Here is a 576,716-nt window from a genome sequence, read left to right as displayed (position 1 = left end):
CTCATTGCTTCTTCAGCTCATATTGGGAGCTCAGTGCATGGTTATTGAATGATTATTGAATAAATGATTGGATGAGTAAATTAATGATGTCTATAAATAAGGGGCAGCCACACAGTAGAAGTTCAATAAAATATTAACTTCATCCTACTGGAAGAACATTTTGTAAATCAAGGAATTTCCACTAAGTAAAGATTCTGTGTACCACTTATAAATTTATGAAATTTCTCTATCTTGGCTTAAACCTAAAACCTCTTTGGGAAGCTAACTGAACTGTGTTTCTATAGTACTGCAAAATTGTATCTTTATTGACTGAAAGGTAAAGTATAACAGAAAAATGTGAGAGGATACAAAAAATGCATGCTTTTTGTTCTTCCATTCTCCCTAATATTCCAATATGCTGCTTCGGCACCCTGGCTAGATTTGAGACACCTTGAGACTTTATAGAATGATCAAACCTTCATTCTACCCCTTGATAGAAATTACTGTTAAGTTGTCATGATATTGAAATTTCAGTGCTAATCACAAATATCAATGGGCAGATTATTCTTCAACTTGCTGCATTTGATGCAGACTTATCATCTTGAAACATTCTACTGCCTTTTATACTGCGTTCTGCCTTATTATCTTGCTTGCTTGATTATATGTTTCTGATATACACAACCCCTGCACAATTCTTAAATATTGGTATTTCTGTTTGAACACATTTTCTTCTAACTCTACACACTCTTCCAGGGAGACACCATTCATACTCTGACCACTTCTATTCCATTACTCACAGATCTGTTTAGATAGATCAGAATCATCCCAGAAGCTGCAGATTCATTTACTTAATATATTGCTATAGATCTCTATGGGTATGTCTTATGCATACCCCCAGGAAGTATATGAATCTACTCTCTCCTCCACCTGTACAACTCAACTCCCCAACTCTCCATTTTCTGCTTTCTTTTACACCTATTTAAATTAGATTTGTCATTACTCACCAAATTTACACATGGTATAATTGACATTTTGTGGTACAGTTGTATGAATTATAAAATATTTATAAATTTGTGTAAACACAACTCCAATGAGGATACAGAACAGTTCAATCACCCCAAGAAATTACATCATGCTGCATCTATTACTGCACATCCTCACACCATACCCCTTTGAACCCCAACCCCCAAAAAACACTGTCATTTAAATGTAATAACAGTATGTAACATACGTATGTAGTCACTGAGTCTGATTTATTTCCCTTTGCAATATGTCTTTGAGATTCATCTATATATCAATAGCTTGTTCCTTTTTATCATTATTTAGTATTCAATTGCATAAGCCTACCATAATTTATTTACTCATTCACTCATTAAAAGATGTTTGGGTTGTTTACAGTTTTGGCAGTTAAGAATATAGCTGCTGTAACATTTTGTAGAAGGTTTTGTGTAAACATAAGCTTTTATTTATTTTAGGTAAATACCTAGAAGTGAAATTGCTGGTAATACAAAAACTCTTTGCTGACATTTATAAGAAACTGTCAAACTACTTTCCAAAGTGACTCTACCGTTTTACATTCCTACCAGTGACATACCTGCACACACAAGAATATACAAAGTGGGTTTCTTTCAGACAGCATATCCTCTGATCTTGTACTTTTTCTTTGCACTTTAGTTTTTTTCCCGTAAATGTCAGAATTTTAATTGAAGTGTTTGAATAAGAGCTCTAGCTGCTTCACATCTTTGCCAGCAATTGATACTGTGATTTTAAAACTTTAGTTGTTGTTTGTGATTCTTATAGGTATGCAGTGGTATTTTATTTATTTTTTCATTGTGTTTCCCTAATGTCTACTGAAGATAAGCATATTTTCCTGTGCATATTTGTCATTTCTGTATCTTCCTAGGTGATATGTTTATTTACATATTTCGCTAATTTTTATTTTCATTGAGTGGTTTGTTTATTGTTGAGTTTTGCGCGTTTTTTTAAACAAATTCTGGACATGAATCAATTGTTGAGTATTTGGTTTGCAAATATTCTCTCTCAGTCTGTATCTTGTGTTTTCATTCTTTTAACTGTGTTTTTCACAAGGCAAATATTTTTTATTTTAATGAAGTTAATTTATTAATATTTTATTTTTTAATTGTAAATTACTTAGAATGCATTATTTAATTCCCATGTTTCTAGAGTGTATTAGTCCATCCTCACACCACCATAAAGAACTATATGAGATGGGGTAATTTATAGACAAAAGAGGTCTAATTGATTCACAGTTCCACAGGCTGTACAGGAGGCATGGCTGAGGAGGCCTCGGGAAACTTACAATATTGGCAGAAGGGCAAAAAGGAAGCAAGCATATCTTCACATGGCAGCAGGAGAGAGAGAGAAGGAGCTAAGGGGAAAGTGCTACACACTTTCAAACAACCAAATCTTGTGAGAATTCACTCACTATCATGAGAACAGCAAGGGGAGAAATCTATCCCCATGATCCAGTCACCTCTACCAAGTCCGTCTCTCAACACTGGGGATTACAATTGGGGATTCCAACATGACATTTGGGTGGGGGCACTGAGCCAAACCATATTTTAGAGGTTTTATAATTAACTTTCTGTTATTGATTTGTATTAAAGTTTGCTATGATGAGAATAAATACATTTATTGTTTTAATTAGTTTTGTTTTATGACTTTGAATACGGTCTTTGTAAATATTTCATGTGCATTTTATAAGAATATGTATTTTGCTATCGTTTAGTGGGATGACTTATAAATGTTCCCTAAATCCAATTTGTTGATGGTTTTGTTCCATTTTCTATATGCTTGCTGATTTTACATCTATGTGAATTTTTTTATTAATTATTGAGATAAATATGCTGAAACCTCTAACTAGAAATTCTATTTTTTTCTTTCAGTAAAATCAGTTGATTTTTATATATTTTTATTTTTAGGTGCCTTTACATTTAGAATTGTTGTATGTTCTCAGTGAATTTACTGTTTAAACATTATATAACATTTATCTTTATGTCTAGTAATTTTTTCTTTCTCTGAAGTCTACATTGTCTGATGTAGACTTGATGTAGACTTAATATAGACTTAATTTAAACTTTCCAGGTTTCTTTTGATTAGTGTTTGCATAGTATATTGTTTTTGAACTTTTACTTTTAACTAGCACATACAATAATATATGAAGTGGGTTTCTTTTAGACAGCATATCCTCTAGTCTTATGTCTTTTGTTTGTTTGTTTTTGTTTTAAGTTTTTTCCGGAAAATGTTTAAATTTTAATAGAAGTTTTTGCTTACATTTAATGTAAATTACATGTTTGCATTCATGCCTGTCATTTCACTATTTGGCTTCTGTTGATTCCCTCTGATTTTAATTCCTCAGTTTCTCCTTTTCTGCCTTCTTTTAAATGCTTTCAATAATTATTAGTATTATATTTTAATCCATCTATTAATTTTCTACTATATCTTTGAATAAAATTTTCATTGAGTTTTCTAGTGTTTACATTATATATTTAATTTTTCACAGTTTACTTATAATCAATCCTTCACTATTCCAGATAGAATACTTATCACCATATAGGTGACTTTACCCTCTCTTCTTATGTTATGGTTGTCACATGTATTTCACCTGCATGCATTGAAAACCCCATCAGACAATATTATCTTCTTCTGGACAAAGTTTAGACTTTTGGTATTATCATGCATGACTCAGGTTCTGCTTGTTTTTTTTTCTCAAACTATTGTTCTCTCTCTTTCTTCCAATCAGGTAGTTTAAATTGTTCTACCTTCAGTGGGTAATTAGCGATATTATGAAATCATTTTCTGAGACAAATTGTACTTGCAGAGGAGTTACATATAAATCATGTGCATAATTTTAGCATTATTGTATTAGTCTGTTTTCATGCTGCTGATAAAGACACACCTGAGACTGGGAAGAAAAAGAGGTTTAATTGGACTTACAGTTTCACATGGCTGGGGAGGCCTCAGAATCATGGCCGAAGGCAAAAGGCACTTCTTACATGGTGACAGCAAGAGAAAATGAGGAAGAAGCAAAAGCGGAAACCCCTGATAAACCCATTAAATCTCATGAGACTTATTCACTACCATGAGAATAACAAGGGAAACACTGGTCCCCATGATTGAATTACCTCCAGCTGAGTCCCTCCCAAAACACGTGGGAATTCTGGGAGATACAATTCAAGTTGATATTTTGGTGGGGACACAGCCAAACCATATCAGGTATGTAGCTGGAAATAACAATGAGACATCTAAATATAGATATTGTTTTGAGTATAGAAAAGAGCTTAGGACTACAGATAAAGCTATTGGAGCATGAATGACATTCTACGTGACGATTTCGATGAAATTCTAAGGGGAGAGCACAGCATATAAGAACGGTGGTCCTGCCTAAGTGTTAGGCGTTTATATTGAAACATTTAAAGTTATATGAAGTTCCAATCAGAATTTTAAGAGGAAAAACAGTAAGCAGCAGAAAATGGTGGCATAGAAGCTACCAAATAAATAAATAAACAAGCAAACAAAAGCTAACAGAAAAAGAGAGAATGTTCCTTAAATGAGGGAGAGATTCACATTTGACACATGACCTGGCCATTCCGACCAGATACTCTCTCCTACCTTACTCTGTCTTCTTGGCTTAACATAAATTCCTTGAAATAACCACAATATTCATTATGATTTTGGAACTATTGCCTGAGGCCCCCTAAATTAGCTTCACTTTTCAATTCAGGACAGTTTCCAGAACTCCTAACCTTCACAGGGACCCCCTTGAGTGATGCCTTTCTAAGCTCATACAGAACTTGTAAATGGGATTCAGGTAAAAAGGTATGCTTTTATAACAGTGGAATATCAGTCAGAGGGCAAAATGATTGAATAGCAGTGGTGCTGGAATGAGCTTTTACTGGCTCAGAAAAGCCAAGTGTGCACATCTCTTGCCAATGCTGTGTTTAGATATGTCACATTGGTGACTTGAAATTGTCTTTAAGTAATATTTGCCACCATAGAAATCAATGAGCGCCATGAATCTTCGCTTTCTTTTTCTTTTCTTTCTTTTCTGTTTTTTTAGGGGTGATACAGGCTGACTTATGTCTCCATAAAGTTCATATATTGAAGTCTTAACCCCCAGTACCTCAGAATATTACTGTATTTGAAAGCAGTCTCTTTCAAAAGGTAATTAATTTAAAATGAAGTCACTAGGGTGGGCCCTAATTCAATGTAACTGATGTTTGTTTAAGAAGGGGAGGGACACAGACATACAGATGAGAGACCATGTGAAGATGAAGTGAGAAGACAGACCTCTACCGTCTAAGGAGAAAGCCCTCAAAGAAACCAACGTTGATGGCACCTTTGTCCTTAGACTTCTCATCTTCAGAATTGTGAGAAAATAACCATCTGTTGTTTAACACATCACGTCTGCACTAGTTTGTTGTGGCATCCATAGGAAACTTATACAGAGAGTAAGTTATCAAAGACTGGTCAGCATATCACACTACCAAAGAAACTAAAAATTAAAAACCTTCAAAAGGAATGAAAATGGCTCGCATGTTAATAAATAATATGTATAGCTTTGAAAACATTATTTCACATTTATTGAGAGCTTGTTATGGGCCACCTGCTCTGCTCAATGTGAACTGTCACATTAATGGCAGTACAGGTCTCCTCGACAATGGCAGAGGTGTGTGGGATTTGAGGTGGGGTAAAGGTAGGAGTTCAGGGAGTGCTAGCAGAAATATCTAAAGACAGTAAAATTAGTTCTTATCGTTTCTTTTTGCTCACCTGCTGTGCAACCTGAGACTATTCACTATACTTTGTAGTCCTCATTTTTCTTCTCTACAAAATGGAATAGTGTGATTTGATGAGGCTGGCACCACAGGTCCCTTAAGAGTGCATTTGGCTTTGTCATATTTAAGTTTCTATTTCCATGAACTTAAACAAGGAAACAGCTATGAGTAATGCCAAGTTCAGGAAAAAGGTATGGGGCTCCCATGGGGTTTACAGATAATAACCAAATCTATAAATATATGTATGAGCACATATTGGGAAGTAATATGAAACAAACAAAAACCAAACCCATTCTTCATCATAGGGAAAAGCAGCTGTTGAATTCTCTCCCTTTACTCAGCACCCTCTCACTTAACTAGCACTCCTGCATCATTAACCAAATGTTGAGCCACTCACAGAGGGAAAAGGATAATTTTGTTCGTTCCCTTGAGGAAGATTACTGTCACCTACTGCCTGGTTCTCCAGATTGCATTTCTGCAGCAACCATCTCCCAGAGCAGTAGTTCTTGGTTGTTCCACTGGACTGCAGGAAAATAATCTATCTTTACTTTGTAGCAACCATGACCTCAGTCACTGGGATTACTAGAGTTCTATGAGAAGACAATCTATTTTTTTCAACTATACACCATTTCTTTGAATGATGCCTGTCTCACAGTGTTATTCTGTCAATTATATCAGAGATTTGTTGGTTAGAAAACATTCCACAGATGTGTGTGTGTGTGTGTGTGTGTGTGTGTGTGTATCCTTTTTATTTTGGTTGAGCCTGCTTCTGAAACTATATTCCTTCTAGTTTGCCTCTAGAATTTCATCCACAGGTTATTTTAGCCTCCTAAGACTATGAAATTGGATTCCAATCTTGTGAACATTGCCATCTAAGAATTTTTAGTATTTTTTTTTTAAATTTTAGTTCAGATGCAATGACTTCTGAGGACAGCTTGTCTACTTGCAACAATTCTAGTTGAATCCAAAGGAAGAGTCACTAACATTCATTTTCTAATGGAATAAATATTATAAATATAAATGGAAAGACTATTATAAATCATTTAATCACTTTATCTATCTCTCTACCTACCTACCTACCTACTTATCTATCTACCTACTTACCTATATAGTTATCCTTTATTTTCTACCATATTCAAGTCACCATTTTATGTCTTCATCATATAAAAATAAATATGCAGCCATCACTGTTTGCAAACAAATTGAACTCTATTAAAAGTATTAATTGTATAAATAATGACATGCCCAAGCTATTTATGCAAAAAGAGGAGCATATGTCCTTTTATGCCACAAAGAAGTGATTTCTTGTCTGTATTATTTGGATGGGTCAAGTAAGACTTCCCAAAGATATGCCAGGCTTTTCATTAGATTCAGAGTAAAATATAATCACAGGAATTAGTATATGTAGCAAAATATTCCACTTTACAGATGAATACCAAAAATATCATGATGCAAACATATAAAAATACCAATGGTATCAAGAAAATCTGGGTTCAAATTCCAGCCCTGTCATTTAATACCTCTTAATTTATGTTACATTATTAGTAAGATAGTTTTCCCTCCCACAATACAGTAAGTATCACATTCTCAGGAAGTGGGAAAATAATATCCAACAAGATGGCAATGTGGTATAAATCTCTGGAATACTATTTATAGACCACCTTAGCTCTTTTTGGTACTGTAGATGTTGCAAGATGAGTAACTACCCTTAAGCATTTGGGGAAATCAGGATGTCTTTTATTTTTTTGTCCTTGGTTCAATTTATTCCTGCAAGCTACCTCTCCACAGCAACCACCTCTCTACAGCGACCCACATCCCCATTTTTCTAGCAAATTTCCTTGATAGATAAAGCTTCTTTCTTACATCCATTGAGAACATAGGGATGTAGTCAAGCCCATTCATGCAATGTTGGAAGCAAAGAACTTGTGAGAGCTAAATCATGGCTCCTCCCTCCTGTGACACCATACTCTGTGTGGTGCACGGCATTACTGTCCCTAATTCTTCCTTTATATAGCTTTTAATACTGATTTTTCATCTTCTCCCACAAAAGGAGCGTAGCATGTTTTTCTATCCATTGATGATGAGTTTGAGCATGCGACTTACTTTGCCAGGGGTATATAAATAGACATGTACCTGAGTAAGGCCACTGTAAGAACACATCCATGCTTCCTGGTACAAGGAAGCAAATGAGAAAGGCTGACCAGACCAAGTTTTTTCCATTTAGCTCATCAGAGCACAACCTGAATCAGTGAACTCCAGCCAACATGCAGATCCATAGAAAATGTTTTTTGAACGTCTGAGATTCCCTGGATGCTTGTTACTTAGCATTATTGTGGCAATAGATAACTGATACACTCCCCTATGACTGTGAGTATGATGAAGTTCCCTAAAAATATGTGGACCAGTCTCAGAATATATTTTCTCTCATCTGTCCAACCTTTAGAGTTTAACCTACTTTAATCATTTTCCAACCTCTGGCTCAGAAACCACATATGTATTTCTATTTGTTCCAAAATGCTTATGTTTCTAACTTGCCATTCATGTATGTATGTCATCTGAGTCTACCCAATTAATATATTCCAAGTATCCTAGGATGTGTCAATCGGAAATTGCTAAAGGGACTACAGGCATAAAAAGGATAGTAAAACATAAATTACCAAACAGACTCAAGAAGAAATAGAAAAATATGTACAATTCTATGATTACTAACATTAATTTGTAACTAAAAACATTTTCATAAATTCAAATTTTGGATATGGAATGCTTCACTGGATAATTCTATGAAACACTTAGGAAACAGGTAATACATCCTTATGCATCATTTTCAGAAAATAGAGATGCAGCAGATGGAGAAAGACATATCCCAAATCATCTAATGAGCCCATTATTATGCTCTTAACAAAATCAAAAAACAAACTACAAGATACCTCTGTGTAGTATGAAAAAAATTTTTTTAACTACAAGAAAAAAATCAACAAATATGTGTCATAACCATATATCTAAAAATTCTTACCCAAACGTTATCACATTGAGCAATGTGATAACAAATGTATAACAGATTTATAAAACAAAGCAATGTACAATAAATTTAACTTCTTCTGCATGGTCAATAGGGTGTCTTAGTCTATTTTATGTTACTGTAAAGAAATACCTGAGGCTGTGTAATTTATTTTTTAATGGTTTATTTGGCTCAGAGTTCCACTACCTGAAAGATTGAGTATCTAGTTAAGGCTTCAGGCTGCGTCCACCCATGGTGCAAGGCAAAGGGGACCCAGGGTGTGCAGACCTCATGCAGCAGAAGAGGAAGCAGGGGGAGCAGGGGAGGTGCCGGGTGATTTTTAACAACAAGCTATCTTGAGAACTAATGGAGTGACAACTCACTCACATACCACCATCAAGGGGAGAAAGTAATCTATTTATGAAAAATCTGCCCCCATGAACAAAACATTTCCCATTAGGCTTCACCTTCAACACTAGGGATAAAATTTCAACGTGGGATTTGGAGGGGATGAACATTCAAACTATAGCAAGAGTTTTTCATAGGAATGTAAGGTTTATTTGACTTGAAAATCAATCAATGTGACTTGCTCTTTTAACAGAACAAACGAGCAAAAGAAGATAGTATTTTCAAAAGATGCAGAAAAAGTATTGGCAAAATTTAACACCCATCCATTAGAAAAGCCCTCAGTAAACTAGAAATAAAATGAAACTTCCTAAACCTGATAAGGGATATTTATAAAAAACCTTCAGATAACATAATCTATGATGAAAGATATTAAACTTCTCCCTAATAACATTATAAGCTAGATATAAATGTCATCTTTTACTATTTTTATTTAAAATTATACTGATAGTCCTGGCAAATGCAATGAAGCAAGAAAAAACACAAAATGCAAACTCAGAAGAGTCAAATAGTCATTCAATGGGTGTAAAGATTAAATTATACAAGACAATTTAGTTCTAGAGTTCTCCTGTATAATATTATGCATATGGTGGACAACAATGTATTATATATTATAAATTTTAAGATAGTAGATATATGTTACGTTTTCTTATCACAATATAGACAGATGGATAGATAGATAGATAGATAGATAGACAGATAGATAGACAGATAGATAGCAAAACAGTTTTGTTTTCTTGGTGGGAAAAATGATGATGTACGTAGTAACCCCTGAAGCATATACACAAAATGTTGTGAGCACTAATAAGTAAATGTGGCAAAATTGCAGAATACAAAGTGAAACTAAAAATATCGCATTCCTGTGCACTAGCAATAATAAATGCAAAACTGAATTAAAAGGAAAATACAACCCTTTACAATAGAATTTCTATTCTTGAAAACTTGGGATAAATTTAACAAAATACACATAAGACATGAAACTCAAAACTATAAAACATTGCTGAAGGTACATAAAACCCAAGCACATGGAAAATAGATCATATTTTGAACTAGAAGACTCAAAGTTATTAAAATGTCAATTCTCCTCACTTTTTTATATAGCTTCAATCCAAAACTAGTCGAGTTTTCCAAAGTGTTCTATGAAATTGGACAAGCTGATTTTAAAATGTATGTAGAAATGCAAAGAACATAGACTAATATAAAATTTTGAAAAAGAAGAATAAAGTTAGAAGACTCTCTCTGGTTTCAAGACTTACTATATACAGCTAAATTATAATAATAATGCTGTGCTGGTGTTAAGATAGGCACATTGATCAAGAGAACAGAATAGAAATTTCAGAAATAGACACATTCATGGTCAATTGATTTTGACAAAATTGCTATGGTAATAGCAGAAATAAGAGGTTTTTAAAATAAATGTTTAGAAACTAAATATTTGCACAGAGAGAGAAAATTTTAAGCTTTTAACTTCACAACATACAGAATAACAATTAAAAAAAAATTAAGATAGTGTCTAGCTCTGTCACCCAGGCTGGAGTGCAGTGGATCACAGCTCACTGCACCCTCGACCTCCTGGGTTCAAGCAATCTTCCTACCTCAGCCTCAGAAGCAGTGTGGGACCATAGACACATGCCATCACAGCTGGCTAATTTTTTGATTTTTTTTTTTTTTTTTAGAGACAGGGTCTCACTGTGTTGTGCAGGCTTATCTCAAAGTCCTAGGCTCAAGTGAGCCTCCCGCTTTGGCCTCCCAAAGTGCTGGAATTGCAGGCAAAAAGAAAACACCTTGAAATGGATTATAGACCTAAGATAAAAGATACAGTTAGAAAACTTCCAGATGCAAACATAGGAGAAAATGTTTGCAATATTGTGGAGAGAAATAATTCTGTAAATGAAAAAGTAAAAGCATAACACATATAAAAATTTGTGAATTGTATTTCCTTAAAATTTAAAAATTTAGACCTTCTAAAGTCATGGTTAGAAGACAATCTGCAGAATACAGAAAATCATATACAATCCATGTATCTAACAAAAAATTCATAACCATCAATAAAGAACTCTTTCAAATCAATTATTAGAAGACAAATAATCCAATTAAGAAGTAGACAGAAACATACACTGCAGCAAAACCTATACTAATGTTCAATAATCATATTTAAAAATAGCATCATTGGTGATCAGGGAAATGCCATTTGAAACTACCATGAAAAACCACAGTATGTCTACCAGAATGGCTAAAATGTTAAGGCCAACAATACAAGTGCTGATGAAGATGCAGAAGAATTGCAATGTTCACACATTGCTTTTTGTTAACGTAAATAATACAGCCACCCTGAGAAACTATTAGGCTGGTGTAAAAAGTAATTGCAGTTTTCACCATTAAAAGCAATGTTGAAAACCGCAGTTACTTTTGCACCAAACTAATGGCAATTTATTATAAAGTTAAGCGTACACTGAGCGTATGACCCTGTGATTCCATTCCTCTGTATTATTGAATTCTTCTATAGAACCGTGCTGAAGATCGCTCACATCTCCTTGACTCCCTGGAACTTCAGGCAATATAATGGTAGTGTCAAAAAGATTATTTTCACTCGCTTTCTTTGCTCCTTTTTGCTGCATGTCCTAAAAAGAAAACGCAGTTGCTAATGGACAAATTAACATTAGCAAATGGAAAAAAAAAGTCAGTGAACAAGGCAAATTTTCTAGCAAGCTTGAGAAAATGAATTCAAACTGGCCTCATGCCACCGAAAGTGCTATATACGTCTTAGTCTCCTGATTTTATTAATGAACAAGATGTTAAAAATTTGTCCTGTTCTGAGTTTTTCTTTTCTAGGAGAAACTTGTATTTTCTGCTGAGATAATTCCTTTCTCTTTCTTCTTGTTTGTCTTCACCTTCACCTTCTCATTCTTTTTCACCTTCTCTTTCTTCATCCTCACTTTGTCTTCTTCTTCAAATTCTATTGTTTAATATTCTTTTTCATAATCTTGTCTATATCTAGATATCCTATGTGTGCCAAAAGTGTTTTGTATTTTCCCTTCTTTCTGTTTTCATTACTTATATTTTACTATATTTTTATTTTTTATTAGATTATCCCACAATCTAAATTTCAACATTTAATTGCTATCTACATTCTGTTAATATTATCTTCTAAATATTTAATAATATGTTGCCTCCACTCAAGAACCTCTTAATGATAGCCTATATTTTGGAGGTAAGACCTACATCTATATGTCAGCACAAGCCCTCTAGTTCTACCTTCTCAGCTGCTTATAATTTGCAACTCAACATCTTTATTTTTTTTATTTTTTGAGATGGAGTCTTGCTCTGTCACCTAGGCTGGAGTGCAGTGGCACAATGTTGGCTGACCGCAACCTGCACTTCCTGGGTTCAAGTGATTCTCCTGCCTCAGCCTCTCCAGTAGCTGGGCTCACAGGTGTGCACAACCACACCCAGCTAATTTTTTAGGGTTTCACCTGTTGGCCAGGCTGGTATTGAATCCCTAACCTCAGGTGATCTGCTCTCCTCGAACTCCCAAAGTGCTGGGATTACAGGCCTAAGCCACCATGCCCGGCCTCAACATCTTTAAAATACAATGTTTTATTTACATCCCAACAACACTTTTATTTCTTCATTCTTTGATACTCAAATGAGAATTAGGCATCCAGGATTTTGTTAGGAGGTAGAAAATTGTTCTTCATTAGGTTTAAACAGGACTTCTTTTGTTGTTTGAGTCGTTAGCACAATCAGATTTTTTATTCAACTTTCCACCAAGCAGTTAGAAGCTGTGAGTAGTCGAGGTAGCTTTGCCACTAATTTGCTGAGTAAGATGTCTGCCTACCTACCACTTCCATCTCTCATCATCTTCCTAAGAGTATCATGATTTTTAAAATATCTGTGTTTACCTCTGTGTCCCACATGTCTCAGGGAAGGCAGACCTTTTCCCCAATTTCAGATCATTCTAAATAGCACAAATCCATTGTTATGGCCTACAATGTGACCAGGGACACTGGCTTAATCTCATCAACAATGCCCACAAGAAGGTAATTACATTTGCATTTAGGAAGTAAGATCTACACAAATACATCTATTCTTATCCTTTAGTGCTGAGTATGGACTCAGGAGTAAACGTAAGTATGATCAAGGATGGAACAATAAAAGTAAAGGTATATCGATCAGATAACCAGATATTTTGTGTGTATGTGTGTTGTTTTTTTTTTGACATAAGCAGGAAGAATTTTGCTTTAAATGCTGCTGGTAGCCACATTGGGATTATAAAAGACGACATCCTTAGTAAATGAACATGCTAAGGAGGACACAGGTCTAAGGTAATCACAAAGAAGAGAGGCAGAGATCTGAATATATTGTTTCTTTAGCCTTTAATAACTTTGGACTCCCTAGTATAATAAACAATATGTATCTCTCTTTCATTAAAGCCATTCATAGTTAAACTTTCAGTTACTCGCAGCCAAAAGCATTCTGATTATATGCACAGTCATCCTTTAATATTTGAGAAACATTAGTTTCAGGACTCCCTACAGATACAAAAACCCACAATGCTCAGGTCCCAAATATAAAATCACTTAGCATTTGCAAATAACTATGCGCATCCTCCCACATAGTTTAAATCATCTCTAGATCACTTATAATACCTAGTAAAATGTTAATTCTATGTACATAATTGTTATACCATATGATTTTTAAAATTTTGTATTATTTTATTGTTGTATTGTTTTTTATTTTTTCATATTTTAAAAATTTAATTTTATTACTTTTTTGTTTTTTCCATTTAATATTTTATTTTAATTTCTTTGGGTACATAGTATGTGTATATATTTATTGGGTACATGAGATATTTTAATATGAGCACACACTGTGTAATAATCACACCAAGGTAAATATGGTATCCATCACCTCAGGCATTTATCATTTCTTTATGTTATAAACATTCCAATTGTACCCCCTCAGTTATTCTAAAATGTACAACAAATTGTTGATGACTGTAGCAACCCTATTGTGCTATCAAATACTAGATATTTTTCATTCTATCTGATCATATTTTGATTCCTATTAATCATCTTCATTTCTCCCCCCACCAACCCTAGTATTCTTCCCAGTCGCTGGTAACCATCATCAATCTACTCTCCACCTCCGTGAGTACAATTGTTCCAATTTTCAGCTCCCACAACTGAGTAAGACCAAATGAAGTTTATCTTTCTGTGCCTGGCTTATCTCACTTAACATGTCCTCCATTTTCATCCATGTTGTTGCAAATGACAGGATCTCGTTCTTTTTTTAATGGCTGAGTAGTTCTCCATTGTGTATATGTACCACATTTTCTTTATCCATTTGTCTGTTGATGGACACTTAAGTTGCTTCCAAATTGTGGCTATTATGAATGGTACTGCAATAAACTGATAAACATGGAAGTGCAGATATCTTTTCAGTATACTGATTTCCTTTCTTTTGGGTATATACCTATCAGTGGAATTACAGGATCATATGGTAGCTCTATTTTTAGCATTTTGAGGAACCTCCAAACTGTTCTCCATAGTGGCTGTACTAATTTACATTCTCGCTAGCAGTAAGTGAGGTTTTGCCTTTCTCCACATCCTCATCATCACTCATGATTGCCGATATTTTGGATAAAAGCCATTTTAACTGAGGTGAGATGGTATTTCATTGTAGATTTTAATTGCATTTCTCTGATGATCAATGATGTCGAGCACCTTTTCATATATCTGTTTGCTCCAGATAGTTTTGATCTGTGATTGGTTAAATCTGTGGATGCAGAACCTGAAGATAAAGAGAGCCCACTGCAGTCTCCTCCAATAACTCTTCATGGTGCTTAACATTTTTTTTTTTTTTTTTTGAGATGGTGTTTCACTCCTGTTGCCCAGGCTGGAGTGCAATGGCACGATCTCGGCTCACTGCAACCTCTGACTCCCGGGTTCAAGTGATTCTCCTGCCTCAGCCTCCTGAGTAGCTAGAATTACAGGCATGCGCCACCATGCCTGACTAACTTTGTATTTTTAGTAGAGACGGGGTTTCTCCATGTTGGTCAGGCTGGTCTTGAACTCCCGACCTCAGGTGATCTGCCTGCCTCGGCCTCCCAAAGTGCCGGGATTACAGGCGTGAGCCACCGCCCCCAGCCACAACATATTAATAGCATATTATCTCTCAGGATATGGCCCTTCTTCACCTCCACGACTATATCTTCAACCTCTCTTTCTGCTATTCTTCACCAAATATATTATACGTTGGGTAAGCCAAAATTATTTTTATTATAAACTAGATTTCAAGCCATATTTTCTCTAAAGTTATATCTAACACAGACAGACACAATCCTTTTTCTTCAAGTCCAGATTTGCTTACATATCTTAACTTCACCTAAGCCCCTATGATAACCCTAACTTCTTTATATATTTGCTACCTGATATGGTTTGGCTGTGTCCACAGGAAAATCTCACCTTGAATTATGATAATCCCCACATATCAAGGGTGGAGACAGGTAGAGATAAATAAATCATGGGGCAGTTTACCCTATACTGTTCTTGTGGTAGTGAATAAGTCTCATGAGATTTAATGATTTTATAAATGGGAGTTCCCTTGCACAAGCTCTTTCTTGCCTGCTGCAGTGTAAGCGGTATCTTGCTTCCCCTTTCCGCCGTGATTGTGAGGCCTCCCCAGTCATGTGGAACTGTGAGTCAATTAAATCTCTTTCGTTTACAAATTACCCAGTCCTGGGTATGTTTTCATTAGCAGTGTGAGAACAAACTAATACACTATCCTCACCAGACTGTGAAAATCTTGAAGGGAGACTTGTTTCTGTAAGAATCCTTGTGACCCTAGAATCTAATATTGTTTCTAACATAGTGACTATTCTCAAACTGTTACTTGGATGAACTAAAAGACCAACTTCTAGCTACCAGACAGCCTATAGATTAGAAAATTTAGGGATAGAAAATATGCATTTTATTTTGTATGAATTCTTGGATAAATATTCTTTTTAATGCAAATGATTCAAAAATGAATCATAACAAATTTTACATTTTAGGGACTTTCCCAGTTTATAATATGTTGTTTTATGAACTGTCCTATTTCACTCTTAACTAATCACTTAATAAATACTTATTGAGTCAATACTATGTGCCTGGAATTGGGCTAGGTTCTGAGGATATGATGTTGAACACACATGCAGTAATTTTTTAAAAGAAAACGTAAATCAAATGTTCACATAAACTGGAAAAGTTCTGTAAAATAGAATTACACCTGCTAAAATTCCTATATAAAAGGGCCTGTTAACCCAGTGAAGGAAGTTAGGAAAGGCTTTTCATGAACTGAGATTTTTAATGGTGAATAAGACTGATAACTAGGCCAACAGGTGATAATGTTCTTGAAATATTCTGGACAGAATGTTCTGGAAATGGTGTTCCTGAAATAAGGATTCATTATGTACAAATCTCCTAGGTCAGAAGGAAATTTGCCCAGCTTAAGAGCATTACTGTTCTCCACTAGGGCAGAAGGTGTTAGTGAAGGGACATGGTTTAGCAAGACTAACAGAAATACCTTCATTTTCTAAAAAGGGAAACAAGGCCCTAATAAAGTATGAGTATCTAGAATCATGATGAGTGACTGAATCAAAACTCAAAATCGAGTTTGCTGGTTTTAGTTTGGCTGCATTTTTCACTCTAAGCTACTGTCTATAAGGCTTGGTTCGCCTCTCAAACAACTTAAAGTTTAGTGCAAATTAGATATACAAACGTAAACATGTAAAATAGACAGGCAAACATTTACTACAAGCTAGGATGAGAAAGACCCTGTAAGTTAGAAATAACTGAGTTGTTATTTCTTACACAGGAGGAGATGATAAAGTCCTCCTTTGTAAGAAATTTCTTACACAGGAGGAGACAAAGTCAAATTGAATATTAGCGGAAGACTTCAAGGAAAAGTATGCATGCCAGATATGTATCTAAAGCTTCATGATTCAAGGACAATTTACATAGGAATTTAAGTTCTGCAACCCAAATCAAAACATATAAGGAAATAACCACCTCAGTAGATCAAATGAAGACCACAGCAGTTGGAAGATTATGAAACAAGCTTCCTAAAAAATAAATTTGCAAGGTGGCCTTGAAGGGTGTGACCATAAAGGAAAAGAAAGAAGAGGAATAAGAATTTCCAGGGGGACATTGCTTTGGAGAACAAATACCTGGCAGCAACTTCAAAATTATTTTCTTTTTTGCTTAATGGAAACTTTAAGAGCAATAGATGTTGGGAAGAAAAAGCAAAGAGAAAAAAATATTGTTAATTAGGGACTGATGAGAATCTTGCAAAATTAGCTGTGTCAAAACTTGGGCTAAGCAATGTATCATTGGAAAATGTATAGTGTAGCTAGACAATGCCATGAAAAGAAAAAAGAGCAAGAATGAATACGCTAAACACATGCACATTTGTGTGTGCAAACAGGCACATGCAGATATACAACTTCTTTAGTTCTCTACAAGATAGTGGGAGCCATCCATTTATTTCTATTCTTAGTATAGTCCCTGGGTTACTGTCATTCCTTGAAGATCAAGTTCAGGAATAGCAACAGCCATTTCTCTTTATTGTACACATATTCTTATATATATATATATATTATTTAATCAAAATTGGAAATCAATGAATTCTTCATTATTGTGTGGCAGAATTTGAGTCCTATATAAACAAATTTTGTAAATATTAAATGAGTTTTAAAGGCATATTTTCATTTGTAAAGCAGAATTTATTGACCTCAATATTACATTTTCTTTCTTTGCATTTGCCAGCTGAATATTTTTCTGAGCTTGAATCTTGGCATCTGTTTTATAAGTCACTTGCTGGAATGTGACATGATTATTAGAGGTTTTGTTTTCCTTGTATAATCTCAATACATCATATACAATGACTTTTTGTTAACCTGGGGAAAGCTGGCAAGTCTGATAAAGGGAGGGAATTAGAAACAGAGGAGAAAGGAGAAAGTGAATGAGGGTGAGATAATGGAAGAGGAGACAGGATCTGTTATGTGTTGACCACATGAATCAAGCCACTTGTTCTCAATTATTTACCTTTATTATGTGTAGCATAGCTCAATAAGGTACTGATGATACAAATAACATCATTCTCATTTCACAGATGAGTAAAATGATTCCAAAGGAGTAAATTCATTATCATACAGAATGAGAGATAGTCAAAATTTGAAATCAGATATTCTACTCAGAAGTCACCTGATCAGCATGGTTTTAACAAAATTAAATAAGCTCTTGTTTTAGTATGAATATTATTTTTCTGACAGTACAGACATAGAATTCATTAGAATAACAAAAGATGTAATGTGTAAAATATTTCACTTTCTCTTGTTTCTTCTACGGTATCTCATGTTCTGATTTGGGAAATAAAATGGTTGTGCTAGATTATTTTCGAAGTCCCTTTAAGTACTAGAATTTTATGATAGATGACTCTGGGAATTTGTAGAAAAACAATGGAGGGTAATTTTGTGTATTTAGGAGATCTACAGAAATTAATCCTGCTTTTTTGGAACCCAACACATTCAAGAAAACTTAAACACTGAATATGTTCCAGGCTATCTGTTAGTTGCTGGAATGTTAACATAAAAGGACTTGTCACTACTTTTCAAGAGCTCATATATCTCAGGTTGGTGAAAACCATAATGGGGAGAGGACGAAGAAAGAGCAAGTAAAGAAGCAAATGCAATTTCATGTTGTCTTGGGAGCTCAAGGAAATGTCAATATCTGCCTCCAACTGCCTTCAGGTTGCCATTAAAATTAAGTAGCATAATGATATCAGGAGATGCATAGTCCATTATATTATGACATTGGGTTCTCAAAATATGGTTGTTAAAGCATAAAAGTAATTGCATTTTTGAGTCAATATAATGAATAAAACAAGAAGTGATGAAATGGAGAATATACAAGATATTCCATTTACTTCATGTTGGATGAGAGGAAAGTAAGGACATAAAAGGAGTGAAGGATAGATTAAAGGTGATTGTGTAAATAATTTTGAGACCTGGTGAGATCAAACACTTTTACAACTTGTTATTACCATAAGGGAGTTGGAAGGATAGAGGCTATGGTCAGAAAGTGGGATGCTTGATATTGAGATTATGAAAATTGTTAAGTTAAATAATGATAGGGCTTGGGTATGACCATGACATTCCCTTGTTGCAAATGAAGAGATGAAGTTCACGAAAAGTCAGGTCTACACTACCTATGTGGATACTGGAATCGCCAAAAATTAAGGTAAGAGCAATGTGGAAAAGAGGGGCAGAGAACCTTGTGCTGAAATCTTCAGAGAATGAGAGGAGTGAACTGATTGATAGAGTGGTGACCACATCAAAGAAGAAGAGTGAGCAGTACAATGTGATGACAGGAGCTACAAACCTGGGTGGCTTTTGAAAGAAGTGGTACTTGTAGGGGGAGCTAGCCTTGGAGTGTAACATGCAGAATAAGTAATTAACTTCCTTCAAGTCCTCATTCAGTGGTGCTAGGGGCGTGGAAGAGAAAACAGACATTGTTGAGAAAGCTGCAGGGAAAACAGTGCCCTCCAAAAAGCAGCAGATTTCCTTAGAGCAAAGAGCTTTGCTAACGATAGGTTAAGCTTTTCAGATAGTAAAGTGCAAATATTTGGAAAGACAGTGAAAGGAAGTGATGATAAAATAGGGATTTTCAGAGCAGTAGGGAGGCAGGTATCTGTGGAGAAATGATGACCATAAGAGCTCAGATTCTTGTGGATTTTGACGTAGTTATTACTAAGGATCATCACCCAGGCGTGAGTCCTGATGTTCTCCAAGGTGGATTGTTTTGTGGTGCCAGTTTTCCTAAGGAAGGACAGGTGAGGACCTCGTTAAACATGGGCAGGGCTCCTAGTTTTCCTTCATCCTGGTCGTCAGGGGAAGAGTGTCATCACCACGGACTCATCCTATTGGTATCTTACTGAAAAACAGTGCTTTAGTATTCTGGCAAACTGGCAATGTCTAAGTATACAGACATGATGTTTAAAATCTTTTCAGAATAAAATATTTCCACTTTAGAACAGTGCTATTTAAGAGAATATATAAATATTTCTGTGAGCCATGTTGGGGCTAAGAGACACTACCTCAAAATGTGGCACAGTAGATGTCATTCTCTGACCTTCTCCCACCCTTCTTTTTGAGAACTCGCCATGAAGGAATTACCTGACCTTCCTCCCCTGAAAGCTGGTCATAAGACCATAAGACTTTCACGTGAAACATTCCCCCCCATACCCAGAGGGAAGGAATAAAGACACAGGCCAATAAAAACCTGAAAACAACAAGCCTTGCTGACTTCCCTCGGTTTATTATTGTTAGACCGCACCCTTTTATTCAATCATGCTTATAAACAGCTGTCTATTCTTCATCAAACCTAAGAATAAAAATAAGTTTTTCATGCATCATTAGGTCTTCATTTCTGAAGGCTTCTGTGTCACCTAAAACTTTGCTTAAATAAATGTGTTATGTTTTTCTCCTGTTAATTCATCTTCGGTTATAGGAGTGTCAGCCATGAACCTTGAGATGAGTGAAAAAAAGGTATTATTTTTCTCTCCTATAGCCATATAAATAATTTTAAATTTTCTAACAGCCGTATTTTTAAAAGGTAAAAAAAAAAAGTAAATTTTCACTAGCATATTGTATTTAACTCAAAATATCCATATATTAAATGTTACGGAAACAGGTCAGGGTCACCAGTCTCATTGTCTAAGATGTTATCCAAACTCGTCAACTCATGACCAAGAGAATTAAGGAGGGTTGACACAAAGGGTGAGGTTTGAGAGAAAGTTTAATAAGCAAAAGGAAAAAGCTCTTCACAGTGGAGAGGGGAGCCCAACTGGGTGCCATTTTTACCCTGGAATTCAAAAGCTTTTATAAGAAACTCCTTTCATCTCTGTAGCTGTTAGAGTAATTTCTCTTACCTGAAAAGCTGCCTGCACAACTCCCCCTTATCTATGTGGTTGTGAGTATGTCTCTAGGCAAGCACGGAGTGCCACTTCTCTTGTTTGTATAACTGTGCATTTGTTTTAGGTAAGCCCCCCTCCTCGCATGCAAGTTCCCACGGAGCCCATTGCGTACATGTTTGAAAAGGGAAGGAAACTTTTTCCTGGAATCCCGCTAATCAAACAAAGAACAAGAGGCTTCTGTGCTGGACTCTGCCTGTTTATCTGTGCAAGTGCAGCCTGAGTTTTTCCTCAGTGTGTATTTTATACTTAACACATCTCCCTTGGACTAGCCACAGTTGAAATTGTCAATGTCCATATGTGTCAACCAGATTAAAGAGCACAACTCTAGAACTTTATAATCTGGTCACTACAGAAGAATAGAGCAGTTCTAATGTAAAACACTAATTTAGCATTATTTTTCCAAAGCAGTAAGCACAACCGTGGCATATTCCCACTTTGATCTCATGTTAAGAATTAAATCTTTTTCACACTTTAATAATGATAATGAGGTGAGCATTATGGAAAGCGTATTTCCAAACTCATGTATGAATACTGAGAGAGTATAACCTGGTCAAATGTTAATGAAAATCTGGGTTTAGAAGTCACCAATCTATCTAGTGTGACTGTCTTGATCCTATTCTGACAGCCACAAGTATAAAGGAAACTGATGACCAGTTGATGGAAAAACTAAGAAAATAAAGATCATGCATAATTATTAGCTCCTCCTTCCTTTAGCCTCCCTTTGGTGTCTCCACCCTCTAGTGTTGGAATTACTCATAGGTTCCACTGACACTTTAAAGCCAGCTATAGTTTCCTCTAAGTCTGTAATACTGCGATAATGCATAATATCTAGCAATATTCTGGTAATCTTCCCAATACCATCTGTTGGTCTCTGCCTCTGACTAGGTTTTGTACACTAGCATTAAACTGTTGAATAAAATATGATATTATTAATATTTTCATTGTTATGATTATAACAGTCATTATTATTATTAGGTATAGTAACTCAATGATGCTGACATAATTTGGAAGAAGTGTCTTTTGCACAAACTCTACATTGTTGTAGGAATCATTTTCCTGTTCTCTTGCTGATTTTCCAAATACAGCCTGGAATCTTTCACTCCATGCTTGGCCCATCAGGTGGTCTCTCCTCTTGCTAACTGATGAGATTTGGGTGTGTAGACATATAATATCTTTCCTTTGTATCCCAAGTTTTGAAAACAAGTAAGAGATATGGATATCTATTATCAGCTTTATTATTCTCTAACATCAGTTTTTTTCTTCAATATTTGACCAGTTCCTCAACCCTCTCCACCCAGTCTCAGGCGGAGCTGACACTGGTGTCAGCCAATGAAGGCAGACTGCTTGCCACGTGACAGACAGAGCAAGCCTGCCCTGCCCCCTTCATGGAAGAAAGAGAGAGAACCCACCAGGGACTGAGCTGCAATTGTATGGTTCTTTGTCCCAGTGTCACTTGGCAGATGAATCCTGTTTTTCTTCCCAAGAAGTAGAAGTTTTTTGCTCTTGAGGGAAATGTGAGAAGTGTAGTATACATTTTTCCTGCAAAATCAATAACTGCCTGAGTTCCCCACCTCCCACTTCACGTTCTGGCAATTTTAGGCAGCTTCCAGCCACCCCAACACCCTCCCTTCTGTGGATGCTCAAGCTGTTCTCTCTGCCTCTTTCTGATTCATCTAGCTCAGTGGTTCTCTCAGTGGTTTTGCACCAGCCCACATCTCAGAGGGCTTACATGACTCATGTGTATTTCTCACCAAGCTCCACATTTAGAATGAGATGATGGGGGTGAGCGTGAGTACAAGGCTGGGCCTGAAGGCCTTTACTATCCCTGCATCAGGAGAAATAATTCGATTCAATCACACACTCACTTTTAAGATTTCTGCATGCAAGAGACAAGCTCCACTTCTGTTCAAATCTCATTAATCAAAGGAAGTCACATGGCTATACCCAACATTTAAAGGAGGAGAAGTTCATTACATCATGTGCCCAGAAGGAGCAGAAACCTGGACACATCTGGTGCACAGACTTAATGACAATCATAGGTGGCAAAGGGGAAAATCATGTTCCAACACCTGCTATCCATCTGCTTAATGGTTAAGGGAAACAGCATGAGGCAACAGAGTAAAGAGTGAGATTGGGTCCACATCAGGTCCTCTTTCTGTCAGACATCTCAAGGAGTGAGTTATTTAACTGATAGCTTCCCAATCTCAAGTTTCATTTGAGATAACAGGGTAATGGCTAATGGAACAAGTTTTGGTCTTTCAGGATAAATTTACCTACCTATCTTTGATTCCTGTTCACTGGTGGTGAAGCCTTATATTACAGACTGAATTATACCTCCCACAATAATTCATAATTGAAGCCCTAATCCACAAGATGATGGTATTTAGAGATGGGATTGCTGGGAGATTGCTATGTTCAGGTGAAGTCATGAGGACAGGTCCCTCATGATTGGGTTAGTGTCCTGATAAGAAGAGGAAGAGACAGCAGGTGCTCCATTCACATAGTGTCCTGAGAAGAAGAGGAAGAGACAGCAGGTGCTCCGTTCACATGGGGACAGAGAAGATGACCGTCTACAGGCAAGGAAGAGAGCTCTTACTAGGAAACTGAATCTATGGGCACCTTGATCTTAGATTTTCAACACTCAGAAACTGTGAGGAAAATTTCTTGCTGTTTGAGTCACTTAGTTTATGGTATTTTGTTATGGCAGCCTGAGATAAGTGTTAAAGCAAACTCAGAGGCCTGAGAAGGACTCTGTACTCTATATTTGAGTCATTGCAGATGAACTGTAACCTAGCTTAATAGGCAGACAAGATTGAAAATCTAACTTAAGAGTATATGCCTGTAACTGAGTGTTGGCCAATCCCAGAAGCCATATTTCAACCACTCACAGACTGCTAATTGTTCAAACTGCGTTGAAATAAGGCAAAAGCTGAGCTGTAACCAATCCAGCTGTTTCTGTACCTCACTTCCTATTTCTGTACGTCACTTACCTTTATTTTGTCTATAAATTTGTTCTGAGCATGATGCATCCCTGGAGTCTGAATCTGCTGTGATCCTGGGGGCTGCCCAGATTTGTGAATCATTCATTGCTCAATTAAACTCCTTTAAATTTAATTCAGCTGAAGTTTTTCTTTTAACATGACTAATACACCTTATATACATCTCTGCCCTTCTCTGATTCTCAGCTCCATCATTTGCGACATGGACATCGTCCTTTCCACCCACCTTCCTCAAAGCATTTTAGGGAGGAACTGAGTAAAAAAGGAAATCATGTCATTAAAATTGCTTTGTGACCTATACAAAAGTTAACGTGAGTAGACAGCCTGCCTGTCATTGTGTTTCAGAGCCTCTTGTTTTTCTTTCTTTTTCTTTTTCTCTCTTTTTTTGCTTTTTGACATGGAATTTCACTCTTGTTGCTCAGGCTGGAGTGCAGTGGCGCAACCTCAGTTCACTGCAATCTCCGCCTCCCATGTTCAAGCGATTCTCCCACCTCAGCCTTCTGAGTAGCTGGGATTACAGGTGCCCGCCACCACTCCTGGCTAATTTTTTGTATTTAGTAAAAATGGAGTTTCACCATGCTGGTCAGGCTGGCCTCGAACTCCCAACCTCAGGTGATCCACCTGCCTCGACCTTCTAAAATGGTAGGATTACAGACATGAGACCATCACGCCTGGCCTCTTGTTTTTCATTTGATATAGTTTGGTTCTGTGTTCCCACCCAAATCTCATGTTGAATTATAATCTTTAGTGTTGGAGGTGGGGTTTGGTGGGAGATGATTGAATCAGAGGGGCAGTTTCTAATGATTTAGCACCATCCCCTTAGTGGTGTCTCAGGATAGAGCGCTCACAAGATCCGGTTGTCTAAAAGTGTGTAGCACTGCCTCCTTCCATCGCTTCCTTCTTCCCCAGGCATGTGGATGTGCCTGCTTTCCCTTTGCCTTCACTATGTTTGAAAGTTTCCTGAGGCATCCCCAGCCATGCTTCCTACACAGCCTGCAGAACTGTGAGCCAATTAAAACTCTTTTCTTTATAAATTACCCAGGCTCAGGTAGTTCATTATAGTAATATGAGAATGGAATAATACATCATCTATGGAATTTCCTTCTTCCCAGCCTTGACCAGCTTCTTGGTCCACAGTCACATTTTATTAAGGAGTGCTGGTTACAGTAGGGTAACATGATCAGTGATCATGTCATAGATTAAGGAGCTGCAGTAACACAAGTGAAAAGCATTCTTGCCAAGTTTTGTTGTTTAAACTGAATTAGCATCCTCTGGGAAGCAGAAACACAGCAGAGATTCCACAAAGGCCATCCATCAGTGGAGACTATCAGTAGACCTGGGTGAGAAGCAGCCCTGCACTGATAACCTTGTGTGATCTTGGCCAAATCACTCAGCATCTCTGAACTTTGATGGTAAAAGCTGCTAAATTGAATTAATAGGAGCTCTTATCTTACAAGTCCATTGTAAGGAAAAAAGAAACAAAAGTTCAAAGGATTCATTTGTTTGTATGGGGAAGCCCAGGAACAATGCTGTATTGGGAAGAAGGGGAGAAGTAAGCAGGAGTCCAGGCCCTGAAGAAAGCTCCCAAGCCCATGTCAGTAGATGCATGACTGAGGCTGGGGTTTCACCCCTTATCAATGCATCATGCAATCACTTCCTTTAACATTATGAATTTTTCGGGTGCTGGAAATACAATATTCAAAATAGAAATGGCCCTTGTCCTCCTGAGAAAAATGGAAACTAATCAAATAAATATATAGAATACCATAGAGGAAAATGAAGCCCGAGAAGGCAATGAGGAAAATGGCATAAATGATGTGTGAGACAGAACCATGCCAGATCTGAGGTGCAAGCATTTTAAGCAAGGAAAGCAGTTACTGCAAGAGCCCTGAAAAGAAAGAATGTTTCTGAAAAAAGGCAAAAAATCTGGTGTGGCTGGAGCAGAATGACTGAGGGAATGGGGCTGGGAAAGAACGTGAAGGCAATCAGTTTCAAGTTTGTTGGCCTGGGACAGATTACAATTGACCTTGAAACAACCTGAATTTGAAGGGCATGGGTCAAGTTATACATGTATTTTTTGCAATGAAATTTACACCAAGTGTGCTTGGCTCTCCTGCCTTCCCTTCCACCTCCTCCACCTCTTCCAACTCTGCAACACCTGGGACAGCAAGACCAACCCCTATTCTCCCTCCTCCTCAGCCTATTCAGTGGAAAGACAATGAGGATGAAGACCTTTATGATGATTCATTTCCACTTAACAAATAGTAAATCTATTTTCTCTTCCTTATGATTTTTTTTTTTGAGGAGTCTTGCTCTGTTGCCCAGGCTGGAGTGCAGTGGCGTGACCTTACTTCACTGCAACCTTCGCCTCCTGGGTTGAAGTGATTCTCCTGCCTCAGCCTCTGGAGTAGCTGGGATTACAGGTGCCCGCCACCACGCTCGGCTAATTTTTTGTATTTTTAGTAGAAACGGGGTTTCACCATGTTGGCCAAGCTGGTCTTGAACTCCTGACCTCAGGAGATCCGCCCTCCTTGGCCTTCCAAAGCCTGATGATATTCTTAATAACATTTTCTTTTCTCTAGCTTAATTATTGTAAGAATACAGTATGTAATACATATAACATAAAAAAAAACTTAACTATTTATGCTATCAGTAAGGCCTCCAGTCAATGGTAGGCTATTAGTAGCTGAGTTTTTGGGAAGTCAAGCTATATGTGGATTCTTGACTACACAGGGGTTTGGTCCCCCTAATTCACATGTTTTATAAGGGCCAATGTATTACATGGTTTAAATGTATTTCTGCTGAACCTCATATGTCGTATGTGGTGGGTAGAGTTCTGTCACTATTACATAAAATACCATATTTGAAAGCAAACCAAGTCCTGAAATCATAAGACATCTTTTAAATGGTAAGAAATCAGCCAGGCATGGCATGGCTCCTGTACCAGTTCCATTCTTTCCCAGTTGAATAACCCACCAGCTTCCCTGCTTCCATCACCACTTGAAGTCCCTGAAACCTACTGCAAGGATCATGCACAGTCCCTGATTCAACCCAGACTTCTGCCTTAATTCTTGAATGAAATAATAGCTACAAAGCTTTTAGAAGAGTACCAAGTACACTGATGTTAGCCACTGTTGTGTGTGTGTGTGTGCGTGTGTATGTGTGTGTGTGTGTGTTTGTTTCTCCCCCATTGCCTTCGTGAGCTGGTCAGCATAACACTGAACAAAATCTTTAAGGTCCCCTCTTTGGATACCTGTCCCTAGAACAATGAGCAAGGACTGAGCTAAATGTCTTTTTGGGTTCTTCTCCTCGGTGTGGCCAACAAACAGAAAGGAAGAAGGCATTCATAAAGTAGTTCCGATTACGAAAGATGAGAACTTCAAGGAAGTAGTTTCCATGGAGCCCTCAAATATCTCAGTGTTGAGAAAAATCTGTTTTCTAAGTTAAGAATGAAAAGTAGATAAGGTTGTTGGGTAAAGGTTGGTGTGTTAGTCTCTGAGGGCTGCCTTAACTAAATCCCACAGACTCAGTGGCTTAAACAATGGAAACTTATTTTCTCACAGCCCTAGAGGCTGGACGTCTAAGACCAAGATGTTTGCTGAGATCTTTCTTTCTGACTTGCATTTGGCAGCTTTCTGACAAGTTCTCACATGGCCTTTCCTTTGTGCATTCACAGAGAGAGGGAATGGGGAAGAGAGAGGGGGATCTCTGATGTCTCTTCCTCTTCCTATGATGACACAAGGCCTATCAGCTTACGGCCCCACTAATATGACCTTATTTAATCTTAATTACCCCCTTAAAGGCCCTATCCCCAAATACAGTTAACATTGGGGTTCAGAACTGTAACATGTGAATGTTGGGGTAACACAATTCAGTCTATAACAGCTGGTCAGCATAGATAGATAGATAGATGATGATAGGTGATAGATAGATGATAGACAGATAGATAAACATGCATACATATAGCTAGCCATCAAACTGTTAGTCTTCTGCATAATTGGTTTTTGACATAAAAGCAAACTGAATTTTCTCTTCCAGCAACAACATTCACCAAAAAAAGAAATGTTATTATACCAACACATGAATGTTCACCATCAGTATATATTTTTTATATATTTGAAAGTACATTTTATGACAGTAAGAAAAAGGATAATTTACTTCTGTTTTAACAATTAATATTTAATGCATTTAATGTTACAAAGTCAAAATTTTGTTCTTCTTGTGCTTTTACATTTAATTTATACATCATCTTATTTTTTATTAGTACATCCAGAAAAATATTTAAAAGCTCATAAGTAACTCTTCCAACGTAAGGTCCATTAACTGCTTTAAAATGTATTTATAAATTTAATGTGTTTATTTTTACTTTTAAGCACTTCAATTTTCTAATAAACTAAGTTTCCCAGATACTTAACCACTTTTTATAAATTTAATAGATCAAAATTCCAAGTATCTTGTTATACTTTTCACAGATATAGTAAAATTGTCTTAGACTATTCAAATTAGAATGACAAGCAAAATCAAATTTTCTAATCCACATTTTAAATTGGAATCAAATTAATCTGTTATATACTCTAGGATGTCAAATTATACTTTAACATGCCAAAGTCTTATAAGTTATGAGTGATTAAAATGTCAAATAAGCTCAGGTTATTTCCAAACTTAACACAAAAATATTAACACTATGAGTTATAATTTGCTTCATCATGTTCAGAATTAAGTCTAGAATTTCCTGTGGTTAAACTACTCACTCATGCACCAATTTATTCATACAACCTTCAGAGCCTGCCATATGCCAGGCACCATCTGAGACGCTCGATCTAAAACAGCAGGGAAAAAAAGACCAGTATCCCCAACCTCATGAAACTTAAATGCAAGGGGAATGCAAAGCAGAAAGACCAACAAAGAAATACAAATTAAATCATGTGGCATGTCAGATGGAGATTACCATGAATAAAAGAACACTGGATAGGGAGTTCCTGAGTTATTACGGTGGCACTTTTACTTAGCACAGTCAGGAAAGAGCTCCTGTAAATGGTGACAATTGAGGAAACACCTGGAGGAGGTAAAGAAGTCAGCCCATGGATATCTGGGTCAGAAGCGCTCCAGGCAGAGGGATGAGCAAACACAGACGCCCTGAGAAAGGAATGCAGCTGGCATGGTGGAGGAGTAGCCCAAAGGCCAATGTGAGTGTGGCCCAATCAGGGAGAATGAAGAGACAACAGGTAGGGGATGAGGTCAGAGAGAGAATGAGGTCTAGGCTGGCTGGGGTTTTCCTGAGCATTTATTCTCAATGAGAAGGAAACTCAGTGAAATGCATTGAGCATGGGAACGACATGAAGTGTCATGACGTGATATGAGGTTGGCAGAAAGACTCTAGCAGCTGTTAGGTGAGACTGTATGTAGAGAGATGGGGAACGTGAGGGCAGAAGCCAGAAGGCCCGTCAGAGGATCCTGCACATCCCAGATGAAAGGCGATGGGCATTTTGACCAGGCTAGAAAGAGTAGAGGTGATGAGCAGTAGGATGTATTAGAAAGGAGACCCAAGGAATTGACTTCAAATTCCAGTTCATTAGTGAAAGATGTTTGGTCTGAGCCACTGGCAGAATGAAATAAAGAAGACTATAACAGAAGCCAGTTTAAGGGAAAGCAGGGAATTCAGTTTGGGCCATAAGTTTAGGAACTAAATTAAATATCATGTGGAGATATAACTTTGGGGTTAGATTTGTGAGCCCGGACAAAAACAAAACAAAACAAAAATGTTTGGTATTCAGCAAACTTGAGATTACCTATTTACCAAGCAAATTGGGGTTTCATATTAACCAGCAATTTTCACAGGGATGTAAGAATTAGAGCTATAAGTAGTAGGAGTGATTTTTTTTTCTTACCCTCTTTATATGGAGAAATGTGGAAAAGATCTCTAAGGCCGTGATCTCCAAATGATGTCTAATAGCTCACATCCCTGGGATTCAAGTTTTAGCTAATCTAGTTATTAAGCCAGTGATTTTTGTTGTTATTGTTGTTACAGTTTTTAACAATTTAATAGGATACAACTTGTGCATTTATTGTCTGATCTATCCTGAATCCGTTTTACATTCTTCCTGTCTGACAGGGCTATGATTCTCACTGATATTTATTTGATTGGGTTCTACATCCACTTCTTGCTCTTTTTGAATTTAAGTTCCTACCTCTCAATGTCCAGTAAAACTTTTCATCAGCATTTCTTTTTCTTTTGTTTTGTTTTGATTTTGGAGGTAAGCTCTGCCATCTCCAGGCTCCTGTTTGAATATACAAATATTGTGGGAAGGAGAAATACATTAAGATCAATCATACTTTACTTTTTCTCAATCTGAGAGTTAAGGTGGCAAGAAATCCTTTTGGCTTTTCAAAAAGTGAACAGAAGTGTTCCATGTGAAGAATTAGGGTATCCAAAGAACAACTTTGCCTGATTAGTTGTGGTGCTGTCAGCCGGATCAGAAAAGCAAACTTTTCCAGGCTATGACATAGTAGGGACATATATCTTCTCTTAGAGCTCAGTTACCCAAAAGCCTCCACTGTGATCAACATTCTTGAAAAGGAAAAAAAAAAATGCTTTCTGGAGAGTCCAGTTAGCTTTGTGTAAATCCATATGGCAAAGGTGTGTGCTCTACTTGAAATAATTCCCCACCTTCCCAAACCACTATAAGATGGTCTTTACACAAGTTTAACCAATGCTTGGTTATGAGAAGAAAGAGATCAGCTGTTACCGGAAGAGCTATTAGAAGCTGGCGGTCAAATGTGAGCAATGTGAGCAGAGGCAGAAAGTGCGAAATTTACACACAGACTTAGCCATCTAGAATCACAATAAAATAACATGAATTTCTCAAGTAAGCACAAATTTATTAAGAAGAGCCAAAGGCATTTAGTATCATTTAGGTAAGAAAGCAGAAACAGGTTTATAATATGTATATGCTAAACACAAATCTAGTAAAAATGGCTGAATGACAAATTTTAGCACTGAAATAAGTACATTTTCAATGATATGGAAAATATTTTCTGAGAATTCCAAATAACTGAAGATTTGCTATAGAAGAATACATTATTGTCTCTAAAAGCATGCATCAAATGCATTTTATTACAGTGCAAACAGGTCTAAGAAGGTTAGATGGTGTTTTCGAGATTACATAGCATGTTAATGTAAAAACCTGAATTAAAATTGAATATGACAAAAATACCCAGGATTGAGATTTATTCACTCACACTTTGGGTTAAGATTTAACTTCCTATTTTTTTTAACCACAATCTGATTGTAATATGATTCTTTATAAGTAACTTAAAATGACATTTACCATTTTCTGTACTTCATAAAATGCTTTATTTTTCTTTGTTTGTGATCATCTGGATGTTTTTTCTTTCAAGGACCATATGCCCTTAAGCCAGTTTTAGACTTGGCTATTTTTACTACATCTTTAGTGTTCTCTAATTAACCAGATTGCTTTCTTTTCATTTTTCCTGTTAAGTCCTAATTTTGAAAAGCATTCCGTATGCAACTCAGTGCATTTCTCCATTAAGTAAATCTGCCTTCTTTATTGGTTGGCTGCACTATGTTCGCTCCAATTTCTCTTGTATCAAGTAAAGAGCTTAAAATCTATTTCTTTTAATGATGCACTATGTGTCTTTATGGCCATGTATTTTGTTTCATTTACATTCCCTTTCCTTTATTCTTATTATAAACTTTTCAGACCTACAGATCAATGTAGGTATTCAAAAGATTGAAAAAATAAAATAATATAGCACTATATAGCGTCCTTGTGGTCTAATTTCTACATTAAAATTTTTTCATGAAGATCTCATATTGGTGAGTGGAATATTTACAATCTACAAATACAACATTTTTTCAAAGATACTGTTTCATTTCATTTTAGGTGATATCTTTCCAGAACATTTACATGTTTTGTCTTACGATAATCTAATGAAAGAGACATCATTAATATAACCAGGAAGTTCAAGCACATGGCAGTACTGGGGGCAAGCTACACGTCTCATTTCCTCTTCCCCGAAAGTATTCCATTTTTCCACGGTTCTGTACGTGGACCGGTGGTCAAATCTGTCTCAAGCGTGTTTGGAAGACTGTCACTACGCTAACAACAACATCAGAAATCAAGGATCAACAGAGAAAGCAATATTTTCAGTGGATATTATCTAACTACTGAGAAGTTCATCACTTAATAAAATAGATATTTTTTCTCATTTTAAACATTTGTAATGTATGTATTCCAGAAATACATCAATCATTTCTGTGTATTCTTTTAATAAATTGCACATGCTGTAACCTTTCCATGATGCCTCGAGATAACAATCACGCATTGTAATTACCAAGTTATTCTGTCTAACCCATATATCATCTGTGGCTTCTTTTCACTGAAGCTGGAGATGAGGTCTGCTTGAACCTATATTCTATACCTTATGTGAGGTTTAATGTTTGTCTTAATTTTTGTCTTGGCTGCTATAATAAAAATACCATAGACTGGGTAGCTTAAAAACAAACATTTATTTCTCACAGGTCTGGAATCTGGGGATTCCAAGATCAAGGCACCAGCCTTGGTGTCCGGTGAAGATCTGCTTTCTGGTTTACAGATGGTGCCTTCTTTCAATGTCCTCACGTGGTGGAAGTTATGAGGGAGCTCTCTGAGATCTCTTTTTTAAAAGCACTAATCCCATCCATGAGGAATCTACCCTCCTATCCAAATTACCTCTTAAAGGCCTCCCTCCAAATACCATCCCCTTAAGGGTTAGGATTTCAACATATGAATTTGGGGGAACATAAACAATGTATAGCAATGTTCCAACCAAAATGTATGCAGACCCAGAGCATCAGTGTTCACCCTCAGCTAGGTTGTCTTCCCATGTGATTGTCTTCTATCCGCTGTAATCCTGCTCATTCTTCTTCCCAGGCATTTCAAACAAAGAGGGGAGGGGACTGCATTGAGTTTCAGTGCAGGAGTTTAGGAGAGCTGGGTTCTCAGCATAATCAAGAGAGTAGAGTGATTCTGCATTTGCTTCTGAGTAGCAGAAGGATGAAGGTATCTAAATCATTTCTACCACATTAGCACTTATTAAAGCAGGGGAAAATTGTTTATCTTCTATCTATAAGCCCCATGAAGGTAGTGGCCTGATCCATTTTTTTTGATTCCTGACTTCAGAACTGCCTGATACCCACAAGGGACTAATGACTGAGTGAATGAAGGGAAGAATGAATAAGTAATCAACAGATAGGATCTACCTCAACTGCTTTACTTGTACTCACTCAATCATCACAGCAATACCATAAGGTAAATGCTACTTCTCCCAGTTTTCAGATAAGAAACAGAAGTCCAAGCATTTTAAGTAACTTGCTCAAGAAAATTTACGTATCCAGGACTCAAACCCAGGCAATTTAATCCTGAAGTCCTGCTTACCCTTATTACATGTGATTGTCCCTTCTGTCAATTTATCTCTGTGTTGGCATTAACTCAGACACCTTGGACATGGCTCAGTCTCGATCCTTATGCACTGAACTCCCAACACTAAACACACACACAGACACACACACACACACAGACACAAGCATGCACTCACACATGCAGAGTAGCTTTACTCAGTTTGTCCTGTTTTAAATGTATGTGTATATACATATACAAATTATACTTCTGTGTTCTTAGTTCATATATATATATATTTCTTTTCTCTATTATAGTTAGTTACTCTAATTTTTAGGGTCTCCATATTTTATAATTCTAATGACATTCTTATCTAATGAGAGAAACAGCTTTGTACTAAATATACATAGATTCTTCTGTCATTAAATAATATATTTCATTTTGTGAGTTTGATAGTTTCTGCGTTTTTCTCATCACTGTCAGATTGTCAATGCCAGTTTATCATTTCAAACATAAGTGTAGTCTTAAATTAGTGATGAAATTTAAAATATTCATGTGCTAGTATTTGTGGATTGTACCATTTTCCAGTTTAGCAAAGATAACCTTTCTATTATCAGCTTGTTTTTCTCCAGTTTTTTTTTACCTTACGCGTCTGTTTCTATGCTCTCTGATTTCCAGAATTTTTTATGATGCAGAATTTGGTTTATGGCAGAGAAGGGGCAAGATCAGATATCTAGTTTTAATTATGCTATTATTTGCATATTCATGTGTTTTGTCTTTTTGTTTTGTCTTTTACTCCTATGAGCATAGAGATACTTCTGTTTTTGTTGGTTGTTCTACTCCCTATGCCTAGAATAGTGCTCAGCACATAGAAATCATTTAATAATAAAAAAGCATATTCTTCAACTCAATTTATATAAAACAATTACATGCATTCTGTTTCCTAACTATGAGCATGGTGAAATTTAATTTGCCCAGAGAAGGAAACCAAGGTAGCAGAATGACCTATTATTTATTCTGTGCCACTTAAACTTCGAACACTGTGTTAGGCATATTATAGCTGTATATAATGTATAATTTAATTCTAATAACTGTCCGATAATGTTATAACACTTAGAACTAAGGAAACATTAGCTTAGAAGTATTAGGTATTCTCATAGATTGTAAATGGCAGAATAGAGTCAGAATACCAAATCATTTTTCCTGATTTGTAAAGGTTTTTCATTCTGATGTTTCCAGTGTGATTACCGTAACAATTCCACAACAACATGTATCAGTTTTCTGACAGAGACTTTGACCAGGGGAGAAGAAATAACCTGTCCAGCATGACATAGCTGGTAAATACCTGAACTTGGCCCCAGTGAAGACCTGTAATGGTAGCCTTGAGTCTTGTCCCTCAAAGTGTAGCATATTATCTGTATTAGCATCATACGGTAGCTTCCTGGAAATACCATGTCTGAAGCCCCACCCTTCGAGACTGGGAGACTTCCTAGTAATTTGTCTCTCAAGAACCAAATGAGGTGTCTCCATGGTAAGGATACAAATCAGGATGGCAGGTAAGTGGGACCATATACCACAAGAATCCCAAGGTGACACATCTGCCCCAGACCCATTCACTGCAGTAAGTTGTGCTGATTCCTTAGAACATTACACATCTAATCTTCTGAGACCCAACACATTCGAATTTAAGGCAGGGAGAATCCTGGCATACAGTTTCAAGACAAGGCACAATTTATTACAGGAATCATAATTTCTTCTGCATCTAAAGTGAGATAAAAAGCTGATGGAAGATGCTCTTGGCACTCTGTTAATGGGTGCTAATTAAAGTCCTGCTTTGGGCAAAAGAAAACAGCTGAAGGAGGATTAACACAATAGAACCTCACAGATGGCTCCTGGAACAAGCAAGGTAGGCCAGAGAGGCTATGTGATTAAGACACAATATTATGGAACTTTTAGCAGCTGAAGCTGTTCTGTTCTCCTCATGTATACACAGTATGAAAGTAATTATTCATATGTAAATTGTGTGATTTTTTTTCTCTCTGTTCTTTAAAAAATGCTTATTCACTGTAAATGCAAACTCCAACAAGTAAATCCAACTGAACATTAGTCTGTGGCTCCTTTTTTTTTTAATTTTCTTCTCTTTTTTTCTGTTTCTAATGCCACCTCTTTTTAGATGTGGCTTTACAAATAAAAAGCACATAACATCTGGAACTGCTTAAAATCAATTTCTTTTCTCCTTTATTTTTCTGTTCTATAACTAAAAATGGACTTTCCAATTTGCATCATGCTTTTTTCCTCCCTTTCCTTTATAAAATAAATAAATAAATGCCATCTGGTCTAACAGCGCAGTTGCCAATTATCAGCCCGAGGCAATCCAAAACTGCCAGATAGTCAATGCAGAAAATATGGTTTCAAGAAGAAATGCTAACAGAGCCTTTGCTGTAGTATGGCTTGGCACTACTCCAAATTACCGCCCCATGAAATACTGTCTTATCTCCTAGGGACTTGCAAGAAATCCTTACAATCTGCGTTCTGGTGTATTAGCACCTTGACTTACCTTAATGAAGGTGTCTTGAAAACTCAACTGTTTGATAGTTAATGAAACATATTGACAACTCAGAAAATCAGATCAGCATTCTTCTGATGGAGCTGTGGAGTTCTCAAGTGAATGAATTTTCAATTTGTTCATTTTACTGAGATCACAGTAGCTTTTTGGTCATGGCCAGCAAGGAATAGAAGCCTTTCCCTGTTGTACTCAGCTGAGCTACGGCTACGGAATGCAATAGATATTATTAGTCACTGATCGTCTCATCAAGAAAAATCACTTGACCTATGTGACTTGAGTGCTAATTGGGTTGTTTTTTAAATTACAGCAATGGAAGGTTTGGAATCATCATAGAGACCTTACTCCTCTGCATTCTGTATATTTGAAATCCACTGTGTTCTAGAAATTCTACTGCTAATACTGTTATGCCATTTCAGTCTTCACTGCTACTATTCAGGTCCAACCTGGTAATATCCTATGCCTGCTTTCCATTCAAAACCTTCTATATGGTCTTTTATTGTCCATTCTTCCTTCATAGCCAGGAGGGTCTTCTGAAAATATGAGTCATACCATGTTATTCCTCTGCTTGAAATGAGGCACTGTTTTGTTCATTGCATTTAAGAATAAAATCCAAAATCTTTAAAAATGGGCTCAAGGACCTCTGCGATCTCATCTCTTGGACCATTTTGATCTTTTCACTATTTCTCTCCTCAAACTGGTCTGTTGGATCTAAAAGACCAAACATGTCTGCTTTGTTCCTGTCCATGATTCCTTTTTGTAAATTTTACCTAAAAATAATTTTATTTGTGGAAAGTATAATACCTTTAAAACAACAGATATATGTATTCAACTGCAATTCAACGGATATGGATTGGGGTCTTACTTTGTTCAAGACAAGGTTCCTGGTTTTGATTCTGATTTTTTTTAAATTTTTTAAAATGGGCACTTAAAAATCATGCATATTTGCCATTTGCGTAGTGATGTTGCCATACATATAATGTGTAGTGATGAAATCAGGGTAATTAGCATACACATTATCGCAAACATTTATTATTTATTTGTATTGGAAACATTTAATATCTTTCTTGTAGCTATTTGAAACTCTGTAATACATTATTGTTAATTATAGTCATTCTACAGTGCTATAGAAGACTAGAACTTATTTTTCCTATCTAGCTGCAATTTTGAATCCTTAAACAAATCTCTCCCTATCCCTTTCTTCCCCCTACCCTTTCCAGCCTCAGTATCCTCTGTTCTACTGTTTTCTTCTATGAGATCAACATTTTTTAGCTTCCACATGTGAGTGAGAACATGCAATAGGCAACTGTCTGTAGTACACTCAAATGCTCTCTGAATTAATTCAGACTGAATGTTGATTCTATCACTTCCTACGTTTGCAGTTTAGAAAAATATTCTGAAAAGTCTAAGCCTCAGTTTCCTTATCTACAAGATGAAATAATTACCCCTCAAAATTTTGCTGGGAGTACTAAAGAATATGCTTATAAAGCTCAGTCAGTTGGTTTCACAAGAATGTTATTGAATAAATTAATGTTAGACAAATATTTTAATGCTGGATCTTTCACTTACCATCTCCATGACTTTAGCCAAATCTTCTAGACTTTTTAAGTCTCCTTATCCTTGGACTGGGATAACAGTATTTTCAGAAGAGACTTCTTGTGAGCAATTAAATCATAAAATATGGGTAGCAGAAACTGGCAAATAGTAAGTGTTCAATAAATGGTGTAACCACCGTTTTACTATTATGGATTTGTACCATAAAAACAAAAATGGTGATTTCACTTTACATCACTAGTTTCAGAGAATTTTACTCTTATATTTCCCCCCGGCACCCTTTGTTGTACCCCTCACCTCAGTCTATTAAAGATACAAGGCTACATGTGAAAAGCCTGCACCACCATGTTATCGAAAACTTATTCAGGACCCTAGATTTATATCTCTCCAAATAATCCCTTTGCTACTCTCTCCCTGCTTTCGATTCTTATCCCGCCACTCATTCCCCAGTTTCCTTGGTTCCAAACACATCGTATTCATACCTTGACCCTCCCCTGCTTCAAGCTCCTTAATCAGTGACCTGTGAAGTTTGCCACATCAATTTTGCCTTTCCTCTAAGACGTCTCTTTCCGATTACCTTTGACCTTTTGTTGAGTAACCCACATTTCCAGCCCTGTAAGCGTCCCCTTCAGACACTCTTAGGTGTGCTATATGTGCTTTCCTAGCAGCTTCCCTCCATGCCAGCAGGCATCAGACCACACATATATTGTCCACTATGCTGTCTTCCTTTTGAGAATAAAGAACTGACCTAACTTGTTCACTCAGCACGGTGCCTGCTATGTGGTTTCTAAGTCAATAATGTGTTAAAAGAATAAAACCACAAGCTTGATATATCCCAATTTTATGTCCCCAAATACCTGTGCGAGACGTTCAGTTCTATCTGAGCCAGTCCTTCTTGCAGCTGATCAAATATATATTTGAACATTGAGAAAGGACTTCTACATGGGAAGGTTAGTATATACCCTACTTGCAACTTTTTAAAAAAGGGAGAGTGGGACTTATGTCACTTCTCAGAGCATCATTTCTTCATCTGAGTAACAGAGATGACAGTGGTAAGTACATAAAGTTGTGGGGATTAAAGCATTCATAAAGTATTTAACAGAGAAATGTGCATTAATTTTGTTCATCCCTCTGGTATTAAAGTGAAAAGAGAACATCTTACAAAAAGTTATAAAATATGCCAAAAACATTTTAAATTGACCACTGATATCCATATGCCTGTTTTATAATAGAATGAGGTTTGAGTTCCCGTCTTCCTTGAAGTGCTGCGAACAATCTGTATTGCATCCATATATCCAGGTGGAGATAAAGGATGGGAGAATATCCTTCCTGCCACTCACAGAGAATTGCTTTGAGCCTCAGGCATAAGACTTAATTATTCTTATTATCTCATTTTGCATAGATAAAAATGTTGTGATTGCTCATGAAATTAAGCAGCATCTTTTTCAATCTGTTGACATTGATTGACTTGATGTCTTAAAATAATATAAAGGATAAAATGAAAATATGAGAGAACTGCAATGGATTCCAGGCAGTAGTTTTTATAATGAGGAATTTTCAAATTTCAGGAGTTTAGACTACCACTTTGTATACAGTAAAATCAGTAAGAGAGTGATAATGAGAGTTGGAAAACTTGTCGTATGTTTGTTAAATTATTGGCTATCATAAATATTATGGCATTTAAAAAATTTCAAAACTAACCAAAACCTAAATTCTTTCTTTCTACAGGCAATAATGTTGGTATCCATTATTCATTGTGACATAATTGACTTTATCAATACAATGGCTTCCCATGAGGCAACTATACAAAGCACAGAATTATCTCATCCATTAACATATAACTGGAGAGAACATCTGTTAGGATTGTAGAAATTTTGAATGAAATAATTGGTGATACATTATTTGTCCCAAAAGTATTCATGTGCATATTGCAACTTGAACTAACAAATTATATGTCTTCAGTACATTTTGTGGAACTTCTTTATTGATAAAAGAGCACAAATTTAGTAACTATTCAAAAATTTGTATGTACCTAGTGTCTCCCAAAACATAGTTCTAGTGGCTGAGAATACACAGATGAATAAGTCATTTTTTAAAAAAAAACACTAACAATTATGAAGTTTATTCTTGGGCTAGCAAGCAAATTGATAATAATAGGAATATATGGTAATTTTTGTCATAGATATAAAATGTAGAAACACTACAATGTCATCAAAACGCAAAAGGGGCGCAGAGATCTGGGAGTAGGAGATTAAAGTAGGGGGAGTTTTAGAAAAAAATATATTATTTGCGCTGAATCTCAATAAACAAAAGCAATACCAGGGCTGGTCATGAGAATGTAAGGGGGGAAGCATATTTTAAACTTCCCCGCTTAAGAAGAATATTCTTTTTTTTTTTTTTTGAGATGGAGTCTCACCTTGTCACCCAGGCTGGAGTGCAATGGCATGATCTCGGCTGACTGCAACCTCCACCTCCTGGGTTCAAGTGATTCTCCTGCTTCAGCCTCCTGAGTAGCTGGGATTACAGGCACATGCCACCATGCCCGGCTAATTTTTTGTATCTTTAGTAGAGACGGGGTTTCACCGTATTGGCCAGACTGGTCTCAAACCCCTGACCTCGTGATCCACCCACCTCAGCCTCCCAAAGTGCTAGGATTACAGGCATGAGCCACTGCTCCCGGCCTAAGAAGAATATTCTTAAGAAGAAGAATAATTGAGAAGGCATAGTTTTATCAATTTGCTATATTGAGGGAATTTTAAATCACTTCTTCTGGCTGCAATGGTACATGTGAAGTAGAGACTGGCAGAAGGTATTACTTGACGTGATACAGACTAAATCATATAAATTATAAAGGGCTTTCCTAATTAAGACAGGGAGTTGAAACTTTCCCTTGAAAGTTATGAGGAGTCATAAGGATTTTCAACAGAAATGAGATAACGTTGGATATTTGTTTTAAATTATTAGTTTGACAAACGTCTGCAAGGAGAATTAAGGAAATCCAGGTGTTAGGCAGAAGCCCAGTGGAAGATGATATTATCGTAACTCAAGTGGGAAAATGATCAGCCATTCAATAGAGAGATCAATGCATTAAAGAAATAGACTACGTAGTTTAAACATTGAACAGGTGTGGTGGTATTTGGTAAGACTTGGAACTGCACAACTTGATGGGTAGTGCTACAATTACAAAATATGACAGGAGGAGTAGATTTGGATCACTGAGATGAGGAGATTAAATAGTATATCTGAAGACATGTTTTATGCTATTAATTATAGTTGCATATGGTTTTTCAAAATTAAATTGTAGTATACTTTTCTTATCTTCTTATGAAATCATTGGGTTTCAAATTAGTGATGCTTTGCTTTTGTTATATAAAAGAATTAGTAATTTAAAGTGAAATGAGCTATCACGTATTTCTTCAGCCTTATTTTACAGATAACCAAATAAGGTTCAAAGAGAGAAAAATATGTTCAGTTTCCATAAATCCTGAGAATAAGAATAAAGGCTGCCACCAAATTAAATACTGACCAAATTATCTACTAATTCAGTGTCAATTAAAGATCAGGGAACTCTATCGTCTTGTTCTGATTCTTGTCCCTTTTCCAGCACTCTGAATGTAAAACTACTCGTGCAGTCTCATCTAGGTGTTATTTCAGTTTCTGAGCCAATCCTGAAGAAAGCTGGGAAAACAGACAAACAAAACATAGTTCCAAACAAAACATTATGGGACTTAGTTCAAAATTTGTCAGTGGACAGAAGGCAAAATTTCTATGTGAGCCTGAAAACACCTAGTAGAGTTTGTCTTCTGCCATGACCTGCAGTGTTGCCTCTTTAGGAATGATTCTTTTTTTTTTCGCTAGATTTCAGCCCCAACAGAGTTGCTTGCAGAGGGTGAAAGATACAGGCTGCAAGGTTCCACAGGTGGGAGTTCAACTCCCCAGGGGTGATTTTGGGTGAAATACTTATCTACACTTCAGTTTCCTTTTCCATAGAACAGGAATAATCAAGGTGCATGCCTCTCAAGAAATGCAATTGAGACCATATATATGACATGACATAAGCTTTAGAAAAGGGAAACTGCCCATTCCCTCACTTTAACACCTGCCCATTAACTAATATTACAACTTGGCATAATGTTTTTGTTGCTGTTAAACCCTCAAGTTTAATCTATCTTTCTGTGTGCTTCCACATTACCCTCCACATATTCCTTCCTATAAGACATCATTGCAGATATTTGGTGGTGGTTTCAGACCTGGAATTTAGGAGCTGAACTTCAACACTGAGCTTCCTGATCACCCACTGAACCCATTAGTCTGTGTCACAAAAATTATTCCAAGTCCCTCTTTTTCCCTGATTATAGTTTATGATATCATCTTCCTCTTTAATATTCCACTTTCTAGTTTCATCCTGGTCTGAAGGCTGGATCTTTACCTGCTTGTCCAGGCCATGAAACACCCCCTGTATCTGCCATCATTGAGGTCATTGCAGTTCCCAGTGAGTCCAGGCGCAGGAAGCCACCATATCAAGCATGGTCAGATTATCGTCATGACAACCAAAGCCAACCTATGATGGCTGCGCACATAAACAGTGCTTCCTTCATGAGGGATTTCTTGAGCTGTACATGGTTTTTTAAAACATTCTTTGGACACTACTTTGCACCCCTGGTTTCCATTGCTGGTGCTATCACGAGCCATAGCAGCCTCAGCATCCTCTGAGCCCTGGAAGATTCTTGTCTTCTCCCAGAAATGTTAGAAAGTCAAAGGCATGGGCTTTGGAACCAGACAGATCTGGGTTAAAGTCCCTACTCAGCTTGTGTAACAGGACATTGGGTGGCAATTTATTTTGGTTAAAATGCTAAATCACTTTGAGCTCCAGTTTGCTCATCTTTAAAATGGGCAAAATGAAGCTGCCTCACAAAGTTATGATGAGCACAAGATGTGAAGCTGTAAGTATTGTCCATATACTTATATTCAGCAACACTGCTACAAGTCGTTCAAATCATTGTCTTCCTAATGCTGGGCTTCACAGTGGAGTCCCAACTGGCTTTTTGGGTTCTAGTCTTCACCCAGAAATCCATTCTCCACACAACAGTGTTTTAAAAATATTAATGATGTTACTTTATATTTGTCTTTAAGCCCTGCCTTGTCTTTCCATTGCATTGGCAATGAAAGACCAACACGCGCCAGGCCAAGGCTCCAGGCTCCTTCCTCTTGCCTCTGCCCCAGGCTGTTTCTACGACTCCCCACCCTGCTCAATGTGTCTGAGGCACACAGGTTTTCCTCCTGGTCCTTAAGCGTCTCATACTAATGCCCAGACATATGGCTACCTGCAGTTCCTCCAGCAGGAAGGCAGTCCACCTGGTTGACTCTCTCAGGTCTCACTTCCTCTATGGCTCATATACCCAACCTTTGCTGCTCATCACCCTCTCTTCTATCTCCTTGAATTATTCTTTGCAAATAACTTCCCGTTCTGAATTATTGATTTTTCTGGAAAGTATGCTGTATTACGTACTTATTTGTTCATGATCTATTTCTTTTTCCTTTACGTGAATGTCAGCTTTATGTGAAAAGGGGCTTTGTCTGACCTGTCCCAGGATAACAGAGCTTTTAAGAATGTAGACACTGGAGTCAGACTTTCCAGGATTAATTCCTAATTTCACCTCTTAATCATTGTGTGGCTCTGGGTAATTTATTTACACTATTTCTCTTCTCTATAAAGAAAATCAACTTATTATAAACTGCTTAACTGACAACAGTGCCTATCACATAGTAAATTATTTATAAATTGTATTATTATAATTGTTACTATCATCATCCCACCTATAAGAGATATAGGTAAGCAGAGGTACTCAACAAATATCTATTAGCATAGTGTTTGGACCACAATTGGTGATCCAAAAATGGAGTTTGCTCATGTTGATGTCAATGAAAACAAGAACAATAATAACATAATAGGACCTTTCTATCGCCATCAGCAGAAGCAGCATTAACTGTGCTGAGTATGAGACTGTTGAAAAGGTGCACAGAAACTATGAAACTGTACAATCTTTTGTTTTGTTTTTCCTATTTTCTTCTTCGTAATGCCCAGACATTCAAAACCTGCAAGATGTTTTCAAGAATCAGAAAATAGAGAGGTTAAGAAAATAGACTTGTCCATAAGGATCACACTCCAGTGCAGATAAGAGCATTTAAGGTAATCACCCTGTTCTTAGAGATAGGAAGGGTTTTGAAATCTTAAAGAAAGTGATTCCCACTTCTTCCTAAGGGGGGTGGAATGTTTTCATAGAGTAGGCACCCAATGAATTGTAGTTGAAAGAAAAATTAGAAATTCTTCAAGTAAAGATAATAGAAATGTGGTTCTAGGAAGAAAGCAAAAAGGGATTGTGATGGCATAAAAAAAAATTCAGGGAAACATGAGATCTAGGAGGATCGGTAACACTGCCTAAGGAGTAGGAAACAGGATGTGGGGATTCAATTGTATATCAAGGCCAGACTGGCAACTCTCATGGTTTTGGGATGAAGTGTTATAATAAATATCAATGGGGCAATATTAAAATTTTTAAAATATAGAACTGTAAAAAAATCTGGAATAATTTAATTATTTTAAATTAAATTAATTTTAATTAATTATTTTAAATTAATTAAATAATATGCATTTGTTTTGGACAAGGGCAAAGAGAAAAATTTCGTTTTGGAAACTTTTATAACATTCATAGTTAGAATTGCTGGAAGGCAACATCTATGAGGAAGATAGAAAGGAAGCAGATTTTAAGGGATTTAGGACAGAAGGTCAAACAAATTTGGCAGCACTGAGGATGTGAATATTGAGGGAGGAAGACATCCAAAGAGATACTGGTATGTCTATTTTGGAAGACAGATTTTTTTATGCCAGACATGTATATAGGGACTACAAGTTTAGAAATAACCCAGTGGTATAATATTCTGAATCTGAAAATGTTACTTTTGATTTGTGATGAGTTGACCTACAAATTTTTCATTTGTTAATAATTTATTAATGGTTTCCTATGTGAATATGTTTGTGCAAGGGCTTATACGTAGGATAATGATGTCAGTTTGGTTAGGACAGTCTTTGTTTTTGACTTATCGTACTGGAATAATTATTACTATCACCCCCTTTTCCTTACAAATGTTTCCTGCTTTGGATCATAAATTATGTGGTGACTTAAGTTATAAGGAAATTCAAAGCTAAAAAGTTGAGAGGCCTCTACCTCTTAGGAATTTATAATACAGCGTAAGAGGTAGACATCTTTGAATAAAATATTTTCTAAAAATTGCTATTAGAATAAAATAAAATGTGTGAAGATTCTAAAGTCTGGAGTAACTGTTAATTTTTATCCCGGCTGCACGGACACTGCTACCTTGATGCTGAACCAGCAGACAACATGTTTTCACAAGGGCTTCTCATTAAATGTCATTCCAGGAGCCTGGTCTCAAGTAAGGGCTAGCATGATGTCCTAGACATTCTGAAAATCCTCCCAAAAACAGTGTGAGGTAGGTATAATTGTCTCCACTTAGGGAGCTGGAACCCAAGAAGCTGAGTGATAAACTGACTTGTCACGTGGAGGCAGATTTGAATGCCTGAAGGCTGATGTCAAAGATTCTTACCTTCCACTTTTCTTCTACTTCAGAGGACTACAGCCTTGTCTGGAGAAGCTGCGTGGAGACATGCATGAATGCAGGTCTCTCAAACGAGGGTCCACATAGTATGTCAGCGCAGGAGAAGGAAAGAAGGAAATCACCTTCTCATCAGGAAGGGTGATTGCTCTTGAGCAAACACGAGTGAAACCCACTTAAAGTTGATTCAACTAAGCTGACATAATATTCAAAGTGATCCAGGAGGATGTTATAATCAACAGTGTCAAAAGTAGCATTAAGATCAAGCAAAATTAAAATACTCAAACTGTCAGATGCCAACTCCATTAATAAATCATTAAAAAGAAAATCTCAGGCAAATGCTACTCTGCTGTGAAGTGATAAAAAGCTGGATTCAAATTGCTCAGGGAGATTATGTCTCTTCCTTAAACAGATCTTGTTATGGCTGGCTGTGAATGTTCTGGTCCAAAGAGGCACATTCAGTACCTGATCCAATGGCTACACATAGCACAGTAGTTTATTTCTCGAGATTTAATTGTACTCTTGAAAGAGAAAGAAGGGAAATTCATTCACTGAACAACCGTTTATTAGTTTTTGACTCAGATGAGCACGATGACAGGTGCTGTGTGTACAGAAATTGCTAAGATACAACCCCCGGCTTCAAGATACTTATGGACAAGGAGACTCAATGTTTTCCTTAAACTTATTAAATAATATAATACTTAATGTCAAAAGAGTAGAGATATTTGAGAAAAGCCGGAAGGATTAGGCATTGCCTCTGTCCTTAAGAGTCTTGCACTCCCTTTGAGAAACAAAATGAAGTGACAGCTGCCAATTTCTTAAAATATGCTTCGTGGGATTTTACTCAATGAAATAACCACAGCATTTATCATCCAAACTGGACTTTTACAAAAGATAAGGACTATTATTAATGATTATATTAGGACAACAGATGTAAACTAGCACACAATAAATCAACATGCATGGTGACCCGTGAATCTCAGAACTCAATATGAGAGACTATCACTTCCTAAGAATCTGGGATGGGTTTATTTGGACTTGACAAGTAGTGCAAGTCCTACATCCCATACTCAAATTATCCAGGTCATCTTTGTAAGTGCAAGACCAATCATGGTTATCACTTATCATTTGGAAAACCATGGAGTAGATATGGTGTACCAACAGAGGAAACAAATTTACCCATAGGGATAATAATTCACACAATGTCCAAATTATTTCAATCTCACATGAAGTTTCTCATCTTAAAACACCGTGTTTCTTACTTGATGTGCTCACTGTTGTGTTGTTTTTTTTTTTTTTTTTTTGTGAGACAGAGTCTTGCTCTCGTTCAAGCTGGAGTGCAGTGGCAATCTCAACTCACTGCAACCTCTGCCTCCTGAGTTTAAGCAATTCTCCTGCCTCAGCCTACTGAGTAGCTGGGATTACAGGCATCCGCCACCATGCCTGGCTAATTTTTGTAGTTTTAGTAGAGATGGGGTTTCACCATGTTGGCGAGGCTGGTCTCGAACTCCTGACCTCAAGTGATCCTCTGGCCTGGGCCTCCCAAAGTGCTGAGGTTACAGACTTGAGCCACTGCGCCCGGCCTGTTGTGACCTTAAATGTTGCTCTAAAATCCTTTGACAATAAGTACTTGAGGAGCTTCATATTTTCCTGGACTAGATTTATAGAATGAGATTTCACCTTAAGACTAAACCTGATGAGACTAATGAAATGGGAGTTTTCAGGTTCCTGGTAGAAAGGAAGTTTATTTTGCATTTGGGAGGAATCATCTGATCCCAGAGGGATGACTAGCTATTTTAAAATGTGGCCTCAAAATTCCTTGACAATCTTCCCTAACCACATGGGTTATGGTTCTCCTCCCCTTGAATCTGGGCTCTGTGACTGATTTCCCAACGGAATATGGTAGAACCAATATTGTTCTATTTTTTAAGCCCAGGCTTCTAGGAATACTCAGTCTAAGAATCCAGCCTCCAAATTGTGAGGAATCCCAAACTAGCCTATATGATAGATAACATGGAGAGGCCAAAAATAGGGGTTCCAGCTAACAGCCCAGTGGACCGCTGTGCTGACAACCAGGATCAACTACCAAACATGTGAGCGAGAATAGCTTCAGATAACTCAAGCTCACAGCTTTTGAGCTTTCTCATATTAAATTCCAGATATCATGGGGCAGATATAAGCCATACTTGCTGTACCTTCTCTGAACTTGTGGCCCATAGAAAGTATGAGGCATAATACAATTGTTGTTTATATCAATACATTTTGAGGTAGTGGCTTGTACATAAATAGATAACCAAAATACTAATGTTAACCTATTTTAAAAGTCACTTATCTACCAGACAAAAAGGAATTTCTCATTTGGTTCTCAACCTGTAAAAAGGCTTTTGATCACTTTTTTTAGCTTTGAATCGGATTCCAACTCTCTGTGTGATGGAACAGCTCTGACCCTAAAGATACAAACTGTTGAACCCATATCACTTTATTTACCCCATTAGCCAATCATGAAAATTGCTTATATAGTAAATAATCAATAAATCTGTATTAAATAAATTAATAAATGATCATGAGATCTGGGCAACAAATTTGTGAAAACTATTATAAAAATAAATGTTAATATTTTGTTATAAATTTTTGTGACTGTCTATATGAAGACTACTGGTCTATTTTTTGAATTACATATTTTAGAGTTTTGTATTAGATTCATTTGGTCTTTGTATAAGGTAACAACAGCTTCACAGAAAGAATTGAAAATTATTCTATTCTATTTTATTTAAATCAGAGACTGTGTAAAATTGGTGTAATTTTTCATAAATGTTTGGTAGACTACTCCAGTGAAAGCATAGAGGTAGGAAAGCTTCTTTAGGGAAGTTTTGTAATTACAAATTTGATTTCCTTCAATGCTATACTTTGAATATTTTTGTCCCTTCTAAAATTAATGTTGAGACTTAATCCCCAATGTTAGAGTATTAAGAGGTGAGCTTTTAAGGAGGCAATTAGGCCACAAGGGCTCCTCACTCATATATAGGATTCGTGACTTGATAAAATACCTGGAGAGACATAGGTAGACCTTTTTGCCTTTCCGTCTTCTGCCAGAGGTTTTCCTCTTGTGAGGGTTCAGCAGCAAGAGGCCTTCCTGGAAGCAGAGACCAGAATCTCAGCAGACACCAAACCAGCTGGCAGCTTGATCTTAAAGTTCCCAGCTTCCAGAACTAGAAGAAATAAATTTCTGTCTTTTATAAATTACCATTCTTGGATATTTTATTATAGCGGCAGGCACAGACTACAACACTTCATAAATATAAAATTCTTCAAGTTGGCCGGGCACGGTGGCTCAAGGCTGTAATCCCAGCACTTTGGGAGGCCAAGGTGGGTGGATCACTTGAGGTCAGGAGTTCATGACCAGCCTGGCTAACATGGCGAGACTCCGTCTCTATTAAAAATACAAAAATTAGCTGGACATGGTGGCAGGCACCTGTAATCCCAGCCACTCAGGAGGCTGAGGCAGGAGAATTGCTTGAACCCAGGAGGCAGAGGTTGCAGTGAGCCGAGATCGTGCCACTGCACTCCAGCCTGGGTGACAAGAGCAAGACTCCATCTCAAAAAACAAACAAGTCTTCAAGGTATCTTTTTCATATTAAGTGAGTTACAGTAGTTTTTGTTTTTCAATAAGTTAGTCCATTTCATCTAAGTTGTCATGTTTTTATATTTTCATTTTTATTCAGGTCATTTTTAAATTTCCCTTGAGGCTTCCTTTTGAACTCATTAAATATTTGGGAGTATGTTGTTGAGTCTCCAGCTGTTGAGGGTTTTCCTTTTATTTTTCTGTGGTTGATTTCTAGCTTGATTCCAGTATGATCAGAGATTATTTCAGTTATTTTAGATTTTTCAAGCTTTGCTTAATGTACAGGATACAGTCTATCCATGCATATGTCCTTTTTATACCGAAAAGAATGTATTTCTGTTGCTATGTGAAGTTCCTATGGATGTCATGTAGATCTTGCTTTATGAGAGTGTTTATGAGTTTTTCTAAATTCTTGTCAACTTTTTTGTCTAGTGCTTCTATCAGTTGTTCAGAAAGAGATGTTAAAATTTCCAATTATTAATATTGATTTATCTATGTCTTCTTTCAGTTTTATCTACATTGCTTCATATATTTTTGCAGGTGTGAGGTTTGGTGCACCAATAGGATTGCTATGCCTGTGTTTTTTACCCTTTTCTTATTGTATAATACCTCTCTTGGTCTGTGATATTTCCTTTGCTCTGATATCAAGTTTACTTTAAATTGATATAGCAATTTCTGCTTTCCTACATGTAATATCTTCATAAATAGCTTTCCCTATCTTATTATTTTCAGCCTGCCTATATTGCTATATTTGAATTGAATTTCTTGTAGACAACATATTGTTAGATCACGTTTTAATATTCTCCGACATTCTCTGTATTTGATACATTTCGACCATTTACATTTAATGTTATTTATATGTTAGGGCTTGCATCTGCCTTTTTTTCTGCTTGTTCTTTCTGTTTTTCCATTCTCTCTTTTTTGTTCCTTCCTTTGGGCTACTTTAACATTTTGTTAGAGTTCTATTTTTATTTATTTATAGTGTTTCTTGGCGTATCTTGTTTACAGCATCTTAAACGGTGAATCTAGGTATTGTACAGTGTACTGTGCTGTCATTTTACCAGTTCAAGTGAAATATACAGGACTTACCTACTTTACACCCGTTTGTCCTCCCCCATTTATAATAATGTTCTTAAGTGTTTTCTCTGCACTTAAAGCCTCTAAGATGCTGTTATAATTTTTGCTTCAATAGTAAGTAATACTTAGAAAACCTAAGGAGAAGGCCAGACACGATGGCTCATCCCTGCAGTCCCAGCACTTTTGGAGGCCAAGGTGGGTGGATGACTTGAGGCCAGGAGTTGTAGACCAGTCTGGCCAACATGGTGAAACCCCATGTCTACTGAAAATACAAAATTTAGGCATGCATGGTGGTGCATACCTGTAATCCCAGCTACTCAAGAGGCTGAGGTAGGAGAATCATTTGAACCTGGGAGGCAGAGGTTGCAGTGAGCTGAGATCAAGCCACTGCACTCCAGACTGGATGATGGGGTGAAACCCTGTCTCAAAAAAGAAAAAAACAAAAACTTAAGGAGATGAAGAGAAGTCTACTGTAATTACACCTGATTTTGCTTATCATTTTCTTTTCTTCCATCCTACTCTTCCAAGGTTCTTACTTGTACTATTTTCTTTCTCTTTAGAAAAGTTTCTTTAGTCATTCTTTTTAGGGTGAATGTACTGGTGATAGATTTTCTTAGTTCTTCTTCATCTTAGGATTGATTTCCTCCACCCCACCCCACGCTTCACTGCTAAAGATAATTTTACTCAACACATAATTCCTAGTTGACTTCTTTGTTTCCTCTAAAAACTTGAAAAATATTATACCCCCTTCCTTTCGGCTTCCATGGCTCCTGATGAAAAATCAGCTCTCATTTGAATTGCTGATTTCCTCTAAGTAAAGTAGTTTCTTGTTGACTGGTTTCAAGATTTTTCTTTATCTTTAGTTTTTAGAAACTTGCTTATGTGCCTTGGTTTTCACTGAGGAGGTGGAAGTACATTGTGCTGGTTAGGGTTCACTCAGTTTCTTCTACATCTGAAGATGTATGTCTTTTACCAAGTTTGCACAAGGTTTCATCCATTGTTTTGAGTGCTTTTTTAAACCTGTCCTTTCTCCTTCCCTTCTGAAACTCTTGTGACACAAATTTTAGATTTTTTTTTAAATAGTCTGAGAGGTCCTGGAGGCTTTGCTGATTTTATTTTGGATTTTCTGCCTATTGATTAGATTCGGTAATTGCCATTGTTTTCTTGCCCAGTCACTGACTCTTTTTTCTATTCTGTTCATTCTGATGCTGTGCCCATCCACCAAGTTTTTTATTTGTCATTGTATTTTCCAGTTATATAAATTTTGTTTGGTTCTTCTTTATATTTATTTATTTCCTGGAAGTTTCTAATCCCTTTCTAAAAATTTCTACTTTTTTTCATTTTTTCAATTATATTTGCCATTTCTCATTATATTGTTTTTAGGATGGCTACTTTAACATCTTTGCAGATAATTCTAACATCACTGTCATCTTGATGTTGACATGAGTATTAGTTTCCTAGGATTCTCATGATAAACTGACACACACTTGGTGTCTTAAACCAAATAAATGTATTCTTTTATAATTCTAGAGATTAGAAGTCTAAAATTAAAGGGTCAGCAGGGGCATGCTTCCTCTGAAGGATCTAGGGAAGAATCTTTTATGTGTCTTCCACCTTCTCATGACCTTGTGGTTGTATAACTTCAATGTCTGCCTCTATCCTTGCATGACCTCTTCTCTTAGTGTTTCTGTGTCTGGTGAGGACATTATCATTGGATTTAGGGCCCACCCTAATCCAAGACGACCTTACTTTGAGGTCTTTATGTTAATCTGCAACGACTCATTACTTCCAAATAAGTTCACATTCTAAAGTTCTATGTGAACATAAATTTTGGGGGGCTACCATTAAACCCACTATAATATTTATGGATTGTTTTTATTATTTAGTTTGAGATTCTTCTGGTTTTTGTTACGACTAGTGATTTCCAATTATAACATGGACATTGTAGATATTATATTAGTTATGAAACTATGGGCATTTTGTAATAATTTTGCATTATGTGGCTGATGTTGAAATTCTCAGTAAGGGAGTGAAATTTAGCCTTGTTACTGCCCAGTAAGGGTAGAAGAAGTTCAGGCTCCCCACATAGTCTCCACAGATAGCACAAAAGGGGACTAATTACCTCCACTGGAGTTAAAGATTTTAGCTATTGACATTGATTTGGCTTTCTCTGGAACTACTCTAGTGGGAATTTGGAGGCATCTCACTATAGTCTGGTGACAGTAGAAATTTAGGCTCCTGCTTGGCCTTTGCTGATATGAGTGCGTGGGGTCACCAATGATTCTGTGTGTTTGGCAGAATTATAGCAGTTATTGTCTAAAGTCTTCTGTCTGCAGTGCTGCATGTTTCCTAGTCCTTTGGCTAGAGAGATCAGGCTTCTTTTGTGGCTTTGCCTGCACCCATGGGAATTTCTAGGTCGCCATCTTCTTCAGTGTTGTGTCAGGGATATGTAAGGCAAAAAGGAAATTCAGAGACCTTGTCACTGTTGTTTCTTAGCTCCTGAGTTTTCCATCTCATCTGCATTTATCTCTCCACCTTCCAGAATGTTCTTACATCATATGTACACACACACACATACGTGTATATATATGTGTGTGTGTGTGTGTGTGTTGCCCAGGTTTTTAATTGTAATTGATGGAAGAAATAAGAGAAAAGTACACGTATTTCATCTTTCTGGAAGTGAAGGTCTTTCTGTGTAGGTACTTTAGAAATACAGATTCCCAGTCTCTATGCATAAACTTGACTCAGTAGCTCTAAATCAGAGTTCATGAATCTGCAGTTTAAACAGTCTCCATCAGGATATCTAGTGACATCTAAATTTGATCACTAATCTTTGATTTCAAATATTTTAAAGAATTATTTGATTCTTGCAACTTATGGATAAAGGCTCACCTTATGTGCAAATAAGCTCAGCAGAAGGAAAAATAAATCAGTAAAATGAGTTCCCATCATGACCAGGTCAGTTTCATAACCTTCAACAATTTTTCACATACATTTGTTTGATTTCTCTAATGACTTTATAACTTTTCTAAAGAAAAGCCTGGATATCATGTTAATTCTATATTTATCTTTGCCTGTTCTCTCCTTTTAAATTTACTATGTACATAGTAAATGCTTAGGAAATATTTGTTTAATTAATAACCTCCAAATAACTCTCTTCTTCACACTATCATGTGTTTTTCAAAAGTTCAATCCATAATAATACAGCACCTGCCAAAAAACCTTCCCAGAAGGCTTCCCAACTAGAAATAGCCAGGGAGAAATTAAAATGTTGCTAAAATGGCAATAGACATTAAAATTAATTCCAACTGTTAGAATCTTGGATACATGGAGATTGATTCTGAAAGTTAGGGAGTCTCATCAGACATCAGATCATGTCATACTACACATTTACCTTCTGTAATCCTCAGAGTCTACACTGGTCAGGAAAAGAAAGAACTGTGCCTTTTCTCCCGCTTTGCTCCAGAATGCCACCATCATTCTTATGCAGGAGTTCAAATACTAGAAGAGTCTAAGCAGTCAGACAAGGCATCGTCACGATGACGCAGCACAGTTATGAAGTATGTTGCATTCTTATAACACTATATTTACAGTGCACAGAAATTTTTAGAGACAGATGGCCAGGGTTTAAATCTCTATTTCACTATCTCCTATCTTTGAGACTAAGTCAAGCTATTTTTCCCTGAGACTCCATTTCTTTATTTGTAGTAAATTAATAATAATGGTCTCTACCTCATATGATTGTTCTGAGCATTGGATTCATGTAAGGATATTGATAAATGACCAATAATCAATAAATGTAAGATTTTTTTTTCCATGACCGTCTTGCATTAATATAGAAACCTAAAAATAGTTTTAGGTTTTTAGAAACCTAAAACTAAAAACCATCCCTGGCATGTGTAGTTAAAAGGAGAAAGTTATTGGTTCAGCTAATAGTCAAGTCAAGTGACAAGGGTGGCTTGCAGCAGGCATGCGTTCAGATACTTAGACAATTTGTCTTTCACAGCACCTCTTCATTGTTTCTCCATATGGAGTCAAAGATGACTCATACAATCTCAAAAATTTTTTATCATGTGCTCTCATAAGAGGGAAAAAGCAGTCTCATTAAACATGCTAATCCCTGCAAAAAGAGTGTAACATATTTGAATTCATCCCTGGGCCTTGGGAACAGGGTAGAAGCATTAGGGTTCTCTCTCTGCAAAGTTTGAATTACGATTTTATCCACTCCAATGGAGGGAAGGTTGGGGGTACTGTGGTTGATAAAACTTTGCTTGGTGAAGTCAGACAATTCCAAAAATGTGGCAGGCAATAAAGGAGGTGGATTAGCATATTAAGAAATTGAAGAAAGGGATATTAGTTAGGAATCAATTAGAAACATCCGCTATAGTCCACCTATAAGTCCTCTAGCATAAATACATACCATTCTTTCCAATTATATAATTTTTAAACTACCTACCTAATATAATGCAACCATTGCATGCTAAAACTAAAACATAGTTGACCTATCCTCATAGCATACAAGCTAAAACGAGCATTGAGATCAAGGCTCAGGCTTTCTAGCACATGTATGTTAAATGACTTTACAACATCCCACGGAAAGTGGCAGAAGAAAACCAGAGAAAAACTTCCTGTTTGACAAGGGGAGAAAAGTGTCCTACGTACCATTGCCCAGCCCATGGTCCAGGTGGTGCTGATGGAATAATGGCTTGGATCAGGCCATCAACAATGTCTCCCAGTTCTACTCTCCAGGACAATCTCTTTAGTCCATTTTCCTGAGCAACATTATTTGAAAGGCCTATTGGGGAGGATTTTTGTAATTGAAAAAAACACCAAGAAATCTATGTCTTCCCTTTTGGAGGTTGTGCTGTTTTAAAACCCATTTTCACTGTATGTTTGGAATTTGGGGGCTATCTACTATGTAACAAGATTTTTTATATATATATACACACAAACACACACACACACACACACATACATATACAAATATATTGATCTTTGTCCCTGGTTTCTGACACAGAGTTCCTAAATCCAATTTTCATAAGTGATTATTGTAATAGGAACATCTTTATTATGATATTTGTGTTTTTACAAAGCCTCTAAAACCCTTGAAGATTTCTAAGCTGTTATTCATAACGAGCCCTTTTGGTCACACCTGCATTTATGTTAATGGAGTGACTTAGAGTGAGATCCCAAACAGCCTTCAGATGGGGCTGGTTACCAGAAAGACCAAGTGATTAGAGTCTAAGAGAACTGAGTCTCCCTTTGGCAATCTTCAGGAAAGGTAGAGGTTGGGGGCTGGAAATCAAGCTCTATAAAGCCTCTTGGACAATGAGATGAGCTTCTGAGTTGCTCAATGCATTTTTGTGCACAGTCATCTTCTCGGGGACAGAGTTCCTTCTAGACCTCACCTTATGTACCTCTTTATCTGACTATTCATTTGTATCTTTTATAATTTTTTTAAAAAGTAAGAAACTGGAAAGCATAAGTGTTTGATTTCTGTGAGCTGTCCTAGCAACTTAATCAAACCCAGGAGGGGGCAGTAGGAATCCTTGTTTGAGCACCTGCTATATACCAGAAATAAAGCTAAGTGCTAGGAAGAAAAAAATAAGGAAATAGAAAAGAGTCTTATTTTCATAAATTTCTAAAAAGACTTGAAAGAAAACAGGCAATCAAGCAAATTGATATTATATTATAAAACTAATAAATTCCATTATATGATTGGTGTAATGCAGGAAGTGGGAGATGGTAAAATCACAAAATTTCTGTAACAATCTGAGAAGTGTTCTGTTAGCTCACAATATTTCAGTCTGAAAGTGAAAGGTGAGAAGGGGTTAATCATGGAAAGAAGTAGGAAGAGAGAATCCTAAGCAGAGGGAATGCTAACTGAAAAGGCCACGAGCAGAGGGAAAACTTAGCAAGAGAAGGTCAGTGTGACTCAGCCACATGAGGTGACCACAGTTCTGGAATGAGAGGCAGGTGGATGAATTAAAAGTGAAGATGCACATTGACCTTCTAGGATGCATGGGCCGTGTTACCAGTTCCGGTTGAAGATTTCTGTGATATGTGTGGAGTCACCCCAATCCATTCCTGGCTCTCATTTTTCTTCTCTGTCAGTTGTGCATCTCTTGATCCAATTCTGGTGGTGTGAAAGTTAAATACAAGATCATCTCTCTGAAAAAAGCTCTCATCCAGGGGATCTCTGCAACAAACACACCATCACATCAGGGTGTAGTTGGGTGGTGACAGTTTCCACAGTTTATAAAGGAAGGATAAAGCTGTCGCAGGACTTTTTCCTTAGTTCAGCTAAGAGCCGGGTCCTTATCACATGGCCATGAAAAATTAGGCTCGCAGATGACTTGAAGGGTGAGAATAATAGGATTTATTGGGCAAAAAGGAAAAAAGGGGGAACAGGAACTCTCTGCAAGGTCAGGGTTCCCGCTAGTGTAGGCTTCCCAAATCATAGACTGAATTCCAGGTTCCACCCAGGAAGAGGAAGGGCCAGGTTCCTACTCGCTGCAAAGAGCATGAACTTCCGTGGCTCCACCCCAGTGCGCGTTCCTCCCAGTGCACAGGCTGGTTGGAGTTTTGAAAGGGAGCCTCTTCCCACCTGGCTGCCTCAAAACCATTGAGGCCCCTTGCAGGGGCCCACGCCTATAATCTCCCAGCAGTTTGGGAGGCCGAGGCGGGTGGACCACCTGAGGTGAGGATTTCGAGGTCAGCCTGACCAATATGGTGAAACCTCGTGTCTACTAAAAATACAAAAATTAGCTGGGCGTGGTAGCGGGCACCTATAAGAATCACTTGAACCCGGGGAGGCGGAGGTTGCACTGAGCCGAGATTGTGCCACTGCACTCCAGCCTGGGCGACAGAGCTAGACTTTGTCCCAAAAAAAAAAAAAAAAAAAAAAAAAAAGAAAAGAAAGAAAAAACAAACAAACAAACAAAAACCTCATTGAGGAATTCTTTCCTAGGAGGAAGACAAGGAGAGGTCTGTAGAATCTGGAAGGTAACGGAAGGTTAGAGGTTTAGGAACTATAGAGATCTGTGCCCCATTTGCCTGTTGCACTCCATGTACTGGGGAGGTTCCAGTATATCTCTGAAGAATTAATAAAAAGACCAGAGGCCTCTGAGAACTTTGCTAAGAAACTCTGCCAGCACTGAGACCCGAGGACTTCATCCCAGTGCACCGTGGTGGAAGGAGCAAAGGCAAGGATGGTGCCCAGCAGTGAGTAAAGACTACGCCCTTTTTTAATTTTGGAGGAATGGCCTTAGCTCCCAAGAATGACAGGTAGTCCCCATATGACAGGCTGAATTAGCCACTGACTTGGTCCGTGGGGTCTCAGGTTTAATTTGATTTAAAACAAACAGAGAAACTATGTTTCCATGGATCTAAATATTATAAGACAAATTATTATGATCTCTTCAAGGAAAACAAAGACATTTTTCTGGATCACGAATATTCTTAAGGTAGGAGCAAAGCATGTGTACAGTCAATGATCACTTTAGGAAATGAAATAAGACTTGTCAATGGGTAGGAGGATGGGGAGAGTTGAGCGAGAAGCTATTTAGTTGTGAATTACCAGCTAGGAAGATGGACAAAGTGACCCTGAAATAAGTTCCCGATGATAATCCCTGGGACAGATAACGCCTCTGATTTCAGGCAAGGAGGCAAGAAAGGAGAGATGAAGAAAATACTCAAAAAAACATTTTTGTCTGTTTGAAAATAAAGAGAAATACAGTAAATAGAAAAAAAAATCATCTCTTGCTAATTTTTCTATTTCCTACAGAAGGAGAGAAGGTAGCAGCTCCCTTACAGACCACTTTAACATATAAGTAACACTTCGGAACCTTCTGATTTGAGGAATAAAAACCAACTATAGACTCCATCAAATGTCAGAGAAAATTGCTTTGTTCCAAATGGGCTATCTTTAGCCACATTTGTTACAATCTATTACTAATTCTGTGGACAGTGCATAAATTAGCCTCCCCTTAATTGGCAGTTCCTACGATGTCTCCCCAGGAAACTTCCTTCTAAGGGAAGATTTAAAATTCCATTAGCAGCAATGACGATATTGTAGCCAAGAGGAGGTGGAGCTGGTCTTATCTTTTGTCTAAAATATTCAGAGTAATTATGAGAAAGCTAGAGAGCCAGCGCCTGAGCAAGAATGAGACAGAGAGAGCAAGAGGGAGAGAGAGGCCTTTGGCTGAATGATTGATAATGGAACCTTTCTAATTACATCAGCCCCTTCCAGAGGAGACAGGTCATGGAACTTATAGATCCACAGCTGCAAGTTTAAGAGTTTTTTGACAAATAACTATAATTTAAAATACAATTATTAAAAGATAAGACGGATGTGAACAGCTTGTTTCTTTTTTCTTGTAGGAGTCCAAGAGGGACAGGGGAAACTTTGCTGCTGTAATGGAAATAAGTGTTATAACCTCAGTGACAGGGCTTGGGGTGGGTAACATTAGATTACAAAGCACTAAACCAGTGAAACTGAGATTACCTTTAACTCCATGAGACAAATGTATACCCTCTTATTTTCTACCCTCTCAATATGACTTACTTTAAAATGGTATTTTATCATCTAATTGTAAACAGCATTCTTGCTCCTTATAGAAGTTTAAAATAAAATAATAAAATAAAATCTCTTCCACAATCAGCTGTCATGGTGAACTTCTGCCAAAGTATTTTCCCCTTTATAAATAGTTTTAAATAGTTAAGATTTATATAACCCATGCAATAATCTGATTTTGTTCCTACTTGGTATTAAAATACATTTTGTAATGCCATTAGAAACACTTTATACACTTAATTTTAATATGTCCTGAGTGTACTATTTTGACATTTGAGTTTTGTAAGTCTGTTTTTAAGTTGAATAAAAGAAAAAAAATCGGCTAACCAAATATATTTTTTAAGATTTGCTATGAGGAGTTTCATTTGTTTACTACTGTAAATAACTATCTCATAAATTAACTTTATTGGATAACATCAGTTTTCCCAAATTGCTTTTCAAAACCTTTGTATCTGTTCTGTACCTTCACCATACCTCAATAAGCAAGAACTAATTTCATATTTGAAGTCTTTCTGGCTCAGGATTTGAACTTTACAAAATCACATGATGTTTCCTCAACCCAAGTCTTACATAAATTAATCTCAAAGGTGAATCACTAACTAGCAAAGGCATACTCAGGTTTGGAAAATGTCTCCCTTTCAAACCAGTTGAGCCATCAGGTTTTCTATTTCAATCCTATTTCTCTTCAAATCCCATTGATACGAGAGGGGGGCAGGGAAGTGATGGGTAGACAAGGGCGGGGTCCCTGGTGAGGGCTCCACCTGCAGGCCTGTGCCCACCTAAGTGAGAACAGGCACGCCTATTTTTGTGCCCAAATGTTGCATTTTCCAAGACCACTCTGGACTGCCACACCCCCTATCCTGTGCCCATATAAACCTGAGACCTTAAGCAGACACAGACACACGTGGCTGGGCATTGAGAGGAGCAGAGGAACACACCAGCAGATACCAGCAGACACCGGCAGACCAGATGACATGGATGCCAAGGGGAGTTCAACCAGGGGCGGTCAGAGAAGACTCCAGCCACTGCATGGCCTGACTCCATGGGAAGATCACCTTCCCACTCCATCCCCCTTCCAACTCCCCATCCACCTCCCTGAGAGCCACCTCCAACACTCAATAAACCTTGCACTCAACCTTCCAGCCCACGTGTGATCTAATTCTTCCAGTACACTGGGGAAGAACTCAGGCTGTCACACTGGCCTCTTGTGCTTGTAGTAAGTCAGAGGGTCTATTGAGCTGACTAACACAAGTCATCTGCAGATGGCACAACTGAAAGAGCACAGTGTAACACATGGCCTCTTGGGCTTTGGGAGTCCTAGACACTGCCGTGAGGCCAGAGTCCAAAAGTACTCCCCACAGCCTCTGCACCTGCCCATCTGCAAGCTCCCCCTAGGGGTTTGAGCAGTGGGGCACCCTAAGAAGTGAGCCACATCCCGTCACATGCTGTGCCTGTGAGGGGGATAAGGGAACTCCCCAGTTCACCATGTGTTTCCTTCAAAGTCTTCCCACCTTAACTGTAAAAGAAGCAATAGCAGCTCTTGGCCCTACCTTAAACCATCAGAGTTTGCATGATCAGTCTTCTAATTTTGGAAGGTTTTGTTTCTTTTTTCTCCTTTGTGAGACAGTGTGTGTGTGTGTGTTTGTGTGTGTATGCACATGTGTGTGTGAGCGCGTGTGTGTGTGTGCCTTTGTATATTGCTTGCTGTGTTTACTGTTGGACAAATGGCAATTGATGATTTGTGGAACTATTTGCATTGCTAAATATTATTTTTCCTGCTAATATTAATACAAATAATAGCCAATTTGCACTGAGTGCTTATTATATGTAGGTTGTGAAGCTGGTTTTACCAACCTAGCTGTGGCTTAATACCTTTGAACAAGTTTCTATACTTCTCTGTATCTCAATTTTGTACTCTGGAAAATGGGGGGCAATACTAGATTTCTTTCTCATGAGTTATGAAGACTTTACAAGATAATGACAATGAGAATTTTTTTTTTTTGGGACAGAGTCTTGTTCTGTCACCCAGGCTGGAGTGCAGTGGCGCGACAATGAGGATGTTTTACAAAGAATAACAGCACGATAAACACTTGTTAAAAGGAAAGATTGTTGGATTCTCTCATTTTGCTGATAAACGAGAGTAAATCTTGACATTTGTTCTGACAAATGCACACTGCACATGCTATGTCATTTGAGCTTCACAGCACTGTCTGACATATATCCTTATATAGACTGGAAAATTATGGCTCTTGGAGATTAAGTCATATGCCCCTGTCCTCACTTGTAACCAAGTCAGTATTCAAAGCCCGTCCCTCTCCCTAGAAGACCCATGGGTGACCCTAATGCCTCACTGTTGCCTTTCTTTATCCCCAAAGCACATTCTCTTGTATTGGCATGGCAATGTGGCCACCTAATAGAAGATTTGTTTTCCCAGCAATGTGTATCCCTTCCTCTGGAATTGGGTTCCCATGATATTTCAGTTGTAGAAAACATTCTATTTGTGTAAGTCTTGTCTCCTGCCTGCACAGAAGTGCTCAGAATAATGCAAACTCTCCCATGAGACATAGGATTTGCCTCTACCACAAATCACCTGGGGTATGAAAGCATAAGGAAATACCATATGGGTATTTCATGGGCAGTCATGGGTGAATCGGGATTTTTCCTGCAAGATTTACCTCCTACATTAATTATCTAATCAGACAACTATACTTCACATTCCCATAAGCCCAGTTCAATATATTGAATTGAATTGATTATTTTTAATATGTAGTTCATATTTGGAATTGCAATAGTTGCTGTGGATAGAGGGGCTCAAGACAAGTGAACAGGGAGAAAATCCTTACTTTCCAAAGTAATATTAAATTGCTTCTTTGGAACCTCTAGTTCGGGTCCCTAGATAATACCCAGTCTCCCCCAAATATTTTCTGATCTAGAGTCCAATGCAATCATCCTTCTACAAAAGCTACTTTAACAACAACTTGCCATCCATTTATTCAGGTGGTCACCTGAGTAAATAAATCCCGAATAACTGTTGTGCCAGGCACTGTTCTACTTGCTCAGGAAATATCAGTGAGCCAAACAGACACAGATCTTTTTCTTTCAGAACTTATATTCTAGTAGGAGAGAGGGACAAATAATTATTAATAAGCATGATACATGTGTAGATTAAAAACCATGTTAGAATAAATAAGTGCTTTGGTAACTATGTGGATGGAGTAAGAGGCATCAAAAGACAGATTGTAGAGAAGCTAACAGCGGTAACTAGGATGGGTCACATGAGTCTAATGGAAAGCTTGGGTTTGAACAAAGACTTGATGGGGACAGAGAGGAACTACAGCCAGTAGAGAGATGGGAAAGAGCATGCCTGGCAGAGGGAAGACCAAGGGCAAAGGCATAGAATGTTCCAGAATTTGTGGCCATGCTGGGTAAGGCATGTTGAGCAACATAGTATTTACTCTGAGTAAAATGGGGGCTCTTAAAAGATTTTTGAGTAGAAAACTGATGTGAGCTGACCAATACTTTATCATTGGAACTCATTGGTGCCAGGCTGCTTTGGACTGAATGTTTGTGTCCCTTCCAAATTCATATGTTCAAGCTCTAACCCCCAATGTGATGGTGTTTGAAGGTGGGGCCTTCAGGAGGTAATAAGGCTAGATGGGTTAATGAGGGTGGGGCCCTTGTGATGAGATCAGTGTCCCTTTAAGAAGATTAAGAGAACAGAACTTGAGCTTAGCTCTTTCTCCACATGAGGACACAGCAAGAAGGCAGCTGTCTGCAAACAAGGAAGAGGGTGCTCACCAGGAAATGGACTGGCTGGCACCTTGATCTTGCATTGCTGGCTTCTAGAACTGCAAGAAATATATTTCTGTTGTTTATGTTACCCCATCTATGATTTCAGTTTTTGTTATAGCAGCCTGAACTGACTAAGACACGGGTCTTAATTAAAGTTACTGATTTTTAATCATCAACAATCCTGTCAGACAGCAGTAGCATCTCCACTTACAGATAAGCAAACAAAGGTTTTAAGAGATTAGATGCCCAAGGAGTGATGCTCAAGAAATAACATAAGAAAATCCAAACTACAACAGAAACCTACTAAAGCTGCACCACACAACACTGCTTCTTACCCTTGTCACTTTTCCACGTGTTTCCCCAGATGTCTGCAACCCCACCTCCCAACTCCTTCTGGAGTCTCCTTATCTTTTAGAGCTGAGCTTGAACTGAGCCTCCTCAGTAGGGTCAATCCTGAACACCCTGGTTAGTGCCGCAAGTTCTCCCCTATGCTGGACATATAAAACAGCCCCTTTTTTTCATAGTTCTTATCACAATCTGTATCTATTTATTTGTTTACTTACTGATATTCTATCCGCTACTCCAAATACAAGCTAAATTACTATAATTGATTTGTGAATGTTGCAAACCTAGCACAATGCCTGGTATTTTGTGGGTGTTAAATAAATATTTATGAAAATAGAGAATAATGAATACTTAAAACAATATCACAAGAATAAACAAAGTTAGTTTCATTATTTTTACAATTAAAACAAAAATGCCTCTTGTATTAGTCCTTTTCATGCTGCTGATAAAGACATACTCGAGACTGGGTAATTTATACAGGAAAAAGGGTTTAATGGATTCAGTTCCACATGGGTGGAGAGGCCTCACAATCATGGCGGAAGGCAAGGAGGAGCAAGTCACGTCTTACATGGATGGCAGCAGGCAAAGAGAGAGAGAACTTGTGCAGGGGAACTCCTCTTTATGAAACGATCAGATCTCATGAGACTTATTCACTGTCACAAGAACAGCATGGGAAAGACTTCCCCCCATGATTCCCTTATCTCACACTTGGTCCCTCCCACAGCACATGGGAATTCAGGATGAGATTTGGGTGGGGACACAGCCAAACCATATCAGTTCTTTACTGTCTACAGACCAAAAGTTCAAGCCCTTCCTATATATATATATGACCCTCACAGTCTACCACCAAACCTTTGATCTCCCTACTGGAAAATATCTCTGATATGTCCAAACCATTATTTATCTTTGATGAAGCATGTAATTTCTGATGCATTAGTTTCTTCACTAGAATTAAGTTTCTAAGGTGCAGAATCTGTGGTTTTGTTCAACTTTAAATTTTACTAACTCAAGGCACATAGAAAAGTACACAGAAAAATACATTAAATATAATGTATATAATATATTATATATAGTATACTATTATATATAGTATAACACATATGTACATACGCACATATATACATATAGTCATACTACATATGATATAGTATATAGTATATAATATATACTATATATAATTATAACATATTTATATATAGTACATATATTATAATTATAATTATAAATTAAAATATATATTATATAATATCAAATTAAAATGTTTAAAATTAGAAAGAGTCTATTACATTAATGTTGGGCATTCATGTTGCTCTTCCATGAACTCAGGACTTTGGTCACCCTCCATTAAGTATTACTTAAACCACCATTGATTCACCCAAGGGTTCTCTGCAGTAGGCACTATGACTGTAACCTTGTTTTAGAAATGAGGAACCTGAAGTGAACAAGGTAGACACTTGCCTAAGAACGCCTACATGGGAAGCAGTGGGGAGGGCATTTGAACTGAGGTTGTCTGTCATAGGAGCCTATGCAGTTAAACACAATGGAACAGCTGCCTCCTCATTACACATATAGTAGAAGGTAATGCTGTCCCTGTTTTCCAGATGTGGACTCTATCAGGAATGATAGAGTACAAAAGCCCATGTTATTTCTGTCAAATAAACTTCCCTGCCCTGGCTTAACTTTGTTATTTTTGTCTGAGAATTGTAGATTCTAGAATTTTCAACAGTAGTTACACTGAAATTTTATCAATATGTCTAGGAGAAGCAAATACACTGAGCTCTAGGCAAGTTTGTGTAAGAGCAAAAAGCCAGTGAGATTTACCCCCCAGGAACTCCCAATAGAAATGAGACTTGCTGAGCTAAATGAGACTATGTGTTAAAAATGAAAGCGTGGAGGCCTAGAGAAAGCCAGAAACTCGTTGTGTGTTATAGCCAATGAGCTTTCCCCTGCCTGGGAAGCCAGTTCTTAGGACTTTACTGCCTTAACCTCTACCCCTCCCTGAAAGAGCCAGGTAGATCTGAAACCATTAGTTTGGTATTAGAACAAGCTGAGTCATCCTCTCTAAAGTGACGTTAAAGAGACAGACATGTGCAAAAGGTCAAGTTGCTTAGTTGAAACCGAGACTTTCTTTTATTTGATTATTATGATAATACTGACAGTTATAATAATCTCTGCCACAGAACTGATGCTGGCTATTCAATAAAAATTGAATAATGTACCACAGCTTTTTGACATTGCTGCCCTGCTTAATGGAAACAGTGTGTAGAAACACACATATACACAATTATGAAAGTCTGGCAAAGGAATTACTGCAAATGCGGAAAATCAAATAGTGCATTAAGGTCAATGTTAAGCCTTAAAACTACCAAGAGATTTGAGGAAGCAGGGGGTCTAGGACGCCCCCTACCACTCCTAGTGTGAGAAATCTTATGTAAGAAGACAAGGCTGGGCGAGGTGGCTCACACCTGTAATCCCAGCACTTTGAGAGGCCGAGGTGGGCAGATCACGAGATCAAGAGATCAATAACATCCTGGCCAACATGCTGAAACCCTCTCTCTACTAAAAATACAAAAATTAGCTGGGCATGGTGGTGCACGCCTGTAGTCTCAACTACTGGGGAGGCTGACGCAGGAGAATCACTTGAACCTGGGATGTGGAGGTTGCAGTGAGCCAGGATCGCACCACTGCATTCCAGCCTGGCGACAGAGCGAGACTCAGTCTCGAAAAAAAAAAAGACAAATAATCAGTATTAAGAATACTTAACCTGCTCCTTCAGTCCACAGCTCTTGGCTACTCCCAAGGAACCCTGCTATATCTTAACAGATATTTGTCAGAGCCCAGTGTGGGCTAAGCAGGTGGAGAGGCCACACCTCCAGGAAAGGATGAGTCTAAGTGGACACGATAAAAAATGTGTGGACATGTGTGATGGTCTGTAATGAATGACCAAAAAGGAATGCTAAGAATGAGGTTGCTGAAGAAACACTATGTGAAGACGCTATAGCTTGAGAGGAAAACGGGTACAGGTTCAAAACCAGAAAACATGTTTTCCAATCAGTTTTACAAAGCCCTACATCAACTTTATATCAAGCTCTTTCATAGAGTACAGATCAAAATACAAAAAATGCTAAGGCCCCATCTTTAAGAATATTTCAATACAATAATGGATAGGGAGAAACATAAACATTTGCAATATAATACGGTCTTTGCAATACAAAAATGGTGCTCTCTGAGGTCAGAGAAGGAGCCCTTTAGTCTGTCTAAGCAAAGCAAAAACTTTTTTTTACACTGGAGAAAAGATACTAGCTTAACACTAAGTTGAATCTAAGACCAAATCAAATAAAAAGGGATGATTTTGAGCATGCAATAACATAGTTGATCAAAGTGGGAGGTCACAGACAGTTGCATGGAGTAGCAGCATACATTTGGGGTGGGGAGTGGTTGGTAATTGGGCAGGAGAAAATTCTGGAAGAGTCGGGGCCACAGGTAGAGGACTTACATGCTCACAGAAACAAACTTGCTCTGCTCTAGAGAGAGTGTCGGGGCATGAAGGGGCCAAGGAGACCAGACTAACTCCAAAGGGGAAGTTGAGGACACAGATACTTCTAATAAATGGAATTTCATTTTATAGCCTGTATATTTTAAAGAGTTACAATATGAAGATACAAAACTTTTTAGAGATTATGCAGTTTTCATTATTTTCAGCAACAAAATCACACCATGATGGAAACATTTCAAAGGATTATGCAATATGCTATGTATTTAATGAGTTCTTATAAAAAAAGAGATATTCATCCCTAAAATGCCATCTTTTCCCTAAAGATGTGGCTATGGATACAGAGATAGATAGAGATACAGAGATACAGACAGACACATGTATATAGATATGGGATCTAATATAGATTAAAACATAAAGATTTAGATAGATGTGTAAAAAAATAATTATTTATATTTAACTTCATATAAACATATGTATGTAAAGACAGATAAATATAAACAGAAAAAATGGATATACATTTATCATTATACAGATATAGGTATATACTGTATCAGTCAAGCTTTCCATAAATATAGAGAGAACAGAAAAAAAAGATAGAAAAAGAATGAGATTTCTCTTAAGGAATTTATTATTGCAATTGTTAAGACTGGCAAGTACAAAATCTACATAGTGGGCCAGCACATTAGAAATTCATACAATTTTTCTTGAGGCAGAATTAAAATCTTGAAGCAGAATTCCTTCTTTTCCAGGAAAACTACCTTTTTTGCTCTGAAGACCTCTAAATGAACGGATGATACCCACCTGTATGATGGAGAACAATCTCCTTTACTTAAACCTAATTGATTATAAATGTAAATCACATCTACAATATACCTTTACAGCAATATCTGGACTTGTGTTTGATCAAACTGTGCACCATAACCTAACCAAGATGACACAACTTTGACCATCTCACATACATTGCTAAATATAAGACAGAGATAGAGATAGACAAATATTTACCTGTTTATATCAATTTTTAGAGTAATGTAAATATCTATATATTTATATTTCTCTATACACCTCTGAGATGGATACGTAGATCTATCCATCTTTATCTGTATTTAGAGACATAGACTGCGGGCATGCGTAGATAACTTTATCTATCAAGATATACTTATCTACATCTATCTAACTATCTGTTCATATCAGTATAGAAATAGATGGATACAGAGATACAAAGATAGATAATCTGATTTTTTTTTGAGATGACGTCTGCCCAGGCTGGTGTGCAGTGGTGCAATCTCAGCTACTGCAACCTCCACCTCCTGGGTTCAAGCGATTCTCCTGCCTCAGCCTCTCAAGTAGCTGGGATTACAGGCATGCGCCACCATGCCCAGATAATTTTTGTACTGTTAGCAGAGACAAGGTTTCACCATGTTGGCCAGGCTGGTCTCAAACTCCTGACCACAGGTGATCTTGCCTCAGCCTCCCAAGGTGCTGGGATTACAGGGGTGAACCACCGCTCTCAGCCAGATAATCTAATCTTAAGTAGCATACTAGTAATAACTACATCTCATCACAGAAAATGCCAGCCAGTGTGGGACATTTGTATAGAGACAGGGCTTCCAGTTGGTGATCAAAGCTGCTCTGGTATGTCAAATACATATAATTTATCAACGCAGCCTTGACTAGATTGCAGTATTTTGGGGAGGGTTTGAGTTTGTACCTCGGCTTCTGTGAATGATGTCCAGTAAACACAGAGTTCATCTGATGATGGTCCCACTGCTGCCTCTTGTATGTACTAGACATCACAGTTTGCACAGCTGCTACTTCTGAGCCTGGGCCTCAGCTTTGCGGTCATGCACACTCCAAAGACTTCCAAATAATCTGTCATGAGATAACCAAACAAATGTCACACAGTTTAAAGTTTGACATCATTGCCTACCATCTCATTAAAAGTCCTATAAAGGGTCTACTGTTTATTGTCTTTGTTTAATGAATGTCACCATATCAATGACATACTGTGACGCTTATATGACTATATGTCATAATAGCTCAAAAATGGATACATGAGCGGCCCCCAGTAGTTAGACAAGATTGTGGAATTTCCATCCTTCTTTCAGTAGGGTTTATTGCTCCTTGTCAATTCTTGTAGAATTCTTAATATATTCTTTTCTTAATTTTAGATTTACAATATAAATCAAAGCCTTCTTATTTGCTCCCTGCACAATTTAGAGAGCCTTGACTTGTGGTGCTGTGCCACAAGGGGCCTGCAGAAACTGAAGGGTTGGAAGAATATTGCTGTGCAGGCAAGAAGATAGAGTGGTTATGGAGAAGCCCGTGGAGAGAGAAAGAGGCCAGATCATAAAGATATTTGGACTCCAGGTTAGGAATTTTAATTTTGAATGTGTGTGAGGGGTGGGTAGGGGTTCCAGGTTAGACTCTTTTTGTATTTTCTGAGGTCATACTTGCCACAAAATGCATCTTGTGGCTAGAGAATATTTATCAGGCTATTACCATGAGCCAGGTAAAAGAGGAGTTGGAATCTGGGGCAAGCCTGAGGCAGAGAGATCAATGGGCCACTGGAAATCTTATGTAATGAGGAAGCATATTGTGACTGGTGGTTACCTGTTGTTTTATAAACTTTGCAGCTGCTTTAACTAAGATGGTAACAGACCTTCTACTTATATATTATGCAGATGGTGGCACAGTGCAATTTCCAAAGTCTCTGGGTACTTGGAAACTTTTTCAGAAGAGTCCCTTGTCTCTGGCACACAAGAACCATAACCTTCAAAAGATGGCAGGTGCATGCTAAAGAAGGTGTTGGTGGCTTCTGCCATGACTTATCCACCTGGAGTAGCACATAGCACCTAGTATAACATTGGACTCTAGACTCTAATGGAACAGTCCCATCTCTTGCTCTGGCATTTATTAGCATTATGGTGTTGAGTGAATTTTCTTCACTTTTCTGATCCTATTTTTTATCCTCTGACATTCCCTATGCAGTGCAATAAGAATTAAACGGACTGATGTATGTCATAGCTATCACAACATCTGACACAAAGGATGTGCTTCCTACACCATGCTCCATTTGCACTCCCCTCTTTAAATTTTACTGATATTATATTAATAATCTCACTCTATGTGATTAGAGAACAAAAATATCAGAGCGTTGCACAGGCCACACACTGAACAGAACATTTTTTAGAGAGTCAGTAAGATTGAAAATCTCCATCTCAGTTAAACAACAGTGTGCCCATTTATGCAAACCTAGCCATAGACTTAACCTGAACTCCATTGTCACAATCCAATAAGTCAAACTAAACAATTACCTTTTTATAGGCATCCTTGTGATTGCAACAAAGCTTTAAGGACAGATTCTCAGGGAGATCTATGCTGTGAATATTAAAAACATAGATTAACCATATAAAATTGCTCTTTGCCTTGATTAAAACAAGCAAATATTGGCAATATCGTGTGGCTTAACTTACTACCATCTCTGAGGTGGAGTCTGACAATTATGTCAAAACTCAGAAAAAAATAATGACCTTCTCTCACCTACATACAGTTTCTTTTTTTATTTTTTAATTTTTATGGGTACATAGTAGGTGTATATATTTATGAGGTCCATGAAATATTTTGATACAGGCATGCAATGTGAAATAATCACATCATAGAAAATGGAGTATCCATCCCCTCAAGCATTTACCCTTTGTGTTCAAACAATCCCATTATACTCTTTTAGCTATTTTAAAATGTACAATTAAATTATTAGTGACTATAGTCACCCTGTTGTGCTATCAAACACTAGGACTTATTCATTTTTTCTGCCAATTTTTTTGTATTCATTAACCATCCCAAAATTCCCCCCCACCCCCCACCTAAATACCCTTCCCAGCCTCTAGTAACCATCCTTCTACTCTCTATGTTCATGAGTTCAATCATTTTGGTTTTTAGATCCCAATAGGAGTGAAAAAAGATGATGCTTGTCTTTCTCTGTCTGGTTTATTTCACTTAGCATAATGATCTCCAGTCTCATTCTTTTTATGACTGAACAGTACGCCGTTGTGTATATGTCCCACATTTTCTATATCCATTTATCTGTTGACAGACACTTAAGTTGCTTCCAAATCTTGGCTATTGTGAACAGCACTGAAACAAACATAGGAGTGTAGACATCTGTCCCATATACTAATTTTCTTTCTTTTGGGTATATACCCAGGAGTGGGATTGCTGGATCATGTGGTAGCTCTATTTTAGTTTTTTGAGGAACCTCTCAACTCGTCTCCATAGTGTTTGTATTAATTTACATTCCCACCGACACTGTAAAAGGGTTCCCTTTTCTCCATATCCTCGCCAGCATTTGTCTTATGCCTGTCTTAGGGATATAAGCCATTTTAACTGGGGTGAGATGATATCTCATTGCAGTTTTGATTTGCATTTCTCAGTATATTAGCTGTGGTCCTATCATCTATGGCTTTTATTATGTTGAGCTATATTCCTTCTGTAGCCATTGTCTTGAGGATTTTTATCATGAATGGATGTTAAATTTTATCAAGTGCTGTTTCAGCACCAATTAAAATGATCATATGATTTTTGTCCTTTATTCTGTTGATATGATGTATTACAGTAATTGATTTGCATATATTGGACCACCTTGCATCCGTGGGATAAATGCCACTTGGTCATGATGATTGATCTTTTTAAATGTATTGCCGAATACCAGTTTGCTAGTATTTTCTTGTGGATTGTTGTATCAATATTTATCAGAGACACTGGCCTGAGTTTCCTTTTTTGATATGTCTTGCCTGATTTTAGTATCAGGGTAATACTTTACAGAATGAGTTTGGAAGTATTCCCTCTTCCTCTATTTCTCAGAATAGTTTGAGTATGATTGGTATTAGTTCTTTTTCAAAAGTTTGATAGGATTTGGGGTGAAGCCATCAGGTGCCAGGCTTTTCTTTGCTGGGATAATTTTTATTATGGCTTTGATATCATTACTTGTTATTGGTCTCCTCAGGTTTTGCATTTCTTCAGAGTTCAATCTTGGTAGATTGTATGTGTCTAGAAATTTAACCATGTTCTCTAGATTTTCTAATTTATTGCCATATAATTGCTTCTAGTAACCACTAATGATCCTTTGAATTTCTGCTGTATCAGTTGTAATGTCTCCTTTTTCATCTCTGATTCATTTATTTGAGACTTTTCCCTTTTTTGTTATTCTTTAGTCTGACTAAGGTTTGTCAATATCTCTTCTTTTCAAAAAGCCAACTTTTCTTTTTGATTTTTTTGTATTGTTTTATTTATTTCAAATTCATGATTTCTCCTCTAGTCTTTATTATTTCTTTTTCATTACTAATTTGGGGTTTAGTTTGCTCTTGCCTTGCTAATTCTTTAAGATGAATTGTTAGGTAACTTGTTTGAAGTTTTTCTTCTTTTTTTGATGCAGGCACTTATAGCTATAAACTTCCCTCTTGGTACTGCTTTTGCACATCCCATAGAATTTGGTATACTCTGTTTCCATTATCATTTTTGCAATAAATTTTTCAAATACTTTCTTAATTTCTTCATTCACCCACAGGTTATTCAGGAACATATTGTTTATTTTCATGTATTTGTATAGTTTTCCAAATTCCTCTTGTTATTGATTTCAAATTTTATTCCATTGTGGTCAGAGAATATGCTCGATACTATTTCAATTTTTTGGATATTTTAAGACTTGCTTTGTGACCTAACATATGGTCTATCCTTGAGAATGATCCATGTGCAGAGGAGAAGAATGTATGTTCTATAGCTGTTCAATAAAAGATTCTGTAAATATCTATGAGGTCCATTTGTTCTATGTTTCTTTGTTGATTTTCTGTCTGGGAAATCTGTCTCATGCTGAAAGTGGAGTGTTGAAGTCTCCAGCTCTCATTGTATTGAGGTTTATTTTTCTCTTTAGCCTTAATAACATTTGTTTTTTATATCTAGATGCTTCAGTGTTGGGTGCATATATATTTACAATTGCTATACTCTCTTGCTGAATCACTCCTTTATTATTATATGATGATCTTTTGATGTCTTCTTACAATTTTTGTCTTGAAATCTATAAATCTATTTTGTCTGATATAAGCATAGCTACTCCTGCTTTTTTTTTTTTTTTTGATTTTCATTGGCAGGGAATATCTTTTTCCATCCCTTGATTTTCAGTCTATGTGACTCTGAACAAGTCTAGGCAACAAATCATAGGGTCTTGTATTTTCACCCATTGAGCCACTTTATGTCCTTTGATTGGAGAGTTAAGACTATTTACATTCAATGTTATTATTAATAAGTATGGAATTACTCCTGTCATTTTGAAATTTGTTTTCCTGTAGTTCTATTGTATTCTTTTCATTTTGTCCTTTGTTCCTGTTATCTTTTTAGTGAAGATGATTTTTCTTCAGTGGTATAATTTAATTTCCTGCTTCTTATTGTTTGTTTATCTGTTGTATGTTTCTTGATTCGAGGTTACCATAAGGCTTGCAAATACTGTTACAACCTATTATTTTAAATTTATGACAGCTTAACACTGATTGCATAAATTAACAAACAAACCAAAAGAAAAACTAATAAAGGCTACACTAACTTCACACCTACCACACACACTTTTTAACTCTTTGTTGTTTCTCTTTATGTCCTTTATACTATTTCTTGAAAAGTTGTTCTAGTTATTATTTTTTATTGGTTTCTCATTTAGTATTTCTACTTATATGAGTACTTTATACACCACAATTACAGTATTATAATATTCTGCTTTTTCTCTGTGCTATAACCAGTGAGTTTTGTACCTTCAGATGATTTCTAATTGCACATTAATGCCCTTTTCTTTTCAGATTGAAGAACTTCCTTTCTTGTAGGACAGGTCTGGTGTTGATGAAATCCCTCAGCTTTTGCTTCCCTGGGAAGGTTCTTATTTCTCCTTCATGCTGGAAGGATATTGTCACCGGATATTCTACTCCAGGGTACGAGTTTTTGTTTTTCTTTTTTTCTTCAGCAGTTAAATATGTCTTCACACTCTCTCTTGGCCTGAGGTTTCCACTGAAAAGTGTACTACCAGATATATTTGAGCTCTATTATATGTTATTCATTCCTGTTATCTTGTTTCTTTTTGGATCCTTTCTTTATCCTTGACCTTTGGAAATTTGGTTATTAAATGTCTTGAGGTTGTCTTCTTTGGGTTAAAATCTGCTTGATGTTCTATAACTTTCTTGTACTTGAATGTTGATATCTGTCTCTAGGTTTGGGAAGTTCTTTGATGTTATCCCTTTGGATAAACTTGCTAATCCTATCTCTTTATCTACTTCCTCTTCAAGGCCAATAACTCTTAGATTTGCCCTCTAGGGGCTATTTTCTAGATTTTGCAGATGTGCTTCATTGTTTTTTGTTCTTTATTTCTTTTGTCTCCTCTGACTGTGTATTTTTAAATAGCTTGTCTTCAAGCTCAGTAATTCTTTCTTCTGCTTGATCAAGTCTCTATTAAGAGACTCTGAGACATTCTTCAATATGTCAATTGCATTCTTCAGATCTAGAATTTCTGCTTGATTCTTCTTAATTATTTCAATATCTTTTTAAATTATTTCATAGTTTTGAGGAACAGGTGGTTTTTTGTTAAGTGGACAAATTCTTTAGTAGTAATTTCTGAAATTTTGGTGCACCCATCACCAAAGCAGTGTGCACTGTAGCCATTGTGTACTCTCTCACCCCCTTCCTGCTTCCCCTCAAGTCCCCGAAGTCCATTATACCATTCCTATGCCTTTGTGTCCTCAAAGCTTATAAGGTCCCACTTATAAGTGAGAACATACAATATTTACTTTTCCATTCTTGAGTTACTTCACTTAGAATAATTATATGCAACTGCATTCAGGTTTCTGCTAATGCCATTATTTCATTCCTTTTTATGGCTGAGTAGTATTCCATGATATATATATGACATTTTTTAATCCACTTATTGATCGGGCATCTGGCTGGTTCCATACTTTTGCAATTACAAATTCTGCTGTTATAAACATGCACGTACAAGTGTCTTTTTTCATATAATGACTTCTTTTTTCTCAGTAGTTAACCAGTCATGGGATTGCTGGATCAAATGGTAGTTCTACTTTTAGTTCTTTAAGGAATATTAATGCTGTTTTCATAGTGGTTATGCTAGTTTACATTACCACCAGGAGTGTAAAAGTTTTCCCTTTCCACCACATCCAAACCAACATCTATTATTTTTTCATTTTTAAATTACAGTCATTCTTTCAGGAGTAAAGTAGTATCACATTCTGATTTTAATTTTCATTTCCCTGATAATTAGTGATGTTGAGCATTTTTTTTTTCATTTGTTCATGGGCCATTTGTATATCTTCTCTTGAGAACTGTCTTTAAATTTACGTGGCAGAATGCTGAATTCCTTCTCTATGTTATCTTGAATTTATCTGAGTTTTCTAAAAACAGCTATTTTGAATTTTTTTTCTGAAAGGTTACATATCTCTGTTTCTCCAGGATTGGTCCCATTGTGCCTTACTAAGTTTGTTTGGTGAGGTCATGTTTTCCAGGATAGTCTCAATGCTTGTAGATGTTCATTGGTGTCTGGGCATTGAACAGTTAGGTATTTATTGTTGTCTTCATAGTCTGGGCTTGTTTGTTCCCATCCTTCTTGGGAAAGCTTCCTAGCTATTTGAAAGGACATGGGCCCTAAGCCTAATAATGCTGTGATTTTTTTTTCAGACTCATACAAGTACTGCCTTTGTGGTCTTAAATTAGATCTAGAAGAATTCACTGGATTACCAGGCACAGACTTTTGTTCTTTTCCTTTACTTTCTCCCAAACAAATGGAGTTTCTCTCTATGTGCTGAGCCACCTGGAACTGGGAGTTTGATGATGCAAGCACCCCTGTGTCCACCATCACTGTGACTGTGCTGGGTCAGACCTGAAGCTAGCAAAGCACTAGGTCTTGCCCAAGACCCACTATAACCACTATCTGGCTACCACCTGTGTTTATGCAAGGCTCTAGGGCTCTATAATCAACAGATAGCAAAGCCAGCTCAGTTTATGGCCTTCCCTTCAGGGCAGCAAGCTCCCCCTGGCCCCAGACTGTCCAAAGAGGCTATCTTGGAGCAAAAGATTGGAATCAAAAACCATAGAAATTTACCTGATGTTCTATTCTACCGTGGCTAAGGTGGCACTCAAATCACCAGACAAAGTCTTTCTCAGTCTTCCCTTCCCTTTTCACAGACAGAGGAGCCTCTCCTTGTGGTCACCACCACCACCAGTCAATGGGGTATTCTGTTAGATCACTGCCAATGTTCTGTTAAGGTGCATGGGCTCTTTCATCAGCTTGTGATGAATGTTGCCAAGCCTCGGGCTTACTCTTCATTGGGTTCTCCTCTGCCCCAGGGCAGGTCCAGAAATAATGTCCTAGAGCCTAGGCTAGGACTTGAGGACCCCAAGAGCCTCTTTATTGCTCTACCCTACTGTGGCTAAGCTGGTATATATGGTACAACACCAAGTCCCCTTAACTTTTCCCTGTGTTTTTTTTTTTTCCAAACAGGAGGAATCTTTCCACTGTAGCCAGTAGAGCTGGGAATGTGTTGGGTCACACCTGAAGCCAGCATGTCTCAGAGCCCAAGCCCACAGCATACAACCTAGGTATCAGTGCTGGTTATTCAAGGCCCAAAGGTTCTTTTGTCAGCAGATAATTAATCCTACCAGGACTTAGTTTTTCCCTTCAAGGCAGCAGGTTCCCTTTTGGCCCTGGGTGTGTTTAGAAATACCATCCATGAACTAGGATCTGAAACAGGGGCCTCATGACTCATCCTGGTGTTCTGTATCACTGTGGCTGAGAGACAAGACAAAGTCCTCTTTACTCTTTGTTCCCTCTTCAGGCAAAAGGAAGGAGTCACTTTCATGGCTGTGAGCTGTGCTGCCTAGGGTTGGGGGAAGAGTGACACAAGTACTTCTTTAGCTATCATGGCTTGTGTCTCCCTAGGTCATGTGCCTCCTTAGTCCATCGGCTCTAAGCCCTGCCCAACACTAGCACTTTCCTAGAAATTGCAGTCCTTGTGGTCTAAACTGTCTTTCAAGTTTACCTAGGACCCCAGAGCACTTTGGCTCATGGTGGCCAGGCTTTCCAAGAAACCAAAGTTCTGACTGCTGAGATGGGCAATTCCTTCTGGCTAGTCCAAATGCTCCTCCTTATGTGGATGTTGGCTGAGCCCAGCATGGCGTTTCTCTTCTCTGTGACCCAGCAGCATTGAATTCAATGTAAAGTCCAGCAGTCACTTCACCCTCACTCCCCCAAGTGCATAAACTCTCTGTGCTGAACGGTCACTGCCAGTGGATTGGGGAGGGGTAGCATTGATTAGTCAAGACTGTATCTCCTATTCTTTTAAATACCTCTCTCAGTGATGTGAAGTTAAAACTAGGTACTGTGATTGTTTACTTGATTTTTGGTTCTTACGATAGTGCTTTTCTCTTTTCTGTGTGCAAATAGTTGTTAAAATTTGGTGTTCCTATGGAACCAGGAACAAATGGTGTAGGCTCCTATTCTGCCATCTTGCTCTGCCACCCAAGCTTTTTAATATGATCCTATTTTTGTAAAAATTCAATGCTAAATAGAATGTAGGGCACTGAGTATTTACTACAAACTGAACAAAAAATAGACGTGATTTCTATTTCCAAGGAATTTTACAGTTCAATGGCAGAAACTATGAGTTATAAGTGACATTAGCAAGATGTGCTACTAAAGTTTCCTGGTGCTAGTCAGTCAACAGAAATAAACCAAGACAATGAACAAACAACTATATTTCTGTTGGAATGGTTAAGGAAATATGCTAGAGAGAACCAGAGGAGTGGCTAAATTCCTGTAGAAGACACACACCTAGGATAGCAACATAGAGCGGTGAGTGAAGCACTCTACCTGTAACATAGCATCTCCCAAGCTGGGATTGTTGTTAGGCTGGAGCCTTCCAGAAGTCCCCATTGCAACTGCAGTTGCCTGTAGTCCTTGCTACAGAAGAGTCCCACAGTCCTCACAGACTCCAAATCCAGTTTGGAGAGTTACCTGGAGGTAATTCAACTGCATTTCCCCAGAATAGGAGCTTAGGTTGAGGACACCCCACCCTTGCAACCCAACAAGGCCTCATCTTGAAACTGAACCCACAGCTAGAGTGTGTCCCTGCCCTTGGGGCCAATGGCCACTGCTTCTCTGTGTCCCTGAGTCTCCATCATCATTTTACCATGCTCAGACAGGACACTGCAGCAACTAGCCATGGTGGCATGAAAACTAGGCTTAGTGACATGGCTTAGACCCCAGTATGTGAACCTACATAGAACCCCAAACCCCAAGGAAAAGAGACACTGTAGAGTGAGAAAGCTGACACACAGCTGGCTGGCTCACCATGCCTATACAAACCTGTGTACATCCACGTACAATTTTTCTCGCCTGACCACCAGTACAGTGGTAGCTCAGGTCCCTGGAGAATTAACTACACAGTAGGCCAGTCCACGGCTCACCATGCTTAACAGCCAGAGCAAAGGTGACCTCATCCCCTGGACAGCCCATGGCATATCCAGCTCTTCCATGAAGCATGCACATTTTTGGCCTGACAGCCAGCCTGGCATCCCTTCCATCAGCAAAAACTAACTACTGCTCTCACTCCTGTCACCTAAGCCACTGACACCATCACAAACGTCACTGATGTGGATTATAGCTGAGGAAACATCACAGAGACCACACCACTGAGTCTAGCCAGAATCAAACCAATGCACTACACCCGTCCAACACCATAGGACCCATCTACATCAAAAATATCTTCATAAAATCAAAAAAAGGTGGCTGTTCCACTATATGTGCAGATGTCAATGTAGGGACACAAGAAACATGAAAAAACAAGGAATCATGACACTCTCAAAGAAACATAATAATTCTCCAGTAACAGACCCCAAGTAAAAGGAAATTTCTAAAACATCTGAAAAGGAATTAAAAATGGTGATCTCAAGGAACCTCAGTGAGATATAAGACAACACAGGCAATTTAATGAAACCAGGAAAACAATTCATAATCTGAATAAGAAATTCAAGAAAGATAGATGTCATATAAAAGAACCAAACAAACCTTCGAGATGAAGAGTTCAATGAATAAAATACAAAATACAACAGAGAACTTTAGCAGCAGACTAGATCAAGCAGAAGAAAAAAAATTCTGAAGTTGAAGACAGGTCTTTAAAAATAATCTAGTCAGAGAACCAAATTAAATTTAAAAAGAATTTTAAAAGCCTATGGGACTTATGGAACACTATTAATTAAACAAACAAGTATTTACATTACAGGAGTGTGCAGGGAGAAGAGCTGGAGAAACAAATACATTTTAAAAAAGAAAATTTTCTAATAAACAACCTAATGATGCACCACACAAAATCTACAAACATAAGAAAAAAAAAGCCCAAACTTTGTACGATGAAGAAAATATTAAAGCTCAGAGCAGAAATAAATAATATAGAAACTAGAACATCAATTTAAAACATCGACAAAATGAAGAATTGTTGTTTTGAAAAGGTAAGATAAATCATATCCAGATTTATTTAGAAAAAAAGAGGGAAGACACAAATAAATAAAATCAGAGGTGAAAAAAGAGACATTACAGCTGATACCACAAAAATACACAGATTTAGAAGAGATAATTGTGAACAATTGTACATCAACAAATTTTATAATCTAGAAGAAATGTCTACATTGTTGAATACATACAACCTTCCAAAATTAAATGATGAAGAAATAGAAAATTTGAGCAGACCATTAACAGTGAGAAAATTGAACTGATAATAAAGTTTTCTATCAAAAAAAAGTCCAGTGCCTGATGTCTTTACTGAGGAATTTGATGAAATATTTAAGGAAGGACTAATACCAATTTTTCTCAAATTATACCAGAAAAATTTTAAAAAGGCAATAGTTCAAAATTCATTTTCTGAGGCCACCATTACCATTATCTAAAAACCAGGCAAGGATAAAACAAACAAAAAAGAAAAAGAAAAAGAAAAAGAAAGGACAAATAAACTTGATGAGTATAGATGCAAAAATTCTCAACAAAATACAAAGAAACCAAATTCAGCAGCACATTTAAAAAATTATTCATTGTGATCAAGCGGGATTCATCTTAGGGATGCAAAGATGGTTCAACATAAGCAAACCAATAAATGTGATTCATCACCTCAGTTGAATAAATTGCAAATATTAAATGATCATTTCAGTAAGTGCATAAAAAGCATATGACAAAATTAAATTAAACATTCTTTCATAAAAAACCTCTTAACAAATTAGGTGTAAAAGAAAAGTACCTCAACAATAAAGTCCATATATGACAAACCCACAGCTAATACACTGAATGAGGGTACGCTGAAAGCTTTTCCTCTTAGATCCATAACAAGACAAGGATGTCCACTTTCACTATTTCTACTCAACATTGTACTGGAAGTCCTAGCCAGATCAATTAGACAAGAGAGACAAAAATAAAGAGAATACAAATTGGAAAGGAGGAAGTAAAATTGTCCCTGTTTGCAGACAACAGGATCTTATATTTAGAAAAACCTAAATACCAAAATCTCTCAGAACTAATAAACTAACTTAGTAAAGTTACAGTACAAAAAATTATTATACAGAAAGCATTATTGTTTCTACATGTTAATGGTGAACTATCTGAAACAAAATTATAAAAATAATTTTAACAGCTACAAAAATAATAAGATACTGTATGCTGATTTTGTATCCTGCAACTTTCCTGAATTAGTTTTTCAGTTCTAAGAGGTTTTTGATAGAGTCTTTAGGTTTTTCCATATATAAGATCATACTGTTTTCAAACAAGTACAATTTTACTTCCTTCTATTCAATTTGTATCTCCTTTATTTAGACTAATTGCTCTGGCTAGAACCTCCAGAGCTATGCTGAACAGAAGTAGTGAAAGTGAGCATATTTGTTTTGTTTCAGTTTTTAGATAAAGAGCTTTCAGTTTTTCCCCATGCAGTATGATTTTAGTTTTGGGTTTGTCATATATGGCCTTTATTGTGTCGTGGTACTTTCCTTGCAAAATTATGTATAGCTTGCAAATATTGTACTTTCCAAAATTATGTATAGTTTGCAAATATTGTGGTACTTTCCAAAATTATATATAGCTTGTAAATATTGTGGTACTTTCCAAAAATCATATGATCATTTCCATAGATACAGAAAAGCATTTGACAAAATTCAACATCCCTTCATGATATTGAGAGTTTTTAAAAGTATTTTCTCAAACACTTTTTCTGTATCTACTGAAATAGTCACATGATTTTTGTCCTTTATTCTGTTGAGGTGATATATCACGTTTATTGGTGTATGTTGAACTATTCTTGTGTTCCTGGAATCAATTCCACTTGACCATGGTGGTGTTCTTTATTTTTTGATGTGTTGTTAGACAGTTCACTAATATTTTATTGAGGAATTTTGCATCCATTTTCATCAAGGATATTGGCCTGTAGTTTCCTTTTCTCTTTTTTCCTTCCCTGGTTTTGGTATTATCAGGGTTATGTTGGCCTTGTAAAATGAGTTAGAAAGTATTCCTTCCATGTTAATTTTTTGGTATGGTTTGAAATGAATTGGTATTATTTCTTATTTAAAACTTGAGTAGAAATCAGTAGTGAAGTTATGCCGTTCTAGGCTTCTCTTTTTTGGGAGACCTTATTACTGATTCAGTCTTGTTACTTACACTTTGAAGAAACACTGTCTAACAGTGGCTATATGTCGGAGAAAAGGTAATGATGGTATGTACGTGAGCTTCCTAAATAAACAGGTGTGGGGGCATGTATTCTCTGGCTGTTACGTATAACAAAAAATTTCTTCTAGGTCTTGCTTTTTTGAGTAGCCTGGTTTTCAGCCTTCTTATAATTATTTCAGCTACCAAAAATCCTTTTAGTAAATTCCTTTTTTTTAACTTTAGTTAGCAAGAGTTGCTTTGTATTGCTTGCAACCAAGAAACCTAATGATAAAAGTTATTATTTAAATGGAATTAGAGTGTGGCAATCAGTGTGCTAGGGCTTTTACAAAAGTTTGTGCATTTAATCCTCACAAATGAAGCTTGAATAGCGGGAATTACTCCCACTGCACAGGAAGAAAACTGAAGTGGAGAGGGGGTGTTACTTAGAAGTTAAAGTCACAGTCCTTGGAGCTGAGCTACTTCAGAGCACAGTGAGTTAGCATCATTTTTCTCTGGATTGTTTTCATTGTCTAAGAAATGGAAACAAAAATAGCATTAATCTGAAAGGGGCCTTATGAAAGTTAATTACTTATACAAGTAAACCAGTTCGATCAGTGTTTGGCAATTATAGCTTCTTAGGAAGTATCAGCTACCATTCTTACTGGATAGTTTCGCAAAGTTCTTAGAGCTGAAAAATGTCAGAACTGACGTCAAATATGAATCTTCCTAACCCCAAAGGCTGGTCTTTTTCATGATACTTTTCTAAGAATTCACAAGTCTTACATTCAAGAAACACTTTCCTGAGTAGAACCCTTGCCTACCTGGAGTTAAGTTTATGGGAATGACTCATGCTTCTGTTTTCCCTGATGTATCCATAGAGATGAGAATAACAGAAAGAATTTGATAAAATATCAAAACTGAGAGTAAAACATCAAGAGAAACAGCTTCCATTTATTTATTGTTTCTATGTGTCAGGATATATTAAAGGGATATACAATTAAGATTTATAATAACACTATGAGGAAGGCAATTTTTTCTTGAAAGATACAAGCGTATTACTAACTAGAACTCTTCTCTATGTTTTATAAAATCAAAATAGACTGGCCAATAGACTTATATCAAAAAAGGCACACCTGTAATCCCAGCAATTTGGGAGGCCAAGGTGGGAGCATTTATTGAAGTCAGGAGTTCAAGACTATCCTGGGCAACTAAGTGAGACCCTATCTCTACAAAAAATAGTATAAAATAAATAAATAAGTTAGCTGGGCATGATGGAATGTACCTGTAGTCCCAGATACTCAGAAGGCTGAGCTATGATTGTGCCACTGTACTCCAGCCTTGATGACAGAATGAGACCCTGTTATCAAAAAAAAAAAAAAAAGTAAGATTGTGAAGGCTCAAATATACCTCTATTGCTAGTAAATCTGATGATGAAAAATGCCCTTATTTATGCAGGAAGGTGGACTTCCTGCCACTGAACTCCAGGTTTAGACAAATGGAAACACCAAGTAGTTGCAGACCATGAAGGAGGGCTTGAACTCAGGCCATGTAGCTCCAGACTCTTCTGAATACTATGGCATATGCTGCCTGACAACTGTAGTGGATGGGGCTTCACTCAGAATACAGTTGCAGACAGAAGACCATGCTCAGAGAATAGCCAAGAACACATTTCTCTATCTCATTACTGGCTGAGGTTCACTTCACTTTCCTTCCACAGTCTTCCCTTGAACGTCTCTCCTGCTGATACCTGAATTCCACCTGTCCCCTCCAAACAGAGCCCTGAACGTAAACTCTTTCAACTCTCAAGGTGCTTTTCTTGCAGCCTCACTTTCTGCCCCAGGCTTTGCCTCTTTCAAAGGTGGTTAAGTATCCACTGTCAAGTGCCAACCGAGACACACAGGTAGAAGCTTTTGCAGGAGTGGAGCAGGCCCGGTGAGTGGACACACAGATGGCCTAGAGTCATGCTGGGTAACTGAATGCCAGTACTAAGACCATTAGACTTAAACTAGAGCCTGCACTTGACTTAGACTGTTTTCCTTACTTAGGATTGTTTCAAAAAGCCAGCAGCCTGAAACCAGAGGTAGAGGACATTCATGTCTGTGTCTGAGAATAACTCAGAAAGTCACAATTGATATCCATTTGCATTGTTTTTAGCTGTTGTTTGCTTTTAGACCCAGATGAGAAACTTAAGAAATATTTAGCTCATGTAGATAATGCGCATCTCGCTGCAGGCAGAAAATCCCAAGATTTGCAGATTTATAAGTACAATATATGATATTTATGTGGATAAATAAACACATCGAAAACATCAGAAGAAAGCCGACTCTCAACAGAAAGCTCTCCTTTATCCAAGCCACCTCCACTCAATCATCTTCAATAACACCACATGAAGCACGAACACCATTCTCCCTCGGTGTTTACAGTTAGTATTGATCATCTTTAAAGAGTTAGAAGCGTGGACATTTGTGGAACACTTATTTAAAAAATAGAATTTTTATTTTGAATCAAGTAAAGCATGATAGGCAAGATTTCTTTATGTATTTTTCAGACTCCTTGTAGATCATAGCATAGTTTTGTCCCATGACCAGTTCTGATAGATTTCTGGCAACGCCTTGGAGGTTATAAGGGATGCGGATTTCATATCACTGTATAATTTTACCACCTTGTGTGCTGTAGTTTAAAAGGAGCCCCTCTAGCTCCTCAAGGGTGGCCAATGTGAAGTTATGAAGAGGTGGGGCCTTCAGGAGATGATTAGGACATGAGGCCTCCTCCCTTGTGAATGGGGTTAAGACCTAGTCTTGGGACATTTGACCAAAATCTCATGCAAGCACAGCATAAATGAGATGGACTTTAGTAAGAGTAACTGCAAAGTCACATGGCAAGAAGCCAGGATACTAGGAGGGATAAAGAACTGAGAATAAAGCAACCAATCATAGGTGAGATCAGGCATTACTAGCTGCCAATAATTAGTCTGTTAAATAGCACCTAAACCTTAGCCTATAGCCAATATTAGGCACCATATAAATCATTGTCATTTTTAAACTGATAGAAAAGTGGATAGGTTAATAAATCATGGTAAAACTTTCATTACTTATTAATAATAATTTCTTTGAGGATAAAAACTGAGCCTTACTACTGTAGCCCCAATATTTTAAATATATATTTTTATATTCATATATAAATACATATGTAATACATAAAACATCTTTTATTATTATACATAATTGTATATGTGATATAATGATTAAAATATATAATATCTTAATGTATAATTAAATACATATAAGAAATATTTAATTTTATATATAATGTATTGTATTATATATAAGATGATAAATGATTATATCTAACTTATATATAATACCTTTTATTATATACTATATATTACATATTACATTATATAACATAAATGATTATACAAGACTATTACATATATTAGTTATATATTATATAATACATCATATTATATATAAGTAATATATTGTATAATGTATATTATATAACTATCATATATAATATATTGTATAATTGTTTATAATATACTTATTATATATTTTTGCTGAGAAAATGAACTAAAAACTAATTTACTAAAGAGTTTCTCTCTTTTTCCCTGAGCAGCTTCTCTTTTAAAGTAAATAATGAACAATATTCTTGTGTAACATGGAACAGTATAATTTTTTTCTGGCTGATACACGTTCTTATTTGTAATAAAATAAAGAGAAAATTCCAGTGAATTTGACTAGTCTCAGAAGGGATCTAAATAATACATCAGTTGGATAATTAGAAACATCAAATATAGATAGTACAATGATAAATGAAAATTTCATAGAGACAAATTAAACCTCTCTTGATTTGTTGGCAAGGAACCTGGATACTATTAAGACAATTAATGTCTTCAGAAATCCAAGGGTCCACCTCATTCACAGCACACTTTCCCTTTATTGATCACTGTTTGAACATCCACGGAAGATGAAGACTCTTTCTTAAGAAAAAGACTGGGTGGGTAAGTAGGTTTTATCCAGGAGTAATAATTAGAGAATAGAAAGTGTGATATTGTGTCATTAATAATAGCAATGTGGAAGAAATAATGGTAAGAGCACGGTGGAAGGAACAGGACCTTACCTAGATTTTATCACCTATATTTAGGTTGTGAATTTTAGTGTAACAATGTATTTATCTGGGCAGAGAGATGAAGTAAAAATTTACCATATAAACTTCAAATCCATTTTATTAAAATTTCAACCTCCCTCTAAATTTTCCACTTAAAACTTGCTTCACTTACTCCCTGCGTTCTTAATCATGGTAGAATGCCATCTTCTAATTAGTCTCCCAAATAAAAGGATCTCTCTCTCTCTCTCTCTCTCTCTCTCTCTGTGTGTGTGTGTGTGTGTATCCTTTTATTCTCACTGATTTATCCTTCTGATTCCCGCTTTCAGGTATAGCCTGGGCTCCACTACTAGAATACAACACGGAGGATATTTCCTTGTTGTATTCTAGTAGTGGAGCCCAGGCTATACCTGAAAGCGGGAATCAGAAGCCTTTATTGAGCGAAGCAGGGAGAGGCTGGGCTAGGAACTAAGAGATATCTAAGTGAATAGAAAAGATGACAAAACTTTGTATGTCTTCAGGAGTGATAATATTCCACTAAGGGAAAAATAGAGTAATTTTAGACATTGGTTTTGGCATGTGTACCTGAATTTTCATTTCTATTTATTAGTGCTCCAGACCCCTGTTCTGAGTCAGTGAGAGGGGAAGATGCAGGACTCCCACATATAACCTGTGTGCAGTCCTCAGTTGGTGAGGGAGTAATTAAGATGGACTTGAAGTTCAACACAACTTGACTATATTTTAGACAGCCTTTCATTTTTTTTACCTGGCCCTAGCCTCCTAATCTCCTCTTTCTTAAAGCATTTAGTTCAGAAAATTTTCAATTATAAATTTGTTATCTGCTCTCTTTGAGATGTAAATCTTCCAACCTACTTCCAGTTGTACTATCCAGTAACATCTTTCTTAAGGAGTGGAAGTCATCTCTTTGAAATGTAATCATGCAAGGAGAGAGCACACCCTATCTTCTGGTATCTGCAGGAGGGCAGGAGCCTAACTTTGATGAGTGCCAATTAGCAAACACAGATAGCCTAATCACACAGACAAGCCTCCTTCCTCACTTCCTCTGGTACTGCTCCACTAGTTCACACCAAATGGCAATGGACCAATTCTGGAGTGAAATAAAGGAAGTAAACTCAAGTGAGACGGATGATCTTCCCATTCCAACTTGGAGGACAAATAGATGATCAACTGAATAAATAAGGGAATGTAAATGAGGGACACACAGGCTGGGCACGGTGGTTCACGCCTATAATCCCAGCACTTTGGGAGGCCAAGGCAGTTGGATCACGAGGTCAGGAGATCGAAGCCATCCTGGCCAACATGGTGAAATCCGTCTCTACTAAAAATGCAAAAATTAGCTGGGCGTGGTGGTGCATGACTGTAGTCCCAGCTACTCAGGAGGCTGAGGCAGGAGAATCGCTTAAACCCAGGAGGCGGAGCTTGCAGTGAGCCAAGATCATGGCACTGCACTCCAGCCTGCCAACAGAGGGGGACTCCGTCTCAAAAAAAAAAAAATAATAATAATAATAGAGGGACACACGGACTGATATTGAAGCATGGGCCAACCACATGCCAGCTGAGAAACTGCTTTTATTAACAAGGTACCTCTGCTCTTTTGCTGCAGTAAGGATTCACTTTGACAGTGAAGAAAATATAACAGATAAAGCTGACGCACCAACAACGTAAATTAAGCAGTGTGGGTGTTCAAGCAGATTAATCTGAGGCTCATGATCTTTCCAGCAAACTCTCCTCCTCCCCTTGGGTCTGCAGTCATTTAAAGGCATCTTACCATCTGTGCAGCTTCTCAAGTGGAACCTCCAGTCATCCTGAGCTTTTCCTCTTCCTTCTCCCTTACCTAGGGCTTCCTCTCATTCCCCAGCATAGCCTCAGGGTGATGCCAAAGGGAAGATAATCAGAACCCTTCTCCTGGGTTGTGCTTTTTGGACTAAAAGACACATGGATGAAAAGGGAATCGTTTGAGTGTGTAATTCCAGTGGTGTTCAGTTTGCTTACACATTAATGGTTCACTTCTTGTCCAACAGCAAAGAATCTCCCTCTTCCACTTTCTCCTTGCTTTCTTTATGGCTCTGGAAGGCAGAATGGGAATTTGAGTTTATGAAGAACTGTGGTGCCAAGGCTGTGGATATAGTAGTTTGCATACATCATATTTATTTCTCCATTCATCCTGGGGAGAAAAATCATCTCCTGTTTCAAAAGGAAGAAATTAAAATTCATAGGAATTAAGCAATATGTTAGAGGTCATAGAGATTGTAAGAAGCTGAGTCAGGATTTAAAACCAGGTACTCTAGGCTCCAGTGCCAGTACATTTTCCAAGAACCCATATGTAAAACTTTTTCCAGGGTAATTGCCTTTTCTAATACATGCATTTTTTTTCCTCTCCCTCTTTTTCTCGTCTCCCCAGTGATACCTGTGTTCATTAGGATGCTGCACCTTTAGCTGCAGGTGACTCGTTAGGCATTTGAGTGCCTTGCATTTGTCAGCAATTCAGGTTAACTTGCTCTTTCTGGTAAAATCCTTTCTAGCAAAATTCTTTCCTCTTGCAAAAATTCAATAAAAGCTGAAAGGCGAGGAGCAAGATTAGAAGGTTGAAAAAGGAAACTAGATAACTAAGGAAGAAAAGTCCCAACAAGCCCATATGTCTCTCTCACTGGAGTTTGTGAAAGGGCCAGATTGGCAGGAATGAAAAGGAAAGTCCTTTTTTATTAAGCTCACCTGTATAGTATTATCTCTTCAGAGGTGTTTATGAAAACATTCACACACAGTAAAACATGCCTCTGTAGACCCAGTTTTTATTGAATTTCCTCAGCTCTCCATCAAATTTTAAAATCCTTGTCTATTACTCCATCTCTACATAAATCATACCCCATGTCCATTAGATTCTGGCTTAGCTGCAATTCTCTCCAGCTCCTGGTAATTTGATATAGAATTATGTATCACGCTGAAAAGGCACCTCTATCCTGGCCTTTCAAATCACTTGGGGATGCACGTCAATTGTCTTGTTTCATTTCATGGGGGAAAAACAAAAACAGAATCTAGAGGAAAAGAAAAAAAATCGCTTGCAATTTTATTACCACAGAGTCTCAACTACTTTGGTGCTAATGACTCATCCTCCTACTTAAACACCATCTTGATCCTGCTGCTGACAGTACTCAGAGGCTGCCTTGGCCTTCTGTGTGGCTGATCTTCACACTCTCAGGAAAGAGGAGCCGGGCAATCACAGAGGTGGGGTGATGGAGCATTATCATAGTGAGTGAGGGAGTCAAACACAGTGACTCAAAGGAGGTATCACTATGGAATTCAGAAGCTGAGAGTTGAAGGCAGCCCTGGATATCACTCCCTAGTATCATGCCCTAAACCAGATTTTATCATGAAGGGCTTTGATGGTACACAATGGGCTGCTAGTCTTCAAAGTTTTACAAATTAAAAAAAAAAAAAAAATGCCAGTGTATTTCTCTTCCAGGCCTATCGTCTTCTTATGTTACTTTGCTCATTCATTCAATATTCATTCATTTATTTAATCAGTTAATAACCACAACAAAACAATGGAGCATCAACCATGTGTCAGTGGAATGTAGGTGCTGTAACGTGATGGTGAATAAAATGGACAGGGTTCACGCCCTTGTGTATTTATATTTCAGTGAAAAACGCATGTAGGAAAAAGGACTGACATACATAAATTCAGCATGTGAACGTTATATGGAAGTCACAGGTAAGGCAAATACAGTAAAACTTTCAAAGGTCTTAAGTTCAAAAATACAATAAATTATTATATTGGGGTTATAGTAGAAATCTAACCTGAGTGAGGTCACATATTGACATATGGATTTGTTATTTCCACCAAAATATCCATCAAAACAAGGTCAGTGTATCGGTACAGATGTTTATCAGTGTCTGAATACTGAACTGGCACAAATCACGGATACCACCATTGATCCACCAGAAAGAAGAGCTGCTGTTGTGGGTAAGGTCAGGTAAATCATAATAGAAATCAAGTAAGCATTGACCTCACTAACTGGAATGGCCCCTGGAAGTTATGTTCTCCCTTCTTTTCTGAGTACTGTTCTATTGGCATCACTGCCTTGGGTAGTATAGGAGCGTGTTTTTCCCTGGTAAATTCTTTCAAGACAACAGTCACTCACAGTTCATGATCATTTTGATCTCTAGAAGTTATTTTCCATGAGAATGAGTCTCTCATTTGGTCCTCGTAGCTCTACTTCCACTTTCTGCAGGTTTCTCCCTTCACTGTGATGTTCCCTGATGCCTACCTATACCTGTGCTGTCTCTTCTGGAGCAATCAGCCCGCATCCCAGGCACTGGGATTGACCAAGAACTTGCCCACTGCTCTCCTCCCCTTCCTCCACTGCCCTAGACTGTGGCCTTTCCTGCTCCTCTTCATCTTTCTACCTATCAGGGAAGCACTTTTTAGAAAGCTGAAGTTTCAAAGGACCCTGAAGCAGAGGTGCACTCTGTCTCTCATGTTTCTCCCCACAAAGAGGACAAGATGATAAACAACTCCTAGGAGTCTCTCACCCAACACCCAGAAGTGATTTAGTGTAATGTCTCACAATAAAAAAAGAGATGAGCCAAAATACTGAAGCACCTCAGGAATGGATTTTCTCAAATAAGTGGTTGTGGAACTTAGAAAACAAAATTTAGGGAAATACACTTTGCCAAGTAGGATCAGGCTTTACCCAGGCAAGAAAAATTTGAGCATGCAGGCCATAAGCAACTGGGTGAACACAAAGGGATTTTCCATTGTAAGGCAAGAACACTCATAAAGATTTTCAGAGGGCTGGGCGTGGTGGCTAACGCCTGTAATCCCAGCACTTTGAGAAGCTGAGGCAGGTGGATCACCTGAGGTCAGGCATTTGAGACCAGCCTGGCCAGCATGGTGAAACCCCGTCTCTACTAAAAATACAAAAATTAGCGTGGCATAGTGGTGGGCGCCAGCAATTCCAGCTACTTGGGAGGCTGAGGCAGGAGAATCGCTTGAACCCAGGAGGCTGAGGTTGCATTGAGCGGAGATTGCATCACTGCACTCCAGCCTGGTCGACAAGAGCAAAATTCCTTCAAGAAAGAGAGAGAGAGAGAGAAACAGGAAGGAAGGAAAGAAGGAAGGAAGGAAAGAAGGAAGGAAGGAAGGAAGCAAAAGAAAAGAAAAAAAGACTTGCAGAGGACTTGGGAGAATATTCTCTCAAAATCATTGTGTCTTAGTCTTGTGCTGCTGTAACAGAACACTGCAGACTGGGCAATTTACAAGGAAAAATTTATTTATTATAGTTCTGAAGAATGAGAAGTCCAAGATCGAGGTGCTATCTTCTGACAAGTGCCTTCTTACTGTGCCCTCACATACTGGAAGGTGTGTGAGGGAAGGTGGAAGGGCAAGACAGAGACAAAAAGCCGTGTTCCCACTTGGCAGAAGAGAGAGAACCCAACCCCCATAAGCCCTTTTAATAGCAGCATTAATGCATTCAGGAGGGTGACACTGTCACGACTTAAACATTTCATCAGGGTCCCCACCTCCTGACACTGTTCAATTGTGGATTAAGTTTCCAATGCATGAACTCTTGGACACATTCACATTATGAGTCTGTGATTGGCAAGGGAATTACAAGGCAGCACCATTTGCTGAGTATCATTATTCCCTAGAAAATTTCACTTATGGTACCTTATGCATTACCCACAACATCCCTTCAGACAGAAATTACTATCCCCATTTTACAACAGACTTCACTAACTCAGGAAAGCCACAGGAGTTAAGCCATTTACCCAAGCAGCCAAATACAAGGGCTGAGATTTGAATTTAAGCTGTATCTTACCCCAAAGCCTGTGCTGTTTACTTGCTCACATGATCCCTGCCTATCTTTACTTAGCATCTAGTGTGTTTAATGTCGTTTAGGTATAACATCCCATTTTCATTTTCATTTTATTCTCCAAGTAAAGTATGTAGAAAGTGTGAATATTTCCATTGAATAACTAGGGGAATTAAAGTTCAAAGACTTTAATAAATATGTCCAGATCATAGCACTAGTATGCAGCAGAACTAAAATTTGAATTTATCTCATGGGGTTACAGAGATAATTAACTCTGTTACAAAGAGGTAATTACTATGTGTCTAAGCTAACAAATGTGTTTTGCATGTACTATTTCTTGGGGAAGCTACAAAATACATTTTGTTAGCTTAGACAGTACAAAGGCAATAATTGTTCATTATTATTGCAGATATGCACACTTAAGCTACTTTAGATTAACCTATTCTTTGGAAAATAATTTTAAATTCATTCTGCCTGATTATTCCCTTTTTCCCTTTCTCTCTAGGTTCAATTTCATGGCACTCCAGCCTCAAGGACTGTGATTTATTCAATGTAGGGTGAACATCTCCATATGCAGTATGCAGCATTGAATAGTGAAACAAATGTGGGCTTCGGGGTCAGACAATTCTGGATGAGGATCCTGATTTCATGCACTAGCTCTTTCATCTTAGGAAAAGCCTTGCACTTCTCTGGGCCATAGAAAATGTAAAATAGGAAATTTTACCTATCCCAAAACATTGTTGAGGGTTTTATATCTCAAAGTGCCTACCCAAACTTGATGCTTAGTAATACATGTTACTTCTGCTCTCAGCCTCATCCTTACTTGGAAATCATGTGCGGAGGCTAAAAGACAGTGCAATAGCCATTGGTGATTTTTATTTGATGTATTTTTCCAGTTCTCTTTCTAGGAATACAGTATTAGATTGCTCTTCCCTACCTCTGAAAGTTTGTCTTATCCATGTGACTGGTAGAGGCCTATAAATTATCAATGGAAGCTTTCTACCATATTCACCACATCTGCCTCCCTTCATGGCCATGACCTCCAAGTGTGTATCAAATTGGAGTCTGTGTCAGTGGGTACTTGAATAACTGCAGGAGGCAGGATCCCTCAATGAGTTGGATTGACATGATGCATGAATAAGAATAACGGTGGTGCTGGCATAATTCACTGACATTTTATTTAACCACAGTATAACTTAAATATCCTGACTGATACAGGCAACATCTACCATGACTTTCCCTTCCATTTCATTTTTCACCGAAGAGGCTGGTATTAATGACTCATTTCTGTTTTCTGAGCGGCCCAGAGGAGCATGGAAGCAATCTGATCATGTAAGTAAATGGTTTATCACTCCCTTTTGGCCCTAAGCAAGGATTAGTCCTGTACCGTTCATCTCAAAAGATATAATTGGACTTAAAATTAAAACTGCATTACCTTTTAATTCATTGAGAGGAAACTGGTGGTTTTGACTTAAATAGCATTTTCAAGTAAGGTATCTATTAGGAAGCTGTGAAAAAATTATTCCAGCCTGTTATACTGAGAGCCAGCATGGGAAAAGAATTGTTTTTCAAATGGTACGCACTGAGCCTAAGGCCCTGAGGACAAACTTCATGATTGGAGGTGGACAGCAGGCTCGGCTCTGTGCCCATCCCCAACTTTAGCCCAAACTGCTTTATATAAATCTATTGTGATTATTTATTTTGTGGTGAGATTTTATTTGTAAAAAACTGTCATTGCTTATATGAATCCCCTGCAAAGGGCAGAAAAGAGGAGGTTAGCTTTCAGGAATCAGGGAACAAACCTAGGTCAGCGCTGGGTCCAAATAAACCATGACAGTTAAGAAGAGTGATGAATCAGGCCTCCTCCTTTTCTCTGTTTTAAGCTCATCTTAGTCTGTTCCCTGATTTCAGAGATAAGATCAGTCCACTAGGGATGGAACAACTGCCTTTGGCTGCTTCAAAGTTTGGAAACCAAGATGTAGGCTCCTTGTTACTCAAAGTTTGGGTGATAGGTGTGCCTTCTAGGTTCTCCAGAAGGCAAGTGGAAACATAAATTTCAGAGTGAAAAAAGAGTAACACCCATGCAAGGAAAAGAGAGGGGCTGAGAAGGTCGGCGAGACCTTCACAGCACATACAGCAAAATCTCTGCCAACCCAATGGGAGTCCATGGAAAAAGGACTCTGCACCCTGGAATCTTACTGTTATTAGAAATAGCCAGACCCTTGTCCCAACACCATGCTCCCTCATTGAATGGGAGTGCTACAACTTCATTTGGAGTTGAGGTGGACTTTGATGAAGCTAATGTTGGTGCCTACCAGGTGGCCACATTCTTCAGCAATGGGTAGTGAGTCTTTTCTTGAAGGGGGATCTGAGCAGCACCTGGGTCTGCCAGAGTGAACCACTTCCTGGGAGCTCGTGTCCCACTGGAGACCTCCTGCATCAGAATCTGTAGTTTAACAGATATCCAGACACATTATCTTGCACTTTAGGATTTGAGAGGCACATAATTTGATCTAAGGAATAAAAGGAGGAAAATTACATGTTATGGCCAATAAGGGAGAGTCAGAGTTCGTGGATGTCATTTCAGCGACTTGATCAAAGAAATCCATACCAATTTTAGGACGCATGAGAACCATTGAAAGAGCTTGCTAAAAATGTAATTCCCAGACCTCAAAGCCAAAGATACTGAAACCCAAAGTTAGCACATCTGGAGTGGACTCACCACTGGTGCATTTCAACAAATGCCCAGGTGGTTCTGAGGTCATTAATATATGTTTTATCCCTGGTAAAATGCTGACCTTTTGAGTGGAATTCTATACTTTCCATTGCCACATACCAGTAGCTGTGAGGCTTTGAACAAATTAATTATACATTTTGTGCTTCAGTATCCTCAAGTATAAAAATAGTCCCAAATGGTTGCGGTTAGTATTAAAAGAGAAAACATTCATGTTTACATTGTTAAAGAGGAAAATAAAGAGCTAAAAACAAAGCTGAACTGATTTATTTGTCAATCCAGGGCTTGAGGGTCACTTGAAAATGAGTTTTATCAAGTCTCTGCAGCCAAAAGCAGAGGACTAAATATAGAAGCAAAAAAGGGAGTGAATTCCAAATTGAGAATGATTCTATGAGTGAAGTTCATAAAGTTTCCCTGGGACTTTCTATTACTCTGAGCCACAAAAGTGTAGGCATTCTTTACCAAGGGGTGCCAGAAGGACTCTTTCATCATATTGTGGGGCTCAGCAACTTGTGGAGTCACTTTCAGATGTGCATTTTTGGTGTGGTGATTTTTTATCATGGCAATCTTTATGCAAACTCCTATTGAATACTTACTTTGTGTTAGGCCTGGAGTTGGGTACCAGGAGTTCCATACAAACAGCTGAGCCCCTGCACTCATGAACTCACAGTGTGTGTTGTGGTTTGAATATGGTTTGTTTGGCCCTATCAAATTCGATTATGTTGAAATCAGCCCCTTGCCACCCAGTGTTGGAGGTAGGATCTGGTAGGAGATGTTTGGATCATGGGAGTGGATCTCTCATGAGTGGCTTGGTGCTATTCTCACAGGAGTGAGTTTGCACTCTTAGTTCTTGCAATAACTGGTTGTTCAAAAGGTACCTCCTTCTTCTCCTCTCTCACTTCCTCTCCCTTGCCATATAATCTCTTCACACAGCTGCTCCTGTTTGCTCTCTGGCATTGAGTAGAAGAAACCTGAGGCCCTCACCAGAAGCAGATGGCAGTGCCATGCTTCTTGTACAACCTGCGGGACCGTGAGCAAGATAAACCTCTCCTCTTTATAATTAGTCAGTCCCAGGCACATCTTTCTAGCAACACTAAATCAGGCTAAGACACCATGGAAATTATGGATACAGGTGGGTGCAGGCCACTTGTTCCAGGGGAATAAAAGGAGGTCACTTAAGGCTGAGAGCTGAGGTAAAGAGATCAGATGCTCAGCCGCATTCCTAGCCCTGAAATATGGCTCGGACACTGTTTAGCCAAGTGACACGGGCAAGTGACTTAACTTCTGTGTCAAAGCCTCCTCATCTGTAAAAGGAGAATGATAGCAAGCCTAGCTCATATGCATTTTTATGAATATTAAAGAAGCAAATTTACATGAATTACTTAGAATGGTACCTGGCATGTGATAAGCACTTAATAAATTGTTGTCCTACTAGCAACATCCATTCATTCAATGGAATAAAATTCAGCCACTGCAGATCATACCTCAGAAATATTCTGGGTTAAGACAATACACTGATGTAATGCTAATGCAACACAGGAAAAGTCTCAATACAAAATTGCAAATACTAAGTGCTCAGAAAGTGTTAATTATTCTTATTACTTAAATCAGACCGGGGAAGTTGTTTCTGGCAGGTATACAATAGGTTTTCCATAAACAGTAGTTTCTCTTCCTTGCTTTTTTTTTTATTTTATTTTTATTTAAGTTCGGGGGTACATGAGCAGGTTTGTTATATAGGTAAACTTTTGTCATGGCGGTTTGTTGTACAGACTGTTTCATCACCAAGGTATGCTGCCTAGTACCCGTTAGTTATTTTTCTTGATCCTCTCCTTCTTCTCACCCTCCACCCTCCAATAGGCCCCAGTGTGTGTTGTTCCCCTCTATGTGTCCATGTGTTGTCATCACTTAGCTCCAAAATAGCCAGTATAAAATAGAACCAAAGCTTCCTTGGTTTCAAGCATTAATTTTCCTGGGTGTCTGTGGTTTTGCATTTAATGGTCCAGGAACACCAAGTAGCTTTCTGTTCCCATTGCCGACCCTCTGCTACCTTCTCCTTCCATGCCTTTGGTCATGATCCTTGAGCATCAGTGCTTCTCAAGTTTCTGGGAGGGCTAATTCTTCCTCGCCAATAAGACTCCTTGAGAGCATCCTGCGGAAAGCCTGGAGCTAGCCCTCCTCTGAGATTCTTGTAGCCCTTGAGAACTTGTACTTTCATAACACTCACTGAAGCATTGTAATGGGTTCTCTCTGAGAGTCTGTGTCCACCCATAGACCATAGTCTTCCTAAGAGCAGAACTATAGTTTGTCACCTCCACAACTCCAGGGACTGGCACTAGATTGGCATATTTTTCAGTAAATGTTGAATAAAGGAATGAATCTTACTTCAAAGAGGGGTGACCTTCACTCTTCCAAACTTACCTTCTTCATCTATATCTTCTTAAGTCAATACTTACAGCCTAGTTTGCTATTATATTTCCCATTTTCCCACCTTATTTCAAAACCCAACCTTTGCTTAGAAATCTTGTCCACAGTCTGTCTCCCTATAGGCATAGGTTTTAGAGTCAATCAGACCTTGCTTAAAATCTGGCATTAGCCTGTTCTTGCTAAGTAGTCTTGTGCAAGGATTCTCAATCTCTTTCTATTCCTTCAGTTTTCCTAAATAGGGAAAAAGTGAGAAACACAGGAAAACATTAATGAAAGGAATTAAAAATACACCTATATCATGTAATAAACATTGATATTTTATTAAATATGTATTTAATATAAATATGTAAAAGTATAAAGATACCAGTAGTACAATGTCCAGCATGTATTAAGCACATTTGCATTACAACTGCAACACTGGTAAAATGATTAATCTGCTACTGCATTTTCATAGCAATGGTTCAGCATTGTTCTTTCTCCTAATTTTCATGTGAGTATTTCTCTGCATAGGTCACAATTACCTTAAACGTGATTGTCTAAAACTACTCATAATCATTCTTCCAAACCAGTTTCACCCAACTAGCTAATGTCATAATCTCTTTTCCTGCTGCTTAGACTTGACAACTAAGACTTGTTAACACCTCTTCCTCTCTATTGGCCAAAGTTCTAAGCTACAGGTAACAGAATGTATTCTAGCAATTTTATATGGAAGGAATTTATTAAGGGACACTGACATAACAGGGTCGGGGGATGTCTGTAGGGAATACTTTTTCCAGGGAGGAGGAATATTTTAACACTGAGATTGTTTGGAATTGATGACATGTGATGATAATAAAAAGCAGACTAACTTTTGGTTAATTTCATTATTGATTTTAAATTCTCTTTAAATATTGTATCTGCTTATTTCCCGAATCTGGGGCAGACTGTTCCTTCCTGTCCCTGCACCTATGATACATGCTGCTAAGGGATATTTGGTAGTTCACAGAATATCTAGGATGGACTTATGAATATATATATATTTTATATATATAATATATTTTATATATATATATATATATATATGAAAAACCAGGGCTTTGAGAAACAATGCCCCTCCACAGTCTGGTATTATAAGGGTACTATTTTTGCTAAACCCCCAATAGAGAATTTCTCTGCTCTAGTAGAAAATTGAGCAATGCTATGCACTACCTCTAATTCTGGAGACCCTCTGCAGTATATTAGATATGCTACTGTGTCAAAAGAATCAATGCCCTATGCTTAATCTATATTTTCAAAAAGCTTATTTCCAAATCAAAGACTCCTAGAGAAGATCAAGCTGGAACAACCAACATCTCATACCTGCACACTAGTAGCATGAAATTTAGGAATGCAGTATGCACAGGTACACAGGCAGTTCTTACTTTCCATAACATTATATTAACTGAAACTTGTACATATTAGAACTCGGTCTTTGTGTTTCATAGTTCCCTGATCGCTGCAAGAAAACCTGAAAATCAAGAACATAGCTCAGATATGCATGAGTTTCCATTAACATAGTGTCCTACCAAAACATGGAAAGGGGTTCACATGATTTAGAACATTCATAAATGATGGATTTCTACTAAATTCTCCCAAACATCTTCCAAATATTTGTCATATTTCATCAGCTCTACCTACAACATGTCCCTGCCTTTCTGGCCTCCTCTCATGGTTGCAGGTCAGACCCTCGCCCCACATCTCACTGACCCCTGCAGTAGCTTTTTGTCTTGCCTTTCTGCCTCCCTGCTTCCAGAGTAAATTTTCTAAATCATGATTGTGATTATGCCATATGCTCAGTGATGTAACTCCATCTCCTCTTCATTATCTGTGTAACACCGTCTGTATTAGCACCACATTGGGTATCACACTTTATTTCTTTAAATAAATCTCCCTTAGTCAAAAAAATTAAGGGTATTTATTGTAAGGACTATTGAGTAGCTCACTAAACAAAAATAATTATTGAATAATTAGACATCAAATAATGGAAAATAGTGTGGTCCAGGAACCTTAGGGGTGAGAAAAGGAGGCTAGATAACTTTTGACTCTACTTCTATCTATCGAGTAGTTCGAATACTTTCTTTGTTCATCCTGTGGTCTGTCTTAGTAAAGACTTGCTTCCTTCTCATGAAAAGTAGACCAGATTTCCAGCAACACCTGGACTGTATCTCTAGGAACAGAGAGAAGGATTTGTTTACCTTTTCCCTTTTTTACAGTAACAAACATTCCAGGAAATAATAGCAAACTTATATAGCATTATGTAAGTGCTTGGCACTGTTTTACATTTTTTAACCTATGTTTACTTATTTTCTTCTTTTTCTTTTTAGTTGACACATAATACTTGTACATATTTATGGGATTCAGAGTGAAGTTCTGATACATGTGTGCAATGTGTAATGATCAAATCAGGGTAAATAGCATATCCATCACCTCAAATGTTTACCTTTTATTTGTATTGGGAACATTCAAAATCTTCTATTCTAATATTTTTAAAATGTACAATAAATCATTGTTAACGATATCCATGCTACAGTGCTATTGAACATCAGAAATTAGTTCTTCTATCTGTAATTGCTCATTAACCAATGTCTCCCTCTCCTCCCCTCTAATGACCACAATTTTGCTGTATACTTCTATGACCTCAACTATTTTTGGCTCCCACGTATAAGTGAAAACATGTGCTGTTTATCTTTCTGTGCCTGACTTATTTAACTTAACACAGCGTCCTCTAGGTTTATCTATGTTGCCATGAATAACAGTGTTTTGTTTTTTAAATGGCTGAATAGTATTCACTGTGTGTACATATAACATTTCTTTATCCATTCACCTGCTGATGGACATTGAGGTTGATTTCATATCTTTACTCTTGTGAATAATGGTGCAATAAACATGGGGGTACATACATCTATTGAATATACTATTTTGTTTCCTTTGGATAAAGGCTCAGTAGTGGGATTGTGGGATTGCTGGATTATATGGTAGTTCTATTTTTAATTTTTGCAAAAGCTTTAAAGTGTTTTCCATAAATGCTGTACTAATGTATAATCCCACTATCAGTGTATCAATGTATGAAATTTTTTATCTCTGCATCCTCTGCAGAATTTGTTCTTTTCTGTTTTATGATAGTAGCCATTCTAACTGGGGTGAGATATCTTTTAATTTTCTTCCTGTCTTTTTATTTTTATTTTTTTGCGACAAGGTCTTGCTCTGTCTCCCAAGATGGAGTGCAATGGCATGATCATAGTTTACCGTAACTTCAAAATCTTGGGCTCAAGCTATCCTTTCAGTCCAGCCTCCTGAGTAGCTGGGACTACAAGTGAGCACCACTACAACTGGCTAATTATTTAACATTTTATTTTGCAGAGATAAGTGTCTCACTATGTTGTCAAAGTTGATCTCAAATCCTGGCCTTAAGCAATCCTCCTGCCTCCGCCTCCCAAATTCCTGGGATTATAGGTGTGAACCACCTCACTCAGCTGTGAGATAACATCTCACTGTGGTTTTGATTTTCGTTTTCCTGATGATTAGCCATAATGAGTATTTGTTCATATGCCTGTTGGACATTTGTATCTTTTCTTTTAAGAAATATCTATTTAAATCATTTTTTTAATTTGTTTTTTTAGATGGAGTCTTGCTCTGTCTCCCAGGCTGGAGTGCAGTGGTGCAATCTCAGCGCACTGCAAACTCTACCCACCAAGTTCAAGGGATTCTCCTGTCTCAGCCTCCGAGAAGCTGGGATTACAAGTGCCTGCCACCACACCCAGCTAGTTTTTGCATCTTTGGTATAGACAGGGTTTCACCATGCTGGACAAGCTGGTCTCAAATTCCTGACCTCAAGTGATCTACCCGCCTCGGCATTCCAAAGTGCTAGGATTATAGACATGAGCCACTGCACCCAGACTGTTTTTTAATTGAATTATTTGTTTTGTTACTGTTGAGTTGAGTTTATTGTATATTGTGGATATTAGTTCCTTGTTGAATGAATAGTTTCAGATATTCTCTTCCATTCTACAGGTTGTCTCTTTACTCTATTTATTGTTTCTTTTGCTGTACAGAATCATTTTAGTTTGATACAGTTCCACTTGTCTATTTCTATTTCTGTTGCCTGTGCTTTTAAATCTTACCCAATAATATCTTTGTCTAGACCAACGTTTTGAAGGATTTTTTGGATTTTTCTTCCAATAGTTTTTGTAGTTTTAAGTCTTTCATTTAAGTCTTTAATTTGTCATAAGTTGGTTTTTGTATATGACAAGAAAAGGGATGTAGTTTCATTTTTCTGCATAGGGATATCCACTAATCCCAGGACCATTGAAGAGGTTATCCTTTCCCCAGTATATATTTACTGGCCTGTTTATGAAAAATCAGTAGACTATATATACACAGATTTGTTTCTGTGTTCTCTGTTTTGCTCCATTGCTCTATGTTTCTGTTTTTACCCCAATATCATGCTGCTTTGGTTACTATATCTTTGTAGTATATTTTGAAATCAGATGGTATGATGCCTTCAGCTTTTATCTTTCTGCTCTGGATTACTTTAACTATTCAGGTCTTTTGTAGTTATGTATGCATTTTGAGATTTCTTTTTCTATTTCTGTGAAGAATGTCATTGGTAATTTGTTAAAGATAGAAATAAATCTGTACATTGCTTTGGGTAATATGGCAACTTTCACGATAGAAATTCTTCCAATTCATGGGATGGCTTTCTATTTTTTTGTGTATTCTTTACAATTTATTTCACCAGCATTTTGTAGTTTTGTTATAGAGATATCTCATCTCCTTGGTTAAATTTTTTCCCAGGTATATTTTTGTAGCTGTCATAAATGGGCTTATATTTAAAATTTCTTTTTCAGCTAGTTTATTATTTGCATACAGAAATGCTACTGATTTTTGTATGTTGATTTCATATCCTGCAACTTAACTAAATTTGCTTACCAGTTCTAAGACATTTTTTGGAGGTCTTTAGGTTTTTATTTTCATAAGATCATGTCATCTACGAAGAAAAACAATTTGACTTTTTTTTTTTCAATTCAATGCCCTTTGTTTCTTTCTCTTCCCTCCTTGCTCTGGCTAGGACTTCCAGTACTATGTGGAATAAAAGCGGTGAAATGGACATTCCTGTCTTGTTAGATCTTAGAGAAAAATCTTTCTGCTTTTCCCCATTCAATATAATGTGAGCTGTGGATTTGTCATATATTGCATTTATTGTTTACATATATTCTTACTAGTATTAATTTGTTGAGAGACTTTATCATGAAGGGGGGTTGAATTTTACTAAATGCTTTTTCTGTGTCTATTGAGATGATCATATATATATATATATATATATATAAAATTTGTCTTTCACTCTGTTCATGTGGTATATTGCATTTATTGACTTGCATATGTTGAGCCATTCTTACATCCCTGGAATAAATCTCACTTGATCCTGGTTCATTATATTTTTATGTTCTGGTGGAACATATTTGCTTTGCTGGTATTTTAAGGACTTTTGCATCTAAGCTTATTTGAGACATTGGCCTGTAGTTTTACTTCTTGTTGCATCCTTGTCTTGTTTTGGTTTCAGAGTAATGCTGGCCTCACAGAATGTGTTCATTGAATGGTCTCAAAGAAATAATTTCTTTCCCTTCAATTCTTTATTATCACTTGAGAAAAAAAATGGTGTTAGTTCCCCTATAAAAGTTTGATAGAATCCACCAGTACAGGCATCAGATTCTGAGGTTTTCTTTGTTGGGGGACTTTATTATTGATTCAATCTTGTTATACATCATTGGTCTATTTAGCTTTTCTATTTCTTGCTGGCTCAATCTTGGTAGGTTATATGTGCCCAGGAATTTATCTATTTCTTCTGGGTTTTCCAATTTGTTGCTGTATAATTAACACACCAACATTCACAATATTCTGTAATGATTCTTTGTATTTCTGTATTATCAGTTCTAATGTGTACTTTTTTATTTATTTAGGACTTTATTTTTTTTCATAGTCTAGCTAAAGGTTTGTTGATTTTGTTTATCTTTTCAAAAATTAACTTTTTGTTTTGTTGATATTTATATATTGCTAATTTTGTCTCTTTCTGGTTTAGTTTTCTTCTGATCTTTATTATTCTTTCCTTCTATTATCTTAATTTTGGCTTGTTCCTGCTTTCCTAATTCATTTAGCTACAATGTTAGGTTTTTTATTTGAAATCTTTCTCCTTTTTGGATATAGGCATTTATTGTTAAAACTTTCATTACTGCTTTTGCTGTATCTCATAAGTTTTGGTATGTTGTGTTTCCATTTTTATTTGTTTCTAGAATTTTTTTAAAGATTTTCTTCTGAATTTATTTATAGACCCATTGGTGATTCTGGAACACAGTGTTTAATTTTTATGTACTAGTACAGGTTTCAAAATTCCTCTTGTTATTGATTTTTAATTTTATTCTCTTCTGGTCTGAGAAGACGCTTGATATGATTTTGAGATTTTTAAATTTATTGAGACTTGTTTTGTGGCCTAACATATAGTCTATCCTAGATAATGTTCCATGTGCTGATGAGAGGAATGTGTATTTTGCAGAATGTGTATATGCATTATGGATGAAATATTCTGTAAATATCTGTTAGGTCCATTTTGTCTATAGTACAGTTTAAGCCCAATGTTTCTTTGTTGATTTTTCTTTCTAGATGTTTTGTCCAATGCTGTGAGTGGGGTACTTAAGCCTCAAACTGTTATTTTATTGGGGTCTATTTTTTCACTTTAGTTCTACTAATATTTGCTTTATAAATCTGGGTGTTCCAGTGTTAGACCAATCTATCTATCCAACTACCTACTTATCTATCTACCTATCTATAATTACAATTGTTATATACCCCTGCTGAATTTATTCCTTTGTCATTATATAATGACCTTTTTGGTCTCTTTTTTCATTTTTTCACTTAAAGTTTGTCTTATGTAGCTCCTCCTGCATGCTTTTCATTTACATTTGTGTGGAATATCTTTTTGTATCTATTCATTTTCAGTCTATGTTATCTTTACAGGTGACGTGAGTTTCTTATAGGCAGCATATAGCTAGGTCTTGTTTTCTTTCTTTAAAATCCATTCAGCCAGTCTACATCTTTTAATTGGAGAATTTAAACTATTTAAATTCAAGGTTGTTATTGATAGGTAAAGAGTTACTGTTGCTCTTTTGCTAATCTTTCTCTGATTGTTTTGTATATCCTTTGTTCCTTTCTTCTCTTTATTGTTTATCTTTGCAGTTTGGTGTTTTCCTATGGAGATAACCTTTTGTTTCTTTTTCATTCTCACTTGTATATCTGCTCTACCAATGAGTTTTATGCTTTTGTATGTTTTTATGATTGTTAATGTCATCCTTTGCTTCCAGATATAAGACTTCCTTAAGCATTTCTTGTGGGGCTAATCTAGTGGTAATGAATCCTCTTAGTGTTTGCTTCTCTGGAAAAATATTATTCCTCCTTCATTTATGAAGGATAGCTTTGTGAATACTGTATTCATGGATTGTAGCTTTTTATTTTTTCTTTTAGCCTTTCGAATATATTATTCCAGTCCCTCCTAGCCTGTAAGGTTTGTGATGAGAAATTTGCTGTTATTATGATGGGAAATCCCTTATATGTTATTTGACACTTTTTTCTTGCTGTTTTTAGAATTCTCTTTTTGTATTTGCCTTTGGACAGATTAATTATATTGTCCCTTGGAGAGAGATCTTTTTAGATTGAATCTATTTGAGGCTTTTTTAGCTTCCTGTATCAGAATGTTTATATCTCTCCCAGGACTTGGAAGTTTTCAGCTATCATTTTATAAAATATGTTTTGTGTAACCTTTTCCATCTCTTTTTCTTCTGGAAGGCTCAAAATGTAAATATTATTTGCTTAAGGGTATCCTATAGATCACAAACACTGTTTCCCTTTTTTTTTTTTTTTCTGGTCTGACTGGGTTATTTTTAAAGGCCTAGTCTGAAGTTCAGAAATTCTTTCTTCTGCTTCATGTAGTCTGTTGTTGAAGTTCTTGATGATCATTGCATTAGTCAGGCTTCTCTAGAAGGACAGACCTAATAGAACATATGTATATATGAAAGGGAGTTTAAAAGAGAGATTTGGTTCATACAATCAGAAGACAAAGTCCCACAATAAGCCGTCTACAAGCTGAAGAGGAAAGAAGGCAGTAGTGGCTCAATCCAAGTCCAAAAGCCTCAAAGGCAGGGATGCCGACAGTATAGCCTTTGGTTTGTGGCTGGAGGCCTGAGAACCTCCCAGCAAACCACTAGTTTAAGTCTAAGAGTCCAAAGGCCAAAGAACCTGGAGTCTGATGTAGGAAGAGTGGACAGGATGAATGGAAGGAAGCATCCAGCATGGGAGAAAGATGAAAGCCAAAAGACTCAGCAAGCCAGCTTATCCCACCTTCTTCCTGCTTTCTTCTGGCCATGCTGGCAGCCAATTGGATGGTGCCCACCCACATTGAGGGTGGGTCTTTTTCTCCCAATTCACTGACTCAAGTGTCAATCCCTCTGGCAATACCCTCACAGACACACCCAGAACCAATTTACCAGCTACTTAGGCATCTTCCAATCCAATCAAGTTGACATCTAATATTAACGATCACAAGTATATTGTGTATTTCTTTTATTGAATTCTTCAGTTGTAACATCTCTCCTTTGTTCTTTTTTTATAGTATCTATCTCTTAATTTTTTCATTCAAATTATGATTTATTTTTCTGAACTTTTAAATACTGTAAATCTATGTTCTCTAGTATCTCATTGAGTTTCCTTAAAATCACTATTTTGAATTTGTTTTCTGGCATTTTATAGATTTTTGTCTTCTCCAAGGTCTATTGCTAGAGAATTATTGTGTTCTTTTGGCAGTATCATGTTTTCTTGCTTTTTCATGTTTCTTGTGTCCCTATGTTGATATCTGTGATCTTGTGTAACAGTCACTTCTTCCAATTTTGTGGGATAGCTTTCGTAGGGAAAGACTTGTTTCTATAGACATGTGCTTTTTTCTTATGAGTATGTCTATCTATTTTTATTTAACTTTTATTTCAGTTTAGGGATACATGCGTAGGTTTATACAGATAAATTTGTGTCACAGGGGTTTATTTTACAGATTATTTCATCTCCCAGTTATTAAGCCTAGTATGTATTAGCTAGTTTTCCTAGTCCTCTCCCTCCTTCCATGCTCCACCCTACAGTATGTCCTAGTGTCTGTTGTTTCCCTCTATGTGTCCATGTGTTCCCACATAGATGCATTTATAAAGTCAGTTGAGTTGGGTGCTTTGTCTTTGGCTTTGGGGTGATGCAGTAGTCTTGTCTTTGTATTATTTCTTCAGCTTTAATCATTTTCAGAGTTCTTCAGTGGCTTATGTTGGTGGGAATGCTAGGGGGCTTTACTAGGAATGGAGACAACAGATGGTCTGGTTCTCAGGCTTCCGGAGGTTGAGTGATGGTGGTGGCAGTGATAGGCACTGTTAGGGTCAGTCCTTGTCTATGTTTATTCATTTAATGTCTCTTTCCTGCAAATTTAGAAGATAGATACTATTTTCCCCATTTCACCAATAAGGAAATCAAGACATAAAGGTTAAACAATTTGCTTGCATTTCTGACAACTGGGCGCTTGTATTACTAACCACATTGCTTGTTCCTAACCATCTCACTATACTATTTCTTAAGGGTATTAATTTGCCAAATTTAGGAAACATGCAATCTTGCAACCTAAACCAATCACAAGTATAGTAACTGTAATATTATTAAGAAAATATCAGCTCTCATTTAGACCACATATGGAAACTCTATGAGAAAATATTTTCTAAAGAAATGGGTAATTGTTCCTGAAAGAAAATAAGGGTCCTGGGCCAAAACCAGAAAGCATTAGTTATAAGAGTCTCACACTATAATATACATTATACATTTAATGTATATTAAACTTTTCTAAACTGTCTCTTTCATCTTGTTTCTTCTCAATTCTCTCTCATTTACACTTTCTTTTGGTCTCCTTACACATTCATGCCACTTGTCCTGGCTGGGTACAAGGTTCTCTTCTTTCGCAAACTTCCATTCTCTCACTTCTCTTCTCTCCTCTTTTTCCAAAAACTACATTTAACTGGCCCTTGACTGTTGAGTTATTTGGCTTCTTGAGGGACCTAAGCAGTCTCATATCATGCTCTACTAGCACATTACACATCTTTTCCCAAAACATTGTAATTGTCTGGTTCTTCCATTGGACTGTGTTCTCCTTTTGGCATTTACTCATCTTTGGACTCTGTAACCAATTGATTACATCAGATGATTGAATAAAGAGATGAACAAAGAAATCAAATAGAAATAATAGCTGCTCAATAAAATCTCTTAGTCATTGACTCATTCCTTACTTCTCAGGGTGTCGGAAAAATAGTTATTGCGTGTATACTAGGTTCTATACCACTGTGCAAACTTAACCTAAAATGGATAGCTTTATGAAACTTCCTCATAATCAACAAGCTACAGATGGAAAAAATAAACTCATAGAAACTAAAGAAGTTATCTAAAGATATACCCCCTCTGGGTCATTAATCTACAATTGAATCAGATTCTATTTGACTTTAAAATATAGTTTTCTTCCATAATACTGCACTTTATATAAGAATAACCACAGGCTTCTCTAAAGAAAAATGATTCTGATCAACGATTTTTCAACTTGTCACAAACTCTCTAAGCACGTACAACAGAGATATAACAAGATCATCTAGTTAGCAAGTAATGTATTGATTAGCCAATTGATAACCAAGAAACCACAAAGCAAACCCATTAACTTGGGGATCAAATCACAAAGGAAAACCTGTTGTTTCCAAAAATGTTTCTATTTGTTAATTTGTGTAGCCTGAACTTAGAAATTTATGCACTGTATGCGTGAATACAAAGTCACCATGTTTCAAATGATAATGATATCAAAGCACTCAAAACCCTGAGGTGCAACTGTGGCACAATAACCCTTAGCTGCAGTTTTCAAAGCCAGTGGCATGTTTTATAATTGAAGAATCATTTGGAACCCAGGGATCATTCTTCCTTTGTCTTTACTTTTTAAAAAATCTCAAGTTTTCCTGTTTTCAAACAGGCTTTATTCTTTCCTTTTTTTTTCCTTCCATTGTGTGTCTTCAGCAGAGGAATACACCCCTAAGGAATGAGCTGCTAAATGAACCTACTTTAAAAAATCCTAAGTATGAACAGGCATTGTTTTAGATAATTATTTATTTATTTGTTGCTATGATACCGCAAATCCTTGCTGTGCTGCAAGGAGTGGCAGTCCAGGTGTAAAAATAAGAAATCCTGCTTTTAAAATTGCTGTGCTATAAATTTTTCAAAGTTTAATACGCATCCAAGCATAACTGGTACAATTCAAGAAAAAAATCTATAAATCAACTCATGCAAAAAACATCTGCTTGCAACAACTTCCACCCTTTAATAGAAAATCCTTCAAAGACTCAATCAACAAGACAAGACTCACACAATGGAAGGATAGTCCCTGCTCATGAGAGATGAAGCTGGAAAGGCAAGCTGCATCTGCACATCTCCACCAGGGCAATGCTGTGAGATGCGGCAGCGAGTCAGTAAGTGAGGGGTGGTTATCTCTTGGATTTAGGGCCCACCTGGACAATTGTGGGTGCTATAGAGACTGTTCTGACAGAAGCATACAGAAAGAACTTTATCTGAAGGTCGGGGGCAAAGTAGGAAGTGACACTGGTCCACATTCTTAATTGCAAACAACGAACTATTTGGTAAATGTAAGCAGAAAATATACTTATTAAAGGATCCTAAAGTATCTAATACATTTCTGGAAGGTTCAGAGACTTAGGTTGAGTGTCAGCAGTCAGGAACAAAGTACCCATATACCTCCAGAATCTATCCTAGTTTGCCATGACTGTCTCTAGATTTAAAACTGAGAATCTCATATCCTTGGAGCCCCATCAATCCCAGGAAAACACAGAGATTTCATCACTATCATGGCAGAACTGGGTTCTGTACCATCTTAGATACTGAGCATAGAATCTTCCACTAGAACCACAGATAACCATTCCTCTAGGAAATGGTTGAGACCACTGCTACTACTTTCACCACCGGAATCAGTCTGTCAGGGTTCTTGCTTCTTGGTGTTCCTAGCTTCTGATCAAGTTGGGAGCACCTAATTAGTAGATCCTGGGACCCATCAGTAAGGCAAGATGGGAAAGAGCTTACCTGGAGCTTATTGGTTAAGAATAGGAGGATTTTCTAAACACAAAAGAGGGACTTATGTGTTGGATTGTCTCACACAATGACAACTCTCAACTTCAGTGGCTCTTGCAATGGACTCAGTGAGAGATGGTCAATAGCTGAACAAAGACTTGAAAAGAATGTGAATTATTTGAGAAACATTTAGAAGGAAATTGCAAATGTTCAACTGGATAAGTATGGCTGAGGTAGAAGAACCAATTGTCACCTCAAAATTTCTCGATTAAATATCTGGATGTATTTTGTTGCAACCTACTAAAATCAAGACTTTAGGAGAAAGGTAATGAGGTTAGTTTCCATTGAGCTTGAGATGCCTCTCAGGCATTCAGGTGGAAAGGCTCTTTTGGCTGAAGCTAGCAGAAGTGCCAAATTATCCCTAATTCGTGGGTGGGGGATGAGGGTTATTGCAGCTAATAGACGGTATTTAATGCAGCCAAAGTAATAAAGCTAGAAACAGTATTTGAACCTAAATCTGATTCTAAGTACTTGTTTTTCCCAGTGCTTCACACCGTTAAGATATTAACAAAAAAGTCTTTACATCATCTGTGTTCAATGGCATACACATGTAATTTCTGATTTCAGAAGAGGAGAAGGAAAGCAAAAAAGTAATAATAATAGTTGTCTTAAAAATGACATTTCTCTATGGTAATCATCGAAAACAATTTCAAACTGAAATATTATTTTTATTTTGCAAAATAATAAAAGTAAGCTTCTGCAAAATTAATTTGCTCAACATTACCTAGCTGGTAAACTGAATTAGATGAACTTTTATTACTCTTTTTTGTATTGAAAGCTTATGGCTTACAGTGGCAGTTTTGAAACTTGGGACTCTGGACCAAAAGCATCAGCATCACCTGGGAACTTACTAGAAATGCAAATTCCCTGACTCCACCCACATCCCACTGAAACAGAAACTCTGGGAGTGGTGCCCAGCAATCTGTTTTAACAATTCTCCCAGTGATTCTGATGCATGCTCAAGTTTGAGACCACTGGTTCACATCATCCCAGATATGAGGACAATTAAAAAGTGACTTTTTTTTTCCATTTTTGGAAGAGATAAATATTGTAAATGAGATGCCGTTTATAAAGCCAATAGCAGAGTGCCAGGTATATATTAGATTCTAAATTACTCTAATTGAAATATGATGAACCTAATAATTCAAATAGCAAACCAAACTCTACCGAAGGCATTTTAATATGCTTAAACTAAAATAAAAAAATCTTTAGTTTAAATTTAATATACATTTATGTGTTTGGATTTTCAATTTTTTAATAAAACTTTTCATGGCTTTCACTAATGTAAAAGTGTTGCTTTACTAAAACTATTTGCCTTTAGGCTTCCTTATCAAATCTTTATATAACAACGGTTAGGAGTCTCAACATCTGAAGTGGATTCTGGAATTCTGAGGAGCCCAGATTTATTTGTTTCTGTTTCTGATAAAGTTCTGTTACCAATACACGTTCATTTTCTGTTAATACTGGAAGTCTAGCTCCCAGAGGTAGTACATTTTGGCTCACTGAAGATAGTCAAGAAAAGGCTTAATGGCCACTTTTGTTGGTAATCCAGAGAAGATTCATGAACTGAAAAGAAGAAAGCACGAGATATGTTTTTAGATCCCCTCCAAACTTGAGAGTCCAGTTTTCACTGAAGTGTATGATATAATGAGAGGGATGTTAATCAGCCATACTTCCCACATTCTGGGCCCAATTTTGCTCCATTCTACCTGGGAAACCTCGGGTCGGTAACATAGTGCTCTACTCCTAAGAGTCTTCCTTTATGAAACGAAGTACTTAGACAGAAGGACAGCAAAGGCTCCTACTACTGCCGGCATGACTCTAAAAAAGAAAGATTTACCAAATAATAAAGAAATATTACATAAGGGATGGAAGAGAATCTAATCACTACCGTGTTGTGTTTCGCAGAACACTGTAAATTGTTTCCCTGCAGATGCAGATGTAATTCATTACACTGTAGATAAATTCAGAAATGTAGTTTACCCTGATTTACCATTATGCCTAATTGTTTTGAAGGCTAGTGCAATGAAGTCAGCCCTATGTGCTCCTTTGTTGTAATATTTAAAAGTGAATGCTGCACTGATTCCAGTGAAGTTTCTCTGTAGGAAAATCTTCTAGGTTTTTAGCCTCAAGACTCAGAAATGAAGGTATTGCTACACTAGAGGATCTAATTATAACAGGTACCTTTTTTTTTTTTAATTTCATCACATCCTTTGGGCCATCCAAGTTCTAAAACTCAGTATGTATATGTATGGTTTCTAATTCTCAGAATAACTGTAGAGAATTTAACAACCCATCTTGCAAATGAAGACATTATATCAAAACAGAGAAATGAGTTGCTGAGTTTGCCATAGGAAGTAGAAGATGTAATTTGGATCTAAACTCACTTTCACTTGACTCTCTCTCCCAAAAATGGGCAATCGAGCAGACTCAGTTGAGCATCTACGGTCTGCTGCTGCCAAGCCTTTTATGTTTATTTACCTCTTTGGCTGCAACACCTTTCAGTAGGCCTTATTACTAGCACTATACCACTAGATAGGAAACAGTTTGCCCAACATCACAGCCTTGGGTAAGGGGAGACTTGGCTCTAAATATAAATGTGAAGTCCATCTCCAAATGCAGTGCAAAGCGTATAGAAAGTCAAGCAGGAAAGCCACTGATTAAATAATGAAAAATAATCGATGGGCATCTAGCTAAGAATGAATACAAGGGATTTTGTAATTTCTTCTCATACACAATGACATTTTGCAATATTAAGTAATGATAAAGCCTGAGAAAATATTTCACTATACCAGAACAAAGATTTCTGAAAATCACCTTTAAGATTAGTTGCTTGCCTTTTAGTAGATATCAGGTATTCCCCACCCTTCAGGGACACATGGATCACATTCCAGATAAAAAATGTGTTTGTAGAGAGTTGTCGTGCCTCAGTACTAGCTTTTTTCTTTCTGATTACATCTGTTCTGGAAATGCTGAACAACTATTCCACTTTGTTTCAAACAATGGTGGGTGATGAAATATCATAGGAAAAAGTAAAGAGGATTAAATTTTATAGTTTTTTAAAATGAAAATAAATTATATGAAATTTGAATTTGCATCCCTGGGGACTGTGAATATATCTCTTTTAAAGTTATTGTTGACAGTATTGGATAAAGCAGTTTTGAGCCTAAAATAAATTGGGCCAGTTCCTTCTTCACTTAACAGATGAGAAAAATGGTTATATCCTATGTAACAAACCTGCACATTCAGCACATGTATCCCAGAACTTAAAGTAAAATAAAAAATAAAAATAAAAAATAAATGACTACATCAGCTTGTTCCAAGGCTATAAAACTAGTTAGAAGTGTGAGTTACTTGTTCTGTTAGTCTTAATCATACCAAATTTGGATTTTATACTGCCATGCAATGTGAAGGGCTATGCTTCAAATCCCAGCTTTATTTATGTACAAGCTGAGTATTTTGTATGATATTTATGATGATTAATTGTAGTTGTCAATTTGACTAGACTAAGAGATACCCAGACGGCTTGGCAAACATTATTTCAGGGTATGTCTGGAAAGGAGTTGCTGGAAAAGATTGGGACTTCAATCAGTGGACTGAGGGAGATTCACCTTTATCTAATATGGGCAGGCATCAACCAATCCATTGGAGGCCTGGATAGATCAAAAGGGCAGAAAGGCAAATTTGCTCTCTTTTCTGGAGCTGGGAAATCTATCTTCTCCTGCCCTTAGACAGCAGATGTACTTCAAGTTCTCCAGTCTTTGGACTCTGGGATGTGCACCAATGGCCGTCTGGGTTCGCAGGCCTCTGGCTTCTAACTGAAAGTTACAATACCTGGTTTTCAGGCCTTCAGACTTAGACTAAGCCATGCTACTAGCTTTCCTGGTTCTCCACCTTATAGGAGGCACACTGTGGGACTTCTCAGCCTACATAATTGTGTGAGCCATTATAAATTATCTCTATCTATCTATCTATCATCTATCTATCTATCATCTATCTCCTGTTGGTTATGTTTGTCTGGAGAACGCTAATACAATATTTAACTTCTATTAAACTAATTTTGTTTTAACTTTGGGATGTACATACTTCATATTTCATAAGGTTTTGTGACAATAAAATAGTGCATGTACATATTTTTGGTTCAATAGAAGAGCTCAAAAACTGTTAAATCCTTTCCCTTCCTCCCAATTTTCCCTCTAAATTATAAATAGTTACAAAAAAATAGTATATGGCATAAATAGCTCTCTGAGTCAACCAAGAGTTTCCTGAGCATACCCACGTAGCATATCTGTTGTTTTTAAATCAGGATGTCTCTTTGTATTTCAGAAACTTGGAGCAAACCTCTCTTGACAGATAAACTCTCTTGGCAGCATATTTATTTCAGGGATGCTCATCTCTGGCCTGCATAGTGGAATTGCACAAGTAATGCGGAACCACTTGATATGGTAAGCACAGATGACAAGTGCTGATGAGGTTAAGAAGAGACTTTGAAAGGAAATTAGATAATCTCCATTGAAAAAGAAAATAAACCTCAGAGTTCTATACTTCACAGAAAGATTATGTCCTTAAAAATTCATGAATAAAAGGCTCAGCAGGGAAGAACCAAGGTAATAGTAAGTTGGAAAAGCTCATGGGCTCTGGTACCATAGAACTAGGGTATGAGTCTGAGATATATAACTTATGCAAGTTGTGGAAATGTGTTTGAGTGTATCAGTTAGCTATTGCTGCATAACAAAATACCCCAGAACCTACTGGCTTAAAATAATAGTTACTTATTTTTGCTTAAAAATGTATGGGTTAGCATGGTGGTTTGATAGATCTAAGTTGGGCTTGGCAGAACTTACTCATCCATCTTTGGTTAGCTGCAGGTTAAGTAGGCAGCTTTTCTTATCTTGGTTGGTCTCTCTCAAATGTCTAAAGTCTCAACTGAGATAACCAGGCTGACTCAGCTCTGTTCCAGATGTCTAATCTCTCCCAAAGGCTATCATGTACCTGTTCTTACACTGAAGGCAGAAGAACAACAGAGAGAAAAGAAATACACAAGGCCTGTTGAAGCTTAGGCATGAGACTGAGAGAAAGTGTGTTGCACATTGGAACTGCAGAGTCAGTCTGCATGAATAAGATCCAGATGTGTGTATTTTATTATAATAATTATCATTACTATTTTCTTTTCCAGCTAACTCTGATACACAGGTAGAATTAAAGATAATGGTTTTATTGTTTGAATTATATATTGATTATAGTATTTTTATTGAAATGTTACAAATACACCAAACAGAAATTGGAATAAACAAAAAAGTGTCATTGTTAGCTCACACAACTGAGGATTTCCAAGTTAAATATAACTTCAGTCATGGCTAGATCTAAGGGCTGCAAAGACATGGTCTCTGTTTCTCTTTCTCCAACTAGGTCCTTGTCTTGCCAATGTAGAAGCCACATTGTATAGATAGGATCTTTCCATATGGTGAAAAAACTGGTTATCAGCAGTTTCAGTAGTCCTTAGAACTTTCTTCACTACAAGAAGTAAAACAAAAACAAAAAGAAAAAGAAAAAAGGAGAGAGGAGAAAAAGAGAGTGTTTCTCTTTTCTGAAGCTCAGACAAATCTTATTATGAACTCTCATTGGCTCAACTTGGATCACATAACCACCCAGGAGCTTGGATAAGGGCAATGAACACATGTGGATTGAGAATGAAGGGAGTATGAGTTTTCAAAAGGAAATCGGAGCGATATCACCAGAAGAGAAAACGGAGACTGGGTAGGCAAAAAAAATAGCAATTGTCTACAACAGATAATATATTCTGCATCTGCATTTCCACAAAATGCTATTATACCCCTTTTTATGCTTTTGTAATAATGTATTTTATTCTGATGTATACAGTGTTTATCACTTTCTTGAGCACAAAGAAAATGAACTATATCTCATCATGTTGGTGTCCCTAGCACTGTGCATGACACATAAGTATGTCTTTGTTATATCTATTTTTTAAAGCTATTTTGTTAGGAGTTTTAATCTCCAATTCCTTGTTGTTAAAGTCAGAAGAGACATACACATGATTCTCTTTTTTTCATAATTATTATTACCTCTGGACTCACCCCTATACTTTTATTTGGTGTCTGTAGCTCTGGAGAGTTGGATGAAACAGAAGCCTCCTTTGCCCTGATGAGAATCAAGTCAGGCTGCATGAATGTTGGGGTTATTTTACAAGACTCACATCTCAATCTTGAACAGACAGGCTCGGAATTTTATTTTCTTAGGGTGGTAGTAAATAAAAGCAGACAAAATGTTAAATCCTAGAACAAATCTGGTCCATGCATCCTACTTTTAAGTTTGTATATATTGGCTTCCCATCGTAATTTTAGATAGTCTTTCAAGCAGATCGAGATTACCTCACTAGGAAAAAAATGTGATATCACAGTACTAGCTACAATGGAAGGAAGAAAGAGAGAAAGCATACAGACAGGGATAGCTGATCAAATGTTGCAAGAGAGAGTGAACCATGGGAAGAAAAATCTATTAATATTTTCACTTTTTCCTGAAAGCTTCAGATACACTATGTCACATATCTTTATTCCCTTCATCCAAATCAGAGTTTATCTCCTTGGCTTCTCCTGCCCAAGGTCCTCTTTGGATTCTTGTTAAGCCCCCACCACTATCATGGTGACCAATTCTGCAGGGACTAGATTAGTCAACATTGAGGCAACCCAATGTAAATGTGACTTATCCCAGCTGACACAAAGGCACAGCTCTGAGATAACAACTAGGATTCTAATTATTCCCATCAATACTAGGTCTGAGTAATATCGCTTACCCAAAGGCTTCTGTAGGAAATAGGAGATACTTCAAAGACATGTGGAGATATAACTTCCCATGAACTAATCCTCAAGTGTTAAGAACTTTGACCAATGAAAAACATAAAAGAGAACACACAGGCCAGGCACAGTGGCTCATGCCTGTTATCCCAGCACTTTGGGAGGCTGAGGCAGTTGGATCACTTGAGGTCAGGAGTTCAAGACCAGCCTGGCCAACGTGGTGAAACCCCATCTAAAAATACAAAAGTTAGCTGGGTGTGGTGGCGTACACTTGTAATCCTAGCTACTTGGGAGGCTGAGGTGGGAGGATCACTTGAACCTGGGAGATGGAGGTTGCAATGAGCTGAGATTGTGCCTCTGCACTTCAGCCTGAATGACAGAGAGGAAGACTCAGACTCCCCCTACCAGCCCACCCAAAAAAAAGAGAACACACAGATAAATTGACTCTCCATCCTTCCCACGACTACCTTTGCCTGTATCTGCCAATATCCACTCAGAAGATAGAAACTGCATGTGCAATTTTAACAGACAAAAAATTTAACAAAAATACTTTTAGTTAGATCAAAGGTATTTGTATTAGTTTTCTCTAGCTGCATAACAAAATACCATAGGCTAGGTGGCTTTAACAACAGAAATATACATATATTTTTACAGCCTGGAGGCTAGAGGTTCAAGGTCAAGATTCTGGCAGATCCAGTTTCTGGTGAGGTCTCTCTTCCTGGCTTACAGACAGCTACCTCTGTCCCTGCCCATGGTTTTCTCATGGTGTGTATGTGCATGGTGGAGTGTGGAGGGGCTGGAGGGGAGCTCTCTGGTGTCTCTTCTTATGATGAAATGAATCATATTCCATTAGAAGGATCAGAGTACCACCCTATGATCTCATTTAACCTTAATTATTCCTTACCCCAAATACAGTCACACAGGGGATTCAAAGTTCAACATACAAATATTGGGAATATTGTGGGAAAGGCACATACATTGAGCTCCTAATCACACTTAACTATAAAAAAAGGAAAAATAAAATTCTAAGGTGCGAGGAATTCATAACTGTTGAGAACAGAAACATTTTCTTCCTCTTCTAGTCCTGTAGTTTCCCTCTAGCGTCTGCAACGGCAAGGGAGAAATGCTGTCTTTGGAATCTGGTTCCTGGATCACAAGCAAGGCAAAGCACAGTTGGTTTGGAGCTGAGAGACAATAAAGGGGTTACTAAATATAATACTGAGAGTTTCTAACGTTCTTCCTTGGTTCTTTTTCCTTCAGCCCTAGGGAAATGCAAGACTGAGATTCAGCCCTACGACAAGAGGCACAGCTGCCACAGAAACACATTGCCCACAGGTGTGGGGACAAGAAATGAGATAGTGTGTTGGTCCAAGAATTCCTGCCAATGTGGTAATGAAGAAATGACCTGGACACCCCTCAGCTAATCTCAAGAGCAGCCTACCACCATGACAAAGGCTGTCGGGATCCCTGCATTAGATCCCCTTGCCACTACACAGAAGACTCGAACACATGCTCTCCCTTTCCTTGCCCTGAAGTGTCCTCCTAGAACCTGCTATGGCATGCAAGAAAAAATACAGTCTGCAGAGTCTACTTCCAATATCACAAACAAGGAGAAGGAGAGGGAGTATGGAACTGAGAATCAGTAAATTAATAAACTTCAGAGTCCATCCTTTGGTTGACTCAGCATCCATGAGTACTCTTCTACACATGCTTTCTATTTAAAAAAAAAAAATCAATGTTTTTACTTTACAAGAGGCAGCTAACCTCTATAGAAGTGTCCAGGCTCACACATTCTCCCCCAAATGAGAAAACACACATTCCAGACAGTCATTGTATTAATTGCTGGCTATATTATTTACTTCTCAAAATTAATCACAGTGCCAATAAATATTCTGGTACTAAATAATAATGTGAAATTTAACCTGTAGAAAACTTGTGATATGGTTGCTGCTGTGTCCCCACCCAAATCTCATCTCGAATTGTCATCCCCATGTGTCAAGGGAGGGACCTGGTGAGGGGTGGTTAAATCATGAGGGTTGTTTTCCTCCATGATGGTCTCATGATATGAAGGAGTTCTCATGGGATCTGATGGTTTAAAAGTGGCAATTTCCCCTGGGCTCGCTCTCTCTCTCTCTCTCCTGCTGCCTTGTGAAGAAGGTACCTGCTTCCCCTTCGCCTTCCACCATGATTGTAAGTTTCATGAGGCCTTCAGAGCCATGAGGAACTGTGAGTCGATTAAACCTCTTTCCTTCATAAATTACCCAGTCTCACGCTGTTCTTTATAGGGGTGGGAAATGGACTAATACAATTTGTATAAAATTACAGGGGGAAAAAGAGAAAATATTTAACATGTAGAAATATAAACAATAGTTAATATGTAGAAATATATATAATATTTATATATTTTTATATATAATATATAAAATATACATAAATATATATAATAAATATATAATAAAATATATATAATATATTATATATATTTCTACATATTATATATGTAAAATATGCATATGTATGTGTGTTTGTGTATATATATATACATACAGTCAAGGAGAAAATGTGCAAATTGCTTATAGTTAATTGTTTTTGCAGTTGCCTCTGAGGTCATAGTTGATAGCTTTCTTTTTTCCAGTACTCATTCCATATTCCCACCACCCTTAGCCAGGAATTCAGATGGTCAAAGTTCTTCATTAGTAGAATGATTCAAAACTTTATTTCTGAAGGGCCTGAATGATTTTTGGTCTTGCCTTATTTTGGTTCTTGCAATTTTCCATTACCTTCTACTATTGGCAATGGAAATATTAAGAGAATCCAAGAATATTCTGTAGATTCCAGATATAGCCTTCTTGTCTCCATTGTGTAGCAGCTACCCAGTTTCCTCTTTATTATTGGGATCAACTACTCCAGTCAGCATCCTAACACCCATTTTTCCCTATTAGTCCAGTAACACAAAGATCCCCAAATAATCAGAGATAGGTCTAAACTTTCAATTCATTGAGATTGTTTTTGTATCTCCTGTTAGAAACATTTTTCCCTTTGTGAGCTAAGGCCTCCAAACCATCATATCTGAAAGTTTCCAGGATGGGAACCAAAAATTCTGTGAAGGGGTTATCAAGTATAATAAACAGAGAAGCCACCCAAAATATACCATTTTTCTAGCTCCATTGATTTTAGCTATACGAAAGAAATCACCATACACTGCTGATTGAATTTATTTTAAAGAGTATACTATGCCCTGTAATATAGAACTTGATCTTTTTAGTATGGTATCTTCAAACTGGCAGGAAAATTGAATCTTCAGTAAGCAAGTCCATCTTCTTTTTCTACCAGTGCTTCTGGATAATGGGGTGTATAGTATGACCACTTAATTCCATGGCCATAAACCCAGTAACATACTTTGCTGTGAATTGACTCTCTGGATCAGAAGTAATGCTCTGTGGATTGTCATAATCATGAATGAGACAGCCTTAGAGTTCCACATATGGTGATTCTAGAAGAAGCACTATGACTAGTAAAGGCAAATCCATATCCAGAATATATGTATATTCCAGAAAAGACAAATCTCTGCTCCTCCATAATGAATAGGATCCAATGTGTTCAAGCAATTTCAAGTTATCAACTGCTTAAGAATCCATGCAAATTTATATTTATGGTTATATCTCTGTCTAGACAAAATAGATAATCTAATGTATCACTTGAAATTCTGTCTCCTGGGGAGGTTGTCAAAACTGGGAAACTCTGAAGTAGGGTTGTTGGGCTGCAGTTATGCATGTTTGTGCTAGAATATTGGGCTGAACCATCAGTAAAACAAGTCTGAGTTTTTCCACACCAGGTCATATAAGCAGAAATTAAATGAGAACAGGTAATGTTGTGGTTATCTGTTTCGAAGGAGCTGACTTTATCTGTGCAAATAACTTTCTTGTGCCCTTTAGACCAGCTCAAGCCTAATTTCCTGTGCACTTTTTCCCCTTGATAATTTTTTTTTCATACACTCAACTTTATGGTTTGGTGAGTCAAATAACAACAAGAACATAATAAGAAACTCAGCTTACACGGCCATGTCTGATGTCCCATATTAAGTATTCAGCCTCTTCTATGACCCAGTAGCAAGCCGAGGGCTGTTTACAAAATATAAATAGTTATCCATAGAAGATGGCATGGATTTATTAGAAACCATAGAGGCTTGCTGTGTGATTTTCCTATCGGTTCTTTTGAGAGGTTAAATATACCACCTCTACCAAACCACAGACACTTTGGGTACCATTCGCTTTGCTGGATCTTAAGTTCCAGTTAGGAGAAAATCTTGCACTGAAGCTTAGACTTGGTACAGAGCCTTCTCTTAATTCTGTTTATAACTGATGTCTGGTAAGTTTATGGGTGACTCTAAAGATTGGCCACAGAAACACACTTAAATATGATATGTGCTGCCTCTAAAATCCAGAAAAAAGGTGCAGTAATGCTTGTGCATCCTTTTTCTTTTCATTTTTAGGGTAGATGGTTCAAAAGGTAGCAACTTGCCTATTATCTTTGAAGAGCTATCTTTACATGCTCTTGACTATTCGACTTCTAGGAATTTCACTGAAGTAGTGGACCCTTGAAATTTTGTTCAAATTCTCTCTGTTTCTCTGGTTCTTGTAAGTACTACCAAGGCATTTAATATAATTCTGCTCATCAGATCCATAGTAGCACAGATGTGGAGGATTGGTATGATGATGCTTGGAATGTCAGAATGGTCAATAACTCCGCAGACTATATTAGGCAGAGAAAAGAAGAGTTGGTCCAGTCCTGTAACAAGATTCTGAAAGGTATACTATTAGATCTGGTATATACTATCAGACTGCTTCTGATGCTCCTTGAAAATTATAAAGGGAGAAAAACCATTAGGCCAACAGCTGCATTTTGAAAGGGACTATTTTGATTTGCTTCCCAATTATACTATATATGTAATATCAGCTGCGATTGGATTCATAACTTGGGTATATTGGTGCTAAAGTCTTTTTCAAGACACATTCAACTTTGCACAGGCCAAAGAGGCAAATTAAGTGAGAATATCATATGGTTTTATAATCTTGCATATTTCAGGTATTTGATCCTTTGCAATTTCCATGAAAATAAAATATTGCTCCTAGATTAACATGCATTACCATAATTAACATTACTACAAAGAGAAAGCTACATAATCTTTTTCTTACCCCTTCCTTACTGTAATGGCCACTATCCACAGGTGAAAAAGCCAAAATGGGGTTTCTACAGATTTCCAAGTATGTCTGTGCCAATTATTAATTTAGAAATTAGGAGTATAACCATATATTGATATAATAAAGTCACCAAGATTCTGTAATTTTAACTTCAGCTAATATTTAATTTATCATATGATTGCAATAAGTATCCACTTTGGTCAGGCAAATTAGCATTTTGGGTTCCCAGGAATTAGGGTCAATTTTCAACCCATGTTTAGTTGTTTCCCCATTGTAGCCACTGTAGAAAATGGCTTCAGGTCCCTACAGGAAAGACTTGGAATATTATTTAACATTACACACTGTGAAACTGCTAGGGGATATTTTCTTAATATGATCAAGTCTTTGAACCAGTTTAGATTAAAAACTTGCAAAGGGCTATGACTCTACACTGTTGCAACTTTGAGTCCGGTTTTTGGCTTCCAGACCTAGAAAGCCTTGCGCTATAAGTGTAAAGTGATACTCCAGTAGGCTACCTGTTTCATTTATGGGGAAACAGTAACCAAAGACACAGTGATTCACCACTGTTTTCCTGCTGGTTTTACACTAACTGTGCCTACCTTGGTTTTAGGGGTTTAGTGCTGCCACCTCATCTTTCCCAGCCTGGTATCCCATCATCCCCACTGAAATTAGGTGAATCTATCTTAATGGAACCATCTCCTCTGGTCAATGTGACCCAATGAAGAGAAGCACCTTAGTCCATTTGTGAAGCAATAATGGAATGCCTAAGACTGGGTAATTTATAGCAAACAGAAATTTATTCCTCACAGTTTTGGAGGTTGTAAGTCCAAGATCAAGGCACAAGCAGATTTGGTGTTGGGTGAGAGCTGGGTCTGTGTCCAAGATGGCATGTCGTTGCTACATCCTTCAGAGGGGAAGAGTGCTGTGTTCTTACACCTCAGAAGAGACTGAATGGGCAGAGAAAAAAAAAAGGTGAATTTCCTCTGTCAAGCTCACCTGTAAGGGCACCTAATGCCATTCATGAGGGTGGAGCTCTCATGGCTCAATCACCTTCCAAAGGCCACACCTCCCAATACTGGAGGACTGTTACATTGAGGATTAAGTTTCAACATGAATTTTGGAGGAGGCAAAAACATTCAAATCATAGCAGAGCATTTCAAAAATGAAATTGCTCTACACTCTAATATGTTTTTCTATGTCTCAGTGAAAAGAATGTCTCCTGGGTTGTCTCAGAGAATATAGTTAAGAGGTAAGGGTTCAGATTGCATATGGTAAATCAACTAAACATTTTTATTTCTTGCAGGTAATAGATTCCTTCTTTCACATCATGTCAAGGAAGTTTTGCCTCTGAACAAGTGAGTTTTCAAGCCACTTACTGCCACACAAATTAACATATGAAATCCAGAATCTCTACTAAGTGACTCCATATCAATAATTTGTCCTGGACTAATATTGTGCCCCATTCTCATTGGGGTAACACACTTGTAATCCATACTCATACCTAATTCCTACATTTACATTGGGGTAAATACACACACAAGCACACATACACAAATATATAATACAAATATTATATACATACATATATAATACTCTCTGAAGATGTTCTGTGAGGCTTTTCCATCAGTTGTGCTTGTGGGGAATCTGTGAGCATCTCAGAAACGTACATCGCTTTATTGATTCTCCCTTCCTCCCTGACTCACTCACTTTTTGTTATCACTTTCCTAGGGTTGTATTCACAAATACAGAGTGAACATGCAAGTTTTTGCCATGGGCTCCATTTCTAGGAAACATGGGTTAATACAATGAGCAATGGGTATTCAAAATATTCCATTAGTAAACAAGTAAATAAATAAATCAATGGATCTATGGATTACTCAACAATTTTTTAGAGTTCCTATTATGTGTCATATATTGTGAATGTATTATGAAGAATATAAAAATAATTCAAACAAAAGTCCTTAGAATTTGGCCATTCCACCAGAAAGATAGGCATATGTAGAGATCAGCATCCTAAGCATCATCGCATGGTGAGACAACAGTAAGTCAAAGGCAATTGAGAATCAAAGGAGAAAAAAAATTCATTCAATGATTGATTCACATGTTCAATACGCCTGTTCTGAGCAATTAATATAAGCAGATAATGTGCTCAGCTGGAGACATAGGAATAAAAATGTGATCCCTTTTCTCAAGTTTTTTTTTTTACATCATTTGACAACCACATTCCCTAAATGTGCATAAGCCCTAAAAATAGAGGTATGATTGAATGTCACTGGAGCTGGGAGAAATGACACCTAATGTAGCTGGTGAAAACGTCATAGAAGAAGGTCCTGAAAGACCAGTACCCAAGCTAGCGGCATTCTTTATAAGGACATAGAACTGATGGACTGGAGAACTGCAAGACACATGATTACACAAATGATGTATTATGAAGGTCAATTGGCAGAAAATGTAAGTTTGTTGAATCACACGACAGGACTGAAGATTTGCTAGGGTGATGGGATTCTGCTCTTTGTGTAATGGGTAACTCCTAAAAGATTTTAGGAAAAAGTGACATAATCTGGTATCTATTTTAGTAGAAATCCCCCTAACTGGGAAATGATAAAAATGTATGTGAGGGCACAAATATTGAGGCAGAGAAAACAGGCTGTTGCAATAATATGAGTGAGTATAAGTATAGTGGTACCTGTAAGGTGGGGGGTGGCGGTGGGGTCCTGATAAACATGAGACAAGTGGATTCCAGAGATTTTAGAAGATTGAATCAATAGAACGTGGCAACTGATGGTGCATATAGGGGGTGATGAAGGAATGTCATAGCCAAGGACAAATACCGGATAAAGGCAGGTCTCTAAATTTACTGCTTGGAAGAAGCAAGGTAATGGAGATCATCAGAGAAGCTCCTGCATTGGTGATGAGTTTGTTTTTTATTTATTTTTTATTTTTATTTCAATAGTTTTTGGGGAACAGGTGGTGTTTGGTTACATGGATAAGTTCTTTAGTAGTGATTTCTGAGATTTTGGTGCACCCATAACCTGAGCAGTGTACACTGCACCCAACGTGTAGTCCTTTACCCCTTAGCCCCCTCCTGCCCTCCCTCCTGAGCCCCAAAGTCCATTGTATCATTCTTATGCCTTTGTGTTTTCATAGCTTAGCTCCCACTGATAAGTGAGAACATACAATGTTTGCTGTTTAATACCTGAGTTACTTCATTTAGAATAGCGGTCCCCAACTCCATCCTTATTTTATTTCTTTTTATGGATGAGTAGTACTCCATGGTATATATGTACCACATGATTTTTTATTTTTTTCTTTTTGAGGTGGAGTCTCACTCTGTCACCCAGGCTCCCAGGTTGGAGTGCAGTGGCACTATCTCAGCACACTGCAACCTCTGCCTCCCGGGTTCAAACAATTCTCCTGCCTCAGCCTCCTGAGTAGCAGGGACAACAGGCATGCACCACCATGCCTTGCTAATTTTTGTGCTTTTAGTAGAGAAAATGTTTCACCATGTTGTCCAGGCTGGTCTCAAACTCCTGACCTCAGGTGATTCACCTGCCTCGGCCTCCCAAAGCACTGGGATTACAGGCGTGAGCCACCAGTCCTAGACCTACCACATTTTTTTGTCTACTTGTTGGTTGATGAGCATTTAGGCTGGTTCCATATTTTTGTAATTGCAAATTGTGCTGTTATAAACATGCATGTGCAAATGTCTATTTCGTATAATGACCTCTTTTCCTCTGAGTAGATACTCAGTAGTGGGATTTCTGGATCAAATGATAGTTCTACTTTTAGTTTTGTAAGGAATCTCCACACTGTTTTCCATAGTAGTTGTACTAGTTACATTCCCACCAACAGTGTAAAAGTGTTCCCTTTTCACCACATCCATGCCAATATATTTTTTTGTATTTTTAAAATATGGCCATTCTTGAAGGAGTAAGGTAGTATTGCATTGTCATTTCTGTTTGCATTTCTCTGATAATTAGTGATATTGAGTATTTTTTAAATGTTTGTTGGCCATTTGCATATCTTGAGAATTATCTATTCATGTCCTTAGCCTAGTTTTTGATGGGATTATTTGTTTTTGTCTTGCTGATTTGTTTGCATTTCTTGTAGATTCTGGATATTAGTCCTTTGTTGGATGCATAGGATAATTGACACTCCACATGTAGAAGAATGAAACTGGATCCTCATCTCTCATCTTATATAAAAATCAACTCAAGGTTTATCAAAGCCTTTAATTTAAGACCCGAAACCATGAAAGTTCTAGCAGATAACATCAAAAAAAACACTCTTCTAGGCATTGGCTTAGGTAAAGAGTTCATGACCAAAAACCCAAAGCAAATGCAACAAAACAAAGATAAATGGATAGAACTTAATGGAGATGACTTTGAAATGATGTCTTACAGACCAAGTGTCAGTGATTGGTGATTTTCTATTGTTCTTCCTGAGGCTGAATGGTGTCTCCTCAACATCATTTTAAGTCAATGAGGGCAAAAATAGCTTAGTAAGCCCTAGAGGAAACAAAGTCACTCCTAACCAATGGCAATTATTTGTCAGTTGGTTATTTTTGACTACCTGAAAATTAGCCCTATTTAGGGAAATGGAGTTAGAAGAAGGCTTAGTGGAATATATAGAGCTTGGGTACGAGTGATAAGCCTCAAAGAAGTATTATAAAAATTATTGGCTAAGAGTAAGGGTAAATCATAGAGTCAGGAGTTGGATCAAGACTGTTCAGATTCCATGCTTATTATCTTTCATCTACACTTACTTTCTCTTAAGTGAAAACAGATTCATAGACTAAGTCCCTATTTTTAGCACTAACATTATTATCATGCTCAACACAAGACTGCCCAAATATATTTCTAGGAGTTAGGCATGTTGCAAAAAAGTGAAAATGACAGATATGGTGTGCTGCTTCCAGACTAGCTATTTTCTTCCATCTCCTTCACGGGACATAATTTCTATATATGGGCAAAGCCTATCTTTGTATACAGTCCATCAGAAGCAGCCCAGCTAGTCATCAAAGCTCATAAGCTAAAGAGACAACACTTACACAAGAACAATTCATGGTTCAGAGCTGATTAATCACATCTAATTAGCTGACCTACTAATTGATCCCAGAGGCTATCACCATTTAACCTCTGGTAAACGGGCTCAATACTTTCAAACTTTTCTGGAGACGAATGACTAGAAACTCCATTGGTTGAAACCACAAAATTCAATTAACTCATTTAGTGAATTCAAAGGTTAGTCAAACCATTTAAATACATATTGAGCTTCAAGAAGAAATTGACTTGGAATTTATCTTTTTCTTGTCTTTTGATAAATACTGTCTACATTTATGTCCAAACTTCAAGAAATGATAGCATAAAATAAGGTTGGTCCTGATCTACACTGGGATTTATTTCTTCTTATATTTTGTTATTTTTTTCTTCATTTTTTTCCTCTTGTTTAATTTTCAATAAGCTGCAAACCCACTTTTTTTCCTAATAAGGAGGGTCTAGATTAACCCATCAATCTATGAAAGGACTTGAATGTATTATCATCCAACATTACAAAATAAAAAGGTAAAGAACAAATTGTCAAAATGCATGACAGATAATGGATCAGTATTTTTAATATGTAAAAAAACTCAGTGAGGAATTTTAAATACATAAAAGAAAAAATGAGAAAATGTATATGAATATTTCACTTGATTAATAATAAATGGAAATAGCCACAAAATACATAAAATATATTTTTTTAAATTCTCATCAAAGAAGTCCAAATTAAAGCATCAGTAAAACCATACTGTGTCAAAGGGCCAAGTCACTTTAAGCTTTTCCTGCATTAACAAATGACCTTGTAGAAAGATTCTACCAATTTGCAGAGGAACCAAAAATATAAATAAATTCCGATTTCTCACATAAGGTTGAGTATGCACGGACATGTGGAGAAGTTTAATTTTTTTTTCAATTTTCAAGTACCAAACAGTAGGCTACAAATGACTCTACACAATATGATAACATTTCAGGCATTAAACCAATAATTTATATATTTAGGCTAAAAAGACTGCAACAAGCTGGTAGTGTTACTTTGTCTATGATGAAATTATAGGTATTTTAAAATTTATTCTATTTAATTGAATCTATTATTTTAAATGGGTAAATATTACCTTGGGAATATGGAAAGTTATGCTTTTTATTAGAGGATGTGAAGAAAAAGCCAATGGTAATGTTGACAAACTGATATGGTTTTGCTCTATGTCCCCACCCAAATCTCATCTTGAACTGTAGATCCCATAATTCCTATATGTTGTGGGAGAAACCCAGTAGGAGATCATTGAATCATGCAGGTGGCTTCCCCCATACTGTTCTCATGCTAGTGAATAAGTCTCAGGAGATATGATGGTTACATAAGGGAAAACCCCTTTTGTTTGGCTCTCATTTTCCTTTTTGCCTGCCCCCATGTAAGATGTGGCTTTTGCCTTCCACCAGGATTGTGAAGCCTCCCAGCCAGGTGGAACTGTGGGTCCATTAAACCTCTTTTTCTTTATAAATTACCCAGTCTTGGATATGTCTTTATCAGCAGCGTGAAAACAGACTAATATACAAACATCTCTAGAATTGTGCCTGGTTTTCTCTCACTGTGGTTTCCCTGGCCATCTCTCACCTTCTTCTGTCTGACCATCCACTTTTCGTCTGGTTCTGTACAAAGCCTTTGATTTTCTACTCAGATCCTTCTAGATTTTTAAAAACATAGACTCAGCATCGACCCTATGAAGAATCTAGGCTGTTTCTGCTCTCCCATATTTCTCAGTGTTGATCTCCTAAATTGCTTTGGTCCCTCTAAAATCAGTGGAGCATCACACTAAACAACTGGAAGAAAAACATGAAAACAAAGCACCAAGGAGAAAATAGTTACTTAATTTACTTTCTGACTCTACAGAGAAATATTGTGCGTTGGCTCTTTGAGCAGAACTTACATTCAAGAGTAAAAGGTACCTGTGCAAGGTTTGGACTCAATATAGATATTTTTTCCACAACTCAGTTTCATTAAACTGGAATAAGCTGCCCCAGGATATTCAGAATCAACATATTCAAGAATATAAATATGTTAAGTGCTTACTCTATCGGACACTTGGGCTTGTAGTCTTGTATTTATTCCTGACAACCATCTAGTAAGCTGAGCAGTATCTCTATGTGCCAGTACAGCCAGGGAAACTCAAAATTGTTAAGAGATTCAATTAGTGTCACTGAGTAAGTGGCAAAACCAGAATTCTGGGGGGTCTTGAGACACTGTTTCTTTTCCCTGCTCCACAAATAATTTCATAATATAATTCAGTGTCAACATGGTAAACGTGAGGCTTATATGGCAGGAAAAAACTGTGTCAGTGCTAACTGAAGAAAAATAAGGGAAAAACAGCAGCAGCTCAGGAGCGTTATAGCAAAAGCAATGAAGATGGGCATGGCAGGACAAGGCTTCACAGAGGAGAGGATGAGACCCCATTCTGTTTTTCCCTGTGTTTTGCTAGAGTCACTGTAACAAATTATCACAGACTGGGTAGCTTTCACAATATAAATATATTGTCTCACAATTCTGAAGTTTAGGCATCCAAGATCAAGCTGTCATGAGGGTTGTTTTTGTGAAAGGAAACTATCTTGGGCTCTGAAAATCACTGAGCTAACCGGAAAATTCAAGTTGGGAACTGTTTAGGGCAAACCTGCTTCCCATTCTATTCAAAGATATCCCTCTGCTCACTGAGATGAATGCATATCTGATTGCCTTCTTTGGAAAGGCTAATCAGAAACTCAAAAGAATACAACCATGTGTCTCTCACCTACCTGTGATCTGGAAGCCACATCCTGCTTCAGTTGTCCCGCTTTTGCTTCGGGTTGTCCCACCTTTTGGACCAAATCAATGTTCATTTTCATGTGTTGATTGATGTCTCATGTCTCCCTAAAATGTATAAAACAAAGCTGTGCTCTGACCACCTTGAGCACATGTCATCAGGCCCTCCTAAGGCTGTGTCATGAGCACATGTCCTCAACCTTGGCAAAATAAAAGTTCTAAATTAACTGAGACCTGTCTCAAATTTTCAGGATTCAGTTTCTTCTGAGGCCTCTCTCCTTGGCTTGCAGCTGGCTGTCTGCTGCCTGTGGCTTCATGTGGGATTGCTTTTGTGTGTGTCTGTTTAAATTTTCTCTTCTTCTGAGGCATATTGGATTAGGGCTCATCCTAGTTGTAGCCAGTGGGCTGGTTCAGGTTCTTGACTTCGCCACACAAAAGAATTTGAGAGCGAGTCCAAAATAAAAGTAAGCAAGAGAATTTACTGCAAAGGGAAAGTGCACTCTGACAGCTGTCAGAGAAGGCTGCTGAAAGGTGAGATGGCATTGATTGACACCGGGGAGTCTCCCTTTATGGGAAGCTTACAAAATTATTTATGAAGTGGGTGGGAAGGGTTGTTGCTGTTAAGCATGTTCTGGGTGGTCCTCTGGATGCACATGTGCTATTGATGTACATGCCAGTACATACATTGCATGTCACATCAGCATCTTAAGTCTCCACTCAAGGGTGTGTTTTTTACTGTTATAGTGAGCAACAGGTCAACCCAAGGACATTAATCATGGGTTTCTGTACTTTTGTGAATTTGGAGATTTCCCCTTCTGCTCTTCTACCTCCTTGCTGCAGCATGCTCTAACGACGATCCCACGATGTGGTTTGTGCACTGTTGGGCAGCTTTTCCTCTCCATCTATTTGGCAAGTTTGTTCCCCTTTAAGGGAGGTTATGCCCATCCTATCTAATCCACCTCACAGTGACCTCATGTTAACATAAGTACCTCTTTAAGGAACGTATTTCCAAATACAGTTGCATTCTGAAGTGCTGGGGTTAAAAATTTAATACATGGCTTTGCATCCTCATAGCTGGAGGGAGGTGAGGGATAAAAGACTACAAATTGGGTACAGTGTGTATTGCTCTGGTGATGGGCACACCAAAATCTCACAAATCACCACTAAAGAACTTACTCATGTAACCAAACACCACCCATTCCCCAAAAACCTACGGAAATAAAAAATTAAATAAATAAATATGCAAAAAGCCCCTTTTCAAGACGAGAAGAAATAATTACTTTTAATAAAAATTAAACAAAAATTGAAAAAAAAGATTAATATTTGAATTTTGAAAGAACCCAACGCAGCAATGACCCTCTTTTTCTATGTGGGAGAAGATGTAGTATTTCTAATATTCCTCTTTTCTAAAGAGATTTTCTGTGACTTCACCCTCAGTACATGACAGTCGATGAATCACCCTATCCATAAAATAAACATTTAATTACATCTAGATAATTGTATTTTGTATAGATCATTTTAGACTGTATTATGTATCAGTATTATTTATTTTCAGTCTCCCTCATTGTATTCGTATTTCTTTCAGGATATGCTATCTTCAGTACCTAAAATTGTGTGAGTACACAGAAGAGTTTGTCATGAACAGTTCTGGACTAAACCAGTAAAAAATAAAATAATAAAATAATTTGCAGTGAAACAAATGAAAAAAATGTTCATAGTCCCAAGGGAACTATGAATCCTTCTTTGAATTCATCTGGCCTCTTGTGGACATAGGCCTTAGAAAGCTAGAGTGGACATCAGAATAAAGGGTAGTCATTAGTAGAGACTCAAAATCAAAGAGTTAGGCCCTATGTGTTATGTACAACTTGAAGACAATGACCATGTTCATTTTGTTTATTAGTAAATATTCAGAATCTAATATAAGTCTTAGAAAATGATGTTTTTGCATAAATAAATGAATGAATTAACAAATGAAGCCAAAGAAAAAAAACAAAGAATCAGACAGGTAGGAAAATTTTTAGAAAGGTAGCTCTAGATAGCCTTTGTCTCTAATGAACTGTATTCATCCTTATTGTTTCCAAGTTCACCCAACTTGTTCTGAAACATTCCAAAGTCTGAGAGGATGTGACTAACCTAGATCATCTTTGCAACATTTTAGCAGGTGGCTGGGTTAATTATTTGAAATCTTGCCTTCCTCGTCAACTTTATTTTAATCATATGGACCTGATCTAGGCTTCAGTTTTCTGAAATAAGCACCCTGGAATTTTAGGTACTGAAGAGTTCCATGGCAATCTCCCTGAGATGGAGTGAGAATTGTTAATACACCTTTGGAAAGAATGGCTCCCAGACACTGTAACTCACATTAATGTGCAATATTCCTGACCACTCACTCTGCTGATGGGAATGCAATGTACTCACCCTGGTTTATTATAACAGCATTAAAATGTGCACTGTTGGTTAATCACAATGACACTTTCATCTGTTTTGGAGGTTTTGAATTGTTTTTGTAGAATTTAATCATATACTTTTTGAACTTTACCTTTTAGAAGAGTCTAGGACATTTGGGGCTGGCTTCAAACAACACTTGTCTTTGGCATACATATTCTGGCAGAAAGAAGTTTCTATTTCAAAACTCCTTTCAGAACCATAAAACTTTATTTAATCAGCAGGCACTTACTGTGTGCTGTATAATGGGAAAAATATGTAGAACATGACTGCTTGCAATCTCTCTCCAAAGTTACAAAACAATTTGATGAGGGAGAGGAAAAATTTATCAGTTTAGCAGATGAGAAAACTGAGGTTCAATTTATTGGTGAGCTCAAATGCATTGCACATGAGTTTTCCATCTTTCTTCTTCACTGTCTTGATGCTTAGGCAGTCCATTAGATGACTAGGGATCACTTTTCCATAAAAACCTGGGCTTTGTTCTTTGCTTTTATTTATATTATTATATCAATACAATTACATGATACTTGTAAAGTTGGAGGTCGGAGAGGAGTTGACTTGTGGGGATTCATTCCTTGCCATTTTCAATGAGTTATAAAGGTATCTGCAACTATGTAACACTTCAGATGTTGTCTAGTATCTCAATTTACCCCTTTTCCTGCCACCCTCAGTTAACATGTAAATTTACAAGTTTGTCAGATTTCAAAGAACTTTATTTACATCTCACTTGAGTCTCATGGCTTTTTTATTTTGACAGGATGGATAGAACTCTTCCTCTAGGTTTTAGCTGAAGATGCTGACATTCAGTGTTACTGACATTCAGTGAGTATTAAGTGATTATTCATGGATAAAGGGTGAAATCCTCAATTTAGTAGTGATAAGTCCTTTTTGGATGTAATGTTAAAAATATTATTTTAATGCCTATATAACAGGAAACCCTCTAATTTGGGAGTTGGCAATGCTTTCTGTAAAGGGATAAACAGTAAATACAAGCTCTCTGTCGCTATTATTCTGCCATTATAGCACAAAAGCAGCCACAGAATTCCATAAAAACGGAATGTAAAACAAACAAACATGCTATACTCATGGAGGTTGACATTTTTACCTTTACAACATTATTCTTTTGAAATAATTTTTTAGCCATATAAAATATAAAAACTCCTCTTAGCTCAAAGCTCATGCAAAAACAGGTAACAGGCCAAATACTACCTGTAGGCTGCACTTTGCTGACTTCTGATCTAAATCTTAGAGCTTTAACATAGAACGCATCAGACTGAAAACTCCTGGAACATTTGGAGCTTACATTCTACTGAGGGTAAGTGAGGTTGAAAAGAAAAAAGCCCAACATAAAAGAGAACGCTCAGCAAAATAGAAACAAATTAGAACTTAAGAAGAAAATGATGAGTGTGCAGATGCCTCAGGCAGTGTATTGGCATATGTCTGCGTGGGTCTACTCAATTCTAGGGGAGGTACTGGTAGGACAGTAAAGTTATTGAAAGCTTTAAGAATAGGACTAGCCGTGGGTGTGGTGGTGTGCACCTGTGGTCCCACCTACTCAGGAGGCTGAGATGGGAGGATGGCTTGAGCCTGGGAAGTTGAGGTGCAGTGAGCTGTGATTATGTCTCTGCACTCCAGCCTGTGGAGTCTGGAGGACAAAGCAGGGCCTTGTCTCCAAACAAAACAAACAAAAACTATTCGGTGTAGCTAAAATTTAATTGTAAAATTTTTCCCTTCTTGTGCTTTGTTGGGCTTTGTGCACTATAATCACCGGTCATTACCCTGAATTTTTGTAAAAATCTACTATACATAATGGGTTGTAATGAGTAGCGCTTTGTAGAATTGAAGGTAAAGGGGCTATGTTCCACATTTACGTCAACACACAGTGACCAAGAAAGAGCAGTCGCCTGAAGTGAGCTGTGTGAAAGAATTCAGTAGAAGCTGAAAATCAGTGCTGAATAAATCCAGGAATAAGGATTCCTTCATTTGATGATAAATCAAAAAAATTAGATATTGGAATGGTAGTGGAGATTCCCATGAGATGCGAAAGGGCATGATTCAATTTTATATAAGACTACTGCTAATAGCTGAGCTGCATAGGAAATATTATTTTATATAGATATTTTCATTTGGATTCTCCTGTTTCAGCCTTTCAAAAGTCAATGAGGTGCTTGGGACAAATGTCTCATTTGTATGTTACAGATAACTCTGTCATTATTACTCTGGGACTCAAGTATTTCCACTGGAATGTAAGCTCCATGAAGTAAGGTATTTTCATTTTGTTTTGTTTGTTGTCTGTTTTATTCACTTCTGTATTCCCACTGCCTTAACCAGTGTCTAACACAGAGAAAATACTTAATAAACAGTCTTAAATGAACAAAAGATAATGTACAGATAGAAGAACAAATAAACAGATTAAGTGAGGGCTCTGATAGAAAATGCCTGAACTGTTGAATTTTGAGTTAAAATGAGGGAAATTTTCAGGCCTTTAAATGGCTTAATAAATGAGAAGTATTGAATATGTATTTTCTATGAGATTGCTTCTGTGCCACAGAATATCAGCTCTTCAGATTTTGTAAAAGGATGATGTTCTCTAAGGAAGTTCTGTCTCTTCTTGTGTAGAACGCATCATGAGGATACATCCAATTGTTGAGTTATAGCCTTAATGTCTGCATCTATTGCTTCTCTGAGAAGTGCCTTTGTGAAAGTACAAAAGTCTCACAGAATTGATGGAAATCTCAGGATCTGATAAGGCCAACATCTCAATCTCTGTTATTATTTCTGTATCTTCCTCTTAGCAAACCAGCTGATTCCTCCAATCTGATCCATGTTGATCTTTTAGGTTATGGGGAATACAAGTGATAGAGGCAGGAGGCAGATGGTGCAGGTCCCCAGTGAAACATCACCTTCAAGTAGAAAAACCTGAAACCCACAGCCCAAAGTGAGAGCTTCTATTCCTGTCTACCACTTCTCTCCAAGTTGGTTCTTTCTGAATAATGCCTTTTTGCCAGTCAAATGTTGTCTTTTCCAAAACTACCTATGGCCTGCCCCATCGCCCATCCTGTGCCTATAAAGACCCCAGGCTCAGTCGGTAGAGGGGAGCAAGGCAGCTTGTTTTCAGCAAGGCAGCTTGACTTTGGAGGGATGGCTTGAGTTCAGGGAAGAGCTGGCCAGACTTCAGAGAAGACTACCTGCCCATCCCATCCCCTTTTCAGCTCCCCTCTCTGCTGAGAGCCATTTCCATTGCTTAATAAAATTCTCCACCTTCACCATCCTTTAAGTGTCCATGTGACCTCTATGGGTACACAAAAAAGGCTGTCACACTGGCCCTTTACCCTCACCAGCAGAGGGCATTCACTCCACGTGATGAAGAAAGGGCCCATCTGAGCTGATAACATACTGCTGTCCACGGACAATAGAGCTAAAAGCACTGTAACATGCCCTCTTGAGCTTTGGGGTCTCAGGAACCTACCCCCCACAACCTGGATGTCACCCCATGGAGCTTGCTCCCACTGGTGCCTGGAGCTACCGGCTGGGTCCCATATTTTCTCACTTGTGCCTGGTCTGGCCATGGGTTCCACATGGAGATTGCTCCCGTGTCGATGCCCAGGGTGGCCTACCGGGTCCTGCACTTGCTTGCTCATGTGCTCCCTCCTGCATGTGGAGGATTGAGGGCTGTGGGCCAAGTAAATGCTCTCCCTTGTCAGGAATCTGACTAAGGGGCCAATAAAAATCCTGCTTCACGAGGCAATAGATAAGGTGCTGTTTAATTTCACCTCTTTGCTCACCTGGACATAGATGGAGAGTGACTTGGATCCTTTATCAAAGTTTTTACTTTTCCTTTATCCCACTATGAATTAACTGGAGGCAGGGGCCCCATATTATTCGTTTTTGCATCTGAGGATTTAGTACAGAGCATGACCCAGGTCTGTCATCAATAAACACATGTTGATTAAAATTTAATTACTATCTTTTTATTATACTCTAAAACTATATCATTGGCTTGATCATGAAATTCTAAGTAGATGTCCATATTGAAGAACCTTCTGATTTAAAACTCTTAATTCATACAACCATCAATATCTCGTATCAACAACCTGTCCCCAAAATTTTGCAGAAATAAACATTTAAATTAATATCAAATGCTTCTAATAGAGTTGGAATATATGTGTGGAATATATATAAAAATATATGTAGATATGTAAATTATATTTATGTAAATATATGTGTATATTCTAATACATATTAATGTATTATAATGTGTACATTCTAACAGAGTTGGTATGTAAACATATATATGTATATTCTATACATATCTTCAACAAATATTTAAGAATAGCACATATGGGACAGATGCTGAGCCAGGCCCTGGAGTCCAGTCCACTGGTGAACATCTGGTCTCTGTTCTTAAAGACTTTTCTGGCACAGGGATATAGAGGGAAAACATGGAATAAATCATGGAAGTAAGTACCTAAGCACAGATTTTGATAAGTGTTGTTAAGAAAAACAAGAGGCATGTATAAAAAGGTATGATATAAAAAGAATGGAGAATGACTAGAGAAGAATCTCTCTCAGGAAGTCTCGGATAAACTACACTTGGGAGAAAGATCAGTAAGAATTAGCTACTTACTTAATGAACTGCATTGTGAGATCACTCACATAAAGGTCTTATCTTGGAGCTCGTAAAATATATAAATTCAATTCTATTACTCTTTTTTTAAAAATTTTAACTTAAGTAAAGCCTTAGTTTTATGTTCTTGATTACTAAAATAAAACACACTCTGATTCTATACCTTGATTTCCTACCCCATGAAGTGGGATTAGTAATAGTAACTAATTCTTACATTTTTAATGAGGATTATGAGTTAATACACATCAAGTGCTTAAGACTGTATCAACATTATTTAAGTGTTGAATACGTTCTAGAAGTTCTTGATATTGCTATTTTATTAGTAAATACAAATTCCTACCATTTTGTACATTAATCAAATAGATATTCTAAATGAGGACATAATATCTCTCCCAGATGAGTAACAAGACATCAGTGAGTTAACTTTTGCTTGTGATGCCTAATTGGGCCATTTCTTTTCTGATGGTGTTGCTTGACTTCTCTATCCCAAAGGCTCAAACCATGAGTTAGGGAAGGTTTGAAGAGAAGGCTGGTCAGTCATTTTCACTGAACCAGAATGCACTGATAGAATTGATAACAATTGATAACCACGGAGTAACAACAGACTGTGTTCAGGAAATAAGAGTAGAATAAGCCAGAACAGTCTGCCCTCAGTGGGTTTGAAAAATCACACATACATTGCTGGAGGATCACTAATCAAGGCATGGTGCTACATGAAAATAGAAGTGTTAACAGAACACAAATTAAAACTTCAAATAGCTCTAAATGGAACCCCAAGATGTCCATCAGTAACCAATATTTACCATGTGCCACTTCAATGTGAAAAGCCCTAAGGGAAGTTGGGTGCACATCATTGGGAATAAATAGAAATTAAATGGATAAAAAAATTAGGCATTTGAGAAATCATTTTAGACATCTATAACCGCACAAACCAAAGCCCAGAAGGTGAGCAAAACATGGTAGTTTCAGAGAACCAAAAGTAGTGTGGAATGCCCTGAGGTTATGGTACAAAGAAAGAGAATAGACAAAGATGAGGCTAGTGAGGCCAACTGGAGTCAAATAATGAGGATTCTTCTTCGTTATGCTGAGAATCCTGTTAGGCCAAACACTACAAAAACATCCTCTTGAGAATTCTATTGTTAGTTTTTTCTTAGAGTGACTACAAGCTTCTCATTCAAATGGAATGGACAGGAAGAGTGGAAGACATATAATTGTATTTTTGCCTGTCTCCTAGGAGATACTCGTAAGAGCAGCTAACAGAAATAGTGCCATAGCCAAAACATCACAACGTGAATACACACACACACACACACACACACGCACACACACACTTCCTACAGGCTGATTAACCATAAAATGGTACCTGTAACAATGGCCAAGAAACACAGAGAATTAGTACATTAGAATACATCTCACAGATTGTTCAGGGTTTCAGGTTGCACATTTGCATCTTTCAAAGATGTAATTATGTCAGATAATATACCCTGTGCTAGAGTTTTTACATAAACACTTGTGGTTTAGGTCAGAGTTATCTCTACTGCATGGAGCAGCTGTTGGGAGAAAAATATAAGCTATTAAAAGCAGTTTGAATTAGATGTGGTCTACTTGCTTAAAATATACAATGTGTAGTCACTTATCAAGCAGGACAGTGAGTTACTGTTTATTTATTATGCAAAACGTGTGCTTGGATAAGGTATACAAATTAAGTAGCTTGTAGAGGAGCATGTTACCAATTCTGCAAGAAGCTTAAAAGCAAGTCACTTTAAATACACATTGCAATTTCAGATAAAGTCTACATTCATAGACCCACAAATGAGAAACAAATATTGAAGGCCTATGACCAGAGAATGAAGCAATAGAAATGTCCTCCTTTTTTTTCCTAATAGTCTTTTAATTTCACTTTACAATCACAAACACGATAGCCCTGCTTTCACTAAATAATCTTTAGAATAGAATAGAGAGGATATTTTAAAATTTGTGATTCAGTTAAGGTTCGATTAGGGAAGCAGAGGCCGTGTAAGTATTATGAGATAGAGACTTTATATCAGGAATTAGACTTCATACAATTGATGGTGAAGCTGGGGAGGTAAAATTATAGAAAGGATCAGAAAAGAGTCCCAGCTAGCCCTGGCATGGATGAGCCAGTCATGCTTTTCAGAATGCAGCTGCCGGATTGTAACCATGATGAGCAGGTATAGAAGTGGATGTGCGGATCCTGATCTTCATGGTTCTGAACTCAGTGAATTCACGGTAAAGCATGCAGTGGCGGGCCTGGAGATGCTTTGACCAGCAGAGCTAAAGTAAAGAAGGAGACCACTCTGTCTTTCACCTTTTCTAAATAACTACAACCTTCAGATTTGTTTTTAATTAATAGATTATTTTTACAACAGTTTTAGGTTTAGAGAAAAATTGAGCAGAAAGTACACTTTCCATATATTCATTTCCTGGCCACAGTTTTTATTAGCATCTTGCTTAGTGTGGCAGAAGTGCTGTAATTAATGAACCAGTATTGATTATTTTATTAACTAAATTCCATAGTTTACATTGGGAATCACTCCTTATGCCGTAGAGTTGTGTGGATTTGATGAAGGCATAATGCAGTGTATCCAATATCACAATGTCACGCAGAACAGCTTCACTGCCTTCAAAAGCTCCCATGTTCCACCTACTCATCCCTCTCTCTCCCAACTTCCTGGCAACCACTAGATTTTTTTTTCTTTTTTCTTTTGCCATCTCTATAGATTTACCTTTTCCAGAATATCTTGTAGTTGGAATTACAAAGCCTTCCAAACTGGTTTATTTCACTTGACAGTACGAATTTAAGTTTCCTTCATATCTTTTTATGATATAATATCTCATTTTCTTTTATTGCTGGATAATATTACATTGTATGTATGTACCATAGTTTGTTTATTCATTCAACTATGAAAGGGCATCTTCATTGCTTCCAGGTTTCAACAATTATAAAGACAACCTTCAGATTTCAAAGGCTGGGTGTTTCATTTCTGCAACCCAAATACCACAGATTTTTTTTCTTGTGGCCAGAGAAATCCTAGGAAAGTTAATTATAGCTTAGCCAAGTTAACACAGCACAAAACCACCGCAACCCAGTCTTGTCCTCTTTCCGTCCTTATATATCTCTGTTAACTGACGTAACTTTTAAATGAAAATAGTAACAAAATTTTGCTTTTACCCAACAAGATGCAAACATCCTTCCTGTAAACAAAACTATGCTAACCATTTCCCCAAAGACAATATCAAGTCTCATGTGTCATCTTATTCACCTTTCGATGATTGCTTTTTGGACTTGATCACATACCATTTTATGTCCAGTAACATCAGTACTGAGATACAATATTAATTTCTATTAATATATACAATTAGCAGATGGGAAAATAAAAAATTGTTAAAATATTAACAAATGTATTCATATTAAAATTAAAAATACTAAATATAGTGTTTCTTTCTGCATCTGGTCGTATGTTTTCAGTATTAATAGTCATAACTTCTCTCTACCTCCACTATTACATATTTCCTTTTTTCTTAGCAAACATCTTAGCTGTTTTTGGTTTCTCAACTAGTGGAGTTATCTAAACCTTTGTTTCTGAAGAGTCTAGGCTATTAGCAGTCCCATGTGTACTGCGATGTGAGTTTTCATTAACTTTTATCTCTGGATTTGAAAATATTCAGATACATCCAAGGAGATTTCCTGCATTTAAGACATAATCTTCCTTATTCTTCTTGAGCATAGCAACAAAACTCAAGATCAATTACCCCAGACAAGGTAATAATGTCATTCTTTCCTGTTTGATTCATGGACCTGAGAAGCAGAAAGTGGTCAAATGACACCTTCACTTTCCAGTTTAACAGGCTATTGCTGTTTCCTGCTAAGAACTTTCCTTTCAAGAAACAAAGGTCTTCAAACCCGAAGCCAAAGTTGTGGGGATAAGAGGCAAAAATTTTACTAATGGATCATTAAAGTTAATAGTGAAAGAGGCCACTCCCATTTCTCTCCTTGATTTTAGACTCATAGGTTCTAGCTAGAGGAGCTATAATTCCATATTCTTCTAGCTAGTTTGGAGCACATAGGCATCCTATAGAATATTGCATTGCCCCATAAATCATGGTCACTCAGCTGGCACTGTAATTGAACCTCCAGAAAGAACATTCAATTTTTCTCTCAGCTTTCGTGTGATGGGTGACATTAAAAAACATGTGAATTTTATGAGCAAAAGTCCGTCATTGCACTTCATATTTGGTAAAATGAATTTCTTGACCATAAAGAATTCTAAGTGGAACACCATGATAATAAATAGGACATTCTCTGTGATCATGGTTTGGGCAAAGCATTTTGAGCAGAATAAGTGACCATTCCAGTGAGAATAATCTACCGCTTTATCCAGGATGGACAAGATAGAATATAAACAACCTACCCTCACACTGAGTGATCCCTCTGCTGAATAATACTGGTCTATGTCATTAGCAGGTTGCCCACTCACCAGTGGCTATAGCCAGATCAGCCTTGATGAGTGGAAAACTATGCTGCTGACCTCATGCATAACCTCCACTCTTGTTGCCATTTTCATTTTGTCCATAAGCCCATTGTAGACAAGTGTAAGGACAGGTGTAGCTGAAAAAAAGTTGACATATCTACAGATGGATCAACTTGTCCACTGATGACTAAAATTCTTCTGAGATCATTCATTGGCACACAAATATTTTTACATTTTGTTCATATTCAGAAAAGTTTACATAAATATTTCTTTCTCATAACTTCATATTATCATTTTTCCAATTATATTCTTTCTAAGTCCATGAGATTCAGCCCAACTATTAGCTACTGATTACAAATCAGTGTAGATCCACACCTCTAGCCATTTCTCCTGAGACAAAAATGAGCAACCTGTTCACTGGGCCTAGAGCTGTTCCACTTACCCAAATTAAAGAAAACTTTAATTGGCTGTCTACTAAATTTTACCTAGGGATGCAATGATCAACTAGTCAATATTAAAGACCTCTACTAGTCAAGCCGTTCTAATTACCTTATCATATCATTTCTTCTGCCTATCGCAATAACCATGTCCATGCTTCTGTGGCTACTAAGAGCACCGTTTGGCCCCTGTTTAATCTTACCATTTCCATTGAATCTAGAATGCCTGGGTTGAAGAAAACATTCCTTGCTGTTATAACTAGCCTGCTGAGAATAACTACAAAACTGTTAAAAAATGTGTGCTTCCCTCATCAATGTGTCAAATACAATAGGAATATTTTTATATTTTTGCATGTCATGTCCTTCTAAGCAACAAAAGTTGGCATGTTATGAAGATAGAGAATGCTTCCTTATTTCCCCAGAACCATTTGTCCTTCTCATTGTAAGGGTAATAGATATGAAGACATTTGTCTCCTTTTTGGTATAGCCATGTGCTCTCATCCCAAAGTAATAAAGAATTTCTTATAATCTCCAGAGCTAAATACTTATATTCTGAGCTATGGACTGTCTTCTACTCTCCAGAAAGGACTAGAGTACATTAAAGAACAAAGGTCTTTCTTCCTCTCTCTGGAGGTAGGGTGGGGTAGATGTGCAGCAGTTCCTATGTAAACTCCAAGTTTCATAATTTCAAGGTTTCTTTCCTATAGAACCAATCTATACATGCAATGTCATATCCCCCTTCCTAGCATTACCTCAAGAAAGAACTTGAGCATGGAGAACCAACACAAGATAAACATTCCATAATTTAAAAATGGACTGAATCTGGTTTAGAAACTTCCTGTTTACTTCCAAGAAAAAAATAAATTAATAGAGATACATTTTTAAAATCTTATCATAATGTCTCTCTACAATCCTTGTGAAGAGCTTTGAAAGGCATATTAATGAAGTAGGCTGGCTGTGTCCTCCTTGGCTTTATAGCCACAGTAGGGGTAAACAGCCTTTATATAATAAATCTATACTTGCTTCTAATTTCCCAAACCTTTAGATACCTTTTTATACAGCAATCAAGAAAGTTCTGGCATTTGAATTTTATTTTGTGTGGACCAAATTAGGGTTTAGGTTTCAGTCCAGAAAGGAAATAAGCCAACTCTAAGAGTCACTCCCAGTACTCAAATGAACACATGGAATCCAGTAATCCTGCTCAGTGCACCTGTATCAATAAATTAGCCCGATCAATATTCTACTCTTTTCTCTTGACACAACACATTTAGAATTCATTCTCCTATATGATCTTTCTTGTCTTTCAATATATACTGACAAGATCATGTACTGCTTTTGGTGTGAGTGTCTCTCAGCTTTTGTACCTCACCCTCTGGGGTAGATCTAGAATTGAGAAATGAGAAGTGAGGGGTGACAGGAGCAGGTGCTGTGGAGAATTAGCAATTCCCTGCCAGACTTCCATCTTGGAAGAAGCTATTAGAGGTTTTTTAGGCAAGAAGAGATCAAACTCATAAAACAAGAAAAAGTACTTATTTCTATTGGTAAAGAGGCTTAGGAAAATTTAACGTTAAAGTATCTTCAGAATCTGTCCATGTTGACTTACGGGGTTTCATACTATTTTTGCAAACAATTCCCTCACTTTGATATATGAGATTGTGAATTCAATCTGTGTTGTAATTCAGCTGCCACTCATCCAAAAAATAAGACTTTGGGTTTTGAGTTCAGAAAAACTGATTCCTGTGGTTATAAGAGATAAAGTTTCCTTCAGGGAAGTCCAAGAAACTCTCTGGTCTCTAAATCAGGTGGTGAAGTTGGAATTTAAATAGCTGAGCTAAACACTTACTTACTCCAAGGTATTCTGCAACCAAGAAGCCATTAATAACTCCATTATTGTTACCTTATTCTGCCTAAAATATTCTATGGCAAATCCTTGGCCTACCAAAATCTTGCCTTCTACAAGCACTTGGTCATTTCAGAGGAGATAATTTATGTAACCATTCTCTCATACTTCACATATCTAAACAATGAAGCATAATGTTCTGACTGTAATTCCAAAGTCTATACTGAATTCTGAATTCTATATGCTATGAACTATCAATGTCCCTTTATCACTGTCAATATGGACATCAGGGCCTCTAAATATAATAAAATTGGAGAGTTAATTCCAGATTCTCATATTTAAATTATGTTGCACTGGAAAGAGTTCTGAGCTATTAAAAAATAACAATCATTTAGGGCCCACTCACAGCAGCTGAATAATAAACTGTTTTGTTACATAAAACAAATTGTTAATATAAAAATTAAATATACAACTGTTGGAAACACTTGGGAAATTAAAGGTCATTAAATAGTTTCAAATATTACTAAACAGCCCAGGAATGGATGAACAAATTGAAGATTGCAGGAAGCTACACATATCCAGTTTCTGGAGTGGAACTCCCATGGGTTAAGGTAGAAATTTACATTGCTATTGCTTCTCTGAGCTTAGAAAACCACATTTGGCTGTTTCCTCTCAGTCAGTAGGCCTGGGATTTGAGAAGGAACCCTGGACTTAGAGTAGAAACATCTGAAGACAAACTGGAACTTGCCAGACCTTTGTCTCTGTCTCTAGCCACCTACAAACAAGTGGGGCTATGAAAGTACAATGACTTGTGCTGGAGATCAAGGTGAATGGCATTTACAGAGTAGTGTACTGGAGGGAAGGATAGTTGAGAAATATGAAGAACATCCTCCTCAGTGTATTCAGTTCAACACTGATCAGAACATCCATGTGAAAAAAACTGCCTAAGGCTGTAAGAAACACCACAGAAAGAATTCATGGGAGTAGTGCTGTGGGAATTCCAGGCTGGGAATAGTACTTGATCCCATAGGACAGAAGGGAAAATCTCATAATTTATGGATATTGGGCAGAATACTCAACAGAGTCTTACCAAAGCAATGGGATATTAACCTTAGACTAAACACAGCTGTAGTATTGTATAAGAAATATCATGATTAAGATCAAACAGAATCAAACTACTTTCTGGTAACTGACTATATCCAAGATCCAAGATAAAGAATATTTGTAGGAATACAAAAATATGTATCACCCATCGAGATAATGCCCAGAATATCTGGAACCTAATAAAATATTACCAGGCTTCCCTCAAAATCAATCTAGAAAGTTCAACCTATAAGAAGATAAACTCAGTTAAAACATACTTAATCATGACACAAATGTTAGAATTATCAGATAAAGACATTAAAATAATTAGCTCTATATTCCTTATGTTCAAACAGTTAAGTAGAATTAAGGAGTGTTTTTTGTGTGTGTGTGTGTGTGTGTCTGTGTGTGTGTACATATATATGATCCAAATCAAACTTCTTTTTTAAATTTTATTATCAAACTTCTATAGAAGGTGACTACAATATCTGAGATGAAATATACACTGGATAGGATTAACAGCAGACTAGATGTCGCAGGAGAAAATATTAGTGAAATTAAAGTCACAGAAATTCAGACTACCTAAAAGGCAGGCTAGAAGGAATAATCAGTTTTAAAAATGACAATATGAGCAGTGAGCTATAGTAAAACTTCAGGAAAACTTAATGTACATGCAACTGGATTTGCCGAAGAAAGTGAGGGGCAGAAAATATAAAAAGAGACCCAATTTTTTCATTTGATTAACAAGGATATATGGGAGAAAATGGAAAACAAATAGCAAGAATACTGACTTAAACTTGTCCATACCAATCATCATAGAAAATGTGAATTATCTAAACACCTAGTGAAAAGGCAGAGATTGTCAGATTGAATTTTTAAAAACAAGGCCAAACCATTCACTGCCTATAAGAAACACATTTTCAGTATAAATATATAAATCTGTTAAAACTGCAAAAATAAAAAAGATAAGATGATCAAAAGAAAATTGTTGAGGTGATGTTAATATCATAAAAACTAGTTTGCAGAGAAGTAAATACTACCAAAGAAAAAGGCAATAATTTTATGGTATTAAAAGGGTCAATACATCCAGTGACTGCAACAAATTTAAATGCTTGTATTACTCAAAACAAAATATATAAAGCAAAAACTGTTAGAACTGCAAGAAAATATAAACCAACCAACAATTACAGTTAGAAATGTTAATGCTCCTTTCTCAGTAATTGATATAGTAAGTGGGAGGAACTTACTAATGATATAGAAGACTAGAACAATACTATCTATATCAGTATGATCTAATTTATTTTTATAAGACACTCCAAAGAAAGATAGCAGAGTAAAAATGCTTTCCAAGTATAACACCAGAACAAGATAAGGATGCCCTCTTTCACCACTCCTATTGAACAGTACTGGAAGTCCTAGCCACAGCAATCAGGCAAGATAAAGAAATAAAAGGCATCCAAATAGGAAGAAAGAAAGTAGACTATGTCTATTTACAGATAATATAATTCTAACTACAAAACCACATAGTCTTTGCCCAAAAGCTCCTTGTACACCACTTCAGCAAAATTTCAGGATAGAAAATCAATCTACAAAAATCAGTAGCATTTCTATACACCCACACTATGCAAGCTGAGAGCCAAATCAAGAACACAATCTCATTCACAATAGCCACACCAAAAAATACCTAGCAATACAGCTAACCACGGAGGTGAAAGACCTCTCTGAAAATTACAAAACGCTGCTCAATGAGAACAGAGATGACACAAACAAATGGACAAGCATTTCATGTTCATGATTGGGAAGAATCAATATTGCCAAAATGGTTGTACTGCCCAAAGAAATTTACAGGTTTCATGCTATTCCTATCAAACTACCAATGACATTCTTCACAGAATTAGAAGAAAAACTATTTTAAAATTCATGTGAACCCCTCCCCCACAAAAGAAGCCTGAATAACCAAGGTATTCCTAAGCAAAAAGAACATAGAGGCATCACATTACCTGAGTTCAAATCATACTACTAGTCTACAGTAACCAAAACAGCATGGTATTGGTATAAAAACAGACACACAGACCAATGGAACAGAATATAGATCCCAGGAATAATGCTGCCTACCTACAACCATCTGATCTTTGACAAAATCGACAACAACAAGTGATAGGGAAAGGACTCCCTATCAATAAATGGTCTTGAGATAGTTGTCTAGCCATATGCAGAAGACTAAAACTGGATCCCTTCCTTACACCATATGTAAAAATCAATTCAAGATGTTTTAATGACTTAAATCTAAAACCAAAAGCTATACAAACCCTGAAATATAACCTAAGAAGTACCATTCTGGATGTAAGACATAGGAAATACTTTTTGACAAAGATGTGAAAAGGGATTTCAATAAAAACAAAAATTGACAAATGCGACCTAATTAAACCAAAGAGCTTCTGCACAGCAAAATAAACTATCAACAGAGTAAACAGGCAAACTACAGAATGGGAGAAAATATTTTCAAACTCTTCAGCTAACAAAGGTCTAATATCCAGAATCTATAAGGAGCTTAAACAAGTTTGAAAGCAAAAAACAAACAACCCCATCAAAAAGTAAGCAAAGGACATGAAGAGATATTTTTCAAAAGAGGACATACATGTGGCCAACAAACATAAAAAAGTGCTCAATGTCACTAATCATTAGAGAAATGCAAACCAAAACCACAATGAGATACCATCTCACATCAGTCAGAATAGCTATGATTCAAAAGTCAAAAAAAAAAAAAAAAAAAAAAAAAACAGACGCTGGTGAGGTTGCGGAGAAAAGGGAATGCTTGTGCACTGCTGGTGGAAATGTAAATTATTTCAGTCTTTTGGAAAGGAATTTGGTGATTTCTCAAAGAACTTAAAAGAGAACTACCATTTGACACAGCAATCCGATTATTGGATATATACCCAACGGAATATAAATCATTCTACCATAAAGACACATGCACATCTATGTTCATCACAGCACTATTCACAAAAGAAAAAACATAGAATCAACCTAAATACCCATCAACGGCAGGCTGGATAAAGAAAATGTGATATACACCTATGGAATACTATGTAGCCATAAAAAATGATGAAAGCATGTCATTTGCAGCAACATGGATGGAGCCGGAGGTCATTATCCTGAGCCAACTAACTCAGGAACAGAAAACCAAATACCACATGCTCTTACTTATAAATGGTAGCTAAACATTGAATACATATGGAAACAAAGAAGGGAACACACATAAGGGCCTACTTAAGGGTGGGAGGTGGGAGGAGGGTGAGGATCAAAAAGCTGCTTATCATGTATTAGGCTTATTATCTGGGTGATGAAATAATCTGTACACCAATCCCCTGTGACATGAAATTCACCTATATAATAAACCTGTACATGTATCCCTGAACCTAAAATAAAAATCAAAAAAACCCCAAAACTATATATGTATATATGTATATATCTATATAGATACACATAAGAAATTTCTACATGTATGTAGAATTTCTATATATATAGAAATGTATATCTAGAAATTCTATATATATAGAAACACAAGAAATGCTATTTTATCAGTTATAAAATGTCTTTGTAAGTGTAAAATGATTCAAATTAAATGAAATATGTTTTCTGACCACAATAGAACTAAATTGGAAATCAATAAGCTGAAAGTATTCCTGTAAATATTCTAAACATTTGAAATTTAAATAAACTTTTAAAAATATCCATGGGTCAATGGAAAATCAAAAGAAAAAATAGAAAGTATTTTGAACTGAATCAAAAATTAAAAAAAATAAAATTTGGGAGATGTGGCTAAAAGAGTATTTAGAGAAAGATTTATAACTATGTTAGAAAGGAAGAAATACCTAGTCAATGATCTCAGCTTCCTACTAAAGAAACTAACAAAATAAACATAAACGAATATGAAAGTTAAAAGAAGAAAAAGAACACTAAATAGCAGATCAGAAATCAATAAAACATAAAATACAAAGTGAAAAAATAAAAGCAAGCCAAAAGGTGATTTTTGTATATAAGTAAATAAATATAAATGATATAACTTTAACCACAATGATCAGGAAAAAATAAAGGAAGACCATAAATGACCAATATTAGAGACCAGAGAGGTAATGTAACTACATAGTCTACATACATCATAAGAGTGGTATGATAATATCACCAACAATTTTCTGTCAATAAATTTTTAGAGGATATAGACATATTTTTGAGACACACAAACTATAAAAACTCATTAAAGAACAAATGATAATATCACTGACCCTAAAGTCACAATCCTTCCCTCAGAAAAAATTCCTAGCACACATGATTTTATTTTTGTGTCCTACTAAACATTAAAACAAATATAATACTAATTCTACACAAACTCTTTCAGAAAATTGAAGTGGAGGGAATATTTCCAAACTCACTCTATGAAATCAGAATTATTCTAAAACAAAAGCAGAAAAAGATATAGTGAATAAAAACAGAATACGCAAATATTTTCATGAATATTGATGAAAGTTTAAAAAAAATTTTAGGAAATAGAATTCACCAATATATAGACAATATAATGCCTCATAACTCCAAGTGCATTTGATCCCAAACATGTATGCTAGGTACATTAAACATTCCAAATCTAGTTACTAGAATTGAACATATGACACTTAGCAAACTAAAAAAAAAAAACAAAAACATGTAATCATTTCAGGAAAGTAGAAAACACATTGGATACCATCTAATGTCAATTCCCAATAAAAACTCCTGAAAGTAAAGATAGAAGAGTTCTTCTCAATCTGAAAAAGAATACCTACAGTAAACACACAGCTAACATCATGCATAATGTTGAGAGACTAAACATGTAAGTCAGGGTTGAATTGAATAGAAGCTAGTGGAAGTTACAGGTATGTTAAGGGAATATTCTAGAAAAGACCTGCTGCTATTGGAGTCTTCTTGTTGCACTTTCAAGAACTAGCTTTATGTACAAAAATTATTTTATAATTATTACCTAATATTGCTATTATTTGTAGTTAACATATTTTTATATACATTTGATTACTGTTATCTCTATTTTTAAAAAAATCTAAAGATAAGAGAGATTTTGATTTGTGAAAAATTAGACAGAAATTCTTTCTTACATTGTATAAATATTTTTGGACAGTTGCTTACTAAGTGTCTGAGCTGCACAAGGAACAAGAATCCAATACTTGTTATGATATAGCACTTGCCCTCATGTAGCTCCCAGTTTACAAAGAGAAATAAGTCAGTAAAGCAGAGGTTAGGGAGCACAAAGCATAGAGGCCAAAGGGCAGAGTGTATATCTAGTCATACTTGGAAGATGTAATTATGCACATTTTACAATAAGGAAATCAGGTATTAACAAAGATGACTTGCTCACGGTGCACAGCCACCTGGCAGTGGAAAGTGAATTCACTTCTGATTATTAAAAAGATCATGTACTTTATTTTGCTTCTTTGTTTCACTATAAATGAAGTTCACTCCTGAAATTCCACATGTTGCTATCTTGATACAGTACTGAGCCCTATATCACTTGATTCATATTTACATAATGTATAAAGCACTTAACTCAGCATCTGTGCATCACATTATGTCCTTTGAGGTTGAGCACTTAATTATCACAAGGATTTGGTCTATTCTTATTATCTCTTAGAATTTCAATTTTCCCAATCTGTAAAATGAAGAGAAAGCTATTAGCAAGGGTTGTTTACAAATTGAGAAAATAAATATTAAGAAATTGCCTAGAATCTAGAAAGTGTTCAATTAGTTATAATTCTCTAGTCTTCTCAATTACCTCCTTTATGTAGTGTTTGGGGAGTTCAGATTGAGAAAAAAAGTTTGTAAAAGGCTTTATAACATATGAAATGCTATCTAGATCATCTGTTTATTAATTAGTGAAGTAGCTCAACTCAGCCAATGCAGAGGGGTGTGAGTAAATTCCAAAAATGAAGGTGCATTACTCCATTTTGTGTCTGTGAGACCCATAAAGTTTGTGCTGCCTGCTTCTTGAGAACGAACTCTCTCAAGAGATTCTGAACACTTCCTTGAATAGCTCTGGACCAAAAATACTTCTATAACAGTTGTCTTTGCTGAAATGAATCCCAGTGGGAAATGGAACACAGGAAGCAAATAAACAGTGTCTGTGAAAATATCATTTAACCTTAAAATATGTCTGTTTGGAAATAACTTTTCTTATTGTATGGCAACATAGACATTTTCTAGGCCATTTCAGTAAGATGGATCATTAGACTCTGAGCAAACATTGATTCTTGCCCCACTTTTCTTGCTTGCAGAAATGATCCCTAAAAGAGAGTCTAAAATAGGCAAAAATGTTTTTTTTGAAATCTTAAGGGTTGATTGTTTTAATCAGAATTCAAATAAATTTCACACATTTTTGTTGTTGTTGTTGTATCGCATAGGTATATTTTAGTCTATAGATTTCTTCTCCTGTCTCTTTAATTTTGATTTTTGTACATTTTTTGCCAAAGAAATTTGGTTATTTCTCTGATAAACTTTTCCAGCATACAAATTTTACTGATTGCGTTCTTGTTGTATAGTTTATCATGTTTCACTGTTCTATGCATTCTATAAAAAGTGGTAATTAAATCTAGAAGCATGAGCAATTGTAATCTCTTTAGCAAGACCCCTTCATCTGGCAGGAGGTATAGAATATCTAATTGCTTGTCTTTCAGTGATGTTCACAGATATTAATGATTATTAGCTAGGTCCATTAATTCATTTGCAAAGTAGTCATATTCTAATTTTGTTATTCCCTCTTCATTTATTGGGTACTAGCTATTGACCAATTAGAGACACATGAGAAGTCTCCTAGAACAGGGTGGGGGCTTCCGGGCAATATGTTTCTGCCCAATTAAAAGAGGTGCCAGAGGAGAGTGTGTTCCTATCTTCCTCTTACAGGCATTATTGTATGAGGACCTAATTTGTGGAACTGCCACAGCCGTCTTACAATCATGTGGTGAGACATTGCTGAGAGATAAAGGAGGTACACTAAAAAAGAAGAAGAAGAAGAAGAAGAATCGGAATGACTGGGAACTTCGTGGCACTTCTGAGTTGTGAGCCAAGTATCTGGACTTCTCTCTGACAAAAAAAAGTAATAATGATAACCTGTGTTGCTTAAGCCACATTTATTCAGTTATTATCTTACTTGCATGCTGAGTGATACAATCTCAGAGGCAGGCTGGTTATATTCTTTCGGACCCCTGGTGAGCTGGTACACTAGCATCCATCCCTCAGTGAGTACTATGTGATGTTCCACAGTGTACTCTCTTTTGTACTTGAGTTACATTAAGTGATCCAGCAATCCTTACTGTTTGCATTTATATTGGATCTAATACTCACTCAAAAAAATGTTTGGTACTTTGATCCATACAGTTGGAAAGTTTAAGTGTCTCATGGAATACTTTATTTAGAGCTAAAAGGCATCAACAAATATGGCCTGCTCCTTATATAAATAAGGATCAAAAGAGTAAAATGATTGTATGCCCGATATATGGGAACAACAAGGTTAGAACATATTCACCCAATGTTCCATACATAAGACTTGTCCTAACACAGAATTATTGTTATTTACTCTGTGCCTTCTCGTAAGTGGATGCATTGCCAAAATGTCTGTTTTGATTGAATCTATCAGGTATGTTTGCACTATCAAACAAATACGTCATTGAAAGTGCAGTGTCTGTTTTGATTGATTACACCTCTCTCCAGGTACTGACTTGTGACTCTTCCCATTTCAAAAATCTATGGCCTAACTATAACTCATTGCCTCACCCAGTGGAGGTACTCAGAATTCTTATTATTTCTGAGATCCTAGAGTTATCTAATACAGAAACAAGGGTTCTTTCAACTAAAAATAAATAATCTAACCTCGGAGAAATGTGTAAACTCTTTGTGAGTATAGTCTTTTTCTATCCTTTTATGATAGGAAGAGAATTTCTAGGCTCTCTCCATCTTAGGCCAACTTCTGCCCACTTCCTCATAGGTCACCTCGAGGGGAGGTTTCTAATTGGATTGGTCTAAGTCTGAAACACTCACTGGATTGTGTTTAGTAGTAGGCACGGCTATTGGGCCTTAAAGAGAGAGTGTAGACACTCTGCCTCTGTCTCCACCACTTCTCAGGACCTTCCTACTTCTCAGCAGCCACATAGCTGGTTGAGCTAAGACTTCAGTCTCTCTGAAGCATAGTGATTTTGTGTTCATTTCCTCCTCTACTTCCTTTCTTCATCTGATGACCAAGAGGATGAGAAAATTCACACATCTTAGACTGATAGGAGAAATGGGTGGTCAGATCAGAAGCACACAATGTATCACACAAATCACTTTATGAAAGCTCTACATCATGATTTGAGGATGTGTGCATCTTTCAAGAAAGAAGCACTTTGATTCTTCTTTGTTGGTCTTTCTATGTTTAGCCTCTACTGAAACTCCATTAAAAGGAGGCTATTGTTTTGGCATTTCCTGTTCCCTGGCCATAATTATATCACAATTACAAAACTCATCCATGATCCATACCATATTTGTTCAAGACATAGGGCAGAGACAGAGCATGAAGGATATCGATCATTTCTCTTCCCATTTGGGCAGGTCAAAGCCCTAGTGTTAGTAAGTGCAGATCAGAGATTTCCTTCTTTCCTTGTTGTTGGCAGAATCCCATGCAAAGCTCCCTCTCAAACACATTAAGTGTTGTTAGGGTGACTTTTTCAGTTATTCTAAAAAGCCTTTTTTAGGTGGAAGAGATTTGTGATTAGGTCTTTCTTGACTGCCCACTAGCAATTTAACGTTTTAGTAAACTTTAATTTTTAGAGTAGTTTACACAAAAATTATGAAGATTATACAGGAAATACCCATAAACCCTACACCCTGTTTCCTCTATGTATGACATATTTGTTATGTTAGCTATAATCAATGATAGTGTTACACTCACCAATATTGGTACCTCATTTTTATATAAAGTCCATACTTTATTCAGAGTTCCTTGACTTTTTCCCCCTAATATTCTTTTCCTGTTTTAGGATCCCAACCATGATGTCACATTACATTTAGTTTTCATGCCTCCTTAGGCTCCTCTGGGCTGTTATGACAGCTTCCCATATTTTTCTTGTTTTAAATGACCTTGTGAACTTTGAGGAGGACCAGTCAGTATTTTGTGGAATAATCCTCTATTAAGATAATGCCATTCTCTTCAGATCGTATCAAGTGTACATAGTATCAACATAGTTTATCACTGTTGCTGACCTTGATCACCTGGCTGAATGACAATTTTACAGGCTCCTTCACTGCAAAGTTACTGTTTATTTTCTCTGTTATAATAATACTATATTATTTTGAAGGAAGTCACTATATGCCACTTACGCTTAAGGCATGTGGAGTTATATTCTACTCCTTTGTGGGTGTAGCAGCTATATAAATTATTTGGATTTCTACATGGATAATTTGTCTTTTCTTATGTATTCATTCATTCATCCATTCATTCATATATTTATATCAGTATGAATTTATTGATATTTATTTTATACCTCACATTATAATATAAAACTAATTCATTTATCTTGTAGCTCAAATTGTTCTGGGTTTGATCACTGGGAGCTCTTTAATTGGTTTTTGTGTTCCTTTGAAATTTCTCTTCATTGTGGTTTTTGTTTTCTATTTGTTTTTTGTTTCAGCACTTTTTACTCGAGTACTGCAAGATGCTACAGGCTTATCTTTTTTTGTTTATGCTCCGGTCATAGAGTAAGTCATTTCTCCAAGGAGTTCTGGTTCCTTTGGTTGGAGAATGGTATTAGAAACCAAGATCTGGGAGCTCGAAATGTTTCCCATTTTAATCCTAATGGTAGATTAATATTTTTTCTCTTTGACTCCTTTTTGCATTTTTGAATTAATGTTAATTTTAATTATTATTTTGTTGTTAAATTATCTCATTTCTTATTCAGAGTTAAGGTTGTGAGACTTAGCAAATACAAATGCACTCTGCTCAATTAAATTTGAATTTAAAATAAATAACTATGTTTAGAATAAGCTTGTTTCCACTTATTTTGAGAGCTATACTTACACTACATAAATATTAATTATTTATTTAGAATTCAAATTTAGATATGTGTTATATTTTACCTGGTAATTCAATCCAAAGCTGAAGATTCCTCTGCTAAATGGGGGAAAAAACAGTGGTGAATTTTTGGACTGCCACAAAACAATAAATGTTATTGAGTTCCAGGAAACTAAATTGTGAGTCATGGTAAGCTTTGAGAAAGAAGTGTGTGGTAGAAGTAGTTTTGCTTGAAAAACAGTGCAGTGCTGTGATTAAGAGTGCAAACTTGGCTTCCAGAGCCCATAGCTTCCTAATTGGCCTCTGACATTACAGACTCAGGAATGTGAACAACAACAGCTCTGAGATAAGAATGCCTCCTTTTCTCACAAGGGTTGAGAAAACATACATGGCCACACAATTAAACCTGATGGAAACACTCTCTGCACTGCCATTACATCTAGATAGCATAGGCTGGGGAATGATCAGGAGATGAGAAAAACTGAAAGCAAGAAAAGCTTCTACTTATTCTCTTCATTCTGTCATCCTTTGTCAAGTTCATACTGCAGTCTTTCCTTTGGCCTTTACCTGATAAAATTAGGCAGGACCATTGGAGTCACAGTTTGTTCAGAACAATAGTCGGTATGGTGTGTGTGTGTGTATGTGAGGGTGTTTGCGGGAATATGAAATGAGGTTCAATGAGTCTGCAGATATATACAAATGCATTGATGATGAGTGAAGAGAAATGTGTCTGTGCTGAGAGTATGTGTGGTATGTCAGTGTGCAATGTAATTTTGTCTGTGGGAGCTGGTACCTGTGCCTGAACGTGCAGTGCTGGGTAGAGACATGAGGATGTATGCAGTAAGTAGATGGCTGTGGAGCAAGCAATGTAATAGTGTTAGCTTTTCATTTGATCTTTTGAAATTCTTTAAAAAATGGCTAAAATTTTCACAGTTAAGTTTGCTTGACAGCTAAAATTTATTTGGAATTTTGTTGCAAAAATGTTTCATGGCCTCTCTTTTCCCTCTCTGGTCTTTGTTGGTCTAGCCTCTTTTCTCTTCTTCTATTTCTCATACTGTAGGCCAGACATTAAATGTATGAAACCAAGCAAAATAAGGCACTGTTGAGAGATTGTATATTAAACCTGAGAGAAAAGAATTGGTTCAGCCAGGATCCTCATTCTGGAAAATAGGTACATTTTGTCTGAAGTTTTGCTACTGAGGACAAGAGGCTTCAGAAACAAAAAGTCGATATTAAATTGTGGCAATCTTAGACAGGGGACACTAACTATGGTTAAGTTTCAAGCAACTCAGCAGCCAGGTACACATACATCTGCAGCAGAATATGAATATTCAAATAAACACATAGCTTTTATCACATTTCCTCTTTTATTTTCATGTTGAAATATTCTCAAATGCAAGGAGAAGAGACATGGCTTGAATTAAAGAACAGCCATAGTTGAAGGCTTATATCACTTAGAGTGCATGGGACAACAACATCAATTATTTACAGTGTAAGATATAAGGCATTAATATTTTATTTCATGTCAGGAACCACATGGCATGTAAAAGGCAGATTCTAAAATGAGTTTCCTAGGTACTTGAAGGTAACATGTGAGAAAGCGCAAAATGGCAAATATGCAATTTCTTTTAAACACAAAATAAGCACAGTTTAGAAGAGCTCAAATCAAACTTACAAAAGCAATTTTTCAAAATGATTCAAAGTACGGTTCTTATAATAGATACTTAATTCACAAGCCTTCTTCTCAGTACCAGATGGCACAGTGCGCTGTGCAAAGCCATGAGGGTGGGAGCACCATTGTTACGACACTGGCAGGAAGAGACTAGCCCAGGCCTCTTCATTCCAGATTAAATAGAAACACCAGCTCCAAGGCAGTGCTGGTGGCCTGTCTGCACAGACTTTGCCTATTGAAAGGCAGAAAAAAATATTAATGAAGAATTAAATTGATTTAAAAAGTAATTTATTGGAGAAAACAAAAAGTAAAATAAAACTCTAAAGTTAAATAAATTAAATTGATTTAAAAGGTATTTCACACAGTAATTACATAATTTAATTTTACAGTTTCATATGTGGATGCTCCTGGACTTATGATGGGGTTATGTCCCATTAAACCATTGAAAATTGAAAATATCCTAATTCGAAAATCCATGTAACACATCTAACCTACCAAACATCATAGCTTAGCCTAGTGTACCATAAACATGTTCAGAACACTTACATTAGCCTATAGTTGGGGAAAAATCATCTAACAGAAAGCCTATTTTATAATAAAGTGTTGAATACTTTAAATAATTTATTGAATACTTTACTGAAAGTGAAAAACAGAATGGCTGTATGCGTACTCAAAGTGCCGTTTCTAATGAATGCATATCACTTTTGCACCATCTGAAAATACAAAAAAATCATAAGCAGAACCACTATTAAGCAGAGGACTGTCTGTATTTTAAATTACATAAGTGGCTTGAGAATACATTTTGATATAAAGCACTTTAAATGGTATAGATATAAGTGCCTCTCTTGCATATCTTGTATACCTTCACCTTCCTAACCAAAGAATGAATATATATAAAATAATCATGGATCAATGTATTTCATTTTAATCGTATAATATTTGCTTTGAAGTACATTAAGACTTGAATTTTTTTCTGGGTAGCACACAGAGCTATAATTCACATTCTACAGTTTTGTTTTTGTTTTTAATATGGATTCATGATAGCTAATTTAAATCTTGCGCTTTTAGTACGAATATAAAATGATGCTTTATCAAATTTCAAATCCACTATTATTTTATAAGAAAGTATAGATATATAGATGTTTTATCAACTTGTCCAGACTGACATCATTAATTAAAAAATATATACCAATCTATTTTATGTTTAGACATTAGTTCATAATTTAAATGTTCTTGATTAGTAGTTTTGTTAAGTATCTTTTTTTTTTTCTTTGCTTTACAAGTCGTATTTTCCCTTCTTTAAAGCATGTTTAAACTGTGGGATTTTTAAAGTTGTATGTTTTTCAAACATATTTGAAGATGTTCTGCACATATTTTCTACAATTTAATATATCCCAGCACATATTTTTCTCAGCATTTTGTGTATCTTTTAATATGTGTTTACAAGATCATTTTCTCCATAAATGAAGGTAAGGGTGAGTCGCTTGAATTTTTCAAATCTTTTCTTTATTGATTTTGATTTTTGGTGTCTTTTTGAAGACAGCTTCCTTACAGTAACATTATAACCATATTCTTATGTATTTTTAAACATTTTTTGAAGTCCTTATTTAAGACTGAGTGCTTTGATCCATCTTTTATTTATTTGTGCAAACATTTAAAGTTTCAATCAATTTCATTTGTTCTCCAAAGATATGGCTTAATGTTCACAAATTATTCATTGGTTGGCTTACTCTTTTCCTAAGGACGTAAAAGCCAGCTTCCCTGCGTGACCTTGCAGGTAATGTATGGCCCACCTCACAAAGGGGCACTATTCACAGGGACCTCAATATGGACTGCACAACTCAGGGCTGTATAGCCGTTGTCTCCCTCTGAAATGTCAACTTTATCATTAACTGAATTTCCAAATGCACATGGACTCTCTTCTGTTCTAATGGCCAGTTTGTAATTTATATCAATATCATCTTCCTTTCAATACTAATTTTCTCTTCCTCAAATTTTAGAAATACTTTGTCAAACTCTACAAAAACTCCTGTATGGATTTGAATAGCATGGCCTTGAATTGAATAGCGTTGCCATTCTATTGAATGTATAGAACACCTTGGGGGAGGAAGTAGGTCTTTACAATATTGATTTTTGTCATCCTTGAACTAAGATTTATTCATTTATTTGGGCATACTTTTCTGAATGTCCAGTTAGATAAGCTTATTTTGTTTTTCTTCTATAATATTTAAAAAGATAAAATGCATTGACACATTTTATAATATTGAATTATCTTTGAATTTTTAAAATTAAAATATTTTAGTTTGGGCTTAATATTTTTGATATATTGCTAGATTGTATTATTAATGCAGGGATCCCCAGTATCTAAGTATTCATAATGTGAGTTGGCATTGCAAGTTTCCTAGAAATGACCAAAAAATAATTTTATTTATCTGGTAAATTATATTGATCTCCACTCAAATGTCCCTCTCTGTTTAACATTGGGTGTCTGTCACAGCTCATGCTATAAACCTTAAATCTATCTCTGATTGTCAGAAATTCTGGTTATTTTACAAATATAATATAAACAGACTGCACAGTAAGATCATATATATCACAGAAGATGTAGAAATTTAGGAGTTAGTAAAATTAACGGTTGAACGTGAAAGTAATTAATTCATTCAATAAATATTAGTGAATCAACTACTGTGTGTCAGGAATGATTTTATTTGTTGGGGATATAACAGTGAAACCAAATGAATAAAATCTCTACATGTTATAGATATTACATTCTATTAGAAGACACAGATAAACAAATTATAAAAGAAAAACAAAGTGCCGGTTAGTGACAAATATGACAAGAAACTACAAGACCAAATACAAAGCAGAGTAGGAGAACAGAGCATGAAGGTAGGAAGAGGAGTGAATTTAGACAGGATGTTCAGGGATATCACAAAAAAATTAAAAAACATTTTCATATTTCAACCAGATAAAAAAATCAAAGACAAGAAATAACTAAGGTAAGATGTATATTTAAATGTGAAAAGATTAAAAGGTTTTTGAAGAAAGTGATGAAATTCTCAAAACTGTTTTGTAAAAATGCCCTGCCCGCGTGATAATTTGCAGCATGCAAATGTTGACTAAAGAGAAAGTAGTGGAATTCTGGCATGTCGTGGCTTTAGGAAAACAACAATAATAACAGCAATAATGAATATCTTGGAGTTCTAATGTCTAATATGCCTAACAATGGCAACAGAGCAATCATAACCTGAGTTTTGTTAAATATGACATCAAATTATGTTCATAAATTTAATTGCATTTTGTCAAATTTAAACCTAAATAAACCTTTCTTTATAATCTTCTCTAAAATGTTGGCCATTTTTTTGTTTTTTTGTTGTTGTTGTTTTCGTTTTTGTTTTTTTTAGCATTTTAGGGTGTTTATTAAAATTTCCATGTATTACCCAAATTCTGTAACCATACAGAGGAACACACAAAGGGTCTTATAAGTGAGTCAACTAATGGAGGGAGATTTCTGTTTCCTTTTTTTTTTTTTTTTAATTATTATACTTTAAGTTTTAGGGTACATGTGCACAATGTGCACGTTAGTTACATATGTATACATGTGCCATGCTGGTGTGCTGCACCCATTAACTCGTCATTTAGCATTAGGTATATCTCCCGATGCTATCCCTCCCCCCTCCCCCCACCCCACAACAGTCCCCAGAGTGTGATGTTCCCCTTCCTGTGTCCATGTATTCTCATTGTTCAATTCCCATCTATGAGTGAGAACATGTGGTGTTTTGTTTTTTGTCCTTGTGATAGTTTACTGAGAATGATGATTTCCAATTTCATCCATGTCCCTACAAAGGACATGAACTCATCATTTTTTATGGCTGCATAGTATTCCATGGTGTATATGTGCCACATTTTCTTAATCCAATCTATCATTGTTGGACATTTGGGTTGGTTCCAAGTCTTTGCTATTGTGAATAGTGCCGCAATAAACATACGGGTGCATGTGTCTTCATAGCAGCATGATTTATATTCCTTTTGGTATATACCCAGTAATGGGATGGCTGGGTCAAATGGTATTTCTAGTTCTAGATCCCTGAGGAATTGCCACACTGACTTCCACTATGGTTGAAGTAGTTTACAGTCCCACCAACAGTGTAAAAGTGTTCCTATTTCTCCACATCCTCTCCAGCACCTGTTGTTTCCTGGCTTTTTAATGATTGCCATTCTAACTGGTGTGAGATGATATCTCATTGTGGTTTTGATTTGCATTTCTCTGATGGCCAGTGATGGTGAGCATTTTTTCATGTGTTTTTTGGCTGCATAAATGTCTTCTTTTGAGAAGTGTCTGTTCATGTCCTTCGCCCACTTTTTGATGGGGTTGTTTTTTTTTCTTGTAAATTTGTTTGAGTTCATTGTAGATTCTGGATATTAGCCCTTTGTCAGATGAGTAAGTTGCAAAAATTTTCTCCCATTTTGTAGGTTGCCTGTTCACTCTGATGGTAGTTTCTTTTGCTGTGCAGAAGCTCTTTAGTTTAATTAGATCCCATTTGTCAATTTGGGCTTTTGTTGCCATTGCTTTTGGTATTTTAGACATGAAGTCCATTTTGTTTTAAAAGCATTGCAAATTAATAGCATTTCCTCATTTAGACTCAGATCATGAAGGCCTCTGATTTTTTATTGAAATTTATGAATTTCAATATATGTGACTTTAGCTTATATTTCTTCTATTTCATTTCAGTTTTGGCATTGAAGTTTTACAGGCCTTGTAAAATGTGTATGGGAACTTTTTAATCATTTTCCCTGTTCTAGCAAAGTCTATGTAATATAGGATAACAAAATATTTTTAACAATGGATAGAAATTGCTTATAAATCAGTTTGGGTTTGGCACCTTTTAGGGATTAATAATTGACAAATTTTTAAAGTCTTTGTTTTTCTTATCATATTCAAGTGTTATAATTGGAATCAGGTAATGTTGATGATATTTTCTTAGTATGGTGTTCATATAGGGTTTTTGAAGTAAACTTTCAATACAGTGAAATGTGTAAGTCTTAACTGTTTAGTCTTCACATTAATGGAATCATACATAATGTAGTCTTTTGTGTTTGGTTTGCCTGTAAGTTTAATCCTTATTGTTGGGAATTTACTAGTTTGTTACTTTTTATTAACAGATATTATTTCTTTACATGACAACAATACAAACTCTACATCCTTTCTTTTGTTAATGGGTATTAGTATTTCTTGTTTGGTTTTATTATGAATAAAGCTGTTGTGAATGTTCTTGTTGAAGTCATTCTATGGATATATGTTTAAATATCTCCTAGGTAAGTTGGACTGAAATTATTATGTGACTGCGTAACAACACAAGAAACTTCAAACTTTCCCTAAAATAATTAGATCATTTGGTATCCCCACCAGTAATATAAAAGTGGTGTAGTTCCTACACATCCTCTCCAACTTTTGGTGCTGTTAAGGTTTTTATGTTTTGGTTTTTTTTGTTTTGTTTTTATACAGGGTCTCGCTCTGTTGCCCAGGCTGGAGTGCAGTAGTGCCATCACAGCCCCTTGCAGCCTCAACTTTCCAGGCTCAAGTAATCCTCCCACCTCAGACTCTCTAGTAGCTGGAAATATTTACACACCAGCATGCCTGGCTAATTTTTACTTTATTTTATTTTTTGTAGATATGGCATCTCACTGTATTGCCCAGGCTGGTCTCAAATTCCTGGGCCCAAGCGATCCTCCTGCCTCATCCTCTCAAAGTGCGGCAATTGCAGGCATGAGCCACCTCACTGGCCTGTTGTTTTTAATTCTAGCATTTGAGTGAGAGTATATCAGTAACTTGTAGTTTTAATTCACATTTTCCTCACAAGTAATGGTATTTAGCAGCTTTTTATGTATACATTGGTAACTTATTCCTCTGTGAAGCTTTTTGACCATTCTTGTGTTGGGTTGCTTGTCTTCAATTTCCTTCAGTTGCTTCAGCTTCCTTGCAATAACATTATAACCCTATTCTTATGTATTTTAAAACATTTTTTGAACTGTTTTGAACTGAGAGAACAAGTTTTGAACTGAGAGAAAAAGACTGTACTCACAAAGAGTTTACACATTTCTCCAAGGTTAGGTTATTTATTTTTAGTTGAAAGAACCCCTTGTTTCATTGAACTTGTTTCAAATGAACTCACTAGGCTTTCTGATATTAATATTGCCACTCTGCTTTTTTTTTTTTGCTCACTGATAATCTACTCTCAGTCTGCATATGATTTTTTAAAGTGCATCTCAATAGTAGGAAGGTTCATCAAAAAACTAAAAGTCAAACTAAGATATGATATGGTAGTTCCACTTCTTGGTGTATATTCACAAAAAAGGAAGTCAGTATATCAAAGAGACGTCTGCACTCCAATGTCTATTGCAGCACTACTACTCAGGATAGCCAAGATATGAAATCAACACAAATGTCAAGCAATGGATTAATGGATAAAGATAATATGGTACATATATACAACAGAATATTACTTAGGCATGTAAAAATAAAATCCTGTCACTTGCAGCAAAATGGGTGGGACTGGAGGTTATTATGTTAAGTGAAATGAACCAAGTACAGGAATCATAATTTCTCACTCATATGTGGGAGCTGAAAAAGTGGATCCCATGAAGAAAGAGAGTAGAATGGTGGTCACCAGAGGCTGGAAAAGGAAGTTGGTGGGTGGGGAGGATGAAGAGAAGCTGGTTAATGGATACAGAACTACAGTTAGATAGAAGAAATGAGTTCTAGTATTTGATAGTACAGTAGGAAAATTATAGTTAACGATAATTTATTGTATATTTCAAAATAGCTAGTAGAGGAGAATTGTAATGTTCCCAACACAAAGAAAAAAATAAATGTTTGAGGTGACGGATATTCCAATTACCCTAATTCAATTATTACACATTGTATAAAAATATGTACTCCAAAAATATGTACAAACATTATATATTATACCTTGGCTATTTAAGGTTCTTTGAATTTCCATATAAATTTAGAATTAAGTTGCCAACTTCTATAAAAATTCCTATTGAGATTATGACTGTTTGCATTAAATGTATTTATTGAAGTATGTTATTATATTTCTCTCAGCAATATTTTATAATTCTCATGCAGATGTATTGCACATTTGTTAAATTAATCTCTAAATATTTTATATTTTATCATGTTACCATAAATGGACTTAAATAATTTCAATTTCAAATTTCGACTCTCAGTACCTAAACACATCATTGATTACTGTATATTGAGCTTATACTTTGCAATCATGCTAACTTTACTAATTTACTCCAAGATATAGTCCTCCTTATTTTCTCTATCCATGAGTATGTCATCTGTGAAAAAATAGTTCTACTTTTTCCTTTAAAATCTATATGCCTTTTACTTATTTTTCTCAGTATTGTATAGGACTTCTAGTACAAAGATGAATTGAAGTGGTGAAGTATGAGTTCTTGAATATTTTTCAATCTTGGTGGAAATAATCTACTATTTCACCAATAAATATGATGCTAGCGATATCTTTCCAGATGACCTTTATTAGGTTAAGAAATTTCCTTTCATTCCTTGTATACTGAGAGATTTTCATCTTGAATGAATGCTAAATTTGTAATATGCTTTTGCTGCATTTACTGAGATGATTTGGATTTCAGGAAGATACACATTTAAATGTTTATATCTTCCTCATGTACTGCAGCTTTTATTATTACAAACTGTCCTTCATATGTAGTAATATGTCTTTTCTTGAAATCTAGGCTTTCTGATATTAATATTGCCACTCTGCTTTTGTTTGCTCACTGATAATTTACTCTCAGTCTACTTATGATTTTTTAAAGTGCATCTCAGTAGATATATTGTTGGCTATTTTGGTTTTATTAAGTCTAACAAACTTATTTTCCATTGGAATATTCATATATGTCTATATGAATTTATGTCTACTGTTTTACTATTTATTTTCTATTTTTCTTGTCCATTTTATATTTCTCTAAATCTTTTCTATGATCTCTGCTAAATTAAAATATTTTCAGTATTACATTTTAAGGACTTTTTGTCCTTTAAGTATAACCCTTTGCATTAATTTTAGAGGTTTTTCTTTTAAATTTAATTAGAATTTCTTTTGAGTGAATATTGGATTATATCATGTAGAATTTGGAAACCTGAAACAGTGCAGTTGCACCTCAACACTTTTGTGCCATTTGTTATTATCATATATGGCATACCTAAGTGCATTATATACTTTATAATCAGTGTTATAACATTCCATTAACAAAAATAAGAGAGTAAAGTAAATAACATATAGATATAAACTTGTACATTTTTCCACAGTTACCATGTCTGTTTCTTGTCATTAATTCCTGCAAATCTGAGTTAGTATCTGTTTTATTTCCTTCAGCTTGAACTTCCCGTAAGCATTTATTTTAGTGAAGGTTATGGGCAACCCATTTTCTCAATTATGCTTTACCTGAAAATGCCTTTATTTCATCACTGTTAAAAAAATAATTTTGCTAGATACAGTATTTGATGTAAACAGTCTTTTTCAGCACTTGACAGATTCCATTCAATTTTCTTCTGTCTTCCATTGCTTCTAGTGAGAAATCAGTTGTTACTTGTATCTATGTTCCCCTTTTTGTAATGTGAGCCTTCACAGTTTCTGCTTAACATTACCTTTCTGCAGTTTGAGTATGATTTGGCTAGCTGTAGTTCTGTTTGTATTTATCATCAGTGGCATTTGCTGTGCTTCTTGGATCCGAAAGACAAATGTTTTTTTCTAAATTTGGAATGTCTTGGCCATTCTTTCTTTCTTTTGTTTTCCAACTCCTCCCCCCCAACTACTTTTGATGATAAGATTACTACTATGTTGAACTGATTGATATTGTTAGGTAAGCCTCTCAGGCTTTGCTCATTTTTTTCTCATCCATTTTTCTTTGTTCTTGTAACTGTGTTAATTTCTATTGATTACCTTTGAGTCACCTGTAAATAAACAGTTTTACATTCTATTGTATCCCATCAACAAGCCTAGCTAGTGTGCTTTTTATCTTATTTATTGTACTTTTCAGCTCTAGAATTTCTATTTGGTTTAACTTCTAGTGTCTATAATTCATAAGGTAGTTAATTTTTCATCTATTTGTTAAAGTATGTTTTTGTTTAATACTTGAAAATATTTACAGCAGCTGCCTTAAGGTTAGTGCGTGTGCTAGGTCATCTCAATGTCTGTCAATTTTTTTCTTTCCTTAGGCATGGGTCATATTTTACATTTTCTCTCTCTGTTTAGCAACTTTTAGTTTTTTGTATAACACTGTGAATAATATGTTATTAATCCCCTAGATTCCACTATATTCCCCCGAAATATTTTCCAAACTCATGCCCACCATTCAGCAGGCCGTTCACTTGGGTGGATCCTACAAATACAGTGCACTCTCCCTTTCTCTCACTCTCTCTCTATCAATGAACACCAGCTGAAATCTGTTCAATTATTTCAGATTTTAGCTTCTGTTTGTTCACTGGGTCTTGTGGATCTCTGAAGAACTCTCATGCATAGAGGTCAGGGTTTATGTATAGGTTATTTGTGCACATCTTCTATGTATTTCCTTCTGTTCCAGAGTTTTCTTACTTCAGCTTTCATCTATTCTCCTGGCTCCTAACTGTTGTCTGTACACCTCAAGCTAGTAAGACTATGACTCTTTACCACCCAAACAGAATGTTCTGATTGAGTATTAATCTTACGCAAAAAAAAAAGGAAGCCACAAACTATCAAATATCCTTGGTACAAATGATACCTTTCTCCAGTTGCTTCCTACTTTTAGTCACTTTGTTGTTGTTAACATTTTGTCCAAGTTTTATAAATGTTATTTGTGAGCAAGGCAAATTACCCAAATCACTCCACCATTACAAGAAGATGTAAGTCTATTACATTGTTTCTAAAATCTTCTTTCCAGCTAAACTATAAATGTTTTATCTCCAAGTATCCATGTCTTTGACTTTTCGTTTTACTTCTTGGGGGCTTTCCTTTGCATTTGTCTTCATACACTTGTATTGCATTGATATTTATTTCTATTTCAAATGACATTGTTCTCATTTTTTTAGAGGCAATATCTGCTCTAATCTTTCTGGGAACATCAGTCATTTTTTAGAAGTTTCATTCTATATGAAATTTAAATATTTCACATAAGAGGCAACAGAGATTGGGAGGATTAAGAATTTGATCTGGGTCTATATTTCGTCTATAGTTCTAACAAGGTATGGAAATTTGGAAAGCTGCTGCTTACATAAGAGTTCAACCAAAGGAAATAAGATATTAGCCATAAATAAAATAGATGGACTATACAAACGGAATTAGATTCATAGGTGACGAAAGGCTGAGAGGTTGAGCAATGTAAAATGAGGCAACTAAGGTATTAGCAAGAGAAGGTGCCTCTATTATCTCCTGGTGGGGCAAAGGAAGGAGCTATTGTTATTAGAGTCTATGCACTAACCTGAAAGCCGAAATCAAGGTGGATATGTCTGCTGAGAGATGAAACCTCACCATAGACACTGAGGCTATCTCACAATGCAGCAGCTAAGTATACAAAACATACAATATACCTTGTGCTCAGGGCACAAAAGGAGAAGGAGAAGTGTCTTTCCTTTTCTTTCCTCCTGACTTTTGACAGATTTCTAGTGCCTCCATTGGCCAAACTTCCTGGGAGATAGCTGACATAGCTTTTTTGGGAAATATGGCCTGATGTTACCAATTAAAACAACAAAAGGACCAGGAGTATATATGAAAGCAGACAGTACTATAGGGACCACACATCTATTTAAACTTTAATTTATTTTGCTTTGAAATAAGGATCTCAATTCCTAACATTAGATGCTTGAGGGAAGATTAATACAATAATATATACCACTTCCTGGCCCATAAGTAAGAAATTAAAAATGTTAGGTAATTGTTACTTATATAAATTCGCGCAGCCATTTTTACAATGAGAAGAGATATATTAATGTCACTGAAAGCACTGAAACATGTATTTTTGTGGCAAATTGCAAAAAAAAAAAAAAAAAGGCTACAAATGCCTCCCACTGTTTTATGCACATGCTTTCAAAATGTGAGTTTGTGAGACATTCAGTTCCTGATATGACGTGCAGAGCTTGGAAGTTGTCACCCCCGTCCTCACAGAAAAAAGCTGCACAAACTGAAAATCAACAACTATTCCTATGTTCTTTAAGGATTGATGTCAGTGGGCAAACTGCTGTCTCCAAAACTGGAGGGACAGTTGGATGCGGAGCATCACAGCTTGTCAGGAGCAAGAGTCCACAGCTGGAGCCTCTGTTGTTAGGATCATTGCTGGAGGCACAATGTTTACCAACTTGTGAAATAAAAACCCTAAAGGGGCCCAATGCAGATGGACCCCATACTTTTACGTTTTACCTCCAGGAATCTAACCAGGTACTCATTACTAAAATTAGAGAAAAATTTTATTATGCTTCCAGCACTGGGAGAAGAAAATAACCATTTTGAAATATGTCCAGAGCTTGCTCTTTTCCCTAACAAGACCTGCTTTCAAGAAGAAAACTATTTTATTAAAGCCTGTCTGTGATTTTTCCAAAGCCTATCCAACCTGGGAGAATAAAAATACCCAACTCCAGCCCATTCTAGCATTCAACTTGAATAAACAGAAATATCCAGCTCCAGCACCCTTCAGCATTTGACAGGGGGAAGGAAAATATCCAACTCAGACTCACTAAAAGACTGAGACCTCATCTGATGATGACAGAATGCCTCCCTCCCCTCACATACACCTTGCCACCACATCAGTTTGGCTCCTGTATAGCAGAGGATTGCAGAAACAGAACTGCAAGTCACAGACTTCATGTAAGGAATCTCTAGGAAAATCCAAAGACAACAAAGGAGAAAAAAACAAGGACACAGAGGCAATTTTAGCTTCTGACAACACCGCTCTACCAAACACTAGGCACAGTCTAACTCCAAGCTGGATAAACATAAAACTGCTCTAAAGGCTTGACTACCTCAATTCATTTTACCCAATACGTCATGTCTGACTTAAAAAAAAAAAACAGGATATGCTACAAGCAAAACTACAGTATCAAGTAAAAAACAAAACAAATGTCAGAATCAGATTCAAATATGACAAAGATCTGGGAATTATTAGAATGGGAATTCAATATAATTATAATTAATAGGCTGAAGTTTACAGAGGGCAACTAAACATGTGAAAAGATCCTCAACATCATTTGTCTTTAGGGAATTGCAAATTAAAACAATGAGGTACCATTACATACCTGCTGGAATGTTTAAAATGCAAAATACTGACAACACCAAATACGAATGGGGATGTGGAGCAACAGGGATCTCATTTATGCCTGGTATGAGTATAAATGGTATAGCCACTTTGGAATACAGGTTGTCAGTTTCTTACAAGATAAACATAGTCTTATTATAAAATCCTGCAACTGCGCTCCTAAGTATTTACCCAATAAGTTGAAAAAGGTAATGCTCACACAAAATCCTGCATAGGAACATTTATAGCAGCTTTATTCATCTTTGTCAAAAATTGGAAACAACCAAGAAGTCCTTCAAAAGGTGAATGGAGAAATAAGCCATAATGCATCTACTGAATGGAATATCATTCCACAGTAAAAACAGTGAGTTCTGTACTCATGAAAAGACACGGAGGAAGCTTAAAAATTCATTGCTAAATGAAAGAAGTCAGTCTAAAATAATTGCATACTATATGATTCCAGCTATGTGACATCTGGAAAAGAAAAGATCTGTAAAACTATGGAGAAAGTGAAAATATCAGTGGTTTCCAGTGATTAGTGAAGAGAAAAGAATGTATAGGCAGAGCACGGAGGATTTTTAGGACAGTAAGACTATTTTTTTGAAATACTATAATAGTGAATACATGACATTATGCATTTGACCAAACCCAAAGAACTAGACAACAAATAAGGTTAACTCTAATGAAAGATATGCACTGTATTTGATAATGAGTTATCGATATTGGTTCATCAATTGTAACCACACACATACCACACTAATGCAATATATCACTATAGAGGAAGCCATGAGCAAGGCCTGGGGGAGAGTGAGTGTATGGAAACCCTACTTTCTATCTGATTTTCCCATGAAATGGAAATTGCTCTAAGAAATAAAGTTCATTAAAAGATAAGTTTACTTTTGAAGAAAAATTGACTTTGCTTTTTCTTTCATCACAGTTAAAGTCTACCTCTTTATCCATTAAACCTGTGCTTAATCATGTGATGTGACTCAGCTAATAGCATTTTAGTGAGTGTTAATTGGAATGTGCTTGTGCACTGGGGATTATCTTCTCTACCACAGGAACCGCTTAGCCACCAAGAGAAGACCAAGGTAGTTTTGTAAAGAATGAGAACACATAAGGTCAAGCACAGTGGCTCATGCCTATAACCCCAGTACTTTGGGAGGCTGAGGTGGGAGGATTTCTGGAGCTTAGGAGTTCGAGGCCAGCCTGGGCAATATAGCTAAACCCATCTCTGCAAAAGAAAAAAATCCAAAAATTAGCTGGGCGTGGTAGCATGTGCTTGTGGCCCCAGCTGCTCAGAAGCGTGAGGTGGGAGGATCACTTGAGCCCAGGAAGTTGTGGCTGCAGTGAGTCACCTTCATGCCACTGCACTCCAGCCTAGGCAACAGAGCAAGACCCTATATCAAAAAATAAAAATAAAAATAAAAAAATAATAAAAGAAAACAGAAAGAAAGAAAAAAATGAGAACACATAAAACAGATGAAACAGAGATAAGTCATCCCAGCGTAGGGCTCCTAGACCAACCCAGCCACCAGCTGATTGTGACCACAAGTTACTCCAGGTGAAACTAACAGGAAAACTATCCTGCTGAAGCCAGCCTAAACTGCTAACCTACCAAATTATAAGTAAATTAAATGAAGGTGGGTTAAAGGCACTGAATTTTTTCAGTGGTTTCTCAGGCAGCAATAGATAACTGATACATTTGCATACTGAGTTTGGTTATAGCTACTTTATCAGCAAATCATGACATTGAGGAAGCCACTTTACATTGTAGTTCCCAGTTTTTGTTTGTTTGTTGACTATAAAATAATATAGCAGGCAGAGAGCTGCAAGAGGCTGCACTTCTACATTTCTAGGTTTCTTCCAAATCTGAAATTCTATAAATATGACAAAGAAAGTTTGGTCAGTTTCTTTTTCATTCCATAAACTTACTCAAAGATCTCTTCTCCCTTTCCAAAGAATCTAATTTGAAGTATTGTTTATAGATATCTCATTGTGATGGCACAGATCTCCTGTCAATAAAATGAGCTTCAAATGTGACATTTAAAAATTTACAAGAGTTTAAAAAACTCTCAGAGTCCACAGCGACATCAATACTAATAATGTCTGTTTCCAATGTTGTCATCATTGCAGCATACTGGAAGAAAGGGCATGGTTTTAAAATCTGACTGATTTAGGTTTTAATACCAGCCCTGCATCTTTGTAATATTAAGGAAATTACTCAACACGTGGTTACTGGCTAGCAGATACATGTAAACATATAACATTGTCTTTCTCTGAATATTATTCAGGGAAAGATGAATAAAGATCATGAGACACCATTCCTCATCCATTCAAGTGGCAAGAGTTTAGAGGTAAAAATTCCAGTGGTAAGAAAGGTTGTGCATCAATAGAGTACTTCAAAAATGCAAAACAAAGCAACGTAAACATTGGGAAATAACTCAAATTCCCACTGACATAAAAATGAGTAAATGACTTAATGTACATTGAATACAGTGCTGTAACTATTGAATGAATTGCAGCTCCATTCAACAGCACGGATAAAACTTAGCTCATAGTTACTGGCAGTGAAACTGTACAGGTCTGTAGCAACCTCAACTCTTGCCTCCTCAGAAGAAAGAATTCTACCAAGGGGCATAAGGCAGAATGAGAGACCAAGGCAAGTTTTAGAATAGGAATGAGAGTTTGTTAAAAAGGTTTAGAGCAGGAACAAAAGGAACTAAAGTACACTTGGAAGAGGGCCAAGCAGGTGACTTGAGAGAGCAAGTGCACTGTTTGACCTTTGACTTGGGGTTTTATATGTTGTCATACTTCCTGGGTCTTGCATCCCTTCTCCCATAATTCTTCCCTTGGGGTGGGATGACCACATGCACAGTGGCCTACCAGCACTTCGGAGGGGCCACACGCACAGTGTATTTACCAAAATTGTGCACATGCTCACTTGAGGCATTTTCCCCTTACCAGTTGAGTGTTTCTAGAAGAAGGTCATATACCAGTTCAATTCTGCCATTTTGTCTCTTAGTTTGCATGCTTGAATACACAGTCACCTAACCCCTAACATCTTACTGGGAAGCTGCTGAACACTAACTTAAGATGTTTTTATCTATTGGGAGACGGTTTTTCCCTTGCGCTGGCTGTGACCAATTACTATTTTAGGGAGGCAATTTAACAACCACCTGACCATCACCTGATGGCTTCCTGACATTCCTGGTAGGAGGTGAGGGGGCCCTCTCCTGCCCTACTCATGTCTGCCTGGCTACCTACCACAAAAGCATAATTTTAATAAAATGGGAGTACCTAAAATATTGCATACAGTATGAGATCTTTTAAAAATAATGTTAGAAAGACAACCAAATACTCAAATATACTTTTCTGAATACAGTACATATGGATGTGACAAAATAATTTAAAATTCAAAGCAAGGGCATGATGAACACACAATTCAGAATAGCAGTTATTCTGGGTCAGGAAAAGAGGAAAAGAAGATGAAAGAGGATCACAGAAAGGGATTTAAGTTTTTACATAGGGTATTAAGTCTAATAGTGTTTATTATTAATAAAGAATGGAGTAAAGACAGCCTTGAATGGACCAATGAAGAGGGAGTAATATATCAAGGCTTATAACTAATTTCTGTGCATCTGTTGATCTTGAATCCACAAGAAAGAAAAGGTCAATGACATGAAACTATATACCTCCTAATTTTAAATGGGAAAAATATATCAAAACATATATGATATAGGACTCCAAGGTCATATAGTAGTAAATGATGGGGAAGGGGAGAGCAAACGGGAGGACCAGAATCATTTTTTTTTATGTGCCCAGACACTCTCTGCAATCCAGTGATAAAATGAAAGGTTTTTGGATGAATGAGGCTGTTGTTTTCTGCTACCTTACTACATTTTACTGTCAATATTCACACACTTGATTTTTTTTTCTTCAGTACCCTCATCAGTGACTGGCTTCAGATTGGTTAACAGTAGTTACTAATCTTCACTGAATGCTTAAAAGCAGTATACATTAACTCATTCAATGCACATAAATATTCTTTTTTATCATCATTTTACAGAGGAGGAAAATACAGCTCAGAGAGGTTAAGGAAAATGCCCAAGGTGCTATTACTAAGGTGAGGTAGAGATAAACAAGGTTCTAGGCAGTGTGCTCCAGAGACTACACTCTTAACCATCAGTTCCTCCTGCCTTTTGGTACCACAGTTTCTCCATCAATGCTGCATGGATAGATAAACAAACTCAGGGCCCATGATGCATTGATGAACACAAAGAGTTTCTCCTACAGAGAGGCTGTGTTAATAGTTCCCTGAATTCTTCAAATAAACGCCAGCTCTTCACCTGGTTCTCATTGCTGAGATCCCAGCATGCTTGTGCCCATATTTACACGCCATATTATTCCTGACACACATAAGACAGAAAAATTCTTCTGAATATTTTCTGAATAGATGAATAGCTTTGGGAATATCCGTTCCCTGGGGCCAGTATCTGAGGCTGCTATGGCCTTCCTGAGAAGGAGGCCATCCCAGTCTATTGTGTAAATTCACTATTGTCCTCAATAGACACTGTCCTGCAGGTGCAGATGACCTGAAGCCATTAGTGCTCAGTATTTGTGCCAGAATCTTTCTGTCAATAGAAACATCTCTGGTAACATCCAAGAGGAAATGAACCACAAGATGTAGCAGTACATAAAATCCAGGTGCATAAAGTGTCACTACAAACACTGGAAAATGCACTTTCTTTTTCTCCCTCAACTTCTCCTGCTCAAGAAGTGGGCATTGAGGTGCTGGATGCCCTCCTAGATGCAGAAACAAGACCGCTGTAGCTGCTGAGCCCCTGTATGCCAGAAGGCAATGAGATAAAGAAAGCTAAAATGTTGGTAGCCAGATATTGAATCCTGACAGCTCTATTTATTGGAAATATATACTTAGGAAAATCACTTAGCTTCTTGCAGCCTCACTTTCCCCTTCTTTAAACCAAGAACTTCTTATAAAACAGAGATCTGTGAAACTAAATAAGATAAAGTGTGCAATTAATTCCTGCCCTCTTCAAAGAAGTTCTGATGCAGTGACCTACATATTTGTGCATATGCCTAGCAAATGCTTGTGGTGGATTCTTTGTGAGTCAGGCCCTCTTCTCACTGCTGGGGATTCAGCAGTGAAGAAAACAGCCTCTGTGGAACTTATATCCTAGAAACAAAAATTATAGGAGAACTAAGTATGTATATTTATATATGTATGGACACATACTGTGAACTTTCAATGTTTAATATCTGTCTATAAGTATATAAATATGAAAATATATGCTTATATGTATATAATCACAAAAATGTAAAATATAATAGATTGGATGATTTGGAGGAAAGGTGTGAGTTTTATTGTCAGGCACATAATTGAATATCAACACTGACTTGTTTGTTTGTTTGTTTTATTTTTTGAGACAGGGTCTCACTCTGATTGTCCAGGCTGAAGTGCAATGGCAATTTTTTTTTTTTCTCACTACAGCCTTGAATCCCCCAATCTCAGGTGATTCTCCCACCTCAGCCTCCTGCTGGCTGGGACTACACGTACTTGCCATCACACCCTGCTAACTTTTTGTATTTTTAGTAGAGACGGGGTTTTGCCATGTTGCCCAGGCTAGTCTTGAACTCCTCTACTCAAGCAATCTACCCACCTTGGCCTTCCAAAGTGCTGGGATTATAGGCGTGAGCCACCACATCCAGCCCAACACTAGCTTCTGTGGGATTGAGTCAAGTCAATTTGCTTCACTATCCTCAGGGTTGCCTCCTAGATGAGACAGTTTCAGTGAAAACATGGAGCACAGTGCCATGCTCTTAATGATGTAATAAATGCATATTTCTTACCTCATGCCTTTTACCCACACAAGAGCAGTCTAACATTTCTCGTAGGCATCAATGATCTCAATCAGGCCTAGCCCCATTTCCTATCCGATTCCAATTGACCAGTCAGTCATGACAGTTTGCTTCATCTTTAACTCTGAACCTAAACAGGGTGATTATGCATTTAAAGAGGCTCCTGTCCCATGAATAGGATTAATAGGGAGAGTTTTAAATGGACCTCTGATGTCTCCATCCTTCTTTAGGGGACAGGCAATCCCCTACTGTGATAAGACCTTTGCCAGCCATACTGCCAGATTTTCCAGTGGACTTTCTGGTTGCCTACATGCACAGATCTTTTGGATAATAATAATTGACAGCAGCCAATATTTCTTGAACCATGAATAACCATTATTAGAAAACTGTCATTATTCCTCTGCAATAAAAGAGGAATCTGAGGCTTGGAGAACTTAAGTCACACGTATAGTAAATTATACTACATTGCTTATTATAGTAATGATGATTATACTATATTACCAGGTTCATTATATTATACTACTTCATATTCTACTAGAGTTTTCAATTCATGCTATACATTTTAGGATTAAGTATATATGAAAATTTTATAGTATCTTCTTTTAAATCCAAACTCTTGCCCATTTGTCCGCATGGGTGATCTAATCCTAATTTAATATACATATACAGATAGATAGATAGATAGACCTATATACTACCAGAATTTGTCACTCAATTTTTATTGGCTTTGATTTTCTTCTCTTTCATAGGTCTCCTTCCTTCTTGTATATGTCATCTCCATGGTGGTACTGCCCCCAAAGCCAAGTGCAATTAGTTGAGCTTGGTTGACTTAGCATCCTTACAAATATAGTCTCTCAGATTCATAGCATCCTCCTCCTCATCCCCAGCAAATTTGGTTTTGCACATATTTGGTTTTGCACATATTGCAGATTTGGTTTTGCACATATTAGTATTGGTATTCTCACCCTGTTGTTTCTGCATCTCTCTGGAGGAATGAATTAGTTCTTGGGGTCCCATGTCATGCATGTCTCTTGTCTCCTAGGCTAGATCAGTACACATCCTGTTTCGGACTCTACTTTCTAGTAATAATGTGCATACGGCATACACTAACACATGCATATACCGTGCTTAACACTATACAAAATTCATATATATGCTTCTAAACACACACATATATGCACATAAGTGAATATATATGTATATAAAAACACATAAGTGACTATATATGAATATAAACTACTTCACAAAAAGAAAAATAAAATATGTGGAAAGTATAAATAAAAGAAGACATAAAGAATTCCAAGGAAATTTACAAGACGTGCTGAAAATAAAGTTTCTTGTTTGATTATAGCAGCAGAGGTACTCATATATTTTGGCATCATATTAATTTAGAAATCTAATTTGGGTTCCAGCTCTGCCACCCACCTGCTACATGATTGGGTAGTAAGTTTCTTACCTTCTATAAGTTTCCACATCCATACAACAAAAATCATATCAATCCCTCAAGGGTACACTGAAGATTAAATCATTTACTATAAACGCCTAGGTGTATGTTTTGTATAAGTAATTGAGAATTATTTCAGTTTTATATTAAATAAATAAGATAATTGCAGCACAGAAAATTCAGGGTTCTGCGAGATCATACTATGCATTACCATTCTTTCCTCCAAATCAGAAATGAGCAAGCTTTGGCCATGAGCCAAATCCCATCTTTGTACATAATTTCCTATGGGAACATAGCCACTCTCACTTGTTTAGGTAAAGTCTGTGGCTGTGTTTGCCCTACAGTAGTAGAGAGGAATAATGGTGACACTAAAGCCTAAACTATTTAATAGTTAAGCCCCACTAAAGCCTAAACTATTTAATGTTATCTATCTAACCCTTTCAGAAAAAGTTTGCTGCACCCTGGTTTACACTGTGCTGACCCTAACCTCCTCTGCATCACCCTGTGTAGACAGGGAGCTCAACACTGGATTCTTGTGGCACTGAAACCCAACATAATTTTCTTTCAAGTCAACATGACTTGACTTTCTTTGACATTTTAAGGCATGGTCTCAGCTGGGCCTCAAGGACTTCCCAAAGTTTTCAGTTGCACTGTCTTAGAATCCAGGAGGCCAGTTTGCTTGGCTGTGTAATCTTTGAATCAGCTTATATTTTTGATTCCAATAAAATCATGAGTCAGAAAAAAAGGCCGATAAGAAAGTTATTTTTTCTCTCGTGCCAAAATGAAGACTGATACATGCAGGAAATGTGGAACGAAAGGAAAACACAAAAGGAATTTAACAAAGGGGTATTCTTTCTTCCCTTCAGACTTCACAGAGCTGCATCTGGCTGGGGGCCAAATCTGGACCTACCAAATGCTCAATAGGACAAACCCTGGAAGGAGATGGAGCCCCTTCCAGTCTTTGTGAGGGACCCCGTGCTGCGGGCCCACTGGTTCCCCCTCCCTTGTTAATGTCCTGCTTCCCAGACCTCCTTTTCCTTTCCCTAGAGAGTGAGCCTCAGGGAATTATTGTGTCCCAAAGTCCTTGTCTGCCCAAAGAAGCCATCGAGATCCCTGGATGCTATCGAAGAACATTCATTATTTGGCACTTTCAAGAAGCTTCTTGGATGTTCTTTGCTATAAAGAATTTGCAATTCTTCTGAAGACAAACAAAAAAAATCTGAATGAAAATCACATCTAGTAATAGAAATAGAAGTGTCTTTAAACATCAATTTATTCACCCAGTCATTCGCTCAGTAACTACTTACTGAATACTTAACTCTATACAAGACAAACTGCAGTGAGACCCGGGAACAGGGTAGTCCTGACACAGCACGTATGTTAAGTGGGAACAGATATATTTTAAATAACAAAAAGTAATTGCTTGATTAAATTTGTGATTAGAACTATACAAGTAAAAAAAATGAAATGAGGATGTTTCAATTTCATAAAACAGCAGGCCTTGAATTTAAAAGAAATGACATATAATTTGAATCCTGAAGCTTATGATTGGTAGTTATGAAACAAAGGACAGCTAGTCCGTGAAGCCTGGTTGCAGATCCTAAGACATGATAAAATGGAGAATGTGGAGGAATAGGAAAAACAGGGCTTATAACCTAGGAACAAGTACTACATATATCAATTATATATATAATTTTCGATGTACAAAGATAGCTAGAACTTTAAAGATGATCTGAATAAACTGCTTTGGATGCTTAATTCTGCTTTAAGCACCCTAGACAAGATATCAGGCCATTCAACTCCTGCTTAAAATCTCCAGGAATGGGGTGTCCATTTCCTTAGGCAACAGTTTGCTTCCTTTTGAAATATTTTCAACTAGAAATGCCTTCCTTATATTATTATGGAACCGCTTGCCTTTGGCCTCAGCTCTACTTCTACCAGGGAGTTCTAACTCATTTGCATATGGCCATTTCAGGTCTTTGGAGGGAGCCTTCGTATCCAACCACAGGCAAAGAATCCAACAATCACTCCACACCAGGAATTTCCTTTGTTCACTTGTTTTAAATGTGCTTAAGTGCCAGATGCTGTGATATGGACTAGGAACACAGGTGACAATTGAAACAATGTCTTATCTGGAGAAGTTTACATTCTAGATACAGGAAGAGAGAAACAGGTTGAATTATGTTATAGTTCGTGCTACTGAAGACGTAAGCACGAAGTACCATAAGAGCAAACAGAAATGTGCATTGCATTTCCAGGTGTTAGATGCTTTGCAAAACATCTAGACAGAAATACCCTGAAGAAAGACCCACCACACAGATGTGAACTTTCAGCTTCAGGTTAAGTGAAAAAGAATGCAATAAAAAACCAAAGCACCACGTTAGCTCTGGGAAGTCGCTTTGTGCCTGAGTTTTAAAAATTATTTTATATTAATCCTTCTTACACAGATAAGCAAACTTGCTAATGGCGCGTGTGTGGGGTGTGTGTGTGTGACAGAGAGAGAGAGAGAAACTCTTAGGGGCTCAGAAAAGGTTGTATAGGCAGGAAATAAGTATGAGTTGTACGTTCCAGCACTTGAGTTTCCTCCACAACTGGTCAAAGTGCTCTATTTATGAGTGACAAAGGTGCCCACGCCCATCTGTCAGCTCAAATATGTGTTCACCAATACACATTGCCATAGTTGGTTTAAAATAATTTCAGTCTGCAAAGACATATTGTGCATCTGAAATATGTTATGTTGCTTATATAACTTTTTTCTCCAAAATTACCCCATGCATTGCCAGTTCAGGGGGAAGCAGCAAGAAAGTAGTTCCCGCCATGTGGTTGGAAGGAGCCGGGTGGGTCACCACCTTTAGACTCAAACAAGTCTGAGCTCAAATCTTCTATCTGCCATTTATTAGCTCTCTTACCTTGGTCAAATTGCTCAACTTCTCTAAACTCTAACTTCATCAAAAGCCTTGGATGTACCATAAAACTCTGTGGGTGTTATTTTCACAAAAAATATTGAGATCATGCTTATGGAAATGCAGCCTGATCAAGGATGTATTTTAGAAACATCCTTCTGGCAGGAGTCTGTCTTTAAGTAGGGACAGGGATGGAAATTGAGAGATTATAAGCAAGTTTAAGAGTCTGTTTCCGTTTTCTAGGTGAGGTCTATAAAAAAAAAAAAAAAAAAAAAAACAACTTGGATTTTCTGACATCACTACACCAGGCTACCTGACTTGTAGCAGGAACACAGAAGCAAACGGAAACAGCTTTTCCTGAAAAAGGCAGGGACAGCTTCACAGTGAAGGTTATATTTAGCCAAAGCTTGGACGATGAATAGGAGTTTTAAAAACAGAAAAAGAGGACAAGATATGCCATGAAGAGGGGAAACAGCATGCAAAGGAACAAAAGCACAGAAGTAAATGCCTTATTAGGAGAAGGTGCAATTATTTTAGGGAGACTGGAGAGCATGGGTCTTAAGATACACGGAGGGGCTGGGGAAGGATAAATGCACACAGCAATAAAGCTGAAAATGAATAATAAGATTAGGGCCAGATTATAAAGATTCTAATTTAACTTCTATATTTTGTTTATTTATTTGCTTTTTCAAAACAGACTGATTCACTTATAAATCTCTATGCTGCTGACTCGTGAAAGCAATGCCAATCACTGTGCTCAACACTTAGTCAGGATATCACCCTCACCCATGAATGGTGCGGTTTGTTATCTTTCTTAGGTTGCAAACACATGTTTTTCCCCAGATTTCAGAAATGCTTATCTGTTTCCCCTACCCTCCTGAATTTTGACAATTCCGAGCGCATTTGTGGCATGTTTCTACTAAGGACGATTAGATATTTTGTGCCTCTACAATTCCATGGGTCTCAGATGACCTTTCACCATAGCAGTGGTCAGACCTGTGGAGCCCAGCTTCCCAGTTTTATCTAAAGAGCCATCTCCTACCCCAACCCATTCCCACGAGGGAAAATAGACAAGATCTCAAAGCCCCCTGACGTTCCTTCATCATTTCCGATTTGAGGTCAATTGAAATGAAAAGGGGTGTGCTAGCAGAGCTCGGGGTAAATGGTGGATAAGGAGGAATCATATTGGTCTCACCCTATCCAGAATCATATTTGAGTTTTATTTCCAAAAGGAATATGCTTGTCTAATATAGATCATTATTGCCCTCGGCAGCTGAGATGGCATATTAATGACAGACTGGAAGACTCTTTAGGTAATCAGTGGATTCACATTTCTCTCAGCTCCTGCTACATGATTCAATGACTAATGTGATCCAATTCCTCATTCCCTCAGGAACATCTTAAGTTTTGCCTAGGCTGACTCCCACCTGTGGACTTTAGTCTGAATGATTCCAATATTAGTAAAAATTATGGCACATAGATATTAAATCCAGCACTAAGCATCCTCCTTTGGAAATCACTAAGGGCTGATTTATCCAATATTGGTGAAAACAATTACATTTGAATGGTTTTCCACACTATGTGTGCATGTGCAAGCTGGTACCCAATACAAACCATTCACGGGCACACATCATTTATCTGCTCACAGATATTCCACATTTTTTGCAGCGCTTTTCATTCTTCATATAAAGAAACAAAGTAAGCATGTTTAGATGATTTTCCCAATGTTACTGGGCTCATTGGTGACAGCATCTTCAGGTGTGTGTGTGTTTTTGTGTGCTTGCATGTATATTGGATGCATGTCTATGCGTGTACATTTGCATGTGTGTGTGTGGTGTGTGTCTGCGTGTGCATGTGTTTGTGCATGTGTGCATGAGCGTGTGTGTGTGGAGAGAGAGAGGATGGGGTAAATTTTTCCCTGAAGTGAGTCAAGTGCTCTCTCCACTAAAATCTGCTCTTCCATCAAATTCATATCTCCTATCCTCACATAATTCATCATAGATCCTGGAATCTGGGTGTCTTTAATTTTGGTACCTGTTATATTAAAGATAAGAAATAAGCTTTTTTTTCTTTGAGCCTGGGTTTTCCTACTTGCTGTTAAAGAGAGAGACCAGTGAGCTGACCATGCTGTCACTGTGAATGTGAGCATGATGTGGTTTTGGTACTGGGAAAAGTATTCATTTGAGACAGTAACAATTGGGAAATTAAAACAATTGGCTCAACCATTCTGGATATGATGGAGGCAGGGACTGAAGGGAGGAAATCATAGCAAACTAAATAAGTTTCGACCTGAAGCAAGAGAATGTAAAGTGTACTCTGGGACATCAGTAGAAGACAAGAGTGCCGCTAAGTGCACAAGGAACTTTTCAAAGCACCATGTTGATATCACAGAACTACATTAATTTGTTTTATATACAGCATTTTGTGAAGAATGATTATTCTGTTGTTTAAATAAAAATGTTCTGCGATCACTGTCTGAGAAAGTCAGATTTTTTACTCATCTAATTAAAAATATGCATAAACTGCACGATAATAAGTGTTAATGACAGTGTAGGCAAATAGGTATTCATTCACTGCCTGAGGAGATGTAGATTTATATAGCTACACTAGAGGTACTTTTGCAAAATATACTACAATATGAAATTCACAGATGACAAGCTCTGAACTATTCATTTCTGCAGGCTATTATTCTACAGGAAAACAAGGAGATGTGTACAAGAATGCTCATTAAAGCACTGTTTATAATGCTGAGCATTACAAACTCATCTAAAGGCCTAACACTAGAGGAATGGTTAAGTAAACACATATTTATTCTTTTAATATCATTCAACAGTTAAAAATAATGACTTACAGCTATATGCATGGATATAGAAAGTCATCCAAGGAATATTATTGGGTGACAAATACAAATGGAGCATAATTACAATGTGAGATATATATCCAAACACACACATTCATACATTAAATACTATCTATAGATACATATATTATATATTTTATTTTTTTGAGACAGAGTCTCTCTCTGTTGCAAGACTGGAGTGCAGTGGTGTGATCTCGGCTCGCTGCAACCTCTACCTCCTGGGTTCAAGCAATTCTCCTGCCTCAGCCTCCCGAGTAGCTGGGACTACAAGCGCCTGCCACCACGCCCAGCTAATTTTTTGTATTTTTAGTAGAGATGGGGTTTCACCCTGTTAGCCATGATGGTCTCCATTTCCTGACCTCGTGATCTGCCCACCTCGGCCTCCCAAACTGCTGGGATTACAGCCTTGAGCCACCGCACCTGGCCTTTTTTTTGTTTTGCTCTTTTTGCCCAGGCTGGAGTGCAATGGTGTGATCTTGGCTCACCACAACTGCCGCCTCCCAGGTTCAAGCAATTCCCCTGCCTAAGCCTCCCTAGTAGCTGGGATTACAGGTGCCCGCCACCACGCTCAGCTAACTTTTTGTATTTTTAGTAGAGATGGGGTTTCACCATGTTGACCAGGCTGGTCTCGAACCCCTGACCTCTGGAGATCCACCTGCCTCAGCCTCTTAAAGTGCTGGGATTACAGACATGAGCCACCGTGCCTGGCCCATACTTTATATATTTTCTAAAAAAAAAAAAAAAAACAGATGTAATTAATGGTCTAGATGAGTATATACAAAACTCAGAAAAGACAGGAAGTTTTCAAAGGGCATTTTAATTTATGATTGATTGCATTATTGGCCCCAATTAATCGCCCTTCTCTCTACCCGTGGCCTGGGACATGAGATGTTTCAATCACTTTTACTAATGGGCACAGTTCATTTTCTTCATACTTGACTCTGGTTTGAGCCATGCTGGCTTTGGCTAACCTAACGAGGTGGAGATAGCTACACCACATGTGAGGCTAGGCCTTAGGAAACCTTACATGTTCCTGCTTTTTCTCTTGCCATCTGCCATCCCCATGATAAGAACGTTCCTGGGATAGACCACTAGTCACAGGTGAAGGATGAGATTTACCTAGACCAGAGCTGCTGCAGCCAACCTCAGAACTGCAGTGAGAAGCAGAGCCACACAGCCAAACCCAAAGGATCTGAATCCACCGAGCTGTGTATGCCCAAGTGATCATAGAGAGATGCTTTAAGCCATTGAGCATTGGGGTAGCTTAGAATGCAGTGTCATTCGAATAGCTGGACAATTATTACAATAGTTGACTAATCTGTAGCTCACTTATGACGTTTATTTAAAAAGCAAGTGAGAAATATGCATTCCAAAAAAATATTAAAAAGAAAGTCAGCTAACGTTTGGCTATTCACATTTTAGGAGGCTATTGTTTTTCTGGATGTGGGATGGCAGCCTGTCTTTTAGAAGCCAGGGTAGAAAGGAAGTATTGTCTAAGAATGAAATTTGTCCTCCTATTTGTGTATACAAGGTGCACTTGTATATTCTTTTACCTGTGACCATAGTACTTGGTCTGACCATGCACAGATATTTAGATTTCTTGAACTTCTTTTCTCTGCAAGAAGAATGGAGACTAAGGATCAGGCTTAGTGATCTAAATTCTCTGATAGGCTTCACATTCTAACATGTTACAATCTACCTTTCAAGCTTTGCTGGGACATAGAGGTTTGCTGCATTCTCTGATGGAAGAGCCTCTTTGTTCCACTGTAAGGGAGAGCATTTGTTTTGAAATACTTTTCTCAGAATCTTATGATTTCACAGTTTTCACCCTTCAGGACGGCAATCTTTGTTAACTCAAAAAGAAAACTTTGAATTTTTTTCTTTTTTTTGTTGTTTTTGTTTTTGTTTTTGCCTTTTACCCTCTCATGGGGCCATTTAATGCCATTTTTTTTTCATGGAAGAGAATTAAAAAGCACACATATAGTCCTCCTTAACATATTAGAAAAGGGAATGAAGAAATGCATATTTATTGAGTTCAAAGCCCTTGCCAAGCTACAGGCAAGAACGTTTCACATAGATTAGAAGCAATGTGACATGGTTAAAATAGCCAGATCTTATGTCTAAATGATCTGGGTTTGAACTTAAATTGCACTTCTAACCAGCTGTGGACTTTTGAAAACTTACTTAACTTCTCTGAGGCTGTGTGACTAACTTGTGAAAGGAGAAATAATAACATAGCCCTCAGTGGGTATTTTAGAGCACTACATGAAATACATAAAAGTTAAAAATATAGAAGGCTAAAATATAATAATAGAGAATCAGTAGCTCTATTGTCCAACACTCCTTATAATAAGTCTGTGAAGTAATTTTATTGAACACATTTTGAAGATAAAAATTCTATAATCCAAAAAATGTAAACATTTTCTAATATTAAATTTCTAATATTAACATGGGGTGAATTGCATGGTTACAGTTAAATCTCAGGGACTTCCACATCTAGCCATGTAAGAAAAACAGGTCAAAAACTTTTCTTTTGGCATGCGTTTCAAGAACACTAGATACAATAGTGTGAGGGGAGATGTGGTCAGACATGGAAAAAGAAAGTTTTTGAAGACTAGACAAAAGTGCAGGACCATGATCCCTAGAGAAGAGAATTAATTAAACAACACAAACCCCATAGTTGCTTCACCTTCCTTCCAGGAAGAAATGTTTGGAATGCAGAGCACAGGGGTCTCACCGAGAAGTCACAGATCAGAGTGTGGGGAGAAGGATGCTAGTATTCCTGGCACATAATAGCATTTTAGAAGAAGCTGTATAGATAAAGAGCTCCAGAAATAGACATGAATTTCACCTGAGTCTTTGGCGAGGCATTAAGCTGTCCAGTTGTAGAGTAAGACTTCCTCAAACCTGAGCAAAAGGCACCCCACAGAGCTATAGGCAGAGCTCCGGAGGGGCACACCTCAAAGAAGAATAAAGTAGGCCTGGAGTAAGGTTCTGCTAGGCAGAAAAAAAAAGCTTCAAAAAAGCCAAAAGACTTAAAAAACATTCTGTGGCTAACTTAACTGAACTCCAAAACTGGACTCAATACTCTTTATGTGAAGGCAACAAAACACTGACATTCAGATTTAAAAATTCACAATATAAAATAGCTAGACATAAAAGCATCAGCAACGTGATTCATACAAAGACAACTTATTTAATAAATACACATTCAACAATGATAGAGATAATAGAATTAGCAGACAAGGTCTACAGAAGAACTATAAAATGTTTGGCGAGGATTAAAAAAATATTAACACAATGAGGAGAGAAGTGGAGGATCTGAAAAACAACTTCTCAGTTAAAAAAATAAGACATAAAACATTCTACAGATGATGCTAATAGTAGATAACATAATAGCAGAAAATCATGGAACTTGAAGACACAGGAATAGAAATTACCCAAACTGAAGAACAAAGAGGAAAAGTGTCTGGAAAAAAAAAATGGATCTTCACTGATGTCAGGGAACTCATTGAGCAGTATTCGGAATCCCAAAATGGAGAGAATAAAGAAGTGAGGCAAAAAGCCATGAATAAACAATGACCAAAAACATTCCAAATTTCATAAAAACTATAAACCCCCAGATCCAATCATCTCAATGTTGCCTGAACAAAATAAACATTGAAAAATACACCAAAGAACACTATAATCAAATTGCTGCTGAAAACAAGAGATAAAAAGAAATTAAAAGGCAGACAGAGACATTAAAATACATTAGGCGCAAAGGAACAAATCATAATTAGTGCTGCCTTCTCACTCAAAAAACAACACAATTTGGTGGACCAGGGAGATGTTAAAAAAATAATAAATGAAGTAGGGATAAATATAGTAAAAATAATAATAGGAATAACAGCAAACTTAGCCACTATAAAAACTCTGCCAAAATAATTTTCAGATAAAAGCTTAGAGCATTTATTGGGGACTCGCTTGCACTACAAAAAAAATTAAAATAGATTCCTAAGGCAAAAGAGAAATGACACCAAATGGAATTATTATCTATACACACACAGATATCATAAGTAGCAAACATGTATGTTAATAGAAGACATGTTTTACTCATTTCTAACTTTTTAATTGACTAAAGCAGTACTAATGTTGCATTGACAGGTTATCATATATGTAGAAATGAAAATGATAATATTTTAAAAGATGAGAAAAACAAATGAAATTATACTTTTGTATAGTCTAACCCTATATGTAAAATAGAATTTTATTTTTTGAAGGTAGACTGTTAAGAGTTAAGAAAGCATACTATAAATTTGAGACAACAATTGAAACGTAAAATAAAAAGATGCAAAGCTATTAAACATGAAAAATCAGTAATATAAAATAATAAAACCAATAAGAAAGAAATCATTCCAAAAGAATTATGGAAATTATAAAAAGGAGAATCAAGGCAAAATTGGCCAAATAAAGAAAAAAATTAAGATAAGAGATTTAAACCTAAACTTCTCTATAATTACATAAGATGTACATGGTCTAAATATCTAAACACAAAAAGTTAAAAGAAAGATTATGTCAGACAGGATAAAAGAGTAAAACCAAACTAGAAGCTGTCTAAAAAAATGTGTTTTAAATATAAAGACATAGCTTAAAAGCAAAAGGACAAAATAAGATATTCCTTATAAATACTAGCATTACTTTCTCTGTTCTTATTGTAAGGCATCCAAATCATAAAGGAGGAAATAAAAATGTCTCTGTTTGCAGACAACATGATCTTACATATAAAAAACTCTAAGGACTCCTTAAAAAAACCCTGCTTGGCTGGGAGTGGTGGCTCATGCCTGCAATCACAGCATTTTGGGAGGCCAAGATTGGAAGATACTTTAGGTCAGGAGTTCAAGACCAGCCCGGGCAACATAGTAAGACCTCTTTTCTACAAAAAAGAAAAAAATAAAAATAGCTGGGTATGGTGGCATGTCCCTGTAGTCTCAGCTACAGTTACTCAAAAGGCTGGGATGGGAGGATTGCTTGAGCCTGGGAGGTGGAGGCTGCGGTGAGCCATGATAGCACCAGTGCACTCCAGCCTGGGTGACAGAGGGAAACCATGTCTCAAACACACACACACACACAGACACACACACACCACTCACTAGAATTAAGAAATGAATTCAGTAAAGTTATAGAATACAAAATCCACATACAAAAATCAATTGTGTTTCTATATGTTAACAACAAAGCATCCAGAAAAGAAAATTAAGAAAACAATCCCATTTACAATATCATCAAAAAAAGAATATCTAGAAATAAACTTAACTAAAGACATGAAAGACTTGTACACTGAACACTACAAAACATTGATTAAGGAAATTAAAGGAGACATAAATAAATAGAAATAACTTTTGTGTTCATAGATTGGAAGACTCATATATTGTAAAAATGTTCATACTATGCAAAGTGATCGTCAGATTCAACACTATCCCCATCAAAATCCCAATGACATTTGTTTTATGAAAATAGAAAAGACAATCCTAAAATTTATATGAAAATATAAAAGATCCCAGATAGCCTAAGCAATCTTGAGAAAGAAGAATAAATATGGAAAAATCACACTTCTTACTTCAAAATGCATTAAGAGCTACATTGATTAAGATATTATGGTACTGGCATAAAGACAGGCATATAGACCAATGGAACAAAGTGGAGAGCCCGAAAACAACTCCACACATACAAGATCAACCTATCTTTGACATGGATGACAAGAATACACAATGGGCAAAGGATAGTTTCCTCCACAAATGATGCTGGGAAAAGTGGATATTCACTTGCAAAAAAAAAAAAAAAAAAAAGAGAAAAAAAGAAAGAAAGAAAAGAAAGAAATTGGACATCTACCTTAAAGCATACAGAAAAATCAACTAAAATTGTATTAAAATAAAAAAAAGGCTTAAATATAAGACCTGAAAGTGTAAAACTCTTAGAAGCAACAGAAGGAATAGCTTTGTGGCATTGGTCTTTACAATGATTTCTTGGAATTATACCGAAAGAACAGGCAACCAAAAAAATATATATACAAGTAGAAATACATCAAACTAAAAACTGTCTGCATAGCAAACAACAGAATGAAAAGGCAACCTAGGAAATAGAAACCAACATTTGCAAATCATATATTTAATAATTGGTAAATTTCCAAAATATGTAAGAAACTCCTACATCTTACTAGCAAAAATAAAATAACAAAATAAAAATAAGATAATCTAACTAAAAATTGGGAATAAGGCTTAAACTGATGTTTCTCCAAAGAAGACATAAAAAGGCCTAATAGTCCAGGCGCGGTGGCTCACGCCTAGAATCCCAGCACTTTGGGAGGCCGAGGCAGGCGGATCACGACGTCAGGAGATGGAGACCTTCCTGGCTAACACAATGAAACCCCATCTCTACTAAAAAAGTACAAAAAAATTAGCCGGGCGTGGTGGTGGGTGCCTGTAGTCCCAGCTACTCGGGAGGCTGAGACAGGAGAATGGCGTGAACCCAGGAGGTGGAGCTTGCAGTGAGCCCAGATCACGCCACTGCACTCCAGCCTGGGCGACAGAGCGAGACTCCGTCTCAAAAAAAAAAAAAAAAAAAGCCCAACAGATATACGACAGGTGCTCAACATCATTAATTATCAAGAAAAGGCAAATTAAAACTACAATGAGATATCACTTTACACCTGTTAGAATGGCTGTTACAAAACAAAACACAAAAAAAGATATCAAGTGTTAATAAGGATATGGAATAATTGGAACCCCGGTACCCATTTGGTAAGAATGCAAAATGGTGTAACAGCTATGGAAAACTATATGGAGATTACTAAAAATAAAAAATAAAAATAGAACCACCCTGTGATCCAGAAATCTCACTGCTAGATATATGTCTAAAAGACTGAAATCAGTATTTGAAGAGATTTCTGTATTTTCATGATCATTGCAGCACTATTCACAATTGTAAAGACATGGAAGCCACATAAATGTCCATCTGCAGATGAATGGATAAAATACAGTATTTCATGGTATATCACGGTTCATCTGTCAATGGACATTTGATGGATATATATATATATGTACCATGAAATACTATTCAGCCTTCTTAAAAAGGAAATGTTGCGATTTGCAACAACATGGATGAACCTGGAAGGCATTACGCTAAGCGAAATAAGCCAGGCACAAAGACAAACACTGCATCATTCCCCTTATACGAGGTACCTAAAATAATTTTCCTGGTTGCTAGGAGCTGGGAGGTGGGGAAAATGGGTAGCTGCTCAATGTGTGTAAAGTTTCAGGTATGCTAGATGAATAAGCCCTGGAGATCTTTGGTACAGCACAGTACCTACGGTTAACAATACAGTATTGTGCACTTCAAAATTTGTCAAGAGGCTAAATCTCCTGTTCAGTGTTCTTACCACAAAAAGAAAACAAGACAAAACAAAAAATAAACAAAAACAAAAGGACATAAGGAAACTTTGGGAGTTGTTCAGTATCTCGATTACCTTGATTGTGGTGATGCTAACATGAGTGTTTGGGTATGTCCAAAGTCATTCAATTGATCACATTAACTATGTGCAGTTCTTTGTATATCAATGATATCTCAATAAAGCTGTCAAGTAGAAAACAAGCAAACATAGACTTTCAAAATCATAGTGACTTTGATACTGAAAATTAAACTAAGAGCTGTATTTGAGTCAGAATCCAACTGTACCAGAGTGAAATATCTTCTCAATCGCTTCCCTCGTTCATCTGTATGATTGGCTCTGGACTGAAGTTGGATCTCTTCTACAGGCAGTCCAATGAGATAGCATAGGACTCATACTCCCTCTGGAAGAAAGTGCCACTGCAAAACCTAAGGAGATGGGGGTCTTTCTACCTCAGTCAATTTGGTGATATAATTCCAAATATTTTGCTGTCATTTCTTTTGGAATATACTTGTGTGTGTGTGTGTGTGTGTGTGTATTATCCTGAACTATCTCATTAAAAGTGAGCAAGTTTCAACAAGTTCTTCTTCTAATGGTTTGTAATAATCATAATCATCTCTGAGCACCATCAACACATGCAAAGGGGACCAGAACATTCCTGCTTATTTAACTTGTGCCTTATTACTATTTTTTAATGTGATTGTCTAAGAATGGTGGGATGGAGGCCGAAAAGATAAACAATAACAGTTTAATTTCATGCATTAATATTTCATTTCACTATTTACACCTTTTACTGTGGCAATGTGGATGAGTCCATGTCTTTTAAAAACAGAAATGAGAACAAAAATTGATTTCTCACAATTTTCAGATAATCAGATCTAGTAAAGTTTGAGGATATTTCATTGAATGGATCGTTAAATATGGTAAGTAGCAACCTTTACTTATTTACTATTGCCTGCCGGTTCCTAAAGGAAAGCTCCAAAACCTTATCTGATCCGCTTTGCAAAATCTCGGTGGAGCGAGTGGCTACCATGACTTATCAATTTCTTCAAGAAATAATAGGCATCTTAAGCCTAGTTTCAGTATTTAGATTTCACCAAGACTTCAAAAGACAAGAACTTTGCCCTTGATAGTATTTCACAATTCATTGCACGATTTCTTCTCTACTCCCACTCCCTAAACAACATGAAAATAATGGAAAGATGAAGAGGAGGAGCAAATTGAAGTAAATAAATCTCTCTAAAACAACCTTCATCCCCAGTTCAGCCTCAGAAACCAAAAATCTTTTCCTTTTCCTTCTTAGTGTTTCCATCGTGTGGCCTACAGGACCCTTTATTGAATATGAACATTTTCCAGCAGTTTGACACCAAGAACATTTGGGTTCTTTCAGAAGCCCAGCTTTAATTAAGGTAAAAACATTTAAATTGATATATTCTACAACTTAAAAAAGGGAAAGGTGAAAGCACCACATAATAAAATAAAAGTAATGTTAGTTATTATTACAGGAACTCTGCAAATACAAAAGCAACAAGCAAATTCAGAAATACATATTTTTATCACAGTGTCTAATAGTGGAAAATATCCTAGTTTGGTTCCCAAATGAATCCTTCTTCAGTAATAAAGACTATTGTAAACTAAACCTTAATTATTTACTCATTTAGTCATTAAAGCATGTTAATAAACACATTCAGACATACTATGTATATGAATGTATATTTTACTAATGATAAATGATTAAAAAAGCCATACAATGTAGTATTTTATGCTTAAGCTATGACATAACTGCCTATCTTTTCTTTCATGACTGGTATTTTTTAAGTAACTAGGTAAGTGATTTATGGAATCTCCTAACCTCTGATTGTTTACTCATGGTGTGATTTAACTTGGTCCTCTATCCTCTGCATTTCCCATAATCTAGAGGTCAGGACTAATGTCTCATTAGATTAAGAATGAACGTTTTTTGAAGGAAAGAAATATTCCAGATGACGCAACACCCTAGGAAGGACATAGCATTAAGTAGTCCCGACAATAGTGATGATGAGTGGAAAATCTTGCACAGAGTAAATATTTTTTTCCAAACTTTCTTACATGCAATCATTTTAAGCATCAACTAATGATTTTTACTTGAATTGTTTCACTAATAATTGTAAAATTGTTATTTTTAGTTTAACGTTCTTTCTATAGTTATTGACTGACATTCTTCTGTAAAAAAAAAAATCACCCTTCTCTCATCAGCTGGGTATGAACCACGGTTCCTTCTGAAAAAGTCAGAGTAGGTATTCCTTCTTTCCCTTTAATTAACATTTTTCAGTTTGAGAAGGGGTATATTTGTCACCTCCAAGAGCTGCAATTTGTGATAATTTTCTAATATTACTACAGATTAATTTTTATAATTTGTGTATTACAACCTTTCATGGATTAAAAAAATGTTTAAACCAAATGCAGTATGTGGATACTATATGATTCCTAATTTAAAAATAAAGGACATTTTTAAGATACTGGGAGATTTGAATATGAATTAGATTTTAAATAATATCAGTGAATTTCATTATGTTTCTTAGGGGTTACAAGAAAAATGAGGTAACTGAGAAAAATGCTTTTAGAAGAGGTATGGTTAACTATTTCAGGCTAAAGTTCCATAATGTTTGATACTTATTTTTAATAGTTCAACAAAATGTGTGCGACAGTGTGTGTGTTTCCATGTGAATCGTAATTCAATTTATAGCTAACATGTAGTTCTTTCAATTTTTTGCTGATAAGTTTTGCAATAGTTGGCAAGAATCATGAACATTGATTTTGTCTAATTGAGCTAAGTTTTCCTGGAACACTTAAATGTCAAACATGTGAGTTACACAAAATAAACTTAGGATCTGCAGAACTGATATCTCTACTCAGGACTAGGGAGCAAAAATGGCTCTCAATTAGCCACCTAATCCTTTCTGGTATTATAGAGCCTGCATTGCTGGCTTCTTGCCTGTCTGACTTTCATCCTCCCTATGGATTCAAGGAGCAGACTGAAGGATATCCAAGACCAGCTACATAATTTGCAGGGCCCATTGCAAAATGAAAAGTCAGGGCCCCTCATTCAAAAAGTATTACAAATTTTGAGACAGCAACAGTAGAGCATTAAGCCAAGAGAAGGGCTCTTCTGAGCCAAGGACCCTGTGTGACTGCACAGACCGCTAGTGATAGAGCTGGCCCTAGGGCTGCCTCTTATTTGAAACACTCCTCATGGTTCGGCTGATAAAATTCAAGCCTACTTAAATGCTTCGTTAAAATGCTGATAGAAAACAATGTGATCCTCCTTGAGAGCAAACTACTCAATTATTTTGTCTTCATGCTTGTATGTTTGGCATTGTGTTTAATGCTTTGTACACCCTTAAAGAAAGAGCAGAGGAGAAACTTAGTAAATTTACAAAGGAAGGAGTTTGTTAGTAGATTCATTTCTGACAAATCACTTCAACTCCCATATACTCATATTCTTGACTTTTAAAAATAGATAATATCTCTATTTCACAGAGATTTTATGTGAGAAAATATCAGATAATTCTATTGCCTTATTAGAACTAAAACACTTTATTAATACAATTCGTGGTAAACGTATGAATTGCTTGATTGATATACATGGAATCTACATCTACAGTATCCCAAGTGAGAATGCAGAAGGAACATACCCATGTGACTGGTGGAGATGGCCAAATCCATAACACACATCCTGGGATTCCCTTTCATCAGTGTAACCAAATAATCACAGCAAAATCCAACCCAAATTGTACTACCCAGGCTCACACAGAGAAAAACAATATGATTCTTCCTGCAGAAGTAGACACCAGGAGGCAACGTGACAGAAAAACAACACATTCTCTGGTTAGCACTGATTCCGTTTAGTAGCTATGAGGTCCTAAGCATGTAACGTAACCTTTCTGAACCTCTTATCCCTTATCTGTACAGTGAGCATAACAGATGATATTGTGCACTATGACCATTAGATGCTATACAAGTGCCAAAATATTAGGCTAATGCCATATAAATTGTAGTTTACATAATAATAATAACAATAACAGAAACAAAACCACACCACAACATTTATTACAAGGTTATTTTTCTTTTTTTCTTTTTTTCTTTTTTTTGAGACGGAGTCTCTCTGTCACCAGGCTGGAGTGCAGCAGCGTGATCTCGGGTCACTGCAACCTCCACCTCCCGGGTTCAAGCGATTCTCCTGCCTCAGCCTCCCGAATAGCTGGGACTACAGGCACATGCCACCACGCCCAGCCAATTTTTGTATTTTTAGTAGAGACGAGGTTTCACCATGTTGGCCAGGATGGGCTCGATCTCTTGACCTCATGATCCACCCGCTTTGGCTTCTCAAAGTGCTGGGATTACAGGCATGAGCCACTGCACCTGGCCGGTTACTTTTCTTTACAATTGCTATAGTTTAGATATTTGTCACCCCAAACCTTATGTTGAAATGTAATCCCCATTGTGGGAGGCAGGACCTAACGGGAAGCGTTTGGGTCCTGGAGGCAGATCCTTCACGAATGGCTTGGTTCCATCCTCAAGGTAATGAGTGAGTTCTCCCTCTGTTGGTTCCTGTGAGTGAGACCTGGTTGTTGAAATGAGCCTGGCACCTGCTCCTTGCTTCCTCTTGTACCATATGATCTCCAAACATGCTGGTTTCCTTTCCCCCTTCACCTTGGATGGAAGAGGACTGAGGCCCTCGCCAGATGCAGATACCAATGCCACTGCATCTTGTGCAGCCTTCAGAACCATGAAGCAAATACACCTCTTTTCTTTATCAATGATCCAGCCTCAGGTACTTCTTTGTAGCAACACAGACTAAGACAACAGTGAACGGAGAACAAGAGCACTAGACCACATTGCCCACCAGCTCTCACAATATCAAAACTTTCCCCTTGCTTTCACCTTCTCTTCATGCTTTAAATTTCTCTTAAAACAATTTGGCTCAACAGAATTAACACTTTTCTGGCTTGCTTTTATCTTATGGGTACCTGTGTTATCCTGTTGGTGGTTAAGGAGTTGAAGTTCCTGGGTCTTATTCATGATTCCACTAGGTAATGCCTTGCTAGAACTTTTGTTAATGTCAGACTTAATCTAGTTCAGTGGTTTCACAGTCCAGACAGTGATTATGGTGGCTTTTTTTATGTTGCAAACCTTAAGTATATCATTTTGTACTTTTTAAACTATCATTTTAAAATTAGAGGTCACCTTATTCATTATGATCTAATGGATAAAGGATACACTCTCTACAGTACATTGGGATATTTTTTCTGCTTAATTTATTCTGGAGAGAATACCACATTTTCCCAATGCATAGACTAATTTTCATAGACAGCCACATTCAGAGACAGACATTTACTTTGATTCATTTATGCATTAGATTTAGTAATTCATTTATTCCATAATAATTCAACAGAGATCTATAGACTAGGCATCCAGCACTGTTTTTAGGTGTTATTTATACAAATAAAATGAAATAACCTGGCTTTTTCTGTAAAAAAATCACAGAATCTAACACAATGTAATCTGAGCACTAATGAAGGTCTTTTTTTACAAGTGTAGAGAGATCCAAGAAGGGGGGATGCCTAAGTCTACTTGAGGGCTTCAGGCTCTGAGACTTGAAATCTGAAGAGTTTGGGAAAGGTATAGAACCAAGGAAGTTCATTCCAGGCCAATGGCAACACCACAGTATACACATGCAGTAGTAAGTCCTTTGTGTTGACAGACATTCATACAAAGTCTGTCAATCTAACAAGCATGCTGAGAAAGATAGGGGGTTGTGATATATGTTTCCATAAGAATCTTAAATCCTGAGATTTTAGACATAGCTAGATTGGCCTATAGTTCACCCCGAGTAAGTCTGTTCTCACATTGCTATAAGGCCACACACGAGACTTAGTAATTTAAAAGAAAAGAGCTTTAATTGGCTTATGGTTCTGCAGGCTGTACAGGAAGCATAGCGACTTCTGCTTTTGAGGAAGTCTCAGGAAGCTTCTAATCATGGAGGAAGGCGAAGGATGAGTGAGGCTTCTCACAAGGCAGGAGCAGGAACAAGAGAGAGAGAGTGAGGGGGAGGGTGCTACACACTTTTAAACAACCAGATCTCACAAGAACTCACTCACCGTCATGAGGACAGTACCCAGGGAGGTGGTGCTAAACTGTTCATGAGAAACCCACCCCCATGATCCAATTACCTCCCACCAGGTCTGACCTTCAACACTAGGGATTAAAATTTGACATGGGATTTGGGTGGGGACACATATCCAAACTATATTAACACCCAGTCATTAGTGGGAGCAAAGCCAAATAATAAACTGCAATCATGATTGAAGATAGAAAGCTTTGGTTAGGTCTAAAATGTTGCACTGAGAGTCTGAGAAGTGAGGTCAAATGGTGATCAGAAAAATGAGTCACAAAGCCAGAAACCAAGAAATTCCAGAAAGTTCCTGGAGGTCAAGGTGAGAGGTTTAAGACAGAAAAAGATAGATAATGTGAAGACATCAAAAGTCTCAGTTTTATGTGGCATGAATCTATTCGTTTGGGGATAAACTAGGTTACTAAAAGGCATTAAGAAAAATTATACATCTGTAGTTGGCTTAGCAGAGGTTACAGAGGTGAGCGACTTGGGGATCTGAAGTTATGAATCAGATATGGCTAAAACAAAGATGATACCCAACGTAGATTATCATCATTATTACCATCAAGATACTTCATAGTACAACAATCACTTATGCAAGGTTTCATTAGCATCAGATTCATCCGAATATTTGCATAGCTCTCTGTAGTTTTATTTTCATCATACTTAATCTTCACTAAGGTAACTTATCTTTTCTCATATTTCCGTGGGCCAGCAGGGAAAACTCTAGAGAATTTCTGTTGGTTAAGGTTGTGCCCACTGGCACATAGCTTACTAATCTGTGCTTTGGAAGGCTGTTCTTCAGTGTAAACCTAAACTTCCCCACTATATAAATGTGTGGAAGTTAATTAGCCTCTCTATCCTCTGCCTCCACATCTCTAAATTGGGATGGTTTATTCCTCAGTGAGTATGAGAATTAAATAAGTTATTGCAGGTAAAGTGCTTAGCATGGGGCCTGCCTTAGAGTAAATTAAAAACTCATGAAAGAGTAGCTAATAGCAATCATTGTCTTTCAGAACTTTTTATTAAACACGTAAACAGAAACACACACTCACACACATCCCTTTTTCCCAACCCAAAGTCCTTCCGACTTCCCAGATCACATGCCTCTTTCCTTTCATTGAACCCCAAACTCTAAGACAGTAAATCAGCAGATTCAGAAACGAACGAAATTGTACCCCATAAAATTCAGGTGATATTGTCAGAACTGGATGGCAAAATAATTGTTTTTAAAATATTCGAAGAAATAAAAAAAATGAGTCCACAGGATAAGTAGAGGATATTATTTTTTAAAAAAGAACAGAAATATTTCAAAAACGCTTCAAATAAAAATGCTGGAATTGGAAAGTTGTCGTCATTGAGATAACAACGATCTTAACAACGGTAATCGTAATCAACAGATGGGTTAAAGAGCAGATGTGAAACACTGCATTAGAAGACGAGCGTGAGGAAATCACCCGGAACTCACTATGGCAACAGGGTGAAATAGATAAGAAAGTTTAGATGTTAACCATGGAAAGAAAGGATTAAAAAAACTCCCAAGCTCTGACCCTTTTCTTTCTCTTCTTCCTTTGTGTTCTCATCCTCCTTCTTTGCCATGATCTATTTCCTCCATTAACTATTTTTGGCTGAAACTTTATAGCTTGTGAAAAACTTTGAAGTGCATTATCTCGCTGTATCTTCACAGCAAATCTTTGAGGTAATTGGATTTGAAGTTTTAAATTTCCATTGAACAGATAAATTGCCTGAGACTCTTGAAGAAGAATAAAACAAAAAAAAAAAGTGCTAGGGCCAAACTAACTTTTATATATTCAAAACCTAGTAGTATGCATGACTTGGGATAAATCATCCATAGTGTGGGCCAATATGCTTTAAGGCAGCCCCCATGCTAAGCACTTTATTTTCATTAACTTATTTAATTCTCACACTCTCTGAGGAATAAACCGTCCCAATTTAGAGATGTGGAGGCAGAGGACAGAGAAGCTAATTAACTTCCACACGTTTATATAGTGGGGAAGTTTAGGTTTACACTCAGGAACAGCCTTTCAAAGCACAGATTAGTCAGCTATGTGCCAGTGGGCACAACCCTAACCAACAGAAATTCTCTAGAGTTTTTTTCTGCTGGCCCACGGAAATATGAGAAAAGATAAGTTACCTATTTTAGTGAAGATTATAGGATTTTATTTCACAATAATATTTTCATTTACAAGACATATGGACAGGTTTTGGAGAAAGTGTTATTGCTTCCTTGTTCTGAAATCCATTGTCTTACACACATTTCAGCTACATGTAGAGAAGGAACAGCTGGAATACATGTGAACAGAGGGTATGGATCTGTGGAACATTGAAGTACTCAGGAAAACCTGAGAAAAATCCCTCTTATCCTGGAATCGAAATTCCTTATAAAAAGACACACTTAGGGTTACTGCAAAAATCATCTAGACCTAAATTTATAAAACTAAACTTTATATATGACAACAAAATAGTTGGTGTGAACATGTGACACTTAGGGTCATCGCAAAGATCATCTAGACCTAAATTTATAAAATTAAACTTTATATATGACAACAAAGTTGGGATATGTGAATGATTGCTTGATCAGATCTTGGTGGAGAGTGGACCAGCTGGACACATCTTGTTTCTGGCTGGCAGAAACAAGGCTGGCTTCATAAGAAGAAAGAGTGCTTTGTCTCCCTTCTGGCTGGGACAACCCAAGGCATTAGACTCTATCTGCAGCTGAGCTGTTGCTGGCAAAGCTGGTGCAAACACCATCAGAAGAGCTGTCTTAAGGAAAGCAGGGATGAGGGAAGCTCAGCATCTCAGAGACCCACAGGAATCTGAGGGGACCTTCCCATCCATGATGCTCAGATGGTGTGTGTCAACCACTGCTGGCAGACGTGGGACATAAGCCATTTGGTAAGACACCTCACTCCACCTCCGTATGAGTCGAAGGGTGGTGGGTGATGGCAGTAACAGTAAGCTTGTGGGTTTAACACATAAGTGTAGATATAAGTGCATCCTATATTATTAGGCTCAACTATCCATAAAATACCCAGACGTATTCAAAACAAGCCTGGAAATGGAGTGACTGCCGTTGACCAGTGTAAAGCTTGACCATGTAGGAAATTCCTACGTGAGTGGGAATTCCATCATTATAAGCCTCAGTGTTTTAACCTTCAAACTATATGTCATGAAACACAGGGGTATATGATGTTCCTTCTAGTTCAAGCGTATTGTGTGTATAGAGGTTTACATCATGTGGGAAAATGTATTTCTGTGGCTCTCAAGTAAGAGCCCATGGGGTGGTCATGAAATTATTAAGAGGAATCTTGGACTTATTTTCAATTGTTTAAAAAGCCAAATAGAATAATATATTTAATCTTGAAAAAAAATCCCTAAACAAAATGCCAAGTATTTTGTCTTGGCAAGAATTATCAAGATTTGGTGTATAAACTCAGTCATCTTCTGCTGGCCCAGAGATCTGTAAATAGCAAATGTGTCTGAAAAAAATAGGAAATTAAAACATTAACTTTCTATTATGTATTTATTTTAAGTAAATGTAGAACTCAGTCACAATAAATATAAGGTGACTCAGCTACTATTATTGTCCAAATTTTTGAAAACTATTTTACATTTTAAAATTCATACCAATATTTGTTCCAGTAATCCTATTTCTAAAACTCTGTGTAAAGAAAATAATATCAAAGACAAGGCTATATATATTTGGGTCATGTCCATGATCAAGTTCCCTTAAATTTTGTTCAGTCTGTCTTGCTTTATTTAACAATCTACAACATGGGCTTCGTTTATTTATTCATTCACTTGTTCACACTCATACATAGGGATGTTCACTCCGCTTGAGCACCATACTTGATATCAAGAATGAAAGAGCAGGGCTGGGCATGATGGCTCACGCCTGTTATCCCAGCACTTTGGGAGGCCAAGGCGGGTGGATCACTTGAGGTCAGGAGTTGGAGACCAGCCTGGCCAACATGGTGAAACCCTGTCTCTACTAAAAATACAAAAATTACCCATGTGTGGTGGCGGGTGCCTGTAATCCCAGTTACTCAGGAAGCTGAGGGAGGAGAATCGCTTCAACTTGAGAGGTGCAGGTTGCAGTGAGCCCTGCAATCCAGGCTGAGTGACACAGCGAGACTCCATTTCAGACAAAACAACCACAAATAGAATGAAAGAGCAAAATACATGACCAAGAAGGAACTGGCAAAATAAATTCTGCCACAAGCATATCCTGCAAGGTTGTGCAGAAATTGCAAATGTTAATTAGGAACAGCATGTAGGAATATAGAAAATCATTCTATTACAATGTTTAAAATTGAAATGTAGATAAAATTGCATGTGCATTATAAGTATGTCAAATATGCTATAAAATAAACTGGAAGGAAAATCAAAACATAAATAGTTTTTTCTTAAATTAGCATAGATATTAAAATATGTATACAGAATATGCATATGAATATAGAATAAATTGTAAGGAAAAATCCAGATCCGAAAGTTGTGTTTTTTTATTAGTTTGGATACTAGTAATAGTATTGTTTCTTTTGATTAATGTGGACATCATTATGATTTTTTATTAGTGTGTTGTTTGTCACTAGTAGATATATTTCTCTTGATTTTTAAAATGTTCACAGTTCCCCTTATGTTAGTATTTTTATAAGTAAAATACTAAAGTAAAAATGGGAACAAAATTTAATTTACAAATATATTTTGTTTAGTAAAAGATTGCAAAATACGGGGACTGTTTGAGAGAAAATAATAGAATCTGTGACGCAGAAAAAGTGGACAAATTATGTTTTCTATCAACCTGAGACCTCTATTAGTGACATAACTTCATACTTGACAAGAAGCCTCCACATCCACAGTTACCACTATGTATGGCTCAGAGAGGGGGCTCAGTATTTGCTAAATGTTTGTTATTGATTTATACTCCTAAAGGCCTCATCATGTGAGACTTGAATCAGGAAAGTGAAGAGACTTGCTCAGTCCCACAGTGGGGCCACGGTGGACACATTGGAAGAAAATACAATTTCTCGCATCCTTCCCCAGCAATGTTTTCATTGCACTAACAGTCACATTTTGCAAAGGTATTTTTTCCTGTAGTGACATTATAATTAGGAAATCTTTCAGCCATTTAGAAAAAAAGACCTTCATTAAAGTTTAAAACCCTTCTCCAGGTGAAAACACTCATCGCTTCAAACCTCATGACTGTTTTTAATTACAAAAAGATGAGCCATTCTTTTAGATTATGCCAACAAAAATTGATTTTACATGTATAAAAGTTTATTACCAACTCTTAAAGTTCTACCTCCCTCTGTCACCATTTCTAAGGGAGTTGGCAGGACAACTGTTGATGCAGAAAGGTCAAGATGGAAAGGGATTATAGGGATGAATGGCAATTCAGCTCTGTCTTTCCTTCTCAAGTAATTAAAAATTAAAATGAGAAACAGGACCCAAAACTGTATTAGCCCCTGACTGGTTCTTTGCTTCTGTTGTTATTAACTTTACACACCTGAAGACATGGCCTCATCACCTACTGGCTTGGTCTAATGTGCTCTATGGAACCAGTCCTCCCCTGAGTTAGGTGTGATCGTTTGGATCATTTCCAGGATCAAGTTCCCTTTAAATTTTTTTCAGTCCATCTTGCTTTATCTAATGATCTACAATATGGGCTTCATTCATTTATTCATTCACTTATTTAAACTTATGATGTCCTTCGTATATGCCAGGCACTGTGAAAGTAAGCTTGTCAGATCAAGTTTTGTGCAGTTTCTCAACATCTCATTTTTAAATAGTAATGCTTTCCTAAGAGGCATATATATATATATATATATATATATATATATATATATATATATATTTGTAATTTTTTTCTCTGGTCACCCTACCATGTTTATGTACCGGGGCCCTTGAAAGGGCCCTTTAGAGGGTCCCAGATCATTGTAATATCTAACATTTAAAAATTTTTTTGCCCAAAGAACTAATTTTCACCCCTAGATGACATCACTCCTGTTGAGAATACACAAGCTAATGACAGAAAGAAAAAAAATATATGTATATATTCAGTAGTTGTCTGACACATATGCTTTGGAGAAGGACCACGCAGCTGCTACAGGAGCAATGAACCAGGGGCTATACCCCAGACTGGAGACATCACAAAAGGATTCTACAGTAGGCGGGAAGGAGTCCTAGAGTGAGTTTGAGAGATGACTGAAAAGAGGTAAAGCAAAGACCAGTGCCAGTGGAAGGTACATCATCGGCCTGAAGACAAATGTCCTGTGATGGCAAATGTGTTCTCTAAGAGGCTTCCATCAAATTTTTGGCGTTTAAGAGTTGTTTATTTCATTATGCACCACTTGGCTTTATGCTTAGTTAGTTACGAAAACAAAACAAAACAAAAACCAACAAAAATTCTCAAAATGTCCAAAATAATTTCCTATATTCTCTCCAGCCTACCTTTTCCAAATTCAATCATGTGTCAACTGAAATCTACTTTCTCATTTGCTGTTTGTGGTTGATTTCTTTCAAACTATTTGTGGTTTCTGCAGGAAGGCTGTATCCATCCCAAATCATGGTTCTTTAAATCTCTGCCTAAAAGTGGCACATGTCACATTCACTCATGTAAAACTGGCCGAGACAAAACACATATTTCTCATGTGGTTCCATCATTTCTCTTTTCCCTTCTGCCACAAAGATGCAAAACCTAAGTAGGAGCTATCTTTCATCATAGGTTCCAGAATGCAGCATACATGGAGTACACTCAGACAACTCACAATGCCCATGAACAAGAATGAGAAATGAACTTTGTTGTGGAATGCTATAAAGATTATGATTCATTTGTTACTGAAGAATAACATAGCCTAAGGTGACTAATACATTCTTTTCTCACTGCTCTGTATTGGCCAATGCATGTGGTCTTTTGAATAGTTAGACCTTAGTCTTCTTATTAATATTTTTATTCAGATTGTTCTTCTGTGTGTGGTGTTCTACAATGGCAAAAACCACAATTAATTTTGCACCAACCTCATATACTAGCTTTTACTGGCACTTAGTACCAGATCTATATATGAAGAATGCTGCATATGTGGACTACTGTTGATCGGACATTCTTCTAGTCAATTCGTTTCATTTAGAAGGTGAGAGAAGAATGTGAATGTCATATCCTTTCTCTATAAGCAGATGTTTAAAATATAAGTTCAAAGCTCATAGTCCAGTGCTCATGTATCAGCTGTCAATTATGTTGAAATAAATCGCACTGAAATTAACAATTTATGAAAATCATGGAGTTGATGACTTGAATTAAGACTAAATTTCAAACAGGATCATTTACTTCTTGTAATAATACCCATTACATTTGTATAACACATTATCATTTACATCATGTTTTCACATGCATGATTTTGTTAAACTCTTACAATCCGAAGTAGTACAAATTTTTAATATACTATTATACAAATAAATAATCTTCAGGTCCCCAGGATGTGTACAAAAACATTGTTATGGGATAAGAAAAGAAGAGGAAATTAATGTTAACAATAGTGTCTATACAAATTTTAAATAGAATTTGGGATTAATGTCCAAGATATTTTCCAAATTATGTCAGCAATTATGTACTAGAGATTGTAAATTAAACAAGAGAGGTATAGACCCTAATTTTATATATGTTAGAAGTCAACAGAAAGATATTTTTAAAACTCTCAATTTAGTGTTTGAATTTAACTTTTTAATTTTAACTATAATAAAACAGAAATATTGGGTGCATCACAATAGATTTTAGGGTCCTGACCTGTACTGGGGTGATCACAAATGTTTTCTTCAAGAAATTTCTGAGTTTTGAAAGATGTATGAAAATTTTTCAAGTGAATATTCAGGGCTGGGTGGTGAAAATATATCTCCAAGTGATGGAAATACATGCAAAATTCCTTAGGTGGAAAGGAACATGATGCTTGGAAAGAAAAAGGAAACCAATATGGTTACAGGGCAGAAAATGACAAGAACAGTGACATCAGCTGGTGGTGGTGAAGAAAGCAGGGGATGATCCTGCCTGCTTTGTAGACCAGGCTAAGGATGGTGACCTTTTTCTTAGAGCAATGGAAAATTATTTTAAGTAGGGAAATACATGATTAAGTTTGCATTTTTAAAAGTTCATTCTCAATGTAGTGCAAAAACAGATAGGAGAGGGGCAAAAATAAATTTAAGAAGACAAGGTAGGAGACCAGAAACAGAAGAATAGTTTCCTGTCATGAAGAGACATTTGAAAGGAGTAGTCTACTCAAGACTTAATTGTGAAATACTAGCTCTATTATCATTATAATGAGAATCAAAGCATGGACTTGGGATAACGCTTCACAGATATGAGAAGTGGAAAGCCTGGAACTCAAGGTGCTATCCCAAACTGAGGAATGCAGAACTTCAGGCTGCCAGAGGTGAAGTACATGTGTTAACGTTCTTAGGTGCTGTCGGGTAGGTACTCAATAACAGTTGGTTTCCTTGGTTTTCCCTTTTCTGTCTGGACACACTAAGAAAAGACCTGTATTAATCATGCATTTTTATTTTCTGTATTTTTTATGCTCTGGCATCTGGGGTCTTGCTGTCCCTGGAGACACTGCTCTTTTCAGACCTAGTTAATTCTTGGTGACATAAATGACTGACTTGAGAGCACCTCCTTCATATGCAAATGAACCCACCCGGAACCCAAACCCCAACCACCTCCTCTACAGGCTCTTACACTCTGGGCCACTATTCCTGTACTGTAATCACCAAGAACCAGGTACCAGATAACTAGAGACAGGCCCTATACCCCAGAGGCTGTGGAAGTTATTCAAACTAGCCAATCCTAAATCTATATACCCGCCTCACTTGTTCCTTCCCACAGAAACACCAATCAAGGCTCTTCCCCATTTTTCTTGCCCTTCTGCCTTCTGACCCACACCTTGCGTGACCCTATGTGACCCCCATCTTCTCTTGGGAACTGTGAATATAATAAACTATCTTTACAATGACATCATCTAATCTATTGACAGCATACCTGGAAATTTAAATAACAAAAACAAAAAAACTGCATTTTAAAACAAGACCTTCAGCAAACCCAAGCCTGCATGTAAAGGCCAGCTCTGGAGGAGGTCCTACCTCATATTTGCAGAGGGCTTGTTTGTGCTAGGCATTGTTGCATTCACTCAGCTAATCCTAACGACACCCCATTATTTAGGAGGACTATATTGACCCCATTATACAGATGGGAAAACTGAGGCACAGTTAGATTAAGTGACTCTCTCTACATCACAAAACTTTCAAATGGTAGAACTGGGCTCCACACACATTTCTATCTGGCTCCAAAGCCTACACTCTTGCCTCCCTGCTGTCATGACAACACATTCTTCCAGGAAATGCGGAGGTGAGAATAAAGAACGTTCTTCAGAGAATGTATGTGAGAAAATTAGTACTGCTCTCAGAGTGATGCTTATTGATGGGGTCATAGATGAGAAAACAGGAGCCATGAAAGCAGTTCCACACGCTGATACAGGAAAACGGTGCGGTGCAAATGAAGACATCATTGAATTTTTTTCAGATAGGCACCCAGGCCAACATGGTCACTCTCGGAGGTCACATTTGCCTCTTGGCCAGTTCCAGTGATCAGCGTTGATGCTTCCTATAGGCAATTATCCAGGCTGGGGGACTTGCCTCAGTCAATAACTGGAGTGCGGGGAGCTCCAGCAGGGTTATTCACACAGAAGTACTCACAATATACTCTTGCTCCAACTCACAGACCACATGGCCTGAATGGGAGCAATAAGGCCTCTGCAAAGCTGGCCCAGGGCTGTTGAGCAAATTGCAGAGCTGATCTCTCAGCATTAAGAGAAGCCCATTAGCACAACAGAGCTTCTGTGACTGTCAGAACCACTAGATGCCTGGCCATGCCTGCGTGCTCTGCTGAGCCTGGCTGTCAGGGAGCTGGCGATGCCTTTGAGATAGATCAAAGTTAAGTTGTATGACTCCACTCACTCCGACTTCTCGAGAAAAGGAGCTTCATGCAGGCTAGGTGCACATAATAGGAATCATTCAATGGCTTTGTAGCTTCTCTTTGGTGCATCATTAGACTGTCCCAGAAAATGTACTAAATAGGAGAGAGATTCAGAATAATAAAAATCAGTATGGCTCAGGAATCAGCCAATCTTAATGAGTGCAGCCCATTGACCTACTGGTGCAGCTTCCCCTACAATGAAGGCAGGGGAGAAACTCCCAGGAGACAACATAAGTAACCCTCAGCCTGACCTGGTACAAAATGGTCGGTGGTAAGATAAACAATGTGACACTTAAGTACAATCTGCTCCCTGTTTTCTGGACTCGTGTTCATATTGTCTTTTTCGGTGTGGACTCTAGAACCTGTCTGCCTCATACATCTTCTGCAATACACTCTAAATGCTCTACGTTTCCGTCAGCATCTTCCCCCAAAACACTCTGACTGCACTCTCTACAATCAGAAAATGAACCACCCATTCCCAGCATATCACCTTCTCTTCCTCAATATCCACCTTTCACAGCCCTATCCTTCTGGATATGCGGAAGTTTTAGGCCTGATTCTCCTGGTTGAGAAACATCTCCAAAACACTGAGAATTTTTCTCTCTTTTATCTATTTTTCTACTTCTCACTGCTGTTTCTTTCTATTTTCATCATATCCCTTCACTTTGCTGTAATAAGATGCTGTGTAAAGAGGATGGCTTTCTCCTGCCTGTCTTTCCAGGCCCTTATTTATCCGCTGGTTTGCTGCTCTCCTCACCCTAAGCTGCATCTTGATTGTGTTGAATAAAGAGAAAGACGCTAAGAGTCTCCACAGCAGTGAAGGAGACACTGTGCTTCTGAAGTTGTTTTTTTTCTTTTTTGTTTTTTTTTTAAGCTACATTGGTACCCAAATATTTCTAGGGTGTTGTGACTGTGGAAGCTGCATCTTGTTTTTTCTTTTCTTACTAATCCAAGCCAAACACTCTTTCTGTTTGCCTTTTAATTTGTATCTGTTAAAATGATAAATTATAGTTCACAATTTCTGAAAAGTGGGTGAAAAAAGACATTTTAATAAAGTGAGATCACGGAAGTAAATCACACCTCCTAAGGACCGTCAGAATCAGGTGAAAATGATTCTTTGCTATACAACTTTATTGTGTGTTTTTGTTTCCAGCATTTTCTGCCAGTGATATCCTGGAAACTTATGGCTGGAACTCAAAATGGGTTCATAGACCTGTCATGCTCATTTACCTTCTGGGCTCACGTCTGTTACATAGACAGAGCAATGAGAGTATTTAGCAAACATGGATTAATGTTAATTTTGCATCTTTCACATTACTTTCTGACAGAAACTATCCACTCAAACTACATGGACTATTCTCTCCTTAGGAACTGTCTTCTCAATCCAGATTTAGCTACTTAACTGGATCTCAGTAAATTAATTCAGAGTCAATTCATGCATCTCATAGAGAGCATAGTTTTGTCATTTTGTAGTTATATGATGTGTTTAACTCCAATGATGTTTTCAAGTATAATAAGATCATTTTATTCTGAAGATCTAGGTTATAAGGTTTTTCTTAAACACACATATTTCTTCAAAGATTGAAAGACTGAAGAGCTACAACTGAAGAAATTTAAAAGAATATGATGTGGAATGTTGAAACATTTTGAGGACAAGAATAGAACTTTGAAGGGGACAATTTAAGTGAGACATCTGTCTTTGAATGAATAAGTCCTTGAACGTCTAATTTGAAAATGCCAACCAATGTTCCTGTGAAGTGAGCACAGATTTTGAAAGTAGTAAGTCCTGGAGATGAAACCTATCCTTGACCTTGAAAAACAGGTGGCTTAACTTACCCAAAACTTTAAATTTTTAAGGTATAAAACGAGGTAATCATCTATGGTGGATAGAGTTATTGTGAAAATCAGAGCCACATATAAAGCTGGATCACTCAAAGTCCAGTCAAGAAATAAAACCCAGTGAGTATTTCACATAGACAGGATCAAGCACACAACAATGATTACACAAGTGTTGGAAAACTGGTAGAGCAAAGATGAAAATCAATGACTACAGAAAGCCGTGACTTTCCTTAGATTGAAGGAAGAAGAGAGAAGAATGCATGTTGCCTGAAACTGGAAGCAAAGTGTGGGGCGCATTTGGGGGCTGGTACTGAGACTGCTAAGAAGAAAAAGCAAACCCAGAATGTCCTTGGCTCCAAACGCTTGATTCTACTTTCCGTTCTACTGATTGGAGGAAGACAATGAAAATGTCATCGTTGCAATTAAGACACTGCTATCAGGTTGTCTGGGTTCAAATCCAACTCAGACACTTTCTCGTCCTGTATCTTTGAACAAGCCATGAGACCTCTTTATTCTTCAGCTGTGCCTCAGTAAAATGGGATAATAACACTATCCATCTCATAGGGTTGGTCTCAGCATTTGGTGAGCCAGTCTATGTACTAGGTGTAAGGCCTGACACTTAGGAAGCACAATATGGGCATTCGCTAATGTTGCCAGCATTATTATCATTACTCTTATCTTTTAACATTGTGACAATAGAAGTTCCTTTCCTACTATAGAAACCTGGAAGATTATAAAGTAAATATTGTCTCTTTTCACTGAGTGCTTATCTGTTTTGTGATTAGCTGTTCCCAACTGGACTATTAGCTCATGAGAGGAAGAATCATTTCTGTTTCATTGCAAAGATGTCCCTGGTGTGTGGCACTGTTTCTGGCTTATAAGGTGAATGCATTTAATGCCTGACCATTTAATGCCTGAATCAAATATGCGGCAGCTCCTAATTTCTGGATTGGGGAGCTGAATGGACAACGTGACAGTCCTTCATACAGAGCCTCTCTGAGGGAGATCAGGGAAACCCTGGCATATGAGTTTAAGAAACTGAATGAAGTTGCCCAAGAAAAATGTATAAAATGAGAAAAATGTAATTTTTTAGCATTTACTTTATGTCAGGCATTGTCCTAGGCATTGAGGGAAGAGCTGGGAAATGGAAGAAGACAAAAGCCCTTGATCTCCTAGAGTTTACATGGGTGAGGGGGGGACATTTTGAAATTAGACATGATAAAAGAGTAAATCACATAGACGGTTTAGGGTAAAGTAAATGCTGTGGCAGAAGCTGAAATTTGAAATATGGTTATCAGCACAGGCCTAACTGAGGACACTTGAAGAAAAAGTTGGAGGAAGTGAGGAAGTGAGCCATATGGATATCCATAAGAACATTCCAAGAAGATGAAGAAATAGCAAATGTGAATGCACTGAAATAGAAGCTTATTTGATGTGTTCTAGGAGGAACAAGAAGGCTGTGTGGCCACAACAGAGTAAGCAAGCAACAAAGTCGTAGAGGATGAAGTCAGGTTAGTGACTAGGTTACACTGAGAACAAACTTCACTGTGAGTGACACGTGGGCGTGGGAGAGGCTGAACAGAGGAATGTCCTAATAGGACTCGCATTTCAAAATGACTGCTTTGCCTGGTGAGTTCTTAGTAGCACTCAGGGCAAGGGTGGCTGCAGGGAGAGAAACCAGGAAGTAAATGTAGTAATTAAGGTACGAGAGAAACACTGGCTTCGACCACAGTGGCAGCCGAGGAGGTTGTAAGAAGCAAGTCAGTTTTGGGCAGATAAGAAGGCAAAGCCACGCCAAAAGGATTTTCTCAGTGATTAGATGTGGGACTGTAAAAAGGTAAATTTTAAAAAATCAAGAATTTTTCAGAGGTTTCTGAACCCAAATGCTAAAAAATTGAGTTGCCTTTATTGTGTAAGAAGCAGGGTTGTGTGAAAAGCGGGGACTTCCCCAGCCATCAAACACACTGATACTTAAGGGATGGACAAAGGAAGACAAGCCGATAAAGACACTAAAAAGGATGAGCCTGAGAAAAAAGATAAAACAAATAATGAAATATATTTCTACTGAGAGCGGGAAAGTGAATGATACTGCACTTCTGAAGTGGGAAGGTGGAATATTAATGGCATTTTCTGAGACTATACCATTTAGCCTAAGGGTGAGACAATGAATTTGTCTCAAATAAGCAGAATAAGTTTTTCTTACAGAAAAGAACCAAAGGTTTCTTGGCAGATGGGCAAGCCTTGAATACTGTATTGCGCAAAAGAAAAAGTGAAGAACAAAATAATTTAAAGTGTATTACCCTTATACTGTAGGGATCTATCCCCTCGGGATTGTAATATGGTCAGTGCTGGCCCATGCTTTGTCTCTGTAGGATGATGAGAAGTATTAAGACTGCACACAATGAAAATCTTTACAGGAAGAAAAAAGACTTGAGATAAGTACACTAGTTTTCTATTGCTTTTGTAACAAATTACCATAAAGAAGTTACAAAAAACCCACAGATTTTTTTTGCTGTCCAGTTCCGGAGTTCAGAAACCCAAACTAGGTTTTACTGGACTAAAATGAAGGTATCTAAAGGGCTATACCCCTTCTGAAGTCTCTAGGGAAAATCATTTCCTTGACTTTTTCATTTCTGGAGGCTCCTTGCATTTCAGGCTCATGGCCCCTTTCCTCCATCTCTAAGCCAGCAGCAGCCCCTGCTTTCTTTTGCATGGTTTCTCTCTGTCCTTAAAATTGGCCCCAGATTTCATACAGAATATCTGAATGAAACAAAGGCAAAGCTTTAGTGGTGAGCATGAGATGGCAAGTCTTTTCTTCATAATCATCATAACAGAAAGCAACTGTACCCATTATCTACCCAGTAGGACCTTGACCTCTTTAAGAACCAGGGATGAGTTGACAGGAAAGGAAAGTGGAGTGTAAACCAGTGCTTCAAAACCAGCAGCTGCCACAAACTGTAGTGACCTTTCAGTGTCCCGCCGACTTCCACTCTCTTGCTTCCAGCAGGAGTTAGAATCTAACATTTCTTTACAATGCCCTCTCTAACTTCTTGGACTCAAGGGAAGTGAATAAAAAAAGAAAGGAGTTAACAGGGAAGTCAGTCGCTGCCATGGAGAGTGCAGAGGCATGGTTGTCTAGGGTGTGGTTAGTGAATCTATATGAAGTCTAGTCCTTGTGTTAGTGATAGAGTTTGGCAGAATGGAGAAAGTGTGGACCTTTGAGTTAAACAGGTCATAGTAGGAATCCCAGGCAGTCTTTCTACTCATGTTGTCTTTGGCAAGTCACTTACCTCCTTAAGTCTTAATTCTTTTGTTCATAAGGTTAAGAAAATAAAAACTCTTTCAGAGGGTTGCTGTGAATGTAAAGGAAAGAGTTACATTAGGAACCCAGCGGAATGTATGACATATGGTGGATACTTGGTATTAGCATGCCCTCCTTAATGATGGAGTTGAGCACAATCAGACAGGGTCAATTTGAGTTTTGAGGGTAAAGGAGAAGGTAGTTAGGACAAACATGTTAATGGGGCACAGGACACTGACAGCAGTGCATAGTCAGGATAAATGCAACTACAGTGATTGGGATTCTCCCAGAGTTCTCTTTGGATGAGCAAAATGGCACCCAAAGGAAACACCTACTGGGAAGCACAGAAGAGGCAGTTGCAGGCATAGGGCTGAGATATTGGGCCATGCCAGTACACTATATGGAGCAGAGGTTAGTTGAGTGACTTAAATACTAAGCAACTCTTACCTCCCACTCTGCAAAGCTCCGTGGTGAAAATGGCAGTAAGTGAGTAGAAAGTGGATAGAAGAAGGAGAAGCAAAGGAGGATGCAAAAGAGGAAGAAAAAGAAGAGGAGTCAGAGATGAAGTAAAGGAGAGTATGTTTAAAATGAAAATATGTTTTAAAAGTGTTTTGTGCAGTGCATGCTACATACATAGTAGCAAGCCACTACGTATGTGAGTTATTGATATTGGCTGACATCACTGTAGTTGTTAAGTGAACACACAGTTCACACCCAGGCCTGCCTGCCTTCGAAGCCTGCATTCATTCTCTTTTCTCATTCAACCTTCTAAGTGCTGAGGGAGGAGTTGAGGTGGAGAAATCAGAAGCAGGAGGTAAACCGGTGTGTGTTTATGGCTCAACACAGAGTCAATTCAAGTTTAAAATGAACTTTTAAACCCTAGGGTAAAAGAAAGTATGAGATGAAGTCAAATCAATTGAGACTCAAGACAATGCAGTAAAGGAGGACAGAATATAGCAAGGGCATTCAAGATATTTACTAAATCCAAGGTCACAGAAGCCTGTTTTTTTTGGAGACAGGGGAATGTTGACCATCACTGAATGGATGAGTTATCTTTATTGAAAAGCACAATATCACATAGATATGTGTTTGGAATGGAAGTGATTACACCAGCCCACTGTCAGGTGGGTGTGGGCATTCTTTAAGGTCTACATGACCTCTTACACATGAAGGGCATAGTTATTTATGTTCTGTCTTTGGGTGCAAAAACTATCATGCCTTATCTTGATGAGAGCTGGGTCATTGTCATGAACGCCCATTTTTGAGGCCTTTAAATCCCTTTATCTTCTTCAGTATAAACCTTTTCTTCTCCTCTGGGAAACCTTCCTACTCAGAACTGTGATTTAATGAAACTGTCACACAAAGGACTCTCTTCACCATCCTTACTTGTTATACAATAGCCAATTACAGTACTAATTTCTCCGATACCGTGATTGGTTCAAGATAGTGGTGAAATCAGCAAAACTAATCAAAACCTTACCTGAGATGTCCTCTGGAAGAGGAGAGGGTTCTACTCCTCTAGAATATCAAGCAGCATGACCCCAAGTATCTGCCAAAAACCACATTTCCTGATCACCTGATTAATGACTCAGCAATATGAAGTCATTTCACAGAGAAAAGTGAATCTGAAATAGAGACACAGTGACTCATGACATCATGCTAACCTCTGATTCCCTGATTCTCCTCCTGACAAAAGCCAGATGAATTCCTGTACTTTCCACCCAATGCAAACCAATAACTCCCTCTTTCCCTTCCCCCATCCCTCCCTTCTTTATCGTTCAGTTTGTGCTAGGTGTCTATTATTTGAAATGAAAAAGTTTCTAATTAAATTAGGAGAAAATATTGAGAAATTAATAAAATTTATGTTTGGAGGCATTTGATTCCAACCAGTGGTACAAGGATATATTAAGGAGTATTTTTAGTGTCTAAGATGTGGGCAGAGGAAAAGAAGGCTGAAGGCTGCAGTGACAGAAAAAAAAAAAAACCTTCAGTTCATCATTTCTAATAGTAGAATTCAAGCACTGCATGTATGAGAATCGATGGAACACCACAAAGGAATATTAACTAATTGCCAAGAATTAGGGGTTGAAGGAAACCACCACGTCCTGATCAAAGCTCTGCAACAGAGAAACTCCGGCCCAGCAGAGCAAAACTAAAAACACAATGAAAGGCAGTTCAATATGAAGGAGGTAGAATTCATCATGACTAGATTAGAACACTAAAAAAAAGTAACTCTCATCCCAATATTAGGCAATTTAGAGGCATGGTGTGCATGGACCCTATGCTCTTTACCCCGGCAGTTTGCAATTAATAACAATGAGAAATTTATCACTTCAAAGATAACATAAATAATATTCTATTTTCATTTGTCTTCTTCACTGTCCACCCACAAAAGCTGGAAAGTGCAGATTGGTGATGGAAGGTGAGGAACCACCTGAATCAGTGACAGAGCCCAGGGGCTGTGGGCGACAGCTATTCTGGTTCCTGGGGAATGTGAGCCTCTTCCTAAAGTGCTCCTGAGGCTGAGAGGCCTGCAGCCAGGGCAGTTCAAGCAAGAGTGTCGAGAGTGTTGTGACTGAAGTAATGCAGGAAGTGGAAGTGTTTACCCAATGCCTATACCCCCATTGTATCTTGAAAGTAGCTAACTTGTTTTTGATTTTACAGGCTCATCAGCGGAAGGGATTTGCCTTGTCTCAGATGAGACTTTGGACTTTTTGGTTAACGGTGGAATGAGTTAAGACTTTGGGGGACTGTTGGGAAGGCATACTTGTATTTTGCAGTATGAGAAGGATATGAGATTTGGGAGGGGCCGGAGATGGAATGATATAGTTTGGATATTTGTCCCCACCCAAATCTTATGTTGGACTGTAACTCCCAATGCTGGAGGTGGGGCCTGGTGGGAGGTGTTTGGGTCATGTGAGTACATCCTTCATGGCTTGGTGTTGTCTTTGCGATAGGGAGTGAGTTATGGTGAGATATGGTCATTTAAAAGTGTATGGTGCCTCCTCTCCTCCTTGCCTCCTTGCTCCTGCTCTGGCTATGTGATATGCTTGCTCCTCCATTACCTTCTGCCATGATTATAAGTTTCCTGAAGCCTCCCCAGAAGCCAAGCAGATGCCAGTGCCATGATTCCTACCAGGCCTGCAGAACCGTAAGCCAATTAAACATGTTTTCCTTATAAATTATCCAGTCTCAGGCATGTCTTTATAGCAATGCAAGAACAGCCTAATACACAACTCATCTTTTATTACCTTTTTGGTCTCCTCCCTCAGTAACCTCGCCGCTACTTAGTAAAACTCACCTGCATACAAGAGGAAGGAAGCTGTATTTGTAATGAACAAGGATGACAATCACTAACAAAATTAAAATCCTCCATCTTAAGATAATTTCCTAAGAATTTTATATGAATAAACTCACTTTATTTAATTCTGTCAACATACAATCTGTGAAGAAACTAGTATTATTAGCCCCATGGCAATTCATGAATGTGTTGGATCATGAACCCAAACCTGTATGACACATTTAGAAAACATAAATTAGAGAAGCATTTATCTTGCTATTGGCTGGCTCTATTTTTTACAAAACAAAACTAAGCAAGAAATTGTTCCAGGCGAGAAGACACTATTTGAGGTTTGCATAATTGACATCGTTATCTGTCAGGTGGCATGAATAAGTCCAGCAGCCATTATAAGGTCGTTAGGAAAAGGGAAGTAATAGGTTCAGAGGCCCAATTGGCTGTGTTGTAATCATAGGAGAAGCAGCATCCTTGACAGGGGCCTTGGGGGAAAATGTATTGAAGCAGTAAGAAGTGTTTAATGACCAAATCAGGGAGGGAAATCAGCACCTGTGCCCCAGTGAGCAGGATAATTTCAGCTGGGGTGTGGATGAGCTTAGAGACAGGGTCCCTGCTACCTCTTATTTCCCGCCTTCTTCCTATTTGTTGATGTTACAGCAGCTACAGAAATCTGATAACTCTCAAAAAGATATCTGAGCAAAGATAGAAGCAAAAGAAAGGAACACACTCTCCTTCCATGAATTAAATAAGTTGGCTTGGCTCAAAAGATCGGTGCATCCTAACCTAGCCCCAGGTCCCCTCCCACTACTGACACAAGCTGGTTTTAGGATAAAAATTTTGTACTTTTGTTTACAGAACTCAAACTTTGCTTTGAAGAGGGATAAGACCTCAGGAACAGAAAGGGAAACAGCCTCCTAATTGAAGCAGAATCTAATTGTAAAATCTCCTTTTCAGTGGGAATCTACATGTTCTGTTTGAATGCACCAATTACCTGTGGTCAATTTCCTGCCCAGCAGCCTAGGGAGAGAAGAGCTGGAGAAGAAAATGATATAATGAGAACCAGGCCTAGGACAAGCCTAAGTGCCTCACACAGGAGCATCCTGTTCAGTAGCAAAGAGCTCCTAATTACATCATAGCTGAAAACACCACGGGACTAGGGAGAACCAAATAGATGCCGGCATCCTGAAAAGTTTCTTCTCCATGCTTTTTTACCCACCTCTTCAGCATGATTAGATATTGGTGGTAAAAGTACAATATTTTAGTTACAGTACATTTTGTAAAGTGGCCCTGAAACTGGGTAAGCCTGATTCATTCCTGTTCTAATCTACCCCCAAATAATATTTTTGCAATGTATTAAAATCTTCCTCTCCCAAATAGGGAACATCTTTCAATGCCTGATCTATTTGAGTGATCATTACAACGTTTTTAAAATGACTTTAATGAAAACTCTCTTTTATATTTTCATTATTATTATTGTCAGTTGACAAATAAAATTCTATATATTTATCATGTATGCCATGGTATTTTGATATATGTACACATTGTGAAATAATTAAATCAAGCTAATTAACATATTCATGACCAGATATATTTATTTTTTGTGATGAGAACATTTAAAATCTACTCTCTTAGCAATTTTCAAATATAGAGTACAGTGTAGTTACCAAGGGCTGGGGGCACAGGGAATGGGGAGATGTTGGTTAAAAGGGTAAAAAGTCCCAGTTAGGCAGGAGGAATGAGTTATAGAGCTCTATTGTACATCATGGTGACTATAGTAAATAATAATGCATTGTATTTTTGAGGTATTATTATGCCCAGTTTACTAAGGAATACTGAAGCTCAGAGGGTTAGGAAAGTCACCAAAAAGCACACAGTTTGTAATGAAAGTTTACATTTATTAAGGTATACCATGTACCAGCCATGGGGATAAGCACTCTACAAGAGACTATACCACTAAAACCACAGCCATCTTTTAAAGTGAAAATTATCACCATTTTTATCTTTTTCAGCAGATGAACAGTCAGAGACTCAGAGTAATTAAATAACTTGTCCAAATTCATACAAATAGGAAATGATTTGTGGGTAGAATACTGACAGGCTAACTCTGGGGGCCTTTCTCTCGAATTTCAGGCTGACTTGCTAGTTCACAGGAGTGGCTTTGAATAAAGATCTTCTTACTACAAGTGAGGACTTAGCAAGTTAAAATACAATCCTGTTCAATACACAATTGGATAATGTTAGATATAAAAGTATTTAATGTGTGAATCCTCTAACCTGAAGGTTTTCGGTTGTTCTGGTTTGGTTTGTTTTTGGCTGGTGGGTGTGCAAGTGTGGAGCTGTTCCGATGCCCTTATACTCATTGACGTAATAGAACCTTGGGTGGTTTAGAGACCTCAGTGGAAAATCATGGCTCTCGGAGGAAGAAAGCTAGACAGGAAAAGGTAAAGGGAGAGGCAGTCATATTTGTTGGCACTACAAAGGATTCTGGAAATAACATGTATGTCTAATAGGATCTAATGAATTTGCTTGCTGGGGGATCTGCAATGAGGACCTACTCCCACATTTTCCATGGAAGTGTCAATAAAATTCAGAGTAATTATTGTGTTTGCTACAACTATGTTTCCTTTTTTGGAAAATACAAGGAAGTAATGAGCTCTGTGTCAAGACTGTTGGGAGCACATGGGGACAACTGATTCTCCCTTTTAAATCAACAGCACAACTGACTCTCAGCCCAATTGAAAGTCAAAAAAAGAGCTAGCAATTGTATTAACTGACCAATTACACCCACAACCCCCACACCCATACATAACACAACTGCTTCTGCCAAGATTTTGATGATGCTGTCTTTAGTTAGCTAACACACGTCTTTCATTCTAACTGCATGCCAAGCATTATTATTATTTTCAAGTATCGAGAATATGACAAACAAAACAGTCAGGATCCTGATCAACATGGAACTTCCACTATAATGAGGAAAGAAAAATGCATAACATAAATAATTTTGGATCCTAATAGATGCAATAAAGACTTGTGGTTTTGATATGGTAAAGAACGACTGAAAGTGAAGAGAAAGTGTTAGAGTGGTCAAGAAAGGCTTTTTAAGAGAAAGAGACATTTGACAACAAGAGGGAAAAGCATTCCAAGTAGAGGGAAGACCAAGTTCAAAGGCCTGGAGATGGGAATTGAGCTTGGTGTAGTCAAGTAGACCAGTGTGGTCACAGCACAGTCAATGGTATGGGAAGCAGGAGGATATGGAATTGGAACTTAGGGAGAGGCCAAATTATGTAGTATTGGGTACACAATGATAGGTAGTTTGTACTTTAGTCTTATTGTAACGGATAAGTCATTGGAGAGATAAGACTTAATAAATCCTTTGTGAAAAGTGAACCAGAGATTTGTAGAGTGGAAACAGGGAATTCAGTACTACAAGTGAGAGGCAAGGTGCAAGACAGTTTACAGAAGTTTCATTTAGGATATAAGTTGGTTACAGATGCTAAAAAAAATTTAGCAAAATTGGATGTTGGGTATGAAAAAAGCACAATACTAAGTATGATACCAGGGTTTCAGTTTATCAAACATTAAATTAAACTGAAATTGATGCTTCTGCAAGTTGAAACTGCACTAAAAGTAACATGACCTCATGGAATTGAATAAGAATTGAGGGCTGGGCACATGCCTGTAATCCCAGCACTTTGGGAGGCCAAGGCAGATGGATCACCTGAGGTTGGGAGTTCGAGACCAGCCTGACCAACACGGAGACACCCTGTCTCTACTAAAAATACAAAATTAGCTGGGCGTGGTGGTGCATGCCTGTAATCCCAGCTACTTGGGAGGCTGAGGCAGGCAAATGGATTGAACCCAGGGAAGCGGAGATTGCGGTGAGTCGAGATGGCGCCATTGCACTCCAGCCTGGGCAACAAGAGTGAAACTCCATCTCAAAAAAAAAAAAAAAAAAAAAAAGAATTGAGATCTGCAAGGCCCCATAAAGTCCTTCAGCCTAGGGCTGCTGATGTGTATTATACATGTCCTGGAGTCCCAACTAGCCAAGGGTAGAAAACCAACCATAATCCATTAGAATGGAGTCTATGATTGGAGAGAAAAGAGCAAAATTCTAGAAATTATCTAACCAGAAAAAAAAGAACCACTTCTTCTAAGTGGCATTGTAGCCACATTAATGTAACACTTGACTCAATAGGAATTAGCATCTCTTCTTCATTCAACTAAGTTCAGGAATAAACTGAGAAAACAATTCCTAAGTGAATGTTATCAGTAAATGTAAAATTCATTATCACAACAGTCCTATGAGGTATCATGTCTTAGTCTGTTCAGGCTGCAATAACAAACTATTCTAGACTAGGTGCCTTATACACAACAGAAATTTATTTCCCACATTTCTGAAGGCTGGGAAGTCCAAGATCAAGGCTCCAGCAGATTCAGCAACTGCTCAGTGCCTGCTTTCTGGTTCATGAACTCCCATCCTCACACTGTGTCCTCACATGTGTGAAGGGACAAGGGAGCTCTCCAAAGTCTCTTTTATAAAAACGCTAATCCCATTCATGAAGGTTCTTCCCTCATGTCCTGATCACCTACCAATGGCCTCACTTACTAATACCATCATGTTGAGGGTTAAGATTTCAACATATGCATTTTGTGGGGTCGTGTACATTCAGTCTATAGCATCCCACTCCTTGTCTCCCAAAATTTATGTCCGTCTCACATGCAAAATACATTTATTTCATCCTAACATACCCCAGACTTCCAACTTCTTTTAGTGTTAACTCAAAACTCTAAAGCACAAAGTCTCATTAAAATATCAACTAAATCAGATATGAGTGAGACTTGAACTATGATTTATGCTGGGGTCAGTTGCTCTTCAGCTGTGAACCCATACAACCAAAAAAGTTATGTACTTCCAAAATACCTGGGTAAGATGGGCATAGGATAGACGTTTTCATTTGAAAAGGGAAAAATCGGAAAAATAAAGAGGTATCAGATTCCAAATAAATCTAAACTATAAAGCAAATTTCATGAGATCATAAAGCTCAAGAATAATCCTCTTTGGCTCAATGCTATATCCCAGGCCTACTGGAGTAGAGCTCTTGCCTTCCAGACCCACTGGGTCAGGGGTTTAGCCTTCTAGACCCACTGAGGTGGAGGTTCTGCCCCGACAACTCTACTCAGCAGCCGTTATTTCCCCATGGCTCTGGGTGGCCCCAACACCACAGCTCTGTGCAGAGACCTTTTGGCTTGTTGAAAGCAAGGTGGTGAGCTACCCTTTTGAAACTGAGGAGGCATTCCCTGATTATCTGTGAATCACTTTCAGGAGCATTCTTCCCTTGTCTTGAAGAATAGCCCATGTTTTCAGCTGAACAGCTTCTTGGTCTTGTCCTGTAAAATCCAAGAAGTCTGACAGTATTCCTTCATTTCTTCTCATCTCCTTCTCTTGCAGTTCGCTTTCCTCCTGGATTTACTTGTTAAGTCTATGGTTCACACCCATACTGATCTTTCTATCAAATGGACGCTCGTTCACACCCTTAGTGTTGTCATTTTTTACAATATGGATAGATTAAGAATTTTCCAAATCTTTAAGTTCCGCTTATGGTTTGCTTAAACTTCTATTTTTTTCCGAAGATTTTTTCTTAAAATTCCATTCCTTTAACATCACTCTTGGTATTAAAATCTATTTTAGCCAGGGTTTTCCAAAGAAACAAGAGTCCTGGCATGGATAAAGAGGTAGGGAGTGTGATGGTTAATATTAAGTGTCAACTTGACTGGATTGAGGGATGCCTAGATGGCTGGTAAAGTGTTGTTTCTGGGTGTGTCTGTGAAGTTTTTCCCAGAGAAGAGGACATCTGAATCAGTGGACTGGGAAGGGAAGACCCACCTTCAATGTGGGTGGGTCCCATCCAATGGGCTGCCAGCATGGCTGGAACAAAGCAAGTGTAAGAAAGGGGGATAGGTTTGCTTGCTGAGTCTTCTCACACTCTAGCTTCCTGTGCTTAATGTTTGCTTCCGCTCCTCCTGCCTTTGAACATCAGATTCTAGGTGTGTGGACCTTTGGACTCTGGGATTTTTACCAGCAGCCTCCCAGGGGCTATTGGAACTTTGGTCTCAGACTGAAGGCTACACTGTTTCTGAGGCTTTCAGACTTGAACTAAGTCATGCTACTATCTTTTCTCTTTGCCCAGCTTGCAGATGGCCTATCATGGGACGTTGCCTTGTAGTCATGTAAGCCAATTGTCCTATTGGTTCTCCCCCAGTCATGTGAGCCAATATTCCCTAATAAGCTCACACACACACACACACACACAAACACACACACACACACACACACACACACATACAATCTTATTTGTTCTCCCCTTTTGGAGAATCTTGATGAACAGAGAGAGAGAGAGAGAGAAGTTTATTATGAGAAATTGATTCACATAGTTATACAAGCTGATCTGCCACATGATTTCCTACCTGCAAGCTGGAGGCCCAGGGAAACCAGTGGTGTGACTCAAGTCCAAGTTCAAAGACCTGAGAACCAGGGAAGCCGATGGGTGAGTTCCAGTCTGAGTCTGAAGGCTGAGAACCAGGAGCACCAACATTCAAGTGCAGGATTATGTGCATGACCCAGCTTAGGTAGAGAGAGCAAGTTTTCCCTTCTTGCACCTTTTAGTTTTATTCAGGCCCTCAACAGATTGGATGACATCCACCTGCATTGGTAAGGGTAATCTTATTTACTTTATCTACCAATTCAAATGCTAGTCTTTTCCAGCAACAGCCTCACAAATCCAGAAATAATGTTTTGCCAGCTGTCTGGGCTTCCCGTAGCCCAATAAAATTGATACATAAAATTAACCATCACATATCATTATACCCATGTGTGGTGCTTAATATTGAGTGTCAACTTGACTGGATTGAAGGATGCAAAGTATTGTTCCTGGGTGTATCTGTGAGGGTATTGCCAAAGGAGATTAAGATTTGATTCCGTGGACTGGGAAAGGCAGACCCACTCTCAGTCTGAGTGGGCACCAACTAATCAGCTGCCAGTGCAGCCAGGATAAAGCAGGCAGAGGAACATGGAAGGACTAGCTAAGTCCTCCAGCCTCCGTCTTTCTCGTATGCTGGATGCTTCCTGCCCTCGAACATCGGACTCCAAGTTCTTCAATTTTTGGACTCTTGGACCTACACCAGTGGTTTGCCAGGGGCTCTCAGGCCTTTGGCCACAGACTGAAGACTGCACTGTCGGCTTCCATACTTTTGAGGTTTGGGGACTTGGACTGACTTCCTTACTCTTCAGCTTGCAGAAGGCCTATTGTGGGACTTCACTTTGTGATCATGTTAGTTTCGTGGAGACAGAAATAAATGTGATGGTAAGGAAGTGAAGATAAATTTAGTACATTAGGTTTTTCACTGTGTAGCTTAGATAGAACTATCAGCTTTCAAAACAGAACCAAAAGTACAAAGAGCCCGTGGGAATTGTTCACAGACCACCATCCAGTAGAGATCCTGGACCTGGTTTGTGAACTGAAGCCCTGTATCCTCTGGGATGGGTTCTTCCCCTGCTTACTGAAAGATAAAATCATGCAACACATTATTCAGTCACTCAATAGGTCACTTACTCACTGATGTACATAATAATAATAATAAGCATTTATTAGGAACTTAATATATGCCAAGTATTATACTAAATATTTTATATATGCTTTGCTAATTTGATTCCCACTCTAAACTTATGAGTAGATACTATTTTATCCCTATGTTATAAACAATGAGATGAAGATGCAGACGATTTGAAAACCTTATCCACAGGGACTTGGATACACAGTACCAGAGGTGTGATTTGAACCTAGAGTCTTCATTGGGCACCTTCTCTGTGTGAGGGTCTGTGCTTGGTGCTAGGTACTAATCAGACATTGACCAGAAGTGGCCAAGAGTGTCTCTCCTTGTCCCAGTGTAGGTCATTTTTCATGTTCTTTTTCTTTTCCTCAAATACTCTGATTCTTCATTCCAGTCAAAGCCTGAGATAGCTCTTATCCATGGTTCTCCGTTCCCTGTTAGGCATTGCTCAGAGTTCAGTCCTTAGGATTCTGAGGCTTCATTGATTTTTTTTTTAAGCTTAGCAAAGGCATTGTAAACCTTCTCTACCTCAGTTTTATCACTTCATTATCTACTTCCAACTGGGAAAATCCCAACAGTGCATAAAGAGTTGAAACTACCAGGGAAAATCGCTCTTTGGAGATAATGTTAAAACTGGGCTAATCACTGATGGGAAACCTTTTGTCTTGTAAGCAAACATTTAATCCCTTATAGTTGTTTCTGTGTTCCTTGTAGTATCTGTTGGCTGGGCACGTGGTGATGCTATTCCCTTATCTGGCTAGTAGGAAGTCACAAATCATTTATGCCAGGGGTTGGCAAACTGTAATCCATGGGTCAATCCAGCTACCTGCCGTCTTTTGTACATAAAGTCTTATTGCGATATAGTCATGCTTATTCATGGGCGGGTGCGGTGGCTCACGCCTGTAATCCCAGCACTTTGGGAGGCAGAGATGGGTGGATCACGAGGTCAGGAGATCGAGACCATCCTGGCGAACACGGTGAAACCCCGTCTCTACTAAATATACAAAAAAAAAAAAAAAAAAAAAATTAGCCGGGCGTGGTGACGGGCGCCTATAGTCCCAGCTACTCTCGAGGCTGAGGCAGGAGAATGGCGTGAACCCAGGGGGCGGAGCTTGCAGTGAGCCGAGATCGTGCCACTGCACTCCAGCCTGGGCGCAGAGCAAGACTCCGTCTCAAAAAAAAAAAAAAAAAAAAAGATATAGTCATGTTTATTCATTTACATGTTGTTTGTAGTCACTTATGTTATAACAAAAATGTAGACTTATTGTGACACGGCCACATGGCTTGCAAAACTGAAAATATTAATTATATGGCCCTTTCCAGAAAAAGCCTGCCAATCCCAGCTCAATGCCATAATGATAATATTTGTGAAAGTTTTGCTGATTGTGAAATGCAATGTTGTAAGGACCCTGGCACAATATGGGAAACTGCTTATAAGAAATTCAATCCCTTAGAGGAGATCAGCTTTCTTTAACAACTCACTGCGTGCCTTTGCCTTTGACATACCCATATGACTTTAGCAGAAGTGACAGTCCCTGAGGAATTTCTATGATTGTCCATACTAAATGTTGCATATCTCTGTTGAATAATGTAAAAATACCACAACTGAAGAAAAAGAACGACTTTACTGAATGCCAACTATGTTCCAAGTCTTTTATTTATACATATCATTTTATTCTACTCTTAACTTGGCCAGGTAAAGTGAGTATCTTCATCTCTCCTTTACAAATGATGCTAAGACTAAAATAAAGAAATGTATTCAGGCTACACAGTTAATAAGTGGAAAGGAAAAGCTGTACACCCAAGCACCCAGACCTCTGAAGAACTTACTATTTTTGCTCCAAAGGCTTTTCAGTAATAATGTCTTTCATTTGTGATTTGTATAATTTCAGCAAATATCACATTTTCTCTAACACCATGATCCATAGACAGAACTGGCACCACTCTCTTTGTTTAACAAGGGATTTTCAATACAGAGAAAGTCATTAAGTTGCTAAGAAGAAGTGTAATGTTGGGCCGGGCGCTGTAGCTCACGCCTGTAATCCCAGCACTTTGGGAGGCTGAGGCGGGCGGATCATGAGGTCAGGAGATAGAGACCATCCTGGCTAACAGAGTGAAACCCCGTCTCTACTAAAAAGTACAAAAAATTAGTCAGGCGGGGTGGCGGGTGCCTGTACTCTCAGCTACTTGGGAGGCTGAGGCAGGAGAATGGCGTGGACCTGGAAGGCAGAGCTTGCAGTGAGCCAAGATTGCGCCACTGCACTCCAGCCTGGGTGACAGAGCCAGACTCTGTCTCAAAACAAAACAAAAAAAAAGAAAAAGTGTAATGTTTATGTAATTTTACAGTCTATAAAAAAAAATTTTTTTTCAAAACAAGGCGGAGCAGCATAGATTCATTGTTTCAACTTTTATAGATGTGGAAATAGGCTGAGAGACCCAGTAGGATGCTGAAGTTCACACACCTGGCAGTGGTGAGTCTAGGACTTGTAACATTGTTGACTCCAAATTCTTTATTTTTTCTCTTACCTTAGCAGATGACTTGGAGCCTACCAGGCCTCAATAGGTTACTGTTAAATACATGCATAATAAGTAGCTTATTTTCTCTTAAAGTATTTAGAAGAGACCAAAGACATTTGGCTTGATTTAATGTATCTGAAACATATACTTACTAAAAATCATGGAAGCATAGAATTTTCTCTCCTTAATCTAGCAATGTATGCTTTTGTCTGATTATGATATAAATCTTTTTTCTTTCTGGAAAAGCTGTGCAACCCATTTACAAATGTGGCTCTGTTGGCAAGACCCAGTGTTTGTCCCTGAACCCTTTACTGAGTTTCAGTTTGAAGACAGGCAGAATCATCATCTCTCAACAGAATCTATTTCCTATGAAAGTAGACACATAAGTGAGCATTTTGCTCCATAAGAATAGGCATGTAAGGAGTGCCTGGGAGAAACCTACAGTATCCTTCTCATTAAATTTCCTCAGGCTGTTTAGGGTACTTGTGGAGGTTTCAGGCTGCAGGACATTTTCTTTGTCACATTTTGTTTTTGAATTCAGTTCTACACAGAACAAAAGTTGATTGAGTACACACATTGTGTAACATATTGCATTAGGTCCAGTTTGGGAGACAAAAGCAAATCAGACATAGTCACTGATGACTAGCATCCCACCACCTCTGTGGAAGCAAAGAAGATTTGGAGAGACGCTCAGAGTCACATGGCAAGGGTGGTAAATGATAACAGTTTTTATGGTATAAAATGTGGTGGGAAAATAAAGAAGAACAGTCATTTTGTGGGTTGAAGGTCATTAGCTTAGGTTATAGTCTTAGAAGTGAGTAAACTGCTTGCAGACGGAGGTGAGGATGACATTACAGGTGCAGAATCAGTGAGACCATAGAGTCAACAAGTGCAGGTATGACGGAGGATGCTAAGTAGTCCCTTGTGACTGTAAAATTCATGTACACAGGAAACGTTTCAAGTGATAAGATTAGAAAATCAAGCTGCGGCTATTAAAGAGCCAACGATGCCATGCCATGCTAGGGAGTGAGACTGTCTTTTGTAAGCAGCTCATGATTTTCCACAGGCAACTACTGTACCCAGTGGCCCCTCACACCCATCACACCATGCAAATGGCCTATCTTCTACTGCACTGCACTCCCATGAGTATATTCTATGTGACTTCCCAGATCTGTCCTCTGTCTTTCTCTTCCCTGCTTATGAGCCTCTACAGACTGACCTTTACAGGCTGGATCACATAAACTCCCTTGCATTCAAGCATCCCGTTGGGTGGGACCAGTATAAGGCACTCTCTGTAGACAAAGGGCTTAGTTCCACCTTATCCCTCTTCTATTCCCATCCCTCCTTAGCTATGGCTTGACATTGGTTACAATATTCTATGTAAGATGGAACAGCTATGTTCACTTAGCATCCTGGATTGCTTGGGAATGAGAAATGTCTCAGGATGCAGGACTTTCAATAATGAAACTGGGATAGCTCTGGGCAAGTCAGGAAAGTCCCCAGCCAACTCCTATCTGGTGGCCTCCCTCACACAGCCACAGTTCAACTACATCTTCAAGGGTCTTACTGAATTCTGGTAATTCCCTCTTGCCTCTCCAGGCCTGTGGGAGATGATGGCTTCCCTCAATTGATAGGGTCTGGGATCTTCATTATTCCTCATTAATTCCCTGTGTTGCGCCTACACTTCAGGAAACAGTCTCTTCATTTTATTCTTTTCAGACACTCCTTTGAATGTGATGTCTGTTTCCTGCAAGACTTTGATAATAGTAATAAAGTAAAAAAAAATTTCCATAATCTGTCTCATGCTTAACTGAGTCCACTACCTTTCCTCATCTCTAACATCAGGAGAAAAGCATTTCCTTCATCTGGCTCCTGAATGAATAGACAATACAGTGAATAAATAAAGAATGGGCTTTTAAACAAAATCTGAGCTCTCAGTTTTTGTAGCTTGACGACTGAGTGGGCCTGAACAAGTTAGTTCATCACAATATGTTATTTGTTCATTCTATGGGGATAGCCACACCCATGGCATGGGAATTAAAAAACAGAACCAACATTTAATACACAAAGCCATGCCTCAACATATAACAGCCAATTTTAGCTCCCTTCCTGTTATAGAGTATGTTTAATGAGATCACTGATTTGGAAAGACAGCTAGCATTTATGGATATTTAGGGTATAGGCGGATTGGAGGAGAGTACAAACATATCCATACAAAACAACAACAACAACAACAACACATTAATTGCAGATCAGCTATGTGGTGAGCATTGTTTTAGTTGGTAGTTCTTTTGACGTCTGTTCAGTGTCCACCATATGACAGACACCACACAGGGGTGTTACTCTCCAGCCACACATGTCTCTTCCCTTCTTCCAAGCATGCCAGGCAGGTTCTTGTCTTTTAAATATTTGTACTTGCTGCTTCCTCTCTTTGGAATGTTCTCCCTCCAGATATTTAAGTACTACTGTCTTCCCTTCATTCAGATCTTTGTTCCAATGAGACCACTGCAGAAAGAGTCCCAAGAGCACTAATCAAGAATAAAAATCTGGGTGGGCGTGGTGGCTCACCCCTGTAATCCCAGCACTTTGGGAGGCCAAGGCAGGCCAATCACCTGAGGTCAGGAGTTCGAGGCCAGCCTGGCCAACATGGCAAAACTCTATCTCTACTAAAAATATAAAAATTAGCTGGGCATGGTGGTGGGCGCCTGTAATCCCAAGCTACTCGGGAAGCTAAGGCATGAAAATTGCTTGAACCCAGGAGGCAGAGGTTGCAGTGAGTCTAGATCAAGCCACTGCATTCCAGCCTGGGTGACAGAGAGAGACTCCATCTAAAAACAAAAGAAAAAGAAAAAAAGAATAAGAACGGCTCCTTATCATTTCCTACCCCTGACTTCATGGCACTTGCATTTACTTGGCATTATATTTTCCATTTATTTGTTTGTTTATTGTCTCTCTCACCCACTAGAAGTAAGCACAATGGAGGTGAAGACTTGGTTTTGCTCCTTACTGACCCCATCACCACATGAACAGGGCTTTGCACGAAGTCTATACACAATAAGGCTTTGTTAAATAAAGAACACAATGCTAGAAATTAGGAGCACAGAGATGAATATGATATAATTGGACCGTTGTGGCTCTGACAGCCTGGTAGAGGTAATACATTAGAGTTTGGGAGATATAAGACAGGAGAGGAACTAATGACCTGAACAACTCTGTAAGTCCGGCTAAGAGATTTTGACATTTAAGAGACAAGAGCCTGTTTCAATATCTCTTTTCTTATCAAATGGAGAGGGCAGTCTTGAACATGGAAGATTCAATTAAGCCTGGCAAATCCATCTTTCATTGATGATCTCTTGAATGAGAGGGACCTAGCTGTAGCCAAATGAACAAGAGTGTAAGGGGACTGTGAAACTGACTTACAGTTAACTGATGTTTCAACATGGGGAAGCCAATGAATATTTGAAGAATACCAGTATGTGAGTTTCCACACGTGCAGTGTTCTTGTTGGCTCCCTGCATGTGTGCAATTTACATGCTTGAAAGCTCATCCTTTCATTTTTGGAAAAGACAGCTTAAAGAGATGCCCTTTTATCCATTTGACCCTTGCTTTATTTATAATTAGATATGAAATATGCTCTGCATAATATCCCACTTATTCTCACCAGCCGTAATCTATCCAAGGAATAGCACACATGATGTATACAAAAATGCAGTGCAATGCATCAAGACTAAAAGTTCTGGAACCATGTCTTGCTCCTCCAAGGGCCAGCTGTGTGAATGAGGGAAGCCCATTTTTACCTTTGCATATCTCAATTTCTTTATCTCCATAACTGAGGTGTAAATTTTACATGAATATTTGTGAACTTGTTTTGTGAAGTATAAAACAGATTTCTTTACAAGAGTTTATAAATCCCAATTGTATTTATGGTTACACATGCTTTGAAGGTACCAAAAATATGGAATAAAATTAGATATATTGTGTGTATGCACACAAGTATATTTTTTTTTTCTGGGTTTGGACACTAACGACATGTAGGAGCTAAAGATTTTCTGAGATTCTCAAAGCATTGCTAACCCACCAAAAACAAAGCCTCCCTGCTGCAAAATAGTATAAAAAACAGGGGATTTGGAGCAGCTAGAGTAGTATCATTAACTTTGGTTACTAAAAAGAACAAAAGCCAATTTATATAAATTAGTCTTAAGAATTCCCTGGGTTATTGCTCAGTTTTCTCTTCTTGTTGTATAGCTAGTCAGAAGTTGTGGAAAGCAAATTACATACCAGTGAGCTTATTTAGAAAGGCAGGGTCTAATTCTGACCAACCAATACATTAAATGAGTCATGTTGCTAACTAAGGCAATCACAGAAATACCTGCCTGCCTTCTTTTCCCTCACTTCTTTATGTCTACACTTGTGTTCACTACCAGTCATGTTTTCTTGGATGATTTGAAATCTTTTGAGCACGTCCAGCTTAATTGTTACCCTAAGAGCTTATTGGATTAATCATTTTATAAGGATGAACTAGTCAATTCAGCAAAGGCAGTTGTTGGACTTTGTATACTTACATCCCTAAAACTAGCCAGTTTTGAGTTTTGGGGATGAGCTGCTATCTTCCAGTGGCTTTAGGTTTTCCCACGTATAAGATGAAGGGTTTTAATGAGTTTCCTGTTTTCACCCACTCTTGAACAACAAATCACCTTCTATGACTTTTCCACAACTTTCTGCCACCTGATCTTATTCTGTATTCTCTCTGTCTTTGTTCAAAATGCTTCCTCCAGCTGGATTGCATGTCCGCCTTCTCTCCACCTATGGAAATTCCAATCCTATAAACTTAAGTCAAATGCTTTCCATTCACAATGCTTTGCTCTTTTTGCTGGATTATCCATAATGTGTAAAGTTTACCTCTCTTTTTCAAAGTTCCTGTACATACTAAATGCTCAATATATGGTTATGCTACCCTTATGTACAAGAGTAAATCAACCTAGATATCTGTCTGTCACAATAAATGGAGCCTCGACATGCTTAATTATTCAGAGTTATTAGCGAGACAACAAAGCCTAGAACCTATGTCTCCTAATTTTAGTATGTCTGGTCAGAAAGGAGGTACTATGACCTATTATCTAAACCGAGAAGAACATGCAGAACTGAACCAAGAGGAATGAGATGTTTGGGAAACTAATCCAGTTGTGTGTATCAATGGTTCAAACAAATGGGCCGGCCTTGGGGTGAAGTATCAATGCTAATGGGAAAGTGAGATGCTTAAAGGAGAAAAGTCAGCAAGGCAATGAAGAACTATTATGAGATTGAAGAAACTCACGTCCATAGACTGGGTCAATAAGGTGAGGGGCAGAGAAGGCAGAAACGTAAAGCATTCCTGGGGGAAAAAAAAAAAAAAAGCATGGGCCATGGTTTGAGTCCATGCTCTTCCCATTAGGTGCTGGGTGGTGGTGAGCACATTGGTTCATGTCTCTAAGCCTCAGTTGTCTTGCCTGCAAAACAGAGATAAACATACATACTTCAGCTCCTAGCTTTGAAAATTAAATACTATAAATGTATGTGGCACAGCTCAATATCTTGCATAGAGCATATGATAAATGAATAGTTGCTTTTATTATTATTGTTGCTATTTTCCTTATTCTTGGAATAAAAAAATTGTCAATAACATTTACTTCTATTTGGAACGTGATGATAAGGTGGAGTTATTGGCAGGTTCCCATCACACATAAATTTTACCCATGAACTGGAATGAACTTGGGTGGTGTAGGGGTACATGGGTTGGCCCATCTGTAGATAGAGTTGTCAGCATGTGGCACAATGATGGTAAAAGAGTTGCATAAGGGCCTATTCCAGCCGAAGACTTGTGCCATTATATCCTGCAAAGTGTGTTGCAAAGCCTTGATCTCCATGGTAACCTCTCCCTAAACAAGCACACCAACATCTGAGATTCTTATTTTAAGCAGTAGCTATTTTTCTCCTTTTTATTCATCTCCCTAGAGTTATAAACTTCTGTAATGCATGATAAGTTGCATCTACCTAATATCATCGACAAACTATTCTGCCAGGAAAAGAAATACCCAATGAAAGCAAATCAATGGGCCATGGAAGTAGCTCTTCCCAGCAGTGACCTAATCTGCCTGTTTCAAAAGAAGGTGAGGAAACTGTAATTCAGTAGCAAGCCAGGATTACTGGAAGTGATCATTTGATTTGCAGCACTGCCTTTGTGATCTTGTCATAGAGGCTATAATGACATAGACTCTGACACAGGCAGAAGGATAAATTGTAATGGACCATGATGTTTGCCTGCAGAATTAATCTGCTCAATCATGTCTCTAAACCTCAATTTCCTCATCTGTGAAATGGTAAGAATGATAGTTTCCCGAACTATCTGAAGAGGTTGTCTATTTGTTTTTAGGATATTCTAGGTGAAAGCTTTTATACACTTTACATTGCTGTGTAAAATCTAAGGTCTCATTATGCATCGTTCTTTGATACCTGTTTAATTTTTGGCAGGAGTGTAAAAACCAAAGTCGCCTCTTCTTTGTCTTTCTCGCTTCCTTCAGCTGAGAGAACTGCTAAGCAGGGAAGAGCATAAACATTTATTTAGCACACTAAAGGCAAGAATTTAATCTGCTTTGTTTGCTGCGATAACCTTAGCCCTAGAGTAGAAATTAACTCATGTATACATTCATTCAGTTTCCTGTATGTATACATTTTTATCTTGGTTTGGTTTCTATAGGGGAAGACTCTAAGACAAGGCTAGGATGTAAATAGTTCATTGGGAAGTGGTCTCAGGACACACCAGCAGGGAAACGGAGAGTGAGTCAGGGAAGGGAAGGCACCAGTGAAAGGTATATTGAGGACAAAGCAAAACCTGCTGTTGTCATGTAGAGCTTGGTCCTGCTGGGGAACCATGGGAGTCAACAGGGGACACAAACCTCCAAAGCATAGTGGAGCTGCTGGAGTACTAACCCCCTACTCCTACTCATCATTTGAGTGAGGGCTTCTCCCAGGCACATTATTCCCCCAAGAGTTCTCTCCACCCCTCACATACACAGAAGTTCTGCAGCCAGAGAATGACCACTGGCAAAGAATTATAGGTGCTGGCAGCTGGAAGTTGGGCTGGCCTCACAAAAATAGTAAGAGGTTATGGACAGGGCACCACTGACATCTGCTTCAATTGTTTATCAGGAAGTCTGTGTAAATCATCTTAATTTCTGTGACTCAGATTGAGTGTTTTGTTGTTCAGTGATTCTAACAGTGATCTATAATTTGATGTTATCATTTTAATTAATGTTGGATGTAGAAGAAAGAAAATATGAAGAGGCAATATCTCGATTGCTATGATGTTGGACCATCTGATGCTCTGATTTTTATTTTTAAATTGTGACATGTAATACAAGCAGTCTGTGGTATGTTGTGACTAAAGATCATGGTGTTTCGTGAGAAAAACAAAAATAGAAAAAAATGCAAAAAGGGCTTTAGATTTGGGTTGAAATGCTTTCTTTGTCGTGAACTGATAAATGATTGTAGACGATCTCTCCTCTGTTGCAAAGTTAGAATCTTGAGCCAGGACAGAGACAATAATTACATTTCAAGGCATGTACCACATCTGCAGCATTGGGGGTGGCTGCATCAAGCACCCTGTTGGGAATATTGACACTGTGTTCAGGTTTGTAGTAAACCAGCCCCATGTTTTTCTGCTGATGTTGACAAGGAGCTTTGAAGGACTGTGCCTATGCCATCCTAGTTCTAGGTGCTTGCTATATATAGTCACTGCAAATTTCTTTCACCCTGTCCTGTCTTCTCTTTTTCTGTAATAATCAACTTAATCATAGACTGAGCTATTTAAAAACTCTCAAATGTAAAAAAAGAATGCAGTTAGCACTCACCAAAACTATACTTGTATCATACCCTCTTCCCTTGAAAGTTTGAAAATCCCATGTAAGCTAACAGTGCTCAGGATCACGAATCCATTCAGAAAGCATCATTTCTGGCCGGCCGGGGTGGCTAACACCTGTAATCCCAGCACTTTGGGAGGCCGAGGCGGGCTGATCACGAGGTCAGGAGATTGAGACCATCCTGGCAAACACGGTGAAACCCCGTCTCTACTAAAAATACAAAAAATTAGCCGGGCATGGTGGCGGGCGCCTGTAGTCCCAGCTACTGGGGAGGCAGAGCTTGCAGTGAGCCGAGATGGCGCCACTGCACTCCAGCCTGGGGACAAAGCGAGACTCCGTCTCAAAAAAAAATTTAAAAAAAGCATCATTTCTGTGTGGTTGTATAGAAGAGGAGGTTAATACTGATTACCATTTCATGACAAATAAACAAGCTATTATTACACATAGAGGCAAAGGCCAGAATTTGAAAAGAATATAGAGCATGATACAATGAAACGGAGGCTATAAAACTCCAGGAAACATGATCCAATATCTTGTGCACTCGCTGAATAATTACATTGATTTACAATTTTAAGTAGACTTTTGCATGCATTTTCTTATATAGTCCTTAAATAAACACTAAGATAAATAACAATGTAAGCCCAGAGAAGGTGTGGTCGTGTCTCTTTTATCTAATATTATATCCCCACCACTTATCAGAATTTCAAATGTAATTTTTAACCTCAGTAAATATTTGTTGAATCAAAGTCTCATTTTCCTTTTTCTAGACAAGATAAAATATTTTTCTCAGATCACACGTCTTGTAAACAGAAGAATGATGGCTTTACCACAGACTTTCAATGTATGTACCAGATACTCTACCTGCACGTATTCACAGTTAATTCTCAGGACCATCCTGTCAAAATTGCATCATTTATTATTTATCTCCTCAATTAGATTGTAAGCCCTTGTCCATCTTTTTCACAGCTGATACCTTACTACCTAACTCAATGCCTTAGATATAGTAGGTGATCAAAACCTAATTATTGAAAGAATTCCTATTTGAAAATTTAAACAAAAGGAAAACAAAAATTTAAAGGACTAGATAAAAATCACATACAGAATAAATGATAGCTTGTCTAGAATCCAGTGCTCCCTAAGTACAGATAGAATAATAAAGAGGATAATTTGAGGGCCATTTACTGATAAGCATTATCATATTAACATGCAACAAAATTTTAGCTACCCAAGTTCAGGTACTGTCTGATTTTGGATATTAAAGAAACAATGCTTTCAAAACTATCAGCTGCTAAGTAGTTGGGAAGAAAAACTTTTTAAAAAATTGCTCAAACATTCACTGCGAGTCAAAACACTATCAATTTGGGGTGACATATGTTGCCTTTCAAGGTGATCTCTGGCCTTATTGAGCCTAATGGATGGTGATTCCAAATGTCAGATTTTCCTCTTTCTCACTTGACCCTTGGGTTTCAGAGTGAATTACATTTATCACAAAAAGGTCAGCCAATGCTTTGAAGTAAAATGTGTACAGAGAAGAAGGGAAATTTAATGGTTAATAGAAATTGACTTTTCTTTATACTGAAGCATAAGCATGTTATCTGTAAGCATGTCAGGCCAAACTTTTAGCTTTACAGAAGAAAAACAGAGCTAAAGCCCTCCTAAATAAATACATGAATCAATTGAGTGTATCTAAACCTAAGCTGATCCCAATAAGATCAGTTCCTTCTGAACTTTTGCTACATAATTTTTCCCCAAGAAAATTAGTAGCACATGCCCCCATCCTCTTGGCCTACATCCCCTTCGCCCACCTTTTGGTTTCAGTCATGGTTGTTAGGGACAATTCAGGTTCACTTCCAGCAGGTAGGTCCCACCTTAAGCAGGATTTGCCTATCTCTCTGTCATGCCCTGAAGACTTCTACACTCCAAAAGAAATAAGCCTAAAAACAAGAGAAAGTAGAAGAGTCTATGTCCTGGTATTAATGGATAAATGTTTTAGACTCTCATCTTTCAAAGAGATCAATCTATGATGTGTGTGTGTGTGGGGGGGGTTCAATTACCAGAACTGGGGTACAGAATAAAATTCCAGGAACAATTGTGAAGACATTGATTACATGTCTTCAGGATATACTAAGTCCTGGGTTTATAAAGATTACCTGAGATGGCCCTTAAATTGTCAGAACTCAATATCCAGTAGGTGACAGATATCTGAAAATATATATCCCTTTGTTGCGTTAGCAAACTATTCCTCTGAAAACATGGGTTAGAAGTCAAGTCTTTTAGAAAGGTTCATCTGACACCCTTCATCCAGAATCTTCATGTTCAAATGTCCTTACCAGATGTTTTTGCGTTTATGAGTATATGTTTGTCTTCTTAATAAAAGGTGAGCTCCTTTAAAGCAAAGACCCTGCTTTATTCAGCTCTGTATTCCCAGAACTTGTACCCATCAGGTCCTCAATAGAGGTTTGATTTAGGGAATAGTATGTAATTCTATATTCTTGAAATATCTAACAAAGTTTCTTGTACATCTGTACCAAATTCTCATATCTTGGTCAAATATTTTATTTCTTTTTTATTTTAAGGCAAGCAGATGTTGATTCTTTCTATTGCTACTCCTCTGGCCAACTTCTGTATCTTTGCAGTTTCCACAAATAAGCCTATCTCCAGTCATCTAAAACCATATGTGTTTTTAGTGTTCTTGGAGAACAGTAGATTGAATTTCTGACACTGTACCTTGGGCACCCTTCGAATTCAAAGCTCCCATGGAATTGACTTTGATGCCTGCAATTTCCAATAAACAAACTCTTGAACAAGATAGTAAGTAATGCCAACCACAAAAGAAGAGGATAACAGGTTGATTGCCAAATGCTGCTATGAAGTAACATAAAACAGAACAGCTGGCCCCTAGGCTTGTGGCAAGGTGGGTGGCATAGCCAAGCAGGATCATTTTGCAATTTCTCCCTCATGTAGCAACATTAATGCTATCCTGTCCCTACGTCTTCATCTCCTGGCACCATTGCTCTTCTCTTCCCTCCCATACCCACTCACCATAATAACTACATGTAGTCAAACACAAATACAGCCACCTGGCCCACTGAACCTTTGATGTGCACTTTCAGCCACATGTTTTTCTCCTAATGTCACTCATCAATCACAGCTGGATAATGTAGGGGGCAAAATCATATTGCCTTTTGGGAGCTGGATGTGTGTCCCATGTTTCCATGGGCTGACTGTGGATCATTTTATTTTTGAACGAAGGAAGTCATCCCGAACGCAAATTCATTTCTGGTAATTGCTTTTTAAAAAATATATCACAATATGCCGGAGGATGTATTTTTTGTTTGTTTATTTTCCTTCTGCAAGTTCCATTGCTTTTAAATAGATTTTGAGTTCTGCATCTTTAAGTTTATTTCCTGATTTTTGCAGGGACTTTTACAGAGAGCACTGCTGTATTTGTTTAGGTGGGAGGATCTTGAGGGCAGGTAAAGACAAGATCCTTGGTCAGACAAAGAGCTATAAAAAAATGCACTCATAGACAAGATCTATTTTGCCTTTCTCAAAAACCCTGTTAGATCAGAAAATTAAGTTTTATTATAATGCTTTATAGATGAAGATCTGACACTGGGAGGTTGAAATGGCTGGTCAAAGTCATACCCCATGGAAAGCTGTGTATCTTGCTTGTATTATAATCGAGTCCTACCTCCTGTAAGTCATTTTTCAATAAACTAACAAAAATGTTACACTAATAAAATAGTTACATTAAAAAATAAGAAAGAAGAGGCATTAAACAATTAGTACCAGTTACTATCTGTACAATTTCCTATGTTATTTTTTATTTCAATTTTTATTTTTAATTACTAGTAATAATTATATATATTTATTTGTTATAATATGGTCTTTTGATATATGTATACAATGTAGAATTATTATATCAAGTTAATTAACATATCCAAGTTAATAATAATGTATATTTCAAAATTACTAAAATAATAGATTTAAAAAGTTCTCACTATGAAAAAGAAGTATATCAAGTGATAAATATTTTAGTTAGCTTGATATAATCCTGTAAGTTATTTCTAATGCTCATTTTAACATGAGGAACATTACAAATGAAGAAAGTGAGGCACTAATAAGGAACTTGTTCAAAGTTCCATTGTATTCAATGCATCCGTGCTTAGATTAATTTAACTGTGACCAAATTTAATGCTGATATCCTTTCACTTCATTGCCACTGACTTATAGTTTCACAGCTAATGATCAAGTTTAGTGAAGATTAAGTATTAAGTAGAAACCAATGAGCCTAGAACCTAGAGAACAGAGATGATAACAAGGGTGTTGTTTGATTTTGATTTAGTCAGCAAAATAAAAGGATTAAAACACAAACCAGAGGAATAGAAGATCAAAAATAATTAGGCACAGTGTTAGCAATTAGCCAGTGATTTTAAACTGGGGAACTATTCTCCACATGTTGGGAATAAGTAGACAGATGATGTAAGCATCAGCTTGGGTTTTTTATTAGTTTGTTCTCAAGCTGCTATGAAGAAATACTCAAGACTGGATAACTTATAAAAGAAAGACGCTTAATTGTATCACAGTTCAGGGTGGCTGGGGAGGCCTCAGGAAACTTACAACTATGATGGAAGGGGAAGCAAACATGTCCTTCTTCACATGGTGGCAGCAAGGAGATGTGCAGAGCAAAAGGGGGAAGGCCCCTTATAAAAGCATTGGATCTCATGAGAACGCACTCACTCTTATGAGAACAGCAGCATAGAGTAACCACCCCCATGATTTGATTACCTCCCACTGGCTCCCTCCCATGACTTGTGGGGATTATGAGAACTACAATTCAAGTTGAGATTTGGGTGGGGACCCAGCCAAACCATAACAGGCTTCTATACCAAAATACCATAGTCTGGGTGGCTGAAACAACAGATATTTAGTTCTCACAGTTCTGGAAGATGGAAGTCTGAGATCAGGGTGCCAGCATGGTTGGGTTCCGGTAAGGGCCCTCTTCCTGGCTTGCAGACAGCAGCCTTCTTGCTGTGTGCTCACATGACCTCTTTGTGCCAGCTCAGGGAGAGATCACTTCCTTTCTCTTCTTACAAGGGAATTAGTCCCTTCATGAGGGGCCTATTTACCTCCCAAAGGCTCCATTTCCAGATACCATCACATGGGGAATGAAGGCTTTAACATGAATTTTGTGGGGACACAAACATTCAATTCATAACACAGAAAACGATATAGGAAAACTTAGTGGGAAATCAGATAGAGACTTAGTAGAGAAACATTATGCAATCAGGAGACAACTTGCTTCAGAAAGTACTGAATCCAGGTACTAAAATCCTCAATAGAAAACATACACTCTTTCTCCTCCTCTCAAATTGGCGTCTCTGGGCTCTGCCTATCTTATCTGTGGCCTCATTTTCCCCACCTGCAACTGGGTTTTTAACTTTATTCCAAAAAACATGCACTGTGACACCCCCTAACTTGCACTCATTGAGCTTTCAACCTAAGGAACAAGTACTTTGTTACCTCCAAATTGAAGAACCCAGAAAAAGAGCTTTATTTGCCTGGTTTGATTACAGGTACAACCCAGGACTTACACGCTGAGATAAGAGAAATGAGTGGCCAATGAGAACTGGGTCATAAACCCAATCTAGGGCAGGAGAGTGAGATTCTATGAGTGGTCATCTTTTAATTATCATATTATTGTACATAGTTGCCCAAAAGAATGAGTTTCTAGATGGACAAAATTAACTAATGTGCACTACAAAAATGTCCTAATATAGTTATAGATGGGTGAGAAATGGAAATAACATAGAGTATGAAAAAAGAGAGGACTGGGAATCAGGTAATCTGAAGTCTCTATTCTTTTACTTTCTATATGTGAATAATTATTTTTTTTACCTCTCTGGATTTCAACTTAACTAACAATAACATGAGGAATCCCAAAGTTACTGTGCATAAGAACTGCTTTGGAGATTTTTTAAAAGTGTATGTTGCCAGAATGTCTTGATGGGAAAACTCTATGTATTTAGTGGTAGGAAACAATAAAAAACAATTATCTCTTGGCTATCACTCAGGGACCACTAAACTGGATGACCTCCTTGGGCCTTTCTTGTTTTAATACTTGATGATTATAAGTGACAGAAGGGGAGAGAGAGAGAGAGACAGAAAAAAAACAGAAAGAGAGAGAGAGAGACAGAGGCAGACAGACTGAGACAGAGAGGATGTGGAATAAGATGAGGACGAGGATTAAGAACATATGCAGTTTTGTAACTGACTCAAGAGATAGCTGTAACATGTGCCACTCAATAATCCCAATAAAGTCTCTGCTTGCTGATACAGCGAAAACCTGCCACACGCTTTCAAGCAAAGAAGATTCTCAAGACTTTCCAAATAAAGAGCTATGGGCTCATTCTGCATGCAGACAATATCATCAATGGAAACACACACCACAGAAATAGACTACTCCCCATGGTTTCCTGCCCTCCAGCTTTCGTAAAGTCATAACAGATGCTCGACAGCCGCACACAGTCCCAGACTGGTAGCAGCTGTGCGTTGACTCCTGCTAATTAAGCCACCTATCACCTGACCAACAGTGCATCCCACATTGGGATTGCTCTAGGAGAGGCAACAGTCACACTAATCATTCACCTTGAATGGGGAAGATTTCAGGAACAAAACAAGTTTTCTTCTGGCACTGTCTGCTCCTACAGGAAAGACAACAAGCCCCACATGGAAAGCAAGAACACAGTTTACTGGGGATTAGTGTCATAGCTAGTTTTCAGTGTGAAAATAAATAGCTTAGGAACCATTTAGTTAAGGCATTCACAACTAAAATATGCATGTGAATTATTTGTGGGTCCTTTGAATTACAGATTCCTGGACCCCAAGCTAGATCTTCTGAATTAGAATCTCATAGGTGTGGACAGTATGTAAACTTACATAAATCCTTAGTTTCCTCCAATCTGGTTAAAAATGACTGCCGCAGAAGAATCCCCGCCTCTGTAACAAATAAGAACACTGACGTTCACTTTAGTATGGGATTGAGACTAGGACTCACACCTTTCAAAAATTAAAAAGAGAAAACAGGGGAAAGAAAGGTAAGATGAAAAATGGTGGGCTGAATCTATTGAGTTGCAGTTTTTCTTAAGGGGAACATCACACACCGGGGCCTGTTGTGGGGTGGGGGGAGGGGGGAGGGAAAGCATTAGGAGATATACCCAATGTAAATGACGAGTTAATGGGTGCAGCACACTAACATGGCACATGTATACATATGTAACAAACCTGCACGTTGTGCACATGTACCCTAGAACTTAAAGTATAATAAAAAAAAGTTAATTAAAAAATCTGTATATAATTTCAGATAGAATAAAAATACAGTAAAGGTAATGAACATCAGTTTGAAATTACATGACTGTTTTATACCATAGCCTCATTTTGTACAATAATATAAAAACAAACAAACATATCTAAAAGTTAATAGTAGTTCTTGGAGAGAATTACATGGGTTTGAATTTCAACCCCATCCCTTTCTGTGATATCTGGTGCTAGTTAACTTCAGGGTCTTCATCTACAAAACTGGGATAATAGTATTGCCTACTTTATAGAATTGTGAGGTATACTTTTTAGCAAACCATAAATGAAAAGAACATTATTCAGTGCTTGGCATGTGTTTGGCAAGTGTCATCTGTGATCATCGTTCCTGGAAAACATGTTTCTACATACCGTAGATACCAATGTCTAGAGAACCCAGGGCTAAATCCTGACCATGCCATTTACTAAATGCCATGATTGACTTGTAAGCTCTGGTCAAAGGAGGGGGATAGAGCAATTATAAGTCTGAAGGAGGCTGGTAGAGTGGAAACTGCAGGCCAGGAGCCAGGAGCTGTGATGCTTTGCTCCACAAAGTGTGGACCATGATGCTTCAAGGAGCTTCAGCATTACCTGGGAGCTCATTAAAAAGCAAGAATCTTTAGCCCCACCCCAGACCTACGGATTCAAAATCTGCATTTTAACAAGATCCCTAGGTGACTCATGATACAGTAAAATTTGAGAAATACTGCTTTAATTGTTCAGATCCCGGTAAGGCAAATGCTGGAGAAACAGTGTAACTCAGAACAAAAATTACAAAACAAAAATAGAATTCTCCAATGGTGGGTAAAGACAGTTACAGGGTAAATCCATTGACAGGTAACTGACAGGTAATTTCACAGAGACAGCGCCAGTAAATGGAATTCTGGAAGAGAAGTTTTTACTATCCAAGACTGTTCTTCAGGGTCAGTTCACTTAAAAAGCTCTGTATTCCTAACCAGAGAAGTCAAAATACTGAGCAAACTTAGAAAAACGTAGCTGACTTCATGCATCAGAGGCAAGATGAGAAGTTAAAGAAAAATCTCTGAGTTGCATGTTGTTTTGGGTAAGAGAAAAGCTGAGAGATCAGGGGAAGAAGAGTTGAAGTAGTAGAAGAAGATGAAGGTCTGGGCACCCTATCCCTTTTGTACATGAACTGGGAAGCTCTATGAGAAACTCAGCTCTTCTTAGGTCTGGAGGCACCTCACCATCATCAGGCGAGCTTCACACACACACACACACACACACACACACACACACACACGGTGCTTCACACTCCCAGGAATTCTGTGTAATGATCAGGAAGAAGATGCTGGCTTCTATTTCCCTAAAACTTCCCTCAGGTGATGCTGACGCCCAGTTCAAGTGAGAAGTGTTTTCAGGAGTGAGAGAAGGCAATTTAAAATAAGACATCAACAAAAATAAGTCATCAGCAAAGATAAATCAGAGCAAAGCTGGTAGAATAAACAACAGAAGTAAGAGTGTAAATAGACCAAAGACCAGAGAAAGTCCATTGACTCAGTTGTGGGGTTCCAGGTGCACTGCTCTTTCTTGGGCTTAAAAATAATAATAATTTGTGTTCATGTGTGTTTCACATAAGATGAAACATGAATTTCTAAATACCATATGGAATGAGCACAAATTTGTTAAAAGTTCTATAATATCACTACTCAAAGAAGTTCTATAAAATTATTATACATAGTGGAAAAATTAAAACTGCCTTGAATTATGCAAAAAAAAAAAAAAAAAAAAGAGGCCGGGTGCAGTGGCTCACACCTCTAATCCCAGCATTTTGGGAGGCCGAGGCAGGTGGATCACGAGGTCAAGAGATCGAGATCATCCTGGCTAACACGGTGAAACCCTGTCTCTACTAAAAAACAAAAATTAACTGGGCATAGTGGCGGGTGCCTGTAGTCCCAGCTACTCGGGAGTCTGAGGCAGGAGAATCGCTTGAACCTGGGAGGTGGAAGTTTCAGTGAGCCAATATCAGGACACTGCACTCCAGCCTGGCGACAGAGTGAGACTCCGTCTTAAAAAAACAAAAAAACAAACAAAACGAAACAAAACAAAAACAGCAACAACAACAACAAAAAAACAGAAAAAAAAGAAAGAAAAGAAAAATATGTCACCTTCTCAGGCATTTCCTTTAAAATGATCACTGTTAACAAGTTCTTGTAATGGCTTCTAGAAGAATTTCAGTACTAATGCTACTCCAGGTTTATATGCACGTGTGTATATATTTTGTACGTTTACAGATACCAACAACTAATGCATATTGCTGTGGGCCTGGCTTTTTTTTTTTTTTCATTTAATAATATACTCTGATTATCTTTCTATGTTAGCATATACTTATTTATTTCAATTCTTTTAAATGCCACATCATATTTCATTATTTGCATATAAAATAGGCCCCCTTATCTTGGCTTCCCTTTCCATGGTTTCAGTTACCAGCCGTCAATGCAGTACAAAAATATTAAGTGGAAAATTCTAGCAATAAGCTAATCTAGCGTAAGTTTTCAGCTTCATGCCATTGAGTAGCATGATGAAATGTCTTACTATCCTGTCTCGTACCCTTCACCCAGGATGTGAATTATCCATTTGTCCCTTGTATCTGCACTGCGTCCGCTACCTGTGCGTTTGTCACTTAGTAGCTGCCTGGATTATTAGATTGACACATCATGAGAACGGTGAATATAGGAGAATAAGATATTTTCAGGGAGAGAAAGAGAGACCACATTCACATAATTTTTATTTCAGTAGATTGTTCTCATTGTTTTATTTTCAGTTTTTGTTGATTTTTACTGTCAAATTTATAAATTAAACTTTATCATAGGTGTACATGTATATAGAAAAATCATGGTATATACAAATGGCCTCTGACTTAAAATGATTCAACTTACTATTTTTTCACTTTGTGATGGTGGAAAAGTGGTATGCATTCAGTAGAAACAGTATTTCGAGTACCTATGCAACCATTTTGTTTTTCACTTTCAGTACAGTACTGGAGGAATTACATGAGATATCCAACACTTATAATAGGCTTTATTTTATGTTATTTTGCCCACCTATAGGTTAATATAAGTGTTCTGAGCACATTTGAGGCAGCCTAGGCTATGATGTTTGTTAGGTTAGGTGTATTATATGCATTTTCAATTTGTGATATTTTTAACTTGTGATTATATGCATTTTCAATTTATGATATTTTTAACTTGTAATGGGACACAATCCCATCATAAATCAACGAGTATCTGTATGGTGTTCATTACCCTTTGTGATTTCAGGCATCCACTAGGGGTCTTGGAATGCTTCCCTTAGGGACAAGGAAGGACTACTGGGCCATAAATTATATATTCATTTCCTTTTTGAAGGACATTTTGTTTCCAGGGTTATTTGCCATCTTATTATAAACAAAAATGAAATAAACATCCTTGTGTACCTTGGTTATCCTTTTCTAGGTTATCTGTACATGCAAGATACAATAATCAGAAGATACACATTGTTAGGTTCCAGGGGAGTCAGCGGGCAAGGGGTGGGCAGCTGAAAGAACACTCAAGAGATCACAGGTAGGTGGGGACATGGCTTTATTTAGCAGCTCACTCACACTGTCAGTGCTGCATTTATGCATGTCACACACAATACTGGCTCAGAGCCAGGTGATGAGCCCTCCCATGTTATGGCTACATAACTGTGATTATAAAATGCATGGGATTGTGCACCTGCGCTCCAATCTCATTGTGTCATGCTATTCCAGATGTGTACCTCGGCCTATACTTGACTACAGTGCAGCCATCATCCTTACACACGTATCTCACCCTTTGTAGATGTTTTCCAATACCTTCCATAAAAGTTGATAAATGTCTACCTTTATTGATTATATATGGAGAATGTGTGTTTTCCTCACATCATTTCCAGCAATGGGTATTCTCAAACTTTAACATTTTTGCCAACTTGAGGGGTGAACACCACCTCATTCTGTTTGGATTTGCACTATTTCACAATATGAGTCTCCTTGGACCTTAAATATCTCAAGAGACTCTCCTGATAGTTGTTTCTCCTACTACACTAGTGAGTCTTGCTTAATTGCTTTTCTCCACCCACACCCACACTTCCCAGTATTCCGGTGCTTGGCATAATACTCTGGCACAGAGAAGCTTGTAAACAGTTGCTTAACTGATTGACTAAAATTAATCACCAACTGTACAGAAATGGTTTTACTTTGTGTGTGTGTGCCTCTGTGTGTGTTTTACCCAAATCCTAAGCCAGTAATAGCTAACATTTATTGAGCATTTTTTTAATTACAGTGTTCTAAGTAGCACATATATATTATCTTCATTAATCTTTATAACCACCTGTAAGGTAGGTACAATTATTATTATTACCACTTGATGAAAAATGAAACACAGAAAGATTGAATGGATTTTCTTGATCTATAGATATAGGCTTACAGTGATAAAATTCAACAAAGGGAGGGATGAGTAATCGATGCATTTAGTCTCTGTGCTACACACTGCCTCTCAGCTGCTGAACTGCTATTTTCTTATTTCCCAGGCAAATAATACCATAAACTTGTGCTGGTATAGATTTCTAGGTAATACCTCTCAAAATTTGATAATAAACTTATGGTGTTCTGTTAATGGGTGGAGGTAAAATCTGCATAAGTGAAACAGGATTAAAGCCAACATGTATATGAATTCTTATATATGCACTTATCTGACTTCTACTGGAAATTTGTTTACAGTAGGGTATAAAATGTGGCTATTCTTGTGGTCTTAAAGATTCAGTAGAAGTTACAAATGCTAAGAACAAAAAAAAAAATGGATTCTAAAACACCACAGAAGTGCTGGTCTTGCAAATGGAATGGCCCACCAGTGATGGTCATAGCAGAGTTAGCGCACCATATGAATAGGGGACATCAGAGCCTGGGGACTAGAAGGGCTGCTTCAGAGAGGGCTGCAGGTGTGCAGAAAACTCTTGATTGTCACAGGGAGAGGAGGGCCTTCTGCTTTTTCACCTTAAACTAAGTGTGGAACTTCAAGGGAACTAATTACCAAGATGGATGTGTGATCCTTGAAATTTGGGGCATTTGCAAAGGGCTATCTGATTCAATCCTGAGAGTGTCTGAGGGTAAAAGGTGGCGGTTGGAATGAATGTGAGAGCACCTGAAAAACAAAGCAGCCAGGGGAGGCAGCCAATGAATTAGAGTTTCCTATATAGGGATGTGCTCACCTGGGGAGCCTTCGAGGAGTTCCAGGAAGGAGGGATCAGCTTATAAATATCTGCAAAACACACACACACACGCGCGCGCACACACATGCACGCACACACGCGCGCACACATGCACGCACACACGTGCACACACACATGCATGCACACATGCGCACACACATGCACGCACACATGCACACACACACACGTGCACACACACGCACACACACATGCACACGCACACACACGCACACGCACACACATTGCATAAAACAGTATTCCCAGGTCTCTGTCCATTACCTCTCCTTTCTTTCTGCTCTATCCCTGGAGTATCAGAGGCCACACAGTGAATGAGTGAGGAGGAGATGAGGAAAACTCTAATGAACTGGTGAAGAACCCCATCCTGGCCTCTTCCCTGCTGCAGATGTTCTAGTTGGAGGCACTAAAAAGGCTGAAGGGTGGAGGGAAGCTCTATGATGTATGAGAGATTCCATGGGGGGACGTTGTAATACCTGAAAATAACCAGAAAAACTATGGAAACCAGCCCAGATTCCATTCACATACTAAGAAAGCTCCAGGAGAACCTTAAAGAAGCAACTTACAGCAGAATACAGGTCAAGTTCACTCTTTGGCAACTTCAGAATGGGGTGGGAGCCCAGCTCACTTCTTGGCTCTGGAGTCTGGACACCCTCTATGAATTCCCAGCTCAGCATCCGTCCCACGTGCTTACCCAGTCCTTTCAGATGACATACCATGGGCACACACCTATATTCTGGTCTCTCTCGTTTTTCAGGCTACTACAGGAAAAGATTGGAAAAGAAGAGAGATATGACAGCATTGTCCTGTTATTATATCCAAAGCTCCGTTCAAAGGCATGTAAACATGCACTAGTGTCTGTATGATCACACATTTGTATGTATTATCATTTGCTATTAGTTTTATTTCTTCTATTTTAAATGTTATTATCCAAACAGGCTGGGCACAAGCTTTCTGTACTTGTTCCACCATAAATAAACAAAAATGCCTAAACACAATTTGTAAAATGTCATCTCCAAACCACAGCTAGGATGCTGCATAAGTAGGAAACCAAAATTAAATCTAACTGGGCACCATGCCCAGACCACAGGCTTCCAGCAAACAGACAGAAAGGGAGGAAAAAAGGAAGACACTAAATTGCAAAACATGGGTGGAATCACAGGGAAAGCCTAGCAATTAACCCTAAGACCAGTTTGTCTGTTCTGGGATCCACCTTTTACTTACCTTTGGAAAACGGATGTTGAAAATTATTCATTTTTATTTGAAGTGAGTCTCTATTATTGGCATCGCCTTAATGTAAAGCTAGAGAAACAACACTTTAAAAAAAATCTGCAGGTGTTGATCATTTTCTGCAGTCACTCACTAATACCAATAATAATAATAATGACATCAACAACAGAAGATTCAATAACCACAGTAACAAGAGCTGCTCCCCTCTGCTTGCCAACGTGGCAGATGCTGTTGGTGCCTTGCCCTGTACCCTTCAGCACATCTGAATTTACTTAGAGCTCTAATCCTTGGCAAGCTGACAGCTTCCAACCTCAAGCATTGATACCAAGAGCAATCCAGGAAAGCAGTTGGTAAGACAGGGCTTTAGAACAAAGCCACTCACTGTCTGGCTGGCAATAAGTGCACAACAACAGTAAAAAGTGAGTACAGGCAGTTCTTGACATGACTTTGTGGTCCGATGGTTAAACATTTTACTGATGAATTAGGAAGTTGTATGGGAAAGGGATTCAATGACTGAGGATCATATAACAGGCACAGGAGACAGGCAAGTGAAGGAAACAATGCCTATTTTCTTTACTTAAAATCAGCTGATTGTAGATGTTAACCCCCCCATCCAGAAATACCTGTGTGGCAACACCTAAACTAGTGTTGGATTAAGTAACTTGGTATTATATCCTAGCGAAGTTTACACATAAAACAAACCATTACGAAGGTTCTTTGTTAAAGTAGGGTCTTATGGATGTCAGATGATATCCCGGAGTCCTGCTCAACATCTAGCTTACAGTGATCCATGATATCAACAAGAAAAATGATGCCAGGGATCATTTTTCTGGTCCATAAAATTGAGATAGACAGATTGGGAAATTGACACAAAATCTCCATATTGGGATCTGTGGGGTAAAAGCTATCATAGTGGAGAGGGCCAAGTAGAAAACTCCGAAATCATCAACACTGTTTTCCTCATACCCAAGATAATAAATTAGAAACAATACTGTATCCCAAAGGAAAGAGATGAGAAAGGGGTGATTAGTGCCATTCCTAAGGAAAAAGTTTCAGAGGAGTGAGTGATCACAATGATAGCTTTTTAAAACACATTAAACAACACAGAACTGTAAGAATCCTGGAGGATTACTGTAGACCACTTCAAGTTCAACCAAGTACTATCTCCAATTGGAGCCATCATGACAAATAGTGTCTTTGAATGAGCATATAAATACGTCCTCAAGTAAGTGGGGCATGGACTCGGCTGTTGTGTTCTTTTCCAACCTTATCAGAAAAGATGATGAAGGCAGTTTGAATTTGCATGAAATAAAATACACACACACACACACACACACACACATACAGTCACACAGAGTTTTGCCCTGGCAATGTGCTAACTCTCTACTCTCTGTCACAGTAAAACCCAATGTGGCCTTGATTTTCTGGATATTATGGCAAGCATCACATTGATCAATTACATGATGATACTATATTGATTGAGCCAGATGCGCAAACAGTGGCTAAAAACTGGAAGCCTGTGTGAGAAACCTATGCTCCAGAGGATGGGAAATATGCCCAAAAATATTTACAGACTACACGTGTCTGTACATTTTTAGGGGTTGAATAGTTAGGACGATTGTAATGTCGTGAGATCATGAGAACATAAGATCATGATCACAAGACCATGCTTTGGCAACATGGCCTCCAAAGTAAAAGATAAGTTACCATGTCTCAAACCTCCCACCATGAAGAAGAAATCTCTGTGCCTGGTGGGACTCTTTGGGTTCTGGAAGGAACATGGTCCATTGCTAGAAATGTTGCTTTGGTCCATCTTCTGGGTAACACAGAGGCTGCTGGTGCTGTTGGGGCCTAGAGAAGGAAAGGGCTCTGTAGCAGGTCCAGCTGCTATGGAAGCAATACTGGAGTTCGGGCCATATTGGGGCCCAGTATGGACCATATGATCTGGCATACACTATGGTGTTGGAGATTTCAGTGGTGGAAAAAAAAAATGTCATTAGGAATTTTTGGCAAGATTCAATGAGAAAAAAAAAAAAAATATATATATATATATATATAACACAAGCCATTAGAGTTTAGTAACAAATCCAAGCCACTGCAGCAAATAATTGTAAGTTTTTGAGGAACAACTCCAAATGAAGACAAAATATCTGACCACAGGACATTCTATGACAATGTAGCCAAAACTACCCATTGTAAACTGGGTTTTGTCAAATATATGAGGATCAACCCAGGAAGCCCAACAAATCATTCTTAATAGGATGAACGTGTTGCATCCAGGTATGGGAGTAGCACCATCACAATGGAACGTCCCACATTCTGCCCCATCCAGACACCAGCCTGAAAGAGGATTGAGTGTCCTGCTCAAGGCATCTCTGAAGTGCCGGTTTAGGGGAAATACCCTGTGAAAAATAGTGCCAGGATTTTTATAAGCATTTAATCAAGATTTTACATAGTGGTGTGTCCCAATAGGAAGAGTACATGGGTTTTTAGGAACCGAAGAATAGAAGCAGGAAGGACCCAAAGTGCTATCACACCAAATGACTTACATGAGAATTTTTACTTCCCATCTCCACGACCTTGGAATATAGAATTAGAAATCTTGGTTCTTCAAAGGGAGGCACTTCTTGCAAGGGAACACTGCAACAGTTCTGTTTAATTATAAGCTATAGCTGCTACCTGAGCAGTTTGGGCTTGCGGTATCAATAGACTACCAGGCAAAAGGAATTACCATCTTTGCAGCAGAAGTAATTGACTCTGATAGGCAGTTGGAGGCTTGGCTCCTGTTTCAGAATGTGACCAAAGAGGAATATCTGTGGAACTCTTATAATCCATTTAGGTAGGTCTTGGTGTCTCTCCATTGCTAATTGTGATTGTAAAATAACAGGTTTGGCAATGCTGGCCTAATAAGGACATTGTAACCAAGGACTGAGGCCTCTTGGTGAGGAGGTCTAGGTCATGCCACAGATAAACCCCTGATGATAGCAGAGGTGAAGGAGAATCTAGACCGTATGGTGGCTAAAGGAGGACAACACTACTGTGTAACTGAAACTTGTTGTAGTATCAGGGGCTATAGTTCATCACACTTACCTGCCTCTTAAGTTTCTTCTAAGGAAGACAAGTCCACTGGAATCCTGAAGGAGTCATATCCTGAATATATCTGAAGAAATGCATTTCAGCGTTCCAAGACATAGACTCTGGTAGACACACGGAGGAGCAACGCAGATCTCTCTTCAAGAAAGAACTTCCTTCCCAGCTACAGGGAGTGTGGTTAGCAGACCAACTCCAGCTGTCCCTCAAAACGGAATTGCCTGAGATCACTGTCTCTGGACAGCCCACATTGGTGACTGAGGGAGGAAGGCATGTGAAGACCTGGCCATTTTGGCTCAACTGGAATGATTTTGACTGGCATTACCTGTTTGGGGCTGAGGATCTTTCTGGCTGTGCCACAGTTTGACTTCTTCCTCTGCACAGTCCTGCTTTCTCCCCTGTTCCTTTTATGGTATCTATTGATCCCTAATTAACACCTTCCCTGTGACACTTCCATTTTAGCATCTGCTTTCAGAGCGCCCAACCAGCTGCTTGCTCCTAGAACTATAAGTGAATAACTGTACTCACAGGAATTGGAAGGTGGCTTCTCAGAAGTTCTACTGTGCCTGGTATGCAGTAGTTATAAACACTTGCTGGCTTGAACCGAAATGACACTGAAGCTGATGTTTTAAATATATAGTATTTGTAGTCATGACCTAAGTAATCATACTACCTCAGTAGTCATATTCAGAACTCTAAAGTCTAGGCTAGTAGGGAGTTGGTGGCAGGGATTGTAGAAGAATAAGCTGTACAAGTTTGTAAGAGAAAACTTCTCCAAGTGGATGTCTTGACCTAAACAATAAGCAAAGAAATGAGTATGGATGAAGGTGAAATTTGTGTGCTGACAGAGGAATTAAATGTAAGAGAAATGGAGTAATAAAGCAAAAAAAAAAAAAATGGAGAAAATGGTGGAGCCCTCCAAGGCAATGATCAGTGCCAAACACTTGTCATACGTTGTCTCTTTATTTCTAGTAAAAATGGTACAAAAGAGGTACTATTATTTAATATTTTACCTGTAAGAACCTGATGCTTAGCAACAGTAATATATTCTTTGTGAACCTACTTGAGAGGTAGTGTTATCAATCCACAGTATAGAGGAGCAGACAGAAATAAAATTTGGAAGTTGTGACACCATTGGAAGATGTATACTGGAAACTACCTGTCCTCAGACTTCTGTTTACATGGAAATTAAAAAGCCTTATTTGTTTAAGCCATTGTTAAGTCTAATTTGTGGTTACCTGCAGCTTAAGTCATTCCTCACTGATTCATTGGGGGTAATTACACATTTAATGTCAATTGAAATCTAATGTGCTGTTAAAACTTTCTCTTTTATTAGAAGGCTATTGCAAACAAGATCATATGCAATTCCTAAAAGAATCTTATGATTTTTCTGAGTTTAATGGAAAATAATGAAGTATAAATAGCAGGCTTGCCCACTTCATTGTTTTTGTTTGGTTAAAAAAATTATTTATACAAAATACCTCTTTAGAGTTATAGGTTTCAGAAGTGATAAAATAGGATGGGGGCAAACTTAGCACCACCACATGCCTGATTCAGGCATCCCTGCATCTTCAAAATGCACACCTGTCCTTTGCTTGAACATTTCATCAGTGCTAATGAACCACCGTGTGGGAGAGCCTGTTTCCTGAAATCAGAGGTGTGATATTTTATAAAATTATTTCTTTGTGAAAGGTTAATTTCAATTATCTATTCAGAGCCTCATCTATTGAGCCCATTTCTGAAGCTAAACATAAGTTTATTAGTTCTCTTATATTTCATAAAGATAGATATACTGTCTTTCTTTCCCCCAAAGCTGATATATTATTTCATTCACCTGGTAAAGATTTATTTACCATTTACTACACCCGAGAGACTATGTTAGATATTGAGGATATGGTGTTGAGTAAAATGACAGTGAACATACTCTTTTAGGATTAAATTCTAGGAGAGAGAGGCAGATGTTAAATGACTGAAGGGGATAAAAACGAGTGTTATGAACATTAAATCTAATGTGCTGTCACATTAGATTTGTATAATTCTATACATTTATTGTATAACACAATACATAAAATATACAATAAAAATATTCAAGGGGAACTTCTTTAGATGAAGTAGATAAGGAAGTCTAATCCAAGGAGGAAATTTGTAAGCTGAGCCTTGAGAATGGTAAGAAGTAGCCAGCCATGTGAAAATCTTCAAAGAGAGTTACACAGGAAGATAAAAAAGCAAATGTAAATTCTTCAAGGCATGAATAAAATTGGTCTTTGTAGAAAAAAGCAATAACACAGACGTGCCCAGTGAGTAGAGAATGAGGGGTAAGTAAAAAGATGGCATTGGAAAGAAAAAAAGAGCAAGATTAGTTATGAGACAATGTGAATTTTGGATTTGATTAGTAAGGGTAATTAATGGGGTAGGTTATCTAATACCTACCCTGAGATACTGGCTTTCCCAAGTTCCTAGGAGTGTCACCTTATAGACATCACCAAGCTCAAGCTTTAGTTTTCTCATTTGTGAAAATAAGAGAGTCAATTAACCTAAACATTCTTTTCAAGGATAAATGAGGACATACTGATGTGTAAGTTATTTGTCAGTTTAGAGTGCTGGATATATGAGTACTATTTTTAGCATTACATTTTTCCTTTTTCTAAACTGAATATTTTGATTTCTTTACTCTTCAGTATATAGATATTACATAATCCTCTGTTTCTTCTTTATCCTGGTGTCCCACTCTAAGAACTAAAGTATTTAGGTTAACCAACAATGTAATTCCAAGCATTACTTTGCTTTGTGTTCATTCAAATCTGTCTCAGACTTATACAAAGAACATGATAGGGCAGCCTATGATGTCTGAGAGGGAGGACATAAAAGTTTAAAGCCACCTTTACGCTGTATCAGGAAATGGCATCCTCTTTTATGGGAACCTGACACATTCTCACTGATCTTATAGGCTAGTTTGTCCATTTGTATAATGGGGATAATAGCCTTCTAAATTAATTGGATGAAATAGCTGTGAGGAGGAGTCCTGAACTTCAGGTACCAAGATAATACCAATACTAACACGATCCCTCCCCCACAAAGTTAGCAAATTGTCTCTTAATGGATTTGAAGCTACTAGTATACCATTTAGTGCCCCACAGCAGTAATTTATTAAATGGAACCTGGTGTCATGAGCATGATATTCAAATGTAGCACCTGACCCACAGCAACGCATGCTTTCTTCTCTTACCAGTGATCTCAGGAACGTGGAATAAGGAAAATGAAAGAGAAAACAAACTCCAAACTTACAAATGCATTAAGAAAGAACTTATATTTTAGTAACAATTTCTCTAAAAATAAAAACTAGCATACTTATAAGTTACAAACAGTGACAAATTTTGTATGTATACATTTAGAGCATCTCTAATCCCAAAAATCTGAAATCCAAAATACTCTAAAATAATTTTTTGAGGGTCATTGGCCCTCAAAAGGTTGAAATACTCAAAAAGTTTGAAATGCATAAAGTTTCAGAACATTTCAGATTTTGGGCTTTTTTAGATTAGGGATACTCAACCAATATATAATGCAAATATTCCAAAATCTAAAAAATTCTGAAACCCGAAACACTTCTGAACCAAAGCATTTCAGATAAGGAATACTCGACTTGCATGAGATTTTATATGTATATACATTATGTATATATGATAGATCCTTTATCCAAATTCACTCCCATCTATTAGAAATCTTTTATCCACCAACTAAAGAAAAAATAAGAACATGTGAAAATAGAAAATGGAGAATTATTAGATGTATGAGAGATTAAATTTTAGTCCTATGGAAAAAAAAATATATGAAACCATTCCTCTTCTGCCAATCAAATTGTTTCAAATGAACCACCAGCCAACTAAAAGAAGGCTTTGCTGTCCCTCACAAGACTCAACATATTCCAGAAGGGAGAAATGTTGATAGCCATTTTTTTTCTAGCCCAAAATAAATTACACAGAATTTGTACCTGCTTTACAATAGAGAGCTGGGTTTTCAAACATGTAAGTCAGTTATTATATGTATCTATACCCCTGTTTCTCCATCACCTTGTTGTGTAGGTCACATATCACACGTTATGGTGCAGTAATAAGCAACTCTAAAATTTCAGTGGTTCAACACACAAACAAAAGTGCATTTTTTGCTCATGCACATTTTCCTGTTGTTCTGAATTCCAGTTCATATCTAGTGAACCAGGCTCTGCAAAACTCTATGAAACTGTCACTGCACCATCTGGAGCACACAGCCTCTTCAGCTGATACATCAGGGGAAGAGAGTGCTGGAGGATCTCACATCAAAATTTAATGCTTGACTGGGAAATAATACACAACCTTTCTGCCCACAACTATTTGTCCAGAACTAGTCAGATGGTCCTGCTATGACTAACTAGCAAGGAAGTATGCTCCTGCGTCTCAGAAGAGGAGAACCAAATAATCATAAGTAGTAGAAGTAGAGGTAGTGATTGTCTAGTAGCTATTTTACTAAAAGTAGCTATTGAAGAAGTAGCTATTGTTCAACCCTTGGAACAATAATCCTCTCTGATTCTTTGAATACCTTCCATGTCTCAGTCTCTCCTTTTTCTACCTTTATTTTTCCTAAACATCTTTTTAAAGACATAACACATACACCATACTCTGCACTCATTTAAAGTGTTTTTCAGTATGCTAAGAGTTGTGCAACCATCATCGTAATACAATGTTAGAACTTTTTCATATCAATCTGAAAAGAAACTCTGCATTAGTTAATCTCCTTTTCTTACGGGAACATCACCACCCCACTTCTCACACCCTAGGAAACATCTCATCTGTTTTGTGTTTCTACAGATTTTTTTATTCGGGACATGTAAAATAAATGGAATCATACAACATATAGTCGTTTGTGACTGACTTGACATAGTAACATGTTTTAAAGGTTCATTCATATTGTAGCAAGTATCAGAAATTCATTTCTTTTTATTATGATTGAATAACATGTCACAATGTGGATATGACCCATTTATTTACCACTTCATCAGTTGATAGGCCTTTATATTGTTTCTATTATTAACTATTGTGAATAATTTTGCTATAATCATTTGTGTATGAATTAAAATGTGGACATATGCCTTCATTTCATTTGGGAATATGCCTACAAGTAGAATTACTGGATCATATCGTGCTATGGTTTTGTTGTGTCCCCACCCAAATCTCATCTTGAATTGTAGTTCCCATAATCCCTACCTGTTGTGGGAGGGACCCAGTGGGAGGTAATTGAATCATGGGGGCAGTTATCCTTATGGTATTCTCATGATATTGAATGAGTTCTCATGAGATCTGATGGTTTTATAAGGGCTTTCCCCATTTTGCTCAGCACTTCTCCTTGCTGCCACCATGTGAAGAAGTGTTTGCTTCCCCTTCTGCCATGATTGTAAGTTTCCTGAGGCCTCCCCAGCCATGCTGAACTGTGAGTCAATTAAACCTCTTTCCTTTATAAATTACCCAGTCTTGGATATGTCTTTATTAGCAGCATGAGAACAAACTAATACATAGAGTAACATCATGTTTAATATTTTGAGGTACTGCTAAACTGTTTTTTAAAGTGGCTACTCAATTTTACAGTCCCATTAGTACCAGATGAGAGTTCCAATTTTTATTCATTCTCTCCAATACTTGTTATTGTCTGTCTTTGTTACTATAGCTCTCCTAGTGGGAAAAAGTAATATTTCATTGTGGTTTTGATTAGCATTTCCCTAGCAATTAATGATGCTGAGTATTTCTTCTGGCCATTTATATATATTCTTTAGAGGAATATCAACTGAGATATGTTACTCTTTTTTAAATTGGGTTATTTATATTTAATGATGGAGTTGTGAGATTTCTTTACACATTCTGGATAGAAATCCTAGTCTCTTTTTTGATATAAGATTGTAAATATATTCACCCATTCTAAGGTTTATATTTTTACTTTCTTGATAGTATTAGTTGCAGCATAAAAGTTTTAAATTTTGATGAAGTCCACTACAGGTTCTGTTTTATGGGTTTTTTTAGTGTTATGTCTAAGAAACCATTGCCTAGCCCAAGGTCATGAAGATTTACTCATGTATTTCCTGTGAAAATATTTGTATTTTAGCACTTACATTTAGGCATATGGTCCCCTTTGGGTAATATTTGCATATGGCATGAAGAAGGGGTCCAAATTTATACTTTTGCACATGGATAGCCAATTGTCCCAGCAAAATTGTTGGAAAGTCTGTTCTTTCTCCATTTTATTGTGTTGGCACCTTTATCAAAATCAATTGGCCATGGATGTAATGGCTTCTTTATGGATTCTCATTTACATTGATATAAATATTTATTGTGTACCACTCTTTCTTAATTACTATAGCTTTGCAGTAAGTTTTAAATTTGAGAAATGTGAGCCCTCCAACTTTGTTATTAAATACGAATAGCAAAGTCATTATCCTTTGCATTAAATATGAATTTAAAACTTGGCTTATCAATTCTGGGGGTAGGGAATAGCTAGCTGAGATTTTTACAGGAATTGTGCTGTATCTGTAGATCAATTGAGGAATATTGGAATCTTAACAATGTTAAGTTCTGATGAATTTCTTTCTGCATGTTTTATGGTTGTATCAGTTTTTTATTGCTGCTGTAACATTTTACTGCATATTTAGTGGACTTAATGGCTTAAATTACACAATGTTTTAGTTATTTTACATTTTTGTTTGTTTGTTTTTTAATCATTGGTCCATCACAGTGTTATGGGACTCAATCAAAATGTCAGCATGGCTGCCTTTCTCTCTGAAAGCTCTAGAAGAAAAGCAGTTTCTTTGTGTTTCCCAGTGTCCTCAAGCTGCCAACATCCTTGGCTCATAGTCCCTTTCCATCTTCAAATCCAGCAATGGTGGGTTGAGTTTTTCTTTCTCATGTTACATCACTTATACCTTGGCTCTTATTCGTTCTTCTGCTTTCATGTCTACAAACCTTTGTGATTACACTGGAACAACCAAATAATGTAGGATAATCTCTCTATCATAAAGTCAGCTTATTAGCAACCTTAATTCTTCTTTTCCATGAAACAAAATATATTCACAATTTCCAGGGATAAGGGTGTTATCTTTGAGGAAGCATTATTCTGCCTGCTGCAGTAATTCAATGTACTTGTCTTGCACTCTTTTTGTTAAACTCATCCTTAAGTATATTTTTCTTTTCTATAATATTGTAAATATAAATATCTTTTTAATTTGGGGTTAGTTATAAAAGCAATTGATTTCCACATGTTGATCTTGTATTCACTCATGTTGCTGAACTTGTCTATTAATTCTTGTGGTGTTTTAGTGGATTCCTTAAGATTTTCTAATTAATAAGATCATGTCACCTGAAAATACAGACATTTTCACTCCTTAATTACAAATATAGATAACTTCTATTTATTTTTTTTTCTAATTTCCCTGACTGGAACCTTTGCACAATGTGAACAGTAGTGGCAATAGTAGTCATTCTTGTCTTGCTCTTGATTTTAAAGAAAAAATATTATGTCTTTCACCTTTAAGTATGATGTTGCATGTGAGATTTTTCATAGGAAGCATTTATCAGATAGTTGACTGTTCTGTATTTTTTAACAATACCCTGGGGGTGTAAATTGCTCCACTATCTGATCCATGTAAATAAGGAATCTTTTAAAGGGAAAGGGTGCTGAGACTTTGAGGTTGCTCAGACCTCAGGGAGGCATTTTTTAGCTGTCTCTCTGCCTGGTTTTCTCTGGTCATCTTCAACTGCTCTACCAATTCCACTGTTGCTGTAAGATCTTGTAGCTATCAGTTTCCTTTTAGTTGCTCACCACTAAGATATCTATTGTTTTTGGCAGTGCCCTTGGGCATGATATTTCCCATACTGTTTTAAATAAAGCCAGTGTTGTTTGGGAGAGTTATACTCATGTCCTATTGCCACTGTAACAAATAACTGCAAACTTAGAGACTTAAATAACAGGTATCTATTCTATTACAGTCTTTAGGTAAGCGTTTAAAGTCAAGGTGCTGGCAAGGCTATGTTCCTTCTGCGAGTTCCATGGGAGAATCAGTTTATTTGCTTTTCAGCTTCTAGAGTCTATTAGCATTCCTTGGCTTGAGGCCTTCTCTAAATTACTCCAACTCTTGCATTTATCATTACATATACTTGTGTCTCTCCCTCTGACCTTCAGCTTTCCATCTTATAAGGACCCTTTTCATAACAATGGAACCACCCAGATAACCCAGGATAATCTTTTCATCTCAATATCCTTAATTTAATCAAATTTGAAAAGTGTCTTTTGCCATGTAAGGTAATATCTTTGCATGTTCTATGTATTAAGACATGGACATCATTGGAAAAACCTTGTTCTGCTTCAGCTGTGAGGTTCTTTGTGCGTAAGTCTTGTCTCTTTCCATGGGCAGAAAATCCATGTCATTGGATGAGATATTGGCCTACATCTCCCAGAGTAGCAACCCTGAACTCAGAGGAGATTTTAGACCCTTGTCTTCTGTGCTTGCCCCTCCTCGTGTGGAACTTCTGCCCTACAAGCAAGCGGTGGCAGACAGGTGCATTCAAGGCCAAGGATTCTTTACCTGATTCACCTAGAGCAGAGCCTTCACTCTGAAAGTGGTGGCTGTATCAGGAAAGAGCTCTGGAACAGAGTTATCTATAATCTGGAACTGAGACTATTACGGGGGGGGTCCTTGTTCCCAGAGCTCCCAAGATGGTGGCAGGCTGCTTCCAAGATGGCGGCAATCTTCCTATTCTCTGACCTTGGGTTCTTGGACTCACAGATTCCAAGGAATGGAATCTTGGGCCATGCAGTGAGTGTTATAGCTCTATTAGAAGCTGTGGGTCATGGAAGAGAACCGTGAAACCCAGCAACTAGTGTTCAGCTCACTTAGGATGAACCCAGGCACTTAGCCGTGCCGGAACAATGTTGAGCCTTTAGCCCAATCAGGAGCAGCTATGGACACCTCGCTGGATCAGGAGCACAGCGGACACCCTGCCAGATCCAGAGGGGTGGAAGTCAGTGGACGGCCTGCTATGGCAGCAAACAGCAGTGGTGAACGGCGAGCAAAAGCTCAGCTCAAACCGTAACACACACGGACCACAAGAGTGTGCAGCTGCAAGATTTAATATAGTGAAAACAGAGCTCCAATACAAAGGGAAGGGACCCAAAGAGGGGTAGCTGTTGTCTGATCCAATGCCTGGTTTATATCCTGATCATTGTCCCTCCCACTGTGCTCTCAGGCAATAGAAGATTGGCTATTTCTTTACCTCCTGTTTTTGCCTAATTAGCATTTTAGTGAGCTCCCTTTACTACCTGATTGGTCGGGTGTGAGCTAAGTTGCAAGCCCCCTGTTTAAAGGTGGATGCAGTCACCTTCCCAGCTAGGCTTAGGGGTTTTCAGTCAGCCTAGGAAATCCAGCTAGTCCTGTCTCTCAAGACTATGAAATGTGCCTCTGGCCTACCCTCCCTGGTTTAACTGCAGTCTTCAACTGAAAATTTGGTGAAGACGTAGCCCCATGTTGTTGGTAAATATGTCTGGAGTATAGCTCCCCTCACACTCAGCTGGGGAGAAGAGGGAGTGGTATGAGTGGATTATGGTTCAAATGCCACGAGCTCACTGTTCTTACCAAGATTTAGTAGATTTTCTTAAGTATATTTTTCCTCTATCTACTATAGGCCCGTAGGACCATTTCTGGAGACTTTGAATGTTTTTATATGTTTTATTCACAATTTTCAGTGGTTAAGTGATTGCTTCATTGGCAATAGTTTCCACCATGCTTTCCCTGTTACCATTACAGAAGTTTTTCTCCAATGTACCCTTTTATGTTGTGACGTGCTATGATTCCCTCTGCCCTACAACTCCCACTCACTCCAATAGAATGGAACCACCTATTCAAGAGATGCCAGACACATTATTACCAATGTTGTTTTTTAAGAAATTTTTTTTATTTCCATAAGTTACTGGGGAACAGGTGGTGTTTGACTACATGAGTCAGTTCTTTAGTGGTGATTTGTGAGATTTTGGTGCACCCACCACCCGAGCAGTGTACACTGCACCCAATTTGTGGTCTTTTATCCCTCACCCCCTTCCCATCCTTTCCTTCTGAGTCCCCAAAGTCCACTGTGTCATTCTTATGCCTTTGCCTCCTCATATCTTAGCTCCTACTTATGAGTGAGAATATACGATGTTTGTTTTTCCATTTTGGGGTTACTTCACTTAGAATAATATTCTCCAATCTCATCCAGGTTGCTGCAAATGCCATGAAGTTATTCCTTTTTATGGCTAAGTAGTATTCTATCTCATATATATATATGATATATATGTGATATATATGTGATATATATGATATATATGATATATATGTGATATATATGTGATATATATGATATATATGTGATATATTTATAATATATATCACAGTTTCTTTATCCACTCGTTGATTAATGGGCACTTGGGTTGGTTCCACATTTTTGCAATTGCGACTTGTACTGCTATAAACATGCGTGTGCAAGTATCTTTTTTGTATAATGACTTCTTTTCCTCAGAGTAGATACCCAGTAGCGGGATTACTGAATCAAATGGTAGTTCTACTATTAGTTCTTTAAGGAATTTCCACGTTATTTTCTCCATAGTTGTACTAGCTTACATTCCCACCAGCAGTGTAGCAGTATTTCCTGTTCACCACATCCACGCCAACATATATTATTTTTTATTTTTTTATTATGGTCATTGTTGCAGGAGTAAGGTGGTATCACATTGTGGTTTTGATCTGCATTTCCCTGATAATTAGTAATGTTGAGCATTTGTTATGTTTGTTGACCATGTGTATATATTCTTTTGAGAATTGTCTATCCATGTCCTTAGCCCACTTTTTGATGGAACATGATCAAGGGGGTTTTATAGCAGGGATGCAGGGATGGTTTAACATATGCACATCAGTAAATATGATACACCACATAAACAGAGTTAAAAACAAAAATCACATAATCATCTCAATAGACGTAGAAAAAGCATTTGACAAAATCCAGCATCCTTTGTGATTAAAACTCTTAACAAAATCAGCATACAAGAGACATACCTCAATGTAATGAAAGCCGTCTATGACAAACCCGCAGCCGACATAATACTGAACGGGGAAAAGTTGAAAGCATTCCCTCTGAGAACTGGAACAAGACAAGGATGCCCACTCTCACCATTTCTCTTCAACATAGTACCGGAAGTCGTAGACAGAGCAGTCAGACAAGAGAAAGAAATAAAGGGCATCCAAATCAGTCAAGGGGAAGTCGAACTGTCACTATTTGCTGATTATATGATTGTATATCTAGAAAACCTTCAAGACTCCTTTTGTAAAAATTGTATTAGGACATGCCTTCCATTTGTTCACTGACAGATTGTAAAAACTCCATGTCCAAGATCTCTAAGATGAAGCTACAGAGGACAACACGATGATTTTTCCCACACTTTACATGCTGACTAACTCAAATCACTGTTTCCTGATGTCTGCCCTGAATTATGTTATTTTCATATGCGTGCTTCTTTTCTCTGAGCTGAAGCTCATAGTTTCTTTGCTCCTTTTAAATTTCACTTTGAGTCTTTAACTATATTGTCTCTATTCTGTCTTTATGTCTTCCTTTTAGCACTTCCTTTCCTTACTGTCTTATTTAAAATTAAACATCCTCTCTATCTGTAATTCACCTCTTATTTATTTCTGATGTTCAAGGTTTTTATATAGCAATTAATAATCAGGTAATCTTGAAATTAGGATTGTTGATGTCTTTCTAATTCGAAGAGGTTTTGAGGTTCCAGGTGGGCCCAGAGACTCTGAAATTTACTCCAGTTCCATCTCTTGTTGCTAATCCCCAATAGACCCTTGACATATGGTTCCTTGCCTTATTTATCATTTTCTGCACTGATACTCTCACACAAGCATTTCACAGGAGTTTAAAAAGAAAGGCTGGGACAGTAAGGAATGAATGTTGACTTCAGGGAGAACTAAAGAGGAAGTTTAGAGAGCATATAAGCCTAAAAAATGCAAAACATTTTCAAAGGGGATTGATTTGATAAGAAAAATAATAGAAGGGTAGGGGACAGGGAATAATAAATTTAGTTGATTCTTAAATGATTCAACTAATCTAGATGAAATAGGAGAAGACTGAGGAGAGGTTCTGGAGCCTAAAACATTAGGCTCTGGAATCTCAAATTCTCCCTCTCAGCAACGTCTTTTTATTCCACCCTTCCTTTCCTCTTGTCTCCCAAAAATATGTCACAGAGATAGAAATAAACAAAAAAAGGTTAAGAATTGTACTTTAAGCATAGTGTCAGAATTTATCTTATGGAGGAGGCTGTCTTTTGATTAGCAAAACAAACTGGCATAACTTTTTAACTGAAAAATAGGCTTCAGATTATTTCCTAGTAGGTTGGGAAACAACCTAAAAATTAATGAATAAATAAACAGAATGCATTGCTTAATAAGCAAGAGGAGCAACAATAAGTAGCATTTAGTGAGCTCTTACTATGAACCACATATATTTACAGGCATTACATATGCAACAATTTCTTTAATCTTCACCATCCTATGAGGTAGGTATTTCTAGTGGTCTCATTTTACAGATGGAGAAGATAAACCATAAATTGATCAGTAACTTTCTCAATGTCACCAGAGTAATGATAGGGCAGGGATTTGAAAACTAAGTATTCCTCCATTCTGTCCACAGCAAGAAATATAGAAAGATACTTGACAAAAAGATGGCTGGGAAGAGAAGTGTGGGAACCCTAATGAAAAAATAATGGAGGAGAGCTGACATGAATCAGAGGAAGACAAATATGGAAAGATGACCATGACTGGAACTTAGCGCATGGAGATAAAGTCAGCTGGTGAAATTCTGTATTCACCAGAAAGATAGATTTTTTTTTTGACAGAGTATCTCTCTGTCGCCCAGGCTGGAGTGCAATGGTACAATCTTGGGTCACCGCAACCTCCACCTCCTGGGTTCAAGCAATTCTTCTGCCTCAGCCTCAGCCTCCCGAGTAGCTGGGATTATAGGCAAGCACTACCACACCCGGATAACTTTTGTATTTTTAGTAGAGACAGGGTTTCACTATGTTGGTCAGGCTGGTCTTGAACTCCTGACCTCAGGTGATTCACCTGCCTCAGCCTCCCAAATTGCTGGGATAATAGGCATGAGCCACCATGCCTCACCTCTAGATTTTTTAGAAATATAGTTATTTAATATTCAACTTTAAACAATTATTTTTTTCTGTGCTGAGACATAAACATTTTCTAATAACTCAAGCTTTCAATAACAATCTGCTATGTGTTGCCAGGGTCTTGGAGAAAACCAAAGACAAAGGAACCATCTTCTTCCCTGAGGTCAACAATGGAAGGAGACGTAGAAGACACAAAAACAAGAACTTGGCAGGCTCAGGACATGACAACGGAGGTGATTTTTTTTTTTTTAATTATTATTATACTTTAAGTTTTAGGGTACATGTGCACAATGTGCAGGTTTGTTACATATGTATACATGTGCCATGCTGGTGTGCTGCACCCATTAACTTGTCATTTAGCATTAGGTATATCTCCTAATGCTATCCCTCCCCCCTCCCCCCACCCCACAACAGTCCCCAGAGTGTGATGCTCCCCTTCCTGTGTCCATGTGTTCTCATTGTTCAATTCCCATCTATGAGTGAGAACATGCGGTATTTTGTTTCTTGTCCTTGCGATAGTTTACTGAGAATGATGATTTCCAATTTCATCTATGTCCCTACAAAGGACATGAACTCATCATTTTTTATGGCTGCATAGTATTCCATGGTGCATATGTGCCACATTTTCTTAATCCAGTCTATCACTGTTGGACACAACGGAGGTGATTTTTAAGACATCATCTTGGAAGTCTGCAAAAAGTTGAGGGAGGCCACTGAATTCCCTTGACTAACAGAAAGGGATTCAACATAAGTTCATTATGAGTTGAGGTGACACTGTCAAGGCTGGGGACTTGAAAATACACAGGAAGCTATCCTCTCAGAGACATGAACACTGCATCCCTAGGCTCTGTGCTTTGCACCCGCTGGGCCTCAGGCAAGATGTGGAGCCATTGTGCCCATACTTTTATTCTTTATGCATAAAAATTGTACATATTTATAGGGCAAATGTGACATTTTAATATATGCATACAATGTGAAATGATCAAACCAGAGTGTTTGTGATATTGATTACCTCAAATATTTATTGTTTCTTTCTGTTGAGAACACTCAAAATCCTCTCTTCTGGTTATTTTGAAATATACTATAAATTATTGGTAACTATAGTCACCTTACTATGCTATAGAATACCAGAACTTATTCCTTCTATCTAAGTATAATCTTTTTTTTTTTTTTTTTTTTTTTTTGGAGATGGAGTCTTGCTCTGTTGTTCAGGATGGAGTGCAGTGGTGCAGTCACAGCTCATTGCAGTCTTGACTTCCCAGGCTCAGGTGATCCTCTCACCTCAACCTCTCGAGTAAATGGAACCACAGGCATGCACCACTATGCCTGGCTAATTTTTAAATTATCTGTAGAGATGTGGGCTTGCTATGTTGCCCAGCCTGATCTCGCACTCCTGGGCTCAAACAATCCTCCCACCTCAGCTTCCCAAAGTGCTGGCATTACAGGCATGAGCCACTGCTCTGGGCTCTAACTCTTTTTATCTAAATATGCTTCTCCAGTTAGCTGGCTAGCTAAATGGATGGATAGACAGATAAAAAGATGGATGGATGGATGGATGGATAGATGGATGGATGCATGGATGCATGGATGCATGGATGGATGGATAGATTAAATAGAAAGATAATAATTAAGTAAAAAGTATTGATAATAATCTTTTGATAAATTTAAACTATTCCCTCATTTATTTCCATTGTCATGCATTATTTTTGTATATTTTATTCTTATTGGAATATGATATTGACAAGCATTAAATAAAAAATTATTGTATATTCCTAAACAGATAGATCCTCGAGTTTAAAAAGTTTCAGTAAGTCATACTGGCATTTTAAAATCCGGTAATTAGGTAATTTTATTCATTCATTGACTTATTCGCGTATTACAAACATTTCTTGAACACATCTTTCTAAAAAGTATATTAGAGATCAAAGTTCAATGGGAAGATATATAAAATGTTACTGTGGGGGGCCAGGCATGGTGGCATGCCTGTAATCCCAGCACTTTGGGAGGCTGAGGTGGAAGGATTGTTTAAGCCTAAGAGTTCAAGACAAGCCTGGGCAAAATGGCAAGACTCTGACTCAACAACAACAACAAAAAATTAAAGAAAAAAGTTGGTCGTGGTGGTGTTTACCTGTAGTTCCAACTACTCTGGAGGCTGAGACAAGAGGATCACTTGAGCACAGGAGTTTAAGGCTGCAGTAAGCTGTGATCATGCCACTGTACTCCAGCCTGAGTGCAGTAAGCTGTGATCATGCCACTGTACTCCAGCCTGAGTGACAAAGACCCCATCTCTAAAGAAAAAATAAAATAAATAAATGTATATACAATTTTACCGTGGTGGATGATTTTGATAATGAGTTAGGGTGTGACTAAATCAGGGTATAAAATAACACTTTATTGGTGTTTTGGCTAGATATTAAGAAATCTGTTTTTCCTTTCTCTACCACTTCTTTCCCAGAAAGAAAATAAATGCAGAGCATGAAAAACTAACCCTTACATATTATGTAAGGATTTAGGTGTTAAACTCCATTGTAGAAACTGATAACTTCACCTAAACCATTTGGTAGGCTCCTTTCATATATACCAAGAAGGATGGAATTTTACTGAGAAAAAACTTTTAATAAGACAGGATTAAGGTATTTCTCTACCATCATGAAGCCAGAAGGTCAGGTATAATCACTCTGAAGCAAAGAAAGTCGAAGTCAGAGAACATCTGCTGGTGTCTGTGTTCCTCACAGGTGGGAGGGCAACCAGAGAATTTATCCTGTTGCATCAAATGAGATGACTGGAGCTGTCTGCTCCAGACCTGGTCATCTGAGACAGCAGACTTGGACCCAGCAGCAAGCGTTGAAGGATGGAGGGAGGAGGCGACAGAGAACATGCATAAATCACCAAGCTAGAGAAGCCTCAAGTATCTTCCCTTAAATGCATGCAAAAGGAATCCTGAAAAGAATGAGAGAAAGAGAAATAGTCAAGCCTGCTTTTAGACTGCACAGACCTGGGCTAACCTGTTAATGTCCTTGGAATCTTTACCCCTAGAAAACAGAGGACAGTTAGTGCCGTAGACTCTGACCAGCTTGGTTTGTGACTCACTCTCCCTACTGGTGGGAAGTAGAATCATGACCAGAAACCTTGATCTTGAGGAGATCAAAAAACACAGAGCAAAGATCAAGAACAAGGGGAGTAGGAGCAAGAAAAACTCGAGCATCCCTGCCGCAGTAGAGGAGAAAGTTACAAAGGAGTAGAGGTAATCCTGATGCCCAGAAAATGAGCAGAAGCTGGCTGGAAATCATTCTTTTCATAGTCACTGCCCTCTTGGGCAGCCTGGCATTCCTGGTAACCTAAAGCCCAGTCCCATTTCTGCCCCCAGGTTGCATGAAATAGCCCTAACATTTGTAATTAATGCCTTAATTTTATTAAACTAGCAGAAAGCAGTTTCTATTATAATCCCAATTTGTAAATGGATATAAACTCTTGCCTTTTGTAAGGCTATGCCAGTGGGTAGTGTGATAAAAATGAATTGGCAAAACTTCTGCCTTTAAAAATTAACAGTAGGGAAGATGGGCAGATAGTTAAAAACCACTGTGTCAAACCACTGAAGGGCTATCATTATCTCCAAGCTTCAGATGAGGGAATTGAGAAGCCAAGTCATTCAATACCTTGCTCAGCATCCACAACAAGAAATTCAGGGTTGAGCACCTACCAATCACAGAACACAGGCTAAATCCAGGAGAACCAGGAGGCAATTCCAAAGTGAGCAGCTCACTTGGCACTGCTCCTATCCAGAGTCTTTGGACCATGGATTCAACATCCTTCCATGGACTCAAATCTCTTTATTTTGGAGATACCTTTGGAGAACAAAATTACAAGTTTCTCAGAGGCATGGCTTATGAGAAATTTAGCTTGCCTGGCTTATGAATAATCAGATGATCCAGTGACTTTTGGGGTGAAATAAGCACTATGCTTAAAATGGAAAAGATTTAGTGTGTGTAATTAAATTGCTCTGTAAGAATAGCCACAGAAGTTCCATGTGTTTAAATCCACAATTTCATTAATGTTCTGAAGATAATCTAGGGAAGTCATACATCAGTTAGGTGTGGGGCAAATAGCCCTGGGACACAAAAACCCTGAGATCTAATATTGCTCTGAATCGTTTTCATAGGATGACTAGGGACAAGCCATTCATTCTTTCTAGAACTCAGTTTTCTCATCAGAAAATGAAAAGATCAGACTGGATGAACACTGGCTCCTTGCAGACATGCTAATTTGTAAATAAAACTTTATACTTATACAGTGTTAAAAATGAGGAATGAGTTCAATGTTGGTGTAATCTATTTTCTTTCTCTCCTCTTTCTAGAAGAACACCAATATGGATCAAGGAAGGATTGAAAGACAGTAAAGGGCACACTAGGACTCTGTACAAAGAGGGAGAGAAGATACAGCCTCTTCCTATGTATGATTCTCTTTCTTCCTCCCTATGTGGATAGCTGCAGTCGTAAATGAGTCCATTAGGACCTGCTATTGATTAATGTGTCCTTGTCCTTGTCCTTGGAAAGTCCTTTGCAACCAAAATAAGTTTGTGGGGCAAGAAAACATAGAATGAGTGGCTCAGGGTGTCTCTACATTATTAGAGAATTTGGGGAGTGTTGTATGTGCCCCCTGAAGTTACAACTGAGATGTAAAGATTGGGAAGATGGAATTACTAGAGAGGATGGAAAGGAATAAAGAGTTTGCAGTTGTTTTGTTTGTCTCCTGCTTGTACCGACAGGACCCAGCACGAGGAGACAGGGAACAAAGAGTTATTTACAAGGTCCTGGAAATTTAGCTTATCTGGAAGCCTGGGTTTAACTGTAATTGTCTGCATTAAGCCTGCTGAGGATACACACTGTTGGTTTCAGAATAGGCCCAAGAATAACCATATTCAAGCGCTTCAGTTCTTTCCATTATGAATACAACACCCTAGGGCAGGTTTCTAAGGGCCCTGACAATTTGAATTACTGTCTTTTCCTACTTGCCTGCTTGCGACTGAGCTTACAAGGAAATGACTTTAAACAATGTCACACCTCTTTACCCACAGACACAGTTTGCAGGACCTCATTCGCACTCCAATGACAATGAAAGGAAGGGGGTGTTGGGCAGAGAAGCAAAGAGCTCCGGTTCTCACCATCACACGGTAGCGGTAGCGGGTAAGCCCCCCGCAACCTTGGCAAAGTCATTCCCCAGTTCCTGCACTCACTTTCCCTATCGTGGCAAAATGAAGGGCTGGACTAGAAGAGAGAATCTTTCTTTATGAATCTTTCCAATTTTTAACTCCATTCAATTCAACAAACATTTGCAGGGTGGATACTATGTTGCACTCACGGAGCTACACAGCTCCCAGCTGTATAATTTTTTTTTATTCCATGGAAAACTAGAGTCAGGTAATTTTCATGCAATTTTTAGCATGAAATCACTGGACTGGGAGCCACAAGACCTAGGTTCTGCTTACAGCAACATCATAAAATATTTGTGTGATCTTTACAGTTACATTAGCCATCTGGGTTTTAGTTTCATCATCTGTAAAAGGAGAAGGAAACATGAGCATTATGTTGATAGTTCACAGGCAGTCTGAAGTATTTTGTCATCCACCAGTCTTTTTTTTTTTTTTGAGTGGGAGTTTTGCTCTCGTTGCCCAGGCTGGAGTGCAATGGCGAGATCTCGGCTCACCGCAAACTCAGCCTCCTGGGTTCAAGCAATTCTCCTGCCTTAGCCTCCCAAGTAGCTGGGATTATCATCATGGGCCACCATGCCCAGCTAATTTTGTATTTTTAGTAGACATGGGATTTCTCCATATTGTTCAGGCTGGTCTCGAACTCCCGATCTCAGGTGATCCACTTGCCTTGGCCTCCCAAAGTTATGCAATTACAGGCGTAAGCCACCGCGCCCGCCCTCATCCACCAGTCTTATAACCACCATGCACTGAAGGCATATTCTGTGCTACTTGTCAGATAAGAACTGAGGATTTGGAGAAAAATAAATAACCTGTGTAGTTCTTACAATAAATTAGAAAGGGTACTTAGATTTATTCTCTTTTGACTTTGCCTTATTCAGGAAATCTTCCCTGAGGCATAATCAGAATTTTTTCTCCTCCCTCTTTTTCCTGGAATCTTGAGCATTGTTTTAGTAGGAAGTTATTGTACAGCATAGACCTGGTTAATTTACATTCCTGTCTTCCCTTTCAGTCTGGGAGTCCTTGAGGACAGATCTTGGCCACTAGGTTTTCTGTATTTACAATTCTTATACAGGTTCTGCAACCTAGCAGGTGCTCAATGTAAGTGCTTCCTAATGATTCCCTGTCACTTATTACTCTATTCCAGGTGTAAGTTTGTTCCCAACATACCAGACAGAGAGCAACTCTCACCAGAGAAGATCCCAATGTGTTTTATGCTAGATCTGACTTTAATTAAGTGTAAGTTGATTAGCTAATTTTACATTTGTTCATTCACTTGGAATATTATAAAGCAAAGCCTCGTTCTCCTCTCCTTCCCGTTGTAGGTAGACAATGCTCCCATCAGTGCTGGAACTGGCCCCGGTAACTTGCTTTAGCTGATGGAATGTTACCAAACACAACATGATCAAAGGCTTGAGAGATGATTTCCCTCCTGTGCTTCCGCAATTACCATGAAAAGAACATGGCCTGGTGGTCCCTGATCCCCAAAGAATGACGGACACCTGGAAAAAGCTTGGAGTAACAGATTCATGAGCAAGAATAAATAATTATTGTTTTAATTCATTGTGTTTTGAGATAATTTATTATTCAGCACTTTGATAACAAAAGATGACTGATGTGAATAGAAAACCATAGCTGAATCATTCCTTTAGACATCTTGAGGCTTCTCTCTCCATTACCTCTCCAAATTCTAGAGAATATATTTGCTCAATAGAGATTGAGAAAACAAAAAATGTAGGACGTTGGGTACGGAGATTAAGGGCACAGTCATTGCCTTCAAAGAACTCACAGTCGTGTAGGAGAGGCAGATAAGTAAATTGATGAATACAGTAAGATGTTACATGTGCTTTGAGAGGCTGAGGCCACACATATATGGGCAGCTATGAATGACCACGTAGAGGGACACCTGAACAAATCTAGCAGGTAAGTGAACTTACTGAAAGCTTTTAAGAAGTGGTGATGTTAAGCTGAGTTTTGACAGATCAGTAAGAAATAATAAAATGTAGAGAGATTAAAGGTGATAAAGCAGAAGGAGTAATATGTGCAGTCTCTTGAGTAAAAGAGAGCATGACATGATGAAATACAGAAAACATCTCAGACTTTGAAATCAGAAGGGTAGTGGGTTTACATCTTGACTCCACCACTTACCAACTATACTAATTTGCATAATACTTAGCTTCACTAAGACTCAGTTTTCTTAACTATAAAATGGGAATAGTTTTACACTCCTTGCAAAAGTAGCTGTGAATGTTAGATATAACACAAGCAGAAGAAGACGTGCAGAGGTAGCTAGTGATGAAGAGGAGGGCAGCAAGAGAGTGAAGAGAAAGAGGAGGGGAATAGAGAGGAAGAAGAGGAAAATAATGCAGTTAAGCTTTTCTTGTGCATCAAAGCAAGGAGGTAAATCTGTTGCAGACCCTTTAAAATGGCTTTAGAAAGAAATTAAACAAAATGTTTCTAGCAGAGATGAATAACCAGCAAGTTTCATTTCTGGTGGTGTGACTCCTACAGAAGCAAACATCTCTAGCCTTCCATAGTGCTTGGAGTGGCACCTTGCCTGCTCAGTCAGCTCTACCATGCTTTGTGAGGGTGTCCCAAGCCCACTTTGATTGGGATCTTCAAAATTTGGAGCATTGTCATGTGAGAAGGAGATTTGGGGTATCGGAATTTAAATTCTCACTGCTCACCTGTGCTACAGTGCTGCAACTTCCCTCCATCTCCAAACACAGCTCTTACCACTCTCCCCCTTACTCACTAGCTCGCACATGCATGGGCCATCCTTTGATTTCTCATAGACACCGAGATTTGCTCTTCCTCAAGGTCTTTGCCTTTGCTGTTTACTCTGCTTAGAATTTTTCTCCAGAGTTTGCATCTTTGTTTTTCACAGCTGACTGCTAGTCAAAACTCAGGTTCTAATTCCAACAATTCCCCCTCAAAGATATTTTTTTCCCTGACAACCCACTTGTGATGATGCATTTCAAAGATAATTTATATGAAATCATGTATTTCAAATGTACACCTTTACTATCTCTTTCCTATTCACACTCAGTCTAACTACATGAGTGAGATCTTCTAAGCCTGAAGCCTAGAAAAATGACTGGAAAACCATAGGTGTCCAATGATTCTGTACACACACACACAGAGAACTAATTGGTATAATGTCTAAGGACACAGGGTCAGCTCAATAAGAGGCTAATTTATCTAACCCAAATCTTCCTCAAAATGGAATGGGGGATATTCATGAAACTCTGAAGCAGAGTATAAAAGGCAAGAACAGGATCTGGATCGGGGTGAGAGATGAGGCAAGAGATGTCCCAGAGTGTAATTCATGTAGATTCTTAACTGTCACATTGCCAAATCACATTTTATTGTTTAGATAACATAGAGTCTTTGAACAGTGTATTAATCAGGACTTTTGTTTAAAAAATAAAATCAATCTAGCTATCTCAAGCAGGAAAAGAAATATTTATTATATTACAGCACTCACAGAGCCTCTGAGAGGATCAGATGTCTTGGGATTGGTGTTATACAGCCATTAATAAAGAAGCTAGGACACGACCCTCTGCACACACCATGGGGCTTGTCTAGCAGAAATGCTACTGCCCCCACGGCCATCCTGGGCAACTGACTCTACAACTGGGTACCAGAAATGTCACCAGAGCTGTCTCAGAGTAGGTGATCAGGTTGCTCACTTCAACTTTCAGGTGTCACAGGTGTGCATCTGCTTTGCAGGATCTTGGACCTACGTGAAACTTCGGCTGCAAGAGTGTCTAGGTATTGCAGCTCTTCTCTTTTCAACCTCTCCAGTGAAGAAACATATGTCAGGAAACCAGGGGTGGGGGTGAAATAAACCAGCCCACTCTCTTCCACCAGTCTTATCCTCACAAAACATTAGTCCTGGCAGGGATTCCAGAGAGTTTTGCACGGTGTAGAAAGTGGGAATAGATACTTTCTAAGGTATCTTCCAACATTGGGATTCTTTGACTCTTTGGGGCTCAGCTTCTTGAAGACAATATAAGTTAAGGGAATGGTATTATTTTTTATTAAATAACTGTCATGTTTCCCAACACTAAGCCAAGAGTCTTGCCTATATTGATTTATAAAATCCTCTCAGAAATTCCATCAGGTAAGGGATGAAAATTCTACCAGATATTAGTCTGTTCTCACTCTGTGAATAAAGACATGTCTAAGACTGGGTAATTAATAAAGGAAAGAGGTTTAGTTGACTAACCGTTCCAAATGGCTGGGGAAGCCTCACAATCATGGTGGAAGCAAAGGAGGAGCAAAGTCACATCTTACAATGCAGCAGGCAAGAGAGCATATGCGAGAGAGAGCTCCCTTTTATAAAACCATCAGATCTTGTGAGACTTATTCACTATCAAGAGAACAGCATGGGAAAGACCCATCCCCATGATACAGTTATCTCCAAATGGGTCCCTTTCACAATACATGGAAATTATGGGAGCTACAACTCAAGATGAGATTTGGATGGGGACACAGCCAAACCATGTAAAGGACCATCTCTTTTTTTCCACTCACCTTCTGACTTTCTGTCCATGTAGGTTTCCTGAGCTGGGATTCTCTATTCTAAATGAAGAAAAGTTGATTTCCAGAATTCAGAATACTTATTAAGCCGCATATTTTTTCCTATGTGGGTGCAGGGTTGTTGGCCTTTAAAAGTCAGCACCAGGCCAAGATGGCTGAATAGAAACAGTTCCGGTCTGCAGTTCTCAGCAAGACCAATGCATAAGACGGGTGATTTCCGCATTTCCAACTGAGGTAGACTGTTCGTCTTATTGGGTGCAACCCATGGAGAATAAGCAGAAGCAGGATGGGGCATCTCTTCACCTGGGAAGTGCAAGGAAGTGCACAGAGCCCGGGGACCTCTCTCACAAGGGAAGTGGTGAGGGACTGTGCTACCTGCCCAGGGTACTATGCATTTCCCATGGATTTTTGCAATCCATGGATCTGGAGATTCCCTTGTGAGCCTACACCACTAGGGCCCTGGGTTTCAAGCACAAAAATGGGCGGCTGTTTGGGCAGGCCCTGAGCTACAGGAGTTTTTTTCATACTCCAGTGGTGCCTGGAACTCCAGCGAGACAGGAGAACTGTCCACTCTCCTGGAAAGGGGACTGAAGCCAGGGAGCCAAGTGTCCTCACTCAGTGGGTCCCACTCCCACAGAGTCCAGCAAGCTAAGAACCACTGGCTTGAAATTCTCACTGCCAGCACAGCAGTGTGGAGTCGTCCTGAGACAATTGAGTTTGGTGGGGGTAGGTTCAACTATAACTACTGTGGCTTTAGTAGGCAGTTTTCCCCTGACAGTGCTAAGAAGACTGTGAGGTTTGGACTGGAGAGAATTCACCACACAACAGCAAAGCAGAGACACGAAAAGCCCTTCAAAAAATAAATGAATCCATGAGCTGATTCTTTTTTTAATAAATGAACTAAATAAATAGACCACTAGCGAGAATAATAAAGAAGAAAAGAGGGAAGAATCAAATAGACACAATAAAAAATGATAAGTGGGATATCACCACTGACCCCACAGAAATATAAACCATGATCAGAGAATACTATAAACACCTCTATGAAAATAAACTAGAAACTCTAAAAGAAAAGAATAAATTCCTGGACATATACACCCTCCAAAAACTAAACCAGGAAGAAGTCGAATCCCTGAATAAATCAATTACAAGTTCTGAAATTGAGACAGTAATTAATAACCCACCAACAAAGAAAGCCCAGGACTAGACGGATTCACAGCCGAATTCTACAAGAGGTACAAAAAGGAGCAGGTACCATTCTTTCTGAAACTATTCCAAACAATTGAAAAGGAGGGACTCCTCCCTAACTCATTTTATGAGGCCAGCATCATCTTGACACCAAAACCTGGCAGAGACACAACAAAAAAAGAAAACTTCAAGCCAATATCCCTGATGAGCATCAATGCAAAAATCCTCAATAAAACACTGGCAAACCAAATCCAGCAGCACATCAAAAAGCTTATCCATTATGATCAAGTCAGCTTCATCCCTGGGATGCAAGGCTGGTTCAACACATGCAAATCAATAAATGTAATCCATCACATAAACAGAACCAATGACAAAAACCACATGATTATCTCAATCAATGCAGAAAAGGTCTTTGATAAAATTCAACAGCCCTTCAGGCTAAAAGCTCTCAATAAACTAGGTATTGAGGGAACATATCTCAAAATAATAAGAGCTATTTATGACAAACCCATAGTTAATATCATACTGAATGGGCAAAAGCTTGAAGCATTCCCTGTGAAAACAGGCACAAGACAAGGATGCCCTCTCTTACCACGCCTATTCAACATAGTATTGGAAGTTCTGGCCAGGAGAATCAGGCAAGAGAAAGAAATAAAGGGCATTCAAATAGGAAGAGAGGAAGTCAAATTGTCTCTGTTTGCAGATGACATGATTCTATATTTAGAAAACCCTATTGTCTCAGCTCAAAAACCCCTCAAGCAGATAAGCATCTTCAGCAAAATCACAGGATACAACATCAATGTGCAAAAATCATAAGCATTCCTATACACCAAGAATATAGACAAGCAGAGAGCCAAATCATGAATGAACTCCCATTCACAATTGCTACAAAGAGAATAAAATACTTAGGAATACAGCTTATAAGGGATGTGAAGGACCTCTTTAAGGAGAACTACAAACCATTGCACAAGGAAATAAGAGGGGACATAAAAAAATGGAAAAACATTTCATCTTCATGGATAGGAAGAATCAATATCATGAAAATGGCCATACTGCCCAAAGTAATTTATAGATTCAATGTTATTCTCATCAAACTACCACTGACATTCTTCACAGAATTAGAAAAAACTACTTTAAATTTCATATGAAACAAACAAAAAAAAATGCCCATATAGCCAAGACAATTCTAAGCAAAAAGAACAAAGCTGGAGGCATCATACTACCTGACTTCAAACTATACTACAAGGCTACAGTAACCAAAACAGCATGGTACTGGTACCAAAACAGACATATAGAATAATGGCATGGAACAGAGACCTCAGAAATAACATCACACATTTACCACCATCTGATTTTCAACAAACCTGACAAAAACAAGAAATGGGGAAAAGATTCCCTATTTAATAAATGGTGCTGGGAAGCTGGCTAGCTATATGCAGAAAACTGAAACTGGACCTCTTCCTTACACTTTATACAAAAATTAATTCAAGATGGATTAAAGACTTAAATGTAAAACCCAAAACCATAAAAAACCCTAGAAGAAAACCTAGGCAATACCATTCAGGACATAGGCATAGGCAAAGACTTCATGAACAAAACACCGAAAGCAATTGTAACAAAAGCCAAAATTGACAAATGGGATCTAATTAAACTAAACAGCTTCTACACAGCAAAAGAAACTAGCATCGGTGTGAACAGGCAACCTACAGAATGGGAGAGAATTTTTGCCATCTACCCATCTGACAAAGGTCTAATATCCAGAATCTACAAAGAACTTAAACAAATTTACAAGAAAAATAAACAACCTCATCAAAGTGTGGGCAAAGGATATGAACAGAAACTTCTCAAAAGAAGACATTTATATGGCCAAAAAACATATGAAAAAAGGCTTATCATCACAGATCATTAGAGAAATGCAAATCAAAACCACAATGAGATACCATCTCATTCCAGTCAGAATGGCAATTACTAAAAGTCAAGAAACAATAGATGCTGGTGAGGCTGTGGAGAAATAGGAATGCTTTTACCCTGTTGGTGGGAATGTAAACTAGTTCATTTACATTCCACCATTGTGGAAGACAGTGTGGCGATTCCTCAAGCATCTAGAACCAGAAATACCATTTGACCCAGCAATCCCATTACTGGTATATACCCAAAGGAATATAAATCATTCTACTATAAAGACACATGCACACACATGTTTATTGCAGCACTATTTACAATAACAAAGACATGGAACCAACCCAAATGCCCATCAATGACAGACTGGATAAAAGAAGTGTGGTACATATACATCATGGAATACTATGCAGCCATAAAAAAGAATGAAATCATGTCCTTTGTAGGGACATGGATGAAGATGGAAGCTATCATCCTCAGCAAACTAACACAGGAACAGAAAACCAAACACTGCATGTTCTCATTCCTAAGTGGGAGTTGAACAATGAGAACACAAGGACACAGGAAGGGGAACAACATGCACCGGGGTCTGTCAGGGTTGGGGCACAAAGAAAGGGAGAACATTAGGACAAATACCTAATGCATGAAGAGCTTAAAACCCAGATGATGAGTTGATAGGTGCAGCAAACCACTGTGGCACATGCACGTCTATGTAACAAACCTGCACATTCTGCACATGTATCCCGGAACTTAAAGTAAAATTAAATTAAATTAAGTTAAAAATGTCAGCACCACTCCCTCCCTTGCATTCTTTGTTCTGATAATGAATTCCCACCTAAAGGAGATTTCTCTGTGCATGTTCTGGGCATGTAAACTTCCAGCAATTTGACACAGTGCTTACTTCCTCTGAACATACTCAGCCATTTGTCTAATGCTTCTACGTGTATCATATCCTTTTTGGAAGTGAAACTTTGTGGGTAAATCAATGAAAAGAAAGAGAAAAGGCATTTCCAGTTAGACCTCAAGCCTCAACAACGTTCTGTGAGTCAGCTTTACCCAAGAGTTCCTCATTTGTAGTGTTAATAATTTGACCAGATGCTAATTGAGAGGTCCTGTCTCTCTGTGAATGTGTCCTTCAGATGAGAATTCTACAGTAAGGAAAAGTGAATGGTAGAATACAGGCTTCCAAATGTCACATGGAATCCTTAAAAGTTGATGTTGTATTATACTGTGTCAACGTCATTTCCCTGTGATATTGTGATGTTGTAATAGTTATATAAAATGCCATCATTGAAGGAAATGTGATCAAAGGTAAACAAGACCTCTCTGTTGTATGTTTGTAATTTCTTTTAATTCTATGATTAGTTTAATATTTACAAATATTTAATGAGGGTGTCAAAATCAGCCACAAAAATGTCACAATCATTTGCCTTTTCCAGTGCAAGGAGGGCTCAAACTTTAAAGAACAAAAGGGCCTATTTTCCACTTCTTCCGGAAAGGGAGATATTTTAATTACTTGCTGATCACATGCACCGGACAGACAGAGAAGTTGTTTCCAAATTAAAGTAGGTGACATTTTCAAAAAAAGAAAGAGTAGATAAGTTGTGTCTACAATTGTAGAAATAGAAGCTGTACATTGCTAAATAACTTATTCAAAATCATAGTTTAAAAGTGACTATGTTTGGATTCAAACTTGTATATTTCTTTATCTTTTTCACTCATTCTAACCTGGGAGTGAGGGTATGGAATGCAGACAGCTCTTCCCTATCTGTCCGGAAGGATGCCCAGATAATATTATCCATGACATTCAGGGAAGCATGAAGCCCAGGAAAGCCAACTGCACGGCTTCCAAGGGAATTGCTCATAGCCAGGAGTCTTTGATCCCTGAGAGCATCTGGACCAGAACATCAGGAGCATTTTTCTCTGTCAGAGTTATTTCAGAAACCTGTTTATGAGCCATGCAGCAGCCACATCTTGCCAAAAATAAACCAGTGTGAACACTCGTAGATTGTAAATGTGAGTCCAACAGCCACCTCTATGATTTGTGATAATGCCGTTGACTTGCAGACACTATTGTTCCACAGAGGGCTTTGACAGATTGTAGAAGGAGAAAGCAGCCAAAAGTAAGATGTGATCTGAGGAACTGGAAGAAAAAACAAGTCCTTGCTCCATTAAAAACTAAAACACCCTGTAATCAAGTCTTTTTTTAGAGAAACCTTGCCCTAGGGATGTCTGTTCAAATGGAAATATATTGCATGGGTGGAAGAGAGGGCTTACAAATCTATGAGATTTAAGTTAACATCTAGTTTATAGGCATATTGTCTTCTAATATGTTCAGTATTTAAACTCAGGAGAAATAGGACCTTGAAAAGATTTTGATTAGAAAATGTGGACAGAAGGGGGAAGTAGGGAAGTTCAGTTGCTAAAGAAAGAATAAGAAGGATGAGTTAGGAAATATGGTTTCATGACCTTCTTCCATCCCTGTGAGACCTAGAAGTCCCTACTCACTCTCTTTTATGCCACATCATCATGGAACAGTTGTGAAGATCAATAAACTAATATACATGAAAATAATGTATAAAAGGTAAATAATCATACAAATTTAAACAACTAAAATACTTAATTTTTTGGTCAGGATGTGGTAGCTCATGCCTGTGATCCCAGCACTTTGGGAGGCCAAGGCAAGAGGATGGCTTGAGCTCAGGAGTTCGAAACCAGCCTGAGCAACATGGCAAAACCCCATCTCTACAAAAAACACAAAAATTTGCAGGTATAGTGGCATGCACCTGTAGTTCCAGCTACTCGGGAGGCGGAAGTGGGAGGATGGCGTGAGTGGCGAGGCGGAGGTTGCAGTGAGCTGAGATGGTAGCACTGCACTCCAGCCTGGACAACAGAGTAAGAACCTGTCTCAGTGAAAAAATAAAATACTGAGTTTTTTGGATACATACTGTGTGTCTGATGGTGTGTTGTCACTTGGGTGATGTCTCTAAGGACACCATCCATTCCTGTGCTCAATGTATTCTCACATGTTGTTCCACAGATATAGATAATGGGCTTCCCACAGATATAGACAGACAGACAGACAGACAGATAGATAGATAGATAGATAGATAGACAGACAGATAGATAGATTTGCTTCCTTCTCTTATTCATTAAGTTCTTTACTTACGTCAGTTCCTCAGAGAGTTTTCCTAGGCCATCATGTTGAAAATTAAAATCGCACAAATCTCTCTCCCACTTTCCTGCTTTGTTTAGTTCCATATTTATAATTCAATTTTTCAAATTTAATTTTATAAATAAGGGAACTGAGGTCAGTAGCATTTTTCTGTATAATACTATGGCTGACATTTACTGAGCACTTACTATGTGTCAAGCTCTAATACAGGCACTTAAAATATTTTAACCCGTTAACACAAGTCTGATTCATTTGCCACCATAATTTCTTCTTTAAGCGATTGTATTAGTCCATTTTTATACTGCTATAAAAAACCGCCTGAGACTGGGTAATTTATAAGGAAAGAGGATTAATTGGCTTGCAGTTCAGCATGGCTGTGGAAGCCTCAGGAAACTTACAATCGTGATGGAAGGCAAAGGGGAAGCAAGGCGCCTTCTTCACAAGGTAGCAGGAAGGAGAATGAAAGCAGGAGGAATTATCAAACGCTTACAAACCCATCAGATCTCATGAGAACTCAATATCATGCACAAGAACAGCATGGGAGAAAGCCCTCCCATGAATCAGTTACCTCCACCTGGCTTCTTCCTTGACAGGGGTATTATGGGGATTATAGCAATTACAATTCAAGATGAGATTTTTGGTGGCGACACAGCCAAACCACATCAGCTATTAAACTATTAAAGGTGGAATGCATCAAAGACGAACTTCACCTGTTTTATAAATTTGGCAGAGGCAAGGTATGATAGATGGTGATGAGTCATGGCTCTTTACTTTCCTAACTTTCCCACCTAACTCTGTCTCATTGCCTGTAGCACCAAAAAACCCAGCACTGCGTTTGGCATGCCATTAATGTCAGGGTCATTGAATTAAATTCATACATGGTCATCAAATGAGAAAAAGAAGATACATTGACTGTAAATAAGCCTGTACCATGCCTAGCACCTTGTAGCAAAATATAATAATTTGCATTATAATTAAGCCCCTCTGTGAATCTGGCACAGCATTCTCTACTTTCAGATGCATGATTTCATTTGAACCTAGCACTAACCGTATCAATAGATATGGTGATCTACCTTCTTTTAAATTAGGATTCTGATATTCACAGGGGTGAAGTCATAAGCTGGAAGAAAGCAGAGTTATTCAAACCAGCTCTGTCTCTATGCCTAACTTTTTAAATTCTACGTTTGTTTTTCCTTTGTGAAAATTCAGATTCAAGCAGACTCTAACGCCATCTCCTTCACTGGTCTTGATGTCTTTGAATAGAACATAATCTGCCAAAGAAAATCCAGTTCACATGTCTTGCTTGGCAATCTCCTCAACGTTCACTCAGCAGAAAACACTGATTTCGTGCTCTGTGCCAGGTGATATGCTAAGTACTGTGGAAATAAAGATTATTTATAACCCGTTACTACTGTCAAGAGGTCTTCAACCTAATGAAAGAGATTATTACACATAAAGAAATTTTGATGCAATGTGGTCCATATGTTTAGTGAAGATGTTCCAGGCATGGGTGTAGTCCTAAAGAGATTAGCCTGGTCTTGATGCTTCGTCTGATGCACAATTCTATGACTTCTCTTCCAGTCACCCAGCTCCCTCCCTCCATCCACTTTAGAAAAAGTCATGACTTAATAATGCATGAGAGAACATTACCTTAAGGTATAATTATGCTTTTCCACAAATGACCTATGCAATTACACCAGAGTGGTGAACAGCAATTGCAGAGGGAAGTTGGAACAAGTGCACGGGGATATAATATTACAAAATGATCCCTGTTTCAATTTTCCTTCTCATAACTACATAAAAATTACATTTGCTTTTATCACAGAGATGTGCAGTAAGAAATAAAAAAGAACCATTAGGTTATCCACTCTCATCTCCTACTAGAAAGTTTTTTTTTTTTTTTTTGGTCTGTGATAGGCTTTCTAGGGACTTTATTCTATTCAATTATTCCAAGATAATAAGGGTAATGGTGAAGGAGGGAAAGGCACCTCACTGCTCAGTGTTTATACTTTGTAAATCTGCATGTGAGACTCAAGATTTGTCACCACTATGGCAAGAATATGTATGGATGGAGGCCAGAGCCAATGGTAGGAATCAATCCAGGAGACCCAAGGCAAGTCTTGGATTATAAAAACAGAGGCAATATTAGAGTTAGAATAAGCAATCAGTTGAATAAAAGAAAGGGCTATTTAATAATCATGTGCAGTTTCTGATCAAACCAAGGGTTTGAGATAGGCATGGTTGAAGTTAACATGGGTATAGATATAATATGGATGTACATATAAATATTTTATAAAGTTTTAATCCTATCCCCAAAGTCTTCTAATTTTTTTAATTTAATATTATTGTTGGGCATTAAAGTCAGTTCCAATTTTTATCTTTTTTCCTCTTTTAAATATAATTATAATGAGCATCTTTGAGTAAGGAGCTAAAAATTGTTTATCCGTTTTAACTCAGTAGGCCACATTTGGAGATTTTTTTTTTTTTTTGACACGGAGTCTCACTCAGTTGCCCAGGCTGGGGTGCAGGGACACAATCTCGGTTCACTGCAATCTCTGCCTCCCGGGTTCAAGCAATTCTCCTGCCTCACCCTCCTGAGTAGCTGGGATTACAGGCCCCCACCATCATGCCCGGCTATTTTGTGTGTGTGTGTGTTTTCAGTAGAGACAGGGTTTCGCCATATTGGCCAGGCTGGTTTTGAACTCCTGACCTCAGGCAATCCACCCACCTCGGCCTCCCAAAGTGTTGGGATTACAGGCATGAGCTACCGCACCCCTCCAGAGATATAATTTTAAAAGAAAATAAGATATAAAGATTATGTATTGTTTTATTCCAAGTGTGTGTGTGTGTGTGTGTGTGTGAGAGAGACAGTGTGTGTGTGTGTGTGTGAGAGAGACAGTGTGTGTGTGTGTGTGTGTGTGTCTCAGGATTCAAAATTGTTGTCTGATTTCAAAGCTTAAGCCATTAATTTTGCTGTATGACTAGTCTATGTGAAACATTTGTTTAAAAATAAATATATAAGAGATTGAAAAAGATGCTGACATGTGTACATTCTTGCCTAAAGCAAAAAGCTGCTTTTTGATCACAGTGATATTTAGGAAAGTGTATAGACTCAGGACCCAATGAACTTGTTTCACTGCCCCAAATGCTTACCAGCATGGTAAACTTAAAGGAGACGTAATTTCCCTAATTATCAGGTTCTATATCTGGGATTAAAAAAAAAGTTATAACCTGACATTATCTGTGCAAAGTACCATATAAAAGTTCTAGGTACAAACTTGAAACCCAACAAAGCTAATCCTTGTTCACCCCTTCCAGGTCCCCAGATAATGCTATTCCTTGTATCCATGCATTTATTCATTTGTTTATTTCATTTCAGTTAATCATACTCTCAGCTTCACTGGTCCTTGCAAATTTCCTATTTTGTTTTTTACATTTATCCTTTTTATAACCAAAGGTAATTTGTTCTTTCTAACTGCTACATAAATTTATACTTGTGTAATTTAATTTATTCTTCCTTTTCTAGCTTCTTACTGTGAAAGTTTAGATAATTGATTTTATATAGCTCTTCTTTCCTAGGAATTTAAAATTATTCATCTGTTCAATTCGATTGGAAGTGTGTTTCTTTAAATTCCAAAAGTTTAGAGATTTTCCAAATATTTTAAATTGGTTTTTAATTTAATTATATTACTATAGAACTTACTCTACATTATTTCAGTTATTTTAAATGAGATTTATTTAGTTGCTCATATTTCGCCTACCTTGGTGAGTATTCCATGTTCCCTTAAAAATAACTATCATTTAATTATTATTGTGTGGTAACAACATCAATCAAGTCAAGCTGAATTATGGCATTATGTAAATTTTTTATATTACTGAATTTCTCTGTACTTACACATTAGTTACTGTGTCAAAATTTTCAACTATGGTTGTAGACTTTATATTTTTCCTTTATATTCATTATTTTTATTTATATGTTTTAAACTCTGTTATTGGGTGTAAACAATTTAATATTGTTATATCTTTCTGATAATTTTGACTCTTTTGTCATTATAAAATATCCTTCCTTATCTTGGTTTGTATTCTGAAATTATTTTGTCTAATATTGTTATAATCATTACAGTTTTCTTATAATTAATCTTTCTCCAGTGTGTAATTATTTTCCATCATTTCACTTTAATCTTGGTCTTTATATTTAAAAAGGATTTCTGATCAACAGAAAATACTACATGTTGACTGCTTTTAATTTATTTTGACCATCTAAGCCTTTTAATTCAAGTGTTCAGATTATTTGCGTTTGATGTAGATATTGATATAATTTGGTTTAAAACTACCCACCTGTTATTTGTTTTCTGTTTGTCCCATCTGCTCTATCTTAGTGAATGTTCCATGTTCATTTGAGAAGAATGTGTATGCTGTTTTTGTGGGATATAGCATTACATAATTTTCAATAGGTCAAGTAGATTGATAGTATTAATGAAATTTTGTATTTCTTACATTATTTTCATCTTTATCATGTTTCATATACAGGGAAATTTTTCCATTTTTATTTTCTGAATGCTTTTAAGGTTTTCTCATTTTCTTTTGATTTCGGGTGTTTCAAACCATGACATGCCCAAGTTTGTGGGTTTTTTTTGCTTTTGTGTTTTTTTGTGCTTATTAGAATATTCTGAGCTTGGATCTGTGGGGTTTTTTAAAATTAATTTCATGTTAGTATTGACTACTATATCCTCTATTCCTCTATGCTTTCTATTGATCCTTCCTCTCTTTTAACTCCTTCTGGGACTGCAATTACACATGTTTTGGAAAATTTAATATTTCCTCACAGATCTCAAATGTGCTGTCATTTTTCTTTATACTTTTTTCTTTTTATTTCTGTTTGGATAATTTCTATTAGCTAATCTTAATGTTCACTAATTATTTATATTGCTTTATTCAGTACGCTGATTATCCCATTAAAATAATTCTTCATCTCAGATAGCATGATTTTATATCTGGCAATTTCATTTGGTTCTCTTTTTCCTAGTCTCTGTCTTTCTGCTGAAGTAACCCACCTGTTCAAATATGTCTTCTACCTTTCAATTTTTATTATAGTTACTTTAAATTACTTGACTAACAAATTTGTACAGTCTCATCTCTGGGTCTGGTTCTATTGATTATTTTGTCTTTTGATGAGGTGTCATATTTTCTTGCTTTTTTGTCTTTTTAAAAATTTGAATGTCAAAAATTATATGTCAAGAACAGTAAGACTGAGGGAAATATTTCCTCCAAGAAAAGAAAATTCCTCTTTTTACACCATATAGTTAGTGAGGGGGTTTGGATGAATCTAGTATATCAATAAGCTGAATGCATTATTGATGCTTTACTTATATTTAGGACAGCACAAGCTTACATGACTCCAATAGTAGACCACTACTGCTGTCTGCTTAATGTTAGTCCTAGGATTACGGAGGAACTTTCTCTGATTTCTCCATTACACATCTAAAAATGTTTTGGTGGGATTTGTTTCTCAATTTTTATTTTAGACACAGGAGGTAAATGTACAGATTTGTAACTTAGATATATTGCACTTAGATAGTGAACGTAGTACCTAAATAGGTAGTTTTTCAACTTATGACACCCCTCTCTCCTTCTCCCCTCTAGTAGTTTGCAGTGTGTCTATTGTCTCTATGTTTATGTCCATGGGTGCTCAATGTTTGGTTATCATTTACACGTGAAAACATGCAATACTTCATTAGCGAGAACATGCAGTACTTTGTTTTCTTCTCCTGTGTTAATTCACTTAGAATTATGGTCTCTGGCTCTATCCATGTTGATGTGAAAAACATGATTTTATTCTTTATTACAGTTGTGCAGTATTCCACAGTGTATATTTACCATATTTTCTTTTTCCAATTCATCATTGATGGGCATCTATATTTATTCCATGTCTTTGCTATTATGCATAGTGCAGCAATAAGCATAAGAGTGCATGTGTCTTTTTAGTATGGTGAGCTAATTTCCCTTTGGCATATACCCAGTAATGGGACTGCTGGGTTGAATGGTAGCTCTGTTTTAAATTATTTGAGACATTTCCAAACTGCTTTCCAGAGTAGTTGAACTGAGTATTTAGGAATAATGTTGAGTCTGTAAACAGTTGAAAACAGGTCACTGGAAAAGATATGTAAATAGCAAATAGCACAATAAAAGATGTTCATTATTATTAATATTTATTAGAGAATTACAAATTCAATCCACAATGATATACTGATACACAGATTCTAGCATGGATAATTTTTTTTTTTTGAGATGAATTCTCACTCTGTCTCCAAGGCTGGAGTGCAATGGCACGCTCTTGGCTCACTGCAACCTCTGCCTCCTGAGTAGTTGGGATTACAGGCATGTGCCATCATTTCCGGCCAATTTTTGTATTTTTCATAGAGACGGAGTTTCACTATGTTGGCCGGGCTAGTCTCAAGCTCCTGACCTCAGGTGATCCACCCGCCTCAGCCTCCCAAAGTGCTGAGATTACAGGCCTAAGCCACCACGCCCGGCCTGGGGAACATTTTAAATACTCATATCCCAAGGCTCTACCTCCAAGATTCTAATTCCTTAGGTCTTATTACCTATGTTTTTTAATGCAATGCTTGGGCAATAAATGCAGGTATTTTCAAGACCACATTTCAAAAAATATTCATCTACATACATTGACCTAGTAATCCCAAATCTTGCTGCTGTACTCTTGCAGGGGCTTTTCTCTTAGGTTCCCAGATATAATTTTATATCAATGATAGAGGGTGACTCAAAATCAAATTCATAAGAACTTTAGGGGCTTGGTCTTACATCCCAGATATTCTGACATTACTCCTATGCATTTTAGCTAAATCACATTTTTCACAATCTGATTATGAACAGGCACTGATGACAATAATGGGAGCTTCTACTCATTTAACAGTATCCATTACTGTCTGCTTAGAAGAGTGTTACTTCAAGTAGAACCATCTATCAATTGCTTTTAGAGTATTATTCTTACTTTTCTTCATACAAAATGTAAATGGAGCTTATTTTTAGCTGGGAGCAAACAATGAATCTACAGGACACATGGAATAGGAAGAAATTCTACACCTGTGCTGCTTCCCATAAATCCAATTGCAGTAGAAATAGACATAGCAAATTTGGAATTTGTGCAAGGTAAATCTAAAAATTAAATAAACTATCTACCTCTCTGATGGAAGTTAGTTTAGTCCTGAAGTTAAAAGAACACTGAAAAGGGAGGAACCTGACATTTGTCAATCTTATTCATTTCCCTCCTCATTATTTTCTCCCCCTTCTCTTTCTGTTCCTTCTCTTATTGTAACTGTAGTTCACAAAGTGCTTTTGTCATGAATGCTCCATTTATCACTCATAATAACCCTCTATCATACGCAAAGCAAGTACCATAGTTGAGGGAATAGAAACTAAGGGGGTAAGTGAATTGCTAAAGTTATGCAGTGAGTGAGAGGCAGAAAAGATATTCAAGGCAAAGTCATTTGCTCCAAATCCATTGTTAATATATCTTGCAAGTAGGATTTTAATCTTTTAGAAAATGTTATAATTAAAAATAAAGTATCCAGTGCTATGGTACAAAAATACAACTTGTTTTCTGGGAAAAAATAGAGTTGTGATGAGTGTCAGTGTTCAGGGACAGGATGAGGGTACTAGATTACATGCTTTCATAGCACAGGATGATGTCAGATGATATCAGATGATGGATGCTCCCAACTGAGTATCTGAAGATCACACAAGGTTGGCACAATAAACAATTACCAAAGTAAGGATGTAACCCAAATCACTGCCACTGACAACTCCATAATTTTTATGATGGCCTCCCAGCAAGCCACCTTAAGTCAGTCATTACTCACTGTTCAGCTGTGTCAGAGGTGAAAATGATTGTGCTTCTGACCTCTGAAATCATCTCAAGGCTGCTCTGAACTAGGGTCTTACTTACATCTTCCATGAATGTTGATCTAAAGCCTAAGTTGTTACTATTACCAAGGAAAGATTCGAGTCTCTCTGTATTATTAAAAAATGCTTAAATATAAAGCAAAAATCAAAATTGAAATGCCAAAAACAGACATATAACTAAATAACAGCTCCCAATTACTAAATAGTCAACAAGTATTAACAAAAATGTGCAAAATATACTCCTTATCCTTCCAATGCACTTTGGGGCTTTTGAAGCTACCTCCAATATGATATAAAGCAACTGGGGATCCAAACGTCTAAGTTGCTTCCTCAAGGTTAAATATCTGATAAGGGAAATTAATATAATTTAAGCTCAAATCTGATTGCAGAACATTTTATTATATTGCTTCTCAGAGCAAGGAGCAAGCTAATTAGTATCAATTGAAATGAGGTACATGATATTCATCAGAGAAGAAGTCAGCAAAAATAAACTAAACAGAAAAAAATGGCTCATATTTATAAGTCGTGGAGACCAAGACACCAAGGCAAGGTAATGGCAAACTCTTCTACCCAGAGAACACATTTTTGGATTCCATTCTGTAAGTTAGGTTTGGATGTGACTTTATTCCCTCACAGAGTCTTTAAGTCTGACCAAGGTAATACTTGGAAAGACAGAAGCAGGCTCAGATTCCCCAGCAAAGGCCTGGGAGGGTCAGGGTTAAGTCTCCTCATCAAAAAGTCATAGGATTACTGACTGGTCACGGTGGCTCACTTTGGGAGCCATCTATCCAGCACTTTGGGAGGCTGAGGCAGGTGGATCACTTGAGGCCAAGAGTCTAAGGGCAGCCTGGCCAACATGGCAAAACTCATCTCTATTGAAAATACAAAAATTAGCCATGTGTGGTGGTGGCATATGCCTGTAGTCCAAGCTACTCGGACGGCTGAGGCAAGAGAATCACTTGAACCCAGGAGGTGGAGGTTGCAGTGAGCCAAGATAGTGGCACTGCACTCCAGCCTGGGCAACAGAGAGAGAGAGAGGAGATAAACAAAAAAGCAGAGTTTTTAATTTTTTAAAAAATAAATTATATACTTTTTTGGCACACAATTCAGAATTTGCACACAATTCTGATTTCTTTAAGGAGCATTTTCAGGCCTGAATCTATGACTTTTTAAAAAAAAGTATATAATTTATTTGTTTAAAAATTAAAAGTGTGTGTGTGTGTCTGTGTGTGAATTTGTATGTGTATAAACATGTAAATAACTTATATTTAATACAGGCTACTTTTTATGTCAAATAGGATAATGATTTAATAAATATACAAGGTTTGATTTCTTAACAACTGCTTTACAGAAATTTTATTAAATGTATACATACACTTTTTTAAATAAATTAAATAATATGAAAAGTGATGATAAAAAACAGCGACAGCCCATCCAAATTCAGTCTCCAGTTTCAACAGCTTCGAATTATTTCTTCCTGTGATTTCCAAGTTTTTCTGTACAGTATGTGTACACATACTGTAAAGACATACAGTATGTCTTTACTGATTAGTTCTGTTTGTTATATATTGAGTATTTTTTATGATTTTTATGTTAATTGCTTTGTACTTTCACCCCCTTCTCCCATTCTCAAAATTTTTTATTTTAAAAATTGTCAAATAAAAATTGTCTATATTTAAAGAAAAAAGAGAACAGAATTGAGAAAATAAAATTATGGTTCTAGGAAGGAGGCAGGCAGGCCACATATAAGAAAGGCAGCCAGAAAGTCACCTGCCTCGCCAGGCTCCTGGGGGTTCTCTGAAGCTCAACTCAGCCTGGCACGACTGACCCTAGGAGGAGGGTGGCAAACATTTCCAAAATCATAGCCGTGAGTAGGAAAGAAACATCTTACATCACAGCCCACTGGCTGAGAGCTAAAAACCAGAGCCAAGCAGTAGCAAGCTCATTGGTGACAGACCTCTGGATCCTAAAATGAGCAGCAGACAGGGATTCTGGCAGCAGACAGCAGGCTGGGGTGACAAGACAGCCACTGACAACTAGAAATCAGAAAGGTGTTTTGGTCTGGGTTGTCCCAGAAGCAGATCTAGACAAGACCTGGAATGCAAATAGTACATATTTTTGGTTGTGGAGTTGGGGAAGAATTCCAAGAAATACGGGTGGGAATCAAAAAGTGACATAGGGAAGCAAAACAATTCAATACAAGGTGCATTATTAAGCAAGTTGCTCCTATAGGATACCAGAGCGTAATTTCACTAAATAAATGAGGGATATAGTGTAGAACATAGAACATACTTCTTCATTATCCCCACCAAGGCGGGAGGGCACTAGGGCATTTACACATTAATTCCTTGCCTGGTAGTGGTTGAGGACGGATTTTGAAGACGCTAACCTTCCAACAAATGTGGCTTGTCATTGCTGTCACGGCCAGATAAAATCCCCATAGCCGTATGGAATAAAGAGCCTTCAGAGTTTAGAGGTGTTTGCTTAGGGGATATGGGCAAGGCACCAACAGCATCTACTGCAGTGAATACCTCTGAGTACTTTTCCACTATTTCACTTACTCAGCAGAGTGGTATAGAAAAAAAAAATGTGTGAGCTCTGCCGTAAAATAGACATGAGTTGGATCCCACTTCAGCCATAATAACTTTGTAGCCAAAATTCTCTCAAACCAGAATTAGCCTACATTACTCTACATGATCCACTAAATCAATAAAACTAGGATCAAATACGTCATCATGAACACAATTGACTCCGTAAGCGCAGCGTCTGGTCACAGATTAGTTCTATGTTAAAGAGAGGAGCTGAGTACTATTTAATCAAAAAATGTTCCGTTCTTTCAACAAATTACATACTGCCTGTCTTAACTTTTCATTAATAGTTTCTCATTAAGAAAGTTGTAAGAAATCCATGTGCCATGTCAGGCTCTTGTGGAGGTGAGAGATGATATATTTTAAGTACATTGCACAATACTTGGTACACAGTAAACACTCAAAATATGTCTGGTATTGGTTCCTTTTTTCAATCATTTAAAAAACAATAAGAACAAATGTTTTTGAGGTGTTCCATGTTCCAGGAACCAGGCTTGAGTGTGGAAATATACAGGAGTATGTATATGGTTGTCCTTGACAGGCACAAACAATTAGGGAGATATAGTAAGCACTAAAATTTTTTAGAAGAAGGAGAGAATTCTTCCAGTTGAACAAACTGTAAGACTAAATATTCCGATGAGGAAATTTATAAGGATTTTTGAAATATAATACGTTGTTTCATCAGCTTCAAGAGAACAGGTCCCTAGGCTGTTTTAATTGCTGTATCGCTGGTGGAGAGGACAAGGCCTTACCCATAGTCCAATACTCAATAAATATGTACCAACTAAATGACTGTGAAGAACACAGAAAGTGCTTTCAAACAGAGATAATGACTTGGGCAAGTAAGAGGAGGCAGAAAAGAATCAGGTGCAAAGATGATATTGAATGATCAAGTTCAGCTGCAACTCTACATCCATGCAGATAAGAGGTAATGATTCAGCCTGGAAGAGTAGTTGAAGTGAGACTAGCAGAAAACCTTGAATATCGGTCCAAGGTGCTTGGATTTTTGTAGACAAAGTGAAGCTACTGAAGGTGGGAAATAACCTGATAAAAATGGTGACTTGGAAATGTGAATCTGGCAGTAAAATGAAGAAAGATTAGAGAGGCGGCAGGCAAAGAGTCAGGTTAGAAGCAATTCCTTGTCCAGGCCAGGTACGTCTTAGTAATTGATGTTCATATGGCTAGCTCCAAATTACCACAAGCACTGACTGCTGCAAGCTGATTCTTGCTGACATCAAGGACAGAAAGGTAGGGATATTTATCTCTGGCTATAACCCCCACATGGGACAACCTGTGAATAAAGCAATCTGTTCACCCATATGGACCCCACAAGTTTTATAAATGTGAGTAAATTCACTCATAACTGGCATTTCATAGAATTAAATTTAGCAGAGATTAATCATCAAAATTACACCAATTGCAATTTCCCATTTTGGGCAATGTTTATCGATTAAGTAGAAAGAGACATACATACACATACAACAACATCAACAAGCAAGAACAACATTTTTCCAGCCAAAATTATCTTATTCTTCTATATTCTACATGGTACACTTTATTAATAAAACCACAGTCAATCAATACTCAATATTATGAACACAACTGACACTATGAAATACATAGATGATCGTTGGTTAGCTTGGTTAAGGTGGACAAAAGGTTACTATCTGAGATAAAAATGCCTGCCTATGTCTGGATAACTTCATGATTGTCAGCCTGAAATATACCCATGGGAAATATATTTCTTTGTAACCACTCATTTTGTCAGTCATTTAACAAGTATATATTAAATGTGTACATGTGTGGCAAATGTGGCAGGAATAATCTAGATTTCAGGGAAATAAATAAGAAAACAAAATGATTCCTTTTCTTGAGAAATTTCAAGTCTATTGGGATACATCAACAGATGCTATGAGAGACAGGAAGGTGAAGAAATGGATGTCTTTAGAAAATCAACATGCATGTATTAAATGTTGGCCATGTAAAGTCTGTGTTATTTACCATTATTTGTAAAAGATTAGAAGATAAAGCTTAGTAATTTTTCAAAATGCAGATATACTTATGGATTTTCAAATGAAGGTAATATTAATAAATGGATATGTTGCTTTCACTTGTCATTTAATATTTTCATTGAGCACCTAGTATATTCTAGGCATTGTAGTAGACAATATGGATTTAATGATAATTAAAACATGGTCTGGCCTGGTGCGGTGGCTCACGCCTGTAATCCCAGCACTTTGGGAGGCCGAGGCAGGTGGATCATCTGAGGTCAGGAGTTCGAGACCAGCCTGGCCAACATGGTGAAACCCCATCTGTATTAAAATACAAAAAATTAGCAAGGCGTGGTGGCAGGTGCCTGTAGTCCCCGCTACTCGGGAGATTGAGGCAGGAAAATGCCGTGAACCTGTGAGGTGGAGCTTGCAGTGAGCCGAGATCACACCACTGCACTCCAGTCTGAGCAAAAGTGTGAGACTCTGTCTCAAAAAAAAAAAAAACAAAGAAAACAAAAACACATGGTCTGCAACTAAGTAGTTTATTAGGCAGTGTGATGTATCTGTCAGGCTAAATTATATTGTACCAACAACTTCAGAATAAACAAGATTTATTTTTGAGTCATGCTACTTATATATCATAGTTCAGCCTCACCTCTGTTTCATATAGTCTTCAAAACAGGAGAGGGCTGATGGGAAAATCTCTATGTGAAATATAGCTGCTTCTGTGGCAGAGAGGAGAAAGAGATGAGGACACATGTCACTTCTGCTCACATTTAATTATTCGATGCACAGCCTATGACCATCATAAAACCAACAGGATGGGGAAGAAAAACCACCTTGCAGGAAGATATATCACAGGGAGAGAGCTACGATATTTGGTAAACAATATAATCTACTGCAGTGAGTCAACTAGGGCTACAAACTCTCCCAGTAGAAGTTTTCATGATTCTCAAAAGAAATCATCATGGACATACTTAGTAGTTGATAAAATCCTCAGATTGATTATTTATCCAAGAGCTGTTATGACAGAAAAAAACAAGGACAAACACGAAATTATCATCACCCTCTAGTGCTCAGCACAAAACTAACAGCAATAGCTCATGACGAGTGGAATGGTCCAATGAGAACTGAAAAATTTGTTTTTATGGCCTCATAAATTTAGGTTCTTTTTGTCTACAGATCATGATTCACAGAGAAGAACAATTTGCAGTAGGGGGAACAATAAGAGTCTTGCTAAACTTACCATAAAATTAGGCATGTTTTCCCTCAATATATTACTTTTCACACCTTTGAAATTCTATTGCTTCTGCTGCTATTACTGGCACTACCGCCATTAACACCACTACCACCATCACTGCCACCACCATAATGACCATCACCACCACCACCACCACCATTGCCATCACCACTATCACCACCACCATCACAACCATCACCACCACTATCCCATAATTACCACCATCACCACTACCACCATCACAGCCACCACTACCATTACATCACCAAGACCTCCACCATCACAACCATCACCACCACTATCCCATCATTATCACCATCACCACTACCACCATCACAGTCACCACTACCATTACATCAACAAGACCTCCACCATCACAACCATCACCACCACTATCCCATCACCACTACCACCATCACAGTCACCACTAGCATTACATCACCACCATCACAACCATCACCACCACTATCCCATCACCACTACCACCATCACAGTCACCACTAGCATTACATCACCACCATCACAACCATCACCACCACTATCCCATCATTATCACCATCACCACTACCACCATCACAGTCACCACTACCATTACATCACCAAGACCTCCACCATCACAACCATCACCACCACTATCCCATCATTATCACCATCACCACTACCACCATCACAGTCACCACTAGCATTACATCACCAAGACCTCCACCATCACAACCGTCACCACCACTATCCCATCACCACTACCACCATCACAGCCACCACTACCATTACATCACCACCATCACAACCATCACTACCACCCTCAACATCATTACCAAAACCATCACCATTACCACCACCATTATCACCTTCGCCAGCACTATTACTATCAACATTACAACCATTTCACTGCCACCTTCTACTGAAGACTCTTTTGTGCCTTATATGCATTTTTAAATTTAGTTTAATGTACAATGATCTTACGAAGTAGATACCATGGCTATCCCTATTTTATAACTAAGGCAAGTGAGGCTTAGTGAATTGTTTTAAATGTTCCAGGTTTTCACAGCTAATAAGTAATAGACTCTGAAATTCAAATCCTGGAATTTTAATGTCAAAACTTAAGAACTTAAGCAATATACAAATTATCTCTAAGTGGTGTTAATTTAGTTAGGAAGTACATAACTTGTCTTTCTCCATGACAGCAAAAACAGCAACAGTAACAACAAAACAGTGTTCCACTTGTTTCACTGTTATTGACTGGTAGTAGAAAATCACAGGGTTTGGTACCAGAAGATGTCTTTTCTAGTTTCACTGCCAATTGACTGTGTGACCTTATAGAAATCTGTTAACTTCTCTGAGGTATAGCTGTAAAATTGAGAAAATAATCTTAGATTGCTTTACCCAGTACTGGTAAGAAGGATCAAAAAATACATGTGAAATCTCAATGTGAACTATCATTCTTACAGAGCATAAATTACTATGATTTCTGCTTAATTTTTCTCTCTCTGGAAAGCTAGTCTCTCTCTCCATCACATAATCTTAGATTCTTGTCTCTAGTCCATCTCTGGAGGGATACTTACAATATTTACTACAAATGATTATCATAAATATTTGAACTTACTAGCTTTTCAATAGCAGAACAATTACCATTTTTCATCTTGATGTCTAGCAAAAGAGGCTACATACTATTGGACAAGGTCCTCAGAGGGAGCAGGACATCAGGAAGTTTCCCAAATGCTCCCAATTCAATTGAAGGGCAGGTGATGAGGGAGAAGTAAAAGCTCCTATTCACCCCAAAGAACCATTTCTTAAAGGAGGTTCTCTGACTCATGAGGTTCCAACAACTCTTTAATTATTCTGGACACAAAATGACTATCCCTTTATTTCATCCAGAAAGAAAATGAAGGAGATATTCTGCATCTCCACAGGTCAGCTTCTTATCTGGCTTATCTTTTATGGACAGAATTGACAAGGTCCTACACGGAAGAGAAGACCTCAGGGGACACCCTGCCTTGGAGTGTATTTATGAATGATTGACTTCTTGGAAGGACACTTTGAGCTTATTCTGCACAGCTGATGTGCTGTTCACAACCTCCTGAGTCATTCTGGACCTACCTGTAGAACTTTACTGAATATAAACCGCCATAGACATTAAAGAAGAATATATACAATTCCACAGAACTCGCTCCCACTCCCTTGACATAAGATTCACCAACTACAAAATCTTTGCAAAAGTAGACACGACTTCTTTCTCTGGATAAGGCTTCATTTTTATTATTTTAAATGCAATTAAGAGTGAGTTATGGGATGCTAAGATATAGGAAGCTGTCAAAAGGCTTTTACTGTTCCTTTTATATATGCATAGTTCTATTAAGCAGTACTCAGCTATTTCCCGCATTTATTTTATTACTTTGGCAAGGAGGAAATTATTTCAAACATGGGTAGAATCCTGCATCCTCACATGGTCTAACCTACTTTTTAAAATGGGTGAATACTTAAGAGTTTGCCTATAATTCTCAGCCCAAATCCAAGGATTCAAACACACAAAGGCTTCCAAAAAGTAAAATGTTCTAATTTCTTTATTTTCCCATATGGAGCAGAAATTGTGTGCCACAAAACCTCCATTCATAACTTTTGAGCTTATTTGAATACTAAGATACATATTTCACTATATTCTCTAATTAAACTGAACAAATTTTTTCTGAAATAGAGAGGGTTTTCATTGGCATGTTGCAAACTTTACCTGTTATCTTCCCTTATTGCAAAGTGTATAATTTGTCTTCTCAGCAATGGCACATATATCTTAATGTGACTTATGTTAGAAAAATAGCCCATCATCCGAGAATATTAATTGCTCTTGTTTTCTCCAAAAGGAGAGGAAAAAAGTGGTATTCACTGCAAGAGCAGATTCATCTTCAGGTTTTAAAGGGAACTTAATGCAATGTTTCCCATAATATCTTTCCAATAAATGTTAGGCCCTAGAATCCTTCCAAGTCGCCAGTTCTGTTTCTCCATTATTCATTTACAAAAAACCCTTCTCTGTAGACAGTCAGATTATCTCCATTTTCTAGATTGTCTCCATTAAGTACTTATTTTTGTCTGAATTTCTACCTTTGAAAGAGTTATAACATGTTATTTTTGAGTTCATATTCAAAGTATTGCTGTATGTCTTACACTAAGGGACATCATTGTAGCTTTAGAAATTATATTTTAATTTATTTAAAGTGATAGGAAATATTTTCTCACAGCTGGGTTGAAAAAAAGTCAGTGTGTGCAGAGTGCAATGCCAATAATACAGTGGCAGGCACATATGTGAATAAAGCATTGGCTGATTTTATTGTTCTTACTGGTGCTTCCTCTCCCATTGCCATAGGACTAAACCATTCCAAAAGTATCTCAAAATTCTGCAACAAAGTTTTCCCTGATCCCCATACTTTAATATTTTTTATATCTATGGTTTTTCACGATACTCTCTTCCTGACCACCTCTTGTTTAATATGTGACTGTTAACAATTGTTGCTTTTGCAAATGTATAATCCCTAGAAATAGACTGTAAGCTTCCTGAGAGTGGGTCTAATTCCTTAAGCAGTTTAATGTGACCTAAGTTACCTGGACATTGCTTGACACTAAATAGGGACTTACTGACCAAGTAGGTACTTAAAATGATTATTGAATATATATTTTAAGAATAAGATACCAGATGATGAAAAATATTTATACAAAACAAGAGCCCATAAGCCCCTTGTAAGCAGTATGTCAGTTATCTCCCCAGGCTGTTGGGAACATAGAGGAATAAAGTCATAGAGATGGTGAGGTCTTAAGAAACACAGAGTTGATTGTAAAGCAGGAAGTGTCTACATTGTCGCATTTACTATATTTGTTTTTCACGTCCTTCCATCAATGGCTTAGATTTCTAACACTCTGGAGAGAATGACATTTTGGATGTCACTGGGTCACCATTACAGCACAATTCAGGTTTCATCTGGTGCAAGGAGAAGGGGGTTGGCTGTCATAAACTTTGGCAGTAGGAGATAGGCATTTTCTCCCACCAAGATTACACACAATGTAAGAAACGCTAGTTTTCAAAAGCAAACCAAGGTGATACTAGAAGAATATTGAATATGGGAAAATCAAAGATGATAAACATTTATTAAACCTCAGTTTGCTTAATAAATGGAATGTAGAAGATACTTAACGATAAATACGTCACTAAGAATTCTTTGCAGGCATTTAAACCCAGAACTTGAAGCATATCACTTCCAGATTTATGAGTGTGCCTATGTATCTGTAAATAAGGTATCACTAAACTACACTTGACACTGAGAACAAATTATGTTATATTCTAATTAACTCAATTATAGCCAGGTCAAGTTCACACTATTCATAGTCAAACACCATGGCTCTCAAAGTATTTCTAAGCATCTCACAAAGTTCTCATGAATCTATTCTTTCCCATGCTTTATATTCTTTAGTGAATCAAAAACATATACACACCATTCCCTGTTGATTCTCAATAACACTGGTATTGTCATTTTCTGAGGATCTGCCAAGTCTAGGGTTTGCTATTTCTACCCCAATTGTTTTCCTGAGTAAACTCTCATCTAAGCCAGGGTTGAAATTGCTGAACTCAAAGCTGGAATTGTGTCTATTCAACTACCCATATCAATCTAAGACCTCCCATTACTTCACAGCTGATAATTTAGACCACAGATGTGTTCACACCTCAAGTGTCACAACAAATAAATGAAACACTGCAAGGAAAAGGAAAGCTCCCATTCCTCTGAGCCAAATTCTTTTCAACTGGTTCCATAGCATGCTTGCTTGCTTTTCAAGCTATCACTAAGTTTAGGTATATATCTTCAATAGAACATCTTTGTCTTGGAACGTTGCAAAGAGCTATTTGATTACCTTTTAATGCCTATATGAAGAAGTGAGTACTTGTGCAAAAATATTTGCTGGTATTCCATAGCTCTAGATGATGAGGTAATAGTTCAAAGTTTATTATCTCACCCTCATTATCCTTTTTGAAATTGCAGTCTGCCTCCATGCCCTTTATGCTATTCTAATTTTTCTTTTTCACATCATTTATCACCATCTAGCAAGTAATACATCTAATGTTAAATATATTATTTGTTTTCTGTCTTTCTTTGCTAGAACATAAGCAGCATGAGAGCAAGAATTCCTTTTATTTCTTGGCATATTTCAAGGGCCAGAATTGCACATTCCAATACTAAGTTCTTAATATACATGTGTTGAAAGAATAAAAAAGTGGATTTGTTTAAGTTACATATTAGTCTTTATTTATCCTCAGGGACAATCATCAGCTTCTTTAGTTTCTAGCTTGGAAAAGACTCAGGCATCAGCCTCACTTTGTCCCTGGCACTGGTTTTCTCCTCCAGATCTCTGGTGTCTCTTGGAAATCTGAACACTTTAGCACTCCTTAGACTAAACTGTTTCTCAGGATTTTCCATTCACTCGAAGTCTGCCAGGTAGACTCAGTATGTCTTAATCCCAGTTGTGGAAACGAGTTGAGTTTTCTGTTACTTTCCGTTACATTCTGCCCATTCCCAAAAAAAGTTCCATCACTCCTACCTAAAATAAAAATAGGCATGTGGAAAGGAGAAGAATAGCCTACCTGCACTGCACATGCCAAATACACAGAAAGCTTTGCTATAAGCATTTTCTTTTATAGAGAAAGACAATGATAACGAGAACATTGGAAGACTTGCTTCAGAGAGCCAATGCATCAATGTTTGAGGAGGAATTGTTATATCTTCCCCAACTCCCCACGTTGGTCTATAATCAAGCAATTTCCATCCTTATAGACCTATTGCAAAGAATGTGAATGTCTGTCTCATAGGGAAGGCCCTTTTGGGCTTGAGAAAAACAGATGAGCATTTGGGCTGACTATAGAACAAAGAGTGTTAGAAAATGGTTATGTCATCTGGTGGAGCTGCTGTGTGGTGTATGTGGAATCACATAATGAGAGACAAGGCAAGAAAGATGAGCAGGGGTAAGCAGGACTGGGCAATAAAATAGGAGGAGATCCCGAAGGTGTGGCATCCCAGAACCCAAGTAGAAAAAATATTTCAAATAGAAGGAGATCTGCAATGTCAAATGCTGCTGAGATACCTGATCATCAGAGGATGGATAAGCAGGGAATTCATAGCATTGAGGTCTTTAGAGATCATGCCAAGAGCAGAAACAAAGAAACTATGATATAAAAGCCTGAATGTGAAGAGTTAAAAAAAAAAGGACAGAAGGTATAGAGTAATCAAATATTTAGGACATTTTCCGTAGCTTTGTTATAAAAGAAAACTTGAAATGAGTAGAGAAGGGAATTAGCTAGGTTTATTTTGTAAAAGACAAAACTATCACAGATTTTTGTAGGCAAGCAGAATTGATCCAGAATAAAAAAAAAGTATTATTTTAGAAGAGGGGATTTTATATATATATATATATGTGTGTGTGTGTGTGTGTATGTATATACACACATATATATGTATATATGTACATGCACACATATGTATATATGTACATGCACACATATATGTATATATGTATATATACACATATATGTATATGCATGTATATATATGTGTATATATACACACACACAGTGTTTGTTTGAGTAGGAAAAGTCAACAATGTAGGAACAGTTCAACCTTGTAACAGGAGTGAGAGCAGAGTATATAGGTACAAGCTAGATGCTTGGTAGGGAAAAGATAGAATCATTATTTTTAGATGGCTCCAATTTTCTCCATGAAGTAAAAGGCAAGGTGATCTCTAAAAGTGAGAAGGGGGTGGGCTTAGTGGCAGCTTGAAGATGGAGGAAGCTGACGAATAGCCATTTGGGATTGCATATTTAGGATACATTTTAAAGGTCACCTGAATAAGTAGTTCCCAAACTTAGCCAATCATCCACATCACCTGGATGGTGTCCACAAACATACTTGGTCCCAACTCATACTTAGAGAACAATACTTATGCAAAATAGATCCAAAAAATATTCACTTAAAAAAATAAAGGAAAGGTCTTTTCAGGAGATTCCGATGACCTGCCAGATTTGGAGACAGCCATTATTTTTATGTTGCAGCCCCACCTATGGAATATCTAAAGAAGCACCCTTATCGTGAAAAGAAACAAGTTCATCATATTTACAAAATACAGGAAATGACAGCCCCATATTCTCAGCTCTGAAAGGCTCATGTTTGCAGATCATCACGGTGCTCAGTTCCACTTCACAATGTTGTCAATTATATATCTACTTTTTCAAAGCTTAGAGACTGCTTTACTTGAGTATCTTTAATGTTAGCACAGAGACTGGCACATAGAAAACACTTGATACAAAGCGTATTTGTTAGGGAACCTCTACTGCTAAAACGGAAAACCTCAAATTTGCAGTAATTTGCCATAAGTACAAGGTATGTCTCGCTTAAATAATGTCCAGTCATTGGATGAGTAGATGAAGGAATTCCTTCCAATCCAATCAATTATGGAAGTAGATAACAAAGACTTTCCCATCTTCATTGACCACATGGCTTCCATGGACACTCTGGGAATCTAGTAGTCAGGTTGGGAGAGACAGTATGTGAAGAATGCCACAGAAAGTGGTTTAGCCTGGAAGTGGCTCATATGACTTTTTCCTACCTTCTCTTGGTCATAGGACCTTCTCAGTAATAGGACCCCACCTAGATATAAACTGGTGCAGAACTTGTATATCCTGGCTGGGTATCTGCTGCCAGCAAAAATTATGAGACTATGGAAGTGGAACATAAACCATTGGTGGCATTTTTGACCAACTCTGTCAAAAAAAATTGTAAAGAAGATATTTTTGAAGCTTTCTCAGAGAGTCCTTTTGCAACTATTACTAATTCTTAATAATTTTCATGAGCATAACAATCTTATATATTTTATAGTGTTCATGCATTATTCAACATGTACTCTGCACAAAGATACACACACATATGCCCTTGTAGAGTCATATGGGGGTTGCATTATGAATACTAATTTTAAGAAGCTCATAATACATAGAGCAAGGGAACATATGGATAAACCATTATGATAAAGCCTGGTATGTTCTGCGATGCTGACTGTATGAGCAGTCACAGAAAGTGCATCTTCAAGTCAGTGGCATTAAGGCAAGCTTTCCAGGAGAGGTGTTTCAGCTGATCTTGAAAGGAAACCGGGAATAAGATGTTGGAGAAGAGAGGGAAAGTACCCCAGATACTGTGGCAGAGGAGCTATCGTAGTTTTGTACGGCTGGAGTGAAGAGTTCATGGGGAAACAATGGGAGATATGCTTGGAACGCAGGCATGGAGACCATCACAGAGGGACTTGTGACTGTCTCTTAGGTCTTTATGCTTGCATATTTTAGCATATGCTATTTTTTATGTTTTTTTTTTCTTGTTTAAGTTCCGGGATACATGTGCAGCATATGCAGGTTTGTTACATAGGTATATATGTGCCGTGGTGGTTTGCTGCACCTCTCAACTTGTCATCTAGGTATTAAGCCCTCCATACATTAGGTATTTGTCCTAATGCTATTCCTCCCCTTCCCCCGACCCCGCAACAGGCCCCGGTATGCGATGTTCTCCTCCCTGTGTCCATGTGTTCTCATTGTTCAACTCCCACTTATGAGTCGAATATGTGGTACTTGGTTTTCTGTTCCTGTGTTAGTTTGCTGAGAATGACGGCTTCTGTTTCTTCTACTTAACATTAATTGCCCACTTTTTACCTGAATTTACATGTTGTTGTTTTTTTGACACTTAGATTTCTTATGACAGCTTCTCAATTTAGGTGTTCTTCAGGTTTCTGCTAAAGATGACTTTTCCTTAAGATGCTTTTCTGAATCCTATTCTTCTTTCAATTGGTATTATATTTTCCTGTTGTTTTTTTCATAGTGATTATCACAAGGACTATTTTAAAAATAATATGTGTTTTTATCATGTATGTGTTCCTTGCTGGGTTGCATTATTTATGAGACTGAGAGCTGATCTGTAGTTGTCACAGTCGTATACCTCTCACTAGCACAGAGCCTAGCAGAGAGGAGGTGACATGAAGAAAGAAAGAAAGAAAGAAAGAAAGAAAGAAAGAAAGAAAGAAAGAAAGAAAGAAAGAAAGAAAGAAAAGAAAAGAAAAGAAAAGAAAAAAGAAAAGAAAAGAGGAAATTGGGTGCTCTCACATACCAGACATTGTGCTAAATGTTTTAAGGTTATTTTATCTCATCCTAACTTCCGTGATTGATACTATCAACACCCTCAATTATACAGACGAAAAAACTGAGGCCAAAAAAGTTAAATGAATTGCTCAAGGCCGCATACCTGGTAACAATATTATTCATTTTCATTGTTATTTTAAAATTCCATTATCTCAACTGTAAAGCACAGTAAAGACTACTGTGACATTAAGCAAGCTCTGTGCGCTTCATGTGTTTCACTTATAAAATGAAGGGGTGATTTCTATAATCTCCATTTGAAAATAGATTTATGTCTGAGGACACAAAAACAGGTGGGCTCAGAAGGGTTAGATGTTTTACCCAATGTTATTGAGCTGGTATAGATCAATGACAGGAATCCTAAACCCCTGATCCTCATAAAACACATTTCAGGGCCAGGCGCAACGGCTTACTCCTGTAATCCCAGCACTTTGGGAGGCTAAGGCTGGTAAACCTAAGGTCAAGGGTTAAAGGCCAGCCTGGGCAACATGGTGAGACCCCATCTCTACTAAAAATACAACAATTTACACGGTGTGGTGATGGGTGTCTGTAATCACAGCTACTCAGGAGGCTGAGGCAGGAGAATTGCTTGAACCCAGGAGGCGGAGGTTGCAGTCAGCTGAGATCCTGCCATTGCACTCCAGCTCGACTCTGTCTAAAAAAAATAAAAATAAAAAAAAATAAAATTCAGGAAGCCTTTCTGGGTGACTTCCAAATGGGTCCAAAATACAAAAGACATAGTTCATGTAGTTCTAGGATTACCAGAATCGTGAATACAATGAAGCAATCCAAGGAATTTTCCATTTCATTCAATTCATCAACATTTAATGAATTCCCAGTATTATGGATCTCCCATGCATTAGGCATTTCATACTGGCTCTCAAAGCACTGACTCACACTTTAAAAATAAATTCCCATCATTTAGCTCATTCTCAGGATGGGTTTTCTCATAAAAAGTTTTCTGATCAGCTTCTGCTCAGTTCTTAGCTTGCCAGGTGCACGACAAATGGCAATGTGGTGACGTGGACTGCTGTATTCTTGTTAGTACCAACAGGGAGACACAAAAAGACCCTTCATTTACACGTGTGTCTGACTTTTAAACTGGTCTTGAAAACTGTCAGTTCAGATCTTTGTTCTGTCTTAACATGAAGAGTCACAGTTTCTGGCTGCTTATCCATAAAATACCACTTGATTTTTATATATGTTGAGATTATAAGGATTTTCATAGGTGCACAATTACAAATAAGCAAGAGAATTCTATTACACACACACTTCATACCTTACACTTAGAAAATTCTGAAATAAGTTTTTTTTGTGAATTTCTATAGGCCTGATGAAATGCCTTTGTATTCATGAACTACACATTGGAAACAATACAGATAGCACTGGGCTTGTATGAAGGAAAGCTGCATTCAAATTCTAGCTCCCATATCTGCTGGATATGTGTCCTTAATCAAGTTATTTTATATCTCTAAAATTTGGTTTCCTTAACTGAAAATGAGTATGTTGAGAGAATTCAATCATATTTCAGAAGAAGATCACTGAGAATGGCTAGTACAAAGTAGCCATTAATAAATACAAGTTGAATTTGAATCTCAGGTTTATCTCTCCATACCCCCTTCCCATTTACATACACTTTCATTTTTAAGGCAATGCTCCACATCATTTTGCTGAATATATCCTATGTGTCAAACAAAACACTGACCCAGAATAACTGACTTGAAACAATAATCGGCTATTTTCAATATAAGCTCTGAGCTGGGCTGAAGGACAAATGTCCTTGTTCAAATATCACTGGTGCTCCTTGCCTTGGTTAAACTCCTCAGGCCTCAGCTTCCTCAACTATTAAAATAGCATGGGTATACTAATGCCCTTCTATAAAATTACCGGGAGCATCAACTGTAATAAAATATAAGCTAGTTCTCAGAAAATCCATAGACATTTTACAAATAATGCTATTTTTGGTCTGTTTTTATTAATTTTATAAGCCATTCACATTCAGGGCAGAAATTGTGAAATCTCATGATATCAGTATAGCCAAATATGGAGCATAACAGGGAATACTCACTATCCCTTAGATACAGCATGAAGACAATGTATGAAGAGACCATACTCTTTTTGGTCAGGGCAGCCATTAATTATTCATAATTAAAAAAATACTGATGTTTATATTGTGCTGCTATTATGACATGATACACGGTAAAATATAGATCATATATTTTTGTTTGTTTTAGTACAATTTTGACAATTTTTTTTTCGTGACAGTCTCGCTCTGTCGCCCAGGCTGGAGTGCAGTGGAGGGATCTCCGCACACTGAGAGTCTGCCTCCCAGGTTCAAGCAATTATCCTGCCTCAGCCTCCTGAGTAGCTGGGACTACAGGTGCGTGCCACCAGGTCCAGCTAATTTTTGTATTTTTAGTAGAGATGGGGTTTCACCATGTTGACCAGGATGGTTTCCATCTCTTGACCTCATGATCCACCCGCCTCAGCCTCTCAAAGTGCTGGGATTACAGGCATGAGCCACCACGCCCGGCTGACAATTTTTTATCCTTTGGAAAGTTGAACAAGAAGAGCTGTGTACTCGTAATGTCAATCTTTACTGATTTCTTAAAGCTCTGTTTATGAGGATGACCATAATTCCACTGGTGTTCATGCTTCTATGATCACCATTTGACATAAGCAGACAGAAAATAAAAAAGCCAGCATAGTAAGAAAGAAACATCCTTCCAGGGGTCTCCCATATGCTGAACTGGCACTGCTATTTACCATAATTTTCTGAAAGTTCATGAAAATCCTTAAACCTACATAGTATCATTGCAGCTTTAAGAATCAGAAAACTTGACCCAAAGAAGCCATAATATACCACAAATCAAAGAAGTAGTAAGATGCAGAAGTAACTCAATTGACTCCAAACTGTTGGAATCCAAACTCCATTTCCTTTTGCTACACTAGACTGCCTTCATGTGATGCTGACTGTAGATTAACCACACACATGTACAGCAGGTCACTGTAAAGGCCCAGCCTTGATCTGCCCAATCCTATTATTCAAGAATCAGACTGGAGTTGAAAAATATTTATTTTCTCACAAGAAATTATAATGATTAGCTCAATGTGTAATCTAAGAGGCTGAGCATATACTAAGCAACAAATCTAATACTCTCATAATTTCTTCACTTCCACAAGCTACCCTTAGAAATCAGCACTATCTTAAACTACCAGGGCAAGGCAAATACAAAATAGGACCTGACATTTCAGCAGTTTTATAGACAGGAGAGTCTAGATTATCAAAATCAAGTCCACATATAATTATATCACATACAAAATAAAATGTAGCTCCAGATAACCCCAAATCACTTTTGTTACTGTGTGTTTTTCTTTAAATAATACTTCTATGACCATAGGCTTATTCTCTTATATAAAATATGGCATTATCATATTGTTGCCTGAGAAAAAGACACACACACACATTCACAGACACTTAATAATGAATCAGAACCAAGAGTGATTATTTGCTTTTCACTTTTTCCTCTCAAAGCATATAAATGAGTCTAGACATGACCAAGTAAAGAAGATGTACTATCTTGAGTTCATGAGATCTTGAGCTGCTTGCTTAAATTAATAGAAGAGAAACACAGCAAAATAGGATTTTAAAAGCTTATTTACGCAAAAAAGTACTTCTCATGGTTTAACAATTTTAGCAGAGCATACATGAAGAGAACTCTGCTGAGATCCCTAGAAAAGAATGTCACCTATTCCTGACCCTCAGGTGGTCTTCATGGGTGGGCAAAGTAAATAGCACCCATGTGGCATCATTGATAGGGCACAGGAGAGTTTCCAGAAAACAACTGCATAACTCCTAAAGATCCACTTCTTCTGTTTCTATGGCTGTTTAAATATAGCATTGACTTTCAATGCATGACATTATATAACTATTTGAAATGAGTATAAGCTCTTGGAAGCCCTTTACATCTGGGTATGAATTTATACTCTGCACTGGGGAGCTGCAGGAGCCTGTCTCTTCCTGCATAAACTGTGAAATACTCCCCTATCTGCCTCACATAGTTGTCACGTACATTTAGTGAACCAATTATCTGGTCCTTATATTCTGCTTTATTTATCCAGCACCACTCCTCCTCTACCCAAAAACATCCCTTCCCCTCATGTCAGTCTGCATCTGAGAAATGCTCTTTCTTCCATCCCAGCCTTAGATTTATCTGGAAGCTTCCAGATTCTTTTGGAGTGCTTGATTATGATTAATTGACCCAAGATGGTATCCCAACTTTTTTTTTTTTTTAACTGGAACTGAGAAAATTTACTACGTTTTGGTTCTGTTTCCCTCTGGCAGCAAATCTCTAAGATGTCAGTAAGATGCTACTAACAGCAAAGTTCATGGTCATTCAAAATTTGAGTCCCATTCATTGAAAACATTATTAAAACAGTTGACCATAGTCCCTTTTTCCACTTGCTGATCTCACATTCTACTTTCAATTAACTTCCATTAGGTTTTTCCCTCTACCTCTCTACTAAATATGTTCTTACCAAGGACATAATTCCCTCCATTTTGCCAAATTCAATGGTTGCTTTTCTGTTCTTTTATTTAATGGCATTACAGCCACATTAAATATAATAAATACCCCCTCTGCCTCAAAACACTTTCGCTGTTGTTATTGACTTCCAGTACACCACCCTATCCTTTTTACACACAAGATTCTTGATGACTTTTTCTCAGCATCTTCTCTGGTTCTTTCTCCATTAAAGCCCTAACTGTAAGAATACCAGCATAGGACCAAGATTGATCTAGCCCCCTTTCCTCTCTCTCAGAATACTCTCCTTAGCTAACCTTACGAGCCCTTGGGCTTTAAATGACATTGGCATGCTTATTTTCCTAACCCAGAGCTTCCAGCTCTGACCTCTCTCTAGAAGTCCAGATTCATGTGCACAACTGCCCATAAGTCATCTCTATGTAGATGTCTAATGGATATCTCAAGGATCTGAATATCACTTTTGATTACCCTTTCTACTCTTTGATTTCCCTTCTCTACTCTTGTCACCTAAGTAATACCAAATCACCCAAGCCAAAACACGGAGAAATTATCTTTGATTTGGTTTCACAAGTCCCCCTTCTTTTCTGCCTTCACTGACTGTTTCCCGAGTGCCTTCTAAATATAGTCCCATATAAGGCCCACAGTTCATACCTTCCATTTCTTATCCTTGAGGGCAAAGACCATCAAAAGGAAGCCCTCCTGCAGACTTGAGTTTAACTCAAATACAGACCAATGATTTTTCTAATGCCTTGTCCTACAGATTTGAACTTAACTTGGATAGAAGCCAGCTATTTCTCTAACACCTGGTCCTATAGGTGCAATCAGGGCCACACAGGACTTTCTACATGCTGTCATTTTGGGTGGTCTCTGATCACAAGTCAGCCTGAAGTAGTTGCGACTGATGTCTCTTAACTCACTATCTACAAGACATGATTGCTGTCTCTCTCTGGGACTCTGGACTCTGTGATCCTCAAGGATGCTCTCATTATTGGATTGTTCTTCTCTGTAAAAGAAAGAACAAAAGCTGAGCCATTTCCTAATTTTATACTGAATAGACCTTTTCTGTTTGCCTACACTTATTCTAAGTATTCTACGTGTGTAAACTTTTTAATATTCACAACAAACCTTTAAGGTAGGAATTGTAATGCAGCTAAAAGCTACGTGACAAACTATAAGAGACGTGCTCATCTTTCACTCTGTGAGTTTGGGCTTGTGGCTGCATTGCATTCTGCTCTACACTAAGGGCCTAATTGGCACAGAGCCTGGCACACTTTAGTGCTAATACCTAACATGTCAATTAACATCCTCAGTGTGATGGAGACAGGTAGGTGAATCTACTCTAAAGATCACTGTTATAGGCTAAATTGTGTCCCTCTCAAGATTTATATGTTGAAGTCTAACCCCTAGTACCTGAGAATGTGACTGCATTTGGAGACAGAGTTTTTAGATAGGTAATGAAGTTAAAATGAGGTCATAGGGTGGGCCCTAATCCAACATGACTAGTGTCCAAATATGAAGAGGAGATTAGGACACAGATATGAAGAGAGGGAAGACCATATGAAGACACAGTGGGGTATAGTAGACACTTGCAAGCCAAAGACTGGGTCCTCAGAAGAAATCGACCCTGCTTACACATTAATCTCAGACTTCCATCCTCCAGAATTGTGAGAAAATAATGTTCTGTTGGGTAAGTCACCCAGTCTGTGCTTGTTATGAAAGCCCAAACAAACTAACAAAGTCACTATGGTGGATGCCATGGGCTTCAGTAATTCATGAGCCATTGTCATGCAGGTGAGTCACCTTCATCCAGACTCAGACGTTGAAAAAGCCAGCAGAACAGAGGACACTTAGATGGAAGACAAGAGAGAGTCTATGGCAGAAGAAACACCTCACCCTTTCTACACATATGGCCTTACCTAGACATATGTGTAAGTAACTCGCCATCTAGAAGACATGATTGCTCTCCCTCTCTCTGGGGACTCTGGACTCTGTGATCCTCAAGGATGTTCTCATTATTGGATTGTTCTCCTCTGTAAGAGAAAGAACAAAAGCTGAGCCATTTCCTAATTTTATACTAAATAGACCTTTACTAGATAGGAGCACTGGTAATAAACTGGAATAAGCCTAAGCAAGGACCCAAAAGACTGGGCTCTAGGCCTGACAGCTGATAGTCTGTAACAGTGGGGAAGATCATCGATGTGTCTAAAATCCAGTCACTCCACTGGACAATTTATTTAACCCTTTGCACTTTACAGGACAACTCAAGGGGATGACGACTAGCAGGTGACTTTGCTAATTCTGGTATGCTCTGCAAATGTGAGGGGTCACTCTTATTATTTTTACTCCTGTTTTTATTTTACAAAATCTAACCAGTGGCCCAGGACAAAATGCATCCAGCTGCACTGATGAATGCTGCCTGCCTCTGCAATTGCCTTCTTCATTTGTTTCTATTTCAAACACTCTGTGAACAGAGTAATTGAGTTTGAATCGCTTGGGGGATCCTCCCCCCTCATGGTTCCATTCAAGGAGAAGCTCATAGTTGTTAATGATTTATTATTTTCCCTCCTAAGTATATTTGGTACGTGTGCCCAGCACAGTAGCTACATAAGGGGAGCACACACGTGCCATCACTTCCAATACAGACATGAATAAATCCAGGGCAGCCCTTCTGCCTTGATCACTTATGGAAGCAGCTCTTGTATACTCTAAAATGGATTTTTTTTTAATCTCACAGCTCCTCTCGTGGGAGCTGTGTCTAAATTAACTCCGTGTCCTCAAGCACCCTGGCTTCCACCCAACCCTTAATGTTTCCACTGCTCTGAGAAGGCAAGAAGGACTCTGTAAGTTTTCAATTGCAGAGATATTCCTGTGAATTTGAGCCCACCTGTAAATAAAAACAGCTCATATTTCGGATCAGTCATTACATGCTAAGCTGTGTCATAAGCTTTTAACAAGTGTAGCTTTTTTTTAAGACTTAAAACTCAGTGAGGTAAGAATTATTATTGTCTCATTTTATAGGTGCAGTGGTTTTAAAATATGACTGTGAATTTTTAGATATTTCTTCCATGATAAGGTGACGTCTATGCCCTCTTCCCTTATATCTGGGCAGGCTATGACTGCAGGCCAATAGAAAACAATAGAAAAGACACTCTGACTCCAGAAGCTTGGTCATCAAAGGCCATGTAACAATCATCTTCATTACTGGAAATCTCACTTTGGGATCCTAGAACCATCATGTAAGAATTTCTAGCACTCTACCTGTAGAGGCCCTGCCAGCCCTTTGGTCAATAGTTGCATATGAAGCCAGTCTCCCAATCATCACTGCCAAGGTGCCAGACATGAGAGAAGCCTTTCCTGGATACCCTAGACCAGCCACCTACCAATGAAATACCATCAAGTGACATCTGTCAACACTGGGGAGAAAAACAACAGCTCAACCAATCTCTGCCAAGATTCTCACCTGGAAAATTATGAGATATATAAAAATAGATGTTAATTTAAGACATTAAATTTTCGGGGAGTCTCTAGACACACAACAGTAAATTACCTAGATACCAGTTGAAGAAAGTGAGGCAAAAAATAGTGAAGAACTTATCCAAGGTCGCAATGATATGTCATGAATTGGAATTAGACTCCAGAGAGTCTGATTCTAGAAACTAACTTCATATATAGCCTTTTAGTCATAAATCCATAACCATATGATAATGATATTATGAATATAGACTGGAGAAAAAAAGTAGGATCTGACTCAACAAAAGAAGTGAGTTCTTACAGCAAATGCTGTCCAAACAGTAAAGTCGGGACAGTTTCAGCTTTTAAAGATATGGGGTAGTCAAATATTATAGCTTTAAATTCTTCTCCAACCCCCTATCAATTGTGTAACCCTGACCGAATAAGTGAACTTTTCTAAACCTCCACTTTCTCTTGTAAAATGTAAAGATAATAACTGAGAGATTCGCATGAGACCAGATCTAGCACATCGTATACATTCAATTTTAAATGTTGAAAAAAATCTTAGAAGATAATTTCCTCGGGGGGAGGATCCAAGATGGCCGAATAGGAACAGCTCCGGTCTACAGCTCCGAGCCTGAGTGACTCAGAAGATGGGTGATTTCTGCATTTCCATCTGAGGTACCGGGTTCATCTCACTAGGGAGTGCCAGACAGTGGGCGCAGGTCAGTGGGTGCACGCACCGTGTGTGAGCCGAAGCAGGGTGAGGCATTGCCTCACTTGGGAAGCACAAGGGGTCAGGGAGTTCCCTTTCCGAGTCAAAGAAAGGAGTTACAGACAGCACCTGGAAAATCGGGTCACTCCCACCCGAATACTGCACTTTTCCGATGGGCTTAAAAAACGGCGCACCACGAGATTCTATCTGGCACCTGGGTCGGAGGGTCCTACGCCCACGGAGTCTCGCTGATTGCTAGCACAGCAGTCTGAGATCAAACTGCAAGGTGGCAGTGAGGCTGGGGGAGGGGCATCCGCCATTGCCCAGGCTTGATTAGGTAAACAAAGCAGCCGGGAAGCTCCAACTGGGTGGAGCCCACCACAGCTCAAGGAGGCCTGCCTGCCTCTGTAGGCTCCACCTCTGGGGGCAGGGTACAGACAAACAAAATGATAGCAGTAACCTCTGCAGACTTAAATGTCCCTGTCTGACAACTTTGAAGAGAGCAGTGGTTCTCCCAGCACGCAGCTGGAGATCTGAGAACGGGCAGACTGCCTCCTCAGGTGGGTCCCTGACCCCTGACCCCCGAGCAGCCTAACTGGGAGGCACCCCCCAGCAGGGACAGACTGACACCTCACACGGCAGGGTACTCCAACAGACCTGCAGCTGAGGGTCCTCTCTGTTAGAAGGAAAACTAACAAACAGAAAGGACATCCACACCAAAAACCCATCTGTACATCACCATCATCAAAGACCAAAAGTAGATAAAACCACAAAGATGGGGAAAAAACAGAACAGAAAAACTGGAAACTCTAAAAAGCAGAGCGCCTCTCCTCCTCCAAGGGAACCCAGTTCCTCACCAGCAACGGAACAAAGCTGGATGGAGAATGACTTTGATGAGCTGAGAGAAGAAGGCTTCAGACGATCAAATTACTCTGAGCTACGGGAGGACATTCAAACCAAAGGCAAAGAAGTTGAAAACTTTGAAAAAAATTTAGAAGAATGTATAACTAGAATAACCAATACAGAGAAGTGCTTAAAGGAGCTGATGGAGCTGAAAACCAAGGCTCGAGAACTACGTGAAGAATGCAGAAGCCTCAGGAGCCGATGCGATCAACTGGAAGAAAGGGTATCAGCGATGGAAGATGAAATGAATGAAATGAAGTGAGAAGGGAAGTTTAGAGAAAAAAGAATAAAAAGAAATGAGCAAAGCCTCCAAGAAATATGGGACTATGTGAAAAGACCAAATCTACATCTGATTGGTGTACCTGAAGGTGATGGGGAGAATGGAACCAAGTTGGAAAACACTCTGCAGGATATTATCCAGGAGAACTTCCCCAATCTAGCAAGGCAGGCCAACGTTCAGATTCAGGAAATACAGAGAACTCCACAAAGATACTCCTTGAGAAGAGCAACTCTAAGACACATAATTGTCAGATTCACCAAAGTTGAAATGAAGGAAAAAATGTTAACGGCAGCCAGAGAGAAATGTCGGGTTACCCTCAAAGGGAAGCCCATCAGACTAACAGCGGATCTCTCAGCAGAAACCCTACAAGTCAGAAGAGAGTGGGGGCCAATATTCAACAGTCTTAAAGAAAAGAATTTTCAACCCAGAATTTCATATCCAGCCAAACTAAGCTTCATAAGTGAAGGAGAAAAAAAATACTTTACAGACAAGCAAATGCTGAGAGATTTTGTCACCACCAGGCCTGCCTTACAAGAGCTCCTGAAGGAAGCACTAAACATGGAAAGGAACAACTGGTACCAGCCGCTGCAAAATCATGCCAAAATGTAAAGACCATAGAGACTAGGAAGAAACTGCATCAACTAACGAGCAAAATAACCAGCTAACATCATGATGACAGGCTCAAATTCACACATAACAATATTAACTTTAAATGTAAATGGACTAAATGCTCCAATTAAAAGACACAGACTGGCAAATGGGATAAAGAGTCAAGACCCATCAGTGTGCTGTATTCAGGAAACCCATTTCACATGCAGAGACACACATAGGCTCAAAATAAAAGGATGGAGAAAGATCTACCAAGCAAATGGAAAACAAAAAAAGGCAGGGGTTGCAATCCTAGTCTCTGATAAAACAGACTTTAAACCAACAAACATCAAAAGAGACAAAGAAGGCCATTACATAATGGTAAAGGGATCAATTCAACAAGAAGAGCTAACTATCCTAAATATATATGCACCCAATACAGGAGCACCCAGATTCATAAAGCAAGTGCTTAGTGACCTAAAAAGAGACTTAGACTCCCACACATTAATAATAGGAAACTTTAACACCCCACTATCAACATTAGACAGATCAACGAGACAGAAAGTCAACAAGGATACCCAGCAATTGAACTCAGCTCTGCACCAAGCAGACCTAATAGACATCTACAGAACTCTCCACCCCAAATCAACAGAATATACATTTTTTTCAGCACCACACCACACCTATTCCAAAATTGACCACACAGTTGGAAGTAAAGCTCTCCTCAGCAAATGTAAAAGAACAGAGATTATAACAAACTATCTCTCAGACCACAGTGCAATCAAACTAGAACTCAGGATTAAGAATCTCACTCAAAACCGCTCAACTACATGGAAACTGAACAACCTGCTCCTGAATGACTACTGGGTACATAACGAAATGAAGGCAGAAATAAAGATGTTCTTTGAAACCAATGAGAACAAAGACACAACATATCAGAATCTCTGGGACGCATTCAAAGCAGCGTGTAGAGGGAAATTTATAGCACTAAATGCCCACAAGAGAAAACAGGAAAGATCCAAAATTGACACCCTAACATCACAATTAAAAGAACTAGAAAAGCAAGAGCAAACACATTCAAAAGCTAGCAGAAGGCAAGAAATAACTAAAATCAGAGCAGAACTGAAGGAAATAGAGACACAAAAAACCCTTCAAAAAATTAATGAATCCAGGAGCTGGTTTTTTGAAAGGATCAACAAAATTGATAGACCACTAGCAAGACTAATAAAGAAAAAAAGAGAGAAGAATCAAATAGACGCAATAAAAAATGATAAAGGGGATGTCACCACCGATCCCACAGAAATACAAACTACCATCAGAGAATACTACAAACACCTCTACGCAAATAAACTAGAAAATCTAGAAGAAATGGATAAATTCCTGGACACATACACTCTCCCAAGACTAAACCAGGAAGAAGTTGAATCTCTGAATAGACCAATAACAGGAGCTGAAATTGTGGCAATAATCAATAGCTTACCAACCAAAAAGAGTCCAGGACCAGATGGATTCACAGCCGAATTCTACCAGAGGTACAAGGAGGAACTGGTACCATTCCTTCTAAAACTATTCCAATCAATAGGAAAAGAGGGAATCCTCCCTAACTCATTTTATGAGGCCAGCATCATTCTGATACCAAAGCCGGGCAGAGACACAACCAAAAAAGAGAATTTTAGAACAATATCCCTGATGAACATTGATGCAAAAATCCTCAATAAAATACTGGCAAAACGAATCCAGCAGCACATCAAAAAGCTTATCCACCATGATCAAGTGGGCTTCATCCCTGGGATGCAAGGCTGGTTCAATATATGCAAATCAATAACTGTAATCCAGCATATAAACAGAGCCAAAGACAAAAACCACATGATTATCCCAATAGATGCAGAAAAAGCCTTTGACAAAAATTCAACAACCCTTCATGCTAAAAACTCTCAACAAATTAGGTATTGATGGGACGTATTTCAAAATAATAAGAGCTGTCTATGACAAACCCACAGCCAATATCATACTGAATGGGCAAAAACTGGAAGCATTCCCTTTGAAAACTGGCACAAGACAGGGATGCCCTCTCTCACCACTCCTATTCAACATAGTGTTGGAAGTTCTGGCCAGGGCAATTAGGCAGGAGAAGGAAATAAAGGGTATTCAATTAGGAAAAGAGGAAGTCAAATTGTCCCTGTTTGCAGATGACATGATTGTATATCTAGAAAACCCCATTGTCTCAGCCCAAAATCTCCTTAAGCTGATAAGCAACTTCAGCAAAGTCTCAGGATACAAAATCAATGTACAAAAATCACAAGCATTCTTATACACCAACAACAGACAAACAGAGAGCCAAATCATGAGTGAACTCCCATTCACAATTGCTTCAAAGAGAATAAAATACCTAGGAATCCAACTTACAAGGGATGTGAAGGACCTCTTCAAGGAGAACTACAAACCACTGCTCAAGGAAATAAAAGAGGATACAAACAAATGGAAGAACATTCCATGCTCATGGGTAGGAAGAATCAATATTGTGAAAATGGCCATACTGCCCAAGGTAATTTACAGATTCAATGCCATCCCCATCAAGCTACCAATGACTGTCTTCACAGAATTGGAAAAAACTACTTTAAAGTTCATATGGAACCAAAAAAGAGCCCACGTCGCCAAGCAATCCTAAGCCAAAAGAACAAAGCTGGAGGCATCACACTACCTGACTTCAAACTATACTACAAGGCTACAGTAACCAAAACAGCATGGTACTGGTACCAAAACAGAGATATAGATCAATGGAACAGAACAGAGACCTCAGAAATAATGCCGCATATCTACAACTATCTGATCTTTGACAAACCTGAGAAAAACAAGCAATGGGGAAAGGATTCCCTATTTAATAAATGGTGCTGGGAAAACTGGCTAGCCATATGTAGAAAGCTGAAACTGGATCCCTTCCTTACACCTTATACAAAAATCACTTCAAGATGGATTAAAGACTTAAACGTTAGACCTAAAACCATAAAAACCCTAGAAGAAAACCTAGGCATTACCATTCAGGACATAGGCATGGGCAAGGACTTCATGTCTAAAACACCAAAAGCAATGGCAACAAAAGCCAAAATTGACAAATGGGATCTAATGAAACTAAAGAGCTTCTGCACAGCAAAAGAAACTACCATCAGAGTGAACAGGCAACCTACAAAATGGGAGAAAATTTTCGCAACCTACTCATCTGACAAAGGGCTAATATCCAGAATCTACAATGAACTCAAACAAATTTACAAGAAAAAAACAAACAACCCCATCAAAAAGTGGGCGAAGGACATGAACAGACACTTCTCAAAAGAAGACATCTATGCAGCCAAAAAACACATGAAAAAATGCTCATCATCACTGGCCATCAGAGAAATGCAAATCAAAACCACGATGACATACCATCTCACACCAGTTAGAATGGCAATCATTAAAAAGTCAGGAAACAACAGGTGCTGGAGAGGATGTGGAGAAATAGGAACACTTTTACACTGTTGGTGGGACTGTAAACTAGTTCAACCATTGTGGAAGTCAGTGTGGCGATTCCTCAGGGATCTAGAACTAGAAATACCATTTGACCCAGCCATCCCATTACTGGGTATATACCCAAAGGACTATAAATCATGCTGCTATAAAGACACATGCACACGTATGTTTATTGCGGCATTATTCACAATAGCAAAGACTTGGAACCAACCCAAATGTCCAACAATGATAGACTGGATTAAGAAAATGTGGCACATATACACCATGGAATACTATGCAGCTATAAAAAATGATGAGTTCATGTCCTTTGTAGGGACATGGATAAAATTGGAAATCATCATTCTCAGTAAACTATTGCAAGAACAAAAAACCAAACACTGCATATTCTCACTCATAGGTGGGAATTGAACAATGAGATCACATGGACACAGGAAGGGGAATCACACACTATGGGGATTGTGGTGGGGTGGGGGGAGGGGGGAGGGATAGCATCAGGAGATATACCTAATGCTAGATGACGAGTTAGTGGGTTCAGCGCACCAGCATGGCACATGTATACATATGTAACTAACTTGCACAATGTGCACATGTACCCTAAAACTTAAGGTATAATAATAAAAAAAAAAAAGTCAAAAAAAAGAAAAAAGATAATTTCCTCCCCCAGGGAAATCCACACACCAAGTATGTATAAAACAGTGGTTGGGACATTTGTCAATGGCTGATCACTGAGGAGGTGCTAGCGGAAACCACTCAGTAGAGGTCGGAAATTGTGACAAACATCCAGCAGTGCACAGGCGAGTGCCTGTTTCTGCTCCCCACTAGCAAAGAATTATCTATTGTACAATTTCGATATTGCTGCTGTTACTAACACTTTTATAAAGGGATCTTTACATTGTGTAGAAGTTGAAATAGATAATACCTAAGATCCCAGCAAGATTCAATTGCAGGACTCAAAAATGCTATTATTTCAGTTTTCTAACACACTTGGATTCTGACCTTTAACAATTCTATGATCCCAAGATTATAGGAGACCTATAAGGTTTTAAGTGATATGATTCTAAGAAGCCACAATTCTAAATTTCTAAGATTCTATTTATTATTGTAAGGTTTCTTTCAGTATAAGACTACTTTTCTAAGCTTCTATGATGTTAAGATCTTGAGAGGCTTTTTATCTTAGATTTTAAGGTATCTTGAGGTTATGTTTCTAATAAGCTCTATCCCAAGAAACAGGGCTGCTTTTATTCTAAGATAACGAATGCTGCAGTTCTAAGATGCTAACGCATCGTAATGTAGGTTTGTAGATTTATGTATCCAGAACACGGAAATGTACTGTGTTGAGGTGAGGTGTTAGTCTATATCCCATAGCTTAGATTCCCAAACTGTTTGATCTGGTTTTATAATCGACCAGCAATGTTTGAGGAATAAGATGGGCATTGAAATGCTTCTTTCAGTAAAGGAAAGTTTAGTAGCTATGATAGAATATAGAGTTGCTGGCCCAGTTTTAACTAAGTTCATGTTCTTGGATATAAAGAGGACACTAACATTTATATCCATTACCTTGAAAAAGCATATCTCATGGGATACACTTATAAGGTAACTTTATTTTTATCTCCTGTTTTCCTTTTACATTAATTCTGCAGTGATGGTTATGTTCTGCCCCTGGATTGCGTTTAGGGTAAGTCTTGTACTTTTTCTGGTCATGCATAAGTAAGTAGTATATAGGTAGTTAAGAAAGAATTAATTTGTCTAGACGTTCCAGTGAAATAATCAGAACTTTTTTTTTTTTTTTTTTGGTGAGACAGAGTTTCACTCTGTTGCCCAGGCTGGAGTCCAGTGGTGTGATCTCAGCTCACCGCAACCTCTGTCTCCTGGGTTCAAGCGATTCTCCTGCCTTAGCCACCTGAGTAGCTGGACTTACAGACATGTGCCACTCCCAGCTAATTTTTGTATTTTTAGTAGAGATGGGGTTTCACCATGTTGGCCAGACTGATCTTAAATTCCTGAGCTCAAGTGATCTGCCCGCTTCGGCCTCCAGAAGTGCTGGGATTACAGGCGAAGACTTTAAACTTAATCAATATTACAGCTACTTCTCTTTCCTGGGTCTGGCTCCCTGAACTCCAAGAGAGGTGCATGGTTGGCTTCGTTTTTCTTCCTCTAAATTGCTCTTTTACTATCTCATCCTATCTTCCTAAGCCTGATTCAGACCCCTCCAGGCTAGAGAATAGGAATGGGGGAGAAGGAGGGAGAAAAGAGGTGGAGAATATATTACTTAAGTAGAACTGTTGAGAGAGAACACAGGTTCTCCTTGAGGCTGGCAAGTGTCTAACCCTGCCTCTCAGAAAACATCTGTGAATTTCTGCAGATAATGTTAGCTCATCTGTATGGCTGGACTCTCCCCCTTGCAGTGAGACAGTGCATTTCTAGTTCAGCTGATCATGTAGGGCTCCTCTTTTAGCTTCTTCTTTTTGGTGTGCCTCTGGCATTTTTCAATCAAGTTCACTCACCCTTCTCAAGCAAGAGCTAAGACAACTCTCTTACGTGAGGCCCACATTGGTCCACAAAAGACCACAATGCATCCTTTGTCTTTAGAAATGCTGAGTTCAAGTGAGTCCCAATTCAGCTACTTTCTTCTCCCTTCAAGCTATGGGCTAGCAGGTAATGTCTCAGGTGTGAGTTAGACACAAGTTCACATAGGCTCCTCTTTGAGTGGTCTCTTCAAACCCTCTCTCATCTGAGATGAAAAAGGATGCTCTCCAACCTGTTACCCTGTGCTTGGTGTGCGAAGGGGGTGATAGGGTAATAAGGGACTCACCATAAATGAGTCCTTTAATCCCCAATCTTCTGCTAATCTCTCACATTTTTATTCATCTGCTCCAACATCTTTCATAGTCTAGAGCAGGGGTCAGTGAACTATCGTATTCTAGTCAAGTCCTGCCCACTCCCTATGTTTATAAGTAAAGTTTTATTGCAACAAAGCCACATTCATTAATTCATACATTGCCTATGACTACTTCAACTCTGCAGCAGCAGAAGTGAACAGGTGCAACAGAGATTATATTGTTCATAAAGTCTATTTACTCTCTGGTCTTCTACAGAAAACGTTTGATGAACTCATTCTGGAGACAAGAGCACAAATCTGGTTCCTGCCACCTTTTGCAGATACAGCAGGTGCTTCTTGCTTCTCTTTTTGGAAGGTATTATATTGAGACCTATATGAAACTGAGACTGAAATAGATTTGCTTTAACCTTCTTTCACTCTGTTGAACATTTGTCAAGTATCTACTGATAAGCCAGGTATCGCACTGGAATATTTACCCAAGTTACCTTGTCTAATCCTTATAAGGTACTGTGAAGAAAGCAACATGTTCTCATTTTACAGAAGAGCATATTTACCCTCAGAGAAGTGTGGTAACTTGCCTGAGGATATATGGATAGTAACCAGCTAATGTAAAAAGAAACTAGTTCTGACTATGAAGGAAATGCTTTTACACTTGTCTCAATTCTGTCCAGCTGCATTTTCCAGAGACTAGAAACTGTGTTGCAAAGTTCTTCTCACATTACTGGTACTTATTTTCCATCCCAGAGATGTAGGGTGCTGTTATCATCACCATTCCTAGAACATGTGATCTGCTGTCTTTGAAGGTGGTGACTGGAGTGATCTGGGAGCAGTGGAGACACTTCTTTGTTTGAATAGCATGGGAACTGTATATCTAATAACTCCCTTTCAAATTAGGATTGAGATGGATGCTGTCAAAGCCACCATCTGCAAGTGTAAATTCCAGCTTCATTTCAGAACACTTTGTTATGAATTTCCTCCTGGGGAGAGTGTCGTTTTCTGACTTCTGCTTGTGAAAAGTGACATCAAAAGAAGACAAAATAAACCCCTAGGACCTTTCAATTCACTTTTATTGCAAGAAAGAATGTAAAAGTTAGAAAGAGATTTTTGACATAATGTAGAGAACTCCCAACCTTACTTCCGACTGTCCTTTTTTTTCTTTTGAGACGGAGTCTCACACTGTTCCCCGGGCTGGACTGCAGTGGTGCGATCTGCAAGCTCCGCCTCCTGGGTTCACGCCATTCTCCTGCCTCAGCCTCCCGAGTAGCTGGGATTACAGGCGCCTACCACCATGCCCAGATAATTTTTTGTATTTTTAGTAGAGACAGGGTTTCATCATGTTGGCCAGGTTGGCCTCAGCCTCTCGAGTAGCTGGGATTACAGGTGCCCACCACCAACCACATCCAGCTAATTTTTTGTATTTTTAGTAGAGACAGGGTTTAATCATGTTGGCCAGGCTGGCCTCGAACTCCTGACCTCGTGATTCACCCACTTCAGCATCCCAAAGTGCTGGGATTACAGGCGTGAGCCACCCTGCCCAGCCTCACTGTCCCATTTTTTAGATGAGAACAGTGAGATCTAAAGGAAACAAAAGAAAAATAGTGAACCAACATGCACAGTAATTAACTACTGAGTTAAGAGAAACCAAATTTCAGACTCCAAACATAGTTTTTTCTCTGACTGAAACAAAAGATAACCAAGCCTTTTGCCTTTTTTCATCTAACAAATAATATTCTGTGTTTGCTTATTAGATACCCATGGTTTTTTGACGCTATAAGAGAAAAGGGTTAAAAACAAGTCAAGATTTCAGAAGTTAATAGAATAGGTCAAGTTTATTCAGTGAGAAGATGATCAAGCCACCTTCAGGAAGACCAAATTGATCTAGAGTATATGGGAAGCAGGGAGTATACAAGACAGCAGCGAAATAAAGTCCAAAGAGGACTTGGGAACAACAGAGATATGACAGAGAAATTTGGTGGGGTTGCAAGTAGGAAGATTTGAGTGCGGGGCATAAGCACATTCTACACAGGATTTTGAAAGATCAATCGTATTTAAAATTATGCAAAATCTTCCATTTTTATTATATAAATAAACTAGTAAATTTCCAATTACTTTTTATTTCTCTTGCAGATGTCAGACTAGTGTTTCTTTTAAATACAACATACGCTGAGACATAACAGATGGCTTTTTTTGTTCAAGATAATTTAATATCCATCAGTCCTTTGTCCTTCATTCATCCAATTCATTTGTTGACTCATGCCACATGTATTTCCTGAACACCCAAAATTGTCTCGTACAGAACTCTCACTCATTCCCTCAGGCATCGTTTTCATCCAGAAGCCTCCTAGACCTATATTGGGCAAGCAACATGTTGCAACGTACATGTCTTGTTTGTGTTTTTGTCATGCCGGTCATAGCATGTAGTGCCTGTGGTAACCTTCAGGAAACATGTTTATATGAAACAATAACCGGGGACCCAGGTGACTGACTCAAAAGTTTCATCATTAAGTGAGTCATGATAGATTGGGAAAGACAGGCAAGTAAAAATATATCACAAAACACTATGGTGAGAAGTCAAAGAAGATGAAAGAACACGCAGAAAGTACATAAAGAGGCCTTGCTGAAAGGCCAATCACATGCTTTCACATTGTGTAGATGAGAACAGAAAGGTCACTCCAGCTGCCAGAGAGAGACACTTGTTCTTGAAGAAAGAACAAAATTAAAATCCTGAACCTCTCATCCTACTTGTTGTCAGGTACACTGCACTGATTACTTACATTTCTTGACTGTAAGAGGCTTTGACAAGCAACAAGTGTGAAACATGCTGAAAGTTGATTATTCTATTGAATAGGCTCTAGATAAGTTGGATAAATGAAAGGCATGCTGCTTGCCTCTGAAATCCAGGCTGAGGAAATAAAGTGGAATTGGCAAATACAACATTTCCAATGAACTCCAGTCACCACCTTCAAAGACAGCAGAGTCAAACCAATGCATCAAGTTCATAGTAGAATCCAAGGCGCTCAGTGCATATTAATTGGCAGTGTCACTCCTGAATCCACATTACATACAAATATGTTGAATCTCAATTCCCACTCAACACACATTTATTAAAACCTGGCTCTTCATTTATTTATGCATTCAGCACTTGTTGTACAAATGTTTTCTGTGCCCAGATTATGCTTGAGACTATAGAAACAGGGTCGAGCTTAGCCAACATTGCCCCACCCTGAGGAAGCTCCTCATCTAGTGAATGATCTCACATAAGCATTCACACAAATAATCAGTTTAGATTTTGATAAAAAATACTAAGAAGAAAATGTACAAAGTGTAAAAAGAATGTACAATTAGAGGCCTGGAGGTCAGTGGATTTCTCCCTGAGGAAGGGATGTTTAGGAAAGGACATGAAGGTGAGTTGGAGGAAACCAGGTAATAAGATGGGCTGTCTATTTAGGAGAAACCTCCATCATCTGCCACAGTGCTGGTGACTGTGTGTAGGGAGGGAGAGAAAGAGACTAACAAGACCCGTGATAAGCCATTGTGATGGCTAATATTGAGCGTCAACTTGATTGGATTGAGGTATACAAAGTATTGTTCCTGGGTGTGTCTGTGAGGGTGCTGCCAAAGGAGATTAACATTTGAGTCAGTGGACTGGGAGAGGCAGACCCACCTTCAATCTGGGTTGGCACAGTCTAATCAGTTGCCACAGTGGCTAGGATAAAAGCAGGCAGAATAATTTGGAAGGATTAAACTGGACAAGTCTTCTGGCCTTCATCTTTCTCCCTTGCAGGATGCTTCCCACCCTGGAACATCAGACTCCAAGTTCTTCAGCTTTTGGAATCTTGGGCTTATACCAATGGTTTGCTAGGGGCTGTTGGGCTTTCAGCCACAGACTGAAGGCTGCACTGTCAGTTTCCCTACTTTTGAGGTTTTGAGACTAGGGCTGGCTTCCTTGTTCCTCAGCTTGCAGATGGCCTATTATGGGACATCACCTGGTGACTGTGTGAGTCAATTATCTGTAATAAACTCCCTTTCATGTATACATCTACCCTATTAGTCCTGTCCCTCTAGAGAATACCGGCCAATACGTCCATATCAGTCATACCAATACATCCATGTCAGTCATAATGACCAATACATCCATATCAGTCATAACGCTTTTACAGGCCACTATTGGAAATTATGAAAAAATTAATGAAAGGGTGAATAATACAAAAGTTTCTCTCTCTCTCTCTCTCTCTCTCTCTCTCTCGCTATTTTAAGCTCCAGCTTTTTCCTGATTCTGAGTCTGGCATTCCTTGCAGTCACAAGAGGGCTACCAAAAGCAGAGAATGTGCTTCTATGTTCATATTCAAGATGACAGCACAGAGGCATCTCCCCAGACATAGACTGTTGGACCTATCATTCAGTTCTCCTGGTCTAATTAAGTCATTCCTATCATAAGGGAATATAATGCACTGAATGGTTTAGAACAATAAGGGGCTACACTTGGAAGCAGAGCATGAAGCCAACATCCACTAGAAAGGACAGAGGTGAAACAGAAGCAGAGCTCTGGAAAGACAGAAGCAGCAGGATGTGTGATACAGGTGCTGAGGTACCTGCCATTAGTGTCACTACATCAATGAGCCCAGAGAAGCCCAGAGGAGACTCATGGTCAGCCCATGGCTGGATTAGGACATTAGGGCATCAGCTTTGGTCTTGAAAAGACCTGGATTCTATTGTTGTTCTTCCACCTGCTAGCTGTAACAACTAGAGTAACAACTCAGCATCTCATTCTCAGCTTGATCATCTTTAAAACAGGGAAAATAATTACAAGTGTATGGTAGGTTGTTTTTTTAACCATTATGGTACATTTTTTGATAAAAAAACATATGGTATAAAAAAACATATGGTATGTTTTTCGATAATAGATAATGTACTTGATACATAACACACAATCAATGTATGTTCTTCCTTCCTCGTGCCTTTCATCCATCCTGTCCCAGAAAAGGGGGAAAAATTAATTCTCACATAAAGTCATAGTGAAGCTATGAAGGTTCAGTGGCAAAAATGGGTTAAAAAAACTGGGAGAGGAGGTCGTGCAGAGAGTGACGCTTTCACGTGACGCTGGTGATACAGCAGCCCAACTTAACATTGAGGAACAGAAAGACACGCAGGGTGTCTGGTGTGGATGCAGAGGATGTATGTGGTTGAGGTGAGAGACGTAGGGCAGAGCAGAAATGTGTCTGGTCTGTTTAAGAACGGTCACCTTCCTGGACTCAGAATCAGCCTTTCTTTTGAGGGCTAAGGCCTCTTACCATATCAAGTTCACTGTGTCCTTTTCTTCAGCAGGAATTCCCTTTCAGGAGGTTCCTCAAGGCTCATGCAAAGAGGCTGCATGTAGGCCAGCCCTGCCAGTTCACCCAAGTGCCCAGGCATGCATCAGTGCTACCTAGACTCACCCAAGAGGTCACTGTAGGAGCAGCATGTGCTTAAGCAAAGGTAACAAAGACTGACTCAACAACGGCATGCAATGCGGTTTCTTTAGTGTCACTGCCAATTATGGAAACAGAATCTGATTTTGCTCTTGTTTCAACAATTCTGAAAAATAAATAATAAGGTCACACACTAAAGGAGAGCAGAAAACACGGGGAGAAAACAGAATTCTAAAGATAACACTCTCATGAAATCCAGAGGGGTTTGGAATCTTTTCTGTGTGAAGGGGGTTAAGGAATGAAAGTAGAAATGTAATATGGCCCTCAGGGTTTGCTTTTGGAACAGGCTGGAACATTGTAAATGTATTTTGTGAAGCGGGGAATGGGAGAAGTGCAACATAGCATATTTGGGGAAAAGTTAGGTAGCTCAAAATTGCTGGAACATATGTTTTGCATAGGGGCTTTCAGGAGATGAGGCTGCAGACTCATAGGCATTAGGAAATAAACAGGCTCTTCTCCCATACTAAGATGTTTGCCCTTTATGCTGAAGGTGAAACAGAATCTCAGGATGTCTCTAAAGTAGGGACATATTATTTATATTTTTGAAAGATCATTCTAGCTGCGTAGGAAAAATAAATTCAGTGACTACAGACAGAGAGTAGATTTCTGTAAAGGTCTGAATGAGAAGAAACATCATCCTGAAAATAGGAAGAAATAAGGAATGGCAGGAAATGAAGCTGGAGAAATGGGATGAGCAGATAACAAAGGGACTCCTCTGCCATCTTAAGTGACTTCTGTTTGAAAAGTCAGAAAAGCTTGAGGTTGGGAAAAACAGGCTGTGGTCATGGTGAGCGTCAGTGAATCCATTGTTTGTGTAGACATGTTCCTTGGTTCGGGTGTTGAAAGTGGAGCCCGGACTCCATGTGGGTATCTGCCTGAGACTCCGTTACCTGAAGCTGAGAAGACAAGAAAGAAAAGGGATGTATTGAGAGTTAAATTTTTCTGAAAGGGATGATGGGTTTCTGTTTTGAAAGTCTGATCTGACTGTGAGGAAATCAGTAATAAAAATTCCATATTATTCACATTTCTGGCATTTATGTTGCTGAGCATGATTATTTGCATTTCAGTTCTGACACATGAAATTTCGTGGTATTATGGGCTGAACTGTGTTCTTCCAAAATTCATATGTTAATGTTCTAACCCCCAATACCTCAGATTGTTTAGAGATAGGTAAGGCCTTCAAAAAATAATTAAGTTAAAATGAGGCCATTAGGGTGGGCCCTCATTCAATATGATTGTATCTTTATAAGAAGAGACAATTAGGACACAGATATGCACAGAGACACCATCTGAGGACACTGGCAGAAGAAAGCCGAGGAGAGAAGCTTCAGAAATCAACCCTCTACTGGCACCTTGATCGCTTCCCTCCAGCCTCCGGAGTGGTGAGAAAATAAATTTACATTGTTTAAGCTACTCAATCTGTGGTATTTGTCATGTAAGCCCTATTAGTATTAAAAATTAGTGATTAGCAATTAATATTATAAAAGTAATACACTTTACATAACCTATTGGGAAAGCTTAGTTGGACAATTGAAACTACTAAATGGAATGAATGGTAAATTTTTGGATAGTGTTTTTTTGAGGTTATCTGAACTAAGGTATTTTTGTGATTTATGATCTAAAAAACATTCTTTGGCTATTACTAAAAAGTCAAAAAATAACAGATGCTGGTGAAGTTTTGGAGAAAAAGGAATGCTTTTACACTGTCAGTGGGAGTGTAAATTGGTTCAAACACTGTGGAAGAAAGTGTGGCGATTCCTCAGAGACCTAGAGACAGAAATACCATTTGACCCAGAAACCCCATTACTGGGTATGTATCCAAAGAAATATAAATCGTTCTATTATGAAGACACATACACACATATGTTCACTCCAGCACTGTTTACAACAGCAAAGACATGGAATCAACCTAAATGCCCATCAATGATAGACTGGGTAAGAAATATGTGGTACATATACAACATGGAATACTATGGATTCATTAAAAGGAACAAGATCATGTCCTTTGCAGGAACATGGATGGAATTGGAGGCCATTATCCTTAGCAAACTAACACAGGGCAGAAAACCAAACACTGCGTGTTCTCACTTATAAATGGGAGCTGAATAACGAAAACACATGGACACATAGAAGGGAAAAACACAGTCTGGGGCCTATCACAGGATGGAGGATGGAAGGAGGGAGATGATCAGGAAAAATAACTAATGGGTACTAGTCTTAATACCTGGGTAATGAAATAGTCTACACAACAAACACCCATTACACACATTTACCTATGTAACGAACATGCACATCCTGCACAGGTACCCCTGAATTTAAAAAATTTAAAAGAAAAAATCCCACTATCATGTCCCTTATATTAAACATAGTTTGAAGAAATAAAAATAATAAAAACCCTTATTTAAGAATTATTAGAATTTGAATGATACATTTCAATGGTCACAAGAGAATGTGTAGAACATAGGAAGGTTTGGAGAAAGCTGCCCAAGGTGGTGAGCAGGACTTTAAGATTCCTATCATCTCCTTCTACCAGGGCTACAGCCAACCCTGACCAATCATCCAGAAACATTACTATTAATTTAAGTGAGTTAACATGAAAAACAAAAATCAATAAAATGGCTTCTAGAGAGTGCTCATTCTTACCATACCTCTCTCAATGCACCAAACACCAATCTTTTTGATTCAGATAGGTTTCAAGATTTTAGGGCATTTTTGTATGACCTAGCCCCTGTGTAATTACCACTGGCATTGTATTTCTTTTCCCCCTCTGTGATCCATCTGCACCAGTCTCATTTCGAATCTTACTCTACACTCTGGCACTTTGAACTTTCCTTTCTCTACTTTGTTTCCTCTACAACTATGTTTATCGGGGATTCTTTTCTTCCTTTGAATCTAATTGAAACATCACTGTATTAGAAGACTTAAAATGTCAGCCCAGTTATGTGACATATTAGAAGAATTCCAAGAGGACTGTATTATCTGGGACTGGTGACAGGTCATACCCAGGAGCGGTTTCCTATGCCAATCCCCATTTTATGGTTCTAGTTCCTTTTTACCTGAGAAAAAGGGGTTGTCATTTCTTCACATCATGGCTACAAGATCAGAGCTATCAGGTTAGGTTTGAGGAGTGGGAGCTTGGGAATCATAGAGAGGGAAATAGCCTGGCTAGACTTGGTGAATCTTGGTAAAACATTTAGTTTTAGTAAAATTGATCTTTCCATGAGTTCGGCTTTGTTTATTAGTTCATATCTAAGGTTTTGCATTAAGGTTTGAGGCCAGAGCCTTAGTAAATACTAAAGGGTAATTTGTTTTATTTTCCTTCTTGTGCATGTAGGCCTCACAAGGGGAGTGTGATGGGATAGGGGAAGGTTTGACTATTCCTAAGTCACTTGGTCAGAATATCATCGTACTATTTTAATTCTGTGCCTTTGACCCTCCCAATCTTGTCATAATTCCTAAGCAATAGCAAACCATTGATGGCATTTAAGTGAATCCTTTATGGTAAGATCTGCTTTAAAGATAACATAAGGGGGTGAACTTGAGGTAGAAGTCACCAGAGGCAGAAAAACCTACTAACAGGTTTCTCCAATGGCCCTTCATTTATTCTATCCATTTATTTTACAAATATTCATCAAGGGCTTATTTTATGACATTCTTCTTGGATCTGAGAATGTACTCATTGAAAAAATTCAAGGAAGTGCCTACACAAAGTTTTATGTTAGTAGAGGGAATCAAGGGATACATATGTTTATGTGTGTAAGTCCTATCAGGAAAGAGATACAACGATGCCATTGGGGGCTGCTGTTATATTCAGGGAGATCTAATCAGTCCTCATTCATAAGAAAATATTCAGCAAAAATGAAATAGAATGAGGAAGCAAGCCATAGGGACACCTGGAGAGGGAGGATTTTAGGCAATAAGACCAGGTGAAAAGCTTCTGAGGCAGGAATATTCTTGGCTTGCTAGGGAAAGGGTAAGGAGGCCAGGGTGGTTGGAACAGATTCATTAATGGCGAGCAGGATAGTAAATGCATTTGGAATGTTAGCAGATATGGGAAGAGGAATAGCAGATCATATAGACACTTACAAAAATATCTCTGTGTCTTTTGGTCAAAATTTCATCATTATGATATTTTAGCTTTTTTACTTTGGTGTTCCCAATCTCGTTTTTCACCATTCCTGAGCAATGGGAAGCTGCTGAGGGTGTTGAAATGGTCATTGACATTGTATTGGCATGGTAAGGGTTTGGCAAGTGGCCTGAGTCAGCATAGCAGCTATAGACATGGACAGATAAGGTTGAACAAGGTTCTCAGTGACTACTCAGAAAGGCAGCAAGGCAATTAAGGTGTCCTGAGTGGTCTTATTGAAGAAGTATGGAGGAGGTGAAGAAAGTTCTCTTTAGTCTTGGTCTGAATATGCCTTTTGATTCCTCAGTTTATCTGGTTTATCCAGGCATGGCTGTTCCCATGAACACTCGCATATGGTAACAGCACTGAAAGCTGTGGAAAAATGCTTTGATGTGTGAGCTGTCAGCAAATGTTGACTTCTCAGCAAATGCTCTGTCACTTCCTGACAGCCATGCTAGCACCTCTGCACCTGGCAAGAGGCCATCTCCTTTTCTTGGAAGCTGCCACAGTTCTTGGCCTTCACAGTTGCACCTGCAAGTGGGTGCTGTATCATGTTTGTATTGAAGAGGCAACAGGAATAAATGGAATTGGATTCCTTTTACGTTCCTGTTGATTCTATCATCACATCATCATCATCACATTGCAAGCATGTATTCAGTGCTCACTGTATGCCAGGCATTGTAGTAAATCCTTTACTTGAAAATCTTATTTAATTCTCACAACTCTATAAGGTCTTATCATCCTCCTATTTAGATAAGAAAACAAAGAGACAGAGAAACTAAGTAATTTACCCAAGTACACAACAACTAACTTCCTAGTCACACTGCAATCCTGTAATGATAGGAGATTGATAGAGCTGCACACCTAATGATTCCACACTACTTTACAGAGCGAAGACCTGGGAACCTTACGTAACTTATTTAAGGCCCCACAGCTGGTTCATTTCAGGAGTTAATTGCTTATGTGTTTCTTTTAAAGTTAATCCTCACAAGAACCTAAATTTTACAGATGAAGAAACAGAACGCAGGGTCCAAGAGCCATCAGATAGTTGGCAGGAACTTGAACCCATGATGAACAATTGAGTATTTGCTCCTGGCACCCACACTATCAAAACTTTCTTTGAGTAGAGCCTATCCTAGGGCCCAGATTTTCAGGGTGCAGATTTGGCTTAAAGAAAGTATTCAAGTGCAACACCATATGATAGAAATAGGATGTGAGCTATACACACAATGGTAATGCTTCAGATAACCACATAAAAATAAGTTTAAAAAACAGGCTATATTAGTCTGTTCTCACATTGCTATAAAGAACCACCCAAGACTGGGTAATTTATAAAGGGAAGAGGTTTAATTGACTCACAGTTCAGCATGGCTGTGGAGGCCTCAGGAAACTTAGAATCATTGTGAAGGGCAAAAGGGTTAACAAGGTACCTAAGTCACAAGGCAGCAGGAGGGAGAAATGAACACAGGAGAAAACACCAAACAGGGATGAAACCATTAAATCTCATGAGAACTCACTCACTATCATGAGAACAGCATGGGGGAAACTTCCCCCATTATCCAGTCACCTCCACCTGGTCTCTCCCTTGACACATGGGGGTTATGGGGATTACAATTCAAGATGAGATTTTGGGTGAGGACACAGCTAAATCATATCACATATCACAGACCAAATTATTAAGAAGGTAAAAAAACTGAAGACAAGAAAAGCATGGATAAAGGAAATAGCTCTGCACTTAGAGTCAAGAGGGCTGAATTCAAATCTCCCACCTGCCACTAACTGTGTGTCTCCGTGAAACCTATACAAAGTCAAAGATTTTGCTGCTCCCCTCTGCGACTTGATGCTCTAAGAGAACCAAGCATCCTCAGCACTCCATGACCTTTCATGCTTCCTGCCTTGTTCAGGCTTGACTTTTATCTGAATGTTCCTTGTGCTCTCCCTACTACTCATCTATTTGCAAGAAGGCTGCTTATCCAAATAATACTGACACAATAACTGATTTAGTTAAGCCAATACTTACTCACTAGTGCCTCATTTAAAAAACGCCACTACTAATCAAAGATTTTTTCCTAAAAGCTATTAATTCAGTTAAATAAATGAGTCTGTATTCTCTCTCTCTCTCCTCTCTCTTTCTGTGTATGTGTGTGCGTGTGAACTTTTCCCACAGTATAGTTGATAGTCGGATAAGTTGTATTGTTGGTTCATAAAAGTGCCAGAGAGTTCTGAGCATCTAGGGGGGCTCAGTAATAGATAAATATCCTGAAATAAAACCCGTAGCCACAGTAGGGCCCTCAATAGACCTGAGTTTACATTTTGCAAAATAATATCACCAACTTGATGGTCAGTCTTCATATTGTCACTTTCTTTCTACACATCGACTCTGTTTTCCCTTTCCCCTTGCTCTCATATATTCTAATGCCTGTTTTGCTGGTAATTTCCAAATTGGTATTTCTGGCCCCAACCTCACTTCTGATCCCCAGACTTAAACAACCAAATGTTCCTTTTATATCTCTTTAATGCCTCATACCATGAACATGTCCTAAACAGATCCATGGTTCTTTCCTGGAGTGTCAGAAAAAGAAAATAAGGCAATTGAATAAGGAGCACATGAGTAAGTAAATAGGTTGTATTTGTTCATTTTCACGCTGCTATGAAGAAATACTCAAGACTTGATAATTTATAAAGAAAAGAGGTTTAATTGACTCACAGCTCTGCATGGCTGGGGAAGCCTCAGGCAACTTACAATCATGGCGAAAGGCAACTCTTCACAGGGTGTCAGGAGAGAGAATGAGTGCCGGGTGAAGGGGGAAGCTCCTTATAAAACCATCAGGCCTCATGAGAACTCACTCACTATCAAGGACAGTATGAGAGAAACCGTCCCCATGATTCAAATATCTCCACCTGGTCTCACCCTTGACACATGGGGATTATTACAATTCAAGGTGAGATTTGGGTGGGGACACAGAGCCAAACAATATCATAGGTAGATGTAATAAAGAAAACATATAAAAAAGCTGCTCTCACTGAGAACAGGGCTCTGTAGCCTGCACTGACATTGCTGAAAGTCAGATGTCTGTCTTGCTGTGACTGATTCTGTATGCCTCCACCTTCTTCTGGATACTGAGTCTGACCTGATGTCTCCTAGATCACATCCAATTGCAGCAGCCAGGGCATGTGCCTACCTGCCTTCACTGCAAAGAAATCTGATAAAAACTCCATGTTCCTGATTGTGGAGCTGGTCCTGCAGCTCATGTGCTTGGATGATCAGAATCAAACTCAACCAGATCCTCACAGAGTCCACTACTGCTGCAGATATGCATAGATAGATAGATAGATAGATAGATAGATAGATAGATAGATAGATATAAAATCTCGCATATATCTCTCTCTCTCATATATATGCATTTGGGTGGGGAAGTTGTGATCCACTCTGAGTTCCCAGTTTCAGCAAATGAATAAGCACATCATCCATCCAGATTTTAAGCCGGAATCTTAGGAGTAACTGTTGATCCTCTCACACTTACTAGCAAATCCCCATTCTTTCCATTCCGAAGACCTCTTGAGCCTATCTTGAAAAGTTTACACCATCTTTACTTTTTTTTCATCTTTTACTGCCAACAATAGTGTGACCCCTATCATCTCTCACCTGGATTATTTAAATGGCCTCCTGACTGGTCTCAGATCTTCCAGTCTCACTGTCTGCTACATTCTATTTCTCCACAGAGCACTCAGAGTATACTATTAAAAATACAAACCAGATGACGACAGTCCATGGCTAAAACTAGCCAGTGTCTTCCCATTACACTTCAAGTAAATTCCAAATCCCCTTCTCAGGCCTGCAAAGTCCTGGATGACCTAGCCCCTGTGTGTAATTACCATTGACATTGTATTTCTCTTCCCCCTCTGCGATCTGTCTGCACCAGTCTCATTTCAAATCTTACTCTACACTCTGGCACTTTGAACTTTGCTTTCTCTGCTTTGTTTCCTCTACAACTATGTTTATTGGGGGTTCTTTTCTTCCTTTGAATCTATTTGAAACATCACTGTATTAGAAGATTTCCTTATCATTATTTTATGTATCATTTCAGCCTCTCTTATTTTTTCTTGCTAACATGTAATTCAGAATAATTTTAAATATTTAAATATTTGCCTTTTAACTTGGATATGGTTTTTCTAGGCTATAATGCAAAATTTATAAGGGTTTTTTTTTTTTCAATTGTTTTTCACGTTCGTCCCTGTTGTCTAACAATGCTCAGGAAACTTAGTAGGTATTCAGTAAATATTTTTTGAAGAAAGAAAGAGAGGGAGAGAGGGAGGGAAGGAGGAAAGGAGAAACAAACACATGGACAAATGAGGAAAGGAAGGATAAAAGGGAGAGAAGGAGGCAGTTAGATAGGGCTTAATTTAATGGATCTTCATATAACTCCTGTATATTGAGCCACATGAGTTGAATTAATCATCAAGGATTTTTGTGTGATAATCAAACAAAGCAATTGTAAACAGTAAAGCACCATGCAAATCACAGCCATTAATGCTTGTCAGTGACCCTTCCCTGCCTACCTCTCCAAGGCTGTCTCTTACTCTTCAGTGTTCAGACAAACAGGATGCAACTTCTCTCCTAGACTGTGTCCACTCCTCTGAGTGCCTGCTTTATTTTCTCAGCCTTAATGCCTATTCACCCTTTAAAATCTCCTCCATAGCTTTTTTAGAATGCCTAATTTTCCTGCACTTTGAGTTAGAAATCTCCCATTTATATTTTATGGGGTCCTACATGCCTGTGGTAACAGTGTGGCAGTAAGCCACTGCCCTAATCACATCGTTTGATAAGACTCTGTATGAGAACCTGTCCTCTGATTGGTGAAGAGCTGCTTGAGGGATATAAGCCTTATTCATTATAACACTAGCACTTAGCAAAAGAACTGGCAGATAACTGGCAAAGAGTAAATATTAAATCAACATATGAAAAGGTGATTGAATAAGGAGTGCATGAGTGAATAAATAAATATTTTATACCTGCGGAACACAGGCGCTATATTGTTAACATTTTCATACACTTTCTAGAACCTAGTGTCTTAAATATAATAGGCATATAAATTCATGGAAGCTATATTTTTGGACGTATGTTTATTTCTCTACAGAAGAACCACTTTCTGTCTCTTTTTTTTTTTTTTTTCTTTTGAGATGGAGTCTCATTCTGTAGCCCAGGCTGGAGTGCAGTGGCGCGATGTTGGCTCACCACAAGCTCCACTTCCCGGGTTCACACCATTCTCCTGCCTCAGCCTCCCAAGTAGCTGGGATTACAGCTGCCGCCACCACACCCGGCTAATTTTTTTGTATTTTTGGTAGAGATGGTTTTTCACCGTGTTAGCCAGGATGGTCTCGATCTCCTGACCTCGTGATCCGCCTGCCTTGGCCTCCCAAAGTGCTGGGATTACAGGCGTGAGCCACTGTGCCCAGCCAGAAGAACTACTTTCTCTACGGCCATGTGGCCCAATCAGACTTCAAACAAGGGTATTCTGCACGTCAAGAAAAACCAACAGGTATTATTCTAGAGACATCCACTGCCTGAGCAAGAGCAGAGTCCTTAATTTACTCTGACAACTTCTCTTAAGTAGCCAAAGTGAATTGGAATCTTTCCCTTGAGACATTCATTGGAAAACACAATTTGGATTAGTCTAATAACTGAATGTCAACTGACTTCCAAAACAAAGCAGTGAGGCATGCTTCCCTCTTTACAAATCAAGTAACCCAGAGAGTACAGCCTCAGTAACCACTAATAAGGGTTGTCAGAGGATTGAGGCCAGCCAGGAAATTGCTTTTACCTACAGGCTAAAGTGCATAAACCTTAACTTGGCATCCACAGTCTTTTAGAAGTTGACCCTGACTTTCTCAATCATTAGAACATGAGGTGAAATCCCACAAGCATTTCTAAAGAAGCACAGGAGAGAGAACATTTCAGGTAGAAGGGACAATTTGAATAGAGGTGGGAATGTTGGTTAAGGACAGCAAATCAGGAATGTTTGTAAGGTGTGTATGTGGGAGGAATTAAAAATAAAACAGAGAAACAATGGCTTGGCTGTGGAACATCTTGTATATTAGGTGAAGGATGATGGTTTATATCAATAGGCTATAGAGAGCAATAAACAGGTCTTTGATAAAGGGCAAATCCTATTTGGGGCAGAAAAATGTACCTCAAATCAGATTATTTATTATGGGTAGTGCAGAAACATGTATCAGAGAATAAAAGGAGAGGGCCTGCTTATATCATAACCAAACACTTGGTACAAATGTTTCTTGGACTTCTGGTACGAATAAGATGGCATAGCTTTTCCTTGTTCCTCTCCAGGAAATGCCACTATAAACCCCAGAACTGGTGGAAGAGATAACCAAAGGAGAACTCTAAGGGGTGTAGGAAGAGGGCGAGCTGATTTGGAACTCCAAGGCTGGAAGAACAGCACAGCACAGCAGCAGGGCATGTTTTATCCTGTCGTCCAATTGAGGAAGGCCACCCAGACCTGGCATTTACTAATCCCTGACTTACCAACAGAGGATAGCTCAGGTAGGCTCATTCTGCCTGCAAATCCAACAGGAGCCTTTCTGACAACACCAGTTTATCCCAAAACCACCGTCAAAAGGGGTTGATTGGTAGACCCTAAAATAGTAGGAGTCCAGGCAAAGAGTTCTTCTTTCCCATTGGGCCTGAGACTGACTTTTTCCATTGAAAGATTCTGTGTGGGTCAGGCATGATTGCAGGAATGACCCAGTAAAGCAAGCAGCCAAGTCCAGGGAGCCTCTTTGTTCCCACAGACCCAAGACTGTCCTTCCCCATCCAGAGACACCAGAAGAATCAGGGGCTTCAGTAAGTGGGGATCCCGCTATACCTTTCACCAGTGAAAGACACCTAGTGGCTAGAATTGAGAACCCCGCTTCTGCACCCTGAGGGAGCACTAGCCAGAACCAGTGGGAACCCAGCAGCACCGCACCAAGTAGATGAGAGTAACACTGTAAAGGTTCTGCAAATTAAACTCTCCTTGAAACCACAGCTCATGAATTAGGCCAAAGGCTGCATTCTAAACCTAGACTAGATGACTGCCTGCAAAAATAAAATATTTAAATAGAAACAAAACTATTCTAATGTAACAGACAAAATGTCCAGGAGGATATAGCTGAAAATTACCTTTAATATCATACCCCACCACCACCAAATCATAACTTGAATAAGAAAATCAACTGATGCCATACCGAGATGAATCAGATGTTGGAATTACATGACACAAATTTTTTAAAAGTAGTTATAAAAATGTTCCAAAATTCAATCACAAATTATTTTGAGACAAATGAAAGACTGAAAAATCTCAGCAAAAGAAGTTACTAAAAAATAGCCAAATGGAAATTAACAAACTAAAAACTACAACATAGAAAATATCTCATTGTGTGGACCTAATACAAGTGAAAGTGATTTACCATATAGCTGCAGTAATTAAGATTGTGTTGTGTTACTAAATGGTTAGACACATAAATCAGTAGAATAAAACTAAGATCCTAGAACCAGATGCACACATATATGTTTAACTGATTTTGGCAAGGGTAAGAAGCTGACTTAAAGGAGGAAAGATGATCTTTTAAACACATAAGGCAGAGGCATTTGGGCATTCATAGGCCAAAAAATTGTACTTCAATGTAAACCTCACACATCATAAAGTAATCAACTCAAAACTGATCATAGACTTAAATGTAAAACACAAATCTATAAAACTTTAAGACAAAAGAGGAAAATCTTTAAGATCTAAGAATAGTCTAAGAGTTCTCAGACTAGACACCAAAAGCATAATCCAAAAAAGAAAAAAATTGATAAATTGCATCTCATCAGTGGCTACAAAAAAAGTTCTTTCCTTTTTTTTTTTTTGTCGGGGGGAAGAGAAATTGGTTTTTTTTTTTTTTTAATTATACTTAAATTTTAGGGTACATGTGCACAACGTGCAGGTTTGTTACATATGTATACATGTGCCATGTTGGTGTGCTGCACCCATTAACTCATCATTTACATTAGGTATATCTCCTAATGCTATCCCTCCCCCCTACCCCCACCCCACAACAGTCCCTGGTGTGTGATGTTCCCCTTCCTGTGTCCAAGTGTTCTCATTGTTCAATTCCCACCTATGAGTGAGAACATGCGATGTTTGGTTTTTTGTCCTTGCGATAGTTTGCTGAGAATGATGGTTTCCAGCTTCATCCATGTCCCTACAAAGGACATGAACTCATCCTTTTTTATGGCTGCATAATATTCCATGGTGTATATGTGCCACATTTTCTTAATCCAGTCTATCATTGTTGGACATTTGGGTTGGTTCCAAGTCTTTGCTATTGTGAGTAGTGCTGCAATGAGCATACGTGTGCATGTGTCTTTATAGCAGCATGATTTATAGTCCTTTGGGTATATACCCAGTAATGGGATGGCTGGGTCAAATGGTATTTCTAGTTCTAGATCCCTGAGGAATTGCCACACTGTCTTCCACAATGGTTGAACTAGTTTACAGTCCCACCAACAGTGTAAAAGTGTTCCTATTTCTTCACATCCTTTCCAGCACCTGTTGTTTCCTGACTTTTTAATGATTGCCATTCTAACTGGTGTGAGATGATATCTCATTGTGGTTTTGATTTGCATTTCTCTGATGGCCAGTGATGATGAGCAAGCCTATGCGAAGAAGAAGAAAAGTCTATGTGAAGAAGAAGAAAATACAACCTACAATCTAGGAGAAAATATTGCAAACTTTATATCTGGCAGAGGACTGGTGTTTAGTACATATAAAGAACTCTCTAGATTCAACAGTTAAAAAAGATGAAGAGACATTTCACTGAAGAGGATATGAATAAAACAAATAGCACATAAAAACAATGTCCAACATCATTAGCCATCAGAGAAATGCAAATTAAAACAACAATGATATATCACTATACCCCTATCAGAAGGGGTGAAATTAATAACAAAAAACATCATCACCAAATGCTGGTGACAATACAGAGAAAATGAATCAGTCATATATTGCTGTTGGGAATGTTTATTAATATACCCACTGAAAAACAGTTTGACAGTTCCATATAAAACTACACATAAATTTACCATATGACCAGACAGTTACATACTTGGGCATTTCTCCCAAAGCAATGAAAACTTATTTTCATACAAAAACCTGTACATGAGTATTCATATTAGCCTTATTTGTAATAGCCAGAAATATGAATGAGTCTGAATGTCCCTCAACAGTGGAATGGTTAACAATCTCTAGTACGTAGGTAGCATGGAATACTATGCAGCAATAAGGATGAATAAACAACTTGGGTGAATCTGCAGAGAATTATGCTCCATGAAGAGTAAATTCCTAAAGGTTAAATTCTGTATTATTAAATGTATACAGCATTTTGAAATGATAAAATGTTAAAAATGGAGAACAGATTAGTGGTTAGGAGTTAGTGACAGAGCTGGGCAGGGTGGAAAAAGTATAATTATGGGGATAGTTGAAAAAGGCAAAATAAGGATCTTTGTGGTGTTGGGACTTCTTAGTATCTTGACTGTGGTGGTAGATACATGAGCCTACAAGAGTGATAAAATTATAGAGAACTTGATATACACATATATGCATAGAGTAAAACTGGGGCGATTTGAATCAGTGGACTGTATAAATCTTAAAGTCCTTGTTGCAATATTTAATATAGTTTTGCAAAATATTGCTATTGGAGGAAACTGAGAGAAGCATAGAAATTATATCTATGTAGTATTTATTGTAATTGTATGTGAATTTACAATTATCTTAATAAAAGTTTCAATTAAAACTGTTGCTTGACTTAATTTGGGAGCACTACATGAGTTGACTGAGAATATAGCTCTAAAGGAGTGACCAGGAGGAGTTGGGGTGACGATGTGTGTTGCTTTACATTGGCTGATCTTAGGAAAGTATTAAAAGAAAATGATGATGTTAGTCAATAACTGGCTACTTTATAAGTAGAAAAAGAAAGAGACAAGCGGCAGTTCAGACATTTGGGACCTTAAAGGGTTGGTAAAATCACCACTTCTGAGACCTCAAAATAGGAAGTAAGATTGAAAAAGCCTTGGATTGACAAAGACCCTTGAAGATTTAGCATTTTTGCAAAAAGTAGTGTCTCAGCTTAGTTGTCTTGAAAGCAGAGCCTGAGACAGTTTTATGTTTGGGTGTCTTATTTGAGTAAGAATGAAAGACTAGGAAAACAATGCAGGCAAGCAGAAAGTTACAACCTAAGATATATATGACAGAGGCCACTGCTGTGTGTGACAGGTGCCAATCAAAACAAGACCTTCTGAGAAGGCTTATGCAATGTGCCTCAGAATGTCAACCCATTAAGTGGAAAGTAAGAGGCATGGGGAAGGAAGGAACAAGTAGATTATAACCCTCTTACTTTGGGGATAAATCATATTGTAAAAATACTACCAAACAGCCCTTGATTCTTTGATGTTTGCTTATTTATTATACTTTAAGTTCTGGGATACATGTGCAGAACGTGCAGGTTAGTTACATAGGTATACGCGTGCCATGGTGGTTTGCTGCACCCATCAACCCATCATCTACATTAGGTATTTCTCCTAGTGCTATCCCTTCCCTAACCTCCCACACCCCGACAGGCCCTGGTGTGTGATGTTCCCTGCCCTGTGTCCATGTGTCCTCATTGTTCAACTTCTACTTATGAGTAAGAGCATTCAGTGTTTGGTTTTCTGTTCCTGTGTTAGCTTGCTGAGAATGTGGTTTCCAGACTTGGAACCAACCCAAATGCCCATCAATGATAGACTGGATAAAGAAAATGTGGCACATATACATCATGGAATACTATGCAGCTATAATAAAGGATGAGTTTACGTCCTTTGCAGCGACATGGATGAAACTGGAAACCATCATTTTTGATATTTAAAACAGCTCTCAAGGCCAGGAGTAGTGGCTCCTACCTGTAATCCCAGCACCTTGGGAGTCCAAGTGGGTGGATCACCTGAGGCCAGGAGTTTGAGACCAGCCTGGCCAACATGGAGAAACTCTGTCTCTACTAAAATTACAAAAATTAGCTTGGCATGGTGGTGGATGCCTGTAATCCCAGCTACTTGGGAGGCTGAGGCAAGAGAATCATTTGAATCTTGGAGGCGGAGGTTGCAGTGAGCCAAGATTGTGCCACTGCACTCCAGCCTGAGTGACAGAGCAAGACTCCATCTCAAAAATAAAAATAAAATAGCCTTCAAGACTCCATATGTATACCAGCAGAAATGGACTTTACAGATTTACAGAAACCTGTCAGATCTGAGATATGCACCCTGGAAAATGGACAAGAAAAAACTCCCAGAGGATAGAGCAAAGATCCATAAAGAACAACGGACAACGATGTTTCTTCCAAAGAGCAGAAGCAGGATTTAATTAGGAAATGCACCTGCTTTCTCAGGGTGGATGACCTTCATAAAGCCTGTTCAGTGGGACATCCAAATTGCTACAGACCACTTTCTTCTGTGGTTTCTCATTCATTCACTTTCTGATTTAGAATTTCTTCAAAATTGAGGAAGATTGGAGGATAGACAATTTCTTTTTCTTTAAAATAAATTATTGAATGATAGGAAGACCTATCCAGATCTGATGGAAAAGCTGAGCACCTCTTGGAGATGCTCCATATTAGATTTTGAACAGGATGCATTGGGATGTGAAATATCCAGCTTGATTCTCTTGGGAAAGGTATGAGAGTTTTGCTGTGGGAGAGACAAGGGAAACAGATGTTTGGCAGTTATCAGAAGGGTGGACTGAGAACTGAGAACAATGTCCACCTTTTTCTCTTTTTGGGCACACAGCTAGACTACATTTTACAACTTCCCTGCAACTACACAGAGGTGACATCCAGCCAGTGAAATGTGAGTAGGATTAACTTGCTTAATGCTTAGAACTGACCCATTAAATAACAAATCTCCCATAGATAATTTGTAATTCTCTTTTTCTATTTGTAGCTGTGTGGAGAGACTTCAAAGAACTTAAATGTAGGTGGAGACAAAGATAGAGAAAGACTGGTTTCCAAACATCTTTGAAAATGCAGATTCCTCTTGCTAATCCATACTGAACTCTAATTTATGTTGTACGGTAAAGAAAATACATTTTTCAGATGCAATTCAAGCCTCTAATCGATTGACTTTAACGTAATCAAAAGCGATATTATTCTGGGTGGACATTACCTAGTCATATGATCCCTTTCTGAGTGACTACATGTCATTCTTGGAGCAGAAGACTCTTTCCATTGCTGGCTTTGAAGAAGCAAGGTGCCATGAATCCTACAGCCACAGGAAGTTAATTTTCTAACAGTCTGATGGAGCTTGGAAGCAGATTCTTCTCCAGCTGAGCCTCCAGGTGAAGAAAAAGCCCGGTGAACACCTGGATTTCAGCCTGGTGGTGCCCTGAGCAGAAGATCCAGTTAAACTCTACCCACACTTCTGAGCTATAGAAATTGTGAGATAACGAATGCATGAAAGCATGCAGTTTTAAGATGCTAAATTTGTGGCCATTTTTTATGCAGCATTAAAAAACTAATGCAGTTACCTTGCCTAATATAAATCTTAATTATTTTCCAAAAAAAAATCTCATGAGGGTCTTCTTAAAGCAAAGAGTCTTTCCCTTATTTTTTTCATTATTTTCCCTTATTTTCTGATATAACCTCAGAAAAAGTTAAAAAGAACCCCTGGTGTGTAGCATTTTCTCTTTCACAGCTTTGTCTCTCTTGAGTCTAACTGATCTATTGTTGTGCATTACTTTTTAGAATTTTATCATACCGATGAATCAACTGAGATATAATTAACTACACTTTTTCTCTTTATATCAGCTCTCATTTTTACTTATTTAAGTCTATGCAAAGAGTGAGTTAGCTATGATAACACTAGCTGCTATAAGAAATAAATAATCAAATCTCAATGACTTAGCAGAGTAAAAGTTTATTTCTTCTTATGAAACATTCTAAAGATGAATATGCTCCAGCAACTAACCTGCGCAATTGTCTTCACAAGGCATTGATTCAGAACCTTTTTTTTCCTAAGTTTTATATCTCAGTGGTCTTCAACATGCAGTTTCTAAAATAGTCCTGGTGTTCATCTCCATATCATCCAATCTGTGGGTAAAAGAGAATGAAGAATCATACATAGAAAGTTTCTATGTGCTAGGCTTTGAAGTGGTTCCCATTATATCTGTAAACAATTTCATGTACTCTAACTAGTCCTGGAGATATGCCTAATTACAAGGGCTGAGACTGACTTCTCATGGGTTGAGGCCAGGGATGTTGATAATTATTCTCTAAAGCACAGGGCAGGCCCCCGCAGTGAAGAGTTGTCTGGTCCCAAATATCAACAGTGCCAAGACTGAGAAACCCTGGAATAGAGTAAATAGCAACTGATTTGTAAATTCTCATATTATTTATTTATATTGGAAAAACCTGAAGCATATCCTATGTGCCAGTTACTGCTGTATGTTCAGTGATGCAGAAGTGATAAGACAGACAGAGCCCTTTTCCTCATATGTTCTGGCTTATTACATATATGGCCCTGTTAACCTCCCTGAAATTTATGTTTCTTACCAATGAAGTAAGAGTTAATATAGCTCACAGGGCACGTATGGAGTTTAAATGAGACAATGTATGTATAACGGGATGTTAAAATGGAACTCTTCATGCTTCATGAGGCATGAATTCAACAGATGCTACATTCCAAAGTGAACTGGGACAGAACACCATGGAAAAATAACTGGTTGCATAGCTGTCACAAAATGATACTATAAAAGGGTAGACAGAGTAGTGATCCAGGAGTCTGCAAAGGAGACTTCTGGAAAGGACATTGGGGCTGATGCAAGTGTGGAGAGGTAGGAGACTGATAAGTAGACTGTAGCAGTGCAGTGCAGTTTGACATGTGTTCCTGTAGTTGAGGCAGAGGGGCAAGAATGGGTGCTGATCCATGCCTGAGAGTATTGCCATAACTTTAGGCTGCAGGGTGGAGGGCCGCACCTGGGAAGTAAAGTCAGGTCACTCTCTCTGAGAGCCAAACATACATGGGGCTTTAGGACCAGATGAGGTAGGATGGGAACCCTGGATCCTCTCTAAAGGGGTCCTGCCAGAAAGGGCAGCCTTCCAGGGTGACAAAATCTAGCAGTAATGGGCTGTGTAGGTTTTTGGTATGGCAGAAGCCCAATGGTAATTTGGGAGGAGACAACCAAAGGAGGCCACATCATAGGAATCGCAGTGGTAGAATACCAGAAACTCACAAAAACACTCTCCCAAAAAACCGAAAGGGCAAGCTCTACTCATCTGCCAAATGTGAAAACAACAGATACAAACTTTGTTGTTCACAGTACTTCAACTCTCACCTCTCTGCTTGGAGGGGTCAGAAAACTATTTTATGAGTTTGGGGCCGGGTGCAGTGGCTCACACCTGTAATCCCAGCACTTTGGTAGGCCGAGGCGGGTGGATCGCAAGGTCAGGAGATCAAGACCATCCTGGCCAACATGTTGAAACCCCATCTCTACTAAAAATACAAAAATTAGCTGGGCGTGGTGGTGCATGCCTGTGATCCCAGCTACTAGGGAGGCTGAGGAAGGAGAATAGTTTGAACCATGGAGTCGGAGGTTGCAGTGAGCTGAGATCATGCCACTGCACTCCAGCTTGGGTGACAGAGCGAGACTCTATCTCAAAAAAAAAAAAAAAAAAAACTATTTTATGAGTTTGGAGAGAGAAAGACCCAGTGGGGGTGGGGGGGTGGGGGGCGGTGGGGAAGTAGGAGGACATTGCCACCCTCTCTCACTTTAAATGGGCGGTACAAAGTCAATGCCAGCTTGTAGAGGACAGAAGATTTGAAACTAAATCAAGTTCAGGAAATTAGTCAAGACAGACTAGATAGATGAGATGACAAACTCCACAAAGACAGTCAATTCACACCACACATCTGCATTTCTCCTCCTATAACATGTCTAAATTTTGTCAGTGGGTATGCATATGTGTTGGGGAGAGGGGTTGGCAGGACTCTGGTTCACAGCTTCACTTTTTTTTTTCATATTCCAATGGCCAGAATTCAACAAGTAGGCAGCAAACCTAATTGCAATGAAAGTTAGGAAATATTATTTTTCTAAGTGCCCAGGATGGAGAGAGTTAGATGAATGAGCACTTGTAAGCTCCCAGCTTTCCAAGTTAAAATTCACGGAGACTGGATATTTTCAATTGCTGACTTCAGATGGTGTTTGCAAATAAAGTGTAATCAAGGAAGTCAGGGAAAGTCACTAAGGGGAAGCAAAAATATGGCTAGCCCTAAATGGGTTTAAAAGGGTTAGAAGCAAATATAAAGTGGTTTTATTAGACTCCATGAGTCCAACAAGTTTGACTTTCTGGTAACATGAATAAAACACTAAACATGTTAAAACACACATAGTAGGCACTATGGGAGGATTTCCTTCCTATCTTTCTCTTGTCCATGGGCAAATAAAGTTTCAGTGTCTGCCTGATCCCAGATGTAAAGAAAAATCATATCCTATGCAATTTCATTTTCGTTAACACTTGTCATTTCCTTAGCACCCACTTTAAGCCGCACGCTTTGCAATACCACTTTCATTTTCTCTATATGACAATTAGTGGGTGGCCCCATGTTTCTGCAATGGGATGGCGGACGACTATAGAATGTGAGGATACACAAAGTCATAACTTTCTTGATCAATAGTTTTACTCAAATATTGAGCAAGTAACCTCACTTGTAAGAAATAGCAAATATTATATGTATTTTGGAGGACAGAGTGTTTGTGTGTATGTGTGTTTAATTTTTTACCCGGATAAATGTGTCAGAAAATTCTTCTGTTTTCTGAAGAGGAAATCATCTCTGAGTCACTGAAGAAAAAGCAAATTAATCAGTGGATATAGAACATTCTGATGAACACAGATGAAACCCACCCTTTCATGACTATAAGCTAATTCTATACTCTGGGGAGGAATGTTATAAGATTGTTAATATATTGAGGCAAAAAAAAAAAAAAAGAGCTGCTTTGAGTCCTATGGATGTGACTCTCTGAGAAAAAAATATCAACAGGAATTTAGGATTTACATAGAGGCATATGTGTGAGAGCCAGGATTTGGAGAGCAACAGATGGCTCAGGTAAAGGCATGGTACACAGCTGAAAGTGATGGTGAGAAAGTGAGTCAGCTTCCTCGAACTCCACATCATGGAACACCAAGACATCCTACTCAAGGTTACTCACAGCATCATTTGAGACATGGAGAACCAGCTCATTCTAAATCTAGATGACAGTGATAAACTGATTGAACAAAAGTACTCTACTCATTTGAGCATGGAAGGCCATCTGACCCAAAATGCGCCCAATATTGGCTTGCATTTTAGATCATTTTCATAGGATATCTTCTGAAAGGGGGATTACTGAATGAACAGTGTCATCATTTAAAAAATAAGCATTTTAAAAGATTAAAAATTTTAAAAACCTGCTTACAAAGAATGTGTGCGTTGACCGGGCGCAGTGGCTCACACCTGCAATCCCAGCACTTTGGGAGGCCGAGGCAGTAGATCATGAGGTCAGGAGATCGAGACCATCCTGGCTAACACGGTGAAACCCCGTCTCTACTAAAAATGCAAAAAATTAGTCGGGCGTGGTGACGGGTGCCTGTAGTCCCAGCTACTGGGGAGGCTGAGGCAGGAGAACGGTGGGAACCCGGGAGGCGGAGCTTCCAATGAGCCAAGATTGCACCACTCCAGCCTGGGCGACAGAGTGAGACTCCATCTCAAAAAAAAAAAAAAAAGAGAATGTGTGTGGGGATGACAGTAAATGAAATGAATGAAATGCACAGCTCAGTTTTTTTTGGGGTCATTGCTAAACATGTTTTTAGTTATATTATACTTGGTTATATTGCTACACACGATATAACTAAGCATCTTCCATGCTGTCCAGATTTTCTTGTTGAGAACAGGTGGGTGTGTGCAACTCATGGGAGGAATACTGTGGTTTTCTAACTCTTCTTTCTTCTTCTTCTTTTTTTTTTTGTTGTTGTTATTGTTGTTGTTTTGTTTGTTTGGTTTTTTTGAGATGGAGTTTCACTCTTGTCGCCCAGGCTGGAGTGCAGTGGCACAATCTCGGCTCACTGCAACCTCCGCCTCCCATGTTCAAGCAATTGTCCTGCCTCAGTCTCCTGTGTAGCTGCGATTACAAGCACCTGCCACCATGCCCAGCTATTTTTTTTTTTTGTATTTTTGGTATAGATGGGGTTTTGCCATGTTGGCCAGGCTGGTCTTGAACTCCTGACCTTATGTGATCCACCCACCTTGGCCTCCCAAATTGCTGGGATTACAGGCATGACCCACCACGCCCGGCCTCTAACTCTTCTTTCTTTGCAGAAAACTCCTGGTCTCTTTTCCTCACTCCCTTTGCCATTCACTTTCCTCCTCTTTCCTCCATGCCCCTGTCCTCCCATACCAGTAATTAGACACAAAGTGCCACCCTCAATCCATCAACACATTGCACAGAGCTCCTTGGGGGCAGCTCCCTTACATCTCTCTCCCCACATGTAGTTGGTCTCAGCTGAAGAAGAAAAGACATTACTTTAGGTGACCAGGTACAGATACAACTCATATTTCTTCAGGGTTCCAGGGGACCCTCTCAGAAAAAGCAGGAAACTTTACTCTAGTAAATGGATAAAGGGAATATTTGGGAAAAATGAGAGATTGACCAAAACAAAAAGGAGCTACAAACCTTGGCTCTAGGGCAACCTTGAAGATGAGAATCTGTGCCTTTATCAATATCATTATAGCCAGAATATTAATAGAGCTTCTCCTCTGTGGTAGGGAGTCTATAAACCTTACTTCATTTAATGTCTCCAATGACCTTTTGATGTAGATACTACTATTTAGGATATGCTCACAATAAATTTGAGACCCAGAAAGTTAAGCAAGTTTTGCCAAGGTCAGGCAGCTGTACCTATGTATTAGATTGGTGCAAAAGTAATTGTGTTTTTTGCCATCACTTTTAACGGCATTATGGAACAATGACACAGAGTCTCCCCATCTCCCTGGTTCCCACATCATGACTAGTCTTCTCCCTGGATCTGCTTTATAAGGCACTGGGGTCTGTGTTGCATCCTAGGTCAAAAACTCAGAAACTAGATCCTGGAAACCTTCATTCACTTTCCCACCTTCATGAGCTAGCTTGATGATACCTCTGAGAATCTTTTCTGCCAGAGGAAAGTAATAACTTCTGAGGTTTTCAATAGAATTCATGAAGGGAGATTTTAATTCCAGGTCAAGAAAAACAGTTAGTGTAAAAAGCCCCAAGCAAAGCTAAACTCTAATGATCATCGCTGTACTGATTGCTTTAAATCTTTTCCAAAACGAGGCCAGCTATAAATAAATACATGAACTGATAGCAGCCGTGAAGATAATACAAAACACTAAGAATAGTGCACAGCAATATTTTCTAAACCAACGTCTCATGGGATACTGGCTCAATGAAATTATCTGTTGAAAAAGAGAAAGGATTATATGGTCATGTTGTTTGGTAAATGGTCAGAGCTTAGAAACTGATATTAGCATTATGAAAATTCTCAGAAGTCTGGTAAGACTATAGTTAACTTGGCTTAACCCAGCAATTTCTAAAATCTCTTAGTCACAGAACCAACTTTCCTGTAGAATGAATGCTCTTAATAACATATACTGTGTTATGTCTGTCCTGCAGAAACTTGTTGATAATGCCAGTCGGGAGACACCTCTATTTCTCTTCCCTGCCCATGGTTCAAACCCCTTTATTTAAGACCTCTAAAACCAGCTACATCTGGCCTACTGATAGAAGACGGGATCAGGGAAGTGCTGGGTGGAGAAGGGTGGGGTCCCTGGCAAGGGCTCCACCCTCAAGCCTGTGCCCACAGATTTAAGTGAGAACAGGCACTCCTGCTTTTGCGTCCAAATGTCGTGTTTTCCAAGACCACTCTGGCCCACCATATCCCCATCCTGTGCCCATAAAAACTCAAGACCCTAGCAGGCACAGACACAAGTGGCTGGACTTCGAGAGGAGCAGAAGAGCACGTCGACAAACACCAGCAGACACTGGCAGGCCATTGATGGCAGGACAAGGAAGAATTCAGCCCAGGAGGTGGGAGGAGGGTCCAGCTGACTCCAGGGGAAGATCATCTTCCCACTCCATTCCCCTTATGGTTCCCTATCCACCTCACTGAGAGCAACCTTCACCACCCAGTAAAACCATGCACCCATCCTCGAAGCCCACATGTGATCTGATTTTTCTGGTACACTGGGGCAAGAAGCCGGGATACGGAAAGCCCTCTGTCCTTGAGATAAGGCAGAGGGTCTAACTGAGCTGCAGACAGCAAAACTGAAAGGGCGCACTGTAACACACACCCACTGGGGCTTTGGGAGCTGTAAACACTCAACCCTACCATGCTGTCGTGGGGTTGGAGCCCAAAAATGCTCCCCACGATCTGCCCATCTGCATGATCCCCCTAGGGGTTTGAGCAGCAGGGTACTGAAGAAGTGAGCCACATCCCTGTCACACATCCTGTGAGGGGGATAAGGGAACATTCCCATTTCACTGCCATCACAGCTAATCAAAGACTGCAATGAGGACAGCATAAATCCAAATCTAGTCTATGGCTCTTCTCTTGGCCACTCCATTTCCTTTTCCTTCACTCTGACTACTCTGACTTCTTGGGTTCTGATTGGGCTTTTTTTATTGACCTCGCCCTTTGGATTATCTGGATGGAAGCTTGTCCTTTGAGCTCTAAGCCAAGTGGCCTTGATATTTGATCTTGACACTTCTTCTCTGACCTATGAGTTTTCCACTCTAGTATATCTTCCTTCTAACAATTCAACAAATTGTCACTGAAAACCTGCACTGAATGAACCTAAAGGTGAATAGGGCAGACAGGTAAGTTCACAGGGGTTAAGTCTGTAAATTATAGCTGGACAAGCCAGGGCTCATAGGGCAGTGTAGTAAGCATCATGGAAGGGAAATCGCATGCTGATTACAAAGAGCATCTAACCTAGACTTGGAGGTTAAGAGAAGACTCTGAAGAGGACACGGCATGTCCTCTAGATTATGAGAGTGAATAGCAATGTCTAAGTGAAACAAGCAGAAGCTGAATCCAAGTGCTGCAGACAGAGGGAACTACGAAGGCTAAAGTCAGGCACTAAGAGAGAGACGAATCTTAGAGGAAGAAAAATAATTTTCTTCAACTGAAAAATGTGGTTTGAGGAGTTGAGTAGTGAGGCATAAGGTTTGATAGTAAAGGATAGAGAATGTGTGCCCTCGACACACCCACCCAGTCCTAGGACTGGATGCTTGGCCAGGCCTGTCTTCTGGGGCAATCATCACCTGAGAATGTAGTAGAATTATCCAACTCCTGAGCTCCACCAGATGTAGGCAATAATGATCTTTTTCTTCTGATCAGAATCCTGCCCCTCTGTCCAGCTCTTCAGCCAATTGAAGTAAACAACAGATGCATTTCAGAGGCCTCATCCCTACCACTCCAAAGTGAAATAGGTTGAGAAGTGTGGAGGCTGAAGCCAGGGTTTCCATATATGTGGGGTCCCTACAGCGAGCATGGCTTTGAGCACCCTCTCATCTACCATTTCATCTGATTCTGTAAGTGTTAAACTTACATATATAAACACACATATATGAGAATATGGAGCATGAGAGAGATTCAGTAACTTACCTAAGGATATACAGATTCTAAATCATAGTTGGAATCCAAACACTGATCTATTAAAACCTATCATCTTTCTATCAAGCTCAAGCTATCTCACTTCAATGACATGTGGGTTTTCTTGTTGGTTTATTAATAGCAGTGATAGTAACGTAATAGCATCTAACGTTGATTAAATGTCTTTTTTTGGACCAGGACCTTTATTAGGTGTTTTGTATTCATCATCTTATTTAAACTTAACAACACTCCATGAAATAAATATTATTGGCTGGACATAGTGGCTCATGGCTGTAATCCCAGCAGGTAGAGGCAGGCTGATCACTTGAGGTCAGGAGTTCAAGACCAACCTGGCCAACATAGTGAAACCCTGTCTCTAGTAAAAATACAAAAACACTTAGACTGGCATGGTGGCATGCGCCTGTAGTCCCAGCTACTTGGGAGGTTGAGTCAGGGGAATTGCTTGAACCCGAGAGGCAGAGGTTGCAGTGAACCGAGATCATGCCACTGCACTGCAGCCTGGGTGACAGAGTGAGACTCCATCTCAAAAACTACAAAAAAAATTGAAAGAAATAAATATTATTATAATTAATTTACTGAGGATAAGTTTAGAAAAGGTGATTTTCCAAGGATAGTGGTTATTACATACAAGAGACAAGGTTAGAATTCAAGTTCTAACTCCAAATCACAAGTTCTTTCCATACCCAAACTGCCTCTAGATTGAATAAAACAATGAACAAATGCATGAACAATAATAATAGTCCTTATACTTATTGAAATGAAATGCATTTAGTGTTCTAACTGAATCAAAGTACCTTTTTATTATTTTTTAAAATAAATAATTTACCCAGGAAAACATCTCTGGGGATATTGTGTACTTGTCTACAAGTGTCTGTTACAGTACTAGAGACACACATGTCAAAGCCTCCTACATCTATCATGGATTTGTTTTATTTTATTTCAAGGTGTATAATAAGCATCCCATTTATTCTAGGCACTTTTGTTGATGACATACTAGTTACCATAAAATCTGAAAAGTAAGATCAATTTTATGAGCAATTAAATGGGGTCTATCCAGAGGTAATTAATTTTATGATAGAGGTTGAACAAGGTGATAGGAGAGCCTGTTTTAGAAGCATTGATGATAGGGAGGAATAATGGCTCATCAGTTATGAAATAGTTCCAAATTACCTTGCTTTCAGGTCATTATTTATATTTTAAGTCTGCTGCCCTGTTTGCATCATGAAGGGAGAGCATATTGTTATTCACAGCCTTTTAGGGGAGAGACCTACCTTTGCTCTTGTGAGGGTAATGGAAACTTAGGCTCTTAGAGAATTGGACTTTCCTTTCCTAGAAGACAGGTGTTGTATGATCCACAATGGAAGGAACAATGAGTCCATTTATCAATGAGAAGAGCTGGCACTATTTGAACTCTGGGGAAATTGATAGCAGGCAGATAAGAATCAGGTGTTTGGTTGTTATGCCACTGGTAGAAATAATTAATCCACTCAATCATTTAACAAACACTTATTGAGAATATTTTGTATGTCAGGCACTATGCTAAATATTGCAGATATAAAGTAAAATGAGACACAATTATTGGGGAGCTAGTGGGTCTGTGATGAAAGTTGTTGCTCCTGCCTTGGAATAATTCAAAAATTAAAACAAATTGCTTTTGAATGGACTTTACTGTCTCAAAATCCAGTGGTTACAAAAAGCGTGAGTGATGTGAATCGCCTCCAGGGCTGTGGATAATTCTGTATTTGTCCCTAGAATAGTGTTCCTGCCACAAAGAAAGACAAACTTACTTGTGATTATCAAGGACGAGATATCACAATGAAAAATACTGAAGGACATTCTACTGAACATGGTTTATCAAAGCTTTACTAATCATTCATATCTTCTTCATGAAGTTTTTGTCTCCCTGAGTTTTCAGAGCACTCACTCTCACTCTCCTTTACTGTGTCTTCTGGCAGAGAATGGGTCTCTGACTCAAAATGACTCAGTGAAACTCAGTTGTCCTAATTCTAACTTTGCTTTTAGGCAAGAAATTTTGTCTTGATGAGCCTCTCCCCTTCCACCTGCCTAAGAGAAAAATGCAACCCAAATTGCTAAGGGGAAAGCAAATAAATATTTTCCTAGATTGCATAACTAAGAAGTTAAGTGAAAACAGGCTTTAAGCACAGCTGTATTCATATTCACGTATGTCCTGAGGACTCTGTTTCACACTGTCACCATCATGCTCTCATCATTCTTTTGTTTTTCTGTTTTCTTTGTTTATCTCCAGCAGGACTTCTCAGATGATGGTCTCTGGTATCTCTATACTTGCATTGTCCCTATTGCCTAGAAATCCACAAGAAAAAGGCCTCTTTCTCTCCTATTTGTTCCAAAAACATTTCTTGGACTCATGCTAATTAGACAAACTTGGGTTTGATGTGCCACATCAAACTAACCACTCTGATTGATCAGATTTGGGGCAAATTCCCAACCCTGCAAGTAAAGAGTGGAGATTAACTCCATAAAGATCCTATGGACATAGGGAAGGTGGGTTTCTCAAAGGGTATTATGAGTGTTTCCCAATGAAGAAAGCATAATTTACTTAGCAGACACAAAGGGCAGAGACCACTTTACCCACTTTTCACAGCATATTGAGCATTTGAACCTCACTTCATGAAGTAGTTTGGAGAATAAAAATAGATGAGTGCAAAGTATCTTAGTGGGTAGCACAGAGTAGGTGTTCAGAGCCTGATCTCTTTCTTTTCTTTAAAAATAAAATACATTGCTTTCTGCTTTTTTGTCTCCAAACAGGTGGCAGAAGGTTTTCAGTTAGGTAGCAATTTATATTTCCTATCTTTATACAAATGTACCTGTCCAGTGGCCTGTACTCAGTGATAAGTGTAATTTATAAAGGAAAAGTGTTTATGAGAGCACAGAGTGAAATTACTGGAACTGCGAGTAGATTTCTTGAATAAGATCATTCATGTTGATATGGCAGATATAAATGGTTCTCTTAGTAGCCACATCATCGTCCAAGAAAGGTTCAGCTTGGGTTCCAGTTCTCCTGGTAGGCATAATGCTATTAGAAAAAAAAAAGGATTCAAAACTAATGTATGACCCTAGCAAAAATCACATGACACAACAACTTTCCCAAAGGCCTGACAACCAAACGTTGTGATGGATAATTACATAGCCTTTAATGTTCTTTCAGCTAGACAAGGAGTTTTACTAGAAGCACATCTTGCCGTGCCTATATATAAATAAAACAAGTTGAATAGAACAGACTGGGGTTAGGATAAAAGAAAAATTCATCTGACTTTCCAGAACAGACGCAGCTGGACTTTGAGATATGTTTTTTTGTTTTTTTGTTTGTTTGTTTTTTGGTTTGGGTTTGAACATCTAGCCTCCTGGCCTCAGGAACTACTACAAAGATGAAGAACAATTTTGTTTCCGGTAATTGCTTGTGCTACAGTTGGTCAATGTCTACTGATCAGAGTCTTAAATGCAATTGCACAGCCATTTTTTTAATACCAGATGTTTCAGTAATTTATCTTGCAACCAAGAAGCAGGAGGAATTAATCATGAAACAGGATTAATTATCATAATTAATTAATTAATTATCATTAATTAATCATGAAACAGGAGGATAGCAAAATTATTGCTATCCAATCATAGTATTACCCCAATTCCTGACAACAACCCACAACAGAGCAAACTCCCACTTCCATGAACTGTCCCCAAAATCAACTAATGTAAGCCCAAATTCTATAGCAAGCTCCTCTCAACATCATCCTAGTGGGAGTCCCCATAGTTTTCCATGGTGTATTAGTCCATTCTCATGCTGCTAATAAAGACATACCTGAAACTGGGTAATTATAAATGGAAGACGTTTAATGGACTCACAATTCCACATGACTGGGGAGGCCTCACAATCATGGCAGAAGGCAAGGAGGAGCAAGTCACATCTTACCTGGTGGCAGGGAAGAGAGAAATGAGAGAATCAAGTGAAAGGTGTTTCCTCTTATAAAACCATCAGATCTCGTGAGACTTATTCACTACCACAAGAACAGTATGGGGGGAAACTGCCCCCATGATTCAATTACCTCCCACTGGGCCCCTCTCAGGACATGTGGGAATTGTGGGAGCTACAACTCAAGATGAAATTTGGGTGGGGTCATAGCCAAACCATATTACATGGCGTGTGGTATCCCTTGCTTCAGCAACTCATAAATATTGTTGGACTGTGTGTTCTTTGTGGTCTTCTGTGTGTTCTTTATGGACACTGACACCCTTATTAGAAGACAGTCAATGTTAGTTTACTGTAAGGAGTTGTTATGAATAAGTTGGATTACATTAATGAGAGCTATTCTTCGAGTTCTGGGCTCCACTCTAACAGGCATGCATATTTGCCAGTCTCCATCCTAGCAGCATCTGTGGTATCTCTAGGATAAATCTGGAATTTGAACTGTGTGTTTCTGGATATATTTATGTTGATAGAACCTAATTTGGGTGAATAGTATGTGTTGTTTTCACAAATAAGGGCAGAATTGTAGGAAGCAACACTGGTCTCAGAAGGAAATCCTTCAGCAGATGGTGAAGAGAGAACCTGCCCCTCTCTTTGTAAGTTCAGACTATCAGGACTTTAAATATCTAGATTCTGGGAAGAAGGTGTTAAGATGTCACCTAACACATAAGAGAGAGTCTACGAATGTCCAGAAAAGTCTATCCCATAAGCCCTAGAAAGCAAGCCATAACTTGAAAACACATTGTGGAATTGTGTATGACTTGATGCATTGGTTTTTTGGTGAACACAGAGGCTTCACCATCTCTAATTTAATGTTTCAGCCTGGTTTCCACTGTGTAAATGATTATATAGAATATACTGATGACCATCCTTCATCCAGAGCATCAAAGAACAACAACCCTAACCCCATCTCCCACCACATGCCAAAGGCAGTGAGGAGGTGGAGGTAGTAAGAAGCTGCATCCCTCAAATCATGATATCTTTCAGGGACAACTTTGAGGATGCTGGTTTTATTTGTAAGAGAGATGGCAGTTCTTTTAGTGTCCCTTTGCTGATCATAAAAGAGTTATGCCCTGAGCCCAATAACAACACCTCCCTAGGTAAACGTCATAATACTTGGAAACAAAGATTCAGATAAAATAGTGTGTGCTCTGAGAAATTCACAGCCATCCCCAAAAGGAGCCAGTAGTCAGGCAAAAACCCAAGAAAAAATCCAGTTGATATAGTTACACTTTGTATCCCCACCAAAATCTCATCTTGAGTTGTAATCTCCATAATCCTCATAATCCCCACATGTCAAAGGAGAGACCACGTGGAGGTAACTGAATCATGGGGGCAGTTACTCTCATGCTGTTCTGGTGAGCCTGAGTTTGTTCTCATGAGATCTGTGGTTTTATAAGGGGCTCTTCCCCCTTCACTTGGCACTTCTCCTTCCTGCCGCCTTGTGAAGAAGGTGCCTTGCTTCTCCCTCACCTTCCACCATGATTATGAGTTTCCTGAGGCCTCTCCAGCCATGCTGAACTGTGAGTCAATTAAACCTCTTTCCTTTATAAATTACCCAGTCTTAGGCAGTTCTTCATAGCAGAGTGAAAACAGACTAATATGCTGGTAGTTGGGAGAATGTAAGGGCTTACTTTAAAGCAGCTCAATAATACCAGACGCTGCCCACCCAGTCTAGTTTTCACCTGCCTCTCTCATCTTTGGACACTGAAAATCACTGCCTGGATATCCTCTGTCTTGCTGAGAATGAATTTCTCTCTCTGAAAGCATTTTTGTCAGTTCCTTTCCGTGCTAATCTCCCTGCCTGTCATGCATAGGTAATAAGTGATTGCAGAGTTGTGATCTGTGAGTCCAGAAATGTATAATGCAGTTTGAACAAAGAAAATACTGAGACCTATTTGCTACTTACTGGGCAGGATTATGGTGTGCACCAGGAGCTTGAAATATTTAGATGTCTCAGAACTACAAGTGAGGATTCATCAAGGTCAGCAAAGCTTTTCTTCTCACAGAATTAAGTAAAGCAAGCCATAGAATTTTACTTGGGGGCAGTTTCCTTGACAGGATATTAAAATCAGGACCTTGATTGTCTCTGCTGCCCTCTGAAATAATTTTACATATTTTATTTACAGCAGTTTACTGGTAAATGTGGCCAGCCAAAGAGAGCTCAGAGGATATCAGGACAGACTTTGAAAGACATGTCAAATTAGGCTGAATTTGTGCTATCCTGTAAGCATTTGTCATACACCTACTACCTGTATGTGCCAACTCTAGTGTTTAATCCTGTACAAGACATGAGATGTGTGACCTGCCCTGAAAAGGCAGAGCCAGCTGGTGAAGCCTGTGGTTATTCTTCCTCAATCTTTCCATCCTCCTGACTCTGCACATCTATTTTATCCCAAAGCATGGCAGATTTCATTTATAGTGTCCTCTCATTTCTGCCTCACACTCATCCAAGTCTGAAATTAATCACAAATTTGAACTCTTTCCTGTATACTTCTAACACCCTAGTTTTAGCCACCATTCTCTTTCTTTGGGAGAGTAGTAAAGTCTTCCCTATGGCCTGTCTGCTGCCACCCTATGACTCTGCAATCCTTAAACCACTTTCCACACAGTAGCCTGACTCAGTTCAATTACAGAAGAGTTTAACTCAAATCACCTTAGTAGTGGTCTGATGAAAGTAGGGAAATTCCCTTTTTAACAAGGTAAATATTATCTACTTCCTTCTCGACTATATCTTACACAGGATATCTGGCACTTGATTTAAAAACAAGAACGTATGAAAAAGGTAGGAAACAGCAACTCATGGCCAAGAGATAAATTAGTCAATAGAAGCAGGCCCCATGTTGGCCATGAAGTTGGAATTACCACATTGTGACTTTAAAATAAGTGTAAAAAATGTTTTTAAAAATTTAATGAGGAAAGTTGGCATGTGTGAGCAGAGAAATTTCAAAAGAGAATTTCAAAAGAGAGATTAAACTAATAAAAAGAGAAAATGAACTGTTAGAAATTTTTTTAAATGTCATTTCTTAGATTTCAAAGCATTTTGGACACAGCAGAGGAAAGAGTCACTGAACTTGAAGTCAGGCTAGTAGGCATTACCCAACCTAAAGTACAAAGAGAGATAAAAGATGGAATAAAAACAGCTCCAGCACCCAGGACTTTGGAACAATTCTAATAATATAAGTCATGTAATTGGAGTACCTGAAGAAGAGAAGAGAGAAAACCAAGAAGTTTCCAATACCTTTCCAAAATTTTTGGAAGACATAAAATTTCAGAATCAAGAAGGGAAGCAAATCACAAGCAAAATTAATACAAACTGAATCATAATATAAAATAATCAAACTACAACATCTTTAAAGTGTTGAAAGAAAAAAAATCAACCTAGAATGATGTATACACAAAAATTATTCCTCAAAAAGGAATGCAAAATAAATAAAGACATTTTCAGTTACATAGAATGTGAGAAAATGTGGCTATAGTTTATCTAAAATATAATAATGATAAAAGGAAATTATTTGTTATAGAGAAAAACAATGACATAAGAAAGCCAGATCAATAGGAAGAAGTAAAAAAAAACAAAAGTATCAATATACATTTTTATTATATGCACAAACACACGTGCGTGCACACATGTGCACACACACACAGTTATAAAATTCCTTTGGAGATTGACTATTAAATCTTGCAAGAAAAACAATTATTGTGAGTCCATAGTATATGTAGAAATAAAATATTTGACAATAATGGCACACATGGTGGGAATAGAGAGGAGAGTAGAATCTAGGATGAGGTGGGCCGGGTGCCTGGAGTACACAATTTTAGGAAACTCTCATCCTCAGGGTCATGTTTATAAACTAGTTCTCTCACATGTATCACCTTTGTTCTGACTGAGTGGAAGAAGTAAAATAGAAGTGTACTAGTATATTAACTTTCATTTTTCATTAGGTAGTATAATTTTACTTGAAGAAATATTATAAGTTAAACACACATGTTGTAACATCTAGAGCAAATATTACAAAACATAAAAGGAACAACTAATAAATCAATGAAATAAAATGGAATATTAACAAACAATTCAAAAACAGAAGAAAGTAATGGAGAAGCAAAGAAACAAGCACAAAGGGGATAAATATAAAGCAAGTAGCAATTATTGTGGAATTAAGCTTAAACACATCAATATTTATATGAAAAATTAAAGAAACTAAAATACTCCAATTAAAAGACAGAAGTTGTAAAATTAGATACAAAGTAAGACTCAGTAACAGGTTGTTAACAAAAACTAATTGTTAAACATAAAGACAGGTTGATAATTTTAAAAATGGAAAAATACATTAAAAATATTAAGAGTGAAATAGATGGTATGACTATATTAATTAACAACCCTATTTTAATAAATGATAGACCACTTAAGATACTAATAGTAACAATATCATAACTTGTAGGATTTTGCTAACTAAGTATTTGTAAGGAGTATTTATAGCTTTGAATGCCTACAGTAGAAAAGAAGAAAAGTTAAAGGTAGTGATCTAAGATAATAACCTAAGGTATATACACAAGCAAATTAAAAACAAAATAGATCATAAGAATAGAAATGAGTGAAAGTTAATAAAATAAAAATTAGATAAAAACAGAAAAAAAGTCAATGGTTCTAACTTGGTTAATTTGAAAGGATTAATAAAATTGATACAAACCTGCTGGGATGATTTTACAAAAAGGAGGGAACAAGGAATCAGAATGTACCTAAGTGACCTGTGAATGGAGAAAGGAAAAACTTGAGCTTGGTTAACAGATGTACAGCTCAGTATGTGGCTATAAGCCAAAAATGGAACCTGGCTGTATTACAGCCTCACTCAGAGGTGGTCTTGTAAAACAGTGATAATGAAAAGTCTCCCCAATGGGTATATCTTTAGGCATTACACCATGACATTCACTTTGATTGTAATAAGAAGTGGTCCAAGATTGGAAAATTATGGATTTATCAGCATTGGTGAATGACTTGGGAACCTCGTCAGGGGCTTGGATGGAAACAATTGCAAGATGGGAGACAAAAAGTTATGGCAAATATATATAAGAGATATATAGAGTCTTCATAAACTATGGAAATCATTGTATTGTATCTTAATATCTACCAGAAAACATCCACCATAGTAAGGGTACTAAGTAGGTAGAAAAAATAATTTGGACAGTTGGCAACAGCCAGCCTCAGTCAGTAATCTTGCCAGTGAATTAACCACTGGTCTTTCTAGGATAGCCCAATACAATAAATATCCAAAGTGGCATAAATGGAAGCTATGCATTGCCCCAATAGCATAGATTTTCCATTCCCAAGACTGATATAGCTACCTCCAATGCCAAACGTCCAACCTACAACAGAGAGCAAGGGTGAGCCCCCCATGTGTCACCATTCCTCATAAAAACTAAATTACTTGATGTCAATTTCAGTTTATTGGTCCATCCTAGAAAGACCCAGTGGTTCATTCACAAAGAAATAGAAATGTATTCTGCTTATGGATTTGTCTTTCCTGCCAATAGGGCTCAGACAGTATCATAATCCAAGGTTTTTTTGAGTGTTCAATCCACTAGCATGGGATTTCTTGTAAAGTCAGAGCAAGAGAATCAACATTTCAACAGAGGTTTAGGAATGAAGTGATGATCAATAGATCCAGTTTGATATTACATAATACATTAGCAGGAAGCTGCTGGCCTGATGCATTTCTGGAACAGCTTGCTGAAGACACAGTCAAGACATCAGCTCAGAGGTTATGCTCTGTGAAGATGGAATGCAATCATCCAGGATGCATCAGAGGCCTGTATATTGTGCTGTGTATTCAGTAGGAAGGATACACGGGTTCAGGAACCAAGTGATGGAAGTAGGTGTGGCCTCACTTACCATGACCTCCAGTGACCCCTGGGGAAATCTGTGCTTCTCCTTCCTGCAATTCCAGACTATTGAGTTAGAGGTCCTGGATCTGAAAGAGAGCATACCCTCACCAAGTTCCCCTCTCGAGTCACACTGAATTAAAAGCTGTGACTGTCACCTGGTTACTTCATTCCTTTTCCCAAGGATGTGTGGGCAAGTAGAGGAGTCACCATTTAGCAGCAATAATTGACTCTGGTTATCAGAAGGAGTTAGGGCTGCCATTACATGAGATGGGGTAAAAAAGAATATGTGTAGAATGAAGGCAATCTACTTCGGTGCTTCTTTGTAATATCCTGAACAGTTGACTGTACAATGACTGTACAGTGACTGTAAACAGATAGGGATAGAAACCTCACTCTACAAAGGACATGAGGACCAGGGGCTTAGACTCCTTAGTGATGACAATATGGATCATGCTACTACCTATGTAGGTCAGCAAAGGTGGTAGCTGAGAGAGGAGGCTAGAATTGATGGAAGGGAATGACAACAACTATCTACTGAGGCCCGAGACCGAATGGAGGGGTGTGGTTGTAGTTTATCCCATTAATACCCCTCTTCAAAGTTTCTTCTCTGACAGGAGGATTAGGGGTTGAGAACCTAGGAGAGTGGCTTCTAAATGATTATGGAAGATGGATTCCAACAACACAGAAGGAAAACTACTGTAGCCATAAAGACACACTCCCCAGGATAATCTCCCACCTCAAGATTCTTAACTCAATCACATTTGCAATCTCCCTTTCGCCAGACAAGATAACATACTCACAGGTTCCAAGAACACTAGAACATGGACATTGTTGGAGAAAGCACTATTCCACTGACCACAGATCCCAAACTGAGACATGTCCCAATAGTCTTAGCTTTTATATTTCTCATCTTTAGAATTGTATGGGAGATGAGTTGGCAGCTAAAATATCCTTCAGATCTAATAAATCAGACTCAGGAAGTTGTGAACCTCTCAAAATTATATAAAGGACTTTATTTGCTGGCTCATATGTACTTTTTCTGAGAGTGGGAGGACAATAATAAACCTTCTTTCCAGATTCTCCAACTAGCTTAACAACAGCTACTCCAAATTCTTACTTTTTACCATTGGTGAAAAATTCACGTAGCATGTCCCAAAAACTAAAGGACAGTGAGTCATCTTCACATGAGAAATGTAGCTTCAAAGACACTCCATAAATGAAAGCTGCATTAGAAGACAGACACTTATACAGCTAACATTATATTTTTATAGCCAACATTTACTGGCTGTTCACAGGGATCCAGTAGTGACTGTGCTTAGAATTTTACACAGATTGATTAACCTTGATTTTTTGAACCCTGTGACATAGTCACTTTAATTATTCCAAATTCACAAATGAATAAAATCAGAATTGACAAGGTTAAATGATTTTCCTTAGGTTACCTTAGTGGAATTTATACAGGCAATCTAATCCCAGAACCCACACTGAATCAACGCTACTGTTTCCAAAATTTGCTTGATCCTAGAAATGTACTAAGATTGTGATAAAATACACATGGAGACACATTTATTATCTGTTTTTACTCTTGAGATTTTTGAATTTTTCATAATTGACTTAGAAAGAGATAAGTCAGTTCTCTCTGGTATGGTTATATAATTTGTTAAACTATTAAAATAATTCAGTTATGTTTAGTAAATAGCCACTTTCTCAAGCCCCCTGAGTGTCCCTTCTCACCCAGTCACCCAACTTCCCAGGACCCTCTGGCTACTCTAGGGTCTAGTAGGTACAAGATTAATGTCCAGGATAGCATAGGACCCCCCAGACCCAGTTCCAACTTCACTATCAACTTAACCTCCTTGTGCAAGATTCTTCCTGATTCTGAGATCACTTCCTCGTATGTAAAAGTAGGATAACAAGATTTCAGGATCATCATGAACATCAGATAAACTAATTACGTAAAAGCACTAGATTAAAGCACTCTACAGTTGTAAAGAGTTGCTATTTTTACTCCTAATAGAAGAAACTTAAAGGAATATTTATTTGATGAGATATAAATATGAACCCAGCTGTACTTCAAAGACTGCCCCAAACTACCAAATATCCTTTTAATTGCAAGTAAAAGACTGACACTAGAATCTCTGGGTCTTTCAGTTGAATTTACTCTTGATCTGGAGATTAACCAAAATTAACTCCATGCCCAATAGAAGAAATCTGATACCGGCCACTTAGACTTCAAGAGCCTTGAGCATGTGATTCCTTGTCTGTAGAGCCCTGCATATTTCCAGGCAGATAATAAATTATCAGAAATGTCTGTTGAAGAAATTTCTATCCAATCTCTATAGTTCAAATGAATAAACTGATGATGTACACACACGGACTTCTATATATAGTATTCTCAAATGACTTTGTCAAGTCTCACACTAACACTGTGGAGTAGGCAGGGCCAATAATATGATTAAAACTTTCAGATAAAGAAGCATCAGACTGAATGCATTCTCCTAGTAGTCAAGCATCACTCTACTAAGATTCTGAAGATGCAAATTGCAGGTAGGTAGATAGATGATAGACAGATAGATAGATAATACATATATGTATATGTGTTTGTGCATATGTATATATGTGTGTTTTTGTGCCTATCTTATCTATGTCTATATCTATCAACCAACCAACCCTTCAATCAACATGAAATACTCACTGTTCTAAAATTACAAATAAATTTCTTTACTAGACTCCCATTGATTGACATCTATTCTGGTTTTTCAGCTTAGTGCTCTTTTCCTCACAGCAAAATGTACTGGAAGATGCTAAGCCAATAGCAATGTCACTAATAAATAATCAAACACATGTGGCTTCATGGGGGTTATAGCACAGTACAGGTACGAGGGCCTGAGGGAGAAAGTCAAAAATAGTGGACATGGATGAAATGGAAGGAGATGCCATTGGGGAAGCAAAATAGCTCTTTTCCCGAAGGGCTAAAAATGATAACCCATTCTTCCCACATCATTGACTCAAAAGGCTGTAATGAAACTATAATGATTCATCACATCAGATAATACTGCTGTTTGGGGAGTAGTTGATCCCTGGGTTGCCGGCGTGGTGTGCTGTGCGGAACCATCATGGTATAGTTTGCCAATGAGCACCGTATTTAGGGATCCATGGCTCCCAAAAGGCTAAGCTTTTAGCTGCTAACTCTGTGGGTGCCAGTTCCGAAACACAAAGTGGAAGATTAAGGAGAAAAGGTTTTCAGACAAATTGCTACACTATATGAGAGGCAGGGGAGGACAGGGAGAGATGGAAGAAAGGTGAGGAAACTAACAGAATTATATTAACAGGATTTTTTAAATTCAAAAGTATTCACCCGAACCTGCTTCATCACCTCAGGTCAATCAGTCCGTAGGTGGGCATTAAGCCTCTGGGTAAACGAGATATGAGGATGAATAGGAAAAGGGGGAAAATATGAAGTGATAAGTGGAAAGGATGTCATCCTTGGTCTCTCTTCCTGTAAGTATATTCCTATAAGGAAAATGTAGGTTTCCTGGGTTGTTGTAGTAGAAACAAAACAGAATTTGAAAATCTGGCTTTGCACTTTGTTCTACCGGTTACCCATCCTATGACCTCGGGCTAAGAATTTAACCTTAAATTTCCACATAAAGAAGAAGAAAGAGGAACAGGAGGAGGAAGAGGAGGGCAAGTAGAAAAAGGAGGAAGAGGAGAAAGATTCTCTAATGTTAGACTAAATTGGTCTATAGAATGAAGGGACTCAAAAACTGAAGTTCCATCCTATTTTCTACTCTGAATTTATAGCAGACATTGTGAAAGAGCTGCTGGGTTGTTTCTACGTTCTTATCTCCTTCTCTCACCTGACCTTCTCCGTTCAGGTTTTCATCACCAGTATTTCACAGACAGAGGCGTTTCAACATTACTGAGGACTTCCAGGTAGTCAGATCAAGTGACTGAGTGTCACTTTTAGCTTGACCCAACAACAGATTTTAACACAGCTTATTACTCTGCTCCTTGAAACACGTTGGGCACTTGAATTTCGGAACAGCAAACTCCCTGGTTGGTTGTTTATCTCAGGATACTCTTTCTCGGTCTCCTTTTCTGGATCTTTTCTCCCTTTCCAACCTCTAAATGTGGGAGATCTGTTATAGAGATCAACTTTGAGCTTTTTATTCTCTCGTTTCACATTCACACCCTAGATGATCCTACTGAATCATGTGTCTTTAAATACCATATGTACACAGCTGATTGTCAACGTTTCTCCCTAATTTACTTATCTCCAATATTTCCACCTCTATTTATGGTAACCTTTCAACCAGGCATTCAGGCCAAACACACACACACACACACACACACCACTAAGAATTATCCTTGAATCCTCTATTTGTTTACACCCCTCATGCAATCTGATAAGGCTTTCATGTATGCCTTCAAAACATCCAGTAAGAAATACCTACTCATCACTGCCATTGCTGCTACCCTGGCCCAAGCCGCCATCAACTCTCACCTGCATCACTGTCTTAGCCTCTGAATTGGTTCATTGATATTATTTTTCCTCTCTATAGTCTCATTCAAATTTCATAATTTTCTTTAAAATTATAAATCTATTCATGTTGTTTTATTACTCTAAACATTTATCTTCAGAATAAAACTGAAATTCCTTAAAACTTATTCCAAGGTCTTATATCACTTTACATCATCTTGCATCTTCCTATGCACCCCCTACTAGCTGCCCCTTGGTCACTGCACTCTAACCACCACAGCTATCTTGTTTTAATTTTAAAATGTCAAGCATGTTCCCACCCCAGATCATTCTACTTGTTCTCCCTTCTGCTTTGAAGATGTGTTTGCATGGCTTGCTCTCTCAAGTCCACAAATTTCCAGGGAAATTTTATATCTTCAGAGAAGCTTGTTCTGGTCACCATTGCTGAAACAGCCTCCTGCCCTCCAACAACCTTTTCTACCTTCGTCATTCTTCAAGCCATCACTGCACTGCTTTATTTCTCTTCATCACAGTAACCTCTTTCTGAAATTATATTATGTATTGAGCAAGTGATATCATAGTTTATTACATCTTTCCCCAACTCTCATAACAATGTCAGCTCCACAAGGGCAGAGACTTTTGCTGTGTTCTGTTTTTTGTTCTATATTGTATCCCACATGCTTAAAGCAGTTTGGATCGTAATAGAGGATATGACAGATAGCTAGATAGATAATAGATAGGTAGGCAGTATATGTAGACTTAGATTCAGATTCATCTTCATGTTGAATGAATGAATGAATGAATGAATGAACATGAACTCCATAGCCTGGGTGTGTACGAGTGCACAAGTAGGGCTACAGCCTCAGCGTGTTGCCTCCCCTGACCACTCTGGGTAATTGGAACAGCTCCAGAATGTCAATCAAGAATTCTCTGGGCTGCAGCTAACAAGGTGCAGACCTCTATCTAACAACAAGACCTTTTGGAATCAGGTCTCCGTGGGCCCTTCTGAAATAACACAGATACAGTGCAGTAAAAACAGCCTGCAGAAACAGCATTTATAACTCTTTTTACAACTGAAGTCTATCACAGGAAATGCCGAGCAAACATATATAAATAAAAATGAATTCTCAGATTTATCTGCTGAGACTGTAACAACCTAATAAGGTGTCCCTGGAAAAAGCAGGCAGGCAGGGAGGGTAAAAATACCCTCAATTTCTTCTTTTCAATCCACATATAAAGGCAATTCTTCCTTTTTTCCAGCTGGGGCCTTTTCCAGTCACACCCAAGTGGTTCTAGCTACCTCTGATTGGAAGTAAGAAAGAAGGAATCGTGTGTTTGCCTTGCTGAATTCTCCATTGCACATAGTGGGACCCGTCTGACCTATTCCCAGGCTTTGCTTCCTTCTCCCACTATGGAGGCCAATGTGATCTATCACTGCCTGAAAGCTTAGCCATAAAAATCTCAAAAGAAAAAACAAAGCACATGTGTGGACACACTCATGCATACAAATATGCACTTTGTATATTTTGTATATACCTTTCCATTTATCATATGTGCACATATCCTGCTTTAGGCAGAAAGGAGTTAAAAAACAAACAAACAAAAAAACTTTAATTAACTCAGTTGTCAACTCATTTTCTGTTACATGAACCTTAACTGTATACTATGGTTCTAATAACTAGACTTTAGTCTCCTTCTCTGTGTTTGAGTCCCCATATCCCCAGTGCTCTTACTTTTAGAGTTTCTGTCCTAAGCATGGTTCATGGACTACTGTCCATGACTCACCTGCTGTCTGGACTCACCTTTTGCCATTCACCCTTAATATCCAAGACAACATAGAAGTTCCTGTTCTACTTCAGAATCTAGTTTGCCTCAATTCATCAAGAGAGTACCAGGTCCTGACTAGCAATGCCCCAAAATACAGCACCACAAATAGTAGATCTTTCAAACCACGGGTAATTGTAGAAACAAACAAAAATTGTAGGTCAGGAAGAGTTAAGGAGAGTACACGGATGGCACAACAGGAGACGATATTTTGAAAGTTAGTTTGGGGAAGCAGAACATTTGAATAAAAATATACAAGGCTTTGGGACATATTCCTGAGTCTGTTAGGGTTGGGGAAATGGCAGTGGGTTGCAATAGAGATAGGAAATAGGGGCCAAGAAATCATGAAGAATGAATGAAAATGACTGGGTAAATGCTCATTTACCAAATTTCAAATGTTTCCTGTGTCCTATGATAGCTGATGAAAATGCTGGGCTCCACGGACATGACGGCCCCAACCATCAAGAGATCAGAATTGGGTTGCAGTGGCAACTAATAAGAAAACTGGCAATTTTAAAACTGTGATCTCAAGCAAGGCTCCTATTATGCAAAGTGCAGCTTAGGAGTTCATTCAACATAATGAACTAAGCTAACACGGGAATTCTCTCTCTAAGCTAAAACGTATATAATGCTAGAGAAAGCCTAACCAAAATTTATTTTTTATATACATAGTAAAATTAATCCAGTAAAGGAATAAAGAGTAAGCACTTTGGTAAGGAGATGACAAAACTAAGGAACTTATAGGGAAATCAAAACCAAATATAAAGTTTTAAGCCTGAGGGATGGATGTTTAACATCAGAAAAGATCAAGGAGTACAGGCCATGGCTCCTGAGCACACCAGGATCATTAGCAGAGCTGTCTACTAACGACCAAAAGCACAAGTGTCCAGGCTTTATGTAAAATGAGACAACAAAACTTCTACTCACTGGTCCAAGAAAGTAGCAAGAAAGCTGACAGTCATGCTTGATGTGACCAAACCCAGGGCTGTCCTGTGAGAGTCTGTGGGATATCAATTCATGCTGCACATTAAGGAAACTGTAATATCAAAAGATAGTATTTAAAAACTGCTCCCAGATCAGTGAAGTATGTACTTTCTCAGCCCTCCAAATCAGAGATAAACACAGATCTGTCTGAAGGGTTGCTACACAACTCAGGGCTCAGACAGTTCTCCAACTCACCTAGCACTCCCTGAAGATGAGCTCATGTCACATCTTACATACCACAGGAGGACAGCAACCAGCATGAGGGGAAGTTAGCAGAGGCTGCAAATGGGAAAAGATGTCCCCAAGAACTAGAGATAATGCATTCATTAGGTTCATTAATATTGATTGAACTCCTACTACATTCAAAGAACTACTTTATGCATAGAGATATACCAGCAAACAAAACAGACATCCCTGACTTCATGCAATTTATACTACAATAATCTAAAAGATACTTGAAAATAAGCATCCAACTGAGAACTTAGAGCTAATGAATCATCTGTAAAGTATACATCTCCTCCAAAACCCCCAGGGAGTTTCCTTGGACTCAAAATTTAAGAGATGTATCAGGTTTTTAGTGTCTAACACAACATTTCTTAAGATGAAAAAATTGCATTATAATAATGTGTATCATTCATCTGAAGCTCAAGTCTGATAATAGAGCCCAGCCACTTGGATTTGAATTTGTCTGTTTCTTCTGCTTTCATCAGCAACCATCTCCTATATTTGGGACAAAGCGTACACAGAGATTAAAGTATAAGCTATAGCATTAGAAAGCTAAGTTTGAATCTCAACTCTCCTCTCCATTTACCAGCTAAAAGACTTTGGGAAGGCTGTTTAAACTACTGTACTGGTTTCAACAGTTTAACAAGGCACATGACACTACACTATAACTCTTGAGGCTGTCATGATTTATGTTATGTAATATAATGATTTTATCTATCTAAAGCACTTAGCAGTACTTGGCACATACTAAGTAATCGATAATTATTAACTATTATTATAATTAAACCATGTTGAAGCCAGTTAAAGTTTATCCATGATAAGCATTGATGACTCCTGATTCTTCCTTCAAAGGGTGAGACCCTTCAAATTCTGGGAGGTACCATCATTGAAATTCTTAAATCTTTAGAACTCTGGTGAAATGCAGTTCCTCCCCTTTCACAGAGATCCTTAGAAAGAGAGGGATGCATTTGTTAAATTGATGAGGGCTAACAAGGATTATTTTAGAACCAGAGTAAGTAAAAGGTGTTCAATAAATTTTGACCAATAATTTAACTGCAGTAGAGAAGAAAATTGCTCAGACATGCGATTTGGAACGATTTGGGGATGAAGCTCCTTTGAAATGTACATCCATTCTGTCCTCTAATACCTCCTGAAGGTTGATTAACTCACTAAGCTGGGTTTTATGAGAAAGCCCCTGTGATATCTGTGGGTGAAGTCATGCTGAAAATGACAGAGTGCAGCATTAAGGGCAGTGAATCTTACCTTGTGGTTGTTTGATGTCAGTAGAATATGATATTATAGGATGTGTTACCAGTGCCCAGTAAAGTCATCAAAAGCAAGCACATATGCCTTTTCTATGGGGACAAAGATGCTATTGATGATGGTGATGGTGATGATAATGATGATGACAATACTGCTGACAATGGAAATAGCTGTTTCCAATTGAGGGTTTGATGCTATGTTAGTCACTATACATGATACTTTAATTTTATTCATAAACCATCTTGAAGTATACTTTACATTATGTTTATTTTACAATTCAAGAATGTAAGACTGACAAAGTTTATGTCACACTACTAACAATGGCAAAATCAGCATTTCCATCTTGGTCATTCTGAGTTCAAAATTTCTGCATGGAATCTACTATAAAATAATTAAATCAGAGAAGTCTTCAAATAGATTTTCTCCGTGTTATAATTCTTTGTTCCAAAAGGAAGAAGACATTAAGTATAAAAAACATATTCAACCATTTTATAAATATTATAAAAACTAGATTTTAATAAGGTGCTCCCACTTGAAAAACTGCTCTTCTGAATCTGATATTCCTTTGCTGTATTATTTATCTATCCTGCATGCTTGGTTTCAAAAACACTTCCCACAATGTTCACTGTCCCTAATAAAACAATGTGGCACTTGCATTATGGGCTATCCACAAATTAGTTTGACAGTCAGTAAAAATCATTTTAAGAGAAAGAAAAATCTCAGCTTACAAATTGTGATGGGCATTCATTTGGACATTTGACAATAATATTTGAGCATCTGGATTACACATCCTGATTACAGTTTATAATTATTTAGCCAGCTGTCTCATTTTATTGCTACTGGGTGTTATCTAGACACATATCTTAATCATTCCCAAGTTTTGTGGAAAGATTCCAAGGGGAATAAACAATGGGTCAACATTTTGCCTGGATGCTGTCAGTCAAGATATAAAGTCCCTGAATGTCACAGAGATAAAAGAAACATAAGTGATAAGTTAGTCCAACTACCTTCTTTAACAAATTAATAAACTGTAGCTTACAGAGAGAGTGTAATTTATTTAAAGTCAACGTATTAATCAGGATAGGCAAGGTTATGCTGTAGCAATAGGCAACACCTCATTTCAGTGCTTAACTTTTTTTTAAAAAAGTTCCTTTGTTTCTTATGCTGTGACCCAAACGTAGTCTGTGAATCCAAAAGTACCTGAGACAGGTCTAAATCAATTTAGAAACTTCATTTTCCCAAGGTTAAGGACACACCTGTGACACAGCCTCAGGAGGACCTGATGACATGTGCCCAAGGTGGTGGGAGTACAGCTTGTTTTTATACATTTTAAGGAGACATAATACATCAGTCAGTACATGTAAGATTTACATTGGTTTGATCTGGAAGGGCAGCTCAACTTGAAGTGTGAGGTTTCAAGGTCATAAGTATATTTAAAATATTTCTGATTGGCAATTTGTTGAAAGAGTTATTATCAATAAAAAGTAACGTCTGGGCTATGACAAGGTATTATCATGAAGATGAAGCCTTCAGGTAGCAGGAGTCAAAGAGAATAGACTAAATGTTTCTTATTAGACTTCAGGTCTCTGTTGATGTTAATGCCAGTTAGAATTTCTGGAATTCCAAAATAGAGGAGGGTATTATGAGGCATGTCTGACCCTCACCTCCCATCAGAGCCTCAACTTGTTTTTCAGGTTAACTTTGGAATGCCCTTGGCTGAGAGGATGAGTCCATTCAGATGGTTGGGGGCATTAAGAATTTTATTTTTGGTTTACATGTCAATCAGATATCCAAGCCAACAGTACCCTTCTCTTTATAAGGGTTTACATTATCATTACAGTAGGAACATGAGCATGATGCAAATTGAGTCTCTTCTATGAAGTAATGATCATCATTTCCACTTCGTTTTGTTGGGTAAAGTAAGTCACATACTAAACTTTAAAGAAAGAATAAAAGTGTGCTCCTCTTATGTACACTGAAGAAAGAAGCCTGAAATATTTGAGTTGCCATAAACACCATAATCCACAATAACTGTGGCCATAATCATAAGCGTGGTATTAGCATAATATTCAATGAAAAGCCTGATTTCAGCAGAGGTTAAAACCAGGAAAAATACTGATTGTCAGTCAGGTCAGTGACAAAAGGCCAGGTGACAGATAATATTTGAAGTTAGAAAGAGAGTTGACATGCTGTTCTGATAACTTTCCATTTGAGTCAAATGAGTAGTTCAGTGCATCTTGATAGTTCAGGAAGCAGATGTTCAATTCTGACACATGACTGGAGAAAGCCATTCTGGAAAGAATAACACTAAGGTGAGTGGATATTGGGGACTTATCAAACTCCAGAAGAGGTCCAGAAAGCACCAGCAAAGAGACAACCCAAATCAGGGTGAAAAAATAGTTCTCATGATCCAAACTAAAGTGTACTGAGCAGTAGAATATTTTAAAAAATGAGGATGCGAGGTAGAAAGTTAGAACTAGTACAAAGAATGGGTCAACAGTTATATATCCAAACTAAGAGAGTAAATAAGGAGAAGAGCATAAATTCCCTTTTATAAGGTCCTTGCATAAGGATTGGTGGAATGCTGATAGTAGAATCTGGAAAGTGCTAAGCACGACCCATGGGCTTCATTCTAGCATTCAGGGAAAAAGCCCAGTCTTGGTGATGAGCCAGAGGGAAACTGAGGCAGAGACGTAATCCTAAAGAGGAAGCAATAGAGGGAGTATGAGACAGAGAATAAATGCCACAGCAGAGAAAAACCTGTGTCCTGAGGGCAACCCCTGGAATCATAAAGACCCTTAGCTCACTTAGTGACTCATTTCCTGGCCGTCTAAAATTGTTTATACATTGCTTATGTAATCCTGTCTAGTTTATCAGGTTTGCATTGGCTGAAGATGACAAAACTGATATATTCTGATAAAAACTTGGAAAAGGTTAGGACCTGTAAACAAAACAAAACAAAACAAAACAAATCAAACAAGCAAGCAAGCAAGCTAAGCCCAGGAATTCTACAGCATTTCTTTTTCTTTTTTTTTTAGAATAAGCCACCAGCAAAACATTATTTATTGCCCTTAAAATACGTATAGCACAGAAGGATAATCAGGAACAAAAGATAATTGCTTAATTGACATACTATTTCAGTTTGTTGTTGAAGGGAGCATGATTGCAGGGCAGTTGTTGGCACTATTGCATTCATATTCATCAGTACATGAGAAACTGAAGCTGGAAAGGGAATGACTGAAACCCACTTCTATCACATGAAGAATAAGTGGGATGTATTCTGCACTTTATGAGTCTGTATGTGTTGAGTGTGTTGGGATTTTAAGCTAGCTATAGTTTAGACACGTTCTCCTAAAAAGACAATTATTCTTTTGTTTACAAAAATTTACAAGCATGTCTCTTTAATAAAACAAGTTAGAGATAGAAATTAGGAGGTAGTTCTTTACAAAAGATGTTACCAAAATACCAGGGGTTCAATCTAGGTCCCTCTGCATACCAAACATAAAGCCAATCCCTGGATGACAAGTGTTGACAAGGGAGAAGGCTTTAATCAGGTGCTGCAGACTAGGAAATGGGAGCTCAGTCTCAAATCCATCTCCCTGACTGACTAAACCTAGGGACTTATATAGCAGGAAAGAAATGTAACAATGTATACGAAAACAGGAACTAGGGAGGGACAAGGAGGCATCTGTTACGATGATCTGGTGAGCTTCAGTTCTTTAATACTTCTTGAAAGTCCTTTCCTGAGGAAGGAACTCAGATAAAACAAATCCAAGTTTCAAGCTTTAACAGCAGAAGGGTAAATTTCTATGTTTATCCGAAACCAACTGTCTATGGGACTATTGGACCAGTTTCAAAAACAGTAATAGTGTCTCTATCAGTTCCCTGGACAGAAGATCTTGAAAATTCCCCAGAGCAGTGGGAGAAGATGGTTTAAGGATAAATAAAGAGGGCCAGACCAACAGCATGATGATCAGCCAGGTAATATGGGCAAAGGCAGCCAGTGGAAGCCAGCTCCTGGGAACATGGCTCATCCTTTAGTCATTTCTTACCTGCTCTATTCTGGGCTTAAGCATCCTTCATTATCCTTGGTGTTTAGCCAAAAAATTTGCACAGAATAGCCTTATGTTAGTGACTTGGGAAAGTCTAAATCACGTGACCATTCTCCATTTTGAGAAAAAGCAAAGCAGAAAAGGGGTAGCAATTTCTAAAGGTAAAATGGAAAGCAGGATGAAGGAATAACCAAGAAACATAAAAACTTTTGGAAAAAGAGCAGAAGGCAGGATGTGATCCCTCTTCCCACCCTGAGCAGCCTCAGGAATGTTGGAAAAGATGAGGGCTTTGCCAATACTCAGGATGGGGGCTCTAGAGCAGAACACTAACCTTTCAAAGTGGAGGGCACTGAAGTCTGGATGAAAAGCTGTACTTTACACTCATAAACTTTGTGCTGAATTTTTGTGTATAAAGGCACATTTAAGAATTGTAAGAAGCATACAGTTGCCACAAACTGGGAGGAATAGATAGTTACAGATACATTCTGCCCAACATTCTGAACTGGGGTTGGCTGAACACAATAATCACGGGAATGCTGAAAAATGACCACTCTGCTCTCTGAGTCAGTGAACTTGCTCTCCTAGGACCTTTCTATTCATCTATCCTGGGCCCAATAAGAAGCCCAATTAAATTTTGTAAGGTAGTTATTGTCTCTTGAGAGCTCCTCATTACAGGAGTAGATCACACTAAGTTAAGTGCTTGCTTCACTTTACCTAGTCTGGGTGTCTACTTTGACAGCTGCCTACCTACTATCCATCTACACTTATTCCTTCTTAATTGAACAGAGGTTTTGTTGAGGCATCTACTCCTTCACCATGTGGTTCAGGGGACAATGATGGCATCACCAATTTCACTGTGTAGATAGTAACTCACAAAGACTGGAGAATGTTGGGGATGTCTCATGTACTGTAATGGAAGCTGGGCCTCCTGAAGATTAGAAATGGGAATAAAGTCATTCAGTCACCAGAGAATCACACACACATACACACACACACACACACACACACACACACTTTTTATTTCTTCTTCTCACTCTTTCCAACATCCCCGTCTGCTCTGAAGACAAGTGCATAACCCAGTCATGTCCCCCTTACCAACCCTGGCTTCACATAGTCTCCCAGATAAAGGACAAACCAAAGACCAATGAGACTCTGAGTCCCACCTCCAGATCCCCTGTACCCAGAGGCTGACTGGCAGAGTTTGGCCTGCGGAATCATTTCCAGCCCAACCAGCTGTGGCTTGAGAGTCAGACTCAGAATCTAAGTGCTCCCAATGGTGTGCTCTCAGGGGAAGAGTAGATGATGCTAAGAAGAAGCATGTGAATAGGAAGAAGCAATGAGGGTTTCTAGTGTTGGTTGTAGTCAATCCACTATGCCCAGGCACATTCAATAAACTGTTTTATTTAATTTTCACATAAACCAGGTAACATAGGCATTACTAGCTCATATTACAAATGAGGAATGACAAACACACCAGCCAAGGTCCCAGAAAGGAACAGATGGCAACTCCAGCAGGATTTATAGAAGCATCAAGAGATGGCTATGACCCATGGACCAACCATAGTTGGACTCCTTAGCCACTCCTAAACCTAAGGGACAGGGAGAGAGAGCAGCATTCCAGAATCTGATGGGAGCTGCCCAGGAATGAAGTCCTGATGGGAGCTGAGACCTTAGATAGAAGCACACGGATGCTACCAAAGCTCTGGCCTGGTATGGAAAGGGCAGGAAGAATGAATACTGTGGCCTCTCTCCTACCTTCCTCCAATCTTCTGCTGGTGCCTGCCAGCAGCAACTAGAAATCAGAAAGGGAGCCCTGGTAATGTATTCCCCAAAAGAAAGCCTTCCAGGGCACCAAGCAGAGTGAGGTGAGAAAGGGATCTGGTGGGCAAATGGAAAATGACCCCAAACAAGGTACTTGAGATACTTAAGTAATGTGGCCAAGGCTGGAGAGTCAGTAAGAGGTAGAGCCAGCTTATTAGCACAACTATAACAGGCTCCCAAAGCTGTGCTCTTCCCCAAATATGACACTTCTTTGGTGGGAGCTTTCTAACACCAACCACTCACTTTTCAATCATGGAAGCCAAGAGAATGAAAACTGATGTGAGCAAGACTAAATAAGGATCACAGAGCCAAGTTGAGGTCCTGCCCTTCTCGGGCCTAGCCCTTACTCTTTACCATGCAACACTCTTCATTGTTCCCTCCTCACTTACACACCCTTATGTGCTAATATCTAGCTACAGTAAATGACTTGAGGTACCATTAACGCCTTTCTACTCAAAATGTAGTCTGTGGAGCAATGGCATTAGCATCACCATGCAGCTCAGAAACGCAGAGTCTCAAGTTCCATCCCAGGTTCCAACCTATGTTTAATCAAGTTCCCCAGATGATTTGTGTGTTCACAAATGTTTAAGAAGTGCTGCCCTAATGCATCACGCCCACTCTATGGAGTCTTTTCTTTATCTTTGAGAGGTGTAACGCATATAGTACAATGTTTTAATTTGTCCAGACATAATTTTTTTAAGAAACGCCCCTCTTCAATATGGTGGGAATGCTAATTATATGGCCTGTTTCTTCCACTTCATGGGACTCAAATGATTCAGGCTGGCCTGGGTGCACAAATCCTGGAGTCCAGAGATTAACTCAAGAACAGTTGCTTAAAACGATAACTTCACTGGGCGAGTGAATAAATGACTGAGCAAGAGAATACCCATGTGGCCTTAGCGGGGCCAATTAAGTCATTTTTTGGGAACTGACATGGATCCTGGCAGATGAATCACTTGTATGAGGATCACTCAAGCCTGGAGCTGTGTAGGGACTGTCATTTGCCCAAATCAGAAGGAAGTTCAAAGACAATAAACAAGAAAATTTTGAAAAGATGTGTAAGAGCAAGCTAACTGAAGACAATTGTCTAAACTCTGGACTGAGCAATGCCTTCACCGTTCCCTGAACTCCCCAGTTATAGCAGAAAATACATTTTTGTTTGTGCTTAATCTTGTCCTTTCTGGCAACTCTACCTAGCAACTGAGTGATTCCAAGCTAACTCCGCTGAGTGTTTTATATTTATATTTACCCTCTGGACATAGCTTAAGTGTCACCTCCTCTGGGAAATCTTTCATGACACCCCTTCCCCAAGTAGAAAATAAGAGCCCTGTCTCTTTACCAATATGGTCTTCTGAGTATATCTCTGCAATGGCACTTAAGCCATGTTATCACAGCCCCCCGTGTTTCTCCCACATGACTGTAAGCCAAGACCCAGGGCAAAGAACAAAGCCTTCTCTTTTGTCGTTAAAACACTAGCATGTTGAAGAGTGCCTAGCACATAATGGACACTCAATAAATTCTATTTAATAAAACTGCACTGAAAATAACTCTCTCACATTCTAGACACACACAGAATGTGTTCTTAATCCCTGTGAAAATTTCAAGTTAGTAGTATTTCAGCAGAATTGGACCAATTCCCCTGAGCCTGTCCAATAAAAACAAAGGAACAATATAATCACCCACTTTTTTCAGCTTCATTAAGTAGGGAATTGGAGGTAAAACTAGAAGCCAGACAGCACTTGGGAATGTGATACATGCCTTTTAAAGGGCTTAAAAAGAACAATTACGAAGACAAGGTTCCGCAGTTAAAACCAATCTTAATTGAATCAGCCTGGAAAGAGAAGCTTCAATTAGATTTCAAGGGAAGTTTAAGGGATTCTTCATAATTGAGTAAGTTAATTCAAAACATTCACACTCTAATAGTTTTGTCCACTCCTATGGCTGGATTGAGAAGACTGAGGACAAATTAGTAAGAGGTACTTGTATAAAATTCACACACATAGTGCATTCTTCTTTCCTGGATGAACAAGGATCTGCAGTGGTAAAGAAATCTGGTGGTGAAGTAAAATGGTGTCTCAAAGTAATGACTGGGGAATCAAAAAATTAACAGAGGCCCCATTTCCAAAGGTAAAATCAATTAAAATTCCAAGAGCCACATTAATAAACTCAAAGCCTGAAATGAAAAAAACAAGTTCAATCACATGCCTGAAGCACCATAAGCATAGAATATCTATATGCACATCTAGAGCTTACTGGCAGGTACATGCTATAATAGGATCAGTTAAAGGGGATATGGGAATGAGGCAAAGTGACGATATTAAGTATTACTGAAGAAGGGAGGACTGGGAGGACTCTCCAGAATAAAAGCCAGCTTATGTAATTCAACAACAACAACAACAAAAATGGTTGAGTACCTACAGTGGGCACCTCTGTGTTAGACACTAAAAAATTCAGAGACAAAAATGATTACTTCAACCTATACCATTGCATGATTTTTTACTATCTGCCCCTAAAGCTTGTTGAAATGAAGTAGGGTGCAACTAACTTAGTAAGGGACTGTGAATATACCTAGAACAGCTGAAAATAGCCCATGCACTGTAGAAGTACATAGTCATGGAGAGGATATAATACATGCCTGCTAACATTTATCAGAATGTGAAGCCCACCAGGCAAAAGCAGTGTGTGACTTCTCAACAAAGTACATTTGGTAAACAGATTAATTCTAATTCAGGGAGATAGAAAGTGATTGGGTGGATCACTTGATAGGTCGATTAACCACCATGTAAAGTTAAACAGCATTTCAATAGGAAGCAAAATAAAGAGATCTCTAGATAGAGAAACCAGCAAGAATTCCCAGGTAGAGCGGTGTATACATACCACTGGAACATTTTTTCCAGACCAAAAAATACATATGATTCCATTTACAATCGCTACAGGACAACTATTTCTACTATGACAAATTCTTTAAAAATACTTTCACATAATTTATCTTATTTATAAACATAAGGTTGGCAGAACAAGGGATTTTAATCTCATTTTACCTATGAAAAAGTTAAAATTTACACCAATGAATCAAAAAATGGCACAGCCTAATCTAAAAGTTTTCCATCTTCAAATCTAATGCATTCTGCTGTTCTACAAACCAGCAACATAGGACAATAAAACAAAAAAGAAGACCGTAAGAGTAACTAGAACCACATTATGTAATATCTTTCAGGTTCCTCTAAAGAGATGAAATTTAATGTGTAGATATTCAATAATCATTATTTTATTATTAGTTTAATATTTTGAACAGAGACTATTGAGAAGTGAAGCTGGCTGGACTTCTCGGTCGGGTAAGGACTTGGAGAACTGTTCTGTCTAGCTAAAGGATTGCAAATGCACCAATCAGTGCTCTGTGTGTAGCTAAAGATTTGTAAACACACCAATCAGCACTCTGTAAAAATGCAACAATCAGCGCTCTGTGTCTAGCTAATCGGGTGGGGACCTGGAGAGCTTTTCTGTCTAGCTAAAGGATTGTAAACACACCAATCAGCACTCTGTAAAAACGGACCAATGAGCACTCTGTAAAATGGACCTATCAGCGCTCTGTAAAATGGACCAATCAGCAGGATGTGGGCAGGGCCAAATAAGGGAATAAAAGCTGGCCACCTGAGCCAATGGCGGCAACCCACTCAGGTCCCCTTCCATGCTGTGAAAGTTTTGTTCTTTCTGTGGAAGCTTTGTTCTTTTGCTCTTCACAACAGATCTTGCTGCTGCTCACTCTTTGGGTCCGCACTACCTTTATGAGCTGTAACACTCACTGCAAAGTTCTGCAGCTTCACTCCTGAAGTCAGCGAGACCACGAACCCACTGGGAGGAACAAACAACTCTGGACACCACACCTTTAAGAGCTGTAACACTCACGGTGAAGGTCTGCGGCTTCACTCCTGAAGTCAAGCAAGACCACGAACCCACCAGAAAGAAGAAACTCCAGACACATCTGAACATCTGAAGGAACAAACTCCGGACTCACCATCTTTAAGAACTGTAACACTCACCACGAGGGTCTGCGGCGTCATTCTTGAAGTCAGCGAGACCAAGAACCCACTGGAAGGAACCAATTCCGGACACACTATCAACTTCAGATTTTTGCAAATCTGCTTTTGGAAAGATAATGTGGGTCAGTCATTGTTTTTATCCAATGTTTTGTTGATTCATACGTTAATCTCTAGAGGACTCTCCAGCCACTCTCTATTCTCATCCCTCCTTCATCTGCCTTACAAAAGAAAGCCTTGAGATATGTTGTGGTAGGCAACTAGAAAAACTCCAATGACCATGTGTTCATTGGTTGGGGTACCCTATCCCCCTTGACTATGGGCTGGAGTTGTTGACTCACTGCTAGCAATTAGAATGCCAATGGAGGGATAGGATGCCACTTATGATTATGTTCTAAAAAGAATGACTTCTGGCCAGGCACAGTGGCATATGCCTGTAATCCCAGCACTTTGGGAGGCCGAGGCAGGAGGATCACCTGAGGTCGGGAGTTCAAGACCAGCCTGACTAACATGGAGAAACCCCATCTTTACTACAAAAACAAAATTAGCCAGGTGTGGTGGTGCATGTCTGTAATCCCAGCTATTCAGGAGGCTGAGGCAGGAGAATCACCTGAATTCGGGAGGTGGAGATTGCAGTGAGCCAAGATCACGCCACTGCACTCCAGCATGGGCAACAAGAGCGAAACTCCATCCCCCACCTCACCAAAAAAAAAAAAAAAAAAAAAGACTGGCTTCCATCCTAGGCAGTTCTTCTCACTGTCTCAGTTATCCTTCTCTGGAGGAGGCCAGTGGCTATGTCACGTGGGAGTCCTGTGGAGAGGCCCATATGGTTAGGGATCAAAGCCTCCACACAGCCTTATAAGTGAGCTTGGAAGCAGATGCTCTCCTCTAGGTCAGAACTTTAAATTAGACCACAGTCTTGCTTGACACCTTGATTGAAACCTCATGAGAGATTGAACCAGAGGCACTCAATTAATTTATGAATAGAGTACTGACCCACATTAAATGTGAGATAATAAATGCTTGTTGTTTGAAGCTGATATGTTGGAGAGCAATTTAACACCGTCCCTCTAGTGCTGAACTCATGATAGCGTTCTCATGAGATCTGGTTGTTTAAAAGTGTGTCGCACCTCCCCCATTCTCTCTTCCTCCTGCTCCAGCCATGTGAAGTGCTGGCTCCCCCTTTGTCTTCTGCCATGATTTTAAGTTTCCTGAGACCTCCTCAGAAGCCAAGCAGATGCCAGCACCATGCTTCCTGTAGAGCCTATGGAACTACAAGTCAAATAAACCTCCTTTCTTTATAAATTACCCAGTCTCAGGTATTTCTTTATAGTGGTGAGAGAACAGACCAATATATGTATGTATTTGTGTATTTATATGTATGTATATGTACACACATGTATGCACACATATATGTATGTGTACACACATGTATGCACACATATATGTATGTGTACACACATGTATGCACACATATATGTATGTGTACACACATGTATGCACACATATATGTATGTGTACACACACGTATGCACACATATATGTATATGTACACACATACACCATTGAACTCTAACTAGATAGTGAATGTATTGTATCATCTAATGATATATGGGTTTAAAAAAAATACACAGAAACTACCTTCCCAGTGAGCTGTCTATATGCATTTAACACCCAAGAAGCAGGGCACCAACAATTTCTAACAGACGATGTGGAATTAGAGCCAAACAATGATATATGTCACCCAATAGCTCACACATCACATTGCACAACACATCCAAAGTGAAAGTTCTTTGTCGTGGAAGCTCACAGTTGGCAGCCTCTTCTGTGCTCTGCTCTCAGGGACTCTTCCCACCAGCACACTGCCCCGTTTGTTCACTCCTGTTCCTGCTGTTTCTTCTTCCTTGCTGCAGCTAATTCCACTCAAGTGCCATGTGACCTTTGGTTTTTCTACACTTGGGGGCATGCAAGTAACAATAGTGACTACTGAAGAACAAAGATGCTAGCCTGGTTGGAAAGGGCAGAAACTTGGCTAAATCCCAAGTCTGGTTTTTAACCAGCTAAAAGACTTGTCTGGGCTCATAACTCTCTACTTTTTACCACATAAGTAATCTTGAACACGTCTCTTAACCTCTAAGAGGTTCCAAATTTATGATGTTATCAAGAAGGTTAATGAAGAGCATCAAGCCAAGAGTGGTGGCATATGTTCTTGTCCCAGATACTCAGGAAGCAGAGGCATGATGATCATTTGAACCCAGGAGTTCACATCAATCCTGGGCAACATGGCAAGACCTGTCTCTAAATAAATAAATAAGTAAAACATCTATGGAAAACACTGGTACATAATAGATCTCTGTGAACATTCATTTATATTGTTGTAGTTTTATTATTTTTTATATGTAAATACATATATACCAACACATAACTCTAGGGTTATTGAGGGAATTAAATGAGATAGCCTATGTAATGCAACTACTATAAGGCAGACATCTTGTGGAAGCTCAATAAACATTATTTTAGTTTCCTTCCCTTCCTTTTCCTTCTCTTCAGAAGTCTTCCAAAAGGTAGAAAGTTATGTCAATAACAGAAATAATAAAAAATAAAATATATCCAAAAAGATCATGACCAGCCCCTCAAGTCATTCCAGAAAGTTATTGGCTACTACAGCTGCCCTAAGACAGTCTTCTGATTCTTCAGAGGGGTCGTAACTGTGCCCTGTGCTTCCTGACAGTTTCTGAAAGTTCCTGATTTTCTCTACATTCAAGGACAGAGTATCTGACTTTTCTTTACAATAAGAAGAACAAAAAATAATAATCCAAGTAACAAACAGAATTTATTCCGCAGACCTTCATAGACCAGTTTTACTTGGAACAAAGTGTGCTGTGATTATACATTTATTCAATAAGTCTCATTGTGGCAAAGACTGGTAGCTGTTCACCAAAAATTAGTGTTTTTATTTCATGGGATAGAGATGTTGCTGGGACATAGCTGCTCAGTCAAGAACTGCAATCCTCAGCCCTTGCTGCATGATCAAAGAAACTTGTAATTGAGTTTCGGTCAATAGTAGGAGCAATTTGTATTACTTCCTAGCTTGGCCCCACTCAACATCCTCCTGGAGGAGCCTAAATTCTTCCACTTTCCCATCTGCCTGCCAGCTGGATGTTAACAGCTAGCTCAATCTTAAAAAACAGACTTTTAAGATGAGAGCTCCTACGCTGGCTTGGGTCTCTGAATAAATGCATTGAACAAGCTACCATCACCACCATCACCAATCAACATGCGTGTGAGGAAGAGACAAATTTCTATTTGTTAGAACGTTGAGATTCTTTGTTGTTCTGTCTGTTATAGTTGCTATGATTGAAAAACTACCTATCAGATACTGTGCTTATTACCTGGGTGACAAAATAATATGTACACCAAACCCCAGTGACACACTGTTACCCACATAACAAACCTGCACATATACCCATGAAACTAAAAAAAAAAAAGTTGAAGAAATAAAAAACAAAAAGTAAATACATCTATTGACTATTTATAATGTACCAAGAACTTTCTGAGCACTGATTATAAAATGATGGACAGAATAAGAATGGCTCATACCTTCATGGAGACTAAACATGGAAGGATAAACCAATAATTTGGAAAGTAATACAACACTCCTGCATTTAGTACTGTGTTTAAAGGGATTTGAGAATCTTGGATGATACTGAGTCTGGTTCAAGTAGTGCTTCTCATCAGGAAAGCAGCAGTGTCAGAGTTCTAGGAGAATAGCAGATTCAGAGCAAGCCTCAGGCCAGCAGGTTTTATGACCTATGTGCAGAATATTTACCACCTGGCCTCAAATGAGCCTGAACCTGAGCAACAACCCCTGGCCACTCCTGATCCTGTCTGACTGCGGGATTCATTACTCAACATAGGTGTGAATAAGCAGCATATTTCTTTGGTATAATCCAGTAACAGGACCATGACTTAAGTCTATACTGTAAGTATTAATAACAACCTTTAATCTTTGCTGAAAATGCTGAGAAAGAGGCATTTTCTTTCCCGTAAGGTTATTCAACTGTAGGATGTAGACTGAGGTCAGTTTATGGCCATCATTCTACTGCATCAAACCAGCTAGCCCAAGAACAAAGCCAATGCATAGAAAATCAGGGCTGAAAGGTGGAGAGAGCTATGTCAAAATGCATTTTTCAGATATATGAACCATGTTTCCTCCCACTTTTAAAACAACTTGAGCCATTTCTGTCACATGAAACCTAAAGAATACCAGGGAATACTTTCTTACCTCTCTACCAGTTGCATTCATTCACTAATTATTACAATACAATTCATTTTCCTGAAATATATCAGAGTTTCAACATAGCACAATAGAAAGAATGAGAGTATTTTAACTTTGTCATTTAATTGGCATGTAATCATGCGCAAGTTACCTAATGTGGTAGAAGCCAAGCATCCCATTATTAAATGAGTGGATATAAATATCATGGTACCTAAGGTTGCTGAGATGAAAGAAATGAGATTGCTGGATTCAAATTTAGAGATATGGTGGAACAAGTTTACACTATAAAACATAAATGCCCCTCTTACATATCACTTAGAAATAATAAATACAATAAATTCTTTTAAAAAGATACATATATAAGTGAACACAAACTCCAAAAGGGAAAGAACAAAGACCCAGGTGCCAGAAACCGGCATTCTATGGTGATTATTAAAAAGTCAAGAAACGAGACACTGGCGAGGCTGCAGAGAAATAAGAATGTTTTTACACTGCTAGGGGAAATGTAAATTAGTTCAACCATTGTGGAAGATAGTGTGGCCATTCCTCAAGGATCTAGAACCAGATCTAATACCATTTGACCCAGCCATCCCATTACGGGGTATAGACCCAAAGGAATATAAATTATTCTACTATAAAGACACATGCACAAGTATGCTTATTGCAGCACTATTTACAATAGCAAAGACATGGAACAAACCCAAATGCCCATCAATGATGGACTGGATAAAGAAAATGTAGTTCATATACACCATGGAATACTATGCAGCCATAAAAAGGAATGAGATAATGTCCTTTGCAGGGACATGGATGAAGCTGGAAGCCACCATCCTCAGCAAACTAACACAGGAACAGACAACCAAACACTGCATGTTCTCACTTATAAGTGGGAGCTGAACAAAGAGAATACATGGACACAGAGAGGGAAACAACACCCACTGGTGCCTGTTGCGGGGTGGGGGCTGAGGGGAGGGAGAGCATCAGGACAAATACCTAATGCATACAGGGCTTAAAACCCAGGTGACGGGTTGGTAGGTGCAGCAAACCACCATAACACATGTATACCTATGTACCAAACCTGCACATTCTGCACATGTATCCCAGAACTTAAAGTAACATTAAAAAAAGAAAGAAAGAAAGAAAAGAAAAGAAAAAAGAAACTGGCATTTTAAGTTGATGTTGAAATGTTGGGCTGAGAAATATACATGAAATGGAAGTTCCAGGGCTGGATGCCGGGATGCTGAAGAACAGAGGATTTGCTATTTGACTATGGTATTGGGAGACTTTTAAATGAGTTCCCTCCATACAGCTAAGGCCTGAGAAAATAAATGCCTAACTGAAGGATGGAACAGAGCAAATGAAGGCCAAGGAAAGCGGGAGTGAAGTTTCTCTCTAGCCAGGCCTCTAGGTGGGGAGAAATGTAAGCTCATTCATCAGCAGTTATTAAAAACCCAAACCTGCATGAAGTGCTGGTACAGAATTCAAATTACTTGATCTGAATTGCTTCTTAAGCTCTAAACACATATATTAACAAATTAACTTCCCTCAGATTTGGAATGCCCCTAGAACACCCAGGTAAAGGAAACTCCAAATTTTTCTGAGGCAACATTTTCAAAATCCAAACTTACCTCTTCAGCACCCACAATAAAAATATCCCCTATGAGAACATTTACTCTGATATTAATATTTGGACACCAGCTTTATTTTAATATAGGAAGGACAAATACTAATTAAATGAATTCAGAAAGCATTAATATGGCAAAAGGTGACCTTTATAAACTATAAAATGAATAATTCACCAGAAAGATACTATAATCCTGGACCTATACATATTTAAAAACATAGACTCTAAAAGTAAAAGCAAAAATGGCAGAGAACTGATTAACTAAAGACTACTCAATGAAAGGTTTTAATACATCACTGTAAGAAAATTATAAATCAATCAGAAAAATATACTAAAGGTATAGAACAAAGATTGAGAAATGTTTCTTGCAAAAGACCAAATAGAAAAAATTTTAAGATTTATAGGCCACATACAGTCTCTATAATATTCTCCCCCTCTCTCTTTCTCTATTTTTACATATAAATATATATTTATATATTATATGTACAATTATATATATACATATACACAGATGCACACGTGTGCACACACAGACACACACACTCTTTTAGAGATGTGAAAATCATTCTTTTTTTTGAAAAGGAGTCTCGCTGTGTCACCCATGCTGGAGTGCAGGGGCGCCATCTCGGCTCACTGCAAGCTCCTCCTCTTGGGTTCACGCCATTCTCCTTCCTCAGTCCCCTGAGTAGCTGTGACTACAGGTGCCTGCCACCATGCCTGGCTAATTTTTGTATTTTTAGTAGAGATGGGGTTTCACCGTGTTAGCTAGGATGGTCTCAATCTCCTGACCTCGTGATCTGCCCGCCTCAGCCTCCCGAAGTGCTGGGATTACAGGCGTGAGCCACCTCGCCCAGCAGAGATGTGAAATTCATTCTTAACTCACAGGCCACACACAGGAAGGCCCAACCCAAGCCATGGACTGGTCTTGCCCAGTGGGTCATAGTTTACCAAACCATTATTTATAAGATAAGAACACAGGTAATGAGATTAACTTCATCAATACTTATTAAATCCTGCAATGAACAAGTACAGTATGCACATTCTTTTTACATTCATATGAAAAATCTTTATAAATAACAATAACATAATAATCCATAAGCAAGCTTCAACCAATATCAATAAAAACTTAATCTCCACCAAAAAGCAATATGTTAGATATTAATGTTAAAGAAAGCCCAAATATACGAACACTTAAAAATTTTAAAATAAAACCCTTAATAAGTTATGGGATGAAAAAGAAGTCATAATAGAAACTTCATGATATTTCAAATTGAGTGAATATGTAAACACAACTTTAAGAATGAAAATGTACAGCATTTAATGCATGTATGGGAATTAATATAACAAATGAATTATTAGACTAATCGTGTCTTATTAAGAATGTTAAAAGTTTTCTCTAATGTTAAAAGTTATTGTTGACTAGCCAACATTGTCATTCTTAGACTTCCTCCTTAGCAGGGTACAGGAGATTTTTGTAAGCACAGTAAGAGCGAAAAAGAAATAAGAAATAGTATAAGTCCTGAAAAAAGAAATAAAATTGACATTATGATAAACTCACAAACAATATGCTAATATATAGAAAAATACAATTTCCTAACTATTAAAATTAAAAAGGTCAAAGTTGCTAAGATAGGATCAAATAACATTTCTATATATCAACAACAATCAATTGAAGTAAATTATCATTTTAAATAGAGTAGCACACAAAACAATCCAAATTATGAAAACATATTTCACACTTTGAAAGAAAACATTCAATATGTTGAATTGAAAGGTATTGAAACTACCACAAATTATGTTTTAATCAAAACCAATGTGATTTTTCACTTAATGTAACAAGATGTACAATTATGTACAAAAATGGATATGCAGGGTTATGTCAAATTGTAAAATGAAATGGAAGTAAAAAAACTCATCTCACTAACATTTAAATACACTCTAAAGATATAGAAATAAAAAACAGTATGAGGTTTGGATAGGGATAGGAAAATAAATCTGAGAAAGCAAATAGAGACCCCAGAGAAAAAAGTGTGTGTGTGTTTGTGTGTGTGTGATTTATACATGCATAGTCATCTTAGTTATATATTTGATATAAAATGTATTAAAAAGTTGTTAAAGTTAGAGGACTCCATTGGTTGCATACAAGTAATCTCTCATATTTTGTAATGGAGTTGGAAGAACAATGAGGACAAACACCAGGACCCAACAGCCAAAGTGGATGGATGACCTTCAAGGATAATTACCAAAATATATTGTTATATATTTGATATAAAATATATTAAAAAGATGACATAAAATCTCAGGGACAATTGGTCATCTATATATGGAAAAGCAAAATAGATCCTTACCCGACACATTAAACCCATACACACACTTATATCAGTAGAGATGGATATGAATGTAGATAGAAATATATATCAGGTAGACAAAAAAAAAAAAAAAACTAAAAAATTTACAATAATTTTAATTGCCAAAAATATGCCTTTTAGGAATCAGTCTTTGGTAGAATATGTTAAATAAAAACAGGAAGATAAAATCTGAAAAGTTTTGATAAAGTTGACTACATTAAAATTAAAGAGGCCGGGCGTGGTGGTCTATGTCTGTAATCCTAACACTTTGGGAGACCGAGGCGGGCAGATTGCCTGAGCTCAGGGGTTTGAGACCAGCCTGGGCAACATGGTGAAACCCTGTCTCTACTAAAAATACAAAAAAAAAAAAAAAAAAGTAGCCAGGTGTAGTGGTGCACACCTGTAGTCCCAGCTACTCGGGAGGCTAAGGCATGAGAATCAGTTGGCAGGGGTTGCAATGAGCCGAGATTGCACCACTGCACTCCAGCCTGGGTGACAGAGCGAGACTCTGTCTCTAAATAAATAAATAAATAAATAAATCTGTATGACAAAATTTTTATTTAAATAAGCAAAAGTAAAAAATAATTCATAGTCTGAAAATAGATACCATATACATGTGAGTTTTAAAACACAATATTAACATTATGTTAAACATAGAAATGGTTACAACAGCTAGATGTTGCATTTCATTTATTCTATCCCACCCTACACGTTTAAAATTTGTAGAATAAATACTATTTCTAAGCATTTAGCATGATGCCTCCCCCAAGGTAACCATGTTGTCTAATAACTACATAGTCCTTACCAAGCACCAGACATTGTGCTAAGACCCACTCCATAAATATATATATATGTGTGTATGTGTGTGTGTGTGCGTGTGTGTGTGTATTTAATAATGACAACAATGTTATGAGATTACTATCCTCATTTTAAGATGAGGACACTGAGGCATAGCAAGGTTAAGTAATTGGCTCAGATAATACTATTTCTTTAGACACTATGCAATAATGTATCTCAAAGGCATGCATTTTCTCACTATTAGTTCTCTTTCTTTCAGAAAGTTATTACGGCAGGTAATAACTAAGTAGTACTTTCCAATTTACAAAGAGGTTTTCTGTAGATGAGATATATAATTATGTCAACAACCTGGTGAGATAAGAAGGAAAGGAAGAACATTTCTCATGTATAAATGAAAAAAAAAATAGACACTCAGAAGTAAATTTACTAGTCCAAGGTCACAGGGCAAGGTAATGTCACAACCTGGACATGAATACAACTCTTCTTACTCCCAAGCCTAATTTAAAACCAGGTCTCTCTCAGGTTCTAATTTATATATTTTATTCAGGCATTTCTTTGATGTTATTGGCAAACTTCCAGGATCTATTGTCATAAGAGCCTTTGAAACACTTATGCACAACTTATGATGGAGATTTGGCACCCTTGGTGGTGTTGGTGACCATCTAAAGAGGATTACTGTGCTATGCCTTGGTGGGCATATTAAGAAAGGGGGAACTTAGCCTCGGCCTGACAGCTCCAGAGATCTGGAACCATAAAGGGAGGATGAGGAGGGAAAATAAATCATTGAGAAGTGGAATAGTAGTGCCAGGATTCCCCAGTAAGACCCTAACACTCAAAGATAATATCCTTAAAATAAGGAATTAAGGCCATCCCCAGACTTTGAAATTTGAAGCTTGATGACTGGTGGAATGCCACAGCTGCCCAAATCACACTTCATGTTGAAGCACCTCAAGCTTTTGGCCCAAGGGCCAGAAAATGGACGAGGCAAAGAAGACAGAAGCAAAGCATTATATCAAAACATGCACATGGACATCAGCTGACCTGGACTTAGTGGCCATCAAAGTGTCAGAGAAAGAAAAAATGGTGGCCGGGCATGGTGGCTCATGCCTATAATCCCAGCACTTTGGGAGGCCAAGGCAGGTGGATCATGAGGTCAGGAGTTCGAGACCAGCCTTACCAACATGATGAAACCCAGTATCTACTAATATATATATATATATATATGTATATTATATATATTATATATAATATATATATTTTATATATATAATATAATACACACACACACACACATACACACACACACATATAAATTAGCTGGGTGTGGTGGTGCACTGAGACAGAAGACTTGCTTGAACCCAGGAGGCAGAGCTGAGATTATGCCACTGAACTCTAGCCTGGATGACAGAGCGAGATGAAAGAAAGGAGGGAGGGAAGGAAGGAAGGAAGGAAGGAAGGAAGGAAGGAAAGAAGGGAGGGAGGGAGGGAAAAAGAGAAAGAGAGAAAGAAAGAGAGAGAAAGAAATGGTAGTCAAAGACAGCCCTGAAACGCAGCAGGAGAGACTTAGGATATACTAGAGAGAAGGAAAACATACAACGGGGCGAGAAGTAAGAAAACAGTGTCTAAGGTGATAGGAAAGAAGGGACCATAAAGGAGAGTTAAGGAAGGTTACAATGTAAGACACTCTGGTGGACAATTCTTGCTCTGAAGATTTTAGCCAGGTTTGCCAAACATTTGTTGGATCTGCATTGTACAATTTGATTTTTACTAATGCTAAATTCTGCTTTCTCCTTCTTCCCATCATGGGGGTTGATTCATAATTCACATCCTGCACCCTAAACTTGTCTTTTCCAGGGAATTATAAATGGCTGGTATTGGTAGTAGACCAAGGAAAGCAGAAGCTTACAGAGCTAGATTATGCACCCTATGGATAGCAATGAGGGCCTTATGCTGGTGATACGTGGAACACAGAAAGCGCCCAGCACAAGGGAGCTGTCCAGCTGCTGAAACATTCACAGGTGGTGCATTCATAAGGCATACCGCTGAAAGGGAATTCATTAGAAGGTGTGGTAAATGTACCAAGCATTTGAAGTACATAGAGAAAAGAGTAGCTTTAAAGATAATGCTGCCAAATAGTATTGCTAAGTATCACTGAGACATTACAAAAAGATAATGAAGAGCTTAGTGCAAGTGTTATGCTATTCAAAGCCAGGTGTTAAAGTTAGAAGGCTCCACTGGTTGCCTACAAGAAATCCCTCATATTCTCTGATAGAATATGGAGGACAATGAGGACAAACACCAAGACCCAACAGCCAAACTCGAGGGATGACCTTCAAGGATAATTACCCAAAAGGAATATTGTATTCTGGGAAGTGGGAAGGTCAGAGAGTAATGTCAGCTTCAAGGATATAAAGAATGTAGAAGTCATGGCCCCTTCAGTTCTCATATTAACAACAGTCTGGCCCCTGAGGAAATCAGATGGATTCTGAATGAAGTCTAAGGACCAGTGCATGAACAACCAAGTAATAAGCCTGGTTGTAACCAGCATGCTACATGTGCTTTTGTTGTTGTTAGACTAGATTAATATGATCTCAGGTACATGCTATAGAGATATTGTTTTGGCAAATGTGTTCTTTTGTATTTCAGTCAAAAGAGAGGATAAGACATAGTTTGTATTCATATGGAATGGGTAAAAATACACTTTAACAATATTACCCGAGATCTATGTTCACCATCTTGTCCTCTGTTACAAAACAGTTTAAAGAGAGATGGACCACCTATAGGGCACACAAATATTATTTTAATCTATTATATGTGGTATCGTGCTCAATGAACAAAGTGAGCAAAAGGTGGCTTACATGCTGGCAGTCTTGGTGAAACTCATGTGAACCAGAGGGTGAGGTATGAACCCGGGCAGTTTTAGGGGTTTGCCACTTCCATAAAACTGTAAGGGTCCCAGTGGGGCAGAATTACATGAAAGACTTACAGCATTAAGTGGGGCCCAAAGCAGAAAAGAGTTTGCAGCAATGTCCAGGCATTAATGTAAGCAGCAATGCCAATTAGGCTGTATAATTTAGCTGACTCTTGTATTACAGATGGGAAAAGATGCTATGTGAAGTACATGGCTTGCTCAAAAAGGAGAACTGCAATTCAATGCCCTGAACTGGGAACGAGATCAAGCCAACTGCTGGAAAGAATGTTATGGCTTAGGAAACAAAATCCTGGTGAACTAATGGGCTATGGTAGAGACAAAATGTCTAAGCATGAGACAAGTGACCATGTGTCTGAAACTGCATCATGAACTGTTTCCTTCACAGTGACAATGCATTATACTTTCAAAGCATTACCTATAGAATTTAGCCTGAGCAAGACCAGAATGCACAAGCAAGATGCACGAGCAGATATTTCGTATGTCCATGGCTCCTACCTGCATTGGGCAAACACTCTTGTTTTGTCAGGTATCTTCTATGATCATATGTATGGGAGATCTTGGATAAATAGCTTACCTAGAAGTAAAAGCCTAAGCTGAGCTTACAGGTGGCTTGGTTCAGTGTGTGTGTGTGTGTGTGTGTGTGCATGCACAAGGTAAAAATGGAGAGCAGTGTCACAACAGCCTCATTTAGAGATGGTCTTAAGGATAATGACAAAGAAAAATCCTCTCAGTGAATGGAGCTTCAGGCAGTGCACATGGTCATCCAATTTGTGTTGAAATTATAAGTAGCCCAACATTAGAATAAACAAGAAGTCATGAGCAGTAGTGAATGGTCTGGCTGACTTTCCAGGGGCTTCAAGAGAAGATTGTAATATTAATAACAAATAAATTTGGATGGATGTATAGAAATGGTAATAAGTTGTACAGTTCTCAGCATTCGCTAGAGAGTATTTACCATAGTAGAGACACTAGATAACCAAGTAAACAAAAAGGCCCAGCAAGCCAGCTGATGTCAGCTAGTCCTTGGTTAGCCCAATGCTGACTCAGGAATGAAGTGTCTACAGTGCCACAGGTGGACCTTATGCGTGGGCCTAATAGCAAAGACTCACCAAGTTTGATCTATTCCTGTTACCAAATATAAAAACTTCCAGCAACAGAAACAAATGCAAAGCTTTCGATGGGAAACAATTTCTGTAAGAGACCCTGAAGCTACTTGGTGATAATCAGACTGTATTGAACTCCTGTATCCTGAAAGGGTAAGTAGTTTGTTCTCACAGAAGTAAACGTGTTTGCTTTTACTAGCAAAGGGCCTTAGGCAGCATCATTATCCAATGGATTTTGGAGCATTTGACCCATGTAAATCCAGGGGATCCACTTTACAGAAAAAAGAGTTGAGGGAGTCGATCCATGACCATGGGATCCTCTGGTTGTACCAAACTTCACCACATAGAAGCTTTTAGCCGGATAGAATGTTGAACTGGCCTGGTGAAGCATAGTTGAAAACAATAGTTCAGAGTCAATACTTTGAGATCACTGCATGCCATCCTCCAAGACCCACTATATGCTTTGAATCAATCTGTATGGCATTGTGCTGCCAATCGGAAGAACATACGTCCTGGTAATTTAGGGGTAGATACAGCACTTACATCAACCCACAGAGAAAACTGGTGCTTCCCATCCCTACAACTATAAGTTCTGCAGAGTTAGAGTCCCTGGTCCCCAGATATATATATGGAAGTACATCTGAGCAGACAAGAGATAGACCATGGTAGATCTGGAGATGTGCTGCCTTAATCCTTCCGAAAGAGGAGCTTGCTGCCCATCTGTAGGGAGTGCTGCTCAGAGATGGCCACTAATAGCTTCCCAGCATTTAACTTAATATCTGCTCTTTTGTCATACACACACACGTGTTTATTTTTCCACTGTAACCTATGCAATCTATACATGATTGAATATTGCTTTGTAATATTTTTACTTCAAAATATAGTTATACATTTACCAATATGACTAAATATTCTACAATATCATATTTGCAGCTACATTAAATTCTAAAATCCAAATACCATATTTATCTGATTTTGATGTTTTTTTATTTTTATTTATTGATTTATTTATTTTGAGAGGAAGTCTCACTCTGTCACCAGGCTGGAGTGCAGTGGTGCGATCTCGGCTCACTGCAACCTCCACCTCCCAGGTTCAAGCGATTTCCCTGCCTCAGCCTCCCGAGTAGCTGGGACTACAGGCGCGTACCACCACGCCCAGCTAATTTTTTGTATTTTAGTAGAGACAGGGTTTCACCATGTTGGCCAGGATGGTCTCTATCTCCTGACCTCACGATCTACCTGCCTTGGCCTCCCGAAGTGTGGGATTACAGGCATGAGCCACCGCGCCCGGCCAATGCTTATTTTAATTGTACTTTCCCTCACAGTGTAGAGCAGGTTAAGTTTCCCTACAGACAATGGCATGCAGGGATTCTCAGGATACACTTGGAGAGGACTCATATCGACTAAAAACTTTACCATAATTAAAGTTGTAGGGTATTGTTAAAAATGTAGGGATAATACGCTGAGGACAGAGTAAACTCATTATATCTGTTTATTAATCTTACTTAAAACATTCTTGACTTATAAATTTAAATATCACCTGCTATTCTTGAATCTCTTCTTTAGCCCTGAGAGAGTCTAGCCCCAGGTTAAGATGGGCTAGAGCAGGTGGGGCCTTTCTAAAACCAGTCTCCCGTGGCCCATTTCCCCATCTTAATTATTGGTTATAGGAGCAACTGCACAGCATGAAAAAATAAAACTTACATAATTCTGTTTCTAATTTATGCTTGCAATAAATTATAATTGTGCCTAATTGCTTATGCCAACCACCAAGTTATGACAGGAGGAGAATGACAATGTATTTCTAAAATAAGACATTATTGAGATTGTCAAGGTATTAAGCAGATCAACTATGAGAAAGTGCAGAATGACAGTTTGCATATTATCAAGCACTAGCTGGCAGGACTTTGTTAAAACACAGAATCTGGCCGGGCGTGGTGGCTCACGCCGGTAATCCCAGCACTTTGGGAGGCTGAGGTGGGCAGATCACAAGGTCAGGAGATCGAGACCGTTCTGGCTAACACAGTGAAACCCGGTCTCTATCAAAAATACAAAAAAATTAGCCGGGCGTGGTGGCGGGCACCTGTAATCCCAGCTACTCAGGAGGCTGAGGCAGGAGAATGGTGTGAACCCAGGAGGTGGAGCTTGCAGTAAACCGAGAATGCGCCACTGCACTCCAGCCTGGGCAGCAGAGCAAGACTCCATCTCAAAACAAAACAAAAACAAACAAACAAACAAAATCCACATAATCTATGGCTTTTCATATTGGCGTTTCTATTTGTGTTCCCATTTGTTTCTCTGACCCGAAACACAAAAACATGTCATGTTAAAAAGCTTGATCATGACATTACTGAAAGCAGAAGAGAAGATTCTCTGAGAGGCCTCAAGGAACACAAACATTCTTCTCTCTCTAGGTCAAGCCTCTTCTAATAAGTCCATACAGAGTAGTGGGGAAAACATACTTCTCTTCAAAACTGATCCACTCTCAGCTTGCTCATCAGAAATTTAGACACCAGATATTTGTCCTTTAGGGACAACCTCTGAAGGCGATGTGATGATTACATGTACTACCAAGGAAGATGGAGAAGGTGGATATTATGGACAAACTTTACAGTAAAATGCTAATCTTAGTCTGGTTAGGCTACTATAACAAAATACCAAAGACTGGGTGGCTTAGGAAAAACAGAAATTTATTTCTCATAGCTCTGGGGGCTGGGAAGTCCAAGATCAAGGTGTTGGCAGATTCTTTGTCTGGTGAAGACCTGCTTTTTGGTTGACAGAGGGCACCTGTGTCCTCACATGGTAATGGGAGCAAGGCAGCTCTCTCATCCCTCTTTTATTAAGGCACCAATCACATCATGCATGATCCTTGTCATGATTGAATCACTCCCAAAAGCCCCACCTCCTAATAGCTTCATCTTAGGGGATAAGATTTTAACATATTAATTTAGGCAAATGCAAACATTTAGACCATAGCACTGCTAAATATACCACATTCCAAAAAGAAATTAATGCAAATTTTAAATAAGCTCATTAATAGCCATATAGGTTTGGATACATTACTTAATCTTTTTAATCTTTAGCTTCCTCACATATATGGGAAAATGAATGCCTATCTCTCAGACTATCTATAAAGATGACATAATAATTTATATAAAGTACTTACCAGGGTATATAACATTTTTTATTTTATATTTACATAAAGTTTTAAATTTATAAGTTCTTTCATGTGTCTGGAAATACTGGAAGTACTTTCAAAAATAATTCCTAATTTAATCCTCACAGCAACTTTGTAAGGACATGATTGTACTAATTATACAGATAAGAAAATGAAGAGTAAATAAATCTTGAGACTTGGCCAACATTGCATAATTGGTAAGGGAGTAAAAGCTAGGGTTTAGTGTTCTCAATCACATTCAGAAATTGCCCCTATACGCATACTGGAGTAGCCAACAGCACACCCATCAGAATGGCTTCCTCAAGTCTTCTGTAAAATCTAAAGAACAGCATTATAAATGTCAGCAGCACTGGCTCACTTCCATTCTGTTGCTTTTTAAGTGAAAAATTTAAAAGAAAAGTTAAAAATAAAAATCGAACCCAGTCTACAGGATGAACTATATTCTGCTTAACATATATCAGCAAACTTTTGATTTACTGATACATTGAACAAATGCATATTAAGCAACTTCCACATAACATAGAACCATATATAAGAATAACCTAAAAATAGACCTGACACTATTTACCAATTTCTCCTCACCGTAACAGTGGCTGTACCCTTAGAGTGATGAAGGCAGAATCTGTATAATTCCAATACTAATACATTTATTTATGTTGCACAGTAGTCGAACTTAGCATTAAATAAAGTGCTAGTTTTTGAGATGCATTTTCCCAAACTTTAACTTTTAAAAAATGAAGGTATTGTGCCTTACCTCCCCAGAATTTAGAAACAGTCTACCTAGGTCTTTAATTATTTTGTCCCTAATAGCTATTTTGTAAATCTATAAAAATGACAGAAATTCAACAAGTGTGACTCAGCTTGAATGCAAAAGCATCGCAATGACCTCTGTGAAATGCTATGCAGCTGTAGTGGGAGGAGTTTAATTTCCTTCCCTGAGTTTTCAATGGAAAAAATCATTTTCCTGGCGTACTACTGCCTGGGATGCTCATCCAATAACTAATACACCTTTTCATTTTGTTGATTTCCTATCTGCTGCCTTCAAATATTTTCCCTCCTCCCACCTCATCTTCTACCTTCCAGCCTTCCCATCTTGTCCAGCCCAACTGTGGCAGATAGAATATAAAGTAATAGAGAATCACAAAATGATTTTTTTCTTGGATCTGCTTTTCAATCAGCCCATGCCTACTCCATGGGAGTTAAATTGAAAACTTATGAGAATGAAATTGCATTGTCCTTATTTTTTTTTTTGCAGCTAATGCATATTTTCTTACAAAAATTCAAAGATATGTAAATGAGTAAATAGGGATAATTTCTAAATTATATACTGAGTATGTGTTTATATGGAAAGATATCGATCAAATTATTTATTGTAGAAGTACATTTTCATGGATAATATGGAAGAAAATGTGCACTGAAAATATGAGAAAAGGGACAAAATATATGTGTGTATGTATACAGGTACATATATCTTTTTCAGTCATTCAATAAATAAGAGTTCTTATATGGTAGCCAGGAGCTGAGTGTTGGGATGAATAACCAGTCCCTGCCCTCAAGGAACTCACTCATGGAAAGGAAACCTGCAAATGAACGATTACAAAGTGAATGATGTTTTAAGAGTCATTTCAGAGTACCTGAAAATACATCTGGGCACTGCATGATATTCCTCTTCTTTGCCCAAGTCTCCCATTTTCTAACATCAGTTTGTTTTAGACCAGTTTATTTGACTAGTCTGAAGTCAAACAGCTCATCAGTGGAAAATCTCACATTCTGCAATTCTAAAATGAAAGGGTCAGAAAAATAATACTCTTTCAAGAGAGATAATTTGCAAGATGCTTCAGGGGAAATTGTTAAAATAAAATTTTAAGAAGAATCAGATAATTACTTAAAACAGATGAGTAACATGACAAATTAGCATAGGATGGGAACAATATTTTATCAGCCTTGTGATTATAAACAACCTCAACAAAGAATAATAAAACAGCAACATTTATTGTTTATCTTAGAATTTTTGTTTTGGGGTTTTTTCTTCACTGAACAAGCCAAATAACCAATAAATAAACAAAAATACACATACATAGACGCATAGACACACACACACTTTTTTTTTTTTTTTTTTTTTGAGGCGGAGTCTCACTCTGACGCCCAGGCTGGAGTGCAGTGGCGCGATCTGGGCTCACTGCAAGCTCCGCCCCCCGGGTTCACGCCATTCTCCTGCCTCAGCCTCCCGCGAAGCTGGGACTGCAGGCACCCGCCAACACGCCTGGCTGATTTTTTGTATTTGTAGTAGAGACGATGTTTCACCGTGTTAGCCAGAATGGTCTCGATCTCCTGACCTCGTGATCCGCCCGTCTTGGCCTCCCAAAGTGCTGGGATTACAGGCGTGAGCCACCGCACCCAGCCTAAGTTGTCCTTAGGCGTGAGAAACTTTTAACATAATACAATTTCCTTAATGTCATATTGAATAAAGGTCTTGGTGTGTTGAGAAACGGTAGTGTAGGGGAAAGTTTGAAAGAACCACTTTGGAAAAAAGAAAGATCATTAAGGCATGCATTGGGGTGTGTGTTGTGGGTGCATGCCGGCAGCTTACACGGACTGATATTTAGAGGGTTATTCCATAAAAGAGAATATCTTTACTGGATTGAAACTAATCCCTTAATCTCTTACATTTGTACATCAATTTTCAGTTCTCAAAGCCCTTTTCCAACCATTATCACATTTAATCTTCAGAAATGCCAGGAAAGAACACAAGACAGGGATTAATCTGCTCCTTTTAATGTACAAAGGAGAGGATGTGATTTAGCCGAGGTCACAAAGACAGGAGGAGCAAAGCTGGCTGGGGCCTTCTTTTTCTTTTTAGTCATGACCCCTCTTATTACTTTTTTTAAGCCTGGAGATAATATTAATTTGGGCCATGGGAAGAAAGAAGTGAACAAATTATAGTCTTAGGTTAACATGCAACAGATATTTACTTCGTTCCTCCTACATAGCGAAAACTGTTTAAGGAATTGGAGGTTTGGAATGGAGCAAAGGTACTTTCTTTGTCATGAAGATAATATTTTAGTAGAGTGTAGATGAATATGAAATAATTTAAAAGTTCAGTTACTGTTAAGTTATATGAAAAAAATGATAAAGAGATTTTATTAGTCAGTTCTTGCACTGCTGTAAAGAAATACCTAAGACTGGGTAATTGATAAAGAAAAGAGGTTTAATTGGCTCACAGTTCTGCAGGCTATAGAGGAAGTATAGTGTCTTCTGCTTAGGGGGAGGCCTCAGGGAATTTAGAATCATGGTGAAAGGTGAAGGGGGAACAGGCATCTTACATGGTGGGAAAAGGAGTAAGAGAGAGAGCAGGGAGGCGCTACACACTTTTTTTTTTTTTTTTTAAGAAGGAGTCTCACTCTGTCATCAGGCTGGAGTGCAGTGGTGCGATCTCGGCTCTCTGCAACCTCCGACTCCCTGGTTCAAGTGATTCTCTTGCCTCAGCCCCCCGAGTAGCTGGGATAACAGGCACATGCCACCACACCTAGCTAATTTTTGTATTTTTAGTAGATAAGGGGTTTCACCATGTTGGCCAGGGTGGTCTCGATCTCCTGACCTCATGATCGGCCCACCTCAGCCTCCCAAAGTGCTGGGATTACAGGCATGAGCCATCGCGCCTGGCTGGTGCTACAAACTTTCAAACAACCAGATTTCATGAGAACTCACGCATCATAACAAAGACAGTGCCAAGGGAGTTGGTGTTAAACCATTCATGAGAAACCACTCCCATGATTCAATCACCTCCCACCAGGCTCCACCTCCAACATTGAGAATTACAACTGAACATAACATTTGGGTGGGGACACAGATCCAAACCATATCAGAAACAGAGGGTGGTGGGCGATAATTTTAAGAGCATGCTTAGGGAAGGCCTCTCTGAGCAGGGAGCATTTTGGCTAAGAATGTAAGCAGGAGTCAGTCCTGCTTTCTGAGAAGGCCTGTAGGAAAAGCATTTTAGACTGAGAAAACAGCTGGTTCAGACACTCCAAGGAGGGAAGAAGCTCAGCTAAATGCAAGCATCCCACAGTAAATTTGTCTTGGACATTCACATAGACGCTGGCTTTTGTGAATTTAAGAAGCAAAAAATTATTGTTTCTTCATCATTCTCAGCAAACTATCGCAAGGACAAAAAACCAAACACCGCATGTTCTCACTCATAGGTGGGAATTGAACAATGAGAACACATGGACACAGGAAGGGGAACATGACACACTGGGGCCTGTTGTGGGGTGGTGGGAGGGGGGAGGGATAGCATTAGGAGATATACCTAATGTTAAATGACGAGTTAATGGGTGCAGCACACCAACATGGCACATGTATACATATGTAACTAACCTGCACATTGTGCACATGTACCCTAAAACTTAAAGTAGAATTTAAAAAAAGATTATTGTTTCTTAATTTCCCAGTAAATGTTTTCTTTTTTATTATTTAGATGAAGAGTATGGCACACTAGAAAGAAAAAAGGGTTTGATGGTAGACGGAATTAACTTCAAGTATCAACTCCATCTCTCCTTATTTCTGTTAACTTGGGTATTTAAAATTTGTCAACCTCAGTTCCCTCACCTGTTTAATAACAACAAAAAGCTCTACTTTAGATATTTGACATTAGATTCAAATGAAATCAAACATTTATAAATACTTAGTAAATTTCCTGAGACATAATATGCACTTAATAAATATAATTTCTTTCCTTATTCAAGAGATTTAAAAGTATTACAAATAGAAGCATTACAAATTAAAGCTATTACTAATTTCATAATCTTCCTGCTTTCATTTGATAAAAATGATTTTCATTAGTATAATGACATATAAGTAGCAATTTGAATAGCACACTATTTACAGGTTCTATCAAATTTATTTAAATGTAAAAATTAAAAATAATCTCAATATATGAGTAATCGGCTAAAATAGTTTCATTTTTCTAGGCCTTGGGATTAATATTGTCAACAAATAGAGAAGAAAAAACATCAAGGATAGTCTAAGGTAAATTGGCCAAGGTACCTTTGTATTTATCTAAAGAAACAATAAATGGAGTTATCATTTTTTGAATGATTACTATCTGCCTTGAGTTCTTATGGTATACCTCTAATTTTTAAAACAACCCTGAAGGTTAGGTGTTTTTATAAAGACTTTAGGCACTGCAAATGACAGAATCCCAACTGTAACTCAGGAAAGAGACAATTTTGGTTCCCCTATCTGGGAAGTTCAAGGTTGGGACCAGAACCAGGCACGGCTGCATTCAGAAGCTCAAACGAGGTTTTCACTCTAGCTTTTGCCTTGGCTTTTCCTTTCAATCTGCCTGCTCTACATCCTTTTGGGTTGATTTTTTCATTAGGCAAGCTACTTCCAGAAAATGAAACATCATGCCTGGAGTCCCAAGATTTTTGTAATTCATGATCCAAAATTAAAGAAATTTCTCTTTCCCAGTGACCATAGAACAATCTCAGGAAGGGTACTCATTGGCCCTGCTTAAAAGCAAGTGACTTTCCCTTAACACTTTCTCATGATCAAAGGGATGAAGTAAAATGCCCAACCTATAGTAGTGGCAAGGATGGTGTTTAAAGATGGTAGGGAAAGAGTGCCATGTTTGACAACCCAATAAGGACCAAATGGAGATGGCAAGAGGGTTGTAAAAGGAAGGATGTTAAATGGATATATTGTATACTCTATGCTAAATTGCATTCTTAATTTGCATATGAGAAAACTGAGCCTTGGTCATGTAAAACAACAAACAAATGTAACCTTCTGCAAATCACACAGCTAATTGGTGTCAGAGCAAAGAATCAAAGTAACAACTTATTCTAAAGCCTGAGACCTTTCTAGGATGCCACCTGCATTTCTAACCCTCTATTAATGGATGCAATGGCACCTTCAGTGAATACCTCAACATGAAGAACTAGATGATTGTGTTAACATTTGCAAATTCCAATTGTGAGGAACTTTTTATGCATTGTGTTTCTTCTCTGGCCAATTTTTGGTGTATGTACATTAGGTTTTTTTAACATGTAACTTCCTTGTGCTATTTTATATTTTTTCAAATGCAATCAACTAAACAATAAAATTATCAGGAAAAAAAAAGCAGTTTATTGCAAAGAATTCAGGCCATGCACAGCTGAATTTAAATAAGTTTTGGATTTTGAACAGTGCTTATTTTCCACTTAAATCCACAAGGCCACACAGAATGTCAGAGGAAAATGAAGAAGCCAGTGTGATGGTTTCCCAACTGTGCTTCCAGGGCCATGGGGCTCCAGGGCTCCTCAGGGGTCCAAGTGGCAGCCAAAAGGAGGTGCAGGGCTAGCATGGCTCAGGAAACCCTCCCCAATTCCGCTCAGATTTATTTGCATCATTTTATGTGAGAGGTACATTACTTTAATAAAAAAAAAATGCAGCCTCACTCAAGGGTGTGATAGCAGGACGTGGTTATTGGTGCCATCCTTAGCACACATGGTAGGGTTGCTGTTTTGGCAAGTTACCTGATATAGCTAGACTAAGCCCTCCCCTTTATTTCAGAATACTCCACTCAAGTGAGCACAAGTACTTCTGATATTTACTACTCACACAGGTATAGGCAAAGCAAGGGGAGTCCTCGAAAGGCAGCCCACCAACAAGAGGGCTCTCTGATGTCTGAGCAGAGAGACAGCCTGGTCTTGGGGACAGATATATAAGACAGTACTCAGCTACTGAGATTTTTTTCCATAATGCTAGGGCACATGTATTTTGAGAGTTTTGAGATGTATTTTGAAAGGAGCAGGGAGGGTTACGTTGCATACCACTTATGGGGCATCTGATGGATTCTGCCCTGGAAGGTGTTTGCAGTGTGGCCAACTGTCTTCTTTTTTTTTTTTTTTTTTTTTTTTTTTTTTTTTTTTTAATTATACTTTAAGTTTTAGGGTAGCCAGAGAGAAAGGTCGGGTTACCCTCAAAGGGAAGCCCATCAGACTAACAGCGGATCTCTCGGCAGAAACCCTACAAGCCAGAAGAGAGTGGGGGCCAATATTCAACATTCTTAAAGAAAAGAATTTTCAACCCAGAATTTCATATCCAGCCAAACTAAGCTTCATAAGTGAAGGAGAAATAAAATACTTTACAGACAAGCAAATGCTGAGAGATTTTGTCACCACCAGGCCTGCCCTAAAAGAGCTCCTGAAGGAAGCGCTAAACATGGAAAGGAACAACCGGTACCAGCCGCTGCAAAATCATGCCAAAATGTAAAGACCATCGAGACTAGGAAGAAACTGCATCAACTAACGAGCAAAATCACTAGCTAACATCATAATGACAGGATCAAATTCACACATAACAATATTAACTTTAAATGTAAATGGACTAAATGCTCCCATTAAAAGACACAGACTGGCAAGTTGGATAAAGAGTCAAGACCCATCAGTGTGCTGTATTCAGGAAACCCATCTCACATGCAGAGACACACATAGGCTGAAAATAAAAGGATGGAGGAAGATCTACCAAGCAAATGGAAAACAAAAAAAGGCAGGGGTTGCAATCCTAGTCTCTGATAAAACAGACTTTAAACCAACAACGATCAAAAGAGACAAAGAAGGCCATTACATAATGGTAAAGGGATCAATTCAACAAGAGGAGCTAACTGTCCTAAATATATATGCACCCAATACAGGAGCACCCAGATTCATAAAGCAAGTCCTGAGTGACCTACAAAGAGACTTAGACTCCCACACATTAATAATGGGAGACTTTAACACCCCACTGTCAACATTAGACAGATCAACGTGACAGAAAGTCAACAAGGATACCCAGGAATTGAACTCAGCTCTGCACCAAGCGGACCTAATAGACATCTACAGAACTCTCCATCCCAAATCAACAGAATATACATTTTTTTCAGCACCACACCACACCTATTCCAAAATTGACCACATACTGGGAAGTAAAGCTCTCCTCAGCAAATGTAAAAGAACAGAAATTATAACAAACTCTCTCTCAGACCACAGTGCAATCAAACTAGAACTCAGGATTAAGAATCTCACTCAAAGCCGTTCAACTACATGGAAACTGAACAACCTGCTCCTGAATGACTACTGGGTACATAACGAAATGAAGGCAGAAATAAAGATGTTCTTTGAAACCAACGAGAACAAAGACACAACATACCAGAATCTCTGGGACGCATTCAAAGCAGTGTGTAGAGGGAAATTTATAGCACTAAATGCCCACAAGAGAAAGCAGGAAAGATCCAAAATTGATACCCTAACATCACAATTAAAAGAACTAGAAAAGCAAGAGCAAACACATTCAAAAGCTAGCAGAAGGCAAGAAATAACTAAAATCAGAGCAGAACTGAAGGAAATAGAGACACAAAAAACCCTTCAAAAAATCAATGAATCCAGGAGCTGGTTTTTTGAAAGGATCAACAAAATTGATAGACCGCTAGCAAGACTAATAAAGAAAAAAAGAGAGAAGAATCAAATAGACACAATAAAAAATGATAAAGGGGATATCACCACCAATCTCACAGAAATACAAACTACCATCAGAGAATACTACAAACACCTCTACGCAAATAAACTAGAAAATCTAGAAGAAATGGATAAATTCCTGGACACATACACTCTCCCAAGACTAAACCAGGAAGAAGTTGAATCTCTGAATAGACCAATAACAGGAGCTGAAATTGTGGCAATAATCAATAGTTTACCAACCAAAAAGAGTCCAGAACCAGATGGATTCACAGCCGAATTCTACCAGAGGTACAAGGAGGAACTGGTACCATTCCTTCTGAAACTATTCTAATCAATAGAAAAAGAGGGAATCCTCCCTAACTCATTTTATGAGGCCAGCATCATTCTGATACCAAAGCCGGGCAGAGACACAACCAAAAAAGAGAATTTTAGACCAATATCCTTGATGAACATTGATGCAAAAATCCTCAATAAAATACTGGCAAACCGAATGCAGCAGCACATCAAAAAGCTTATCCGCCATGATCAAGTGGGCTTCATCCCTGGGATGCAAGGCTGGTTCAATATACGCAAATCAATAAATGTAATCCAGCATATAAACAGAGCCAAAGCCAACTGTCTTCTAGCTGAGATGGACATACTGCTTCCAACTCCTCTTGTTCACATTACCCAATCCTTCAACTCTCAATTTCTCCATTCATAAAAGGATCTAAAAATGTTTATGTTGTAGCTGTGTGATTATTAGAAAAAGCCCTCCTCCTGGTACTTATAGTATAAACAAAATGTTAGCTACTGATACTTTTATTGTTAATAATACTAATAAGAATTTCTTAATATAATTCTATGTTAAGTCTAAGTGCTTTACATCTATTGTCTAAATATCTTTCCTAATAACTCAGGGGTAGGTATTATATTATCCTTCATCTTGAAGTGAGAAAACTGAAGACTGAAAAGTTCAAGTGAAACTGTAAAGACTGAAAATATTTTAACAAAAGTTATGTTTGACTCTAGGACCCAAAACCTTTCCCTAAGATATGGACAATACTGCCTCTGTTAATAATAATAGTAATTTTATATCTGTGTGTATGTATATATATGTATATAACACTATATATTTAAATAAGTAAAATATATAAAATACATAATATATATATAAAACAACCATTAATATTCATGCAGACAGCTGGCCAGAATTCAGTAACCATCTCACTCCTCTCTCCCGGCAAAAAAAAGCAAGAGGAGGAAGAGCAGGACAAGGATCTGTATTCGACACCTCCAGCTAAACAGGGGATTACAGGTCCCCACAACTTTTGTGAGTTTTATTTTCCTGTTACCCTCATATTTTTCCAACAGGTGCCAGAAATTCAATTGTTGTCTGTGGTTGTCCTGGTTAATATGAGTTACTATTACAGCAATCTTCACATTCCTGGAGACTCTTTCCTGCCCAGACCATGAGGTTAGATGCACACTGCTTCCATTTAATATTTACTACCCCCACTATCCCTAAAAATAAATTCATAGGCTTACTTGTTTGACTGTAGATCCCTTTTAAAAAAAAAAAAGAAGGAAGTGCCTCTTCTGAGACCCTTCTCAGGCATCCTGTCCTCTGTGCAGCCAGCCTTCTCTCACCTCTGCAGGTAGAGTCAACCAGAGTCTCTCGGCCACTCTTCTTTGAACTGATCAAAGGAATATTTGTTGAGCCTTGAGCACACACATCCAGACTTGTCCATTTACTCCCCACCTGGAGGGTGTAAGATCACAAGTGATCATGACTCTGGAAGAAGGAAACTGAGATTTTCAGAAAACGGTGCAGAATGAGTAGACAGACAGATGATGAACTTGTTGCCTGTGCTCTTGGGCGCAACAAATGGACCTCGGGCTCAGCCACCAGTGGCACCAGCTCCACTGTCACTAATCGACCCAGAACAGAGGACTGATGACTTTTTAAGTCAATTGATTACTTTTCTCTTAGAAATTTCTTGCCTTCTGCCTTTGATCAGAGAGAGAGGTCTTCTCATGACCTCCTCTCTCTCATATATATCTACATTGAGGAAACCCTCCACAGCTTTAAAATTATGATTTCTGACTTATTCTTTGAAGCTTAGTCCTCATCATGCTTTTCTTGTTATTTTTCCCACATTTGTATTCTGTGCACTTGGACACTTGCCACACTAAAGGGTGTTACTCATCACTTTCTTCTCTCCTCGGTGGCATGTGAGTGCATCTATTCACTCGGCACTCATTTGTTTGGCAGTGACTGTAAGCCAGATCTGATGCATACACCAGCTTGTAAATTGAATAAATGTCTCTAATACTATGTGCTCACAATAGGGTAGGGGTGAGGAGAAGGGGAGAGAATCACAACTGCATAATAATAATGTAAGACTGCAAATGCACTGAGAGAGAGAGATGTGCGGGGAATCAGGGAATCACAGGAGCCCAGGGGAGGTGCTCTTTACCCAGCCCAAAACCATAGGGAGTGTCAGGTGGCCCTTCCAGAAAAGAAGACTCCTGTTCTTCTTTTTATCAGTTCTTCCTTTTATCATACATTAAAGTGGTTAGAGCTGGGTGCGAATGTTTAAAAAAAAAAAATACCAGCTGCCAACTGAGAAAAAACAACTAGGTTTAGAAACTTTATAAAAACGAAGATTTGACATCCATGATCTCTGAGCAATCTCTGTTGACCCCATGCTTGCTTCTCTTAACTTTGCGAGTATCGTTCAAGGCATCTTTAGGCCTAGACACCTTTTTCTCTTGGGTGTGCAGTTCACCTCCCCATGAAGGCAGCTTGTTACAACATTGGCAACAGAAATTTCAATGGAAAGAAAAAGAGATGTGAAGCAGCATGCCTTTAGGATCCTCCAGGTTTCAAGGCATTCATCACCTCTGTGATCTCCAGACTAGGTGGTTCCCAGAGAAGGGAATCCCCTGCCCCTTGCAAGGATGTCTCTTTGTGTATTTTGCTTACATCTCCAAGACAATAAGAAATGGTTTTGTAAGAACAAGAGACACAGAGCACACAGAGCTGGTACATCCAGGCTGCGGTTTAAGAGCAAAGGCTTTGGGATCAACAAAGAAGTTCATTGTCTGGCCCTGCCAATTACTGTGTAAACTTGATCGGGTTATTTACCCTCTCTTGTCTTTCGTTTCCTCACCTATAAAATGGATATTGTCTGAAACAAGCCAGACAAAAAAGACAAACATCACGTGCCCTCACCCATAAGGTGTACATATTGACATATACAGTGGCATGATGGAGAATGGAGACTCAGAAAGGTGAGAGGGTGTGAGGAAGGTGGATGATGAAAAATTACTTAATAGTGCAATGTGCATTTTTCAGGTGATGGATACCCTAAAAGCCCTAACTTATCCACTATGCATGTGACAAAATGGCACTTATATTCCATACATTTATAAACATAAAAAATTAAAGGCCGAGCGCAGTGGCTCACGCCTGTAATCCCAGCACTTTGGGAGGCCAAGCTGGGTGGATCACGAGGTCAGGAGTTTGAGACCAGCCTGGCCAACATGGTGAAACCCCACCTCTACTAAAAATATAAAAATTAGCTGGGTGTGGTGGTGTGCGCATGTAATCCCAGCTACTCGGGAGACTGAGGCAGGAGAATCGCTTGAACCGGGGAGGTGGAGGTTGCAGTGAGCCGAGATTGCACCACTGTACTCTAGTCTGGGCGACAGAGCGAGAGTTCATCTTAAATAAATAAATAAATAAATAAATGAATAAAATAATGGATATTGTCTTGGTATCTACGTCACAGTGTCAGAATTCAACCTGAGAATGCATGGTAAGGAGAGCTTTTGTCAATATTTCTTCTTTTATAAATGTTCAGTTCAATTCTGAACAATTGTCTCTGGAGTGTGTGTTTAGTGTTTGCAAAACTAGGGGAACTTCCATGATCAAATGGAGGACATGAAGGCAATCTCAAAAAAAATAGGAAAAGTGAGGTTATCAATTGTCATCAGAATATATTTGACAAAATGCAGGAGATAATGGATTTTTACCTAATGCCACTTTGGGGTACACATTCTACAAATCCTTTTGCTTTAAGAAACAGTTACTGAGCTGCTATCATTAACAAATTACTGCCTGCAACATTGTGGGGAACACAAGAGTGAACTGATTCCTTGAGGGCAGAGATTATATTTGTCCAGTTTCGTACCTACAATACCTGTTAGAGAGTAGATGATCAATGAATGTGCTATGAATGAATGTACTAGAAAAGGCACCAATCTGACTCTTGTAACTCACATACAACATGTGTGCAAATAATAATGCAGTGTAGAAGGTGTAACTGCTCTTAATTCAGTACAACTGGAGAGAGATGAAATGATACCAAAAGTGTGATAGATCAGGATGAAGATAGTTAGTAAACCATCTCTGCCATTTACAAAGCTCTTTACCTGCATAACCTTGAGTGAGTCACTCAGTTCAGCTCAGTATTTGTTGAATACCCACAATGCACCAGGCACCAGGGATTTCAAGGTAGTGCACTATGCTTCTAAGAATGAGCATCAATGCCCCTGTCTGAGAAATGAAGACAATGGTTGTACTAATAGCCCTGGGCTCTTGGTGAAGTTTCAGTGAATTAGCATATGCAAAAGCACTTTTTACAGCAAAAACTGGTTTTCAAGTGTGCATTGCTGTTGAGCCTTTTGCTCTGGGAGTTCATTAAATAGAGAAAGATGACTTCCAGATGGAGCAGTGAGCATAAACAGCCACTACATAGAGACAATAAGATTACCTGAGTCTTATTGGGTTTTACGTATTGAAGAAAGGCATCCTGTGGCATTTATGAATGCTTCCAGAGAGAAATATGGAAAATGGACTAATTGAATGAAAGATGGATGTTTATTATTACTGACATGTTATTCAGAGGACGTTAGAAAACATGTTCAGATAATTAGCTATTATGATCAGGTATCTATGGAAACAGTTATAAATCAGAACTCAAAATAGACAATAATTGAACCACTTAATGAGGGAATAAGAACCCAAAAGCAAACATAGTTCAGTGATTTCTTGCAACATATATAAAACATACCTAAAATTGTACAAATTTCAAGGTCAAATATGGCATTAAAAAAGAAAAAAGATCCAGGTAGGGTTAAGGGAGTAGAATAGAATAGATGAAAGAAACCATTCTCCATGTTTGAAAACCATGCCTGCTTTATGTGCATTAGCAGAAATACTCATTGTGCCCTTGGTAAGATAATAATTTCTTGTAATATTTAATATATGTTATCAATAATACAGAAAGCATTGAGTTTTCTTTCTGCTGCCTGGCACTTTTGCAGAGATACAAAGATGAAAAGAACCCCATCTCTGCCCTTGAGGAACTCACAGTATGAAAATCAGGAGAAAGATTTAATAGACGAGCAACACGTGAAAAGTATTCTGGGAACATAAATTTGGTGTTGGGGCTAGGAATGCTCAGGAATCACAGGGAGAGGCACCATTCAAGTGTGGCCTTAAAGCCAGAGAGATGATCATACAGGTGGAGGAGATGGGTGAGAAATAGTACTGGGAAGGTGCCATGACACTGAGTTATGTGTACAATGCACTGGGAAAGGATGAAAGCAATGGCTCCTTAGATATTCTTCTGTGATTTTGATCACATTACAAATACATCCTAAATTAAGCCTCACAACAACCCTATATTCAGTATTATTCATCATCCAAGTTTTCTACATAAGAAAACAGATGCTCAGGGTTATTAAGTAACTTTGCCCATGGTTGTCCTGCTAGGAGTGAGGATTAAAAATGATGACTGATTCCTAAGTTTGCGGTCTGTGCCCAGTTTCCCGCTCTGATTCTTTTTCTGATTTTCTATTGCTCCTGTTTTGTTTTTTGTTTGTTTGTTTGTTTGTTTTTTCTGCCATCTGTTTGGTATCTTGTATTCAAATCTTTCCAAGATAAAGTCTGACTGGGGCATCTCTGCTAAACAGAGTTCCTACAGGAGGCCACTGCATGGAATGCTAGTGTCCCTTTTATGTAAAGCTTGTATGTGCATTCAGATTCATAGTTTAGTAAGAGGTGGCCAGGACAAGAGTCACAGAACACAAGGCATATCCTCAAGTGATTCCCAAGGAGATCTGGGCTAGGAAGGTGTCTGTAAGTATGACAGACACTCAAGAGTCTCATTAACTGATCCCCAGCACAAATTGTCTCCTATGAACAAGAGTTGAGCCCCTTGTTACTCGCTTGATACCTGATGTTCTGGCCTATGAATAAGGTACTCCCTTCTACACTCCTGGCTTAGGTTGCATTACCATATTGGGGATACAACTTTGATAGGGGTACCAGGCAAAATGGTTGACATCCTGAATCCAAGGTAAATTCATTGTAGGCCACTCTCAAAAAGGGATGAGACTTCTGAGGCCCTGTTTTGACCTAGAAACTTCATTTGTTCATGACTTCTCTAACAATGCACGTGACTTTTCTGAAGGCAATGTTGCCACTTGGTAATGAAATAATCCTGAGTAGTGGTAATGGTAATGGCTTGGCAATGGGCAGAACAAAGGCAATGCCAGAGGCTGATGCAAGAACCACAATAGCAGCTGATCACGTCTGGTTGAGAGGTTGCCTCTGATATGAAATAAACGCCTAATCGTTTTTAGTCTCCTTTTACTTTTATAGATATAATAACAATAATAATATAATCTAAAAGGGAGGATAAAAATACCAACTTGAAATAGTAATTCTAAATAGACTACGCAATGAGAGGTATGCATGTTGTAATCCCTAAAATAACACTAAAAAGGGGAGTGAGTGTGAGAAATATGGTGCAAGAGGCAATGGATATTAAGATTAAATGCTAAAACACATTCAACTAAGCCAAAAGAGGGAAATAAAGGAAAAAAAAAACTGAAGAACAAAAACCAAAGTGGACAGATAGAAAATTTAAAAATTAAGTGATATGCTTAAATTCAGCCATATCAATAATTGCATTAAATGCGTATCAAGTAGCCGAAACATCAATTAAAGGGCAGAGATTGCCAAATTAAATTAGTGAGAAAAAAGACAACTATTTTCTGTCTACACAATGTCCCCTTTAAATATAATAGTGCAGATAAATTACAAGTAAAAGGATGGGAAAAAGTATACCATCTAAATGTCAATTTTAAAGTAAAAAAAAAGAACTGGAGTAGACATGTCGATATCAGATAAAGTAGACTTCAGAACAAGGAACCTACTATGGATCAAGAAAGATATTATTAATAACTAAATGGTCAATTCACCAACTGTGTTAGTTTGCTAAAGGTGCCATAGCAAAGTACTGCAAACTGAGGGTCTTAAACAGTGGAAATTTATTGTCTCACAATTCTAGAGGCTAGAAGTTTAAAATCAAGTTGTCAGTAGAGTTGCTTCCCTCTGAGTGCTGTGAAAGAATCTGGTCCTTCCTTTTGCCTAACTTCTGATGCTTTGCTGGAAGTCTTTCCCAACCCTCAGCTTGTAGAAGGACCTGGATCCAGATCCAGATCTGTTGCAGATCCAGCCGGAATCAGAAGACCTGAATCACAGGATGTCCTATATAAGGACAGGCCTTCCTCGAAAGTGAATCTTAAATGGCTGTCTCATCTTACTTGATCTCTCACCTCCTCACAAGTCTGGATAGGGTCCTAGGTATCTCATGGCCAAGTCCATAAGAATGGCTTGTAAGAAGCATCACCCTAACCTCTGTCATCATCTTCACATAGTATTCTACTTGCATGCATACCTGTGTACTAACTTCTCCTTTTTGTAAGGACTTTAGTCACATTGGAATGGAAGTTCACCCTACCTTTGTATGGCCTCATCTTAACTAACTACACCTACAACAATCCTATCTTCAAATAGTCCTTATGAATGTGAGTATGAACTTGGAGGGAAACAATTCAACCCATAACACCAAGAAGACATAACAATACTAAAGGTGCTGGAATCTAACCTCAGAGTTTCAAACTGCATGGAGCAAAGACCGATAGTACTAAATGGAGAAATGGACAAATATACAAAAATAGTTTGAGACTTATCGGGGACAAATTAGGACCAACTGATGCCCTAACATAGAACAACAATGATGGAAGTTGGACATTCCATTGAATAACATAAAGGACTTTGGTGTTTGTTACACAAATCAGCTGATAATTTATTTATAGACTGGCCCAGGTGACTATGTTTACATTCAATGGAAGTGAAACTCTCCTGAGATAAATGAGAAACAAATGTGATACAACATGCCACTTTCAAACAAAAGTTGTAAACTTTAAGCTCTCACCATGTCCAAAAAAAAAAAAAAATGTGTTTAACCGTGCAGTTTAAAGTTGAATAAGGCAAATAAAGACCTTTGCCAAAAAAAAAAAAAAAAAAAAAAAAAGACTAAAGTTGACTGTGGCAATGAAAGAGTTAACAGCATTATAACCAGGGGAAATAAAATTGTATGGTTTGCCTCCCTTAATGTCTTAAACAAATGCTTATTTTACTTAATGGTGAATTCAGGGCTGAAATAGCTATCTAGTCATACATACATATACATGTATATATATTTGATAGAACAAATAAATGGAAAATTGATAAAACTATAGAAGCCCAAAGTTACATTACCAATTGACCTCATCAATATTTATAGAACACTCTATCCAACAACAGCAGAATATGCATTCTTTGAAGTTCACATGGAGTATCACAAACATAGACCATATATAATGAGTCACAAAATGTACATTAATTTTGTTAAATAAAATGAAATGATGTAATTTATAAAGCATACTCTCTGACCATAAGGGAAGAAACTAGAGATTAATAAAATAAAGATAGCTGGAAAACCCCTAGATATTTGGAAATTAAACATCATACTATTAAAATATGTTATGATTCAATAAATAAGTTTCAAATAAAGTATACATTATTTGAAACTGAATGAAATGAAACATATCAAAATGTGTGATAATCATTACAAAATAGCCTTTAAAATGAAGCATAAGGCTTATTTTAAAAGTCTTTCAAAAAACCAATGCCAAAAATAAAAACATTAAGTAATTAATTGATTAAATTTGTGGAAGGCAGCTAAATCAACATTTAGAGAAACTTATAGAAAAAAACAAAAATCTTAAATCAAAAATCTACATTTTTACCTTAAGAAGCCTGATAGAGGAAACTAAATAAAAAACTCGCAAAACAGAAAATAATAAAGATTTAAAAATAAATAAAAATGGAAAACAGTTTATCAAGAGAAAAAAATAAAGAGATTGTTCTTTGATAAGATTGATAAACTTGATAAATTTTAATATGAGAATGCTGTAAACAATGCTATGCCCATCATCAAATATTAATATGAAAGATATTAACTACCAAACTCACTCAAGAAGAAACAGACAATCCAAATAGTCATATATTTCTTACAGAATTTAAATTAATAGTTTAAAACTTTCTAACAACAACAACAACACAAAACTTCAGGTCCAGATAATTTTACTGGTAAATTCAACCAAACATCAGAAAAGAAATAGAATCTATTGCAGACAATTTGTTCCAGAAAAGACAATAGGAGGGAATACATTCCAACTCATTCTACTAGGGCAGCTACATAGTGATACTGAACCTGCATGAAAAGATTACAAGAAAAGAAAAATACAGACCAAAACATTTCATGAGCATTGATGCAAAATTCTCAACAAAATATTAGTAAGTTGAATTCAACAATATATAAAGTGAATAATCCAGCACAACCAAATGAGCTTTACAACTAATATCATTCTACAACTAGTATCATTCTACAACTAATATCATACCTAACAGTGAAATACCGCATAATTTTCTTCTCCTATACATGAGAAAAAGGGATGTGCTATTTAATATCACACTATGTAATCTACCTAGTACAGTAAGATTACAAAAAATGAAAAGCATACAAATTGTGGGGAAGGGACAGAAATCAAATTGTCTTTGTTTATGGAAGTCATAATTGTCTATGTAGAAAAATCCCAAGGAATCTACCAAATGACTTCTTGAATTAATGAATAAGTTTATCAAGGTCACAGTTTAAAAGGTATAAACTTTATATACAATATAAAATATCAATTGTATTTCCATATATTAGCAATAAATACCTGGAAATTAAAAATTGTTTGAATCACATTCATGATAGCATCCAAAAAGAAAATATCTAGATGCATACCTGACAAAAAATACGTAGAATCTTATCCTAAGAACTATAAATCACTAAAGAAATAAACTAAAGATGATCTGAATAATGAGGAGAGATATTGTTTCATGGATTGTAAGATTAAATGTCATTCTGTTAATTTTCTTCAAATTCATCTATAGAATTAATGCAACCTCAATTATAATCTCATACTTAAACTGATTCTAAAATTTATATGAATAGCACGGAAACAAATAGAACCGAAATAATTTTGAAAGAGAACATATTTGGAGGACTCACATTACCCAATTTCAACACCTACTATTAATACAAACCTATAGTAGTTTACACAGTGTGTTATTGAGAAAGGTTAGAACATTTGTGTACCTTTAAAGACTATGTAAGAAATTGATGCTCCCCCTGCCCCCAACCAAACTCACCATAATTTTCTTTCCATGGACCTTCTGCCCACACTTCCTCAACAAAAATATCAGCAGTAAGTGTTGCAGATCCAGCCAGAATCATTGTATCTGAATCACAGAATGTCCCTGTGAGGACAGACCTTCCTTGAAAGTGAATCTTAAATACCCCTCTTGTTTTATTTGATCTCTTACTGCCTCACAAGCCTGGGTAGGGTCCTGGGTATCTCATGGCCAAGTCCATAAGAATCTAGGGACACTAATCTGCCCCCATCATCCATCTATTAATGCAAGTCACACCTCTAACATGGCACTTTCAATCACAAACCAGAAATTACAATGAGAATTTTCTGTTTTATAGAACCCTGAATTATTCAACTCCTTTTCCATTCAGCACAACGTTGCATGAAATGCTTGGATGATTATGACACTGGAATGTTTCTCTCTCTCTCTCTCTCTCTCTCTCTCTCTCTCTCTCTCTCTCTCTCACACACACACACACACACACACTTATTGTTATGTTACAGACCACTAAATAGAATTATTTGGATCTGCCCTCACTTCAAGGTTTCTCATCACTTTCCCATTGCTGGAGTCCCTCCAAAATTGCTTTATGTGTACTTTCAGGCATGAACCTCAATGACCACATACCATGTGCTTATCATTTAGGATGCCCCCCATACTGTATACCCCCCATTTTCCTCTTCTGCCTGCTGTAGCTTCCTGCCTTGATCTGCTACCACGCTATGATGCCTCCAAGTCCAACATCAAGGAGCTACGGCTTCAGGTGGCTCTGCCAAGTTCCTGTGAAACCAATCCCCATGGGTTCTAGGTTCCATCTCCTATAAATGCAAGCCCCCATTGGCTGTAGAGGGTGAGCATGGTAGTTAACATTATATGTAAACTTAAAACTGAAATTCTTGGAGAAGCCTTTCCTGACTCTTCCCCTACTTTAGGATCTCAGATTATGGTCCCATAACACCTTATATGTTCCCTATCATGGTACTCACTGTGTTTAATTTTAAGTATTAATGTCTTAAGGAAGAAGTGTCTGCCTCATTCACAATCACACTGCTCGTGCCTAATACCTATTCTGGTGCTTAGCACAAAGTGTGTACATAATATACGTGTGTGTGTGTATATATATATATATGTGTGTGTATGCAAAACAAAAGCAATTGAATTTTGATGTACATAATAATTACTTTGGGAGTTTATTAAAAATGTGTGTGTGTGTGATATATCACATTCAGTGAATTTATGATGCAAACCAGGAATTTGCAGTGGCTCAAATATTTTTCAAGTTTTTTATGCAGAAGGACATTTAGCAGATATTTATTTAGTGAATTAATATTTGAATAGCTGGATGGATATATATATAAACACATCAATTAGCCATTTAATTAATGAATGGACAAATGAATTTTCAAGCTAAGACTAGATCTGAGATTGTGTTGACTTCACTATGATTCTTTCTTCCACAAGGTCTAGCCTGGACAGGCGGCAAGTCTTGCCTTTGACGTGTTTTTAAAAGCAAATGCAGATGGAGACCATCCTGGCTAACACGGTGAAACCCCGTCTCTACTAAAAATACAAAAAATTAGCCAGGCGTAGTGGCGGGCGCCTGTAGTCCCAGCTACTCAGGAGGCTGAGGCAGGAGAATGGCATGAACCTGAGAGGCGGAGCTTGCAGTGAGCCGAGCCACTGCACACTGCACTCCAGCCTGGACTACGGAGCAAGACTCCGTCTCAAAAAAAAAAAAAAAAACAAATTATCTGAGATGAAATAGTTCTCTGATTCCCTAATAATCATCATTATATTTTACACACCCCACCAACACTTCAAATGAAGCCTTTGCACTAAGTCTTTAAAGAAACAATTAGGAACAAGACAATATCATAATTGACTTGGAAGTAAACACTAGGTTGCTATTTAAAAAGCTATCATCACCCCAAACATAAACTCAAGACTAACACTGAATAAATGCAGAAAACACATGTATTAGTTGAAAATGAATAAAACAATATTTATAAAATAAGCAATTTGGATTTGATTAATGTTTATAAATGTGTTTACATACGAATGGAATATTAACCTATAGCTTGGAAAGGTTTAATTAGCCTTGGAATATTGTTTTGGAGAGCAATGGAAAGAAACCAATTCACAAAGGGAAAGGCAAAGGATATCTGCAAGCACAAATGAGGTCAATTAATTAAGCAATTTGCATACATTTGAATGGTTATAACTCGTTCATAAGAGGCCCAGAATGACAAGGGTGGGAAATCAGGTTTAAACTAAGCCAACAAATGTAATATAGAACATTAATTATTGGGGTACACAACAATGAGAACACAATAGATGTTCAATAATTATTTGTTTAATGAGTGAATAAATGAAAGCTATCATGGAGTCTCAAGATTATTGAATGTAGTGTTTTATAAAGATCATTGCATATAGTATATTTCAACCCGTTTTAATCCCCATCCTCAATATGATTTAGCTCTCTGTATTTTATACTTGCCCATCTCTCAGGAAGATTTTGTGAAGTCTTACATTATTCCAGTTGCTTTATAAAAATAATATGTATATTCAATATGCTCTTACAAATGAGTTATCTTGTCTCTCCAGTTTTGACCAGCTCCCATGAGGATTGCCACCGTTCTCAATATTAAGTCAGTATTATTGGGATTCCTAATGCAAAGTCATATAGCTGGTTAATCAAGCAGTGATAAAACTAACTAGATATACAATTATACCTAACCTCTATCTACCCCCCAATAAACATATAAGGAGGTCATTGTTAATCAGATGCCCAAGAACTGTAAGTGGTGTAGAAGGAAGATTAATAGCACCACTGAGAAACAGCACATTCTTTATGTGTACATTGTAATACATCCAGCTGTATAGAATGCTATTACATTCATTATTCAATATCAATTTGTAAGAGAAGTATGGGAGGTGTCATTTTCCTTGTTTAAAATAGAAAACGTATTCCTTTCATTGGAATGGGATATCTGAAGCATTATTATTGCTATACTCATTATCATCCTAAGAATTTCTCAGCCTCAGGCCAAGAACTGGTACAGAGAGCTGTACAGAAAGGAAATCCATTTGCTCAGAGTGGGGTTGGCATTTTGTATTGTCATGTGAACAACCCCTGCATGTCGTAATTATCAGGACTCTTGAAAGTATTCTGCCCATATTCTACAAGTTCCCCAGTTTATTTGATGATATTTAAAAATATTTAATAGTGGACAGAGCCTTTATTTCCACAGAGATAAATAGGATAAAAAGGATGGTAATTACAGAAATAATTGTTCAGGCTTACAATAAAAATTAAGGCATGTAGAACCTAAATCTGTAAATGTAAATCCTGTCTTTCCAGTAGTTTCCATTGGGTGTAAGTTTAGACAGAGCCTGATAGAAGTAAGTTCCTTAATGATTTTGTCAATGAGTTTATTAGAGAAGGTGGCTTTGAAAGAAAAATTAATTCATGGACTGGGCATAATGCCTCATGCATGTAATCCCAGCACTTTGGGAGACTGAGGTGGGAGGATCCCTTGAGCCCAGAAGGTGGAGAATTTAGTGAGCCATGATCAGGCCACTTCATTCCAGCCTGGAGAACATAGTGAGCCCCCGTTTCTACAAAAAAATAAAAAATAGCCAGGTGTGGTGACACATGCCTGTAGTTTTAGCTACTTGAGGATCTGAGGTGGGAGTATCCCTTGAGCCCAGGAGATCAAGGTTACAGTGAGCCGTAACCATGCCACAGCATGCCAGCCTGGGTAACAGAGTGAGACCCTGTCTCAAAAAAAAATAAAAATTAATGGAAGGCATGCTGTTATACTGAAATCAATCTTTGCTCACTTACCAACTTTGTCAAGATCTGGATCTAGATGATCTCTCTTATTTTCCTATCAATCAAATATTTGGCTTATGAGTTCTACCTTAGAAACTTTGAAAGGGCTGAGAGTGTAGTGTGAAGTGCACTGAAGTTGGAATCACATCATTTTGTTTAAAAAAAAAAGAGTAGGGAAATTAATATATTGAGAGCTTGCAATGCACCAGATATTATACTAGGTCAACTAACATGCATTATCTAGTTGAATCATTACAGTAACTCTTTGAGAAAGAAATTACTCTTATTTTATTTATTTTCCAACTGAGTCTCAGGGGATGTTTAAATGTGTTTCGTTTCCTTTCAGTAATAAGGATTAGAGCTGAGACTTGAGCTCAAATCTGTTTGACCCCAAATTACAGATCCTCACTTTTGTATCTACTGTTTGCTAACTATGGGGTAGACTCCCACAGCCCTTTTGAGTACCCTGAGGTTAGATAACTTAAACTCAGTCCAGGGAGAGTAGAGTATCTTCTCCAGATAATGAGACTACTTTCCATTTTCCCTTCTACGTTCAAATTACAGAATTTGAAGACTCATGGCTAAGCTACCATTTCCCAGAACTGGAATGGAAAGCTCTGTTCAGCCCCGACTCACCCCCAACACAAACATCTAATTTTCCTTAACTCGAATCTTATTTTTAATTGATACATAATATTTTACATATTTATAGGGTATGTGAGATTTTTTTACATGCATAGAATGTGCAATGATCAAGTCGGGGTTTCAGAATTTATCATGTGTTGAGAACAGTTTAAGTCCTCTACTTTGTTGCTAAAGTCACTCTTCTCAGCTAATGGACAATATAATTTTCTTAACCTTTTCCTGCTTTCCTTTCCCTTTCATTTCCATTCATTTTATGTAGTCTTAGACTCATGCTTCCTTCCTTCCTAATCTATGAAGGAGACACGGCACAGGGAAGCAGGCGCAGGTTTTAGAGTAAGCAAAAAGCAGATTCTGAGCATGGCTGAGAGACTGGTTCACTGTGAGACTTTAAGCAAAATGAACTTGGTCTCATTTTCCTCTGTCTTTCAATAGGAAAAATAATTACGAAACCAAAATGCTATGAGTGTAATATATCTAGTTTGCAAATTGAGCTATCATTTTTCTCAGTGACTCTTGAGGTTCAATTCAATTCAGCAAATATTTACTAAGGGCACATCACGGCAAATGATGACCAGGGATAGGAGTTGGCCTTTTTATAAGGCTAAGTAGCTCCCTATTCAAGCCACTATCCCCAGTAAAAAGGACCTTCCTTGCTGACTGCATAAGTCATTTCTTCTTACACTCTGATCTTTCTGATTTGTCTTTGTCTCCTGTTTCCTACCTTCCACAGACCTGCAGAAACCTAAGGCTTTCCTTCTCCCTTTGTCCTGCCTTGAATTATTTCCCTGCTTCCATGCTAGTTTCCAGCTACAAAGGAAAACAGCTGTGCATTTCTCCACCCCATTCCAGGACATTGTGCCTTGGTGCTAGCTCCTTGGAAGGAGATTCAACCCATTTGAATAAAAGCAAACCATCCAAGGAGCACAGAGTTAAGCTCTGAGGACTTAACACAACACCAGTTTTTCAATTTAAAGAAAAGAAAGTGGTATCAAATGTACATGCTTTCACTGAATTTTACAGATTTTTAGCCCTGAATGTTCCTTAGAAATAGATGCCCATCCAAATGCTCTAATCCCATGGCTAGCTGGGATTCCCTTATTGCTGAGTTCTACACACACAAGACCATACGGGCTTTAATAACAAACACTGTAAAGTTCCTAACTTGTTTGAGTAGTTCTTTATGTCTGCCTGTCTGTCTATATATTTTTAAAGGGAGAACAGGAAGTAGACAGAAAACCAGTATCTGTGAATCCATTCATCATTCATTACTTCTGAGACGGGTACCTTGTTCCCAAGGAGCTCCTCTCCTAAAGGCTTCAGAATCAGCCAATTTCTTTCACTCATCTCTGCTGACTCATTAATGCTAATGAATACCAACCAATACTCCCTTATATTCTGAAAAATAAATCCCAAGTAAAGTTGCACTACCTCCTCTCAACCAAAACAGCCTGGAAATTTCACTAAGTCAATTTAACTGAAATTTGATCATTTGAAACAAATATATTTGCCTAAGTCAAAATCTGAGCAACTATAAACTGTAGGGAAAGGACATTGAGAAGTTCACGTTTAGTTTAAGCCTCAACACAAATTCTAAGTTTGTGTTTATTTTGATCAACCTTCCTTTCTATCGCAGGTGTTTTCTTGAGAAACTAATTCCTGTGGACTAAGTATTGCTTCTGACTGTAAATATCATATATTAGAAAAACCAGAGACATCAGCATTAGCAAATTGAGTGGTAGATACTAACGAAGTTCATTAAATTACTTTCAAGTTTGTTCATAATTAAGCTAAAAAGGTTAATTAAAACAAAACATGACCACCTTTGACAAGAAAACGATAAATTATATATGGATAAATTATTAAAGACTCAACTAAGTAAAACTAGCTTAGCGTGTGCTTTTTAGGTTTACCTATTCTACTCACTCATTTATTAACATGCCAATGAAATACCCACTCTGTTCTAAATTTTATGTTAAGCACAGTGCAGAATACAAAGATAGAAACTCAAAGTCCTTGTACTCAAAGAATTCCCATTGAGTGAGAAAAGGATCCCTGTGTCATACAATGACACTAGAGATGTAACCCTGTAGTTCCAGATGAGCCTTTGTTAGCTTATCCATGTAGCACAGTAAACTCCTGCAGGGAGGGAGCAGTTACACGGGGCGTGATGACAACATGTTCATGAGGAGACCACAGTAAACCGGCTGTAGAAATGGGAAGCACCTGAAAGAGGAAGAAGCTATTAAACTTGCGGAGGTGGAGGCTGCTCAAGTTTCCTTCCACAGAGCTGAGGCTCCTTGAACATGGCCAATTTGTGGTGACATTTGTATCAGACTTTAGGCAAATGGGCAACACAAAGATAAGCATAGTGCAGATCATCTCAGAAATCTAAACATAGTACTAGAGTGTTTGCATGTATGTTTGATTTTGAAAGTATATGTTTCTCTTCTGAGATTAAAAATAATCTTTGTATCTATGGATTAACATTGAAATTAGATTACAGTTGTTTTCGTTTTGTTTTATTTTATATATGTCTTTCTTTGGCAAAATAATACAATGACAATTCTATACTGGTATGTGTCAAGTATACAAAGGAATACACACAGATATTTGAACATAAATTTTATACACACATACATGAATGTGTGTATGTGTACACATTTATACATATATGTGTATTTATTCATATATGCATATGTGTATCTGTGTATTTAAATACACAAAGCTAAATACATAAATATGTATTTGTTTGTAAACATACATGTATACATACATGCACACATACATTTGAATGTATAATTTGTTATGTCCAAAGGTTAGCATGAGGAGATAACACACCATACTAAATACTTACTTGTAAGAGTAAGAAACATGCTCCGAGAAGGAAAAGAGTGTTTTTTATGGATTGAGGAGGAGCTTATCTCTTGAAAGGACAGACATGCCCCTGGCTAATGTTCATTTAATAATAGTCATAATAATAGTCACACTGTTCTGTTTTGTTTCTTCCCATTGTTCTTTACTTCTTGAAAATAGCATCCCTTTTTTGGAGGGGAAGCAAACTTTGAGGGAAGACAAATGACAAACATTTCATAATCCATGATGGTCACTTAAGGGAATAAAGAGCAGCTTTCTATATCTTTTGCTTGCTTCTTTCTTCTAAAGCTTGAAGCTTCTTTCAAGAGACAGATGCCATTTCATTTTCTCAGTCTAGCTAAAGTTTTGTCCTTTTTATTTTTCAGAAAACAACTCTTGGTTTTACTGATTTTTTTCTATTGTTTTCCTTGTCTCTATCTCATTTATTTCTGTTCTAATCTTTATTATTTACTTCCTTCTGTTAACATTGAGCTTAGTTTCTTCTTTTTCTATGTCCTTGAGACTGCATCCCAGTCGTACTAAAAGATGTTCAACATCATTAGTTAACAGGGAAATGTAAATCAAAGCTGCAACTTATGCATCTCATAAGTTCCTTAAGCTTTGTTTTCACTAGTCTCAAGATATGAGGAACATAGATGCAAAAGTACTCAATAAAATACTCAAAAATTCAATTCAACAGCTTAATAAATATCTCTGAGATGCAAGCATGTTTCAACAAATGCAGATCAATAAATGTGATACACTAAATTAACAGAATGAATGATAAAAAAACACATGATCTCTCAGTAGATGCAGTATTTAACAGAATTCGACACCCTTTTATGACAAAAAATGCTCAATAAATCAGGTAGAAAAGGAGTGTACCTCAACATGTCCCTGTTTGCAGATGACAAGAACATATGCATAAAAAACCATAAAGACTCTACTAAAAAGCTGCAAGAACTAATAAATAAATTCAGTATAATTGCAGGATACAAAATCAATATAAAAAATTAGCTGTATTTTTACACACTAACAACAAATCAACCCCTATGAATTAAGAAAATAATCCCATTTATAATGGCATCAAAAAGAATCAAATAGGAATAAACTTAACCCAGGAAGTGAAATATTTGTAACCTGAATATTACAAGACAATGATAAAAGAAAAGAGACTGAAATAAATAAAAAGAATGCTTATGTTCATGGATTGGAAGATATAATATGGTTAAAATGTTCATTCTATCCAAACTGATCTACAGATTCAATAATATCACCATCAAAATATCAATGATGTTTTATAAAGAAATAGTAAAAATTCTAAAATTCAAATGCAACCACAAAAGATGTAAAATATCCAAAGTAATCTTGAAAAAGAAGAACAAAGCTGGAAGCATTGCACTTTCTGATTTCAAAATAGATTACAAAGCTACACTAATTAAATCAATATGGTATTTTCATAGACAGATAGGCCAATGAAACAGGATAGAAAACCCAGAAATAAATCCACCCATATGTGGTCAACTGATCTTTAACAAAGGTGCTGGGAATACACCTTTGTCAGCTGGAAACAATAGCCTCTTTGACAAATGGTGCAGGAAAAAAAGGACATTCACATTCAAGAAAAATAAATTTTTACACTTACGCTGTACACAAATGTCAGCTCAAAATGAATTAAAGACTTAAATGTAAGACCTCAAACTGTAAAACTTCTAGTAGAAAACATAGGAGGAAAGCTTCTTAACATTGGCCTTGACAATGGTTTAGTGAATATGACATGAAAGGCATAGGAAACAAAAATAAAAATAGAGAATGGGGATTACATCAAACTAAAAAGCATCTGCACAGGAAGGGAAACAATAAACAGAAAAAATGGCATTGTATACTGCGGGAAAAAATATTTGCAAATCAGATATTTTAGAAGAAGCTAATTTCTATAATATATAAAAAACTTCTACAACTCCACAGCAAAAATAATATTATTAATATTAGCCTTATTTAATATTATTAATAATCACCTTATTTAAAAGTGGGTAAGGGAACTGAATCAACAATTCAATTCTTCAAAGTACGCATACAAATGGTCAACAGGTATTTGAAAATATGTTCAACATCATTATTTAACAGGGAAATGTAAATCAAAGCTGCAATGACATACCATCTAACACTTGTCAGGCTGGTTATTACCAAAATTAAACAAAAAAGAATTACTGAGAATGTTGTGAAGTCAGAATCCTTGTACACAGCTGATGGGAACGTAAAATGGCACAGAAGCTGTGGAAAACCATATGGAAGTTCCTCGAAAATTAAAAAGAGGACCATCAGGTGATTCAACAATCCTACATCTGGGTATATATACAAAATAATGGAAATCAGGATTTTGAAGAGACCATCTGCACTCCCACTTTTTTTTTTTTGCAGCATTATTCACAATAGTGAAGATATGGAATCAACCTATGTGTTCATTAATGGATGAATGAATAAAGAAAATGTGGTGTGTTGTGTGTGAGAGAGAGTGTGTCTGTAGTATGTATATATGTGTGTACACAGTATTTTATATACATATATATATATAAACACAATGCTATTCATCCTTTAAAATTAAAAAAAAATGCTGCTATTTGCAACATCATGAATGAACCTGGAGGACATTATGCTAAGTGAAATGAAGCTAGTCACAGAGAGGCAGATAGTGTGCAATGTAATTTATATGAGTTATCTATACTAGTCAAACTCCCAGAAGGAGATAATGCAATAGTGATTGCCAGGGGCTGTGGGAGTGGGTGAAAGAGGAGTTGTTCCATAGGTATAGTTTCAATTATGCTAGATGAGTAAGTTCTAGAAATCTGCTACACAGCACAGTGCCCATACTTAATACAGTATCATGCACTTCAAAATTTCGTAAGAGGGTAGACCTCATGTTAAATGTTGGAACCACAAAAAATAAAAACAGAAACAAAAAACGAAATCAAAGAAACACAAGGAAACTTAGGGATGTGTTGGACATATCGATGACCTAGGTTGTGGCAATGGTATCATGAGTCTTTGCAAAGGTTAAAACTCATCAAATGGTATACATGAAATATGTGCAGTTCTTTGTCTATCAATAACACCTCAATAAAGTTTTTTTTTTTTTAAGAAAAGGAGGCACTCCACATCCAATTTAATTTTCTCCAGTTTTTTTTTTTTTTTGCCAAATGTCCACCCTCTGCTGATAGGGCAATACTAATTATCAAGGGGCTAGAATTACACCTACAGCTTTTCAGAGCCAACTTACGAGATATTCTTCAACATGAGGAACTGAATCACACCATATTTCCTACTCCCTGCCTTCAGGATTTCATTCTCACTTACAAGGATACACCTATTCCTGTCTCTGAGAGTTAAATGATAAACAAAATGCTCTCCTCTCACTCCACTTCTCACGGTTCTAGGAACAGAAACTAGATGGATCATATAATCAAATATTTAGTAGGCTTGGGACAGTGAGACTAGTTATTAGAATTAATAAAGGCAGACACTATACTCCATTGCATACTTAAGCTAAGTGGAAGAGGACATGGTTCAAAATATTTTTGATTGCTCCTAAAATAGATTACAGGAAGCTATGAGTACATTTCTAGTGTTCATAAGCTCACTAGGTTCTCAAAATATCCAACTTCTTACAACTTAAGCTTAAATGTCCCCTACCTATTCCAACATCCTCCTTTAAATTTCCCACTCAAGAAATCTTTTTGACTATTGACTTTTTTCCCTCAAAATAGGGGCAGAAGAAAAGAGAACAGTGAAGAACTATGGTACTTTTTTAGTGCCTACCTTGCAGCAAACTCTGAGCTTGATACTTTTAAGTAAAGAGCTCATATTATCATAACAAGCACTTTGCTCATTATATATAATTTTACCCATCATGCAGATGAAAAAAAAAAAAAAACCAGCACCTCAGCAAGTTCTCCAGGTCATCTAAGTAGAGCAAGGTAAGGTTATGCCTGGGCCTGTCTAGCATCAAAGCCTGTACCCTTGATTCTCAGCACACAGCACTGCAGGATCCCTTACATTTGCTTTCCACAATTTTGCATTTCATCTTGGCTACATGTTTTGCCCCTATTTCATGTTTATTGCCTTTATGTTCCCTAAGAAAACTGTAATTGTCTAGGAAGCATCCTATTTTGCTTGAATACAGTAAGTCAGGATGCAGTGAATGGTTATGATGGAGGTACAAAACATGGCAGAGTGCGCAGAGGAGAAACTGAATCAGGAACTGATTAAAGAAGATGGTCTCCTGTGTTGGACAAGGATACATGTGTATGGCGAAACCCAGAGCGTAAATCAGGTCAGTAGGACCAACTGGGGCACTTTTCCTTCTAATCTTTCTTCTGGCATGTTGAAAACATATTGCATCTCACTGTCATATAGTTTTTAAATATTACCAAAAGTTTTCTAGACCTTAGTCAATGCCCCCCATCATTTCAGTCAATATAATTACATGAATGTTTTATACTCACCCAAATTCGTGACACTAACCCATGAAGCAGTGAAGCCATAAAAATTATTACAGGAAAATTAACAAACTCTACTTTTCATAGAAAATAATTATTTAATATATCATATTTAAGTATTCATTTATTTTATTATTGAAATGAAAAAGAAAATTTCCTACACTTAACAAACTCACAGTCATTCTCAGGAAACACACGTGCCTGGATTTGTCATGTCAGCTCAATTCGGTGCCAGGTACATGACCTTAGACAAATTATTTCACTGTTTTAAACTTCAGGGGTTTTTGTATCTATAAGATCGAGGTGATGACATCTCCTTTGCAGAGATTTTCTAACTGAAAGGACCATATGATCTCAACAACATAACATTTAACACACAGAGTTTTCAATAAACCTTACCTGAACCTGACACGAAATTTTGGTGGCAAATAAATATCAAGGCTCAGGATTTCTGGTCATTTTAAGTTTTGTCTGTAAGCCCATCATTCTGAATTTATTCATGGCTGCCACCAGTAGGCAGAATGCCAGGACTCTGTTAAAAATTTTTTAGCTCATATTTAGTGAGGAGTCACAAACCAATGACTGGTTCTTTATAATTATGCACACACACAGAGAAACATTACATATTACACAAATATTTACTTAGCTCCTTCCCTGTGCTAAGCCCTATAGGCAATAAAAAAAATCATATATGCATCTTGTTGTCAGGCACTTAAAGTCAAGCAGGGGAGATAAGAGACGTAAATCACTGGAATGTAAGGTTGAAATGGATCATAATAGCTAGAATTTATTGAACATCTACAGTGCACCTGGTGTTTCTTCACTTGGCATTTCTTTTTCTGAAATTAAACTTTCTTTGTTTTAAGGGGAACTCCTTTTCTTCCCCTCCCCACATACTACCTTGGCCAATAAAAGAGGGATTTTCCCCAAATCTCACATACTCTGCAAAGTACTGGGGGATGATGCTGAAATGCTGGAAAGGATGCTGAAGGAGTAGAGGAATGTACCATGGCAGGGCGGTGGGGTGCGGGGGTGGTTGTGCTGAAGTACTGGAGATGTGCACAAGGAAATAGGCTTAAGTAACCCCAGGGTGCTGAATTACTGGAGGGTGCTGAAGTGCTGGAGAGGTGGCTGAAGTGCTAGGCTAGAGCTGAATTTCTGGGGAGGATGCTGAAATACCGGAGAGTGTGCTGAAGTACTGGGGAGGTGAAGCCCTAGGGAAAATGCTGAGGGAGAACACTGAGGTATGGGTAGTACTTCTGCTTTCACTCCATCTCCTTCTTTCTTAGTCCCCCACAGGACTAGGAGGATCTAACCCATTGGAACAAGTTTGTACTGGTTACCTGAAAAAATAAGACAAAGTCCACCATTTAAGTCTCCCTCTCTTTTTGCTTGTGGGTCAGTGAGAAATAGGATGCTCTCTCTGATGTGCAGTGTGAACCCACATGGGGCAGCACTCAGGGTCTGCCTCTAACCTTTTCTTCCTTCTCTCCCTGGAGCTCTGCTTCTGACTGTGACTTCTGTCTTAGCCAGTACAACCAAACAAATCATTCAGTGGCTCCAAAATGTTCGGTCTGTATCCTGATGCCATTTCCACATGGAAAGCAAACCTACAGAGAACAGGGCGGGTCCATAGCTACTGCCACCTTTTATTTATTGAGTGTTTACAAAACACCAGGAACTGGGCCAACAGTTTTACACTCATGATGCTCACAACAGCCCTTTGAGGTGACTAACAAGAAGGCTCACCTGACCAGTACATTTCCCTGGGTTCACAAGTTTAATTCTCAGAGAACAAAGGTGCAATGACAGTGATTAATGAAGTAAGATTTATGAACGGATGAGGAGAGACACCAGCAAGGAAAGGGACATGCAAGAAGTGATGAAGAAAGGAGAAACTTTCAATGCATATCCTTGTAAAATCCCTCTATGAGATAATATGTTATCACTGCAAAACTCATTTTGCTTCTCTGCAGAACCATGACAAAATTTTCTAGGTGAAGGTCAATTCTGTTAAATTCTTAAACATTTTCTGAGCACCTACATAATTTTAGATAAAGCTTTTTATGTGGGAAATACAGACAGTAATAAAAAGAATGCTTGCATGGTCTTTGGAAACAACAAATGCTTTAGAGGCAGAGAGTTTGAGTTTAATTTTCAACCTTGCATTCTACAGCCACGTCACCTTGAAAACGTGAATTTATGTTTCTCGATCTCGGTTTCGTCTGTTAAATAAAGCAATGACAACAAAAACTTGCACTGACGGTTTTCTGCTATCATCTAAAATAACAAGCACCCGAGAGTTAGCACCAGGCCAGAGCAGAGCTGGTAGCCAATGAACAGTGGTGATGAAAAAAAGCTCCAGGAGCAGAGGGGGTAACCCCCACTGTGATTCCTCAGTCTCTGAGGATGCCTGGGAGAAATCAGAATGGATGGGTTCAGAGGCTGGATACAAATTTGCAAAGTACATGAAAGAACAGAGATCGAGTAATAACAACTCCGTTTTGAATAGTCCTTGAAGTTCACTAAACAAGCCTTGATCCATTACCCGGATCCTCACTACATTCTTATAAGATAGGCAGGACATAGCATATTTTAAAAACTGTTGTTTTCAGGGAGCTCAGGGAGCTGAAGGGCATTTCCCAAGATCACATAGTTTTGAAGTGGCAGTCAGGGTCTAAAAGACACTTCTAATTTCATGGTTTTAGCCAAAAGTCAATCCATTCAAGTCAACTGGAACTTCCAATTATATCAGTTCTTCTGTCCCATGTCTAGTTATCCTGGGCCATGTTAAAAACAAAAAGCCAGTGCTAAGTGCCTGGGGGAGGGTGTGAAGAAGGATCTCTAAGGCTCAGAGACAGTCAGATTTGCAAAACACCCTGCCTCTCCCTTACTTGACTTTGTAGGAGCATCTTCTTGCTCTGTGGCCTCAAGGTCTTGGTAGGCAACAGGAGATGAAGTGGCTGACAATATTAGCTCCCTGTATGAGCCATCGGAGACCTTTCCAGAGCCTCAGCAATGCCCCTCCTGGCAGGCTTGGCTGGACTCTGCCTGTATCGTGCAAACAGTAGAGTTCTCATCACACAGAAGCCCGAGAGCATGGCCTGGCTTCCTCATGCTTCATTAACTGCGCTTCTATTTTTGCATCCTATCTTGTTTCCATTTGGTGTCAGAATGGAATCTCACCCTAGGGTCAGAGGCATTTGTGTCAGCGCCAGCCAAAAACAGATATGTCTCAGTAGTGAACTTTTTTTCCCCCAGGATCCCTTGGCCAAAACGTAGTCGCCTGGATTTCCTAATGGAAGAGGGGATGACAGTGGAGTGGTTTTTCTAAACATTACTAGGTCATAATGTTATAGTTTCCTCCTCCCTCCTTCCCTTCTTTCACTGTTTTCATATTTTTACTTAATTTTATTTAGTTAATGTTAACTGTACCTTATGCACCCTGCCAGGTTCCGAAAACTAAAGAGAATATATACACTTGCCTTGAGTTTCTGACGGTCTGTTGGGGAGCATAGGTACGGGTACATCAAAACAAATTGTGACACGGTGTAAGGGGTAACAGAGGTTGCCTGGCATGTTTGTGGAAGCTCAGAAGAGGAAGGTTTCAATTCTCACTAGGGAGAGCCAAGAGAGCAGGGGGACAGAAAGGCATCCAGTTTTGGGAGGGTACAGGTGCAGCTGTGTGAGGGGAGGAGCAAAGAAAGATGAAATACACACAGGTGGTCCTGTGCATCAACTCAAAGAGCCTGAGCATTAGCTTCGAGCTGGTGGGTTTTATGGGGAAGAGCAGCCCTGCAAGTCCTACTGGAAAGCAATGGTGTTAATGTGGAGAGTGGGTGAGAGTGGGGGTGGGACGGGGGCCAGTATATAGAAGAACAGTTGTGAATTGATGATGATAAATGGACCAGGGAAGGCCTATTTTCTTGGCACTCCCTGAACCCTGGAAAGGCTACATTATCCCACCACCTTGCATCCTTCAACACAATTCAAAATGAATATAATATTAAACCATAAACAGAAAGCTTATGCATATGGTCAAATTGAAATATCTCTCTTGATTTTTTTTATGAAATGGGCTATTCTGTAAAAACTATATTGAAGCCAAAATCTTCTCATTTTTTGAGTCCCTGTTTATAGGTTCCCTGAGCATATGCTAACTAAGCATAGTGTGTTGGGAGAGGAGTTCCATGCAGAAGACTCCACAGAGACCAAACTTCTAATGTCACAGCCCTTCTGCAGCATTGAAGGTTTGGCCAACCAAGCACATGGCATGAATAGTGACATCTGAATGCATTTGGAAGGTTGTGAAGGCGTGACATGGCATGGCTTTATGATTCTGGCATCCCAGCTTGGCTCACACTGGAAGGAGCACATATGACATCTGCCTACAAGTGTGCAACATATGCATGAGCCGGTGTGATGCAGTTCATGGCTCAGTTCACCTTGCATTGCTAGCCCTTGTCACTCTACTCTGAGCACTAGCTCACTTCTCTGTCTTAGTATGATTCCTTCTGCTTCATAGAGTTTCCCAAAAAAAGTAAGGTAGTGGAGGGAGTGTTTGATGAAGGCAGCTCAAGAGGGTACAGGTGAAAAAGAGTGGGAGAACAAGGTCATTGTCAAGGTGAAGAATGATGGCAGGCTCTCTCCTTGTGGTGGGGCTGATTCCTGTCTTGCCATGCAAGCCATATTATACAACAAGGTCATTGACATGCTTATCACCATAAATCAAGACACAGGTGAGCATTCATTGCAACTGTCTATGAATTTCCCCTGACAGGGAGCTCAGGGCTCTGATCCAGAAGCCCAGATTCTCTAAATGCTGCATTGTTTTAATGTCTGGCTATTGTGAGATAATTCATGATAAAGGAAACCCATTCTTCCTTTAGTCCTTCCCATAAAACCATCTCACAAAACATATATTCAACCTGCGCTTCTTCACTCCTGCTCACATCACAGGATGAAAGGAATTCACATTGTACGAGAGTCCTGGATATAAGTCCGAAGATGGAACAATGTATCTTTTTTATAAGGAGACCAGGATTTTTCAGGTATTCTGTGACTTTCTGAAAACCCTAGCCATCTCTTAGTCCATAACTTGGAATCTTTTAATGAGATAATATTCATAGTAGGAAGCATGATCACCACGGCCCTTCATTTCTTCATTTTGAATCCTCTCACTTCTATGTGTGTTCTCCAGTAATGGAAATTGTTTGCATTTCTCTAAATGAGCCATGCTCTTTCCTGCCTCCATGGTTATAAGTGCTGCCTTCTTTTCCATAGATAACTTCTATTTATTTTTTAAATTTCAGATACCACTTTCTCTAGGAAGTCCCCTCGGACTGGATTAGCTGCCTTTGCACTGAACCTTGATAGCACCTTGCCTTCCTCTATTGAAAATTCTATGCAACTCTGCATAGAGTTTTTTGAGGGAGAAATTCCTTGATTTTACTCTCACTGGTGGTAACACACATCCTCATTTCAATAACAACTTTTTATTGATGTGATGAACCCTACTGTATAAAATAGAAGCATTGATTACAAAACACATTTCAGTTTCACATTAAGAGATAAAACCATGTGGATCTTTCTACTGAGAAAATAAAATTTGTTTACTAAATTCTTTATTCTTAGCTCCTGGCACAGAGTAGGGATAGAAGAACCTGTTTACACATAAATATCCATGTGCTCCTCTTCATATTTAAGCCCCCAAGAAACCAGATGATACTCTGTGACTGTCCTCCCAAGGGAATGTAAGCCAAAGTGATGTGTCACTTCTGGTAAGAGGCAGTTAAGAGCAAATTAGCATCTTTTATTCCTTATTGTCACTGTGATTGGAAATGAAGGGTCCTGAGATGGTAGAGTAACAAGTGAATAGTGATCTGAGGCTCTGCTTAACCATGCCCAACCTGAATAGAACTGTGATGGAAGTAAAAAGAAACCACATTTTGCTTAAGATTAAGCTGTTAAGATCCCATATTTTTTCTTTCTGTTGTTGTCTTTGTTACTACATCATAGTCTATTTTACCTTTATTAACAGAATAGGTCAAAATATTAGTTTTATAAATGATTGCTTAAATTCTAAAATTAGAATGTCAATTGCCATGTTCAAGACAAATGAACAAATGGATATGATTTAGTTTTAGAAACTAAAAAGTGCTCTGCAAAAGTAAAGAGTTTCTTTTAGGAATGCAAGTACTGATGTTTTATACACCATCTATTTTAATCCTCACAACTCTGGATGATGTCATTTCCATGTGCAGGTGAGAAGTCTGAGCTTCAGCGAGTTTAAGAATCTTGCCCAAATCTGTGATTATGCAGCTAGTTAAGGGGTAGAGTCTAAATTCTGAACACACTCTTCAATGTGAAGTCCAGACTCATTCCTGACCAGTCTGCCACAAAGAAGGCTTCCTCAGGATTGGAATTGCCCTGGGTCACTAGGATCACCGGGAGCTTTGTTTACAGCTCACGAAGGGGCACCTCATGCAAAAGGAGAATTTCCAGGTCAAGAAGTCTGGACTACTGAGCAATGCAGGAATGGCTGAGCTTTTCCTGTGAAAGCTGTATGGCTCTCAGGTGACAGAGGCAGGAGGTAGAGAAACTCTAGGCAGACAGAGGCAGGTCCCTGGCAAAACTCCACTTTCAAGCTGAAAAGCCTGAAACCCAGAGCCCAAAGTGAGAACTTCTATCCCTGTTTGCCCACTCTCTCTTGATTTGTTCTTTCTGAATAATGTCTTTTTACCAATTCCAAAACTACCTATGGCCCACCTCACCCCACTATTCTGTGCCTATAAAGACCCAAGACTCAGCCAGTAGAGAGGAGAAGCAGCTGGACATCAGGGAAGGGCAATTTGACTTCAGAGACAATGGCTGGGCATCGGAGAAAGGTGACTTGACTTTGAAGGAGAGAGGCAGGGAGGCAACTTGACTTCAGGGGAGAGCAATCTGCCCTCCCCATCCCCTTTCCACCTCCCCTCTCCACTGAGATCCGCTTTCATCACTCAATAAAATTCTTCACATTTATCACCCTTCAATCTATCCACATGACCTCATTCTTCTTGGGCACTGGACAAGAGTTTGGGACCCACAAACTGTGGGTATCCAAAAAGGCTGTCACACTGGCCCTTTGTTCTTGCTGGTAGAAGGCAGCTGCCCCATGCAATGAGGCAAAGGGTCCACTAAGCTAATAACACACTGCTTTCTGTAGATGGTAAAGCTAAGAAAGGATTGTAACATGCCCTCTGGAGCCTGGGGGTCACAGGCACCTTCACCTGGATGGCACCACGGGGCCTGCATGGAGTTTGCTCCTGCTGGCACCAAAGTGGTTAGCCCAGTTCCCACACTCATTCACTCATGTGCTCCCTCTTGCAAGGGGTGGAGTGTGGCAGGCTGAGTAAATGGGGCAATTCTGTTGTGATTTCTGTGAAGAGGTCAAGGAAAAATCCTGAATCATGGGCACAGCCCCAAGTCCTCAACAGCAGTTCCTTAAGTAGTACAGAAGATGTTATGCGACTGGTGTCTGGGGCTTTCATGAGAACCCCATGAACATGCAACTCAGCAAAGCCATCCCATTTGGATCTCAGTGGACACAGCCAAATAAGGAATCACCCACTCTGATTTGCAGGTGTTTTATGAGCCAAAACCTTCATAGGCAGGATGAGCCAAATTCAATATTACTGGGACAGCTCCTGAGTGCTCATGAGATTTCTGCTTGGTTCTCACATGGCATTGGTTTGAAAGGATAAATGATTAGTTAACAAATATATGTCATATGATCACCCTTTTCCAGGCTATATGGTAAGCCTTTAGTTAGCAGGATGCATATTACTTCAAACCAGACTGACAAGCTTCTGAGCCTAATGAAGTGTTAAATCTAAGAGAAAACAGACACAAACAAATAATTGCAAATAATACAAAGGTCACAAGTTGAGTAGTTTGCAATTATGGTTTTTGAATCAGCCTGCCTTAGTAAAACCCTGGTCCCAGTGCTGATTAGCTGTCTCGCTCAAATGCTCTGAGCCTCAGGTACTTAGTATGTAAAATGGTGATAATACAACCACCTAAATTTATAATGCTGTTGTGAGGATTCAGTTAGATAATTCAGGTACACTACCTAAGAGGGGCAACAACACAGTATGCCCTTAGGAAATATTACCTATTAATTATGTTATTATTATTACTGAGAAGTTCAGAGTGCTGGACCCGTGTCAACCAGAAGGGTAAACTTAGTGGAGCCAGGAAAGTCTTTTCAGGAAAGGATGTTTAATGTCAGATCTAGAGGAAGGGTTGGAGTTAGTAAGTGAAGAGTCTTGGAATGTTTTCTAGAGTACTCCAACCAGAAGGATCAGCATGAGCAACAGGTTTAGGCACCAAAGAGATTGATGCAAATGGAATTATGCCCATATGGCAGAGGCATAAAGACTACATAGAGAGTATGCAGAGAGGTGGGTAGGGGCAAGGTTACAAAAGGGATTTGATGCTTGGGTATGGACTTCAAAGTGTATTCTATGCACAAGGAAAGTCCCTAAAGTGTATAGATTGCTTTACATCTGATTTTGGATTTTTCCAAGGTACGAAGGCTATTCCTGACTTGACAGGTTCTGGCTCCCAGATAGTCCCTTAATAAGTTGTGTCAGTATATCTCCAAAATAGATCCCCAAATTCTACCATATCACATTACTCCAAAACCAAGAACCTAGTAAAAGCCATGGTCTTTTCTGAATTTCTGCACCAGCCTCCTCAGCTGCTATTCCTGTTTTCTCTCATGCCACCCCCACTCCACCCAACAGCCTAATATCCTGTACTCAGCAACCAGAGTAATCTCCCTAAAGCGTAATCAGATTATGTCATCTCCTGCTTAAAACCATCTAATCATTTTCCTTTTCACTTAGGAAAAAAAACCCAAAATCCTTACCATGATGTACACAGTCCCATATAAATTCGACTTTCTCTTTTTTGATCATTTCAGTTTCAATTCAAAAATATGCTTCTAAGGGAAACTTTTTCTAACAACTCCAGCTAAAGCAATACTCTACCTCCCTCCCCCATGAAATAAAAATTATTGCTTTCTATACATAATTCCTGGCATAATTTTAAGTGACTTTACCAGTACCTGAACACGTCTCCCATATTCATTTGTCCCTGCATTTGTCATTTTTTCCCTCCCTAGAAGACAGATTCCACTGGGCAAAAATTTTCTCTGTCTAATCCACCATCGTGTTCTCAGCACATGGAAGAACTTATGGCACAAACTAAAGAGGAAAGTTTGATTTGGTTTGGTTACACTAGTTTCAGGCCTCCATGCATTATAAGATTGCCAGATCATAACACTGTGATTATTGCAAACCCCAAATCCTCTTGAGTCTGAGTTTCATCTGGCTATTACCAGTCACTATCATCATCATCATCATCATCACCATCATCATCATCATCATCATCAATCTTTATCTTCAGAGTCAACAACACCTTCCTACAAAAATCGCTGCCTCTACCAAAGACATTCCATATGCCAGGTACTCTGGCACATTCTCCTTGAATCTTCAGAATAAGTGCAGGCTGACACCATTTTCTTTATTTTTTCACATGGATATATCCTTGCTCAGAGCTCAGAAAGTTTAAATGACATTCAAAATCACATAGCTAATATGTGAGAGCGTGGGTTTCAACCCCAGATCTGTTTGACTCCAAATGCTGGGCTTTCTACAAAGCAACCCTGTTTCTCCCATTTTATTCCAAGTTTTCTTGGCTCATGAATATTGGCTGGGTCTCCAGGATGCCAGCTCATCATCATCCTTTGAATTTTTTCAACTCATTTCATTCCACTCTTTCCTTCTGCAAGGACCATGGCTTGAAATTGATTTCTGAATCCTCTACTCTTGGCCACCATATGCAGAATTCCCAGCACAATCACTTATCAGGAGGACCTAAAACCAAGTCCACTTCAATTTTCATTCCAAATAGGGGAGGATAAAAATGTTTTGTATAATCAAATTGGTAAGATCAGGTTATTAAAACAAACTCACTGGAGGGTTCTCAACATCTACATGTGATCTTTTTTTGTCTACATTAAGTACTTTGTCTTAATTTTAATGCAAAAGACCTGAGTCTCAGACAATTCAGTGTCTCGATGTGCACAACTCTTTTTTTTTTGACGAAGTCTCGCTCTGTCGCCCAGGCTGGAATGCAGTGGCGCAATCTCGGCTCACGGCAAGCTCCGCCTCTCAGGTTCATGCCATTCTCCTGCCTCAGCCTCCCGAGTAGCTGGGACTACAGGCACCCACCACCATGCCCAGCTAATTTTTTGTATTTTTAGTAGAGACGGGGTTTCACCGTGTTAGCCAGGATGGTCTCAATCTCCTGACCTCGTGATCCCCCCGCCTCGGCCTCCCAAAGAGCTGGGATTACAGGCGTGAGCTACCGCCCCTGGCCGATGTGCACAACTCTTAAGAGTGAGAGACTGGCAGGACTCTGCTTACCAATTCCCTTGCAAAAAATTATTTAATAGAAATGAAGATATTGTCTTTCAATGAGTGTGATGGGAAAGTGCTTTTTGTTTGCATTATGTTAACCATTTTGGAGCCCAGCACATTAAGCATGCTTTTGAAATAACACTAATAATAAGCAAAGAGCTGCAGATTTGAGTTAAATCTTTGACATCTCAAGAAAAAAAAAGTTAGGAAAACATGCCTCACATTTTCTCTCCCTTGTCAGATAAATTGGTGTTCTCTTGATCTTATATTGGAAATGTCTTGCAATTCAAGCCATTATAGAGAGAGAAAACACTTATTTGTCATCACTTCCCTGTGATACTTAGATGTGTTCTGTCAAAGATGATTTTTCAGACATAATTCATCCATGTGAGAATTGCTAATTGTGTTAATTAGTATGTGACAGCTCAGATTTCTCTCGAGGGCCTCCTAATTCTGTGGCTTATTTAAAGGAGAGGGAAACCAATCTATTGTGAAGTAATTGAGATATGGGCATAACATTTCTTCTGCTGAACCTCTTGCCCTAAGTGGTTTTGTAAGATGTTTATCTCAGATGTGGCCAAGAGTGTTTTCATGTGGTCAAGCTTTTTTTTCCTCCTTAAGACTTAATGCAAGCTGTTTCTTATCTGCACTGTCGAAGTTCAAAACTATGTGAAAGCTGAATGTTTTTTATAACCATTTGCAGCAAAACATTGCCTGAATTGTCATGAGGTGCTTTATAGTCTTTATTTATCTCATTAGTGTGAAAGTTTCTGTGGTTTACTGGAGAAACATTAACAGACTTACTAATGGTTTGTTGTCTCTGATCCACTGAGGACATTAGCTTCTAAAATTAAAAAAAAAAGAGAGACAGGAAAAAGAAAAAAGAAAAAAAGGATTCTAAAGCACATCAAGCCCCAAAGCTTTGTACATTATTATGAAACTGTGTTTCTATGTTAATGACATTGGGTGGCTACTCATGTAGTTTTCATCAGTAGAAATACTTGGGTTCAATTAGTAGATACGCTAAGTTGATAACAAAGCTCATTCTTGCCTTGGCTCCCAATGCAACTCCCCTCCTTCATCCCCAATATAAAAGACCTCCTCTATTCTCCATAGCAGAAAAGCCTCACTATATTCCAAGGCCTGAATTCCTCCAGGATGCCTTGTCTATTTCTCTAACACAGAAATATGCACTGTTCTCCTGGAAAAAAATTCAAGCACATTTATCATACATTGAAACAAGGACTCAGAGTTAATTGCATAAATCTCCCTACCTGACTATAGAATATATTTTTTCATTCATTTATTTATTTATTCATGGAATCATTTGTACGATTTTTAGACTTTCATATTAGGTCTTTATGTTAGGTACTTTTAAAATTGTTTTCTCTATTGATCACTGCAAAAATCTTTAACATACTTACTAATGTCTCTTTTTTTTTTTACAGAACACTGAAACTCAGGGCTGAAAAAATCAGACAACTTTTCTAAGGACATATGGGTTGTAAATTGTAGAGTTAGGATTTAGGTCTTTCCGACCCAAAAGTTCAAGTTCTGCTGATATTCCACAGTGTTTGGGGACATATTGTCCTATTTATTTTGTCATGGTCATGCTTTAGGTCATTGTCAAAGTAGTTTTTAAATAGGTGGTTAGATATACTGTTTTTTTTTTTTTTTTTTTGTAGATGACTCAGAGGAACAGAGACATTGCCTGTCTAACTATGCCTAATAGAACTAAGAATTCTGTCCAGGCCTTAGATTTTAGATTTTGACCTATTATTTCCTCTGAAGACCTTGTTTGTTTATTTTATTTGTGTTATAAAAGATACTATTAAAAACTCATGACACTGAAACGCAAAAAAGTATTACTTTTAATTTGAAGGGTCACTTTCCAACTGGCTATTATGATGGTTTGCTGAAAGTAAGGCACAAGACAGACCCTGCTCAGTTAGTTTTCTGCATTTCCCCCAATACTCTCACCTCTGACACTGCAACACAATTATCTACTGTTCACCCTCCAGGATGCAGTCAAGAGAGGGTAATCTGAGACTAGAGTGCACTCCTAGAATGACATACTCATCTATAGTTTCTGACCTCAAGTAATGTAATCTCATTTTTTCTGTGGTCATTGTTATAGTTCTCTTGTAATTTACTTCTTTTTTTAACTCAACAATGTATAATATGACTCATCCTTGTTGATCTATGCTGTAGTGCTTTATTCTGACTCACTGCTGCATGGTATTCCAAGGTAAAAGTATACTATGATTAATTAATCCATCATATAGTAAGTGTACATTTTATAATTCTGAATTTAATTTTGTTTATTTACACATTTACCTGCTCTGTTATTCTACAAATAATTTTTGAGGACATATTCTATGGCATGCACTGTTTTAGGCAATGAAGAAATAGCAATAACTGAAGTTATGCTCTCATGAAGCTTACATTCTAAAGTGAAAACACACAAAAAATTGTGAATACACAATATGTCAGATGTGGAAAAAAATAAAGCAGAATAGGGGGTGAGACTGGTTGGACAGGAGAGTATAGCTATTGTATATGGCACAGTTAGGGAAATCTTCATTGATAAGGTGACCATTTAAGTAGAGACCTTAATCTGGTGTTCTCTGAAGAAAAACTATTCCAAACATTATGTAAAGGCCTTCAATAAGTATTGTTCTAGAACATTCAAGGAATGGTAAGTGTACCATTGCACCTAGACTAGGGTGGCTGAGAGAAAAATTGTACAAGATGAGGTCAGAAATGTTATAGGACCTCGTTAACCAAGATAAGATCTTTGCTTTTGTTCGAAGTCTTTGGGAAGATTTGATCAGAAGAGTAACATGATATGAATTACTATTAATAGAATCACTCTGGCTGCTGTGTTGAATATGGACATTAAAGAACCTGGGGCTGAATCAAGGAGTCCAACTGGAAGGTATTGTGAGAATCAACTTCAGAGTTGATGGTAGTTTAGACTAAAGTAGTAAGAAATAAACCAGTTATTTAATATAATAGCGTATGGACATATTAGTGGGTTTGATTTTTCACACCTCCCTGTGTTCATACTGACACTGACTTTGTGCTCAACATGTGACTATTTTGGCTAACAAGGCAATAGTAAATTGAAGTAAACAGGATATTGAAAAAGTACTTGTGTTTTGCTACTTTATCATCACCACAATAGCAACATACCTGGACTAGCATGCTCAAGGGATGTGAGAGATGCAGAGAGCTGAGTCATTCATGCCAAAGTCACCACAGCTAACCACAAGTTGACCACATACACATGAGGGAGCCCAGATGAGATAAGCACAGCTAGGTCCTAATAATCAAGTCTTCTCCATTGGACTGTAGGCTTGAAAAAAATATTAAATGATTATTGCTTTAAGTTTTGAAGTCATTTGTTATGCAGCATTAGCTAACTGATACACATATTATGAAGTCAGAGGAGATAAGTGAAGTGCTAATGGAAATTTGAAAATTATTTTCCATTTACTTCTATTTATTTCCAGACATAGAAAATAAAGTCAATGGCTAAAAATGAGGATCAGAGATTTTGAAGAGTGAAGAGAAGGTATAAAATATCCATATAATAGAATGGAAAAGGGAAAAAAACCTTAGGAGAATTCAGTACTATCATAAATTGATACCAAGATCCTATTGTGTTTTCCTGTGGACATATTCCACTGTGTGAGATAGGTGAGGAGGAGGTAGAGACTTCGATTTTTATCCAGGCTGGCTCTTTGTTTTTGTTTTTGAAAAAGGGGGAGATAGTGTCAGGACTCGGTAAACATTTTCTGTAAAGAGTAAAGTCATAAATATTTTAGACTTTGCAGGCCAGATAGTCTCTGTTGTGACTACTGAACTCAGCCATTGTAGCATAAAACCCGCCATAGAAAACGTGTAAACAAAAGAACATGGCTCTGTAGTGCAACAAAACTTTATTTACAAAACAGGTGGGCGGCATCAGGTCTAGGGAGTTGAAGGTGTCTGGAAGGGAATGATTATAACGACTATGTCATCAAATGTAGGCAAGAAAGATAATTCAGGGCATGGAGAATTAACACTCTTGCAAGTGTCAGTTGGTGCAAATGTGCATGAGTTTGTGTGTGTTTGTCTTGGAGTATTATGCTTTTCTTTAACATTATTCAATAATGATAGTGTTTGTTGTCTTTACTGTTTACACCATTTTATTCTTCCAATAGCAGAGTAGGAAAACTTCTCCATATCCTTGCCAACAATTAGTACTCATCCTTTTTAATTTTTTTTTGCTATTTTTGGGCTACAAAATGGTATTTTTTGTCATTTTAATACAATAGTTTCTTGGCTCACCATTTTTTCTTACATATTATATCTGCCATTGTGTTCAATACTAATAAACAATATGCAATAAATGGAAGTACAGACAAGCCCCATGCACAGGACCCAGGCTATGTTCATTGCTAGTCAGACCTGTGTAAGAGACAGACATGTGGTTGAATATTATATTTTGCCTCTAATGCAAATAGTGTTGCAAGCACTTTTGACAGTCACATTATTGTAAAAATAGTTCATTCTAAAAAATTTAAAAAACAGAAAATGTGACAAAAATACAATAAATTCATTCTGAATTCCACCACACAGCAATATCAATGTTTGATTATCGTGTGTGTGTGTGTGTGTGTGCTCAAGCACACACACACACTCTCAGTATTCATTGCATACAATATAGATGCTGCTGTACTTTACAAAGAAGAAACTTCTGCAACTAGCAATTCTATAACCACATTCTAATTGTTTGCAAACTTAGTGACACCTAGCTTGATTTTTATTAGATAGTATTACTATCTCTCATAAGGTTTATGTTTCAGAGTACCTCAAGGTAATTGTAAGAGATGCATGGATCCTGGGCAGGCATCGGATGAATTCCTACTCCTGTCGCTTATCAGCTAGGTGATAGTATACAAAAGTCAATGGTGGAGTTTTATTGATGGCACGCTAATTCCTGGGAATTGTTCTAAGCACCTTCTCCATGTTATCTCCTGTAATTCTCACAACAACGCAGTGAAGTAGGTAATATCATCTCTATCTAACATGAACACATCTTGGTACTAATACACCTACTCTCAGTAGATTTACTTGAAAAAAAAAGGGCAATAATAACTTCCAGATAGAGAAAATAATACACAATAGTCAAGTCTAAACCACTGAGCACTGTACCTGGCCCAGGGTATATACTCAGGAAATAATCATCCCTTTTCCTCCTTCTGATGAGGAATCAGGTCTTTTCAACAAATACCTCAATTATCTGTACAACCATCTAACTTTAAAAAAAAAATAGCCATGGGAAGAGAAGAGAAATCACGCAGAAATCAAGGTGACATTGTCATTGCTCTCACAACCTTTTGATTTTATGGTCAGACAGGGGTTCTTATAGAATTGATGCTCTCAGAGGGTATGAATCTGAATCAGACCATATACATTTACCAACTTTGGCCTCAAATGTACTTGCCATGGAAAGACAATCTCCCAAATCTAATGCGAAGACTAGAAGGGCTTTGTCTGAAACAGACATCAGCATATAAGTTGTCCCAGAATCACACCCGGGCAAGGACTTGAGTACCTTTCATTTAGGTGTGAGGAGAAAGCTCCATAAATGAGTGGGGAATTGAGAGAAGCAGGGAAGGAAGAGAACAAATAACGCATTGATGAGCAAGTCACTGCTATGGGCAGGTGAAGATCTATACCATTGAAGACCCAGGAAGACTGCACAGAGACCATTGCTGAATTGAATTATCCCACCCCCAGGTAGTATGCTTCTGTCCATCATCAGTTGAGGACTATTCTCAGGGGAGTTGCTCTCTGGCATTCTGGCTTGCCTCTGCCCTGCTTGTAGGCAGACCCCATGCTCTGATTAGCAAAGACCTCAGAAAAAGAGTCATGTCTTTGGGAGGCTGAGGCGGGCGGATCACGAGGTCAGGAGATCGAGACCATCCTGGCTAACATGATGAAACCCGTCTCTACTAAAAATACAAAAAATTAGCTGGGTGTGGTGGTGGACGCCTGTAGTCCCAGCTACTCAGGAGGCTGAGGCAGGAGAATGGCGTGAACCTGGGAGGCAGAGCTTGCAGTGAGCCGAGATCGCGCCACTGCACTCCAGCCTGGATGACAGATTGAGACTCCGTCTCAAAAAAAAAAAAAAAAAAAGACTCATATGTATTATCAGAGGAAAGGCCCTGGGTAAAGAAAAGGTGAGTAATGAAGGGATAAGGAGAAAGGCACAAACAGCCCTGCTACAAATAAAGGAGGGGTCTTCTGGGTTTGGGATAGCAGGATATAAAATATGGCCAAGAATATAGCTTCATTTCAATTGCATTATAAATATAATTACCAACACAAACAAAAAGTTCCTCTAATATGTAGGAGGAGAATGAACAGCTATTAAGCCAGAGGATGTAACATCATGGGAACAGGTTTTGGGCTCTTTTCCTTGAGACTTTTTTTAAAACAATATGCAGCACAGTGATTTTAGCAAACAAGGAACTAGGCCAAATGACCTTTCCTATGTGAAGAAATTTCATATGTGTCTTATATTAAGAGATTCTAAAATGTTTAATAAGCTAAACAAAGTATCAATATATCAAACTCCCCCATTTTCATTTACTATATCTGTTTTCAATATAATGTATTTAATTGCAAATATATACTATGTAGTTTTTAATAATGGTTTTAATAGCCCAGTCTTCAATGTCTTGCTTTTCTTTTTTCAACTTTTATTTTAGATACAGAAGGTACATATGCAGGTTTGTTACACCCTGCATATATATTGCACCCAGCTAGTGAATAGTACCCAATGGGTAGTTTTTTGACCCACATCCCTCCTACCTGCCTCTCCTCTCTAGTAAGCCATAGTGTCTATTACTCTCATGTTAATGTTCATGTGTGGCAATGTTTAGCTCCCACACGTAAGTGAGAATTTGTGGTATTTGGTTTTCTGTTCTTGCATTAATTCACTTAGGAAAATGGTCTCCAGCCCCATCCACGTTGCTGTGAAGGATATGACTTCATTCTTTTTAAGGACTGCATAGTATTCCATGGTGTATGTGTACCAGATTTTCTTTATCCAATCCACCATTGATGGGCACTGAGGCTGAGTCCATACCTTTGCTATTGTGAATAGAGAAGCAATAAACATAAATGCATATATCTTTTTGGTATAATAATCTATTTTCCTTTGGGCCTATTCCCAGTAAAAGGATTACTATGTCAAATGATAGTTCTATTTTAAATTCTTTCAGACATCTCCAAAGTACTTTCCACACTGGCTGGACTAATTTACATTCCCACCACCCATGTGTAAATGTTCCCTGTTCTTCACACCCTTGCTAGTATCTGTTGTTTTTTCACTTTTAATAATAGCCATTCTAATTGGTGTGAGATGGTATCTCACTGTGGTTTTGATTTGCATTTGTTTGATGATTAGAGAGAATGAACATTTTGCATATGTTTGTTGCCTGGTGGTATATCTTCTATTAAGAAGTGTCTGTTCATATCTTTTGCTCATTTTTTAACGGAGTTATTTGTTTTTTGCTTGTTGATTTGTTTAAGTTCCTTACAGATTCTGGATATTAGACCTTCGTCAGCAGCACAGTTTGAAAATATTTTCTCCCAGTCTGGAGAGAACTCCCAGTTGCAGTTGCTTGTGAGGACTTCGCCAAAAATTCTTTGCCAAGGCCAATGTCAAGAAGGGTATTTCCCAGGTTTTCTTCTAGGATTTTTAATAGTTTGAGGTCTTACATTTAAATTATGAATCCATCTCGAGTTAATTTTTGTATACGGTGAAAGTATGAGTCTAGATTCAATCTTCTGCATATGGCTAGTCAGCTATCCCAGCGACATTTATTGAATAGGTGGTCCTTTCCCCATTACTTGTTTTTGTCAGCCTTGTCAAAGATAAGATGGTTATAAATGTGCAGCTTTACACGGTCTTGGAAACTATACTATGCTGTTTTGGTTACCATAGCCTTATAGTATAGTTTGAAGTCAGGTAGTGTGATGCCTCCAGCTTTATTCTTTTTGCTTAGGATTCCTTTGCCTATATGGGCTCTTTATTTAGTTCCAGATCAACTTAAAAATTTCAGTTTTACCCTGGAAGAAACCCTAGTTACTACCATTCAGGACATACGCATGGGCAAGGACTTCATGACTAAAACACCAAAAGCAATGGCAACAAAAGCCAAAATAGACAAACTAAAGAGCTTCTGAACAGCAAAAGAAACTACCATCAGAGTGAACAGGCAACCTACAGAATGGGAGAAAATGTTTGCAATAAACCCATCTGACAAATGGCTAAAATCTAGAATCTACAAAGAACTTAAACAAATTTACAAGAAAAAATCAAACAACCCTATCAAAAAGTGGGCAAGGGATATGAACAGACACTTTTCAAAAGAAAACATTTATGCAGCCAACAGACACATGAAAAAATGCTCGTCATCACTGGCCATCAGAAAAATGCAAATCAAAACCACAATGAAATATCATCTCACACCAGTTAGAATGGCGATCATTAAAAAGTCAGGAAACAACAGGTGCTGGAGAGGATGTGGAGAAATAGGAACACTTTTACACTGTTGGTGGGAGTGTGAACTAGTTCAACCATTGTAGAAGACAGTGTGGCGATTCCTCAAGGATCTAGAACTAGAAATACCATTTGACCCAGGCATCCCATTACTGGGTATATACCCAAAGGAGTATAAATCATGCTACTATGAAGACACATGAACACGTATGTTTATTGTGGCACTATTCACAAGAGGAAAGACTTGGAACCAACCCAAATGTCCATCAATGATAGACTGGATTAAGAAAATGTGGCACATATACACCATGGAATACTATGCAGCCATAAAAAATGATGAGTTCATGTCCTTTGTAGGGACATGGATGAAGCTGGAAACCATCATTCTGAGCAAACTATCGCAAGGACAGAAAACCAAACACCACATGTTCTCGCTCATAGGTGGGAATTGAACAATGAGAACACTTGGACACAGGATGGGGAACATCACACACCGGGGCCTGTCGTGGGGTAGGGAGATGGGGGAGGGATAGCATTAGGAGAAATACCTAATGTAAATGACAAGTTAATGGGTGCAGCAAACCAACACGGCACATGTATACATATGTAACAAACCTGCACGTTGTGCACATGTACCCTAGAACTTAAAGTATAATTTTTTTAAAAAGGCAGAAAAAAAAATTCAGTTTTATCTAATTCTATGAAGAATGGCATTGGTAGTTTGATAAGACTATAATTTAATCTGTACATTGCTTTGGGAAATACGGACATTTTAACAGTATTAATTTTTCCAATCCATGAGCATGAAATGTTTTTCCATTTACTTGTGTCATCTCTGATTTCTTTCAGCAGTGTTTTGTAATTCTCCTCGTAGAGATCTTTCTTCTACTTAGTTAGCTTTATTCCTAGGTATTTCATTTTCTTTATGACTATACTAAGTGGAATTATGTTATTGATTTGACTCTCAGCCTGGACATTATAGATGTATGCAAATGCTGCTGATGTTTGTACATTGATTTTGTATTCTGAAACCTTATAAAATTGTTTATCAGCTCTCGTAGCCTTTTGACAGAATCTTTAGGGTTTTCTAGGTATAGAATCATATAGTCAGTGAAAAAAGATAGCTTGATTTTTTCTTTTATATTTGCATGCCTTTTATTTCTTTCTCTGGCTTGATTGCTTAGGCTAGGACATCCAGTACTATGTTGAACAAGAGTGATGAGAGTGGGCACCCCTGTCTTGTTCCACTTTTCAAAGGGAATTGTTCCAGCCTTTGTTAATTCAGTATGATGTTGGGTATGGTTTTGTCATAGATGCCTATTATTTTTCTGAAGTGTATTCCTTTGATGCCTAGTCCATTTAGGATTTTTTTTTTATCATGAAGGGATGTTGGATTTTATTGTAATTATTGAGATGATCATATGGTTTTTGCTTTTAATTCTGTTTATGTGGTGAATCACATTTATAGATTTGCATATATTAAAGCAGCCTTGCATCCCCAAAATAAAGCCTACTTGATTGTGGTGTATTAACTTTTTAATTTGGTTTGCTAGTATTTTGTTGAGATTTTTTGCATCTATGTCCAGCAGGGATATTGGCCTGAAGTTTTCTTTTTCCACTGTGTCTCTGCTAGACTTTGTTATTAGTCTGATACTGGTTTTATAGAATGAGTGAGAAAGAAACTCTACTGCTCAAATTTTTGGAATATTTTCAGGAGGACTGGTACCAGTTCTTCATATGTCTGGTAAAATTCAGCTATGAGTCTATGTGGTCCAGAGCTTTTTTTGGTTGGTAGGGTTTTTTTTTGAATTACCAATTCTCTTTAAATCTTGACATTGGTCTATTTATGGTTTCAATCTCTTTCTTATTTGATCTTGGGATTTTGTGTGTTTCCAGGAAATTAGTCATTTTCTCTAGATTTTCTAATTCATGTGCATAGAATTGTTAATGGTATTCTCTGAAGGTCTTCTGTATTTCTATGAGACTGGTTGTAAAGTCATCTTTTTCATTTTTAATTGTACTTATTTGGATCTTTGTTTTCTTTATCTTGCTAGCAGTCTATCAATCCTGTTTACTTTTTCGAAGAACCAACTTTTGATTTTATTTATCTTTCCTATGGATTTTTGCATCTCAGTTTCATAAAGTTCCTCTCTAATTTTAGATATTTCTTTTCTTCTGCTAGCATTAGGGTTCATTTGTTTTTTTCTCTAGTTCCTTTAGGTAAAAAGTTAGTTTGTTAATTGAGATCTTTTTATCTTCCTGATGAAGACATTTAACACTATAAACTTTCTTCTTATCACTGCTTTAGCTATATCTCAGAGATTTTGTTAAGTTGTGTTCCTATTTTCATTAATTTCAAATTACTTTTAAAATTTTTGCCTTAATTTCAATATTCACTTTTCCGTTATTTAGGAGGAAGTCGTTTAATGTTCATGAGTGTGTATAGTTTTGAGAAATCTTCTGTGGTTAATGAGTGTGCTTGGTATAATTTCAATATTTTTGAATTAATTGAGACTTGTTTGATGAGCAAGCATTTGGTTAGAATATGTTGCATGTGCAGATGAGAAGAATGTATACTCTGTGGTTGTTGGGTGGAGTGTTTTATACATGTCTATTAGGTCCAATTGATCAAGTGTCAAGTTTAAATTCAAGTTTCTTTGTTAGTTTTCTAACACAATGATCTCTCTAATGCTGCTGTCAGTGGGGTGTTGAAGCTGCTACTATTATTGTGTGGTTGTCTATAGATGTGTGTGTGTGTGCGTGTGTGTGTATGTTTTCTTCTTGTTAAACCATATCTTTTATCATTATGTAATCCTTTTTCCTTCTTATTTTTTATTGGTTTAAAATCTGTTTTATCTGATATAAGAATAGCAACTTCTGCTCTTTTGTGTTTTCCATTCGCATGGTAGATCTTATTCCATCCCTTTCCTTTGAGTCTGTGGGTGTTACTCATGTGAGGTAGATCTCTTGAAGACAGGAGATGGTTGGGTCTTATCTTTTTATCCAGCTTGGCACTCTATGTCTTTTAAGAGGGACATTTAGCCCATTTACATTCAGGGTTAATATTGATATGTGAGATTTGATCCTGTCATCACCTTGTTATCTGGTTGTTATGCAGATTTGATTATGTGATTGCTTTGTAGTGCTATGCGCTATGTGCTTAAGTGCGGTTTTGTGGTTACTGGTGCCATTCTTTTTGTTCCTTGTTTAGCACTCCCTTAAGTACCTCTTGTAAGACTGGTCTAGTTAAAATGTATTCTCTCAGCATTTGCTTGTCTGAGAAAAATTTTATTTCTCCTTCACTTATGAAGCTTTGTTTGGTGAGATATTAAATTCTTGGTGAATCTCTTTCATTTAAGGATGCTGAAAATAAGCGCACAAAATCTTTGACTTGTAAGGTTTCTGCTGAAATGTCTGATGTTATCCTGAGTGAGTTTACTGTTCTCTCTAGCTGCCTTTAAGATTTTTTTTCTTTTGCATTGGCCTAAGTAAATTTGATGACTATGTACCTTGGGGATAGTTATCTTGTTTAGTATCTAGCTGAGGCTTCCCGTATTTCTTGGATTTGCATGTCAACCTCTCTAGTGAGATTAGGAAAATTTTCATGGACTATATCCTCAAATATATTTTCCAAGTTGTTCATTGTCTCTTTTCCTCAGGAATGCCAAAGAATTGTAGATTTGGTGTCATTATATAATCTCATATTTCCCAGAGGTTTTGTTAATTTTTTTTAATTCTTTTTTTCTTTGTTTTTGTCTGACTGGGTTGATTCAAAGAACCAGCCTTCAAACTCACAGATTCTTCCTCAGCTTCATCTATTCCGCTGTTAACACTTCCAATTGTGTAATGAAATCCTTATAGGGAATTTTTTAGCTCTAGAAGTTCAGTTTGTTTTTTTTCTTAAAGTGGTTATTTTGTCTTTTAGCTCTTGGATCAATTTATTAGACTCCTTGAATTCCTTGGATTGGGTTTTAATTTCTTCCGAATCTCGGTGAGTTTCCTTGCCATTCAGATTTGGAATCCTATGTCTGTCATTTCATACATTTCCTACGGGTTAAGAACCATTACTGAGGAGCTAGTGGACTCATTTTGAAACAAAGTAACACTCTGACGGAGTGAATTGCCAGAGTTCTTGGGCTGGTTCTTTCTCATCTGGGAGGATTGATGTTAACTGTGGTGTAATTTGAGTATAGTCAGTTGGCTTCATTTCTGAATGTTTTCAGAAGGCCAAGTCTCTGTGTAAGGTATTTATTTTTGGCTGAATTATTGCCCTTGGTTTCACAGAAGAGTATATTAGCCAAGTATTTTTTTTGTGTTGTAGTTTGGGCTGTAATCCAAGAGATGGCGCTTAAGAGTAATGGCCAATGGATAAACTCAGCCACAGGGGTCCTTTATATTTCCTTGGAGTTTGCCAGCTGTGCTCTGTGATGCAGCTGCTAGAGAGGTGACCCCCCTCGCCAGGTCTGCTCCTGGGCATTGGGGGAGGCCCCCTCCGGTCACTTGCACTGGGTCCATGTTTCTTTTGTTAGGTAGTCTGGGCTGCAGGGTTCCCTTGGGCAGAGGGCAAAGCAGAGAGATAGGCCACACCTTTTCCAGGCCAGCTCACAGGAGGGAGTGATGCTCAGCCTCCCCAGCAGCCCAGAAACCCTTACGACTCACCCCCTCAGTGCTCTCAGAGTGTGAGTTCCCCTCCTGCTTGACTGCTGGCCGCAGATCTTGGCTTGGCACTCCTGAGCTGTACACCATAGCCATGGGGCGAGCTCAGGCTTTTTGTTGCCTCTCCATCTTGGGGACAGAAGAGACTGTGGCAGCAGCAATACAGAGGGCCTGTCAGTTGCTTCTGGGAGCTCCATCCCTGAAACTCAGAGCCATGGCTGATGGGAGCGATCAGCCACAAGAAATAAGGCAGCTGTGCTGCAGGCCCAAGCTGGAGGGACCTTGCCTAGTGAAGACATCACTGCCTGGTGTCTTTGCAGATAAGACAGTCTGGCCTACTCTCTGTCTTGCTGAAGGGCAGCTACATGAGCTGTAGCACTGGAAAGCAATCAGCCTCTTTGTTCCCTCTCTAGCCTGGGGGAAGCAAGGGCAGGTACCGCTATGGCAGCAATGGCAGAGAGCCTGTCAGATGACTCCCTGAACCCCACCCCAGAGAAGTGCAGAGTCGTTGCCAACTGAAGTGATCAGGGACGGGTGGATTGGCTGAGCTGGGGGCCGAGGCCAGGAAGCCCTGCCAAGTGAGGAGTAGCAGGGGCAGGGACCCACATGGAAAACAGTCTGGCAGCTTTTCAGTATGGCAGCTGCGGGGCGCTGGAGTCCTGTAACAATTCTTGGGCTTTTCACTCCCTCCCCAGCCTGAGGGAAGGTGGGGCAGGAACCCTGGCAGCAACAATCACTGAGGGTCTGTTGGTTACTTCTGGTAGCTCTATCCCAGAGAAATGCAGGGCTGCAACAGACCAGAGTGCTCAGGCCGGGAGGGGAGGCCTGCACTAGGGACCCAGGGGCCTGTGGGCCTTGCTGGGTGAGGCACAGTCGGGGTGGGGCCTACAGTCCATTCACTCCTCAGCACCATAGATGAAGCCCCTATCCTAGGGGCACACAAGAGAGCCTGGTCTCCTTTACTGGTGTGGTTACAGCAACTGGTGCCAGGGTGCTCAGGGATCCAAGGCCTGGGGGGCCCATATGGGGCTGAGTGGTGACTCTGCTCAGACTCCAGCGATCTCTCTATGTCAGTCTGGAGGCCCAGGGATTTGAGGGGAATCTCCTTTGCCCAGAGTTGCAAAGGACCATGGCAGAAGTGCGGGTCCCCAGGGGCTCTTACTCACTCAGCCATTTTCTGGTTCCATGCCAATCCCTAGTGGGCAGCAGTCCTGCCTTGCTCCTCTCTGCTCTCTGTGGGTAGTCATTAGTTTCTTGATGTATTACTCCATTCTCACGCTGCTATAAAGAACTGACTAAGACTGTGTAATTTATAAAGGAAAGAGGTTTAATAGGCTCAGTTCCACAGGTCTGGGGAGGCCTCAGGAAACTTACAGTCATGGCAGAAGGGAAAGCAAACACATCCTTCTTCACATGGTGGCAGGAAGAAGAATGAGTGTCCAGCAAAGGAGGAAACCCCTATGGAACCATCAGATCCCATGAAAACTAACCGACTATCACGAGAAGAGGATGGGGAAACTGCCCCCATGATTCAACGATCTCCACCTGGTCCCTCCCACAACACGTGGGGATTATGGGAACCACAATTCAAGATGAGATTTGCGTGGGTACACAGCCAAACCATATCACTTCACGAATCCAAACGTGGCCTCCTGGACAATCCACGTGAAGAGCTAGTGTTTACTTGCCACTTTGTCTCCTCTCCCTGAGAGCAGCACAAGCGAGTCACTCCTAGTCTGCCATCTTGGCACCTCCTCCTGCCCTTCTGACTTCAAATTCCACACTGAGTCATTCCTACCTTGGATAGTTTACATGGGTACCTATCTCCACCCAGAAGCTGTCCATGAGACTTTTGATTATTCAAATTCTATTTTTCATATAACAAAGTGGTTGTCTTATCTTTTCCATTGTTTTAATTGTGGTAGAAAACACACAAAATAAAATTTATCATCTCAAGAATTCCTAAGTGTACAGTTTAGTAGTGTTAAATATATTCACATTATTGGTAATGAATCCCAAAAACATTTATCCTTGCAAAACTGAAACTCTGTATCTATTAGACAACATCTTCCCTTTCCCCTCCTTTTCTCTGCCCCTGGAAACCACCATTCTACTTTGTTTCTGTAAATTTTACCACTCTAGGAACCTCATTTAAGAGGACTCTTACGGCATTTGTCTTTCAGTGACCAGTTTATTCCACTAAGCACATCATCCTTGAGGTTCATCTGCGTTGTAGCATGTGCCAGGACTTCCTGACTTTGTAAAGCTGAATAATACACCATTGCATGAATGCACCACATTTTCTTCATCCCCTTATCTATTGATGGACACTTGAGTTGCTTCCACCTTTTGGCTGTAATGATTGCTGCTATAAATATGATGTGTAATCACTCATTTTTTCAGATGGAAACACAGGCTCAGTAATGTGGATTAAATAGCTTGCCTGGTTCCAATAGCTGCAAGTGGCAGGACGTGGGCTTTGTATTAGTCTGTTCTCATACTGCTAATAAAGACACACCTGAGACTGGGTAATTTATAAAGGAAAGAGGTTTAATGGATTTACAGTTCCACCTGTCTGAGGAGGCGTCACAATCATAGCAGAAGGCAAAGAAGAAGCAAGTCACATCTTACATGGCAGCAGGCAAGGAGAAGTGCCAAGCAAAAGAAGGAAAAGCCCATCAGATCTCATGAGATGTCACTCACTAGCATGAGAACAGCAGTATGGGGGTAACTGCCACCATGATTCAATTACCTCCCACCAGATCCCTCCCACAATGTGTGGGAATTATGGGAACTACAATTCAAGATGAGATTTGGGTGAGGGTACAGCCAAACCATATCAGGCTTCCATCCAGTTACTTTAGTTCAAAGGCCATTCTCGTTTAATTCATTGAATCAATATGACTTTTTTGAACATCTATTACAGCTCGCCCCTAAGGGAGAGGCTGGGGGCAAGGAAGTGAATAAAACAGACACAATCCTTCAATCCTTGGCCTCTTGATGTTTACATTCTACTGAGGGAGACATACAATAGAGTGGCAAACAAAATCACAGATTGTGATAAGTTCTATGAAGAAAAGATGACATGGCTACAGGGGAGGGTAACTGAGGAGCAGGGGTCTTCTTTGTAAGCCACGCCAACGGCACAGCCCTTAAACAGAGGACCCCTGAAGGAAAAGAAGGAGCCAGGCATAAGAGAAGTTGGAAGAGTCTTCCAGGCAGAAGAAGAAGCAAGGCATGAGCCTGGGATGGGAACAGGTTTGGCTTAACCGAGGAATGCACATAACACTCATGTACCTGGACTATACATATAATTACACACTGAAGATAAATAGGGAGACTCATGTACCTGGAGTATACTGAACCAGAATATGATTACACACTGAAGATATATAGGCAGACAGGTGTTAAGCCATACAGGGACTCTACTGAGGATTTTATTCTAAGAGCAACAGGAAGCATTTGAAGGATTTTAAGGAGAAGAGTGCAGTAATCTGACTCGCATTTAGCAATCTGACTCTATTACAGTATTATTAATAATAGTCACTAATATTTATTGTGTACTTAGTCTATATCAGGCATGGGTTTAAGTTTATATTAACTTATTAATTCTTACAACACCTCTAAGAATCTATTATTTTCTGAGACACAGAGAGGTTAAACAATTTTTCCAAAGTCACACAGCTTAAAAGAAATAAAAGTAAGGCCTGAACCTTTGACATTTGATTTGAATAACTACCCACTTTGAGAAGACAGAAAGTCAGTAGTCAGTGAAGTGTTTTGATGCAAAATCTGTTTAGGTTTAGATTTTCTTTTGTTTATTCTCCACAGGCCTAGGGCACAGGGCCTTCTAGACAATAAAGATGGAATACCATCACATATTTTAAAATACTTTCTTTCTTTCTTTCTTTCTTTTTTTTTTTTTTTTTTTTTGAGAAGGAGTCTCGCTCTCTTGCCCAGACTGGAGTACAGTGGAATGAACTCAGCTCACTGCAACCTCCGCCTCCTGGGTTCAAGCCATTCTCCTGCCTCAGCCTCCCAAGTAGCTGAGATTACAGGTGCCTGCCACCTTACACAGTTAATTTTGTATTTAGTAGAGATGGGGTTTCACCATGTTGGCCAGGCTGGTCTTGAACTCCTGATCTCAAATGATATGCCTGCCTCGGCCTTCCAAAGTGCTGGGATTACAGGGATGAGCCACTGCACCCCGCCATAAAATACTTTCTAGTTTGCAAAGTTCATTATTGTGTTTAATCTTCTCAACAGCCCTGTAACAGATTTAAAGTGACTCTCACAGCTCTAACTGTTGGAGCACAGGAGAGAATGCCTCTTCCTCAGACCAGACTCTTCCCTCCATGTGGCAGCAGATCTGCTAAGGTCACACCACTGGTTTTCTTCCCCGTGTCTCACTCATTGCATTTTTGTGGAAGTCAGGAGACATTTTATTGGCATGTGTACAAGGAGAAACTCAAGCTTACTTAACTCATGCATTTCATTTCTTTATTATTATTTGTTGAGATAGAGTCTCACTCTGTTGCCCAGGCTGGAGTGCAGTGGTGTGATCACGGCTCACTGCAGCTTCAACCTCCTGGGCTCAAGAGATCCTCCTACCTCAGCCTCCCAAATAGCTGGGACTATAAGCACACGCCACCATGCCTAGCTAATTTTTTTTTTTTTGCATTTTTTGTGGAAACATGATTTAGCCATGTTGCTGAGGCTGGTCTCGAACTCCTGGGCAGAAGCAATTATCCCACTTTGGCCTCTCAAAGTGCATTTTTCTCTCCCCTTCTTCTTGGCAACTGGCTGGCAACAGATAGCTGGAGACTTCAGTTGCTTTCAGCCATGCAGAAAATTTGGCAATAGTGGCCAGAAGAAGGCTGCCCAGTCCAGGAGTCTGCTAACCGGGGCAATGGATCAGAGTTTGAAGCTTAACTATCTCCAGCCTTCCTCCGGTAAAGGGGATATTTTCACACTCTCATTCTAATCTGGACTTTTTTTTCTTACTTCTCAATTGGTTTAGAACTCAGACAGGGAAAAGAGGCATTACGTCTGCTGCCCTCCTAACTCAAACACTAGACACATAATGGTGACTCAATAGCTTTTGGGTCAGTTCTATTTTTCAGATGTCTAAAGACCTACATCAAGTCACATATCCCAACAATGAGTTGAGATTGCAGCGCATACCTGTCCTCTGCGGCCCAGGGACTTAATGAATCAGTGAATGAACAGACATGTGTAGAGTTCTTGGCTTATCAGAGAACCATCAGTGCCCACCACAACAGCACATGTCTCAAACGGTTTCTCAGAGAACGCTCTCCCCTCCAAGCTGCGAGGTTTTCAGCAAGGCAGTGGTGCCTCTTACTCATGACTCCAATAAGGCAGGTGCCTGGCTCCGGGGACATTTCTTTCAGCTTGTCTAGCCAGAAGCCATACTGACTTCAGGCATCACTAGCCATGTGCCGAATCTGCCATCAATAATTCAGGTAGCTGAGAAGCTGTCTGCTGCTCTGCAAAAACACTGCTCATTCTGCACTCACAGCACCACAATCATGTTGAGGCAACTGCTTCCTTGTCAGGTGGGAGCAGACAGTAAAAACAACGAATGACATTTTCCCTCGTGCAAGAAATAAGTAAAAATAAACACTCTCAATGGTAGATGACATCAGATCACACAGTAATATTATCCAAAGGTCAGAAGGTGGAGCCAAATGTCAAATGCTGCAAGGAACAATTCCTTTTCTGACGTGGGTACCTGTGGTCTCCCCTGATGCCTAATATACTACCAACCACTTGATTGCCCATAGAAAAGATCACAGCCTTAGGAAAATCTTTCTTCGGCTTCATCTCTTGACATTGTATTTTCTTTCTTCTCCTTTGTAACACAAGAAGTGGAAAAAAGGTTTCATTTTCTTATGAAACTAATATTTGGGTACTGGTTAATATATCTGCTTTTACCATTAATAAGAAGCAGAAGTCTGAAATGTTATCCAATTACATTTTTTAAGTTGTTATTGGAAGAATAAAGTGAGATAAAAGATTAGGACTGTGATTATAGTCTACTTCTAGAATAATTATGAAAAAAGCAACAGCATGAACATGTTGTTTGGCTAGTATTCACTCGTCTTTCTTCAGCATAGATCAAGTGATGCTATTTTCCACCTTATAATGTGTGATAACTATCGATTTTATAAGATGTACTGAAGTCATTGTTCACAATGTCTTAAACCTTCTCAAATTTGTATTTTGTTGCCACCACCTTGGACAAAAATCCTAGTAGTCTATCCTTTAATAATCTTCAGAATGTGACATATAAGAATTTTTTTTTAAATGTGATTTCAGGCCACAAACAGTGGCTTATACCTATAATCCCAGCACCTTGGGAGACTGAGGCAGATGGATCACTTGACCCAGGAGTTTGAGACCAGCCTGGGCAACACAGCAAAAACTTGTCTCTACAAAAAAATACTAGAATTAGCTAAGTGTGGTGGTGAGTGCTGGTAGTCCCAGCTTCTCGGGAGGCCAAGGCAGAAGGATCACTTGACCCCAGGAGGTTGAGGCTGCAGTGAGCCGTGATGGCACCACTGCACTCCAGCCAGGGTAAAAGAGTAAGCCCCTATAAAAACAAAAACAAAAACAAAACAAAAACAAAACGGACTTCAATTTAGCATTCTAGATTCATTTTCCAGAATATTTCCCCCTATCTCTATCTTCTTCCCTATGTGACATCCTCAAAGTAGGAAATGTATTTGGTTGGTTTTGCTGCCCAAAGTAGTGTCTAGTAGGCCTTGGGCCACCAGACAGCAGCCTTCACGTCCATTTCACCGTAAATTTCACCGCACACATATTGACCTTTCTTCCTTTCCTGTTCGCAGGCATCTCTGATAGTGGAGTACAACCTGAACGTCAGATCTGCCTAGGGTCCAGAAACAATGGTGTTTTCTTCATCTTTTGCTGCCGAAAAACAATCACCAGGTAGCAATGACTTAGCATAATAGCAGTCATTAGTTTTGTTTATGAATCTGGAGTTTACTGAGCCAAGCTAGGAAGTTCTCACGTGGAGTCAGTCATGAAGATGAAAGCAAGTGGTGTCTGGGCTCCCAGCTGTCTTTACTCACACGCATGGACAGTAACACCTGGGGCTCCTCAGGTCTCTCTCTCTCTCTGTGTACATAGGGGTCTTAGGGTGGCTCCCAGAGAGAAATCTGCAGGGGCCACGTGATGTCTCTTAACCTGGCAGGGGAAGTCACCTGGTATCATTTCTGCCACATTCTTTAAGTCAAGGAAATCCCAAAGCCTGCCCAAGTTCATGAGGAGAGGACATAGATATCACCTCTTGATAGAATGTGTGTCAATGAATGTGTAGACGTAGTTTAAAGCCACCACATATGGTTAGCCATTTACTAAATACCTTCTATGTCTAGATGCTACATTAAACCATGTCATAATCTTATTTGATTCTTTTAGCAACCCCATTGGAAAGGCTGTTTACCCATTTTGGAGAGAGAAAAAGACTTAAAAAGCAGAGTGCTTATATAGCTTCACAGAGCTAAGACGTGTACGTCCCAGTCAAAGCCAGGTTCATCACTATACGATCAGCTTCTTCCCTGCAGCCTCACCAAGCCTAGCATATTGTGGGCTCACTCTCTATATATCTGGCCAATGAATGAGTGAAAGTGTAAATATGGGTTTCAAATTCTGTACTCTTAAGCATTTGATATTACTTCAAAAAACTTAAAATATTACAAACTCCTCTCTTGTGCTCCAGACTGTGTTTTTGTATTTCCAACTGCTGACCCAGGTCTTTTATTTATTCATATCTTAATACAAGTATATCTCCAGCATAGATTTGTCTTAGATTTACAATGGTCCAGACACTTTGCCAGGTGCTAAGGACAACCCCAAGTGGTCCTTGTCATTATGGAGTTTAAATTGAAGAATGGAGGACGGCATTGAAAAAGACATGATCTTCTGAATTAATGAGTTATAGTTGTGATAAATACCACAAACGGTCATCTTGGGATTGTGATCCAAATAGAATTGTTCCCTGATATTAATGGCACTGTTGCTGGGAGTTTCATTATTACAAACGCTAGCTGATGTGCCAGACTAGCTGACGGAATCACCTGTGCTGTGTTACCAGACTCCAGTCAGCTGGGGTTGACCAGGCCCCTTGAGCATTAAGGTTTGCCTCTGGGTGCCTGCTCTATGGTCATTTCATTACTATAATGTGATTATAATGTCATGTTTAACATATCTAATTGATTGATTATTAAAACATGGCTTCTCAACATTGGCACTAGGGACATTTGGGCAAAATAATTATTTGCCACAGAGGCTGTCCTATGCATAGTAGGATGTTTAGCCATGTCCTAGACCTCTACACACCAGATGCCAGAACCACGCACTCCTCTAGCCGCCCAAAATGTCCTCAAGCATTTTCAAATGTCCTCTTGTGGACAAATCTGCTCCCAGTGAGGACCAGTGAGTACAGCAAATAGGTGAAAATTCATGAGTTTCTATTTGTTAGCCGTGAGCCCTTAGACAAGTCGTTTAACCTCCCAAGGCTTAATGATAATGATATCATTTATAAAACAAGAATATGCATAGTGAGCTGCTCACACGGTTTTTGTAAGAATTGTAATAATGTTAGCTAACATTTTTAAATGCTTTGTGTTGGCCCATTCTCCTGCTGCTATGAAGAAATACCCAAGACAGGGTAATTTATAAAGAAAAGAGATTTAATTGACTCACAGTTTCCCACAGCTGGGGGTGCCTCAGGAAACTTACAATCATGGCAGAAGGCACCTCTTCATAGAGTGGCAAGAGAGAGAATTAATGCAAGCAGGGGAAATGCTAGACGCTTATAAAACTATCAGATCTCATAAGAGCTCCTCTCTATCACAAGAACAGCATGGGGGAAACCGCACCCATGATTCAATTACCTCCCACCACATCCCTCCCATGACACATGGGTATTATGGGGAGTAAAATTCAAGATGAGATTTGGGTGGGGACACAGCCAAACTATGTCATACTTGTTTTATTCTAGACACTATTTTAAGTATCTCCATGTATTAACTCCTTGAATACCCACAAAATTCTCTTGAGGTATGATTATTTATTTCCATTTTATATATAAAGAAACTTAGAAAACAAGGAATATACCCAAGGCCACAGAGGTGCTCTGTGCAGCAGATGGAAAGTGAACTCAGGAAGTCTGACTCTAGAATTCAAACACTGTACCCCATTTTTCTGTGATTTGTAATGTGCTTTGGAGAGAGGACCTATTATTTCTAGATACAATGTGCAATATTACCAGCTTATTCCCAATGGCCACGGGTTGCCTCACAAATAAATCCACAAGAGCTACAAAAGTATTTTTAGAAGATAAAGTGACATATGGCTTTAGTAAAAAAAACTAACAATAAAATAATAAATAATATGTTCTCTATTCTTGGCACCATGTTAAGCATTGAAAATACAGACATGAACAAGGGGCAAGACCTGTTCTCAAGCTTCTCAAATTTCCTACTCTAATTTAGAAGGACCAGCCTCTTCCTGTTACATTGCAGGGGCACTGGAGGACTGTGAACGCCAAAGGTAAATATGTGTCCTGAGGCTGTTTGGTCAGAGGGAGTGAGTAAATGCACATGGCCACTGAGTGGCATGAGGACTGTCCGCAGCTTCTGAGAAAGGGTTGGAAGAAAGGGAACCTGGAGACAAGAAGATCAGTGAAAGAAGCTGCTGTAGTATTTGTATTAGTCAGTTTTCACACTGCTATAAAGAACTGGTCCAGACTGGGTAATTTATAAAGGAAAGAGGTTTAATTGGCTCACAGTTCTGCAGGGCTGGGGAGGTTTAAGGAAGCTTACAATCATGGTGGAAGACAAAGGGGAAGGAAGCACCTCCTTCACAAGGTGGCAGGAAGGAGAATGAACACAGGAAGAACTACGAAACACTTATAAAACCATTAGATCTCATGAGAACGCACTCACTATTATGAGGACAGCAATGCGGTAAACCACCCCCATGATTCAGTCATCTCTACCTGGTCTCTCCCTTGACATGTGGGGGATCATGGGGGTTATGGGGATAAACAATTCAAGATGAGATTTTTGGTGGGGACACAGCCACACCTTATCAGTATCCCGACGAGGAAGGGAAGCCTCAATTCAGGCTCTCACAGTAGGAATACAAAGCCATTTGCATGTTTCCAAGGACAGATGAAGCAGAACAGAGATTTGAACACAGGCTGATTCCACAAAGCAGAAGACCTTGCAAGCTACGTGATTTTGGAAAGTTAAACAATATTTCCAAGTTTCAGTTTCCTCATTACAAAAGAGTGATAATAGTGCTAACATATCCAGATGCCATAAAGATTAAATAGGACCAAACCAGAGACTGCATGTAACACAAGACATTTGTGAATTCCCCAATTAATTTTAGGTACTGTTATAATTACTCTAAAGCATTGAGCACAGAATGGGCCTGAAAAATTTGCAGCTTTTTCTTACCCAGCACTCTTTCCAATGCTTCCAGTCTCTCCCTCACTTCCCTGAGGACAATGTTATTGTGAACACTCACCTAATAAAGATGCACAGAAACCTCTTTTTATAGACTGAATCAATGCAAAGCAAAACAGAACCCAAAAAGGCAATGTAATTCTCTTTCGTGTTTTGCAAGTTCCATTGGGATTTCCTTTCCGAAGGAAGACATTCTATTTCTGTTCCAGGAAATAAAGATATTGGAAATAAGAACGTTCCCCCTTAAGATTCGCTATTCAGTAGCTCAGCAGTTTTTCCATTTTATTTTCTCATTTTCCCATATATCATCTGACTTACATTCGCTCTCCGATGTTCTCTTGCCAAGAATAGTTGAATACATTTAAAGAGGAAAAAATAGCCATTCAAACAAATGCATCCAAACCTAATAAATACTGTTTGTTCCTTCAACTCATTCACTCAGCAAAAAATTACTGTGCACCTACTATGTGCCTAGTTTTGTTCTAGCCACTAAGAGAACAGATTTATATTAAAAAAGAAAAAAAAAGGAAAGAAAGGTCTCTGCTATCACAGAGCTTTCACTCCACTGGTGGTGGGGATCAGTGAGGGGAATAAACATAGGTGATACCACTTAGGTAATAATTAAGGTGATCAATGGAATGCAAAGGATAGCAAATTTGGAGACGCAGTGCTTTGTAAGACAGAGAAGGCCAGGCAAGGTCTCTCCACAGAGGTGGTATTTGAGCTAAACTTTTTTGATGGTATTAAAAAGCAAGCCATGGGAAGTTCTGGGAACAGCATGCCTGGTGTAGAGACAGCAGGTGAAGCTCGTGTGCTGAGAAACTGCAGAAGGTCTCTGGCTGGAGTATAGCTGGAGCAAAACGGGGAAGAGAAACCAGGTAGGGGTGACCTTGGAGAGAGGGCAGAGGGCAGGTCACACGAAATCTCCTAAGTTTTGGTAGGAACTTTGGATTCTTATTCTAAAAGAGATTAATGGGGCTTTAAAGAAGAGCCATAGAAGGTGTTGAGGGTATAGACCCATCAGGTTTACATCTGATATGATCAGACTGGCTGGTGTGCAGAGAAGAGAAGCAAGGCAGAGAGGACAGGCTGGAGGCCATTGTACTAGATGCTGATGTGAGCCAGAGATGATGGTGTCCAGATTGGGGCAGCTGTAGAAAAGATGGTAAGAGGTGCTTAGATGTGGGACCACTGGGTGGCAGAGTCCCAGGATTTGCGGACAGACTGTAGGTATCTTGTGAAAGAAATGGAGCCGTAAATATGACCACCAAATGTTTTTGCCTGAGCAGTTGTGGGGAGGGTGGTGTCATTTTCTGAAATGAGAGAGATTAAAGGAGGAGCAGGTTTCAGGGTGCAGAGGTGCAACTTGCAACTCAAGCTGTTTGTTGTAAACAGGTTGAGAGGGCAGCCTATTAGACATCCTAAAAAGATCCTACAGAACCACTCACTAAGTGGGTTCATATGTGGATGGATCAGCAGAGATGTTAGAGATCCAACCTCTGCTAAATCATTTACCAAGTGAGGATTTCCTAACCTTAACCACCTGACCTGCACCTAGCACAGTGCTAACAGGAACTTGGGGAAGAAAAAAACTGAATAAAACACAGCCCCTGCCTTCAAGGTGTTTACAGTGGAGAAAAGACACAGAAATCAATTAGTGATGAACATAATTGAATGAGTTTTTAAAAAGAAGTTTGAAAGTACATGTGCCAAGAAAGAACAGGAGGTAAGTGACAGAGTGACCATTTTGCAAGACTCTGAAAGGGGATAGAAGAAGCTGAGTTGGGTGTTACAAAATGAACTGGAGTTCACAGCTTGGGAAAACAGAGGAAGATGGAAGAGAACACTCAGAAGTCAATGTAGGTGTGGAAAGGCTGGTGCTGGATACTCCACATAGTCCTGTATGTGTGGTGAAGAAGACCAAAAGATTGGTTTAAGACAAGATTTGAAAACTGCAGAGGCCCAAATATATGAAGTCTGCAGAAGGAGCCTGTATTAGTGAGGGTTCTCTAGAGAAACCAGAATGAAATATAAATATGTATGTGTAAGTAGTTATTATAAGGCATTTACTTACATGATTATGGAAGCTGGCAAGTCCAAAATCCGTAGTGTGGGCCAGCAGGCTGGAGACCCAGAAGTGTGGATGGTATAGATGAAGTCCAAAGGCCATATGCTGGAGAAGCCCCTCTTGCTCAGGAAGACCTGTGTTTTTGTTCTATGCAGGCCTCCAGCTGATTGGATGAGGCCCACTCACATTATGGAAGACAATCTGCTTTAATCAAAATTTACTGCATTCAATGTTAATCTCATCCAAAAACATCCTCCTTAAATTGACACATAAAATTAACCATCACTGAGCCCAGTGCAGGATTTGAAAAGAAACAATCAGTATCTAAAACCCAATCTTACCATGCTAGTTGAGAGAACCTGGAAAACAATTACAATACTATTTATTGTGTGATGGAGACTAACCCGGAAAACTATCACAACACTGACTGTTTATTGTGTGATTGAGACTATAGGAATCATTTTATTTTAACTCATTCAATCCTTGCAGCAACCCACTAACAGAAGTATTGAGAATATCATTTTACAGAGGAGCAAACTGTACTTAATCTTTCCAAGGACAGATGAAGCAGAATTGGGATTTGAACACAGATTGATTCCAAAACCTATGCTCTTTAACAAGACTGTGCTGTGGCTTTTTTGAGACATTTTTTATTAAACTCCCATGCTTATAAAAATTAGGCATACTAAGACCCGGTAAAAATTAAGTGGCATAAAATCAGCTGGCAAGGTAGCTGAATCTTCATAGGTGGTAAATAAATTCTAGTACCCTTTCTGTCACATAATCAGATGAGTTGTTCCATTTCATTCATTCACATATTTAACCAATAATTATTGGGTCCCAATTTTGTTACTACCATTAGTAATAGCCTTTGAAGAGTGAGATGATCTGCCTCTTATCCTCCATCAGTCATGGACTGGGTATGAGTGATATTCTGCATTGGTCATGAAATAAAATCCAGACTTCTTAATATGGCATCCAAGGCCTTTCTCACTTGGGCTCCCATTGCTATCTCTCCCTCCTCATGCTCTGCGCAGTACATGACACCTGTATTGACCACATGTGGCCACATTCCGGGCAACCAAATGGACTTGTGAGTGTTACAGAGACATCTCATGCTAAGCTGATTATCTTATTTTTCTTATTATATTTGCTGCTATATCTTTAGAGGAAGCACTATTATTTTCATTATATGGAAATTACTACTACCATTGTAATAGTAGCTCTAATTTATTCATTTAGAAATATTGTTCAGTACCTTTTGCAATTAGTAAGCTGAGAAGCCATGAAGTGCTTTGAGCAAAGGGGTGATATAATCAAGCTTATTATTCAAAAATATTATTCAGATTGTTGTATTGGAAACAGGGTGATGAGAAGACAAGTTTCAAAGCACAGATAGCAGTTAAGAAGTTTGTACAAACTACCCAGATAAGAGAAGAAGGGACCTTGGACCGTGGTGAAATGAGTGGAGGTGGTGAGAAGTGGTCAAATCTGGAGCTAGTATGAAGACAGAGGAGTTTTCAGGGTAAGCTGAAAGATTAGGTGTTAAGGATGAGAGAAAGAGGAGAGCCAGAGATAATTTAAGGCTTTTGGCCTGTGTAGGCAGAAAGCTGGAGTCACCACTAGCTGAGATGGGAAGACCTGTGAAAGGCAGGTTGGACAAGCTTTTGCTTGAAATGTCTCTAGACATCCACATGGAGACCATCAGTTGAATTACTTGCACAGTAATGGAATTAAAATATACCAGACTTTGGACTGGGTACTGTGGAGATAAGTTAAAAGGTAGAGTTTTGCCTTTAACCATCTCATCGTTGACAAGAGGTGTTGAAGCTGCTCTAATAGAGGCATATCCAGATTGGGATCCCAGGGACGCAGAAAAGGAACAACTGCTGAGAGCAGAATTCTTAGAGAAGCAGTGACTTGAAACAGTCTCTAAATTCATCAGAAGCCCTTATTGTGAATAAAATAGGGCTGCCACTGTTGGCTAATTAATCAAAAGAACCAGTTTAAGAGAGGATCATAAAAATAATGCATATACACTCTAAGCAGCTTATAAATATTTTAGGTTAACTTAAAACATAAAAATCTGTTGTTGTTTGCCAAGGTTCAGATGTACAGCCAAGGCCTTGATTTGAAGATGGGTTCCAGATTGATTATAGTTTGCTCCAGTCTTATTTGCATAAATCACACTCAAAATGTATGGTCTTTGATTTCCAATTTGAGTTTCTTGAAAGTAGAGTAGAAATGTAAAGACGCTTGGAAAAGCAATAAGAATACAGACTCTTGAACTTTTTTTTACTTCCTAATCCCATCTTTTACTGATTTAACTTAAATTATAAAAACTACCTTTATCAAATATTCTATCAAATCTAGTCTTTCCAAAGCATTTACATTTGTTTTCATAGAAACAACTCTCTTTGTCCTTTCACTCACATTTTGTCATTTGCGTACTAATTAGCTAAATGAATACATATAAACAGTACAACTGACGCAAACACAAGTGCTTTTTAGGAAGCATCAAGTCTCCCCTTGGGAGCAGAAGTATGGGGATGTACTGAGAGCGACTTACCAGTTCAGAGCTGTCAAACGTACTCTATACATTATCGGAATATTTTATCAAGAATAGCTGGGACTGTTGAAGCAGCAAATGATGAAGAGAAGCTCATTTAAGAGACTGTCTGAAAAAGAGAACCTTGAAAGGCTCTGTATGCAGTCTCTCTTTCCACCCATATTTCTTCCCCCACCACCACACCTATAAAGCCCTATATGGGTTACAGCCAAAGTATTCAAACTAAATGGATATATGTCTTGGAACACATCTGCTGGAAATTATTTAATTTTTCCTCTTTTGCTTCAAGGTAATATTAATAGCTAACATTGCTTGAGTGCTCATGATATACCAGGTACTATTCTTTTTTTTTTTAAATTATACTTTAAGTTCTAGGGTACATGTGCACAACGTGCAGGTTTGTTACATATTTATACATGTGCCATGTTGGTGTGCTGCACCCATTATATACCAGGTACTATTCTAACTACCTTCTATGCACTAACTCATGCTGCCCTCAGAAAACTCCATGAGATGGGTGTTGTTACTAGCTTCGTTTGTCAGGTGGGGTGGGTAAGGCTCAGAAAGGCAAAGCCAAAATTCCTTTGTGCATCAAGGGTCCTATTTCCTGTCTCATTTCTTTGTCTACACAAATACAACACTCCAGAGCAGGGGTTGTCAAACTTTTTCTGTAAAGGGCCAGACACTAAATAGTTTCAGCTTCATGGGCCATACAGTTTTTGTTATAACTACTCAACTCTGCTCTTGCATTATGAAACAGCCGCATATACTACATAAACAAATAAATGTGGCTGTTTTCCAAAAAAACTTATTTTGAAAGTAGATGGTATGCCAGATGTGGACCATGAGCTGTAGTTCACAGACCCCTTCTCTAGATAAAGAGACTTATTCATTTCTCAAGAAAACTATATAGCACTTGGTCAGATAATTCTCTATCCCATCTTCTGAGGTTCCTGATTAACTTTTATTATATTGTTCTATTGTTTATTTTTGTTTCATGTTAGTTAAAATAAATCCGAATATTCTGTGGCTATCAAAGTAGAACTCTATTTCTTACTCACATAAAGTCCAAAATTGTTGTACTGGCTAAAGGCAATTCTTCTACATGTGGTGATCTGAGGACCCCAGTTCTTCCCATCTGTGGGTCTACCACCTTCAACATGCGGATTCTAAGGTCATTCTAGAAACAGAACACACTGGAAGACTGTACACAGGAAGGCTAGAGGTGTGGGGAATAGCCACGACTTCCTAAAGGAAATGTCATCTAACATGCATTTTGAAAACCAGATGGAATTTTAATAAATGACGAGGGTAGAGAGTATTCATGGCTAAAAGAAGAGCGTGAGCCAATTACATATCTGTGCAGGAGCGAGATATCTGGGCTGCAGAATAGAGAATACATAATGAGTGGTAAGAGATTGGTTTGCCCCATGAAAGGAAATAGTATTTAAAAGCCAGGCTACAGAGAGTATTTTAGGTAGTCAACAATGGATAGATATCAAATAATTTAAAACTTTGTTTCAAGGCTCTCTGATCCTATTAAGGACAAAAATTGTCTGGGGAGAATTTAAACAGGAAACTGTATGTAAGGAGGACCAAGGAGAGGAGAAGGGGGAAGTAGGAGAAACAATTTGGAGGTGACAATTATAATGGAGCTCCCATTACAGGTACCTAAATAAAACATTGGTACAAAAATGTGATGTAGGGGAAAGAGCATTGTACTTAAAGGCAGAAAACCTGAACTTGAGACTTATCTCCCACCATAAGTAATTGTGGCTTTGAGTTGATCACTTCTCCTTTCTGGGACCCAAAATTTTTGTTTCTCACAGAAGAGAGTCAGAGTGCAGAAAAATAGAAGCATCTTCCTGGAGTACCAGTGTTCAGGTGTTCGACAAAGATTAAAAATAAACACAAAAAATCCATCTTCAATCTCTACCACCTGGAGTCCAGAGGAAGAGTCAAACTACAAATGCAAAAAGATTCAAAAAGGGACTGGAGGCTGTCCATGAGAAACTTCTACACATTATCACCACCTTTGGCCTGTGAGAGATTTAATAGCCTGAGAGTGAGGATAAGGAAGCTCCTGGGGGAACTTCTATTTCCGCTGATAATAGCATCCATTAATTTATTCAACTTGCTGGCCTATTTTTTCCCTATTGTCCAGAATCCATCAAATTATTCTGCCCTCTCACAAGAACTGCTGATAGCCATTGATCGATTACTTTGTTTACAGAGGCTTGCAGTGACCCAGCTTTAAAATAAAATTAAAATGGAAAAAAAAATCATACAACAACTGCGCAACAGTCGGGAAATTAATTGTTTTCTTCTAAAGCATGCTGGGGGCTGAGATTAAAAAGCCTCAGTCCCCCACCCCTAAAGGATTACAACACATAAGGTGCTCCATTTACCAACAAGTAGCGTTCAAACAGCTCCTACACCATTAAAACTCAATAACACTGTATATTGAACACTTATTTGTGCTAGGCTCTATGCTCGGTGTGTTCATCACCAAAAAGTTATTCTGGGGCTTTAAAGGAAAGCCAAGCACACACTTTTCCTTGTGGCTGCTCTGGGAAACATTCCCCGCACCACTCAGCCCCGACACTGATGAGTACCTGCAGACGGTGCTTACACAAAACAGAGCAGTTTGGAAGCCATTTCGATAAACGATACTTTGCTCTCAGCAAAGGCTGAACACGCAGGTACTGTCACCTCTAAGTGCATTTAAATTGCCCAGCGTGGTCAAAGCATCATTTAAACCCTAGGAATGTTTTGCCTGATTCTGAAATGGGGAGCTATTTTAAAACACAGGTCTTGTCCAGACACATAATAGAAGTGTGAGAATTTTTCTTCCCAGATCCCTCTCAAATTCTGGCCCACTTTCAAATTCCTATATCTCTCTATCCATCCCCATGTGTCTCCTAAGTCATCTCAGCCATGAGAAACATCCTAAGTGTGGGCCGTAGTCACAGAAGTACTGGGACTGAGCCACCATTCAGATTTCCTGGGATTTGGAACTTCCCCAGCTATTGCAGTGGCTTTGTGCCTGAAAAAAAAAAGTGAATTAAATTATTGCTACCTAAAAGTGTCAAAAGCAAACTGGCACAGTAAAGGATATCAGGTCAGAAAATGAAAGGAAAGGAAGAAAAATCAATGTTTCTGACTTGTAGGAGCATGGCAGGTTTGCTATAACAAAGGGATCGGATAAATTGGACTTGAATCCCAGCTCAGCCATTTTCTAGCTATATAATCTAAGAAAAGTACCTTCACTGAATCTCCAATTCCTTGACTTGAGGTGAACACTTGTGGTGGGAAAGGTTAGCACACATATCTGTTGTGGGACTTAACTGAGACAATGCGTAAAAAATCAGCACCTGGGGCACAGAGGGAGCTCTATGCATTTTAATTCCTCATACCTACCCCTCCTCTCATTCAATGAGTCCTTTGAGTCCTTGGAAAGACTCTATTCCCTGGGCAACCCCCTTGGTCTCTGGCCATCCATTCGACAAATAAGTCCAGAGACTGTTTTATGCACCAAGTACTGAGCTTTGCACTGTGGATGCTCTAACAGTCAACATTGACTCTTGTTCTCAAAGAGATCAGAGTCCTAGTTAGGGACTAGACACAAAGACGAGTGGTTATAATAACATCAGGACAATGCTATAGATTGACAAAGGGCTTCATGGGGATACAGAAGAGGCACACACAGTCTATCCTTGGGGACTTTCATCAGGGAAAGTTTCCTAACAGGAAAAAAAAAGCACCTGAAGTGAGTCTTAATGCGTAACTATGGATTATGGCAAAGCAAAGAGGTCAAACAACAGCACAGTGTTTTCAGGGACTGATAGATGATTTGTGGTTCTGCAACATTATATGCGAGAGATGGAGTAGCCAGAGATAAAGCTGGAAAGCTACATGGGACAGAATCATGGGGGCTGTCTATTCCTGGAATCTATAATACGAGCACGTGAGGAGCTGACGGTGATAGAAATATATAGGAAGAATCTGGAGTGGGGAAATGGAGTGTAATTTTAAAAAGCATATTCAATGTATCTATTGTTTTCATAACACAAATTTTACAGAAAGTGAAACACAACATCTTGAGTAGTTAGTAATTTGAAGTAGAAGGAAGCTAACATTTATTGTGTGCTTACCATGTGACATGCGTTTTTCAGGATGTTTATATGTATGATAAGGCTTTGTAGAAAGGGGCAGGTTAAGAAACAGTAAAAAAACAACATTTTAGGGCATTAATAGCCTTAAAGATTTTAACCAGTCTGTATCTACATCTTTGCTGGATTCCTCTAAAATCAATGAGCAAGCAAAAGTTAGAAAAAGGGAGACCCTGGACATAGGGAGACCCATCGAGAGACAATTGCAGTCACCTTGGAGGTTATTGTAAGAGCCTGAATAGTGGGGATGTGGATAAGGATGGTAAAGGTGTTAGAAAAAGCATATGTGAGGTGAAGTCAGGTGGGCATGGGGATATAAGGGATATGCAACACAAAGGAGCAACTGGAAACAGAGAAGGAACCCCAACTAGCTGGTGGGATGACAGAATGGATAGGAGAGCCACCAACTGGACTAAGGATACCTGGAGAAGGAGGAAGATGGCAGTCAGCTCAATTTTGGATCAGTTTCTCACCCATGCAGCCTCTGGGGCTGATGCTGAATTTGACATAAACTCTTGCAAATCTATGCATAAGTCATTGAGTTTAGTCACATCATAAACCTTCCACTGACTTCTGCTCTTATGGACTCTGCTGCTCTTTGGGGCCTGGAAATTGGCCTTGGTATTACAGCTTTATATTTCATTGTGTTATGGACCTTGGCTTATAATGTTGGCAAAGGGACAGGAAGCTTGATATCCAGTCTGGGTCTATTCTATGTACAATTCTAGTTCTTTTCCACCGATTTCAACCCTAAGGTCTAAACCTGGTCTCACTTTTTTGAATTTTTTCATTCTTGTCTTTCTTTTCATTGACTGTGTAGGGTTGGTTGCAAGACATGAAGGTAACTGACTGTTACACTAGACAGAAGTGAATCAAAAATGGACAAATCCAGGAGAGAGATACATTTGGAAGTACTCTAGTAGTCTAATCTTTACCTTAGGACTAGCAAGCTCAGGACACAACATACGATCAGTACCAAAGAAAGTAAAAACAAATGAATAACAACAACAAAAACAACAAACAGATGTGATCAAGTTCCCTTATTCCTGGTCTCTTTAAGATTTTCTGACCCTGACCTTTTGTTTTCATCCTCCACCGTAATCTATGTGCTTCTTCAAATCTAATCCATGGAACTAATTATCTAGCTCTGATTTCATTTTTCCCTGTTAATTACATTTCACATTCATCCATTGCATTTCAACAATTTTCTCTGCACGTAAATTGCTTGTCTAGTTCATTCCCATCCTGAAGGCCCTGTTTCTAGCTAATCCATTGTAGCCCTATAAACAAGATTCCAAGAATGTAATGGCAAACATTGGACCAATATGAAATGACTTCCAGACCCAAGGAATACAGCAGTAGGAGCTATTTGATTCAAGAAAGAAAAACTAAATCCATATGCTATTCAACGGCAAATGTGAGCTCATTGCCCTGGTCAACAAATTGGCATAACCAATAAAGTGGCACAGAGACCTAGCAGGTCTCACTTATCCTGACCATTTTCAGTCTTCTAATTTGAGCAGCACTAACAAAAGGACAAAGCCTACAACTGTGGCCCTTATCTTCAACTCAGTGCTGGCCTCTTATTCATCAGATACTTTAAAGATAGAAAGCATTTCTCAGATAGTGGTAATACCGCAAGCTTTGGAATCACAGGGGACACAGGTGCATGTCCCGGTCTTAACACCACTGTGACTTGTGACTATGAGCAAACTACTGAAGTGCTCTACATTGCAAATTTCTCATCTCTGAAATGGAGAAAAAGAAATACTTCACATTACTATTGTAATATGAGAGAATATACATTATATGAGAGAAATGGAGATAATTTTAAAAGTCCCAGCTTATGCCACACTGTTCTTCAAATGACCGTTTGTTCTTTGTCACTATGATGTTAAAGGAGGAAGCATCCTCATAAATGAACATTTTATGAATTAGGAAAGTAGAGAGTAGTTAGAATTTGCCAGAATCAAAACTGCTAGCTTGTGTCAGAGTCTGGCTAGAGCTCAGGATATCTAATATTAATATCAATTTTAATATTAATAATTATAATAGAAGATATAAATTGAGTGCTGCATTTTAACCTTAATCATATAGTCTAATTAATTTTGAATAAGTAATATATTAACATGGTTCAGAATCAAAGTGTATAAAAATGGGTACAGTGAAAAATCTCCCTTTTCCATCCATCCTCTCTCAACATGTAACCCGTTAATGTAGTTTTCCATCTTTCCAGAGTTTCTCTATGCAGAATAAAGCCAGTGTAAGTATATTTTCTTATTTTCTTCATTTTATACGACAGATTTAATGCTAAACACATTTTATTTTTATTTTTATTTTTTTTGAGGCGGAGTCTCGCTCTGTCGCCCAGGCTGGAGTCCAGTGGCATGATCTCGGCTCACTGCAAGCTCCGCCTCCTGGGTTCACACCATTCTCCTGCCTCAGCCTCCCGAGTAGCTGGGACTACATGCTCCCACCACCGAGCCCAGCTAATTTTTTGTATTTTCAGTAGAGACGGGGTTTCACGCCTGTAATCCCAGCACTTTGGGAGGCCGAGGCGGATGGATCACGAGGTCAGGAGATCGAGACCATCCTGGCTAACACGGTGCTAAACACATTAAAAAAAAAAAAAAAATTGACTATATTTTAGAGATATTTCCAAATGAAAAATTTTCGTATTCTCTTTTACAACTTAGAATTTGATTCTATGAAAGTATCATAGTTGATTTAATCAGTGCCCTATTAATAAACATTTAGACAGTTTTCCACTGTGTGTAACAACAATGCTGGAGTGACTATTCATATATGTAAGTCATCTTACACATGAGGAATTTATACTCTAAAGTAAATTCCCAGAAGTAGAATTTATGGATAAAAAAATCATATGAATTTATAATTTTGATAGATAAGGCCTTTCATCCAGGGTTCTAGATTTCTACAAGCAATATATAAAAGAGTCTGTTTCCTCCACAAAACCCTTTTTTTCAACAGAGTATATTAGCTACCTTCACTGTCTTTGACAATATAATAGACAAAAATAGTAACTCTATAGTTTTGACTTCTATGTGTCTATGGTGAGTGATTCTAAGCACCTTCCCATAGGTTTAAGAACCTTTCTCTGAACTCTTTATTCATATTATTTGTGTATTAAGGATTCTTTCCCTTAGTGTATAAAATGAATTGAAAGTTTTCCCTTTAGTTTCTAATTTGTATTTTTTTCACAATGCAAAACATTTGATTTTTTTTTTTGTATTAGTGATTATTTTTCTGGATTTTGAGTCATAGTTTAAAAATTCTTTCACACTTCAGGATCATAAAGTACTTCTCCCACCTTAGTACTTTTGTATTTTCCCTTTCTTTTGCCTGGAGCATTCTTCTTTCAAATCATGTAGAGGCTCAATTTCACACCTCATTCAGGCGTTGACCCAAATACCACCTTCTCCTCAAAGACCTCCATAATAATCTTGTCTAAAAGTGTGACCTGTCTCCCTAAATAGTCCCTGTTGTCTTGCTCTGCTTTATTTCTATCCATAGCAATTACTCATATTACTTATTCACAATTTATTTGTTGTTTATTTTCTGTTTTTCCCACTATAAAGACTATATAAGAAGTAGTGATTTTGCCTCTTTTGATCACAACTACACTCCTAGCACTTAGAAGTTCCTAACACGTGGTAGGCATTCAGTAAATATTTATTGAATAAATAACAATTTTTTCTAGCATATTTATATTTTCACTACTTTTTATATTTAAATGTTTAATTTCTCCTAATTTTATTCTCATCTATAATGTGAGTTACAGATCCAATTTTGTAATTCTAGATAGTTAACTAATTGTCTCAACACTATTTATTGAATAATCTATATTTTCTGAGCTAATTTAAAAGGTATCCTTTGAATATACTTTTATATATTTGGAGGTTTCTCTTTATGTATATTTAGTTTACTTTTATTTAGTCCTCACAACATTCATCTCAATATGTATTGTTATTCTGATTTTATAAATGGGGAAATTCAAATTCCTTGAGAGCAATTGACTCAGATGCTAGAAAGCAATAGTATCACAACTAAATTTACCTGCCAGACTTTCAATTCAGTCTGTGCAGCCTTCATTGCAGCATCCATTTTGCAACACACAAGGCAGCCTCCATAGAATTGTATAGATAACACCTGAGCCTCAGTGTTACTCTTTATAAAAGCAAACTGTGGACTACTTTGGATTACAAATTTACATGCGTATAAAGTAATGGAGTGTGACTAACAGGGATGCCAAAGAGGCTTAGAAAGCATAATTGTGGCTTCCTTAACACATCTAAGAAACTCATGCCCTGCTCTTTGGGGTGGTCAGAGATGTCCACCTCAGAACTGAATATTTTCTAGGTAAAAATGAAAAACCAAGCTCTCAAAAATAAAACTCAATACATTCAAATATTCATGGTCAAAGGGTTTATAATAATTTATTAGGAAAAAATATTTTGTTGGAAGGATTTTTCAGGCCTTAAGGGTTTTCCCAAGAAAAAAGAGATGGCCTCATAAGACTTTTCCTATAATGAACAGATTTCTGGGCTAAATGGCTCATATTAATAATAATGATTACATTTATTGAGTAACAGCAAGGTAGCTCATGGGGTTAATAATTTATGTGAAATGCAATATTATAGTTCATTCAAAAATACTAATGATGGTGATTTCCCTAGACATATATGAAAATCAAGACTCAAATAGGGTAAAGAACTAGCCTCTGGGGCTAATTTTATGTGTCATCTCCGCTGGGCTAAGAGATGTCCAGATAGCTGGTAAAACATTAGTTCTGAGTATGTCTACAAGGGTGTTGCTGGAAGAGATAAGCATTTGAATCAGTAGGGGAGTAAGGAAGATCACTGTCACCAGGGCAAATAAGCATTATCTAATCCGTTGAGGACCCAGGTAGCACAAAACAGTGGAGAAAAGGGCAAATTCACTCTCTCCTTTTCAACGAACATTCATCTTCTCCTGCCCTTGGACTTTGTACCCCAATCCCTCGTTTCTCAGGTCTTGACTCAGACTGGCACTTACATGATCGAGTCTCCTAGTCCTCAAGCTTTCATGTTTGTATTGGAACTGCACCAGTGGCTTTTCTGGGTCTCCAGCTTGTAGGCTGAGGATTGTGGGACTTCCTAGCCTGTGTATTCACATTAACCAATCTCTCATAACCAGTCTTCTATTTTTTTCCACACCCGTATATATCTGATTGGTTCTGTTTGTCAGGAGCACCCTAACTATTACACTTGTCCTTGGTCTCCTGCCCAGTGATGGTGGATCCAGAACTCATCACAATTCTGACTTCAAACCTGTGATTTTCCCACAACCTCCTCCTGCCTTCAACTATGTGGCTATCCTAGTTCTGCTGTGGTTGTTGAACAAATGGAAAATACGTGTTTGAGACTTTATTCTAATACCTCATATTTTTTTTCCTTACCCTCCCTGCCTCACTTTAGTAAGCCATGAAAGGAGGGGTCTCACATTGATTTTGTATCCTGAGACTTTGCTGAAGTTGCTTATCAGCTTAAGGAGATTTTGGGCTGAGACGATGGGGTTTTCTAGATATACAATCAAGTCATCTGCAAACAGGGACAGTTTGACTTCCTCTTTTCCTAATTGAATACCCTTTATTTCCTTCTCCTGCCTGATTGACCTGGCCAGAACTTCCAACACTATGTTGAATACGAGTGGTGAGAGAGGGCATCCCTGTCTTATGCCAGTTTTCAAAGGGAATGCTTCCAGTTTTTGCCCATTCAGTATGATATTGGCTGTGGGTTTGTCATAGATAGCTCTTATTATTTTGAGATACGTCCCATTAATATCTAATTTATTTAGAGTATTTAGCATGAAGGGTTGTTGAATTTTGTCAAAGGCCTTTTCTGCATCTATTGAGATAATCATATGGTTTTTGTTGTTGGTTCTGTTTATATGCTGGATTACGTTTATTGATTTGCGTATGTTGAACCAGCCTTGCATCCCAGGGATGAAGCCCACTTCATCGTGGTGGATAAGCTTTTTGATGTGCTGCTGGATTCGGTTTGCCAGTATTTTGTTGAGGATTTTTTGCATCGATGTTCATCAAGGATATTGGTCTAAAATTCTCTTTTTTTGTTGTGTCTCTGCCAGGCTTTGGTATCAGGATGATGCTGGCCTCATAAAATGAGTTAGGGAGGATTCCCTCTTTTTCTACTGATTGGAATAGTTTCAGAAGGAATGGTACCAGCTCCTCCTTGTATCTCTGGTAGAATTTGGCTGTGAATCCATCTGGTCCTGGACTTTTTTTGGTTGGTAAGCTATTAATTATTGCCTCAATTTCAGAGCCTGTTATTGGTCTACTCAGAAATTCAACTTCTTCCTAGTTTAGTCTTGCACACCGACACGGCACATGTATACATATGTAACTAACCTGCACGTTGTGCACATGTACCCTAAAACTTAAAGTATAATAAAAAAAAAAGAAGAAAGGAGGGGTCTCCCTTTTCTTAGGTCCTTTTAGACATCCTAGAGCAACAATATCCTTCACATCAGCTGGCACAGAAGGCATGCAGCAAATAACCACTGCTGTTTCCCCCATGATCTGTGTCGCCTTCCACCTCCTGATTGCTTCTCATCTCACTGAAACCTGATTCTGAACACTGGCTTGGGTATTCATGGTGAGTCCTATTTGTGGACGAGTGCTTAGGACATGGGGTCTTTGGCAATTTTCCTATGATGAATGATTTTCCTGTGATCTAAGTCTTAACTCCCATCTATCGCTTTGACTTACTCATCGCAAAAGTTCACTCTAGACCCAGACTTGAGGCCAGCTCCCTCGATGACCTGCCTGCAGGGTGAAAAGAGTCAAGCAGGTGGTTCCAGGACAGGTTCCCTCCACTGCCCTCCTGATTCTGCCCTCACTCAACTCTAGTCTCTGCAGATATCTTTCTACTCAAAACCTTGCAATGGCCCCTATTTCATTCAGAATAGAGGACAACCTCTGCCTGGGTTCTTCCTCAGCTCTCTGTTCCCATGTTACTTTCCCTCTCACTCTGTTCAGCCCTGCTGGCCTCCTTACTATTTCTCAGGCTGCATGCACACTTCTCCTTTGGTGTCTTGGTTCTTGCTGTTTCAAATGTTTCCTTCTTAGTGAGGCTTCCCAAGAATAAGTTATTTAAAATTGCAACCCCCTCAGCATCTCTATGCCCCTCCCTGCTTTAACTTTTTCATAACCTTTCAACACTGAATTATACACACACGCATACCTATTTTAATTATTGCTCCTCTCCCCACATTAGACTATAAATTTCATGAAAGCAGGAATTTTGTCTGTGTTGTCCACTGCTCAGGGCCTCACACAGTTTCTGGCATATATTAGGTACTCAATAAATAAGTGCTAAATAAATGAACAAAACAGCAGTCTGGACAGAAAATCTAAGGACATAATAATATTCTGGCAAATTTTATAGTTTGAGACAGATAAGGAATCAATTAAATGAAGTTTTGGTAGTCAGATCTTGAGTCGTAAACTTGATTTATTTGTACACGTTGTTCTGTAATGAGCTTTTAGAAAAGACTTTTACCTGCATTGCTTTGTCAGAAGAGAAAACTATGACCCTCCTGCCTTAAGGAAATAGCTGTAGCTTGGGGCAAAAGACCTTCTGAAAGTGAGAACCACCCAAAATTAAGATTCCCAGAAGTGTAAATTATGCAGTTTTAAAGTACACAGAGTAGTGGCTTTGGAATCAAGGAGGCCAGAGGTCAACACTTGGCTCTGCCTGTTAATTTGTGTGTGAGGAAATCGTCATCATTCTTTGAACTTCAATATTCTCATCAGCACGATGGCAACACTACCACTTCAATGAGGGGTCCATGGATTGGTCCACGTCCACAGAAAGAGCTCAACAAAATACTGATGGTTCCAACAGTAACAATGATACTAATACAGTCCAAATTCCCTTAGCCACAGTTTTGAAATTTAAAGGCTTTTGGTGAAACTAGCTAATGGGACAATTTAAGTTGGTCTCTTCCCATTTAGAGGCAATAACTAATGTAGCCTGGCAAGTGGCTTCTTATAAATTTTACTTATTCTGCTTGTTGCAAATATTCATAAGTTCATGTCAAGAATATTGCTGTGCTTGCTAGCCCAGATCCCTGGGAGTAAATGCAATATATGTTATATTCATTCTTTAACTTCAACATTAAAAAAATAACAATTTCAAAACGTAATCAGCCCCAAGAAACTCAGATATGTGGTTTTTAAACTTGAATTTTTGTACGCAGATACAGTTAAAATTGTAAATAAAAAGGAGATGATGAAGCTCAGAGTTTGGCATCATTGTAACCGTGTATTGCAGTGGAACAAATTTCTTAGTTATAAAAATAAATGTGTTAATAGGCAGTGGATGGTCTGTGAATACGACACATTGACTACAGTCTTGCTCCCAGAGACCAAGCTGAGAATGTCTAAATTTGATCAGGTGGGGTTGGGGTGAGGCTCTAAGTAGAGGAGGATTTTAATCTAAATAGATTGGTTAGTTGAGACACAAACTAGAGGATGAATTATTGAACTTCAAGGGCAATCTTTAGATGAAAGTTAGTAGTGTTACTAAAGTATTTTTATGTGATTAGTCCTTACATGCAGCCAATCATTTTGCTCGTAAGTGATTATCTCATACATCCAAGTGTAGCAGTGGATTTGACCTTAGAAGGTCAAGAATCGGGGACTCAGAGAGGGACATGAAAACAGGCTAACGCCAAACCTCATTGCTGTCTAAAAACTCAGTAGAAGGTGCGATGTAGTGTTTCCTAGATGCACTGGTAACCTAATTTGCAACAGAGAAGGATATGACAGCAGGACTGGAGCACACAGTAAAGAGGTCCATCAAATACAAGACCATGCATAAATCAGCTCAGAAAGCAGTAAGTCTTTACTTGAATAAACATGGTTGGAGTCTAGATGACCTAGAAGTTCAGGAGGTGATACTTTTTGGGGAGAGAAAATAAGGTATTCAGATGGGTGGTGGTAAATCCCGTGACATCAGTTGAGCTTAAAACTTGAAAGCTCAGCAATTTTTTATGACCACAATTCCCCCGGGAGGAAGAGATCAGCCACTTGATCCAGGAATACTGAGAAGTGAGTTTAGCGGGGAGACAACTTGGTATATAAATATCCAAGTCAAGGATGGCCCCACTCTGGAAGCTGACGTGTAAGGAGACAGCAATGCTGTTGAACCAAAGGGTAAGTCCGAAAGAAAATCATACCACAGAAAGGCAAGTAGAAGTTTTTGAGATACAAAATTATTTTGTTATTCAAAGTCCCCCAAGCAATGGAAAGAATAAAATGTCTCTTTCCCTGCTATTGGAGGTAAGGGTGGGGGCAGCCCAGGAGATTTGTCATACCAAGTAGAAACCCTTTGAGTTTTTTTCTTCGCTCTTAGGAAAGCAGGCTGAGCTAATACTCCTCCTTGCCTGAACTGGTCTCTTCTTTTCCTCCTTCCAGCATCATCCCCTTCACTAAGAAGACTCCTGCGTGCCTGGAGCATGCACATGTCTTTATTCTCTTGACCTCGTATTCCGGCTTGCATACCCTTTCATTGCAGCATGTTCACTCAGTGACAGAATTTTCCATGTTTCTCTGGACCACACTGTGTAGGCCTTGAGGGCAGGGGAGAAGCTATAACTTCATAACTTCATAACTAGGGCCTCCAATTTGGAGAGAACAGGCTCCCCAATAGAGAGTATTTCCTAAAGCCAGTGAAGTGTGGCAGCTGGTATATGTCTATTTGCATAAGTGTATTTAGGATACTGGGTGGTTCTGCCACCCACTTTTATTTTCTAATGAATAATCAGTTCAACCTGAAGAAACATGTTTTATTATTGGGAATTTGATTAACTCTTGGATCTGTGGGTGTACGGACACTATGTGCTCGACAGTGAGGTTGAATATCAATATGGGGGCTAATTTAATTTGAATGTCTCATTTTTCTTTACTTTTTCTCCTCAGTAATGTGCCAACAAATTGAAAGCTAATTCTGTTTCTAAAATTATCCAAGGTATGCAACAGATTTTTTTTACAGGAAATACAGACAGGAGATCATCTGATTTTGCAGTGTGTTTTATATTGGGGATGATTAGACAAATGTCATGATATTCTATTACTATTTTTAAAATCTAGTTCTGTATGCTGAGTTTAGTACAGTCAATTCTTCTTTATTTTTCTCAACAGAAGTAGAAGCTGAATTGCTCAAATCTCTGAAAAACAAGTGCTTCTCTGTCCTAGGGCAAAAGCTGAAAAAAATGGTGCCTTTGTAGAAGGGGGAATCTGTCTCATGTATACCAGGGTCTGGTGTGAATCAAGAACTCAATATATATAATGATGAAAGAAAGGAAGAAACAGAGGGGTAAAGGGAGGAAGAACAGAAATACTGGCTAATATTTATTGAGTATTTATATGTGTTGACTATCATATTTTATTAAAACTTATTTAATCCTCACAATACACTTTGAAGTGGCTACTGAAAGACAAAGAAACTGAAACATACGCTCATTATGTAACTTGCCCAAAGTCCAGCCCATATCCACAGGACATGATCCAATGTAAACAGAGGAGAGGTTGAAAGAATAGAGTCAAGGTCAAACCTGAACTATGCAAACTTGAGTCAGTTAACATGTCTCTTTGATCCTCAGTTTCTTTACACACAAAATGAGTTTGGTGATATCTTTGTTTCATGGATGTCCTGAGAAATAAATTAGATGATGTATCTAATGCACTGAGCATATAGCCCAGCACAAAGGAAGTGTTCAATAGGCAGTGCTATTGAGTTTTAATGGTGTGGGAGCTCTTTAGAGTGCTATTTTTAGGATTGTAGTTTTTGTTGTGGCCGGCAAACTTAAATCCTTTTAGGACAGGTGCCAGGTATAAATGAAGAATGAATGATGCTCCAACACAAAGGCTGGCAGGAGGAGGAGTGACTAAGAATTGCTTATGGCACCTTTTCTGGTGGATGGAAGATGAAGAGAAGCGGACTTCCGAGCCAGGTTGACAGCCATAAATCCCTGCTTAAATGTATCTGACAGGGCAAGAACCATAATTGCATCCTTTGTTGCTCACAACTGTTCATTATGGCTTGGACAGGCCCCCAGATCATATAAGGAGCATCCGATGTAAAACATTATTATCCTCAGTGCCTTTTTTAATAAAAGAAAAAAATGGAACACTGATATTCAAGTCTTAAGAAGTTACAAATTCCTATTTCATTTTGCTCCCTTTTTATGCTCTGGCCTTTGTGTGTCATGGAAAAGAGCTGGGAGAGAGGGTGCTCAGTACCCAAGCTGCTCACAGCCTGGCAAAACAAGTGACCTTGTAGCATGAACACAGAGCCTTTAGTCTCTTGTCCCCAAACACTGGTGGGACACCTACACCACACTCCATCTCCAAGCAAGGTCTATCTTCTCACCTGCCACCCCAGCCTAGAATGAAGACATGATAAGGTTTCAATCTGTGTCTCTGGCCCAAATCTCATGTGGAATGGTAATCTCCAATGTTGAAGGTGGAACCTGGTGGGAAGTAATTGGATCATGGAGGTAGATTTCTCATGAATGGTTTAGCACCATCCCCTTGGTGTGGTTCTCATGATGGTAAGTGAGATCTGGTCGTTTAAAAATGTGTGGCACCTCCCCTGTTGCTCCCTCTTGTTCCTCCTGTTCCCTTCACATAAGACATCTGTTCCCCCCTCACTTTCTGTCATGATTGTCGGTTTCCTGAGGCCTCCCCAGAAGTCAAGCAGATGCCAACATCATGGTTACTGTACAGCCTGCAGAACCATGAAACAAGTAAACATCTTTTCTTTTTAAATTACCCAGTCTCAGGTATTTATTTATAGCAGTATGAGAACAGACTAATATACATGGTAATGTACTCTCCAGCTGTACCTCTCACTTTGTTCCTCTCATATGATCCCATGATGGCCAGAGAGCAGCATTCAGTCATGACCTTGCAAAAGGGGTTGGTTGAATCCCTTCACTTTCAGGTGGAGGGAGAGGTTAAGTTTCTTTCCTAGCCCAGCATAACATTCCCCCAAAAGCCAGTGATGGAGTTGAGCTAGAGACTGATTCACCTGCCTGAAAGTTCAGCTGCTTCCACTCCACACATCATGGTTTCCACTCTACTCCACTGTAACATGGACTTATATTTGTTCAAATAGCATAATGTCAATAATAATAACAATGATAATGCTCCAGGCACTGTTCTAAATGCTTCACATGCAGTAACTAACTTCAAAACAAAGAAATACAATTAAGCAGTGCATTCATTTTCCAAGTAAAACAATTGAGTCACAGAGAAGTTAAAACACTTGGACTAGGTCATAGAACCAATGATCTCAGAAGTCTGGAGAGAAGTACCTCTATTTCATCCTCCTCATGTAGCAATTAGACTGAGATAACAGCTGCACAATCCCTGTGATGTGACACAACTGAAATCTCACTCACAACATACTCAACTCAGGCTTTTATGCTCCATGTTCTCTTCATCCAGGATCTCAGAGAGGTGTTGTCCAAGCCACCTCTGTCTTTCCTGATCAATGTTGCAGGATAAAGAGAGTGCTACTGTGTCTTGTACTGGAAGTCAACCCTTTTTCCCAGAAGTAACACACCAGCCCAAAATTCCATTCATCATTCACTCACTGTTTCCTTTAGTCTGTCCAGATCTCCATCTCTGCTGGTAGCAGCATTTGTTCTCCCTTGTTTGACACACAGGGATGATTCTTGTTTCCTCTTGTCCTCAGTCACTGACAAGCAATCAGAGTGTCCCATCCAGACGGTCCTCCAGTCAACCACTTCCTCTCCATCACTAAGCCCTCTGTTCTTATTTAGGTTTTCATGATCTCTCTCCTGAAACACTGTAAATGCTTTCTGATTGCTCTCCCTGCCTCCACCCTTATATCTCAGAAAATTATTTAAAAATATGGAGTACTCAAAGCACCCCACTTCTCCCCTTCTCTGCAACTATCACTTTCATCTCTTTTTGCTGCTTATTTTGGCATTACTTCCATATTTCTAAATTATACACTTGTATTGCAATGTTTTGGTTTCTCAGCTTTAGGGAACAACTATTTAAATTTCACTATTTCGCTCTCTTTCCTCTCCAACCCAACCACAAATTTGTACCCTACCCATTCCCCACCCCACTAGAAAAGCATATATGCTGAACAGATACAGTGGTTCAATCAATATTCAACTTTCGCATTGTTATGAATATCTAAATACTATTCACCACTGACCCATATAAAAGTTAGGATTGTTGGCCGGGCGCGGTGGCTCGCGCCTGTAATCCCAGCACTTTGGGAGGCGAGGAGGGTGGATCACGAGGTCAGGAGATTGCAACCATCCTGGCTAACACGGTGAAACCCCGTTTCTCCTAAAATAAAATACAAAAAAATTAGCTGGGCATGGTGGCGGGCGCCTGTAGTCCCAGCTACTGGGGAGGCTGAGGCAGGAGAATGGCGTGAACCCAGGAGGTGGAGCTTGCAGTGAGCAGAGATCGAGCCACCGCACTCCAGCCTGAGCAACTGAGCGAGACTCTGTCTCAAAAAAAAAAAAAAAAAAAAGTTAGGATTGTTTCCTTTCCTACAGGGATTTTTGTTGTTTTACTTAGAGTTAATATTTCTATTTGTGTATATTTTTTAGTTTCCCATGTTCTTTTAAAAATTTAAGCCCAAACTCTTCATTGTCTTAATTTCCTCTTAAAAGTTTTACAGGTACATCAGAAATGTTATAGGTTTAACTTCCTAAAGAATTTCTGCAGGATTTTTCTGACTATCTTCAGCCTGTTCTGGCATTCTTTATTTGATACATGGTGGTATTCCTAAGATATACTTTTACCATCAGCTTGAAGTTTTCTCCTACCTTTATCCTATGTCATACCTCCTTTTGTATTGTATCTAAGGTAGGTCTCCACTTCCATTTGCTCCAGCACATCTAGGAACGTTTAGAGAAAAGATTAGGAGGTATTTGTGGGGTTTTTGTTGGTTGGTTGGTTGGCTATATTTTGTTTTGAGATTGTACGTGTCTGAAAAGATTTATTACACTTTCATGCTTGTTTGGCTGGGTATAGAAGTCTAGGTTTAAAATGATAAATAATGTTCTTTCAGAATTTTGAAGGCCCTCTATGTTGTCTTTAATCTTAAAATGTTGTTTGTAAAAAAAGATGAAGTCTTTTTGGTTTGTGATACATTGAATGTGACATGCTTTTATTTTCTTTGGAAACTTCAGGAGTTTTGTCTCCAGTGATAGGAAACTGAGTTCTAATGTTCCTTGGCATTTCTATTTTTATCTGTTTTGCTGGGTTCTGACTGTGTTCTTCAAAATTAAAATTCATATCTTTTAATTCTGACAAATGTTCTTTAATTAGTATTTAAATTTTTAAATTTGTTTTCTCTGTACTTTACGAGACTTCTATTATTTTTATTTTGGACCTTCTAAACTATTTTTATAATCATCCTATCTTATCTATTTGTTTATTTTTCTTCTTCTCTATTTCAGCCCTCTTTTTTTCTTAAGAGTTCTTTTTTATTCTATAAGTCTCTCTTTGTTCTAGGTATCTGTTTATCATTTTAGATTTATAACATCTTCTTCCATCTCTATGATATCGATAGGCATTAATTCCTTTACATTTTTTTCTCCCAGTATTGTCTTTCATCTCTTAGCATGTTTAAATTATGTTGGGTTTTGGCACTGATTTTCCTGTCTGGTAAACCATGTTTATCTGTTCATGTTTAGGAATGGAACTGTAAAAAGATGATTAGAAATATTTACATGAGCAGAGCTTGTTGGTTGTGAGCCTCACTGTTAGGTGATGTGGTTGGACCATTTCACTGGCAACCACCATTTCAGTGATTGTAAGCCTTTCTGCCTGAACTGGTAATATTTCCCAGAAAAGACTCTCGCAATCTGTTGTCTGGAGGGTAAAGTCCTGGCTACTATACTTTCGGGAACTAAACATTTTATGATTCTTCTTATTTGAGGTGTCTAAAATAGTCAGTTCGTAGAAGGAGAGAGTAGAATTGTTGGTGACTGTCAGAGACTGAGGGGGAGGGAAAAACAGAGAGTTGCTGTCCAGTGAGTGTAAAGTTTCATTTGTATGAGATGAATAAGTTCTAGTGATCTGCTGTAGAACACAGTGTCTATAGTTTATAACATGGTATTGTGTACTTAATATGCAAAGATGATTGATGCCATTTTAAGTGTTTTACCACACAGACAAAAAAAGAATGAAAGGCAATTTTTGTAGGTGATGGCCATATTTAGTACCTTGATTATATTGAAGACATCACAGGTACATTCATACGCCCAAACTCATCAAAATGTATGTATCAAATATGTGCAAATCTTATATATCAATTATACCCCAATAAGGCTTTATTAAAACTGCAAGAGTTGTGCAGATAAGAGCATACTTATTTTTACAAGGAACTTCATGAAGGTGTCCCAAGGCAGGAGATGCTGAAGTTGGAACAAGAAAGTAGTCGTCCTTTTGAGACCACGAAGCTCCTTTAACTTAGTTATATAGCATTTAGGAACCACTGAAGGATCATAAACCAAATACAACATAATAAGAGACTTTGTTGAGAAAAAATAATTCTTATTATTTCCAACTCAGTGGGCAGAAATGGCTTAATTCTGTGTCAATGAAAGTGACACAGGCTGCATTGCTGAGCCTCCCATCCAGCCAAATGTGTGCTTTTATTTTTCATTATTACTTCATCTAAAAGCTACTTTCTGCTGTCTTTGCTTTTATTAAATAGCAACGCAGCTACAGCAATACAGCTCCTGACCCTTCGAACAGTCTTTCCCAAATGGCCCTACTGATGAACTGATGAACATTGTTTTTGACTGAAGATCTGAAGACAGATGTTTCACAACTGCTCTAGCCCTGTCTGCTATGACAGGGTCTGTCTGCTATGACAATGGTGCATGGCTTTACTTCAGTAACCCAGGATCTCTGCTTAATTCTTTAAAAAGTAAAAATCACCCTACAATGTATTTGATTGATACTGTTAAATGTGTGTCAATCCAAGAATAAAAAATAGTTTATTTTCATTTTTTTTTTTAAAGAAAATTCACAGCCTGTGTGGTCAGGCTGTCCTGCAATTTAATTCAGAAACATGGACTGAGCCCCTGGAATTGTCAAAAACTGAAGGTTCTGAGGATGCAAAAACAAAAGAAGAGGCAAAGGACTCATTATCTCCTGTCAAGGGCAGTGGAGTGGACTTCGGCCTTCCAGGTACCTCACTGATTAAAATTCTCCCTTATGGAGCCTGTCTAGTTCGGTAGGAGAGACAGGACTAGGGTGACAGAAGCAAGTTCTTAGAAAACCCTTAGAGTGAGTGCCTCCTTAAATTTTATACCCTAGGTGCCTAGCTGACCTCACCAGCCCTAACCCTGTCCTGAAGGTGTGTGTGGTGTGAATCTGGAGAGAATGTGCCACTCTTTCCTAATCAATGTCTTAATCTGCACATTCACAACCAGGCAAGTTGTGGAATTCTACCAACATTGTCATTCAAGATTAAGCTATAATTTTGATTTTTGTCACCTTAATACTGCAACTGTGAGAGTTAAAAGATCATTTCATTATAGTCATAGAAAGTCCCTGGTCCTCTGACTTTGACTTAAGAAAATAATTGACATCTGAAATTGTCAATCTTTCTCTTTAAGTGTTTCAGGACAGTTGGAAGGGGCCAGCCTGCCCTTTTCAGTCCTCATGCTGTTTATTTTTCCTGGGTTTCTTGTTTCCCTGAGCCCTGGTTTCAGTCTTTCTCACATTCCTGGTAGCCCTAGGCAATTATTTGATTGGTAAGTTTGCAGCTATATGCCATGAATTTCCAAAGTCCCCTCCTCACATTGGCTACCTCCTCATTATCTTTAAGCTCAACTAGTCAAGACAACCAGTTTCACACTGCCATTGCTTTGAGGCTCTGATGCCAGAACCACTTCTGGTACCAGTTTCTCTGTCACTCAGGGTTCTTTAATGGCAATCAATAGAAACCACTGTTGCTAAGATAAGCAGAAAATAATAATAATAATACTAGTTTAGCAAAAAATATAAAGAGCTCCTGGTATCTGAGAATCAGCAAGTCACATTGAGCGGTTAACAATACTGTCCAGTGTTAAAACAACTAAAGGGCATCTCTAGTGAATGCTCCATGGCTTCCTCTCTTGAGAAACAGTCTTTTGGTTTGTGCTACTGACTTGGGACCCCCAGAAACATCACAAATGTTGTTTCTGAAATCTGGGTCCCCTCAGCCACTACCCTCATGGCAACATGAATTCTGGGTGGTGCCTGCCCCAAGTTGGCAGTTGAGTGCATCTGATTGGCAGAGCCAAGCTCATGTGTCTTCCAGATCCTAGTTTCAAGGAAGGCTGGGAAAGTGAGTTCAGACTTACGTTTTGTAACTTATTATCATTTAGAATTTTCTAAAGATCCTGGACTGCTACAAATATGTCCAATGTTTACTTTGGGGAAGGATTCAGATATATCCAATAGATTTTATGCCCAATTCCCTATGCTCTAGACAACCTCAGATGAATACACACACAGTATCTAAGAAAGAAAGTTGAGAAGCAAAAGGACAACCATTTAGTAAAACCCATTAGTCCTCAGCACTGAATTATTTCACCATGATCTGATTTCCAGCCCATGTGGCCTCCCTATAGATCTAGAAAGTCAACAAGTTCTGACCTTGAAGGTAGTTTGATCACTCAAGTTCTCCCTGTCTCAATTACATTCTTATTGTAAATTGCATAAGCAGCTTTTCTGCTTTTCTTTCTTACAGATCGTATTCCCTTTAGAAGCTAATCACTTCGGTTGACCACAGACTTGCACCCTCAGCTCCTTCCTTCTCAAATTCAATCGATATCATTGTTGGGTCACCTTAGAATAGAGCAGTGGCCAGAGAAAAGAGTAGGGATACTGGACTCTAATTATACCCAGTCTACCTCATCTGATTAGCACCAGCCACGTGCTCCCAGAGAACAAAGAAAGCAGATGCCTATCCTCCCACCTCTTCCCAAAGCCACGAAGATCAGACTGTGGTTTTATTATGCTCATGGTCAGGCCTCAGAGCATTGTCTAATTAACAGCATGGTGTTTGAAGCTCAGGGGCAAAGAATGAAAAGAATAGGATTTAAATCCAGTACCTCTTTCTGAAAAGTAAAAACACTGAGACTTTCTTAACTGTAACATAACAATAACAATGATCTTGCCCTGCTCACCTTGCACAGTGCTCCTGAGAATCAAAAGGGATGTTGGCCATAAAAGTGTGCCTGACAGGCGCTAGAGATTATTCCTGAGCCAATTGGAAAGAATATGAGCTTTGATGTCAGATGCTTTGGGACTCAAGTCTTGATCGTTCCACTGCAATAATTCCTAGAAGTCCATGGCCCGTTTACCCAAGCTACAATGTAGTAAATATCTGGTGTAGTGATTCCCAAACCTGATTGAACGTTAGGATCAAAACTCTGATACTCAGGTTGTAACCCCTTGGGTTTTGTCACAATCTCTGGGTACCAAGGCATCAGCATTTGTTAAAGTTTCTCACTATTTTTAGTATGCAAGTAACACTGAGAACCTGCGAATGTAAATTAGTTGCACTCTTCTCAAACTCCTTACGTACCTGCATTTTAATCCCTCTACTGCCACTTTGAGTGGCTAAGGTCAAGTCACATCCTTAGTTCATTTCGTCATTTATAAAATAGGGATAATATTATCTAGTCACCCATCTTATTACTGTGAGAATCAACCTGAATGGTCTTTGCAAACACTACACTGTTATGTGGATGTTAAGGCATGTTTGTAAAACATACTTGTTGAGGATCCTAAACATTAAGAGGCCCAGAAGAAAGAAGGTAGATGGTTTGACACAAGTTATTCATTGCCAGGAAAGAAACGCACAAATAATCTTTTGATGAGGAATCCCACCATCTTCATGGCAGACCATAGAAGAGATACAGGTTTAAATCTTGGTCTAAGAACAAATCACCATTCACAGAGACTTTCTAATGAACCAAATGACAGCTGGCTTCTTTTTTTTTTTTCTCTCCTATAAAAAGATTCATTTCTCCAAACTCCCAACAGTTTCTGTGCCCAAAAAATAAAGACAAGGAGGAGGATTCAGACTCAAGAATGACAGGCTCTTTGTTAAGAAAGGCTGTCAGGAACTTTGCAGGCCTCTGTCTTCCCTCCTGCTTGCTAATTGATTTAATAGGAGACCCTGAGACGTATTTCAGCACCATGAAGGCCTGTCCAGATGATTTTTATCACGCGACAAGAATTGATATTTTCTCTTTCTGGTTTCTTTTTAATTGCTAATGAAGGAAAAATGTGTAATGTTAAGAACAAGAGTAGTCATTCATCAGCTCAGCAACAGCTCATGTTCAAGGTTTTCCGTCCTTCTGTTTTAATAAAATTCCCATTTCTTAGAGGGATGGCTTCTGGATGGCATGTGTGGAAATAATGTCAACAGGGAGAAGCCATTTATGCCTCTACCTTATTGCTGCCTTTTAAATTCAGCCAGGGTGTATGCCCAGATGGCCCACTGAGAAGAGAGAAGAGCAAACCACCCCATTCCCTGTCTTCCCCTGACAGCATGCCCATGCCAGTCCAGGAAGACCCCAGCTCCTCATGCCACTGTCACAAAGCCCCAGGGGTCAAGCTCAGGGCTCCTCCATCTCAGCACTGTTGACATTTTGGACCAGATTATTTTTGTTGTTGTTGTGAGAGCTGTTCTGTGTGTTGTAGGATGTATAAAAGTATCTGTGGCCTCTACCCACTAAATACCAGTAGCAATTACCCTGTCACAAGTTGTGACAACCAACAAAACTTGTCTTCAGACATTGCCAAATGTCTTCTGAGCAGGAAATCACAGCCTTTCCCCATTGAGAATCACTGGTGTACTGGGACTAGAGAACAGATTGTCATCTTTGCCCCAGCTCTGACCCATCCCGACTGTGTCACGCTACAAAAGTTTTATAATACCTCTCAGACCTTCAATGTCCCCACCCTGAATACATGTTATAAAAATTAGCATAATTCCTTTGACATGTTCAGTGAATTATAATGCACAATGAAGGGGAGTGATGGTCATGATAGCAACAAAGATAACTATTGCAATGTGTTCTCTCTATGTTCTTATGAACTTCTATCAGCAGAGAGCCACCTGCAGGAAAGAAGCTTCAGCCAGACATACATGGATATCTCATACAACTGGCTGGTGCCAAGCACATGGCTGTTCAAAACCATCTTTTTCAAATGCCCATCAGCCTTGCCTGTTATCAAGGGGGTGTTTTACATGTGATTAACCTGCCAGTAGCATGATTACAGGTGAACATGTGTATGTGTTTATGAGTATAAATGTGGGTGTGTGTTATGACTGAGAAATGGGATATGAGACACATATCATATCTGTCTATATAGCATGTGAAGGACAGGGGACTAACTTTACAGTAAATGGAATGTTTGGGTGGGGGTGGAATACGAATATGTCTGAGATATGTGGTTACGACAAAACTTTGAGGGCTCATCTGTCTGTGGTGTGTAAATGTTTATATATTGTTACATATGAGCAATACCTGTGCATACATGATGTGAGTCATGTGGGAAAGTTCTGTGTATGGACAAGTAGATATGCTGTGTGTGATATGGGTATGTAAAGCACACTTGTAATTTTGGGTGCGCAACGTGAATGGAGACCAATTCTGTGTGTGATGGGGAGGTGTGCTCTGGATAATGAGTCATGTGGGACATGTCTGTGGTGGGCAGTGTATCGGTGGTTTATTTGTCATGTAATTTATGCAAAAACCATGTGCACTCTGCATTATTGGTTTATCCAGTTAGGTGTTATGGTTCATATTTGTGTAGAATGTATGTCTGTGTGTGTGTGCTTATCAACTTTATCAACCTGTGTATGTGCTTATAATCTTTGTGTTAAACTTTTAAAACTCTATACATCTTTGCTAATTTATTTGAATTGAATGAAAATTAAATATTCCCTGTTCCCATCTTATTCCAAGTCTTTTTCATGAATTGTGTCCTGAGCCATCTCAAAAGCAGTTCTTCGCTGCCAGTGTCCCTCTTAGAGTTTCGCTTTCCACCAGGAAAAGCCTCAACCAAGTACCTAACTGAACAAACTGAGATAATACACTAATAGGAATTGTGTTTTCTAATTTTTCTCTGTAAAGAGCTTCCAAATGGATTGGATCAGTTAATGGGAAAAAAATAGAAAATAATAAATATTTTGATTGAATAACTTTTGGCATCACTGCCCATTCTATTGATGATGTGCTATAGGCCCTCAGGAACAAAACAGTTAGAGAGATCATCTTGAGAATAGTAATCAAGTATTCAGTACAACTACTGACTATATTCTCCACATTCCATACTCAAGAATCTCCTTCTACAGTCAACAAACAAATTCTGGGCGTGTTGCCATGCGGCATGTCTTCAGGAAGGTCTGAGGACTCAATGATGATTCAGACATGCCTCTTTGCCCAAAATATTCATATTAAGTAAGAGAGAAAGTAGTGGGTAGGAGGACAGTTTCAGTTTGGATTGCAGTGCCATGCTAGACTGCTGATGAGGTGATTAGATGTGCCTAGCCCTGATTATTTGGGAATAGGAGAAAGCAGTCAGATTATTGATCTCAGGCTTACAGGGGAGAGGGAGTTTTTTCTACTGGCAAGGCAGGAAGGGAGTTCCTGCCTCCATGGGAAGCCTCCTATGTCACACCAAGAACTTGCATTTTATCCACTGAAGGAAGTCATTGAGTAACATGTGCAAAGGATGGGCATGGACATCTCTGCATGGTTCTGTTCACTTTTTTCTCATCTCCAAAAGCATATGGTGTGAAGTGTAAGAGGAATTCCTGTCTACAGCAGAAGTCCTCTCCATTTTACAGTCCTCTTATGCCTAGAATGTCAAAGTGAGTTGAATACATTTCCCAGTGTCATTTGTTTTTTGTGTCATTTGCTTTTGTGGATAAACCTGCTCTAATCTATGTCCAAATACCTTATATAAACTTACGTTTTAGAACATTAACAAACAGTGTCTGGGAACATTTTTGTCAAAGGCAATTTGTAAATATAGCCAGAAAGTTGCAGCTGTTGCTACAGAGTCATTTTTAACTTTTAACTAACTCTAAACTTTCTTTTAAAAAGAGTGTAGGGTATAAAATACTTCTTGGTTGGTTTTTTTTAAGTAATTGAGTAAAAATTTAGATACTTCGAATTGGATAAAAATACACCCACTATATAAACACAAAAATATAGACATACTTCTGTAGCTATTTTTTCTTCTGTTTCATCTTCTCATATTTGGCAAATGGAAAACAGAAAATATCAGGATGGTCACCCAGACAAGGAACAGTGCCATTGCAAGAAGTGAAAGAAGGAAAGACAGAAACTACTCGCTAAGCTGAAATTCCCATCCCAGATAACTCTGAGTCTCCAAGGGCTTTGTTTAAGAAGCGCTCGGCTGGAAGCAAGAGACCAACATTTGCCCAAATCTTTCTGTGGGAGCTTTAGAGAAGTGGCTGTCCAGATTCAGTGTGAGGAGGATCACCTGGAGGACTGCTCAAGCCGTGGATTGCAGGGCTCTGCCCCAGAATTTCTGATTCCTTATGCCTGGGGCAGGGACTGGACATGTGCATTTCTAACAAGTCCCAACGTGGTGCTGCTGAGGCCACTCATAAGAGCACACTTTGAGAATCACTGTCTTGTGGATGTGGATGTTTAATCTTTCTAGACCCCTTAAAATGTGAAAAACAACATCTCAAAGTGAGGTATAAATTTAAAAACACATACAAAACTTCTTACAATGTAAGTTGGCATTCAACCAAGGTAACTTGAGGTTACACAACATGAGTTCAATGAGCCATGTAACCTCCCTGATGTCCTAGCTTTCTTTGATCATAGGAAATGGGCTAAATCATTTCCTAAAGAACTTTCCGTTGCTTAATTTTATATTTAATTTGACCTAAAAAGCCACAAGCTATATCCTAACAGTGAAAGGAATTTGAGTCCAAAACTATATTTAGAAAGGAGCATTTTATTTTGTATAAAACAAGTATTCAATCCAAGTATCATTGACACATTTTAAGAATTAGTGAAAAATGTCTATTTACCTAGGTGGTTATTTCTGTCAATGTTTGCCACATGTAATTATCATTTCGATTATTTAATATCTGCATTTTTCATAAAAGCATTGCATCTGAGATTAAGCTAGCATTATTTTTGAATTATAAATCTCTAGAATGTGATATAGACAAAGCTAACACATTAAAGGACTAAAAATAATAGACTAGTTTCTTTCCTTCTAAAATTCAATAAATAATGTATAGCTCAATGATGATTATAGTCAGATGGCTCTCAGGTGATCAAGCATTTACTTGTTGTAGAAATAGACAAATGAAGCTTGATATTTGCAAAAATAAAGGGTAATCTAGGCTTATTTGCAATGACTATTGTCAGGTACTAGGGTTGGAGTACTGTGCCTTTCAAGCTAATTAAACCATTCATCTGGGATTTGGAGCCCTACATTTTGGCAATAACTGTAAAAGTGCTAATGCTTGCACCATTTGACCCAACAATTCCACTTCATCAAATTTCTTGATGGTCACATACTCCAAAAATGCAAGCACGCACACACACACACACACACACACACTCAAAGAAATCACTGTGGCTTTGTTTGTGAAAGCAACAATTAGACATAACTGAAATGTCTTTCAATAGGGGATTAGGAAAACTCATGATGGTTCGTTTATACTTGAAGAACTGTGAGTGCTTAGAAAGTATAAAGTTTATCTCTATGGGCTGCTGTGGAACAATACCAAAGATAAAAGGAGAGAGGTCAAGCTATAGAAAAGTGAGTACAGTATACTACAAACTGTACATAAAAAGGGATGGTAGTGATGAAATAGCTACACTTACACCTATATCTGCACCTAAACCTACAGTTGCATTTGTATCTATGCCTATTTCTCCACTTAAACCCACAGCTAAATCTATAGCTACATTTCAACCCACAGGTACATCTGTATCTAGACTTAAAGCTGTATCTAGTCCTACAACCATGCCTTTAGCTACATCTCACCCACATATGCATTCACATCTACATGTGTAATTATGTCTACAGCAACACCTACATCTATCTCTCACACATACAGCTATACCTGTATCTACATATACATTCATGTTTCATCTCTACAACTACATCTACACCTATATCTACTTGTACACTTACATTTGCACCTATACCTACACATGCATTCATATCTCACCTACATCTGCACCTGAATCATTTTTTTTTTTTTGAGACAGAGTCTTGCTCTGTCGCCCAGGCTGGAGTGCAGTGGCGTGATCTCCGCTCACTGCAATCTCCGCCTCCCGGGTTCAAGAGATTCTCCTGCCTCAGCCTCCTGAGTAGCTGGGATTACAGGCACTCGCCACCATGTCCGGCTAATTTTTGTATTTTTAGTAGAGATGGGGTTTCACTATGTTCGTCAGACTGGTCTCGTGCCTCAGCCTCCCAAAGTGTTGGGATTACAGGCATGAGCCACTGTGCCCAGCCACCTGAATCTCTATCTACACATGCGTCCATATCTCACCTACTTCCACACCTGAATCTGTGTACACACAGACATCTATCTATCATCTACCTCTACATCTGAATCCTTATCTATACATGTGTCTACATCTGATCTGTATCTCACGTAAATCTACATATACCTTTGCACCTACACCTATATCTCCACATCCATCTATAATATATCTACAGCTCATCTACATCTCTATAGTCTCATACCTGGGTTTAAAAATACGTCAGAAACTGCCGACAGTGTTTGACTTGGGTGAGAAACAAGGGTCTGAGGTAAGAGAGGGTGGAAAGGAATATTCGATTCACTGTTTTGTACTGTTTAAAGCATTGGCTAATTACATGTCTTAATTTTTCACTATGTAAATACATACATGTATATATACATAAATCCTTCTCTAGAAGACAGAGAGCAGGAGATAGCTATACCATAAAATGTGAGTTCTGTTTAACCACAAGTCCTCTCCTACAGCTTTTGTGGTTTCTGTGTCTGCCTTCCGGATCAACTCTTGGTTGACTTTGACCTCAGATTTCTTTATGGCTGCTTGGGTTCTTAAAGGCCCCTGTTTGGATTTTACTTCTGGTGTTTAAGTTTCTAGTTCAAGCTTGTTTTAACTGTTCTGATTCAATTTTCTTTTCTTTTCTTTTTTTTCTTTTGAGACTGAGTTTTGCTCTGTCGCCCGGGCTGGAGTGCAGTGGCGCAATCTTGGCTCATTGCAAGCTCTGCCTCCCGGGTTCACACCATTCTCCTGCCTCAGCCTCCAGAGTAGCTCAGACTGCAGGTGCCCATGACCACGCCTGGCTAATTTTATGTGTTTTTAGTAGAGACAGGGTTTCACTGTGTTAGCCAGGATGGTCTCGATCTCTTGACCTCATGATCTACCTGCCTCGGCCTCCCAAAGTGCTGGGATTACAGGCGTGAGCCACTGCCCCCGGCCTCTGATTCAATTTTCATTCAGTTTCATGAATATTACTAGGCTCAATATTGTAGAGACGGGGAAACTGGGGTCTGAGAGAGTAGGTAGCTTCCTAAAGACACATCTCTGGGAACTAATGGAACTGGAGTTTGAATCAGGTCAGCTTGAATCCAAAGACTGTGCCCTTTGCAGCTCATCATTGTGTCTGCCCTCACTGTATCTTAGCTCTATCTTGAAACGTATAGCCCACTATGATCTCAGGAATGGATGATTAGGGAAATTCAAATGAACATGTAGCTTGTGTTATTTGTGTAGCTCTTGTTATAAAACATTTGTCCTTTCTTACACTACTACCCCATAGGCTTCCTGTCGGTGCTTCCATCTCCCTCCCTTTCCAATTTGGCTCTTTCTTCCCCATCTTCTGTCTGGTGTCAGACTAAAGTGCATACCTATGCATTTTTCATCAATCTGGCAAGTTTCTTAAAACTTTGGTATGAATAAATCACCACCATTTAATTCATTATGAATAGCATCGGCCTGGCGTACGATTCTTCTGCTGCTAAAGAGTCAGCATGTTTTACAATTTTCAACAGGAGGATTTGATTTTTTTTCTGTCTCTCTCCTTTCTGCTGAAAGCAATTTTAAAGTGTTCCTCATATATGTATATGTTAATGTCATTATTCTTTATGTTCTTTAGCCATTCATCTCCAAGCTGCTTCCACTCAGCTCTGTCATGGGTGAATGTGATTGATCATCTCAGCTCTTGTACTCAAGAGAAAGGAGAAAGAATTAAACCATATGGCAGGAGTACAACTAGACATCCAGGGTGAGGAGTGCTTTGTGGCTGGCGGGTAGGTCAGAATTCTGGTTTCCTTATGATTGTCTTCTGAAAATTATGAGTAAATGACAAGCTGCTTTAAAATTCCCAGAGTGGTGACACTAGTTACAGGGAGATTTTTGTTGGTACCTCCTACTGTACCAGGCACTGTGTCATTCCTTTTATTTTAGAGTCTACTTCAATACTCAAGTCCCTTATGAGGTAATTTTGCTCCTCATTTTCTGAGAAAACCAAGGCTCAAATGCTGCAGCAGCCTCTTCAGTGACACATACTATAAAATGGCACAGTGGATACTCAAATCAAAATCAGCTTACCCCATAAACCTGATGGGTATTTCTCTCTGAGTAGCCCAGAATGTGGAGTGACATGAAACAAAATAAAACACAATGAGCGCAGATCAAAAAATGAAGTTGCTTGTAAAACACTTGCATCTGTACATCTTGCCTGAATTTCTACCAGTCATTACCTTCATGGAAATGTTTATAGCTGGAGTCTTTCCCTCTCTCAGCCCTTCTGAGAAATGTCCAAAAAGCCACGCAGATTCTCGTACAGTTGAACAATAGTAATATGTTTAATTAACATTAAGCAGCACCAACTCATTAGTTGATGTTTGACACTGGGAAACTGCACCCTCCCTGGGCCACAAAATTTCAGCACTTGTGAGGGTTTGACCCAGTTTATGGCTCCTGAATATGGAGGATGCCTTCACGTGCGGTGGGTCTAGATACTGCAGGGTCTCCAGCGCTGGCTGTGGCTCACCTAAGCCTGTTTCTTTTTGCGTCTGTGAGCCCATCAGTGGCCAGGCCTGACTGGGCAGTGTGCTGGCCTTTCTCCTTCATTCTAGAACCTGTGGTTCTTAGTTCATGGGTCTCTGATCAAGCAGCGACAGGAAGTTTCTTTTATTTTTGTTTTATCCCCCTCCTGTTCCTTCTCTCAATTCCTTACACTGCTCATCACCCGACACACAATGGACTTAGCATCTGTGGAGGTCTCTCTGTGCCTCAAGCTCTGTGTCCAACCAGTCCAGGAGCTGTTTCCCAGTGGTATCCCTGCAGCACGTTGTGGGAGCTTTGCTATTAGATATTGTCAGCAGCATCTGGCAAAGGCAACCACAGTTCTTTGGGGTCAGAGCCAGGACTAATACAGAAGCTGGATGGACCAGACTGGATGAAGCTGGGAGACAAAAGTCCTAGCAGTTACCGAAGGCTGGGGACAAATGAGGACTGGAGCAAAAGCAGCTGTCCAATGTGGGTGACTCCAGATGCATACATAAGAATGTGAGTCCAGAGGCAGAGGCTAAATTAGGAGCTGTCATTCATTTTTTCTGTCATCCCATTGCCCAAAAAGTTGTGTGGCCAAGCTCAGTGGTAGTGTGGTAGAAACTATCCAAGGGCATGGACCCAAAGAGGTGTGAACAAATCAGGGGTCATTGGCATAGCAATCTCCCAGTATGGATGAAGACACTGAGGGGATCCAAGCAAGAGAATCAAGAGGTGCGACAATGAGAGGATAAACAAGAGACTGGGTTTCCTCATAGCACCAGTTAGGTAATTAAAGCTGGTCTGGAAAGAGAAAGTGTCTGAATATAGCTATGACATAGTTCTGAGCATGTTTACAGGAACTATTTAAATGATCCCCAATGTCTTGAAATGCCTGGAGACGGCTAGGTGATGCCAGGGAGGCCAATGATGCACCCAGCTCTCCACCGACACTTCCCCAAACTGCAAAACACCAGGGAAGCAAGTGATCTGATCTCTGGGAAAGTCTCTACAAAATAACAGAGAAGGCATACCGTCCATTGTAATCATCAAAGAACTACGAATTCAACCTATCCTCAGTCGTTGAGAATGGATTACTGGGCCCCTACTAAGCACTGTGAACAGCCTCCATCTACTATCCTGTAGAACTTTATTTTTATAACACTCTTATTTTAACATAACTCATCATTCTTTCCCAATATTAATGATATATTCCCTTCTCTCCTCTGAGAATCATTTCCAGATTGGGAAACAAAATATGGTAAGAACTCTTCTTTTCAAGTTCGTCTAAGTGGGATTCATTCACATTTCCGTGTAAACACCACAACATTATCTCCAATTCAAATGTCTTTGCATTCATTTAGTTTTTATAGAAAAAGTCAGCCCTAGAAATTCTTAGCGCAGGCTCAGTTCAGAAGTGTATCACTAGAAAAATGAGACAGGCTGGAATTAGCTAAAACCTTAGCAATAACAACCTCAAACTCTGATTGATAATGGTGATATTTAGGGAAGGAAAACATGTATTTCTACTTAGATATGACGACTGTCTAAATCTTACTCTTCACTGATTCATTCTTTAACACACTAATAGTTACAGATTATTAACAACTTACACAGCAATTAAAACACTTACGTTTTATAAAGAAATCAATGATTGCCTGCATTTTGGTTTATTCCAACAGATTCAGTTAAGCATGCATACAAGTAATTTAATTATGCAGCCTAAGATGCAAAACCTAAATCAGAGAAGGAAGCCAATAAGGTGTGAAGGGAAGCATAAAATCTTCAGGACTCTGTTGGGAAAATCTCATTGTTTATAACTGCATAATCTGTCAGAAATGTGATCATTACTTTGATCTAGAAATTTATTTGAATGGAACTATTTTATAGTTTCTATTTTTTTTTTCAATTTACAAAGTGAAGTCAGTTTCTCATCTCCAGAATGCCCTCGTCTAGAATAGGTTGTACAACGTTTCTAAGTCTTTACCCTTATTCCGCTCATGACATTTAATCATAGTATTTTGTAACTAACTGGGTTTTACTTTGCTCATTTCTATTTTGCCACACTACGCACACACCAAATCCTGAGCTCCTTGAAGTTAGTAATTATTTGTTTTGTTTTTTTTTTCAAATTTAAAGTCCTTAACAGAGATCTGTCACAGTTGATTACTAAATGTTCTCAGAAAGAAAATTAAAGAACATGTCCAGGGGATACGATCTGTGCATGTGTGTGTGTGACTGTGTGTGTGCACTCTCCAGGGTTATGGGGTAAACTATCTAAGGCTGACTATAGGAATGACTAAGTAAAAGGTGAAAAAAAAAAAAAAGCACATAATCTAGGCACATAAATAAGACATTTTCTTTTCTAAACAGATTTTTATTTAAAATAACAAATGGTACAGCTAACTACCTCCTCTGAGAAGTGCCTGAACCCCAAGAACACATCTGTAGCACCTGCTGAGCTCCCCTGCTGATACAATCCCAGCACTTCTCAATTATGTCTCACTGAACACCAGAGCAGGGACATTCTGTAAAGAGGTGCCGGGGATGGGGATGGTAAATGAGGAATGGTCTCATCAATTTAGGAAGACTCTGAGAAGTCCTGCAATATCGTAAGTGTTTAATGTTATTGAAATAAGAATTTCATCACATTTATGAGTATGTAGAGACACCATTGCATATGAAACCTATTGGTTTCCCCCACAAAATGTCTGCATGTTTGGAGAAGCATTGCATTCAGCCTTGCTTATCAGTCATTGCCTTTTTAAATCTTCTTTCTTCTCTCTGGAAAGCTTTGTTTTACCTCATCAGTGTTTTCAGAAATTGAAAATCACATTTAAGTCATGACTTTCCAAAGAGGCTTGTACTGGTGGGATTGGAAGCCCTCTGGTACCCACCTTTATCAGAGGGAGGTGTCAACGTGTCTCTCCACGTTACATCCGAGGTAAAATCTGCATCCAAAAGCCACTTCTTCTTTTGGCAGACAGCACAGCTCAAACACAGCTAATAACTCTGAAAATAGCTCCCTTGTTCCTATTGACCAGTGGGGTGCTGGAGACAAAGCAAACCTACGAACATAGCACCAGCATCTGTCAATCAAAGTGACATTTTATTTAGTTAACCTGGGAACTTCCCACTAGCACTGGTTGTTAGTTTGGGGCAGGGGGAGGAGGGTGACGCTAATGGTACACTGTAATAAATACACCTTTAGCATAGGCTAAAACTGTTTATTTTTTCTGAAGACTCAAGCTGTAGCTTTGGGCTTTCAAATGTAATCTTTCAAAAGCCAGGATTATTTGTCTATGAAAAGCTTCAGATGTAGCTCATCTGAAGAGGCCAAGGTTAAACACACTAAGAGAAATAGTTTATTTATCAAACAGAATTAAACAGATGTGGTCTTTACTCTGGGGACTCTGTTATTTGATATTATATCACACTGGACATGCCCCAGTATTCTCAACTACAAAATTGAATTAATAAAAGATATCTCATGGTTTTGCTGAAAGGATGTGGTGGCATGAGGAATGTACAGCTCCTGACATTGCATACAGCTCAACACGTGTTAGATCTATTCCCCTTGTTCCCTGACACTTACCCAAAAGAAATAGAGGTGGATTATATTAAATGATAGATTGAGAGATTGGTTGATGGGTATTGAACACAATGGCAATTCAATGAAAAGGAAAATAGCATGCTGCCCATCAGGGATTATATATGTGCTATAACCAAGCACCCAATTAAGAGAGCCATTAGGACAGTATTTGAGGTAGATAAATAGGCTCTGGTATTGTCCTTAAGGTTATAACATCTAGGAGTCAACTTGAACTTCACATTAGCCTGATCCTGAATCCTTTTCAACATCACCACCATCATGATGAACATCATCTCCTACATCATCACTGCCCAGATCTAAAGGATTTTAACCCACTGCAAAATCATTGTCCCATTTGATCCTCACAATATCCCTCAGGGTCTGATGGGGCATGCATTCTCTTTCACCTACAGAATAAAAATATGAAGCTCAGAGAGCTTAGTGGACTTATCAAAGTCACAGAGCAAATGAGGGAAGAACTCAGATTCCATCGCTGGTCTTAAGATCTGCATTTATCTCATTTCCTCGGTTCTGTGCCATCCTCCAGTCCATAACAACCCTGCTTGTCAGTGAATCCCCACTCTAAGCATTCCCCCGGGAATGAGTAACAGTGATTCTTTCTTGTGACATAGTTCCCAGTTTCCTCCAAGATCTCTGCTTTTTTTCTTAAAAAGCTTTCTGAAAGAACTCTTTAAATTGCTGAGTAAATTGGCTTCTTAACTTGCCATTCATTACTCACAAAGACTCTGGCCTATTACAGAGAATCAACACAAGGCGGAATTTCTCTGTTAATTTATTTTATTCCTTCATTCTGTATTCTGGTTGATGTGCCCTCTTGGCATTATAAATCCAGAGCATGTAATTAACAACCACACTTTGAACCCAATTCTCTTTCTTTTTTCTTTCCTAACTACCTCTGCCTCCTTTGATCTCGCTCATTTTCTTAATTAACTTATGTGCATGCCAGACCTGTTTCTTTGTGTCTTTGCAAATTTGGGAAGTTTGGAAGTGTGGGTGAGCAGAGCCAGGCTGACTTTACAGTGAAGGGGTAAAAGAGGTCAGCGCCCCACCACACACAACTGCATAAGCCCTACGAAAGTGCAATTTACAACACTCACCACAGCAAAGAAAGCACCGTTGACTAAGCAAACATCAGGTTTCAGGACTTTCCTACCCTTTACCTCTTATCCTTACCACTCCCCAAGGAGAAAGGTGTTGGTACCATCCTTATTTTGGAGATGAGACAATTAGGCTCAGAGAGGGTAAGTGGTCTGCTACAAAACAACAAGGATGTGTGATTTTAACAAATAACAAAAACCTTTCTCATGATTCTGACAATTGAAGCTGTGAAGTTTGTAGGAACTGGGAGAGAGAAGGAGAAGGATGCAACTGGAGATTACCAATCAAGGAGACCGACTTTCCTATAGAGATGTTCTCTAAGTTGGATGGACAGTAGTCCAGGATACAGTGAGCACCAAAGTGTATGGGGCTCAGGCTTAACAATGGCCCTGAGAATGAGAAAGGGGAATCAGATTAAGTGGGCAGAAGAGAGAAACAGATGGAAAGGCTGGGCTCCTTCCCGAGCCCATGAATTCTGGCTGACCAATGTCTCGGTAGCTGACCTGCAGGGGTAGGTGGTGCAGGGATCAAAAGCTGGGACCAGAAAGACAAGACCAGCAGGCAAAACGCAGATTTTTCAAGACTTCAGACAACTAACTGAATTCACAGTGAAAATTTCAAATGCAGTAGAGGACCAGAGAAACTCAAGCAACCAAGTGAGGAGCCAGGCCACATGGCCGGGCTTAGGAAAGGTATTCAGATGCCCTCAGGGCAAGTTGGCCACCAGGCCCACAGAAGGATGTGTGGTAAACTCTCCATGCCCCCAGCCAGTAGGATGGCACTGCCAGACAGTGGCTAAGACCACAGCCCCGGGGTCAGACAGTTCTGCGTCTAATCTTAACTCTGCTGCTAATTTCCTGTAGCACATCCTTGAGAAGTTATTTAACATGCCTCAGTCGTGGTTTTCTTATTTGTAAAATTAGAATGATAGAAATAAACTTGCGATAGGAAATGAGCTATGGCAAAGTAAGTTAATTTGTTCGGAACGGTACCTACCATATGATCAGTGTCTCACAGGCAATGTGAAGGTCTTTCCTGTTTTAATCAGAATTTATTTCAAGACCAGACGGATTTGAACTTCTACTTGGTAGGGTCCCATTTACTTACTCATTTAACCAATAATTAAATGCCAGACACTAAGTTAAGGCTGGGGCTTGGTGCCATCTATCAATTTCTGTCTTCCTCCCCCTTACTGCTGCCTTAAGAACTCAAAGATGATCGATCATACCAGGAACTTAGGAAATAACATGTTACTCGATGCATTAATCAATTTACTTTTCTGGAATAATTCAACTTATTAAAATTATTTATATAGTAAACTTTCTCAGCCAGGCATGGTGGCTCATGCCTGTAATCTCAGCACTTTGGGAGGCTGAAGCAGGAGGACCACTTGAGCCCAGGAATTTAAGACCAGCCTGGGTAACATAGGGAGACTCTGTCTTTAGAAATAATTAAAAAGTTAGCCAGGCATAGTGATGTGCACCCACAGTCCCAGCTACTTAGAAGACTGAAGCAGAAGGATCACTTGAGCCCAGGAGCTACAGGCTGCAGTGAGCTGTGATTATGCCAATGCACTCCAGCCTAGATGACAGAGTGAAACCCAGTGTCAACAAGAACAAAAAAAGAAAATGTGGCTATGGAAAAGAGTATAGAGGTATCTCAAAACATTAAAAATAGAACTACCATATGATCCGGAAAATTTCACTTCTGGGTCCAAAAGTGTTGAAATGAGCTACATCTGCACAGAGATATCTGCACTCCCAAACTCCTTGCAGCATGACTCACAATAACCTAAATATGGAAACAACTTATGTGTCCGTCAACAGATGAAGGTAAAAAAGAATTGTGAGATACACACACACACACACACACACACTGGAATATTATTCAGCCTTAAAAAAGAGGAGATACTGCCATTTTTGACAACATGGATGAACTGAGAAGACATTAAGCTCAGTGGAATAAGCCAGACACAGAAAGAAAAGCAGTGTAAGATCTCACTTATACACCAAATCGAAAAAAAAAAGTCAAATAAATTGGAACAGAGAGTAGAACAGTGGTCACCAGTCACAGGGAGAAGGCGGAATGGGGAAAAGTTGGCCAAAGTGTACACATGTACAATTCGGTTGGATCAATAGCCTTAGAGAGCCAATGTACAGCCAGAGAACTATAATTAACAATATTGTATGCTGAAAATTTGCTAAGAGAGCAGTTTTTAAGTTCTCTTAGCACAAAAGTTAAAAAGGTAGCAATGGAAGATGAGGAATATGTTTAATTGTTTCACTGTGTAGATGTATATCAAAACATTATATAGTAGACATTAAACACATGTAATACAAAATATTTTTTTAAAATAAAGGCCTATAGCTGGTTAACCAGGCCACAGGACTGGTTAATGTTAGAATCAGGGCCTCCACCTCTTTCCTCCCTCTTGCACCAGTTTTCTGTGGGTAATGTTTAAAAAATAATAGTTGGAAAAAAGAAAGGTAAGAGGATGGCAGAGCTGGAATAAAGGAAAACGCTAAGGAGCCACCTTCTTAGCCCCTTTGCAAGGAAGTTGCTGGAGCATGAGATGAAGCTGATGGAGCCAGGGCTCCTTTTCTTTGGCAACACATTTTCTGAGCCAGAATATCCTGGTGCTTCAGAGAGGGATTTAAACTTACCCCCAGATGACCCTTAATATGCCTTATCTGGGTGTGCTGAGTTAGATACACAGCTAAATATAACTATGGTCTTTTCCTCTCCCATTAGCCCAAGTTATTCTCTGCTTCCAGAACCATAAGGATACAGAAGGTGGGCAACAACCCACCTGCTTCTACATGGTGCTGAGAGTTGCAACGCCTGGTGTATGTGGCCAACAGTTTTCCACTGCAGCATATGGAAAATATAGCAGTCAGCACAGGCTGAGTGCTAAGCCACAGACTTCATTTGTTGGGTGTTATCTAATATGTGGGCAAACCTCAAATGATCAGAAGGCTTAAGCAGGAGATGGTATTGAACTAGAGTGATTATTGATGATGCCTCTAATAGCACTGTGGCACATCAATTGTGAGTCCAATGAGAAGTAATTATATGCATTAAACTACTGTGTCCAATTGAAAGTTTTGAAAATTGCAAAAGATTCTAGGAGTTCTTACACAATAATGGAATATACCAAAAGAGAGGGTAGTTACTAAGTTTCATTGAGAGATATATTAATCTCTGAAAAACTGCTGGTTGGAAGAACCACCAGAGTTTATCACAGAAGTCAGCATCCAAAACTCTTCAGGATAATGGCAAGTGGCCAAGTTCAATAGACTGACAGATGCCAGTCATAATGATCATCATCATAATCTCAATGACAGCTATTATTTTATTAGTTGCTTTCTCTGTACTAGGCATTGAATTTTACAAATAGCATCTAATTTCTTTCTCTTGACAAGGGGTTGGTAAACTATGGCCCTAGGGCTACATCCAGCCTGCCTCTGTTTTGGTAAACAAAATTTTATTGGAACACAGCCAAAGCCTTTTATTTATATAATATCTATAGCAGCTTTCACCATTCATTCAGAGTTTGAGTTTTGTCCCAACTCATTGGATTTAGGAAACTGAGTTGAGAGAATTATTCTACCTGGTGTCCCTCCTGCCATTTTCCCAAATTTACCATCCCCACTCAGATCTCACTTGTGTATCCTCCAAGTAGGAATTCTCAGTGTGCTCTATGACAAGTACTTTAATAACTATGTTTCTGTTTGAGAAAAAAATACTTCATTGAACTTAACTCATTTTCCTGGAAATAATTTTTAAATGTGTCAGCCACAGAAAGGTAAGCATTATTTATAAGCACACACACAAAAAAAACACTGGACTATACTCAATTACCCAACTAGAAGGGGATGATAGACTGAAATAAGATGTCTATTTGATGGAATAGTGAGCAACTAATCAAAAACACCATTGTTTGTGATGTAATGTTAACTGAAAACGGCACATCATAAAATGGTATCTTTATAGTTAAATTCAGTCATCAGCAAAGATTCAAGAAAGGTGTAAGCACTCAGCCAGAAACTGCATATACAGTGGTGAATATATAGATGTTCTCCACTTTCAAGAAACTTACAATCTATGAGCAAGTTACAGTCTATGAGCAAGAAGGTCATGAAACAAAAATCCCCAAACTGTAATCATTGCAATGAAGCAGAAGTAGAAAAGTATAAAGTATTCAGATATAACCTGATTAGAAGAATCTAGTTTATATGGAGCAAGGAAGAGCACGTTTGACACATGTAGAATGTGTTCTTCAAGCAATAAATAGGCAAAGGATGTTTGAGACAAAGGATAAAGCCAGATTAAGGTCGAGCATGAAGAGAAAACATAGGGTGTGTTTGAGAACTGGAAGTGGAAGGAATCTAATAAGTTGGAGGTTACCAGAAGAGAAAGTCAGAGAGATGAAGATGTCCCAAACGTGCAAGGCAGGGGCCTGGTGAGCATTTGAGACTTTATCTTGAAGATCCCGAATAAGCTCCTGCAGGATACAAGCAGTGCATAATGTGACCGCATTTACATGTTAAGGCAATCTTTCTGATGACTTGAGGAGAATAGGTTGTTAGCAAGCAAAATTAAAATGCAAACATAGTCTGGGCACGGTGGCTCACACTTGTAATCATAGCACTTTGGGAGGCCAGGACAGGCGGATCGTTTGAGGTCAGGAGTTCGAGACCAGGCTGGCCAACATGGTGAAACCCCATCTCTACTAAAAATACAAAAAAATTATCTGGATGTGGTGGCACTTGCCTGTAGTCCCAGTTACTAGGGAGGCTGAGGCAGAAGAATCGATTGAACCTGAGAGTTGGAGGTTGCAGTGAACTGAGATCATGCCACTGCACTCCAGCCTGGTGACACAGCAAGACTCCATCTCAAAAAAAAAAAAAAAAGGCAAACATGATACATATTACACATATATGCAAATAGTGACAAGATACAAACACGAAAAAATTAAACTACTGTGATTTCTTTGGGGTTGAATATGGCTTTTTTATTTGATCTATTTGCATTTCCCTTCATGCCTTCTATGTAATCTGTTTTCCAAACAGGAATTCAAACAATTATCCCAAGCCAAATGAAAAATGAATGCGTGAGACCATGATCCATATTGAGTAAGTAGAACTTGGTACTGGCTGAAGCTCCTGCTGCTTTTCAGTCTGCTGTCTCTGCTGCCCCATGGCTGTGGTCCTGGCCCTGGGCTTCTCTCTTCTACACTGTACCCAATGCACAGCTTTTGTCATTGATTAAATGCCGCAGCTCGCCTGGAGCCATTTATCAATTTCACCAGCTGTTTATGGCTTTATTTACTACAAAGGAAGCACGGTAATCCCTGTAAACTCAATAGATCTAAATTAACTGAACGTTCAGGAGCCAGCTTAGAAAGAATTATTGCTCCCTGACTCAGTGGGCCAGAGAAAAGGAATGAACACAGGAACCTGTGACAGAGGCTCTGAGAGGTTCTCTGGCATCCAGGAGGGTCACTTCACAAAGGACACCTGCTTGACTGGGTCTCTATTAACCAGGTTTGTCTGCATAGAGTCCAGGTAAAGCTCTGTTTTGTTTTGAATCAACATTACTTGCCATGAAAAATCTGTCTTCCATTTCTTTCTCTCTCCTTCCCGCCACTCTTCTGCTTTGTCTTCCTCTGCCACCCATTCCCTTCCCTTCCACAGCACACATTCTTCTTCAGTGATATTTTTCATTATTTATGAATAATCATGATAACCTTGAATTTGTTTCTATTTGTCTAATGAAATTATTTTCAGTCCAAATTTACTGAGCATCCACTGAATGCCAGGGAAGATATTAATATTTACGTGCCAGGAATGTTACTGGGTTCTTTCATGCCACTGGATTTTTTTTTTTTTTTAGCCTTCCCGAACAGCCCTGTAAGATATATACTAATGATGTTAGCTAAAAGATGAAAAAAAAATGAGGCTCGAAGAGGTTAAATAATTTGCCTAGCAGTGGCAGAGTGTCTAGAACTTGCCCCCTCTGGGCTTTAACCTGATGGATTAATGCATGCTTCTTCTAGGTCATGGCACCATTAGTACTGGGTGGTTGGTGCTATGTGGTCAAATAGCTTCTTTAAGAATCATACCATGGCTCCTGCCTGCAAGAACACCTCATGTCCCATTCCTCTTCTCAGCCCCTGCCTGCAAGAACAACTCATGTCCCATTCCTCTTCTCAGCCCATCTTCTCTCCCATTTCCCATTCTTGTCTTTTCCAGACTCCCACTATCACTGCTGCACATTTTAGACCTTAACACCCCAAAGGGCTTGCAATTTTTCAAACAAGTCATGCCTTCCTGTAGGCTATTTCTTCTGCCTGAAATGTTGTGGTCTTCTTGCTTCCCTGGAAAGTCTCTATGAAGCTTTCAAAGCCTATTTCTGTAACCTTGCTGAGAGTTTACTTAATCTCTTTCTTCCTTTCCTGCCCTAGAAAGGGTTAATTGCCCCTCTGATCCCTGGTCATACTCAAATTACTGCACCTATCACTCAGTTGTGTTTATCCCCAGGTCCCCAGCACATAGCAAAAGTGACTGAATGGATGCTCAATCTCTTTGTTGAAGTGCACTGGATTCAAGCAGGAAAGAAGATTTTGTCTCTCCAATACATTGGAGAGACAAACCTTTAACACGTGCAAAGCAATTAGACAGATATATAAGTAAATAAGCTTGCATCATTACAAACTTATTATATTTTCCTAAGACAAGAGCTTAGTCTTTTCCAGAGTGTCATGACATCAGGCAAAACAGCAACAGGAGGTTATTTATCTCAAGTCCCTGTGGTTTTCCCTTCTCTCGCCTTCTGTGCATACTTTTTTTCTGGCAAGCTAAACAGCAGCAGATGGATTACATAGCACCCTTTGCATCCTCCAAAGCCTGAATTCAGTGCAAATTCCAGTCACAATGTAATTATGTGCACTTGCCATTTTCACACCATTCCCACCCCAAGCTAAAAATGTTCATGTTCCTTTTCCTCCACGGACTCACCATGACTCTCCACCAGCCTCTCAGGCTAAGATTCCCAGTGCTAATAGATGTCCTTGTGCCCAGTCATCTGCGCTAATCCACAGAAGCCAGTCTGCCAGGGTTTACAGGGAGGCCTCTTTCACACAGATGCTGTTGAAATTGTTCCCAGTCCAGATGTATGGACCTCCCAGGAAATTTACTTTTTGGATAGATTTTATAAACAACAGACAGTGACCCTGACATCTGTTAATCCAGGCAGGGCAACAGATAGGAATTATGACTTTTCAAAAAGAGTGGTAACTGGTGCTCAGGGCTCTTATTTACCACATCCTCCACTCTTTGATTTTTAGGATATTTTTGCTGCTCATCTCTTGACTCTTCTGCACATATGAGCCTCGTGATAAACAAGAAGGGAGGGTATATTGCTTAGCAGTGTAGTGGTGAAGATTAAGGACTATGAAGTCAGCTAGATCCGGGTTCAAATGTAAGGCCTGCTATTTTTTAAGTACTTGATTTGAGAATTTATTTAACTTCTTGGTCTCAGTTTTCCTAATCTGTAGGAAAAACTGAGCATCTTCTTCATTGAGCTCCATTGATGATTACATGAGCTAAAGAACTTAAAACACTTAAAGCTTCCTGCATGAAGTAAAACCTCAATAAATAAAACAACTCAGGGTGTTTTTGTAAACATGCATTGAACTAAGGACCACAAAGCCTGGTAGATGGTGAGTGCTCAGTAACAGTTAATTCATTTTCCTGATTGCCCTGTGATCCCCAGTGATGGACCACGAGAGTGACTTTTGCAATAAGCCTCTTCTAGGCAATTTAGCAATAGGCATCTGGAGCTAAAAGCATTTCTAGTTTGCAACCCAGGAATAACACTGGAAGAAATCTAGTCTAAAGAAATAGCCCCCAAAATAGTACATGCTATGTCCTGAAGGTGTTACTTATAAACAAGAGCAAAAACTCTGGGAGGAACATAATGTCCAACAGAAAGAGAACAATTTATTAAAACAATTGAGCATCTACCCAGGGGAATATTAGGTAGGCATTAGAAACGATCTTTCAGTGGTGCTACAGCAACATGAAAAAGTTAACATGTTGTGTTCCCAAAGTGAGATGGAAAATTGCATACAGTATGACTGTAAGAGCATACAATTAATTTAGGCAGTTGGATAAGCCAAGAAATGAATCTACAAGAATGAAAAGCATCCCTTTGGGGTGAGGAGATGGAGGGTGATTCAAGATCTGTTTTCTTGTTTTCTCTTCTGCTTTTCCTTCTCTTTACCTTGGAGAAACGAAAACAAAATGAACACCTTCTGCTACTCAAGTTTTGACATGCGCTTTAGCCAAAGCAATTCATCCCACACAACCTCTCCTGTAGGAAGATGGGGCCTGAGTGCCCCATAATGATGACAGTAATGGAACTTTCCCAGTTGTAATAACACCTTTTGGAGACAAACCCTCCTTCCTTAAACATCCTCTAAAGATGATGATCCTTCCTCATTTCACTCACTCTCTCTCTCCTTTAGCCTGTCTTTGTCATCAGAGTAATCGTTCTAAAACACACACCTGATCACTTCACTCCAGTCACAAAATGCTTGGCCGGTGTCATATTCTTCTTCTGATAAAGTCTGAAGGCTCTGGCGGCCCTCAGCGCCTAGTCACTTCCACCTTGCTCCAGTCCTCAGCCACGTCTCACTCTCCCCTGCAGGCTTTGCCATGCCTTTCTTTCTGCTGGGAATTCTCTTCCCCAGCTCTCTGTTTTTAGGTCTCAAGATTTAGGTCTCATCTTAGAAGTCAATTCCATTAGAGAGCTTTCCCTAACATCTCAGCATGCCTTCTGTGGTCCCAGCACAAGTACACATGCATGGAAATGCGCACACACACACACACACACACACACACACACACGTTTTCTTCTTAAATGTTTCTGCTACTACTTTTTCATGGCCCCTCATATACATATGGCAATTATCTGGGTTGTGGAGTAGTATTTTCTGAAACATAAAGTTTTTTTAATCTTTGGTACTTTCTTGAACTGACTTCCTACCTATTGATGCAGAGCCTTCACTATCTTCAAGGAAGGTTAGGATTGTTTGCATGGCCAAGAGAAAATAGCCATGATCATGGGCTCCTATGTGGGCAGCGGCTATGGTGGGGTGGGGGCAGACATGGAAACTGGTACAGTAGCCTGCAGATGTTGGAGCAAATTGTCCTATTGCAAGGCAGCATGCTAGTTTTCTATTACTGCCATAACAAATTATCATAAATGCAGTGTCTAAAACAACATCCACTGATGATTTCACAGTTCTTTAGAGGTCTGGATACAGCATGGCCCAGCTAAGACTTCTGCTTAGGGTCTCAAAAGGTGAAAATCAACATGTCACCAGGGCTGTTTCCCTTCCTGGAGGCTCCGATGATCAATCTACTTCCAATCTTATTCAGGTTATTGGCCCAATTCAGTTCCTTGTGGTTTCAGGACTGAGGTCCTATTTCCTTGCTGGCTGCCAGCCAAGGCCAGTCTTTGCTCCTAGAAGTTGCCTGCATCCCTTCTCATACTTTCCACGTGCCCCCCTCCAGCAATGGGGGTTGAGTCCTTCTCAGGCTTTGAATTTCTCTGACTTCTTATGTATCTCTTTTATTACAGCTGGAAAAAATTCTCTGCATTTAGGTACTCGTGTGATTAGATTGAGTCTCCCAAAATAATCCAGAATAATCTCCCTGCTGTGTGGTGCATAACCTTGATTACAACTGCAAAGTCCCTTTGTCATGTATTGTGACATATTCACTGGATTCAGGGATTAGTGCACGGACATATTCAGGGAGGCATTCTGTCTACCACAGGTAGTAAAGCCTAGAGGATGTTGTATGACTCCTTTCCTAAACAACCACAAGGTCATATGGCCACACACTTCATACAACCAAATTTCCTCTAAGCTGCAAGCAAAGCCTGGATGGAGTCTATAAGCCTAAGAATTACCTTAACCAAACAGGCAGAGACTGAGTGGGCTAAACAGGATGTTTAAATATCTCCTTTGGGCTCAGCCTTGATTTGCCACATAATTATGCAAACATTTTTTACTCCTCCATGCTGGCTTATGAGAAAGAAACAAAAATATTAGTTAAAAGAAATGTATCAGCTAAAATTGATTGGCATTAAATCAAGTCTTACTCTACTAGGCTTATAATAGTTTTTAAAGAATATATGGAATTATTTCTAAAATAGACAGGCACATAGAAAATGCCCAGCTATTTAGCTAGCATTTTACCTTCTAAGCAAATGTCATGGCAGAAATGTTCACCATGACCTAGAGAAGAGAGAAGGCTATGAATACATTTCTTCTAAAAAATGAGAAGAAAATTCCAATGGAAACTCTAGAAAATATAAAAAGGCAAGCCAGGAATATCATCCAGGGACAACAATGATGAGAGCTCTGTCAGATTCAAGAACTTTTACTCCCACTCCTAAAGGAATAGGAAGCATGCCTGTGGTTTCTTCCTGTTGATCTTGTATTTTTACACATATGGATTATTACAGAGAGCCTTTCATCAAAAGTAACCTCTTCCCTTGGTTTTGAAAATAGCAGCAGATAGAGAAGGAAGTAGGAAACTTGGGGAAATGTCACATTCCAAAGCCAATGTTAGCAGGAGATACACTCCATGCGTAGAGAGGGTTCCAGCAGTCAAGAGAGTAGAGCAGGCATAGTTTCTAGGTCAGAGACGTTCTGTGAGACCATCAGAGGCTGGGGGAAGGAAAGGAGGGTATGACCAGGGGAAAAGGTACTGGAGTATCTGGATGGAATCCTTATCTGACCACTGTCTGACATAAACACCGAGGATGCATCATTTTCCCATGTGTAAAATAAAGACATTCATTTTTGTATTCATTTATTCCTTCACTCACTGATTCATTCCTACCCTATCATAATTCTAAGTGTTTCATCTTATCTAACAGGGACTGGAGCAAGCCCATGAAGGGCTCTGGACTAGCAGTGGTCTATGGATCCAAGTGAAGGGTATGAGCAAGACAGGGTACAAAGGGTCAACCCAGAAAAGTACAATCTCTAAGGCCGTGAACAAGAAAAAGACAAACATTATTTGTGAAAGTTATTCATTGCAGTTTCCTGCCTTTTGTGGTTTCAGTTGAACATTTTATATGATTCCAACTTTCTCTCATTTCTTAGCATATCAGTTATACTTTTCTTCACTTGTTTTAGTGGTTGCCTTAGAGTCTGTGATATACATTTACGACTAATCCAAGTTCACTTTCTAATAACCCTATACCTCTTTATGGAAAGTGTGAGTACCTTATAATAACAAACTAATCCTAATTATTTCCTCCCGTCCATGGACCATTGCTGTCATTCATTTAACTTATATCTAAGCATACATACATGTCTATATATGTTTGTATATATGTACATATTTGAATAAATTATTACACTTACTATTTTGAACAAATTATTTTCTGTTAGACCAATTAAGAATAAAAACAATTACAGTTTTTATTTTACCTTCACTTATGCTTTTTTTGATGCTTTTCTTTCTTTATCTAGATCCAAGTTTGTAACCTATATTATTTTCCTTTTCTCTAAAGAAATTTTTTTCTTGAAAAGCAGCTCCACTGGAAAGAAATGTCTTCAATTTTTGTCTTAGAAACTCTATTTCTCTTTCACTTTTGAAGCATCAATTCACAGGGTACATAATTCTTGGTTGGTGGCTTTTGTCTCTTAACACTTCCAATGTTCCACTCCATCCTCTTCTTGCTTGCATAGTTTCTGAGAAGCCACATGTAATTCTTATCCTTGTTCCTCTCTAAGTACAGTGTTTTTTCTCTGGCTCCTTTCTGGACTTTATCTTTGATTTTTCTGTGTTTTCAAAATATGTCTATAAATAATATGTAGGGTTTTTTGGTTTTTTTTTTTTTTTTTTGACATTTATCCTGCTTGGTGCTGTCTGAGCTTCCAGAATCTGTGGTTTGGTGTCTGACACCTATTTGAGGATAATTCTGAATCATCAACTTTTCAAATAATTTTTCTTTTGTTTCTTCTTGTCTTTCTTTTCCTTCTGGCATGTCTATTATTCATATGCTACTTTTTTGTAATTGTCTCGCATTCCTTAGATATTTTCTTTTTTGTTTTTGTTATTTCAGTCTTTGTTCTCTGCTTCTTCATTTTGGAGGTTTCTATTGAGGCATTTTCAAGCTCAGAGATTCTTTCCTCAGCTATGTCCAGTTGATTAATGAACCAATCAAAGACATCTTTCATTTTTGCAGGAGTATTTTTTATCCTTAGCATTTCTTTTGTTTCTGTCTCAGGAGTTTCATCTCTCTGTTAACATTGTTCACTTGTTCTTGCATGCTGTCTGCTTTATCAATCAGAGCCCTCTGCATATTATGCATCACTGTTTTAAGCTTACTGTCTCTCTTCAAATTGTGCTTTTACCTTTTAGTATGCCTTGTAATTCGTTCCTTATACCTGGAAATGTTGTACTGGGTAGAAGGAATTGCTGTAAGTAGGTCTTTAGTAAAGTAGTGGTAAAGTATGGGGGAAAGGGAAGCATATAATCCCTATGATAAGGTCTCAGACTATTAGTGAGCTTATACCTCTAGACTGTGAGCTTCACAATACTATTCACTTATGTTCTCCTCCGCAGGAGGGATAAGATGGCTACAGTGGGTTAGAGTTGGCTATTTCTCTTCTCCCAGGTCAGGGTAGTCTCTAGTTAGTTTCTCCTAAGGGCAGGCTTTGTTAAAAACAGAGTGCACTGGCATGTTTCCAAATGGTTCCTTTTCCTCTCCCCCTGCTGGAAGCACAAACAAATTTTTCTCTGAGGTTTACTGTGAGAACCTAGGAAAGTTCCTGGATGTAAAACTCACAAAGGTGTGGAATCCCTCTGTGACTGAGCCCTCCTGGAGATTTTAACTCTTAGACTTTTCCACACTGAGCCTCTGGCAATTCATCAATTATAGTCCAGGTCTTCCTACCCCAGCACTGATTCCTGCAGAGGTTTCTGCTCACGAGTCTCTGCTCCAGTAAGTGGTGACTCCCTGTATCCACCAGTCTGTTCCTCCAATCTTGGGGGCAGTGGTTTTTCCTGTATCCTCACCTCTCTTACAGATCTGAGAAGAGTTGTTGAATTTTCAGTCTGTTCAACTTTTTACTCATTGTTAAAATGGATTGGCCATTTCCAAACTCTTTACATATGAAACCAGAAAACAGAAGTCTCCCTTTGAGGTTTTATATCTATATATCATTTAATCCTCATAGGCTCCCAAGTAGAAATATTTAGATTAATGTTCAGGTAAAAAAAAAAAAACAACTGAGGCTTAGAGAGGTGAGGAAGCTTTAAGTCATCAAGGTGGAGTTACTGAAGCTGGGATGAAACCCAGGTTGTAGGTCTCCAAGGTTAAGGCACTTTACAATACATCATATCCTAATTTACTAGCCAACTGGACAAATGCTCCTCCTTCTTTTTTTCCTTCCACTTTTTAAAAATTCTATATTAGTACATGGCTTTGGTTATAAACTACCTTAAGTCCTTTCATAAAAAGATAACCTAATAAATAAATATAGTTGCTGCAAGTTGTTCCTGCCTTCAAGGAAATATAAAACGTGTTGTTTTCAAGACCACTGTACTCAGAATATCTAATTTCATTCTCATGACAATCTTTGAATGTGGGTAAGGAAATTGCTCAAGTCACTCAGACCCTGAATAGATCACTGTGAATTTAGAATGAATGGGCCAAAGGTTAATTACAGTCTAAGTGATGCTAGGTATAGAGATTGATTTATCATATTATAGTTTAAGGGTGTTTTAAATTTAAAATCACATGTCCAATAACTCTCTATGGATAGGTGTATCTCCCCAAGCAAGTTGTGGGATTCCAGAAACTTAGGGAGACCCTCCTTCATTGTGGTTAACTTGGTGGCTAGAATAGTCTCTGGCTTGCTGTGGGTATGCAATGAAACATGGGATAAACGTACATGAATGAAATCAGCCATTCTCAATTATTTTAGAAAATCACCAAACCTTAGAGTAAGACATGCTTACTAATTCATTGATTCTCAAATTTAAGATCTCTTGTGGATCCCTAAGAGAAATATAACAATAAAATTTAAACTTTCACAGTTAAGGTTTGCACTTGAGGTAGTTAATACAAATGCAAATGCTGGGACTGAATTATAGGAAGAAGTTGGTTATTAGTCATGGAGATAACTGAGCTATCACTTTTAACTTTCCATATTCTTCTAAAAAAAAAACAAAAAATTTAAAATTTCTCACAAAATATTCAATGGCCCCAAGAATATGTCTCCCAATCCCAGTAGATTTGTGGACCCCGAGTGTGTGAGAAACACTTGGGTAGCCTAGTTCCCTTGACTTAAAAAGAAACCGACCCTATTTTTCTAAAGTTTCAATATCTCTATTTATGCACTTTTATTGTGAGAGCAAACATGAGGTTACTGTAAAAATAAATAACTTTTTCAATGTCACACAGTTATTTAGTAGCAGAGCAAATTCTAGAACACAGGTGTTGTAACTCCAAGTACAGTGTTCTTTTCTAACAAATTGCATGCCCAGCTATTCATCCAACAGTTGCTTAATGAGGTGTTTTCTGTAACATCAAAGAAAATGGTAAAAATAATATGTTTGGGGAGCAAACCAAGAGACACAGGCTCTCTATCACTAGCACTTAATTGGCTGGGCCTGGGTCCCCGGTACCGACATGGTCACTTGCAAATCCAGACACAGAGGACAGGGACTAAGTGGTTTTCCTAGCCAGGCAGAGTGGAATTGTTGGCTGAAACTCATTATATGTTTCAAGTGCAGAAAACTGCGAAGTTTCAGTTCCCTTGAGGCACCGTGGTTTTTCTTTATTTGTAAGTAAAAAATGAAAAGTAAGCAAAATTAGTACATTTATTTTATATTCAATACATTTAGAATCATTATGTTGATCAATGGGGGTTGAAATACACTTTAGTCTCCACTTTTATTGCATTTTCAGGATTTGAATGATGCATAATGACATGGATTTAGACTAAGAAAAACAAAATCTAGGGCAGAGATTAATTGGACAAATGTTTTGCTGTTTGATAGAAAAGGCAGATAATTTGATTTCCAAGTTTCAGTAAGACACAACAACGAAGGAAAAATGGAAAATCCCAGCATGTGTTTTCTTCTTGTATTTTTATACAGCACACAGCTAAAAGCAGTACCTTAATTATCAAAGTCAGCATATATTTTTGCATTATGTGTAAGAATAGAAAATTGTTTGCACCTTAAAATATTAAATGGAAATGGAAAAGTACCAGAATACCCACCCCCACCCCCTCCTTGTTTTTTTTTCTTTTTTTTTTTTAATTTTCAGTGTTCAGATGTTGTGTTGTTTACAGACTTCATGTGTTTCCTGCTTTGCTGAAGAATGCCAGGCTGTACTCTGATGTCAAAGACCCAGAAATGGAAGCCAGAAATGTGGCTTCTCAGGCCGGCCCTGCCAAGCTGGATTACCTTGGGCACATCAAGAGGGACAAGGTGATCTCTCAAGCCACTTCTAGTCATCCATCCACCCATCTTTGTATCCATGTATTTCTCTGCAAAGTTTTATTCAGCACTTACCCATGCCAAGCACAATATTAAAGGCTGGAGAAACAAAACTAAATATTCATGTTCCTGCCTCACCTTCTAGAAAATTACCAACTAGATGAGGCGCAGATATGTAAACAGACAACTACAATATAGTGTGACCAGCATAAACCCACAATCGATTGCTGAGGTGTCACCTGGAGCTCTGAAGTCAGAATGTATTCAAATCCCGGGCATGCACTTACTAGCCTCTGAGACCTTAGACAAGTTAGTTAACTTCTCTGAGCCTCAATATTCCTTATCTGTAAAATGTTGGTGACCACCCTACATGCCTTAGGACTTGTGGGGATTTGGATGAGATAATACAGGTAAAGAGTTTATCCCAGCTCCTAAAAATAAATAGTTATTACTTGTCCTATTTTATTATTGTTACTATTCTTTTTAAAAAATTGTATGTTCTTAATTTTTGTGTGTACAGAGTAGGTATATATGTCTGTGAAAAACATAAGATATTTTGGGGCTTTTTGTTTATTCTTTAATTTTGTATTATTTTTGTAGGTACCCAGTACATACATACATATATATATATATATATATATATATAAATATGCACACATACACACACACACACATATATACACACATACATATATATATATATGGGGTACATGAGATATTTTGATACAGGAATATATGGTATATGTAATAATCACATCAGGGTAAATGAGGTATCCATCACATCAAGCATTTATCCTTTGTATTTCAAACAATCCAGTTATACTTTTAGTTATTTTTAGGTGTACAATGAAATTATTATTGAATATGATTGCCCTGTGGTACAATCAAATACTAGATACTAGATATTATACATTCTGGTTTTTTTGTAACCAGTAAACGTCCCTACTTCCCTCCCACTACCCTTCCCAGCCTCTGGTAATCATCATTCTACTCTATTTTTCCATGAGTTCAATTGTTTTCGTTTTTAACTTCCACAAATAAGGGAGAGCATGTGAAGCTGTTCTTTCTGTCTAAGCCAGGACAGAAAATAAGACAATTTTACTTAACATAGTGAATTCCAGTTCCATCCATGTTGTTGCAAAGGACAGAATCTCATTATTTTTAATGGCTGCATAGTGCTCCATTGTATATATGCACCACATTTTCTTTATCCATTCGTATGTTGATGGACACTTAGTTTGCTTCCAAATCTTGGCTATTGTGACTAGTGCTGCAGAGATCTGAGAATGCAGACATCTCTTTGATATGCTGATTTCCTTTCTTTTGGGTAGATACCCAGCAGTGGAACTGTTAGATCATATGGTAGCTCTATTTTCAGTTGAGGAACATACAAACTGTTCTCCATAGTGTTGTACTAATTACATTCTCAATAACAGTGTAAGAGAGTTCCCTTTTCTCCACATCCTCATCAGCATTTATTTATTGCCTGTCTTTTGGATAAAAGCTCTTTTAACTGGAGTGAGACAATATCACATCGTATGTTTGATTTTGCATTTCTATGATGATCAGTGATGTTGAGCACCTTTTCATATACCTGTTTGCCATTTTATAGCTTCTTTTGAGAAATGTATCTTCAGGTATTATGCCCATTTTTAATTGGATTACATTTTTTCCTATAGAGTTGTTTGAGCTCCTTATATATTCTGGTTATTTATCTTTTGTCAGGTGGGTAGTTTGCAAATATGTTTTCCCATTCTGCCAGTTGTCTCTTCACTTTGTTGATTGTTTCCTTTGCTTTGCAGAAGCTTTTCAATTTGTAATCCCATTTGTCCATTTTTGCTTTGGCTGCTTGTATTTGTGGGGCATTATTCAAGAAATCTTCGCCAAGTCCAATGTCCTGGAGAGTTTTTCCAATGTTTTCTCTTAGTGGTTTTATAGTTTGAGGTATTAGATTTAAGTATTTAACCCATTTTGATTTTATTTTTTATATGGTGTGAGATAAGAATTTAGTTTCACTCTTCAGCATAAAGATATCCAGTTTTCCCATTACCATTTATTGAAGAGACTGCCCTTTCTCTAATGTATGTTCTTCGCACCTTTGCTGGAAATGAGTTTACTTAGATGTATGGAGTTGTTTCTAGGTTCTCTATTTGGTTCCATTGGTCTCTGCGTCTGTTTTTATCCCAGTCCTATGCTGTTTTAGTTATTATAGCTCTGTAGTATAATTTTGTTAATACTATTCTTATTCTTCTTATTAACTAGTAGTAATGATAGAAGAAAAAATAGGAATTCCTCTGAGGTAGCTTAGAAAAATCAGCCCCTGAATATGCCTGAAAACATCAAAGGGACTTAACAGAGGAGGTGAATTCACAGGCATTAAGGGGTTTTGCAGGTAGTCAGGGCAGAAGAAAATAACACAAGAAGACAGAAGGCACAAGTTATACGTGATTTGAATAATTTATGTTATAACAGATACTGCAACTAAAGGCTAGAGGGGTTTTTGTTTGGTGTTTATTTGTTGTCTAAGATTGCCCAGAGAGTTAGTCTGAGACTTAGAAAGACTAGCAGTTCCTTCTGTGTTACTGGAACACAAAGTGAGAACAAAAATGGTGAGGGATAAAGTGCACAGACAGTGACAGGCAAGCTCTTAGGAGATCTTGCTGTTCACAATAAAGATTTAGGTCTGTAGATATTTTGGAAACACTACATTTTCAGCAGTAGAGTCACTTATTCTGGATTCTGGACCTCTTTGCCCTCCTAGAATCACCTGCTATGATGTAAATGTCTAGTAGACAACTGCTTTTCAGGCCAAAGAATGTGACTCTAGCAGTGGCCAAAAGGTGAGAAATGGTTCTTGTTCTATGGTTATGAAGGCCCAACTGTAAGGCTTTTTCCTAAGTGAACCTATGAATTCCTAAAACTTAGGAAATGAAACTGGAATCAGGGTTCAGTCAGAGAAGCAGAACCCAAAGATATGTGTATGATGATTAGACAGACAGATAGATAGATAGATAGATAGATAGATAGATAGATAGATAGATAGATAATAGATAGATAGATAATAGATAGACAGACAGATGGATTTACTGTAAAAATTTGACATTATGTTCTGGTAATGCTGTTGTTTTGGCATCTAATTTTGAAGCCTGAGTTGCACAGAGTAGGCAGTCCCTTCAGGAAGAGAAGGTGTTTGTAAACTGGGCCAGAGCAAGGACATGCGGGACCCCCGCAGAGTGAACTGACAGATCTTGATGTTGTGAGTATCTGGAAGAGAGGTGGACACCCTCCCTCGGGGAGCTAAAGGCACACCTGGCCCAGGGGTTGGAGAAGCTGAAGGAGCCAGCAGGAGGAGATGGAGCAGCAGAAGGAGGTGGAGCAGCAGGAGGAGGTGGAGTAGTCACAGTCCCACACCGCTGCCCCATGCCATGAAGGTGAGCCAGCAGGTAAGTGACTACCTGTGTGAGCTGCTGCTTCATTTCCACCCTCCAACAGGTTTACCAACAGTTCCTGTTTGCCTGAGACTGACCTGGTTTTAGCACTGATAGTCACATGTCCAGGGAAATCCTTTTGTCCAGGAAAACTGAGATGAATGATCACCTTACCTCCAAATCTCACACAAGAATCTCTCTTGTGGCTCTTACCTGAAACATACAGCAAAGAGGATTCTGGACCATGCAGTTCCTCCTGGCCCAGTTGACACATTACTAAAGGACTATAGAAGCTAACTAATGGATGGATTTTTTTATCTCTCTAATATTTATTGAAATCACAACAAAAAGTATTTTTTACATACAAAATAATATATAGCTGAGAATATACATGAAAAATAAAGATTTGTAAAATAGGAGTAGCCATGAATTTTATCCCTTACTCTGTTTTCCATTGCTATGTAACCCAATCCTTGGCTGCTTTTCTACTTTCAAGGATTATTTATAACTTCCTCTAACTTCCTGTGCTTTTAGATTGAAGAGCCCTGGGTCCCAAGACAGTTGATAGTCGCTGACAGATACGAGCAGCTTGGGAGCTAAAGTCCTTGTGGACATTCTTCCTGCTGTCATTTTAACTGAGCCTGGTTGATGAAAGCTTTGCCTCATGTAGACACCTCAGTCCATCACGGATGCATTCAAATGAATGGATCCAGCTCTACCATTTGTCATGTGCTTCTAATTCACATTGTCCATTCACCTTAATTGGGTGGGGTAGGGGGTGTGATTTTTGAGGTCAAAGCATATATAATTGAAGCAAGGCAGTCTTACATCTCCTGTAAATCACCACTACTTATTCTTAGCAGGAAGCAGTTGCTGTGCTCAACAGAGGGGATGGAGAAATGCTTAATGCCACAACTACTAAAAAGGTATAGTCAGGGTTAAGGAAAGCGAGCAAAGAATGATGAAACATTCTGGACTAGTGACAACAGGTACGGGAGTGGTATCTCATTAGGCCTAAAAGGGAAGCAGTGAAAAAATAGTTATTGGACTTAGAAAGAGAGCTATAGCTGACCTATAGCTCTAGGGAAGGACCCATAGGAGTGGTAGCCTTAAGCAAGTACACCCCACTACCAACTACAGCCCAGGGGAATAAAGACCTCAGATTCTATCCCCTCACCCTTACCATCTCCTGCTGGTACTCCCATTGGCTAAATCCGACCTCAGCAGGAGGGTAAGGGAGTGAGGTTGAAGCCATCCTTTGGGGTCAGCTTCCCAGGGCACAGAGCAGGGTGAGAAAGTGAGGGAAGCTAAAGATCATCCAGTGCCCACTTCTTCCTTTGCGTTCAAAATAACTTCTCCTAATTTCCAATAAGCAAAGAATTATCCTAGCAACTAAGTTACTATCACCGTTGATTAAGTCTTCCAAATCTTTCGTAATCCACTTGCCATAATCATATCTTTGCAAAGCCCTATAATTTCATTATGCATTGAGATCAATATGCCCTTAAGAAATTTATAGCCTTATTTTCTTTGAATATTTTTTCAACAAATAAAAAGAAGCCATTGGTCCTCATATCTGCATTCGGAATCTATGCTTGGAGACAATATAGCAAATGAAATCATGTAAAAAGACATTACCAATAATTGTCCTAATTAAGACTCTTGAACCTAACAGAGGCTGATGGGGCAGCACAGTGAAGTTGGCATCTGTCAAGTCAAGAGATGGAAAAGCTGTAACTGAACCCTGAAGGTCGCTTAACCTGGGACCTTGGTAAAGTCATTTTACCTCTCTCCATCTTGATTTCCTCACCTGCTCATAGAAATAATTATAATGATTTCACAAGTTTTTCTGAATTACAAATAGAAAATGGATACTAATGCTCTGTAGCAATTGCAAAGCCTATATAAAAATTCATTGATTGTTCATGAGCATTTAACTTTTTGAAAATGAATGGCAGGTGCTAGGAAGTCTTAAATTTGTATGCACAATATGCTTTGGCGGGGAATAAAGTGATTACAAACATTGCTTTCCAATACTTCTTTAAAAATCATAAGGAACATGCATCATTACCTCTGTTTTTTTAAAAAAAATATTAAGTTTTGTCTTTACCTTTATAAATGCTTTATTATTTTTGTACAGTTCTCTGAAGAGTTCTGGGCAGTAGGCAGACAACATCACACTTTTTTTTTTTTCTACTTGATGAGTGAGAAAACCTAAGGGGTAAGTTGTTAATAGAAGAACTCAGAACTGAGTGAAGACACCACAGGTCCTGGCTAAATCCATGATATGACATTCATCCTAAAAGATTGGTGTGAAACTGGTCTACTGGAGAAACAAATACCACCTTCACATCTTCCAAGTTAAAGACCCGGTTCAATCCCTAACTCTGTCCTCTATCAGATTTATAAATTGGACTATAGTGATCCCCATCCAACTGGGTTACTATGATCTTTTTAACGAAACTGTAGATGTGGACACAGGTAGCACAGTTCCTGCCATGCTCAAGGGAACTCAAGTGATGCTCCCTAAATACCATCTGAGTCTGAACTTCTATTTTCACCTAAATATTCTAGAAGTATTTCTCAAAAACCTTAGACTGAGGCACCTTGACCACGGCCTACATTTTATTTTATACTTATTTACAAAGATCTTCTGAGCCTTAGCCCTCCTGTTCACGCTCTTCCACAAGCACAGTCTTCATTCACTCAAAATTGCATTCATTCTACAAACATTGAATAATAAAGCTACCATTTATTTATTGCTCTCTATGTGCCAGGCACTGTGCGAAATGTCCTATGATGATTGTCACATTTAATTCACAAAAGCCTGATGTGCCTATCATTATTCCCATTTTTTAAAGATGTGAATTGAACTTTGGAGGCATGAGATAAATCTATTCAGTCACTCAAGCACTGATACACTGAGCATCTCCACTGGTTTGAGAACCTTGCCATTCCGGTGAGCAGGATCTGCCTTCATGGAGCTCACATTTCAGCAATTTATTTCCTTGCCCAAAGCCATACACCTAGAAAGTGGTAGAACTGAGATTAAATTTCATTATCCCTGGTTTCAAATCCTGCATGCATAACCCCTGTGCTGCTCTGGTTGATTGTTCTTCAGTGACTTCTGCCCTTAGAGACCACACATATATTCGGCCAGGAAGGACAAACATCCAGAGCGGCATTTGCAAGTTACCATCATGCTGGATGGCTGGAGGAATCAAAACGGTCACTTTTCCAAACATTAATATTTTATATAATCTGAAAAGAGGATTTGTATTTACTGACCTACTTTTGCAGTTTTTTTCCTGAATTCAGTGTGAGAGAGGAGAGTGTAGCTGTATAGTTTAGCTTGTTTCATTTGTTTGTTTGTTTGCTCGTAAATTCTCCCTCTCGACTCAGTCACTGGGAGGCAGCATGATGTTGCTAAAAGAATGTCATCTTGGGCTTCAAAAGCCTGTGTTAATACCAGCTGTGATGAGGAGGAGGAGAAGGTTGGTGATCACAATGATGACAATGATGATGATGACAATGCCTACCATTCCTGTCTGTGTTGTCTCCTCAAAGAGACTTTCTGGAACCAACATATCCAGATAACATACCTATTATTCCAACTCTTCTTTTTCCAATTTCCTTATCTTTTATCAGAGTACCTGACATCATATTATACATGCATTTGCTTTTTTAATGGATAGTCTGTCTTCTACTAGAATATAAGCTACATGGAGGTAAAGACTTTGTTTTATTCTTTTTTTTTTTGCCATCAGCACATAGACTAGCATCTGGCACTCAACAAATTATTAATAACTATTTTTTGAGAATTCACCATCTGCCAGGCACTGTGCTAAGCATTGTGTCTCATGAAGTATAAAAACCTGTAACAAAGTTACTTGTTCTTATATCATTTTAAAAATTAAGATACTAAAGCACAGGGAATTTAAGAAACCAGCTCAAGGACACACAGCTCAAAAATGAGTAAGGACAGGATTCAATCCCAAACTTTTAACTCTACTGCCATGGACTGATCAATATGGCTCTGGGCAAGTCACATCACCTCTATGAGACTCAGTGTTGTCATCTGTAAAATGGAGAGGTTGATTGTGACTATTTCTAACCTGCTGAGCTGCTCTGACCTAGCTGAATTTCATTTACTTCCAGCAAATCTCAGTAATCGTCAGAGTATCTATAGGTTGTATTTTCAATAGAAGGCTTCAGGAACACTATGAGGTAAAAGGTGACCCTTGAAGGGGACACAGAGACCATCCAAAATAAGAGGAAAACAGATTTTCATTCCAGAAGTATAAGCTAATTGCAAGACCATAGCTACCTGTGGCAGAGGTTGCAAATTGTGAAGCTCGGGGAGATTTCTAGTGACAGCCTCCCACAAGATTGCTGGGTATTTGTGTAGTTATGCATTTCTGCATAACAGATCACCCCAAAACATAGTGACTTAAAACAACTCAATATGTATATAGCAATTCTGTGGGTTGACTTAGAAGTTCTTCTGCTGATTTTGTTTACCAAGTGGTTGGGCTTACTCAAGTGGCTACAGTCAGTGGAGTTTAGCAGAAGCTGGAATATTCAAATTGGCTTCACTCACATGTCTGACATTTGGTGCTGGCTGTCAGCTGGGACATCTTGGTTCTCCTTCCTGGGCTTCTCATCTGCCAGTAGGTGATCCAGTTTTCTTACATGGCAATCTCAGAGAAAGCCCCAATGCAGACACATTTATAAAGCCTCTGCTTGTGTCAAATTTGCTGATGTCCCGTTGGCCAGAAGAAGTCAAAGGCCAAGTGCAAAGCTCATGCAGGAGGAGGCTTACACTGCTCTTGATGGAAGGAAGGAGTGGCAAAGAACTCGTAAAAATCTTTAACCTACCACAATATTGAAACAGACAAAATTACCCAATCTGACGGTGCTCAACAAAGACTAACAGGCAAAACTACTCCCCTCCAATCATCTCAGTTGATAGTAACTCCCCCTACTTCAACTGCTACCACCTTGGTTTATGCCACCATCACCTTCTTCTTGGAGCTCAATTCCTCTGGGAACCCTCTGAGAACTGTGGAGTCCACTTCAGAATTGTCCCACCAAATGATGGGTTGGTTGAGAAATCTATCTGTTGGCTCTCATCACTCAATGACTGAGGAGTTCCCCTCACACTCCCTGACATTTTCATGGTATGCTTGTACTTGGTTGAGCAGGCTCCCATGAGGTCAAAAGTGCCTTAAAGCCAAGAACGAGAGAGATCCAGTTTCCCAGGGCTGTCCTATCAAAGCACCGAAAACTTGGGGGCTTAAAACAACAGAAATATATTACGTGACAACTCTGGGGGCTAGAATTCCAAAATCAAGGTCTTCACAGATGAATGCCCCTTCTAAATCCCATGCGGAATAATCCTCCCTTGCCTCTTCCAGCTTCTGACATCTACTGGTAATCCCTGGTGTTCCTTGGCTTGTACATGCATCATCACTCCAAGGTCTGCCTTCATCACTGCCTATCCATCTCCTTCCTTTGTGTATCTCTCCTCTTTCTATAAGGGTATCAGTCGTATTAAATTAGAGCCCCACCCTGCTCCAATATTACCTCATCTTAACTAATTACATCTGCAATAACCCTATTTCCAAATAAAGTCACCTTCTGAGGTACTGGAGGTTAGAAGTTCAGTACATCTTCTTGGAGAACACAATTCAACCCATAACAGATGGGAAGCCATAAGCATGTTGAAAACTATCTAACATGGCCAAAGCTTAACTCAGAGGTAACCACATGGTATATAGGGCAATATATATATATATATATGATTTTATATATATATATATATATGATTTTATATATATATGATTTTATATATATAGGAGATTTTATATATATCTATATGGGAGATTATATATATAGGAGATTTTATATATATATATACACAAATATATATATAGGAGATTTTATATATATATATATATGTGTGTGTGTGTTTGTGTGTGTGTGTGTGTGTGTGTCTCCTTTGCTATAGATTTTTTACCTAGAATGATAAATTTAAGGATTGCTTGAAATTGCATGAAGGATGGGGAAGGGATCCACAGCCAGTTCTAGAAGAATGTGAGCCACTGTCAAGTTCAAGGCAAGAAAAAGTGAACATATTTAGCCTGAGAACTCACTTGTATTGGGATTTGCTGTCTGATAGAAAGTCAAGTCAGCAGATTTAAAGGTGGAGACCTACCATTTCTAAGAAACTTAGTCATCTCAGACAATGAACCTCTGGGGTAGAGGACTGCCATGTCTTAATCTGCATATCACTGTGGAGGGTAATCAGCTTTTAGAGGGAGTTCCAGCACACAAATGAGGCAGGTCAGAAGGAGACATTTAAGCATCACTCTAATTAATCACTTTGGATGGAAAGCTGGTGACCCAAATGTGGGTGTCTATGTCTTAACTCCCATATGCAATAGCTACATTAGAAGAACTTTTCAACCCTTGGAAACTCTCTTCCCAAGAGGGTCCCATTGCAGAGCAGATGTTTGCAAATCATTTAGCCTGCCGGTGATGAATTAGTTTTTAATGGCATTCTTGTGTACTTGTTATAAATCATTAAGCGTCCAACAGACTGTCTCCTATCTTCACAGGCCTGGTCGGGTTGGGTTCCTAAGCAGCAAAATATACAGTGATGGGAACAAAGTTGCTGTACCCAGTTGAAAATCCTTCACTCCCCTTCCCACTTGTCCTTGACCCTGGTCCACTCCTTTTCTCACCTCTCCTCCACTCCTCTCTCCCCTTCCACATGTTCCTCTTCCCCATCCATGCACTTGGCCTTTTCCCAACTCCTTAATTTTCCCTCCTTTCTCAACCTTCCTCACATCTCTCTATTATTCTTACCTCTTTCCTCCCTCCACACTTTTCCATACTTCTCTTTTTACCATCCCAATCTTTCCTCAGCATTAAAAATAAAGGCTGTTTTCTTTTGATAAGCTGAGAGAGAGATCCCCATGCTGACACAGTATGATTCTTAAAACCAGTAATAAATTCAAGGTCAGTTCTTCCCGGATATGCAGGAAATTAAAGTTGGGGTGAGGGTAGGGAAAGAGTGAAAATAAACCTGAAAAAGAGCTTCAAGTCCATTGAAGAGAAGTCATTAAGTACTAACAATATAAGATAGTGCACTAATCATAAAAATTAACACTATAGTATCCTCATGCTAGAGAGAACATATATGCTTTTTGGAGACATGAAAATGGTTTGAATTCTGGATATGACACTTACTAACCTATGACAGAAGAACACATGAAACCTCTCAGTTCAGCTAGAGTCTAGGATAATGTAGATAAAAGATCATAGCACAGAGTAGGTTTTTCAGACTTTAGCATCTAGTTGGTAGTTAGTAAAGACAGTAAGATTAGAGACAAGATAGGTCAAATTTAAATAATGTAAAAATTCAATATTTATTAACTGCACATTTTTTTGAGTGTTTCTGGGTGTTGACCACGTGTGAGATCCTGAATTCAATTCAGGTTCTATGGACTTGTCACTGTCATGTGCTTATAACTCCACTAAAACTAAAAAGTAGATGAAGTTATCCTTTGGCATTATCAAATTAACTTAACCCCATCCAAACATCTAGAAAGAGCACTCCTCACTAGCCACTGCCTTTCCTGATGGGAGCCTCCTTGGTGTCACGCACCTGTGTCATACATAGATAACACTCTCATTCCTAAGTCATTGATTTTCCTTTGACTTCCATGACAATTTCTTACTCAAAAAGCACTACTGGCAAAAACGCTTGATCTTTCCTTCTGTTAGTAGATGAAGGCTCTGAGATGAGAAAGTTAAACTTTTATTGCCTCCTCCAAAAATGTTTCTGTTCATCAGCTTCCCTCACTCCTGGCCCTTTTAGTTACCAAAGCTAACTTTGGTAACAAAACTTACCTCTACCTGTAACCTTAATGCAAGTCTTTAAGCTTCGTGTGGCACTTAAAATCAATCTATCTCTCTCTCATCTGTGCCTGGACTTTCTCCCTTGTTAGACATTTTCTCATCAGTTTTAGGAAATATTCAGGCTTTTCTTGTTTTGAAACAAACAAATCCACTTGGGCCCCCCATTCCTATGTATTGAATGACACTTCTCACTCTCTTTCTCCTCCCATCAAAACATCTAAAAAGAGAACTTCTCACTAGCCACTGCCTTTCCTGACGGAAACCTTCTTGGTGTCACACACCTGTGCCACAAGTAGATCACACTCTCATTTTTAGTCATTGGTTTTCCTCTGACTTCCATGACAATCTCTTACTCAAAAGACCTTCAGTCCTCATCAGAGCCTGATGAGTTGAGTCTAAACTACATAGTCTGCCTCCTGTATTCTTCCTAACTTTCAGAATGCTTCTCCTCACATCTTTTCTGCCATTTCCAGGTCCCACTCCCTCAACCTCTCTGCTCCTCCAAAGGCTGCACTCCCATCTCTCATCTTCTGTATCTATGCATTCCACCTTGAGAGCCACCCCTCATTCCTTATGCTTCAGCCTCCCACCCTCTGCTGTTTATCCACAAATGTCCAGGTCTAGCCAATTCCCTCTCCTGAGTTTCCGATTCTGCAGTGCCCACTATCTGCTGTGGAGCTCTATTCAATTATCTGTTGTAATTTCAATACACCTAGAAATCAGTTCTTCATGTCTCTTCCAAAAATAGCTCTTTCTCTGGGCCTTACAATTGCCAGAAATGGCACCATTGTCCTAGTAGGCACCTAGATTCTCCAGCTGATGGACTGTGGAGGCCTCTCTCCTCCTTGGCCCTCACACTTATTTCTGTGCTTAGTTTTTTCAACACTGCCTTTACAGCACTTCTTAGGAAGCCTCACCCCCACCTGCCTGGGTTTCCACTGCCCCTTCCCCAGTTCGGTGCTTCTTGCCGCTTGCTTGAATTGTCTCAATAGTGTGATTTAAGAATCAGTGGTCCACAACCTTTTTGGCACCAGGGACCACTTTTGTGGAAGACGATTTTTCCATGGACCTGGGTGAGGAGTGGGGTTCAGGATGATTCAAAGGCATTACATTTATTGTGCTCTTTATTTCTATTATTGCATTTCAATTTATAATGAAATAATTATACAACTCACTATAATGTGGAATCGGTGGAAACCCTAAACTTGTTTTCTCGCAACTAGATAGTCCCATCTGGGGGTGACAGGACACACTAACAGATCATTAGGCTTTAAATTCTCATAAGGAGGGCGCAACCTAGATCTCTCACATATGCAGTTCACAATAGGGTTCCTGCTGCTATGAGATTCTAATGGAGGCAGAACTGACAGGAGGCAGAGCTCAGGCGGTAATGTAAGACTGAAATGGGGAACTACTGTAAATACAGATGAAACTTCACTTGCTGGCCCATGGCATACCTCCTGTTGTGCAGCCTAGTTCCTAATGGGCCACAGACCAGTAGGAACCTGATCAGTATGGCTTTGGGCAAGTCACATCACCTCTATGAAACTCAGCTTTGTCATCTGTCAAATGGAGCGGTTGATTGTGATGATTTCTAAGTTGCTGAACTGCTCTGATCTAGCTGAATTTCACTTACTTCCAGCAAATCTCAGTAATGGTCAGAATATCTGTAGGCTATATTTTCAACAGAAGGCTATATGAACACTATGGGGTTCGAGTCCATGGCCCAGGAGTTTGGGAACTCCTGTCTTAAATGATCTCCCTATCTTTAGTCTCTTACCCTCCCCAACCTTCATCCCACATAGTTGCCAATTTGTATTGCTGAGGCTCAAACATCACTCAGCTCCCGAAAATGCTACTGAATAAGTATCAGCTCTTTATCCTCTTGTTCAAATATCTTCATACTCCTTCCCAACCCAGCTGTCCACATGTGTTAAGTGGCTAATACGTAGGCACTGTGCTGACTGATATATGCTTCTGTGTGTATGTGTGTGTGCACCCGTGTGTGATGATTACATTGTCTGATGAATAGTAAGTGCTCATCCCATTGTAGGTTATCAAAAAATAGTAGCTGTTTTCATTATTACATTGAGATCCTTGAGTATCAGTTTCCTGTTTCTTTATATAGCAAGGGGCAATCATGTATAATTCAGTGAAGTATTGTGAGGATCAAACTAAATCATATATTGATAACGCTTCGCACAATATTTACTCAGCATATAGTAGGCACTCCATTGATAGTCCCCTTTCCTCTCCCATGACCCTGGGCCTGGTTAGCTACTTTCTAATGCTTTAAAACTGAACGGGAGACTCATACAATTATTCAAGTGTTTATTAAGTTATTACAATATCAAACAATGCACTGTTAAAACCACACAGAATGGGACAGAGAGCAAATGCTATAGAACTGCAGTAAAAATGATAGCTTGAGCATAGAGTGAACTTAAAGTTGATATGACAGTCAAGCAGACTTAGAGTAGAAGTAAAATATACACAAAGCCTGAAGCAAATCAACTGGACTTTATTTATACGAAAGAAAACTGTGCTACCTTTTCTGACCAGAGTAGAAAGTTTCATTTTGATCTGTTTCCATTTATTTGTTTTTATTAAGAGAAGGTGTTTAAGCCTTCTTGCCGATAATTCTAACTCGCACTTATTGATTGTTTATGAAATAATGTCATATGTGTTATACATTTATCCTGGCCCCATGAGGTAGGCAATTTCACAAATGAAAAATGGAGAAACAAAGAGCTCATTTACATGCCCAGGACATGCAGCTAAGAAAGGATAATGCCGGCACCTACTAAGATGACAGACACCAAGATCTCTGAAACTACTACACAAATATTTTTGTATTATTCAGATTACATATGTGCATATCTATTTTATATATATAAATGAATCTATGTATCTATGTGTATATACATATGAGCGTATATGTACACATGCACATATATACATATGTTGTTTAGGACAAACTTTGGCACATGGGAAATGCTGTTCACTAGATATTTCCATCTCTCCCCCCTTCAGGCACATGGAAGAACTACACTTCTCTGCACTTCCATTTAGAGGTGATCATGGGACAGGCTTCAGTGAATAAAATGTGAGTGAAATTGACACATATCCATTAGATTCTCATAAGAAGTGCCTGATGTAGCTACAACATGTCAATTTCAGATGGAAGCTTTGAGGGCTGGCACCTCCTTCAGTCTTGTTGCTTTTCTTATGCCATGAAGACCAACAATAATCTAGACCATGGCTGTTTCACCTGTCTTGGTACTAAGAGGTGGCCTGATGGAGCAGAATCCCCAGGAAACCCTGGGTCGACAAGAACCATGAGTGAGAAATACACCATTGCTGTTTGGAGCACTAAGATGTTGGAATTCTTTGTTATTGCAGCATAAGCTAGCTTCTCTTGACCAATATTGTGTGGTGATAGTTGTGGCTGTTGTTGTTACATTATGCCATCTCAACTAGTGTTTGTAAAAAGAAAGCAGAGATGCCCAGGTTGAGCCTGCAATGTAGCATATATTGAAAGTTCATTCTACAGATTATGAGGTGCAACTCATATTGCCTTTATCATACTCACTTGGATATGCCGGTGACTTTAAGTCAATCCTGGGAGGAGAAAGGAGAAGGGATGCAGGCAAAACTAAGGCTATTTAATCGCACTTACTAATTTCAAGGTAAAAGTTGGGTTTACAGCATTATAAAATGAAAAAGTACTCCCTTGCCTAACTCCTTAGGAGACAGGCCTAAATGTCATTCTTGGTTTATTTCTCTGGGGAATTAACTGCTTGGATTCCTTCAAAGTTTAATTAAATTGTCACATAACACATAAAATAGCAAATAAAACAGGCTTTTCCTGTGTCCTGGTGTTAATTTTATGTCATCAAAATTGTTTAGCTTGTTAGCCGCCTAACTCGGGCTGCCCTAGTTACCAATTAAGGGTTCTGTGTGAATGCTTTTCCCCCATTTAAACACCAGCTCTGCCTGCACACTTGTTAAACTTTTCATTTCCTTGGGGTTGCAACTACTAATTTTCTAACAGGTTCTTGGTCATTTAAGTTTTATGCTGTGCAGTTTTTGTTAGCAAAAGAACATTTGAGAAGTTTGGCTCAGGGAAAAACTGTCCACAAGCTGAAGTGTCTGTGGCAAAAGACTTTATATATTATCAGCTCTAACCTGCTTATTGTGTAGATGAAGAAACTGAGGCTAAGAGGAATGGTCTGAGCTGCCAACAGTCATGATGAATAAATGGCAAGGATGGAGTTATAATCCAGGAAAGTGGATTCTAAGGACCATGCTCCTGTGAATGTACACAGCTTGTGTTTTGTTCAATACCCTCTTCTCTATTCAGTGACATTTCCTAACTGAGGGTCTCATCATCTCTTATGCTAGTGATGTCACAATCTTTTTTATTAGCCTTCCTGGATATACAAACACCTTAGGTAGGAACTCTTATCTACTTCCTATCCATCCTCTATCTTCCCTTCCCCACAGCTCAGTTTCCATAAGAACAAGAAGCTTTCTATTCATTGGTAGGCTATTAATTATTGCCTCTATTTCAGATTAACCAAATATATGGACGGCTAGCCAGACTAATAATAAAGAAGAAAGGAGAGAAGAATCAAATAGACGCAGTAAAAAATGATGAAGGGGATTCACCACTGATCCCACAGAAATACAAACTACCATCAGATAATACTACAAACACCTCTATGCAAATAAACTAGAAAATCTAGAAGAAATGGATAAATTCCTGGACACATACACCCTTCCAAGACTAAACCAGGAAGAATTTGAATCCCTGAAGAGACCAATAACAAGTTTTGAAATTGAGGCAGTAATTAATAGCCTACCAACCAAAAAAAGCCCAGGACCAGACAGGTTCACAGCCGAATTCTACCAGAGGTACAAAGAGGAGCTGGCACCATTTCTTCTGAAACTATTCCAAACAATGGAAAAAGAGGGACTCCTCCCTAACTATTTTATGAGGCCAGCATCGTCCTGATACCAAAACCTGGCAGAGACACAACAACAAAAAAAGAAAATTTTAGACCAATATTCCTGATGAACATAGATGCGAAAATCCTCAATAAAATACTGGCAATCTGAATTCAGCAGCATATCAAAAAGCTTATCCACCGTGATCAAGTAGGCTTCATCCCTGGGATGCAAGGCTGGTTCAACATATGGAAATCAATAAACATAATCGATCACATAAACAGAACCAATGACAAAAACTACATGAGTATCTCAATAGATTCAGAAAAGGCACTTGATAAAGTAAAATTCAACAACTTTTCATGCTAAAAACTCTCAACAAACTAGGTATTGATGGATTGTATCTCAAAATAATAAAACCTATTTATGACAAACCCACAGCTGATATCACACGGAATGGGCAAAAGCTGGAAGCAGTCCCTTTGAAAACCGGCACAAGACAAGGCTGCGCCCTCTCTCATCACTCCTATTCAACATAGTATTGGAAGTTCTGACCAGGGCAATCAGGCAAGAGAAAGAAATAAAGGGTATTCAAATAGGAAAAGAGGAAGTCAAATTGTTTCTGTTTGCAGATGAAATGATAGTGTATTTAGAAAACCCCATCGTCTCAGCCCATAATCTCTTTAAGCTGATAAGCAACTTCAGCAAAGTCTTAGGATACAAAATCAATGTGCAAAAATCACAAACATTCCTATATACCAATAATAGACAAACAGAGAGCCAAATCATGAGTGAATTCCCAGTCACAATTGCTACAAAGAGAATAAAATGCCTAGGAATACAATTTACAAGGGATGTGAAGGACCTCTTCAAGGAGAACTACAAACCACTGCTCAAGGAAATAAGAGAGGACATAAACCAATGGAAAAACATTCCATGCTTATGGATAGGAAGAATCAATATCATAAAAATGGCCATACTGTCCAAAGTAATTTATAGATTCGGTGCTATCCCCATCAATCTACCATTAACTTTCCTCACGGAATTAGAAAAAACTACTTTAAATTCCATAGGGAACCAAAAAAGAGCCCATATAGCCAAGACCATCCTAAGCAAAAAGAACAAAGCTGGAGGCATCATGCTACCTGACTTCAAACTATTCTATAACGCTATCGTAACCAGAACAGCATGGTACTGTTACCAAAACCGACATATAGACCAATGGAACAGAACAGAGGCCTCAGAAATAATGCCACACAAGTGATTTTATATTCCTCTTTTACTTTCTCCCTTTTTAATTAACACTATTTGTTAATTTTTGTATATTTAATTAACACTATTTTAGAAACAAATAGCACCTCTTCCTCCCTCTTTCTATTTTCTGAGATTAGGGTCAAACTATACCCTGGACCTGAATGGCCTGGCTTGTCATTTTAATTTAGTCAGTATTACGCATAGATAGTGTAGGATACACCTGAGTGTGATAATGTTATTGTTTATTTGTGTTTTTGAACAGAAAAAAATACTTTGATTATCATAAATTCATGCATAGCATCATAAATCCACTCATTTTATTTAACAAATGTTTAGTAAGCACCTACTTCATTTCAAGCCTTCTCTATTCCTTAAGGATTTTAAGATGATTAAGATATATCCCTGCTCCTAAAAAGTTAACAAATTAGAAGAGACAGAACATAGATAAGTATAATATAATGTAACAAAGTGAACGAGATTCAATAGGGCCAGAGTGTAAAAGAGAGTTTCAGCTTCTTTAGAGTAGGTAAGAATTTTCAGAGAAACTAAACTCAACCTGGTCCTTAAAAGATGAGTAACAACTTGCTAAGTGAAGAGGAGATGACATCTGAGCCCTGTGAATGCTAGCGGGGACAATAGCTGGGAGCTAGGAGAAAAGTGGTGGTTAGCTATTCTCTAGTGCTTTAAAATTGAACTGAAGACTCATACATTCATTCAAGTGTTTATTAGATTATTACAATATCAAACAATGCACTATTACAACCACACATAATGGGACAGAGAGTAAATGCTATAGAACTGCAGCAAAAATGATAGCTTGAGCATAGGGTGAACTTAACGTTAACTGGCTAATTTAAAGGCTTCCACTTTTTGTTGGGGCCCAGAGTTAGAATGGCCTCTATAAGAGGTCCAAAAACCACTGCAAACCTCTGATGACATGAGCTTTATGACCTGGTGGATTCCATGGTGTTGAGATATTAGTAGATTACAATAGTGTGAGGGGTCTTCAACAAGCCTATTGGGAAAATCACAGTGCAGACCTAGAATTCTAAAGCAATGCCATCACCTCTGCAGAAGAGAAATACTCTCCATTTGAAAATCAGCTTCTGGCAGTGGAAACAGCATATGAACAAAAACACCAAGTACTTATGCTACTGATGTCTCTTCTTTATCTCACCATGGCCTAATAAGAGAAAGTGGGATATTTCGTATCATCAATTGACAGATAAGAAATAATTTAGCTGCTTCATTAAGCCACACTTTTGGGTTCTGAAAAGCTACAGAGGAGAGGTAGATAGGCAGATATATGACCATTGGAAGGCTGTCCACTTGACACGCAGGAAGGGGTGAACTGAGATATGGATATACATTGACTTCTGGGCAGTGGTGAATCACTTGATCAGTTGGTCAAGAGTTTGGTAGACACATGAATAGACAATTTGGGGGAAAAATCTGAGTAAGATGTATAGAAGCAGATCAATAGGACTGGCTACAAAGATGTGGATCTTTATGTTTCAAAGTATGCTTACCACAGAGGTTATACCACACAGTAGATACTGAATAGTCAAATGAAGAGAATAACCCAACCTGTGGATGAGGGCCAGCCTTTTCTATCAGCCACCCCAGTGTGTGTTCATTGCACCCATGAGCATGTTGTATATGATAGTACAGATAGAATTTATACAAACTTAACAACATGGGTCTTCTTTATCTGGGATGATAGCCATTGGCACTACTGGGTGCCCAACATCCTCAGCAGAGACCAATGTGCCTACTTGGCATCATTCCTCAGGGTGACTAGTGAGCTGCTGAATGGGACATTGACTATGTCAAACATGCTTCACCATGAGGAGGCAGTGTAATTGATACACACTTCAAACACTAGTTGTCCTTCTCTGACTACATTGCTTCCTCTAGCACTATCATCTAAGGACTTATAAAATGCCTGATCCATATTATCCAACACAATATTGCCTCATGTGAAGGGAGTCACTTCCTAAACCAGGAAGATGTTTGATCCCTGAAGAGACCAATAAAAGGTTTTGAAATTGAGGCAGTAATTAATAGTCTACCAACCAAAAAAAGCCCAGGACCAGACAGGTTCACAGCCGAATTCTACCAGAGGTACAAAGAGGAGCTGGTACCATTCCTTCTGAAACCATTCCAAACAATACAAAAGAGGGAATCCTCCCTACTCATTTTATGAGGCCAGCATCATCCTGATACCAAAACCTGGCAGAGACACAACAAAAAAAGAAAATTTTAGACCAATATCCCTGATGAACATCGATGCGAAAATCCTCAATAAAGTACTGGCAAACCGAATCCAGCAGCACATCAAAAAGCTTACAATGGGTTCAGAACCATGAGATCTGTAGGTCTAACCATGTGTCTTATTATTCAGAAGTAGGCAGTCTGGAGGAATCATGGCTTAAAGCTTAAAGGCTCGCTAAGACACCTTCCAACCTAACAATAGTGAGTTTAAACACTGACTTTCAGAACATCTCACTAAACCAACAGTCAGCAAACTACAAACTACATGGCAAGTAAGGCCTAAAGTCTATTTTTGTAAATAAAAGTATATTGGAACACAGCTATGTCCATTTGTTTACATATTATCTATGGCTACTTTACCACTAAATGGGCAGAGTTCTGTAGCTCCAACAGCGATGGTATGGTTCATGAAGCTCAAACTATCTAGTATCAGTATCATGCCCTTTACAGAAAAAAATATATATATTTATTTCTGCATCCATTCAATGGCTGTTACATGATGCTATGTCCTCAATAAATAGAATAAATTAGAATAAATGGGTATAGGAACCATGGGTGTCCTTTGACACTCTTGGCTACTATAAGCATCAATTGAAGTAGTTATAACCTGCTCAAAGACTAGGAATTAGGGGATTAAACTTCTCTGGGATGAACATCTGGGTCACTAGGCAAGCAACCCAGAACAGACAAGGGGCTGTCCAAGGATAAGGAAAATCTTGAAAGGGTCATAGAAGAGAGAGATGATGAATATCAACTATGGCTCCAAGATCAGCTGTTAGGACATGAGCTTACAGGGGCTAGTGTCCTAAACCTGGGGAGTAGGTACAGTCCCTGGGTTTGCTAATCCTAATTAAGTATTTTGAGGAGATTGCTAGGGCTATCACCTCGAAGAATGAAAGAAATAAATGCATGTTGTTCTAGTATCACAGAGTGAGATGCACACAGCATAAGATAGTGAGGGCCTAGAAAGTAGATTTGCATGTACTTCCTCAGATTTTGTGAGGCCCGCCTGCACCCCAGGTATAGGACACCAGCCCCTATAAACTCATGTCCTAACACTGCTGGCTGTTTCATCCTTCCCAGGCAGAACACTGGGCTTTAGCATGTCCTTTGACATTCCTGCCACTGTATCCCCAACAGCCAGGTCCAACCCAGCTGGACCCACAGATGCTTTGACTCTCCCTGCCTTTTCTGATTTTAGATGAAAGACCTCACCATGAGACATGGGCATGGCTTTGTCAGCGGCTACTTAGAGAGGTTAGGCAATACCATCTGGAAGTACAGATGAGCTAACACCCTGCGGACCGGTAAAAGACAGAAGATGGGAAGTTACTGAGAAATAAACACCCCTTTCTCCTTGCCTGGACTGACAGCTCCGAGGTTCAGTGCTGTCACTTAGCTTGTCTGAAGCTGTCCCTTGTGCCAATCATGCAGCTGTGTTTCCTGTAAAACTGTCCAGCTCCGTAACCTATCTCCTTGTATTTTCTTCCCCTCCTTTGGAGTTCTCACTTTCCCTTTCCCTTGCTGCCCTGGGATTGCACCTCCCAATAAAGCATTAACAGGCTATATTTAGCTCAATTTTTGTTTTCTAGCAGAAAAATAATTAAAACAACCTGCTTGAATATTAATCTTGAGTGAGGCTTAGCCAAAGAGAATAATCAGAGAGGTTATTCAACATGTTTCACCTCGAAGGCATCCAAGTATTCTTCATTTCAAATTACTGAGACTTGATTAAGCAGAAATAAAATGAAATTTGAGATCAGACATTCCTGATTTCAACACTTGGGTCTGCCATTTCTTGGCCTGGCTAAGTCTTTTATCCTCTCTGAACATCAGGTTTTTTTATTTAAAAATTGGAAACAATCATATCTGTTTAATGGGGTAATTTTTCAAAAGTGGCAAGACAGCATGTAAAGAACCAGTGTATCATTTAGCATGTGATATACAGTCAGTGGGGTCCCAACTCCCAGGTATCATGAAAGCTGTGGATATCCTAACATCAGAATCTCTAGCTTCCTTCTGTTTAAGTTCTAGACAGGAGAACCATACATTAGAGGGGACACGTGGTGTCTGCCAGGGACAATACATTTTAGGAGTGGCATCCACATGGAAAGGGATTGACATTTCAGGCACCCAAGTGGTCCATTCTCTCCCAAATTCCTGATACCTCTTAGAGACCTTATTCCATTCATCAGGACTGTCTTGCTGTGGGACGTCTCCCATGTGCTGCGTCTACCTCTGCTCTCCTTTTGTAAGACAAATGAGTAAATATAATTTATAACCACTTTTAGCTGTACAGAAAAAGTAGTTAGGTATTTAATTTGGCAATCCTGCCCAATGAACTTCTCCTAAATCTTAGGATCAAGCTCTGTGAATAAATTGTCATTTCCAACCTTCTGTGTAGGATATTCTTTTCCATTGAATCCAGGAATATATCTACATAAATATGAATATCAACATGCAAATTAATGGAAATGAGGCCCAAATGGGGCTAAATATAGGGTTGTAAAAGAAAATTAACTTGTATATGTGAGCATATAAATGCTCTATATGAAAAAGGTATTTAGTTATTGTTCTCTACATTCATGAAATCTACTCAGAAGAAAATTACCTATAAGAGAGATCTTAATTAAACATGAAGTAGAACTACTTGGTTTTCTCAGAATAGGGAGGTAAATGAAAATCTAGAATGGGGTTCTAAGGAAGAGTATGACATCTCTGTCCAGTCCATTTTCACCAGAACATAGAAAATGTCTGGACATCAATATGCCTGGAGGCATGAATATAGAAAAGATGGCTTCAATTCTAAAGATGTCAAGGCAGGGAAAGAGCTGAGTACTTATGAATTCCAAGCCTTCCCTCTACCCTATTTTATGTGTAAGAAAATAAGGCCCAGAGAAGTTAAGTGGGTATCCTAGGTGGATAGAGCTAGTCAATTTAAGTAGGAAAAGAACTGTAGTGAAACTCACTTGGGGCAGCTGAAAGGTTACTAAAAGGTCTGTGAGCAAGGAGCATTGCAGGCGAAAGGCACAGAGGGTTTCCAGTCAAAGATGTCTCCACACTTTACCCCTCAGGACTCGTGCTGTTCCCATGCTGATGGAATGTTTTGGTAAAAGATAAAACCTGGGGAAAAGCAAGGAAAAATATGTGGATGGGAGCACAGGGAAGCAAGGGTGAGTGAGAACTCTGTGGGCCAGAGAAGCCCCCTGACAAGTCGGCCCTAGACTGGCCTCATCAGAGAGGTGTGATCACCAGCATTCACTCCAGTTTAGGCTAATTATAGCCCTGTGGGCATCACCCCATCCAATTCAAACCCAGGTCCTGGAGCTTGCCTTACCAGGACACTGCTTCTACTGCATCACACCTAGAACCACCATAACCCCATGAGAGGAAGGTCAGAGAAATGCACAAAGATTTGCCTTATCTCCCCTCTGAGGTGGGAAGTTATTTCTGGAGAGAGGGCAAGGAGCTGTGTCTTACTCACCTAAGTAAGCTCCTTAGTAAGGCTTAATATAGAGCCTTGTTTGTGGTGGATGCTTAAACAAACGCCCCCACACATCTTATGACTAACTCATTCAGCCTTTACCATGCTTCCTTGGCATGACCAACAAACCTGAAGCAGCATCTTTCAGCAGTAAACACTCAGGTGCCTTACTAGACTTCCTGCCACCAGGGAGCTGGAGTAATTCCCTGTGGCCCCATTCCAGCAGGAAGAGCCACTTCACTTCCGAGCTCCTTTCTTTGTTGTTTGTCTCTACCCACCAATCAGCTATAAATTTTCAATAGCCTCTGAACTCCATTGCTTTCCCTTTTAAGAAGCAAAGCATAGCTAAACTCATCTGGACCTCAGATGGGGTCTGCCTTTTCTAAGATGAAAAAGCCAATCATTTAAAGAAGTGAAACAAAAGATCCAGGCAGAGAGTGAGTGAGGATGTGAAGAACACATCCACGGCGCACAGCAATAAACAAGCTTAACAGAGACCTTGCCTGTCCCTTCTGTGTGTCAAGGAGAAAGTGCTCCAGTTTATACATATTCTGGATGGACACAGAGGAGTGAGAAGAGTTTATTAGAAAGACACTAGAGAGGAGAAGGAAGGTAAGGCAGGCCGAGAAGAGGGAGTCGCAAAAGCATGTTGGTATACAGGACGGGCCCTGTTTGGAGAGTCCAACACAACCTCCTGATAGAGTTTGCCTGGATCACATCTTTCAAAGGACTTCTCAGAATTGTGGTATCTGAGCCAGGTGGCCAAAGAGAGATGACTGGGTCACAGAGGGTCCTGCATCCTTCCCCCTTTCACTTACGAGGAACCAGGAAAAAAAGAGCACCTTTGCTGGCCCAAGGAAACAAGCTCTGCCTAGGTCCACTTACTTTCCATTGGGTACAAGAGGAAGGAAGAGCAGAAAAGAGAAAAATATGGGCTCTTGCCCTTACAACAGAGAATCCCTGCCCCTGATCCAAGATTATCCAATGTTTGTCTTGGCTTCTAACTAATCGGATATTTCTTCTTCACTTGCTGAGTGTGGTTTGCCCAGAAGTGGTGGGTAGAGCCCTGGCAGGAGCAGACGGCTGACAGCCTACCTCCCCCACCCTTGGTATCCAATATGAATATTTGTCTACTTAGCAATAATAAAGCAAAATGATAGAAATAATAGTGAACATTTACTAAAGCAGCATTGAGGCATGCATTGAAAACTATCTAGCATATAATACCTACTTCACATGCATTTTAGTAATTACAAAACCCCATGAGGTCTGCATTATTAATATCATCTTTGTTTTATGGATAAGAAAATTGACACATAGCTCTGTGATCTGTGATGCAGAGAAATACAGAATGTCCTGGAAGACCAAGAAGGTGGGGAAGGAGGAGGCTCATACGACCTAATTTGATGGGAACAGATAAATATAATATAAACAATGATCTTGGAGTCATCCTTGACTCCTCTGTCTCTCATTTTCCATTTTCAATTTGTGAGAAAATCCTTTCAGCTCTACCTTCAACGTATTTCTACATTCTGACCACTGTTCACTACTTTCACTGTTATTGCTCTGGTCCAAGTCACCATCCTCTCTCTCTAGATCTGCAGTAGCCTCCTGATTGGTTTCTCTGCTTCCACTCTTGCTCCTCTTTAAACTCTTCTCAACACAGCAGGCAGATCCAGCCTGTGAAAATCTAAGGCAGTTCAGACTATTCTGCACAGATCCCTCCAATGGCTTCCTGTCTCACCCAGAGTAAAATCAGTCCTCAAAATGACCGAAAGTTCCGTGCAAAATCTAACCTCCATATTTCTATTTTCTATTTTTCTGTCCTTTCCTTGCTTTGCTTCAGATACACTGGCCTCCTCTTTGTCCCATGAATAGACCAGACACACCCCTCCCTCGGAGCCCTTGCATGGCTTGTTCCCCTTCCCAGGAATGTTCCACCCGCAAACACGCCTAAGCTTTGCTGCCTTCCAGTCTTTTCCAGAAAGTCCTCTACCAGTGAGGCTCTCTCTGGGACATGCTGTTTACATTTCACAGCTAATTTTTCTCCTTAGCGCCAATGACAATTTTTACCATATTTCGTCATTTCTAAGATTTTTTTTTCATATACTCACATTTTTGAAATCAAGATCTATCTTAGAGTTGATGATGTGTCCTGACTTGTGTTCCCCTAAGGGCGGGCTTGGGTCTGGAGCACTAAATACCAACCCTCATATTCCAGTCATTAAACCCACTATGATTTGGGGTTATGTGTTTGCTCTGGGGTGGGCAGCCAGGCAGATCAAAAGACACCATGGTGTATACAGGAGGTAGGACACAGCAGCACTGAAACCACAAGCATCAACTTTAGCTGGCACATATTTGCTTTGTTTATCATTAAATTTCTTTCTCAGTGGCCCAAAAAATTGTAGCACATCTTACAATCACTGATATCTTTGACTTGATGAAAGATGACAATGTTCTCACTTACTGTGTTTCTCTACCCCTAGAAACTAGTCTTCATGACAGCACATAGTTCTCCAAAATGAATAAAAGCAGAGGAAGCTACCCTTTCTAGATATGCCTGGTACACAGTAGGACTTTAGTTCATCACTGTTGAACAAATGAAGCAAGCGAATAAATACTAAATGCAGATGCAGTAAAATAAATTATCATGAGGTTCTTCCCTTGAAGTTACAACCACAGGCAAGTTTAAAATCATTTTTCAGGATTGTCCAAGTGGCTTTGTGGCCAGAGCTGATTTTCTTGATGTGATTAGTGATATTGGTCTCCAGAAAAGTTCTAACACTCTTAACCCTATGTCTTCCCAAGAAGGAGTTTAGGATATAATCAAAGCCAAGGATGCCACTATGGTACCATGCTGTGGAGTGTGGGTGGCTGGCAAGATTTCTGGGATAGGAGTGGAAGAAAGGCTTTTGGAGTAAGGAGCAAGAGTCAGATGAAGGCACCTGCATCTGTGTGGTGTATTCTTGCCTTAGAAAGTCTTATGTTCCTTTGAGATGCATTTTTCTTTCTTCTTCCACACTGGGCACTACTGCAGCAGGAAGATCCAGTAGGAGGAGGAGGCCCACTCACCCCTGAAAGGCTGAGCAAGAAAAAAAAAGCCTGGGATAGTAGGCAGCCCCTCAGCTGGCTTATATGATCTTTGGTGTCTTCTGTGGTCTAAGAAAGAAATGGCCCCTTTCCTTGGGGAGCTGGGTTTGGTCACACGAGTTATAGCTATTTCTTCTGATCCAACCCAGCCTCCCAGCACTGGGATTCCCTACAGAGATTACACACCAAAGCGAAATAGTCATAAATGGTGATTTTCTTTTCTTCAGAAAGTCCCCTGCAGTTACTTTGCATATGATAGTTTACATAAATTGGCAGCTGCATGGAGAGAAAGCAGTTTGACATTGCTTGAATATATTTTTCTCTCATTCCAAGGAAACTCCACAAACTCAATATTTATAAAGGGGCAGTAATGTGATTGTGTGTCTAAAGAGCTCCTATCATCTAGATTTCTGTATCTTCAAAATTTATTATGGTGCTACACAAATAATTGATACTCAAAAAATTTGCAAGAGAAAGTAAACTTTAATAATAGGTAAGCCAATACTCACCGAGAGTTTGCCTTGAAGTTTTTTCCCCACCACTTTAAATCAAAAAATTAATAAGCATAACATGGTTCTTTTAACAGTGGGCAAGTCACTTCTCCTTCTAGACTTCTGTTCTCCCATCTATAAGAATGAAGCATGAGCCATACGATCCTTAATACTCTCCTACCTCTAATGTTTAATAGATCAATGGGATTCAATTTGCCAGACTTCCAATCACTGTTTGTTTTCTCCAGTAACAAACTCAATGGGCCAATGCCGTATCATGTACAATGGACTCAGAGCTGTCAATATACACCCAAATGTGAGAAGAAGTGTTTTGGAAAAGAGAAAACTTTCCAGAAGTCCCCATTTGTCTTTGGCTAGGCATTTTTACTCCCCAAAGAACTCTTGTGTTTTTGAAATACCTAAATGAAACACTGCAATATTCTTTAATCTTTTAGCTTTCAGAGGTAAGAAGAATTTCCCTCCTCCTCCAAAGGTTCCAGTCTGCATCTGTTGAAATAAGTTGACAATAGACAGATGAACAGGAAAAAGGTACATAAATTTATAAATGTATACATAGACACAGGAGTCCTGCAAATATGAGATTCAAGGAAGAGCCAGAGGACTGAGGTTTCTATACCATCCTGGGATTACATAAAGAATGGGGCTTCAGGGCTTCTCAGGGGAAGTAGCATCACAGGCTATGAAAGACTCAGGGGAGGAAAGCATGGTGAGCTAAGGCTGTCTTATTAGAAAGATAAGAATCTCTCAGGTAGCTGCTCTCAGAAAGAATAGATGGTACCTGGTGATAAAACGTTTCTCTGTCAAATCTCTAAAAGCATCATACTTCTGTCACCTTTTCCTGTGAGTTAAGTTCTTCCTAGATCGGGATAAAACAGATAGGGGGCTTCACAGAGAGCCTGTTTTCATTGCTGTTTACATCACTGTTTATTTCACTAAGGTAGATTTGCTCCACAGATATAAATCTCTCCCACAAAGGACAGCTTTTCAGAGCTATTTCTGGGTCTGCAGCCCCTCTTAATCCATATAGAAATATGCCAAGGAAGATTATTTGGGGGTGCCATGTTTTGGTTTCCTTCAAGCTCTTTGGCCAATTACATAAACACAAACAGCTTTAAGCTCTTTAGTCTATTACCCAACCGCCAACAGCTTTACTCAATGTGCTGATTGGTGGTGTCTATACAGCGAAGAGAAAGTGGATGAGCTGTCCTGCAGCAAACTCATTATTGCTTTTGTCTGTCCAGGTTCCCTCTGTTCTGATGCAAAACTCCTTCTGTTTCGGGACGTCGCTTCTACAACTCCCCTGTACCCACAGCATGCAACCACAACTCTTCGACTTGCATGAAATGCCCCTAGTCCTCTGGCCTAAACTTAATCACCCTGACCTCACTTTACTGCCTCCGCATACTTAATGCTTCAGCCAAACTCCCTTTCTGAAAACAAACACAAAAAGAATGACTCGTTCTGCAATTGACTGGATATGAGAGGTTAAGGGGATGGGAGATTCAGAACTGACTCCTAGAGATGAAGCTAAATGAAGTATATAATCACCATTAATGCAGCACTACCTATGTACAAGGAAGTTAAATGGAGAGAATAACACCTCACCCCTGGAAGTACAAGATAAGATGTGATATATCGTAAACTGAGTAGTTGATTCACACGGGACATATTGAACTAACAATAGTATCTAAAATGTATTGCATGTCAACCACATACCAGGCTCTCGGCTGTCATATTCACACATTTTCTTTGGTATATATTTATCATGTTGCACTACATGATATTTTGAAATGAGTGCAGAGTGCAGCATGGCTAGAGCAAGTTAATTAACATGCATTACCACACACACTTTTTTTGTGATAAGAACACTTATATTTACCGTTTTAGCAATTTTCAAGAATACAACACATTTTTACTAGAGTCACCATGTTGCACAATAGGTCTCTTGAACTTATTCCTACTATCTAACTGGAATTTTGTACCCTTTATGTTAGCTAATTTGATCTCACAACCCTCTAGATGTAGACACTACCATTCTTATTTTATGAAAAGACTTCTAAAGCTCAGACAAGGGTAAGGCTATACAACTTATGAAGCAAAAGATCTGGGATACAAACCTAGGTATAACTTCAATGGTCTTGCTCTTTTCTTCTTATGTCATATTGCCTAAAAATAGGAATTTAAGTAGGGTCTACATGAAACAGAATAGTACATATGTACATATATCCAGAACAATGGTGCATACATACGACAGACATACTTTAAATACAGAGACTTAAAGTACCACTGCTAGTGTCTGAAAAGTTAACACCATATTTCCCTCACTGGCATTTCTCAAGGTAAATTATATTTTCCTCATTTGACAGATGAGTAAATCGAGAAAGGTATACTATGATGGCTGATTTGGTCCAATCAACAGATTAGTTTTGTTTGTTTTTGCTTTTGTTATAACCTAACAGCTGCAACTTCATTGGCTGCATATGTATCTCTTTGGAATGCTTTTGTCTGACAGTAATAGAAAACCCAACTTAGAGTGGCTCTGAGCAATAAGGAAGACATTAAATTATCTCATGGAACCAGAAGACCACAGCTTTAGTTCTGGGGCTTAACTGGCACTCTTTCTAATCTTCCTGGTCAGCTACACTCAGGACTTGACCCCTTTTTTTTCATCCTTTTTCATTGCTTTGGGGTCACAGGAGAGCTTCTACAACTCCACATTCATGTTCTTTCAATAGTGTCCCTCTCAGGGTGAAGGGAAGTTGTGCTAAATGCTTTCTCTCAATAGGCTCTGTGTTTTTATTTAGAAATGAAACTTCTTGTGGGTCTTCGTCCTGTGTCTTATTGGGAAGAATTGGGTTATGTAGTAAACCAAACACTAGAAAAGAATATGAGATTTCCATAGCAGCTTTAGGTCAAAGAAAGTTAATTTTTTTAGGGGATGAGGTGGGGCTTTCTTTCATAAAAACAATCATGCAAATGCCTACCAGTCAGGCTGAGATTAGAACTTGGGTCCCCTAAGTTTCTGTCAAGAATGACTGGAGAATTAGTTCCTGATATCTAAGCCTGACCATGAAGAACGACCAGCAAATCAACCATTCAACTTTGAAGGCTGCTTTCATTATTCAGTAAGGTATATTTTGATGCCCATGTTTTAATGCACAAATAAGAGTGGAATGTTAGTCCCAACATGTTTTCCAAAGCCAAACACTATCAACAGATCTCTCTTCAGATGAAGAGGAAAACGGTTATTTGGAACAAAGCTCTTGGCCTGAATGCCATTTCACACCCAGCCTCAGACAGGCCCAACCACAAACCACTCTATCCAAATGGATCCACACTGGGTGTCGACACAAGAACAGCTGATGTGGAGTGAAGAGCCTGCATCTGGAACCAGGATTGGATTTAAGGCCAGGCTCTGGCACTTACACCCTCTGTGAACCTTAGCTGTTCTGTATGGAGACAGGGAAACCCTTCAGGGCAGGGACTGTGCTATGATCACCCCTCCAGTTTCAGTTCTTACCAAATGGCCAGCACACTGCTGACACTCAATAAATACATTCATTCACACACTCATTCATTCATTCATTAGGGCCAAGTCCTATCTAGGTGGTGGAATACAATAATGAATAAAACAGATACATCTCATGTTCTCATAGCCTTAGTCTATCTAACAAGTGATACAGACAAGGAGATAAACAGGTACAGAAAGGCATGATAGATGTCTCTACAGGATAGAGGGGTGTCCTGTGGGAACACATTGGAGACAGGTTAGAAGGCCATGGGATGCTACTTATGAGATGATGTATAAGCTGGGTTTTGAAGTACAAGTAGAAATTATCCACATGAGGAGGGAAGAGAGAGGAAAAGCACCCCACGGGGATGAAACAGAGACCTGGAAGCAAGAGACAACTATATGTCTTTGAGAAAGTAAGAGTAATTTCAATTGACTGGACTGTAAAGTACACATGAGTTTGCAATTGGCAGTAGGGTGGGGTGGTGATTGGTGTTGGGGTAGTGAGAGTAACAAGAGATGGGGCTGAAGAAGCAGATGAAAGTCAGATCTTAAGTCCTGAAAAAACATTTTGTTCAATATCCCAAATGAATGAAAGGGCTTTAAGCAGGTGAATAAAATGATCATATTTGCATTATTTTACATATTGATTTGGCTGCTGTGTAAAGAATGAATCAGAGGAGGCAAAGACTGGTGATATGGAGGTTGATTAAAAGGCTACTAAGATAGGCCAGGCTAGAGATGATAGGATAAAAGTAGACAACGAAAATGGCATTACCTGACCCATCTTTGTCACAGGCATGTTTATTCTTTCATCCCTTTATTCATTGACTAACTCATCCAACTGTAATTAACTAAGCCAGGCACCCTGCTACAGGTATGGGTTGGTCTCCATTGCAGCTATCAAGGGTTACAGTCTAGCAGAAAAGACAGACTGGTGAGTCAACCATTACATTGTTGTAATGCTGTAAAAGTAGAGTGGTAATATGGGTGTTTTCTGTTTGTTTTTGTTTATTTACTTTACCTTTTCCCCTTTCTCCTGATAACACAGGCTCTCTTTTTTATGGGAAATCCCATAGAATTCTACACGGTTTGAGCAACCAAGCAAATCTGTTCCCATGACCACACAGACGATTTAAGTTGGGGCATATAAATCTACCAGAGACAGGCAAGACCCCACCATCATATTTAGCATATATGCACTGAGAGAGAGAAGGTCTGTCTGCTTTAGAATTTTGACTTATAAGGAGAATGAAGACAGCATTGCCAAGGGTCATGTTGCCTCCACACTCAAATTGTCTGTTGAAATTAAAGCTGGGGTAAGCAGAGCTGAAAGGTAGAAAGAAAAAGTACACCAATGCCCAGATTATAACATTTAAACCTTCAGATTATCCCCTTCATCTCCTCATCCTAGTTATATGAGCCAACATTCCCCTTTTAGGACTATGCAAGTTTGAACTGGGTTTCTGTTGCTTACATCTAGAAGAATTTGAATATAAATGGACCCATAGGTATACAAAGGATGAGAAGTATAAAGTTGCTGAGGAAAAAGAATAAGTTTCCCAGAAGAGGTGATCTTGAGCTGAATCTTAAAGCATAAGGTGATAGCATCGTCTAGGTGACAGGAGTAGAAGACAGAGGCATTCCAGGCACAGAGAACTGAATATACAAAACTTGAAGGCATAAAAGACAAGGGAGTGAACAGGGAAGCCTAAGTTTTCTAATATTGTAGAACACATGAATATAAATGGACGAGTGCATATGTGTATTAAGCTGTGGGAGGAGGGGGAGGCTGGAGCCATAGGAAAGAAAGATCCAAAGAAGTCCCCTTTTTCTCCTGTGTACACATCTCCCCAAACTCATATATAACTGGATTAGGGAGAGGATATGTGCTGAGCTGTTCTCTCTGGATGAACTTTAGGATCATCTTGGATCTGTTGCCCTCTTATTTTCACATCAAAATCTGTTTCTGTGTCTCCAAGACTTGTTCATGATAGCCCCTGTTTTCAGTTTTTCTTATTCCTCCTATTCTCTAAAATCCTTTAAGAATTTACACAAACACTACTGCCTTTAAGAAGCCTTCCCTGATTTTTCCAGACAGAATTGTGCCTTTTCCTCTGGGATCCCATACTCTTGGCCTGTGCCTCTGTTAAACGCACATTTCGTTATGTTTCACATGAAACTAATTTTTATATGTTTTCAGTATTGTGGGGTCTTTGAGAGTACAAACCTTGATTTTTCATCTTTGGGGAGACTAGCATAGTGTCTAGATACTAGAATTGTCATAGAAGTGCTTTTAAAGGTGATGTAAGTGCTGACAATAAAACTTTAACCAGCTCCAAGAGTTTCAGTTTGAGCTCAACAGCAATACCAACAATGAAAATCCAAAGCCTAAGAATATCGTTTGAACTTTCTGGGTTGGGAGATAGTTACAAATCTTTAACTTCCAAAGCTTTTCATTAAAACTGGAAGAAAATGTGAGACCAGTTGTGCTCACAGTATTTCAGCTTGACAGTTTCTGGGCTTAGCTGGAGTCAATGAATGAACTTAAATAATGGAGAAAACCCACCCACAAGGCCTTTTGAAGCAAAAAGAAGAGAAGTGAAGGAATCTGACCACCTCACTTCTGTGCTTCTGGGACATTTTTCAAAGTGCCAAACAGGTTAAAAGGGAAAAAATCCACTCATCCTATTCCAGATTTGCAAATAATACATGTTGTTATGGCATCATAATGACAATTATTTGAAAAATTGGTGATTTTTTATCTTTTATACAGATGTCTTAGTGTCAGGCAGATTCAACTTACGGGAGGTCTTTCTGCCAATATGGCTCGTTTACTGACCATTCAGCAGGTGGAAAGCATGAAACAGATTTCTTGGTTGTAAAGGAGTCTGAAAATACACGTACTTAAGCCTGAAAGATTCGAAGATTTGTCCTGTGTCCCTTTTCTGCAAGATGCAAAATCATACAGATTCATTGAGCACCTTGATAATCAACCAGTCCTTCAGGGTGGTCCAAAGGGTAGACACCCCTGAGCTGTAGAAACTGTGCTCACCAGGCCCACCCTTGTGGGCAACTTCCAGAGCTAAGCTAGAGAGGCCAGAGCATCAAACTTTATGAAGTGAAACTCAGAATTTACAAATAAGGTCCATAAAACTTTAACACAAATATAAGCCATGCTTACGTTGCAAAGTTAAGTTTAAAGAAATGACTCAAGTGCACTTAGCATAAGAAACCAACTACACACACAAACACATATATTCATGTGTGCAGATATGTGCCTGTGTGTGTGTGTGTGTGTATATATATATATATATTTGCATATTTTGTGGGTGCAGGCTATGGCCACTGTCACTAGAGAAAGACTCTTGGCACGTTTACTGCAGCCTAGGAGCTAGACCACAGCCTTGCTGATCCAGAAGAAAAATATTCTCAATCTACTCAGAGATGGCCAAACCTGAGGGTTAGCCTGACACTAACTAAATTAACAGGGAAATAACAGTGCATTATTCCACAGTAAACATTTTATTTTAGCAGGCAGAATCCTTATGTATCCTACCAAGACATTCTGCTTTCCCAAGCTTGAGATACATGGAAAGCCACTATAATAATCAGAAGGTTGCTGAGTATCTCAGTTAGGACTCTCAGTTGCAAATGGCAGAATTCCTGATCCAAAAGGACTAAAGCAATTGTCTCGTGTAACTAAATATTAATACTTCAGAAGAGTATCTTCAGGCACAACTTGATCAGGTCAGGGCCCAGTCACTTGCTCTCCGTCGCTCAGCTCTGCCTCCCGCTACGTTGGCTCCTTCCTCAGACAAGATCTCTTCCTGGGACATGAGAAGCATGCAGCAGATTCAGATCTTGAATCCTCTCAAATTGAACACTGTGGATAAACAGCGAGCTCCTTTTCCAGAAATCCATCCCAAATTGTGCTTGTGTATCATGTGCCAGACAAGGTAATGAGAAAAAGATGATGCCCAGCTGTGCTTGGTCCCAAGAGTTGGAAAATTAAGTCCCACCAAAACCAGTGGAATAAGAATACGTTAATATACCACAGGTATACCTCACAGATCTTACAGGCTTGGTTCCAGACCACCACAATAAGGCAAGCCATATAAGTCTTTTGGTTTCCCAGTGCATAGAAAAGATATGTTTATACTATACTTGTAATCTATTAAGTCTGCAATAGCATTATGTCTAAGAAAAACAATGTGCATACCTTAATTTAAAAATAATATATTGCTAAAAAATACTAATGGTTTTCTGAGCCTTCAGGACATTGTGATCTTTATACTAGTAGAGGGTCTTGCCTTGATGTTGATGGCTGATGACTGATCAGGGTAGTGATTGCTGAAGTTTAGCGTGACTGTGGCAATTTCTTAAAATAATATCACTGGGAAGTTTGTCACATAGATTGACTCTTCTTTTCACATACACACACACACACACAAATTTCTGTATTATGTGATGCTGTTTGATAGTATTTTATCCACTGTAGAACTTCTTTTAAAATTGGAGTCAACTCTCTAAAATCCTGCTTTACCAATTAAGTTTATAAGCCTTAGTTTGTAGTTTTTTATAATATTTGTAATATTCTAAATTCTTTGTTGTCATTTCAACAATGTTCACAGTGTCTTCCCCAGAAGTAGATTCCAGCTCAAGAAACCACGTTGTTAATGTCATAAGAACAACTCCTCATTTGTTAACGTTTTATCATGAGATTGCAACAATTCAGTCACATCTTTAGGCTCCACTTCTAATTCCAATTCTCTTGCTATTTCCGCCAAATCTGCAGTTACTTCCTCCAATGAAGTCTTGAATCCCTCAAGTCATTCATGAGGATTGGAATCAGCTTCTTCCAAACTTGCGTTAATGTTGATATTTTGACCTCCTCCTATGAATCATAAATGCTCTTAATAGTATCTAGAGTGGTGAATCCTTTCCAGAAGGTTTTCAACTTATTTTGCTTAGCTACCTTAGAGGAATTACTATCTATGGCAGCCATAGTCTTACAAAATGTATTTATTAAACAGTAAGACTTGAAAGTCAAAATTAATCTTTGATCATGGGCTGCAGAATAGATGTATTAGCAGGCAACACTAATCTCATTATACATTTCCACCAGAGTTTTTGGGGTGACCATTATCACTAATGAGCAGTAATATTTTTAAAAAGATTTTTTTTCTATTAATAAATCTGTAGGTCTTTATAATGAACTTAAAATATTCAGTAAACCATGCCATAAACAAGTATACTATCATCCAGGCTCTGTTATTACATTTATAGAACACAGGAAGAGTAGATTTAGCATAATTCTTAAGGACTCCAGGATTTTCAGAATGGTAAATTAGCACTGGCTTCAATTTAACATCACCAGCTGCATGTCTGACCCCTAAGAAGAGAGTCAGCCTATCCTTTGAAGTTTTGAAGACAGGCATTGACTTCTCCTCTCTAGCTATAAAATCCTAAATGTCATTTTCTTCCCATCTTATCTATGTTTTATCTACTCTGAAAATATGTTGTCTAGCATAGCCACCTTCCTCAATGATCTTAGTGAGATGCTCTGGATAGCTTGCTATAGCATCTATATCATAACTTGCTGCTTCAGCTTACACTTTATGTTATGGAGATGGCTTTTTTCCTTAATCCTCATGAAAAAAAAAACTCTGCTAGCTTCCAAAAATTTTTCTGCAGCTTCCACACTTCTTTTAGTCTTCATAGAATTGAAGAGAGTTAAAGTTTTGCTCTGAATTGGGTTTTGGCTTAAGACAGTGTTTTGGCTGGTTTGATCCTCTATCCAGACTATTATAACTTTCTACATATCAGAAATAAAGTTGCTTCACTTTTTATCATTCATGTGTTCATTAGAGTAGCACTTTTTATTTCCTTCAAGAACTTTTCCTTTGTATTCACAACTTGGCTGTTTGGTGAAAGAGTTCTAGCTTTCAACCTGTCTCAGCTTTGTATGTTCTTTCTTTGCTAAGCTTAATCATTTCTAGCTTGTGATTTAAAATGGGAGATGTGTGACTCTTCCTTTCACTTGAACACTTAAAAGCCATTGTAAGGTTATTAATTGGCCCAATTTCAATATTGTGTCTCAGGGAATAGGGAGGCGCAAGAAGAGGGAGAGAGATGGAAGAAGGGTTGGTTAGTGGAGTGGTAATAACACACACAATTATTAAGTTCCTCATCGTATATGGTCATAGTTTGTGGCACCCAAAACCAATTACAATAGTAACATAAAAGATCACTGATCATAGATCACTAAAACACACATAATAATAACAGAAAAGTTTAAAATACTGTGAGATTCACTAAACTGCGACCCAGAGACAAAGTGAGCACATGCCATTGGAAAAATGGTACCGACAGACTTGCTCAACCCAGGGTTGCCACGGTATCTGTGAAGTGCAATAAAGCAAAGCACAATTCAACAAGGTATGCCTTTATTTTGATAAGGCATTTAGGAGATCAAAGATGCATAAACCACACTGCAAAAGCCTAAAAGCACAGATGGTCACTAAATGATCTTTGCAGAAGAATAGAGTTAGGTACCCATAGAGCTCATTCTGCAGAGTGAGACACTGTGTCAGGATGGGGCTGATTTTCCAGTGGCTCTGACAAAGAATCTGAACTCTACATCAGTAGGCCTTTTTCTCCACCTTTCCTCCATGCAAGACTTTTCCTGATATTGCTTAATAATTGCCATTGTTAAGATAGAGTTGCTTAATAATTCTTAGGTATATGTTCAGTAAATATCAGCTCGAATGGCTGCCAAGTCATAAGTCTGAAGAGAGGGGCACACATCTAGGCCTAGTCCAGTGACAGTCTTTTTTGTGTAGGAAAAATGCTTAGTTCTTTCACCTCTTTGGCTGATTCATCCCCACAAGTAACTTTTAGAAGGTACAAATAATAGATCAGTTTTCCCAGAGGAGAAAACTGAAGTCCAGAAATGAGAAGCATCAGATCTAACACTTGAACTCTTTGTTGCTGAATCAACTAAGCAATCTTTTCATACTCTTCACTCAGGAGCCCTTGCCCCATGACACCTTTCTCTGCCTGGTTCTTCCTCAGTCAGAAGCACTAATTATCTTAACCTTTCCTTCCTCAGAGAGATCGGTGAGAATTCCACCTGCCATCAGGGCAGACATTCTGTAGGTTATGGTCCTAATAATTAGCTGTGAGACCGCCTGAAGGCTGTATTAAAGCACATGGAAACCAACACCAGCATTCTCCTACTTGCCTGTCCCTCCTTGGGGTTTCACAGTGCCGCCACTAGCCATGGTGATTAATGAGTTAATAATAAAGATGAGTTTTTGGATGCTTGAGCAGAGGGTAGCTGTCCACCAAAATGGATTAGCCTGGTCCACCGGGTGTGGCCCTGGAGGGACAGCTGTTCTATGTTCCTCCAGGAACCTTGTTTAGCACCAATCACCTTGTCATAAGGATATATTAAGGGGAAAGCAATTCTGGCTGCCTGCTCAGAAACGCTGACCGCTCCGGCTGCTTGATGATTCTGAATTTACAGAGCTGGTCCTGCCCCAGGGGAAACAGCACAGAAGGGGAGCCGAAGGTCTGGCTTCTTAGCCTGCACAAGGGTTAATTTAATATGTGACTTTGGAGAAGTCACTTCCCTTTGAGCCTCAGTTTCCTCACCTAGAAGATTGTAGGACGAGGTGATTCCCAAGACTCTTTAAAAGAGAATCCATAATCCTATTACTTAACTTACTAAGTACACCATCAGTAACAGCAACTCACCATCCTCTTTAGGAGTATTTGCTGTAAAAATCCAGTCAAAGCCTTTCAGTATAGGCTATTTCCCAGTTTGACACAACAGAAGAATCACCTGAATTCAGTGTTAAACTCTCAGTCTCCAGTGCCACCCCGCACAGAAAGGATCATCACCTCCTGGGAAAGACTCTGAAATCTGTGTTTTTAACAAACATCTCTGGTGAGTCTCTAATGGCTCAAGTTTGGAAAACACTGAGATAGACTCAATGGTATGCATGTGGCATCTGCAGAGATCCCAGACTCATGGATCTCAAGCTTGTCTGCACAAAGGAATCATCCGGGAGCTTTAAAAGCCCTGCCACCCTGGTGCCATCTCCAGAAATTCAGACTTAATTGGGCTGGAGTGCAGCCTGGGCTTTCAGGGTTTTAAAGACTCCTCAGTTGATCCTGATATGCAGTTAGAACACGAATCTCTGCCTTGAACCCTAACTGTGTGTGATTCTTATGTCTTCAACATTCCTCCTCCACCACCATTGGGGTAAGTGGCAGTCCAACAGAGCTCAGATGTTCCTGTAAGGACAACACCGTCATCCAGCACCTGGTAGAGACTCCAAAGACAGAAGGACCGATTCTTATTTTCCATGCACCAGCGTGGCAGCAAGGGATGGAGGTCTTCTTATGCAAATGGGAGCATCAATTGCTCCCTCAGTGTTCCTGGTAAAGTGGGACTCACACTATGCCTACTCACATCACAAGTGTTCAATGAACACTACTTGTATCGAGGATCAAGAGAGATTTTAGGAGATCACAGGAATCTTCTGACAGTCCCAAGATACTTGGCAAATAATTGCCACTGGACATATTTATCACTTTCATTCAATTTTTTAAAAAGCAGAAATAGTGGTAACTTTAGCTATCATTTTCTGAGCTCCAATCATATCCTCTGTACTGGGCCAGACCCAACAACCACTATCACTCACCCTCACCCCATCTGCAGAAAGGAGGAGTCTCCCTGCTTGTTTCTTCCCAGGCTAGGAAATTCAACTTCAGAGACTTGAAGGTCATTCTGCTGGCACAAAACAGAGGTCCAAGTCCTCATCTGTCACACTGCAGGCCAGCCCCAGCCGCCACGCCACACCACCCTGCAATTTATTTGGTAGATTGTTTTATTTCTGAGTAATAAAGTCTCTCCCTCTGCCCACCATCTAATTCCATATAATTTACATGAAAACCCTGTCACCAAAGTATTCTCTCTGTGGGAGACATCAGCTCCTGTCAGCCTTTTGAAATGTCTGGAGCAAAAGCTGGAAGCTTGTCTTGCAGCATTTAAGCCATCAGCATATGTCTATTAACGGAGAAGCACCCATTTTGAGAGTGACTTGACATTTTAAAAATGTCTATTTGTTACCAACAATATCCTTTCAAACCTTTCAAAATCCCCTAAAACCAACAAAATCAGCTAGCATGCAGGTGAGCCTATCTTCCCTGTCACTGTCTGAGCAGTGATATTTCAGCACTGAAAGGAGATGTGTGTGCATATGTGTGTGCCTGTATGTGTGTGTGCATGTATGTATGTGTATACACGCAAGTATATGTGGAAGGCACATGCCTGTGCATATATCTGTATGTGTGTGTGCATGCATGCACTCGTGTGCAGACAAAACAGAGGACTCTAACAATGAGGTAGATGTAGGACAGAGACAAGAAGAACCTGAGTGCACCCATTTCTTTCATCAAGCAAAATGAAGGATCTGAAGCCATCACCAGCCCTTAAATCTCTGCTCTCCTTCAGTAACTAATCAACCAGCTTGGGACTCATGCTTCTCCTCTGTAAAAAGACAAAACAATTATTTATGGAATTGATTTCCCCCTTGATCACTTACAACTCTCAGCAAGTCATTTAATTTCTCAGTTTCCTCATAGAATTATTATGAGGAATAAATGAGCTAATAAATGTAAAACAAAATATACGGAATATAATGAGCATTGTTGTTATTGTCATTCCTAACTCAAAAATATTATTGGTTTGTTCCACTTCACTATCTTGGGGAACAGATTAATGACATATTTCCTTTAATTGTCAAATTAGAAAACCATCCACCCCCATATTATAGATCAACAGAATATCTGGTCTTCCTCCTAGGGTTTTCCTCTTTCCAAAATTTTGATGACCTCCCAAACATTGTTGATAGGCTCTGCTAATCCATTCTGGTTTCAGGCTTGTCATTCTCCAGGTATTCTTTGCTCCTGAGTTTCTTTTACAAAAAGCACCACAATTTTTTATAAGCGTGGACACAGACTTCTTCCTTAACATCTCCCCAAAAAATCTGTGTTGCTTGGGGTCCATGCATGAGGAATAGGAAAGAATAAAGCAAAGAGTGGCTCATACCACTTCCAAGGTTGTACATGGGCCTTACAAACTATTAACCCATCTTGGATTTGCATTCTGCAGCTGGAAAGCTTCCTAATGGGTGAGGCATCCAACCCTCACCAATAAAAAAGTCTCTGGCAACTTCCTCCTCTAGAGACTAGATGACCATTTCTTGGTACCCAGAAAGAAGGAGGCTTCTTCCATGATCTCTGCCTACATCCAGCATAGGCTGGCTTCCTTTCTGACCCAGAGCGAGATAAAGCAGGGACATCCATTCTTCAGGAAATACTCTGGTCTTCCTTCCACCCACAGGGCAGTCTGATCACCAGAAACAGACAGGGCAATAGCTGTCTTGCCATTTGTTTAGCAAAGTCTGAGTTGATCAATTTTAAATAGCACTTCCTGAACACATTAAGACTACAGCATAAATTCACATTTAGGAGAAATAGTTCTTCCAGGACCATTCTAGAGAGATACACACTCAACTCAAATTAAAAAGCCAAACTGTCAGTTTGGCAGAATAGGTGGTGTCTGTTTTACTGATATGTAACAAAAGGGATTCAGGAGGAATTTTCCAAAAGATAATTAGTGTTCCTCAGATGCAGGAAGCAAACATAGTCAGTGACCCTAAAATGTCCATACTCCAATGAAAGAAAAAAAGAATTAAAAATCCTCTTTTTCCGGCACCCCATACACAGGGTTGTAATAAAGGCAAAATAAAATGCATTTTCTGAACTTTAAGAGGCTATTAAAAACATTGGTCATAATTAATATGCTTCAGCCCCCATTTTCCCATCTGAAAAAAATGGAATGATAATAATAGCTACCACACAAGTTTTTGTGATAATCAAACAGGATTTAATGTGTGACAATCTTACATGATTATTAGGCACTATTTTTTATTTCCAAGCTCTGGTAGAAATTAATTATGTGTTGTGGCTATGTCACTTCAACACTCACCATTTATTAATTAATGTATTCATTTATTTTATTTTATTTTTGAGATGGAGTTTCACCCTTTATGCCCAGGCTGGAGTGCAATGCGCGATCTCGGTACAACGCAACCTCCACCTCCCAGGTTCAAGCGATTCTCCTACCTCAGCCTCCCGAATAGCTGGGATTATAGGCATGCACCACCATGTCCAGCTAATTTTGTATTTTTAGTAGAGATGGGGTTTCTCCATGTTGGTCAGGTTGGTCTCGAACCCCAACCTCAGGTGATCCACCCGCCTCGGCCTCCCAAAGTTCTGGGATTACAGGCATGAGCCACCACGCCTGGCCAACATTCATCCTTTGTTACCTGAAAATAAGGTTATTCCAGGTCTGATTCTCTGCAGGGATGCAGATTCCTCCACACAACCACACCTAGGATGTCCCTCCTGGGTGTGCTTTGCTATTAAATATGATTCATTCTGCAACCCAACTGGATTCTCAGCTTCTCACTGAAGTACTCCCTGACCAGCACAGGAATCCCATTTCTCAATGCTTACAGTTCTATAGTAATATTGAACACTGTCTAATTTTGTTTGCCAGTCTTTAAGGTAATATTTCTAACTCTGAAATCAACCCATAACTTCCTCAAGGATGACTACTGCACCTCATTATTTATCTAGACAGCTTAAGTTATAACAAAAAGAGTAGGTGCATTTATTTCAGAGAATCTTGAATTCAAATCCTGCTTCTGTCACTTGTTAGTGGTCATATATGGGGCCAGTTACTTTAGATTTCTGAGTATCAATCTCTTCATCATAAACTTGTGTATAAAGAGAATGCACGAGAAGAGAACTTCAAAAATAACTCCCGTTGCCTGTCTGTGCAGGTAGAGGCAGCAAAGCAATATATAGGAGATATCACCTGAGAGGGGACCTATATTCAAGTAGATTGCCACTGGCAGGGAAAAAGGATGACCAAAACCTTCCGTAGCTCCTTGAGGTCCACCCCTCACTTAGACACCTTGGCATACACAAGACCCTGGAGAAGGTTGGATCAACTTTTGAAAGGAGCCAAAAACCTTTTGGAAAAAGCTAAGACCACAACACAAGTATCCTGGAATTAAAATATGGGAAAAGATTTCAGAATGGATCAGGTGTCCCTGACGTAGACTACCACAAGAGAATGGAGCAAGGGCTTCAAAGGGATATTTAGCAGAAGGAAAGAGAATCTGGGTGGAACACAAAAGTCCGGGTGCTTGAGTGGTGGCTGTTCAGGTACAGTAAAGAACTGAGTCTTAGAGACCTTCAACACACCACCACTGTCTCAGAAACTCTGCCTGGGACCAATGGCTAGTCATGCCAACAGGAACTAAGCCATCCTAAGCATTGGTAGCCTTTCTGTGGGCAATCTTGACATCAGTAATTACCACATTGTCAGAAAAAAAAATTAAAAAGATCCATGTACCTATGAGAAACCAAGTTGTCTCACTATCTTTGTAGGGCAAAGATACCTATGAGAAACCAAGTTGTCTCACTATCTTTGTAGGGCAAAGACACCTATGAGAAATCAAGTTGTCTCACTGTCTTTGTAGGGCAGTTGACTGTGTATACAAGTAAATGGATCTTACTTTCCACTCTCTAATGACTTGACATCTGCAGGCAGGGCTCACCCTGCTAGATGCAGAACATTTAGCAAATTAGGACACAGGAAGACCTCAAGAGGATGACATAGACTCTTCTGCAATAGAGGTAGATAGATCCTACAACAATCATTCAAAAAATGGAAGAAGTACCAATGTGTTTGTGCCCCAAGCTGGGGCATCAAGCTGAGTGCCAAGCTGATGTGGCACCAGCCACATCAGGAGCATGAGGGTAGTAGCCTACTTCATACGTTGTTGTGTGGATTAAATAAAATAACAAATGTGAAATCTCAGCATAAACATTGATTCTCTTTCTATCACCTTCCTGATTTCTGCAATGCTCAAGACTGCACCTTATTATGCATCGGAAAGCCTCAGGCACTTTCTGTACAGTAAGTGATACAAATATAAAGCTGGAGTCTGTTGAGAACGTGGATGACACCCTTCTGTTACCCCAGTGTCAAAGAAGATCTGGGCTTAAAGAGACCTCAAAGATCATGCCATACAATTGTCCTGCTCTACAGATGGGGAAACAGATGTCTGGAGTGGTTAAAGAGACTGCCCATGGCCAAACAACAAGTGGCCTCATTCATAGATGCGCTGTCACTCTACAACATCACATGGCCTCTTCTCACTCTTCTTATACCTAACACACACAACCTTTAGCTTCTAACGCCTTGCACCAGCACAGAGTGCTAGCACCTAGTTTTCTACCTGTTGGTCCATGCCTATTCGAATACAATAAATTGCCGTCTTCACTGAGTTATTCCCAGGAACAGTTGTGTGGGCCAGTGAGTGGAGAGAGAGTTCTTATAAGAACTAAGTTGGGGTAAAGATACATTTTACAATTTATCAAAGTCATGACCACTGACATCTCATATTTCACAATAAAAATGCTGTTTATATAAACTACAAATATGTATGTATGTTTGAAAATGGGGAAAAAAGATAAAATATCTCAGGTTTCTGTAGCCATGGAGACACATATGCACCTCAACTTACAATGGGGTTACATCCCAATCATCCCATCATAAATAGAAGTACCATAAGTTGAAAAAGCATTTAATACACTTCATCTACAGAATATCATAGCTTAGCCTGGCCTACCTTAAACGTGCTCAGAACACTTATCCTAGTCTGCAGTTGGGCAAAATCATCTAACCCAAAGCCTACTTTATAATAAAGTGTTGATATTTCATGTAACTTATCGAATGCTATACTGACCATGAAAAAGAGAATGCTTGTATGGGTACTCAAAGTGCTATTTCCATTGAATGCATATTGCTTTTGCACCATCGTGAAGTCAACAAAATTATAAGTCAAACCATTGTAAGTCGGGGACAAATGAATACCGATCTCAGGTCATTCCAAATGTCTTTTTTTGACCCCTTCACACAGAGTGCTCTAAATGAATAGAGAAAATTGCATAACCATGCATATTGGTACTACTATGAATTAACGATCATTAGGCTCAAATAAGTTTAGTCCATATTTTGCATCTTGAAAGAGAGCAACACAAAGCACTACCATGATTTCCAAGTGGGCACCTCATTATTTTATTAGACTAGCCAATTCTGGGCAAATAAGTAGAAATTAGCCCTAGTGGATCAAATGGTCATGTGCCAACTGGGGCATCTCCGCAATGTAAAATGAATCTCAAAGACTGAGGCAACTTGTATGGGCCTCCTGTAAACTTGGAATGATGATACTTGCAGAAACATTGAGAGCAGGGAAGAAAAATGCATAAGTGATGATTCCATCAATGACAAGTCACTACCCGTCTGGAGTACAAGTAATCTAGTGTAAACAAACTCCCACCAAGTGGGTAGCTGGGGTCCTCGTGGGATGGTGCCCTATCAGGAGCTTAGTTTTGGTCTCTGCAGCTGCACAGAACCTAGAAAGCCCTAGGTGGGTGTGAGCTGCTGCTGTTGGCTCAAACATAGCTGCTCTAAGACTCATTTCACAGGCACTGGGCTAGCTGAGGACAGAGGGCAGTGTTGACATCCCAGGACAAGCCTTGTCTGATGGTGGTTGAGACACTCCTCTATGTTGGATGCTTTCTGGTGGGCACAATGTGAAATGCAAACATTAACAAATAGAATGCCCACTACGGTAATTTCATCACCTGCCTCTGTCTCAAATTTCTATGTTTTGAATCTTCTAATCATGTTCCTTTTAGGCTTCTGATCAGTCATCCAAGCCAGTCTCCCTGCTGAAGAGTCTGCATAATTCTGCAACTCAGGCCATGTTTTTTCCACATCAAGTGTATTAGTCAGCTTAGGGTGCTATAACAAAATGCCATAGGCTGGGTGGCTTAAACAACAGAGAATTATTTTCTCATGGTGGCTAAAAGTCCATGATCAGGGTACCATGGCTGGTTCTGGTTAAGACTCTCTTCCTGGCTTATAGATGGTCATCTTCTCACTGTGTCCTCACATGACCTCTTCCTTAAACATACAAAAAAGGAGAGATAGAGCAAGCTCTCTGATTTTGCTTTTTATAAGGGCACTAATCTCATCATGAGAGCCCCACCCTTATGACCTCATCTAAACCTAATTGTCTCCCGAAGGCCCCATCTCCAAATACTATCACATTTGGGATTAGGGCTTCAACATATGAATTTCTGCAGGACACACAAATATTCAGCCCACAACACGAAGTTAATGTGCTGTGAATACCCTGGCTTCCTGGAAGGACTTTCCCTCACAGCTGTCTTTCAGGGTCACTTTCAAACCATTTTCAGTGTCTAATTTCAAATAACACCAACATATGGAGCTGACACACACATGAATCAAGCCAGAGTAGTTTTGTCCTTTATGTTTGTTGTAGGAAAGCACCCAAGAATGAGGCCATAGGTGTGAGCTAAGGGGAGAAGTGCTGGTACAGTAGAGCAAGCAATTAGGATCTGGACCACCGCTTCTCATAACTTCCTTTTGCGCTTTGAGCCTACTCATTTCTGATCCCAGTTGTAGCATTTCCAAATAATGGTGGAATGCTGATGTGCCCACCTGACTTTATGATTAGGTGGGTCTGACAGTGACCAGCTTATAATGGGCATCTCTGGTTGCATGTTTTCAAGCCCTGTGATGTCCCATTATTAAACGAATTCTCCAGCAGAGCCCAGGAGTCCATCTAAAGTCATTGGCTCTGTGTCACTGAAGGCACTGTCTTTCTCCACATTCTAGGGGTCTGTACCATGGCTGTATATATACCATAAACCTAGGGGTCTATACCATGATAAGAGTATTGGGAGACTCTGCAGAATCTTGAACCACCATGGCTATCTCTGACATCTTAGGATCACCTGTGTTCTGTGAACCAAGTGGCTGGGAGGCTTGCACAGCAGTCTGGATCTTCAGCCATGTGGACATTTCAAGAACTTGGAAAGAGGATTCTAGATCCCATTCTGTCACTGAAGTACTGAAGATTCAAGGAAAATCTTCACACTGCTCTAGGTCTTAATGTCTTCTAAATAAGGAATTCCTATCCAAGAGTCATATTTTGTACCTGGAACCAGTGTTGTCCATTTAAGAGAGGCATATGGCAAGGGTGGGGGCATGGGTTTGGAGACTGTGGACCACTTGAAAGAACTGTTGCCATGCCACTAATTAGTAAGTGTATTGTTCCAGGAGGGAGAGCCCCTCCTCAAAGATCAGGAAACTGTGCTGGCTTTTCATGTGTCCACTTGGCAAGTTTGAACTAGAGGCCCCAGATTCTTCTTTCTAGCATGTTTTGGTTGGGATGAAGCAGAAGGACAGTCTCTTCTCGGAGCTGGAGGTCAGGAGAGGGGCCATGGGCATATTTTAGCAGACACGTCCCTCTCCCTGTGAGTCAATCAAATTCAACACCAGGTGCTGCCAAGTATGGATCTTACAGCAGAGGTAATTAATACCCCTAATTGGTTGATTTTAAGTTAATCAGCAGAGAGATTATCCTTGGTGGGACTGAAGGAATTGGCTATAAAACTTTAAAAGAGGGCATAAAAGAGTTCAGAAACATCCACTTGTCCCCAAGAAACTTCAGGTCTGCCTATAGGGTTATGTATAATCATCTTCTTCCCTTTGACTTCCCCACTGCCTGTCCTATGATCTTCAGACTTGCATAGCCAGCCCCACAATTGCACAGGCTAATTCCTTCTAATACTGGTCTGCCCCTTTTATACAGAAACAAAACAGAAAGGTTGATTGCAAGAAAGAGAGGTTAATTGGAGATGTTAGGCTGGATATGAATAAGAAAGAAAGGAGTTAAAGGGTAGGGGAAATATTACAGTGTTTGTCCAGAGACAACATGTAATATGGACTGATCCAGAGTAGGATGGTGGGGAAGGAATTTGCTGCTTCCATGATGAACTTAATTCAAGTAGCCTAGGGTAGACACTATTGGTATCCCCACCCAGACCACCTCAAATTCTCTTGCCAGTGCTGAGTGCCCATCCATCAGTTTCTGTGTGCCATGATGTTCTCTGTTTGCCACTACAACCTTCTTCAAAGCACGATCTTTAGGCTATGGTAAGTGATTTATGTATAAAAAGAGGAAGAAATGTCTAGGAGTTTTTATACCCCTAGATGATCTGTAACTGGTTAGCTGGTTTTAGACTATAAAAGTCCAGCTTCCTTGACCCAAAATAAACTCCAGAGATCCTTATGGATTAGGCTGGAAACCTCATCTGAAATTTCAATCTTGTTTGCCTTCTTCCCCTTCCCTATCTTGCTTCTCTCTCTCTCTCTCTCTCCAGTTCCTTGGAGACTTTCCTTGGAAAAGTCTTTGCACTCAGATCTTTGGCTTGGGGTTTATTTCTGGGAGACCCTGACCTAAGATAGATCCTCCCATCCTAGGACCCCTCTAATGTCCTGTAAACATGCTCTGCAGGTTCAGGAAATATCTGTAACAAAGCTACTCATAATATTTTCAACAAAATCAGTGGTTTCCAAGCTTTCTTCAGAAGCAAAGCTATTTTTCAGATGAAACAAAACCTTACTCAAAACCACAGCATATAAAACAGGTACTAGTCACCTCCTCAGGTGACAGATGGCAGATCTTTTTAAGCCCCTTCTGTCTGCATTCCCTTTACCCCACAACTGTCCCAACGCACCTCTTGGGAACCTAAAGACTCAGCAAAATACTATTAGCAAATAGGCATATTGGATGATTTATATGATCCTTCGACTCAACTCTGATAATCCGTGATGTAGTTCTTACATCGATTTCTGTTGCAGAAGAAAAGCAAACAGAGGTCTTGTTGTACTTCCTGGTCTCAGCAGGTGAACACTGCTTCTTTTTCCCCCACCCTTGCCATCTCCAGGCCCCTGGCTGCCTCCCAGCCCACTGCCTTGTCCACTATTAACTTCAGGTGGCCAAGAAAGCTGCAATCTTCTTTCTTTTTATTGCAGTTTGGGGTCTCATGCATCGTAACTGCCAAACGCAACCAGAAGTCATAGCAATCAAATGGCGATTGACATTTATAGTGTGAATTCAGAAGTAGCGAGCAACCTTTCCTGGGACAATCCTGCCTTTCTGTGAACCAGAATCCATCTCCCATTTTACTAACCAGCCCACTTTGAAAAATACATTGGAAGCCTCAAAGAAAAGTAATTTAACCCATCAGTGGATTGTCATAGAGCAACATTTGGAAAGGACTGTAAATAATCAGAATTTTGTCCTCAGGAATAAAAAGGACTTGCTATCCCACCATTTGTAAAATAATTTAACATTCATTGTCTCTGTTCTTATTTTCTGTCTGAAATATTTGTATCTCTGGTTCTTTCTTAACTTCAAAACCTAAATGTGGCATTTGAGATATTTAGCTAGTCAGGATGAACCAGGGAGAATGTGACCCAAAAAAGATTTCATGGAGAAGAACATTTCAGTAACGGGTTGCTCTGGCTGAGAGGTATTTTCTTGCCTCAAAAGTCAGGGATACTGAAACACCCCTTCCATTCCATCAATTCAGAGAAGAGGGGATGGTGTGGCTTTAAGGCAGGAAGGTGCAGAAGACCTTGTAAAAAAGTGAATGAGCACCACCTCTCCAGCATTTGTGTACGTCAGCAGTTTCTCAAATAGAAACAGAAATAGAACCTTTGAAATATGGAAGAGGCAGACACAAAAGCTTCCATCACTGCCAAGTAAGAAGAATTTTAAGTTCTTGGGGCTTCAGCCCAGTTATAAGGAAGCTCACATGTGCTAGATGGATGAGAGCAACTTCAGATGAGAGTCAGGAGGAATCATGGAAAATCCAAGAGAAGATGGGGCTGGCTTTACAAAGCTAGGACTTGCCAGGGCCAGTGGCCCCCTCTCAAGACTTTTTTAGAACTCTAGTAAGGAATGATTATTCTTTAATGCCTGTATGACACCTAGAAGAAGCTGTGATCTAAGAGAGAGGCTTCAGGGATACGACAAACCTAGGCTTGCCCCATTGCCTGCTATGTATGGCCTCGGGGAAGTTACTTACCATTTCTAGCATTCACCTCTGGAAATGAAAAGAGTGTTCAATTCACAGGGTGGTTGTAAGAATAAAACATTGTATATAATTTTCCTGACATAATTCTCTCCCATAAAACAGGTGGTTAAAAGTGTCAGTTCCTGTATTTGTCAGCTTGGCCTACTGTAACAAAATACCATAAGCTGGGTGGCTTAAACAATAGGCGTTTATTGCTCACAGTTGTGGAGGCTGAAAAGTCCAAGGTCAAGGTGCCCATTGATTCTCTTCCTGATGACAGCCCTCTTGCCAGATTATAGATGGCTGCCATCTCGCTCTGTCCTCAAATGGAGAGAGAGATCAAGCTTTCTACCTCTTCTTATATAATTATTAATTCCATCATGAAGGCCCAACCCTCATGCCTTTATCTAACTCTAATTACCTCCCAAAGGCCCCATCTCCGAAAATCATCACATCGAAGGTTAGAGATTTAACATATGAACTTGGGGAAGGCATGCAATTCAGTCCACAGAAGTTCCTTTTATCCCCTCCTTGCATATAATACAACTTATAAATTTGTATATGCACATGTATGTATATAAATGTATATATATATGATCTTTCACATGATAATATCTGCATGGGGTTTATCTTCTATCTTTGGGTGGCATATGACACATACTATAATTACATAACAATTATTTAAATTATTGAACAAATTATCTTAACAAATTACACAATATGCACATATTATACAACAATCAAATAATTGCTCAAATTATCTTTTGACTTCATGGAACACCAATTTCATTCGTTTAGTGAGACCTCTGGGTTAACTAAGCGTTTTGGATGACTGGGTCTGTACACTTGCATTTTTATGCCCAGTTCTGCAACTAACAGCCTAGAAGATTTCAGACAAGTTAATTAAAAAAATCAGAGCTTCAGTTTGCAACTGTGAAATAAACATTTAACTAAATAACTTTTCCTTTCCTTTCCAGCCCATTACCAAAAACAGTGACACAGTCACCAAGTGTAAAGGGCATGCTGGAGGGGATGAAGATTTGGCCTGGAGTAGTAACGGAACGATTCCTGTTGGAGACGAGTATTCAGACATCACTACTGTACCATTGATGGGTACTAACTCCCGAAAATTTAACAGCTACTTGTGAAAGTCAAGCATTTTGACAAAAAGTAATCTTTACAAGTGCATATGCAAATTTATCACCTACAAGGATATACTCAAAGTGTACTGAGAAAGAAAGATCAGTAGTTATTAAGGTAAACTTATTTTGGCATGGTTTAATCAATAAATCCAAAGAAAACTCTTCACTCTACTCTCAGACTGAGTCGTCATCATGATTTTTCTATGCTTACTCTCAGTTCCAAGCAACATGACCATGTCCCAGACCATTCCCAGACCAAAGTCCTGTATAGCAGCTTTCCACATGACGGTCTCCTTCCTACTGTCCCTGCACCACCATGGCTCTTTTCTCTGGACAACTGGACCCATACACCCTACATTTAATTTTACGTATAAATGGTACCAAATTCTGCTGCCCATGATACTTTTAAAAAACACACAAAACCAGGCTGGCACAATGGCTCATATCTATAATCCTAGCCACTGGGAGGCCAAGGTGAGAGGATCGCTTGAGGCCAGGAGTTCAAGACCAGCCAGGGCAACACAGGAAACTCTGTCTCTACAAAAAAAAAAAAAAAAAAAAATTTAAATAGCTGGGCATGGTGGTGCATGCCTATAGTCCCAGCTACTCTGGAGGCCAAGGCAGGAGGATCCTTTGAGTCCAGGAGTTTGAGGCTGCAGTGAGCTATGATTGTGTCACTGCACTCCAGCCTGTGTGAAAAAGCTAGACTCTGTCTCAAAAAAAGAAAAAAAAAAAAACCTTTGGTACCTTTGAGTGCTCACCATTGCCTACTGAATGCAAAATAAATTCTGCCTGCTTTTCATGGTCCTCCTTTGAGTCCTTGAGCAGCAGTTTGTGCCAGGAACTACACCAATTAGAGAATAAAGGGGTCAGTGGAGTCTGGTTTCGGCTCTCATGGAGCAAAAATTCTGTATGAGGATATGAAGAAGTAAACAAGTCAACAGAGAATATTAATATTGTGCCGTAAGTGGTGCAGCAGAAGAAATGCCTTGTGGAAGGAAGTGCTGTGGGAGGCAAAGGGACAGAATGACCCACCCTAACAGTGTCACTGGGGAGGCAGTCTGCAAAGCCACCTTCAACTGGCCTTGAGGATGAGTCCCAATAACCCATGGCTGGGTTCTGAGCCAGCATCCTGACTTTGGCCTTCTGTTCATGTTGTTTCCTCTGCCTGGAATCCATCCCCTCCCCTCCTTCCAGACACGACCTGCCCAACACAGGTCAAACAACATCCTCTTTTATGAGCTTCGCCTAAGGTACCTAGTCAGAATTAAAGTGTTCCTCCTGAAGGAGAGCTCACAGCAGGCTGCTGGTCGCTCTATTTAGCTCTCATTTGATTTTCTCTTGTGTTAGAGTCTGTTGTTTACATGTGTAAGTGGACTCCTGCCTCGTCCATTTCCTTAGTTCCTACAGCCCTAGGTAAGAATCATTGCATCTAGCAAGCAATCAATTAATAGCCACTGAATTAAATTATATTCACAGTCAATCCTTGCTCAAAGACTGCAGCTGACGTTCCCTCTTAGACTATGCACAGAGAGGATTCTAGGATGTAATACATGATTCTTTTGGTGCCCCACAACCTCAGGCTTTCTACTCATGCCCCTCCATACTTCCTTCAATTGCTCCTCCATTAATCAGGCCTCTGTAAGCCTGACTATTTCATACCCTTGAAATGTGTACTGCTGGGATCCCCTTTACTCGCACACTGATTCTATTCCTTACGTTGCCTGTGACTATTCTATTCTTTGCTTTTCTCTTATCTTTTCAAGCAAGTTACTTCGACTTCTTTCCCACTGCTCTTCTTACCTGCATCACCCTCCTCTTGTTGTGGTCTGGATTTGTTTCACTTCTTCCTGTTCAGTTTACAGCACTCTACTTCCTTCTTCTGGTGATTTTTCTCTAAAAAATAATTGGTTGTTTTTTTCCCCCTAGATCTGTATTTTACTATCTTATTTTTTCCTGGACGCTACTCAGATGAAGCAACAGAACCCTAACGCTCATCGATGATGTTACCAGAGAGGATGTGATCCTCTGAAATGGCCCTTCTCCATTCTAAGGAGTCCAGTGGGACTAGCCAAGCCCTTCCCCTTCTTCCCAGAATCTCCTGGTCCATGCATCTCAACTTGAACACCCCAAGAGTTCTTGTTGAAATCCTTATCATGCAGATCCTATGTGTGAGCAGCTGACATTCTATCTACTCACAGATTAGGATTTTGCCTTACTCTATACTCTATCTAGAATGACAGCCTGGTGTTTCTCCAAAATAGCTGCAGTTTGTTATATATTCCTGCAATTTTCTCTCATGAGTCTACCTCCTTAATGATCTTTGAAACTTCACAGCCATCTCCATTCCTCCAGATGCAACCCACCTCACTTGAATCTGAAACACTCTCCAATCTATTCACTACAGCAGGTGCCTGCATTCTTATTGAACTTCCACAGGAAAAAATATTTCAGCATGCTCTTTCACCCTCATTATCTACCTATCATCTATCTATCTGTAAATCTACCTACAATCACTTATGGTTATATAAATATAGACATCATTATCATTTCTTAATATCCCAAGGCAGAATGTATATTTAGACAAGGTTTATCATTAATGATTATGAATATTAAGTGCATGCTTTACTTACATTTACTCCACAGTGTCACTTACTTACCCTTCCAGGACATTAGGGAACTCCTACATGGCTCGGAGTCAAACTGGATTCAATTACTAACTTAGAGATGGCCGATTGGTAAGGTGTACTTCTATCCCTCCTCCTTCCAGCATTCCTAAGCCATGGGTTGGAGTTCAAGTTCTCTCCCTGCTCCTCCTCCTATCACTCCAGCAAAGTGTGGACATGCTCCAGGAATTCACATCATCTGCACTGGGAGACACTTCACTGAGACAACCACGAAGGACCTCATAATCCTCAGCTCGCTGACTGCCAGATTTCTGCAGAATTCTACAAGCCAGTGTGATTGGATATGGACCCTGGGCTCATTAGAGCAGTACCTGATCCATGCCTTACTGTTGCAGTGTTTCTGAATCTGAGAGACACCTTGATGCTGGTCTCATTCACTCCCTCATTTTAGAGGGGAAGCCACTGGGCTGCTCCTCCTCAGGGTCCCTACTGGGTCTTTCTGCTCTGTTCCTCAGGGTACCCCAGGGATCCATCTTCAGGCTCATTCTTTTCTCATCACACTCACTCTTTAGCCAACCTCCTCCATTCTATGACTTCAAAAGACATCTATTTTTAAATAAGTTTTATTAAGGTAAAAGTTACACAAAGTGCAATGCACATATTTTAAGTGTAGAGTTAGATGATTTTTGACAAATGCATATACCTGTGTAGCCAGTGTCCCAGTCAAGATATGAAACATTTCCATCATACCAGAAACTTCTCTCACTCTCTCTTCCAGTCAATTCCTGACCTTCCCTCAGAGGCAGCCACCGTTCTGACTTCTACCATCACTGATTAGTTTTGCCTGTTGGTAAACTTCATAAAACTTGAATCATACATTTTCATCTTAGTGTCTAACTTACTTTGCTCAGAAAAATGTATTCAAGATTCACTCTATAATGTTTAATGTGTTAGTTGTTCATTATTTTTTATTGCTGAGTATAATTCCATTGCACAAATGTAGCACAATTGGACTTTGGCCCAACATATAAAGAGCTTGAGAGTAGTCTCTTTCATCCTTACAACCAAACAAAGTTGAACTGTGAAAATCAATGACTTCTGTTAGACCTATTAGAGAACTGAGGTTACAGGAAAACTGCCACCCCAGAATCTGGAAAGAGAGGTGAATAGAGAATCACCGCTGAGATCTGCTTACCTAGAGCAGAAGTGGCAAAAGCCATAAACTGGCAGAAGCAGCTCAATGGTAATTTTTACAAATTTCTGGAGGCCAAGTGAGACTAATGTAAAGTTTTAGGCAAGCCCACATACTTTTGTGGGTTTTACTTCCAGAAACCCCAGTGGGTTCCAATGGTGAAGACCTGAGAAAGAGCATCTTGTAACCCTGGCAGGGGAAAGGAAAGATTATTCCTTGTACCTTGCCCATGGGCAAACATTATTCCTTGCCCTGGGGCATTATCCACAGAAAAATCTTCTAGTTCAGGTTGGGAAGGGATTTTACTAGAGTTTATCCCACTTGAGAGAAAACATTTCACCCACTTAAATCCCTCTAGTCTTCCTGTCTCAACTAAGGGTGTTGAATGGGGAAAGCTCAGAAACACTGAAAATCAAAGCCCAGAAATACAGGCCAATAAAAGATCGAGATTTACTCATAAGATTTATAGAACACTTCTCCTTTCTCTCAGTTTACCACCATATCAACAGGGCTCTGGTATACTAATAGTAGATTTCAGCTGAAAGAACTGTAAGATGCAAATTCTCTCTGAGGAGGAGTATTTAGGGAAACCTAATGTCAACAAGGAAGACAAAAGCAAGGATGCTAGAGGAATGTGAAGACTCTGGTACCTACAGATACAGCAAACATTAAACAAAGCACAACTCCTAGCAAGATTAACCAATAACCTCATACTAAAGTGCCATTGACCTCACTTCCCATTATGTGATATATCATGCCCATATTTTGGCAAAATATTACAAAGCATGCTAAATAAAAGTCAAAAAAAAATACTCTGAAGAAACAAAGCAAATATCATAATCAGCTATAACGTAGATGTTAGAATCATCAGATAAGAAATTTAAAATGGGCCAGGTGTGGTGGCTCACACCTGTAATCCCAGCACTTTGGGAGGCCGAGGCAAGTGGATCATGAGATCAGGAGATGAGACCATCCTGGCTAATACGGTGAAACACTGTCTCTACTAAAAATACAAAAAAAATTACCTAGGCTTGGTGGCAGGCGCCAGTAGTCCCAGCTACTTGGGAGGCTGAGGCAGGAGAATGGCATGAACCTAGGAGGCAGAGCTTGCAGTGAGCCAAGATCATGCCACTGCACTCCAGCCTGGGCAATAGAGTGAGACTCCATCTCAAAAAAAAAAAAGAGAGAAAAAAAGAAAAGAAATTTAAAATAACTATGATTAATGTCTTAAGAACTCTAATGTAAAAAAAGTAGACAACAGGTGAAAAAAATGAGTAATTTAAACATAAATATGGAAATTCTAAGAATCAAAAGAAAACACTGGAAATAAAAAACATCAATAAAAATTAAAAATGCATTTGATGGGCTTATCACTAGACTTGACATGAATTAGGAAATAACCAGTGATCTTGAGATTTGGGCAATAATAACTTACCAAACTGAAATGCAAAGAGAAATAAGAGGAATAAAATAAGAACAGAACAATATCCAAGAATTATGGGACAATTTTAAATGATGTAACATACAGTACCTCCTCCTCGTTCACAAGAGATACATTCCAAGACCTCCAGTAAATGCTTGAAACTGAAAATATTCCCAACCTGATTGCTGTCAATCAGACCATGTTTTTGTTTGTCTCTTCCACCCACAAATTAAATGCCTTTTCTATCTTAACTAAGCACATACCATGCCTTGTGGCAATAACTTTTGCAGTTTGAGGTATGACAGCAAAACTACAATTTTTTTTCTTCTCAGTTTCACAGAGAGATTTGTTCTTACCATAGATTTTTTTTGTTTACTTACTAAGTCATAAACTTTTGCCTTTTCACTTAAATGAAGCGCTTTATAGCTTCTTTTTGGTGTATACAAATTTCCAGCATAATTACTCTTGTGTTTTGTGGCCATTCTTAAGTAAAATCAAGGTTATTTGAATATAAGCACTGTGATGTCACAGTAGTAGATAACTGAGATGGCTAAGTGACTAACTAGCAGATAGTGTACACAGTGCAGATATATGCTGGACAAAGGGATGAATCACGTTTCGGGCAAGAGATTTCATCACACAGCTCTCATGGCAAGAGATGTCATCACCCTACTCAAAACAGTGCACAATCTAAAATTTTAATTTTTTATTTTTGGAATTTTCTATTTACTATTTTAGAACTGTGATTGATCATAGGCAACCGAAACTACAGAAAGCAAAGATGAAGATAAGGGTGGCTACTGCATGTATAATTCAAATATCAGAAGGAAAAAAAGTAGTGCAGAAGAAATATTTGGAGTAATATAGCCAATAATTTATCAAAAATTAATGACATGCACCAAACTACAAATCCAGGAAGCTCAGAGAACTAACAGAAATAAATCCAAAAAAAAAAAAAAATAGCTACACCTATCCTATTCTAACTGCAGAAAGAAAATAACAAATAAAAAAAAGACAGAGAGAGAGAAACTTGAAAGAAGGCTGGAAGGGAAAACACAAAACACCTTGCTTTCTGAGGAACAAAGATGAGAATCACAGCAGGTTTCTCATAAGAAGTCATACTAGAATACAACAGTGAACTGAAATATTTAAAGTGTCAAAATAGTAAAAAACATGTATCTAGATTCCAAGGTTTGGCAAAATTATCCTTCAAAAGTAAAGGAGAAATAAGGACTTTCTCAGACAAACAAAAACTGAGAAAACTTAGGGTCAGTAAACCTGCTCCAAAAGAAATGCCAAAAGAAGTTCTTCAGGGAGAAGAAAAAAATACAGTCATATGCTGTATAAGATGTTTTGGTCAATGATGAACCTCATACATGACAGCCGTCCCTTGAGATTATAATGAAGCTGAAAAATCCCTACCACCTAGTGACTGTAGCCATCATGTTGTAGCACAACCTATTACTTGCCTGTCTGTGGTGGTGATGCTGCTCTAATATGGTTTGGTTGTGTCCCCACCCAAATCTCATTTTGAATTATCGTTCCCATGATCCGCATGTGTTGTGGGAGGGACAAGGTAGAGGTAATTGAATCATGGGGGTGGTTTCCCCCATCTTGTTCTCATGATAGTGAGTTTTCATGAGGTCTGATGGTTTTGTAAGGGGCTTCCCTCTTCGCTGAGCACTTCTCTCTCCTGCTGCCCTTTGAAGAGGTGCCATCTGCCATGATTGTAAGTTTCCTGAGGCCTCCCCAGCCGTGCAGAACTGTGAGTCAATTAAACCTCTTTCTTGTATAAATTACCCAGTATTGGGTATGTCCTTATAGCAGTGTGAGAACAGACTAATACATGGTGTAAATAAAGCTACTGTACTGCCAGCCATATAAAAGTATAGCACATACAGTTACAAATAGTACATAATACTAGATAATGATAATAAATGACTATGTTAATGGTTATATATTTACTACATTCTACTTTTCATCTTTATTTTAGAGTATACTCCTTCTGCTTATTTGTTTAAGTTAACTGTAAAACAGTCTCAGGCAGGTTCTTCAAGAGGTATTCCAGAAGAAAGCCTTGTTATCCTAGGAGATGACAGCTCCATGTCTGTTATTGCCCCTGAAGACCTTCCAGTGGGACAAGATGTGTTTTCCTATTCTCCCATTGATGTGCATTTGGGTTGATTTCAGTTTGGAGCTATTACAGATCGAGCTGTTCTAAATATTCTCACATAAGCGTCTGTGTAGATGTGTATTTTCTTCTTTCTTTGGTAAACACCTAGTAGCATAATCTCTACATCAGAGGGTAAGTATACTGTTAACTTTAAAAGAAACTACCAGCTGTTCTGTTTTACCCTCTCAGTGGTGTAAGGAATTCCAGATGCTCAAAACTTCACCAACATTTGGCATTGTCAGTTTTTTCTTTAAAACCATTCTAGTGCCTTTAAAGTGGTGTTTCCTGAAGTTTTTAATTGTATGTCCATGGTGACAAATGATGTTGAGCGTCTTCTTTACGTGTGTATTAGTCATTTCTATATCTTCCTTAGTGTTGCATCTCTTAAAGTCTTTATAGTTTTTGGTTTGCTGTCTGTCACCCCTATTAGAATGCAGTCTCCATGAGGAAATTGACTTGATTTTATTCACATGTTCACATCTACATTCTAGTGTTTAGAACAAAGGTCATCAAACCATGGTTCATGGACTAAATACAGCTGACTGCCTATTTCTATGGGCTTGCAAGATAAAAATTGCTTTTAGAGATCAATAATTGTAATCAATTCGATGATAGGGAACACTAACTTTGCACCTCAACTAAGTGAAATGTTATCATCCAGTGTGTTAGTCCATTCAGGTTGCTATAAAAAAAATACCTTAGACTGGGTAACTTACAAACGATAGTTCTGGAGGCTGGTAAGGCCAAGATCAAGGCACCAGCAGATTCGGGGTCTGATGAGAATTTACTCTTTGCTTTAAAAATGACACCTTGCTGCATTGTCAAATAGTGGAAGGGGCCAACAAGCTCCCTCAGGCCTCTTTTGTAAGGGCACTAATCCCATTTGTGAGGGTGGAGTCCTTAGAACATAATCATCTCTCAAAGACCCCACTTCTTAATTCCATTGCATTGGAGATTAGGTTCCAACATATGAATGTCTGAAGGTCACAAACATTCATACCATAGCATCCAAAAGATTAATTCCTTTTTTTTAATTAGTAGGCCGATTTTTGTATGTAGTCAAATATTATTATAGTTTAATTTCATCAGTTAAAAAATTTTAGAAACTTGTTTTCTTTCTTCTTATGTAGTACCTTGATATAATATATTTGATTATGTGTTTTAGCCTACAAAGACTAAAATGTTTATTTTCTTGCCCTTTTAATCAAATTTTTGCTGATCCATGCTTAGAAATAAAGCCGGTCACATAATAAGTGTGAAATAAATATGTGACAAATGAATGAATAGATAAATGAGTGGAAATCCAAGAGTGGGGTTGACAAGGATCTTATCTAACATGTCACAGGAAGTTACTACTGACTGAATCCTGGGATCCATGCCCCGGTCATGAGCTGTGAGCAGCACGCTGCATCCACCACACACAGAACACTGGTGCACACAGTTGATTCTCCTCTTGGCAAAAGTGTCATATCCAGTCATTGATTATGCTCTGGATATCTAAACTAGATTAACAAACACCAATAATTCTGTGTGCATTTCCCATTCTTAATCACAAAATAGACAGATTTCACAGAGAACAAGGAATTACTCAGAGTAAATCCAAAAAGGATAAACATGCAATGATCCATTGTCAGTAATGATTTCTGCAAATTTGAGGTGCAAGTTCAGGCTTACCCCATGTCTAGGAATACTGCTATAAGCCCCCACAGTGGGCACCAAGCGCTCCTCCCGCAGCCCCTGACACAGCCTTGTCTCTGCAGTGATAATATTATATTTAAAAGATCTACTCACATGTCACCCTCTCTAGTGGAATACAGTCCCCAAGGGCAGAGACAATGCCTCATCCATCTCTGAGTCTCCAGGACCACAACAGGACTTCCACTTGGAAATAGGAATAGATCATTAAAGGGTGAATGTGTTAATTAGATAATTAGAAATAAAGGGTTATCTTCATGGTGAGGGGTAAAATGACCATCAAAATTTGTTTCAATTCAAGAAATCCATGATATATCTCAGAAACACAGTTCTGTATGTCTTGGACCAGCTCTCTAAGTCTTCTCATCACCTAGAATTTATAACCATTGACACTTCCTCCCATCTCATTTATTTCATATTGTGTATCACTCTTCTAGGCACTGCAATGACTTCTAAAGCTTGAGCTTTTATGTGCCAAGCGCAAAAGTAGGAAGTTCGCAAAGTAGAAATATAAATGAGTAACAATTATATAAAAAATCTTTTATTGCACTAATTATAAAAATGAATTTATATCACAATGTTAAAATATTTTAGCTATCAAATTAACAAAGTTGTATTAAGTTAATGCTCACAGCTTATCTTAGGACATTTTCTGTTGCTTATAACAGAAAGCCTGAAACTGGGTAATTCATAAAAAAATTTATTTCTTACAGTTATGGAGGCTAAGTACAATGCTGAGGGAGCACATCTGGTGAGGACCCTCCTGCTGGCAGGGACTCTGTGAGGTCTCAAGGTGGCACAGGGCTTCACATGGTGAGGGGGTGAGCATGTTAGCTCAGGTCTTTCTTTCTCTCATTAAAAAGACACCAGTTCCATTCCCATGATAACCCATTAATCCATCAACCCATTAAACCATTAAGTCATGAATGTAAAAATTCATTCACGAGGGCACAGCCCTCATCACACAAGCACCTCTTGAAAGTCCCAACTCTCCCCCTTCTAGCTTGAAAAGTAAAAAAAAAAAAAAAAAAAAAAAATGAGCAACAACAACAAAAAAGTCCCACCTCTCAATACTGCCACATTGAGAATTAAATTCCAACATGAGTTTTGGAGGGGACAAACATTCAAACCACAGCACAGATGCTGTTATTCAGTGAAACAATCTCCAATGCATTAGAATCTCAATGCCGGCAATGACCCTGTGAGATAGATGCTGTTTCTATTTCATATTCAGGGAAAATGAAAGTACAAGAATACAAAGCCTCTCTCTGTTTAAATTGTCTCACCCCCAAACTCATTCTCTTTATCCCTCGAGACTGTGTTCAGGTATTATCTGTCTCAGGAAATCTTCTGGAAACATACAATCTTCAGGAGGGCTTGGTGTACTCCATAATCTGCAGAGTATCCCTCCATCTCTGAACTTGTACATCATTTTACATGCCTGCGTTTATGGCTCTTACTTTTCTTACGTTTTTGTTTTATTTTGTTTTTTGTTTTGAGATAGAGTCTCACTGGGTTTCCCACTGGAATGCAGTGGAGTGATCACGGCTCACTGTAACCTCAACTTCCCTGGGCTCAGGTGATCTTCCCACTTCAGCCTCTGGAGTAGCTGGGACCACAGGCACGTGCCTCTTACTTTTCTAATGGACTAAGAGCATCATGAAGGTATTGATTGCTCTAATCAATTTCTGCATATAACCCCCCAACCTTGGCTCCCCGCATACCTTTAACTGGGCCAGCCTCAATAAATGTATGTTAATTAAAGACTAAAAAATGATGAGCCAGATACAAACCTCTGCCTTTATGACTTCAGAACTCAGACTTTTTCTAATACATGATGGGGCCTTGCTGAATTAATTGAAGTCTAACTTCTGATGGGCTTGAAAACAAAGCATAAAGGTCAAACATGCCTTTACCAGGCATGTGTGATGCACCTTATTTAAAAAGAGCTTGTTGTACATTTCTCAAAGTAGATGACAATCTATTGATGGGCATTATATTCCCAAGGGAATGGGCACCCTTCAGGAACCAACTAGCCTTTAATTGGCAGGGAACTAGAGACTATTAAGACAAACCTGTACCCAACTAGACTCTTATCCTACTCTCTCCCAGTTTCTTAATTCCCAGAGTCCAGGCTCCCACAATGAATGAAAACGAAAATGAGTGATTGCTTGCGCATTTCCCATGCTCCAGGCAATGAGCAATTTTGCTTGCTTTATTGCATTTACCCTCACACTAATACTGCAAGGTAGACTTGAGACTTTATTTTCCAACCGAGGAAATTGTGGTTCACAAAGGTGAGAAAATTGGCTCCAGGTCACCCAGAGAGTGGGCATCAGAGTTAGAATTTAAGCTGGGCCTGTCTGACTCCAAAGCCAGTCTCCTAACCACTGTGCTGCATGCTGGGTTAGCTCCCTGCTTTTCCCTCACACTCTGTGACTGGGTTCAGCAAAGCTGTCTCCAAAGCGTGGCCCACCGAAGTCAGGGATGACAGTAGCAGTGTTTTGCTCACACCACTTCCAAGGCCAGTCATTCACATGGTCATGCCACTGATACTAGCGACCTCTGCCCCTCGAAGCAGTGCTGCCCTCCTCCTACTACTACTTACAAATTTTCTGGGCCTCTTTTTTTTTTTTTTTTTTTTTTAAACCGGATTCAGCACAATCAAATTTTCCTATTATATTAGCCAGCTACAGGTCACCACCTCCCTCAAATTGAAAATTATTATAGATAGCTTTTTTTCTTCCTCTGTGTATACATGTTTCAAAACTAAAGATGTTTTATTTCTCTAATGTCTCATCTTCTTGGTCAGCTTTGGTGGACAAGTTGAAGCTCAGCTATAACTTCCTGCATTTTCTTCGAAGAAGCATTGTTTCCTACAGTGACTTTTATTCAATTGAATTTAAAACCCCAGATGAAAGTGAATACATGTCAGTCAGCAGGCAATTCACATACACACACATACACAAAAGGAAGGCTTCCAGGCAGATGAGATAGTTACAGTAAATTTAATTCAATCCAACCAGCCTTTGTCAGATATCTTTAGGAAGAGGAGAGAAAGAAAGAAAATTTTGCTTCCTGAGCATCTACTATGTGCCAGGCCAGTGCTCGGTGCTTCATAACTCTGCTGTAGGATATTTTCCTCATTTTAAAAATAATCCTGACACCACTCCAACATGTGAGGTGTAAAAAGATGTATGAGAAATGAGGTTCATAGCCAATGATGAATACCAGTTAAAGAAATCTGAAATTCCTTCAGTCATAGGGAGCCATCTAGTCACAGACTTTAACAGGCCCCACCATCAGACTTAGGTCCCCAAAGCTCCAGGCAGCATGACATCAGCAGCCTCTTCACAGCTGCAGGTGTGTGTGGGGATGTGGGAGGTGTCTGGAGACTGTGGGCCTCAGGCTGGGTGACTATTTGGATCCACCCTGCCTTTTTGGCTCAGTATCTGTGATTGGACTCCTTGGTCCCTATTAATAATTTGAACCCGCCATGCACACACCTGGCCGGATCCCAGTTCTCTTCCCTGACCTCCTGTCCTGCCCCTTCTTCCCTGGCACCAGCCTAGGCTTGGCCAGGAATGAACTGTCTGCAGGAGCACAGAACATAACAGTGAGAGTTTCCTCCCTCTGCCAGGGCATTCCTAAGTCTCCCAGGTGTGGTCTTCCCATGTTCTGAAGAAACCCATAATGTGGGCATCTGTGTGCTCCTCAGCTTGGAAGAGAACGTTGGGCTCTGCTTCCCCATCCCATTGCCATACCAGCCTGTGTTCCTTTTGTCCATTCTTGTTGCCCTACACCAGGTAGCTGATGTGTGAACTGTGTGATAATCTCTCAGGGATAAGGCTACAGACATTTCTCCTGAGCCTCTTGGCCCTTCTTTTGATTCTGTGATGCTGAGACACTGAGGTCCTTAGTTTCCCCAACTCTTTTTGGAGAGTAAGACTGAGTAGAATGGTTTTCAGCCTAGGCTTACCCCAGGGTATCTGCCAAGTAGGTTGGATTCTGTAGCTAGTACCATTTCCTCTGCTAGTGAGTGTTGCAGGAAGTCAGGGACCCCGAACAGAGGGACTTGCTGGAGCCACAGCAGAGGAACATAAATTGTGAAGATTTCATTTTAATATGGACACATCAGTTCCCAAAATTAATACTTTCATAATTTCTTATGCCTGTCTTTACTGCAATCTCTGAACATAAATTGTGAAGATTTCATGGACATT

At 38.4% G+C, this 576,716-nt stretch overlaps 2 long non-coding RNA genes across 3 annotated transcripts; both read right to left on the bottom strand.

The window, feature by feature from the left end:
- Positions 1-67,781: 67,781 nt before the first annotated feature.
- On the bottom strand, positions 67,782-82,971 carry LOC134730947 (uncharacterized). The gene is made up of 3 exons (XR_010112881.1): positions 82,244-82,971; positions 69,560-69,623; positions 67,782-68,114 (listed from the first exon to the last, which is right to left on the bottom strand). It is a non-coding gene; the product is annotated as an uncharacterized LOC134730947 (long non-coding RNA).
- Positions 82,972-199,726: 116,755 nt separating this feature from the next.
- LOC129398648 (uncharacterized) lies at positions 199,727-458,715 on the bottom strand. 2 transcript variants are annotated; one of them, XR_010113036.1, is made up of 12 exons: positions 458,550-458,715; positions 401,378-401,591; positions 375,087-375,210; positions 350,416-350,482; positions 338,819-338,940; positions 338,018-338,236; positions 258,292-258,413; positions 243,440-243,634; positions 243,138-243,349; positions 237,222-237,281; positions 210,445-210,589; positions 199,727-203,917 (listed from the first exon to the last, which is right to left on the bottom strand). It is a non-coding gene; the product is annotated as an uncharacterized LOC129398648 (long non-coding RNA). The 2 variants fall into 2 exon arrangements; XR_008626517.2 differs by lacking the exons at positions 210,445-210,589; positions 237,222-237,281; positions 401,378-401,591 and having other exon boundaries at positions 375,112-375,210.
- Positions 458,716-576,716: the final 118,001 nt, after the last annotated feature.

The sequence above is a fragment of the Pan paniscus genome, chromosome 7, assembly GCF_029289425.2.
Source record: "Pan paniscus chromosome 7, NHGRI_mPanPan1-v2.0_pri, whole genome shotgun sequence".
Classification (NCBI taxonomy): Eukaryota; Metazoa; Chordata; class Mammalia; order Primates; family Hominidae; genus Pan; species Pan paniscus.
Note: the sequence above shows the minus strand (reverse complement) of the source record. Positions and strands in the feature narration are given on the sequence as shown.